Source organism: Ambystoma mexicanum, chromosome 2p (assembly GCF_040938575.1).
Source record: "Ambystoma mexicanum isolate Mex_15411 chromosome 2p, UKY_AmexF1_1, whole genome shotgun sequence".
Lineage (NCBI taxonomy): Eukaryota > Metazoa > Chordata > Amphibia > Caudata > Ambystomatidae > Ambystoma > Ambystoma mexicanum.
In genome coordinates this window covers 1,291,284,473-1,291,861,188 of record NC_090923.1, presented here as the reverse complement: position 1 = coordinate 1,291,861,188, position 576,716 = coordinate 1,291,284,473, and the positions used below count along the sequence as shown (strand labels likewise).

Here is a 576,716-nt window from a genome sequence, read left to right as displayed (position 1 = left end):
TTTTTAGTAGCGCAACTTAACCATAACGTCCCCTTAACAAAGTATTTTTAGTGAATATATATATATATATATATATATATATATATATCCATGAAAAACAATGTGCTTGGGAACTGCTTTATTGTAATGTCAGCCAACATGGAGGCATCCACATAGCTTGGTTCCTGGGAACCAAGCTATGCTGTCTAGTGTTTTGGGTGTGGTAGCCTAGGGACTACTTTACCTGGACTATTTTGTTGGGGTTATTTAAACCACACCCGAGCAAGACAACACGCTTCACGTTACTTTGCAGCTTGCAAAGTGACGCTCACCGTGTCCAGCTATTCCCCCCGAACCTCGGAGAAGCAGAACCTGCAAGGAGACAAAAGGAACATCATTAGCAGCAGCATCTTACCTGCAGTCTTCATCTTTAGCCACTCGCAGCTCCTGAGAACAGCTTGCTCGAATCTGCACGCCTCCCGGACAGAACGACCTGAAAGAGGAAGATAGAGGCAACATTAAAGAAAGCAGCAGAGACATTTGCAAATTACGAACTGCTCAAAAGGCTTACCTGGCTGGTCGCCTCTCGGCTGGCACCACTCCGGACATTCCATTCGTGCTGAAGAACACCGCGACCTACAAGGAAGGAAAACACAGATTAGCAAAGGCAAGACTTTGCAGCGCTGCGCATAGCGCTTACTTACCGCATCATAGCGCTCTTAATGCGCCATGATTTACCAGCGGGGCTCAACCAAGCCAGTTCGCCACGCTGAAGCTCTGCATACCTAAGGGAGAAAAAGAGACATTTTAAACAAAGAAAGGCATGCAGGATAGCAGCAATACTAAAGAACAGCAATAAGACCTACCTGAACAATATCAAACGGGCTGGCGTCAGTGAAGTAACTGGACCGCACAAGCCCACGAAAGACAACGCGCCCCTGCAAAGAAGGCAGGACGGAGAGCACGCCTAACTCTACCACAAGGTGAGGAGAGGGCCCCAGAGGGGCTGAAATCATACGGGGGTGGAGGCCCAATTACTAGGATAGCTTCGTGCTGAGGTTCATTCTGCCCGACAAGAGACTAATGCCCTCCGGAGAGACCTAATAGTGACCAAAGAACACACTGAAGAGATTAGCAGGCTATACTTGCAATCACAGGCAGGACAGACGTCTCTACCTGGAAGCAATCCAACGATGCAAAACCCCACTATACCAACGGAAAGGCAGATTTATCCATCCTTCGAAGTACCTCCACTAAGGTACAGATCACGTTACCTGGAACAGTTCTCCTGGCACCACCAGAAAGGTTCTCGGGTGACCCACGGAAGTATGCGGCATTCATCAATCAGTGTCGCCTTCATTTTCTTTGTAGGCCTGGAGCATTTCCAAACGACCAAGCTGGGGTAGCTTTTGTCTTATCATACCTGAGTGGTAGTGCAGCAGATTGGTCGGTGCCGTTGGTGACCCATGACGATCTTCTATTACAGGACTTTGGGGGGTTCCAGAGAGAAATGGAAAAACTTTTTGCTCGCCATACCCAGGAACAAGCAGTAGACAATGAACTCTTATCCCTCCAACAGGGGAATCAGGACTTGTTAATGTACATTGCTACCTTCAACAGACTGGTTGCCGAAGCCAGGTGGCCAGAAAACAAAAGACCCATGTTGTTCCATCGAGGCTTACGAGGCGAATTAAAGGACGTCTTAGTCCAGGTGGTTAATCCGCCCAGAGACTGTGCCGAATTCATAAATCTGGTCGTGCAGCTAGACCACCGGTTGCAGGACCGAAAAGCAGCCCGGTCTAAGACGGACCCTCGGACCGTGTATGTTCGACCAAGGGAAAAAACATCCCATGTGCCTGAGAATGCTGTAGAACCCATGCAGATTGGAGGGAAACAGCCTCCATTAACAAAACAAGAGCGGGACAAAAGAAAACAACAACAGCTTTGTTTGTATTTTGGGAACCCAGGACATTTCCTGAAAGACTGTCCAGTAAAACCCCCAAGAAGAACAGTCGGGGCCACAGAGAAGGATGAAGCTAAGGAATCAGAAAACTACCAAGCTCGACAAGAGTCGCTGACCTCGCACTTTGCAATACCAGTAATCTTAATCAACCACCAACATTCGTCAAGAATGCATGCCGTTGAAGCATACATCGACAGTGGAGCAATTGGAAATTATATTGATCAAGAACTGGCAGCAGAGATGGGGCTTCCTTTGTGTTCTAAGGCAACTATGGACAAGGTAACCACAGTGGATGGGACAGAAATCGCTTCCGGACCAGTAACCCAGTGCACAGCCAGGGTAACCTTGCTGTGCCAGGACGGACATCGGGAGTCTATTTCGTTTGATCTCATCAGGGCACCTCAGTTCAGGCTAATACTAGGGATGCCATGGTTGGTTGCTCACAACCCTTTGATAGACTGGCGGGCATGAAAAGTAACCTTCCCCGATGACTGCTCCCCTGCCTGCTATTATCAAGAGGAGAAACCCAACGTCTGTATCCCCATGACTCCCGGAGCGACAGTATCAACCCTGTGAGTAACTAACACCTTGCCAAGTGAATACCATGATTTTCAGGATGTATTCCGAAAGGACCAAGCTAATACATTGCCGCCGCACAGGCCCTATGATTGTCAGATCGACCTTGTTCCTGGTGCACAAATCCCTTGCGGCAGGATCTACGCTCTCACATAACCAGAAAACCTTCATTTGAAATCCTATTTAGACCAGTACCTTGCAAACAGATTTATCCGTCCTTCGAAGTCTCCCGCAGCCAGTCCTTTGGTCTTCGTACCGAAAAAGGAAGGGGACTTCAGAACCTGTATTGACTACCGCGCATTGAACCAGATCACTGTGAAGAACCGCTACCCCTTGCCACTTATCCCTGAGATGCTAGACCAAGTTAAAGATGCCCAGATTTATACTGAATTGGACCTTCGAGGAGCGTACCACCTGGTCTGAGTCAGAAACAGAGATGAATGGAAAACCGCCTTCCGTACTAAGTACTGCTTGTTTGAATATCAAGACATGCCCTTCGGGTTATGCAACGCTCCTGCGGCATTCCAATATTTCATGAATGACGTCTTGAGGGAGTTAATTGATGTGTGCGCCTTAGTGTACATAGACGACATCTTAGTATACTCAGCCTCGAAATAAGATCATGTCAGGCATGTTCGTTCAGTTCTCACCAAGCTCCGTCAACATCGCTTGTTTGCAAAGCTTGACAAATGCTTTTTTCATGTTACCGAAGTAGAATTTCTTGGTTTTATCCTTACTCCAGGATGCATCAGAATGGACGTGCACAAGGTAGATGCCATTCTGAAATGGCCTTCACCGATGTCTCTGAAAGGGGTAAAAAGCATGCTGGGCTTTGCGAACTTCTACCACCGGTTCATCCCAGATTTCTCTCAGGTTGTGCACCCAATCACAGTACTGTTACGAAAAAACAATAAAAGGTTTGCTTGGACCGAAGAAGCAGAAGAAGCCTTTCAGAAACTTAAACAAAGGTTTACCTCCGCTCCAATCCTGCGACACCCTCTTCCAGACCTCCCTTATGTTGTTGAAACTGATGCGTCCAGTCTCGCAATGGGGGCTGTCCTTTCACAGAGAGACCTGGAAAACAGCCAACTACATCCTGTGGCCTTCTGGTCAAAATAGGTCTCACCTCCAGAGATTAATTATGCCATCACGGACAAGGAACTCCTGGCTATTAAATCCGCCTTTAAAGCCTGGAGGCACTACCTTCTGGGGGCCAGACACACCATTACAGTCATCACAGACCACCAAAACCTGCAATATCTCAAAACAGCCAAAGCCCAGTCCTCGCGCCAATTATGGTGGGCCCTTTTCTTCACCGAATATGATTACATAATCGCGTTTCGACTAGGGGTCAGAAACAGAAAGGCAGATGCCTTATCTCGCATGGGCATAGATGAAATGGTATATACAACTCCAGATCCAGTACCTATTATACCTGAAGACAAACTCTTGGGTATCACGACAGCCTTAACACAAGCAGAACTGCGGAAAGAAATTCAACGGACAATGAATCCAGATGTTTTCCTCGCATGGCAAACTCAAGGAGAAAAATATACCATCAAGGACCATCTACCCTTTTTTAGGGATCGCATATATGTAACCAAGAAGGAATTACAACAGCATATTATTTCAAATTATCACGATTCACTGATTGAAGGGCATCCTGGATCGCCAAAACCCTAGCCAAGGTGAAGGAGAACTTTTGGTGGCCTACCCGGCGTAAGGACATCATTCAGTATATTCAGTCCTGTGGTGTCTGCGCACAAAATAAATCACAGAAACAAAAACCATCTGGTCTCCTACAACCATTGGACATTCCTCCAGTTCCATGGCATACTCTTTCCCTTGACTTCATCACTGATCTACCTCCCAGCCAAAGGTTCAACACCATCCTTGTAGTTGTGGACTTATTCTCGAAAATGGCACATTTTATTCCTCTCCAAGGCCTCCCAGACGCAGCCACTTTAGCAAAAGTATTCCTACAGGGCGTTGTTAAGCTACATGGCTTCCCTTCGGTTCTAGGCTTTGATCGAGGCAGCCAGTTTGTTTCTAACTTCTGGAACAAATGTTGTGCCCTGGCGCAGATCGACGTTCGGCTATCTACCAGTCACCATCCCCAAACAGACGGGCAAACCGAGAGAACCAATCAGACACTCGAGCAATATTTATGGTGCATGCTGCACCATGAACAAAGGAATTGGAAGACTTACAATGGATAGCCGAATATGCATATCACAATTCCTTGCATTCAAGCACGGGACAAACGCCCTTCTATACCCTTTATGGCAGACATCCACGTACCTCTGAACTAGAGCTTCCAGTCAGCTTGGAAATGCCAGCGGTAAAGACTCTACACACAACCATTACTCAGGCTTTCAAGAAGGTGAAGGAACATCTTATTCATGCCAAAGAAAAACAAAAGAGATTCGCCGACCAACACCGGAAAAAGGCCCCTGATTATCAAGTAGGAGACAAAGTTTGGTTAGCCACTAGATTCGTTCCCATCAAGGGAACCCGGACCTTTCATCCCAGATACTTAGGACCCTATACCATTAAGGCAATTATCAACTCAGTGGCCGTGAAACTGGATTTACCACCTAATCTACAAATCCACCCCGTATTTCATGTGTCCCTTTTGAAACCAATGCAACCCGGCACACGGATTGGGACACCACCTAAGCCCATACTTGTTGACGGAGAACCAGAATTCGAAGTCAAAGATATCTTGGACTCTAAATACTCTAGGTCCAAGCTATATTATCTCGTCGATTGGAAAGGATTTGGAGCACAAGATAGATCCTGGGAGCCCAGTGAGAACATCCACGCACTGCGTCTAATTAGGAACTTCCCAACTAAACCTGGGCCAGACAGAAGGAACACCGTGAGAGGGGCCTTAGGGGGGAGTGCTGTCACGACCCTCGCCCAAAGCCCCCTCTGGCAAACCCATTGGCCAGGTGGAGTCAGGACTCGGGCCTCTAGGGCCTGGCATCCTCTTCAAAAGCCCTCATGGGGCCAGTCCTGCATGAAAAACAATGTGCTTGGGAGCTACCTTATTGTATTGTCAGCCAACATGGAGGCATCCACATAGCTTGGTTCCAGGGAACCAAGCTATGCGGTCTAGTGTTTTGGGTGTGGTAGCCTAGGGCCTACTTTACCTGGACTATTTTGTTGGGGCTATTTAAACCACACCCGAGCAAGACAACACACTTCGCGTTACTTTGCAGCTTGCTCCCCCCTGCAAAATGAATTCTCCCCCTCTCTAAGTGCTGCCACGCATGCTGCAGGATCCCATTCGATCCCTTGTAACATTTATGTTACATGAGATATCTAAGACAAATTTGGCTCCTTTTATTCCCACATGTAGGCGGTCATAACGCCACCAAGGAATCCTAGTTTGCTGTATTGGGGTGAGAGAAAATAACAAATAAAAGAGCAAGTTGTGTGTTTTTTTCAGAAAATGCCAATAAAATGATGCACAAAGAAGCCTGTGGTGTTTTCCATGTAAGAACTAGGAACAAATGGTTTGCTGTTCTGAATTCGCCATTTTCCAGGCTTTCAAGAACAGGTTGAGTGGACGGAATGGAAGAGGAGGGTAGGAAAGCTGAATGGGAAGATAGAAAGGCATACATTCATGAAAAGTAGACAACATTTGAAGTTTAGATATGGGGTCATTTGCGGAGGTCAGGCAGCCCGATTCATGGAATCAGTTGCAGAAATAGCGCAAGGGGCGCGCGCCGAGAAGGACCCAGCACGAGCCGTGATGCAGAAAAAATGTTTTGCGGCCCGTGTATTCATGGATTCAAAGGTTCATTACTAGCCGTCACACAAGTACAAACAAGCTGCACGAGGAACACCCACAACACGGCCCCACACACACCAAATAGCAAGCTAAAGGCCAAACCAGGCGCAAGCCTAAGCGTCCACGCCTGACCCACCATCCAGTAACCCTGTGAGAAGGCGCGCCCTCCATCGCAAGCCCAGGCTGCACCCCTGAGAAAATGCATGCCCTCCCTTGCAAGGCAAGGCTGCACCACTGCGAAAATGCGAACCTCACTCTGCAAGTCCAAGTTGCACCCCTGCGAAAATGCGTGCCCTCCCTTGCAAGGCCAGGCTGCACCCCTGCGAAAACGTTTGCCTCACCTCGCAAGCCTAGACTGCACACCTGCAAAAACACGGGCCCTCGCTCACAAGGCCAGACTGCACCCGAGCGGAATTGCGCACCTCACCTTGCAAGCCCAGGCTGCACCCCAGTGAAAACGTGGGTCGTCCTTCTCAAGTCCACACTGCACCCCAGCAAAATTGCGCGCCTCACCTCACAAGCCCAGGCTGCACCCCTGCGAAACTGCGGGCCCTCCCTTGGAAGGCCAGACTGCACGCCAGTGAAATCGCATGCCTCACCTGGCAAGCCCCGACTGCACCCCACTGATTCTCTTCCTGAGCGGATAACTGATCATACACAGCACTCTCCCAGGATCTGTTCCCTTAAGTGAGCATCACGCAGGGCCCGAGTCATCTTCTTTTCTGAACCCTCGGCTGTAAGCAAACCACAAAAGATCACCTTCGCCGCCTCCCACACCATGCGCTTACTAACCTCCCCTGTCTCGCTAATTTAAATAAACAGGCACATTTCTTCCTGGAACCTGTCACTAAACACCACATCTTTAAACAATCCATTGTTGCAGGTCCATCGTTTATCAGTAAATGGCTGATTACCCAAACCTATTGTCATGTCATGTCAAGGTCTGTCCAGGCCACTACTCTGATAGAGGATCCCATTATATCTTGAGCCCTACTGGAATCCAAGAGGATGTAATCAATCTGAGTATAGGTCTTATGTGGGGTCGAGCAAAAGGTGTGTAACCTCCTGGGTTCAAAAACCTAAACGTATCAATTAAGTGGTGAGTAGCAAAAAGGTCCCCCAATGATCTCCCAGGTCCCTGGACCTGTTGTGTCATCCCCTCCCTCAAAGAAAACCACTCTCATGAGGAATTCGTAAACGCATTAAAGTCCCCTCCACAAATCATAATCCCCCTACTCTATTGCTTGAGCAAGGAAAAAGACACCTCACCGAAAGCCATTTGTTATTGGCTATAGGCGTATAATATACACAATGTTACCTCTACCCTATACAACTTGCCCCTTACAGCCAGAGAACGGCCTTCATACAATTCTTTGCTCTGTAACAATTGGAAGCCAAGTGGCTTCTTGAACAAGATACCTACACCAGCCTATCGTTCCATCACCGAATGTCCAAACCACCTCCCCGATATCATTACCTTGAATGGGAAACTCTGCACCCCTTTTAAATTTCGTTTCATGGACAAACAATATGTTGACGGCAGATTGCCGAAACTCTCTCCCCAACATAGACCTCTTATGCTGCGAGTTGAGACCCTTAACATTTAGGTACCCAATCTTCAAAGATGTTGTGCTTGCCATAAATGTTCACAATTAAAAGCAGCCTTGAAAGCAACAGTGTGATATCTGATTATAGCCAGAGCATCGCAATTTCACACCACCCATCAATGGTATCCACTGTCATCAAAAAGAAAAAACATTTCGACAGGTTCCCTCCCCAGACTTCCCCTCCTCCCCCCAACCTCCCTCCCCCCGATCCCCCGAGGACACTCGTCCCATCCAATTATGGAGACAGCCCTATGGAACTAGAGCCACCTAGATGGGTCCCTTGCACCCATGGAAAATATTACAATTTAGTTAATCAGAACGCCTGCAGAAGCCTACATCCATAGAATTACGGAGAAAAAACTATAATATTCAGAAATATTAAAGGAACAATTCTTGCGCTGTGCAGTTCAACATTATCAAACAGTCACCACCAGGACTTAAAGATCGGACACCACTCCCATGAGTTGCTGTACAGTCCCATAACCAATAGTGACATATCTCCAAACAGTCTCAGAGTGTTCAACTCCCGGAACTTCCTGGAGCCCTTCCATCTCCCTCTCTGCAACAATGGTTGGCAGATGCCGGCAGTCAATATCGGATCCTACGGAGGCCTGGCAGCACCCTCAACCCAAGATCCATTCCTCCAATGTTCCAATGCACCCTCTGCCTCGGGCAATGTAGTCATATGATAGTGCCCTGGACCATGTTCAAAGTTAAGGGAGAAGGGAAAACCCCACATATACCGAAATCCGTTCTCTCTGAGCCACTGTGTCAGTGGGCGGCACTCCTTCTGCTTAGTCCAGCTGAGGGCCGATAGATCTAGATCTATTTGCACTGCAGACCCTTCATAGGTAATTGGCTCCTTCTCTCTTGCTTTCTGAAGAATCATTGTTTTCTGAGCAAAGTAGTGGCATTTGGCAAGGACTGAACATGGGTCTCCAGGGGGACATCCTCCTCTATGCACCCTATCAAAAACAAAGTCCGGCAGGGCAGACCCTTCAAACAAGGAAGCAAACAGGCGTCGCACAGTGTTCCAGGGAAGACAGCGATTCCCCTTGATTTTCACGAAGGCTCATTATTCGTAAAATATATCTCCTTTCTCTATTCTCGAGATCATTGATTCTTGTGGCGAGCGAACCATTACAATCCCAAAAACACATTCATGTGTCAGGAGCACTGTGTGTGTGCGCCTGGGAGTGGGAAATAAGCAAAATAATTCCCCATATACTACTGAAAAGATTCAGCGCAGGGTTCCAATAATAAAGGAAAACACGTGTCCTTTTAATTGCAGCTCCAATGTCTTTTCCCCCCGAGATACTGCAGGCAAGGACTGCTTACCGGAATGCAGAGGCTAAAGTTTAAATGCACAGAGCTTCTTGCACAGGCGCACAATCGCCTCGCCATGTCATTTCCAGAGCTATTAATGCTGCAAAAGGCTCATCAGCCTGGGATCTTAGCTCAGATGCTGGCTCTCCAGCAACACAGTGAACGGGGAATAGCCCGCTCTGCAGCCACTCTAACCCAGACAACTTTGGCAGCAAGCTTCTGCTTTCCAGCCTGCAATGCTAGGCAATGCCACATGCTTGAAACACTAAGGCAGATCTTTGGTGTTAGGCCACTTAGAAAGCTTGCGGGAGGCTTAGAATACTCCCAGGCACATTGCACTCCTTCATCCACGGTGCACGGGCCGCACACCAGGTCTGCAAGGGTCAATTTCTACCCTTTTCCTCTGCTGGGAGAAGGAGATGACAGGTTAACCAGCCATGTCGCCTGCACCCCCTGGTGGTCTCCCTCTGTCTTTTTAATTTATATGTTTACGATGTGGGCAGACTATTGGAGCAGTCTGCGTTTGCATCGCCCAAGCTTAATAATCCCTGTTTAACATGGCTTGCCTATGCCGCCTATGATTTTTTTACTTTTTGATCAAACACCTAGCAGGCTTCAGAAACTAATTGAGGCTCTGTGACAAGTAATCTCATCATTAATCCTTTAAAGACAAAGGTGATTAGATTTAGAAGGAAAAGGAAAAATAAACCCCTGTCTTGGTGGAGTGCGGGTCATCGATTGGATAATGTTGAATCCTTGTTTTTATTTGGGCTTTCAAATTTCTGTGAAACCCTCCAGGTCATCCATAAGGGGGCATCTTCTGCAGAAAACCATCAGGTTAATAAATCAAATGAAAAAGGTGGGCAGGAAGTACGGTACATTTTCATTACTTCCTGCCCTAAAATGTTATCAAGGTAAGATAATTTCAAAATTACTATATGGCATAGAACTCTATGATTATGTAACCCTGAGTCTGTTGCCTGGTTTGGAATCTTTAATCTGGAGGAAGCTGCTTAATTTTCCAAACTCTCTCCCAGCAGCACCTATTAGGCATGAATTGGGTATCCAATCCCTTAGATCAAGGGGTGAGTGAAATTATCTGAATTTATACTGGAGGATTCTAATGGAAGAATATGTCTACCTCTATGGAGATGTCCTGAGTTCTATGAATGCATATGGTTTAGTTTAGTGTAGTTTACTTTGTTTATTTATAAAGCGCATCCGAACCCTCAGGTAACTGGGCGCATAATCATGTGTACAGCAGAGTTACATATCGTTACACGAGCATCATAGTACAACAGACAGAGCGTACATTAGTCCAGGCTCTGAATGTTTACATACAAGAGTAGAATATACCGAGAAAAGTATGTACAGAGAATATGCAAAAAAGAAAAAGAGTTACAGTGGCTAATGCGGACCGGGTTACAGGTTGGTCCTGAATAGACTGTAGGTGGAGTAAACATTACTACAGGTAGAGAGCGGCGGCTAGCCGGTCATGTCGGTGAGAGTCTGGCTGTTTAGGCTAGTAGCCAAGATTTTACCATGGCTCTGAATGGCCAGAATGTGGCTTCCGATCTAATTGTAGTGGGGAGGGTGTTCCAACATTGTGCTGCGAGCACTGGAAAACTGGAGCCCCCTGCTGTTTTTAGGTTATTATTAGGGATCTTTAGTTGGTGTAGGTAAGGTGTTCTGGAGGGTCTAATGGGGCAGTGTCTAGAGAATTTGTCAGAAAGGTAACTTGGGGCAGTATGTGATAGGCACTTGTGGGTGATGACCAGTGTTCTTAGCTTAATTCTGTCACAGATCGGGAGCCAGTGGACTTCTTTTCTAACCGTGGATATGTGCGCCTTGCGCGGGAGGTTGAGGGCACATCTTAGTGCATTATTTTGCAGGATCTGGAGTCTGTTCAAGTTTTTAGTGGTAGTGCCTAAGTAGAGTGTGTTGCAATAGTCTAATTTAGACAATATCAGCGCTCTAGATAGGGTGAGGCAGCTAGAGGTGGAGAGAAAAGGCCTACAGGCATTGATCAATTTATTGGTGTATGAGGTAGCTGAGGTGGTAGAGTTTATTTCTTTCTTTAGTGATAGGGTAGAATCGAGGTATACACCTAATGTTTTAACCTCTTTGGAGACTTTTATGATGTTGCCATCAATGGTAAAGGATTGGTACCTTTGGTCCAGTTTGTTGAGGCGAGCCTGGGAGCCTACGATAAGCAATTCTGTCTTATCGTCGTTAAGGCAAAGACTGTGTGTGGCCATCCAGGCTTGGATTTCTAAATAGATATCATTAAGCTTTGCAACATCTTCTTCATAGCTACCAGTGAGCGTGATGAGGACCTGGGTGTCGTCTGCATAATTAGTGTAGCTGACACCCAGATCGTCAAGACGGTCAAATAGGAGCTTCGTGAAGATGTTGTAAAGTGTGGGAGAAATGCAGGAGCCTTGCGGCACTCCACATGTGATTGGGATAGGGTCCGCAGCCGCAGTGGGGGCGAAGACTCTAGTCGTCCTGTCAGACAGGAATGACTGGATCCACTTAGTGGCATTCTGAGAGAATGCAGCAGCCGAGGAGAGGTGTTGAGTGAGGATCTGGTGGTCAACCAGATCAAAGGCAGCAGAGAGATCCAACAAGAGCAAGATGGCCAGTTTGCCCTTGTCTTTGGCGTCATCCATTTGGATTTTTAGATCCAAGAGGGCAGTTTCAGTCCCGTGCCTTGGTCTGAAGCCGGATTGTCGCAGGCCTAGGAGGTTGTTTTCTTCCAAATGTTGTTGTATTTGGAGATAGGCTACCCTGTCCAAGATTTTGAGAAGAAATGGGACTGTGGTGATGGGCCTGTAATTTGTGGGGATGTTGGGATCTAGGTTAGGTTTTTTGAGCAGGGGTAGGACCCACGCTTCTTTAAGGTTGTTGGGGACCACTGAGTTTTTGAAGGAGGAGTTGATCAGAGAGGTGATGAGAGGGGCTAACTCATTAGCACCATCTTTGATGACGGATGCTGGGCAAATGTCACCTTTGCAGTTGGATGGTTTGAGGCTGGCGATCATCTTGATTACTTCTTCTTCTGTGACTGGTGAGAAGTGGAAAGATGGGCAGATAGGGGTAGTGTGGTTAATTTTGCTGCTGGGGTTCTGCTTGGAGGCAAGGCTAGCTTTTTTTGCTTCTATCTTGGTTTGTAGGAGGGCAATTTTGTCAGCGAGGGCGAGCTGGATATTGTTACACCAGGCCTTGTCTTTGATGCAGTCCTCTGTAGGGGGCAGTGGTGATTCAAGTTCTCTTAGTATAGAGAAGAGTTCTTTGGTGCCAGATTTGGCATTTTGTATTCTCAAGTTGTAGGTCTCTTTCTTAGCATTTAAGATGGCGGATTTGTAGGTGGAGGCAGCTGAAGCAAATTTGTCTTTAGTGGAGAGATAAGGGGCTTTTCTCCAGCTAGTTTCTGCAGTTCTTTTAATATTACGGAGAGCTTTTAATTCTGCTGAGAACCAGTTGTTGGAGTGGGCAATAGGTTTGGCTTTTCGTTGTTTGAGAGGAGCTATCTGGTTGAGAGCTAGTTCTAAAGTATTGTTATATAGGTCTACTATGGCTGCTGGGTTGTTTTTTTGCGTGGGTAGATTAGCTTTACTGATAGGCGCGAGAAGAGGTTTGAGGTTCTCTATAGTGATGTTGCGGTTGTTTCTGGAGATTATTTGAGCTAACTTTGTGGGTCGTGTGGTAGATGGTAAGGATCTAGGTAAAGAGAAGGTAATAAGATGATGGTCAGTCCAAGCACAGGGAGTGATGTCAGTCAGTGAGAGGTTGCAATTGGCATCTGCAAGCCAATCCAAGGATCTTCCTTTTGTGTGTGTAGGTTGATTAATGTGTTGGGTGAAGCCTAGATGAGTAATCGTGTCATTAAGGGAAGTGGCTTGGTTGTCATTGGGGTCATTGAGTCCCAAGTTGAAATCTCCCACAATGATGATTTGGGATTTCGTTTTCAAATTGGTAGTGAGTAGGAGAGAGATGTCCTCTTCAAAGGTGGAGGGGGGTCCTGGGGGTCTGTATATAATATGGAGCAGGATGGTTTGTGTGTCAGATAATTTGAGTTTGACGGATAGAAGTTCGGCTGAAGGTAGGGTTGTGCTGGTTACTTCTCTGATGTTTAGGGTGGATTTTGCAATAATTGCTATTCCTCCACCTATTCCATTTTTCCTGTCAGCTCGGATGATGTTGTAGTTGTCTGGAGTGGCTAGAGCTATTGTGGGACCGGCTGCTGGGTTGAGCCATGTCTCCGTGATGGCGATAAAGTCTAGGTGGTTAGTGGAAATAATGTCGGCAACATCAGTAGCGTGGGCAACCAATGAGCGAGCGTTGATGAGGGCTCCCTTGATTGAGGTCTGTGGAGGGTTAGTTTTCGTGTGTGGTGGCGAGTGCGGTATAGTAGGGTTGTGACTAGGTGAGAGCTCAGAAAGTGAGGTAGGCTGCTTGGGGTTCGTAGCCTGGTGGGCGCAGTGAAATAACTCCTTCTGTATTTACTAAAGAATGTGAGAGTCTTTTACAAGATATAGGATCCAATAGAAACAAACTCCAATTAGGACCACAACAGTCCAAGAAACAACTACGAATATGGGATTGGATTACCACTTTGGAAAAACGTCATGGTTATCCTTCTATTATACATCAGCAGAAACAGGGAATCCTGGCACCTTTTTTTTTTACCTATTTACATAAGTTGATCTGGCAAAAACATTATTTTTGAGGTTTCCGTGGAACCTTAAATTGACAAAAGAAATCTTGGTCAGATACAAGAATATTGATAGATCTGAAACTAAATGTAGATTCTGTGTAGAAGAGAAGAAGATAGAAACAATTAGGCACTTAGTGGCGGAGTGCCCTTGCCTTATATTCCTGTGACAGAAATACTTTGGACATTTCTTCTATTCCTGGAAATCAAAAAAACAGACTTTCTTGTGGAATAGGTGTCTTGGAGGCCGAATGATGTCAGATGTGATATCATTAGCTGGTTTTCTTCGATGCGTGGATTTATGATGAGAGAAAGGTCAAACTGGAATGTGGAGACATTTTATATCTTAGCTTGGTAGTGTTTTAGGAGTACGGGTTTTAAGAGTTAAAACTGAGTATGAATTAATAGGGTGAAATATTTTAGGATAATTTATTTTAAGGGTCAAATTGAAATAACTTTTATTGAGTTTTAGGAACTGAGTAATTGAATTGTGTGTATCTCATTTGCTTAATGTGTTTTTTAGTTGGATGATTTGAGATGTTAATACATTGTGATTGTTTTATGAATTATGTATGCATTTACTGTTAAAGGTTGCTTGTCAACCGAATAACAAATAAATAAATAAATAAGGATAAAACTGTACATTACTCCACCACATATTCATTGGACAAACGTCTTATTAGGACCCCTGAATTACCTTACATGAAATCCACCATGACAGATTCTGATGTAATGGACAACAGCGACATAGACTGCTGTTTCAATGCTGAAATGAACACAAGCACTTCTGCAGGGAATAATGCATCTGAACAACCTTAACCACACTTGTTAGCAACTTGGACACTGAAGTTATCACCAATACCCATCAACAGGCCCTGGGTTTTCTACGCACGTCATCTGTAAAACTATGTGAAACCTTTCATATGGGGACTCAGATGCATAAGAAATATTGAACACAAATATTAGAACATCTAGATATTAGTGACCAAACGATGGGTGACAAGGTTCTTACACACACTAAGGACAACATTATTAAATTAAAAGACGCAGAATCTCCTAACAGATATGTCCAGAGAACCAGAACAAACACAATAGGCCTGACAATGCTGAGATTGGCAATTCTAATAATAAAGCATTACTAGAACAGCCAGAGCAGACTACAGGAACGGTTGTGTTTGAGGTTACTAGTATTAAAACAAACTAAACAAAGAAACCAAATTGCCAACTGAATGCCCTATGAAGCAATATAGGCAAGCAACTGAGGGCAAGTAAAAGAAAGCACTACAGCAATCTAAAAGTGATCTAATAACCAGAGCCTCAATTCACACATATCTTGGTGAGGATGAAAACAGTGCTTCTACTATCATTATGAATAAGAAGAAAGGGAGAAACTAATGAAACAAATGAAAAAAGACAATGTAATAAGCATAGCAATGACAAAGACATAAAAAGATTCCTGCCAACCATTACAAACACCGATCACACTAAGCTTGGTGCAATCATAAGTGATATGATATAGCTATAGCTAGTGGTTGTACTGTAATATACTGGTGCTCTAGAAGAACTTAACTTTCAGATGTGAAAAATGATGTCTTCTAGATTAAATGCGATGGTGACATCACTGAAAGGTTTTTGCGCTGGGTGTTGTCCGCAAAAGGGAGCAGGGGCACACAGCGTATGATAGTAGTGATCCCAGACTTCGTCCGGGACCGAGTTATTTTGTATTGGAGTTTGAATGATGTGATTAGCTCAATTAAGTAGGCCCCAGATTAAGGCAACATTTTTGGAGGCTAAGGCCTGCAGCATCTTTTCGGCATCTTTCTGCATATCTAAAGCTTTGCGTGACCTGATCCAGTTTTTATACTGAGTTTTGAGTTTCCTCAATCTTAAGGATCTAGTCGCTGGATGCAGGTTTGAAAGCTTTCTTTTCGAAATCATATGCATGTTTGTGTTTATGATTGCACTTATAGAAAAAAGATGGTTGTAGTTGGAAGATTAGCAAAGCCGCAATGTAAAGGCCATCAGAGTATACTAGCTGCGGATGTCTTCTGGGTTCTCAATGTGCGCATTTAAACTTCTTAGTGAATCTGGAGTCCATCTAAATTGATTTCTGCCGCCAGACACGGCCAGTACAGGGCTATAAAATTGCAGCTGGGGAAGAGCAAAGGGAAGAGATCAGGTCCACGTTAGGGATAGCAGCTCAAGATTGTTATGTTTTTTTGGGCTTCACTTGAAAATCTTTAATGACTGCAAATAAGTCACGATCTGCGTAGACGTAATCAATGATTGATTTTTAATTGTCTCTTTTTCAGGTGGTTTGAGGTGGGATGTCGCCAGAAATTGCACCATTGAGCATGATTAGTTGCCTATCATCCATCAATGAGGACCAGCGATGTACAAGGGCTGCATCTTGAGGAGAGCCTCCGGACAGACAATAATGTATGTTAAGATCACCAGCTATGATTGTACGATCTACTGAGCAATCATTAATAATCAGATCCAGTACATAGTCTAGATCTTGCAAGAACGCATCCACCTTTATACTGACATGATTCCAGTATATATTGATTAAGGCTCAAACTTTGGAAGGAGTCTTGATTCTTACTAATTGGGTGAACATGTTTGGAGATGCCCACGGTTCAAGTTGTAGACCTGAGGCAGTTTTCACTGCTACAAGAAGACCAGCCATAGGCCTGCCTCTTGATGAAGCTTTGGCTGATAATGAGAGGCTATAATTGTCCCAAATGGGTGGTTCCGTTAGCCACATTTCTTGCAGGGCAATGAGGTCATAGGTGGTTAGCGGATTTGAGGCGGTAGTCAAAAGGTGCTTAAAGTCCCTAGTATTCCAGCTGGCAAAGTTGTAGGCATAGAGATTATCAGCCTTGGGTTGTTAATTTTGGTTCACATGACGCAGGTGTAAAGAGTAGTTTGAGGCAGATTCTACCTGACGAATGTCTCAAAGGCTCCTTGAGTAGAAGTTATTTTTAATTAACGAGGGTTGTTGAATAAGACGAAAGCCCATTTTGGACAGTGAAGCTCTAGCTTGCCATATGGTATTAAGTACTATGCCTGACTGTATCCAAAGTTTTCAATCGACAGATCATTCTCATCCAAGAACTCTACCTGCGCTATGTCAGAGGAGCAAAGATCTTCCAAAAGTGGAATGTCACTGAAGATGTTTAGGATGCTGGCTCTATTCAGGTCATAGGTAGGGATAGAGCCACCTCTGCATTGAAGAATTAAATGATAATAACAGTTAGAGGCATGTATGGCATCCGTATGCTTGATGACAGGCTCATGCAGGAATCTCTGAGTTTGGACAGGAGCACTGTTGCTTGTTGGTAAGGATTGGGGCCACATCGCAGATTCAACTGGAGATAACAAAGCTTGTGAGTTATTTGCTATAGCAAACTTCTGCATTGGTTTTTTGGTGTTCCAATATATGCAGTTGAGTTATTTTGTCTGGTCTATGGCAGAGTGGTGAATAAGGCAATTGACTTGGCAATTTGTTCTAGGGTTAAGAAATCATTACTGCAAAGAGGCGGGGGCTCATGAGGAGGATGAATGGATACAGAAGAAAGGGCTGTTTGAGAGGACGAGATAGGATTAGAGATGTTTTTGTCCTGAAGTTCTACTTCTTGTAGGAGATCATCTAGTCACTAGTCGTTTATATTGTAAATTGTTGACAGTAGTCGGAGGAGATGTTTGATTAGCAAACTTCTTCTGCGTATCTCTCTTTGACCGAGCTAGAGTTGCAATTTTTATAGTGATAGCGGACTTAGCTCAAAGAATTTGTTTTATGAGCAGAGTTAAAAAGTAGATAAAGGGCTGTGAGCCTGATCGATTTGCAGACGTAGATGATTTAGTGTTTTTTTTTTTTAGGTCTCTTGAGGTTTAGTGATTTTTATTTGTTTTGGCAAAGATGGTAAATGCTGGTTTAATTGTTTAATTAAAGGTTGCGGTAGCAAAGGCTCATCATGAGATTGAGTATCAGGGACTATGATGGCCGAATCAGTTAAAGGTGATAATGCGGCAGACGTCCTTTTGGAGGCTGAGGTCTCACCTTCTAGAGATATCCTGCTGGGGTTATCATCGGATAGTAAGGGCCTATTGATCTGCTTCCGATGGGGGGTGTTTATAGAAGCATGTGGGTCACGTTGCAATAATTGCATTATCAGAGAGTCCTGCAAATTTATTTTGCTATCTAAATTTTCAAAAAGCTTGGTTAGAGACATGAGAGCTTGTGTTCATGGCGCAGAGAGTGAGCTCGACAAGAGGAGCAGTAGAGACTTGAGGAGAAACTGACTGCTTGGTCCATGAGAAGACTGGTCTTCTAGGAGTGGGATTTGCAAAAGAGAGTGAAAGGCCAGATGAGTTGTGTGTGGAGTTTGTGAACATGACTGGGGATTTGGATAGATTGGTCAGACAAGGGTTGGGTAGTAAGGCAAGGGGTGATTGAGAGGGGCACCAGTGTGCGGGGGTGAAGGGTGATGGGAGGCATCATCAGTTAGATCAACGGCATCATGACAGGAGATGGATTCAGCTTCTAAGTTCTGAACAGCACTTGCTTGGTTGTTTACAGCGATTCCTCGACTAATGGCAATGGGAAGTTGTGAGGGACAATTATGCATCTGAGCTAAAGTCACGGTTTCAGTGCAGCCATCAGAGCTCATAGCACTAGAGTTAATTGGGACCTGGGGGGACATGGCTGGGAGGCACAAGAATGCAGGAGGCTGGAGTAAGTTCACTGTCGAAAGAGAAAAGCCAGCCGCCAATAAAGAGTCTGTGGTGTGGACAAGTCAACTGAAGGCATGTTGACCCCAGAGTGTTCAACAGGAGGCTGGGTGGTTGTCTTAAGAGTAGAGTCGTTACTCAGGGATTTGCAAGTTGTCTTGACAGTTGACTCAGAGGTACAAAACCCTCAGATGTCTGCAGTTGAAGACTGCGTGCAGAGTCACGTAGAGGGAATACAACTTCGGGTCAGACTCATGGTATGTGTCACTTGCATTGGTGTGCGTTTAGATTGATTAAGTAGTTGCTGATTTCCTTTGAAGGAGGCATTGCCGTCTTTAGCGAATAGACGCCAGACATGAAAATAGACCTTGCAAATTTGTGGCACTACAGTGCAGCAATGATTTGTTGGACTTTGAAAAATAAAATGGAAATGAAATGAGAGTGATACACTCAAAAGCAAACATTTAATCAGCTAAACAGCAAAACATCACTTCACACAAGCACTTCCCACAAATGTGCATGTGCAAATGCCCGCAACCTCTGGTAATATAGGGAATCCGGGGCAAGTGGGCAGAGCCAAATTTCGGTTTTGAATGAAACGTTTTTAAAAAGCAGCATAATGCCTAAGAAGTAAGCTGAAACAATATCCAATTAGAGTATTGTAAACAGCTGTTAGTATATAAAGGTCACAACGTTCAGTGGGGCGAAATGTTCACAATCTCATTGCCGTACCAGATCCGTTTTTCTGAAGAGCACTGGAGCAAGGACAGCCAAGGACAGCAAAACAGCACTTAACGCAAGCACTTCCCACAAAGCCCCTCTTTCTATGTGCCTTCACTCCTCACCAATCTCTTATCCTTTTTCTCTATCTATGCTCCTCTTCTCTATTCTCCCTCTCTCTACACCAGTCCTCCTCTTCTTACTGGTCTTCACTTGTCTTCCCCCTCTCCTGTCTTACAATTGATTGCTTCTCCTCCTCTCACCTCTCTCCTGCTTCTCTTTCTAACTACTTGCACCCCTCTCATTCTCCTCTCATGTCTCTGCCTCACTGACCTTTTTCTACTCCTCTGCCTCCTGATCCTATCACAATCTTTCCTACTCTCTCTCCCAACTACCTACCTCCTCCTTCAGTCTGCCCCCACAGCCACACCTGCTAACACTTTGCACTCCCTCTATATCCTCCTACCATGCACTCACTCTCTCACTAATTCCCCCTGCACTTCTCTACCTCTCTATCCCTTTATCTCTTGTTCACTCACATTTTACACTCCCTCACCACACTACATGTTACAGGAACCACTCTTTCCCACAAACAATACCTTACCTGCACTCTCTCAGAACACCACCACAATCTCCTCAGCACTTCGCTCCATCATCCACCCACTCCATGGTCTCTTGGTCCACCACCACTCCACCTGACCTCACCCAAACACTGTTCAATCTGCTCTGTGCTGGCTGGGCTTTTACATCCCCGACTCGCCCCTTCAGAGGCTCCTCCGGCTACCTTTGGTCTCCCTTGGCACATGTTCCCCTTGGCCGATCTCTGGCTAAGCTATCCCTCTGAGGAATGGGAATGCCTCTGGAAGACTTGAAGAAGACTTTTAGTCCTTGCCCCTTTTCAGTCTCCATTTGTGGAATGGCAGCCATGTGCTCAGGCTGCTCATGCTCGTTTTCCTTGAGGTTTGCTTCAGGTGCTAGTGAGTTTTGTTTCCAACTGGGATTTGGGAAGAATCTGTGTCTTTAATCCAGTCTCTTCTCACTCCCAGTTAATTTTCGGTTGCCCCACCATTCTCCTGGCATCTATCTGGGGTTGGTGTATCGGGGGTTGGTGTTACATCCTTTTTTGGCAGGGAAAATCCTTCTCCAATCCATTTCTGTTATCGATTCCATTTCACTGGTCCCTGTCCAGGCTTTCTTGATTGCACTCAGGTGCATTCTCAGAGTTGTTCTGAAAAAGACAAAAGAGGACTGCCCAGAAGCGAGGCTGACAGGCATTTTGGAAGGGGCAGTGGTACCAGCAGTCATATACAATGCACACTCGGGGTGGCGCAGGGACTGCCCCCTCAACTTCCTCACCCTACCCCTGCGGTTGGACTGGCAATGTCATATGCCCTGACAGGCTGCCTACCCCAGGTCAGGGGGGTCCTTGTTCCCCCCTAACAGGGACTAGCCCTTGAACCTTCACATCGACCAATACCCAATCAGCCCCCTAGGGCCTGCATGCCCAATATCAATTTTGCCTTCTCTTTGTGCACTCTGGCCTTGGTAACCCTTGGCGTACATAAGCGGTCACTCTGCTTTCAACTGGCCTGAGAAAAACTGACGAAAGTAAGTGGCGCATAGGGATCAGTGTCAGTAAGTTAGATGTGTTGGGAATCAAACGGGGTGCCTTCTCGAGGTGACATGAGGTGACATGTCCAGCATAGCAAACAGACAAGTGTCAGTATCTCACCAGTAACTGGATGTGTTACAGGTCACACATAGATCGCCGGAGTAGATACTTTAACCCCCTGGGTGCTCTTATCAGGTTTCGAACCTGGGACTTGCAAGTTACACACATGCGCACACATGGAAGCACACACCTTCCTTTGAGATCAGGATGCTGAGTATTGTTTTCCTTTTCGTTCCACCCTTCTATCCAATTTCGAGGATATTTCATTTCACTAGGAGATGCTAATGATTGGACGGTGTGAGTCCTTGAAAAGCTGAGCTGAGCAGAGCAGTGAAGTCTTTGGCTTCATCATAGGGTGGTGTATTGATATGGACAGGGCAGGCTTCTGCCTGTTAATGATTGTATAACATTCTCGCGTCCCACAGATGAGAGTTGTTACAGGCTGTTGAGGTAGCACCTCTATCTCATTGGTGACCAAGCTGAGCATCCTTGCCTACTGCCTGCCAGTGCCTCAGTTTGGGAGAACTTCCTTGGGTAGACATCAAAACGGTAGTCCCTGGAGTGAAAAAGTAATCTGGGATTAGATTTAATTTGGAAGAAATCAAGAGCTACGAAAAACCCTTGTAGTAAGACTGCAAGCACGAGAACCCGGCCTAAACCAGTGAGGCCACGAGAACTGGAAAAAGGTCAGGACGACAAGTTGTATACTAAAAGTCAACCTGTTTGGTCTATTTAGTTACATGATTGTATTCAAGAGTAAACAAAACAATGTTAATAGTGATCTCAGTTTTCCCAAAAACTAAATTCCAGGGGGACGGGGACCGGACTTTTTAATGTACCAGAATAATTGTGTCAAGTGCCCCTCTTTCTTCCTATGTTCAAGCTTTTAGAGACACTCATAATGGCCAGAAGTGGCAGAGGAATTCTACCAAAATGGAACATAGATCCAAGATACACACCTTTAGTTTTGGCCGACCAGGTTATTATGGTTCTTTTATGACGGGCAAACTATGTTACATTCGATGGATGTGTGCATCTCCACTTGTGCAGACTACTATCCAAATATGCCCCTAAAAGCAGAGCACGCTTTCCCTGCAGTCCCCGTCACACTCACTAAGGTGTTAAAAATCAGCAGTTGAAGTCTGACACGTTGTTTTACCGCATGCAGACTCGTCTGCGTTCCAAATTAAGAGATTAGCTACAAAACCCCATCTATTAAAATGAAGAGGTGTGCTCCCACTGCAAAATTAGGAGCTCCAGTACTTTGAAAACGGTTGCAAAATTAAGTGGAATTGAAAATATTAAAAAAAATAAAAACAGTGGAAGTCCGTTCCTGCTCAGTTCGACCATACTCGAACACAATCCATAAAATGTATAGAAACGTATGCATATCCTTCGACGGTGTTGTCTGTTTAGCCTCAAAGCAAAGTAAATACAGCAGCTTTCAAAAATAATAATACACCCTCCTCCCAAATGTTAAACTATGCTCTCTGGAAGGATTCCCAGCCGAAACACGTGAGGCATATTTGCTACTGGTCCAATGTCAGCCTTTAGCCATAGCTCTCAACTGACCCGCTTTTGGCGGGTGTCACCCGCCTTGTAAACAGGTGAGTCACCCGCCAAGCCTCGTGCACGCCCATTCATTTCAATGGGCCTCTCACCCGCCAAACACAAAATCGGGTGATTTCACCCGCCTTTGCATCGAAAAAGGTTGAGAGCTATGCCTTTAGCACAGCAGAAGTGGAACTCTGAGGAAAAGTGTGCTCTTCTTGTGGAAGCGGCTATTCGTAAGACTATTTTCTTGCCACTTGCATTTTGCGAACATGAGAACATCGTGTGCCTCGGTTAGACAGCCATTGGTTAAGACATACAAACGTAATGTCCTTCCTCAAACGATACACAAATAACGTTGACGTGAGTTAAGCAATAATACCCTTGCTGTGTGTGGACTGTGTGAATGGGCAGGCATCCAGAGTACTGGCCTTTAACAAGGGTTGCAGCACAGTCAACATCCGGTACAGCCTCCAGCAGAGAGTAGTATTTCGATTAGCACCAATTATTGGGTGACCAGATTTTCTAAACAAAAAACCGGGACGGCCAACAACATAAAAGAGGGCCTACCCCATCGCAGCCCACCAATTACCGCCCCTCCCCCAACACGCCCCCACAACCACCCGCCAACCATATTTCCAGCACTTCTCCTTTCTATAAACTGTATATGATCTCATTTGTGCAGTTTTGTCTGTAAATGTGGCATGTTAATTCAAAACGAGCTCTAATTGCTATTACATGGCTTGCTGTACAATAATTTCCAAGCCAGTCTCTGTGGCACAGTCAGTAAGTGTTCTGACTGGTACCTGAGAGGTTGGGGGTTCGAGCCAAACCTCCAAGTTAAAAATAGTGTTCCCCCAAACTTGCAAACCCCAGATGGGGTTTCAAAAATAACTTCCGTGTGGTCTCCTGACCAATAGGTGATCCCTGTTATGCTGTGCCAGTGGGGGTGGGGGAGATCGCACACGTGACCCACCCCACCACAAAAAAAAATTATTTTTTTTTCCCTTCTATCTTCTCATCATCACTCGCCCTACAAGTGATGGCCGGGCAGTGTGGAGCCATCTGACATCTGGCCTCCCACACCAGGGGCACCAACACGATGTGGCATCGGGACCACATGGGAAAACCAGCACCTGAATTCTCCACCACAGCGTTTGGACACCACAGCAACTCCTGGGAAGGCCCAACTTCACCGCGCTAGTGGTTGCCTGAAGAGCTCACGCCAGCACTGAACAGGTACACGACGACATGACGGCCAGCACGTCCACCCCTGGGCCCACCACGCCGTCCAGAATTGCGGCAAACCTATCGCTGACGTCCCCACAGCCTCGCACACAAGGAGGCTCATCGACACTGGTCCAGCCTTTTGACCCCTTTACCGACCCATCTTCGAGTGGACCCAGATGGCAGCTGTGGATCCAGAAATTTGAGATGGCGATGGAGTGCAAAGATGTGACGTCGGCCAGGAAGATGAAGGCGCACCTACTACTCAGTGTGGGTGACGAGGTACTGCGCATTTTCAACTCCTTAAATGTGGCCGATGGCCAAGATGCGTACCAAAGCGCGAAAGATGCCCTCACAGCTCATTTTCTCCCCCAACTGAACCCGGACTATGAGACTTTCATTTTCTGCACCACCATACAGGCAGCAGACGAGACCCTGGATGCCTACCACACTCGGTTAAGAAAATTGGCCATGTCCTGCGAGTTCACTAATGTTGAGAGGGAGATCAGGAGGCAGATCATTAACGGCGTACAATCAGAAAAACTAAGGCGCCTAATACTCAGCGAGAGAGGCATCCCCCTGCAACAAATCCTTGAATTAGGACGACAAAGGGAACTAGCCCACACCAGAGCGGCCAACATGGAGGCCACACTGCACAGATTGCAACCTGCCCTCAACACAGCCATGGTGGCCCAGATCACCAACAAACAATCCTCGAGGGATGAATACAGTGGGGGCTATGGCCAGAACAGGTGGCAACCGCGCATTCCTGGGCCCACAGAGTGTGGCTGGTGTGGTGGCCCACGACATGGCCGCCGCAACTGTCCTGCGCAAGGCACCACCTGCGGCGCCTGCAGCAGGAAGGATCATTATGCAAAGGTGTGCAGATCATCGGGCGCCTCCACGCAGCCCCCACAGAACCTTTCAGACAAAAACGCGACCAAGAAAAAGAAGCAAGCCAGTGCAAGGAGGGTCGCAGTGGCCAACTCTTCCACGGAGGAAGAAGGGGATGATGTCTCGACAGGGCAGCAGGATCCCGGCAAGGACAACGAGAGGAAAGGAAGAAAGATATACCTGGTGTCCGCATTAAGCCAAGGTCAAGAAACACAAAGAAAATCTGTCCGAAGGCGCAAGTGCATGGTCACAGTCCAAGACCAGCGCATTCTCATGACCATTGACACCGGCGATTCGGTGAATGTTATGCCCACAAGCATATTCCAGACTCTAAAGCCTCAACCAGTCTTGAAAAGCACAGACACGCTGTTGTATGCCTACGGCAGCCGGAAGCCCCTACCAGTCATGGGCAGGTTCCGCACCACGCTGGAGCACGGCGAAAACAGACTATGGTCGAAAGTCTATGTCGTGAAGGCAGGAATTGAAAGCCTCCTGAGTGGGGACGCCGCAGAAGATCTGGGAGTGGTCAAATTCATCTGCCACATTGATGAGGCCGAAGAGGTGGAGAAAATGCTAAGTCAATACCCTAAGCTGCAAGATGGAATAGGCTGCTTGAAGGGCAAAACCATCCGGCTGCACATTGACGAAACAGTACAGCCGAAGGCCGTACGGCATCGGAGGACACCTTTCCACATGAGAGAACAAGTGGAGCAGGAACTGAAGGCTCTGGAGGAAGCTGGCATCATAGAGGCGGTTACAGGGCCCACACCATGGGTCTCCCCGATGGTCGTCACGCGAAAGCCTAAACAGCCCGGAAAGGTCCGGATTTGCATTGATATGCGTCTACCTAACACTGCCATCAAACGAGAACGCCACATCACCCCAACGATCGACGAAACCGTGGCGGACCTCACAGGGTCTTGTGTTTTCTCGAAAGTTGACTTGAAAGCGGGGTATCATCAACTCAAAATCCACAGAGACTCGCGCTACATCACAACATTCTCGACGCATTTGGGGTTAAGGAGATACAAACGCCTGAGCTTCGGGATCTCGTCCGCTGCTGAAGTATTCCAGCAAACTATCCAGGAGGTCATCAGGGGCATCCCTGGGGTCCTCAATGTGAGCGATGACATTCTGATTCACGCCCCCGACAAGAAGGAGCACCTCAAGAGGCTTTATACCCTACTGGGCAGACTACAAGAGGCTGGACTGACCATACACAGGGAGAAGTGCGAGTTCCTCAGATCGGAAATCACTTTTTTTGGTTACAAGTTTGGCAGCACGGGCATCTCCCCTGATCCCCAGAAGGTCGTAGACATCCAGGCGGCAAGCCCACCGATGACCCCTACAGAAGTACGCAGTTTCCTAGGGATGGCAACCTACTGCGGGAGGTTCATTCGAAACCTGGCCACCCTATCTGAGCCACTACGGAAACTGACGAAAGCAAACGTCAAGTGGGACTGGGGGCAGAAGTGCCAAGACTTGTTTGAAAGTATTAAAGAATCCCTGTCCGTCGACACCAAGATGGCGTATTACAACACCAAACTGCCCACAGAACTGTTCGTGGATGCAAGCCCCGTTGGGCTCGGTGCCATCCTAATGCAGGTGACGGGAGTAGGGGAGAAAAGACCGATAGCATACGCCTCGAGAGCCCTCACGGAAACCGAACAGAGGTACTCCCACATTGAGAAAGAGGCCATCGCCGTGCTGTGGGGGTGCAGGCACTTTCATCTTTACCTATATGGGCGGCGGTTCACAGCAGTCACCGACCACAAACCCCTACTACCCATCTTCATGGGAACGTCGTCACACCCTCCGGCACGGATCACCAAATGGCTACTACATCTCCAGCAATACGACTTTGATCTCATCTACCAACCAGGCAGTGGAAACCCCGCGGACTTCCTCTCGAGGCACCCGCGAGCGGCAACCCAACAAGAGATCCAAGTGGCCGAAGAGACAGAGGAACATATATGCCAAGTGGTTCGCGCAATGAGACCAAAGGCAGTGAGCATCGAAGACATCGAGGCAGAAACCAACAAGGATCCCTGCTGCAATCTAGTGAAAGATGCCATAATCTCAGGGGACTGGAAAACCTTCATGAGACACACACACAACAGAACAGCGGAAGCAAAAGGATTTCTGTCCGGCATGTTTACCGTCCGGCAAGACTTGTCAATCACAGAAGGCGGAGTGATACTAAGGGGTAACCGCATCGTAATCCCTCTCAGAATGCAAGACAGGATAGTGGCCCTAGCGCATGAAGGACACCAAGGGCTGGCAAGGACAAAAGCCCGCATACGGCACAGGGTATGGTTTCCCCAGATCGAGGAACGGGTCGAGACACTCATCAGTACGTGCCTAGCCTGTCAGATAACGGGAGCCCGCCAGAACCAGAACCAATTCTGTCGGCGGCACGCGGCCGCTCTCAGTGGGAGGCCATCAGTATTGATTTCTACAAGCTACGGGAAGGCCTCCACCTCTTGGTAGCCGTTGATGACCACTCCCAATATCCGGATGTTGAAATAGTCGAATCCACAGCAGCGGAAGTGGTCATTCCAGCCATAGAAAAAATGTTTGCAACTCACGGACTACCAACCTCCATCAAAAGTGACAATGGGCCACCGTTCACCGGGGAGGAATTCAAAAACTATCTGCAGGACCTTAATATAAAGTATCACCACATCATGCCGAGGTGGCCCCAGGCCAACGGGGACGCCGAACGCTTCATGAGAACCATTAACAAGGTGCTAAGGGTATCCAAGGCGAACGCCAGCCCATGGAAGGTCGACCTCTACCAGTTCCTCAGGAACTATCGGGTTACCCCCCACAGCACAACCGGCATACCGCCGGCGGATCTCATGTTCGGCACCGTCATCCGATCCTCGATTCCGCACCATCCAAGCAGGACCCCGGACGAGGTCAATGAAGGACGCACAGAAATGAGGAGAAGGAGTGCCAATGCCCACATGAGTGGCAAGAGGAGAGCGAGGCAGTCCGATCACCAGGTGCGGGACCAAGTCGTCATGCTACGAAACCCCACCAAATCAAAACTAGACACCAGATACGAGGAACTGCCATGGACCGTCAGCGATCGGCACAGAACCATGGTGACTGTGACCCAAGGACACCGTCAAGTGACGAGGAACTCGTCGTGGTTCAAGGCGGTGCCTCGCAACCTGTGGACTGACAGTGAGTGCCATCTGGAGGACGAGGACGCTCAGCCCAGTGAAGACGAGCCTAGCTCCATCCCGGATGAGACAGGAGCGGCGGATGGAACCTGGGAACTGCTGGAGGCCCCCGGCCTCGAGGACCTGACCAGTGAAGGTGAGCCAGATCAGGAGCCGGGGGGGGGGGTGCAGACCCGAGAAGGGCGGTACGGTCTGAGAGCGGCCACGAGACCGCCGGCCAAGTTAAATGACTATGTATGGTAGTGTGAGGTACCTGGACCACGGACACTAATGGCCGGGCACTTATTGGTTAAGAGCGTGAGCCGATGTTTGCACTCACAGTTGATGCAAGTTAGTGTTATGTTTGTTTGTTTTATAATAAAGGAGGAATGCTACGCGGTGACGCAGGGCGTGCCAAATAAAAGCCCCGCCCCCGCGCTCGGGAGGCAGTTCCGGGGCAGACCATCCACTCGTGTGCGTGTGAGTTATTGAAGCTCCCGCTGGAGCTGCGCCACAGGTCGTGCGGCCTTGCATAACTCCTCCAGCCCTCGTGCGCGCACGCCGAGGGCTGGAACTTAACAATCACATCGACACGCAGGGCATCTCAATAAAAAGCCCCGCCCCGCGCAAGGGAGGCAGTTCTGGGCCAACGTGTGGCATGTTTCATTTCGCTCCGGCCGGAGCTGCGCCACTGTGGCCTACTTCAGAGGCCCTCAATGTTCTGGCAGAGGCCCTCAATGCGCCACTGTGGCCTACTTCAGAGGCCCTCAATGTTCTGGCAGAGGCCCTCAATGTTCTGCCTCCGCGCGGAGCCAGAACGTAACACTGGCGACGAAGGAAACGGGACCCAGCACACGTGCTTGACGCCCTACCAGCTGATTCTTCCAGCAGCGACACGAACAAATTTTGGACACCCGGTGGGGGGTGGCTCACAAACCCCCCCACCCCAAAATGTTTTTTTTTTTGTCGTTGCTCCATTCCTTCGCTGCATCATCGTAGTTTGTCTCCCACAGCGGTCCCAGAGCCCTGGGGCGCTGCGACATACGACCAACTGGCATCCAGGGGCCATAGGAACCACAACACGACGTGTGAAGCCACCGCACACGCAGTGCGCACGTGCGAGCACGGCAACAGGCACTTGGAGCGAGGCAGCGGTCCCATTGGCTACTGTTTCGAAGGTCGGCCTCGAAAGGGACCTCTGACACCTGAAACCATGCACCAAGGTGAGGACGATAGACGCCATCAAGTGATGGCGACGCCCCACTATGGCGACCGGTACGTCCACCCCCAGGCCCAGTACGCCCTATAGACTCACGGCGAATCTGTCGATGTCGTCACCGCAAGCTCGCTCACAAGGGAGCTCCTCCACAATGATTCAGCCATTTGACCCATTCACGGATCCATCATCAGTTGGCCCCCGGTGGCAGCTATGGATCCAAAAATTTTAAATGGCTGTGGAGTGCAAGGACATAACCTCCGCCAGGAAAATGAGGTTGCACCTATTGTGAAATGTGGGGGATGAGGTGCTACGGATCTTCAACTCGCTAACCATTTCTGATGGCCAGGACATTTACCAACAATCGAAAGATGCCTTGACGGCCCACTTTCTCCCACAACTCAACCCGGATTATGAAACCTTCATGTTCTGCACCACATTTCAGGCAGAAGAGGAGACCTTGGATGCCTACCACACCCGGCTCAGGAAGCTGGCGATTTCGTGTGAGTTCACGGATGTCGAGAAAGAAATCCAGAGACAACTCATTCACGGCATCCAATCAGAGAAACTAAGAAGGATGGTGCTGAGTGAGAAGGGTATCTCTCTAACACGCATTCTGGAGTTGGGTCGTCAAAGAGAGCTGGCACATGCCAGGGCCGCCAACATGGGAATGGCTCTTCAAAAACTACAGCCTACCCTCGCGACATCCATGGTGGCCCACGTCACCAATAGACAGTCCACAAGAGATGAGTCTGGCGGCAACTACGCACCAGCCAGATGGCAGCCACGGATCCCGGGAACTACGGAGTGTGGATGGTGTGGTGGATCGCGTCATGGACGGCGAAACTGCCCAGCGCAAGGAACAACATGTGGGGCATGTGGCAGAAAGGACCACTATGCCAAGGTGTGCCGGTCATCGGGCGCTCCACTACCGCCTTCACAGAATCCCCAGGAGAAGAGTGGAACCAAGAAAGAGAAGCAAGCGAGCGCAAGGCGAGTCGAAAACGACCAACTCTTCAACCGAGGAAGAAGGGGATGACGTCACAGGGACTCAACAAGAATCTGGTAGAGAGCAGCGGACAAAAGGGAGAAAAGTATACCTGGTGTCAGCTCTGGATCGTGGACATGCTACGCAGAAGAAAGGGCTCAGGAGGCGCAAATGTCAGGTCACCCTCCAAAACCAGCGGGTATGGATGACCATAGACACGGGAGGCTCTGTAAATGTCATGCCCACAAGCACATTTCAAACACTGCAACCACGACCAGACCTCAAGAACACGGATACCCTTCTGTTTGCATATGGCTGTAGGAAACCACTACTGGTGGTTGGCAGATTCCGCACCACCCTCAGCCATGGTGAAAACAGGCTACCGACCAAGATCTACGTAGTAAATACGGGGATCGAATGCCTTCTGAGTGGCGATGCGGCTGAGGACCTAGGGCTAGTACAGTTCGTCAGTCAAGTTAAGGAAGCCCAAGAGGTCGAAAGCATCCTTGCACAGTAGCCCAACCTGCAAAACGGGATTGGGTGTTTGAAAGGAAAGACGATCAAGCTCCATATCGATAATTCGGTCCAGCCAAAGGCCGTCAGACACCGGAGGACCCCATTCCACATGCGTGAACAGGTGGAGATAGAACTCAAAGCTTTGGAAGAAGCTAGCATTATAGAAGAGGTAACGGGGCCGACACCATGGGTTTCCCTGATGGTGGTCACAAAGAAACCCAAACAGCCGGGAAAGGTCCGAATCTGTATAGACATGCGCCTCCCGAACACTGCCATCAAGCGGGAGCGCCACATCACGCCAACCCTCGACGAAATTGTGGCTGACCTCACGGGATCAAGAGTCTTCTTGAAGGTTGATTTGAAAGCAGGTTACCACCAGCTGAAGCTGCATAGGGACTCTCGGTACATAACCACTTTTTCAACACACTTGGGTTTGCGAAGATACAAGCGGCTACGTTTTGGGATCTCTTCGGCTGCCGAAGTTTTTCAACAGACAATTCAAGAAGTATCCGGGGCATACCAGGTGTCCTAGATGTGAGTGACGACATACTGATCCATGCTCAGGACAGAGGAGAACACTCGAGAAGATTACGGATGCTTTTGGGCCGACTAGAAGATGCTGGCCTAACCATCCACAAGGAAAAATGTGAGTTTTTCAAGACTGAAATATTGTTTTTTGGCTACAAGTTCAGCAGCACTGGCATTTCACCGGACCCTCAGAAGGTTGCCGACATACAGGCTGCGAGTCCGCCCATGACACCCACTGACGTGCGCAGCTTCCTGGGGATGGCCACATACTGTGGGAGATTCATCCGGAACCTGGCCACTCTTTCTGAACCCCTTCGAGAACTTACCCAGCTCAACGCGAAGTGGGAATGGGGGAAAGCGTGCCAGGAAGCATTTGAAAGCATCAAAGAGTCATTATCCGTGGACACGAAAATGGCATACTACGACACTGTGCTTCCGACTGAACTATTTGTGGATGCCAGCCCTGTCGACCTGGGGGCCATCCTCATGCAGGTCACCAAAGAGGGTGAGAAGAGGCCCATCGCCTATGCGTCAAGAGCTCTCACAATGACAGAGCAGTGATACTCTCACATTGAGAAGGAGGCAATTGCCGTACTGTGGGGGTGTCGCCACTTCCACCTCTATCTGTATGGCCGAAGGTTCACCGCGATCACGGATCACAAACCCCTCCTGCCAATCTTCATGGGCACCTCCTCGCACCCGCCGGCCAGAATAGCCAAATGGCTGCTCCATCTCCAACAGTACGATTTTGAGTTGGCATATCAGCCGGGAAGCGGAAACCCGGCAGACTTCCTCTCAAGACACCCTCGAGCGGCGATGCCACAGGAGGTTCAGGTGGCCGAAAAGACCGAGGAACATATCTGTCAGGTGGTGCGGGCCATGAGGCCAAAGGCTGTCAGCAGTGATGACATTGCAGAAGAAACACGCAAGGACCCATGTTGCGACCTGGTAAAGGATGCCATCATCTCAGGCGACTGGAGGTCCTTCATGAAGAACACCCAGAACAGGACTGCAGAAGCAAAAACGTTCCTCACAGGGATGTTCACCGTACGCCAGGATCTGTCGATTACAGAGCAAGGATTGCTGCTCCGGGGAAATCGCATCATCATCCCGCCGGGCCTGCAGGACCGAATAGTGGCGCTCGCCCATGAGGGCCACCAAGGGATGGCTCGAACGAAGGCTCGAATTCGACACCGAGTGTGGTTTCCACAGATAGATGTAAAGGTGGAAAGGCTAGTCAACACCTGTCTACCATGCCTGATAACCGGAGCCCCACCTGATCCAGAACCAATCCAGTCGGCAGAACGAGGCTCTGGCAGGTGGGACGCAATAAGCATCGACTTCTGCAAACTACAAGAAGGCCTATACCTCCTGGTAGCTATCGATGATCACTCCCGATACCCTGAAGTCGAGGTGGTTGAATCCACGGCGGTGGAAGTGGTCATCCCGGCCATTGAGAAGATGTTTGCGACACATGGACTACCCACTACGATCAAGAGTGACAACGGCGCACCCTTCCAAGGGCAGGAGTTCAAATACTTCCTGGTATCACCACATCATGCCAAGGTGGCCCCAGGCGAATGGGGATGTGGAATAGTTCATGAGAACAATTAACAAAGTGCTGAGGTTATCAAAAGCAAATGCCAGTCCGTGGAAAGTCGACCTCTATCGTTTTCTGCGAAACTACAGGGTCACCCCGCACAGCACGACTGGTGTCCCGTCAGCTGACCTCATGTTCTGCACCGTCATAAAGTCTTCCATTCCACATCACCCCAGCAGAAGACCGGACGAGCTCGAAAATGGGCGCACCGAAAGAAGGAGAACAGATGCCAATGCCCACATGAGTGCCAAGATGAGGTCGAAACCATCCAGCGACCAGGTGGTCATGCTGCGGAACCCGACAAAGTCCAAGCTGGACTCCCGCTATGAGACTCTCCCATGGACTGTCAGCGAGACACAAGGGACCATGATAACCGTGCAAAGAGGGCACCGTCAGGTGACGCGTAATGCGTCGTGGTTCAAGGCTGTGCCACGCAACCTATGGACTGATGGGGACTGTCCCCAAGAAGGTGAAGACTCCCAGCTGATTGAAGACGAACACACCAACTTTCAGGGTGAAGAAGATGCAGGTGACAGAACGTGGGAGCAGTGGAGCGAACCAGACATGGGTGAGCCGGAGATGGAAGGTGAGAGACCAGATGGGACTGTGGGACCCAGCTCCCGGGGTGGGAGATATGGACTAAGAACCGCCACCAAGCCGCCAGCTCGGCTCAAGGACTATGTGTGGTAGTTTGCCTCACGAGGACTGTTAAAGCGGAAAGCACCTGAGTTGTTGTGTTTTCAAGCATGTGCATATCTGATGTGTGTGTGTGTTCAATTGTTAAGTTAATTTATAATAAAGGAGGAATGTTATATCCGCCCTGCGTCCCGCAATGCGGTGACGCAGGGCGTCTCAATAAAAGCCCCGCCCCCGCGCAAGGGAGGCAGTTCCGGGCCAAGACTCTCACAACGTGTGGCGTGTTGCATTTCGCTCCGGCCGGAGCAGCGCCACTGCGGCCTACTTCAGAGGCTCTCAACATTCTACCTCCGCACGGAGCCAGAACGGGACTACCCCATCGCAGCCCACCAATTACCGCCCCTGCCCAACACGCCACCACAACCACCCGCCAACCATATTTCCAGCACTTCTCCTTTCTATAAACTGTATATAATCTCATTTGTGCAGTTTTGTCTGTAAATCGTGGCATGTTAATTCAAAATGAGCGTTAGCTCTAATTGATATTACATGGCTTGCTGTAAAATAATTTCCAAGCCAGTCTCTGTGGCACAGTCAGTAAGTTCTCTGACTGGTACCTGAGAGGTTGGGGGTTCGAGCCAAACCTCCAAGTTAAAAATTCTGATAGTGTTGTGAAAAATAATTACGGTTTTAATGACCGTAGCCCCCCAAACATGCAAAACCCGGACGGGGTTTCAAAAATGAAAAAACTTCCGGGACCCGGGACAGAGGGTGATTTCCCCGGACTGTCCTGGGAAAACCCGGACATCTGGTCACCTGACCAATAGGTGATCACATCGATTTATGAAAAAACATTTGCATGCGATAGCCAAATCTAGCCTGGCCGTTGTTGTGATATAGAACATTACCAAGGTCAGGTGACTGCCTGCATCATGGTTGCAATAAATGCGGACCACGCCCAGGCATGGGCACGGCCCATCACGGAGAAGAACCCTGTGAAACAAGCCTTAGTGTGACAAGTCCACACAGACCATAAAGAAATCCAACCCACGGCTTGGGCTACACACTCAACCCGAGAGAATGGAGTAGTGAGCAAGCTTCGGTATCCAATAATCGCTGCTGATGGATGAAATCTGTCAGCAAGAAGAAGAAAGAAGAGACCATGGGCGCGTGTCCCGAAAGGCAATGTGTCTGTGTCTCTTTATACAAAGGGCTCTGGCACCTTCCGGGCCCCCTATAACAACTGACAACAAGGTGGGTCGGGTGCCTCGTCTCAGCCCCTCGACCTCACTACCTGATCACTGGCTGCACGCCACGTTGTAAGGCCACAACGTGAACCTGCGGTCAATGGCTGCTCAGGTATCGCCGGAGCACAACACCACTAAAGCGCCAAGGAACAGCGCTAGCTAGCAAATCACCCGCTCCTGCTCCGCAGACCGCGACGCTGCTGCAGTGCGCCGAGGACTGGCTCGGGCAAGTCACCCGCCACTGCTCGGCTCAGCTGGGTGGATGCTCTGCGTAGGACGTGTGGCTTGAAGCCACAGTGACGGCCTGATTTCTGCAGTGCTGACACATAGGGGCCTGTGCTGATTAAGGTGGTTGTGTGGTGACCCTGGTACTGCAGAACATCGTGAGACGGTGCTGTGGGGCACACACCTTTGCAGCCTCAGACCCTGGTCCCTCACTCTTACTACACTTATTCAAGGACAGCTGGAATCTCCTTGTAATGTGCGAGGGGACTGGTCCTGGTCAGGCCATGCAGAGCAAGGATTGAAGAGGTGCGACACAGTATGCAGCTCACTCGCCTTTATTAGGTGAACACATATGACTGAAGAATGCAGTCATCTTAAAGAGGATACACCACACGCCTCCCTTTTCATATTGTTTTGTTTTCTTTAAAAAACCACAAACAGACAATGGGCACTTGTGGCTTTGCACCCATCTTCGTACTCGTAGCACATCAAACTCAAAAAATCAAAACAGAAGTTCAACGACAAACACATAAATTCAACGATACCAACTGAAGAATTACACCAACGGGTGCCCTACGGCATCAGGGAATGTCCACTTCAAAGTCACGCAGGTAGGTGGGCTGCCTGTGGCGCTCTCTTACAGGGTAGCGCCGTTCCCCATCCGGGTGATCCTCCTCCGAGGACAAACCTCCTCGTTGGTCGGTCGGGCTATCTCCCCTGTCGCTGGCTGCCGGGCTCTCTTGGCTCATCTCTTCTCTCTCGCTGTTAATGCTCAGCCACCTCCGTACGGACTCGGTCCCTCAGCGTCGCTCTGGGCTCGACTCTGGGGATTGTCCCATCTTCCTGAAGAAACAGGAATTCCTGGTCACCGTCGGGTTGCCATCCGATGCGGTCACCATTGATCCTTTAGTGTCCATCACTCCGAAAGGAGTCGGCTCATGGAGCAGGGACAATTTGCCCCGCACATTTCCTGTTCTCACCAGCACCTGATCCCCTATCTCAAGGCGGCTCTGCAGACTCCTCTGGATATTCTCCCTCTCATTTGCCTTTTTTCTTTCTTCAGATACCACTGCATCATCGATGACTCCGGGTGTGCGTGGCATGTGGTCTCGGAGAAACCCTTGCGGGCACCGTCAAAACAGTGCTTCAGTGGGGGCCAAACCTGTGGAACAGTGTGGAGTCGCACGATACTCTGCCAAAAACTTGTATAGGGTGCGTCTCTCACACTCCCCTTGCCCATGGGCTATCTGGAAATTGCTCTCGGCCACAGTGGCGTGATCTTTCGGTGGGCAACAGTGTGGTCGGGCAGATACTCTGCGAACCCTCTTCTTTGAAACGGAGGCCCGTTGCCGGAGTATATTTCCACTGGAAGTCCATGCATGGCAAAGACCCTCTCCAACACCGGGATGACATCCTCCAGGGCTGTGGACTCAACAAAACTCTACCTTCGGGTACCTTGACCACTGATCCACGAGTACTACAAAATGGTTGACCCTGCAGGTCGATCCGAAGTCCATGTGTATCATGCCCCATGGCACACAGCTCCTGTTCATAGACTCAATCTGGGGCTCTCGTCTGTGCGGGAGCGCTACCTGGCACCACACGCTGTTGTGGACAAAATCTTCCACCCGCTCTTCTAGGCCCAGAAACCAAATCTTCATACGTAGCCGGGCCTTGGTCTTTGCCACACCCTGATGACCTTAATGCGCCAGTTCCTGCGCCTTGCCTACAAGGCTCATTGGAATGACCATCTTCGTGCCCCTTAGTACCAGGCCATCTTGCATAAACGTGAGCTCTCCTCTGACTCTCCACATCTGTTCTAGCGCCATTCTTGCCTCTGCGGTACCTGCGTCAAACTTTTCGAGGACTCTCCTTCTCTCGCCTCTCGTTCCAGCAGCCTGGAGACACTCATCATCGACCAACGCCTTTCTAATGCCGTTGATCGCCATGAGGGTTGGGGTCATCGCAGGCTGTTTATGTACTCCTCCGTTTCCACCTCTTCAGTACTCTCCACACCCTGGCTTGTGTGGCTTGACAAATAGTCTGCAGCGTTGGTGACCCCGGGGCGAAATGTAAGTTCGACGTCATACTCCTATAGGGCAAGCAACCACCTCTATATTCTCGCCGGTGGCTTGGAGGAAGAGCCGGTCATGATTGGTACCAGGGGCTTGTGGTCCGTGATGACCTTCATGGGTTTGCCGTATGTATACAGATGGTAATGCCTACAGCCCCAGAACACCGCCAGTGCCTCTCTTTCAATTTGTGAGTATCACTGCTCGGTCGCTGAGAGCGCCCGGCTGGCAAAGGCCACAGGACAGTCCACACCATTCTCGCCCGGCTGCATCAGCACAGCACCTAATCCAAATGGACTGGCATCCACAATGATCTCTGAACTCCTCACCAGATCAAAAAATGCCATTGTGTCCTCTGCCATTAAAGCACCCTTGATGTCGTCAAACACACTCTGCTTAAGCTCCGTCCACCTCCACATGCATTCTTTCTTCGTGAGACTCATGAGTGGTTTGGCCAGGGTGGCTAGGTTCTGCATGCATCTGCCACAGTACGTGGCCATTCCTAGAAAGCTACGCACCTCTGACACGTTCACCCGGGCACAGGCTTTTTTGATGTCCTCTACTTTTGCTGGATCGGGGGATATGCCACCCCCCAGGAACACAAAACCAAAAAACTCTATCTTCCTTTGCATAAACACACATTTGTCTCGGTACAGGGTGAGTCCTAGATGTTGAAGGCGCTGCAGAACACTCTCCAGTCTCTCTAAATGATCTTGCTCTGATCTCGCATAGACCATGATGTTGTCGCTAATGTTGATTGCTCCATGTAGGCCCACTAGCGCCCCTCTGATGGTGTTTTGGAATACCTCAGCCGCCGAGGAAATCCAAAGCTCAAACACTTGTACCTGTACAAGCCTTTATGGGTGCTGAAACGTAGCGTGGTTCCAGATCAAGCACGAGCTGGTGGTATCCGGCCTGGAGATCCAACTTGGAGAAATACCGGGCACCCTGGAGGCCTGCCAGGATGTCGTCCAGGGTGGGTGTGATGTGTCGCTCCCGATGGATTGCTCTGTTTGGGAGACGCATGTCCACGCAGATGCGTATCGCATCCGGTTGTTTGGGCTTTCTTGCAATCACAATCAGTGAAACCCACAGAGTCGGACCTTCCACCTTCTCAATAATGTCTAGTCTGATCAAGTTGTTAAGCTCCTGCTCTAAGTGGTCCCTCAGGTGTAATGGGACCCTGCGTTGCTTCAAAGAGACTGGTTGGACCGTGTTATCGATGTGCAGCCGCACCGGTTCTCCCACCAGTTTCCCGATCCCGGTGAATAGCTTTGCATATCTGGCGAGTAGCGCCTGGATGTCCTCAAGGTGCACTCCAAATGTAAAGTTCACAATGTGTGGAGCCTCGGCAGCAGCACACCCCAATAGAGTCACCTCGCTCACCTTGGTGACAAAAAAAGTGCCTGTATTGACGTGTCCTCATGAGTGACATGAGCCACAAACGCACCATCCAGGGGTAACGGGTGTTTCCCACCAAATGTAAAGATTTGCACGTTTGTCTTTCTAAGGGGTGGCGCGCTCTCCAGCTGTTGATAATGGTCCTCCGCCATGAAGCTCACAGAGGCGCTGGTGTCGATCAACACCGGTATCGGCGAGTCACATATGCGAATTTTGACTTTTGCAGCGCCGACATGCTCGAAATGAAGAAGACATCCTCCTCATCCTCTTCCGGCTCCTCGGGTGGGTCCTCCTCCGACGTTGGTTGTTCAACTTGCGCTACCTTGCACTGCGCCCTCTGTGTCATCGGTCTCGAGGATACCTGGCCTCTTGAATGAGTAGATGGTGTCGGTGCTCTGCAGATGCACCCAAAATGATTTGCTATGCCACATCGGCCGCACATGTGGCCTCTTGCCGGACAGTCTTTGGGGTGGGGCTGGTCATAACCACAGTTGAGGCACTGGGACGTGCCCCGCCTGTTTTTCTTCCTTTCTGCTTCATTGCTAGTGCCGGTCAATCCTCTGAAACTGCCTCCGTCCTACCACACACGCATCCTCCAGCTTGACAGCCATCATCGCTGAGCATATCTTATTTGCACGGACATCCGCCAGCTCGTGGGAGCGTCCAAGTTCCAGGATGCGTGTAATCGTGATACCCGGCTCGTGCAATATCTGACACCACAGCTTGATCTCGAGGCAGCCCTGTATGATTTGTTGGCACACCTCATGCTCTACATCAGGCCAGGCACATGCCACTGACATGCGGCGCAGCCTGCTGTGAAAGGCATCAAGAGATTCCGCTTCTTTCTGCACAGCAGTCCTCATGAGGATCCTCTCATAGTCCACATTCGCCATGGGCGCAAAGTACTCCAGCAGAGCAGAGAGATTCTGGAGCACCACATTTTCAAGACCCTGCAGCCAGAGACAATTTGTATGAGGAAGCAAAGAGTGCTTTGCAAGCGTACTTCCGCCCCCTAATCAACAGAGACTATGAGCGATTCTGTCTACGCCAGGCACATCAGGAACCGGCAGAGTCCCTGGATTCGTACATTGGTCGCCTCCATCCCCTAGCCATGTCCTGTCTACTCAATGATGAGATGGACGAAATTAGATCTCAGATCATTCGTTATTACCCCAAATCCTCAAAGAACCGGGCATTTAATTGCAATAGATCTTGGAGCTGAGTTGCACACAGGAACTTGCAAACTCCTGGGCGGCACACAAGGAGGTGTATGCATGTAGGGGCACAACGCTGCATGACCAGTTGTGTCCGGTTGCTGGCCTTAGGTTTGGCCACTGTGTAAAACCCAACCACTTGGCCAGACTGAGCCGTGCTTCATGGCTGATTGTACAGTCCAGCTGGTGCCGCCTATGTCGCCTATGTCGCCTATGTCGCTGCGAGCCCATCCGTGACGAGTAGCGACCTTGGATGATGGCCAAAGATCAGTGCTTTCAAGGCTGGAAGGCGTATTGGACATTGAAGAAGCCTTCTTCATCCCAGCCATATGTCTTGGTGCCCTGGAAAAATGCCAGAAGCTGCAGTGTTCCATGTCTATCCCGGACACAGCAGTACTCATTCTCTTGACACAGGAGCATCAGTGAATATCTTGTCTTCCTCCCAATTCCGCACACTGCAGCCAGCGCCCATGTGGCCCCAACAGGGATATGCATATTAATGTATGGGATGGCGCGTTCCGAACAAAGGTAACCCATGACCAAGGGGCAGTCAACAACACGTTCAACGTGACTCGAATGGTCAAGGACACTCTCCTTAGTTGCTCTACGGCAGAGGTCCTGGGGCTGGTGCAGTTCACATTCCAGGTCTACCAAATGGACATCAGCAGTCTGCTGTATGAGTTCCAACACCTCTTCAGAGGAGCGGGCTACCTCAGGGCCAGGAAGTGTGCCTGTACATCGACAATGCTGTGTAACCGGTGGTGCTATGCCACTGCAGGATCCCTTTTCATCTGCACCAACAGGTTGAGGAGGAGCTCGCCAATTTGGAGCGAGCTGATATCGAACGCGTGGATTGCCCCATGCACTGGGTGACACCGATAGTGATGGCAAACAAGCCCAAGTGTCCGGAGGAGGTCCGGATCTGTGTGGACATGAGGCTCCCCAACTAGGCCATACACGGAGTGCGGCACCCCAAACCCTTGCTTGATGACATCTTGGCAGATCTAAAGGGCACAAAGCTATTCTCGCCACTCAACCTCAAATCTGGATAACATCAGGTACCCCTACATATGGGCGTATGCCATATAACAACCTTTTTGTCCATGTGGAATTATTTCACTATAAGAGGCTCAGCTTTGGGGTGTCCGCTACGGCTGAGGTGTTTCAGCACACCCATCAGGGACGTGCTGGCGGGGCTCCTCAGGGTCCTCAATGTGATTGACAATTTGCTTATGTTCTCGGCCTTCCACAAGGACCACATATCAAGGTTGGTGGCGGTGCTGGCAACGATCGGCCAGCATGGCCTGTCACTTCTTGCTGTCCTGGGTTTATCTTTTCGGGTTTGTGTTTCACAAGCACAAACTGTCTCCTGACCCCCTGAAAGTCTGGGATATCAAGAATGGGGCATCTCAGGATCCTCCTAAGAAATAAGAAGTTTCCGGCGGATGGTACATTTCTGTGGCTGCTTTATCCCCAAACTGGCCATGCTGACTGAGCCGCTACATGCTCTAACCAAAAAGGACCAGGACTGGTGGTACGGTCAAATGGAGCAGGATGCTTTTACTGCCACCAAGGCAGCACTCATAGCCGACACATCAATAGCATAATTTGACCCAGCCAACACAACAGTGCTCATGGTTGACGCTAGTCTGGCGGGTCTGGGAGCCGTTCTCCTTCAGGTGGACAGCCAAGGAGGCAGGAAGCCTGTTGATATGCCAGCAAAGCCCTTACAAGCACAGAACGCTGATACTGCCAGATAGAGAGGGAGGCTCTGGCAGTCTTGTGGGGCTGCAGGCACTTTCTTATTTACATTTACAGCAATCCTGTGACCATTTTCACCGACCATAAGCCACTGATCCCCATCATGGTGGGGTCGGCTCCCAGCCCGCCCATCAGTCCCAAACGCTGGCTATTACAAATTCAGGAATACAGCATCACGCTGCTTTTTAGAGCCACAGCGGACAACCTGGCTGACTACCTGATGATTACGCAAGTTAGAGTGTGGGGACGGTTGAGGGGTTCATTGCCATGGAGAAAAAAGAGGGTGTTTGCAATCACGCTGCGCACACAAACTCTAGAGTCAATAGCAATCCAATAGGATTTTAATTGGAGATGCTAGGCAGTCTAACACGTGTTTCAAGCTGAGAAGCTCTTCTTCTGAGACTTCCAATTTTCAAGAATATTTCAAAATACCACGCTTGGTATGAGGTATAAGTACAATGGTTGTGACAATCACGGGCTTCACTATATTTGTGCGGTTGCACGTGTGTCCACTCAATTGGATGTGGTTAAATCAGCGTCTCTGCTGCAAATGTATTTCTGAAGGCCTTCATTCCTTCATTGCCATGGTCACCAGGGCTGCTGTTCCATGTCTCTAGTTGACATTGTGGAAGCTACCCACAGAGATGTCGGTCTCCAGGATCTGGTAGTCCAATTACAGCCCGGCCAGTGGAAGACATTCCTGTCCACGATGCAACAAAGAACGCTGGAGGCACAGTTCTGCAAGGCCTGTGGAAGGTCAAAAGCAAGCTCTCTGTGGGTCCTGAGGGGATACTTCTCTGCATTTTCCAGCTGGTCAACCCTTTCATACTGCAAGAATATGTTCTGGGCTTACGTAGGTCACCAGGGGGGCCAGCAAAAGAAAGGCACAACTCTGCGAGGTTTGGTTACCAGATTTCAAAGCCAAGGTGAATGATGCCCTCGGCAGCTATGTGTGATGCCAGGCAATGAACCCTCCATTGCTTCTCAGACAGCGCCACAGTGCCATAGCAGACGCTCAGCATGGATTTCGGGAGGGTACTTCAGTCGATGCCTTTATTGGTCATCCTCGATGAGTTTTCAAGCTACCTGGTGGTGTGATTTGTCCAGTTCACGGAAGCCGGAGCTGCCATTCCCATACTTGAATGTATGCGGATAACAGTCCCAGAATCTATGAGGTCGGACAGCGGACCACCATTCCAAAGCAAAGTTTTTGTGTAGTTCCTGCAATTCTATGAGGTATCACACCCTGCTGGCTGCGTGCAAATGGAGACATGGAGCGGTTCATGCAGATGCTCAACAAGGTATTTTGCATTGCTGTTGACAAGGAACAACACTTGGGAGAAAAATGTATGTTGTTTTTTATGGCATACTGGACGACACCCCACGCCACAACGGGTGTCGCTCCTGCTGACCCGCTGAAGCATTTATGGGATACAAAGTACGGTCTCTCATCCTAGAGCACGAGTCCAAGTGCCTCGCGGTGCATGATCCCATGAAGATAAGGGAAGCTCAAGAGAGGGCCAACAACAGAGAAACTAACAGACAATGGGCCTCATTATGAATGTGGCGGAAAGGCAACAAAGGCGCCGGTAGTGCTACAGGCGCCGTTGTTACCTCTCCACCACATTACGAGTTCTGCTTGCCGGTGCCAGACTGCACACGTGGTCTGACCAGGTGTGCGGACCGGCACCCGCGAGCAGAACTCGTGATTGCCCATTCGGGGGTGCCGGTCCAGTAGCGAGTAGCGAGTTTGGCCGTAGCCGTGCCCTTAATAAGGGCACGGCTACGGCCAAACTCGTTATGAGGCCCAATGTCTGGCAGGGAATACCATGGACGGTGGAGATACCGCCTCGGCCCGGATGTGTATGTCATGCCACGGCAGGGTTGGCGGGCATGGAATCGCTGGCGTTTTTGTCCGCCATAGTGTTTCCCTTCACAGCCATTCACCGCACCGTTCTAGTCGTTGCACGCAAACGTGACCGGAGGTATAAATTACTCCGCTTCCGGGTCATGTACGCGTTGCAACGTTTCTGGGTTCCCTCCTGTGTTGCTGCCGCTCCCGCTACTGGTGTTTACTCCGCCGTCTATTTTCGCCTTCTGTTCCCGTGCTTTTCTGTTTTTTCCTCCTTTGCTTCTTGCCCTGGCGCTGTGCTTCTTAGCTTATTGCCTTCCTTCCTCTTCCTTTCCCTGCTCGTCTGCCTTTTCCCTCTCTCTTCTCTTCCGTGTCTTTCCCTTATACCTGATTGATCTGCAGCCTTCCAGACCCTTGCCTGCTTACCGGACTGCCTGTGTCTGTCCCTTGTACCTGATTGAACTGCAGCCTTCCAGATACTTGCCTGCTTACCGGACTGCCTGTGCCTATCCCTGGTACTTTATTGACCTGCTATCTACCAGACCCGTGCCTGCCCACCGGATTGCTCTCCCATTACCTATCATCCTCCAGCGCACTCTGCCATCTTCGCTCATCCTACAAGAAGGACACCTTCTAGGGGTTTTTTTGTGCCTCTTGGCTTTTTTCCCCTGAGTGGCGCTCCCGGTGGGATAACCCCCGTGCCCCTATATTAGAGGCACGGTGGTATCCTATCGAGGGCGTCCTTACCTACACAAAAAAAAGGAGAAGCCTCCAAGAAACAAGGAAGGGAAACCCAAGAAGAAAGTGGAAGGTGAGGAGTTGGGGGAAGGGGGAGAGTCTGCCTTTTCGTCCGACGAAGAGGACATCACTGACATTTGTGACAGTGTAATCCACGGCACAAATTGTGTTTAGCCCACGACACGAGTCCCTGGGCGGTTGCCAGCAGGCAGGGGTCAATTTTTACCATGGTGAGAGACTGGGAGTCACTCACCAGGAATTGTGGCTGGTTTAGACGCTTCCAGGGTATCTTCGCGGAAGAACAACTGAGACTGGATGCCCGTTGGACACCTGAGGAGGCAATGCTTTCCCAGGGATCTCGAGCGGAACAACAATCGGAGATAATTGGAAGGGAGGCTCAGGATTTGGGTCTGTAAAAAGAGGTGCTGTCCTGGTGCCCGAAACAACCAGAATGGAAATCCCCTGGCAGGTTCCGTGACTTTGTACTCAAGTAATAAAGGATGGTGTGCTAGCATGAGGATTAGTGATAACACGTTTGTATATATTGGTTGTTCAGTCATTTGTTTCATGGTGGTTGGATGGGATAGTGTGACGTAGGATTGTACCAATGTCAGGTGACGCCCTACATCATGGTTGCAATAAATGGGGACCACTCCCAGGCACAGGCAGGAGTCCCAAAGAGCACTCCTAGTTGTCTGTGTCTCTTTATATGGAGGACTTCGGCACCGACCGAAATCTCCATAACAGCCATCAATTGAAATGGTAAGGGAGCTCAAAAGTTCGAGCCCCCTCTCTATTTCCAGGGTGACCACGGTGCAGTGAAGGGGCAATACTCCAGAACAGGGAAGGAAAGAGATGAAGGGTATGTCTTCTTCTTAAATACGTTTGGATTCCAAGAAGACGGGTAAACAATAGGTGAATTCGGAGGGAGCAGCCAGCAGCTTGCTCAGAATGATATCTTATATCAGTGAATACAAATGAAATGGAAGCAGCCTGCAAGGGACCAATTTAACTCCAGATAACAGCATAAGTTCCATCACAGTTTTTATGGAAGAGAAGCTAGGACCTGAAAACAAGCAGCCAACCAAGAAGAGATTTAATTTTTGACATTTTTTGCCTACGATCAGAGCCAGGCGGTCTTCCTTAGTCATAATAGGAGCATAAACACAAATAGAAAGATACATAAAACATTTTAACAATAATATAGCTTTGGAAAAAGGTACCCCGCCGAATATCAGAAATATTTTCTACAAATTGAATGTTATATGTGGCACTTAAGTAAAGCGTTTTTAAAACAATAAACTGAAATATTGCAAAGATTTAATAAAAATATGTCAAAATATGGCTTCAGAGCTATTACGTTTTATTTTTAAAAATGTAAAAAAGGTAGCAGGTGCCCCTCTCTTGAAAGAACACAGCATGATAACCTGTTCAGCGGTTATGAACCACTTTGAGAGTTCACAACCATCTGCTTTTTGCTCACTGTACCTTTCACAGATGGGAAATATCCATTTGCATATCAGTCTTTGTCCCCCCCACATGGGCAGTCCAGCACAGAAATGCTATGACAATTCCTCTCTGAACAAGAGTACCAACAGCAACCCCATACATGTGTTTCAGCCTTGTTGGGCCTCATCAGTGAGGTGAAGCTGTGCCTCTCTGAGCACAGTGAGCAAGGAGTCCACATCTGGCTGCCCCCAGGTAACTTAGGGTGACCAAACCCAAGTTCCTTTCAAAAATGTAAAAAAGTTAGCAGGCGCCCCTCTCTCGAAAGAACACGGCATGATAACCTGTTCAGCGATTATGAACTACTGTGAGAGTTCGCAGTCATCTGCTTTTTGCTCACTGTACCTTTCACAGATGGGAAATATCTATTTGCATATCAGTCTTTGCCCCGCCCACATGGGCAGTCCAGCACCGAAATGCTATGGCAATTCCTCTCTGAACAAGAGTACCTACAGCAACAAGGCTGAAACACGTGTATGGGGTTGCTGTTGGTACTCTTGTTCAGAGAAGAATTGCCATAGCATTTCGGTGCTGGACTGCCCATGTGGGCGGGACAAAGACTGATATGCAAATGGATATTTCCCATCTGTGAAAGGTACAGTGAGCAAAAAGTGTGTGCTGCAAACTCTCACATCAGAACTGGTTATCATGCCATGTTCCTTCTGGAGAGGAGCGCCTGCTACCTTTTTTTGAAATATTTGTAAGGAACTTGGGGTTGGTCACCCTGAGTTACCTGGGGGCAACGAGACGTGGACTCCCTGCTCACTTGCTCAGAGAGGCGCAGCTTCACCTCACTGATGAGGCCCAATGAGGCTGAAACTGAAACGTGTATGGGGTTGCTGTTGGTACTCTTGTTCAGAGAGGAATTGCCATAGCATTTTGGTGCTGGACTGCCCATGGGGGTGGGACAAAGACTGATATGCAAATGCATATTTCCCATCTGTGAAAGGTACAGTGAGCAAAAAGCGTGTGCTGCAAACTCTCGTCTCAGAGCAGGTTATCATGCCATGTTCCTTCTGGAGAGGAGCGCCTGCTACCTTTTTTTGCAATTGTTTCATTTTTAAATAAAATATGCAAATAGAAATCACACAAATACTGGAGAATACAGGTAGAAAATCAGTTTTCAAACAGCACTACAGCTGTTGCACCAGTGTTTGAGGTTTGCTGCTTCATCCTCAATCTGATCAGTCTCTGCATAGCGTGGTGACTGATCAGGGAGTCGCCACAAACTGCAGGGAAAGGCACAAAACCCCTGGATCCAATTGGGCTTCTGTGCCTTTAACTGTTGAAGTTCTGTTGAAGCACGTATTGGCAAAGCCAACAGTTTTGCCTTTTGTATAAGTATTAGGCATCACAGCATAGCCAGCTCCAGATAAACAGTGCACATTCTATTTAAAACAATGAGTAACTTATATCCTTTTTGGAAGACTTCCAGTTTCCTCCATTTTGAAAAAAAAACATTCGATGCTTCTGTTAGCTTGTGACTTCTCAACAGCCAAGTGATTTCAATTATACATATTTGTTCACTTCGGGATACTACATCTTCTGGACTTTTCACTATAAATTAACAGTGAGAGCTTTCTTTGGACATTATGTTTACTTCTTGCAAATTAACAGAGCATACATGCATATTTATGATTAGTGCTTCTGGCTGGGATTGCAAGCAATGTACACAAAAGCCTAGGTACATATTTAATTGAATTCTGTATCCTGTTGGTGTTTAGCCAACATGATATATTTTTCGGTCGCAATAAGTATTCTGGGATATTGCGCTTTCAGCCCGTAAACAACCCTAGGTTATAGGGAAAAATTCTCAAAACCTAACACAAATGATAAAACACATTAGAGAATGAGGGTGAGTGCGCTCCAACCGCAATGTATTACAGGCTCCCAGCGTGTATTATGCAGTGAATGGACATGGGCTTGTCATGCATTGCACATCCCCCTGCACGTTTTTTCGGCATTTTAAAGTGCTCCCTGTACAGGTTGCACTTTAAAATATGCACAAATGCTAAGTCCTTCGTGGTTTGTGCAAAATGTGCATATTGGGTGGAAAAGGACATTTCCGTGTGGGCGTCTATGATGAGAACATTGCAATGCCCATTGTAAATATGGGGCGTCTTTTTCAAGCGCATCGCATCACTTGCAGCAAAACAAAATGGAGAATCTGCCTATACTATACGTATCTGTACGATACAGAAAAACAAGAGAACGAAGGCATAAGATGGCTGCCACTGATGGATGCAGACAGCCTCCTAATGGATACAGACAGCCTCATTCTGAGTGTGGTGGTTGCAACAATCGGTCACCGTTACTACCACGTTGTTCTGTGAGTTTGCTACTAGGTTAGTGCAGTGTCAGTACCCATTTTTGGGGTCCGTAGGACTCCATGGGGTTTTGAGTGGAATTTCTGCAAGCAGTAATTCCTCTGTAGTACTGCCACCGATTTTTGCCTTAAGAGTGGAGGATTCACCTGTGGCATGATGCTGGAGGTAAATCCTCCACTTACATGCCAAACTCAGGATTTGGCAATGCAGTAAAAACAGCAGTATTTCCGTTGCCACCCACAAAAGTGTCGATAACAGAAGTACTGCCACATTTTTTACCGCTATGTCCAACTCTGAATGAGCCTTATGGGACAACCGACTATTGGTAATACTATACCTGGGACCACTATTGTATAGAAGATCTTAGTAGATTCAGATCGAATTTATTCCACATAGGTGACATTTTTTGGGTCACTTTAAGAACAAGGAGGAAGACGTTTCATGTCGGTTTTGTAAGAATGAAACAAAAACACCTGAACCATTGAAACATCTGATGGTCTGTTGTGCTGGTTAACATTCACTGCGCACTTTTTTCTTTGCAAGTATTGTAAATGAAATTTTTTTTAAAGATGGTGAATCCTTTTGGTTATGTTGCTCAAAGGGGTTTCCCGCTTCAACATGCATAGCTGTGATTGGTTTTTAAGCTATTTACGTTTGCAGGTGGAATTAATCAATAATTATTGTTGTCACACGGTGCACTTTGCACCACACTTTCTAATCATGGTAGCGTAGGCCCCCTGGTGAGCAGGAAAACTATTGGTGGCATGGCTGCCGGCAAAACCGCATCCTCGGAATGAGGATTTACCGGAACATTCTGAGTTCGGATGGCCCGGTAATTCCTCACTCGAGGACACGGACACGGTTCATCCCCATTCCCCTTTCAGCCCCCATAGGGCTGAATGGGAATGGGAGAGGGAGTAAACAACGGGCCATTACGAGATGGCCCGTTGTTTGCTCCCTCTTCCCCTCGCGGGACCCGGTATGCACGCCTGGTTTTCCCAGGCGTGCTTAACGTGTCCCGCGAGGGGACCTCGTAATGTGGCGGAACGAGTTGAACGGCGCCGCAGCCTTTTACGGCGCCGTTTAACCCGTTCCGCCAGGGTCGTAATGAGGCCCATGGGTTTTAAGGTCTTTTATCTTTTTTCATTTTTCTCTAGCGTTTGCAATCTGATTTAATGAGATAAATGTAATTAATATATATTGTGATAAAGTGGAATGGTTTCTTTGACCAAATACAATTAAAAAAAGAAAAAAAAGACTGTGGGTAATATCGATTGAGGGCGAAAGTGCTCTTCTAAGTGGGAGACCATACTTCAGTTTACGTTGTTAATGGCAAGCAGATTTGCTATTTACTGCCAGTGCTCGAGATACGATTTTAAAGTGGGAGTATTTTACTCCTTATTTTTTTTAAGTTGTGAGTAAAATTATTTTAATGGGAGTAAAAAAGTAAGTTCCATTCCCGTGGGAGTATTTTAATAAGCAAGTAAAAATATGTTTTATCTGTAAAACAGAAATGCTCTGTGAGAACTATTTCTTCGCACCATTTTATAAATGCTCATTAAAAGGTACACTTTCTCCTCTTCAGAACAGGCAGTAATAATAGTAGAGCTTCTTTCTATGGCCTTACATTTACTACTGGTCCAAACATGTGCATGGAGCTGTGTGGATGAAAGGAAGGCATGAGCCAATGTGTGTTTCCCATTTCTGCTGGGAGTATTTTTACTCCGTAATTTTATTTTTGGGAAGTATTTGCCTATTTTTAGGTAGTAAAAGTGGCCGATACGAAGGATTCCAAGATGGCCACCACTTAAACAGGACTTGCAAGAACTCGCTCCGTCCTCGTAACACGACCAAGTCAAGCAGCAGCAGTTGAAGTAGCCCCCCTCGATTCACAACTACCAGTGAGCAAGTCGACGGTGACCCCCTCACCCTCTCTCTAATATTCGATGCCGGAAATGCAAGAATTTAGCTGTAGCGGGACCGCGGGGTGCCAGGGACGCGCCCTGGCTCCTCGGCACGGCTGATGGCTCTCCACGGCAAGTAAAAGCTATGGCTTCCTTCCCAGTAATGCAAGCCAATCTCTCTCCTCTGTTGCAAATGACGTTTGTAACCAGATTCAAGATCATACATTGAAACGTATTTGCAGTATATGGTTGTGAAGTTGATTCTAGACACCTCTTACTGGTGGCCGAGTACATGTGCTTTGAAGGAGTCTGCAAACAAAATTGGGGATCAAGCAAGCCAGAACCACAGTATAACACCCATCTGGTAAGCAATTCAGGAGGGGGTCCAGCGGGATTCAGACACTGCCGCAAGCAGTGGAGCAGATTCTCCACATAAATAACCTGCACAAGCTATGTGATATGTGATATACGGCAAACAAAACAAACTATATTCCGCCCGGGGAGGAGCTGAACACCTAATGCCAAGTACAGCAAAACTATAAGTGTATTAACCTGTACCAGCTAGACGTGACAAAAGAGGAGATACTTTGTGCCTCGTGCGAAAACGTACAAAATCAGAGAAACTACGCAAGAGGTGAGGGACGTTTAATGAATAAAATGAAGAAAAAAATGTTTCTCACTTAGCAGCTCGCTACAAACTTTCCATATGCCAAAAACAAGGCACGATTATCGAATCAGTGTGATCACCTCAATATAAAGAGAGCCAAATGGCGGTTTGCATCTACAGCAAGTAAACTGCTGACAGCTGACTAAAGGTGATTCGTGTCTGGTCCACGCAACCAGGACACACAGACTCCCTTCAAAAACAACCCAAATACTTCGACACACTTTGGGCAAGCAGTAAAAGTCCATCTGGGCCCTTGATGAAATCTAAACCGCAGGACTTATCTGAAACACGAGAGGGGGCATCAGACATGGAGGTGGCCAAAGATTACTTTATCAAAAGCTTCCAGGAATTCCAGGACAAATTCACCTCTTCTTTTCAGCTGCAATTTTCCACCTTCACCTTAGAAATCAGAGACTGTCCAGCTGAATTTAGCAAAGAAATAACTACCCTGGCAGTAAGGGTAAACACTAATGAACAAGCCATACAGAAATTGAATGAAAGGAGTAAACTTACAGATATTGCCTTAGAAGATCTGTCCAGAAAAACACACAGTTTTGAACTGCAGTATGAAGATCTAGAGAACCGCTCACATCGTTCTAACATTAGAGTCAGGAATCTTCCAGAATCAGTGCCAGAGGCAGATCTGAAAGAAACAATTACTGGTATATTCGCAGACCTTATAACTGAAAGTGATCAAGCCAACATTAGGGTATGTTAGGAAAGATTTCGTAATTGTAGGTAATTTTCCTTCCATGTGGCAACCCCTAAACTTTTTGCTGTTGTTTTTCACCTTGTTCTTGACTTTGCCAGAGAAGTGCAGCCTTCTGCCGCACTCCTCTGGGCTTTCGCTCCTTTCTTACGGGGATACTGACATGCCCTTAAGACTGTCAGTACCGGGGAACGCTGTTTCCCGTAGTTTCTTTTATCATGTTGCGGCTTTCGTGCAACATGACACAAGAGGGCACTGTAAGCTAAGTTACAGCTCTCTTGGGTCTCTAGCCTTCTACAGGCCCTAGATACTCGTTTAGGATTGTATCTGATCGGTGCAAGTAATTCAGGGACGGGAATGGTGGCAGCGATCGTTTCTTGTGTTTTGAGCTCCTTTTGGCGTCCTAAGCGCGTTTTCCGCGCTTAACCCAAAATGGTGGCCTGGCTCCCAAAATGGCCAGACCACGAGGCTCCTTTGTCCTGTCCGCTGACCGTCTTGCTCCCTTCACCTTCCCCAGGTCGAGCCGACCCGGGGCCTTCCTTATTTGGGCATGTACTTTCCCGCGAAACACGGATGCTTTCGCGGGCTTCTACATGTCTTGTGTGTGCCTCCAGGATGTGGGCTGGGATGTCTGGTCCCAATACACATCCTGGGTGCCAGAGAGTCTAGGGTGGTGTGAATGCCTGGGACCACCGTGGTCCGTGATTGGTCCACGAATGGTGTGAGTGTTGATGAGCGGATCTCCCATTGGGTCCCCTCCGTTTTGGCGCGAAGGGAACCGTGGATAAGAGGGGGCTGGAAACACCACTACCAGGTCGATCTCCTGAGTTCTCACGAACGAAGGAATACAGGAGCCAAGTATCCTGCAACCAAGAGGCTGGACCGAGGAATCGCTGGTGACCCGCTGAAGGACTTCTCCTCTGCACTGCTGTCGCCTTGTGAAACCCTTTTCACCTTTGATCGAACCAGAAGGCCTGTACTGGTACTTCGACCCTTGGAATAGCGGGAACAGCTATTCTCGGCATCTTCACCATCTCCTCCTCGTAAGCCTTCGGAAGTGTCTCTGGGCCATCCAGCTGACTGACCAGCTTACACGGGAGTCTTGCTCTGTAACCGCCGCCAGGTTGTGTAGTATTTCGAGTCCTTGTCACTCTCACACGCTTCGTTCACTTGGCGTTCCCAGGTCTGAAGTGAGTAGTGTACATTTGGCTCAAATACACACGGCCGCTCCGTTGCCCTGCTGTGGTAACAAACTGTGCGGGTTTCTTCGATTGGGACGTCTTTTTACTCAACACGATGGCGAGGCGTTCCCTGCTCTTCTGAACCTGACAGCTGCTGAAACTGACGCGGAGAAGCCTGGGTCTGCTTGCATCGGGGACCGGTGAGTAGCATAGCTAGGATCTGGTCGCCCTCCTGCAGGAGCCCATTGCTTTTCCCCGCTGTGTCAAACAGCACCCTTTTCCGTACTCGCGCTCTGCTTCTGCCCACTGTAGAGGCTGCGCTTGAGTCGCGGAACTTGTTCTTCTTCTTTTGTGCACTAAACTGAACTGCCTGATTTCCCTCGAAGAGCTTCTCCTTTTGCCCGTTGGCACCAGCGCGTGCAGGTACCTTTGAGCACAAGGCTCCACTCTTCGCAGGGCTCGGACTTCCATCTAGTTAGGTGCCTCTGAAGGTGAACTGGGTCTAAGCATTATTTCGCACTGCCTGTCTTCCTTCCCTTTTAGGTGGACTACCCATTTCGTGCATCTAACGCTTGAGACTGTTGTATTTGTATATATATTGTGTTGATATGGTATGTGTTGGTTTACTATCGTTATATTGTGATTTTCTCGCTACGGTCATTGTTTTAAAGGCCTTGAAATAAATGTGTATATATTTTTAATATAACAACTGTTTGGAGTAGTTTGTAAGTGATCTTGCTTTGTGTGCTCATTGCGGGCTTTCAGTCACCCTCACCCCTCTTGAGACCTAGTCTTGACCGCCGCGATCGCTACCTTGAGTGGTCTGCCTCGTCCAGAGGTTACCCTGTTCCAAGTAATTAGGTTGGCCTTCTGAACTTCTGCGCCACCAGGACAGAGTTCAGAAATCCGTCTTAACAAATTGGTGTACAGCGGTGGGATACGACTGAGGGTATCCAGTGTTGCGCACGAACTAAGGCATTTCAGGTTATTCCAACCAGGACACGTAGTGAATTGTTGTAGTATAACTTTAAAAAGGCCATAGTCCTATCTAACAGTATGGAAACAAATACCTTGTTAACTTTAAATGCTTCCAAATCAGAAACATTAAAAAAGATGTGTGCGGAGAGAGGTGTTTCCTCTCAAGGCACGAAATTGGAAATGATCCAAAGAATCGTGGCGTGGCAAGAAGCGCAGCTAGACGCTATAACTTCTGAGGACAGTGCGGAAGGTGGTGGGGCTGCTCTCACTGGTAGAACCGACGGTTCTGCCGCTGCACTGATCCATCGCGACCACGAGGACAGGGAGGACGAGATGTCTAATGTTTCCTCTGCCAGTGCTGATGGGGAGGCTATGCTTGAATTCAAGAAGCAAGAGCTGCGGTTTAGGCAGCAGGAGCTTGAATTCAGCATAGCCAAACTAAAAATTGAACAGGCAGAAAAACAAAAAGACAGGGATCACCAGTTGGAACTGGCCAAGCTTCAGGTTGCAAATGGGTCCAAGGGTCCTGGACTTGGGTCTGGGGCCTCCTCTCATCCACGGTTTCCGAAAGATCTGCTCAGTGTGTATGAAGAAAGGAATGACATTATGGACTGGCTGAATGCGTTTGAGTATGCAAGCGAAGTTCAACAAGTTGACAATGCTGATAAGATTGCCTGGTTACTCAGCAGACTGCCCCATTCTGGCTGTAGTGCCATTATGGAAATGTCGAAGGCTGAGCGAGCTGATTTCGCAATGTTAAAGCAAACTCTCATTTTAAAGTTTGGGAAGACTCCGGCCCAATATTTGAAACGTTTCAGAGAGTATAAGAAAAAGGAAGGTGGTACTTGGGTATCTTATGTCGCTGAATCCTTGAAAAACTTAACTGGCTGGGTCGAAGGTTATAAGGTTTCTACCTTCGAAGGCATGATAAATCTTGTCATGCTGGAACACATTTTTGCATCTTCTTCCCCGGAGCTTAAGCAGCATTTGGCCGATTCGAAGGAGATAGATCCTAAGAAGCTGGCCATTGCAGCAGACTTATGGGTGTCACATCGAGTGTCCCATAAGGACAAAACTCATCCGGGTAAGCAGGAAGAAGGGAAAAAGTCCAAAGATATGGAGGGTGGAGAATCTGATAAATCTTCTTCTCATAAGGGCCACAAAAAGAAAAATAAGGGTAAGACAAAAGAGAACTCACAGGGTAGTGGAGGTCAGCCTCCGAAACAGAACTCTGGTTACAATAAGCCTCCCTATGTAAACAGACCCAATGGATCTTGTTTTGCTTGTGGAGCAACTGACCACGTGAAGGGGGATCCCCGGTGTAAGGTTAGACCTTTGGGGGTCCACTCCGCTAATCTGGCCTTCTCCTCCTACGAGGAAGAAGAGATTACAGGAGCATCCTTCTCCTCAGACTCATTTCCCAGCGGGATAGAGGCTGAGGTAGTTTTAGTTTCCCTGGGTTCCTGGGAGCCTAAAGTCGCAGAGGCTTATGCTAGGATTCCGGATAATACCAAGCACTACTTTAAAGACAGTGTGCTGATCAATGGAGTAGATACTCCAGCTCTTAGGGATAGTGGGTGCCGTCGCACTGTAGTGGATTCTACCTTGGTAGACTCAGAGAAAGATGCCAGAGCTACTCTGATGCCCACTAAGTTGGCTGACGGCCCCCTCCGTATGTTTCCAGTAATACCTGTAAATCTTACTTTAAATGGTACAGCAGTCAGGATTCCAGTGAGCATTCAGAGAAACGTCCCGGGAAAGGTCTTGTTAGGTAATGATCTCAGAGCTTTAGGGCTCGTAGGAGACACTGCCGAAAGACCCTACACACGGTCTCAAGCACGGGCAGCATTGGCCAAGACCAATACGCCGCCCCAGCTGAAGGGGAAACCCAAGGCGAAAGAAGTCGACAAGTCAAGACGAGGGAAAGAGAATATTCCCCCGAGCTCGCCTACCACTGCGGTGGAGGAAGTTGGTCAATCGCCCGGGCCTGACGAGGAGGTGGCGATGCCTGAAGTATTTGACCCCAACGATCATCCTGAACTAAAAGACTTGTTAGTTGAAGGAGGTCCTGATAGGGACGAATTCAGTAAAGGCCAACGTGAGTGCCCATCTCTGGAAGGCCTAAGGAGACAGGCCTGCTCCCAGCTTGAGGGTGAACCTCCTGGGACGCATAGGATTTATTGGGAAGGTGGACTCCTGTATAGTGAGCCCACAGAGTCTACAGAAGGAGACCATAGGAGGTTGGTGGTTCCCCTTGCTGTTAGGCCCTTCCTCCTGCAGTTGGCGCATGAAGTTCCTCTTGCTGGTCACCTTGGTATGAAGAGGACCAAGCAAAGGTTATCCATGCACTTCTACTGGCCCAAGATGGGGGTGCAAGTAGACAGTCACTGCAGGAGTTGTGCCTCCTGCCAGTTGTCTGGTAAGGTTGGTGCGACAATCCAAGCTCCGTTGGTACCGCTCCCAGTTGTGGGGGTACCATTTGAAAGGGTAGGGATCGACATCGTTGGTCCCCTTGACCCGCAAACATCCTCAGGCAATAGGTTTATCCTGGTGCTGGTCGACCATGCAACCAGATATCCTGAGGCCATCCCATTGAAAACTGTAACTGCCAAGTCAGTTGCAAAAGCTTTACTTGGCATATTTACTAGGGTTGGCTTCCCTAAAGAAGTTGTGTCGGATCGGGGCAGCAACTTTATGTCGAAGTATATGCAGGCTATGTGGAAAGAATGTGGGGTCACCTACAAGTTCTCTTCTGCATACCACCCCCAGACCAATGGTCTGGTGGAACGTTTCAACAGAACGTTAAAGAGCATGATTGGGGCTCTGGAGGAACCTCAGAGAAGAAAATGGGATCTTCTTTTACCATTCTTACTGTTTGCCTACCGAGAGGTACCACAGGAGAGTGTTGGCTTCAGCCCCTTCGAGCTTCTGTTCGGTCATCCCGTACGGGGACCCTTAGCCATCGTCAAGGAGGGATGGGAGATGCCCACTCCCCCTGTTACTACCAACGTAGTTGATTATGTGCTAGGGCTCAGAAAACGGATGGTACTTCTGATGGGCTTGGCTAGTGATAAATTGAAGGCAGGGCAAGCGCTGGTGAAACATTGGTACGACCAGAAAGCTTCCCTCATCAACTTTACACCTGGTCAGCAAGTCCTGATCATGAATCCCATAAGGCCTCGAGCTTTACAGGACAAATGGTCAGGCCCTTACACAGTGGTGGAGCCCCTGGGTGAGGTTAACTATTTAGTGGACCTTGGAAGGCCTGGACAGGCTCCAAAAGTGTTTCACATGAATAGGCTGAAGGCTTTCGTCCCAAGAGTCGAAATCGCAGCACTGCTACTGGCTTCAGACGTTGAGGAAGAGGAGTCTGAACCTCTCCCCGACCTGTTCCAAAGCGGTCCTTCAGATAGCTCCTTTGAGGGTGTCCGAGTGGCCCCTCACCTGACTTCTGATCAGCAGGCTGAGGTGAAAAGTTTGCTTAGGCAGTTTTCCCCCCTGTTTTCACAGTCGCCTGGTTTGACACCTTGGTGCAAACATAACATTGACACAGGAGACAGTGTACCTACCAAAAGTAGGGGATACAGGATGTCAGACAAAGTACAGTCTTATATTAAGACCGAGGTCAACAAGATGTTAGACCTTGGGGTGATTGAACCCTCTAGTAGTCCTTGGTCCAGCCCTGTGGTTTTGGTTCCAAAGGCAGGCACTTCTGAATTGAGGTTCTGCGTGGATTACAGGGCTCTGAATGCTGTCACCAAGACAGATGCACACCCCTTGCCTCGAACAGATGAGCTGGTGGATACTTTGGGTGCCTCCAAGTACCTCAGCACGTTTGACCTCACTGCTGGCTATTGGCAAATAGCTTTAGCAGAACATGCCAAGGAGACGACAGCATTTTCTACTCCAGACGGCCTTTACCAATTCCGGGTAATGCCGTTCGGGTTGAAGAATGCACCTGCCACTTTCCAGAGGCTTGTGAATCATGTGTTGAATGGGTTGGATGAATTCTGTCTTGCAGATCTGGATGATATAGCAGTTTTCAGTGCCACCTGGGAAGACCATGTGAAACACCTCGGGATTGTGCTCCAGGCTCTTCAGAAAGCACACCTGACCATAAAGGCTAGTAAATGCCAGATTGGACAAGGCTCAGTGGTTTACCTTGGACATGAAGTAGGTGGAGGGAGGATAAAGCCTCTTCCCAGTAAAGTACAAGCAGTACAAGACTGGCCTACCCCCACTATGCAAACCCAAGTGAGAGCCTTCTTAGGACTCACAGGGTATTACCGCAATTTTGTGGCAGACTATGGCACCATAGCTGCCCCTCTGACTGCCCTCACAACTCCGAAGAAACCCAAGAAGGTAACTTGGACCGACGAGTGTGAGAAGGCCTTCAATGGCTTAAAAGACTCCTTGTGCCAGGCCCCTGTCCTCAGGGCCCCTGATTATCACAGACCTTTTATCGTGCAGACGGACGCCTCTGACACTGGGATAGGAGCTGTACTATCACAAGTAGATGAGAAGGGTAAGGAACACCCTATTGGTTTTATTAGCCGCCAGCTTAAAGGACAGAGAGCTCAGATGGTCCACGGTAGAGAAAGAATGTTTCTCTGTTGTGTGGGCCCTAAGGAAGCTGAGGCCCTACCTCTATGGGACCCACTTCACTGTGCAAACTGACCATAAGCCGTTAAAGTGGCTAATGAACATGAAGGGGGAGAATCCAAAGTTGCTTAGGTGGTCCATAAGTCTACAAGGCTTCGACTTCACTATTGAGCATAGGCCAGGTGTCCAACATAGCAATGCTGATGGGTTGTCCAGAATGTTTAACCGACCTGAACAAGAGACTCATCCAGGGGTGGATTAGTTCCCCCTGTCCATAGTCTGGGAGGGGCGAGTGTAGGAAAGATTTCGTAATTGTAGGTAGTTTTCCTTCCATGTGGCAACCCCTAAACTTTTTGCTGTTGTTCTCACCTTGTTCTTGACTTTGCCAGAGAAGTGCAGCCTTCTGCCGCACTCCTCTGGGCTTTCGCTCCTTTCTTACGGGGATACTGATTATGCCCTTAAGACTGTCAGTACCGGGGAACGCTGTTTCCCGTAGTTTCTTTTATCATGTTGAGGCTTTCGTGCAACATGACACAAGAGGGCACTGTAAGCTAAGTTACAGCTCTCTTGGGTCTCTAGCCTTCTATAGGCCCAAGATACTCGTTTAGGATTGTATCTGATCAGTGCAAGTAATTCAGGGACGGGAATGGTGGCAGCGATCGTTTCTTGTGTTTTGAGCTCCTTTTGGCGTCCTAAGCGCGTTTTCCGCGCTTAACCCAAAATGGTGGCCTGGCTCCCAAAATGGCCAGACCACGAGGCTCCTTTGTCCTGTCCCCTGACCGTCTTGCTCCCTTCACCTTCCCCAGGTCGAGCCGACCCGGGGCCTTCCTTATTTGGGCATGTACTTTCCCGCGAAACACAGATGCTTTCGCGGGCTTCTACATGTCTTGTGTGTGCCTCCAGGATGTGGGCTGGGATGTTTGGTCCCAATACACATCCTGGGTGCCAGAGAGTCTAGGGTGGTGTGAATGCCTGGGACCACCGTGGTCCGTGATTGGTCCACGAATGGTGTGAGTGTTGATGAGCGGATCTCCCATTGGGTCCCCTCCGTTTTGGCGCGAAGGGAACCGTGGATAAGAGGGGGCTGGAAACACCACTACCAGGTCGATCTCCTGAGTTCTCACGAACGAAGGAATACAGGAGCCAAGTATCCTGCAACCAAGAGGCTGGACCGAGGAATTGCTGGTGACCCGCTGAAGGACTTCTCCTCTGCACTGCTGTCGCCTTGTGAAACCCTTTTCACCTTTGATCGAACCAGAAGGCCTGTACTGGTACTTCGACCCTTGGAATAGCGGGAACAGCTATTCTCGGCCTCTTCACCATCTCCTGCCAGTAAGCCTTCGGAAGCGTCTCTGGGCCATCCAGCTGACTGACCAGCTTACACGGGAGTCTTGCTCTGTAACCGCCGCCAGGTTGTGTAGTATTTCAAGTCCTTGTCACTCTCACACGCTTCGTACACTTGGCGTTCCCAGGTCTGAAGTGAGTAGTGTACATTTGGCTCAAATACACACGGCCGCTCCATTGCCCTGCTGTGGTAACAAACTGTGCGGGTTTCTTCGATTGGGACGTCTTTTTACTCAACACGACGACGAGGCGTTCCCTGCTCTTCTGAACCTGACAGCTGCTGAAACTGACGCGGAGAAGCCTGGGTCTGCTTGCATCGGGGACCGGTGAGTAGCATAGCTAGGATCTGGTCGCCCTCCTGCAGGAGCCCATTGGTTTTCCCCGCTGTGTCAAACAGCACCCTTTTCCGTACTCGCGCTCTGCTTCTGCCCACTGTGGAGGCTGCGCTTGAGTCGCGGAACTTGTTCTTCTTCTTTTGTGCACTAAACGGAACTGCCTGATTTCCCTCGAAGAGCTTCTCCTTTTGCCCGTTGGCACCAGCGCGTGCAGGTACTTTTGAGCACAAGGCTCCACTCTTCGCAGGGCTCGGACTTCCATCTAGTTAGGTGCCTCTGAAGGTGAACTGGGTCTAAGCATTATTTCGCACTGCCTGTCTTCCTTCCCTTTTAGGTGGACTACTCATTTCGTGCATCTAACGCTTGAGACTGTCGTATTTGTATATATATTGTGTTGATATGGTATGTGTTGGTTTACTATCGTTATATTGTGATTTTCTCGCTACGGTCATTGTTTTAAAGGCCTTGAAATAAATGTGTATATATTTTTAATATAACAACTGTTTGGAGTAGTTTGTAAGTGATCTTGCTTTGTGTGCTCATTGCAGGCTTTCAGTCACCCTCACCCCTCTTGAGACCTAGTCTTGACCGCCGCGATCGCTACCTTGATTGGTCTGCCTCGTCCAGAGGTTACCCTGTTCCAAGTAATTAGGTTGGCCTTCTGAACTTCTGCGCCACCAGGACAGAGTTCAGAAATCCGTCTTAACATGGTACAAAATCTATCCAAGTCTGTGAGTTTTGGTAAAAATTAATGTTTCACTGGCATTATACCCCAGCTAATCTAACGAAAATGCAACCGAAAATATCAGAGACATGTTGGAGGGAGTGCAGACAGGTGGGGAATTGGGAACATATATTGTGGAGCTACCGGGTGCTCACACAGTTTTGGGATGGAGTGAATGAATATATATAAGAAATATTTCCTTCTCTAAAGTCAAGATCCACACGCTCATGTCTTTTGGTGCTGATAGAGGAAGACTTCAGGCAGCACCCAAAACCAACACAGAAGGCATACGTAATGCTACAGTTGGCCGCACTGTTAACCATTGCACAAAAATGAAAGGTGAAAGAATCCCTGCATGTCACAGAAAGGCTTTCTAAAGTGTGGAACTTCTTAGCGATGGAATGGATGATTGTCACACACCAGGGTAGCTGGCGCCTTCGGAATCAATGGAGGACTAGCCTCCATTGAACCTTGCATCACGTTCTCACGCTCATATCTGAGCGGTCTAGTGTTTCTCCAAAATGGCTGCCACAGGGATGTTCTTATTCCATTCCTTCCCGGCGGTCAGCGTGTTTCAACCGATTAGTTTACTGACTTTAGGGTACGATGCTAGTTTTTCCCCGTTTTCGCTCTACACTGGAGCCTTCTGTCCTTCACTGCTTGCCTTGCCGCCGCGCCGGCTCAGCTACCCTGCATTCCTCACGCAGTGTTTTCTCGCTGGTCGGGACTTTCTGGTTTTCTTTCTCGTGGCTGCATTCCACAGGCTGCGCTCCTTGCTGAGCTTCGCTGGGACCTGGACTCTCTCTTTCTTCTCTCTCTCAAGCTCACCTTGCCCTGGTTTCTCCCACGCCAGAGCTACAGTCTCTCTCCAGTACCTCACCCGGCTCTCTGTCTTTGGCTGTGTGTATCCTGGTTGCCGAGGCAACCTTTACTAGCCCTTTTTCACATTGGGGTGCTATCCCTCGCTCTCGTGCTCACCATTGTGGATTCTCCCCACTTTCCTTCGACTTCTCAAACCTCCTTCTGCCCATTCAGACCGAAGCCTACCTTTTCCATTGGAGGACCATTACCTTCAATGGGCATTACTTGGATTTCTTTAAGTTTAACAACTGGCTTTCCTACATCCGGACATCAGTGTTTTTTTCTGCCTTCAGTTGCTTTTTCCCCTTGTGTTGGTGTCCAGGCCTGCTAGTATAACAAGCGGTCATAGTGGTTTCCTTTCGGGCTAGACCATATCTATATAAAAAAAGAAATATCGCACCAGAGGAAGAAGAAATAAGTCATCACCCAACTCCAGCATTGAAGGTGAGGAGGAAAGTGCGTTCTCCTATTCTAGGGAGGAGTCCAGGGAACTTGACAGTTTGAAACGCCTAAAGGAAACAATGGCTACTGCAGAGCAAGTCCAGGAATTGGTGGCCAAGGACTTACCCTACAGGTGCAAAACCTCAAGACTGAAAACACTGTTCTTCGCCAACTTGTCTCAGCCCAAGAACATCACCCTGCAGAACTTCCACCTATGGCCCTAGCTTCGGGGAAATTTGATGGATCACCCAAGAATTAAAGGAGTTTATAGATGCTTGTATGGTCCATTTTACCTTCCGGTCTAGCACCTACACTGCAGAACATGCCTGAGTTGGGTACATGATATCCAATATGACAGGAAACGCGTTAGCATCGGCTATACCATTGGTGACCAGTGCCAACCAAATTCTCCATGATTTCTTTTTTTTTTTGCCCTGCTTAAACAAGCATTCGAGAGGCCAGAAACGACATTTACAGCTTGTGAAGAATTGCTGGATGTCCGACAAGGAACCTCCGACTTGCTATCCTACCTTACCACGTTCAAGAGACTAACCACAGAGGCTGGGTGGCCAGAGCAAGCACAAAACGCTATATTCCGGCGTGGACTCAGAGAAGAGATAAATGACGAGTTATCTCATTCTTCACGTCCTCCTACCTTCTCAGACCTGTTCTCCACGGTTCTCCAAATTGATTACCGTATGATGGAAAGAAGAACTGGAAGAAGATTACGTGGTAACTTCTCATCGTCTGAACTACCACCTCCGCTTAGTCTCCCTTCTCCTCGAATTTCTCGGGAGGAACCTATGCAAATAGGAACAGCTCAATCTCCACTTACCCCGGAAGAAAGAAAACGTTGGAGAGATAAGGGACTATGCCTATATTACGGAACAGATGAGCACCTTCTTCGGGAATGTCCCGAAGTGCCCCCTCGATGTCTGGGAAATGGACGACCTCGGCCCCAGGAGGGATGGGCTACCGAGATGCTACATCCAGTCCCTATGTGTCAGTGCCAGCAGAAGTTAACCCCGGTTCCAGGTCACACCCCTCACTCTCCTCCTCACCTGAAGTCTCGGGGTCCACCGGGTGCACGGGTTTCTTCTTCGACAGAGCCTTTTTTTTGGTTAGCAGGTAAGGTCTGCCCCAGAAGGAAGCCACCCTGACCTTTAGGCATAGAGGTCTGGGGGGCCCCTCTTCCGGAACAAACAATTTGGGGGAAAAAGCCTGACAGCACAAAAAAAACCCTCTGGGCAGAGGTGTTATAGGTTCCAGAGGCTGTTGCTTTCCGAGCTGAAGGTGTGGCCAGGTATCCAAGATTAAGTACACACACGTACTGGTGGATAGGTACAGAGAGGTAGCGGTCCCGAATGGCAACCAAATAAAAAAGAAAGGAGACGGCGGCAGCAGAGATGATGATCAAGGATCCTAAACATATAGCAGGAAGGGCAGTACCGAACTGAAACAACACACGGAGGTATAGGTAAAGGTAGAGGAAGGAGAAAAATAAACCGATGCAGAGTAAGGTGACTGACAAGGGGAAAAAAGCAGACAAGGAAGGAGAGGAGGGAGGGGGAAAGAGAGAGGCACAGAATGCCTTAGAAGGAAAGCAAAGGCGAAGCGAAGAAACAACGGAGCAGGGAAAACAATGGTAGCGTTTCACCCGGAGCCTGACGCGAAGGGGTTGCAACGCGTAGGCTTCCGGGTGCGGCAGACGGAAAAGGCTTCTCGCGGTCAAAATGCTACGTGGGAAACGTGTTGGGGAGATCAATGGCTGCCCAAGCGCCACTTGGACCACACACGCTAGTTCCTTCGGCGTGTGACAGTATGCCCCCTTCTATTCCCTGCATCCCCTGGTTTACCCGGGTGGGTGTGGTGAAACCTGCGGGTTAGGAGAGGGGCGTGGACATATGACTCCGTTTCCCAAGAATCCTCTGAACGGGGATAAACTGAGAATCCCTATGCGGCATACTTCATATTCTTCTGGGACAGAGTCGGGACAAGTAGGTAAGCTAAGTTTCTTGTTTCTCGGGGTGCCTGGGTCTACAGAGCGGAGGAGGGAAGAATGGAAAACTGGGTGTATACGACTCAAATTCTTCAGGAGCCTAAGTCTAAACGCCAATGGGTTGATCTTTTGCGTGATCTTAAAGGGCCCCAAATAACGGGGGGATAGCTTAGTAGGGTGCAGCCAAGGAGGTAAATACTTGGTGGATAACCAGACTCGGTCTCCTTCTTTCCAATGGGGGCAGGGCAGACAATGGTGATCAGCCTGAATCTTATACCTTTCCTTGGCTGCAGACAAACTAAGCTGGGCAGTTTTATGGGCAGTGGCTATTTCTGTCAAAGTAGACTCGATGGTGGGTAAATTAGAGGGGGACCGGAACACTGGAAGGATACCCCGTGGATATACACCATATGTACAAAAAAAGGGCTGAGATTGGTTGCAGAGTGTACTGTGTTGTTATAAGCAAATTCTGCGGTGGACAAAAGGGATACACAGTTGTCTTGATGGCAATTTATGTAGTATCTAAGGTATTGCTCTAAAGTAGCGTTGAGCCGTTCTGTCTGGCCATTGGTCTGGGGATGGAATCCAGATGACAAAGCTCTATCTATCCCTAATCGCTGACACAAGGCCGTCCAAAATCGGGATGTGAACTGGCTGCCTCTGTCTGTAATGATCTTGTCAGGCAGGCCATGTAGACGGAAAATGTCTTTGAGGAATACCTCAGTCATCTCAGAAGCAGAAGAGACACCTGGCAACAGGGCAAAATGGGCTAATTTAGAAAATGAATCTACCGTAACTATGAGACAAGTGAGACCTTGGGACAAGGATAAATGAACAATGAAGTCCATAGAAATCTGGGCCCAAGGCCGGGTGGGTATTTCTGGTTGTTCCAATATTCCTAAAGGTTTGCTAGTGAGAGTCTTGCTTTGTGCACATACTGGGAAGGATTTACAGTACTTCTTCACATCAGCTATCAGGGTAGGCCAGAAATAGGAACGAGAGACCAACTCCAAGGTACCACTTTGTCCCCGGTGGCCAGCAGTGGCATGGTCATGACACCACTCTAGAATCTTCAACTGTAGGGCTCGAGTGGGAACGAACAGCCTCTGGCTAACCAACAACAAGCCTCCTGTCCATTGAAGATGACGCTGTGTGCTCTGAGGTACCTTCATCTCTAGATCCGGAGTTGTGGCAGTCCTGACATCCTGTAGGAAAGTAGAGACAGTTCCCACAATTCTGTTGCGTGGAAAGAAGTATTCCGTGAGGGGGATAAAACATACTGCAGGAGTGTCTTGTCGAGACAACGCATCTGCTAGGCCGTTTTGAGTGCCTGGAATGTACATGATGGTGAAGTCGTACTGACTGAAAAAGTGCGCCCATCATGCCTGTCTTGAATTTACACATTCCATACCCCGGAGGATCTTCAGATTCTTGTGATCAGTGCGCAGAATGAATGAATGGGCGCTACCTTGTAGCATGTGTCTCCATTCTTCGCAGGCAGTCTTGAGAGCAAGCGACTCCTTTTTGATCACAGAGTAGTTCCTTTGACTCATGGACAGAGCCTTTGAGAGATAAGCTACTGAGTGTTCATCAGCCTCGACCACAAACGGTTTGGTTTGATTCGGCTGGCACAAAATAGGAGCAGAACAGAACATCTTTTTTAAATGAACAAATGCATGATCGGCTTGATCAGTTCATAGAAAGGGTTTGGCTTCCTTTTTGAGCAGAGCAGTGATGGGCAACACTATCTGGTAAAAGTCATTGATATCCGATAGAAGTTAGCCAAACCTAGGAATCTTTGAACTTCTTTCAGTGTGGTGGGAGTGGGCCATTTGTTATGGAGAATTCTCTGTTAAGGCTAATTTCCCAAACCTAGTGAGTCCCCCAGCAGCTTTGCTGGATTTTCGGGGTTTATTTTTTTCTCCTGCTAAGAGTGAGACTCTTTTCCTCCCACTCCTAGGCATGATTTGAGATATCCTTTGACTTTGAAATGTGTTTTATGGGCTATGGGGTCTTTTACTCCATAGGGTTTCATGTGGTTTTTGGTAAGTGTGTTACACAGCACCCTCAGTGCAGTAACACAGGGGTGTCATAGTGACCCCCAAACATAGACTCCATACCCTGGGACTGACTACTGTCTCCCAGGGCATGTAAAGTCACCATTGACTTTACTAGTCTTAAATTGGGAACAGAACCAGTACAAACCATCATATTATGAAAGTACTGGTAGGGGTAATTAGATTACCCCTGGGTCTGTTTTTCGAGGGGGCACCGTGCAGTCCCCCCTCGTCGAGTTTCTGGCTGGTGGCAGTGGTTACCAAGCAAAATATTCCTTAACAATATTTACTATGGGATTTTCCCATTCATTTTAAACGCACCACTTTTTGGTGCAATGTTAAAGATACTGCCGGGTTATTTATTTAATATTTATTCCCCGGTTGGGTCTTTTTGTCAGAACTCGGTTTTAAAATGGCGTTTGTGTTCGACTCTGTAACTCCAACCCAAGTCGAGCCCTTTGTTCCACTTTTTGGCGGGCTTCTACTCAGAAGCCTCCAAAAGTGGTGCCACTCTGTCTGGGTATACAGGATGTGTGAGGGGGGTTTATGCACCCTGGACTGAGTTGCCTCGGCAAGTCAAGTCGCACTCTTGTGTGATTGGCCCAGTGGTGAGCCGCCCGGCTCACCACTTAGCATGTTTGAGTGACAGCTAGGACTGATGAATGGGGGTTTTCTGCATAAAAGCAGGGCTTTGGGGACTGGAACTTCAGACGTCGCCACAGGACCTAAAGAATCCAAGGAGGGAGAAGCTGAGCTGACCTGCAACGATGACACCACTGGTGGAGCCCTGCTGAACCGTCTCACCACTTTTCCCGATGACAGAGAAGATCTTCATCCGAGGAGTATTCTTCCTTTGACTGGTGGGGATAACCAGTTTGCCCGTCTTTTCACCTTCCCGGATCATCTCATGGCCGCCTTGCCTGTGCCAAGCACCCCGGCAACCGGGATACCACGATTTACCACTACCACGTATAAAAGGGTAGTACCTTTTAACCAGAGAACTCCGCGGCTGGTTTCTTCCCTGGCAGTGCAACGACCTTCAGCTTTCCTCCATGTCAAGACCTTCTGTTCCTCTGGACGACGCCGCGACTTGCACCCGCTGCCAGGAACAACTGCCCCCGCTGGAGGATCCTCTCCATTTTAAAGGTACTGTGTCCGCCTAGCCTCCCTTGCAACGGTCTGTACGGGGTGACTACTAAATCCTCGACTTACCACCTGGGCTGACCCTAGGCTGGCTAACTGAACTTTTCTGAGCTGAACTAATTCCTTTTTGAACTCTCTGCAAGACTTTTTCAAAGCTTCTTAAACTGTGTGATCTTGGGCGCATTGGTGTTCTGTTCTCTCCAAGAGGGAGCCTGGGTCTGAACTTTTTGCTCACTAGTAGACTTTGACTTTCCTGCCTTGCTGGGTGCTTCTAAAGTATTAGTGTTGTGTGCTTTTCTAATTTCTGCCTTTTCCCTCCCTTTTTGATAACTTATTGGAGTGCCATCTTGAGTTAAGTGCTCACCTCTGTCTGAAAATAAGTGGTGTTAACTAAGACTTATCTAATAAGGAATGAGGGATGTATATATTAATAGTGACTGTGTTTTGAACTTGCTTACAATAATAGTGCTGGTGTGTTTCTATAAGTGTGTCTTTAAATAAATAATTATATACTTTGATACCAAAGCTCTGGTCAGTGTTTGCTTGTGCTACTGTATTTTGGTACCTATCTTGTATACTCTATATACTGTCTAACTCTTCTTGAGAGAAGTCTGGCTGCTCAGCCACAGCTACCAGGTAAATCTGGGTGGTACAGACTGCTACCAATTGGGTTTACTGCCAACACCTGTAGTCTTAAGCCTTTTGTAGTGGTCCCTAAGGGAACTGCACAGGTTTCTGCCTAACACCATTCTAAGATGGCGGACACCTTCTTAGGTTCCATGGTTATTCCTTCTTTCGAAAGAATATACCCCACGTATGGAACTGAAGCGGTTTTGAAGATACGCTTTTCAGGTTTCACTAAGAGTCTGTTAGCCTGTAATCGATGTAGGACGGTCCTGAGATGCTGGGTGTGTTCTTGTGGGGAATGAGAAAAAATCAGGATGTCATCTAAATAAACGATGGTGTTTAAGAACAGGACATCTGAGAACAAACGGTCCATAAAACATTGACATATCGCTGGGGCGTTGACGAGGCCAAAGGGCATAACCTTGTATTCAAATATCCCAAAGGGGGCCCGGAATGCGGTCTTCCATTCATCTCCCTCGCATATGCGAAGGAGATGGTAGGCACTCCGTAGGTCCAATTTTGAAAAAATGGTAGCTCCCTGTACCGCCTCCAGGATTTCTGCGATGAGGGGCGTAGTATATCGATCTCTGATGATGGCCTTGTTAAGACCCCTATAGTCTATACACGGCCTGAACTCTGAGGAGTCACGTTTGGGGATGAAAAATAATGAAGGCCCCGCGGGAGATCTTGAGGGTTGGAGCAGACCATTAAGCAAATGAGAGTCCAGATCTATCCGTAGGGCCTTCTGTTCTGTGAGGGACAAGGGAAACATGCACCCACACAGAATCAAAGCATCCTGTGTGAGATCAATAGCGCAATCCTCAGGGCGATGCGGAGGTAGGTCCAGGATGATCTTGTTGCGGAATACCTCTTGGAACTCAGAGAGTTCAGATGGGATACAACAGACATCACAGTTGTTCCGGCGAGAGGATCTTTACGGCATCCTGAAGTAGGTGGGGCATACAATGCTCCTTGCATTACACAGACTCAAAGGCCATGGTGTTTCTGGCCCAATCAATAATTGGGTTGTGCTTCCTTAACCATGGAATGCCCAATATCACAGGGAAGTGGGCTGCTCAAATAAGATTGAACTTTAAAAGCTCAGAGTGTTGCAGAATCCTCACGGTCAACTGCTAGGTGGTGTGGGTAATGGGTCCGGAGGACAGCGGGGAGCTGTCTACACCTTCCACCTTTTGGGCATCTTCACGCTGTACTAGTGAGAGTCCTTGTTTACCAGCCCATGCGCGGTCCATGAAGACCCCTGCTGCTCCGCAGTCGATGAGGGCCAGGGTGGTGAGCTGTTTTAACTGTGCCTGCAACTGAATAGATACCACCATCAATCAAGAGTCCAAAGTTTCTGATTGAGGGGCTATGGCCAGAGTAAAATAGGGACTAGGTGATAGACCTCGGGGACTGATCCCCTTCGGTTCCGAGGTCTGTCGTTTCTCGCCCGCCGTGGAGGTACTTCAGGACAACTGCGGAGTAGATGGCTGTTGGATCCACATGGGTTCTTCCTTATTGATGGCTGGAGGTTGAGGTAAGAGAGCAGGGGCTGAAGGAGTCTGTGTGACCGGAATCTGGTGTTTCCGCCTTTCGGCTCATCGTTCACTCAGGCGATACTCTATCTGGAGTACGATGGACATCAGATCTGTGGGGGTAGTCGGGCGGGCTATACAAGCCAATTCGTCCTTTAGCTCTTCTTTCAAGCCGTGGCAGAAGATTGTATACTGTGCTTGTTCTGGCTACCCTGCATCGGCGGCAAGCCGTTTAAAGGTGGAGACATAAGTACGTAAATCACTACTCCCCTGTTGAACGTCTAGAAGCTCCTCCGCGGCTACATGGGTGATCTCTGGTTGTTCGAATGTTTGCATAAGCAGGGTCAAAAAGGCCCTGTGATCCTGGAGTACTGGATTGTTATTGGTCACTAGTGGGGAGGCCCAAGCCAGAGCATTTCCTGTCATGTTCGAGATCATGAACCCCACCTTGGTATGACCACTGGCATATGGGTGGGGACGAAAGGCAAAGTATATAGCACAGGATTCTAAAAACTCTTTAAGTCGTTTGGGAGATCCGTCATACTTGCCCGAAGATAAGGCCATAGGGGGGATATCCGTCTCCCTGGGCTCTGGAGCGGATACCATTTGCCTTAAAGCCGCATTTTCTGCCTTGATGTTCTGTAGTTCTACATTCATCCCTTGAACTATTGTTACCAGCTCCTGGAACTGTTCTGGGGAAGACATGGGTTCTTCTAGGCGTTGCAAATGGTCAGTGCCAGCAGAAGTTAACCCCGGTTCCAGGTCACACCCCTCACCCTCCTCCTCACCTGAAGTCTCGGAGTCCACCGGGTGCACAAGTTTCTTCTTCCACAGAGCCTTTTTTTTGGTTAGCAGGTAAGGTCTGCCCCAGAAGGAAGCCAACTTGACCTTTAGGCAGAGAGGTCTGGGGAGGGTCCTCTTCCAGAACAAACAATTTGGGGGAAAAAGCCTGACGGCACAAAAACCCCCTCTGGGCAGAGGTAGTATAGATTCCAGAGGCTGTTGCTTTCCGAGCTGAAGGTTTGGCCAGGTATCCAAGATTAAGTACACACACGTACTGGTGGATAGATACAGAGAGGTAGCAGTCCCGAATGGCAACCAAATAAAAAAGAAAGGAGACGGGGGCAGCAGAGATGATGATCAAGGATCCTAAACATATAGCAGGAAGGGCAGTACCGAACTGAAACAACACACGGAGGTATAGGTAAAGGTAGAGGAAGGAGAAAAATAAGCTGATGCAGAGTAAGGCGACTGACAAGGGGAAAAGAAGCAGACAAGGAAAGAGAGTAGGGAGGGCAAAAGAGAGAGGCACATAATGCCTTAGAAGGAAAGCAAAGGCGAAGGGAAGAAGCAACAGAGCGAGGAAAACAATGGTAGCATTTCACTCAGAGCCTGACGCGAATGGGTTGCAACGCGTAGGCTTCCGGGTGCAGCAGACGGAAAAGGATTCTCGCGCCCGAGGCTGCAGAAGATAGACCATCAAAATGCTACGAGGGAAACGTGCTGGGGAGATCAATGGCCGCCCAAGCGCCACTTGGACCACACACGCCAGTTCCTTCGGCGTGTGACACTATGTCACTCTCTCTGTGGCTTCTTCAAACATTCCTGAGGACTTCCGTCTCATGGTGGTGAGCATACAACTGTTGGTCAACCAAGAAAGGATTGATTCCCTTGCGCTTAACAATTGTGGAGCTGCAGGGAATTTCGTGGACACCATATGGGTGGAAAAAAAGGTTGGCCTCTGATGCCACAAGCGCAATGAAGACCAAAAGGTGGAAGGAGTTGATGGCAGTGCCCTAAGGTCAGGACCCAAAACCCACACAACGGAAGACATACAGGTCAAGGTCCTGCATCACTCTGAAATTCTAAAATTTGAAATCATTCATGCAGCAAACTTCCCAGTTATTCTGGGAATATCTTGGCTTCGGAAACGCAACCTGAACATAGATTGGTCGAAAAATGTACTTGATTTCAATTCCTTCTACTGCAAACATAACTGTCTTTTGGGGGCTTTCTACAATACCGTCTGGGCTGTTCCCACTGACCCTGAGGGTTTGCTACGAGTCCATTGCCTACCCGTTGATATTTCTGAATATAGCAAGGTGTTTGCTGAGAAGATTCTCCCAAGGTCTGCCCCCTCACAGACCGGCATACTGCGCCATCAACCTCATTCCAGGTGCGTTGGTTCCCTTTGGGCACATTTTCTCACTCCCTCAGATCGAAAAGAAGGGAATGCGGCAATACTTGGATGCTAACCTCCAAAACTGACTTATTCAACCATCACGATGTCCTGCTGGAGCTTTGCGTTTTTTCATCCCTAAACAAGATTCCACAGAACTCTGACCTTGCATCGATTATAGAGGTCTAAATAAAGTAACCGTACGAGACCGCTACTCGATGCCTCTCATCACAGACATTCTTGAGGATGTCCAAGGAGCTTCAATATTTTCCAAGTTGGAACTCAGAAGTGCATACCACCTCCTAAGGATGCGTGCGGGCACTGAGTGGAAAACCGCTTTTCACACACTGTACGGACACTTTGAGTATAAAGTGATGCCGTTTGGTCTAGTCAACGCCCCGCCATATTCCAACGATTCATGGACAGGCTGTTTTCCGATCTCATGTTTCATTCCATAATCATCTATTTGGATGACATTCTGTTTTTTTCTCCCACTCCTCAGGAACACCAATCCCATTTGCAGGAAGTCTTACAAAGACTACAACAGCATCAATTACTAGCCAAACCGGAAAAGTGCTTGTTTGGTGTCTCCTCTGTTCCCTATCTCGGGTTCATCTTATCTGATCAAGGGATTAAGATGGATGAAAGGAAAGTTTCTGCCATACTAGACTGGCCCATTCCGAGCACTGTCAAGGACGTTCAGAGCTTTCGCGGCCTAGCAAATCTTTAACGCTGCTTTATTACAAATTTCTCTGAAGTGGTCCTGCCTACCACCAGCCTACTAAAGAAATCGGCGACTCCCTTTCTATGGTCCGAGGCAGCCAGTTCCAGTTTCAGACATCTCAAGGAACTGTTCTGCTCAGCTCCTATTCTGCGCCACCCCAACCAGGAACTGTCCTTTGTGGTAGAGTCAGATGCCTCTGCTGCTGCTATCGAGGCAGTGCTTCTCCGAGAACAGGAAGGAAAGGAGCACCCAATTGCCTACCTCTCTAAGACCCTAACACCTAGTCAGTGTAATTATTCAGTGATCGAAAAAGAGCTCCTCGCCATGAAGTTGGCCTGTGAAGTGTGGCAGCATCGCCTTCAAGGAGGATCCCAACCTTTTCTCATTTGAACAGATCCCAAGAACCTGACTGTCCTCCAAAGTATGGACTGTGTTAACTCTCGCCAGTCCAGGTGGGACCATTTCTTTGCACGATATGACTTTCCGATTACTGACCTGCCCGGCAGCCAAAACACCCTAGCGGATGCGCTCTCGCGCCGGAACAGTCTGGATCCCAATACTGTGCACAAACCTGAAAGCTTCTTCCCTAGAAACAAGATAATTGTGCAGATCTCCCCCTTTCTACAGAGGGTAAAAGAAGCAACCGTTGAAGGTTTTACAGCCATCCCGAGAGGGTCAGCAGATGGAATGAAAAACAAGTATGGTCTCCTCTTAATTAACCAAAGTCTGTTCATACCCAATGAACCCTTTGCGTTGGTTGGTTCTCTCCTGGTGCCATGACAGCAAGCTTGCGGGTCATCAAGGTCAAGCTTGTACTCTGGAGTTGGTACGCCGATCTTTCTACTGGCCAAGTGTGAAGATGGATGTAGAAGGTTATACTAAGGCATGCTCAATATGTGCCCCGAGCAAGCATAGCACCCTCAAACCCATTGGGGTGTTGGAACAAGGTCCTTTGCCTAGAATTCCACAGAGCCACATTTCTACAGATTTCATTGTGGATCTCCCTCTCTCTCAAGCCTGTACATGCATAATGGTAACAGAGGACACATTCTCCTAACTGGCTCATTGTTCCCCACTACCAGGTATTCCTTCAGCTTCGGTCATGGCAGAGTTATTCATCAAGGACATTTTTCGCCTCCACGGTTTACCCGACACAATTACTGCAGAACGAGGTAGCCAATATATGTCAAGATTCTGGAGTGCTCTTTGTAAACAACTAGCTATTGAGAGAGCTCTTTCTTCTGGCTTCCACCCTCAAACTAACGGACAGGTCGAGAAGTTGAACAGTATCCTCGAGCAATACCTGAGATGTTTTATCAACTAACAACAGGATGATTGGGTATCCCTTCTTCCCACTGCAGAATTTGCTTACAATAATTCTCGACACCCTGCAACTGGAATTACCCCATTCTATTATACATTTGATCAACATTCCTGGAGCATCTTTCCTGTCTCAGTGGTGCCATCTAACCTGCCCGCCATCAAATCCACTTTTTCCAAGGTCACAGAAGCTCACAGGACTGCTAAGCTCAGCCTGGAAGGCAGACAAAGGAATTACAAGGTACAGGTTGATCGACATCATAGGAAATGTCCTACATGGAGGGTAGGCTTCAAGGTCTGGCTCCTCTCCACCAAATTTCTCCCTGTTGGGTCAAGCCCTCTAAGCTGTCACCTCGCTATTTGGATCCCTATTCCATCCAGTCTCAGATCAACCCGGTGGCGTTTCGACTCCGGTTGCCCAAAAGCCTGAGCCAAATTCATCCTGTGTTTCACTCTTCTTGCTTGCGTCCCGTAGTTCTCGACAGGGCTGAACGCACCATACCCTGCAAAAGACCCATTACCGTGAACACCCCAGAGGAATACGAGGTATCGCAAATTTGCAATTCTCGATACCGCAGGGGACGCCTTGAGTATTTAGTAAGATGGAAGGGATACCCCTGCTCTGAGAACTCCTGGGAACCTGCTTCTACACTCCTATAATCTTTAATACAATAGCTAGTATCATTGGCATTTTCCTCTTACCTTTGCTGCGGTCCTGCAGCTTGTTATGTCTGGTGATAAAGATGCCCGCCAGAATATGTCTAAAAAGAAGCATTAATTTGTTAATTTTGTTTATTTTAAGCCCTCCCTATCGGGTAGTCGTTTAATGCCCAAGCGAAAAGCTGTTCCCACGCGTACCTTAGTGATCTATCTCTTAGGGCTGGTAAGTGCTCGTGAAGATGCCGGAATTATTGTTCTATGGCCAAAAGAAATGTGTTGTAATACACACGTATTTTCCTCTTCTGTAAATATTTTGGTCTTTTTATAACATATACAAATTGGTGGGACAGTTCTTCAGGTGTGTCGTTGTTCATGGGCAGCATTTACTCGGGCAAAACGTAATGTTAGTTACTTTTCTTTAAAATTTAGACAGTAGAACACGGTACCTGCATGTGCGAGACAAAAAGAGAAAGAGAACATACACGTGTCTACAAGTGTGGTGCAATATTACAGTTCGTCAGACAATGTCCTTCACTGGGGTAGTGGCAGGTGCGGTACTAGCCGGGACAATGCTTGTTTGCTCTGGGATCTCGTGACCATGCGGTGGGCTATGGGCGATTGTCCATTTGAAACCTTATGGGCGTTAGTGGTTTGGGAGGGGTCAGGGTCTGTGTCACTGGTATCTTTTTTTAATGCTGATACTGTGTTTTCCTCTGTTGTCGATGCTGCTGCGTTGGCCCTGTCATCGACACAAGGGCGAGTCTTATATTTGTAGGGCTTGACGTCATGCAGGTGGTTCCAGACATTCTTATTTTTTAATTTTATGGCTCTGGGAGCTATTGCTTCCACCTGGTGGGGCCCTGTAAACCTAGGGCTGTTCCACCGGCGTTAGAGTTGCGGAGGAGGACGTGGTCCCCCTCCTTAATAGTCCACTGTGAAGGTTTTTCCAGTCCTTCTATTTCTTTGTCTTCTTGCTGGGTGGTCTTAGACCCGCCCCGCGTCCTCTTGAGCTGTTGAGAGATAAAGGTGACACTAGTAATCAAGGAATTTATATATTCTGTCATTTCATCACCAAAAACATTTTGTACAGAATGGCAGTCAGTTATGGCCCTTGACGGTGGGGTCAGCGAAGGTGCATTTGTCGCCCAGTCACCACCTCGTGGGGTGTGAGGTGGTGATCCGACCCTAGCCTGTTTCTTAATTCAAATAGTGCTAAGGGCGAACAGTAGAGCCAGCTCTTTTTTGTTGACTGCTGTATCTTTGCTTTCTCTTCTTTCAGGAGGCCGTTGAGGCATTCACACACGCCATTCGCTTGTGGGTGATATGGGCATGCAAACTTATGCTTGATGCTAAGAAGGGTAGTTATGTGTTGGAACAGTTCGTTTGTGAAGTTTGGGCCATTATTTGACCGCAATACCTCGCATACCCCCCACCGTGGGAAAAGTTCCCTCACCAGGAACTTGGCTGCTCTAAAAGCATCTGCATGGGAACATGGCCCAGCTTCAATCCACCTTGAAAATGGGCATACTACTACAATCATATATCTGTACCCTTGACATACGTTGATCATGTCAACATAGTCCATGTGGAGGTGTAGGAATGGTCCTTCCGGCCGGGGTATAACACCTTTTATCACTTGCAGCGTGTGACCAGCCGTAAACTGTTGGCAAGTGAGGCAATTGCTGATGAAATTCGCAACATGTGAATTTAACTCAGGACAGAACCAACCTTCCTTAATTCGTGCTGCAATCACCTCTTTCCCTGTATGCGCAGGATGATGGAGTTGCAATCACCTCTTTCCCTGTATGCGCAGGATGATGGAGTTGCACCAGGGCTATTTTCAATAAGGCTAGGGGCATAACTACTTTGCCCGTGTTATTTTGCCGCCATAATGCGTCTGTAGGGGACATTGCGCATCCCCTTTTGACCCAAAGCTCCTTTTCCGCCATGGGTGCTGCTGCCTGTAGCTCCATTATTTCATTCTCAGGGATATGAGTCTACCAATCCCTCATCAGCATCTGTCTTGCCCCCCTTCTCCCCTTATCTTTTTCTTTTCCTGGGGGGACCCATATCTCCCCATAGTACGCAGCATATTTAGCATGTTTGTTGTGCATTTCCGCACTCCTTGCATTACCCACTTGGGTAGACATTATTAAAGCAATTGACTTGCCTGTTACCATCATGCCTTCCAAGATGGCCGTTTTTCTGTTTCATTGTGAATGTTGCTTCCATCTTCTGGGCCAGCTCCTGCCTCCCTCTCCCATTGGTTGCCTTGGCCCCCTTTAGCCAATGGCTGCAACCGGGAGGCGGGAGCCGGCCACACTGTCGAAGGCCCACAACAAAGGCCCTGTCTACCGCTGTCCACCGCGGTACACCGGATTGCCTGTCCCGCCATGAGTGTCTGTGTGCCCCCCTGCCCCGCCGTGAGTGTCTGTGTACCCCCCTGCCCCGCCGTGAGTGTCTGTGTACCCCCCTGCCCCGCCGTGAGTGTCTGTGTGCCCCCCCACCCCGCCGTGAGTGTCTGCGTGCCCCCCTGCCCTGCCGTGAGTGTCTGTGTGCCCGCCTGCCCCGCCGTGAGTGTCTGCGTGCCCCCCTGCCCCGCCGTGAGTGTCTGTGTGCCCCCCTGCCCCGCCGTGAGTGTCTGTGTGCCCCCCTGCCCCGCCATGAGTGTCTGTGTGCCCCCTTGCCCCGCCGTGAGTGTCTGTGTACCGCCCTGCCCCGCCGTGAGTGTCTGTGTGCCCCCCTGCCCCGCCATGAGTGTCTGTGTGCCCCCCTGCCCCGCCGTGAGTGTCTGTGTGCCCCCCTGCCCCGCCGTGAGTGTCTGTGTGCCCCCCTGCCCTGCCGTGAGTGTCTCTGTGCCCCCTTGCTTGCTCCCCCCCTTTTGCTCTGCGTTTCACCCCCCTTCCTGCCTCCTTCCCTTCCCCCCCTCCTTCACTTCCATCCTCTTCCACTACCTTCCTACTCCCCCCATCTTCATTCTCCCTCCTCTCTGACTTCACCCTCCTACCACTTACTCCTATCATCTGTTCCTTGACTCTTGATAGCAGCTTGTCGGTCTCCCCTCCTCCCCCCCCTTGTTCTCCCCTACTCCCCCTCCCCTGCTCTTCAAATTTGTCACCGAAATTTTGCTTAGTAGCGTGCCTTGTTCTCCTTCCCCCTCCTTCCCCTGCCCCCCCTCCCACCCCGCCTCTTGTTTACCACCTGCACTGCGTAAATTGTCGTCAGACATAGTAATGTTACTGCTTGCTTTGTTCTCCTTCCTATCCATTACCTCCTGCCTTACTTGTTCTATGCACTTGCACTATCAGAAATGTCGACAGGCCTATTATGATAGTTATTTTCATATTCTGTATTGCTTCCAGGACTTTGCTGAATGTAACTGTATTTTCCTATGTCCCCTCCCTCCTTGAAGCGCTTTGAAACACATTGTGTATAGGCGCTATATAAATAAACTATCATATCATATCATGTGCGTCTGCTGTTTCAGTACCTTTAGAAATGTGATCATCCCCGTTTGTATGGGCCTGACACTTCACCAGGGCCACTTCTTTGGGCTTTTCAATTACATCAATTAATTCAGCAAGTAGTAGGGCATGTTGCACTGGAGTGCCATCAGCCCTGCTGAAACCTCTGCGCTGCCATTTAATTAACCCAGCGTGTACAGTTGATGTGACATATGCACTGTCGGAATATATAGTTACTCTTTTGTCATTGCTTTCTTTAAGTGCTAAAATTAAGGCCACTAACTCTGCTACTTGGGAACATATGTCCAGTCCTCTGTCAATTTTACCACTGCTGCACCAGTTCTGCGTACCCCATCGCTTTGGTCAATTGTTGAGGACCCATCAATGTACATTATTTCTCCCCCTCTAGGACGTTTTCCTCAACTTTTCTTGTGCTGCAATATGTGTCGATAGCCTGTGTGCAGCCGTGTGCATAGTTGTCACCTTCCGCCACCTCTGCTATGAATCTTGCCGGGTTCACAGTGTTGCACCTCACAATTGTTAACTCAGACTTTGATAATATAACCTCATACTCTGATGTCCTTTGAGTTGTCAGTGTTGATTTGGGTTTGTTCAGGATGGCAAAAAGGGCATGCTCTACATACAATGTTGTTAGACACCCCATTGTTATTGACAATGTTTTTTCCATCGCAAAGGCTGCAGCAGCCAAGCTCTGCTCACACGGGAAGTGACCTAACATTACAGGATCCAAGTGCCCACTATAAAATGCTACTGGTTTGTGCCCCATGCTTGTTTTTTGTGTCAGCACTGCTCTCATCACTGTTGAGCTGCAATATGAAAATATGAAAAATTGCGCTTCGTAATTTGGTGTGGCTAATACTGGTGCAGAGGATATGGCATGTTTCAGTTCCTTAAACGCTTCTGTCATTTCTGTGGTCCATGTCAACTTCTTTTCTCCTCTCTGTGCTTCTTTTAATGCCTCAAGTAATGGCCCTGTGTATGAGCTATAATCAAAAACCCATGCTCTGCAATAATTGCATAGGCCCAAGAACTGCTGGAATTCTCTCGCTGTTTGTGGCTGTGGTGTGTTTGTTATGGCCTGTGCTCGTTGTGGTGCGATGTGCCTTCCATTTTGTGAAATGAGCTGTCCTATGTAGAGCACTTGTTCTCGGCAGTACTGTAGTTTTTCCTTGTCTACCTTGTACCCTTTTTCTGATAACACTGTGAGCATCTTGATAGAGTCTCTCCTGCACTTCTCCTCTGTTGTGCTGCATATCATTATGTTGTCTACATATTGTAATACTGTGCTTTCCATTTCAATGTTTCTCAAGTCCATTTGTATCACTCTGTTAAATATGGACGGGGACACACAGTACCCTTGGGGCAACCTTGTGTGTTTCCACTTAGTGTTGCGGTATGTGAAACTTGTCAAATCTTGTGAGTCAGGGTGTAGTGGTATTGAGAAGAAAACATTCTTGGGGTCAATCACAGTGAACCGTGATGCCTCTGCTGGTATTCCGCATAGTATAGTGGCTGGGTTAGCCGCTATAGGATATTCTGCCTCTACAATATGGTTGAGGGGTCTTAGGTCTTGGATGAAATGCCAGGACCCTCCCTTAGCCTTGCGCACAGGATGCACAGCTGTGTTACATGGGGATTCTGATGGTACTAATATACCGCTCTCAATTAATGCTGTTATTGTTTTGTATATTCCTTCCTCTGCCTCTTTTGATAGTGGGTATTGCTTCACTCTCGGCAGTATGGCTCCTTTTTTCAGCTTTATTTTCACTCCTCCAATGCTTTGATGCAGCCCACATCATATGGACTGGTGGTCCATAGAGACGCAGGTACTTTCTCCATATCTTGCTCATAAAACGGCGCAACTGTGGCTGCTGGTGCTTCTAGCGCCAATGCCATCCTCTGCGCTACATCTCTGTATGTGATCGTCACCCAGATGTGGACGCTCATTTGAAACACCATCTCCCCTTCTTCATTATTGTCTGAGAAGAGCTCCTCATCCGATACTTGTGTCAGTCGGCATCCTTCTGCAAGAGCTATTACTGCTCTCCATGCCCTCCCTCCCTCATCTTGGGCATGGACTGCAATGTAGTCCTGTGTTGCCACAATGCTTTCAATGCTCAATGGTATCCTTGCCCCTTCCCTCTCACCTGTTGGTGTTTCAGGTCTGAAAAGGTAAGCTGCTGACCTCCTCCAAACCTTCCCTTCGATCCCTGGCAACCATGCTATTGCCATGTCTGTCCCGTATTGAAATAGTTCTACATCTATTGGTTCAGCCCTTGCTACTGTTTTGCCGCAATAGGCCTGTAATATTTGTTGTGCTGTGAGCATGCTTATACCAGGTGTTGAACAAATTATTCCCTTATCAGTAAAGGAAATAGTCATGTTCAACCTGCTCATTATGTCTCTTCCTAGTATGTTCACTGGTGACGTTTTCGAGTATGGTAGTGGTAATGACGTATCATGATCTCATACAGACAAAGAGATGTTATTTGTAAAGGGAACCAACCCTCCAGCCCCAGAGAACCCTTGTGTGTTCATAGCTTCGCCTGACAGTTCAAACTTCCCCTCTCTTATGCATGATCTAGTGGCCCCTGTGTCAACTAAGAAGGAACATTTTTTGTCACCTATCGTCACCTGTATGCGTGGTTCCTCCGCAGGGTTAGGTGTTACTGATAGGATGGGACACATCAAGGATGTCTGTGGGCTGTCCTATTGCGGGTATAGTGACTGTCCGTTTCCTGTGTATGGGTTGTGAGCCAGTATTGTCACCTTCCCAAGCTGTGTCTGTGCAATAGGTGTGTGAGTAGATGTTATTGCGTTGTCTTGTATTTGTGCCAGTTGTTGGCCAGTTGGAGCCTGTGGTTGCTGCTGTATGTTTGGCTGTTGTGGTGTTGCGCGTGCGGTTGCACCTGTAGTTGTTGCTGCAATTGTGGTTGCAGTGTCTGTTGTTGTGGCATTTGTGTTTGTTGTGGTGGTAGTTGTTGTACTCCCTGCTGTTGGTAAACTTGTTGTTCTCCCATAGGCTCTTGCTCTCCCTGCTGCCCCCAAGCCGCCTGTACTGGTCTCATCCTACATGTACGAGACATGTGCCCTACCATCCCACATATCAGGCATGTTGGTGGTTCCCTTGCTTGCCATTGAAGTCCTCCCATGTAGTCCTGATATCCCTGCTGTCCTTGTTGATTATATCTTCTGAACCCTCCCCCTTGCTGGTGGATGGGTGGGCCATACCCTCTTCCTCTCATTTGCCCGCCACACCCTCTATAGTTGTTTGAGTACCCGTTTCCCATGTGCGTATAACCTCCCCCCATTTGTTGTGTATATGTCGGGGGAGGAAGCATTTGCTGCGTCACTACCTGCGCCTGCTGTGATGGTGCTACTTGTGGTTGTGTTGTGTCTTGTGTCACTGTTGCCTGTGGTTGTGCTGGGTCTGTTATCAGCGTTCCCTCCATGGAGTATTTCGGTAACTTCTTCTGAACCAATTTAGCTTCCTCTGCCTTCCTATCCTCCTCCTTTTGTTTCATTTTCTCTTGCCACATCCTGCAATAGTGTACTATGGTCAGTTGTATTTCTGGCCAACCTTTAGCTTCCATCCCCACTAACTTCTTTAATTGTCTCTATACGTGTTCTGGGAGCCCTTGTATTAGTATATGATAACATATTGCTGGTGTTTTGTCCCACTGTTCCCGTGTTTCCAAGTGCCACTTCTCCTGAATCTCCTGGATGTACTCAATAGGATCTTCATTCTCACGCATCTTTCGTGATGTAATTGCCTCTATGTCCGAGGTGTCTGGAAACTGTGCTCGTAATGCTTGCCAGAGCGCATGCCTGCAATTGGCAAATGGTGCTCCATCATATGCTGTGTCATGTATTGTCACCCCAGGAAATCCCGCCCTTTTCCATATGTCATCAACAGCATCCCCCAATATGGAAACTAGGAGGCCCTTCACGTTTCCCAGCGCTAGTGTCTGCCCTGAAGTATGTTTTTCCATCTCATATATCCATTTTCCTGCTCCCTCACTTAGTGATGGGAGTCTGCATTTTATATTTTCCTTGTCTGCATGCTTCCAGGGGATATATTGTGGCCTCGCTCCCCCCCTCTCCAGTAGTTGCATTAGATTATATCCCCTTTCCTCTACCTTTGTCTTCCTTTATGTGGTTGTGGCATTATATTCATCCTTTTCCTCTATGTCTGGTAGTTCTTCGACGTGGCCAATGTTGCAGGTGTGTCCCCTTCTTTCCTCTGTATCCCTCCTCCCCTTTTTGTGTCCCTGCGGTCCTATTACATGTGTACTTTCTTTCTCTTCCTGCCTGCATCCTGGGAGATCCCTAAGCCTGTCAATATATGGGGTATGTACGGGTGTTTGTGTCAGTGGACGTGATGTTTGTGAAGATGTGGGTGTGGGTGTTGGTGGTCGTGGCTTTTCCCCGTCGTGTCCCTATCCTTCTGTTCCCTTGGGCCTGGTCCTACCCTTCTTTCGCATGCCCATGGTGAATCGCAATTTGTGCGTGTAATGTATAGTTTGTATTAACTCTCCCTGCTGTCATTCCTTTCATTTATGCTCGAGCCCTCCTCTTCTTCACTGCAAAACCCATCAGTTAATGTCGATCCCCACTCTGTGCGTTTGCCCTCTACTGTCACTGTCCTTCGATCAATTAAATTTTCGTTTATACACTCACCTCCTTTACCCTCAGCTACCCGTGTTGATGTTGATGCCATTTCGTTATTGTGGTGTGTGTATTTCCATGCTCCATTCTCCGTCCACGTATTTCTTTTCTTTTCTTTTCTTCCTTCTTCCCCACAACTTTACTGCCTATCTCCTCTCTTTTCCTTTTTATTTCTTCCAATAATTCTTCACTTACCTTCACTAGTATCCTCTCTTCATCCTCTTCCCTCTCCTTCATCCTCCCTTCTCTTCTTGGTATGCTTTCTATTAATTTCCCTTCTTCATACTTCCGTGCACTTTGAGTTATGATCCTCCTTTTCCACATTCCCATTTCTCTGTCATTCTCTTCTCTCTCCTCCTCCTTTTTCCTCATCTCCATTTGCTCTGCATGTGCCATTCTTTCTGCTATTGCCTTAATGCGCTCTTCTTTCTTTTTCCTTTCTTCCTCCTTCACCTTCATTCTCGCAAGCTCTTCTTTATGTGCTTTCTTTTCACTCTGCCTCTTCCGTGTTTCTTCCTCGAACTGCCTGAGCAAGGCGCTTTGCGCGTTCCTCAATTCCGCCAACCTTTCCTCCAATATCTCTTCCTCCTCCTGCGAAAGTCGCCCTTCTCCTCCTATCTGCGTTCCACTCTTCTCTATTTACCTTTTTTTTACTGTATCCTCCTCTTCTTTGCTTAATGTTCCTCTGAGCTTCAGAAGCACCTGAGCTGCTATCCACTCTTCTGGTCCCACGTCTGCAAACGTCCCAAGGGACCTTCTGTCATCCCCCTTCCTTACCTGCGCAGTCATTGAATCTGCCGTACCTACCTCCCCTGTCTTCTTCTGATAGTCATCCGGGGCGCATATGGCGGGGGGCTGTACATGGGTTGGAGTACCCTTCAGCAGCCATTAGTTGTTGTCGGGCCGCTTCCCTTAGTTCTGTTAATGGGTACAGCTCCCCTTCCTCCTTCTTCACTACCTTTTCCACTTGCACATCTTCCACTCCTTCTTTTTTCACCTTTACCTCTGCTACGGCAAACAAACCTTCCACCTCCTCTTTGTCAGGAAAGGAAGAAGGCGATGGATATGGCAGGGGAAATGTGCACAAAATACACAGTAAACAACCTTGAATATAACAACGTGCATTCAATACCCAAGACTCGTGTATACTACTATATGAAAAGGAATGTAGGGTAAGCACTTAGAACCTCCTTATGACTGAAAGGAAAGTCGGCAAACTCCTTACCCACTATGCTATTACAGATACTGACAGCGCTAAGCCCACGTAGAGGGCAAGCAGGGACAGAATCTGTAAGCTGACACTCTAGACGGTACTGAATAAAGAATTTGGAAACAGTACTCACAAGGACCGGAATGACCACATGAATGCCAGTACTCACGAAGACCGGAAAGACCACTTGGATGTCCGTATTCACGAGGACCGGAAAGACCACTCAAAAGTCAGTACTAACCCACAACCCTGTAAATCAAACAAGAACCCAGAAGGCAGTAAAGGCAAAGAGTGAGGATGACTAAATACCTAAGCCCAAGTCAAGAGGCAAGAAGGAATAGTACAGTGTGGAAAACAAAAGATAATCACACAGGAGCTAGTTACAACAGCTTCCCACACCTAATAATAAAATAGGAAATAAATGTAAAAGTGTAAAGGAAAACATGGCATGGATCCCAATAGAAGGCAAGGATCAGGAGCAGTGAAAACGATATCAAAAGGGAAACTTTCCCACCCATCCAAGGTGAAAAGGCAGGAAACTAAACCTGTAAAGGAAAGATTAATGCAACAAGTCTTTCAGTAGCAAAGGACAATTTCTAGGAAACAGTGAATACAGGCAATTGGGCTACAGCAAAAGGAAAGCTCAGAGAAAGGCTGCCTGCAGACAGAGAAAGGGAGAAAGGGATTTCCAAAAGGCAGAAATCAATTAGGCATACAAATACGAATTCCAGGACAAGGAACAAGAAACACTAACTAGAAACTGGGCACAAAAACTAGGAACCAGGAACAAGGGACCAGTCAAGACAGGAACGCTGCAACAATGACCAGCGCTGGACTGAAGCAGACTGAGGCTTTTAAAGCTGCTTAACGAGCACACCCCTCAGGCGTGTCGCCTGCTGCACCTGCAGCCACAGGTGTTGCCTATCCTCCACCCAGCCCCAGCCTTGTCCTGCAAGGGAGGAGGTGAGGCAGTGAGCCAGGCATTCTGGGAAGCATAGTCATTTGATTAGAGTAGCAGTAGCATGCTGGCTGCCAAAAACCCGGAATGGATCCGGAAGGGAAGTAATTTGGGAAATAAGGTTTTAGCGCTCCCAATTCATCAGGACACTGTAGCATAAGGTTCGGAGGAAATGTCCAGTAGGGAAGAAAACCCAAAACATGCCCCCAAGTGGCGGGAACGGGAGCGAAGGGAGCGAGCCGTGACACTATACCCCCTTCCACGGCCGACTCCAGGCGGCCGTTACTCGCACAAAACATCTTCTTTCCATGATAGGAGCGCTTTGTCTTCAGAAGTGGCACTGACGGAAACGATGACCCACGGCCAGAAGCAGAAGGACTGGAATGAATAGAAGCAGGCCGCAGTCTATAAGAGCCATAGGTGGGTTTCCGGTGAGGAAGAGACTCATGGGTCGAAGAAAGGCATGAAGGACTTGCAGGACCCGAAGCAGAGTTGGAAGGTCCAGGAAGCTTAGTCACTGGAAGAGGATATGCATACATCCTTGAGGAGAGAGGCAGGCTGGTGCTACATGCCTTAGACAACGGTAGAAGTTCTGTTAGCCTCACTGCCGAGAGTGGACACACAGGAGGTGAGGAAACAGCAGGTTTCAGGAAATGTTTATGTTCGGAAGAGGAAGGTGGCGGCTGAGGTAGAGGTTCGGATACTCTGTCATCCATCTGGGTAAAGGTTTGTGGTTGAAAGTGACAAAGATTCGCCTGCATAAGTTCCTTGCCTTGGAGGTCTGGAGATCCAATGGGTTGTACGAGGCTGGCACTCCCATAGACAGTCATGTAGCCAGTCAAGTAGCCACCTTGTTGCACGTGGGATACAACCGCAGGAACGTTTGGCATATTGATAGGAGTGTTAGACACAGTACTCGGAACATCAGGCATACTAGCAGCGGGAGCAAAAACAGGCACATCTTGAACTGAAGCAGACATTCCCCTCCTTTGGCTACTAGCACCCAACTGGCGCTGCAGCTGGAGGGCCGTGCCCGTCCCTTCCCTCAGGCTCATGTGGGATCCGGCAACAAAAGGGTTGTCAAGCGGTTGATCCAAACCAGACTCCAAACGCGGACCGTCCAGCCCGCTATCCTGGTCGGCTACTCGTTCGGTGACTGGGCCGTGGTGGATGGCATCCGTTTCTCTCTCGTAATACTCCAGGCAAGTCCAGCGGCCTCGCATGTAAGGCCCTCCCGAGTCGTGAGCCGGCTTGATGTTTCTGAAGAGAGAGCTGGCAGAAGTCTCAGGCTCAGATGTTGCATATTCGGGAGGCGCTGATGCTACAGTCAAGTAGTTGGGAGAATTGTTTTGTGTACAAGGCAGACATTCTGGTGATCCCCCTGAAGCATAAGAAGGGCAAGATGGACGTTCATCAGTAAATGGTTGGGATTCAGGAGGAATCTCTGGAGCAGAGGAATATGCAGCAGGATCTGACAGTGTAGACAGGTACACCTCCGATATTGGCAGCGAGGCTGAGCAGGATACAGGTCTCTCATGAACTGAAGCCAAACTAGCAGTAGGCTCTGGGACCGAAGACATGCACTTAGAATGTACTACCGGAGGCTCCATGGCTGAAGGATAATCTGCTGGATGAGTCACTGTAGCCGAAGACAAACATGCCAGAGGAAATTCTGAGGCTGAGGGCATGCAAGCTGGAGCCGTCTTGTTAGCTGAAGACAAACTTGTCAAGGTCTTTGGCTCTGACTGCGTACATGGTGAAGGCTCTTGGGTCACTGGCAGACATAGCACTCCTTTATTGATCGAAGATACGTGTGCCAACAATGACTGCAGAGCTGTGGACAGGATTATTGAAGAGTCAATGGTAGTAGGAGGACAGTCTGAAGTCCCAGAAGTCGACAGACACACTTGTGGTTCAGGAATGGAAAGCCCCTTTAAGGCAGTTGACCCCTGGGCACCAGTAACCAAAGTCTGAGCTGTACCCCTGCCGTCCCTCTCCTTAGTGGATGACACAGAGTCTCTTCCTTTGTAGAAGTCAAAATCAACCAGAGGAATCACCATAGTAAAGTCTCTGTTAATCAGGATTTCGTCAATTGACCATTCCTCTGTCTTAGCTTCTGAAAGTGGCTGATTAACAATCAACAGTTCAGGGATCGCCTGCCGGGTTTTTGGTTCAGTAATCTGTGGAATGAGTCCATCAAAACATGAATTTTGCACTGTCTTTGACTGCTCGTAGTGACCGAAATTGGCAGAAGGAAGAGCGAACACAGAGGTAGCATTGTTTTCCACATCAGCTTGAATGTCTACTTCAGTCTCAGCAGCTAGATCAAGGGCAGAACCTAAGCCTACAGTTGTGACTGATTCTGTGTATGCCACCATTGTGGATTGTGTTTGGAAATCAGAAGCATGTATGTGTTCAAGCTCAGAGTTATGACAAACTGCTACACAGGAAGCTTCAGGTAAAGGAGTGGCTTGTGAATCTTCAGCTAACAGCAATTCCTGACAAATGGTAGGACAGTTGTCAGAACCTGTGCCCTGAATAAGCGCTGTGCTTGAAAAAAGACCTTCACTCCCAATAGATCTTACATATTGACAAGTATCATGATTTACAAAAGTCTCCGCACTCAGGGACTGAACAGTATTCACTTCATCAACGGATAAAGTTGGAGGTGTATTCAGAAAAGACTGTAACATCTTATTCTCCTCTTTTAAGGAAATGTATTCTTGTTTTAACTCCTCAAATTCTGCTTTTAGCATGTCCAGCATTAACTGTACATCCCTATCAGTAGGCACAGGGGAAGGCATGGTGGCATCAGGGCTGGATCCTGCCCTAGCCATCTGGAAGTGCATTGATTGTATATTGTCATCTACTGCTTGCAGGTCTTGTGATCTATACTCTCTCTTACCGACGTGGTCTGTGTTTCTTTTAAGCAGACTATTGGCATCAGACCCCTTGGCATTAGTGACCACAGTAAGAATCTGTGCAGAGGAGTAAGCTGTAGACTGAGGGCAGAAAACAGAAGATATGCAAGGAACCCCTCCATTCTTCATGCTTGAATCATGAAACTGTTCAATCTGAGGTAAAGCACAACCGGAGTCATGAGGTTCAATAACAGAGGTACTTGTGTGTATAAATTCTTGCAGTGTGTTGTTTTCCACTGCTAAGGCTTGTGCGGACATAGACTCTGGATCAGAATTAAAGACAGAGCTAGGATCAGGCAATGTACGATGGGCCACCCAGTGGGAAAAATACTTTGCACGTAAATACCCATTCGTGTCAAGGAGTTCATTTAAGTCAGGAGCAGAGATTCGATTTTCACGGGTAATTGTAAGGGAAGCTTTCTGTATAAACTTGTTAGAGGCCTTGCTGCCTTTCCTTCGTAATCTGGCCATGTTCAAACGGGAACAACGGCTGGTCATTCTGTCAGGAAAGGAAGAAGGCGATGGATATGGCAGGGGAAATGTGCACAAAATACACAGTAAACAACCTTGAATATAACAACGTGCATTCAATACCCAAGACTCGTGTATACTACTATATGAAAAGGAATGTAGGGTAAGCACTTAGAACCTCCTTATGACTGAAAGGAAAGTCGGCAAACTCCTTACCCACTATGCTATTACAGATACTGACAGCGCTAAGCCCACGTAGAGGGCAAGCAGGGACAGAATCTGTAAGCTGACACTCTAGACGGTACTGAATAAAGAATTTGGAAACAGTACTCACAAGGACCGGAATGACCACATGAATGCCAGTACTCACGAAGACCGGAAAGACCACTTGGATGTCCGTATTCACGAGGACCGGAAAGACCACTCAAAAGTCAGTACTAACCCACAACCCTGTAAATCAAACAAGAACCCAGAAGGCAGTAAAGGCAAAGAGTGAGGATGACTAAATACCTAAGCCCAAGTCAAGAGGCAAGAAGGAATAGTACAGTGTGGAAAACAAAAGATAATCACACAGGAGCTAGTTACAACAGCTTCCCACACCTAATAATAAAATAGGAAATAAATGTAAAAGTGTAAAGGAAAACATGGCATGGATCCCAATAGAAGGCAAGGATCAGGAGCAGTGAAAACGATATCAAAAGGGAAACTTTCCCACCCATCCAAGGTGAAAAGGCAGGAAACTAAACCTGTAAAGGAAAGATTAATGCAACAAGTCTTTCAGTAGCAAAGGACAATTTCTAGGAAACAGTGAATACAGGCAATTGGGCTACAGCAAAAGGAAAGCTCAGAGAAAGGCTGCCTGCAGACAGAGAAAGGGAGAAAGGGATTTCCAAAAGGCAGAAATCAATTAGGCATACAAATACGAATTCCAGGACAAGGAACAAGAAACACTAACTAGAAACTGGGCACAAAAACTAGGAACCAGGAACAAGGGACCAGTCAAGACAGGAACGCTGCAACAATGACCAGCGCTGGACTGAAGCAGACTGAGGCTTTTAAAGCTGCTTAACGAGCACACCCCTCAGGCGTGTCGCCTGCTGCACCTGCAGCCACAGGTGTTGCCTATCCTCCACCCAGCCCCAGCCTTGTCCTGCAAGGGAGGAGGTGAGGCAGTGAGCCAGGCATTCTGGGAAGCATAGTCATTTGATTAGAGTAGCAGTAGCATGCTGGCTGCCAAAAACCCGGAATGGATCCGGAAGGGAAGTAATTTGGGAAATAAGGTTTTAGCGCTCCCAATTCATCAGGACACTGTAGCATAAGGTTCGGAGGAAATGTCCAGTAGGGAAGAAAACCCAAAACATGCCCCCAAGTGGCGGGAACGGGAGCGAAGGGAGCGAGCCGTGACACTCTTCACTTTCCTCTGCATTTTGCGCATTTTTATTGTTCTTATCTCCGCTCCCTCCTTTCTTGTTTCCTTCCTTTACTTGCAGTCCTTCCTCCGTTCTCTTCTCCTCTTTTACCCCTTGTACTGTGTACATACCTGTATCTCCTGGCCTAGTTCCCTGGAACATCTTCCAGAGGTCAAAAACTTCTAAATGGCTTGCTAATTTCTTCCCTTTATAGGTGTTGTGAATGTATGTTAACAAATTATGCTGTGTGCATGCATCGAAGCTGCCGTTGGGCCGCTAAGGTACCCTTACTTTATTGTCCGTCGCTTGTGTCCACTCTTTGCTGTACTTTATTATTTCCTCTGTGTGTGGTGTCAGTGTCGTGCAAATGTGCTGAAGTGGAGTTGTTAATGCACTTCCCATGTTTCTCCACCCCACTCCTGCCCCCGATCCATAGTACAACGCCATGTTACTAGTTTACTTTTCCAAATGTCAACCTTTTACCTGGCCCCGTAAACTGGGGACTTCGATTGTCTGCTGAAAAGGAAGCACCTTTTATATAACAATTTATTGCTTATTACTACGGCCCCCTTCGACCGTGGTACACAAAGCCCTCTGCGGCGATGTGTCCGGTGTAGCGTGCCTCTGGGCTGCCCCACCCTCCTCTTCCTTCTTTACCGCGTAACTCATTCCTCCTGCACTCTTCCGCTCTCCTTTTTTTCTAACCACACCCTCTATTTTCACAAGCCCTCGTTGAGCGCTGCCGGCGTTCTCCGTGCAAGGCCGCCTCTTCCCCCGTGGCCCTCCCCCCATCGGAATGTGGCCGGCGTTCTCCGTGCACGGCCGGCTCATCCCCCTATCCTTTTCTTCCGCACCCTCCGTCCCTAACCGTCCTTGGATGGACGCAAGACGAGACGCGAAGTGTATTGCGGTGTCCTATTCAAACCCTATGGGTGACGTCACCATTCTCTACAATGCACTGTAAGTACCTACACAATGTCAAATATTTACAAATGTGCACTTGTTTGTTACCCTCTTATCCCCCTTTAACCCCACAGCTGTCTTCTCGCCTCTCCTGGAGCAAGGAAATCCACAATCAAAATAATCGGTCTGCGCACACTGCGTCGCCTCGCGTGTGATACGCCCCCTCTCCAGAGGAACTTAACCAGCCAATTATCTTCCGCACTCGGTAAACAACCTAGCTACCCCCTGCGTAAAAACATCACCTACTTAACGAGCTTCAACACTCACTTAGTAGGGGACCTCATCTACTCATTGATCTATAACGTCAATTCATAGGAAAGCCACACCCACTCTTATACAGGTTTCCATGATCTCCAACCAATCCGCGCCCTTTAACAATCACTCGTGGGTGCTCGAGGCCCCACCTTATCCACTCTGTGACGCTGTAGGGCATGACCCTTGTGTCTGTCCCCTTACGCTTCACACCTCTGTTGCTGCGCAACAGCCAAAATCAATTTCCACACACTGTGTCAACAGCCCTCCTCCCTCTTTACAACTCCTCCCCCCTCCCGTACAACATTACATTGCTGGTTGGGTGTGCCATACTCACCATGAGCCGGGACTGCTCGACTGCGGGCACCCCTTCAAAAGCGGCTCGCCACCGCCCCCTCGTCTGAACCACGCCCGGACACTCGCCAACCGCGGGCAGGATACTTTTCAAGTCGGCTCCCGAGGGCCAATATCTGGATTGCACCGTCCGGTCTTCTCCAGTTCCACAATGGTCCTGTAGTCCTCGAAAGGGGGCAACGGCAGAGGGGGCCACGTTGCCAAGTTGCCTTGCTGCAGAAGGCCAGGTAGTCGTGCTCTTAGAGCAATTTAGGTAGATCTCAACCAGATCTCAGCAGTGCCTCCAACTTGTTATGGTGATCTCCCGGGGGCCGGCAGAGCCGTCCGTGGACCTCCGGGGCTGGGGAGGCCCCAACTCCTCCCGTGTCCCAAAAAGGAGTATGAGGCACACGCAAGAGCAAAGTAATTACTGCTGTTTATTATAACAACAGCAGGGATAGTGCTTCGCCTGTATGCATCCAGGGAGACCTTCTCGTTCTTGGGCGAGCTCACAGGCCCTTTTTACTGTAACATGACGCGCTACTCGCGTCACCTGAGAAAATCGTCACAAAACCTATCGCCACTTCGGGTAGCTCCCCGAGTGGGGGGGTTAGTATAGATGCTTATATAAGGAAAAGTTATTGGATAAGGACGGGTCAGGTGGCACAGTTTGGGGTGTCTCTAACACTTTCTACACTGAACTTGTTACATGGGGACCCTTAATGATTGGTTAACCGTTATGGCGTCAGTAAAGAGCCCTGCGTCCCCTGATTGGTTCCCTCGTGAGCCCCCAAGCCTGGGACCATCGTTGTTCCCAGCCCGTGAGGTACCTGGCGTTTGCAACATTGTGTAACTATGTGTTAGTGGGGGACAATGGACAGGTCTTTGCCAGTGGCGGATGATAACGCCTTTCCCATCAGTGTAGATGTCCAACTTGGCGTTTCGTTGTTGCAACCTGTGTCCCAGAAGTGGGACCCGGGAAACTTTCTGTCTCGTGAGCCTGGCACCTTGGCTTGGTCAGGTTGGCTTGATCACGCGTGGAGAGACTGTTGCTGGAGCATAATTATGAGCATTTAATGTGGTTTGTTGGCCCGGAGGGTGCTTGGCGGTGGCAGGTGTAACCTTGGTGCTGGGAGCTCGGTATGTGGGTTTCGGCCTTGGCGATGGGCTCTCGCTGGAGCTTGCTCTGCCTGGTCAGTGCAGTGTGTTTCGTCTCGAGGGGGTTTTCTCCGGCCTGGGGGCTCTTGCTTGAGGCCTACTCGGGCCTAGTTCCTGGGAAGCGATAGATGATCTACAACATGGGTGCCGCGGGGCAACAGGGTGTTACAAGTAGTAGTATTGTATGTACATATGACGGCATCTCTATAGGAGTCAGGTAGCATAAAGTGTCGGCAAGCATGTACACAAGCTCTTCAGGCATCTTGCGTTTCTGCTGTGCTGTAGGGGCCTATGTGAAAAATAACAACGATGCACGTCCGTGAGTGAGTCAGTCCGCTATGTCATAGCACTGAGTATGTTCTTCGTGTAGGTTGGTGTGTGAGTGACTAGTGTGCATGGTGGCACGTGTGTTCCTGTCAGTTGGCTATGTTGTCATGGCATCTCTAACGATGTTGATGGCTTGTGCCTGTTGTTTTTATTCGATCTGGTCCATATCGCAGGCATCGGCTTGACCGGGGCATGGTAATGGGCAGGCTCCTCGTGCATGTGGGCTGCGAACACATGGTACCTTGTCACCTGGTAAGGAGGTGAACGGGTCAAACTCCTCTCTTGGGGGATGCTTGGGTCACGATCCTCTAGGCCAGGGTCTGGATGAGAATGGGGGGGAAGGAAGTTTCCCATTTTCCCACTTCAAGGCGTTGGCAGATAGAAGGATCGAGGTCCATAGGATGTAAGGTCCCTAGTCTACCACCTTCATGACACTCTGTACACTTCTAGCGACTTGGGTAAATCTGTTGGCTGCTCCAACTCTTTAGTGCCATGCACACCAGTGCCGTCCGACTGTCCGAATGGTCTAATTATAGATCTGATAAGGGAAGAGTTAGAGCACAGATTGGCTCAGTCATCCTATCTAAGGTTTAATATATCCAAACAAGCTAAGGAGAAAGTGTACAGCTTTGTGCAGCAGAGCGTGCCTGTTGGGTCACTTTAGCTAAGGTTGAATCAGAGCCAAGCTGCACCTTTAAGGATGTGTTTAGTCTTGCAGAGTCCAGTGCTAGCATCAGTGGGAACAATCGAAAAGTATTTGGTAAGGTAAAAGATTCATCTAGTTCTTGTCCATCTGTAGCACAATTGCTCAGCTGGAATGTGGCAGGGGTCTGTAATAAATTGGTTGATCCGGATTGGTTAAACTGTTCAAGAAATTATTATATAACATGTTTTCAAGAGACGTGGCTGTTTGATGATCCTCTGTTGGTGAAACTCTTGCCTGAATATTGGGTAACTACCTGCCCGGCTATCCGCGATGGGATTGGTAGGCCACGCAAGGGTTTTGCAACCTTGGTCCGTAGGACTTGTGATTGGAGTCTAGACCATATCCCTTGCCCATCTCGACCAAGTTGTATTAACTTCTATCACTCGGTGCAACAAGGCCGATTGCAGGCTCCTTATACGTAATATTTACTTGCATCCAAAGCAGGATCTAAAAACATATTTTTTCCAAATGGGTGGCTAGCATATCTTTAAATAACTGAGAGTGAGTCGAGCATTGCCATTGTGGGAGACTTTAATGCCAAACTGCCGGGCCATAAGGCACCCTCTGACAGGCTCCTTCTCGAAGCAGCGTGTGGTATTCCCAAGATAAATCAATACATGCCTATTGGGGATCCACATGGGGCTCTATTGGATTCCTTTTTGCATGTGCTTTTCTCGTTGAATTGAATGAGAGATGTCTGGCCAATGATTATCCAAAATATATTTCTAGTGTAGCTGGCAGAAATTCTTTGATCGACTATTGTCTGGTTCATTGATGCTCTTTTTGGAGGGTGGAAAATGTTGAGATATGGCCCAACCCGAGAGTGACCATAATCCTCTAAACATCTGTTGGAACACAGCTTTTTTTTTAAATATTGGCTTAACGTCTTCCGCTAATTGTGATAAATAGTTTATATTATCATGTTCGAGAAAGTTGCCTAAAGACAAGCTGGTAGAAATGTTGGCAAATGCAGAGATTGCAAGAGCAAATGTTTTGGTGCAGGCACCCACAGAAGGTCCAGGGGCCATTTTAATGGCATGCGAGAACCTAATTGGTTTCATTTCCGAAATGTGTGTGTATCCTAGTATAACTTTTTCTGGTAGCTGTGCAAGAGTGTGAAATGATGCCCTGTGGGTTGATGCTGATTGTCGTAGAGCCAAATTTGGCTTATGGTCTGCTGCTAGGAATAAAACTAATGCAGCTGGGTTTAGGTATAATATTAAACCTGACTAGAAAATCCCTTTGAAGTTGAAGAAAAGATTGTTTATCGAACTGCAGTGGGAGATGTGGGAAGAGACCAAACGAGGCAGGGACGTAAAAGGCTTTTGGAATTTGGTTGTGTCATGAACGCGCCCTCCTGGAAGTTATGGCATGCATTGAAGTACTATTCAACAGCCTAGCCTGTTTCCCACAGCTACTGAACACTTTTGGCTCCGCTCCCTCCTCGCGTTGCAACCCTCGTCTCTTGTGGGTAGACGCTATTTTTCTCGGTCTTCACTGACACTTCCTTGATTATCTTTCTCCCCAGTCTTGTGTTCCTGCATTCCCGCCTCTGTGCTACATTTGGCTGCCTCCTTGTCTTGCTTTGCCTGCTTTGTTACTTTCCTGCCACAGCATTTATACCTTCGTCAGTCTTTTGCAATTGGTTTTTGTTGTGTCTATGGGCTTTTCCCCCAAAGACAGGCTGTTCCCAGGAGGAACGCCACTCTTCCCCGCTTGTTACACCTACTCACTGGTCAGAGTGGCGACTTCCCAGAACAGACCATTCCTCTTCAATAAGAAGTGACCCCGAAGGACCCAGACTAAATTGAGCTTGTTATAAATAGCATGAAGAATCTACGTTGATTGGGACACCTAATGGTGGCATGTCGCTTTCATTATGAGAATTTCTTGGTGAGCGCTATTCACTCACTGGTTCGAAGACGTATCATGACTATGATGGGATTGACCGTTTTACCATTAAGGGCCTGGTTGCCTTGCCAATGTAATGCTAAGCTTTGTACTTGTGGCAGTGGGGCTGTAGAGGATTTAACTAATTTTTGATTTATCTGCACAAGACTATTAGATTTGAGACAGCAATGGTTGAGAAGACATTTTATTGGTAATAGTATTAGATCCATTCTTGATGCAATGAATTTTGTCTTGTCTTGCATTGATGAATATTTTGTTAATGATTTAAGCGAGTACATCACCGCCTCTTTTAAACATATGAAAAGAAAATGTTAACTTCATTGTTATCAGTTTCAACCATAATAGTTTGTATTGTATATTTTAATAAGATTGTTTTTAAGTATGTTTTAATAGTGTATTTTGTATTGTATTTTGTTTGTAAATGGTGAGAAACGGAAATTAAGTATTTAGCATTCTCCTTCCCTTCTTATTGGTGTTGTCCCAGTTGATGACTCTGCTAAAGTTCCACACCAACCTGCCTTCTAATTGGACTGCATTACAAAAGGTTTTCTCCACCCAGAGTGAGTTGGAAAATGTGGCGTTTCCTTTCCCCACACTGAATCCCCACCTCACTGTGACCCAGACCCCACTCCTAACCTTATTGCCATAGGTTTTGCATGTGTGTTGTATGCTGCTTTGGTGGCCTTCTGTGCCATCTCCATTCTTTCCCTAATCACATCGCGTATAGGACCTTCTTGCCCTGGTTGACCTAGGATGGGTTCAGTTTAGTTTTGGCCTCCAATCCACTCTTCAGCCTAAATGGTCTGACAAGCGTGATTCCGTTGGGGGATGTGCAAACATTCCATAGGAGTTCCTTCACGGGGGACCAGGCTTTCATTTCATTTACCATGGGCTGCTGGACAGATACACCAAAATGACCCTGTTGAGGTGCTGAACCATACCCAGTGGTTTGGGGGTGATAGACTGAGGAGTGGTGCCATTATATGCCCTATTCTCACAATATTTCTTTACATGTGGCAGAAAGGGCCATTGTTACTCTGGGGATCCTTCCCTGCTGCACACTCCTTCCATGAAGACTAGAGCTGCCTTGTCTGAGATAAACTCTACCATGGCCGCCCAAGGTCATTTCAAGAAATGATGAATCATAGTGATTATGAATTGCCTTCTTTACATGCCCTCTCTTAAGGACCCATTATATTATGCCTAGCACTTGCTAGAACCCATCAGGTATGGGAGTGATATTGAAGGTCTGCTTCTTAGCAAGCAAACTCTGGTCAGAATTGAGGCATGGTGAGCACTACCTAACAGATCTATTTACTTGGACATCCATAATAGGCCACCAATAACTGGACCACACTTTGCACTTGCTTGTCATGATTCCTGGGAGACCCTGATGTACCGTCTCAATGATTATGTCTCTACGACACGTGGGCAGCAGAATTGCAGTGCCTCTGACCAATTACTCACTCTCGACCAATAATTCTTTCCTTTCTTCCCAGAAAGCTCACATGACCTGCGGGACATCTTACATTATTTGCCCATCCTTCATGGGTCCAATCTCTTATTTCTTTCACAATAATCTTGTCTTATTTTCGTCATTCACTCATTATTGGTGATGGAGTTCACCTCCTGGATGTCTACCCCAGCTACTACAAACTTGTCTTCTATGTCTTTTCCCTCGGAGTCAGGAAGGATTAACCGAGAGAAGTTCTGGAATACAATTTTGTTTTCCTGTGACATACTCTCTTGTTTATTTGAGTTTTTGCAGCACAACCGGCCTAATGTGGGAGTTGCCCTAGACATCCTTTTCAGCGTTAGGACATCTACTACCTGTTCCTGATCAGTGTAAATGGTCACCCTATGAACCCATATGTACCTGTGAAAGTACTCATCTCTACAACAACAGGACAGTAGCTGTCTTTCTGTCACTGGGTACATAGACTTGGCCACAGTGACTAACATTGAAGCATAGGACACTATATTTACTGCCCCATCTACCCTTTGGGATAACATATTTCCTAACCGCTTGATTCTGGCCTCAACAATGATGATGGTGGAGTGGTTCACCACATGCCCTCCTAAGCTGAGTGACAAGCACATGCCTTCCTTTATCTTGTTCACTGCCTCTTAGCACTCTGCTCCCTGTAAATTCAGTTCCTTTCTTCATGATCTGTTGCAGTGGTATACAATCGCAGTGAAAATAGAGATATACCTAATGTATAATTATGCTAACCCAAGGTAGTGCTTAGTTCACCCTTATTCTGTAGGATCAGTGCATCCTTGCTGTCCTTCAATAGTCCCTCTTTGGGTCTATGTCTTCACACAGTGTAAAATAAAACCCATCACAAAGTAATACACCTCTTCAGCTCTAAATATGCACTTGCTTGCCTTGATGGTTAGTCCCTTGACTCATAGTCTCAATAGTATACTCCTTTGGATCTCATTGTGATCTTCTCTTCCTCTCCCAAATATCAATATATATCATCTTGATTAATGAGCACTCTAAGGATGCCCTCAAGCCGGTGTGTCATGATGGATTGGAAACCAGCACCAGTGGTCGCCAGCTCAGAGGGCAACTGGCAAAATCTGGAGGCAGGCACTAAAGGGAGGGATCAAAAACATCAAGGACATGCTTGTATCCCACAGGGGATTCAGTTGGTACATTGCTGAAAGGTTAAAAGTGATAAAAGTGTCCACACCTCTCATACATTTCCAAAATAATTAGCATGGGAAATCGGACTAGGACCACATGTGTTGATGTCCCTGCCTAAGGTCAATGCACATCCTGATTTTGCCATTCGGCTTGTTGGCCATAACTATGGGGAAAGCCCCTCTGCGGTTTCAAAGGGTTAGATGCCATCAAACCTTTTAGTTCTGCTTTACGTTAACATATTATTGCGAAAGGAATGTTTCTTCACTTGTGCACAATAGGAAAGGCACATTTCTTTAGTTTGTTTTCATGGACATATCCTTTTAGACATCCAGTCATTCTTGTGAACACTACAGAGAAGATGTTCTCTACAATTGCTGAGTTTCCTTACACCAGCAACTCATGTTCAAAGCGGTGTGGGTCCAGGGTCATTTTGAGACTACCTTGATCCTTGCAGCCCAGCACCTTTTTTGCCTTTGTCTTTGTCATGTACAACTTGATCACCCCAATCTGGCCATTGAATAAGGCAAGGATCTCTGTGTCTTATTCTGGAGCCCTTGAAACAATTGGGGTCCCTTAGAGTTTCCCACATCCTACACAGCACTATGGTGTATGGGGAGCAGGACTCAGTGAACACTTTCACACGTATGTTCTCAATAACTGCCTGGCACTTACGGAAGGTGTGATCATCATCAATACTCATGGCCTCTGCTTCAGTGTCATCTAGGTAGCTTAGTCTTTTTTTTCTTTTTCATGTTGCTGCAAAGTGGCCTTTTATACAACAGTTTGTGCATCTTTTTTCCTAAGCCAGGCAGAATCTTGAATTAGCAAAATACCCCATAATTCCGCATCTGAAGCACTTTGCTCTTCTCCATGCCTGGGGGTGGATTTCTGAAGAATTTTGTTTACTCAGTAGCCTTGTTTCGGCCTGTGGTCTCTAACCTAATCTCTGCTCTCTACTTCCTTCTCACAGCATTCCCAGTAGCCACAGGTTCGGGTTCAGTGTCTACTTTTTTTACTTATGAACTTCGGACTAAACTCAGTGTGTTCCAACTTTTTTGCAATGGCTATTGTTTCTTGTAACATGGGGTTGCCACTCATCTGAAACCGCTGCTGGGTAACTGGGCTGTTAGTATGCATTATAATCTGATCAGAGATGAGCAAATCAGGTGGCACTCCTGTGACGAACTGACATGGGACTGCTAGAAGACGGAGAGTGGCAACATAGTCTTTCCCTGAGTCACCTTCCATTTGTCTTCAGAAATAAAAGTCATGTCTATTTATGGCCACACTTTTCTTTGGGGCATAGTATTCTGAAAGTTATTAAAGGGCCAGATTGTGCTCATAGTGCCAGTGGGTGAAGGCAGCAAGTTCCTGTGTACCCTTTGTCCCTAATGGCATTATGCATCTAAAGGGAGAGAGTTCCATTCCCTCCAGAGGATGGGTGGTTCTCCGGGGAGTTGCTAGAAAACATTAATTGGTGCGCTGTGATAAGGCAGAAGAAGAAAAGGAAAACCAGAGCCAATGAAAGCCCCTTTTATGGGATCATCAAACCAGGAAGGGGTAGTGAATGATGTCATGATGGGAGGGTCTCTTCTGTTGTTAAAGACATGTGATTCCTCCAATGAGGGATAATGATTTTTTTTCTGAAATGTACCTTTCTCTAATACTGGACTTGTGTATGTTTATGTTTTTTCTAAAAAGAACAAACAGGAGAGGTGTCCCTGTTTATGAGTGGGCTTATTGAAGAAGAACTTGCCGTAAATGATAAGGCAGGAATTGCACCTGTTGTGCCGAACATGAAGATTTCTGTTGGCCCTGTTTGTGCCTGAGTTGAAGCATTTCTGAAACTGACGAGGCGAGCCGAGAACCTGCTGAGGCCTAACCGAAGTGTGGAAGTCTTCGGAAGCCTTCCTGATCAGCTGCGTCTGTGTACGCGGCTCCCCTCAAAGGCCTCACCTGCCAGGAGGAGGCGGCAACACGGAGAAGTCATTTGCAGTACTTACGAACAGATGGGAAAGATTAGGCAAATCCGTGTCTAACCCCACCTTCCCGGAGGAGGAGCCGCAGAGGCACAACCCCTGTGTAGCGGCTACAGAGAGAGAGGGCCCGACCGGATCAACCAATAATCATCGAGACGGTCTCTAAAATTGAAACTGCTGAGGCGCCCAGTCTGGTCTGCGGAGGAGCGGCCGGAGCAGTTCCCAGGAACACCGAGAGGAGCGGCGAGCTGTTAAGGAAGGTGAGCGCCACTGAGACTCAACTTTATCCGGCTGGGAAAAAGAGTGAACCATAGAACATGAAGGCAGCTGGCAACTCCAGTTGATGTTAGTAAAGCAGAGAAGCAAAGCTGATACAACAAACTACTATAAGAGCAAGACAGTTGTGAATATAGTCCTTCTGTCACACGTGACTTTAGCCCTTGGCCAGCACAAATAGAGGAACATATAAAAAGACTATGAATTAGGTCATAATGCTAATACCTCTACAGTAGTTGAACCCGTGGAGAAAAGCCCAAGCTGGCTAATTTCAACTTGGCAAAAGACTTTGGTATGTTGCAACATTGTTTGGCAGTCCAGCTAAGGTGAAGAGTATTAGCCAACAGCTACTGAGCTAAGGAGACTTTCATAAACCTTTTTGTTATTGAACTATGGTTTATCCTATCTTGTTGAAGACCCTAATTTGTTAAAAAATAAACCCAGTTTTCAAGTTAACCAGTCTACTGAATGGTCTTTTCCCATCCGCACTTGTAACAGGCGCACTGTAATCGTTGTCATGGCAGCTGGATTCTTGCCTCCTCCCTCCCTTTCTATTTGCTGTTCTTGGTTTTGTTGATTTCTGTGTATGGTGGATGCTTTTATTGTGTTTTTTGTACTATACTTGACAGATGCAGACCATTCAGGTAGTGGTCTCTCAGAACTGTTTCAGAATGTATATTATTTTCCACTGTAGAGGGCACGTGCACTACAGCCCAGGTGTAGTTCAGTTCATTGTGCCTATGCCGTCCTGCTCACATAAAGGAGGGCCACGCTCAACTGTGGGTGTTGGGCTGGCCCTACGCTTGCCCCAAATCCCATGCTGACAGGCCCCATGCGCCAGAGGGAACCAGCAGGGTTGAGGACCACCCAAGGCTAATGCAGTAGCGGTGAGCTCTGAAGACATTGGGGAACTGTGGGCAATACAGCATCAAGCAGGGTGCCGGATTCATGGGAAGTGACATGGTTCCAGACATGTACCTCTCGTCGCCAATTTCTAGTAGGGAAATAAACAACAGGAGGCTTGTGATTGTACAGCAACATTGAATTTATTAGTATCAAACCTTGGGGCCACCGCCTGACAGATGTCTTCTCCATGCTCTCTCTTTTGACCATCTTCTCCCCATCCCTTAAGATTCCAGAATCCCTGGCGATGGTCTGTGACCCCACGGGCTATGGATGTACTATTACAAAGGCAGGGCACAACTGTTTTGTTCACATTTCCCGGATGTGGGGCAGCTGATTCAACCCAGGGAGAAAAATGGGATGCCACTGGGCTCTTGAGTGCATCTAATAATGCTTTCTTCAAATCCCTGCTCTTTTTAATGCCCTCAGCCCCTTTTCTTCTCGGTTTACTTTGTGAATTAAAGCTAAGGAACCAGTACCTCTCCTCTCAGCAGCATCCCTGGAGGAACACTCAGAGTACCACCAAAAGGGAGAATAGGTATCTGAGCCAGAGAACATCTGAGGGAGGAAACTGCCAGGCCAAGTGGCCAGTAGTGGAAATGCAGGTGAGTGAAGAGATGGCCATCCACATCCCATGGGATCATGACGGGGCTGAGAAAGAGAAAACATGAAGCAGTGACTCATACCCTAAGATCAGCACACATGAGAACCCATAAGCCTCTCGGATTGCTCTATAGGAAACCTGATGTACTTGTCTGTCGTGGGGCGCTATATGCTTGGGGGAACACAGTAGGATGGCCATACTGCCCTGCGATTGCACAAGTGCATCTGGCATGGTTTCACCACCAGGGCAAAGTAAAGCTGAACGATTCCTCAATACTCTGAAAGGATAAAACCGGGGCTCCAGATGAGAGGGTATAGGATATGGTGTAGACTCTTATGGTGTTCCACCCCTGTAAAGGCCAACTTAATTACAGATAATCCAGCTTCCCCATCTGCTTTACACAACTTCCCCTACACTTAATTGCAAAATGTGTTGAAAAGCTACATTAGCCCACAAAGTACCATCATAAATGTATAGACAACAAACACGGGCATTCTTCTTTATTTCCATTGAAAAATGGCTTCCATGCTGCTTATCTGCTGGTCAGCTTGAAAAAAGAATCAAAGCTCCTAAAGGAATCGGATAGTTATTGACAACCCAGGCACAACAGTCAGGAATGTGGGGGGTGTGGGTGGTGTTGGGGGGCCTCTGCGGCGGGAGCCACCAGGCATGGGCAAATAAGCCCTGGAGATGCATGGTGTTGGAGCCCGAACCGCTCTAGGACCACATTGCACAGGAGAGTAGGCGTGCCTGGTGCACGCAGCACATAGCAGAAGTACGCTATTAAAGGTGGTCCCTGCCTTGGCCAGGTGCTGGTTATTGATGATTGCAGGCACAGGCTGGATGACGAAGTTTCATTGCAACGTTCTCTTCTTCCGCAGGAAACACCATTAGACTGTGAAAGAAGACTGCATTAGTGATACACGTGGTAGGCCCGGCGTTCCGGGGAACAGCATCCGACATACCTCAGAGCCAGCCACCTTGACAGTATACGTCAAAGCCTTTCCTCCGGCCTCAGTGTTCAGGGAAATCTTCAGCCGCATCCTTCAGTTTGCTGAGGCGCCATCTTCAGTTTGCTCGGGCAGCCTTGAGAGGCTGCCCGAGTTTGAGATTAGGAACCCTCATCCTTGTTGTGAATTAACTAATGCATGTTCTCTAGTGTGGATTGCTTTTGTATTGTGGCTGTAATGAGCACTTCATACAACCATTGTTGGGCTTAGTGTAATTGTCATGTCAGTAAGCAAGTGGAAGTAGTGACAACAAACTAGACACATACAAAAAAGAAATAGAAGCTAAGAAAATTAGAAAATTCCGAAGAGATACCTTGGATTACAAGCTAGACATTGTATATTTGTGGAAGGAATACTACCAACAGAAAGATAATTCCAAAAGTGGAAGAACACCTTACAATAAAAGAACCCCAACTACAGGCAGTGCCTCCTCCGAGGCATCAAGTGGTGAATCAGAAACAAAAGAACAGGGAACAACAAATATCCCCGGAGAGAGAGGAACAAATACCAACAACATCAAAGGGAATGAAATCACCATCAGAGAACATTACATCTTTTTTAGATCGGGCAAAACCAGAAGAGGCAAGAAGAAAAAATCCAAGCGGAAAGTGAACTTCATGCAGAAGAGAAATTAGTTATCAAAATTTCTGATTACGGACTGAGCACATTTGAGGAAAAACGTTACAAAAAGGTATTTCATTTGTTCCCAGCCACAGCAGTTCACTTTTAAATGAAAGAATTGATTTCTTTAAATTCACTCGGAAAATGAAACAAACTATTCTTTGACACATGTGAATGGGGAACTCCGAAAGAAGATTGCAAATATCTAGAAATTAAATCAAAAAGTACATTTATGCCACCAATACAATACAAAATCCATTGATTGAAGTGTTCCAAAAACAGGTTTTAAAAGATCTGGAAAAACTGAATTACCGAAAAAGAACCAAAACGAATTTCACAAAAAGAGAGCAACAGGTGCTGAAAAATGTATGGCAAAATCCTAATCTAATATTGAAACCAGCGCATAAGGGAGGCGCATTGGTAGTGATGAATTCTGAACAATACAAAATGGAAATAGAAAGACAGTTAGCAGATGACAACACTTATCTTCAAATCTTTGAAAATCCCACGGAAAAAGTCCAGAAACTTATCAAAAACACACTAGATGAAGCTGAAAATGACGAATTAATAAACAACCAGACAAAAAATGTCTTGATGAATCTACATCCATCAATCCCCATAATATACACACTACCTAAAATACATAAAGATCTGATAAACCCGCCAGGAAGACCAATCATTGCGGCTAACAACAGTCTACTTGAGCCTCTGGCACAATATATTGACCGAGCAATCCAGCCCTCAGTTCACAAATTCAAGACTTATATCAAAGACAAGAATGATTTCCTGAACAAATTAAAGAATATTGAAATCAATGAAGAACATGACATTCTCGTCACGATGGATGTTGTAAGCCTTTACACTAACATCACACTTAGATAGAATTGTGAACACTAGCCTGCGTCGCATCTAGATGGAATTGTGAATGGTAGCGTGTCCACACTTAGATAGAACTGTGAATACTAGCATGTCCACACTTAGATAGAACTGTGAATACTAGCATGTCCACACTTAGATAGAACTGCGAACATTAGCCTACGTCGTGTCTGGATAGATTTGTGAAGTTAGCATGTCATTGGCAGATGCACTGGCCACTAGAGTCTAAATGGAGGATAAGGGGAGCTATCAGAGAGCATGTTAGAGGCGGAGACTAGAGGAGTATGGAACCTGTATGCCAGTCAGACCCAGATCAGGACCGAGCCGCAACAGGGAGACTACGCTTCAATGCAGGATAGAGACACAAACTAACCAACCTTACTAACAATTTCCCTTTCTGCATACACCTCTCAAACTCCAAACCAAACACAACCAAAACCTACAGCACAACAAACCGCACAAACTTCACTACATTGCATCAACAAAACAAAAACACACATAGCCTTGCACAACAGTACACGACGACTACCGGCCGCAAACACCCCAGGCCCAGCCAACGGACCCACCGGGCTGAGGCCGCCAACAGCACATCACTGCTCTCTTGCACTTTTCCTGCTTCCTCCCACTAACTCAGCCTCCCCTCCTCTTTCAGAACCGCCAGAGCGCCAAGGGACCACTACGTTGGTGATAGTGCGCGGTACAAGTGTCCTTTAACATTAACATTAACAAGGGGGAACTGGAAGCCATGGAGTGGCTATTATTAAAACCAGACACGGATTGTAAAGCAGACAAACTGATAATTCTAAAATTGTTGAAAATCGTTTTGCAGAACAACTTTTTTATGTTTGAGAACAGGTACTTCATACAAACGTCAGGAGCATAAATGGGGGCCGCCATGGCTCCGAGCTATGCTAATACTTACATGGCGTACTTAGAAGATACCAATATCTTCAATGAAGAAAGGTGGACAAAACAATTGAAGTGCGTCTACCGCTTCATAGATGACATCTTTGACATCTGGAGCGGCCCTTATGAAGAACTGGAGATATTCTTTCAACATCTAAATAGAATGGCTCCCAGGATAAAATTAACAACGAAGACAAGTAGAGAAACAATTGAATTCCTGGATGTTCAAATAAATAAGAAAAGAGGCAAACTGGAAACCACAATATACACATAATTGACAGACAAACAGCTGCATGCATGCCAACAGCTTTCACCCACGAAGAACTATAGAAAGCATACCATTCAGCTAATTCTTAAAATACAGAAGGATTATTTCGGAAGAAGATGAATATAATAACAAGACGGAAGTCCTCAAAAGTAAATTTGAAAAAAGAGGCTATCAGCCGATGAACATCAGCACAAGTGCGGATAAAGTAAGTAAGATCAGTAGAGAAGAAGCACTGAAACCTAAAGAAAAAACAGAAGCGGAGAAATTGGTATATGTTATCACCTACTCACAACAGAGTCCGAAAATAAAGAAAATTATCAAAAAACATTGGACAACCCTCACACTTGATCCTATGATGAAAAGACTTTTTCCAGAACCCCCACTTTTCGTTTATAATAAAAGCAAATCAATCAGAGAACATTTGGTCAAGGCAGATTTCTCAGCTGAAAGACAAACTCGGGAAAACTTCAAAGGAACAACACCATGCCACAATTGCAACCACTGTAATACCTTGATTAAAGGCAATACCATCACCAATCCCCACAAAGGGTATAAGATAAATCTCCATCACTCGTCTACATGTGACTCTAAAAACGTAATATACGGTATGAGATGCCCCTGTGGTATATACTACGTGGGAATGACAACAAGGAAGGTGAAAACAAGAAGGTCAGAACACAAGTCAAACATAAAGACAGGTGCCATCAAATCTCCGGTAACACAACACTTCAAAAAAGAAAGACACAATATTGCTCAGATAAGGTTCATCATTCTTGAACAAATAAAAGTACCAAGGAGAGGGGGAAACCTTAATAAAATGCTGTTACAGAAAGAAACATACTGGATAGAAAAACTGAACTCTATGCCGCCGAATGGGATGAACCCCATCTGAGACTTGAGTTGTTTCCTATAACAGGTAAACTGTCATGAACCATCGGACACGCACCTTCTGGGACTCCTGGTCCTTGACACATAGGGGCTTACACTTTGTTGTACTTCCAACATGGCCGTAAGTACAGAACGCTGCTTACCAGCCTTCACGTCCGATGCAGCATGTTCTATAAATTAGCCACACCCCCGCGGCACCTTGCGTCTCAATGCTACTGTTAGCTGTGGCTAGACGTGTGCTACGTAGTTCGCTGTTGTTTCCTGGTTCCCGGATCCTCCGTTTTCCCCTACTATCCTTTCTCCTTCTTATTCAGCCTTCTTCCCGGATTCCGTGCACCTTCTCCTTATCCTGGACTTCCTGGAGTTTCCTATTGATCCCTGACATCGAAGCTGAACGAACACTGGAAGCAAAAGACGGCCGAGCAGGCTTGTACAAGACCTGTACCGTACGGAAGAAAACTCCTCCTAAAGAGTGCATCAAGCAGCAAAAACAGGAGAGAAAGGGAAACCTGTGACAGATTGAGACGCCACCTAACTGAAGTCGATACAGACATGGAGGCGGCCATTCAAGATCTTATGCGCGGCATGCAAGAACTAACGACCAAAGTACAAAACCTAAAGGCAGAGAATGCCGCGTTAAAACAATTAGTCTTATCCCGCGACTCTGCCACGAAGGAAAGTGTACTATTGGGCGGCATTGTAGACAAATACGATGGGACAGCAAAAAACCTTTGTGGATTCCTTCATTCCTGTTTGGTCCACTTTACTTTTAAGGCCTATTATTTCTCTACCCCCAGGGCTCAGTTGGGCTTTATTATTTCGCACCTTTCCGGGAATGCATTAACCTGGGCCACACCATTAGTTAATGCCGGAGATGCCCTCCTGGATGATTATGACGGATTCATTCAAGCCCTTAGGACCATGTTTGACTGCCCAGAACAGGTCTATAGTGCTCAGGAACGTTTACTCGATTTCCAGCAGGGCTCCCAGGACATGCTCACGTATGTAACACGATTCAAGCAATTGGCTAAAGAAGCAGACTGGTCCTCTGAAGCCTGCTTCACTCTCTTTCGAAGAGGACTAAATGAAGACATCAAGGATGAACTAGCCAGAGTGGCATGCCCAGGTTCATACCAAGCCCTTATGGATCTCGCTCTACAGATTGACCTCCGCATCAAGGAAAGGAAGGCAGAGAAAAAGAAGACCAAGTTACCCTTCAAGAAGAACCCCATAGAGACCTCCTCAAAACCCGAATGTGCTTCTGTTCCTAGTAACGAACCCGAACCTATCCAACTAGGGGCCTTCCGTGGACCCATATCCCCCCCAAGAACGGTTGCGAAGGATCCATACTGGCCTATGCATGTATTGTGCCTCGGACAAACATTTAGTGAGAGAGTGTCCTATAGCCCCTCCACGGCGTTCGGGAAACGCCAGCTCCCGATCCTAGATGGAGCACAGTGTCGGGAGAGAGATGTTTGCTCCACATCTATTACATCCTTGAACTCTCCTGGACAAAACAATCTGGTCATTTTACAGGCCTTTCTATCGCCATCCAAGAAGGAAACCTACCCCATTCTGGCGTTGGTGGACTGTGGGGCCATGGGAATATTCATAGATCAAGAATGGGTCTTTAAACACCATATTCCTTTCGAATCCCGGAATAATATGCAACCTGTAGAAGCAATTGATGTGAGACCTCTTTCTACAGGACCCATAACCCTTCAGACCAAGGAAGTTGAGCTCGCAATAAAAGCACCATCGAGAGAAGATAAAATTTGACATCATAAAGTCCGCCCTTTACCCAATGATTTTGGGAATGCCCTGGCTACAAAGACACAATCCATACATCAATTGGGCAGCAGGTTCCTTGTTCCTGGGTTCCAAGCATTGCATGTCTCATTGCCTACTCCTGGACAATGCTCCGACACCATCGGAAGGGCTTTCAGCAAACCATCAAGGCCCACTCACAGTTTCAAACATCATCCGGGTTCCTAAAGCCTATCAGGAATACTCTGTGATCTCTTCTGCTATTGTTCAAGCCTTACCTCCTCATAGACCAGAAGACTGTGCTATTGAAACCGAACCCTCAGCTGTGATTCCCTTTGGAAAGATGTTCATTTTATCTGAACCGGAGAAAAAGGCCCTCCGTGAATATCTGGATACTAACCTTGAAAATGGCACCATATGACCATCCAAATCCCCAGCCGGAGCCTCACTGTTTTTTGTTCCTAAGAAAGACACCAATGAGCTCAGACTGTCATGACCTACAGAACGCGCCCCTTTTGGACTTCATGGCCCTTGTCTCAATGGGGCTTGCACTCCCTGGTACTCCCAAGATGGCCGTCCAGCGTGAAACACCTTCCTCGCTCTACACGTTGGACGTAGCGTGTTCTATTAATAGACCACGCCCCCGCGGCTCCGCGTGTCTCAATTCTATTGCGAAGTAGCGACCAGACGTGTGCTCCGTAGCTTGCTGTATTGTTTCCCTGATTCTGTCCCTACTAACTCCATTCCTAGTCCCTCTCCTTTCTTTCTTACTTCCTGGACTCGTGTGCTGAGTAGTGCACTTTCCTAATTTCCCGGATTCCTGGATCGTTGCATCCCAGAACTTTGAACACACGCTGGAGTTGGAAGAGACTCGTGCAGCCTTATTCAAGACCCGATCCGTCCACAAGAAGGCATTGACCAAGAAATCCAGCAAAGATCGGACTCAGTTGAGAAGGGGGGAACTCCTTGACAGTTTGAGACGCCACCCGACCGAACTCGATATGGACATGGAAGCGGCCGTTCAGGACCTGATGTGTGGCATTCAAAAACTATCAACCGAGGTACAGAATCTAAAGGCGGAAAACGCCGCTCTCAAACAATTAGTTCTATCCCGTGATTCTGAAACAAAAGAAAGTGTGTTGCTGGGCGGCATAGTTGACAAATACGATGGGTCGGCAAAAACCCTTCGTGGATTCCTAGATTCATGTTTGGTCCACTTTACTTTTAAGTCCTACTACTTTTCGACTCCTAGGGCTAAGGTGGGTTTCATAATTTCTCACCTTTCAGGAAATGCCTTAACCTGGGCTACGCCCCTCAATAATTCCGGCGATGCTCTCCTAGATGACTATGATGGGTCCATACAGGCCCTTAAAACCATGTTTGACCGTCCAGAGCAGGTCTATAGTGCCCAGGAACGTCTGTTAGACTTTCAGCAGGGATCCCAGGATATGCTCACCTTTGTAACCCGATTCAAGCAATTAGCCAAGGAAGCCGATTGGTCCCCTGAGGCGAGTTTTACCCTTTTCAGGAGAGGACTGAATGAGGAGATTAAGGATGAGTTGGCCAGAGTGGCTCGCCCAAACTCATTCCAGGCACTAATGGACCTTGCCATGCAAATAGACTTTCGTATCCAGGAAAGGAAGGCAGAGAAGAAAAAATCCAGAGGAAATCCTCCGAATGTGCCCTTTGAGAGCACTACCAAGACAGACACAAACCCAGGCTCAGTCACTGAACCAGAACCCATGCAGATAGGAGCCTTCCGTGGACCTATAACCCTGCAAGAAAGGATGAGAAGGATTCATAAGGGGTTGTGCATGTATTGTGCCTCAGATAAACACTTGGTTAGGGAGTGTCCTCTATCCCCTCCTCGGCGTTCGGGAAATGCCAGCTCCCGATCCTAGATGGAGGAGAGCTTCGGGAGAGAGCTGTTTGCTCCACATCAATTCCATCCTTGAACTCTCCTGGACAAAACAATTTGGTGATACTACAGGCCTTCCTATCGCCCTCAAAGAATAAGACCTATTCCATTTTGGCCTTGGTAGACTGCGGAGCTATGGGAATTTTCATTGATCAAGATTGGGTTGTTAGTCATCATATTCCATACAAGACACAAAGCACCATGCAGCCGGTGGAAGCAATCGACGGAAGAACTCTCACTTCAGGGCCCATAAGCCTGCAGACTAAAGAGATCCAGCTTTCTATAAACCATCACCAAGAGCGGATTAGATTCAACATCATTAAGTCAGCCCATTACCCCATAGTATTGGGTATGCCCTGGTTACAGAATCACAATCCGTATATCAATTGGATAGCAGGATCACTATTCCTATGCTCAGAGTTTTGTATGTCTCACTGTCTATTCCTGGATCCCTCCTTGACACCCCCTAAAGAACCACCAAGAGACCAGCAAACACCACTCATGGTTTCCAATATCGTACAAGTCCCTGAGGCCCATCAGGGATTTGCTGATGTATTTTCAACTGCCATAGTCCAGACCTTACCCCCTCACAGACCTGAAGACTGCGCCATAGATAGAGATCCCTCAGCAGTGATTCCCTTCGGCAGAATGTTCATCCTTTCCGAACCTGAGAAAAAGGCCTTCCGAGAATACCTGGATACCAACCTTGAAAATGGCACCATAAGACCTTCAAAATCTCCAGCGGGTGCTTCGTTGTTCTTTGTTCCCAAGAAGGACACCAAGGAACTCAAACCTTGCCTCGACTATTGTGGCTTAAATCAATGCACCCTCAAAGACCGGTACCCACTGCCCTTGATCTCGGATATCCTGGAAGCTGTGAGAGGCGCCGTAATATTTACGAAGTTGGATCTCTGAGGTGCCTACCATTTGATCCGTGTCCGGTAAGGAGACGAATGGAAAACAGCCTTGAGAACACACTTTGGTCACTATGAATATCTAGTCATGCCCTTTGGACTAGCTAATGCCCCCGCAGTTTTTCAACGTTTCATGGCTAGGGTGTTCTCTGACATGTTATTCCTCTTGGTCATTGTCTATCTGGACGACATATTGATCTTTTCCAAGGACCTTCTAAAGCATGAAGAACATGTAAAGGCAGTATTACAATGACTCAGTGAACACAAACCTTCAGCCAAACCCGAAACATGCTTGTTTCACATTACTTCTGTTCAATACCTAGGATTCATCCTTAGCCCAGAAGGAATTGGTATGGACCCTTCAAAGGTAAAGGCCATACTGGCATGACCCGCTCCCACGTCCGTGAAACAAGTTCAATCCTTCCTGGGGCTTGCCAACTTCTACCGGAAGTTCATATCCACTTTTTCCGTGATCGTTCAGCCGATCGTTGCTCTCTTGAAGAAAGACACCCCCTTTATCTGGTCTACACTGCAAGATAAGGCATTCCAATGTTTAAAGGCAGAGTTCACGCATGCCCCCATCTTAGCCCAACCCGACATAAATCGACCATTCCTAGTGGAAACGGATGCCTCTAACTACGCCATAGGAGCAGTGTTGAAGCAGGAATTTGAGGATAAACTGGAACACCCCATTGCTTACCTTTCACAAACCCTGACTCCCAGTGAGACACACTACTCCGTCCTGGAAAAGGAACTGTTAGCCATCACCAAGCCTTCACTGAATGGCGACATCTACTTCTGGGTGCTAGACATCCAGCTCAGGTCCGCACGGACCATCGGAATCTTCAAATTCTACAGTCATTGGAGTGTAGGAACAGTCATCAGGCGCGTTTGGCCTACTTCATTGCCCAGTACCAGTTCCACATCACTCATGTTCCCGGATCACAAAACCTGATTGCTGACGCCTTATCTCGACATCCTGACTATGTAACTACTGAAGATAGGGCCTATCCTAAGATGTTTCCCCACACGATCTTTGTAGCTCAAGCAGTCAATCTCCTGGAAGAAATTTGAGTGCAAACCCAATCCTCTGATCTGTCGAAGGATATTTCAAGGAGGAATCAATGGAATCTAAGAGTCAAGGAAAGATATTTATTCAGGGACAATGCACTAGTCATTCCCACACAGAAATTAAAACAAAGAATAATAAACCTCTGTCATGATACCCTTCACTCCGGACATCGTGGCATAACCAACACCCTCCGCCTCATACAAAGACAGTTTTGGTGGCCTGGAATGAAGACCGACGTACAGCAGTACATCCAAGCTTGTGCTATCTGTAGTCAAAATAAACATGATAACAAGAGACTGGCGGGTCTTCTACTGCAACCTACAGTGCCAACAAGGCCATGGGAATTCATTGCTACAGACTTCATTGTGGAATTACCACCTTCCCGAGGATACACGACCATCGTGGTTACCATTGACTTGTTCACTCATATGGCTCATTTTACACCCCTGTGTAAGCTACCATCCTCGTCCGAACTTGCTGGAATCTTTCTGGAACACATATTCCGTCTGCATGGACTTCCTTCCAAGGTCATATCTGATCGAGGACCTCAATACGTCTCACAATTCTGGAAACATCTCTGTCGCATTTTGGGAATCCAACGCGCCCTCTCATCAGGTTATCATCCCCAAACCAACGGGGCCACAGAACGTGCTAATCAGACCCTGGAACAGTATCTTCGATGTTTCACCACCAAGGTTCAGGATGACTGGTCGCTCCTGATACCCGTGGCTGAATTCACCTACAACAATTCCGATCACTCAGCATTTAAGACCAGTCCCTTTTATTGTTGCCAAGGTTTCCATCCATCGGTTCTACCCTCTGTCCTCCCTCATCCCATACCAGTACCTACTGTCGACTCCTGGATCGAAACCCTCCTCGACTTACACCAGGAGACCAAAGAAAACTTAGAGAAGGCCAGAACACAGACTAAGAGGTATGCGGATTCCAAAAGAAGACCAGGGCCTTCTTATGCAATTGGTGATCAAGTCTGGTTGTCCTTGAAATTACTACCCCGACATCTACGGCCAAACAAATTGGCCCCTCGGTACTATGGTCCATTCCCCATCAAGGAAATTATAAATCCAGTCTCATACCGGATCAAACTACCAGACTCCTGGAAGAAGATTCACCCAGTTTTTCACACATCCTTATTAAAACCCTACATCCAATCCTCCCGGAAATCCTGCAGACCCCCTCCTCTGCTGGTCGACAACCAACTGGAATATGAAGTGTCCCGAATATGCGACTCCAGGTATAAACGGGTCAGCTTCAATACCTGGTTGAATGGAAGGGATATCCTCCTAGTGAAAGAAACTAGGAACCACTTTCTAATCTCAAGACCCCTCGACTGCTCAGAAAATATCACCTCATATACTCTGGCAAACCGGGAGGAACGGGTCTTCGGAGGAGGCATGCTGTCATGACCTACAGAACACGCCCCTTTTGGACTTCCTGGTCCTTGTCTCAACAGGGGCTTGCACTCCCTGGTACTCCCAACATGGCCGTCCAGCGTGAAACACCTTCATCGCTCTACACGTTGGACGTAGCGTGTTCTAATAATAGACCAGGCCCCCCGCGACTCTGCGCGTCTCAATGCTATTGCGAAGTAGCGACCAGACGTCTCTGTAGCTCGCGGTATTGTTTGCCTGATTCTGTCCCTACTAACTACATTCCTAGTCCCTCTCCTTTCTTTCTTACTTCCTGGACTCGTGTACTGAGTAGTGCACTTTCCTAATTTCCCGGATTCCTGGATCGTTGCATCCCGGAACTTTGAACGCACGCTGGAGTCGGAAGAGACTCGTGCAGCCTTATTCAAGACCCGATCTGTCCACAAGAAAGCATCGACCAAGAAATCCAGCAAAGATCGGACTCAGGTGAGAAGGGGGGAACTCCTTGACACAGACCTGGTCTTGATTATCGAGGTTTAAATCAGTGCACCCTTAAGGATCGCTATCCGTTGCCCTTGATCTCAGATATCCTGGAAGCAGTAATATTCACCAAATTGGATTTCAGGGCTGCCTACCATCTTATCCGTATTAGAGAAGGTGACAAATGGAAGACAGCCTTTAGAACACCCTTTGGTCATTTTGAATACTTGGTTATGCCCTTTCGACTTGCAAATGCCCCGGCGGTCTTCCAACGCTTCATGGATCGGGTGTTTTCAGACATGCTGTTCCGCTTCGTCATCGTGTATCTGGACGATATCTTAATATTCTCTAAGGACCCTCTTAAGCATGAAGAACATGTTAAGGCAGTATTACAGCGATTTCGTGAAAACAAGCTCCTGGCAAAACCCGAGAAGTGCCTTTTCCATGTCGCTACTGTTCACTATCTAGGATTCATCCTTAGCCCAGAAGGTATTGGAATGGATCAATCCAAGGTTAAGGCCATACTATCTTGGCCGAGTCCAACCACCGTGAAACAGATCCAGTCTTTCCTGGGCTTGGTTAACTTCTATAGGAAATTCATACCTTCCTTTTCCGAGATAGTCCAACCGATCATTGCCTTGTTGAAGAAAGACACTCCCTTTCATTGGACATCAGCCCAAGAGGAGGCCTTCCAATGGTTAAAAACAGAGTTTACACAAGCTCCCATCCTGGCTCAACCTGATATCAACCGGCCATTCCTAGTGGAGACAGACGCCTCTAACTATGCCATTGGAGCAGTCCTAAAACAGGAATTTGACAACAAGCTGGAACATCCTATTGCTTATCTTTCACAGACATTAACTCCCAGTGAAACCCATTACTCTGTTTTAGAAAAGGAACTGCTAGCCATCCATCAAGCCTTCACAGATTGGCATCATTTACTTCTAGGAGCAGAACATCCTGTCCAGGTTCGCACAGACCATCGAAATCTTCAAGTATTACAGGCCCTGGAATGTAGGAATAGCCGTCAAGCCCGTTGGGCCTTCTTCTTCACCCAATACCAGTTCCAGATTTATCATGTCCCTGGAACACAGAATATAATTGCTGACGCCTGACTACGAAACCCTTGAAGACCAGTCATTCCCTAAAATGTTTCCACACACGATATTCGTAGCACAAGCAATCAGTCTCCTGGATGAGGTTCGGATACAAACACAGTCCTCTGAACTTTGGAAAGAATTTTCAGGAAAGAACCGATGGACTCTCAGAACTAAGGATGGATTTCTTTTCAAGGACAAAGGTTTAGTCATCCCCACACAGAAACTACAGCAAAGGATAATAAACCTTTGTCACGATACCCTTCACTCCGGACATCGTGGCATCACAAACACTCTTCATCTAATGCAAAGACAATTTTGGTGGCCGAGAATGAAGACTGACATACGACTGTACATTCAAGCCTGTGCAGTTTTCAGTCAAAACAAACTTGACAACAAGAGACCGGCGGGGCTCCTACTGCAGCCCGCACTACCAACAAGGCCCTGGGAAATTATTGCTATGGACTTCATTGTAGAACTACCACCTTCCAGGGGGTATACAACCATAATGGTCACCATAGATTTATTCACTCATATGGCTCATTTCACACCGTTATACAAGCTACCTTCTTCCTCAGAACTTGCTGGAATTTTCCTGGAACACATATTTAGACTCCATGGACTCCCTTCCAAGATCATATCAGACAGAGGACCGCAATACATATCTCAATTTTGGAAACACCTTTGCCGAATACTAGGAATACAACATGCCCTCTCTTCAAGGTATCATCCACAGACTAATGGGGTTACCGAACGTGTGAATCAAACCCTGGAACAATATCTTCGTTGTTTCACTACCAAAGTCCAGGATGATTGGTCGCTTCTGATACCTCTGGCAGAATTCTCCTATAACAATTCGGATCATTCGGCTGTCAAGACTAGCCCTTTTTTCTGCAGTCGAGGATTTCATCCCTCAGTGCTACCTTCCACCCTTCCACACCCTACACCTGTTCCTACAGTCGATTCCTGGATTGAAACACTCATCAATATTCAAAGATAAGCAAAAGAACAATTAGAAAGGGCACAGACTCATACCAAGCATTATGTGGATTCCAAGAGAAGACCAGGGCCCTCCTACGCACTAGGAGATAAAGTATGGCTATCCTCGAAACTCCTACCCCAACCTCTACGGCCAAATAAACTGGCCCCCCGGTATTATGGGCCTTTTCCCATAAAAGAAATCATTAACCCAGTGGCCTTTCGGCTCAAATTACCAGACTCCTGGAAGAAAATTCACCCAGTTTTTCATACATCTCCACTGAAACCACACATCCAGACCTCTAGGACTAACCTCAGACCCAATCCTGTACTTGTCAATGACCAACTGGAATATGAAGTCTCCAGAATATGTGACTCCAGATATAAACGTGGTCAGCTCCAGTACTTGGTGGAATGGAAAGGGGACCCTCCCAGTGAACGCACGTGGGAACCTATCTCAAACTTAAATTCCCCCAGGTTACTCAGAAGGTTCCATCTCATACACCTGGGCAAACCCGGCTGGACGGGTTTTCGGAGGAGGCATGCTGTCATGAACCATCAGACACGCCCCTTCTGGGCCTCCTGGTCCTTGACACGTCGGGGCTTACACTCTGTTGTACTTCCAACATGGCCGTAAGCACAGAACGCTGCTTACCAGCCTTCACGTCCGATGCAGCACGTTCTATAAATTAGCCACACCCCTGCGGCCCCGTGCGTCTCAACGCTGCTGTTAGCTGTGGCTAGACGTGTGCTACGTAGTTCACTTTCACGGAACTCTCTTGTTTCCTGGTTCCCGGATCCTCTGCTTTCCCCTACTATCCTTTCTCCTTCTTATTCAGCCTTCTTCCTGGATTCCGTGCACCCGCCACCGAGTGCACCTTCTCCTTATCCTGGACTTCCTGGAGTTTCCTATTGATCCCGGACATCGAAGCTGAATGAACACTGGAAGCCGAAGACGGCCGAGCGGGCTTGTACAAGACCCGTACCGTACGGAAGAAAACTTCTCCTAAAGAGTTCATCAAGCAGCGAAAACAGGTGAGAAAGGGGGAAACCTGTGACATAAACAAGTTTTTCCATAAAAAAAAATTCTGCAACTTGGCTTAAAACTGATTAAGTGCAAACTACACTGTGAGCTCTCCTAGATGGAGTCCTATGAACATATTAGGGAAAGTGTCGCTAACATACATTACGAGCAGCATAAATTCAACTCAAAATAGTGATCCCGATTCGACCGAGTGGTTTTTTACAATTTGTAAGCAAGAAAAATACCAGCACACAAAAGTTAAAGATTGTTGAAGTGGACATTTCTACAATCATACTGTGAATACTACAAATTAAAGCCCCAGGACAAACTGCCAAACTGTTGCCAATACTCATCAGGAGTAAGAACAAGTGTAATTTAACACAGTGATTCCACCATTTCAGGACATCATAAGGTGGCGCCCGGTAAAACCACCCAGAAATAGACATCTCTTCACACATAGAAAGAGAGAAAGGACAGAACACAATACGGTTACCATTGCAACCAACAAAACAACGTGAACGCGGAAGCAGAACGAGGAAATAAGAGCCATTGATACAAGGAAAGAGAGAAAGGACTGAATACAACGCGGTTGCCATAACAACCAACATAACTACGTGAACGCGGAAGCAGAACAAGGCGATACAAGTAATTTAAACTGCGCTTCCAGAAGATGACATGCAAAGTCTAACGGAGCAAGACGTGAACAACGAGTAGACCCGAAGCAAGGACGTGGGACAAATTGGAGAAAGAAAACTAAACTACTCGTGGAGACTGCCACGCTGAGGTGAGCACATAAATTAATGAGGCACAGAAAAACGCAAATTGCTTCAGAATCAGTTAACCCAGGTTTTGTGACTGGGACACAGTGCTATGATCTAGCGACTGTTCCCAGCACAAAACCCACCCTCATAAGAAAAACAGACAGTTAAAAAACGACCAATTTCGTTTTCCTTACAGAAAAAAACACCCGCCAACGGCGCTTGAAGGAAAGAGCAGGCGTATAGCCAGATTTAACTGCATAAGCAGCACTGACATGTTCGAGATGTTCTCAAGAAGATAAAATCTTCAGAGCCACAGGTACTTTAGGTCCAAACTTATACTCACAAAAATAATAAAAAAAAGCATTAATGAGATTATCTGAGAAAATGAGGATTAAGTGATTTGACCAGAAACATATATTGTGTTTATTTTCAGAACCTAAATCATTGAAACAAGACATTTTGTTTGCACCTGATGAAGGGCATTTATAGCCCAAAACGCGTCGTGCATTAGAGAATCCTACAAACAAAAGGACAATTGGCTTGAAGCCAATAAAAGCCCTACACATGGACAAAAGTCTCTCTAAACTAATAGGAAATGCACCCATAGATGAAGAATGTTCATATTTTTTCGCAAAAGTTGTAAGCTATACGTAAATGTTTCAAGTATTCTTTGTTTTTAAACACTGTGAAGCATGAGGTAATGCTGAATTGTATAATGATTTATTTTTTGAAAATTTAAGAAATTTGAAAACTAATTGGTTATATTGGTCACCACGAAACACACTTTATGTTTAATAATTAAAATAGGTGAAAAAATGCAAGTGATCTTAGTATTTATTTTGCATAGTTGTATGCCCAAAACTGTGCACGGAGCCAAGGTCATTTTTGTCAAAGTGATCCCACAAATTGTTCTGTTCATATTGGATTCTGTAGCCCAGAATCTGACTCTGTTAGCACCTAAATAATTCAAAAAGTGATTTGAAATTTTATATCAAAACGAAAAGGCAAAATTAAGAAGGGTGTGCTCCTCCACATTACTGTGAACCCAGGCCCAAGAAGACCTTGTGGATGATGCAGAGGATCTTGAATTTGATCCTTGCAGCCACTGGGAGCCAGTGGAGAGATTTTAGGGCTGGAAAGATGCAGTCTCTGGGCTTGAGGACAAGGGTAAGTCTTGCAGCCCTATTCTGGATAAGCTAGCGGGGGCAAAGGGAGATTGAGAAAGAGGCTGTTGCAGTAGTCCAGCCTGGAGAGGACCAGAGCTCTAGAGACATTCAACTTCTGGGGGAAGGTGAGAAAAGGAAGAATGCCTCTGAGGAGGTGGAGCTGGAAGTGGGACTTCTTGGTAAGGTCCATGATGTGAGGTGTGAAGGAGAGAGCGGAGTAAAAGATGACACAGAGGTTCTTGGCATCACAGGATGGTGGGTGTAGACGGCCCAAAGAGGGTGGCCAGAGGGTATGAGGAAAAGAGGGTGCAGGTGTCCATTGAGGAGGATCTCTGTCTTACTGGAATCGAGACAGAGATAATTCGCTGCACACCATATCTGAATGGCAGACAAACAGTCTGGGATAAGAGAGGAGGAAGAGAGGGAAGTAGAGGGAAGTTTGAATGAAAGCTGTGTGTCGTCGGCATAACAATGGAAATGAGGAGGAGGAGGAGGAGATCAGGTGAGCAAGAGGGGCGAGATAGATGTTAAAGAGCAATGGCGATAGGATAGAGCCCTGGGGACACAACAGGTAGAGAGGGTGGTGGTGGAGTAAAAAGGGCTCAGTTGTAGCTCGGAAGGGTGGTTAGTGAGGAAAGAGGTCAGCCAATCCAGTGCTCGGTTAGTGATGCCTAGGGTGTCACAGAGTCATTTTATGAGGGTAGAATGGTTGACCATGTCAAAGGCAGAGGAGAGATCAAGGAGAATGAGAACAGCAGGAGGGGTTGGAGTCAAGATTTGCAAGCATGGTTTTGCGGTTGTCCAGGAGAACAGTTTCCATGCTTCTGGATGCCCGGAATCCAGATTGATGGTCATGAAGGCAACCAACAAGATCAGTTTCGAGGGTCAGTTGGGGGAGGACAAACTTTTCCAAGAGTTTACCCAGGAAGGGGGTTGTAGAGATAGGGTGTTAGTTAGCCAGGCAGGAGTCAGCAGATGGCTTTTTGAAGATGGCTATGGTTGACTCAGGAGCAACAGTGAATTTCATTGACATTGCATTGGGTCAGAAGTTGGGGTTTCCGACCCAAACGAAGATGGTAACTGAACCCGTACAATTGGTGGATGGCTCATGTTTAACTTTTGGTCCACTTACAACTCAAACACAACCATTGAGAAGAACAAGTTACTTTCTTACCTGGTAACGTTCTTTCAATGGGATGGTCCGACGACGTATTCCATATCTATGACAGGAAATCACCACAGCTGTGCTGCTTTGGAACATTTTCGGCGTCTGTGTCCGGCGTCGATATGCGGTCCTCGAGGGCCTCCGTCGAGCCGACGTCACCGGATGTCATAAGTAGGACGCACTACGCCCGTAGCCTCAGTTATAGTTTTTTCCCCAGAACGTGTGGCACCAATCTTCTGCCAGTATGACCACAGAAAGCCTTGCGGAAACGTAAGCTGCAATCGCATAAACATTTTGTAGCGGGGCAGGTAGGGAGGGAGCGATATGGAATACGTCGTCGGACCATCCCATCGAAAGAACGTTACCAGGTAATAAAGTAACTTGTTCTTCGAGGGGATTGGGTCCTCCGACGTATTCCATATCTATGACAGACTCCCAAAGCAGTACCAACGTATGGAGGAGGGAAAAGAATTTAGTATATAGAAATTTAGAATGCCCAATTAAATTGCAGAGTAAAGGACCGTCTTGCCAAAGGCCAGATCCTGCCCATGGATAGAATCTAGGGAGTAGTGTCTTAAAAAAGTATGGACCGAAGCACATGTGGCTGCTTCACAGATGTTACGAATAGGAACACCCCTCTGCAGGGCAGTAGAGGCAGCCATACCCCTAGCAAAATGGGCCCATAAGCCTACCGGAGGGTCCTTACCCGCCAAGCGTTAACATTCAGAAATTGCCAAGATAATCATTCTAGACAAAGTCTGCTTAGTAACAGCTTGTCCCAAACGCCTTCCAGCGTAACCTATGAAGAGCTGATCGTCTACTCTGACCCGGGACATGCGTGAAATATAGAAACGTAAAGCTCTCCTAGGATCCAACCTATGGAGCCTCTCCTCTTCCTTACCAGGATGCAGAGGAGGAGGATAAAATGCCAGAAGAATGACCTTCTGGCTTGAATGAAATTTCGACACCACTTTCGGAAGAAAGGAAGGACAAACCCTAAGCACAACCCTGTCCTTATGAAACATCGTGAAGGGTGGCTTAACAGAAAGTGCCTGCAACTCACTCTGCGAGCAGAAGTAACCGCAACTAAAAATACAGTTTTAAGGGTTAACAGTTTCAAAGGACAAGAATGTAAAGGCTCAAATGGAGCACCCATTAGGAATTTTAGAACAAGGTTCAAATCCGTGGAAACACATTAGTGAGCCCTTTCAGAAACTGAGAAATCAAAAGGAATTTTGAAATAAGAACACTCCTCAGACGAGCGCTTAAATATAGACAATGCCGCCCAGGTAACCTTTAATGGTACCCACTTGCAGGCCCATGTGGGCTAAAGAAAGCAATAAAGACAGAACCACAGGAATGTCACATGAAAAAGGATCCACATTCTTAACCCTGTACCAGTCGCAGAACTTTCTCCAACGGCAACGGTACAGGGACTTTGTTGCAGGCCGTCTGGCCGAAAGCAACACCTCCATCACGTCTTCAGGGAGGTCCCAATCCTTATACCTCAACCTTACAGAAGCCAAGCGCGAAGGTTGAGGGATCTGACCTCTGGATGGAGAACCAGACCCCCCTCCCATGAGAACAGATCGTCTCGGTAGGGAAGAAGGCGGGAGGGAAGATGGACAAGTCGAGAAGGTCCGGGTACCACGTTCTCCGGGCCCATGCCGGAGCAATGAGGATCATCCGGGAACCGAACCTCCTTAACCTCCGCAGCACTTGCGGGATGACGGGGACTGGAGGAAACGCGTACAGCAGTGGGAAGGACCACTCCACCACAAACGCATCCCCTAAGGCTCCTCTTGGAGGAAATTCCTGCAAGCAAAACCTTTCACACTTCCGGTTGACACTGGAGGCGAAGAGATCCACTTGTGGGGTCCCCCAAAGGGCGAAGATCTCCAGGAGAATCTCCTGAGCCAGATCCCACTCGTGAGAGATCGCGCTCTGCCTGCTCAGAGCATCCGCCGTCTCGTTTTCGTCTCCCGCCGTCTCGTTTTCGTCTCCGGCCAGATGAACTGCTGAGATCGAAAATTTCCTGCTGGATGGCCCAGAACCAGAGCTGCATCGCCTACCTGCACAGAGGAAGTGACCCTGCCCACCCCTTTTTGTTGAGGTAGTGCATGGCCATTGTGTTGTCTGTCAGAATCAGGACATTCTTCCCTCGTACAGTCGGCAGAAAAGCCTTCAGGGCAAGCCTGACGGCCCTGCTCCAACAGATTGATATGGAGTCTGGACTCCGACGGAAACCAACGACTGCTGAGTGTCAACTCGTTGGCATGAGCTCCCCATCCCGTGAGGGATGCGTCCGTCACGATCGTCACCTCCGGCCAGGGTAGCCAAAATGGAGCCCCCTTCATCAGCTTGCCTTCGACGGCCCACCACAGAAGTTCCTGGGCGACCGAGGGCGGCACCTGAATGGGGTCCGTCATCCTGCCGGAGGACTGTGACCACTGCGTCTTGAGGGCCCATTGCAGAGATCTCATCCACAACCTGGCCTCTGGCACCAGAAGAATGCAGGATGCCATGAGGCCGAGCAACCTCAAGAACTTGAACGGCAGGAGACTCTGGGCATGTTGAAACTTGTGCACCATCTGCAAAATGTGATGAGCCCTCACCTGGGGAGGGAAACACTGCCCCAGGGACGTGTCGAGCACTGCTCTGATGTACTGGAGCCGCTGAGTTGGCGTCAAGTGCAACTTCTTTAAGTTGAGGGAGAAGCCCAGCTTGTGAAGGGAATGCTAGGTGACAGAGGATCCAGGACTTGCTCGGGAGAGCGCGCCCTGATCAACCAATCGTCCAGGTAGGGGTAGAAGTGAATCCCCCTTTCCTGAGATAGGCTGCCACCACCATGATCTTGGTGAAAACCCTCAGGGCGGAGGTCAATCCGAATGGCAGAACCCCAAACTGAAAGTGCGAGTCACCAACCGCGAACCTCAGGTACTTCTTGTGCTTGGGATGGATCGGCACATGAAAGTAAGCGTCCTTGAGGTCGAGAGACACCAACCAGTCCTGAAGTTGAAGGGCCTGGAGGACTTGAGAGAGAGTAACCATCTTGAACTTGTCCTTCCTGAGGAGCTTGTTCAAACCATGCAAGTCCATGATGGGTCTCAATCCCCCGTCTTTCTTCAAAATCAAAAAATAAGGGGAATACCATCCCTTGTTCCTCTCCGCTACAGACAACAGTTCTATGGCACCTTTCTCCAGCAGGGATTTGATTTCCTGCGCAAGGAGCGGATCCGGACTCTTCAAAGAGAGATTCCCTGGTGGATTGTCGTGAGGCCTCTGCCGGAAAAGAAGACAGTAGCCGTGGGCTATGATCTCCAGAACCCACACATCTGAAATAATGGCACGCCATTCTACAAGATGCTGCGCCAGCCTTCCCCCAACAGGTGAACCATGGGACATAGTCTCATGACTGAGCTGAAGCGGCTGCGGCAGTGGCTGAGGGTAAAGAGGCAACTGCCCGAGCGGCTCTGGCACCTCGAGTACCTTGTTTTCCACCTCTGGCACTCCTATGGTGGTCCCTCTCGATCTACAAAAGGAAGAGTAGTACCGAAAGGAATCTCCCCTCCATTGCTGTCCCCCAGGATGAAAAGGCATAGGTTGGCGAACTGCAGCGCTCAACGACTTCGCTGAAGCTTTGGAGGTCTGCAATCTCTCAAGGCTCTCGTCAGTCTTGCTGCCAAAAAGATGTTCACCATCAAAGGGCATGTTGAGAAGCTGGGCTTGCACATCAGGAGCAAACCCCGACTTCCGCAACCACGCAAATCTGCGCATTACGGTGCTCACCTGTAAAGCCATACCCCCTGAAGAAAACACTTTCTTCGCCCAGCCATCAAAACGTTTGTTGTCCCTATCAGGAGGGATGGTAGGGTATGTGTTAGGGAGAATTCTCTGTTTAGGCTGAACTTCCTAATCTAGTGAGTCCCCCAGCAGCTTTGCTGGATTTCTGGAGTTTGTTTTTTTCTCCTGCCAAGAGTAAGACTCTTTTTCTCCCCCTCCTGGACATGATTTATGGTGTTCCTTTGACTGTTTATGTGTTTTATGGGCTATGGGGTCCTTTACTCCATAGGGTCTCATGTGTTTTTACTATGTGTGTTACACAGCACCCTCCGTGCAGTAACACAGGGGTGTCATAGTGACACCCCACCATAGACGCCATACCCTGGGACTGACTACTGTCTCCCAGGGCATGTAAAGTCACCATTGGCTTTACTAGTCTCAAATTATGAACAGAAACCAGTACAAACCATCATATTGTGGACGTACTGGTCAGGACAATTCGATTGCCCCGGGGTCTGTTAGTCGAGGGGGCACCTCTCCATCCCCCCTGATAGAGTTTTGGCTGGTGGCAGTGGATACTACTTTTTATATTCGGCCGCAAATATATCCCTATGGGATTTTCCCATTGTTCGAGGCTACCAACTTTAATTATTTAATTCTCATAGTCTCGAACATACCGCCGGTTTATTTATTTAATATTAATTCGCACGTTGGTATTTTTTGCCAGGACTCGATTCTAAAATGGCGCTTGTGTTCTCTTCTGTGACTCCAACCCAAGTCTAGCCCTTTGTTCCACTTTTGGCGGGTTTTATCCACAGAAGCCTCCAAAAGTGGAGCCACTCTGTCTGGGTACCACAGGGGTTGTGGGAGGGGGTTTAGGCACCCTGGACTGAGTTACCTTGGTAACTCAAGTCACACTCTTGTGTGATTGGCCCAAGTGGTGAGCCGGCCGGCTCACCACTTAGCATGTTTGATTGACAGCTAGGCTGAGTGAATGGGGGTGTGCTGCTTAAAAGCAGGGCTTTGGGGACTGGAACTTCAGAAGTCGCCACAGGACCTGAGAATCCGGTGGAGCCCTGCAGAACCGACTCACCACTTCCCGACGACAGAGAAGATCTCCCGGCTGGAGAGTCTTCTTCCCCTGACTGGTGGGCACAACCAGTTTACCTTCTTTTCCTCGCATCCCAGGACGTCTTGTGGTCGAATTGCCCGTGCCAAGCACCCCGGCAACCGGATAGCCACTTACCACTGGACCGCGAATAAAAGGACCGCTACTTTTACCTGAGAACTCTGCGGCTGGTTTCTTCCCTGGCAGTGCAACGGACTTCTGTCTTCCTCTCCGACGAGATCCTCTCCTCCCACGGACGAAGCACCGACTTGCATCCGCTGCCAGGAACAACTGCCCCCGCTGGAGTATTCTCACCACTTTAAGGTACCGTGTCCGCCAGGCCTCGCTTTCTAAAGATTGCTGCAAGGTAATAATAATTCCTTAACCTTCTGGACTGGGCTGGCCACCTTGACCATCTAACTGGTCCCTTTCTTTTGGTCCAACTTCTTTCTGAACCTTTTTGAGACTTTTGTGCACCTTTCAACCATGTGACCTTGGACACATTTTGTTCTGATCCTCTTAAAGAGGGTCCGGCCTTCTGAACTCTAACTTCACGGTTTTACTCTGCCTTCCTCTCTTGTTGTGTTCTTGTGAAAGTGTTGGGATCTGTTTCAATTTATACTCTGCTTTTCTCTCCCTTTTAAAACGAATTATTAGAGTGCCATCTGCGTTAAGCGCTCACTGCTGTCTGAAAATAAGTGGAGCTTTACTTAAGACTTGTCTAATATTCTTTCAAGGGAGTGTATATCTTTTAGTGACCGTGTTTTTGAACTGCTTAACATTAGTGCCTGTGTGTTTTACTAGATGTGGTTTTAAATAAATAATTATATCTCTTTTACACCAAGCTCTGGTCAGTGTTTGCTTGTTCTACTGTGTTCTTTTGACCTATTGTGAATACTGTGTATACTGCCTAACTCTTCTTGAGGGAAGTCTGACTGCTCAGCCACAGCTACCAAGTGAATCTGTGTGGTGCAGACTGCTACCAAGTGGGTTTACTGCCAAACACCTGTAGTCTTAAATCTTTTGCAGTGGTCACAGAGGGAACTGCACAGGTTTCTGCCTAACAGTATGACGCCTGTTTTGCCAGGGCCGTAGCCGCCTGCACCACCAAACTCTCCGGAGTGGGATGCGTAGTCAAGTAGCTAGGGTCGCTACTGGCAGGACGGTATTTTTTCGGCAAAGACTTGCCCACTGCCGGGAGACTCTCCGGAGCAGTCCAAGCCGCAGCCACCCTTCTTTGCAAGGCCATATGGAATGGCAGTACCGGGTCAGTTGGTGGACCTTGGTCCAAGATGTCCATCAGGTCATCCTGCAGAAAATCTCCTGGTGGCGCAGACCACCCCAAGTATTCCATGACTCTCGACATGAGGCACCGGTATGAGGATTCAGCATGCGTACCCGGCTCAGGCCTGCCAAACTCAACCTCCGGGGAGGTGTCCAGACCACTGGCGTCATGAAAAGACTGACGCAGGTCTTCTAACTGGCTATGACCAGATAATAGGTCATCAGGAACCTCCTCAGGAACCATACCATCGTCAGACCCTTCATCCACCTCAGAAATATAGTCAAGAGGCTGGAATAAATCCCTGGTTGAGGGCACGTGTTTGGACTTGGCCGGAGCCTTCCTCTGGGTTTCCACCGGTCTCCGGGGCACCTCAGAGAAATCCTCCTCGAAAGGCGCCGAGGGCGTCGATGGAATCGGCGTCGAGCGTGGCGCCGATGGCTTTGACACAGGCCTCGAGGGCAGAGCCCAGAGCGTGTCCTTCGACAGCCTCTGCGCCGATGGCTTCCTCGGAGGCAGAACCTCGAGAGAGTCCTTCGACGGTCTCGGCGCCAAACGCATCGACGTCTTCTTCGAAGACCTCACATGCTCCAACGGTCTCGATGGCATCGCGGACCGGGACCTGGAGCGGGCATGGCTAGAGCGATCCACCTTGTCCGACCGGTTCCTCAAAGGTTCCCGGTGATCACGACAACCGCTCGAGCCCGAAGGTGCGCAAACAGTGTCTCTAGCACGTTTCCTGCCGGCGTCTTTCGACGGCACAGACGGAACAGAGCCCTGCGACTGAAAATTCGCCATCATCTCCTTACGGAATGAATCCCATTCCGCAGGAGTGGAATGCTTGGTGGGACAAGCAACCTGCCGACTGGCAGAGTCCTCAGACGAGGACGGGGAAGGCGACCGATGACGGCGCTTCCGTGAGTGCCCTGAAGAGGCAGAGTAATGGCGGCACCCACTCCGGGATCGAGACCCCCTGGACTTACCCCAACGATGCGGAGAGTCACCCCTCGAATCGTCAGTCGAAAGCCCAGTGGATTTGACTTCCGGGGCTTGGACACCTTACCGACCGAAAGCTTCTTACGCTCCTGCAAGGCCTTCAAAGTTAACGACTGGCAATCGTCACAATCGTCCGTGGCGTGGTCCTCACTGAGGCACCAGAGGCAGGCATCGTGCGGGTCTGTCAGCGACATCTTGGAACCGCAATCCCGACACTTCTTGAAACCCGAACCCGGCCACGGGGTAGAAGAAGACGAAGACATCATGAAAATCTTCACAAACAAACAGGTTTGAAGAACCGATAGAACAACTCGGAAGAACCGAGGCGCGCCGAGATCTCCGAAGCGAACACGTTCGCGGAAAAAACAGAACTGAGGCTACATGCGTTGTGTGTCCTACTTATAACATCCTGTGACATCGACTCCACGGAGGCCCTCGAGGACAGCGTATCGACGTCATCGACGCAGGACGCAGAACATTTTCCAAAGCAGCACAGCTGTGGTGATTACCTGTCATAGATATGGAATACGTCGGAGGACCCAATCCCCTCGAATGGTGTGTTTGCCAGGTCATGAGGAGGTCTTAACATTTAATCTGATTTCAGCCCCCCCAGTTCAAGTTAATTTTGGGCATGCCATGGTTAGTGGTCCATAATCCGACAATTAATTAGGGTGAACGTGTATTGACATTTATATCCAAACAGTGTGAGAGTCACCTACATGGCAGGGCGGAACCCACAGCCTTCTTGGTGAAATGTGGGTGACTCAGGTTAGCACTGAGGCTGTGGATATGGTCCTACCTGAGGTTTACAGAGAGTTTGCTGAAGTGTTTGACAAGGGGAAGGCAGAAATGTTACCACCCCACAGGCTGTGTGACTGTGTTATTGACCTGGAACCACATGCTAAGTTACCTTGCTGACAGATGTATGCCTTGTAAGAAATGGAAAAACCAACAATTGTGTGAAAATACATCGATGACATGCTGGCATGCGGATTCATCCGACAATCCAAATCACCTATCTATTCTCCTCTGTTTTTCATGCCCAAGAAAGAGGGTATGTTGCATAAATGCATCGATTACAGGGCACTAAACAATGTGACAATTAAGAAACGGTTCCCATTGCCTTTCATTTTGGTCTTATTAAATCAGGTGAAGACCACAGCGATTTACAATAAATTAGATCTGAGAGGAAATTACCATTTAATCTGAGTGAAGAAGGAAGATGAGTGGAAGACTGCGTTTCGAACCAAATTTGGGTTGTATAAATATCTTATGATGCCTTTTGGTTTATGTAATGCACATGCAGCATTTCATGCAAGAAGTTCTTGGAGATTATCTAGATTTTTTGTAACTGTGTACATTGACGATATTCTTATCTATTCTGAGACTGAAGAATAGCACGTGCACCATGTCAAGGCAGTACTCTGACATCTGCTGGACTACATGCTATTTGCCTAGTTAGAGAAATGTGCATTCCATGCCACAAGAGCGGAGTTCTTGGGGTTCATTCTGACCCCTTCAGGGGTGGCTATGGATGATATGAAGGTGCAAGCTGTGACCAAATGGCCATCCCACAAATGCACAAGGATGTACAATTCTTTTTAGGATTTGTTCATTTATACTGCAGATTGATTGACAACTTCTCTCGGATTATTACGCCAATCAGTCGACTACTGCGAAAGGCATCTCACTTTGAGTGGGAGGAAGAAGCTGTCGCAGATTTCCCCCTTTCTCACCTGACTTCGATGTTTGCTGGAATTCTTGGAAGGAGTCTTCTTGCGTATGGATTGGGTTTTGTACAACCCCGAGCGAGCGTCTTCTGGATCCAGCATGCGTTCAGCGTTCAACGTCCAGGGGTACTTGGAATCTCCGGGAAGTCCAGGAAACGAGGGAGGTGTACTCGGAGGCGGTACACGAGATCCAGGAATCAAGGTAGAATAAGGAGGAAGGAAATGTAGAGGGGGAATCGAGGGTCCGGGAACCAGGAAACAAGAGATTAGTTACAGCGAACTACGGAGCACACGTCTAGCCACTACAAGCGGTAGCGTTGAGATGCGCGGGCTGCGGGGCATGGTCTCTTTATAGAATGTGCTACGTCTGACGTGGAGGCTGGTGGAAGGTGTTCCACGTTAGACGGGCATGTTGGAAGTAGTAAGGAGTGCAAGCCCCGTTGTGTCAGGAACCAGGAAGTCCAAAAGGGATGCGTTTGATGGATCATGACAGAAGCGGAGAAGGCATTCAGGGACCTAAAATCTGCAATCACTGCAGCTCCCATTCTAAGACACCCCGATTTGGAAAAGCCATTTCAAGTGGAGACGGATGCCTCCAATCTGGCGATTGGAGCAATTCTATCGCAAAAAGATCTTCAAGGGATCTTGCATTCGGTGGCATTTGTTTCATGTAAGCTTACTAGTTGTGAGCAAAACTATTCTATCTTGGACAAGGAACTGTTGGCAATGAGAGCAGCATTCCAAGAATGGTGTCCCTATTTGATGGGTGCACGCTATCAAGTCATTGTGCTGACCGACCACAAAAATTTACAATATTTAAAGACTGCAAAGACGTTGAGCGCGAGACAACTACAATGGTCGCATTATTTCAGTGAATTAGACTTTATGGTGACCTATTGTCCAGGGAAGCGTAGTGGCAATGAGAGCGCATTGACTTTGCAGTAAAATACTGAGGTGGGTGTCTGTAATGCTTCAGCTAAAATATGCCGCTGGTGTGCAGTGCATTCTGGGGGCACTCAGAGCCATAATGGATATTTGCTCCATGCCTCAGTGAAAGCTGCACTTGTACACAGAGCATTGTTGGCAGTATTTTACTGGAAAACATGTTTTCAACGTTATTCGCTGCTTATGATGGTTTGTATGGCTCATCCAAGGGCATGGTGCTTGCAAAGACGGCGATTCGCAGGTGCAGGCTGGTACCTGTTAAGGTTGCCATGGACAATGTCAAAGTTGAGGATGAGTTACAGAGTTGTTTTCTTTGCTATTTTGAGAAAGGGAAGAGCTCTGCTCCTTGAGGTTACCGTAGGTCATTCCGGCCGGGCACAAGCGGTCGACCACCAATGCGCAGACGCTCATGCCAGAAGGTTAGAGAAAATGCCACCCCGCCTTTGCAGAGGGCTTATAATGCAGTGCTCTGGAAAGGTGATACAGAAAGCAAAGGCCTCAGTCGGAGGGGGGGGGCTTCTCTCCAAGCCTGTTGGTTGCTGTGCTCGGTGTCTGGCTGTGTTCTGGTGCTTTCCAGCCACTTATGGCAAGATGCAGAATGAAGTTGCACCAACGGTGATGTACTTTCTTTAGATTACTGTCTTTTCTGTGATTTATTTCTGTTGAAGTTCATTCACTAATGTATGCTCTTTAAAAACAAATAGCTGTACATGAGCTAACTTATCTTCTAACTGCGAGTGTATGTGTGAATCATTGCATTGCCTACCTGCTTCCAAGGTTTTCTCTTCAATCTACTGGTGATAAAAAGATATGTCTGTCTGTGCACTTTTTGGCAGGCAATACAGTGTCCCGAAAAAGTCAAGCTATCATTCACATGGAAAAGATTTTAGGAGCAGTCATCACAGACCTACTGGAGGACGTGTGCAGGGGTTTCACTGCACGTGAACTGCTGGACTGGGTGGCTAGAGATCCTGTGAGAACCTCGCATGACGGTTTACCATACCATGTTAACCCATTGTTTTAACTAACATTACCTTTGAGAGGAAAAGTCTTGTTTTGATGCCACAAGTCCCCACTAGCATGGCATACAGGGGAACGAAAGACTCAACACATATTACTGTCACATTCATCGTCTGAAAATACATCCCCCGACTCCTCACCTGTGTCGGCGGAACTAGTGGCAGGATTCTGTCTTCTTTGGTAATCTTTCTTTTTATTCAGATATGGTTTACCACGGGGAGTCGCCACCTTGAGTACTTACGGGACAAGTAGTCCAGTGGCGAACCTCCCGGAATAGCCAGCAAGGGGAAAAAGCCAATCAGGCATTAAAAAACCCTGATGATGAAAGTAGGGTCCACGGGCAGATAGAATCCAGTAGAAGAATAACTTCAGTGGATAAGCAGAACTGATGATTCTGAAGTATGGTCCAGTAGAGTAGTAGAAATTTCCAGGCTAAGTCTCAGAAGGTAAGTAGAAAAACCAAGAACGGAACCCCCAGAGGAAAAGGAGGTAACCGAGCAAACCGTCCCAAGCAGGGTCTGGAAAAGGAAAACAACAAAGCAGACTGGAGGACAGAAAAATGAGGAATAACAACCAGGAGAAGAGGAAGCTGGGCTGTCAGGAAAAAGGACAAAGAAATAAACAAAGCAGGTAAGAAATGGGCCGAGGAAGACGGGGATAGAGGAAAGAAAGAAAGCAAGGGGGACCGCATGGAAGGAAGGTACGGAACGCAGCAAAGAAGACAGAACAATCAAGCGGGCGGGGAGCAAGCAAAACGGAAAAGGAACGAAAAAGCGCACACACAAAAGGAAGTAAAGGACAGAATAGCGTGGGCTCACCTGAGCCAAGGGAAAACTGGCAGCATAAAACCCAAAGCACAGAGGAATGATCAGGGTTGAAACGCTTTGACCACTGGGTGGAACTGAATAAGTAGTAGGCTGGCGGCGGCCATGTTGGAAAACAGCTAGACCGCTGACTACGTTTTAGAGAGAAACGTTGTCTGTCAATAATGGCGCCTGAAACACCATTTGTCCCATACTTGCCAGGGGCGGCGAAGCATGACAGTATGCCCCCCTTTACCTCCCGGAATGCCTGGCTTGCCTGGGTGAGCACGATAAAATCTCCAGACAAGAATGGGTGCATGTACATAAAAATAGGGTTCCCAAGAGTCTTCAGAATCAGGATACCCCTTCCAGTGAACCAAATACTCTACTCGGCCCTTGCGATATCTGGAATCACGTATCTGAGAAACCTCATATTCCTTCACATCGTCCATCTGGACCTGAGGTATAGCATGCATTGGCCAAGGAGCTGTTTTGCCTTCTGCCAAACGGAGTAAGGATGAGTGAAATACTCGATGTATCCGACGGAGACAGGGTGGCAACTTGGTTGATCCGTGCTGTTATCTTGTAAGGTACTATGCATCTGGGAGAAAGTTTAGATGGGTGAATCCATCTGGGTAGGTACTTCGTGGATAGCCATACCCAAGTGCCTTCCTTCAAAGGTTGTCCAGGTGACCATTTACGATCAGCCTGTTGCACATTGGGTGTCTTGTAGGTTGTTCTGGGCCAGGCGATGAGCTTCCGTGATGGTAGTCAATAACGCTCTTTCAATCCCCAACCTGGCACACAGAGCAGACCAAAATCGGGAAGTAAATTGGCTATCCCGGTACGAGAACATCTTGTCCTCGTAAACCATGTAGGCGGTATACATCTCGTACAAAGACTTTGGCTGTTTCAGATGCTGATGGTAGACTAACCAATGGGGAAAAATTGGCTAATTTGGAGAAGTAGTCGACGGTGACCATTATACAAGAACAACCTTCAGATATTGGCAGTTCAGCTATAAAGTCCCTGGAAATATGACTCCAGGGCCTAGAGGGTGGTGTAGCTTGCTCCAAAAGCCTGATGGGCCGTTGGGTCCGGTTCTTGCTTCTGGCATACACTGCACAGGTGTCGATGTATCTTCTTATATCAGTGGCCATGCTGGGCAAAAAGAAAGAGCGAGAAACCAACTCCAAGGTTCCTTTAGATCCCCAATGGTCAGCCGAAACGTGATCATGACATCAGGAAATTACTTTGAACTGGAGTTTAGGGTCAGGAAGAAAAAGTTTCTGTTTGATGAAACTCAAATCCCTCCTCTCCTCAGTGTCAGGAAGTAGTCGACTGGGAATAGTGTCTTTGAAGCGAACAGTGGCTTCTTCCACTTCTTTAATGAAAGAGGAAACAAAGTATGATCTTATTCCTGGGAAATAATGGATCTGGAAGACTTCCTGATGTCGAATTTGGAGTGTCTCTTCGGGAAAGAGCATCTGCTAGGATATTCTGAGAACCAGGTAAATAAGTAATCTCAAAAGAATACTGGGAAAAGAAATGTGCCCACCTGGCTTGCCTGGAATTAATACAGTCCATCCGCTGCAAGGTGTTCAGATTCTTGTGATCTGTGCGTATAACAAACGGGTAAGAACTGCCTTGGAGGAGATGTCTCCACTCCTCACACACCCTCTTCATGGCTAAGAGCTCTCTTTCAATAACCGAATAGTTGCATTTACTGGGAGTGAGTGTCTTTGACAAATAGCCGATAGGATGTTCTTTTCTTTCGAATTCCTGCAACAAGACTGCCCCGATGGCCCTAGCAGAAGCATCGGCTTCGATGATGAATACTTTAGTCTGATCAGGTTGACATCTCTTTAAGGTGTAAAAATGCCTTATCGGCTTTGTTGGACCGACTGAAGGGACTACAAGACTTCTTTAACAAACCAGTCAATGGCAACATGATCTCTGAGAAATGAGGTATAAATTTGCGATAAAAGTTTGCAAAACCCAGAAATCTCTGCACGTCCTTGAATGAGGAAGGTTGCGGCCATTCCATGACTGCCTCTACCTTGCGAGGATCTATCATAATGCCATCTCCCGAAAGGATGAAACCCAAATAGGGGACTCACGAGACAGCAAATAGGCATTTCTCTGGCTTGAGTAGTAGCTGGTTATTTTGAAGGCGTGTGAGAACAGCATGGAGATGACCTGAGTGTTCCTGACCAGAGGCAGAAAAGACCAAAATGTTGTCTAAATAGACGATAACAGAGTGAAATAATAGGTCGGAAAACATGCGATCCATGAAACGCTGGAAAATGGATGGGGCATTGACAAGGCCAAAGGGCATCACCCGATACTCGTAATGCCCGAAAGGAGTATGGAAGGCCGTCTTCCATTCGTCACCCTCCTTAATTCGTAACAGATGGTATGCACTCCTTAAGTCCAGTTTGGAGAAAATGTTAGCTCCCTGTACCGCCTCAAGGATGTCAGAAATGAGGGGCATAGGATAGCGATCCCTGACGGTAACTTTATTGAGTCCCCTGTAATCAATACACGGTCAGAGCTCGTTGGAATCCCTCTTTGGTACAAAAAACAAAGAGGCCCCCCCTGCAGGAGATTGAGAAGACTGAATAAGACTATTCTCAAGATGAATATCAAGGTATCTTCGTAGAGCATCCTTCTCCACCAAAGACAGAGAACATTCTACCAAACGGGACCAGGGCATTCGGGACCAAATCTATGGAAGAGTCTTCCGGGCTGTGAGGAGGTAAATCCAATATTTCCTTGTCTGCAAACACTTGTTGAAAGTCCTTCATTTCGAGGGTTAAACAATGTACAGTGCTTGAGGAAGTACTTGCCATGGTGGTAACCCTCTGATGGCTCGGCTCTGGCAGACAGTGCTGTTTACAGAACAAAGACTGAAAATCCAGCACATTATTGGACCAATTAATCGAAGGATTATGCTTCCATAACCATGAAATTCCTAGAATGATTGGGAAATGCGCAGCTCTGATGATATCGAAAGATATTTTCTCAGTATGTTGCATGATATTGATCTGTAAGAGGTTGTGGTCTGGGTAATGGGCCCGGAACTAATCAGAGTGCCATCTAAACCTTCTACTTTCTAATCTTCCTTCTTCCCCACTCGCTGAATACAGACCTTGTTGGCCCATATGGTGTCAATAAAGTTATTGGCAGCTCCACAATCAATCAAGGCCAGCGTTTCAATCTTTCTGTCTTTGAGATGAATCTGCAAAGCCACAACCATGAGACGCGTGTCTTCTCTTTCCTAGTTACTGTAACCGAAACATAATGACTGTTTGAAGAACCTCGGGTATCCGTCCCTTCTAGGACTGAGGTCGTCTGTTTCCCTGACATCTCGGGGGAACCCAGGACAATCCCTAAGCAAGTGACTAGAGGAGCCACAGTAGAGACATAAACCTCCATCCCTTCTTCTCTTGTGTTCCTCTGGAGTAAGGGGTGCTCTAGTCGTCCCAATCTGCATTGGCTCATCTTTAGGTGGCTTAGCTCCGGAAGTGGAAGGAATGACTGGGGGATTGGAAAAATAAAAGAAGGCTTTGCTCTTCTTCCTTTCTGACTTTCTCTCCCCCATACAAAAGTCGATCTGCAGCACTGTTGAGAACAATTCTGAGAGAGTAGAAGGGCGGGGAATCCATGCCAATTCGTCCTTCAGATCCTCTCGTAACCCACGTCAGAAGATTGTGAACTGGTCTTGTTCGGGCCAATCTTCCTCTGTAGCCAAACGTTTGAACAGAGTGATGTAAGAAAGTGGATCAGAGGATCCTTGCTGAACGTCCAGAAGGTCTTCACAAGCGCTGAAACGTATCTCAGGCCGTTCAAAAGTCTGTTAATTAATGTAAGAAAGGCGCTGTAATCCTGTAAAACACGGTCATTCCGTGTTACAAACGGTGTAGCCCATGCCAAGGCATTGCCTGAAAGGTTAGACACCAAAAAACCTACTCGAGCATATCCGGAGGTGTAGGTTTGGGGTCGAAAAGCAAAGTGAACTGAGCATGCTTCCAAAAATTCCTTCAGTTTCTTAGGTGCCCCGTCATATTTTCCTGAGGAAAGAGGCATGGGCGGTAATTCTGGCACGGGAGCTTCTCTTGCTCTAGCCAATTGACGGAAATTGTTGAATTCAGACTTTAAATTCTGGACTTCTAGAGTCAAGTTTTGAACAGCAGCTACCATCTCTTTTAATTGTTCCAATGTGGCCATGTTGATCGTGGGATATTCTGGACGTTTCAAACTATCACATTCTTCGTCTGAAAATACATCCCACGACTCCTCACCTGTGTCGGCGGGACTAGTGGCAGGATTCTGTCTTCTTCAGTAATCTTTCTTTTTATGCAGATATGGTCTACCACGGGGAGTCGCCACCGTGAGTACTTATGGGACAAGTAGTCCAGTGGCGACCTCCCGGAATAGCCAGCAAGGTGAAAAAGCCAATCAGGCATAAAACACCCCTGATGATGAAAGTAGGGTCCACGGGCAGATAGAATCCAGTAGAAGAATAACTTCAGTAGATAAGCAGAACTGATGATCCTGAAGTATGGTCCAGTAGAGTAGTAGAACTTTCCAGGCGTAAGTCCCAGAAGGTAAGTAGAAAAACCAGGAACGGAACCCCCAGAGGAAAAGGGGGTAAACCGAGCAAAACAACCCAAGCAGGGTTGGGAAAAGGAAAACAACAAAGCACACTGGAGGACAGAAAAATGAGGAAAAACAAGCAGGAGAAGAGGAAGCTGGGTTGTCAGAAAAAAAGACGAAGAAAAAAACAAAGCAGGTAAGAAATGGGCCGAGGAAGGCGGGGCTAGAGGAAAGAAAGAAAGCAAGGCGGACCGCATGGAAGGAAGGTACGGAACGCAGCAAAGAAGACAGAACAAACAAGCGGGCGGGGAGCAAGCGAAATGGAAAAGGAACGAAAAAGCGCACACACAAAAGGAAGCGAAGGACAGAATAGCGGGGCTCACTTGAGCCAAGGGAAAACTGGCAATGTAAAATCTAAAGCACAGAGGAATGATCTGGGTTGAAGCGCGCCGACCGCTGGGTAGCACTGAATAAGTACTAGGCTGGTGGCAGCCATGTTGGAAAACAGCTAGACCGCTGACTACGTTTTAGAGAGAATCGTAGTGTGTCAATAATGGCGCCTGAAGCGCCATTTGTCCCATACTCGCCAGGGGCGCCGAAGCATGACAGTTACAAAGGTATTTCTGGTAGCCAAGCATGAGTCAAGATGTACACACATATATACAAGAATTTGATTTCTGTATGAGTCATAATACGGCTCATTTCATACCCTGTGTTGGGGTGCCTAATACTGGAAAACTGGCTGATCTATTTCTGCAATATGTGGAAGAATTACATGGCTTGCCAGCAACAATCGCGTCAGATCAGGGTTCTCAGTTTATGCCTCGGTTTTGGCGTGCGTTCTGTGGAATGCTGGGAATCAATTGTGCGCTGTCTACAAGTTAACACCCAGAACGGTCAGCCAAACAAAAAGAGTAAACCAAACCATGTAGCAGTATCGTTGATGTTTATTAGCTGAGGGAATGGAATCCTGGGTCAAAGCCCTCTGGCTTGCGGAATTTACTTACAATAACAATGAACATGTTTCTTTTTTTTAAAAACTTTTGTTTATTGGCAGAAAGTTAAGACAGGTATAACACGTCTTGCGCAGAGATACACAGAAATCACAATATCGCAGTTGGGCATTACATCATGCATTTTGAGACCGCTCAAGACTGGGGCGGGGTGTACTGACAACCCAAGGGGGAGCTAGGTGCCCAGTACTTATGGCAATGTGTCGGGCGGACCCGGCGGGGGGGTGGGGCTCCAGTCAACCTCGTCCCTATTGTTCAGATAGCTGCAGAATTCCGTCCACATGTTCTTTGGGCGAGATGGCGTGGGTAGGGATCCGATATACTCCTCACAGGTTTGTACCCAGGTGAGGGCCTTCAACCACATCTCAAAGGTGGGGGGAGAGCGGCGTTTCCGTCCTTGCAAAATACATCTGTTAGCGACAATAGCACATACATTTAGAAATGTAGACCTTTTTTGCATTTTCTCCGGACCATATTCCAAAGAGTAGGGCTAGCGGGTCGAGGTCTATTGGGGACCCAATTATCTCTGTGAGCGCTTTCGTTACTTCCAGCTAGAACGCCCTCAGCGCAGTACAGGACCAAAACATATGCATATGATCTGCCTCTCCAGAGTTGCATTTCACGCACTTGGGAGCGTGTAAAGTTTGCTACTCTGTGCGGTGTGTAATAAAGTCTGTTGAGTAGTTTATATTGTATGCAGCGGAATCTGGCACTGAGGGAGACTTTGCGCGTGTGCGCACACATTTTGTTCCACATGCCATCAGTGATTTCTATTTCCAGCTCCCTGGCCCAAGCTTCCCGTGGTTTGAGGGATGTATTATCACGCTTTGTCAGCTGCATTTTATACAAGGAGGACACTATGCCCCTGCCACCTGTAGAGTTTGCTATGTATTGGAGTTCGGTGAGTCCGGGGGCTCGTCTGGGTATGATGGCCATAGTGCACTGACCGCTGCTCTTAGCCTAAAGTATTGTAGTAGCTCAAGCGCTGAGTTAGGGTGCTCGGGCTGCCAAGTTTGGGGGGTGATGAATTTACCATCGGGGTATAGGTCAGTTAGTGCTCGATATCCCAGGGCCACCCAGTGTTGGATGAAATGATGATTGTGCGTGGGGGAGAGTCCTGGGAATTGTCGTATGGGTAGCCATTTATAGTATGGGCAATGCTCTTGTGTCAGGTTCAAGATCTTGTTCCATGCTCTGATCGTGGTGGCCACAGGGCCTGCTGGGGCGTCTGTCTGGAACGTTTGGTGTAATAACAGGGTCATGATGTTGGTCCCGTCCCCTGCCAGTTTCTGTAATTTGACGTGTGGAGGTGGGTTCAAGTGTGCATACCAGTGCGTGGCGTGTTGGGCCTTTGCCGCAACCCAGTACAGGGTTAGATCTGGGGCTGTGAAACCCCCTTTCTCGTAGGGAGGGGTCATTTGTAGCCACTTTTTGCGGACTGCCCCGGAGTGCCAGAGGAATTGGGCACACACCGCGTGGAGACTCTTAAAATATTGCTTCCCAGGCCACACTGGGACATTAGCAAAGATGTAGAGGAGCTTAGGGACCGCAATCATTTTTAGTAGTGACAGTCTGCCTGCCAGGGACAAAGGGAGGTTGCGCCTTTTGAGCATCTTGGATTCAATGTGTTGTGCTGTGTCTCGTAATTATCCGCCAGTAAGGAGGTTTTGGTTAGTGAAACTTGTACCCCTAAGTACTTGATGCCTCCTGGCGACCAGCGTAGGGGAAATTCACATGTTGGTTGTTGGGTTGCCGCAGTGAGGGTGAATATTTCGGATTTAGAATAATTGATGGTAAAGCCAGAGTACGTTCCTATTTTGGTTATGTCTCGGATGATCGGATTCAGATGTGTGGAAGGGTCCCTGACATATAGGAGCACGTCATCGGCATACAATGAGATAATTTACGGTGTGCCCTGTAGGTGAATACCTTTGCGAGTATGTCGGTCCCTAACAATGAACATGTTTCATTAGGCATGACCCCCAAACATGTGCCTGTATGGTCAGGAACAAAACATACTCCCTGAAATATTGCGGACTCATAACACAATGCCGGCAGTGGCAGAGCGCAAACAAGTGCATCTCAGAATCAGACAGAAGGAAATAGTTTCTTACCTGTAACTCCATTTCTCCAGCATTGGTATCTTTCATGGATTCACATGCTTAGAATAATCCCCGTCAGGCTGGGAATGCTCGGTAAGTTACATAGACATTTTCCATAGGAAAAATTCCGACACTTTTGTGTCCTATCTATGTCGTTTTGGGCCGCGCACGCCGGTGCCACTAGGACATAGGGGTATATATAGCTCCGCCCCCGCGGCTCCCTCAGATTTCAGCCCCCAAAGTAGTATGGGGGGATCTCTGGTTTGCATGCTCCGGGGAGGCCGGCGGGCGCATGTGAATCCATGAAAGATACCAATGCTGGAGAAATAGAGTTACAGGTAAGAAACTATTCCCTTCTCCAGCATTGGATCTTTCATGGATTCACATGCTTAGAATAGATTGTATAGCAGTATCCCCCAACATTGGAGGCGTGTATGCAAACCAACATCACAACAAGCACAGTGCCCACTTACTATGGCAACACATTACATTATAGCATGTTAACTGCAAAAGACGCAACACTTTAAAGCATAGTTGCCGAAGGATGCAACCCCACTTGGGGCTTATCTTATTGGAACAGGTGACGTAGTACTGCCCGCCCCATCTGTGTATCTTCAGCATGTTGCTGTGCGAGACAGTAATGACGGGTAAACGTATGTGGTACCGACCAGGAAGCCGCCTGGCAGATATCCCCCAGCGGAATTCCAGACCACAAAGCCGTCGACGACGATGTAGATCTCGTCGAATGGGCCCTTGGACGCTTTTCTAGCGGCTTTCCGGCCTTAATGACAATAAGAAATGGCCGAAGACACCCATCTGGATAGTCCTTGTTTTGAAATCGCTTTACCCCTAGCCGCAGGACCATAAGCTACAAAGAGTTGTCTCGTGTCTCTGAAACTTTGAGTGCGATGGAGATAAAATTTCAAAGCTCTTTTCACGTCCAATGTATGGAGAGTCTTCTCTGCCACTGAAGACGGTGTTGGAAAGAATGTAGGCAACACTATAGCAGCGTGTTTATGGAACATGGAAGGTACTTTAGGTATGAAATGCGGGTTAGTGGCCAGCACGACTTTATTACGGAAAAACCTCAAATATGGAGGGTCGATCACTAGAGCTTGCATTTCCGACAGGCGATGAGCAGAAGTAATGGCCACCAGGAAAGCCAATTTCCAAGACAAAACTTTTTAATGATGTTGATGACATTGGTTCAAAAGGGGGTTTCATCAGGGCTGCCAGGACCAGGTTCAGACTACAGATCGGAGGAAACTTCTTCTTGGGAGGAAAGGTTCGAAACAACCCTTTAAGGAAGTGTTTAACTAGGCGGTCACTGAACAGTGGAGTGGAATGTCTCTTCCGAGTAAATCTCGAGATGGCAGCTAGATGCACCTTTATGGATGAAACAGATAACCTGTTATTTGCCAGGAGCAACAAGTATGGTAGGAGTTGTTCTGGTGTGATCGCCCGCGGGACCAGACCTGCGCACCATCTGCAGAACCTTTTCCATTTGTATGTGTATGAAGTGTTCGTGGAAGGTGCCCTTGCGGCTTGCAAAATACGACGGCAATCCGCTGGAATCGCTAACGCGCCAAACTCGGGGAAATCAGGAGCCAGGCCATCAGACTGAGGTTGTCTGGGTCGTGATGCCAAACGGTCCCTTTCTCCCGAGACAGAAGGTTGGGGATCTTCTGAAACCTCATTGGTTCTGCCGCTGAGAGGTGAAGTAGATCGGAGAACCACACTTGTCTGGCCCAATACGGGGCCACCAGGATCACCCGACAAGGATATCTGTGGATCCATTGCAGAGTCCGACGGATGAGAGGGAATGGGGGGGAAGGCATACAGAAACTTGCTCGTCCACGGGAAGGAGAACGCGTCCCCTAGCGAGTCTTGTTGTGGCCACCTGCTCGCGTATTGAGAGCATTTCTTGTTGTCTCTCGTCGCAAAGAGATCGAGGGCCGGATGACCCCATTCCGCGAAGACACGGTGCAGTTGCTGATCGTTCAGTTCCCATTTGTGTAGACAAATTCATCTCTCTGCTGAGAGCGTCTGCTTGCACATTCTTTACTCCTGGTAAGTGGAACGCCAACAGATGTATGTCGTGTTGTAGGGCCCAATGCCAGATCTCCTGGGCTTCCGTCGACAGGCTCCTGGAGCGAGTTCCTCCCTGCTCCCGTAGATAAAACATGGTTGTCGTGTTGTCTGTCATGATTCTCACCACTGAGCCCTTTATCTGTGGCAGAAAGGATTTTAGGGCCCAACGCACCGCCCTCAACTCTAGCAGGTTGATGTGGAGGGAGGACTCTTCCGATGACCAACGACCCTGAACCTGTAAGGAGTCCAGATGAGCTCCCCACCCAGTTAGAGAAGCATCCATAACCACTGTCTTCTGGAACGCAGGCTCCAGTAAGGGCATTCCCTTCGTTAGGTGTATGGAGATTCTCCACCATTGAAGCGCCTGCACGAGCTGGCCGTTGATGGTCAACTTGTCCGACCAGCGTCCGCGACTCTGTGCCTGTCATGATGCCTACCTCTAAGGAGCCAGGCCGGGCCCAGCAACCCCAGAGGCAGACATCATTTTCCCCAGGGAAGTCTCAGCGGGCCCAAGTCGGGGCCCTTTGGACTCAGTCCTGGCGCCTTAGGCGCCAGGCTCATAGCGGGCGCCAGGCTCATAGAAGAGGATATGTGTTTAAGTGCTTGGGTGCACACTTACCTGATGCAGACCTTGCTGCTTCATCCAGGCCCTCTTGAGGCCTGAATGGGACTACTTAACCTGTAGTACTACTTCACCACCCGGGTGTGGTCGGGGAAGGATACATACCTGATTGGTGGAAGGATACATACCAGGAACTTCTTCCAAGGCTATTTAAACCCCACCCGAACAGCCACACATGCTTCGCGTTGTTCTGCACCTAGCAGCTGGACGATCACCGTGTCAGCTCCTGCATCCTGACTTCAGCCACGCCTGCCAGCACCCTGGAACACCTGCAAGGGGAGAAAGGAAGAGAATAGGAGAAGAAAAGGCCATACCTGCTAAATCTGCATCCCGGAGTCATTTCTCCAACGGCCCTGAAAAGGAAGACATCATTTTAAAGGCATTTTGTTTCGATCGCTGCAGCGCTGCATTTTACTCACCTTTGCAAGGCGCTTCCATCTTCAACAGCGATCTTCCGGATTCAGCTACGCCCCGGCGCCTAGAGGAAAAAAGACAAGAACAAAGGTGAGAGGGAGAAAAGGAATAAGGAAAGCTCAGTTTCCTTTTAAGTCTTACCTGTTGGATTATTCCCACTGCATTTCGGGTCCTGCCGCTTCCTGGCATCTCCGGACCCCGGCCCCTATGGGGAAAAAAGACAAAGACATTGAATGAGCGAATGCAAAGACATTACCTGAGCGCTCATCCAGAACTGTTTCACTTCGGGTCGGCGCCATATCTCCGGCACTCCGAACCCCGGCCCCTAAGGGGAAAAAGACATAAGCATTAGCGCTTGCTGCAATTAGACAACGAACATTATTATTAAGCTTGAACTTTTGAAGAGAACTTTTACAGCGCCTTACCCGAACAGTCAAGCCTACCTGAACTCCCATCAATCCTCAATCCAGTGAAGTAACTCGGTTTCAACGCGCCCCTGCATCAGAAGCAGGATGGAGAGCTCATCCTTCCAAACCCTAAGGAGGGTATCCAACCAGCCAGGGAAGCCAGAATAGAGGGGCCTTTCCTGTCCATCTTCAGAGTTCTGCGCCTTCGACGCCGCGCCTCCGTGGGAACCAGGTGAGCGTTACAGAACGCAAAGCCTTACCACAATTTCCCACCTGGGCGCTATGGAGACTTCCGAGACAGATCAGCTGGCCCATCTTTTAGGGGAATTACGGGCAGAAGTGCACTCAGCCCGCCAGGAGACTAATGCTCTCAGAAGGGAACTAATCCTATCCAAGGAAAGAACTGATGATCTGGCCAAAAGGTTATTGCAGGGCCAGGCAGAGCACACTCCTTTACCTGTTTCCGGAGATATTTCTACAACAATGGGTTCGAATAACCCGGTACAAATCAATCTACCTGGACACATGCCTTTGGCCCCGCCGGAACGTTTTGCGGGGGATCCCAAGAAATATGCCGTTTTTATGAACCAATGCCGTTTACACTTTTTATGCAGGCCCGGGGCCTTCCCCAACGACCAGACCAAAGTAGCCTTTGTACTATCTTACCTCAGTGGCTGTGCTGCCGATTGGTCTATTCCATTGGTAAATCAGGATGATCCCATTCTCTGGGATTTCCAGGGCTTCCAGGCCAGCATGGAAAGATTGTTCGCTCGACACTCGCAGGGACAGGCCCTTGACAACGAACTGCTATCCTTACGACAAGGTAATCAGGATCTTTTGTCCTATATCGCCACCTTTAATAGACTAGTTGTGGAAACCGGATGGCCTGAAAATAAAAGGATCACATTGTTTCATCGAGGCCTGCGCGGAGAGCTTAAAGATGTTATAGCTCAGATAGTAGATCCACCCCAGGCCTGCGCAGACTACATAGACTTAGTGGTTCAACTTGATCACAGACTTCAAAATAGAAAAGCAGATCGGCTCAAGTATGAAACCAGAGTACCTATCAAGACCCACGTTAACTCCAAGAGTACTGACGTTTCCGAACCTATGTAAATTGGCAGTGTTAAAGGACCATTAACGCAGAAGGAACGAGAGAGAAGGCGACAAATGCAACTTTGTCTGTATTGCGGAACTTCCGGTCACTTTCTTCAAAGTTGTCCAGTTAAACCACCCAAGAAGGTGGTTGGAGCCACTGATAACGAGGTATTGACACCTGGTTCGGGAAACGACCTAGCCCGACAAGCGTAGGGGTCCGCTTGCCGAGCTTGAAAACAAACTCTTTGACCTTGCATTTTGTCATGCCAATGGTGCTTGTGAACCCAAAACAGCCTCAGCAGTTGCATGCTATAAAAGCATACATAGACAGTGGAGCTATTGGAAATTACATAGACCGTGAATTGGCTTCCAGGATTAAGCTTCCTCTCCGCCCGAAAGTAACCCAAGATGTAATTACTACAGTTGATGGAACCGAAATAGCCTCAGGGCCTGTAACGCATTCCACAGTTGAAATCACTCTGGTGGGTCAGGACGGACATTGGGAAGCAATCGTGTTTGATGTGATCAAGGCCCCACAATTTCAAGTACTTCTTGGAATCCCTTGGTTAGAAACACATAATCCGAGAATAGACTGGCGAGCAAAGAAGATAACTTTTCCTGATTGTGAACCAACCTGTTACCCAAGGAATCCAGCTATGGGTCTAGCCTCTGTAACTTCCACCCCTGTACAGCTACCATCTGAATACCAAGAATTCCAAGACATTTTTCAGAAAGAGCAGGCTAACACCTTACCTCCCCATCGATCTTACGATTGCCAAATCGACTTGGTACCCAATGCACAACTACCTTGTAGTAGGATTTATGCTCTTACTGAACCTGAGAACCTGCATTTGCGCCAGTATTTGGATCAATACCTGGCCAATGGTTTCATTCGCCCATCAAAGTCACCAGTCTCTTCCGCTTTGTTCTTCGTACCTAAAAAGGAAGGAGACCTTAGGGCCTGTATTTACTACCGCGCCCTAAATCAGATAACGATTAAGAATCGTTACCCTTTGCCCCTGATACCTGAGCTTATCGACCAAGTAAAAGATGCTCGTGTGTACACCAAGCTAGATCTCCGAGGAGCTTACCACCTGGTACGTATAAAAGAGGGCGACGAGTGGAAGACAGCATTCCGCACCAAATTTGGGCTCTTCGAATATCAAGTAATGCCCTTCGGTTTGTGCAACGCACCTGCTGCCTTTCAGTACTTCATGAATGATGTTCTTCGGGAACTTATCGATGTTTGTGTCATCGTTTATATTGACGACATCCTGGTGTATTCCTCCTCAGAATCTGATCACAGAAACCATGTTAGGGCAGTTCTTGAGAAATTGCGCCAGCACAAATTATTTGCCAAGCTCGAAAAATGCGTTTTTCATACCACAGAAGTGGAGTTTCTCGGATTCATCCTGACACCTCAAGGAATCCGAATGGACTCACGGAAAGTGGACGCCATTCTCAAATGGCCATCTCCTAGCTCTGTGAAGGGAGTGCAAAGCATGCTTGGCTTTGCCAATTTCTATCGAAGGTTCATCCCGGAATTTTCTCGAACTGTTCAACCCATCACAGCTCTCCTAAAGAAAAATAAACGCTTTGAATGGACTCTTGAGGCTGAACAAGCCTTTCAGGACCTGAAAACCAAATTCACCTCTGCACCTGTATTGAAGCACCCGCGCCCAGATCTCCCTTACATCGTGGAAACCGATGCATCCAGTTCGGCCATGGGAGCTGTCCTGTCGCAAAGAGACCCAGAAACTAACCAACTACACCCTGTAGCCTTTTGGTCCAGAAAATTCTCTCCACCTGAACTCAATTACGCAATTACCGACAAAGAACTACTGGCTATTAAATCAGCTTTCAAGGCTTGGCGTCACTATCTTCTCGGTGCAAGACACACCATCACCGTAATTACGAACCACAGAAATTTGCAGTATTTAAAGACGGCCAAAGCTCAATCTTCGCGACAACTCCGATGGGCTTTATTCTTTGCGGAATTTGATTTTGTAATTACCTATCGCCCTGGCTGCAAGAATGGTAAGGCAGATGCCTTATCCCGGATAGGCATGGAAGAACCCAATTCGAGTTTAGAACCTGTGCCAATCATACCGGAACAAAGAATTCTGGGCTTGACTTCATTGCAAACCATTGAGGACATCCAAGCTCAAGTAAAACAGCTTTTTGACTCTTCTGCCTTACTGGAATGGAGTCAAAAGGGTCCTCACTACACCGTTAAGGATGATTTACCCTACTTCCAAGAGCGGTTATTTCTGCCAAGTAAAGAATTGCAGGAACTTGTCATTACCCGTCATCATGAATCATTAATGGAAGGACACCCCGGTATCGCGAAAACAGAAGAAAAGATCAAACGCCACTTCTGGTGGCCTTCTTGGAGAAAAGACAAAGTCATTTGTGTTGTCTTGCGGAATCTGTGCCCAAAATAAGAGTCAAAAGAAAAGGCCAGCCGGCCTACTTCAACCTTTGGACATTCCACCAGCACCTTGGCACACCTTGTCAATGGACTTTATAACTGACCTGCCTCCTTGTGGTGGTTACAACACGATTCTCGTAATAGTGGATCTATTCTCCAAAATGGCCCATTTTATCCCTTTAAAAGGATTGCCGTCAGCTTCCACCTTAGCCAAGGAATTTATGGAAAATATAGTGCGGTTACATGGTTTCCCTTCCATATTAGTCTCAGACCGTGGAAGTCAATTTATCTCCCACTTTTGGAAGAAATGTTGCCAACTAGCACAAATAGACGTGCGGTTATCCACCAGCCACCACCCCCAGACCGACGGACAAACCGAGAGAACGAATCAGACTCTCGAGCAATATCTGCGGTGCATGTTACACCAATCCGAGTTGAATTGGAAGGACATCCTTTGGATTGCGGAATATGCATACAACAATTCAGTGCATTCTGGAACCGGACAGACTCCTTTTTATACCCTGTATGGTCACCATCCTCGGACCTCTGACCTAGATCCACCTCTGACCCTGGAGATGCCTGCAGTAAATCACCTACATTCCACAATAACCCAAGCCTTCAAAGAAGCTACAACCCACTTACAGCAAGCCAAGAAAAAGTATAAAGAAAACGCTGATTTGCACCGAAGTAAAACTCCTCCTTACCAAGTAGGAGATCAGGTATGGCTAGCAACTAAACATCTACCCCTCAAGGGTCAGCGAACTTTTAATCCCAGATTCATTGGGCCTTACCCCATCAAAGCTATTATCAACCCAGTGGCCTTTAAACTCGATTTACCATCCAACATGCAGATTCATCCCGTTTTTCACACATCTCTTCTAAAACCAGTACAACCTGGAACCAGACTGTCTGAGCCCCCAGGCCCTGTCCAAATTGATGGAGAATTAGAATTCGAAGTGAAAGACATTTTAGATTCCAAGATAGTTAAGTTGAAACTCTTCTATCTTGTTGATTGGAAAGGATATGGACCTCAGGAAAGATCTTGGGAACCCAGTAACTATGTTCACGCACCACGATTAATTCAAGATTCCATCGAAGATTCCTGCACAAACCAAAACCCCCGGAGGAAAAGACCTTGGGAGGGGCCTTGAGGGGGGGTACGGTCATGATGCCTACCTCTAAGGAGCCGGGCCCAGCAACCCCAGAGGCAGACATCATTTTCCCCAGGGAAGTCTCAGCGGGCCCAAGTCGGGGCCCTTTGGACTCAGTCCTGGCGCCTTAGGCGCCAGGCTCATAGCGGACCCCAGTCCTGGCGCCTTAGGCGCCAGGCTCATAGAAGAGGATATATGTTTAAGTGCTTGGGTGCACACTTACCTGATGCAGACCTTGCTGCTTCATCCAGGCCCTCTTGAGGCCTGAATGGGACTACTTAACCTGTAGGACTACTTCACCACCCGGGTGTGGTCGGGGAAGGATACATACCTGATTGGTGGAAGGATACATACCAGGAACTTCTTCCAAGGCTATTTAAACCCCACCCGAACAGCCACACATGCTTCGCGTTGTTCTGCACCTAGCAGCTGGACGCTCCCTGTGTCAGCTCCTGCATCCTGACTTCAGCCACGCCTGCCAGCACCCTGGAACACCTGCAAGGGGAGAAAGGAAGAGAATAGGAGAAGAAAAGCCCTTACCTGCTAAATCTGCATCCCGGAATCATTTCTCCAACGGCCCTGAAAAAGGAAGACATCATTTTAAAGGCATTTCGTTTCGATCGCTGCAGCGCTGCATTTTACTCACCTTTGCAAGGCGCTTCCATCTTCAACAGCGATCTTCCGGATTCAGCTACGCCCCGGCGCCTAGAGGAAAAAAGACAAGAACAAAGGTGAGAGGGAGAAAAGGAATAAGGAAAGCTCAGTTTCCTTTTAAGTCTTACCTGTTGGATTATTCCCACTGCATTTCGGGTCCTGCCGCTTCCTGGCATCTCCGGACCCCGGCCCCTATGGGGAAAAAAGACAAAGACATTGAATGAGCGAATGCAAAGACATTACCTGAGCGCTCATCCAGAACTGTTTCACTTCGGGTCGGCGCCATATCTCCGGCACTCCGAACCCCGGCCCCTAAGGGGAAAAAGACATAAGCATTAGCGCTTGCTGCAATTAGACAACGAACATTATTATTAAGCTTGAACTTTTGAAGAGAACTTTTACAGCGCCTTACCCGAACAGCCAAGCCTACCTGAACTCCCATCAATCCTCAATCCAGTGAAGTAACTGGGTTTCAACGCGCCCCTGCATCAGAAGCAGGATGGAGAGCTCATCCTTCCAAACCCTAAGGAGGGTATCCAACGAGCCAGGGAAGCCAGAATAGAGGGGCCTTTCCTGTCCATCTTCAGAGTTCTGCGCCTTCGACACCGCGCCTCCGTGGGAACCAGGTGAGCGTTACAGTGCCCATCGATATGCCAAGAATTCCTGAAGACGCCTCATGAATAGGCGACAGTTGTCTATCAAGGGTATGCAGGACGACATGGTCCCCCAGCAGGGACATGTACCTTTGTACTGACACTCTGGTGTCGACCACCCATTCCGATGCCTTTTGTTGCAGTCTGGGAATGCCTTCGAGGGATGGCTTCACCAGTCCCGACTGTGTGTGGAACTCTGCCCCCAAAAAGACCAAGGTCCTTGAAGGCTTTAACGAGGACTTGTCGAAGTTCACTGCGAAGCCCAAACGTTGCAGGAGGGACAGGGTGGCATCTAGGCTTTCTTGTGCCCTTTCTGGAGACAGTCCCCTCACTAGCCAATCGTCCAAATAAGGGTACACATGGTGACCTTCCTTTCTTAACCAGGCTGCTATTGGAGCCAGACATTTGGTGAACGTCCTGGGGGACGATTTTAGGCCGAACGGGAGGACCTTGAACTGATAGTGGGTTCGTCCGACGACGAACCGCAGAAATCTTTTGTGCCGTCGACGCATCGGGATATGGAAGTATGCATCCTGAAGGTCTAGCGACGACAAATAATCTCTGGGTTGTATCGATCGGATCACCTCCTGAAGCGTCAGCATTTTGAATTTTAAATTCTTGAGCAGTTTGTTGAGCGCTCGTAGGTCCAGAATGGGACGCCATTTTCCATTTGGTTTCTTGATGACAAAGTACCGGGAGTACACTCCCTGTCCTTTTTCTGCCACCGGGACCAGTTCTATAGCCCCTTTCTGCAGCATAAGCGCCACCTCCTGTAGTAGTATTTGAAGGTGGGGCTGGGCCGAGAACACCGGTGGAATGTGTGGTGGCTTGCCCTTGAACTGTAGAGAGTGGCCCAGATGAATCGTGTCCAAAACCCATCGGTCTGTTGTTATGCGCTCCCACTCGTCGATGCGACGAGACACTCGACTTCCCAGGACGCCCTGAAGCATGTCATTGTTGGTTCTTGGTTTGTTTATCTTTCGTCGACGAAGGGTAGGCACCCCGCCGTCTGGAGGTTTGGTAATCTCTGCCTCTACGAGAAGATTGGGCCGCACGCCTGTAGCCTTGGATCGAGTAGGAGGGTCTGCTGAAACCTCGGTCTCTAGATGACCCAAACCGGGAGTTACCAGAGGCCCCTCTGAAAGGACGAAAGAAACGGAAATTCCTACCACTCTGGAGGGCTCCGAGTGACCGTGCCGTGTCAGTATCCTCTTTCATGCCCTTCAAGGCCTCATTAACTTTTTCACCGAACAGTTGCTCCCCTTCGCACGGCATATCCAAGACTTTATATTGCACCTCCGGTCTGAACGTAGTGCACTTGAGCCAGGCTCGTCTACGTAGAACTACGCCATTATTGATTTGCTTAAAACCGGACTCGGCTAGGTCGACGGAAATGTTTATAGCGGCTTGAAACACCTGTGTATAGGCGCGTTACAAATACCATATCATATATCATAGTTGGAGGCCTCCTCTCCTTCCCGCACTAGCAACATTGCGGACTTTCTATGTTCCTCGGGCAAATGCTCCAAGATAGGAGCCAGTCAGTGCCACATTTCCCTGTCATACCTAGACATAATCGCCAAGGAGTTGGCTGCTTTAACTGTAGTCGCGCCGACGGACAGCACCTTCTTGCCGAAAGCGTCCTGTCTCCTGGCCTCGTTGTCTGGAGGGTCGTGCATTTATGTTGAGACCTGGCCTTTCTCGCTGCCGCCGCCGATACCACCGACTCCGGCGAAGGTTGAGACGTCAGGCACTTGGGAGTCGATTCCGGAGCCTTGAACTTCTTCTCCAAACGACCTTTCACTGCCGGTTCAGAGAACGGGTGCCGCATGGTCTTCAGGCCCTCTTGCCAGACATGATCCAAAATCGGGATGGCGAATATGGATTTCCTTCTCTTGCCCATATGATCAAAAAGAAAACAATCCTTTTTCTCCTCTTCAGGGACTAGGCCAAACTCCGAACACGCCTTACTCATCATGGCATGGAATGCACCCACCTAGTCAGGTGGCGATGGCTGTGCCGGGCTTCTCGGAGCTTCCATCTCTGCTTCAGAGTCCCAAGTTGGGTCCCTTGAGGGGGATAGTGAGATGTCTGAACCTGATCCCTCACGGTCAGAGTCCTGTAGTTCTCCTCCTTCTTGCAGGGTAGGGCAATCTTCTGTCGCGTATTTAGCACCTCCAAGGACAGAACCGCCTGGGGGTTCAGTAATGATGAGGTAGTAGGGATGGAACCCACACCCAAGAGCGACATCGCGCTGGTCGGCTGTAGACCGAGATCGGTTGGGCACGCACCGTGTCGCGTTCCTCGTCAGCCGACGAGATGGAGAAAGTTGCCTCTGGTTGAAGCAGGGCCTCCGGCAGGACGGGATCGAAAACCTCTGGTTGCCATCCCATCGACGGGACCACCGTCGACGATATGTTTCCTACCGCTGCAGTCTGACATGTGGGAGGAGCCGCCGATGACGCAGGCGTCGATGAGCAGGTCGTCGGCGAAGCCAGTGGCGCAGGGCCTTGAGGTGTTCCTGCCGCTTTTGGGGCCGACTTGCTGGCCGCGGCTTCTCGACTCAAGGTAGACTTATGACGGTCTCCTGAGGAGGATTTAGATGGTTCTTTTCTTTCCTTTTTAGACGAGGCGGAAGAAGACGGCGTCTTGTGTGAAGAGGAGGAGGCCTTCGAATGTTTCTCCAAATGTTTCTCCGTGGGGCGTTTTTCGGCCGACTCCGAGGTTCGTTTTTCGGCAGCACGTGCCTTCTTCGTCGGGGGTTCCGACTTACTTTTTGAGGCCGTGGAGCCCACCTCCGATGCCGGGTACGCACCCGCTCCGTCATTGAGCCAATCGACCAGGCGTCTTTTTCGATCTTAGAGGGTTTTCTGGGAGAAACCCTGACAGATTTCACAAGTATCCGCCGTGTGGTGAGGATGAAGGCACTAAATGCAGTCCATACGACCAACCCCTTCGTACACCTTCTTAAGGCCGCACGTAGCACACGGACGAAACAACGCCTTTCCAGACATTCCCTTGAGAAGAACAAACAGTCGCAGAAGTAGAAAGAACAACCTAACCAAATAGCAGATACACGAGGTAATCCCACCACTTTGGAAGACGGTTGAAATCTGAGGGAGCCGCGGGGGCGGAGCTATATATACCCCTATGTCCCAGTGGCGCCGGCGTGCGCGGCCCAAAACGACGTAAATAGGACACAAAAGTGTCGGAATTTTTCCTATGGAAAATGTCTATATAACTTACCAAGGATTCCCAGCCTGACGACGGGGAATATTCTAAGCATGTGAATCCATGAAAGATCCAATGCTGGAGAAAGCACATGTCAAAAAGGCCAAGGAGACCTATAAGATAATTGCAGATATGAAGAGATGGGCAGCTCCTCAACATGCAGTGGGAGATAGGGTGTGGTTGTCCAAACAGCCCAAAGGATTGATGGGGCCTCGTAAATTCATTCCCCCGATTTATTGGGCCTTATGCTATTGAAAAATGTGTTTCCAGTAAAGCTGTATGTTACGTCTACCTCAAACTATGAAGATTCATCCCGTCTTTCATGTGTCTTTGATTGGGCCAGAAGCTGGCAGGGCCAAGACCATGTAACCACCAATTGTCATGAAAGATGGTCAGGAAAAGTATGAGGTGCGACGCATCCTGGATTCAAGGAAACGACAAAGGCGCCTCTGGTATTTTGTGGAATGGGTAGGTTATGTACGTGAAGACTGTTCTTGGGAACGGGCAGATGCAGTGCATGCTCCCATACTGGTAAGACAGTTTCACTGATTGCATCCAAACAAGCCAGGTCCTTTGAGGTCCCATGGGCAGGGGGGTACTGTCAGGAATGTGGGGGCTGTGGGTGGTCCTGGGTGCCTCTGCGGCTAGAGCCACCAGGCACAGGCTAATAAGCCCTGTAGATGTAGATGCGCAGTGTTGAGGCACCAGGCATTGCCCAGGAGGCTAGGCATGCCTGGTGCACGCAGCATGTAGCACAAGACCGCTATTAAAGGTTGTCTCTGCCTGGGCCAGGTGCTGGGTATTGATGATTGCAGGCACAGGCAGGACAACAAAGTTTTGTTGCAGCGTTCTCACCTTATGCAGGAAACGCCATTAGACTGTGGTCGAAGGCGGCGCCAGTGGTACACGGGGTAAGCCTGGTGTTCCGGGGAAGGGCTTCCGACATTCCTCAGAGCCAACCGCCTTGGCGGTATACGTCAACACCTTCACTCACACCTCGGTGTTCAGGGAAATGATCAGCCGCATCCTTCAGTTTGCTGAGATGCCATCATCAGTTTGCTCGGAGCGGCCATGGGAGGCTCCCCGAGATTGAGATAAGTAACCATCATGCTCATTGTGATGAACTAACGCATGTTCTCTAGTGTGGATTGTAGCCCTGTGGAACAACAGGGATTTTTGGGCATCGAATGACACAGAGAACACATTTATGTTTCATGTTCATGTCATGTTCACGCTCATTGCTTTGTATTGAGGCTGATTCAATGTTATGTTCAGGGTCATTGCTTTTGTATTGTGACTGTAATCGGCACTTCATGACTGTTGTGCTTCCTGTAATTGTCATGTCAGTAAGCAAGCGGACGTAGTGATTACAAGTGAAACAGGTACTCCTAGGTGTCAGGAAGTGTTCAGAAATACATGGCACAAGTGTTAATGTAGGTTGTTTTCCCTTCATACCCTTCCCTATCCAATCAAGTGTCCTAGTCCTCGTTCCGGTTTCCCTACCCCACCCCCCCATACCTATTCACAACCTCTCCCTAACCTTCTAACCCCCATTGGCTGCCTCGGCTACCCGTTAAGTAAAAACCAGGAACCCGTGCTAACCAAGGTCGGAGGGTCGTACTCCATTCGGATTCCGTGGTTAGGGAGGAGCTGTGTCTCCTCCCCAGGGCTTGATAAGAACCATGCCTTCATAACTTAGATTTTTAGTTTTGATGCAGCTAGGTGGTAGCAGAGAATGCCCATTATTCAAATCTCTGAGGAGTGTGTAGGATGGTCAGAACTCTGGGTGTCAGAGTGATCCAGCCACAGGGAGTGGGATAAAGAACGGTTGGTGGTGGCGGTGAGAGATCTGCCAGGAGGTGCCTTAAATAAAGGAACGAGTGACTTACCTTGATGCTGGTCCGTATCTCTAATGTGTTGGGGACACCAACACAGAGTGCATTAGAATTCCTGGTTTTAATGTTTCTCTCTAAGTCTGTCTATCAAATGGTATTATCCACAGGTGCTTGCTGCATTCTACTATGAGTTCCACACCCATCTCTTACCGACTGAACTAGCTACAAGCTGTTTCCATGTCGTCCCAAGTGCCTAGACTTCACTCAAATATCCAGTTACCTGGCATGTATGCCTCAGGTGGAATGCATGGCTGTCACAATGTCACCATGTTTGTGAAGTCACATTGTGGCCATTGGTAGAAATCATGTGAGGAGGTGCTCATTTCTCTTGATGAAAGCTTTATTTAATAAGCAGCTGAGCTGTCCACTTTATGGTTCTGCCTTATCCACCAGCCCTTTACTTATCGCTTCTGTCATCGAAACTTCAGTCTCTCATGATTTTGTGCTCTGGCAACATAAGTTCTCTTTTAAAGACCATTGTTTAGTGTAGTTCCACTACAGCTAGGCTAACCAGAAAACAGAAATACAACTCTTCCTGTTGTTATTGCTTGTGTTCTGCAGTGGTGAATGACAGTTTTTGGTGCTTGGGGTGTGAGAGAAATTGGATTGTGACATCTCGTCAATGAATGTAAAAAAGCCACCCATGTTTATGGGCACATTCTGTGATATATGGCATGGTATCTTTTGGGACATTTACCTGTTTTACTCTAACCTTTGCTCTCACGTCAAAGGATAATTGTCTGTCCTCAAAATGTTCGAGTGGGAAAAGCTGCAGTTAAACACACTTTCAGTTTTAAAATACACACTTTCAATTGAAACAATACGTATTTTTCATGCAATGCAAAGCACACTCTACAGGCTGCCATGCGATGAAATTCTATTCAAGGGTTCAGCTGTTTCTTTATTTCTTTATTTACAATTGCGAGTATGAAAGAAATGCTAGTGCAAACGAACCACAAATAATTGGGTAGTTCAAAGGTTACATATAAACATTTCTCTATAACGCTCACTTTAAAAAAAAAAACGTCCCGATGGCTTAAATTAAATTTAAAAGTACACTATCTGTGTATTAGAAACTCCCGCAATGCTCCCATAATAGATAAAATAGACGTTTCCATTATCCCCAGGCCCAAGAAAACTGGGCAATCAGTATTTAAAAAACACAACCCACGGTACATTTCTGCAGCAGACATGACAGAAATGGTTGCAGAAGATGCCTTATGGGCTCGCTACACCTGCTAAAGTACATGACGATTCCAAAGATTATGAAAGTAGAAGGGGCAACCCAGTCCATGCAATAGGATCCTGGAATCCTGCTACCCTCTGCCTGGCATTTCTGCTTGGGTAGTGTGCCCCACAATAAGAATGTAAACAGCCTGCGATCCCCTTCGCAGTATAAACAAGCGCAACACACATCCTTGTCCCCAAGTACTTGGAGCACGACGTGTGGGGTAATTTGAAAGAGAGAAAGAAAGGCATCATTAGTAGGTAAAGATAACCCGTTCACCGTGGGACCACTGGCAGTGTAGAGAAGTGGTTTGATGTTTCAAGACGCTAAACCAGCACAGCAGCAATTATGACATTTGGTGCCCATTTGATAAAAACGTTGTTACTTATGTTCTGTCATTTTTTTTTAAAGAGCTCTTTAGGATAGGCCAGTCCAATTACTTGTAGACAAAGAGGTCATAGAAGGTTCCATGACCTAATGTGGCATCCGGCTCCACATCCTGTCAGTTCCACAATCCCACAATGCACTTTGCCAGTTTATTCCTGTAAACGCATGATGTCAGCTACTTTTACTCTAACTTTCAAACACAGGCACAGTGATCATTCCTTAGAAGCAAGGGTTGGTTGTCACAAGATGACACTGTCGACCTCCAGACGCAGAGGTTCAATGCACGGCAGAGGACACGTGACTTTCCCTGATGGAGTATGGCGTCCATGTTATAATCTGTAGAACAGCAATGCACAGGGGAACCAAGCAGATCAAATGGAACATGGCCTCATGGAGTCCTAAAAAAGAACTGGAGAGAGGAAAGCATTATTAACACGTCTCCAAGGTCAGACACGCTGAAAAAGCACGGATCACACATTTGAGTTTATTGAATGCAATTCCTAATAAGCAGGGACGTTTCTAGCCAACTCGGTGCCCAGGGCGAAACACTAGAATGCGCCTCCCATCCTCTGGTCTGGCACACGTCAATGCCAAACTACACCTCTGTGTCGTGTGATAAAACCCCCTACTCAGTATCAATAAATCATTGCTATATAAATCAAGCTGGTTTCATTACATTGTAATTCAAGTACTTTACAGAACTAATCTAAAGTGAAAACAAAGCGGTTGCTGCCCCAAGTAAATGGTTCTATTTCACCTGCTCTTAGGGAGGGCCGTGTCTGAATGCAGTTTCAAACTGGCCATACTGGCCCACTGCTGTGCGACCAGCTTGCCAGGGTCTCAGGGCCCACTGACCCTTTGTTGTAGGCGTTCCATGCGTACCACCTCACTTGTATTTCACAAGGGCCAATACTAGAGTAACAGTATGAATTATTTGATGTTGGAAGGTTATCATTCCAAGATGGACAGTCTGCTACACTCCTATTGTACACTTTTAAAATACCTCTATGAGAGAGGGCAAGGGAACAAACAGCACCAATGAGGTTTCCTGTTTGTGCTGCATTAAATAACAGAGCATTTCAGGACTATAACCATGATCAGTGATCTCTATATTTGATAAACAAGTCTGTGCTAAAAGGATTGCATGTGTGAATCTCTAAATTCATAACAGATGCATGGTTTGGTGCTCACATTACGGTTCACAGCGCTCACCCTAACATTAAAATGTTTGTAACCATGAACCATACATACCCATTCGGACAGCGTACGTTTTTGGATGCGAGACTAAAATGGCTGCAACATCAGCCACTCAAATGGGGTACAAGGGCTCTTTTGCTTCTGCAGAATTTCAGATGAGGAGGGGCCGGGTCTCCGTGTGAGCATGCCAAACACCCAACACAGAAACATTTTTAAGTAATTATATCTATAGACAGGAAAGGATACCCTACAAGAGATACCCAATGAATAAAGCACAGAAAGGATTGTACATCTTACAAACTTTAGCCTGACCAGTAATAAGCTGACTAAGCATTTTAAACAAAACCGGCTTCTAACGCATGGTAACGGATCCACAGTTCCTTAGCCACAACCTCCTCACCATTACGCAGGCCTCAGGGGTTATTTCTGCAAAGAAGAGCAGGCCCATGGTTTATCTAACAGAGCTAGCATTAACACCTCTTATTAGTGCTCGCCTGCAGCTAATGAGATACATGGTGTGGCAGTGTAGAAAGGGTGTTTGGCCTAGTGGATGTACAATTTGAGGCAACTTCTTTGATTGCTTTATGTGTTTAAGTGTGGGCACAGTATGGCATACTCGTCAGAGCAACATACATAAAACGTTCCAGTGTACTATTGTGTGGACATGGGACACAATCAGACAAAAACAGGCATATGTGCTGTTACATAGAGGAGCACCACATAAATGCCATTAATAAACAGGGTGGTGTGAAAAGCCCGAGAGTGTCCTCCCATCTACTCCCCTTGGGTCCTCTTCTAAGGTGGCCGGGGAAAGGCCATTGCTTCTGGATCCTGACCCTGGGGGTGGAGAAGCGAGGGAGGTTCACTTGAGTATAGGGTCCTTGGGGATTGGGAATGAGATGTCTTCAGGCGAGACAAGGTATTCTGCATGTCCCTTTCAGTAAGAACCCTCTATCCCAGAGGCAGTTATGGGGCATTGCTATCCTTGTGCCACTAACCAGGAACATGCCCAGATATAATAGCACTATAGAAGCACCAGAAAGAGGGTGAAGAAGAGAGGGGCAGGGGTGAGACAGGTAAGACATAATATCCCCCTTTCCCTATTGAAAACCAACCTAACCCTCCCCGGGCCATTATGGGCTATTGTCAAACATCTCCCCTCATTTTCCCCCATATTTTCTATGACAGTACTGAGACGACAAAGAGGTGACTAGGAGCAGTGAACACCAGTAACTCCTTTAACCACTCTAGTACTGGGTCGAAGTAGATGCCTGCAGAGTACGGTGAAGTGAAGGTCAGGCATGTCCCTCTAACTATAGTGAGGCAAGTCAAATTAGAAGCTCACACCTGCAACCTGTCAAGGGGTTGCAGGTGTATAAGAGGAAACCAAGAGAGCAGCAAGAAGACAGACAGGGAGACCTGTGTGGGAGAAACCAGCTCGTGTGGAGGCAGCCCTGGTGGGTCCTGCAGAGATGCCACAACGCCGGCAGATGACCCCGGAGACCTGTGGAGCTCAGGAGAAGTTGGTCCATTGGAAGTTCCCAGGTGTGGGAGCCTCTGTGTTCCAGGAAACAGCTGCAAGCAAGGGAAAATAAAGCAAACCGCTGAGAGCGTCAACGGAAGCAGAGCGGTGCTGACGGCAATCCCAGAGAGGCATCGAAAGTGCGAGCAGGGCTCGCAATCAAAGGCAAGCCGGCAGGCGGAGCAGGAGGAGTCCAGCGCAGCTACCCGACAGGACCGCCGGAGACCGGTGAGTGAAAGGGAGCATCACTCGAGACCGGGGCGCTCTGAGGGAGCTGGATGTAAGCCAAATGAATGCCGAGTGAGCCGAAAAGCATGCACAGAGTGGGAACGAACCCAAAGCTACAGGTGGCATGGAAATTAAGTTGCAAAGTAAATAATGATGGAAAAAGCATGACTATTCAATACCGCACTGAATGAAAAATTTGAGAGCAAAGCTGCGAGTTAATGAAAGTCAAATGGGAAAACGCCCATTTCAAATCAACAGATGAAATACAAACACAAGGGTAAAACTGCAAAACAGAAAGGTGGGAAATAAAATAAGACCGCCGCAAAGTGAACTTTGTGAATAAATACAGTGTGACAAGGCCCAAGACTGGCATAGGAGGTGTGACACATTGTGGAAAAGCCAAGAGGCTAATTAGAAGAAGCAAGGAGAAGAAGTGAAGTGAATGTGAATCTGTACACTTGGTAGATACAGAAGAACCGGTGTGGGATGAAGAGCTTAAGGTTCCTGGTTGCGCAAGCTGTGATGGGTGGACCGTGCGGTCTGACAACTACGCCTAGACCAGGGAAACCCCCATTGTGAAAGCCAAAGACATTGTGAAACAAACCAAGTAGGAGCACTGTGAATGAACTGTTATGCAAGCCAGAAGGAGCATCAAGTTGACCTGGAGGTTTGTTAAACATTGAAAGACTGAATCCAGTATAAGTTGCTACGCGGAAGTCTTGGGGAAGCGAACCCTGAGACTTGATGAACTGCAATGCTGTCTTGAGGACGGTTCTATGTCATATCATCGAGAGTCGTTTTTTTGACTGGGGTTTTACGAAAACATTTTGCCGAAGTCAGTCAAATTTGGTTTTTTACCCCCACCTATTTTTTTACTATTCCCAACCCCCCAACCCTTTATCTGTTATTTGCCAACTCCCCACCCCCAATAAAATTCCGATTAATTTTTTCCGTCAAAGTGTTTTTGTAAAAACACCTGTCAAAAAATGACTGTCAATGAAACAACGTCATTCCCTTGAGGACGGAGCCTCAAGAACCTTTTCTTTTGAACTGTGTTGCCTTAAGCTTGGGGAAGGGAACCCCAAGGATTTGTGGAACTTTCTTTGAACTGGGGGAACGTGAAGGGGAGCTGAAGAGGAAGCTAGGAGCTGGAAGAATCTCAGAACTTTGTGTTAATCACCATTTCTTTTATTATTGACATTATTGGCTGAGTTGCTGCAGTCTGTGGCAGTCTACTCTCTTCTATCTACTGAGACTGGAGTCTCTCTACAGTTCCTGTTGTTTTTGTGGGAGGACCCATAAAAACCCCATTTATCCGCGGAGCGGCCGCTGAGTTGGCTGCTGAGTTGCTGCAGTCTGTGGCAGTCCGTGGGCAGGACCGGCAGACCACCTTAGCATGGCGACTGCAACCCGCAAATCACCCACAGCATCACTCCAAGGCGAACACGAGGACGAGGGCCGTAGGTTGCAGAGTTCAAACCCAAGCCATCATCCTTCTGAGTCAAGCAAGGTTACCTCGGCTCGCTCGGCCTCGAGACTACAGAGCACACCACCAGTGAAACAGTTCAAAGACCCAATCGGGGTCCAAACATGCATTTTCACTCAAACGCCATCTGATCAAGTAGACTTCTTACCTGTCTCTCCCCCGGTCGCTCCTGGACCTGCGAGGTGCGGGCCTGGGGCAGCGGATCCAGCTCAAGTTTATTGCCTGTTGGAAGGGATTACAGTGGGACAAGCTGGGTGCCAGCCCTCCCAGGACCTGTTGTTTGCAGCTCCGGCTTGCTTCCAGTGCAGCCCCCCGAAGGGCGGACTGCGAGGAGTGCACTCGCCGTCTTGAGCTGTGTCGGCTGGTCCACGGAGAAAGATGTCCTCTGCCTTCAAGCTCAGACGCCTCCCCGGGCCGCCGACGCCGCCGGATCCCAGGTGGGCGAGCCCGACCCTCGTTCTCCGGGCCACCCTGGCTTCCTCTGCTGGTCAGTGGCCGCAACCGATTCATTGTTGGTGGCTCCGCGCGGAGCAGAAAGCGGGCGAGGCCCCTCCTCCGCCAGCCTCGGAACGTTATCAGAACAAAGGCTGGTAGAAGCCTTGTTCCACGCAGCTGGGGACGTGGACCCGCCCCTGGAGGGGAGCGGGGAAAAAAAGTCCCAAGAAAGCGGTCGTTGGCCGTTGCCTGAAAGAAGAGAGAGGCGGGGCTCCCCCCCTGCAATCATCAACCTGGGCGAATCATCTACGGAAGAACTTGAAGATGGTGACTCGCCCACCATCTCACCTAGTGTTACTCCCCCCCAAAAACAAAAAAAAAAAAAACAGGACCAAAATGTCCCTCCTTTCAGTACCAAAAAACTGAAAGAAAACATCCCACTCAACCTCACAAAAAAAAAAAAGAAAGCATCTTTGAAAGCTCTGTCAAAATCTACAATATGCAACTCTTTAAAAGAATATTTTGTAAGCCAAGGAAAAAGGAAATATGATGTTTTAAAAGAACTAACCGACGCAGAAATGCTGGAAGTCACCATAGAGCATTCATTGGGGCCTAAGACCAGCAATAACATCAACGCCCCAAAGAAGACCTCTACTTTTGAAAAAATCCCCTGTGGAGAGTCTTTTGCGCCGGAAGACAGTAGTGTGCCAAGCCTCTTTAGCTCCATTTCCAACTCACCAACTGGAACTGAGCCACCCAGCCATTCTGAGTCCTCCTTAACGCAAGGAAATAAGTCAAAGAGCCCTCTTCTGATTGCTTCTGATCCCGTTTTAGCAACAGTTGGAGGGCCCCCGGGGTCTCCCTCACTCACTTCACCTTCACAATCGAGTGCCCATCAGAATCAACCCATGACAGGGGCCAAATCGTTTCCGGAGATCCAGGAGGCCCCTGTGTCAGCCCATCTAATTCCAGCTACTAGCGGGAAAGCTCTACACCCCCTTCCCCCCATCTTCCATGGCCAAGGTCCCGAGACCAACAAATAGTGCTCCACAAACATTTTTCCCCCAGGTGGACCTTCAAGCTACTCCAAGAAGAAAAAGTAAAACGGGAGACCTAGTGGAAGATTCCCAGAAAGAAACGCCAATAAAGAAGCTCGACCTCACAACCCTAATGTCTGCAATAACAATTGCACTAGCTCCGTTTGGCAAATTGTACGAGGCCATAAGCGACACATTAAAGGACTAAACGACGCTTATCGCAATGACCCAAACTAAACTGATCTATCTGGAGGGGTACATCACTGCCAAAGAAAAACTGGACAGCAAACTCTTCAACAAACTTCTGTTGGCCCTCCCCCCAGACCATGCCCTACGGAGCTCCCAGCGCAAAAAACCATTGTCATTAAAGACTCAGTCGAACAAGCTTCCCAAACAGAACCTAGTAAAACTAAAGACCCACTTCGGTCTCCCAAACCACAAGTGTGAAAACAACCCTCCAGACAATTGTCTAGACTCAAACAGTAAACAAAAAAAGAACACTCAAAACTTAGGAAAAGCCGACCAACTCAACCCTTTTTCAATTGCAGGCAGCAAACAGGCGCACTCAAAACTCACAGCCCTAGTGCAAGAGTTTTTAGAACGCCCCGCCTGGAAACTCACAAACCTTGGCAACAAACCCAAGTTCACCGTCCTGCAGCAAAGCGGCTGGAAACCCAAAATCTTTTCCCTCTCCAGCCAAAACTTTAGTCACAATCAATCAAAAAGCATCAAAAGGGCCAGTTAAACATCCGGGTCCCATGGCTGACCCAAAAGAAAAAGTTTCCAAGGAAAACGGGTCTTCGAAGTTCATGCCGAAGTGCCTTGACCCTCTCACAACTTCTACTCAGCCTCCTTTACAACAATCACCTATTACCGTCGAGGACTTTTTGAGAGACGAAAACTTTATGAACATAACCCTCCACCCATCCTCTGTGAGTGGCGTCGATCCTCAAACTTGGTTTTTCCGTGGTGAACCTACAACTACTAAATCTAAACGACAAGTTTCCCCAGCTGCAAAGAAACGAAGACGAAGAAATGAGTCCCAGTCTGAAGTCCAGGAAGAAATCTTCCCTAGACCGCCAAGAGGTCCAGCAGCCCTAAGAAACTGTCCAACACCCACTAAAAGTCACCACAACAGCATGGTTTCGAACACCCGTGACAAAACATTGCCGAAAACCAGAAGCACTCCGGAATGCCAGCCTAGAGCAGTCCAGAGGACAAAGCAGAGCAGCCTGTGCAGACCAAAACATTCCTCTCAAACTCTCACATCTCAGCGCTTGCGGTCTCCTGCCATCATCTTCAAGTTGGAACAGATTCCAAAAAATTCCGAGGCAATAACCCTGAACAGGGGAACAGTCCTGAAGATCTTGAAACACGTAAGAGACTTTAAAAACCTGTCGACGGCCGATTTAATTGTAGTGGAGCCCCGTCATAAAGACCAAAAGACAAAGGCCTTTCTCCACGTTAGAACAAATGTGCTAAGAAGGAGTTCCAAAGAAGCCGAAGGGGATTTTCTGAAACAGGGCTATTACCTCACAGACCTGTCGAGCTCAACAGAGGGTGCGAACTCCAAATCTAGAACCAGCATAGCGGTCGCTCAGCGGAACCCGCCGTCTTCCCATAATCCAACAAGCTACCGAAGGCCAGTCTCTCCAACTTTTGTCACAGAGGTCAATCGAGTACATAGAAAAGCTACTCAAACTCTTCAAGCTGGCAAAGAGGAAGAAGATCTCATAGTCCTAAACCAAATAGAGACTTGACATCGATAATCAAAAACCTTACCGAGAAAAACCAAGAAGCACTCAGCCATCGATCTCCTCCTTCTGCCATGAAGACTTCATCAACATTTGCTCCAAACAAACAACTGTTAGCATGGCTGCCTAAACCCCCTACGATACTAGGGAAGAAATGGCAATTAACACCAACAAGCATTCCTTCAAATGTAAGAACCCACTTAACAGCCGAGCCGGACTGCTACAGAGAAAAGACTCCACTCAGCGGTGTCCTGAAATTGATCTCCTGGAACACCAGAGGTTACAGCCATCTAACTAGACCGGGAGAGGTCAACCTTGGGTCCTATGACATTATAACCCTGCAAGAAATGTAGCTCCTCGAGACCCCAGGGATCGACGGTTTCTCAGTAATAGTCTCACCAGCCAATAAAGGGCGCTTAGGCCGCCCGTCGTCTGGTCTTTTGGTGGCAGTCCGTCTGGGTTCTGGCCTGACCATTGAGAAATGTCTAGCCGCAACTCAGAGCCACTTAGCTGAACTTGTTAAGTGGGACAGACTGTCTCCTCCTTTTCCACAATCGACGATGACTCCCTGGCTAGCGATTATAACTACGTACTGGAACCCGCAAACCATCTCGGACAAAAAATTCCTAAATATCATTTAATCAGAGATTGATGGAGTAACTGTGGCACAAGACAACACTTCAATAATAATAAGCGGTGACCTCAACGCCAAGTGCCCGGGTTGCGCTTTAAATATCAACTTTTTGCGCCCTAAACTTTTGACAGAATCTCGAGGGCAAAAATGGCAATCGCTTATGAAATCCAGAAACCTCCATAACATCGAGGAGGCCCTTCCTCTAGCCAACTACATCCCGACATGGGAAAGAGGAGCCCAAAAGGGCACTATTAACTACATTTTCACTTCTGAAGAAATGCTCTCCAGGATTACATCCTTCGAGGTAATTCGGTCTGACGCCAGCGACCACAACATCCTCCAAATTGGTTGGCCTTCAGAGAGCTGTCCGAGGGTCCACTTGTCTGAAGAACTGGAGCCAACGGCCCAAGTGAATCGCCTAAGATTAACAGGTGAAAGGATTAAAGAAGTCACCAAAAATTACGCTCGACAACAGTATAGGGAAGGACGAGAACTTTTGTCCTCCACGGACTACCAACCTCTCCTAGTTCCTTACTACTCAAACTCAAAGAAGAAAAGTAGTGAGAAGCCACACCCACTACACGAGTACAACAAGGAGTTGGTTCAGAAAAGGCGTTACCTGAGAAAACTGAAGAGGCAAGCTGCCAACCCATCCATAAACTGTGCAAAAACAGTTTACTTGGAAGAAGCAAAGAGATACAAGTCGTGGCTGAAATTCCACAGATACTCCCTATACCAGCAAGATTCTGAGGAAATGCTGCGAAAGCTGGCTGCCAAAAACTCTGGAGTCTTCTGGCAATTGATAAGAAATTCCGGTAATCTATCGACACAGGCAACATCGAACAGTGTTTCGGAATACAGCTGGCACTCGCACTTCTCGCAGGTCTTTCAGCTTCCTCCGTCAAAGCATTGCAAAAAAGAAGTCGTACTGGAGGATGCCACATGGGAAGACTTCGCAGATAAAACTGACATCAAGACAGCTATAAAAAGATTAAAACCCTCAAGAGCCCCAGGCCCCGATGGAATTAAAAACTTCGACCTAAAAAACCACTCGGCAGAATGGGCCACCTTTATTAGTCAAGTCTTCAAAAATTGCAGCCTTTCAAGAACAATCCCTCGTTCGTGGACCGCTTCAGTCATCGCACCAATCTACAAAAATGGAGACAGGGCGGCACCTGGTAACTACTGCCCTATCGTGCTCCTAGATACGATTGGTAAGATATACGGCTCTTTCCTTCAATGGAGTTTTCAAACATGGGCAAAAACTGCCCAGTGCAACGTCCCCTTTCAAGCTGGCTTTATGAAGAATTGTGGAACAACGCTGAACATCATGATCCTCAGTATCATAAAAAACAAACTCTTGGAAGGATCGGGAAAGGTCTTCCTAGCATTCATAGACCTCACCCAGGCATTCGACCAAATTGACAGAGAGAAGCTGTGGTCCAAATTGGCTAACTGGGACTGCCCAAACGCCATACTTGAACCAATCAAAGCTCTTCATACCGGGACCACGATGAGAGTCAAACTGAACCAAAAAGGCCTACTCTCAGAAGAAATCCCAATGCTCCGAAGAGTAAAGCAGGGCTGTCCCCTTGCTCCGGCCCTGTTTATTGCTTTTCTAGGTCACTACAAAGAAAGCACCAACCAAATCAGATCCTTTCCACCCAAAATTGGCCAAACGGCCGTGAGCCGCCTCTTATATGCAGACGACATTATTCTCCTTGACCAGACCGAAATCGGCCTCCAAAGATAACTGGATAACTTGGCCACGTATATCTCAGAAAACAACCTGGAGATAAACAAGGAGAAGTCGAAAATCATGATACTAGAAAAACCATCAAAAACGAAAGCAAAAAAAAATCTATCGAAAACTCTCCGGTTGAGGTAATAACTGCCTTTAAATACCTGGGGGTGTGATGGTCGACAGCTCCAAAACTGAGGTAACAATGCAAGTCCACTTTTGGACAAAAACACGGAAGCTAACTACACAGGCTCGAGTAATAGACAGAAAATACGGCCAGTTCTCCCTGCTCCCAGTGCTAAGATTCTACAAAGGCAAAGTCGTACCAAGCTTGGTGTATGGAGGGGATGGAATGCCTGCTATTCCAGTAACAATCTGGAAAAAACTGGAGGGTTACTTCTGGCGGAAAGTCCTTCAATTTCCAAACTCAACATCAATTGATGCCATCAGAAGAGAATTGGGCCTGCTCTCCCTCAAAGCAGCAAAAGAAGCAGGTGAAATGGCTCTCTTTAGAAATCTCTTTTAAAAGTGATCATGTCTGACTCCCCTCCATTGTACAACCTGATAAAAATGGAACTAAACCACAACATTTGCAAGGCCCTGACAGCCTGGGCGGCGAAGCAGAGAGCGAGTTTGGACACCATTGCATGTACGGAAGAGGACTTGATCCAGAACCCAACAAAAGTAAAAAGGAAAATGGACCAGGAGGATTGGATAACAACACAAACCCTCGCTGAAAAAAACAAACTGCTATCTCACTTACCTTTCAGCACCAAAAAACTCCACTCCACGACTGAAATTGTAGGAAAGTTTCCGGACAGAGCACTTCGTCTAACTTTTCGAAGGGCAAGGCTGAATCTGTTACAAACTAATGAAATAAGGGCCATCCGGGGGGCCATCTGGGGGCAATCAACAACAAATCACTGCCGACTCTGCAAAATCGTATCAGAAAAAGAGATGGTGAAACATCTTCTGCTAAGATGCCCGAACACAATCAAATGGAGACGAGCGTTCCTCGGCCCCCTTCTCAAACCATTCAGCCTATACGAGGAGGAAGTGTGGTGGAGCCGCCTGATGAGTGGTTTAAAGACTTCTTGGGCCTTAGCTACAGCAAAAATCTTAAAGGCCGCTTTAGACGAATGTGCTAAACAAACAGTTTAAACCCATAGTCAGAATGGTCCTCTAGACAAGTGAAACTGAAAGTTGTCGGACGACAAATCAAGAAGAAACAAATGAATCAAACAAACAAAGAAAAGGAAGAAAGGAAGGACGAATAAACTGCAAAACTTAAAAAGAGACTCGTAAAACAAAACTTGCAAAATCATTGAGTTGATAAATGCAAAAAAAAAAAAAAAATATTGACATCCCTACACATTGTTTAGCTTTAGTTGTGAGGGCAAGGATAGGTTTTGGACACAGACAGACTTTTAAGTTAAACTTTCTGACTCAGACTTTACTTAGTTTCGTTCAGATAGGGAAATCACACCTTAGCATAGGGCAAGTTAGGCCTTCAACCATCCTGACATTTGATTTAATAAACTATCTTATTTTGAACTTTAAGTCTGTTGTCTGTGTCTTGCTTCATGATGCCTTCACAATGGTGACTTGTGCAGCGCACAAATCATAGCTGCATACATAGCACTGCATTGATTTGCCATGGACTACTGTCTGCATGGTGACACACAATGGACCCCGCTTTCCTAATCAAGGTGCCAAGTCACAATGAGGTGCCATCTGGGGTGCGTGCAAGGCAGTGGTTTGATTGTTTAGAAAATGAAAAGACCTTTGATGCTGAGCGGGTGCATTTAGCAATGTCACAAAGCAGCCACTAGAATACTTAAGCAAGACAATGGCAGTTAACCTTCCATGGTATACATTATATGTAACTAAAAAGTAATATATAAAAAAAATCGTTTTGGTGTGTCAAATAAAAATAACATGGTTTAAAACGTTTTCTGTGTGGCACGTTAATTCTCTTGTAAGAATGCGTAGTATCGGTTAGCTAACTGATGCTTTGTGCTTACCTTCTGAATAAAAATGCCCCATGTTCAGTTCTTAACACTGAAATGTTAAGCACATACTGTGTAAAAACAATGGCTTGTTAAATGAGCCATCACTTATAAATTGCCCCCACTTTAAAGGCTCTTTCAACACAAAGGGCAACAGGCACAGGGTGTGTGACGCCAAAGCATTTCAGAGGCTGCGTTTGAAATATGCATTCATATGTTTGCATATTCCGAATGCATTGAAATCCACAAGCCAGCAGAGAGCAGCCAGCTGAGCATCGCAGAGGAGCATCCCACCGGCACAGCAGGTTGCCTTACCCTTTTTCCAGCAAGCTCAGAGGCAGGTTTCTGGGTGGGCCTCTTCCTGCACCTCCCCCCCCACCCCACCGCTGAGCTATTTAGCTCTGCTGCTTGGGCAATCGCCTGATTCGCCCGCCCCAGGAAATGGTTCTACTAATACGTTGCAAGCTATATTATAAACGCACTAAAGAAGGATGAAATTAGCTCCCTGAAATCATACTGTACAGAAATAGCAACTTTGTTGAGCATACTAAATGTGAACGCTGATTGTGAAAACATGCCTGTCGGCATAATGAAAGACATTTAAAATCTATGACTGGTGTATGAACTTGGCTTAGCTATAAATCAAGGAACTCACAAAAGAATATTTGGCGTTGCGCCCTATAATTGGAGTTATAACCATACATAACAGAATGAAAGGACGCAAATATATTCTTATATGACTTAAGTTTAAAACAGGACAGGTGATGGGAGCATCCCTCGCCCCCTTAGTACTTCCCGACTATGTAAAAAAGTAAAGATGATCGATACCTTGAAACACTTGAAATATTTAGATAGTGAATGACAACTTAATTTGGGCAGATTTTTCAAGAATACCGATTTCTGCAAAAGCGAATGTGTGGAGCTCCAGTCTCACGAGATCTCAGAGCCTGCCAAGATCGCCCGAGACAGAGGCACGAGAGCTAGAGCTGAGGGAAAGGAGCGCTGCTGGTTCTCCATATGCGAAGCGGAAAACATTAAATAAGAGACATAAATGCATGCATAATGTTCTGATGCAAAGACATAGGTTAATTCATTATATTCTGTTAATAGAACCCTGGTTGCAAGTGTTTCTTTGGGAATAGTGGACAACCTATTTGGGGACGAGGGCGGGATCCACATGACAGGCAAAAAGCGACCCCATACCGCACGATACAAGGAACCACGCCACCCCCAACATTTCTACAGAAACCAGGTAGGTCAGCGTATCCTTGTCCGCAATGGGAACCTTTATTTACAACGTATGTGGATGCATTGGGAGGTGCAGAATATGCCCCAGGGAGAAATAAGGTCATGTTTTGAAATGCCATGGGCGACATGATATTTCCAGGGTTAAAATCAGAACCAGCAGATGATGTAGAAGATTAACCAGGTTACTCACCTTAGTGACCACCTTACTCCTAGTCCATAGTCCCCTTTCCTCCATACTTATGGGACATTCCTCCCTCCTGTGGGACGGGACCGGAGCACTTTGTAAAGCATCAAACAAGACTTTGCAAACATTTTTTGTCCTTCCTCTCTTTCTACGCGGGGTACCGCACACGGCCGTAACCCCGCCCATCTGAGCTCCACCACGCGCATCGCCCATCAGTCCTTTTCTATCGCCAGGTCAGAGACCTTTAAGCAATAACAGAGGAACCTTATTAGAGGGGACAGCGGGCGTATGGAGGAAAGGGGACTATGGACTAGGTGTAAGGTGGTCACTACGGTGAGTAACCTGTTATACTCCTACGTCCTGTCCCCTTTCCTCCATACTTATGGGAGATTCCCAAGCACTCCTTTCAGGAACTACGGGTGGATGGAAAACCCCTTACTAAAAAAGGTTCTTCAACACAGCCTGGCCAAACTGAGCGTCAGATCTGGAGCTCAGGTCGAGACAATAATTCTTACAAAAAGCCGATGGAGAGGCCCATGTAGCCGCTTTTGCAATGGTCTCCCAGGGGACATATTTCTGAAAGGCAACCACAGCTGCCTTGCCCCGCACCAGGTGTGCATGAATACCTTTGGGAGGCTGCAACCCTTGAACAGTGTAAGACTCTGTGATGCAAGCCGCGATCCATCTGGGGATAGTCGCCTTAGAAGCCTGTCTACCTTGTGGATTACCAAAGGTCACCAATAGTTGAGAAGAGCTCCTAAATTCTGATGATCTGTCTAAATAGAACTGAAGAGCCCTTCTAACATCCAAACAATGCAGAACCCTTTCCGCTTCTGAAGCAGGGTTCGGAAAGAAAACCGGCAGGGAGATTGACTGATTCCGATGGAAATCAGAGACCACCTTCGGCAGGAAGGAAGAATTTGTCCGTAGGACAACCTTATCGTTGTGGAAAACCAAAAAGGGATGCTCCAATGACAGAGCCTGGAGCTCACTCACGCGCCTCGCTGAAGTAACAGCAACCAAAAAAGACACCTTCCACGAAAGGTGCTTAAGGTCCACCGTGGCCATTGGTTCGAAAGGTTTATAGCATAACGCCTTAAGGACCACGTTCAGATCCCACATCGGATGCGGTTTGCGAACCGGGGGATAAAGGCGCGTCAAACCTGCAAAATGTCTCCAGAGAATAAGAGCATTGGTCCGTGGATAGGTAGGCGGATACCGCCGAAAGATACGTTCTGCATGACAAAACGTGAATACCCGACGAAGGACAGCACAGTGTCAATCGTAGCCGACCTTGGGTCTAACTGTTTGTCTAAGCACCAATGACAGAACCTAAGCCATTTGCTCTTGTACTGAGACCTGGTCGAGGGTTTCCTGGCTGCCTAAATAATGCGCATGTTATCAGCAGACAGGTTGAGATGTCATAAGGACCTGAATTCGGGCACCACGCCGCCAAGCTGAATGATTGTGGGGAGGGGTGCCACAGCTGCTTACCCTGGTGAAGCAGACCGGGAGTAACTGGTAGCCTGATCGGTGCACACACTAACAGGTGTTGAAGTTCTGAGAACCAGAACCTGGCCGGCCACCACGGGGCTATGAGCAGAAGCGAACAATTCACCATGTTCTTTAGCTTGCAAATCGTCCGATGAATTAGAGGCAGAGGCGGGGAAGCATAGGCCCTCATGTTGTTCCAAGGAATCTCGAGAGTGTCCCCCAGAGAGGAGGCTCCCAGGCCGTCCCTGGCGGCATACAGAGGAAGCTTCTTGTTTGCCGACATCGCAAAGAGGTCCACCTCCGGCGTGCCGCAACGCAGGAAAATCCACGAGAGGATCTCCACCTTCAGCTCCCATTCGTAGTTGGCCATCGTCCGCCGACTGAGGGCCTCTGCCGTAATGTTCATCTGGCCCGGGATGTGGACTGCTACTAGCCAGATACCATGACGAATCGCCCACTCCCAAATCTGGATGGACAAGTTGACAAGCGGGGGAGACTTGCTTGTTGATGTAATACATGGACACCACATTTTCCCTGTGGATACGGACCACTTTGTTGAAAATGATCGGTCTGAACGCTTTGAGCGCCAGGAGAATCGCCAGGAGCTCCAGATGATTTATATGAAGGAACTTGTCCTGAGGTGACCAAAGGTCCGAGACCTGAAGAAGATCCAACGTTGCACCCCACTCCAGTAGGGACAAGGGAGGAGTCCGTAGTGACCGTCACCATCAGGGTTGGGTCCTGAAAACCCGCACCCACCGACAGGTTGCTGAGAGACGACCACCACTCCAGGTCCGTCCTCATGGAAGCCAGAATCAAAACCAACTTGGAGTCCGGATCCACAGCCTGACACCAGGAACTCTGAAGAGCCATCTGAGTCTGCCTCATCTTGAGACGAGCGAGAGGTAAAGCCAAAACGCACATGGCCATGAGGCACAGAAGCCTCTGGAACCACCAGGCCGACATGCTCTCCGACTGCGCAAACATCTGACACATGGCCAACTGATCCACCATTCTGTCCCCGGTCAGCTAAACCCTGCAGTCGATCGTGTTCCAGCGAAAACCCAGGAAAATCAAGTCCTGAGAGACTGTCATGGAAGATTTCCGCCAGTTCACCGACAGCCCAAGATGGAACAAGAGCTGGAGAAGATACTAAAGACTGCACGCGGCTTTCAGCGGGCAAGGGCTGCGCAGGAGCCAATCTTCTAAGTACAGATACACATGGATACCCTGCAGACGAAGATGGGCCGCGATCACCAACATCATCTTCGTAAAGACACGCGATGCCGAGCTGCGGCCAAAAGGAAGCACTCGAAACTGGAAATGCTCCTCTCCCACCAAGAAACGAAGGTATCTCCTGTGTGGACTCCAGATCAGTATATGCATATATGCATCTTGAAGGTCCACCACACTGAGCCAATCGCCCATCTGTAAAGAGGACCGTATCTGGCTGGGTGTGATCATCTTGAATTTCTCTTGGGGTAGGAAAAGATTGAACTGGGAAAGGTCTAGGATGGTGCGCAGGCCAGCCTGGTTGGGTTTGAGCACTGTAAACAGTCAGGAGTAGAAGCCCTTCCCTCGCTCCCCTAGGGGGAACGGGTTCCACTGCTCTGAGGTCCAGCAACTTCTGAACCTCGGCTCTGAGGGAGAGCGACCCCGACTGCTGGAAAGGAGGGTTGCCGGGTGATGTAGGGGGTAGAGGTAAGCGGAAGCCCGCCCGAGCGACTGACAAGACCCACCGGTCTTCGGTGATGGTCTGCCACGCCTTCCAATGAGACGCAATGCGTCCTCCCACCGGGATCTCATGCGAGCACGGAGAACCCTCATTTGGCAGGTTTTTTAGTGGTGTTACCACCTTAACCTGAGCAGGATGCTGAGGAACGCGAGAAAAACAGAGTCCGTTGCTGCCTCCGGAGGGAACTCCCTGCAGCGGTATCCACCCTGCGGGATTTCCGATCTAGAAACCCCCTGAAACCAGAGGAAGGCCGGCTTTGTGAAAACAATCTCTGGGTCCTAAAAGGGGTTTTAACTAGGACGGACAAGGACCTGGCTGTCTGGGTGCTGTCCTTCGTTTTGGTCAGCTCCACATCTGTTGAGGAATGAAAAAGCTCCTTACCGTCCAACGGCAGGTCCAATACTTTGTCCTGCACTTCCTTTCAGAGCTTGGTGGCGTGCAACCAAGCCTGCCGAGAGGTATCAACCCCAAGCATAAGGCCCCGAGCCAAAGTGTCAACGTCATGAGCCGCGTCCTCCAGCAGATCCTGGGCCAAGACCCTGGCATCCGACAATCCCGCCTTAAAGTCCTCCAGCTTCTCGACCGGAATGAACTACTCGAACTCCGAAAGACCTTTCCACATCTTCATATTCGCCCCCGCTAACACCAGTTCTGCATTGGCCTGCCGTAGCTGCAGTCCTCTCACTAAGCCCCTCCTCTGGCAGCCATCTTCATATTTGGTAAGCAAGTAAAGTGGCAGTATGACCAAGAAGATCCACAGAGAGGACGGAGGGAGGGTTTGCATGTGAATCCATGCCAGACCCATGCTGGAGAACAATAGTTACAGGTAAGTAACTTGTTCCTTCTCCAGCATGGGGTCTGGCATGGATTCACATGCTCATGAATAACGAATACACAGCAGTACAGCATTACACAACCACGGGAGGTTGCAAGGCTCAACAGAAGCAATCAACTCTTACCTCTGGAACAGACTCACCTCAAGTGAACAGGTTGCGTAGCAATGCTTGCCCGACTCTGGACTCCTCCCTGGAATCCCTGTCGACGTACTAGAACTTCGTGAAGGCGTACGTGGGCCTCCACGTAGCAGCCCTGCAGATGTCCAGCAGGGGCACACCAACTAGGAACGCTACTGTCACAGCATCGCTCTGGTGGAGTGGGCTTTCGGACGGCCGGGCAGTGGTCGGGTCACCAACCAATGACAGTGTATGATGCAGCCAGAGAGCCACCTTGAGATGGAAGCCTTGGACAAGGAATTCCCATGGTTCACAGGACCAAAGTTCAAGAACAGCTGTGAAGTCTTTCGAAAACTCTTTGTGCGTGCAACATTGAACTTCAGTCCACAAGCAACACCCAGCAAGTGCAAGGCCCTCTCAGCCAGTGACAAAGGTTTTGGGAAAAAAACAGTCAACATCAAAGGTTGAGGTGGAATTCCGAAGGAACCTTCAGCATGAAGAGGGGTGCATCCGCAGCACAACCCTCGATTCGTGGAAAGTCAGGTATGGTTATTTGCAGGATGGGGCCTGTATCTCACCCACCCTGGTGGAGGTGATGGCCACAAGAGGATCTTGAGAGCAGCCTTATGCATCGGCTCTAAGGGGCCCCCATGAGCCTTGTCAGAATCACCTTGAGTTCCCACGCTGGTGTCCTTTGAGGAATTCCTTGACCAGTCGATGAGACCAAATTGAAGACCTTCCTGGAGAGACCTGGTGTAGCGGGAGATAGCCAACAGATGTACCTTGACGAAGGCATGTGCCAGTCCGGCCTTGGCCAAGGATAGCAAATCTGAAGGATCTGCGGGGCTGTGACTCTCAGAGGGGTAATCATCTGTGACCAGCAGCACGTAGCAAAACGCTTCCACTTGAGACCGTAGCACTTCAAAGTGGATGACGCTCTGGCCTTGGCGAGGACCTCACTGCAGTCTGCAGCCAACTCATATCGTACAAACTTCAGGGTTGCAAGAGCCAAGCCCTCAGGTTGAGCGATCCTGGGTCATGATGCAGGACCGCGCACCCTTTTCTGGCGAGAAGGTCCGTGACCACTGGTCACTTGATTGGAGGCGACGCTGACAGGCTGAGAAGGTCCAGGTACCAAATCTGCCTTGGCCATACCGAGGCGATGAGGATCATCCTGCACCAGAACTGTCAGAGTGTATTGATGACTCATATCAGGAGAGGCAATGGAGAAAACACGTACAGAAACATCCCTTCCCACAGGAAGGAGAAAGCGTCTCCCAGGCTCCTTGGCTGGTGGAATCTGCTGGCAAACTTCTGGCATTTGGAGTTTGCCGCTGTCACAAACGGGTCAATCTGGGGTCTGACCCACTTGGCGAATATGTGCTCCACCTGGTCCTGCCGAAGTTCCCACACTCGTGGCAGGAGCGCAATTCCCTGCTGAAGGAATCCACAATGGTGTGCTAGACTCCCACTAGGTGAAGAGGGACGAGGAACATTTCTTGTCCTTAGGCCCAGCACAGCAATTCCTGCGTTTCCCTGGAGAGCGCCGGCGTTCGAGTGCCCCCTTGTTACCAGATGTAGAACATTATGGTGGTGTTGTCTGTGAAGATCCTCACCACCTTACCCTTCAGAGACAGAAGGAATGACTTGAGGGCCCAGAACACTGCCCGTAGCTCCAGGATGTTGATATGGAGATCCTTCTCCTCCGCAGCCACAGGCTTCTGGCGTGCAGACGTCCAGTGTGGGCTCCTCAGCCTTCCAGGGACATGTCCGTCGTGACCGTTTCCTGGAATGGAGGGCTCTGAAACCTTGTGCCATGGGCGATGTTGGAGCTGACACCCCACCACCTTATCGCTCGATACAACTCGTCGTCCAGAGTGATCTTGTCCGAAAAGTTTCCAGACACTTGTACCCATCGAGCGTCCAGGAATTCCTTAAGAGGTTGCATCTGTAAAGTGCAGAGCTGGATGAGGTAGATGCAGGATGACATCATGCTCAGCAATGACTTGATGGGCCGCACTATGGCAGTCTTCATCGACAACAGCCGCTGGACCTACCCCTGAATGGCTGCTATCCTCTCCTCTGAGGGTGATGCGAGGCAGTACACTGTATCGAGTCTGACCCCCTGGAAAAGCGCGTTCTACGATGGTGTCAAGCAGGACTTTGGATAGTTGATGGAGAATCCCAGATCCATCAGCAGCTTGACGGCCGTCTCTGTGTGTCCGACGGCCGACTCATGCGAGCGGGTCCGGATTAGCCAGTCGCAGAGGTACGGGTAAACGTGAATCCCCCAGAGATGCAGATGGGCCGCCACGGTGGCAGGCACTTCGTGAACACTCTGGGGCCGAATTCAAGCCGATGGGTAGGGCCTTGAACTGGTAGTGCTGTCCCTGCACTACGAAGCGTAGAAACTTCCAGTGTTTCTGGTGAATGGGGACGTGGAAGTAGGCGTCCTCCAGGTCCAGTGACGTCGAGAAATCCCCTCTTTCCAGTTGGCTGAGCACATGCTGCAACGTGACCATCCTGAATTTCTGAGACTTGAGATACTTGTCCAGACGTTGCAGGTCTAGAATGGGCCTCCAGCCCCCCGTTTTCTTTCTTACCAAGAAGTATCTGGAGCAGACTCCGGAGCACCAAAGTTGCTGGGGAACCAGCTCTGTCGCCCCTTTTCGTGGCATGGCCCGTACTTCCTCCAAGAGCCGAGGGACGTGCTGCTCCTGACAGGCCACTGGAGGGATTCGCAGACACCTGAGCTGAAATTCGAGGGTATGTCCTTGGGTGAGAGCATCCCAGTCGAAAGGAATGTCCAGTACCTTCGTTTGGACGTCCTGGCCGAAATTCGTGGCCTTCATCCAGCCTTGGCGACAAAGGCAGACACAGTTCTTCATCTGCCAGAACCCCGCGTCAGCAACATCCAGCGCCACTGTGATGGCGTGATCCGACACTAGCTCTCCCTCCTGGAAGAGGGCGATCGCCTCCATCCTCTTGTCATCGGGGAGGAACTCAGAGATCGGACCCAGCTTGTACCACAGCTCCCTATCGTACCTGGCTAGGATGGCCAGTGCGTTGGGCGCTTTGATGGTAGACACAGCGGTGTAAATCACTTTCCGCCCATGGAATCCAACTTCTTACAACTCGCTGTCTGGAGGGACTGAAGACGACGAGGACGGGTTAGATGACAGCTTCCTCGCGGCTGCTTAAACCACAGAATCCGCCGAGGGTTGCAACATCAGGCACTTGGATGCGGATTCCGGTACCCGGTACTTCTTCTCCAGCCTATTCCGCTTGGCGGTAGTTGTGCAAGGGTTCTTCAAGAGGGATAGGTCCACCTCTCACACGTCGTCCAGGAGGGGGACCACCATGATCATCTTCCTCTTGGCCTTGCGCCTCTGGTACAGGAAACCCTCCTTCCTGGTTTCTTCGGGCACAAGCTGGAACAGCTCGGAGGCTCTGGCGATCATAGAATGGAATGATCCCACCTTGTCCGGTGGGGACGCCCTATGCTGCGGGGACCCGCTGCCCGCTCCGATGATATCATCATCGTCCGTCGTCGTGGCCGTTTCCGTCCCTGTACCTGTGTCTGGGTATGCTGGGGGAAATGGGACCCAATGCGGAGGTGGAGGCTGAAATGGGAGTGTTGGATGGCGCTTCCTTTTCTTCATCTGTGGTTGGTCAGGGTTTAGGGGACCGTTGGAACAGGCCTTTGTGCATCCTCTTCGTCCTCGTCATCCATAGATGAAATTTCCATGGCTTGGGCCACAGCCTGGGACTGGTCCGGGGCCTCCTTGCCTGCCCTACCTTTTTCCACCCTGAGGGGCTGGAACCGGGTTCTGAGGCGATGTCCCCTTCTCCGGCGTATCAGCAGACCTTGTCAAAGTCACCACGGCAGCCTCGTGCCTCAGAGGGAAGGATACCTTCAGTGTTGTGGTGGCTATTTATACAGGGTCAGCCCCTTTAGTTTTCGAGAGAGCAGCCGCCACCAGCTCTATCGCCGACAAAGTCTTATTGTGTGCCGCCTGGGCCTTCTTGGGCAGCTGTGCCTTCTTCTCCTCCGTCTGTGGCTTCTCGGTCTTCACCCGCAGCTTAGCCAGGTTGGATGACTTTCTCTTCGCGGAGGAGCTCGATTGCCAGGTGGCAATGGAGGTGGAGGATGATGTTGATTGCGCCCAGTCTGCTGTGGGACCTGTTTCCGCAGCGACTGCGGTGGACCCAGACTAGCAGTGCTTGACCTTATATTGGGCCCCCATAGATGAGGCACCTCACAGGACTTAGAAGCCCGCTCCTCAGACCGAATGGCATGCACCTGCTCAGAGCACGGGGCAGAGGACTTGGCGAGCAGCCACGCCGTGAGTCTACAGTGCCTGTCCTTTGTCCCTCTTCCTTGTGGTCCAGATGCAGGCAGTAGAGGCATTGCAGGTGCTTGTCCTCCACAAACACATATTGGAGCCCGCACTTGGTGCAGGACTTGAAGAGGGACCTTTCTTCTTTCTTCTATTCCGTCATGGTGTGAGGGCGCGAAGTAGGCCCAATAGCCAACTTGGACTATCTACGCCCTTGAGGGGCGCTAAACTTCACCAACAACAGATTCCTGCTGTCGGCAGATAGAGAGAAGAGCACATGGGCTCTTTTGGAACACAAATAGAACCTTTTTCCGTGGAAAAACACGAAAAAAAACGTAGAAGAGCAAACTCAAGGACTCCCAACACTGAAGCGTGCTGTAAAAAAATCGGAAGATGGCTGCCAGAGGAGGGGCTTAGGGAGATGACAGTCATTGGATGGGGCAGTATGACCCAGAGGACAGTGATTGGTTTAGAGGAGAAATACAGTTTGTAAGTGAAAGTGAAACTATTTTTCTTTTTACCTATGAAATTCACTGAAAAACCTTTGTTAAAGGGATGTTATGGCTACAAGTAAACTCCCCCCCCCCCAACCCCCATAAAAAACAGAAATTCACCAATTAGAAGCTAAGCAACCATAACTTGCGCCACCACTGTGCACTGCTAAGACTAACACCCATGACATCAAAGATGACATCACAAATGTGAATTTCATAGGTTATGAGTGAAAAGATTTTCATGATGTTACATCACTGTACAAAAGGTTATTAATTATTCCTCTTTTAACATATATGAAAGAACTGTAAACCTACTTTAACAAACATTTTTTGCAATGCGTACCGATTTGTGTCGTCATCAGCAGCTCTGGTTATACACTGAACCTACCCTGCATCCTAGTTCAGTGTCCACTATACCCTCATAATGTGACCAATGGCCAGTGCTCATTGCTGGCAGCTATGTGAAGTCTCCAGAATCCATGAGGCATGGGCTTCGGCTATGCTGCATTCCCCAATAGGCAAATCAGAGAAGACATTTGTCCTTGCCGAGGGCCAGGCCCACTGCCCAGGCAGCAAAGTGATATAACTATTTTTTGTACTTACTTTTTGACACTTTCAAAAAAGTAAAAGAGAAGAAATTTGCAAAAGCATGCTTTCAGGTCCTTGCTGATGCTCCTCGCACAGGTTTGCTGCAAATCCATACAGCACTTTGGGCTGCAGCCGCAAGCAGAATATTTGTTCCTATTCAAAACTAGGGATTCGGCCATGCCGTATGCCCCAATAAGTACATCAGAGTAGGTATTCGTCCTTGCTGAGGGCCAGGCCCAGTGTCCATGCACCAAAGTTACATCACAATGTTTTGTACTTACATTTTGAAGCTTTAGAAAAAATAAAACACAGGACAGATTTGCAGAACCATATTTTGATGTCCTTGCTGATGCTCCTCGCAAATGTTTGCTGCAATCCTGTCCAGCACTTTGAGCTGTAGTAACAAGTTGAATTTCGTTTTCCCGTTCAAACCTATCCCAATTTTGAAAATCTGTACCACATAGCCGCTCCCTGGTGACCAATGTTCCCTCTAAGCTGTGTGCATGTACGCTTGCCCAGCTTCCTTCTGGGTGCCGCTCAGAAGAATTTTAGCAGCACACCCAGACAATTCCCACCTAATCAAATAAGATTTAATAAGGCACAAGCCACAGCAGGTACCTAATATTTGCTTTCTCTCAAAATGAAACTAAATTATACTAACTATTCTTGATATTCTGGTGTAACCTATTGACATTGCCCTACTATGCAAGCTTGACCTTAAAAACCTAAAAACTCTAAAAGTAGAATACACCCACACAAGGTTAAAAATTAATATGAAAAAGTGGCTCCATGAACAGAAGATATAACTAAGAAATGCCTGCACACGTTAACTAAATTATCTTCCCTCCCCACCCAGGATCCTATTCTTGACTCTACCACACATGACTCAAACTCCGCCCCAGGCCACATTCAGATATTACCAGACAACCTTGACTCTGCATACCTTAGCTCAGCAAAAGGTTACCAGACTTAGATATAAGTCTTGGTTTATGTTATAATATGAAAGACGTTCAAGCACAAGAATTTCTGTTACTCGTGGTGCCTTAGCAAAAGCATTACCTACATTATGTAACCCGAGTGTCAGGTCAAATATTGGTACTGACTGTAAGTAAGCAGGCTACTAGGTTATTTAACCTCATCCCATGCTGCCTATTATTTGTACATATGTCACACAATCACTTTGAAGAGCCCACCTTGCAAGTTAATGCATTAAAAAACCCCAATATTAATTTGTCCTCTAAGGATTTTGAGTGGGCAAACGTCATGCTCAGCGTCTCCTACTTTAACATTGCTAACATTACCCTATGATTGGAGAGCAACCTTGCAATATCATTTACTTGGCCTGTAATGGATAATTGGTAGGGACTCTGCCCGGCATTATTCTTATATAAAATTAGGGCAATAATATTCAGATAACTAGAATGCTTTTCATACAATCTACAATCTTTCAAAATATTCAGAGTTCCGTGGGGGATAGACCTTAACAATTTATATGTTAACTCGCTCCTATATAAAAATGGTTTCACTGAGCACTTGTCGAAACCTACACAACAATTGAAAGGTGGGCTATGTTGCAAACAATCTTGTATGCTTTTCATAGTAACTGTGCACATGCATATTTAACATTTCCTTAAACTGCACATAATATCATCATGAGGCTTTGAATTGGATTTGTTTGCAAAGTACTGTGGTTATGCAAATATCCCAGTTAGAGTTTTACTGCTACAATCCCTCACTTTTTACAGAGCCCTTTCAACTAATAATGGAGGTTAGCACAGGAGCACGGGAGGGGAACGGGTGGAAGGGAACAGGAGAACACTCCTTTGAGGTGAAGAATAAATCAGCAACTTTCAAAAAACAAATCCGATGTTTTGGCAGTACACAGTACAGAAAAGGAAATGTTTGTTTGCTAAAGGATAGGAAACTATAGTAATAGCCTAGGAAACGGCATCGTCTATTTCTTTCTATGCTCAGCTGCTGAGTACTTTTCAATATATTCATGGGTTTTCATTTATTGCTTCTAGCATCCCCATACATTTTGTTCAACTGATAACAGTGAATTTCAGAAGAGGGGTCCCCTAGTTAAAGAAGAAGGTACTCAATATGTTGCAACTGTAAGCATTGCTGCTATTGACTGAAAGGGCAAAAATATGTGATTTTCTTCAATGGGTCACCAGAAGAAACCTTGTTGATTTTTGTCTAGGCTGTGGTGATCAAGGATGGGCAAAACTATAGGCTTTATTATGTGCCCTGTAATTTCACTTCCTATGTTAGTGATACAGTCCGGGCTCCGGTACGATTTTACTCCACGCTTGGAATCAAGAGATTTTTCAGGGAGTAAGAAAGTAATTGGCTTTGCCAGTAGGGATATTTCATGCTTATTAAAATATGTTCTTTCCAATTAAAATTCCTCTTAAGATCAGGCAGTAATATTACTCACGTTCCTACCAATGACACAGCTCTGCTGGTCACTGATTGAAAAGAGATCAGTGGAAATGTGTGGGTAGATGCAGGGGGTAGATTCCTATATGTTCATGGGTTCCCATTTTTGTTGGGTACATTGCCCTGTTTTTAGTAAAATAGTATATGCCTCCTAGCTCTAATGCTGGTTTTGAGTAAACGTCACAACTCGCAGAACAATATAATGTGGATAGTGAGCAAAGGCCCAGGAATTCAACTCATCATATTCTGTGGTGCAGTTATTCGGATGCAATTATCATCCTTACATGAATTATGAGAGGCATTTTCTCCTGACCCTTAATTACTCCATTAAAGTGGCAAATGAACTCCTATTGGCATGTTTTCTGACACATTCCTTTCAGTTGCAATTACTCCATTTGCAAAAATTGCATAATGTCTGAATTTTTTGACAACCACATCAGTGATTAGCAATGCTTGTTTTTTGTAATAAACATGAGTTTTTTTCCCAATGGCATTAAACTTTCTGGGTTGTCTCTGAGCAGTGTTGACAAATGAATAGCCACAACTAAACCTCCTGTTTATCCTGAGCATGCAAAGCTTTTTTGTGCATACATGTTTTTCTCTCTGCGCAGGAGTACTCTTGGTAGGTACTATGGCATATCTTGAAGTTTTGGACTGGTTCATGAGCTCTCCTTATAATCACATAAAAAATCTTTGATTTTTTAGCCTATATGTTTGAAAAAGAGAGTTGTAAGATGCTCCTTTTACGCTGATTTGTAAAGAATTGCGGTTGTTGGGAAGGGGAAATTTCATTCCAAACTCTTATGATATCTCCATAACTACGCATGCTCACAAAGTGGCTTACATCGTTATTCAGTTGCTGTCAGGCTCACTCCTGGATTCCGTCAATTTCACCCCTCTTCCCTGAGTGCCCCTCACACCCTCCTGCTCACCTGTGGTCTCCTCGTCCGATGTGAGTCCGAACCTCTTTAATCTCAATGCCTCCTCTCTGGAGTGTGGATGAAGTCTGCCTCGAGAGGCAGCCACCCTGCCCCTCTAACACGGGGCCGAGGGGGCCTCCGTACCAGGGCAGACCGGTTAAGGGGAAAAAGCCGATAGGCGCAAAAAACCCCTTCTTATTTGAAGATGGCAGCAGGCTACAAGGTGGGACGGTGTAACTTGAAGGATCCAGCTGATAAGGAAATCCACAGGAAGTGATGTATGGCGACTGCTCCAGGGGAGAAAACAATAGTACAAAGATGGGGTGCCTAATGACTGAGCTGAGGGGGAAGGAACCAGGAGAACAGGGGAGAAAGGAAAGAGAGAGAGAGAGCCAAGGTGGAGCGGAGAAGAAGCTCCAATAGAGCGAGGCGTGCCCAGAGCAAATGAAAGCCAGCAAGCATACGGGAGAAAAAGGAAAGGAAGCAGCGGCAGCCGCGGAGAAAAGGACTGAAGCGTACCAACCCGGAAGCCTAATGCGAAAGGTTGCAACGCGCTGGCTTCCGGGTTGGCGCTCGTTAAAAGGACGTCGCTGGTCGGAAGGGCTGGAAGAACTAGACCGCTGCCGAAGAAAGCGTGGGCGGCGTGATGGCTAAATCAATGGCCGCTCCACCGCCAGCGTCTCCACAGCTGCCAGCGACTGCCGTGTGTGACAGTTGCGCACATGGAAAATAATGTGCGCACAAAGGCTAATCATTTCCGCACTTAGGGAAAAATAATTAGAGGGAACATTGCTGGTGACCATGCCCACTTTCTAAGCCCATTGTCCACAAGGCTTTCTGGGGCCTGCGTCTAAAATACCTTCAACTATCCCTCCGTAAATACCTCCCCTCTCGAGGCCTTCACTCCTCTACTTCTAACTCCCTCAGGGTCAGTTGTTTTTCAAAGAAACAAGCTGGGCGTAGATCACGGTCTTCAGCTGGGGCCTCCCTTTGGAACAGCCTCCCTGACACCTTGAAATTTGAGGAGAACCATCTCCGGTTCCGGAAGACATTCCTCTTCTCTTCTGCCTTTGCCCCTCTTCTCTGATCTGTTTTTTCTCTCGCCACTATGCACCTGCCCCCCCTCTGTCCTTCGGGCACAGGTACCTGCTCACCCTGCCACCCTCCTGCACTGCCTCCGGGCCACCCCTTGCACTGAGTTCTGCATCTGTACCCATACAGACCCCCATCCACTTCTCTTCTGCACTTATCAGATATACCCTATCTGCTTAACCTTGCACTTGCCACTTGCTGGCTCCACTACCACCTTTATTTCTTTTACTTATTTATTAATTCTGCTCTCTTCTCTGTTCCGCACTTTTCCACCTCTCCTCCCTTCCATGCACTTTTCCCCCTTTTCCCTTTCCCATGCACTTGCGCGTTCTCAATGTCACTGGGCCTAGTAAGATCGTTGTTTTTGTTCTCCCCTGTTCCCCTCCCTTTTGCTTGGTCGTGCTCTGAATCACTTGTGTACGAGCCCAATATAAATAAATTATCATTTAATTTCATTGCTGGCCCCTTGTGGTCATAGCCAGTAGCCAGATTGCCCAGGTTAATCTGGCCACAGGCTATACCACAGTCACCAAAAGTTATAATTACACCCGTTTGTGTACATACATTATGACACTTAAGAAAATTGTAAAACCGTGCTTTGGCTCCTTGCCAATGTTCATTTGCACAAGTTTGCTGCAAATACATCCATGTTTTGTTTTTTGAAAGTGTCAAAACGTACGTACAAAAAACAGTCATATAATTTAGCCCCCACTTGACAAAATTCATTCAGACCTCGCTCAAACATTCAAGGTTGGGTCTTTAATCTTTCTGAAAACATTTGTGCAGATTCGTCAAACAGCAACAAAGTTGTAAGCCATCCAAAAATGTTGAGACCACCCCTCTTATGTTGCCCCTTCTTGACACAATCCCACAAAACTTTGCAAATATATTATGGGTCTAAAATCTTTTTGCAAACCTTTGTGCAGATCCGTCAAACGGCACCACATTTATAAGCCTTTGAAATATTTTGGAAGCCCCCACTCTAATTTTGCACCCTCTTGGCAAAACAGCACCGGACTTTGCAGAGCCATTCAGGGTCAGTTCTAAAATGATATTGCAGAATTTCATGCAGTTTCATTGCGTGGCGCCAAAGTTATAAGCCATCCAAAAACTGCTTTTCACCAACTCTGTAATGCAGAAATATGCATGGATGTGCGTGAACATCCGAGATGTTCGAGAACATCACAGGAATGACCCCTAACATCCAAGATGTTTGTTAACTTCGTAGAAGAAAAAATAACAGATTTTTCTTTTTTGGCCATATCCCATCCCCATCCCCCCTCAACTCCCCAGAGATTGTTTAATTACTTTGACAAGTACAATGTTTTGTTTTTTAATATGTTTTTAGCGTGATGTCTATGGACTACAGGCACAGTTTGTGAATCCAACATGGCGTCCGTTTCAAAGGTTTTGACGCACCTCACGTTTTTATTGACCAATCAGTGGGCGCGTATGATGTCCGCTAACATCACGCTGCTCTCTGATTGGTCCAGAGGCGTTTGAGGCCTCTGAGTCAGGAAATGAGTCCGCAGACTTGACCCAGATATCACAAATTCTTTTGACATACTTTTTGGCCATTTTTTAAAAAACTACTTGACAGATTTACACAATATTTGCAAAAGCATGCTTTCGAGACGAAGTCGCCGCTCCTCGTGCATGTTTGGTGCAAATCCGTCCAGCAGTTTGGGCAGAAAATTGTTTCCATTGTGTCTATGAGGATTTAAACATTTTTGGGACCCCCCTATAACTTTGCCCCCTCTGTACAACACCACATTAAAATTAGCAAAATCCTTCCGAGGTGGCCATATACTATTTTACTATAGTTTGGTGAGGATTCGTCGAACGGCGCAAATGTTATACGCTGCCAAAAAGTGCTTTTCTATGAGTTGAGCAACTTAACCATAACTACAGGGCCACTACTGCAGGCCCTAATTATATATATATATATATATATATATATATATATATATATATATATATATATACACACACTTTGTTAAAGGGACGTTATGGTTAAGTTGCATTAATAAAAACCTATGAAACTCAATGAAAAAACGAAAACCCACAGAAATTCACCAGTTATGGTAAGCTAAGAAACCATAACTCGCGCCTGCTTAGCTTACCATAACTGGTGAATTTTTAGGGGTTTTTGGTTTTACTTGTAACCGTAACGTCCCTTTAACAAAGCTTGTTCACTGAACTTCATGGGTTTTTACTAGTGCATCCTAGTTTGCTACAACTTCTTAATATCATAATTACCCCAAATATAGCCGCATTTTCAGCTGATGTAGAAAGTTTGATCTCAAAACGGCGCCATTCTCCACCTACCTGCAACATTGACACTTCTATGAACTTTCTGCAACATTATGAGCTGTTTTTTTGTTTGCCGACGTTCATGAACCTCCGACGTCGTTGTGAACTTTCTGGACAGGGTCACTTGGCCCAGCGCAGGACCATGACGTATTTGCGAAGGGTCCGTGTTTCGCGAACAGTTCGAAACTGCATTTTCAGCTGATCTAGGAAGTGTCAAGCTGAAAATGTACTCTTGCACAGCTCCTAGACATATTCTTACTGATTCTCCATCTGCAATCCAGGACAGAGCACATGCTTGGAACAATACTAGCACAACTGTTATTTATCTATTTATCTTCAAAATTAGCATCAGACATTGTCATCCCTCCCCCCCAGAAGCCAACACCACCACCAGCTAGAGGGCCTAAACAACAGAAAAAGCGCAATGATGCAGCAAAGAATTAAGAGGACCAGGAAGATAAGGGGGAGGAAATGCTGCCTCAAGCACACAGAGAGAATCATTGTTGTGGTGGTTCTTTACCACCATTGGGGGTGTGGCTAAGGCTACCAAGGTAAAATGAACTGAGAGTCGTGGACAACCTGGGCAGTACTCTTACAGAACCACCTGCCACACCAAATCCAACCACCAAGATGCTATAAGAAAAGCTGTTCCTTTCTCATTAATTAGTACGCTGTTTCCTCTACCTCATCCTCCTCAACCATTACTGCCACCCAGAGGCTACTCCTGTGGGGCAGAACATCCCACCAGCTACCTTGCAAGCCATAAAAGAGGCTGTTTATCCATATCTTTCCAAGACAACAGTACTCTGTATATACTGCACCACACCACTCTGCAGGGTGGAGCAGTTTCAAAATGCCTACGAGGCTCTAATCGAGAAGCATGAGAAACATTGCTCCCTATCTTGGATGTAACGCACCCCTAAAATCTTCCACTGTCCACCTGCCCCTCCATATCTGTGGTTGATGTTCCTTCCCTCATTTCCCTACCCCACCTTACTTCCTGATCTCTCCTGCAAAGAAAAAAAGAAAACAAATAAATACACAAAAAAGTTTTCTTCCGGGACCACTTTTCATAGTTAAAAAATGTAACTAAAAAAATAAGCTTGTACATTTTTCAGTAAAGTAGTTAGATTCAATAATATTCTCCAACATTACCATTTGCATTGTATAATATGCTAATGGAAATAATGGACAATTGTATACTAGAGAAAAAGAAAAAAAGCGAAGAAACCATTTTCTGTCTCAAATACTTTTCTCTGACATACAATAAGCACCATGATCCATGGACCTTCATAACTATCCAGGGTCTCTGCAGCCCCCTTTCCATGCCACGTATTATTAAAAAACACAGATTGCACATGCACACCATCGCACAGCACAGCCTTTCTATTCTTTTTACCGTTATGTTTGTAACTAACCCTCATTGCCTGCTTTCAAACAGTCACACATCTATCCACCAATCACATCCAAAAACTCTATATGTAACCCAATCTTTTTTTTATTGATATGATTGAAATAAATTCAACCTTTCCATTTTTTATAGCATTTACAACACATTTGACATTTTTCACTAACATAAAAGGGAATTAACAAAATACTTTAAAATGACTTCGAATGATTAGGATGACTAAAATTAAATAAAAACAGATAACAGGTAGATAAAAAAAGAACACCAAGTTATAGTACGAGTTAAAAATGAGTTGGAGTGAGAAAATATACAAGCAATTAGCGATGCCTAGTATCAACAATAACTGAGATGCAATGAGTAACAAAAGAAAAGGTAAACTTTAAGCCGATGCAACTTGATGTGTCAATTCATAAATCAAACTACAACAGAAAAATTGGAGCATTAAGTCATCATCTTGCAATGCGTTCATTTTCTATGTTCAGTGCTTCCAAAAATCGAACTGTGGCTATTCTAACATGTATGCGTGAGGTGGTGAAGATGAGTCCTCACAAAGTGGTAGAGTCCAATATTCTAAAATCGTTAAAACAGGGTTTTAGATAAATACAGCGTTTATTCTCGAGCATATAGCATTCGGTGTATAGATGCTGTAGAGTCTCAATACAATTTTCAAGATTGCAAAATCTACATTTGTCATTTTTGTCAATAAGGCCTCGTCTGGCTAATATTTCGTTCGTCAGCCATAAATTAAACCTGAATCTGATATAAGAGTTTCTAAACCTAGCAGAGGGACTCTTAATAAGATAATTCACTGGAGTGTGCAGCTTTTTGACACCAAACGGATTAAGTTTAAAATCGCAATATGACTTACATTTTTGCTGCGTCTCAAACCAATCATATTGGTGTAATTTGAGTTTGGCTCTCGTTGCATTGTTTAACAAGAGATCTATCGTAATGTCTGCGTCGGCTAAAAAAGCCAAAGCTGTTGTCCGCCAGGTAGCTACAAATTTACAAGTAGGGTTTAGCATAAAAGTTGCTAAGATTCTGAGTAATGTCTTGTCGTTCGAAGCTAAAAGACATTTTCTTAGAAGGGCGCATAAGTTCCATGCATAATTGGCTTTCAAAGATGTTAAACCCAATTTGAAATGAATTACTGCTATTGGAACACAGTTTGGTAGGTGTAAAATTAGTCTCCATAAATTCCCTCTATCTTTTCCCAAAAGGTTGATTGAAACATTGCTTTTGACTCTGAACCATATAGTAGGATTGGAACAGCTTTCTGAGCATAGTAGATAAGAACGGATGTCAATTTGCCATATTTTAACAATATGGAGTTCGCTTGTGAAGCAATGGTACTGAGTTTTAGTTCAATGCTAGCAAGATATTGGTCGACATTAGGCGATCATTTATGTTAACACCTAAGGAGTCACTAAATGCAAGAATTAGATTACCCCACTATGGAAAAAACCTAATCCCTGCCCATTGACACCATCCAATTATAGACCTCTCACGAACACCGCTTTCTTGCTGAAAATTATCGCTTATAATCAAATTTCACTGTTTCTTGAGAAGAATCAAATTCTCCACAAATATCAATCTGGATCTTTTGACAAAACCACAGAACAGAGATTGCCCTCTTAGCTCTGAAATCCCATCTCCATCAAGGCATGGACAAAGGCAAAATCTCCCTTCTCATGATTCTAGACCTTTGGCAGCCTTTGCCCTGGTGGACCATGCCATCTTGTCCACCAGGTTAAGGGACAATGCCAACTTCTCCACCAAGGCTATTTAATGGATCTCCTCTTTTTGGCGGGGTAGACAAATGAGAGTTGCAAGTGACCATGCAGAAGCCAAACCAACCACTCTCTTGTATGGGCTTCCACAGGGAGCATGCCTCGCCCTGTGTTTTTACAATGTTTTCATGATCCCATTTTTCTATATGTTAGAACCTGAAGGAATTGTGTTTGCAAATTAAGCTGAAGACATGCAATGCGTCTTTCCCATTTCAGGTTTGCATTGTGAGGACGAAACTTATATCAACAACGTTTACCAAAGGATTAAAAACTGGATGGTGGCAAACGGCCTGGCCCTCAATAGTTCAAACACAGAACTTTTGCTCGTTGGCTCAGATGCTAAACTTGAGAAACTAGGCCTGATATATAATAAGTTTAATATAGACAGCTGCAGTATTGAGGTTAGACAGCTGCAGTATTGAGGTTAAGAGCAAGGTGAAGACCTTGGGTATTCTTCTAGACAAAAACCTGAATATGAAGGCCCAGGGGAACAGCCTGATCTCTTCCTCTTTTTATCTTATCAAATTGTTTCGCCATCCTCGCCCTTTCATCTCTGAAAAGAATCCTGAAACACTAGCCAGAGCCATAATAGGATCCAAACTGGATTACTGTTGCAGCCTGTTAGTAGGCATTTCGCAAACAGACCTCCAATGCCTCCAAGTCATTCAGAACGGGGCGGTCAAGGTCGTTAAGGGCCTCTACAGGAGAGACCATGTATTGGAGGCTAGGAGGAGTCTTCAATGGCTGCCTATACAGGCCAGGGTGCATTTTAGGCTATTACTTATAACCCACAAATGCCTGATGGGCCAAATGCCATCCTACCTAATTTATTTATTTAGTTATTTGTATGCTTATAGAGCGCCGAAAGCACGGATGCATCAGGGCGCTAAACATGAATCATACAAGTGACAAACCAAATAAAGAACACAATCACAAGAAACTATACACAGGCACGAAGTGAGAAGTTAATGATCAAACAACAACATGGATCAAACAGGCCAGGTGCTAACCACAAAACGGATACACAGTAGGACTGTGGAATCAAACAAAACTGTTATTAAAATCTACAGCACTTGACTGATTAATTCAAAACAATTTTAATTTTTACAATGGAAGCCATTGTAAAAAAAACGGCACACGGTCCATGAGATCAGACAATACTAACCTTTTTAACACCACTTCCTGTAATACCAATAAAGCATGCAACAGAGCTTTTAGTATAGTGGCCCTGCTAGCCTGGAATGCCCTAATGCCTGCACTGAGAATCAAAGCCTCGACTGAGGTTTTTAAGAAAAAAATGAAGACGACTCTCTTTTTCTAACCCAGCCAATTAGATGTTCCACTGATCCCATAGGACCATCATCTCTTCCAGGCCTTTTTTTCTGTCATGATTTTTCTCTGTATGTGAGTCAGCTCTCGTAAGCCTTTGGGTACCAGGAACGCTTTACAAATATACAAACAAACAAGTAGATATAATGATGTACCATTTCAAGATGTTCAGTTTGCAGTGATCAACTTATAGTTTTACTTGTGCAACATGGCTTTACACAGTGCATTACTTTTGTTTTTGACAAATTGATTTGTAGATGATTGTCATATGCATAGGAGCTTACTTGATCAAGCAACCTTTGGAGACCTTTCTGAATTCTTGATAGTAGAACTAGGTTATCTGCATATAAAAGCCATTGTGTACCTAATCTGGGGCGCCTGCAGTTATATTGGAAAACCTCTCCTTGCATGTCAAGAATAAAGAAATTGAAACGTGCTGAGAAAAAGATGCAGGCTTGCTTTAGGCCTCTATGAGTAGGGATGTGCAGAGAAGGAAAGCCAGCAAGGGTGAGCCGGATTCAGATCGTTGTAGCTGAAAGAAGAAGACTAATCAATGTTATTATAGAGGAAGGACATTTAGCGCATTTCAATTGGTCTATCAGCAGCTCCCTTGATACAGAGTCGAAGGCCGATTGGAAATCTACAAAGGCCAAGTATAGCGACTGTTTGTTTGAATACAGTGTGATTTAATGGCCGTTAAGGCCAAGAGATTAACGCTAGTACCTAGCCCTTGAATAAATCCTGTTTGGAACGGATCTCAATGGTGTGTTTTAGCAGTCCAGTCAGTAAAATCTCTGAGAATGAACCAGGTAAATATTTTGCCCGGAACAACAAGAAGGGCTATTGGCCTGCCATTTGCAGTTGATTGCTGATCGCCCTACTTGAAGATAGGGATGATGAGTGAATGTCTCCAAGACAGTGATAAGCACTGCGTTTGAATGACCTGGTTAAAGATGTTAAAAAGAATCTTGGCCCAGGCTTATGGATGTTGTTTAAGCATCACGTTGGATAGGCCATCAGGGCCAGGGGCTCTTGATTGACTTAGTTTTTGTATGAAGTATAGAATGTCATTCTCCGAGATCTGTAGTTGAAAAGCGTGATATGATGTAGAACAGTTTTGTGAATTCAGAGGTGGTGCATACAATTTTGTGAAGTGCAAGATCCAATATGATGCGGACACTCCATTAAATAGGATTGAGATCTGAGATATGGAGTTAGCGTGATTGAGCAGCAACCATGTTTGAGCTGAATTTTTTTGGGCAATTGCTCTCAACAGAGACTCACCATCATTTTGAAATAGATGGGCTTTTCGACTGCACAACCAGTTTTTATGTTCTGTAAGGCGGCTGGGAGTAAGAGAGCTAGTCTCTTATCGCATCAGTGCAGCGTTTTCCTATCTTTTACTTGGGCATCATAGGTGTGCACACTTCTGCAGGTTTTTTTCCCCTAATCTAGTAGGATTACATTTAAACATTTGAAGTATGGTGCCATACTGTGGTTCTTTTAGGTCGATATTCTTTGGTGTGGTGGTGTAAGCTTGCATAAGCTGACTATTCAAGTTGGATAGAGACAGAGGAGTCCATCTAAATCGATTTTGTCCATTGTTGAAAGCAAAAGAACCTTTGTAATTATTTTTATCCAAGTGATTGCTAGATGGTCAACTTGAGAGTGAGCATCTCATGGTCACTGTTATGCTGGTGTATGGCTCTCATGGTTTCAGCTTTGGCGAATAGAGTGGAATCTACATAAATATAGTCTATAATATCTTCTTGATTCCCTCTTCTCCAAGTACTGTGTGGGGGGATATCACCCACAAGGGATCCATTCGTCATAATCATGTTTCTTTCATCCATTAAGGTAGGAGACCTCAATTTCCTTAAGAATTGCGAGTCTTGATCAGTGGATAAATAATATAAGTTCAAATCACCAACAAGTATCACATTGGTGATTGAAGGTGTTTGAAAGATAATTAAAAAAATGCTTTCCAGATGTTGGAAGAAGGAATCAGTGGATATGCTCACAGGATTCCATATATATTGATCAGTGCGATCAGGTGATGGGTAGATTGAATCTTGACCAATTGGATATGATTATTGGGAGAGGCCCATGGAAGGAGTGTAAAACCAGAACTCAATTTTATGGCCACTAGCAACCCAGACGTGGGTCTGCCTTTAGCAGCTCGGTTAGCAGGGAAGAGAGTGATGGCTTCCCAAATGGCGTTAAGCACCACCCCTGATCTAATCCAAAGCCTAGTCATTGTTAAGTCAGAGCTATCAAGAAACTCGACCTCATCAAGGTCAGAGGAGCTAATGTCCTCTAAGCTGGGTATATCCGTAAATATTGCCAGCACACAAGTTCTATTAAGATCATAGGCTGTGTACCGGCAGGACGACTTCTCATGATCAAGTGATGGAATTGCGAGTATCGATTGTTGATTCGCTTGTCACGGTTAATGTTGGGGGCAAAGAGCAATGGATAATTAGAATGAGGTTTGGCTCGGGATTCTGATGTATTTGTCGGCCGATGTTTATTTATTTTAAACATATTTTATTGGCATTTATAAAATATAGCTGTGCATACATGAAATACTCACTTCATAGCAAGAGTAACATTCTTATGGCAACATTCCAATATTAACAGTGAACAAAATAACAACAAACAACTTTCTTCACTTGTCAGACATTGTGTGCTCATCGTTAATGCGCGTATGTGGGATTGCAGGCGGGCACAAAGCGATAAGGATATCAACAGTACAGCAGTAACCCATTAGTTGTTTATGAGTGTGCAAGAGTTTTAAACAGTCAAGGATTGGCATTTACAAACAGAGGGCCAAATAGCGCTCAAAGGGGTTTATCGTCTGACGGGTGAAACATAACCCAGACCAACACTTTTCACTCAGCCATGTGTCACTCCCATCTGCACCAGAGCCTCTTGCACCTTCTGTCCAGACTCTGGTCTCAGCTTCAGTCCAACGTTTCTCGGTACCAGCCAGCATACTGCAGACCCCTGGCAGATTTCCAGGCCATCGCAATGGTTTTTTTTGGCCAGTATGCACGCCATGTCCATGAACCTGACCACATGTTTGTATTTACTGTTTCTGGGGTATGCGCCTAGTAAGCAGTCCTTCAGAGTCCATTCATATCTCACTATCCCAGCCTTCCTGCAAGCCTGTTCTATCTCTGCGCAGAACTTTCGCTCTCGTGTGCAGTCCCAGAACATGTCTATCAAGTCTGCATCATCTAATGTACACCAGGGGCATGTTGAGCTTGCGTTGTTGCTGAACGTGGCTCTTTTGTGCAGGGTCATGTATGTGCGGTACATAACGTTCAGCTGTATCAGCCTGAAGCGGTAGTTCCTAGACACTTCTTTGGGGAATATCAATTTCCTCTCCCACTCCTTTTCCATAATGTCGGCGCCTATATCTTTTTTGCCATCCGTTGTTTATAGTTAAGATCTGACATTGTAGATGCATCACGATTGTGAGATGCTGCAGTAGACATTAGATCCTGGGTACCAGAAGCAGGATGATGGTAAGAGGACATGTACCGATCTAGCTCTTGCATATTTCTACCCGTCTTAAGTCAACAGTATCCTGAGGGGAGTTAGAGGGGACAGAAGAAATGGCACCAATGGTGTTAACTGCTGTGCTCCGAACTGGCACACAAATAGTGCGTAAGGAGGGATTCTTATGTTGCTGTTCTGCAGCTATGTTAAATAGATCATTTGCTGGAGCAGCTAGGATTGGGCCCTGGTTATCAATGGCAGAGGGATGCTTGGCAGACATATAGCAGTCCACCTTCTTGTAAATTTCTATTCGTCTTAATTCCGTGGTATGCTGATGAGTGTTGGAGGGGATGGGGGGGACTGTGCCAATAGATTTGGCTAGCGAATTGTGTGGCGGCATAGAACTAGAAGATAGCATGGGGTTTGTATATTGGTGTTCTGCAGCTGCATCAATCAGTTCATCTAATGAAGCATAGGGGTCTGCGCACAAGTTGTTACAGGTCGAGGCATTTTTCCTGGTTTGAGCAATCTTAGCATATTTCTTAATGACAGCCGGCCCAATAGATCTTTAGCGGCTTGTTTCTTAGGAAGGGAGATCTCCTTAATAAACTGCTTGGTTTTGGAGTTTGCAGACTGGGACAACTTGGTCATGTTTTTAGTTTTCTTCTGTTGGTTACAAGACCTGTCAGAGTTTTTCGAACATTTAGTCTTTTTTTAAGAGAAGATGGCATAGGAATGCTTAAAGTGCTCAGTTGCATGGTCGGGTAGACTCGCTAAAGGTACGGCGAGCGATGGCAAGAGGGAGTCACTGCTTATCTCAAGATTGAATTCAGAAGACTCCTTAGGTCGAATCACTTGATCAATTGCCGGTATGGCGGTGCTCATGAGAGTCAGTGCTATTAGAGCTGCAAGAGCCCGAACAGATTCAATGCCAGGGTGTAAATGAGGTGAGTCATTTGAATCGGTCACCGGTAAGGGTGGATGGTCAGAGTTCCTGTCAGTTTATGTAGAGATAATCAGAGAGTCTTGTTCTAGAAGTATCGCAATGAGGGCTGACCGTTTGGTTATTTTGTCATCCATAGTTTCAAAGAGCTTGACCAAAGAGAGTATTGTCGTGTTCATTGCACACAATGTGATGTCTATCAGGGTAGAAGGGGACGACTGTGCAAGAGGGGCTGTGGCTGTCTGAGGTGGAATTGTGGGCTTCCGAGGAGTCGGGCGCGAGAATGGTAATGATAGCACAGAAGAATTCTGTATTGAATGCCCGAAACATTATAGGAGACTGGGACAGGTTGTGGTTTGTCTTCGGGATGGTGTGATCGGCTGCTTCTGGGTGAGATCTGAGTTCCTTTAATGAGCCTGGGGGTTTCCGGGCTATGGGGGTGAGACAATTATTTATATCCTGAAGGTTATGTCCAGGTGAACAAGGCGGGCAGATGGTCACTGGTAGTGTCATTGGAGATAGAATAGGAGCATCTGGTGTAGGTGGAGTTTTCATGGTGATTAGAGTTCGATCGGGAGGGATTGACTTGCGTATTTACAGCTGGGAGACAGGGTGGAGCTATCAGGACTTCAACGGCTGGTTCCGTAACAGGTGACTAGTTTCGTCCGAGGTTTAATTAGAGGGACATTCATCTGGAGGACCAGAGAAACCAGCTAGCATGAATGAGTCTGTGATTACGATTACACTATCCTCCTCCGGGGGCGGCAGTGAAGTCAGAATTGGGAGTGCAGTGATAGCGGAGGGAGGAGCAAAGAAATGTGTCTCTTCCGTTCGGCAGACTGTATAATGTCAGGTGTTAATGTTAGTGTCTTGCGTTTTCGTGAGGGTGAACTCATTAGGGGAGATCTGTTCATAACTGTGCTGGCAGAGTTGTTATGCTGCAGACTACGCTTGTTTTGCAGCAACGCCTTTGTATTACTAAGTGAGGAGGAAGGAATAAACATTCTTTAACATATCTTATTCTTGGAGGCCAATCGTCTAAAATCTAGACTCAAAACCGTTGGTCGACAGGCAGGAATGAGTATAGGTGAAAGTAGGTCACGGAACAGTTGAAGGCAACCTATGAAACAAAGGAAGACTTGCTCGCTACTCGCCTTGCAGCCAAGCGGCTAAGCGGTACTTCCAAGATACTTTGGCTGGTGCGCATGGTCGGCTGTTGTTAAAGGATAGTGGGATATGGTGGGCAGGGCTTAGCCAACTAAGCAAAAAATCAATGCAAACAATCTGTAAAAGCAAAGAAATAAAGAAATATAAAAGAGAATTAAGGATCACTGTTCTCGCCTGTATCCGTGGATATAAAATTAAGTCCTTAGAGTTGAATTCAAGAAAGCAAGCGTACCACTTCTATTTGGTTATAGAAGTCAAAAGGTTCAGCGGATCCAGTGGCTAAGCAGTACTTCCAAGTTTCCAACCCTATCAATATATTAAACTTCCACACACCAACTACAACTTAATCTTCTAGAAATCTTTTGTATCTGTATTTCCCTTGCTTCTCAAATAAATTGTACACACTGCTGCTATAAATGCACATATGCATTGTGCTGTAAGAAAAGTGCATTAATAGGATGGGGAGTAGGTATTGCCAAGTGCTGATAGGAGCCAAGAAGGAAAGTACCAAATGATGACAAGGTGGGAGTCCGCCGTTTAACTGCCGGGCCAAAGGAGTCCCACAGGTGGGATACACAGCCGCCAGGCGGTACACCTGCAAGGGCAGTGCTAAAGGGGGGAGGTGTAGTGGTGTCAACTAGATATAGGGCCTGGAACCTGTCAGGTTCATGAGGAACCAGGCCACCAGTCTCAGTAGCAGTGGTATGACTTAGCAGGGAAGGAACTAAGTCAAACAGGGAGAGAAAAGCAGTTTTCAAATGTTTCCAGAACGTAAGTCCAGCTCAAGTATAAAAGGAGCAGGAAGGCTGTTAAGAGAAGCACCGGCTGAAGAGGGAGAGACATGCCTCCCGCTCTCTATTTTGAAAAGCGTTTCACAAGCAGAGAATTAGAGTTAGAGGAGCAGAGAGCTCTAGCAGAGGAGTATGTAGGGAAAAAAGTTGAAGATAGTGTAGTGCCAGGCCCCACAAAGCCTTCTCAATGATACAGAGGATCTTGATTTTTATCCTTGCAGCCACCAGGAGCAAATGTACACATTTTAGTGCTGCAGCAGTACGATCCCAGGGCTTGAGGCCAAAGTTAAGTCTTGCAGCCCTATTCTGGATAAGCCGAAGTGGGGGCGTATACAGCGAAGGGGGGAGTTTGAGGAAGTGGCTGCTGCAGTAGTCCACCCTAGAGAGGACCAGGGCTCTGCAGGCATTCAGCTTCTGGGGTCAGCTTCTGGGGTAAGGTGAGGAACAGTAGACAGCCTGTAAGGAAGTGAAGCTGAAAGTGGGCCTTCTTTACAAGCTCCAAAATGTAAGGAGTAAAGGACAGAGAGGAATTAAAGAAGACCCCAAGGTTTTTGGCCTCACAGGATGGTGAGAGTAGAGGGCCCAAAGAGGGCAGCCAAAGGGTAGGAGGAAAACAGGGCACAAGTGTCACAATAAGAACAATGTCCATCTTACTGGCATTGAGACAGACATTGTTAACCGCACAGAAGTCCTGAATGGTGGTCAGACAATCAGGGATAAAAAAGCTTTAAATTACTTACCTGTAACTATTGTTCTCCGGCATGGGTCTAGCATGGATTCACATGCTCATGAATATTCCTTGTCGTCAGGCTAGGAATCCTCTGTAAAAGAAAAAAACACTTTAAAACTGTGTTTCTCATCTAAAGCAATCAGTGTCCTCTGGGTCATACTGCCCCCATCCAATGACAGTCCTCTTCTTAAGTCCCGGCTCTGATAGCCATCTCCAGATTTGATAAGCATGTAAAGTTGCAGTTTGATCAAGAAGAGCCGCAGAAGGGCCGGAGGGAGGGTTTGAAGGTGAATCCATGCCAGACCCATTTCGGAGAACAATAATTACAGGTAAGTAACTTAAACCTTCTCCAGCATGGCGTCTGACATGGATTCACATGCTCATGAATACACAGCAGTACAACATTACACAACCATGCGAGGTGGCAAGGCTCAACAGAAGCAATAAACACTTACCCCTGGAACAGACTCACCTAACGTGTACAAGTTGCGTAGCACTGCCTGGTCGACTCTGGCCTCCTCCCTGGAATCCCTGTTGATGCAGTAGAACTTTGTGAAGGTATTTGTGACCCTCCAAGTTGCATCCATGCAGAGGTCAATCAGGGGCACACCAGAAAGGAACGCCATGTTGCAGCCATCGCTCTGGTGGAGTGGGCTTTTGGACAGCCCAGCAGAGGCTGGTTCGCCAGCCATTGACAGTGCATGATGTAGCCAGAGAGCCATCTCGAGATGGAAGCGTTGGACAAGGCATTCCAAAGATTTATAGGTCCAAAGTTAAAAAAAACAATTGAGACGTCTTCCGAAAACTCAACGTCCACCGAATGCAAGGTCCTCTCTGTCCACGGCGAAAGGTTCGGGAAGAAAACAGGCAACACCAAATGCTCATAGAGGTGAAATTTCGACTGAACCTTCGGCATGAAAGTGGTGTGCGTACACAGTACCACCCTTGATTCATGGAAAGTCACATACAGCTGCTTGCAAGATAGGGTCTGGATCTCAAGCACTCGTCTGGTTGAGGTGATGGTCACAAGGAATGTTTTCTTCCATGTGAGAAACGTGAGTGGGCTGGATGCATAGGTTTGAAAGCTGCCTGTATGAGTCTTGCAGGACCACGTTGAGTTCCCAATGCCGTGAAGGCACCTTTACCAGAGGGAACGATCGAAAAAGACCCTTGCGAAACTCCTTGACGAGACTGTGGAACTACAGTGAGGATCTTCCTGTGGGTCTGGTGTAGCGTGAAATGGCCGCCAAGTGTACGTTGATGGATGGGTGAGCTAGCCCAGCTTTTTGCCAAGGAAAGCAAGTAAGGAAGAATCTGTGAGGGGTAATCTCCGACCTTTCACCACGTAGCAATATGCTTCCACTTATGGCCGTAGCACTTAGAGTCGACGACACCCTGGCTTTGGCGAGGACCTCCCTGCAGTCCGCTGGCAGCTGCAGGAGCCATGCCTTCAGAGATCCTGGGTCGTGATGAAGGATTGCGCCCATCTCCCAGGTGAGCAGATCTGAAAGTACCAGGAACTTGACTAGAGGCGACACTGACAGGCTGAGTAGGTCTGGATACCAAATCTGTCTCTGCAACGCCAGGGCGATGAGTATCATCTTGCACCGACACTGAGTGTGTTGATCACACGTGGAAGAGGAAATGGGGGGGAAAGGTGTACAGAAATAGACCTTCCCACGCAAACGAGAACGCGTCCCCCATGCTTCTGCTGGCAAACATCTGGCATTTTGAGTTTGCTGCCGTGGCAAAAAGATCGATCTGAGGTCTGCCCCATTTGACGAACAAAGAGTCCTCCTGATCCTGACGAAGTTACCACTCGTGGCAGGAGTGCAGCTCCATGCTGAGGAAGTTAGCAATGGTGTTCTTGATGCCTGCCAGGTGCAACAGAGCGAGGATCATCCCCTGTCCGATGGCCCAATGCCACAAGTCCTGAGCTTCCTTGGAAAGCGCTGGGGATTGTGTGCCCCCTTGCTTCCTGATGTTGAATATGGTGGTGGTGTTGTCCATTAAGATCCTCACCACCATGCCTCTCACTGTTTCCGTCTTTATGGCTTGAAGGGATTCGTCAATTGCCTTCACAAACATATTGTCGCTGTCGTAAGGCATGTCCAGCACCTTTGCATGAACATCCTGGCGAAAGTTTGTGGCCTTCATCCATCGCTACAGACAAAGGGAAACTCGGTTTCCCATCTGTCGGAAGCCCTTGTCGGTGATGTCCACTGCCACCGTAATGGCATGGTCCGACACCACCTCCCCTTCCTGGAAGAGGGCGAGAGCCTCCTTTTTCTTACTGTTGTGGAGGAATTTCAGGATAGGGCCCAGCTCATACCAATGCTCCCGGTCGTATCGGGACAAGATAGCCAGCGCATTAGCCGACTTGATCATGGATGCCGCCGTGTAGATGACTCTCTTGCCCATGGCATCCATCTTCTTCCCCTCATTGTCCAGGGGGACTGATGATGCGGAGGCCGGGTTGGCAGAAAGTTTCCTTGCAGAGGTAGACACTACCGAGTCTGGCGAAGGTTGTGACCTCAAGCACTTGAGTGCAGAGTCCAGGACCCTGTATTTCTTCTCCAACCTGTCTCGTTTGGTTGGAGCAGTGCATAGGTTTTTCATACGGGCTAGCCTTCCTCACAAATGTCATCCAAAAAGGGTACCGCCATGATTGTCTTCCTCTTGGATGTCATGATGCCTACCCCCGGAGCACCAGGCCAGGCCCAGCACCCCCGGAAGCAGGCATCATGCCCTCGGGTAAAAGCCCAGCAGCCCCTTATAGGGGCTCTTTGGACTCAGTCTCATGTTGGACATCAGTCCTGGCGCCATAGGCGCCAGGCTCATAAAGGGAGGTGTTTTGTGCACTTACCTGATGCAGACCATGCTGCACGCTTCAGGCCTCCCTGAGACCTGAAAGGGACTATTTTTTCATAGGGACTATTTTTTCACTCGGGCGTGGCCAGGGAAGGATACATACCTGGTTGGGGAAGGATACATACCTGGGACTTCTTTGGAGGCTATTTAAGCCACGCCCAGACAGCAGCTCATGCTTCGCGTTGTTCTGCTTCCTGCAGCTTAACGCTCACCGTGTCTGCTCCTGGACTCCAGCCACGCCCGCCTCGAACCTGGAAGACCTGCAAGGAAGGAAGAGAAGATAAAGGTGAAAACCAAGGACTATTTCAAACTTCTTACCTGCATCCGGAATCTTCTCGCCAGCATCCCTGAAGAAAGACTTCCATTTAAAAGCATCGCGTTGCTCGCTGCAGCGCCACGCTTCACTCACCTGTCCTCGAGACATCTCCCGGCTCCATCGCGGCTGTCAGCATCGGACGCCACATCTCTGCACCTAGGGGAGAGAGGAAGAAACAAAAGGTGAGCAGAAGGAACACAGAAGGAAAGCCTGATTAACAGCCATAATACTTACCGGCTTTTCTTCCACATTTAGGGTCGGCGCTGCCCCGTTGGCAGGTACCGTACCCCGGCCCCTATGGAGAAAGGACAAGAGACATTTCTGGGGAATAATAAGGACATTTAGAGGGATCGCCCTCATCACTACTCACCTCGGCAGTTTAACCCCTCGACGCATCGCCTTCATTCTGCACCTGAAATAAAGGACAGATCACAGGTTAGAAAGACAACATAAAGGGGGCCTCACTTGAACTTTGAACTTTCATACTTACGGTGCATCACTCAGGAAAGTCAAGTGGATTTTGCCAGCACCATTCTGAAAACCAGTGAAGTAACTGGACGAACACGCGCCCCTGCACCAGAAGGAGGATGGAGAGTTCATCCTTCCAAACCATAAGGTGAGCTTAAACCGGGGTTTGGAGGAAGTTAGAGAGGAACAAAGGGGGAAGGGGAAAAGGGGGGAGCTAGCACACTATTCTGCAGACTGTTAATCCCCTTTCTCATCTGCAGAAGGATATTCCTGCGGGCCAGGCAAGCACGATTTGGAGGTCCTGTCCAATCAGTGTTCCAGGTCCTGCGCATCACGCTAGAAGAGGCCACAGCAATCCAGACTAGACCAGCGCCCCTGTGGGAACCAGGTGAGCGTTACAGAACGCGAAGCCTTCCTACAAATTCCCACCCAGGCGCTATGGAAACTTCCGAAACTGACCAGTTGGCCCAATTACTGGGGGAATTACGGGCCGCAAGTACATGCCGCTCATCAAGAGACTAGTGCCCTCAGGAGGGAAGTGATTGTAATAAAGGATAGAGCTGATGACCTGGCTAGACAGCTTTTGCAAAGTCAAGCTGGACAAACTCCTTTACCCGGTTCCGGGGGGAACCCCGCTCCTGTGGTTTCCAGTAACCCGGTGCAGATTAATCTACCTGGAAACATGCCGCTGGCCCCACCTGAACGCTTTGCTGGGGACCCCAAACGATTCGCCGTATTCATGAATCAGTGTTGTTTGCACTTCCTATGCAGACCTGGGGCCTTCCCTAATGATCAGACCAAGGTAGCCTTTGTGTTGTCATATCTCAGCGGCTGTGCTGCCGATTGGTCAGTCCCACTGGTAACTTAAGATGACACGATTCTTCGTGATTTTCAAGGATTTCAAACAAGCATGGAAAGGTTATTTGCTCAACACTCCCAGGGACAGGCTCTGGATGACGAACTTCTATCTCTGCGACAGGGCAATCAAGACCTTCTATCCTACATTGCAACCTTCAATAGACTAATTGTGGAAACTGGTTGGCCAGAGGATAAAAGAATCACGTTATTCTATTGAGGTCTACGCGGAGAACTTAAAGATGTCCTGGCACAAGTTGTAAATCCGCCCCAAGAATGCACTGAATATATAGACTTAGTGGTCCAATTGGATCACAGGCTGCAAAACAGAAAAGCAGATCGGTCCAAGTTTGAAACCCGGGTGTTGGCCAAGACCCACGCTAACCCCAAGGGGGCTGATGCCTCGGAGCCTATGCAAATCGGAGGTGTTAAAGGACCTCTAACTCAAAAAGAACGGGAAAGAAGACGACAGATGCAATTATGCCTTTATTGTGGGTCCTCTGGACACTTTCTACGAGATTGCCCGGTTAAGCCGCCCAAGAAGGTGGTAGGAGCCGCTGATAAAATCCATGAAAACTCTGTATCGGGAAACGACCACGCCCGGCAAGCGTAGGGGTCCGCTTGCCGAACTTGAAAACTAACTCTCAGACCTCGTATTTCATTGTGCCAATGGTCCTCGTAGATCCGGAACAGCCTAAACGGTTGCATGCTATAAAAAGGCATACATCGATAGCGGGGCTATAGGAAACTATGTGGATCGAGAATTGGTCTCTAGGATAAACTTCCCTCTGCGTCCTAAAACCAACAAAGATGTCATCACCACAGTAGATGGAACCGAAATTGCCTCTGGACCGGTAACACATTCCACAGCTGAGGTGACACTTGTAGGTCCGGATGGCCATCGGGAGGCAGTTGTGTTTGATGTAATCAAGGCTCCACAGTTTCAGCTTATTCTCGGAATCCCTTGGTTAGAGACACATAATCCTCGAATTGATTGGCGAGCGAAGAGAATAACCTTCCCGGATTGTGCATAAACCTGCTACCCAGAAAATCCAAAGATTAATCTAGCATCAGTAACCTCTGTCCCCGTGCAACTACCTCCAGAGTACCAAGACTTTCAGGACGTCTTCCAAAAGGAACAGGCCAACACGTTACCTCCCCACAGATCGTACGATTGCCAAATCGATCTGGTGCCCGGTGCACAACCCCCTTGTAGCAGGATTTACGCCCTTACTAAACCAGAGAATCTGCATTTGAGACAATATTTAGATCAATACCTCGCCAATGGTTTCATTCGCCCGTCAAAGTCCCCGGCATCCTCAGCTTTGTTCTTCGTGCCTAAAAAAGAAGGCGACCTTAGAACTTGTATCGATTACGGTGCATTGAACCAGATAACTGTTAAAAATCGTTACCCTCTGCCTCTGATCCCTGAACTCCTTGACCAGGTGAAGGACGCTTGCGTATACACCAAGTTAGATCTCCGGGGGGCTTATCATCTGGTACGAGTAAAAGAAGGCGTTCCGTACAAAATATGGACTATTCGAATACCAGGTGATGCCTTTCGGGTAGTGCAACGCGCCTGCAGCCTTACAATTCTTCATGAACGATGTCCTTCGGGAACTCATCGAGGTCTGTGTTGTCGTGTATATCGATGACATTCTTGTGTACTCCTCTTTGGAATCTGATCACAGAAAGCATGTCAGGGCCGTCCTAGAGAAACTGCGCCAGCACAAACTGTTTGCCAAGCTGGAAAAATGTGTTTTCCATACCACCGAGGTTGAGTTTCTCGGATTCATCCTGACACCTAAAGGGGTCCGAATGGATTCACGGAAAGTGGATGCCATCCTCAAATGGCCATCACCTAGTTTGGTGAAAGGTGTCCAAAGCATGCTTGGTTTTGCCAACTTTTATCGCAGGTTTATCCCGGAGTTTTCACGTGTGGTGCGCAACCCATCACTGCACTCTTGCGAAAAAATAAATGTTTTGAATGGACCGAGGAAGCCGAACAGGCCTTTCAGGTGTTGAAAGCTAAGTTCACGTCCGCACCTATTTTGAAGCACCCGCGTCCCGATCTCCCATATATAGTCGAAACCGACGCATCCAGCTTAGCCATGGGAGCTGTCCTGTCTCAGAGAGACCCTGAAACCAACCAACTGCACCCCGTAGCATTTTGGTCCAGAAAGTTCTCGCCGCCGGAGATAAATTATGCGATCACCGATAAGGAACTATTAGCCATTAAGTCCGCCTTCAAGGCTTGGCGGCATTATCTCCTCGGCACCCGGCACACCATCACCGTGATCACTGATCACCGAAATTTAAAATATTTAAAAACTGCCAAGGCTCAATCGTCTCGACAGCTCCGATGGGCTTTGTTCTTTGCTGAGTTCGATTTTGTAATCACCTACCGCCCCGGCTATAAGAATGGTAAGGCGGACGCTCTATCCCGAATTGGAATGGAAGAAATAGACACAAACTCAGAACCTGTGCCGATAATTCCCGAACAAAGAATTTTGGGGATAACCACTTTACAAACCCTTGAAGACATTCAAGCACGAGTGAAACAATTCATGGACTCTTCAGCCTTGCAGGATTGGATCAAAAGGGGGTCTAACTTTTCAGTCAAGGATGGCTTACCTTACTTCCAAGGACGCTTATTTTTGCCAGAAAAGGAATTGCAAGAACTGGTTATTTCCCGTCATCATGATACCCTGATGGAAGGACATCCTGGCATTGCCAAAACAGAGGAAAAGGTTAAACGACAATTCTGGTGGCCTTCCTGGCGAAAGGATATTAAATCTTTCGTGATGTCCTGCGGAGTTTGTGCCCAAAACAAAGGTCAAAAGACAAGACCCGCCGGTCTTCTTCAGCCCTTAGACATTCAACCAGTACCTTGGCACACCCTGTCACTAGATTTTATCACAGACCTGCCCTCTTGTAATGGTTACAATACTATTCTGGTCGTGGTGGATTTATTTTCCAAAATGGCCCACTTTATTCCGTTGAAGGGATTACCTTCAGCCTTTGTTCTCGCCAAAGAATTCCTCGAAAATATCATCCGTTTGCATGGATTCCCATCCATACTAGTCTCCGATCGGGGAAGCCAGTTTATTTCTCATTTTTGGAAAAAGTGTTGTCAACTGGCACAAATCGACGTAAGACAGACTCTCGACCAGCCACCACCCACAGACCGATGGTCAGACGGAGAGAACGAACCAGACCCTTGAACAATATCTACGATGTATGTTGCACCAATCGGAGGGTAATTGGAAGGACATTTTATGGGTGGCAGAATATGCATACAATAACTCGATACACTCTGGAACTGGTCAGAGCCCCTTTTATACCATATATGGACATCACCCTCGTACTTCAGACTTATACTCACCTCTGAGCCTTGAAATGCCCGCAGTGGACCATTTGCATTCTACGATTACTCAAGCCTTCAAGGATGCAACTGCACATTTGCAACATGCGAAAGGGAAATACAAAAAGAATGCGGATCTGCATCGAAGAGAGGCGCCTCCATACCAAATAGGGGATCAAGTATGGTTGGCTACCAAACACCTATCACTCAAGGGGCCTCGAACTTTTAATCCAAGGTATTTAGGCCCTTACTCGATCAAAGCTATAATCAACCCAGTGGCAGTCAAGCTCGATCGACCAGCTAACATGCGGATTCACCCCGTTTTTCATGTGTCACTTTTGAAACCAGTGCACCCAGGAACCAGATTAACAAAGCCACCAGAACCGATTCAGATAGATGGGGAGCCTGAATTCGAGGTGAAGAACATTTTGGATTCTAAGATCTCAAAATCAAAACTTTTCTATCTAATTGATTGGAAAGGGTACGGGCCTCAGGAAAGGTCTTGGGAACCCAGTGATCACGTACATGCACCTCGGCTGGTAAAAAGGTTCCATCGGAATTTCCCAAACAAACCGAAACCTCCAGAAGGAACGACCTTGGGAGGGGACTTGGGGGGGGGGGGGGGGGGGGAGTGCTTTCATGATGCCTACCCACGGAGCACCAGGCCAGGCCCAGCACCCCCAGAAGCAGGCATCTCGGGTAAAAGCCCAGCAGCCACTTATAGGGGCTCTTTGGACTCAGTCCTGGCGCCTTTGGCGCCAGGCTCATGTTGGACCGCCAGGCTCATAAAGGGAGGTGTTTTGTGCACTTACCTGATGCAGACCATGCTGCACGCTTCAGGCCTCCCTGAGACCTGAAAGGGACTATTTTTTCATAGGGACTATTTTTTCACTCGGGCGTGGCCATGGAAGGATACATACCTAGTTGGGGAAGGATACATACCTGGGACTTCTTTGGAGGCTATTTAAGCCACGCCCAGACAGCAGCTCATGCTTCGCGTTGTTCTGCTTCCTGCAGCTTAACGCTCACCGTGTCTGCTCCTGGACTCCAGCCACGCCCGCCTCGAACATGGAAGACCTGCAAGGAAGGAAGAGAAGAGAAAGGTGAAAACCAAGGACTATTTCAAACTTCTTACCTGCATCCGGAATCTTCTCGCCAGCATCCCTGAAGAAAGACTTCCATTTAAAAGCATTGCGTTGCTCGCTGCAGCGCCACGCTTCACTCGCCTGTCCTCGAGACATCTCCCGGCTCCATCGCGGCTGTCAGCATCGGACGCCACATCTCTGCACCTAGGGGAGAGAGGAAGAAACAAAAGGTGAGCAGAAGGAACACAGAAGGAAAGCCTGATTAACAGCCATAATACTTACCGGCTTTTCTTCCACATTTCGGGTCGGCGCCGCCCCGTTGGCAGGTACCGTACCCCAGCCCCTACGGGGAAAGGACAAGAGATATTTCTGGGGAATGATAAGGACATTTAGAGGGATCGCCCATCACTACTCACCTCGGCAGTTTAACCCCTCGACGCATCGCCTTCATTCTGCACCTGAAATAAAGGACAGATCACAGGCTAGAAAGACAACATGAAGGGGGCCTCACTTGAACTTTGAACTTTCATACTTACGGCGCATCGCTCAGGAAAGTCAAGTGGATTTTGCCAGCGCCATTCTGAAAACCAGTGAAGTAACTGGACGAACACGCGCCCCTGCACCAGAAGCAGGATGGAGAGTTCATCCTTCCAAACCATAAGGTGAGCTTAAACCGGGGTTTGGAGGAAGTTAGAGAGGAACGAAGGGGGAGGGGGGAAAGGTGGGAGCTAGCACACTATTCTGCAGACTGTTAATCCCCTTTCCCATCTGCAGAAGGATATTCCTACGGGCCAGGCAAGCACGATTTGGAGCTCCTGTCCAATCAGTGTTCCAGGTCCTGCGCATCACGCTAGAAGAGGCCACAGCAATCCAGACTAGACCAGCCCCCCCGTGGGAACCAGGTGAGCGTTACATTGGACTCCTCTTGCTGATATAGGAAGCCTTCCTCCTTAGTTTCCTCGGGCACCAGCTGGAATAGCTCGGAGGCCCTGGAGATCATTGAGTGGAATGATCCCACCTCGTCTGGTGGAAAGCCTCTATGAGGGGTATCCAGGTGCAGTGATTCATCATCTGCTGGGACGCAATCCACATCTTTGTCGGTTTCCGTGGCCATCTCCATAGCAGTGTCTGTGTGTGTGTGTGTGTGTGTATCCGGGGCCGCTGGAGTAGTTGGGTCCCAACGTAGTGGAAGAGGCTGATGCTGTGGCGTCGGATGACACTTCCTCTTCTTACGCGGAGGCTGGTCAGGGGCCTGCAGTACAACAGGTGCCGATGGCAACCTATGCTGGATCTCCATCACTAGGGTGTGGAGTTTTGAAAGATTGTCCATGGATATGTCCCTCGGCTGTGGAGTGAATGATGGAGTGCTAAGCCCTGCGCTGCAGTCTTCCTCCTGGACTGTATAGAGAGAGGCTTGGTCGTTGTCCGTGGATGAGATATCCATTGACTGAACATAAGCCTTGGAGGGCTACTTTGGGGCCTCTTGCCCCCTCCTGAGGGCCGTGTACCGGGACCTGGGCTGGTGCTCCCCCTGTCCCCCAGGTGTGTCCGCAGCCTTCACTGATGCCTCGGCGGCCATATCGCGCCTTCGAGGTAGGGATTTTTGTCATTCCCATGCCAGACCTATGGACTCTTCATATGGTTTCTGTGCCTTCTCCTTATTAATGGGGGCACCCGTGGGAGGCACTGCTGGCCCCTTCCACTCCTCTAAGGTCATCATTAATGTTTACCTGAATGGTACGGTTTTGGTCCAAGGTCATCAGGGCAACCTTCTCCTCTTTGATAGATGCTCCCCGCAACATCAAATTCCTTTCTTCTCCTGCTGTACCCTTTTTCTCCTCCTTGGCTACCTTGCCCTCTCGTCCTTCCTCTTCTGCCCCCCCCGGGCATCTTCTACACCTCTGCAGGGCATACCTCTGATTTGTACCCCTCCCCGGAAGTCTTTCAAGGGAGGCAAACTTCTCCATATTGCCACTCTCAACTCTCGCTCAGCAGTCAAACACTCCTCTGACATCTGACGCCTCCTGGAAGAACTTGACCTCGATGTCCTCAGTCTCACCGAGACATGGGTCACGGCCAGCTCTGTCACAAGCTTTAACACTCTCCTTCCTGATCGCTACAAGATCCTCTCTGTGCCCAGATCCAACCGTTCCAGAGGGTTTGTAGTCCTGATCTTCCCTCAGTGGATTCCTGCCTCTGTCATTCCTACGCAGGCCTACTCCTCCTTCGAATGCCTAGTCTGCAGGCTCTCTCCTGGCCATTCCCTTTCTGTGGCTACCATCTATCGACCACCTGGTCAGATCTCGTCCTTCCTATATCTGATACTCTTGATGTTCTTGCCTCTGTCATGAGAATCCGCTTGAAGCCCAAAGCCATGTGCAACTCCAGGTACGACTCAGACCTCATCACCCTTAAACGCAAGTGCAGGGTGGCTTAGAGGAAATGGTGTGCTTCTGGTACATCCTCTGACAAACTGGCCTGCCGCGTGCTTCAAAGGCAATACAGGCTCTCTGTCCACACCAAGAAGAGATCCCACATCCAAGCCCGCGTCACTGCGGCATCCAGCAACTCGGCTGAACTCTATAAAATCTGCAAGGAGCTGGACAATCCTGCTGCAGTCTCTACCTCTCCTGTTCCCTCCCAAGTCCTCTGCACGGCCCTGACTTCTCATTTCATCTCTAAAATGCAGGACATCCTGTCCTCTCTCTCCTCCCCTCGTCCTCCTCCCTCTACTCCCCTCTCTTTCTCTGGCCCATCTTTGGCCACCTTTCCTCCTCCTTTCTCTGCCTTTCGCCTGTTCCCCCAGACGAGGTTTCTAGACAAGTCCGATCTATGAAAGTCATCAAAATAGGTTCTCCCCTGTTCCTCCAAAACCGTCAAGGACCACATTGACACCCTGGCTCCTGCTCTGGCTGACTTCTGCAACAACTCCTTCGCCACTGGAGTCTTCCCCTCCCCCTGAAGCTCTTCCTTGTGCATCCTCTTCTTAAACCCTCAGCCGACCTCTCCTGCCCGGATAACTATCGCCAGATCTCCATCACTCCTTTCCTGGTCAAACTTCTGGAAAAGCTGGCCATCTCCCATCTTAATCTCCGCACTGAATCTGTTGGTTGTCTCCATGATCATCAGTCTCACTTCAGAGTTGCCAGAAGCATGGAAACTACTCTCCTGAACATCCGTGAAGACCTGCTTTCCAACCTCGCTTCCAATACCCCCTGTGTCCTCATCTTACTTGATCTCTCTTCTGCCTTTGACACGGTCAACCATGCCATCCTGCTCAACCGTCTCTGTGATAACCTGGGTATCACTGATCAGGCCCTGGCCTGGCTGACCTCTTTTCTATCTGATCGACCCTACCAGGTCCAACTTGGGTCCTTCCTCTTCTCTTTCTCTACCTGTGGTGTTCCACAGCAGTCTAACCTCTCTCCCTGGCTGTTCAACTAATACCTGGCACTTCTCGCCCACCGTATTGCAGCTCTCTGCCCTAACTTTCAGTGCTATGCGGATGACACTCAACTTATTTTCAGGCTCCCTTCTGCCATCTCTTCTCCTCTCATTTCTGTCTGTCTGGCATCCAGGAGTGGTGTGCCACCAATGATCTCTGCTTTAATGCCAGTAAGACAGATTCTCCTCATTGGCACACCTGCTCCCTCCTTTCCTGTCACTCTCTGGCCAGCCTCTCTTGGCCCTCTTCCTGCTCCCACCTGGGAGTCTAAAAACCTTGGAGTAATCTTCGACTCCACACTCTCCTCCTATCCTCACATCTCTGACGTCTCTAAGAAGTCATACTACCAGCTGCACCTCCTCAGAGGTATTCTTCCTTTCCTATCCTTCCCCAGAAGCTCACTGTCGCCAGAGCTCTGGTTCTCTCTAGGCTGGACTACTGCAACGGCCTCTTTCTAAATCTGCCTGCTTCTACTCTTTGCCCTCTGCAACTCATCCAAAACAGGACTGCGAGTTTTGTCCTTGGACTCAATAGCATCAACTCTATCTGCGTATGTATCTTGCTTCTCAAGCTCTTTGATCATCCGCCTCCAACTCCCTCAGGGTCAGTTGCTTCTCCAAGCAACGAGTTATGATATGATATAATATGGCATTTATAACGCGCATATACACAAGTGTATCAAAGCGCGATGAGGTAAGGGAGGGGGAACAAAAGAAGGACAGACAACGATCCTACTAGGCCAGATGTCATTCAGATTGTGCAAGTGCATGAGATGGGGAAGGGGAAAAGTGCAGGGGTGGGAGGGGGAAGGGACAGTGCAGTACATGGGAATAGAATAATAACAATAAGTAACAGTAACGGCCAGCAGGTGGTAAGTGCGAGGTCAGTGCAGACATCAGGTGTCAAGGGCTGATAGTGGGACTGCAGGGATACAGAAACAGTCTCTGAGTGCGTGGGTTGCCAGATCTCTTTCTTCGGCTGGGACCTCCCTCTGGAACAGCCTCCCAGCCTCTCTGAAACTTAAGGAGAACCATCTCCAGTTCCGGAGCACCTCAAAACCTTCCTTTTTGCTTCTGCGTTCTCTCTTCCTCTCCCCTGCTGAACTCCTGGTTAAACTGAAACTGCACTGGTCACCTGGCTACCCTCTGATCTCGGGCCCAGGTCCCCTCCCCGCCAGGTGCACACCTGCACTGCCCCCCTGGCAACCCTTGCACTCGGGGGCTGTTTCTGTATCCCTGTATCCCTACAGTGCCCTACCAGCACTCGGCACTTGATGTATGCATTTACCCTTGCACTTGCCACCAGCTGGCCACACTTTTTATTAGTTTTTTTATTATGGGTTTTATTTATTGATTTTTACTGTTGATCCCATGTCCTGCACCGCCCTCCCCCTTTGCCCCCTGCACTTGCGCGATCTCAATGTCAGCTGGCCTAGTAAGATCGTTGTCTCCATCTTACCTCTGTTCCCCCTCCCTTGTTGCCTTTATTATTTATTTATTGTTATTCATCTGTTTCTCCTCCGCTTCGCACGTTCCACTTCTCCCCCCCCTCCAGGCACTTTTCCCCTCCCCCTCTCCCATGCACTTGCGCGTTCTCAATGTCACTGGGCCTAGTAAGATCGCTGTTTTGTTCTCCCCTGTTCCCCTCCCTTGCCTTGTCGTGCTCCAAAACACTTGTGTACGAGCGCGATAGAAATAAAATATCAATATCAATATCCCTTGTCTCGTCGCGCCTTGAAACACTTGTGTATAGGTGATTTATAAATGCCATATGATATCATAATATACTCTCTGTGCTGTAGGAACCATCCTCATCGGGTCGGTTGCACCCGCCATGGCTGTCGCACCAGAGGATGTCGACGAAAAGGTTGACACGAGTTTCGGCTGTGCCTGATGAGCCTGCTGTGAGACCTTCTCTTCCTCTGGCCTCTGTTTCTTGAATTTGTCCCGTAACTTGGCCGGGGTGGAGAACTTCCTCTTTGAGGAGGAACCCGATGGCAGGCTGGCTAATGAGGCAGACGGCAATGGCGATCGAGGTCTATCCAACCTGGGACACGCATCAGCGGCAAACACGGCGGAATCGGTCTTGCGGCTCTTGGCCTTCTCTTGGACCCCCATGGATTAAGCGTCCGCCAAAGGACTTCAACCTCCACCCGGATGGAGACCCCTCCTCTGACTGACCGGTCCAGCATGAGGTAAGACCCTGTTCAGACGCACAGGTCAGAGGCCTTGCTCGACTTGAGCCATGCCGCCAGCCTGCTATACCGGTCTTTCTTCGTTTTGTTCGAGAAGCCCAGCCATATCTCGCATCCATCTCAGTTGTGGTCCGGGTGCAGGCAGTACAGACACTTCTGATGGTTGTCCTCCACGAAGACGTTCCTTAGCCCGCATTGGGTGCAAGGTCTGAAAAGTGTTCTTCCCTCCTTTTTCTCCTCCGTCATGGTCGGAGGGTGCGAAGTAGATCCAAGATGGCCTTCCAGAAACGTTGACGAACAGCAGCCCTTAAGCAACTTCACTGACAACAGATCCTCATTGCAGGTCGATGGATCTCAAATGGAACAAAAATATAACTTTTCCATGAAAGTAAAGCTTGAAGAGCAACTCGAGGACTCCCAACACTGAAGCATGCAGAAAAAATCTGAAGAGGACTGTCACTGGATGGGTGCAGTATGACCCAGAGGACAGTGATTGGTTTAGAGGAGAAATACAGTTTTAAAGTGAAAGTGAAACTGTTTTTTTTCTTTTACCAAGGATTCCCAGTCTGACGACAGGGAATATTCATGAGCATGTGAATCAATGCCAGACACCATGCTGGAGAACAAAGAGAAGAAATTAGTAGAGGGACATTTAAGGAAAGCTGTATCTCATTAACATAACACTGGAAATGAGAAAAGAAATGGATATCAGGTCCATGCCCCCATTGGCCACAAAAACTACAATGGAATTAAGCAAAATTACAAGCATGTACAATACACCTTCAAATAACAAGACTCGCCCTGAACCCCCTGCAATCCAAATGATGTTCGCTGAACACCTTTTTATCACTTTATCGCACTCCCCCACCCTTTCAAGGCCCTCTTTTGGCCACCAAATAACCCCAAATGTGTTTTCCAGACTTTTTTCTAACTGCGCTATCCGCGGACAATGGCAGCTGTCCGCGGATCAAACATGACGTCCATTTAAAAAAAATCGGATGCATCTCAAGTTTTCACCATCCAATCAGCGGGGCGTACCATGTCCAGCCGCCGATTGACCCACACTTGTCCACGGACCCCATATCAGGAAATGAGTCCGCGGACCGGACCCAGATATCGCACATTTTTGTTAACTTACTTTTTGGCAATTTTTTACAAAATCTACTCAACGGATTTACACCAAATTACAAAACCACGATTTTGTGACCAAGCCGCTGCTCCTAGCACAAATTTGGTGAAAATCTGTCCAGTGGTTTGGGCTGCAGGCACGAGCCACATTTTCTTTCCATTGCGTCTATGAGGTTTTCCACACATTTTGGGACCCCCTCCTATGACTTTGCCCGCCACCCCTGGACAAAACCACGCCATACTTCGCAAAATCGTTCTGACTGGGCTATATCATTTTTTTGCACAGTTTGATGAGGATTCAAGATATAAGCTGCCCAAAAAGTGCTCTATGAGTTGAGAAACTTATTCATAACTACAGGGCCACTATACATTTATTTATTTTTTTTTTCAAGGAAAACACCTTAGTTTCATGGATGTTAAGGTGAGAACTTAACACAACCAAACCCCTGAAATTCAGCTAAAGTCACCTTAATGTTGTGCCCCCCTGTTGCGCAGCCTGTGACCACAAAGATGACATGACAGATCACATCACTGATGACATCACTAATTATATCACAACAGTAATCAGCATTGAGGATGGCCTTCAGCCATGGTCAGTGTGCATGGCCAAATATATTTTAACACATTAATCATGGCCTTCAGTCATGGACACTGGTCTCAGTCTTCACCCATGTATACTGTATATTTTAAAACACTAACTTGCCACAAACCATAGAGTTTGGCCTTCACCAGTGGCTAAAGCTTTCAGCTGTTTCCACTGTATATTAAATACACTAATCAGCCACTAGCCATGGGCTTCAGCACAATACTGGCCAGTGGCCATAATCTTTGGCTGTGCCCACTATTTATTCTAATATATAAACAGGCCACTAGCCATTGCCTTTGACCATGAGCGGTTTGTAAATCTTTTGGCCATGTCCATTGTATTTTTTAAAATACTAACATGCCATAAGCGATGGACTTCAGATGTGCCCATTGTGTATAATACAACACTAACCAGCCCCTATCTATGACCTTTGGCCATGCCCACTGTATATTGTATACACTAAAGGCCACGGTCTTCAACACAATACTAGCCTGTAGCCAGTGCCTTTGGCCGTGCCAACTGCATATTTTGACATATTGATGGGCACCAGCTATGGCCTTTAGCTATGGCCACTAACTACAGCTTTCAACGTTGCCCACTGTATATTTTAAAACAGTGACAGGCTACTAGGCATGGCTTTTAACCATGGATATTGGTATTTTGCAACACTAACTGATCACTAGCTATGGTGTTTTGTGACAGCAAGTGACCACAGCCTTCGTCATGGCCAGGTCCATGGCCTAAATTGTAATTAAGAAAATCAAAGTTTTTATGAGCTAACTTATGCAACGCCGACATTAAAGCACAAATCAAACTATACCTTAAAAATCCACTGCAACTTAATAAATGCAAGTTCCACTTCAAAACACTCAACAGAGATCTTCGACCTTTTCTGCGAAAACAGTATTGACATCCCATTCATCACAGAAACATGGCTGGATGACAACTACAAAATCACACTCCAAAGCTGCCTCCCCGCCAACTTCAAATGCCTTCAGTTAAATAGAAAAAATAAAAAAGGAAGAAGCCTCACAATAGCATTCAAAGGACACCTGAACCTGAAAATAAAAATAGACAAACCTCTAAACATCGTGATCTGCAAATCCATGGCCATACACCTATCGGCGAATCCAAAAACAAACATTAAATTTATACTGGTTAACAGACCAGCGACATACGATGCAACCTTCATCGACAACTTCATAGAAGCCATCACCAACATAGCCATTCAACACGATCATTTGATAATCCTGGGGGACTTCAACATTTGGTCCGAGGAAAAACATGCCAACTGTCAAAACTCACTACAACAGCTGGTCAAAGGGCCAACACACTCGGCAGGACACACCTTTGACACAATCTTTGTCAAGAAAAAAACGTATCACCACTGCACCACCGATACAAATACTTTGGAGCGACCATCTCATCATTCCATTCGTGATCACACTACTAACCAAAGTCAGCAGCCAGCCCCTCAAGCCCCCAACCACCACAAAAAGAAACTGGAAAACCATCAAAGCAAGCTACTTAATAGAACAACTGGAGATGACCAGACCTTCAACAGTAGAACTGGAGAAGGCAGACCTAGACGGGAAAGTGGAGCTACTCCACAAATTGTTTGCTGATACAATCGAAAACATAGCCCCTGAAAAAACATTTATCCCCTCAAGAAAAAGAGCAATGGCAAAATGGTTCACCCCACTACTAAGCACCATTAAAAAGAACACAAATAAGCTGGTATTAGAATGGAGGAAAGAATACGACCAAGATAAGAAAACCCAGTTCCAGAAGCAAATCCGATCTTAGAAGAAGGAAATTCAAAAGGCAAATAAAAGGCATTATGACAGAATCACCAAAGCCACCAACACACAAAAAGTTATGTTCAACATCATCAACGAAATGAGAAACCCAGCAGGTTGCGACAACACTCCAATACCCTCACAGAAACTATGCAACAACTAGGCAGACCATTTCAAAAACAAAATCAACGACATCCAACAAATCATACAAAACAGACCAACCAACCCTAACACTCAACCAACCGGACCTGATGAACTCCAAAACATCCCGGAAAAATTAGTAGAGACATTCGTCAAGCTGGTAAAACACAGCAACAAACCAAGATAACCCATGGATGCCTGCCCCCCTGACATCTACAAATCAATTCTCAGGCAAGGAACTCAATCAGAATATTACAGAAATCTCTTGAATCTGTCGCTCACAACAGGGACTGTACCACGATCCTTCAAATCAGCATACATTAAACCGCTTCTAAAAAACACAAGTGGCGATGTGGAAGACCTCTCCAACTACAGACCGATTTCAAACATTCCCTAACAGGCAAAACTCCTAGAAACATACGTATACAAACTAACCCAAGAACATGTAGAAAAACACCAGTTGCTAGACCAAGCACAAATCGGCTTCAGACCAGCAAGAGGAACAGAATCGACACTACTATCCATCTGGGACGACATAAAAACAAATGCAAGCTCGGCCCTGATTCTGCTCGACCTCTCTGCAGCTTTTGACACAGTAAGCCATGACACCCTAATCAAAAGATTAGAAGATATAGGTATAACGGACATTGCACTACTCGGGATTAAATCATTCCTAGCAAACAGAACAGAAACTTTATGGATAAAACCCTTCAAATCTTCTCCACGAGTTAACGACTGTGGAGTACCACATGGATCCTCACTATCACCACTATACTGCAACATCTACCAGACTCCGTTAATCAGGATTTTAAAAAAATACAACATTACATGCTACAACTATGCAGACGACACTCAAATCATCTACAAAATCGAAGATACACAAGCCGATCACTCAACAATAGGAGAATGTCTAAAAAAAATCTATGACTTCATGAACGCCAACAACTTAAAAATCAACCCAGCAAAAACAGAAATCATGATCATATCCAAAAAACGAAGAGAACACCACCTACATTCCCTGGCCGAAGGAACTGGGAACCGCACCAATACCATCTAAGGTAGTAAAAAACCTGGGAGTCCTAATGGACAATGCTTCTTCCTCCTTCACTCAACAAGAAGAATCCTACCTTTCCTCTCCTTCACCCACAAAACACTGACAATTGTCGCCCTCATCATGTCAAGGATCAGCGGACAGGGAGCAAAATTCATACAAAAGAAAATAATCTACGAGCCAACGAGACTCCTGAGATCAAGCAATGAAATCCACATGGAACTAAAACCATACGCCAGGAAAAAACTAGGGGGCTCCTCTTTCTCCCACTTAGCCACAAAAACTTGTATCAACCTCCCGAAAGAAATAAGAAACACCAAAGACCACCTAAAATTTAGAAAACTTTTCAAAACCTGGCTCTTCAACACCTCGGAACCAAAATGAAACAACTGAAACAATCAAACAGGAAACACAAAGTATAGACTGACAGAATTTATGATGGCACGGACAACACCTAGGACCGATTTAGGGAAACCGCTACAAGAACAAAAGAGACAATGCTAGGTGGAATATAATGAGAGCGACAACCCCATGAGGACAGAACAATAGCAAACATTCCTAACACTACCAACAACCTAACCCACTCAGAAAGGGCGTAGGTCGCAAGTAAATCGATCTGAAAGGACTAGGTTGCAGCAATGACAAACTGGGATAAAAGGGGTGGCCAAATACAAAGATGGAAACACAAAGTGTAGCTGATTTAGCATTATGACAGAGATCAGACAGCCTTATAATGCTGATACTTAACCTAAAGAAGACAACCTTCCCTAAATTACGAAGGAGACACAATAAGAGTGCATTTCTCCAAACAACAAGGCTACTAACCAGCCCCAAAGAAACTACTAAAAACCTCACTACTCCTCACACACCTCTCACATTCTAGCCAAACACAACTACACCTCTTAAAACTGCAGAAACCTGCACGCACTTCACCACACCGCAACAACAAACACAACACACAGACCCCCACACAACAGCACAGAACAGACTCAGAACAGAATACACCAATATGCTCAGCGAACGTTGTTAACCGAACTGAAGCTGCCAACAGTACTTCACAGCTCCCTTGCTCTTCTCTAAACTTTGTCCTACAAACACACCTAACCTACCCCCTTTTTGTTTCAGATCCACCAGAGCGCCAGGGGACCACTCCACTGGTGATAGTGCGTGGTACAAATATCCTTTAATATTAACATTATGTCTAATATCATTAATGATGTAATCTGTTATGTACAATGTAATTAGTGTTGTCACCAGTGATGTCATCCGTGATGCAATTTGTGATGTTATCAGTGTTTTCCTACAACATGTATTTCGTGATGTGATCTTTGATGTCATCATTGTGGTCATAGGCTGCACAACAGGGGGCGCAAAGTTAAGGTGGCTTTAGCTGAATTTCAGGTGTTTTGTTGGGTTAAGTTCTCACCTTAACGTCCATGCAACTAAAGTTTTTTCCTTGAATTTCAAGGGTTTTGTTATTCCATAGATTTTTGCCAGACATTGCCAGTGGCCACGGCCTACGCCATGCCCACTGTCCATTTAAGAACACTAGCAGACCACTAGCCTGCACTTTGGCCATGGCTGTGGCCGATGGGGACGGCCAATCTATATTTTAAAACACTTGCAATCCATCACTCAAAGACGTTCATCAATCCCAAACTGATTTTGACCTATTTTGACAGTGGTACTGTTATGTATAAAACATTGCAGGATTTGCGAGCTCACAATGTTTTTAGTCAATGCGCAGTGAGATTAAATTATTTGCATAGGATCACACACTTTGGTTAAGCAGCGTGGTACAAGCCCCTTGTTTTATGGCTGGTCTCTTGGTGACTGTTGTGATACATCGCACAACCCCAACTAACTGCATTTAAGCAGTATAGAAAAGGGAAAAAAAAGGACCAGCTGCAAGAATAATATATGCCCAGGTACTTTTGCCCCATAGCGAAAATCAAAAGCTTGCACCCATGAACAGTAAGTGAACATATATTTTAAAGTCAAATATAGAAATGTAGTTCAATTGACCTTATTGTTAGATGAAAGTTTGCAAGACAAAATAGCATTGTACTTTACTTTAAAAAAAGAAAAAACTAATGGACACCAGAATAATAACCTGAGAGAGGAAATCTTCCAATAACTATGCTGGTAAAGTATAAAAGGTGCTCACCTTTTAACTCCAGCAATCTGTTGTGAAATATTCCCATGAAAACAAAATCCCAATACGAAAAACACGTGATTGTGGTCTCGTGGGTAAGCGCCTGCACTGGGAACTTGACAACCTGAGTAAAATCCTGGTAGCCAAATACTTGAGCAAGCTTGCCAACCTTAAAAAAAAAAAAAAAAGGGGGTTGCGTCCGCCCTCTGAAAAAACGTTTATCCACCCACATGTGTCCTTTACTTGTGCCCTGAAACACAGCCACAATCAGGGGAAAATAACTCCACCATTGTCCAGGACAGCAAACTCTCTAGCCACAATGTGGACAAATACTCATGACTTACTTGCCCTCTTATCATTTTCCCTCCTTAGCCCCATGTCTGGCTTTCAACAATACTCTGCTTTATAAAGATAACTTGAAAAGTACACATACCATAGTCTCATTCAAATATATAAATCCTTATAGAACTATGTTAGGCACAACGTTTACAATTGTGGCATTATATCCCCCATCTTGACTAGGAGACTACAAATACCAGAATGCAAAAGGGAAAACAATTGGGTGTCCTATGACATATTTAAAACTAAGAAAACACGCATTTGGGACTGTGGACTGTCTCCCATCCATGCAGTAACTGGGACCAACCCTGCTTAGATTCAAAGCAAGGAAGGATCCAGCGCCCTAGGGCTATGTTGCTCTAAGTGGTCTTGTAATGTGGACTAACTTATTAGGCAACATGGCCTTAGGCGGCTGACCCCTTCCTCGCTTTGAAGCTAAGCAGGGTTAGTCCCAGTTACTGCATGGATAGGAAACACACTGACAGTAGCAAGGTTTAGCAACAAAAATAATTTGGATGCCCATTCGGTCGCCCATCCATGCAGTAACTGGGACTGACCCGGATTCGCTTCAAAGCAGGACTGACCCGGATTCGCTTCAAAGCAAGGAAAGGGCATTTCCATTTCTTTATGTGATCTTGTAACTTTGGCACATTCATCAGGCAACATGGCCTGAGGGGGGGCGATCCCTTCCTCACTTTGAAGCTAAGCAGGGTCTGTCCTGGTTACTGCATGGATGGGAGACCTGGATGGCTATTCTGGCAATGGCCTTTGGCCATGGGCAGTCATTTTTCATCCCCAACGTCAATAACATCACAAATAAACAAAACTAACCATGGTTAGGGAACTACATATACCCTCGGCTATCTATAGTCCTTTATATCCTCGAATATCGGAAAAATAGCTGCGCATATCGGAAAAACGACGGAACAAAAAATGCTTTCCTGCCCTCACCAAGTGACCCCCTTATCTATGCCAGCTCCCCCCACTCCCGGGATGGCCTGCTCACCTCCCCTGCCCTCTCCCTTTCCCCCTACAACACACGCTGTTACTGTCACGCAGGTCAATACTCTGAGGGAATCTCCACTTCTAGAGGACTGAAGCAGGGTTGCTCTCTAGCCGCTGCCTTATTCAATCTCTAGCTGGCCGATATTGAGGAGGGACAGGAAGCGACTAGATCCCTTCCCCCTAAAATAATCAATCAATCAGTCCCATTGATGTTCTATGCAGATGACATTGGGCCTCATTACAAGTATGCCAGTAAATAATTTCAGTTTCCGGCATGCCGGTGCCACAGTTTCCAGCAATCCGTGATGCCGGAATCTCTGGATGATTATATGTTGTCGTGCATGCGCATTCCGGCATGCCGGAAATGGCGGTACCGGCATCACGGAAACACCCAAAAAATGTCAACACTGTCCTCCTCGGCGCAGTGCCTCCGAATACGGCAACACGGTCCCAGACCCACCGGCACCGGAAACAGCGGTCCCACAATTACTGTGACTGGAACTAAAGTGATCGCCGGAACAGGAAATCGTCCGGTGGCCATTAAAAATCCCAATCCATTGCAATCCTCAAAGCACAGGTGACATCCACCCCGCCTGACCAGACAAATTCCGATGTCAGCATGACATCTAGAGTCTGTAAAACCTGCTTCCCTGAGCCCGAGCTGAACATTCTAGCGGACAACATGCTGCAGAGCTCTTCAGCAACGACCAGCACAGGCAGACCCAGCTGCGCAAGAAGAGCATCTGGGAGGAGGTGGCCCAGAAGGTGACGGCAGTTGGCACAAACCTCTGCACAGTGCGAGACTATCACAAGTGGTGGGACGATCAGTACCTAAGGGTATGCATCCTCCTCTCGGCCCAGTGTAGACAGGGCATGGCCACAGGTGGTGGGAGCGCATCCCCAATATGCCTGTTGACTCTAGGTGCAGCAATGTGCTGCACATAGAGTTCATTGAGGGGTTCGTTGCTGCATAGGCCGGAGACGGGACACCTGAAGAGGCCGGTGAGTGCACGTAACCCCAATGTAATGTCAATCTCCATGTCCACCCTCCACCCACCACTGTACCAACATATGACATGAATGGCAATTGCATCATTCACAACACCAAAAAAACCTGCATGCTCCTGGGTGCATAAACAGACATATACCCTGGACACCAAAATATGAGCCATCCCAGCAATACACGTAGAACACAGCACAGGCACCCTGTACTGCCAACTGAACATGCATCTGCACCGACACAGACACACATCACCCTGCCACAGCGTACTGCATTTGTGCCTGCCGTTCTTCCCCTGGCCGAAAGTCATAGCAGTGGTAAGACCCATCTCCACCCACAAATGACCACTGCTACACACAGGCAACATGTGACCTCCTTGTCCCAGCCAGCCCGAGCCCTGAGCATAAATGCACAACTGTCCCTGTAACTGGTACAGGCAACAGGCCCATGCTGGCCCCATCCATACCACACCCCTCCCCACTCCAACATCCCATACATGAAGGTACCCCCCCCCCCCCGACACCGTACCGAGCAATTGGCAGTACACCACAACAGTATCCCCAGCGCACTACTCTGCCATGTACAAACATAAAGTATGCTCTTGCTCAGTACGCATGACACAAGCATATGCACCATGCCATGTACCCCGCCATGTGCCTGACACAGCACAGCCACAACCTATCTCTGCCTCCTCAATTCACAATGTTCACTGACAACCTGCCTTTCTGACTCCCTCAGGCACATCATCTGACAATGAAGAGGCTCAGCCAAGTACCTTAAGGGGCACCAGCCGCTGCCGCAGAACACCACGGACCACCACCTCCACCCAGGACACCACAGCCTCCATGGGCACAACTGCCAATCGGAGGCGGCCCAGCGGCTGTAGTACCACCACCACCAGCAGAGCAGCCACATGAACGTGCTCATCTATCCAGTGCAGAGGACATAGCTGACGATGGTGGAGTGGACACAGCGGAGACCACCGACCACAGCACCCATAATACATTGGTATTCAGCGCCATGTACCCAATGAGCCCACAACGCCCACCCTTCCCCAGTGCCAGGGAATGGATGGAAGACTCCGGGGCATCGAGGAGTGTCAGGATGCCTTGACTGCCCTAGTGCAGCAGCACCTCCAGGAGGCGCATTTAATGCGGGAGAGTGTCCAGGCCAGTGGGCGTCTAAAGGCACGTGCCCTTGGCCGTTGCACTAGTGCCATTGTACAGATGGCCAGGAGGGTACGCAAGGGCAATAGTGTCATGTCCTCCATTGCCGAGACAATGGCAATGTGCCTTCAGGCATTCCACCTCTGCACAAAGTCTCACACCAGATACAAAAAGGGGACGCAAATAGGCCCAGAACAGACATGTGTCCTGTCTGTGACTTATGCAAGGACTACTTGTATAACATGACATGAGTTGTTGAGAGACAGCTGGGGAGTGGGAGTGGGGAAGGATAGTTGGGGAGGCGGAGTGGGGAGGGATAGTTGAGTAGGGATAGTTTTGGTAGTTGGTGTAGTTCCACATTTGGTATTCATTCCATTATATATATTACACTAGGTGTTGCATTGAAATGATGACTGGACATTCTTTTGTAGTTTGACTCAGTGATTTCTTTCCTGTACGTGCTTAGTGCGTTAGCTGTCCCAGACCATGTGCTTGTGTGATGCTCTCAGAAATAGTGGGTAATCAGTGCATTCCGTGCCTCCCAACCATCCACTGCATCCCTGCGATGTGCCGATGACTGTTCATCATCACTGTCATTCTCATCCTCCGCATCATGTGGGTGCATGTCCATATCCGGGGGCAGTGGTATGCTGCGCCTGATGCACATGTTGTGCAACATGGCACAGGCCAGGACTATCTTGCCCACCTTCACAGAGCTTTACATAAGCGCCGCTGATCTGCTCAGGCAGCGGAACCTTGCCTTTTACAGGCCAAATGTCTGCTCAATTATACAATGAATCCTGATGTGAGCACGGTTGTATCTCTGCTCGTGCCGGTTCTGTGGTTGCCACACTGGGGTCATCAGCCATGGCATCATGGGGCATCCAGCATCACCTGCATGGGAGCGACAGAAGGGGGCAAACGTCATTGTGGGACCTGTATCATGTTGGTACAGTCTGTACATTGTTCACTAACCAATCCAATATTTTACATGCAAATTGCTGAAGAGGTAGCATATGTCATAGCTGAGCATGTTAACATGCACATTGTCAGTGGGAAAGGATGTCCATGCATTGTATGGACATGTTTGCGTGTAATCAGGGTGATCTTACGGATTTATGTCTGCAATCATCAATGTCAATGTAATGACACGTGCAAATTGCAAATGTGGCTTGTCCGGGTGTAAGTGTGCCGGTGCCATTACCAGGTGGTATGTTTCTGGGCATGTAAAATAGTCATCTGCCTGACACAGCCGGTATTCCCGACACGGCAAACCCTGCCGAGGGCGGAAGACCTGGTAGGCAGAGCTGACACAGGTAATAACGTTTATCTAGGTTAAAAGAAGATTTCCTATTAATTTGGGATTGAGTACATGCCTGAAGTACTACTTGCATTTTGATGTACAGGATATGCTGCATGGGAGTGGTTGCACAGCATCAATGATTCTGGGAAAATGATGGCTGTGGATGCATACACAGAGGGGTAGCATACAAGGAATTGAATGAATGGGGAAGTGATGACAGCCTAATGATTGCCAACCAGCCAATATGTTTTGTCAATATGTGTGGTGGATGTGTGCTTTGCGGTCGCTTTTCAATGGCCCATTCACACACACCTTGACCTCTGAACCTTTCACTACGACACACACAAATGAGACTAATGTGTGTTCTTATTTAGCTTCGACTTGCATGTCCTATGATGGGCATATCGCCCATCCGTTGATATATCAGGCTATTTTATTACCGTTCTGGTCACATGCATATGTGTATGTGCACTTGAAACAGGCTGGGGACCTGACTACATGGTGTGCAGTACGCTAGTGGTTTGGAGGTGGGGTGTTGTGATGCATGAGAATGATTAGTCTCTTCTGCAGGTGGAGTGGTTTGTGCGGAGTGTGTTTTTGAAGATATTTGGGACATTGGTGTGATGAATTCTGGCACCTGTAGTGCATTTGATGTTGCAGTACAGCGTTGATGTTGTTATGAATGTGCATGCTCTGTCCGGCCATTTGACACACGCCAGTCAAGGCCTTCAACTCAGGCATGCTATTTGTGTGTTGGACATTGCATTGCACACGTGCACTGCAGATAGTTGTGCACCTCCCAGCCCCCCTCTGCAATTCAACAATGCACATGCTTTGGTAATTACACTCACCCAACAGCCAGGTACTCTATGTTGCATTATGCCCACCCCCAATTCTACAGTGCACATGCTTTTGTAATTACACTCACCCAACAGCCAGGTACGCTATGGTGTATTATGCCCACCAATTCAACAATGCACATGCTTTGGTAATTACACTCACCCAACAGCCAGGAACGCTATGGTGTATTATGCCCCCCCCTCCCAATTCAACAGTGCAGATGCTTTGGTAATTACACTCACCCAACAGCCAGGTACGCTCTCCGCTGTGACGTGCCATGTACCCTGGCAGCATGGAGCTCCTCTGCACCATGGAATCGTGGGTTGAACCTGGAAATCTGGCACAGCAATGGGTGATGAAGTGGCGTGCATCACACACTATCTGCACATTGAGTGAGTGGTATCGTTTTCGGTTCCTGTACACTGCCTCAACGGCATGCCTGGCCACCAGCTCCACATGTGTGCAGTCCAATGCACCTATCACATTGAGCATGCCGGCAGGGAATGCTATTTTCGTGGCATTGACCTCATCAGGTGTTCTGGGTAGGCCTATGTGATCTGACATGTGCCGTAGGATTGCATCAATAACCTGAAAGAGGACCCGCAAAAAAACTGGGTTGCAATAGCCCATGCAGTTCACCCACAGTGTGTTGGTAGGCGCCGGTGGCAAGGAAGTGTAGCACATACACTACCTTGAGCAAGGGGGGGTAGCAGTACGGATTTGTATGAGGGAGATACGGTCATCATGGATCAGGTCCACTATGGATGTGATGGTGTCCCTGTCTAGCCGGTACAGGGTGTGAATCTGGGTTTGGATCAGTTTGAAGGGTGTGGCCCTTATGCACGGTATGGGTGGTTGCCTGAGGGCTGCAACCTGCTGGACATTGTTATTTTTCATAGCTTCTCCTCCAGCGCCTCTGCCTCCCTTCCTCTTCAAGCTGTATCCCTGCATGCAGGGCCTCCAGCTCCATTACTGCTACTGCAAGCATTGTAGAGTTTGAAGGGGTGTGAGGTGTGAGAGTATTCCTTTTGTGCTTTTGCAGTGCTCATGGTGGCCACCTGGTCTGATTGGGCCACATGTGGCCTGTTTCTGCAAACCTAATTCTAGTTAAAGCCAGTATTTCCGGCACGGAAATGACAGTGTTATCATCTCGTTCATGACAGTGTTTCTGTGTACGTGGTACTCGGAATGTGCACATACTAATACCATGCCAGTGTCTCAGGCACGGCCAACGCGTTTTGCTGCAGATTCCGTTCACTTTGTTGCCAAATATGGTTGGTCACTTGCAGTACAGAGTGACCGCACTGCTATTTCCGGACCGGCATACTTGTAATGAGACCCATTGTCATTTTAGACCAGACCCAGATTGGACTCCAGTGTAGCCTACATTACTTGGTTAAATATCTGGAGCTGAATGGTGTAAAGATTAATGCCAAGAAAACTAAAGTCATGATCCTGGAATCTAAAAAGGAACAGCAAGATTTAGGTGGTGTGTGGGTAAGGACATCCTGGAGCAGTTTGACTCACTACCTTATCTTGGGGTCTCGGTAAACTGCAGCTCCTGTGAGAAGCAATGGATAGAGAATTTTAAATTTAAATGTAAGCATCTCACGGCCCAGGGGATTATTCTCCATAAAAGATTTGGGAAATTCTCTGCAATTCCAGTGGTGACCTTCTTTAAGCAAAAGGTGGTGCCCATTCTGATCTATGGGGCCGAAATTATTCAAACCTGGCCCATAAACCTCTGGGAGTACCTCAAGGGTTACTTTTGTAAAAGAGTTTTGAGACTACCAAACTCTGTACCCAATAGTATGCTCAGATTTGAACTGGGACTCCAATCTATGCGTTCAAAGGCCAAGTGGAAGGCCTTGGCATTGTATGCAAAATGTATAGAAAAGGAATCTCCCTCAACCTTTGATATTTTGAAACCTGAGGTTGATCGGGAGGGGGACACCTGTCTGAAAGATTGGATTAAGTCTTGTAACTCCTGGATGGGTGATTTAGTTTGCTCCAATGAGACCCTGCTGAGAAATCCTGGGCAAATTAAAGACCAAATTGCATGCCAAGATTGGACTGACACGCTGACCCAGAGATTGACATACAAATTGGTAGTGAACTTGGAACTTGAAGGTAGAGGCCTAAATGATACTTGATAAAAATGTCCCTGTCCCAGATATCGCGACCTCTTTTTGAGGTTGAATATTATACCTACCAGAGAGGTCCTGGGACAAAAGTATCTTGAAAGAGCTACCCTCTGACTGCAGATTTTGTCACGAGGTATCAAGGGTTGAGTCACCTGAACACCTGATCTTAGATTGCAGAGCCTTGACGGGGCTGAGGTCGAAGCACATGGAGGTGATATTCAAAGGTGGCAATTCCTTATCACCAAAAGAATGGTGGTCTAAATTTCAAATAGGCGATAATCAACCGCCCATAATAGGGGTAATAAAATGTATGGACAAGGCCTCGAATCTCAATGGGGGGAATGCTACGAGTTAATTGGAAAGCATTCATTTTAAATGTTTTTTTTATGATTGTAATTCTAATTGTACCGCCGGTGGGGAGGGGGAATTGTTGGATGACACAGTGATTATTTTCTTTTATCTTTTGTATTATGGATGGAATTGTTATGAAAGGTTTGAAATAAAGCAAACATAATAAAAATACATTTTAAAACTGTGAACCAGTTTCCTTTGAAATGTCAGCTATTCGAGGCTGTATCCGAGGCTAGGGAAAGCTTTGTGTTTCAAATGCAGTCGCAAGACCCCTCCAATCCCCAAATTTTACTTGGTGCCCTCTAGTGTGATGGCATTTGCATCTCTTTTGACCAACAAATAGCTTTTTTCCTATGTTTCATTTTCCCATATCCTTGGGTATACCCACGGCTATTTCTCACATTGAGAGAAAAACAAGATGGCGGCTGTTTCATTTCTAAAAAAAACCCGGTTCTGGTAATTTACCCGAGATATAGCCATCTATTTTTGAGAAGGGTCATCCCCATCTCCGTTAAATATTTAAATAACTACTGCACGGAATAACCTCAAACAGCACGCTGTTGAACGCTTCGTGCCGCCCAGGTTGTTTGGGACCTGGTCCAAATTCGTCCAGTGGTTTGGGATGTGCGCTCTGGCAAACATTTACCTTGTTTGTCTATGTGAAAATTAATGGGAAGTAGACCTCAATTTTGTCAACATTTTTTGGGGGCTTTTTAATAACCTTTTTATTTTGTAACGAAACTTTGCAGCTGGGGGTGTGGGGGCGCAAATCTCAAATCACTTTCAGCCAAATTATTATTCAAATCAAAAGTTATTAACAATAGAATTTTAAAGGGTTCCTATGGGAGTCTGTCCCTCCTTAACTAGAGAGCGGCTATCACCGCCCTATAATATATATGTATGTCATACATTACTCACTGTATTCATATTTCTGATGCTTGTATCTGCTTAGATTCACATTGTATGCATAGGTTGACATCTAGTGGTAGACGCAGAGTATTACATGATTTGTTTTCGCAACTCGAAAAGAGACGTTGACTGAGCACGTTAGTAATACTATCCATAGTGTGAAGTCTACATCAAAGGTTGCATACAAGATTGGCTCGCTGACCTTAACTGTAATACCTACATAACCTCCAACTCCCATTGTCCATGGTCAGACCATCACATCATTACCTTCAACATCACCATGAACTCAGGGACCAACAACCTCCCACTGGTGGCACCAGCTGCTCTATCCAGAAATAAATGAAATATCACAGCGAACAATATCCTACCTTTGCTACGCCCTATCACTGCACACCAAGACATAGGAACCAACGACTCTTCCACTATGGTGGATTTATACAACCAAACTGTCCTTGCAGACATTGACAAAGTAGCTCCTTTATTCATGCGCAAAGCTAAACCAGTAGCCCACCTCAACTCGTGGTAGACGCCAAATTTAAAAACTCTGAAGTTCTAAGAGAACTGCTTAGGCCAACTGGAAAAAATTACTGAATGAACTACACAAAGTAAAGTTTGCTGAGGCAGCCAAAAATTATAAACAGGCGAAATACTAATGCCAAATCAGAACTAAGGAACTCTTCGCTATCCTGAGGGAACTTGAGTCGCCACTGCCACCGCAACAAGTCTTCCACTAAGATGCATGCTGGTGCACCGGCATTCAAAAAGCCCTTGTCGATCAAATAGCCCTCCTACAATCCAAAATTGAAATGAAAAAAGTCACTATTAACCCTGCCCAATTACCTCAATTGACTTCTCGTCACACCAGTCATAATACTGCTCCACAATTCAAATTTACACCAGTCTCCAACTCTTAAGGCCTAACAATTATCACCAGTCTCAAACCATAAATGTGTCAAGGTGACCCATGGCCAGCGGCGGTCATCAAAGACTGCACGTCTGTTCTAACTCCTTCCATCACAAGTCTAATCAACACCTCCTTTGAAAACAGTACTGTTGCAACCAATCCCAAAAATACTTGGGTCCTACCTTTACTAGACCCCAATACACTGACAAACTGTTGACCCATTACAACAGTGCCCTTCCTCCTCAAAATACTGGATTGAGTAGCATACCTCCAGATACAAAACTACTTGGAAACAAACAACCTCCCTGGCTTACGACAATCAGGGTTCCGCCCAAGACATGGGACGGAGACAGCGTTATTGGACTTGATAATTCAAATGGACGAGCTTAAAGACAAAAGGTAAACTAGCCCTCCTCCTCCTCCTCAACCGTTCTGCATCGTTTAATCTAGTCGATCACAAAATACTCTGCAATCATCTTGCATCAGCGGCCCACTTCTCAACGAAAGTCATTCAGTGGATACAATCTTTCATTACGAACAGAACCATGAGAGTATTCTCACCCAGTGCAGCAGCGCAGCCAAGCCTGGTCACATGTGGTGTACCGCAAGGTTTCTGTGTCCCCCTACACTGTATAATATTTTTACGAAACCCCTATTTGACCGCCTTGATGACTTGGGTGTCACCTACACTATCTATTAATATGACACTCAAATTCTCATTCCCATCTCTGGTTCTCATGACATTGATTCTGCTTCACACAAGGTTATCTATCAAACTATCCAGACCTGGATGGCCCACCACAGATTATGCTTGAAAGATGAAAAGACTGAACTTCTCCTCCTAGGATCATAATACTGCCTTAACAAACTTGACGACTATTTTAAAGCCTTCAATATAGACTGCATCACTATCAAGGTTTCTAAGGTAAAAAAACCCTAGGTTTTTACCTTGACTCAGCCCTTACTTTAACCAAGCAAGTCAATGCTACAGTGTCAGCAGCAGTTTACACATCTAAGCTTATCAATGCTCGCAGACCCTTTCTATCACCTGACAGCTGCCTGCATCACACTAGCCAGAGCACTCATATTATCCAGACTGGACCACTGCAATGCCATCTACACGGGCACCAAGAACCACAATATCAAAAAACTACAGGTGATCCAAAATAACGCCCTTAAAGCAGCTGTAAATATACCTAAAAACACTCACATCTCCACTACGAGAAGGACTTCCCATTGGCTACCTGTCCAGGAGCGCATCCTCTTCAAAACTCTCACTTTGACACATAAATGTCTACATAAATAATCTCCCAATTACCTGCCAGACAAAATCACTAGCTCCCAATCCAACAGACCTATATGTACAGCACACCTGCCTCAGCTCTCCACTCCGAGATTCAAATTGCAGAAAGCCAGAGGCAGCAGCTTCCCAGTGGTTGCTGCTAGACACTGGAACACACTACCAGCCACACTAAGGTCAGAAGATTCCTTCTGGACCTTCCAAAAACAACTGAAAACTTGGTTCTTCACACAGGAACTACTAAACTAAGTCATGTTCAACATTCAGCACAATAGCTACAAAAGGATCATTCCAAGGTAAGATGGCGTTATAGCCTAGATTGTAGCATAATGTTTGTGCAACCATGTAACCATTGTGTTTTTATTTTCATCCTTAAGAACAGCGCCCAGATGCCACTGGGTTGGGTGCGCTATACAAATTTCAAAATAAATAAATACTGTACCCATAGTACTTGCGTCGAGGTCCCTCAGATTGTTTTGTTTCTGACATGAGGTTGCATGAAGTGTAGGGTGAGTGCAGATGCAATAAAGCAGAATAATAGCGATAGAGCAAGAAACATCTATGCACCGTCGACTCCAGGAGGGGAGGAAGGGTGGGCACATGTGAATCTAAGCAGATGCATGATCAGAAATAAGATTACAGTGAGGAATTTATGCTTTCTGAGGCTTGTGGATCTGCTTAGTAAGCAGTATCTGGAGAAGGAGGTGGGTTATGAGAAGGTACAGTGGGAAACAGATGTTTTGGCACTGCTCGTCTCACCTGTGAATCTGCTTTAGAATGTGCGTCAATGCAGTAATTCTGCGTAAAAGGTAGGAGTGGAACTCCAAGTTGCTGCTTTGCAAATATCGTCTAGGGGGACGTTTGCAATAAATGCTAGAGTTGCTCCTGTACCTCTGGTAGAGTGAGAATTTAGGGGTGCAAGGTAGGGTCTTTTTGGATAGTAAATAGCGCAGCTGTATGCATTTGACTATCCATCTGTAGATGACATTTTTAGAGATGTGATCACCTTCCCTACCAGGTGCTATGGAAACAAAGAGCTGCTCTGTTTTCTTAAAGGTTTTGGTTTACATAGTACAAGACCGCTATTTTCAGCTGAGTTAGGTGGATTTAGGAAAAAGATAGGCAGTTTAATGGATTGCTTGACAAGGAACTTGGAGATGAATTTTGGTGAAAACCTAGTATATTTAGTTTAGTTTATTATTTGTATAGCGCACAAAGCCCACAGGTATCTAGACGCTTTCACTTAAGGATATGGTTACACTAAGTGCTGGAAGCATACAAGTTACAATAGTTACAGAGCAGGCATACAATAGGCCTGGATAGTGAAAAGAGAATATATAACTTGGACAGCTCGCCTCTTGTTGCGGGGAGCTACATCAAAATACATATGAGGGACATAACAGATACTTAAAATACATATCTGGGAAAGCTCGCCTCTAGTTGCGGGGAACCACTTCAAAATACATATGCGTGACATAATAGATATATGGAATACATATTTGGGAAAGCTCGCCTCTAGTTGCGGGGAATTACATCAAAGTACATATGAAGGACAAAGTAGGTACATAGTAGGTACGTTGGGGGAGGCCTGCCGCTTGCTCCAGGGAGTAAGATGGGTATGCATACAGTGTCAGGAGGGGCCTGAGGATAGAGGCGTGCCCACTAAGCCAAAGGGAGAAAGGCACACAAGAAGCTGGATCACAAGGTGTCCTGCAGACAAGAAAGGATAGGTAACTGAGGATGTGAACAAAAAGGGGCAGGAAATACAAAGATAACAAACACGTTGGGTTCCCTCTTGGGAGTGTATGCAGAATGGGGAAAGAGTGTTTCACAAAACGTGGGAAACTCCAGCCTTCTGAACAGATTGCTATTACAGGGGCCCACTCTGAGTGCTCATGGCTAGGAGCAACAGCAGTGGGTGAACCATAAGGCACAAACAAGGTAACAGTACTCACAAGACTGAAGCCTGTACAGGTCCAGCAGGAAACGAACAATGACTGCTTCCTGAAACAGGAACCAGTACACTGAAAACAATGACACGAAGCACAACACTGAAACGCCACAAGGGAAGGGGCAGAGATTGTCTGCTGGAATACAGCAGTCAAACTCTGTACATAGGATTTACATAAAACACAAGTGAAGACAAGAACAGAAATATCCAGGGAAAAGGAAGTCAAAGAGAGCAAGGTTCAGGGCAGAGAACCAGAAGAAAGAAAGGGCAGAAACCTAGTATCTAAATGCAGGGAATGGCAACCGGAAACTTTACACGGGAATCAAGAACAGTAACTCAGGGCTGGAAAGACAAGAGAAAGCTAGCAGAGGGAAATTAGGAAACAGTATAACTGAAGTGGATAACCAAAGGGGATGACTGAAGACCCAAGGAAGTCAAGGACAGGAATCATGAACAGAGGGCTGCAGGCAAGGAAGAGAGCAAGGGAGCAGTAGCCAGGAAACCGAGAGCTTTAAACAGGAAAGGGAGCAAGGTGGCTGTAGCCAGGGAACAGAGGGCTGCAAACAAGGAAGAGAGCAAGGGGGCTGTAGCCAGGGAACAACGGGCTGCAAACAAGGAAGCAGGGCTGCAGTATGGAAAGTCAGAGGTGCAGGCAAACGACAGGGGAGAGAGGGCTGATAGGCAGGGCTGCAAGGCAGGAACCTCAGGGCTCGGGAACAAGAGCAGGAACTGGACGCCACAGGACACAGCAAATATCCAAGGAACAGGGCAACAAAGGGCTGGTAAAAGGCTCAATGCAAGAGGCCTGTTCTCCTGCAGGCAGCTGCTTAAATACTTTTTTTTCTTTCAAATTATCGAATGCGTGGGCGGACCCACGCAGGCGCTTCCCCATCCAAAAGGATGATGTGCACCTACCCCACCAATCTTACACACAGCCCTCACTTTCTCTTAACTCCTCCCACCGCCCCATCTGCTCCACAAAATTTAGCAGCACACTGCTCCTGTCCCTGCCTCTCACCCCGACTCCTCCCAGCAAAGCCTTCCCACTCAGTTCAGCCACTCCCAGCGTAGACAACCGAACCCTCATCAACTCTCTCTCCTCAACATGCCTCTCACACACAAGCAAAAAATGTCCCACAGTCTCAGGCACCCCCACACGCCGCACAGTCCCTCGACTCACGCTTCCCCACTCGAAACAGACTGTCATTCAGCCCCACATGCCCTATCCTCAACCGGTTCAGCATCACCTCCTCCTCCATTCCAGATTCCCTACATCCACCTTCACAGACACTTTCTCACGAACACCAAACCTCTACCTGCCCTTCACCCCACTCTCCCACCTCTCCTGCCACTCATCCATAACCCGCTTCACCACCACAGCCTTCACCTCATCCACACTCAAAGGTATCCTCACATCAACCGCTCCTCTCCTCATACCCGCACCCGCCGCCAAATCCACCAACTCATTACCCAAAATGCCACTGTGACTGGGGACCCACACCAACTCCAGAGCCATCCCCCCACGCACACACCGATCACTCTTCCTCCTGATGTCCAAAATCACATCCTTCCTATCACCATCCACTGCCACAATCGCCTGCAACCCACTCAATGAATCCGAAAACACCACCACCTTCTCAAACCCCAACTCGCACACCCTATCAATCGCCAATGCAATCGCCACCAACTCGGCCATACAAATTGACACGTCATTCGTCAGTCACCCCACTTTATACTCCCCAGTGCTTTCCAGATAATACGCCATGCCCACTCTCCCAGACACAGGATCCTTCGAACCATCCGTGAACATCTTACACCTTTCCTTCCCTGCCACATACGCCTGACCCAAAGCCTTGATCTCACCCCGCAAACCCAGCTTCTTCGACACCACACTCGCCAACTCCAAACATACCTTTGGAGACCCCATCATCCACATCGCCCATCTCACCAAACCCGTACCTGTCACAGCCAACATCTTGCCCACACCCCACTGCACCCCCTTCTCCCACATGTGAAACCCCAAAGTGCCCCCCTTCCTCCTCCACCGGTCCCTATAATAGTCAAACCTCCAATTATACAGCAAACATTCACGCACCGGATGAGCCACACTCTTCGCGCTGCACTTCACCCACCACCTCATATTCAACGCATCCCTCCTCAACCCCAACGGCATCTCCCCCACAAGCACCTGAACCGCATTCACTGGAGAGGACCTCATCACACCCAAACACACCCTCAATGCCCTCGACTGCACCCTATCCAACCGCAGCTTCTGACTCGCCGTGAAACCCACTACCACCTCACATCCAAAATCCATCACACTCAAAATCAACCCCTTATACAACATTCGTAAACACTTCTGCTGCGCACCCCACTCTTTCCCAGACACCGCCCGCAACAAATTCAACCTACGTTTACACTTATCCACCACACCATCCACCTGCAAATTCCAGTTCAACTTCCTATCCAAAATCACCCCCAAGTACTGAAACTCTTCCACGTTCTTCACCCTCACACCTTTCAAAACCAAGTTCAACTCCTGCTGCACTCTTCTCCTCGAGAAAACCATACTCACACTTTTATCCACAGACTCCGAAAAGCCCCATTTCCCACACCACTCCTCCATTCGCACTATCGCGGCTTACAGCCGACTATGCGCCAACAACAAACTCCTCCCTCTTACCCATACCACACCATCATCTGCCAAGAAATCCACCTGACACCCGATACCGCCATAGCCCGAATCAACCCATCCACTATCACATTAAACAACATCGGACTAATCACACTCCCCTGCGGCGTCCCATTCTCCATCTTCCAAACCTCAGACATCACCCCCCTCACTCTCACCTGAAAGGTCCTATCAGCCAAAAACGCCCTAATCCACCGAAACATCCTCCCCTTCACACCCATCTCCAATAGTCTCACCAACAACCCACTCCTCCACACCATAACATACGCCTTCTCCAAATCCAAAAAGAACGCCACCACCAGCTCCCCATCACACAACACCTCCTCCACACTAGTCACCAACCTCACTAACGGATCTGCCACCGACCGATTCCTCCTGAACCCACTCTGAAAATCACTCAAACACCCATTCGACTCCAAGTAAAACCCCAATCGCTCAACCACCATCCGTTCCATAACCTTACACAGCACAACAGTCAGCGCAATCGGCCTATACGACTTACACTCCGTAGGGACCTTACCACCCTTCAAAATCGCCACCACAATCGCTCTCTTCCACAACCTCGGCAAAACTCCACTCTTCCAGATCTCATTGAACAGAGACAACACCTCCAACTTACATTTCACTGGCAACTTTTCTAAAAATACATACATGACCCCATCCACCCCTGGACTAGACCACTTCCCCTTCCGAATCGCCCCATCCAACTCCACCATAAAAAACAGAACCTCATACTGCTCTTCCCAAGGCCCAACATCCGCCAACAACTCCCGCATCTCCTCCTCAACCACATACCTAGCCTCACCGCCTCCGGGAAGTTCCCTGAACTGTGAACTCCTGCACAATACTCCCCCAACAAATTCGCCTTCTCCCCATCCTCACTGACCACCTCCACCCCTTTCAACAACACAGACATACCACCCTGTGGCCTCATTAACCCAGACATTCGCTTAAACTGCTTCCAAACCTCACCCACACCAGAATTACTCCCCAGGGACCCACAATAGCCCCTCCAATATCCACGCTTCCTTTCCCTAATCACCCTCTGCACCACCGCCTTCACCTTCTTATATGCCAACAAATCCTCCAACATTCCCGATCTCACAGCCCTGGCCCCAGCCATCTTACGTGCCGCCACAGCCCGTGAACATTCCACCGACCACCAAGGAACCTCGACCTTCCCACCCTTCCCCTTCACAACCTCCGGAACTGCCGCCACTGACTCCGCTCTCATTCCCTGCACCAGATGCTCATTCCATTCATCCACCCCCCAATCCCTACCCCGAGGAACAATCAATTCCTGACACAATCCTTTATACAACTCCCAATCAGCCTTCCTAAAATTCAACCGACTCCCAAGCATCGGGGACCTGACCTCTACCTCACCCCTCACAGTCACCAAAATGCCAGAATGATCGCTCCCCATATCCCCATCCTCACGCACCTCCCAATCACATTCACCCGCAATCGCAGCAGACTCCCAGGTCAGATCCAAACACAACTTCCCAGTCCTCACATCCGACCGCATGCCCGAACCATCATTCAGCAAAACCAGACACAATTCATCCGCCATGCCCTCCAACAGTTCCCCATTTGCATCCGTCCGATCACTACCCCACAACGTATTGGCACTGTTGAAATCACCACACAAAACGCACAGTCCCACATGTCCCCTTATCACTCCAGACAGCACACCCACCTCCACCACCTCACACGGATTATAATAATTCAACACCAATACTTCCGACCCCCCCGCCCCAATAGCCTCCACTGCTTCATCTACCACAATCTCCCTGCTTAAATACTGAGCTGCCCTGTGCTGAAGTAGGCTAATTAGCAGCACCTGGAGCAGCACACCTAAATGTAATTGGCCTCCGCCCTCTCTAGTCCTGGGAAAGTGAAAGCTGCACTGTTCTCTAAGGCTTCTGGGGATTGTAGTGCTAGAACTGCTGTATAGGAATAGCCACGGAATGGGAACTGCCAGAGGGTGCATTATGGGACATGTAGTTTGTAAAAGTAAATAAGAAAGTTCCAAAGCCTTGCAAACAGAAAGCAAAGACAAGAATATGAATAGGTGTTGTCCAGGGAGTATTACGGAAATAACTGAGTCCCAAATAGTCCACGATAGGTGCCAATTGGTGCGCCAGTGGCACAATCGTGACATACAGGGCATCACGTTCAGGTCGTCTTCAACTACTTTACCGAACAAGGCATTAGGTTCAATGGGCATGGTGAGCGACATGGCCTATGTCTCTAGTTTGAACCCTGACTGCCTCAGCCAGGCATGGCGCTTGATTAATGTGCCCTCTGCTAAAATGCGGCCTGCATTGTCCGCAGCATCTAGGCTGTTCTTTAAGATGCATTTAGACACCTGCTTGCCTTCTGACACAGTTTTCAGAAGCTGTGATTTCAGGTGCTTTGGGACTGCTTCAATCTGTTGTTCTAGCTCGTCCCATTTATGGCAACCATAACTCGTCAATAAGGTGGTGTTGTTTTCTATTCTAATCTGGTAGGCAGCCGAAGAAGCCAGCTTTCTGCCAAAGGTGTAGATTCTTTTTGCTTTCATTATCTGGTGGGGCCTCTGCAGAGGGCAGAGGTGTCCCTGCCCTTTTCCTTATAGTGGTGACAACCAAGGAATCAGGTTTGAGCTCACCCCTGATGTACAGAGGGTCTGTAGGGGCTGGCCTGAATAATTTCTCGATGCAAGGGTTTACAGCCCACCTGAGGTTTGGTGTAAGATTAGAAGGCTGGATGCACCTTTAGATGGATTGCAAGAGGGGGATAAATTGTGTGACAGATTTATTGTCGTCAAGAATGTCCTCCACGAAATGATTGTCAACCTCGGCCTCCTGGGTGTCTATTTTAAAATGTTGGGCGGCCTGGATAAATAGCTTATTGTAATGGAGGCGATTGTCGACTGGCGAGTCAGTTACTGGCTGGTCTTGATGGTCTGGTGACTGGATGATGTAGATGTCCTCATCCTCATTGTCATAATATTGGTCCTGGCCATACTGGTCCCCTTGATCTCCCTGAGATCCCTGGTCCTGAGACCCCAAGGGATCTATAATGTAGAGGTCTTGAGAGGGGTCTTGGTACTGAGAGGTGGCCTGGGTCTGGGTGGAAGTGATGGGCTGTGAAATGTCCAGACGTGGACTTTTAGCAGATCACTCTTCCCTGGCCACTCCCTTCTGTGCAGAGCCCTGAAGATTTTTAAGTTCCTCAGGGTGCTTGTCTATGAAGTCCACAAAGCAGAACATTCTCCTCATAATTTTATCGAAACTCTCTGGGGTCCACTCAGTTGATTTGGGATATACTGAAGGGTTAGGTGTGTGATGCAAGGGTGGCTGTTCCTTGTGATGCATGACACCTGAAAGGGTGTCTCTAGAAGGAGAAAGGCCACTATCGTGGGAGGTAGAGGGCTGGGATGGTAGAGGCGTAGAAGATTTTACTGTTTTCAACATTTTTGACTTTAAAATGGTGACCAGGACATGCTTTTTGAGAAGTTCCCTTATTCTGGATGTGGGGGTGGGGGACGCCAAAGCAACCCTTAGAAGCATGCCCTTCGGCATGTGAAAGGAGGGCTTTTTTTGGCGCAGTGTCTGAAACGGGTATCGCTGCCTGTTTCAGAGTCCTGTCGTGTGGCGAGCGCAATGGCCAAGAGGACAGGGATGACTTAGAGGACCTCTCCTTTGACACAGCGTGGCTCTCAATGGTCGATGGCGCGGTCGGCGGTTGGCTGTGGGGTGTGTGTCTTTAGTGTGTGTGCCTGAGCCGCCGGGTGATGGGGCCCACACATGGCCCCTGGCCTGCTTAATGGAGCCGGGGGCCCACACATGGGTTTCCATCGACCCCTGATTGCCTTGAGTGTTGCTAAGGACGTTAATGCTGCACTCATGTCTATCGAGGCTTCAGCCTGTATGGCACGGCCGGGCCAGTGTTTGGGCTGACGGTCCTTTAGGTTTTTGCGACAGAAACGTCTGCAGGACTTGCAGTTTTTCTCGGTGTGGTCCCTTGGCAGACAGTGATTGCACACCTTGTGCGTGTCTTTCCAAGGGAATTTCCTGTTGCAGGAAGGGCACACTTTGAAAGGAGTATTTTTCCTTGCTAATGGAAAGGGCAGCGCTGCGGCAAAAGGGAATATAAGGAGTCAGAAGAGGTATTCTCTAAAAGGGTACTAATATATGACCTCCCCCACTCTCCGTTACTGTGAGGGCCGAGGCCCGTGTATGCCGCAATCTTGGTTCGTCGAGACAGTTGAGTGCCGTCGACGATGGAGCCATCCGTTAAAGGCTATCGAAGGAGTTGGTAGTGCAGCAGGCAAAGGGGGGTTGTTGGAAGGATAGAAAGAAAGTCTAAAATTAAACTTTGTCTAAGTAAAGGCGTTAGACAGAAAAAACTCTGCAACTAGCGACCGACCACGATGGTGGAAAATAAACAATCTGAGGGACCTTGATACGTAAAGGACCTGGGTAAAATAGACGTCACACTAGGGATATTATTACTAACACGTCCAGTCGACATCCCTTTACGCGTTTTGAAAACAAATCATGTAACACTCTGCGACTACCACTAGATGTGGGCCTATGCCTAGCATGTGATCTAAGATCCACAAGCCTCAGAAATATATATATATATATATATGTATATATATATATATATATATATATATATATATATATATATATATATATATATATATATATATATATATATATATATATATATATATATATATGGGATACATTACTCACCGTAATCGTATTTCTGATGCTTGTATCGGCTTAGATTCACATGCTGTGCATAGGCCGACATCTAGTGGAAGCTGCGGAGTATTACAGTTTGTTTTTCGAAACTCGAAAATGGGCGTCGACACAGGCGTGCCAGTAATACTATCCCTAGTGTGACGTCCACTGTACCCAAGATCCCTCACGCGTCTAGGATCCTCAGATTGTATTTTTTCTGACATGAGGAAGCATGAGGAGTAGCGTGAGTACAGATAATCCAAGCAGATAGACAGAAAGGTAAGACTACAAGCAATCATGCGCCTTCTCTCGGAGGGGAGGAAGGGTGGGTCGCATGTGAATCTAAGCAGATACAAGCATCAGAAATACGATTACGGTGAGTAATGTATCCCTTCTGAGGCTTGTGGAATCTGCTTAGATCACATGCTGTGCATAGATTAGCGAGCAGTACCAGAAGAAGGAGGTGGGATGTGAGAAGGGTCATGAGCAAACAGGTGTCTTAGAACCGCTTGTCCCACTTGTGTATCTGTCTTGGAATGAGTGTCAATGCAGTAATGCTGAGTAAAAGTGTGAATAGAGCTCCAAGTAGCTGCTTTGCAAATGGTGTCGAGGGGAACATTTGCAATGAAAGCCAGAGTGGCCCCAATGCCTCTAGTAGAGTGGGCCCTTGGCGTAAAAGGCAGAGTTTTTTCAGAAAGAGAGTAACACAGCTGTATACAGTTGATAATCCACTTCGAGATAGCGCCTTTAGAGACGCGATCTCCCTCTCTGCCTGTAGCTACGGAGACAAACAGTTGATCTGTTTTCCTTAGCGGTCTGGTTTTATTTACATAGTAGAGGACCGCCCTACGCACATCTAGGGTGTGTAGTTTCACCTCAGCCGAGCTTTGCGGGTTCTGGAAGAAAGCCGGAAGCTCGATGGACTGGTTTACATGGAACTTTGATATAAATTTAGGTGAGAACCTAGGGTGTGTGCGTAAAACCAGTTTGTCCTTGTGGATAGTAAAGAAAGGATCCTGCACTGACAGAGCCTGAATTTCACTGACCCTTCTTATAGAGGTAATGGCTACTAAGAAGGCCGTTTTATAAGTCAGGTGTTTGAGACTACTTTTATGCATGGGTTCGAAAGGGGGGCCCATGCGCTTAGCTAGCACCACATTAAGGTCCCATCCTGGCGGTGGGTTCGAAATAGGAGGGTGAAGTCTCTTTACTCCTTCCATGAAGGCTTTAACTACTGGTACTTTCCACCACGACACCTTGTTATGGGATGTGGTGTAAGCCGAGAGGGCTGCCAGGTGTACTTTCAGAGAGTTAAAAACCAATCCTGCATCCAGCAGGTGGAGCATGTATGTCACAACGTTGGAAGGAGTGCAATCAACTGGGTTGATTTGTTTATTCTGGCACCAAATAACGAATCTCTTCCACTTGTCAAAATAACAGTGCCTTGTGTTTGGTTTCCTGGATTCTTTTAGGATGTCCATACACCTTTGTGGTAAATTGAGATGGCCAAACTCTATGACCTCAGGAGCCATGCTGCCAGGTTCATTGAGTTGGGTTCCTGGTGCACTGTTTGACCTTGTTGCTGGGACAGTTGGTTGTACCAGGCTGGGAGTTTGATGGGCTCGCACACCGCCATCCTGCGTAGGTGTGGAAACCATGGTTGTCTCGCCCACATGGGAGCAACTAGGATGAGCGTCATCGATTCCTTGTTCATCTTGTACACCACCTTCCTGATGAGAGGAGTTGGTGGAAAAGCGTACGCAAACATCCCTGACCAGTTCATCCACAGGGCGTTCTCTTGGGAGTCTGGCTGGGGGAACCTGGATGCAAATCCTGGGCATTGTTTGTTTTCGCTTGTGGCGAATAGGTCTATAGTGGGGAAACCCCACTGAGAGAAGAGATCTTCTACGATATCTCTGTGAAGGACCCATTCGTGTTCCTCTGGGAGGGAGTCTCTGCTTAGGGCATCCGCTAGGGAATTGAGCTCCCCTGGAACATGTTGTGATGACAGGAAGATGTTCCGTCTGAGTGCCCATATCCAGATTTTCTGGGCAAGCTTGGACAGATTTGGCGAACGAGTCCCTCCTTGTTTGTTCAAATAGAACATGGCTGTCGTGCTGTCCGTCCGGATCTGCACCGACAAGTTTAGCAGATGGGGCTCAAACGCCCGAAGCGCTCGGAATACTGCCAGAAGCTCTAGCAGGTTGATGTGGTTCTTGGCTACTGAGTGAGACCAGAGACCCTGAGCTGTGTGGTGGAGATGGTGAGCTCCCCACCCAGTCAGGCATGCATCTGTAGTCACCACTGCCTGTACTTCGGGATCGTAAAAGGGTTTTCCCCTTGCAAGATTCTCTCTTGTCCACCAGTGTAAGCTCTGTACGAGTGTTGGTGAAACGACCACTAGATCGTCCCACTGACCACTTGCCTGAGACCACTGTTTCGCCAACCATTCCTGCATGGGACGCATGCGCAGAGGCGCGTGGGGGACCAGGTAAATGCAAGACGCCATCATGCCCAGTAACCGCATTGCTTTGCGTACCGTTATTTGTTGACCTGACTGATAATGTGGAATTTGCAGTAGTATATTCCGAATTCTCTCTTCCGAAGGGAAGGTCAACCCTTTTTGAGAATCTAGGATTGCTCCTAGGAACTGTTTTGAGGTGCTTGGCACCAGACTTGACTTCTTCTCGTTGATAGAGAAGCCTAATTCGTGGAGGAGGTCGATAGTCCTCTGAATGTTTGACCTGCAAATTCCTGGGGTTTCCCCCGTTATGAGCCAGTCGTCCAGATAAGCGTACACTGGGATTGCCTCCCTGCGTAGGTGTGCAGCTGCCACCGCCAGTACATTGGTGAACACCCTTGGTGCTGAAGCTATCCCGAAGGGCAGTACCTTGAATTGGTAGTGGCGACTGTCCACCTTGAAGCGCAAGTATTTTCTGTGGGCTGGGAGCATGGAAATATGAAAATAAGCATCTTTCATATCCAAGGTTGCCATGTAATCCCCCTTTTTTAGGAGGGGGATTACCTCTTGTAGCGTGGTCATACGGAATTTTTGGGGCTTGACATACTTGTTGGCAGGCCGTAAGTCCAATACTGGGCGCATTGTTAAATCTTTCTTTGGCACAAGGAAGTAAGTTGAATAGATACCCTTGTTTACCTGGTGTCCTGGGACGAGTTCTATCGCGTCCTTTTCTAGCAGAATGGCGATCTCCTCGAGAAGGATCTTCTGATGTTCTAAGGAGTGTACTCTTTGTCGTGGAGGGTGGTTCCGGGGACGCTGCAGTAATTCTATACAATATCCTGTGGACACTGTTGACAGCACCCATCTGTCTGAGGTGATCCCTTCCCAAGCCTGGGTGAAGTTGGAAATGCGTCCCCTGAACTGAGCGTCACTGCTTTGGTGGAGGCGTGCCACCTCCCTTGTTGGGGCTGCCTCTGCCTCTTCCACGACCTCTTTTGTTACCCTTGCTGTAACTCTGGGTAGACTGCTGGTTGTTGTTCCATTGTGTACCCTGTCCTTGGGTGTCAAGTATCGGCAGAGATCATCTGTGTTGGGACGCCCCTAGTTATCCGGCTTCCACGAGAACTAATACTTGTGGCTCTCGTATTCGTCAACGAACGGTGGTTACGGCCCCTTTAAGATCTCGTCTGCCGGGATCTTGGAAGTTGGCATGGAGACGATGGCGTCCTCTCACATCCGTCACTTTTCCCTCTACACGTTAAGTTTACGTATAGTGATCATGTGACTGTTATATAAGCCACGCCTGTTCGTTTTGCCGGCGCTTCTGAATCTTGTATTCTAGCGGCTTGCTTTCTCTTGTATTCCAGCTTCTTGTCCCCCCTTGCCTTGTCTTCCTGCTCTTCGACCTCGGATCGCCCACGGACCTGCTTGGGTTACTCCTTTGTACTTTTGCTGCCAGCCCTGCTCTTCGACCTCGGATCGCCCACGGACCTGCTTTGGTTACTCCTTTGTACTTTTGCTGCCAGCCCTGCTCTTCGACCTCGGATCGCCCACGGACCTGCTTTGGCTACTCCTTTGTACTTTTGCTGCCAGCCCTGCTCTTCGACCTCGGATCTTCCACGGTCCTACCCTGCTAGGATTGTCCACCTACATTGGAACTCGTCACCTTTGGTACACGGACTAGAGACTGCCTTGTTGTACCTTTTAGGCGTCCTCGTGCCGTCGGGTTAGGTTTTGCTTTTTGGACAGTCAGCGTGGATTTTCTCCTGCTTCTTGCCTTGCCTTCATTTCTGGATCTTGGGTTGGCCTCTACCTTCTTTCTTATTCCTTCCTTGGGAATATTCGGAGAATCGGAGATTCTGAAGAACTACACAGGTTAGTGGTGGATTCTATTCTGATTTCTGCGTTTATTTTGCATACATCGCATCTATGTGATATTTGCTCGTAGTGCAGTTGTCTGGGGGTCTTGCCTGTTCACCTTGAGAAGACATCCCGTTCCAGTATCCTGTTCCATTGGGTTCTGGATTCTTCGTTGACATTCCATCTTTCCGCCAATCAACTGTTCTGTTTTTGATTGTACTGACTAGTTCGGTAGATTGGCGAGAAGAACTCCTCGGCTACACTACGAGGGCAAGAGCGCTATTGACATATTCAGAAGCCTTCTATATAAATGGATGCCAACGAGTCTTTGTCGGCCATAATGCAATTGGTGGCGGATTTACGCAGTGAAATGGCTCATGCCCATGCTGCCACCGAAAGGCGCATTGATGAGCTACAGGTTGGTTTTCAGCCCACCGGTGCTGGGGCGCCTTCACCCACTGTGGCCTCGGGTTCTGGGCTATCTCGCGCCCGTTCTGATACGGGGCCAGTGTACATGACTGCTCAGTTTCCCTTGGCTCCACCAGAGCGGTTTCTAGGTGACCCTAAGACCTATCGAACCTTCCTTAACCAGTGTAGGTTGCATTTCCTATGTAGGCCAGCACAGTTTCCGGATCCAACCACTAAAGCAGCCTTCCTTTTGTCACACTTGGGTGGTACGGCGGCGGCATGGGCCAATCCACTATTGGAAGAGGGCAGTCACCTCTTGTACGATTGTGACGCCTTGATTGAGGCTATGAGTCGGGTTTTTGATACACGCTATGCTACGCAAGCCACCGACTTACAGTTGTTGGCCTTACAGTAGGGAACTTCTACCCTTTTGGCTTACTTAGCCAAGTTTAATCAATTGGTTGCCGAAACTAACTGGCCACAGGAGAAGAAGGCCTCCTTATTTTACAAAGGGTTGTCTGACTCCCTTAAAGATACTCTATCTACGGTACCGGTAATCCCTACAGCATTCTCTGAGTTGGTTGATTTGGTACTTCAAATTGACTCTAGGCAAGCAGAGAGAAGGGGGGAACGGCGACCGCTTCCTCCTCTTACGACCGCCACGTCAAGTCCTGCCACCGGGTCCTCAGAACCAATGCAAATTGGAGCATTGCGGGGACCGTTGACAGCAGAAACCAGAGAACACAGAAGAAAGAACGGCCTTTGTTTCTATTGTGGGTCATCAGATCATTTACTACGATCATGTACTAAGAAACCTGCTAAGAAACAGGGAAACGCGAAAGCCCGGCAATAGAAGGGGTTCAGTTGCCGGGTGGTTCTTACAGCAACCCCCTCATGTCTACACCTTATTGTTTATCCGTCACTCTCTATTCCACCTCCCTCGGTAGACGGGTGATTCCAGTTGTCTTGGATTCAGGTGCTACGGGGAACTATATTGATGGTGATTATGCTCGAGAGATGGGTATACAGATCGTTTCCAAAGACTGCCCCGAGGTCGTGAATGCGGTCGATGGCTCAACCCTGGTTTCTGGTCTAGTGACTGAACGTACTGCTACTTTGGTCATGAGGACGGAATGTGGGCATTCTGAAGAGATCACCTTTGACCTGATTGCCGCCCCACAGCTTAAAGTCATCCTGGGACTTCCTTGGTTGAGACTACACAACCCCGTGGTGGATTGGCAGTCGGGGGAAGTGAACTTCCTCTCAGAACATTGTGACCAGTTCTGTTTGACATCTGTTCAGAAGACCCCCAGCCCAAGCCATGCTCTCATGGATGCCGCCTCTACGATAGGAGCGGTTCTTAACACTCAATTGCCCTCAGAGTATCGAGAATATCGGGATGTCTTTGACGCAGGTGGGGCAGAAATCCTTCCACCCCACAGGCCTTTTGATTGTCCTATAGAATTGATTCCTGGGGCCAAGATACCATCTGGCAGGATTTATTCATTAACACCCAAGGAGGATGTCATCCTTAAGGAATACATCGATAAATCCTTAAAATCCGGCATTCGCGTTCTCCGGCAGCTTCCCCTCTGTTTTTTGTTCCAAAGAAGGAGGGGGACCTTCGCCCATGTATCGACTATCGGGCCTTGAATGCTGTTACGGTCAGAAACCAATACCCGATTCCTCTGATATCAGTCTTGCTTGATCAGCTCGGCTCAGCCAAGGTCTTCTCCAAGTTAGACTTACGTGGGGCGTACAACCTTGTACGCATACGAGAAGGGGACGAATGGAAGACCGCCTTCAAAACCAAATACGGTCTATACGAATACACTGTTATGCCTTTCGGCCTGAGTAACGCCCCCGCCACTTTCCAGTTCTTCATAAATGAAGTCTTTCATGATATGTTGGATCAATTTCTGATCGTTTATCTAGACGACATTTTGATTTACTCCCCCAATCATGAAACCCATGTTGTTCAGGTCAGTAGAGTCTTACAACGTTTGCGGGACAACCATTTATATGCCAAACTGGAAAAGTGTCTCTTCCATGTACAAGAGGTCGAGTTTCTTGGCTTTAACATCACCAACAAAGGAGTCAAGATGAGCAGATCTAAAGTCTCTGCTATTCTGGATTGGCCGGTTCCCAACAATCTGAAGGCGTTGCAATCCTTTTTAAGTTTTGCGAACTTTTATCGACGTTTCGTTCAAGACTTTTCAACCATTGTCTGTCCCATTACGGCTCTGACTAGCTCCAAGAGATCTTTCCGTTGGGATGGGGAGGCTCAACGGGCGTTTGACTCTCTGAAGTCCGCCTTCACCTCGGCACCTGTGCTCCAGCATAAGGACCCAACCCAACCATTCATTGTCGAGGCTGATGCTTCGGATGTGGCCTTGGGGGCTATCCTGTCCCAACCTTGCCCAGACGATGCGGGTTTACATCCAGTAGCCTTTCATTCCAGAAAATTAACACCTTATGAAAGGAATTATACTATCACGGAGCGCGAATTGTTGGCTATCAGGGACGCGTTCTTGGTTTGGAGGCATCATTTGCTGGGTTCTCAAGTACCTGTTCAGGTGTTCACGGATCATAGGAATCTCTTGGCCCTGCAGTCAGTGAAATGCACCACTGCACGACATGCCCGTTGGCATGAATTCTTTTCAATGTTTGATTTCACTATTTCCTATCGTCCTGGTTCTCAGAATTCTAAAGCGGATGCTCTCTCTCGTCTACATGGACCCGCCAAATCCTCTCACGCCACTGGTGTACCTCTGTTACCCACTCAGGTGGTTTGTGGTTGCTCTTTACGTCCGTCACTTAAGTCCTTTATACAGGAATGGCTTCGAAACGATCCGTCAGAAGTAACCAAATACAAGCTGGAGAACATAAATTCCTTGCCCTATTACCAGGGTAAGATATTCCTGCCTACTCCAGAGACGCGACGTACTGCTATACAATGGTGTCATGACTCCTCTCTGGCTGCTCATCCCGGTATTAGGAAGACGGTTGATCTAATGAAAAGATGGTGTTGGTGGCCGTCTTTATTGCAGGATGTTACTGATTACGTAAATACTTGTTCGGTTTGCGCTCAGTGTAAGACATCACGTGGCAAACCCGTGGGTTTGCTCCAACCTATGCCTCTTCCAGATCATCCTTGGTCCTCCATTTCCATGGATTTCGTTGTGGAACTACCTCCGGTGGACGGTTTTGATACTATTTGGGTGGTCATCGACTATTTCACCAAAATGGCACTATTCGTACCTTGTCAAGGGATCCCTACTGCTCCTAAACTGGCGGATCTTTTTCTGCGGAACGTATTTAGGTTGTTTGGTCTTCCTTCTATAATCATCTCCGACCGCGGTCCTCAGTTTACTTCACGCTTTTGGAGAGCTTTGTCGGCTGCATTAGGTATCGAAGCTCGATTTTCGAGTGCTTATCATCCGCAGACGGATGGCCAGACCGAACGTCTGAATGCCACTATGGAACAATACATAAGGTGTCTCATCTTTCAGCGTCAGGACGATTGGCTTTCGGTACTGTCTATGGCCGAATTTGCCTACAATAATTCGCTCCACACTGCTACACAGGTTTATCCTTTCTTTGCCCTGTATGGGCAGCATCCGCGTTCCTTGCCTCTCGCACCTGACCTGCCGGCTCACAATCCTGCTGCCCTTGCCTGTGTTAGGGACATTTCCGGCACCCATGTCCAGGTTATGAGACAATTGTTGGAGGCTCAGAACAGGACCAAGTTATATGCAGACCGGCATCGTACCCCTGCTCCGGTGTATCTCCCAGGCATGAACGTCTGGTTGTCTACTCGCAATTTACGCCTGCCTGGTCAGAGGAAGTTGCTCCCACGTTTTGTTGGGCCATATGTTATATCGCATGTCATCAACCCGGCAGTGGTGCGTCTGGTTCTTCCCCAGTCGTGGAAAATACACCCAGTATTCCACGTGTCTTTGATCAAACCGTGCCGTCCTAATACCCGTCTTCCCTCCCATCCTCCGCCTCTCAGGGTTCAGGGTGCTGTGGAATATGAGGTGTCAGCCATCTTGGACACCAAGGTTCGGAACGGTAGAAGACTCTACTATGTTGACTGGAAGGGTTATGGTCCGGAGGATCGCACCTGGGAGCCATGCAAAAACGTACATGCCCCGGTTTTGTTGTCCCGTTTTTGGAGATCTCGGCGTGTGGGGGCCTCTTTGGGGAAGGAAACTGTCAAGTATCGGCAGAGATCATCTGTGTTGGGACGCCGTAGTTATCCGGCTTCCACGAGAACTAATACTTGTGGCTCTCGTATTCGTCAACGAACGGTGGTTACGGTCCCTTTAAGATCTCGTCTGCCGGGATCTTGGAAGTTGGCATGGAGACGATGGCGTCCTCTCACATCCGTCACTTTTCCCTCTACACGTTAAGTTTACGTGTAGTGATCATGTGACTGTTATATAAGCCACGCCTGTTCGTTTTGCCGGCGCTTCTGAATCTTGTATTCTATCGGCTTGCTTTCTCTTGTATTCCAGCTTCTTGTCCCCCCTTGCCTTGTCTTCCTGCTCTTCGACCTCGGATCGCCCACGGACCTGCTTGGGTTACTCCTTTGTACTTTTGCTGCCAGCCCTGCTCTTCGACCTCGGATCGCCCACGGACCTGCTTTGGTTACTCCTTTGTACTTTTGCTGCCAGCCCTGCTCTTCGACCTCGGATCACCCACGGACTTGCTTTGGCTACTCCTTTGTACTTTTGCTGCCAGCCCTGCTCTTCGACCTCGGATCTTCCACGGTCCTACCCTGCTAGGATTGTCCACCTACATTGGAACTCGTCACCTTTGGTACACGGACTAGAGACTGCCTTGTTGTACCTTTTAGGCGTCCTCGTGCCGTCGGGTTAGGTTTTGCTTTTTGGACAGTCAGCGTGGATTTTCTCCTGCTTCTTGCCTTGCCTTCATTTCTGGATCTTGGGTTGGCCTCTACCTTCTTTCTTATTCCTTCCTTGGGAATATTCGGAGAATCGGAGATTCTGAAGAACTACACAGGTTAGTGGTGGATTCTATTCTGATTTCTGCGTTTATTTTGCATACATCGCATCTATGTGATATTTGCTCGTAGTGCAGTTGTCTGGGGGTCTTGCCTGTTCACCTTGAGAAGACATCCCGTTCCAGTATCCTGTTCCATTGGGTTCTGGATTCTTCGTTGACATTCCATCTTTCCGCCAATCAACTGTTCTGTTTTTGATTGTACTGACTAGTTCGGTAGATTGGCGAGAAGAACTCCTCGGCTACACTACGAGGGCAAGAGCGCTATTGACATATTCAGAAGCCTTCTATATAAATGGATGCCAACGAGTCTTTGTCGGCCATAATGCAATTGGTGGCGGATTTACGCAGTGAAATGGCTCATGCCCATGCTGCCACCGAAAGGCGCATTGATGAGCTACAGGTTGGTTTTCAGCCCACCGGTGCTGGGGCGCCTTCACCCACTGTGGCCTCGGGTTCTGGGCTATCTCGCGCCCGTTCTGATACGGGGCCAGTGTACATGACTGCTCAGTTTCCCTTGGCTCCACCAGAGCGGTTTCTAGGTGACCCTAAGACCTATCGAACCTTCCTTAACCAGTGTAGGTTGCATTTCCTATGTAGGCCAGCACAGTTTCCGGATCCAACCACTAAAGCAGCCTTCCTTTTGTCACACTTGGGTGGTACGGCGGCGGCATGGGCCAATCCACTATTGGAAGAGGGCAGTCACCTCTTGTACGATTGTGACGCCTTGATTGAGGCTATGAGTCGGGTTTTTGATACACGCTATGCTACACAAGCCACCGACTTACAGTTGTTGGCCTTACAGTAGGGAACTTCTACCCTTTTGGCTTACTTAGCCAAGTTTAATCAATTGGTTGCCGAAACTAACTGGCCACAGGAGAAGAAGGCCTCCTTATTTTACAAAGGGTTGTCTGACTCCCTTAAAGATACTCTATCTACGGTACCGGTAATCCCTACAGCATTCTCTGAGTTGGTTGATTTGGTACTTCAAATTGACTCTAGGCAAGCAGAGAGAAGGGGGGAACGGCGACCGCTTCCTCCTCTTACGACCGCCACGTCAAGTCCTGCCACCGGGTCCTCAGAACCAATGCAAATTGGAGCATTGCGGGGACCGTTGACAGCAGAAACCAGAGAACACAGAAGAAAGAACGGCCTTTGTTTCTATTGTGGGTCATCAGATCATTTACTACGATCATGTACTAAGAAACCTGCTAAGAAACAGGGAAACGCGAAAGCCCGGCAATAGAAGGGGTTCAGTGGCCGGGTGGTTCTTACAGCAACCCCCTCATGTCTACCGTCACTCTCTATTCCACCTCCCTCGGTAGACGGGTGATTCCAGTTGTCTTGGATTCAGGTGCTACGGGGAACTATATTGATGGTGATTATGCTCGAGAGATGGGTATACAGATCGTTTCCAAAGACTGCCCCGAGGTCGTGAATGCGGTCGATGGCTCAACCCTGGTTTCTGGTCTAGTGACTGAACGTACTGCTACTTTGGTCATGAGGACGGAATGTGGGCATTCTGAAGAGATCACCTTTGACCTGATTGCCGCCCCACAGCTTAAAGTCATCCTGGGACTTCCTTGGTTGAGACTACACAACCCCGTGGTGGATTGGCAGTCGGGGGAAGTGAACTTCCTCTCAGAACATTGTGACCAGTTCTGTTTGACATCTGTTCAGAAGACCCCCAGCCCAAGCCATGCTCTCATGGATGCCGCCTCTACGATAGGAGCGGTTCTTAACACTCAATTGCCCTCAGAGTATCGAGAATATCGGGATGTCTTTGACGCAGGTGGGGCAGAAATCCTTCCACCCCACAGGCCTTTTGATTGTCCTATAGAATTGATTCCTGGGGCCAAGATACCATCTGGCAGGATTTATTCATTAACACCCAAGGAGGATGTCATCCTTAAGGAATACATCGATAAATCCTTAAAATCCGGCTTCATTCGGCATTCGCGTTCTCCGGCAGCTTCCCCTCTGTTTTTTGTTCCAAAGAAGGAGGGGGACCTTCGCCCATGTATCGACTATCGGGCCTTGAATGCTGTTACGGTCAGAAACCAATACCCGATTCCTCTGATATCAGTCTTGCTTGATCAGCTCGGCTCAGCCAAGGTCTTCTCCAAGTTAGACTTACGTGGGGCGTACAACCTTGTACGCATACGAGAAGGGGACGAATGGAAGACCGCCTTCAAAACCAAATACGGTCTATACGAATACACTGTTATGCCTTTCGGCCTGAGTAACGCCCCCGCCACTTTCCAGTTCTTCATAAATGAAGTCTTTCATGATATGTTGGATCAATTTCTGATCGTTTATCTAGACGACATTTTGATTTACTCCCCCAATCATGAAACCCATGTTGTTCAGGTCAGTAGAGTCTTACAACGTTTGCGGGACAACCATTTATATGCCAAACTGGAAAAGTGTCTCTTCCATGTACAAGAGGTCGAGTTTCTTGGCTTTAACATCACCAACAAAGGAGTCAAGATGAGCAGATCTAAAGTCTCTGCTATTCTGGATTGGCCGGTTCCCAACAATCTGAAGGCGTTGCAATCCTTTTTAGGTTTTGCGAACTTTTATCGACGTTTCGTTCAAGACTTTTCAACCATTGTCTGTCCCATTACGGCTCTGACTAGCTCCAAGAGATCTTTCCGTTGGGATGGGGAGGCTCAACGGGCGTTTGACTCTCTGAAGTCCGCCTTCACCTCGGCACCTGTGCTCCAGCATAAGGACCCAACCCAACCATTCATTGTCGAGGCTGATGCTTCGGATGTGGCCTTGGGGGCTATCCTGTCCCAACCTTGCCCAGACGATGCGGGTTTACATCCAGTAGCCTTTCATTCCAGAAAATTAACACCTTATGAAAGGAATTATACTATCACGGAGCGCGAATTGTTGGCTATCAGGGACGCGTTCTTGGTTTGGAGGCATCATTTGCTGGGTTCTCAAGTACCTGTTCAGGTGTTCACGGATCATAGGAATCTCTTGGCCCTGCAGTCAGTGAAATGCACCACTGCACGACATGCCCGTTGGCATGAATTCTTTTCAATGTTTGATTTCACTATTTCCTATCGTCCTGGTTCTCAGAATTCTAAAGCGGATGCTCTCTCTCGTCTACATGGACCCGCCAAATCCTCTCACGCCAATGGTGTACCTCTGTTACCCACTCAGGTGGTTTGTGGTTGCTCTTTACGTCCGTCACTTAAGTCCTTTATACAGGAATGGCTTCGAAACGATCCGTCAGAAGTAACCAAATACAAGCTGGAGAACATAAATTCCTTGCCCTATTACCAGGGTAAGATATTCCTGCCTACTCCAGAGACGCGACGTACTGCTATACAATGGTGTCATGACTCCTCTCTGGCTGCTCATCCCGGTATTAGGAAGACGGTTGATCTAATGAAAAGATGGTGTTGGTGGCCGTCTTTATTGCAGGATGTTACTGATTACGTAAATACTTGTTCGGTTTGCGCTCAGTGTAAGACATCACGTGGCAAACCCGTGGGTTTGCTCCAACCTATGCCTCTTCCAGATCATCCTTGGTCCTCCATTTCCATGGATTTCGTTGTGGAACTACCTCCGGTGGACGGTTTTGATACTATTTGGGTGGTCATCGACTATTTCACCAAAATGGCACTATTCGTACCTTGTCAAGGGATCCCTACTGCTCCTAAACTGGCGGATCTTTTTCTGCGGAACGTATTTAGGTTGTTTGGTCTTCCTTCTATAATCATCTCCGACCGCGGTCCTCAGTTTACTTCACGCTTTTGGAGAGCTTTGTCGGCTGCATTAGGTATCGAAGCTCGATTTTCGAGTGCTTATCATCCGCAGACGGATGGCCAGACCGAACGTCTGAATGCCACTATGGAACAATACATAAGGTGTCTCATCTTTCAGCGTCAGGACGATTGGCTTTCGGTACTGTCTATGGCCGAATTTGCCTACAATAATTCGCTCCACACTGCTACACAGGTTTCTCCTTTCTTTGCCCTGTATGGGCAGCATCCGCGTTCCTTGCCTCTCGCACCTGACCTGCCGGCTCACAATCCTGCTGCCCTTGCCTGTGTTAGGGACATTTCCGGCACCCATGTCCAGGTTATGAGACAATTGTTGGAGGCTCAGAACAGGACCAAGTTATATGCAGACCGGCATCGTACCCCTGCTCCGGTGTATCTCCCAGGCATGAACGTCTGGTTGTCTACTCGCAATTTACGCCTGCCTGGTCAGAGGAAGTTGCTCCCACGTTTTGTTGGGCCATATGTTATATCGCATGTCATCAACCCGGCAGTGGTGCGTCTGGTTCTTCCCCAGTCGTGGAAAATACACCCAGTATTCCACGTGTCTTTGATCAAACCGTGCCGTCCTAATACCCGTCTTCCCTCCCATCCTCCGCCTCTCAGGGTTCAGGGTGCTGTGGAATATGAGGTGTCAGCCATCTTGGACACCAAGGTTCGGAACGGTAGAAGACTCTACTATGTTGACTGGAAGGGTTATGGTCCGGAGGATCGCACCTGGGAGCCATGCGAAAACGTACATGCCCCGGTTTTGTTGTCCCGTTTTTGGAGATCTCGGCGTGTGGGGGCCTCTTTGGGGAAGGAAACTGTCAAGTATCGGCAGAGATCATCTGTGTTGGGACGCCGTAGTTATCCGGCTTCCACGAGAACTAATACTTGTGGTTCTCGTATTCGTCAACGAACGGTGGTTACGGTCCCTTTAAGATCTCGTCTGCCGGGATCTTGGAAGTTGGCATGGAGACGATGGCGTCCTCTCACATCCGTCACTTTTCCCTCTACACGTTAAGTTTACGTGTAGTGATCATGTGACTGTTATATAAGCCACGCCTGTTCGTTTTGCCGGCGCTTCTGAATCTTGTATTCTATCGGCTTGCTTTCTCTTGTATTCCAGCTTCTTGTCCCCCCTTGCCTTGTCTTCCTGCTCTTCGACCTCGGATCGCCCACGGACCTGCTTGGGTTACTCCTTTGTACTTTTGCTGCCAGCCCTGCTCTTCGACCTCGGATCGCCCACGGACCTGCTTTGGTTACTCCTTTGTACTTTTGCTGCCAGCCCTGCTCTTCGACCTCGGATCACCCACGGACCTGCTTTGGCTACTCCTTTGTACTTTTGCTGCCAGCCCTGCTCTTCGACCTCGGATCTTCCACGGTCCTACCCTGCTAGGATTGTCCACCTACATTGGAACTCGTCACCTTTGGTACACGGACTAGAGACTGCCTTGTTGTACCTTTTAGGCGTCCTCGTGCCGTCGGGTTAGGTTTTGCTTTTTGGACAGTCAGCGTGGATTTTCTCCTGCTTCTTGCCTTGCCTTCATTTCTGGATCTTGGGTTGGCCTCTACCTTCTTTCTTATTCCTTCCTTGGGAATATTCGGAGAATCGGAGATTCTGAAGAACTACACAGGTTAGTGGTGGATTCTATTCTGATTTCTGCGTTTATTTTGCATACATCGCGTCTATGTGATATTTGCTCGTAGTGCAGTTGTCTGGGGGTCTTGCCTGTTCACCTTGAGAAGACATCCCGTTCCAGTATCCTGTTCCATTGGGTTCTGGATTCTTCGTTGACATTCCATCTTTCCGCCAATCAACTGTTCTGTTTGTTGATTGTACTGACTAGTTCGGTAGATTGGCGAGAAGAACTCCTCGGCTACACTACGAGGGCAAGAGCGCTACTGACATAGGGCATAGTTGCCTCTTTGTGAATTTTGGCCGCGTGGGCGATGAAAATTACTGTTCCCCCTCTGATTAGGGGGTTTGTTGGTAAGCTGGCCAAGGGATTTGAGAGTCTCGTACTCGTCCTTGGCATTCTTAAGTGCGTCTTCGACCGCTTTCCCAAACAATAGATCGGGTTCCACCGGCTTGTCTATTAATGAAGCCTGTGTTTCTGTTTTGAACCCAGACTGCCGTAACCACGCATGTCTCTTGATAACAGTACCTTCTGCTATCAATCTTCCTGCGTTGTCCGCGGCGTCGAAAGTTGCTTTTAATATGCAACCAGACACGGCTCTCCCTTCTGCCGAGATCCGAGCCAACTGGCCCTTTAACGATTCAGGAGCAGAGGCTATGAGCGCCGCGACCTCTTCCCATTGATGGCAGTTGTAACTTGCCAATAGGGTGGTGGAGTTTGCAATCCTTGCTTGGTAGGCGGACGTTGAGGCTACCTTCCTGCCAAACCCGTATAGTCTTTTGCTCTCCTTGTCGGGAGGAGCTTCTGATGACGATAAGGGTGTCCCAGCCCTCTTCCGAGTGTTGGTAACCACTAGGGAGTCTGGTTTAAGCTGTCCTCTTATATAAAGAGGGTCAGACTGGGCTGCCCGAAAAAGTTTTTCGACTCTGGGGTTGACGGCTCTGGTGAGGTTTGGATTCACCAGGGATGGATCTATTCTACGTTGGATGGATTTAAGGATAGGGATGGTTTGAGCGACCGGCCTCCTTTCTCCCACCAACTCTTCTGCGAAGTCCCTTTCCTCCTGTACACCGTGGGTGTCGATGTGAAAATGTTCTGCCGCGCGAGCGAGAACTTCATTAAGGAGGGGCTGGTTATCAACTGGCGAGTCGGTAACTGGGGCTTCGCTTTCTACCGGGGAATCTACTCTGTAAATTTCCTGCTCGTCTTCTACCTCCTCCAGGTCCTCATCATCCGCATAGTATTCAGTCCCGGTTTGTTCCTCCATAATTGTAAACTCCTGGTCCCCTTCAGGGAAAGGCTGTCCTTGGTATCTGGGGTGTGGAGTAGAGTATGGAGTAGAGTAAGGCTGCACCTCGAAGGGTTCAGGTCTTTCGAACCGGGCCTTTTTACTTAGGGGGATAGGATCAGAGGAGCCTGAGGGTGTGGCCCCTTGAGGGTCATACGAAAGGAAATGTTCTGGGTTCTTGTCATAAAAATCAGCTAAGGAAGACATCCTTGACATGACCCTGTCTATGTCTTCACTGGACCATTCTTTGGAACAGGGTATGGCTTTAGTAGGCAACTTAGAGGACTTATCAAGGGTAGCCTTGCTGGATGTTGATGTCCCAGTAGATTTATGTTTGACTGTCTGCTTAGGGTGGAAGGATGGTCTTACAGGAGTGGAAGGCTGTGCTTTCCGCTGTTTCCCCCCCTCCCCGTGCGTGGAAAAATGTTTTCCCTGCCCCTTGGAGGCCTCGGAGACTTTCGACGCCTGGCGTCGAGGGTCGGGAGAGGTACCTTGTTTTGAGCGTGGGGCCTCGCTGGTGTTAACTGCGGCCTCGGTCTCCTGGAGCGCGGCCTGGGGGTGGAAGTCGTCTTCGTCTTCCGACGATCGAACTTCCGTTAATCTAGGGAGCGAGGCACTCTTGGCAAGAGTGGATGATTGCCTTGCGTCATGCGGCGATCTCGATCGAGAGCGCCCAGAGGACACCGAGTCGGACCGTTCTATCTGTGCCTCTTTCCGAGAAGTCGACGTCGTCGAGGTTCGGTTGGACTTAGTGTGCTTAGTGTGCGTAGGGTGTGTAGGGTGTGTAGCGCTTGCGTCGCCGGGGGTCTTCCCCATAGCCGCCCTGCCGGACAACCTTCCGAGGTCGGGGACCTGCGCTCGGCAGTCTTTCGACGCCGTAATGCCCTCGCCGTCCGAAAGTACGGCGTCGCTGCCATCGCTGAAGGCGCCCTCCGCTGCCATGGCTGCCTGCCTGGCGTGGTGGGCCCAACGCTTTGTCGAACTGTCCTTAAGTGTCTTAGGCTTAAACCTACTACACGCTCTGCAGTTCGCTTCGGGGTGGTCCCTCGGCAAGCAGAGATTGCACGTGGCGTGCCTGTCGACCCAAGGGTATTTGCGGTTGCACTTGGGGCAGAATTGGAAAGGGGTACCCTCCATACGCACCTTGAGGCAGCGGGCTGGTAAGTGTAGGAAATATATAAGGTGTACCTATATACTAAGAGTGAAGAGTATGTACCACCCCCCACTCTCCCTACTTGCAGGGCCGAGGCCAGCGGCCTACTAGGCCCGGGCCGAGGCCAGCGGCCTTCCGAGGCCCAGATCCGTCGTGCAGCAGCCGACGGTCGATGTCTTCTCCAGCCGTCGTCGAGTGTCGAGGGTCGACGTTGGGGTGGGGAAGGATGTCAATAAATAATTTTACTTCAATAATTAGCAAAAGTATGGCTAAGGCCAGGGAACTCCGCAAGATGCTTCCGACCAGTATGGCAGAAAAAAACAATCTGAGGATCCTAGACGCGTGAGGGATCTTGGGTACAGTGGACGTCACACTAGGGATAGTATTACTGGCACGCCTGTGTCGACGCCCATTTTCGAGTTTCGAAAAACAAACTGTAATACTCCGCAGCTTCCACTAGATGTCGGCCTATGCACAGCATGTGATCTAAGCAGATTCCACAAGCCTCAGAAATATATATATATATACTACCAGGTGTACCCATGCTTCGAACAGTAATTCCTACTTCAGTCATAGTTTCAAGTTTAATTAACTAAACCAATGCCTTTGTAGACAGTATTGCTAGTCTTTCATGAAGGAGCGAGTGTGAACTAATTGACTTTGTTTACAACTTTGGAGCAAGCCACATAAAGCGGACCATGAGAAAAGCATGAATCCCGTAAATCGGTTCCAGCGACTTTGTGTTTGAGCATTAAGATTGCGCAGCAATATTATTGGAGTCCCGATCTACAGTCGAGGCCGCGGCCACCTCAACATAAATGCCATAGGTGTCATGACCCATAGAACGCGCCCCTTCTGGGCTTCCTGGTCCTTATCGCGGTGGGGTTTGTATTCATTATTACTCTCAACATGGCCGTGTCACGTGACTCACCTCGCACCAGCCTTTACGTCGGACACAGCACGTTCCATAAATATGCCACGCCCCGCGGCCCCGCGCGTCTCACCGCTATCAACAGGTAGTGACTAGACGTGTGCTTTGCTGCTCGGCGAATCCTCTATTTCCTAGTTCCTGGTCCCTTATGCTTCTCCTTCTACCTTCCCCTTCCAATTTGCTCCTGGAATCCTCGTACTTTAGCGAACGCTGCTTCCTTCCTGGACATCCTGTACCCGCGAGTATCCTGGAACTCTGAACGAACGCTGGAGTCGGAAGAGACTCGTGCGAGCCTTTACAAAACCCGATCCGCCCGCAAGAAGAATCTTCCCGCGGAACTGAGCAAGAAGCGATCTCAGGTGAGACGGGGGAGATTCACGACAATAGGTGTAGAGCTGAAACGTGTAAGCTTGAAGTGCCGTTCCCGTATGTGTACGGCTGAAGCATGTAAAATCTTTGTACTGTTGAGATGGCATACATTCATCAACTTCCGTGGGAAATTAAGTTTCTGTAATTATCATGAGAGATTTGCAGCAATGTGAGGGACACCGTCATTGCAGACACTATTGAAGAGACATGCACCGTTCCTGTCACCCGCATTACCAAAAAAGCACTGTATTGTGTTACACGCATTACTTCAAAAGTGAGTGCCGCTTATATCAGCTAGAATGATGATAGTGGGGAAAGGAAGTTTTCATAAACTGCTAAAGTTTAGGAACAATGAACGTAGAACTACGGCGCAAAGAGCCATATGGAACGCTTAACAAAAAAAAAAATATTTTATACATGTTCCATTGTCTACAGCATGGATATACCCACATTACAAATCTCAGGTTTGTAGCATGTTGGGAAGCATGCTGAACATTTCGAATATGACACACACATATCCAAGCATTGCAGACTGCAAAAATTAGAAAAATTTATATTTTTTTGAAAATCAAGTTTTTATTGTCATTTTTGAAAACATCAACTTCGTCATCAAAATGTACAACATATAACTCCTACAATTCCCCTCCCTCCTTCCGCCCTCTCTCCCTCCCCCCTGTATGCAGTAAAAGCAAATCTCATTAGTTCTTTGCCACAACCAATGAGTGCCTATATCATTTCCCTGCATTCCGATGGCAGGTTATCATTCATACTTGTTAAAGAAAGGCAGCCAGATTTCCCTGGTCTGTTCGCGACTCAACCAGAAGATAGGTCAAATATTCGATATCGTATATGGACTTCGCCTTCTGTACCCATTCCCTTTCTGTGAGTGCACTCCCCCGTTTGTGACACACAACTCCTTGCCTTTACTAGTAGAGTGCGGACCATGTGGCCCTCCTCCCCCATACTCCTCCTTCTCATGTACTCCAAACAGCAGCAAGCTTGGCTACTTGGGCCTATGTATCCCATCCAGGTCTTTCAGTATCCCAAGACCTCCTCCCAGTTTGTCTGAATGAGTGGGCACATCCACCACATATGGTAATAGTCACTGTTTGCCATTTTACAGCACCAAAAAAGCGCAAGTCAACCTCAGGGTGCATTTTCACTAGTGTTGCCAGCGAATAGTGCCATCTATAAATCAGTTTGAATGCTTTCATCCTATATTGCAGAGACAGTGTGGAATGTTTTACCCCTCTACATATTTTGCCCCACAGCTGGTCAGGCTGATTAATTCCCAGATCCTTGGCCCATTTTGTGTGTGTAGGTAGAATATCAGTGGGCTCGCCCCATCTCAGTTCCCCATACAGCCTGGATATTCGCCCCTTCGTACTGGTTTCTGCAATAGTACTTTATCGAAGGGGTACGTTCTCGACCTAGGTTATCTCCCCAGTTCGGCTTTAAAATGACTCCTTCATCGGCAAGTCCTGAAGCTCCAGAGTCCCTTCATCCCCAGGCATTCTTCCAGGTGGCTCACTGACATGAACTTGCCTCCCTCCCACAGCAGTCATGCCCTTGAAAGCCCTGCCTCGTACCACGTTTGAAACCGCAGAGGATTTATGATGCAATTCTGTATGGATGGTGCTAGATACAACTAATGGGGAAGGCCATGTTGACAACCATCGGGTAGCACTCCCCTTGTGCCAAATGAACCAGAATACCTGTAGAACGAGGTGTACCAACACTCGTCTAGCAATCTCTTTCGGTGGGACCCACATCCATTCACCCAACGTTACCGGCTGTAAAGTCGCATTGTCCATGTGGACCCATTGCTTTCTGGTGTTTGGGTCTAGGTGATCCACCATGATCAGCATCTGGGCCGTCCTGTAGTATGGTCCCAGGCCTGGGAATCCAACCCCTCCCTCCTCCTTAGGCAACTCCAGTGTCCTAAATGCCACTCAGGGTTTTGCTCCTGCCCATAGAAAACTATAAGGGCCTTCTTTGTAGTAGTTAGAAAGTGGGCTGGAACCTTTGTTGGGAGCATTTGGAAAAGAAACAACAGCTTGGGGATGGCTGTCATCTTGATACAGTTTAGCCGTGCCATCCATGATAGCCCAATCCATCACCATTGTTGCAAGTCCTCCCTTATCTTGCCCCACAACGGGATGTAGTTATTTTCAATTAAGTTCCCGGCTTCCCTTGTGATTTAGATCCCAAGTAACGAAAGCCCTCATGTCTCGCCTTGAATCCCCGTCTCCCAAACCACTCACTGTCTGCCTCACTCCAATTTTCCACTAGGAATGCTACCGACTTGGTGAGATTGACCCGAAACCCTGCTAGTTCCCTGTACTCTTCCAAGCCCTGTAGTAGGGCCAGCTCCGAGGACCGTGGGTTTGTGAGGTAGAGCAGCACGTCATCCGCAAATAGGCTCACTTTATATTCCTGTCTCCCTATATGTACTCCCGTTATATCCATGTAATCACTCAGGCCAATTACCCATGGCTCCATAACCAAAGTGTACAGTAAGGGTTGCAGGGGGCACCCCTGTATGGTCCCTCTATGCAACTTTTTTGCCCTGGACAGGTCACCGTTAACCAGCACTCTTGGGGTATGATACAGAGCCCTTATCCATCCCATCCACCGCTTCCTCATACCTATCTCCTCAAGGACCCCTTCCATGAAAGACCAGTTGACCCAGTCAAATGCCTTTTCGTCATCCAGGGATAGGGCCAGGGCCCCCTCACATTGTGTCTTTGGGTCGTTCAGAATATGCAGGATTTTCCTCAGGTTATACGAGCCCTGCCTGTTTTGGATGAATCCTGTCTGGTCTGGGTGTATCAGGTGTGGGAGATGTATCTCTAGGCGAGATGCCAGGATTCTTGTGAAGAACTTTGTGTCTACGTTAAGCAAGGATATAGACCTATATGAGGCCAAGCTCGCCCGCTCCTTGCCCTGCTTAGGGATCACCGTTATGAGTGCCTCCCAGAACGTAGCGGGCATATCCTCCGGTTGTTTTATAGAGTTAAAAACTCTTGCCATGGGACCCACCAGGACGTCTTGGAACTGCTTATAGAAGCCAGTTGTGTAGCCGTCCTCCCCTGGTGCTTTCCTGTTCTGCAAAACGTTCTGAGATGCTTCCCCCGGGTCCAATTATCTCACAATTCTTGTCCTTCAGTCTGTTGACCGCCCTGTCTCCCCTGCATTCTCTGACCCTGTTTGCCAACAGGGTCCCCTCCCTCGTAGAACCTTTGTTTGGTATAGCGCCTCCTCTTTGCCACTTCCCCTATCAGGAGTGAGTGAATTTGCTGTCTCTTGTCCCGCATTGTCTCCAATAGTCCCTCCCTATCCACTCCCGGTCTTGGTAACCTTGCCCTCATGTCTCAATTCCTCCCAAACTCTCACCTCTATCAGCGCTCTTTCCCTCTTTTTTCGGGCCCCTTCCGCTATAAGGAGGGCTGGCACCGTCGACTCGGCTGCCTCCCACGCGGTTTTCAGAAGCACCTTCAACCCCTTTTCATTTATCTCAAAGTATTGGGTGAGCTCCGTCTGAAGGAAATGACAAAATACTGGGTCTTGAAGAAGACCATCATACCATCTCCAGCGGGGCCATCACTTCCTCCGTTCTTCTATCCACCAGTCTGTCATGACCATCTCTTGGTCTGACCACGTCACTGTCTCTACCCTTGGGGGTGATGCTGCGGCTTCCTGTTCCCTTGGGACTAGTAGGAGAGTGATTCTGGTGTATGTGCGGTGTGGGTGTGAAAAAAGGTATATCATCCTGCCTGGGGAAACTTGGACCTCCACCCAGAAGTGCTTGTGCAACAGTTGGGAGAATGCTTCATGCTCCTTTCACCTCACCTTTACCTTGTTGCCCTATGCAGTCCACCAATCCACTGCCGGGTCAGAGACCAGGTTAAAGTCCCTTCCCACCATGAGCATGCCTTCTCCCCATTCTTCTAACACTGTGAACACCCTCTGGAGGAAAGTTATTTGGTTCATGTTTGGTGCGTATATCAACCTTCCCTCCAAACGTCCCTTCACTGCCACCAATCTACCACCGAAACCTCTCTTCACCTGGATCTCCAGCAGCTGCATGGCTCACCACAAAACAATCCCCACCCTCTCTTGTTTGCTTGTTTTATGCAAGGCCCAGTAAGTCTGCCCCACCTCTTGCCCTTTCAGGACGTTTTCCATCCCCTGTCTATAGTGTGTTTCCTGCAGGAATAGCACTGCCAGTTTGGCTTTACAGAGCATATTCCCACTGTGGGAACTTTTAAATGGGGAGTTTAGCGCCTTCACATTCAACGTTACTACCTTACAATTAACCATTATCCCATTGTGAATGCCTCCCTTCTCCTCTGCCCTCAATTGGTCTTTTCCCCTGATTCAGTTGTGCTGTGCGTAGCTCCGCTTCCCCGACCCCCATCCCTCTCTCATTCTGCCCTTCTTCCCCCATATCTGTGAGCCATCCTTTCCGCTCCCCTTTTCCACCTCTCCTCCTTTTCGTCCCACCATCCCTCCCCCAACCCTTCTTGTTTCCCTCCCTTCCTCTCTTCATTCAGCCGCCTGATTTGAAACTTTCAGGCCTACCGGCCGAAGCAACAAGGTAGTGGCCCCTATCCTGCCCTCAATAACCTCCCCTATACCTCCCCTGTATGTGTAGCATCATAGTGTCGCTCAAATCTTCCTTTCCCATTAGAGCAGCCACGGCCATTTTCCCCCTCCCGTTCCTTCTCCTCTTGCTTCGAGGGGCCTGGTCAAGGCCCCTCTGTGAGCCCCCACCTGTGAAATATGAACGATATTATAGCAACATCCAAATCTTTCCCCTTCTCAGACTCCAGCGCTTTGCCTCTCCCATGGCCCGCCCCACATTTTCCCCACTGAAGCACAAATAAACTCATAACAACTGGTTTCCGGGCCCAGGGTTTTTCGGTCTTCATGGAGCAAATAACGGTCAACAGTCTGCCTGTTCCCCTCAAGTAGTCTCTTTTCTGGGAGGGGAGCTACTGAGCTTCTGGAATTCCTGGCCCCTTGCATTTTGCACATTCCATACTCAGTCTTCGGGTCCCTAGGTTCTCGCCTCGGTGTTCCTGTAGAGGGCCTGTGAGTTCCTCTGTGGCCCTTTTGATGTCCTCCTCCAACACCAGGTGATGTCTCTCTCCTTAGTTCAAATATAAGTGCAAAGGGGTACCCCCATCTATACCTCACCCCTTTCTCCTGGAGCCATCTCGTATGGGGCCACACTTCTTATGTCAAATGAGGACTGTGCCTGAAATATGGATACCTTGGAGTCTCCGTAGTCGACCCCCATTTGTCTTGCCCTCTCCAGGATCTTGGCCGTGTCCCGGTATTAGTGTAGTTTAGCCAGCACTAAGTGGCCTCTTGGTGCCACCACCCGCCCAGTGCACTCGGTCCAGGGTTGCTCGTTCTCCTTTATGATCCTAGGACCATCCGTATCATTTCCTGGATATTCTTTTCGAGACCAGTCATTGATTCCCCTTCCTTTTCTTTCAACCCAAAGAAACTGAGGTTGTTGCACCTCTCCCTGTTGTTGATGTTGTCTACTTTCAGCCCTAATTCCACCTCTCTCGATGTCCCGGAAACGGACCTCAATTTGAGATTCCGGCACCCCTGAAGAGGCTTGCTTCGCCTCCACCCCGTCCAATCGTTCCTCCAGCGTGACCACCTTTGCAGACAGGTCTGCCACTTTAGCCTCAATGTCTGTGCTCATCCCACGGATCTCCTCTAGGATCATCTGGATGTTGCTTTTGATGGCACCAATCTCTGTGGTGCATGGGTGGGATCCCCCAGCAATTTGTGATTTTGCCATGTCTCCTTCGCTGTGGTGCTGGAACTGTGAGAGTGCTGCTTTCAAACTCATCTAACTGGTATGGTCCACTCACCATGGTGTTCCCTCTTGCACCACTGGGAGCCTCCTTCCCATCTGTACCCTCCTCTGAGCCCTTTGCCCTCTGAACCGTCCACTCTGGGTTATAGCAGGCCATTGCAGCTCCACTCGTTCTCTGAGCCCCTTTTCTCTTATGTGTCGCACCAGCTCACTGTCCATACTCTAGGCCTCCTGGGTTGGCTCCTCAGCATTTATGTTCTCCTCGTGTTCAGGATCCCTCCGTGACACCTAGGGAGCTGTGCTGTCTCTCTCTGCTGGGCCTCACTCTCAACCTGTGGCACACCCATATGTTCTTTCCTCTCTAGGGTTTGTTTGCCCTGGCAGGTTCTTTGCCCTCAGTTCAGCCGGGATTCCTTCTCTCAGGACCCCTCCAGGTGCCCCCACTACACCCAGTTCAGCAATTATTCCGAGTGAAGTGGAGCCCATCGTGCCCCCTCCGTTCTCACTGGAGGTCTGCTTGGGGTGGCCTCTTGATACCCGGCCCCACCTCCTGGCCTCCAGCAGCTAGCTGCCTACTGGATTCCTCTGTCAGAACTCTGTGGTATTCCTGGTTGGAGTTCTGCTCCGGCAGTTAAACCAGTCGTGTAGCCGACGAGTTGTTTCTGCCAATGTACCTCTCAGGGATGTATAATAATCACATGAGAAGTCTATTGACTCAAAGATGGATGGACGCCACAGGATTCCGCTGACCTGCAAAGGAAAGTCAGGGTTATTACAAAAGAGTATTTACGTGAGAAATAAGCAAGGCAAGATCGAGGAGTTGTACCCATCCCCCCCATATATATAGAGATTATGTGATGAATCAGTAATGATTCCTCTGAGAAACCTGTCCTGAGACCCTTCTCATGTAGCTAGGGAAAGGCAGACGCTTCCTGATCCTGACCCTGGGGGTGGTGTACTGTGGGATGATCAAATGGGGGGGGGGGCAGGCCAGGAAGACTGGGAAATCCCCATGTTTAACTTTCCAAATAATCCCACACTTTTGATGGCTGTTTGCCAAACAGCTGAAGTTAAAAGAACTAATTTTGCTGTTGGGGACTGCATGTCCCCTAATCCCAAGAGTAATAGGATGAGGAATAGTGCTGAAGAGGCATGCTATGGCGGTCGTCAAGCAATTACACAGCCCACACCTGAAGGAATGTCTGAGGCATAAAAGGCCCCTTCGGGTGCAGGTAATGAGAGGGAGCTGGAACTGTGGTTGGAGTGAGTGCTGTAGTAGCAGAGGCAGAAGGAAGAAGACACAGTGCAGGCAGATCAAGCAGAATTGGGAGAACCAGAGGGACGCCGGGAACGTGGATGCAGCAGATTTCACCTGCTTGTTCTGACAGGATCCTGGTTTCCCAAACTCTGAAGTGCAGGGGCTGTGCAGCAAAAGACATGCAGGAAAGCTGTCTTTCCTCATACGTGCATGTGGTCTGTCTTTACCCATGTAAGTCTGATTGCCGTGATTGCTGTGCAGGAGCTGTGTTGGAGACCGAGTGGAGGAGCTGTGGGCGAGTCGCAGGTCTGAGGAGCAATAGGGGCTCCAAAAGAGAGTGGCCGGACTGGAGACACTTGAGCAGAGGAAGGGTGTGGGTCCCTGAGAATCCAGAAGCAGTGGAAGTTGTGCCTGAAAGTATAGAAGTTGGGCAATCTGCAGAACAAGGATCACAGAAACCGGTGGCTCTGAATCCTTGCACAAACATTACCGGCAGCAATATCCAGTTCCAATATTCACTTGTGTATAAGTTAAAGCGAGCTGAAGTGTTTGTTGAATTCTTTAAACAAAGGGACAATGGGAAAGTAGCACTTGTGTGTGATCGAGTATTTCACGTTTCATGCGCATGAAGAGAAAACGTTACAAAGACCATTGTCAAGACATTAAAGATCATAAACTTTATGAGGAAGTGGTCGCGTGTCTTCCATTACAAAGAACAACATTGAGAAAGACATTGTTGAACCTCTAACCTTCGTAAAACCTATGCAGAAGGGGTTGCATGTGCCCAATTTCGATTTCCAAAGGAATACTGAACTCCAATCCGTTATTCACAAGAACAATTACAACTCGTGTAAGAAGTCAAGTGGTTAAACACTGTGATTGCATCTGCGGCTGAAGAGAAAAAGCAAGCATTTCCCAAGCCAAGAGTCATTCCCTTTTTGACACTGAAAACAGCTTTTCTCAGAGCCAGAATACAATTATAGCCATACTGTGAGGCCAACAGAATTCCAATCTTGCTTAAGACATCAATGTGTAAGCACTACCTGAAACCGAGAGGGGCACCAAGGTTTTGGGGTAATTGTTTGGCTAACAGTTGGCAGAGAAAGCGAAGACAGAGAGAAGTTGGTCATAAAGGCAAACTTGGGTTGTTCCTGTGGCAGACAGACAAGAGAGGCAAAGAGGCTGCTCCTTTTGAAGAGGGACATTCAGAGGAATAGTGCCTTGCCTATGTGAAGGTGTTGAAGTGCTGTGAAGGGAGTCTTGTCAAAGTCTGTCGTGAGTCTTGATACTACTGAAGTAGTGGTGGTTTATCTGATTGTCAGTGGATGTAAACTTTCAGTGACCCAAGTGAAGTAGAAGGTTATGAGGCAAAGGAGATTGTCCTCATGGCAGCCTATAGCAGACGTGAAGTCCTTGAAATGGAAGTAGTAGTAGCACTGGGAAGTTATACTGACAAATATACCTATTGTACAATTTAATACTGAAGCTTTGGTTGTATCACAAAGAAATGAAGCTGGGGTTATACTCCAAACTGAACAAAATAATAAATACTGTTAACCAAGACTCATATTCCGTTAACCTTCAAGAAGTTGTATTTCTTTGGAACTGTACCAAATCTTCTGGAAAGTGGTGAAAACGCAATTTGTGGCTGGGAATAACATTCATGATATTCTGAGGAAGTGGTCTGTACTTCTTCAGGACGAAGAACTCTGCTGTTGGAACTTTGGTTATCAAAACGTTACCTTGCTATTGTAATTTCAAGAACTGAATTAAGACTTTTCTTTCTATGTGGATGGCCTCCTTTTTCTTTTGATGAACAGTGGGGCCGAAGTAACCTTGAATCCTGCGGAAGGGAGTGCCCCTGGGTTACTGAAAAGGCTCACAAGAAACTAACTATCCTGGTTTATGTTGATTGAACTGCCACGTGTTTTTTCTTTGTAGTGTATGTTGAAGTGTGAGGGCCGGGCATCCTGTGTTAGAGTGTTTCCCTTAGTTTTGTTGGGCAGGGAAATCCTCAGTAGAGTAGGGATAGTGAGGCATTTGTTATTATTTTCATCTTAATAAAATGCCATATTAAACAGTTGTCTGCCTCACATTGCTGACCCCTCACAATACACATACATGCAAAAGGTTTACTTTAAACTATTAATGCATTGAAATAAAAACATGATTAAAAAGAACGCACACGATAATGCTAGATATAGAATTTAAATTCAACGTTGTGATAGAAGAACCATGAACCATTAGTTTGGCAGGTGGCTGCATCGAAAAGGCAAGGTTGCCCCGTCTGCTGCGGGACATTCCTTGTGAGCTTATTATGAGGAGCTTCACCAGAGTGCCAGTAGAGGGCAGTCTAATCACATATGTTCTGAATGCTGAACTAATGTGCATCTGATGTACTGCGCACTAAGTGCCACCCACAAACTAATGCAATTGATGAAAAATGACAGTTGCATTGCTGAATAAGTACAGTTTGAGAACGCTAAAATAGACAGATACACAGGTATTGCAAAGCTTTAACCCTACTAAATCTCTCCACGTTCCCACAAATACAACACCCACACACGACTAATATAACAGCAACTCTAAAATCGTACAGCGTAATTCATACCTCCTCCAATAACTCACTCAATCACAACACGCTCAAATACCAACCTATACAGACACACACTTGACCACCCACCAAGCCATACCACTTACAAGCAAACACAGCACACAGGGGCTATTCTTTCTGAGCTGAAACTACCAAGGAACAACAAAAGTACTTGTGCGCTATTCCTCTCCTTCCACTAGAAACCCTCCCCTGCGCGTTTTTCTTTTCAGATCTGCCAGAGTGCCTTGAGACCATAAAAGCGGTGCGTGGTATAATTCACATGAACATGACATAACAACCGTTTGACAATAGGAGTACAGACAAATAAAATGTGAACTCCAGACCTGCTGGTCACGAAAATAGAATATGTATATGTTAATTTGGGGCAGTGGCGGCACAGTCTCACAGCTGGGCCTCTGAATGCTTCAATGTCAAACTGTCAAATGTCAAAATAGAGCCGTGAACTACTGCTTACTCGTATTCTTGGTATAAAAGTTCTGACCCTATGAATGTCCCTGTCAGTCCTGTGAAATGATTCAGCAAACTGCCTGCAGTCTATCCACAACAGCAGCCTCCATATCACCCCGCGAGACAGAAAAGAAGTGCAAGGAGCTGCTTCCTCTGTTGCAGGCTCCTCAAAGGGGGGCTAGAAGGGAAACCTGGTAAGAATGTTAAGATGCAAGCTACTAGCCAGGCAAGCAAAGCCACCCGCCCCCCAGTTCTCCACGTTGATTCTTACTCACCAAGAGTCCATCATTTGCCAAAAGGCTAGTGCCGAGTACCTTTTTTTAAAGCTGAAGGAAATGTTTGCTGACATTGTCTGCGAAAAATGTCATCCATATCATATAACCGAAATCATAGATAAATGTACGGACGCACTAGCTAAGTGGAGCGTGAGCCTAGATCCCCTTACAATCAACCCAGCTGCTGCAAAGAAGAACATTCTCGACGCAGGCTGGATTGAGACCTGTGAGGGGAGAGACTTGACCCTTGAAAATAAGCAGCGGGGCACTCTCCCACTGTATACTTTACGTTGTCCAGAGGGTCGTTTGGGGAGAAGATGCTTAATAATGAGGCTTAACCTTAATCATACGCGGGAGATTATTTTTACTCGGGGCATGTGTCAGAATGAAGTGCGTAGGTTCTGTAATAATTATGTACAGTCCATAAAGCACCTGTTTAGCCAGTGTTGTTTTGCATGAAAAAAAGTCAATTTCTTTGTCAAATTTGATCATGCTGTGGCATTTTTGGATGAATATTCCCTCAAGACTAGAATATTGAGTGGTAGTCCACGCCTTTATTAATTTCATCGGAATCTCTTTTACATTCTCTAAAACTTGATGGGTAACATTTTATTGTTCGTTTATGTTTGGGGTTGAGACATGCTCCTGTTTAGGAGCCCCTTATTTGAAATGTTTAATGTATTTTCTTTTTGAAAATGAATTGTACCGTTCGAAGAAAAGCCGTTTTTTAATGCGTATATTTCTTCTATTGTTTGTTGGTTTTATGCATCCGATTGCTGAAAAGTTATGAAATATTATTAAATTGTTGCCTGTATGTATATTTGTAATTGCTGTATAAGGTTAAAATAAACCAGTACAAATAACACATTGGGCCTCATTACGACCCTGGCGCTAAGTGAAAAACGATGGCGGTAAATGGTTACCGCCATCGTTTTCCGCCAGGTCCGATCATGACCCGTGACCATTAACTACGATGCCATTAGCGGCATCGTAGTTAACACTGCCGCTAACTGCGCCAAGGGCGCGCGCACGCGACCTCCCACACCGTACTTAGCGCCATGGCGGAAAGGTACGCGAATGCCGACCCAAGCGGACATGCACCTAACGCCATCACCCAGCCCGTTAAGTACCTTACCGCCATGGTGCAAATTACGCCATCGCGAACCAACCGTAAAGGGCCATGTAAAGTGAATGCAGCTGCCACAGGTGCACAGAAACAGCACAGGTGAAGGCAATACAGACTCAGGAAGTACAAAAAGAGCACACCCCACCCCTTCCCACACCCAGTCACACTCCACAATGATACCAATACGACTAGCAATGTTGGGGCTGGAGGACCTGATAGCAATGCAAGTGCTACAACAGCAACAACAACAACAGGCAGCACAGAGGAGACGCAGGAGGAGAAGGAGGGCAAGGCAGGCCCAGCAAGCCCCACCAGCACAGCCAGTGCCACCACGCAGGCAGCCCCCAATCCCACGCATCAGAGCCAATCCATTCAACCTCACTGCTGAGCAGATCCACACCCTGTACCGTTTGGACCGGGACACCATCACCGCCATCGTAGACATGACACACAACGACATCGTCAGCATGATAGAAACTCCAACCGCCATCCCACCCCTACTGAAGGTAGTGTCTGTACTACACTTCCTGGCCACAGGCACCTACCAGCACACAGTGGGGCACTTGCATGGCATTTCACAACCATTATTCTCACAAACACTCATCCAAGTGCTCAATGCCCTCCTCAAGCACACAGACGACCACATCTCATTACCACGGACTGCCCAGGAGATTGCAAACACCAAAGTGGGTTTCCATGCACGAGCCGGCATACCCGGTTGCATCGGTGCCATCGACTGCACCCATGTGGAATTGGTGGTTCGACGTGCCATGGAGGTACCGTACCGCAACCGGAAACAGTTCCACTCAATCAACGTGCAAATGGTCTGTGACTCCAACAAGATCATCACACATTGTTGTGCCCGATTCCCTGGATCAACCCATGATTCCATGGTCCTGAGGAACTCCACAATACCACGCTACATGGAGCGACATGCAGGCCCAAGATCCTGGCTACTCGGTGAGTCCAATGTCATGGAAGTGGGCAGGTGAATGACGTACCGATGCATACTCCACCTGGCTGAGGGGGGGGAATGATGCATACTCCACCTGGCTGAAAGGGGGGGAATGATGCATACTCCACCTGGCTGAAAGGGGGGGGGGATGATGCATACTCCACCTGGCTGAAAGGGGGGGGGGAATGATGCATACTCCACCTGGCTGTGAGTAGCAGAGAGAACGGAGACAGAGGATACCCTGAAGCAACCCATACTCCACCTAACACCAGTAAAGCCAATAGCCAATGCATGCAGCCCTACCATGTGAATGAGGTTGTGTCCCAACCATGACACAACCATCTGCAAGTGCATTCTACCAAATCAGACCACATTGTCAACAATGGAAAGCACCTACATGCACGTCACCAAACACCATCAAGCGATAGGCCTGTCCCTCATAACTGCCCACGAAGGAGGCACATGACGGACAGAAACATCAACACACCATTACACAGACAGCAGGGCCCCCACAATGTCCCTGTCTACATCAGCATTGCTCACTGGGGTCATGATGAGGCCCACAGCAATGTTGCAATGATGTGCGCATTGCCATCACAGGACATGTGCCAGGCCAACTAACCAAACGGCATGAACGGACACAGTGGATGGGCACTCACAATGCACTCAATCCCTCTGCATACATTGGGTGATGGCATGCAAAACAGGCCATGGGAGCCATGAGCATATACTGGTTGCATTGCGTGAATCAATTAGTGCATGTAGAAGTGAGCCAAAGTAACAGTTGGATGCAAGCCATGGTGGCACATCATGTTCTTGATCAGACGACATGACCGACACATACATTCTCGCCTACATACAGGTGATGCAGGCTATCCCCTGAAGAGGTGGCTCCTTACACCAGTTCGGAACCCGCAGAACCAGCACGAGGAGGACTTCAACCGTGCACATACACGTACTCGTGTGGTCATAGAGCAGACATTCGGCCTATTGAAGGCACGGTTCCGAAGCCTCAGCAGGTCTGGTGGGGCACTCCTGTACCGCCATTAGAAGGTGGCAAAGATCGTCATGGCATGTGTCATGCTACACAATATGTGCGTCAGACGGAATGTGCCCCTGCCCCCTGACGCAGAACTGCAACCACCTGACGATGAGGATGAGGAGGGTGCAGATGGGGCGGCACCCCTTGGAGGAGGCGATGCACAGGAGGGGCGTGCAATGCGCCAAAGTATCATCGACCACTGCTTCTAGCACACACGGCTGGTGTGTATCACACGGAGACTGCACTTGGGGCACTGTGTGTCTCTGGGACATGCACACTGTGGACTGTACACCAATAAAGCACACATATGCAATGAAAATGTCCACACATTTCATTTCGGGAAAGCAAAAAGTGTATTTCAATCATAAAACGTTGTGACACAACCACTCCCCCCTCCCCCCTGCACACCCCAACACACCCCCTCCCCCCTGCACACCCCAACACACCCCCTCCCCCCTCCCCTCTGCACACCCCAACACACCCCCTCCCACCTCCCCCTGCACACCCCAACACACCCCCTCCCACCTCCCCCCTGCACACCCCAACACACCCCATGTAGGTGTCAACAGATGCCTGTGACAGTGGCCACAGGCTGTCACAAGCCCCCTCTCCTGGCCCCCGGGGCACCCCTGGCTGTGGAGCGCAGGTTACGTCCGGAACGTCGGACGGAGCTGCTCTGTGCAGAACTGGCAGCGGAGGATGTCCCTGCCTGCCCCCGTGCATGCACGTCCTGTAGGGTGTGGGTGAGCTCAGTGAGCGCACGACGCAAGCCGGCAAGTTTACCACAGATGTCCCTGGACATGGCCTGCATGGCATCCCTCAGGGTGGCAGTGCTCTGCGCTACTTCGGCCCTTAGGGTCTCCGTGCCCTGTTCAATGGTTGCCCTAGCCCCCACACATTCCGCGGCATGCTCAGTCAGCATCGTGGACAGTTGTTGCTGCCGTTCTATGATGTCCTCGAGGGACTGCTTCCCCTGCTGGGCCATGCCCAGTGCTGGTGGTGTGATGGAGGGGCTGCTCCCCTCCTGTGGACTGAGCATGGGGTAGAAGGCCACTCCTCTACCTCTGTGTGCCCCTGTGTGTGATCCTCATGGGGGCTGGCGTCTGACAAACAGAGGGAATGTAGTAGGTCAGTGGGGCTTCTGACTTCGTGCTCCTCAATGTCAGAGTCTGAACATGCAGCAATTGCAGCTGTTTCTCCCATGTTGCTGCTGGCCGCAGACCCGGTGCCTTCCGTGGCAGGCAATGTTGGTACAGGTGGAGCTGCTGCTGCTGGCCTGCTGCCTACAGGGGTGCTTGCCAGTGGCCCGTCCGGTTTGCTTGCAGTGGATTCTGCTTGTTGTGGGGTCTGCCTCACTGCAGCTGAGGTTGAGGGTGCGGGGATGGTATTATTGGCCTTCTTGGCTCTCTTCGTCGCAGGGGTGTCCTGGTCCTCGGGGTGTGAATCTGTGCCTGTGGTGGAGCAAAGGAGGGAGGGTGTTATTGATGGGTCTGCGGACTTTGGAATGACAATGATTGACATGATTCTGGTCAGTAGATGAGGCAGATTTCAGGCAGGGCCATGCAGGTTGTCTCCTTTTTGTGTGGAATGTGGATGCAGGTATGTGGGTGCCAGCAGTGTATACAGGGTGGTGCTCGCATGTGGCTATGGGCAGTGTGGAGCTAATGTGTTGCATTTACACTCTAGGGCAACCTTGTGCTACACATGAATGGACTGTAGTGACTATGGCATGTATTGTTTGAGGCACCTACCTTCATCGCCTGATGTCGGAGCTCCCCTTTCCATCCCTCCGACGCCTTCAATGCCTTCCATGCCAATCGTGTTTGCACAAATCTCCTCCCACGGTTGGAGTTTTAGTGGGGATTCCGAACCTCCACCGGTACCCAGGGCAAGGTTGCGGTTCGCAGAGATGACGGCTCTGACCCGTATGCGAAGGTCATCCCAGCGCTTCCTGCACTGCTGTGGGGTGCGGGGTACGGTCCCCACCGCGCTGACGCGCTCGGCCACCAGGGCCCAGATGGCCTTCTTTTTCGCTATCGATGTCCTGGTCATTTCAGGGGAGAAAACGACAGCTGCGTTGTCTTGCAGGGTCTCCGCAAGCATGCAGAATTCCTCCCGGCTAAATCTTTCCTGGCGCTGGCAGTCACATGCCTTCTTAACAACTTTAGGCATTTTTGGGTAGTTGGATGGGTGGGTGATTGGTTGGGACAGGTGTCTGGGTTGGATCTGGTGTTGTTCGGTAGGATGGCAATGGATTGTGTTTTTAAAGATGGCCGGCGTGCTGTTTCCCGTTCCGCCGCGATGACGCTATTTCCGGTTCTGCTTTTTACGGTGACCGCTAATTGCGGCAACCGCTAATTACGGTGGCCGCTAATTACGGTGGCCGCTACTTACGGTGGCGGAAGTGCACCTTGCTCGACTTACGATGCCGGTAGGGGCCTTTTCCGCCATGGCGTTAATTGCATTACCGCCATGGCGTGATGCTCGTGCGCGATGGGTCGTAATGTGGCGCTCTTTACGCCATCGGCCCACGGCGTTAACGCTCATTACGCCATGGCGGTAATGACGGCAGATTACCGCTTGGGTCGTAATGAGGCCCATTTTCTTTTTTAAATCAATCAGGTCTACGCTTCGTAGAATCTATGATTAAGGAGGTATTCGATAGCTCACAGCTTCCAACCCCATATATCAGGTGAGGTCTCACAGGTTTGTCACCCTGAAGTCTGTCCCCTAAAGAACACCATACCTGATCATATGTAAGCTTTCTAAATTACCAAGACACTGATACCACCCTGGGGCAGGCGTGTGAGATAGGCAGCGTATAATGTAGGGGAGGATACACACACTTTTTTTTGCATATTTCACCAAGGCCATCCAAAGCACACAGAAATATTTTCTAGCGGTATAAAAACGGATGGGATCCATACAAATCAGTATTAAATGATGTTCCAGCGAAACTTGGTGGCACACAATCGAAGGATGACATTCTTTTCCATGCCAGGGGCTATACATGACTTTTGAATGAGATACTGGGCTGGTTGGCCTGCGCCTTCCTCTCGCCTCCCTCTCTGGAGTGGCTGCAGGTCACTAATGTCTGGAAATGGAACATTCAGATGACCCTGTATAATGCTTCCATCTCACTTTGTTGACTTTATTTTAGCTGCTATGTTTTAAGGTAGCTCAGAGAGTAGTTGTTGCTGAGGACGTTTAGCTCCTTCCAGTGCATTCCATCTTTTTGTTCTTTGAGATTCACTTGATGTTTATCGGGTTGGGTAATGCTGACACTGATATTTAGGCTTAATCAGTGGAGACGTGCATTGGTTGTGAGGAGTTAGAAATGTGAGGCAGACACAAAAGTACAGTTTTCTCAGAGTTTGCCATTCATTAAATAATAAAGGGTGAGATAAACTCCTATCTTTCCCTATCATAACGAGGATGCCCTGCCTAGGAAAAGAAGGATGGCCTATTGTCAAAAAGTCTCTGACCCTCACACTAATACAAACAACAAAATAATACAGGGGATATTTGGCAATCTTCAGTTCAACACCCCCGTGCAAAAGTTCAAACATATAAGTATCAAAGAGCACTCCTTGTGACCAGCGTTGTGTCCCCTTCCCCTGGCTCAAAGTAGGAAGACTCAAAGAACAGTTCTGATTCAACAAAGTTCCTTTTGTTATTCTTCACAATTTCCTTCTTGATAAGGCACACGTCTTTCCCATAACACTCTTCTTCCACTTTAAAGCACTTGATATTTTCCACAATATTGTTTTTATCAAAACCAATGCCTTTCTCACCAAACAGCAGTTTATGACTTAAGGAAAGTGCTCTCTTCAAGACATAGAACAATTATTAACATATCACACTTTTTCTTCCAACTGAATACTTTTGTCAGTATGGCAAGACAACAACTTCTTGGAAAATAGAATTTCAAACAATTTCTTTTTTGCAAAGCAACAGTTTATAAAAAATTGATTATTGAAGTAATATTTTCTGTATGCCTCACCTTTTTACCAGCAATATAGTGTTTGAACTCATCTTCTTCTCTCCTGGTTTACTCGCCTGCCAGGATAAAACTCTTACATCTACAATTGTTCACAGTGGCAATACTTGTTCCCAAGACTCTCGCCACCAGCATTCCATGAAAGGAGAGCTGAACCATGGTGGCCTGTTTTATAGTATCTTGACTCTTGGCACTATGGGTTACAAACCTTTCCCCATTGGAATCCCACCGAAGAGGAATTGAACCCTTGTTGCCTCTTTGTGGCTTCTGTACAGCCTCTTGGTTGTAGGTAATGTGGGTTGTAGGTTTCCCCCAAGTGATGTCCCACAAAAGAGGAATTATGCCCTTGTTTCTTAGATACTGCTTCTGTACACCCTCTTGGCTGTGGGTAATGCAGGTTCTTCTGTGCTGACTCTGTACAGCCTTTTGGCTGTTGGCAATGTGGGTTATAGGTTTCCTCTAGTTGATAATCCATACAAGAGGAATTATGCCTGGTTTGCCATAGTATGACTTTGTTGGTTCGGTATACAAAATTATCTTTTACCATTAAATAGACTTTTCGGAGAGTCCCGGGGTCACCTCTGTATTTAGGCCAACTCTCCGGATTGACTTGCCGTCTCCGCTTCTTCATTACTGGAGGTGACGAACCTCCTGTGGTTTGGCGGCGCTCCCGACAGCGTCTGCTTAGCTTCAGGGGTCTGCTCCTTCTGCTTCTGTAGCTCCGGAAGCCCCGGCGGTTCGCTACTTCACTTCGCGCTCCACAGCAGTGTCCGCCTGAATGGGGGCATGCTTCCCCTTCAGCCGGCTTACCTCTTCAGATGCAGCTTCCCACAGCAAACACACTGCACCAAAGCTGAGGAAGAAGCTGGTTTGGAGGAAGGCGGAGGAGAGGAAATGGGAAGAGGCGACTTGGAAGGGAGGAGAGGAGGTGGCCTCCAGTAGAGGTGGCAAGGTGATTTGAAATGAGAGTGGAGGAGCTAGGAAACAACAGAAAAGGGTGAAGGTTTGATCCAAGGGGGCAGAGGCAGGAAGAATTTGGGAGAAGCTGGTGAGACAAGAAGATGGACATCAGAAGGAAGACGAGAGAAATCAGGAGGAGAGGCAGCAAGAGAGACATTATGAGAAGGTGGAAAGACATCAAGAGGATGTGGTGAGATATCCAGAGAGAGTTCAGGGGGAGGTGGAGAGATGCCAGGAGATGGTGTGAGGCAGGAGGCAGAGGTGGTGTGAGCATAGCAAGAGGAAGTGGTGAAATATCAAGAGGAGAAGAAGGTAATGAGCTAACCAGAGGACATGGTGAAACAGGAGGAGGTGGCAAGAACTAAGGAAAAGGAGGACGTGGAGAGATAACAGGAAGAGAGGATAGTGACAGGCCACGAGGTGGTAGAGCCCTTGGTGGACAATGAGAAGGAACAGCATGTGTAGGCTGAGGCAGAGAGGGCAGGAACCCTAGCTAACCTACATACCAGGTGGACTAGTATGGTAAATGGAAGAGGTATGAGGACAAGGCAACAAGGAGGTAACAGGAGTTTAGGGTGCAGCCAGTATAAGAGTGGGGCAGGTGAGGGAACTGAGGAGGGTTCCCTGAGGTACACGATTGTTGCAGGGATGTGAGGAGAGAAGCCAGAGGGGGTGCCATTAAGGTATCCCTGAGAGCCAGGGAAGCATTCGACCAACCCTGCCAACCAGCCCAAAACCAGTATGAGGAATCGGGGCCTAGGTTTGGTGACCCTCAGACTCCTTCCAGTGGTCACCCAGATCTGGACAATGCCAGAATGCAACCCCTGGAACAGGGTTCTACTGTGTAAGTGAAGAAGAGAAAGCAACAGCTATTTGACACAAGCACAGTGTAGGGGAACATCTAAACACCCCAGACTGAGAAGACTCCTGCCCCCTGACCCCCAAGGACTGGTAGGAGGGAGCCTGGACTTGTTAGACTGTTGAAATGCCAGGAACCTTCCTTTGGTTTGGGTTTGGTGAAACTGAAAGAGAAAAAACCTCATTTTGGTTTGCTTGATCTGGGACTTAAGGAGAAGCCAACCTGTTATTTTCGTGAGCCCCCATCTAGGTTGTGGAGTACAAGAAGGCTAAAGAAGTGGGGTCTATTTGCTAGTAAGTTGTCACATTGTTTATCCTTAAATAAAACATTGACAAGAACCCTAACTGGCATTGATGTCTCTCGATCCTTCTCAGCTGCCTAAAACCTGTAAATATCCCTAATGCATCTCTGTTTAAATATATACTTGTGTCTTGGTCTCATGTGGACCCTACACATCTTTGAGACACAGGACACTAAAGAGGGGATGATGTACAACCTTCTTGTGGTAAAACTGTGGAAGGTACCTTGGTGAAATCCTAGCAAATGTATGGCTTGGAGAGATCTGCAACAGGATTAGGGAGAAGGGGCACCTTCAGCGAAAATGGAAGCCCAAGGAGATGGGGGTGAAGGGTATACAACTCTAGTCTGGGTGGGAGGTATCACAAATAGACCACATGCAAGTTATAAGTTGTTTTACAGAAGTTCATTGCTTCATCAATAGTACATATGTGAGCCCTTAGGAATAATGGTTTCAGGTATTTCATTCTCAGGTGTTTTAAAACCGTCACATAGCAAAATAAAATGGATCTGCATTTCCAGGTCCGCTCCAGAGACTGGTCGAATATCAGTGGTTGGTTGTTCCAGGAGTTGGGAAACGGTTCAGTCCAAATTCCAGGTACATAGCGCGTGCGTATTGTGGTTGTATGATGTCTAACTATTCTTAAAACCAGGATCTTATTTCAGTGCGATTTCCATCTTGGCCTGGTCGTTGATCTTAGTCACCTTCATGACATCTTTGTGGATCCCACTCAGTTATAGGAAAGGGCCTAAGTGGCTTTATCTACAGAGATATTGGAATCTGTATTAGTGTTTATGTGCTGATATGAAAATGTATAATTGTGACAATTAAAGAAGACCTTATCTGGCACAGTGAACGAACCATCAGGCAAGCATGATTTTTTTTAATAGGGTCATTACATGCAGACCTCGGGTTTCACAATGATATAAGTTGTAAGTGGATTATTAAACGCCAAACTCTTACAAATGTCAACATTCAGATAGTATTTTTCTTAAACTCACCTTGGATCAGGCTGGAGTGTATTGGTCTTTAGATTTTCATACCCAAATTGATTTAATATTGTGACAACAAGCATTGGGGCTAGAGACTGGGCTGGTTTTGTAAACAATGCATTGGTCCCGAAGACCATCGAGGAAAGAGGCGTCCTGAAAGATACAATATACATATTGATTTATTCCAAACATTTTAGAAGGTATCTGTGCAATCATACAAAACACATCAGCAGCACTCTGTCCACTGCACTGGCTCCCAGGAAAACAAACAGAGGATCCTGTTAAAGGAATTATACATAGTCTTCCTGGCCCCCTAGGACAAGGAATCAAATGTCATGCACAAAAAAGTCCAGCCCGCGGTATCAAGAAGGACATTCTGGTCCGCCAAGGCTGACTTACTCCTGGCTCTACCACACGATACAACATAAAAAAGTCACTGAAGTTCTTCTTTTGCTATTTCAGTGACTGTGACGGTCTAACCACAAAATCCAAACACTACAAGACATTCCCTGCCTCAGAAAAGCACTCAAGCAATGGTTATTTACAAAAGCAACCGAGGCTAGAACCCTACTGTACTCCAGCAAGACATCAGGGTGCATAGTCCTGAAAAGGTGATACATAGACACAGGAATCCGACCAAATTGACGCTCACTCCTATGTTGTTCTTCAGGGCTACGATATGCTATGGTTTAGCGTAATGCAGCTAAACCGGCTCACAAAACATTTCTGCCGAATTCAATGGCAAATTGTTACAATAAAATACAGAAGGGAAAAAAAGTGTACCTGTAAAGCTTTATTGCAGTTTATTCATTTGTTTGGGGATTCTCCCCTTCCCATTCTTACTCCTTGGAGCTCTGTGTTTCCACCAGGATACCAATTTACATTCTTACTATGTTGCCCACAATGCCATTTTTCACTGGTTCTCCTATTCTGAATTCTATATGCTTTTGGATTCCACTCCACCTCCCAAATATGCAGCACTTCCCTTAGTGATCAGTGCTTCTTTCTCGTAGTTGCACATTGTGATGAAGTCACCTGTCCAGCACAGAAAGAGGTGAACTGTGATGCTCTCGGGGACAGGAGAAGCCACCAGCCTTGTGATGGTAAACCAGGAGACTTGGGATGGGGTATTCCCAGACAACCGCACTCCCCTCTCCAGTCTCGTGAACAGCTTCCTTGGTAGGGGTGACAGACAAATATGGGGGATCCAATGTAGGTATCCAGAGACACTATGAATAGTTCAGAGGAAAGCAAACTGTTTTTCTGCAAGTACAAGCAGTTTCGCAAACCTTCAAAGAGCCGGCGATAAGCTCATAAAACCAGCAAACACCCCTCTGCTCATGCTCATCACCAGATCAGGATGGGGAATAATCAGGATGGGTATGACAGAAAGGAAAAGAAAGATTCCATTCAACCTGAAGGTGAAGGGAACACCAATGCAGAGCCGCTATGCCATGGCCACCTAACTACAAGGCAGCAGCTGCCTTTGAGTCCTCGGCCCACACAATCCTTTTCATATACACAATTAACAAACAAGAGAATAATTAAAGGGGAGAGCAAAACACATGAGGAGGGGGAGCAACTTGGGGGCTCGGACCAATTTGGTGCCCCTGTCCTAACAGGCGAATGACCTAGCCACGGTTTACTGGGGCACTTAAGGGGTCTGAACCTGTATAATTGGAGGCAGGGTGCGACAGGCAGTGTGGAAGTAAAAAGGAGAGAGTTGGAGAGAGAGCTGGTACAGTTGAAGATACATCAAGAAGGAGCAAGGAAAGCAGATTGCTGGGAAGTGCAACTCAGAGCCTACCGAAGTTAGAGGATCTTAAGGAAAAGAAACTGAATGTAAGCTTGCTGGGTGCCATAGCCTGGCCTGGTCGGATCCTCTTGGGCCTCTTCCTGCTCCCACCTGTGAGGCAAAAAACCTCGGGGTCATCTTCGACTCCACACACTCCTTCTCTCCTCACATCTCTGACGTCTCTAAGAAGTCACGCTACCAGCTGCACCTCCTCAAATGTATTCCTCCTTTCCTCTCCTTCCCCCAGAAGCTCCCTGTCTCCAGAGCTCTGGTTGTCCCTAGGCTGGACTATTGCAACAGCCTCTTTCTAAATCTGCCTGCTTCTACTCTTCGCCCTCTGCAACTCATCCAGAACAGGACTGCGAGACTTGTCCTTGGCCTCAAGCCCAGGGATCGTATCTCTCCAGGACTGAAATCTCTGCACTGGCTTCCAGTGGCTGTGAGGATCGAGTACAAAACCCTCTGCATTGTCCACAAGGCCTTCTGGGGTTTGGGGCCTCAATGCCTTCAACTCTCTCTTCCTAAATATCTCCCTTTTCGAGCTCTTCGCTCATCCGCCTCCAACTCCCTCAGGGTCAGTCGCTTCTCTAAGCAACGAGTTGGTGGGAGATCTCTTTCCTCAGCTGGGCCTCCCTCTGGAACAGCCTCCCTGCCTCTCTGAAACTTGAGGAGAATCATCTCCGGTTCCGGAAGCACCTCAAAACCTTTCTCTTTGCTTCTGCTTTTTCTCCTCCTATCCCCTGCTGACTTTCTGGCTGAAACTGCACTGGTTACCTGGCCACCCTCTTAACTCTGTGCCCAGGTCCCCTCCCCGCCAGTCGCACACCTGCACTGCCTTCCTGGCAACCCCTGCACTTGGGGACTGTTTTCTGTATCCCTCCAGTCCCACTACCAGCACTTGACACCTGATGCCTGCACTTACCCCTGAACTTACCACCTGCTGGCCTTACTTTTACTTACTGTTATTTATTCTATTTTTCCTATGTACTGCACTGTCCCCTCACAGCTTCCCACGCACTTGCGCGATCTGAATGACACCTGGCCTAGTAGGATCGTTGTCTGTCTTCCCTCTGTTCTCCCTCCCTTGCCTCGTCGCGCCTTGAAACACTTGTGTATAGGCACGCTATAAATGCCATATCATATCATATCACATAAGTAGGAGCAGCATAGCTAGAGCATGTAGTGGGATCATACTCTAGGATCAAGGTAATGCACCTGCATTAGGCTCTAGCTCAGGAACGGTGACCCTTGGCAGTTGTTTTATAATTATATGACTCTGAAAAGTGTACTGCCCAGGGGAGAAATTCCCACTGGTAATTATGTTGGGCACCCTATAGATAAATGAGTAATTGCAAGTTGTTGTCTGGTAGGCATTTGCATAGTCTACATTTCTGGGGTCTAGGAAGATCACTATCCATGAGAGGGTTATAACATCTAAGCCCAGGATCTAACAAAGGAAACATCTGAGCCAAGAAGCAACCAAAGGATTGCCAAATAAGCAAACTGCGGTGCAATAAATACCTTGTGAGTTTGAGTAACATGGGAAATAGCCAGCAGGGGGCCTGCATCCCTGGAACCGAGGCTCTTTTTGTAGATGGGGATTTGGAGATGGATTGGAAAACTAGGCACTTCTAGAATAAATACTTGCACAGTTACAATGTAGTTGTTCTCTATCATATTGTAGTGGAGGCCCTAATTGTTGCTGTACATGTTCATCCGACCCATACATCGAAAAATGCACAGGCCTGGGAACTGCCGTAGAATATGTAGAAACGTACCAACCTGCCTGCATCCCCTCCAGCAAACTAAGGGTTGTGACTTGTTTATCTTGTTCAACTTTTCTGAATGCCAAAATGTCCTATGTGTGATATGATATTAACTAAGTGTTGGTGTCTCTGTGAACATTGTGCCATTCTACAAGGCAGTCTCTCCATACTTCAGCCTCCAAGAAAAGCCCCAACTCACCTTCCCGTTCCCTTTACAGCTTCTGAATGAGTGAAGTTGCTATCCTTGTCAGCTACCTATAAATCGATGATAGCCAAAGATGAAGGATCTGAAGACAAACTGGCTGACAACTGGGTAAAGCTTTTCATGGTGTGAATGAAATTAGGAGTTATTAGTCTATAGTGTTTCCAGTTGAAAGACTGCTTCACGCATTCTGATGAAATTTTCTTTATTATGAGGTCCTTTTTACTTTTACATAAAAAGCTTGAGTGTTACTAGAAGGAAAGAGGGGGTTGGTATGTGAAAGGTTTGTTTTACTTTACCTTCCATAAGCCTCTTCCATGGATAAAATAAACCTGGCGAACTTGTGTATGGCTGTACTGAGTGTTCTATTCCTCCAGCATTGTGACAAAACAAAATGAGATTTTACCCCAATTCCCAGAATCCAGAGTTTCGTCTCTTTCACATACTCTTTTAGCGTTGTGGCATTTTTACTCCAAACCCCAGCATGTTGAGTGTCGCTTATTCCACACAGCCTCTTTCTCTTGGTTATAAACACTATAGATGTGTGACATGTCACAATATTCCCAGTGAGTCACATGGGTAGTAAATAGATTTTTTAAAGAAATATACTCTGCAAGAAAAAGGCAATTAGTGCTCGAAATGTAGGGGTAGTCCCAGAATGCTTTCCCTTGACCTTAAAGGGGGCTTCCCCTTCTCTAGCTCCAGCTTCCAAACCCTCCAAAGGTCTTGACAAATATTGCTTCACTACAGGCAGGTTACCCCTACTTCATCAGCTGGCCCTACCAAAGGATGGGGGCATGAGGTGTTGCCTTAGGCTAGGATGCCCCGGACAGAGACCCACAGGTCGTTAAAGTGCTTCCTGCAGTCTTCCCCATTCTTGGGGACACGGCTGACTGCAGACACTTTCTTACTGATGGTGCACCAGATGTGGTTGCAGCGCTTTGAACCGTTTATTTTTGTTGTGCTCCGTAAAGCTCCTCATAATAGCCTAACACCTCCTCCACAAGGACGTTGAGATCAGACTCTGTAAATCTTGGTTTACGGATCCAATCCTGGGCTAACTTGCCACTTGCACGCTCCTGTGACATTTTGTGACTTCAGTTGCTCTGGATGGCTACCAGGGGATTAATGGATTGGGACTTCCTTAATTGCCACGCAGTGTTTCCCGTTCCGGTAGCGACGGATTTCCTGTGCGCTAATGCTGCGCGATGTCACTGCGCAATATCAGCTGCCGGCGGCGCTAGCGCCATTTAGGCTGGGATTTCAGGCATTAGCATTATTTGGGTGAAGCGGTATTAGCGTTAACGCCGGGGACGTGTGCACGTGTCTGTCCGCCGACTCGTTATGCAGCAGTTTCTACGCAACTAATCCCAATGTTAACGTTACTAACGCTCAACGGTAATTACGCCTAGATACCGCCCAACTCGTGATGAGGCCCAATGCGGTAACAACGAGATCGAGTCTGCAAAACATCTTTGCGACTGCCACTCTACCTACCAGATAAAGAAAAATGCCCTTGAGGCCCTTCTCGCAACAGGGGATATGCCCCTGCTGCAAATGGAGGGCAATGGCTTGTTGCATCAGGACATCAAAGGCCAAAACATTCTGTTAATTTACCATCTAAGAGCTGGATCACCAGAATAGATTGGTTAGCCTTGGGGACATAGTTTGATACAGCATCACAAGCAGGCTTGCAAACATTGATAGAGGACTGGAATACCGTAGCTGTTTGGTTTCAGTTTCAACTATTCTGAGGTTTTAATTTCCATAAGATTGGATATGATTTTTATTTTATTTTTTTGTAAAGTGCACTCACCAACGAGGGCATCATGGCGCTACCTGAGAGGAAAATGGTGGCAGAAACATACGTACAATGAGCCCTAAAATAAAAAAGGTCTTCAGAGCACGGCAAAAAAGATGATTTAATGTACGTTTTATAAAAAGCCATATGTATGGCTGAATTATGATAAAATAAAAATATACAGCATTTTGTCTTGGCGAAAGTCGCCCTGCTTCATCCTACTCTAGAGCGGGACAAGATCAGCCATGAACCTTTAGCACACCACTGCGTGATATACCACCAACCGATAAAGGTCATGCCACAATTTCAAGCTGCTACCTGCTATGTCACGCTATGATGCAACCCACACTCACTCGCTTGTAGGGAACGCTGTCCCATGACTTATCCCACCTCCTGAAGCAAAAACACACACAATCGTTCTTCTGCACCCATTACACTGTTTCCTGCTGGAAAGGGGGATGCAGTATGTGTGACTAAGTCCACTGTCCCATGCCTGGTTTTGGGAACATCTACTGGGATGAGCAAGAGGACCCAGGATTAACCCAAGAGAAAGAAAAATGCCCCCTGAGGCAGTATTGTGAGGTTTCCCTGATCACAGCCTCTTCTCCTGCGCTAAAGGGTAGGACAAAGTTGCTTGATGGGCAACAATGCTACTAGCCCTTTAGGGCTTTGGCAAGGGAGCCATGATCGCCCACAAAGCAATGCACCCCCTCCCCAAAGCAGACTCAAGAAGATTTAGATTTAGGCCCTGACCACACCCAGATCCATCCTAACAGCTCTAAATCACTGATGATAGTTACTATGGGCTCCAGTGCAGAAACAGCTAAAGTGGGGCCGACGGAATTTCACATACATGTGCAGAATCGCACAGATCGGAAAAACGAAGATGGGAGACTGGATTCGTACAGCCGCAGTCCTGCCACCGTTCAGTTTACATGCAAAGACTTACACTACATCTTTGGAGGAATGGCAATTCCACAGAAATCAACCACATTGCAGCACTACTAAGGAGTTTCAAAATAGGGATTGCCTTACTGCCACAGGTTCTTCAGGCTAAATATAATGGAACAACAAAAATGAACCTGGGCGAAATGAATCAGAACATCTGTACACAATTAAACAATACCAGGTCTTGTCAAAATATATATATATTTATTTATAAACAATTTACACAAATATTTATTGTTCTCAACATCCCCATTTAAACACCACCATTCATTCCATCATTCATTCACACTCTCACTATACATGTCAATATTCCACACTTGTGGTACTCAGACCACCTAGAACCAATATATTAACATAAATTTCAACACCTCTTGGTGATTACAGTAAGTGTTAATGCAAAAACAAATAGCATCCTGCTTATTTGCTGTAACTCAACATATGTTTCGGTTGTCACAATAGGCCCCTAATTTAAGCCGGTAAATATAAGCAACCTTCTTCAGGAGACGGATGGTTCTGTTGCAACCACTCCGAAATGTCAAAAGGTGGAGGATGTCATCAAACCTCAATCTCCACGGGAAATAATGGAGACGAGTGTCAACGATGGACTAAATCCTGCAGTGGTGCTAGATAACTCTGCGCCTGATCAAAGATTCAGGTATGGGGGTGTCTTGCGTCTTTAGTCAATAAATCCAAAGAGGAAAAATCCCTGTTCTCGCCTCATGTGGCCGAGTCCAGAAATGTTCTAATCTGGTACCCCAGATTTTTCTCACTAATGGGTGATTCAAGTTCAATGTCCCATGGGTTCCTTCTCTCTTGTCCTGCACACAAAACGAAATTTGGAGTGTGTGCAGGACAAGAGAGAAGGAACCCATGGAACATTGGTACCAGATTAGAACACGCGTCTCCATTATTTCCCGTGGAGATTGAGGTTTGATGACATCCTCCACCTTTTGACATTTCGGAGTGGTTGCAACAGAACCATCCATCTCCTGAAGAAGGTTGCTTATATTTACCGGCTTAAATTAGGGGCCTATTGTGACGACCGAAACATATGTTGAGTTACAGCAAATAAGCAGGATGCTATTTGTTTTTGTATTAACACTTACTGTAATCACCAAGAGGTGTTGAAATGTATGTTAATATATTGGTTCTAGGTGGTCTGAGTACCACAAGTGTGGAATATTGACATGTATAGTGAGAGTGTTAATGAATGATGGAATGAATGGTGGTGTTTAAATGGGGATGTTGAGAACAATAAATATTTGTGTAAATTGTTTATAAATAAATATATATATATTTTGACAAGACCTGGTATTGTTTAAATGTGTACAGATGTTCTGATCTCATTTCGCCCAGGTTCATTTTTGTTGTTCCAGCACTACTAAGGATCCACAAACACAGGCCCCAATGCCCAGGCCGGTCCAAGGTGAGGAACCTCTAACATATAAAAGGGGTTACTGAGAAAAGGAGGCAGGGGCATTTGAAGGAAATTGTGGCAGGAGCTTGAAGTGAGTTGGAGATCCAAGAAGGAGGTGCTGGAAGCAGCGAGGAGAGGAGTCTGGAAACATGAGTTGGAGAAGAAACGTCAAAAAATGGTAGGAGGGAAGCATCTGGCAGTAGTGGGATCAAAACATCAGCGGGTAAATGCAGCAGGTGGTAGGATGAAAATATCAGTACCTGGTAGGAGGAAGAAATAAGGTTGTGGTAAGAGAAAAACATTATGAGGTGGTAAGTGGAAGACAATAGGAGGTGGGCGGAGGAAGAGATTAGAAGGTGACACAATGAAGACAACAGGAAGAGTTTGGGAACCAGGATAAAGCACAAAGAGCTAAAAGGTTTGGAGCTAGTGAGAGCAGGAAGAAACAAGAGGGCACACAAAGTCCAAGGTAGGGGTGAGACAGAAAGTGGTTAAACCCACAGTGCGAGTAGGAACATGCATGTGGCATGGCATCGAGGAGGATCAGGAGCAGGGTATGAGTGCAGAGGTGTTGCAGAGGGTAGGAATCGAGACGCCATGAAAGAGTTGATAAGGGCCTTTTACAATTTTTTATGGGAACTAAGACAACCAAACCCCTTTTGCCTCCGACCTGAAAGTGAACGAGAAATTATCTGTATCTTTAACTTGTGGCAGAGACTGCACAAAGTCTACAGATTCTGCAAGGAGTTTGATGTTGGCTGTATCTCACTACTAAGCGGAGACACACCGAAGGAATGGTGTAAAAAGAACTCTTCTAGCGAGACTGTGAGCAACAAGGAGGTGCACTGAAAATATTGTGAACTTCTAAAGGGGGCCTAAGAGAATACAAATTCGTTTTTGTTTGTTGAACTAGAACTTTGAACTGCAGAAAGAGAGAGTGAGAGAAACCGTGAGATGGATGAGGGAGAGGGAGAAGGCGTGGGAGACAGAGTCCTTTGTTTGATTAGCTTGTCACAGAGTAAGGACGGAGACACCATCTGGAGTGTGCTAGGAAAGACATTTTATAGAGACTGTAACTACTTAGAAGAAGTTGTTTGAAGGATTTTTAGGGAAAGCAGAAAGGGCAGGCCAGATTGTGATGACCAAAGGAAAGGGACATTTAGGTTGGAGTTCTAGCCAAGTCACTGAATTATAAGGTCAGATTATTACAAAAAAGAATAAAGCTTCTTCAAGCCCTGCACCAGGCTTGGTCTTATCTCTTGATCAATGTCCATGACATGACAGATGTCCGATGTATATATTCATGTCTGCTCTTCTGTGTGGCTTCACACTGTGTTAGCTTGTGTCAAACTCTGCAAGGATTGTTGTGGTGCACCTCATAATGAAAAATGCCTAATAACACCAACAAACCCATACTGTGATCCATTTAAAATGTTTTCACACTATGATACAATGAACTGGTTTGTGCGTCCGGACATAAGTACGAACCTAGGACTCATGATTGGTGCGATGTTGTCAACACATGCCATTTGTGGAAGATATGCACCACTAATCTGTGACTCACATCTAACTCTGCATCTCCTACTCTTACTGACAAATATGTAAGTCAACGATAGCAGACTCCACTTGCCGTCATGTCTTCACACAACATTCTTCACATAAATCAAGCCCTCAATAGATCCCCCTACTGTATTACTTGCCCATGGCACCTCACTCTACACTGATCCATATGCATTCGACAGGCTTTCGATTGCTGAACACCAGCAAAACCCTATTGCCACCCACACACAAAACAGTCCCACATGCAGACAACAGTACACATCTGATCTGCCTCGCACAGGTAATTTAATAGCACTGTCTTCTTCCACTCGCCTTCCACTAATTCACCCACCAACAACCCCATATTTTGCTTGCAGGACGGTATGCGCCAAGAAACTATGCAAATGACAAAACCGGCGATACAACCGAGAAAATACACAAATCATAATAACATTCAGTTGACTACAACCTGCATATATTTAAGGGGATATAAATCAAACACATAAATCAGAATAAACAGATGGATTTACTGAAAGAACTAAATAATGGTATTTCGGGCTCAAGATAATGCATTCACACACAGCATCATTCCTTCATAATCATAAAACGTTATTTGGCCTTTCAGGCCTTGGTCCCGTCATGACCCGGTTGATGGAAATGGCTGGTTCCGTGGTGTCTCTAATGCTCCATTGGTTCCCAGACTGCATTCTCAGGGTCCTCCATGGGACAGTATGCATGCTTGCTGACCTCCTCATGCTCAGACATGGAACTGGCAGCCCTGTGCATTTAACAAAGCGTTCAGAATGACTGCGCACTTCTCAACTACTAACGTGAGAATGGTGCTTGGTGATTGCTGCTTTGGAATTTCTTGGACCTGTGCTTTCTCCTTGACTGGCTTCCTGATCTCCCTCTGCTTTGTTACCTTGGATTTACCCTCCAACCTGGATTTGCTTATGTGGACTGCTTTGGACTTTCCTTGTTTTTGTTGCCGGGGAAACCATCTCATGGATTTGAACTTGGTTGTGTGGACCTTTTGTGGATCTTCTTGTGGTTGGTGATTTAGACTTGAGTTGTGGGCTTGGACATTTTCCTGTGTGATTGTCTTCATTTGGATTCCATAGACTCCAGGCTCTCCTGATAGTGTGGACTCTTCCAGCATTTTCTGGATCTTCCCTTCTACTAGCTCACAGTCCCTGCAAGGACTTCTCTCTGGTTGCAACGGTGGGGTATATCACCTCCCAGGTACACAGGCACTTGGAAGAGGCTGGCTAGGAATGAGGGCAAGGGGCATTCTTGATCATACTAATGTGGGCTTGTTATCTTGCAGCCCTGATTGAAGAGAGCCGTTCAGTGTTCACCGTGACGTTTCAGTTCACTGAATCACTCCCAGGTGACTACTGATATTTGGGTGGCCTAATGGATGGAAAGATCTTGCCTCAGCCTGAGTGGGTGCCTCATTGGACTCGGGTCAGTACAGCGGGACACCTTTAAACTGTGTTTCATGATAGCTATCATGTGTGTCTGTTTCATGTACACCGGACACATGTTATTGGGATCCATGGTTAATACGGTTATGGTCAATTAATACAACCCACATCTCCTGGAGGTTTCATGCATGGAATTAGATCCCCCAAATTGAACCAACTGAGATAAACAAAATGCCCCAACTGCTGAAAAGCATTCACGGCTCTATTTCGTTTGTGCTGGATTTCAAAATGGTATAAAGCAATGATCGCTCACTGAATAGTAAATCAATAGGCACATGCCAATTTATGGGGAATGCTTAAGTGAGGCAAAAGGGTCTGTCACAAAGCCAAATGTGCTCCATGAAGGACGCAACATGACATTTGTTTCAGGAGGTTTATTTGAGACTAGTGTAAGGAAGGCATGGTATCAACAGTAAGACAGACACAAGTGACCACAGTTCAAGGGAGTTCATTGAACTACAAAAAGGGTTTGAAAAACGCCTATTTAATGCTAAATCTAAAGATGGGAGCAAGCTACAACCATCAAATAATAATAATAATAATACAGTCCTAGTGGTGTCTTGTCAAAACAAAAGGGCGTATACCAAAAAAAAAAAAACATTGCCAATCCTTAACTCTTAATACAAATAGTGTGCTAAACAATGTTATGTAAAAGAAGTGTTCGAGAAATGATATGTCAGGATATTCAGGCCATTGGCCTCCCTTCCCCATGTTTTCAGCATGGGGCAATGTGCTACACTCGAGCTTAGCACAGTCTCTGGCTTCTCTAGCACAAGGGTGCAGTTCAAACATTATCATCAGGGTCTTCCGTGCCCAGGTCTCATTGCCTTTCAAAGTCTCCTCTTTAAGTGGGCCTGATGCGACTAACAATACATTATTTTCCTCTTATAATCTCACAAGTACTCAACTTCTCAGGTGATTCACTACTCACCCCGGATACCCCTCAGCCGGGTTCAGATCCTCTTTAACACAATGCTTGAATGATTTTCATATCCAATTTCTCTGGAAATTCACGGTTCACCCCGGATCCCCCTCAGTCGGGCTCAGATCCACTTTAACACAATGTTCAATCAGTCTGTCACCGCCGGGCTCTGACCAATTTAATTCACTCTTAACACAAACCTGCTTTAACCAAAAAGCTTTTGATTGATCGCCCTCTTTCGGACTAGGACCAACTTTATCTACTTTGTCATCAACTTTCTTGGCAGTATCAACAACGAAGACCTTCGATTGTGCACAAGATTTTGCTTGACCTGTCGCAGGACCACTTCGATGCACAGTTCTTTTCCACTCTTTCACCTTTGTCAACGCTCAGTTGGATACCTTACAGAGACCTTTGTACGAGCACACACTCGGTCCCGGAACACTCTGCCAAAGGTATTGTAAACTTGTTTCAAAGTTCAATCACTCATCTGTTGTTCAATTTTACTGACGTTGGTTATCAATTGAGTTTCATTCACTGGTCGTTCCAGCGCTCACCATACAATGTTGCCGCTTGCAACCTTGGCTTCAACACAGACCGGTCTGGCATCAGTCTCCCCAACTCACCCGGCTGTGTTGATTTCACTGGCGCTGATTTGCTGTAGGAGCCAAGGACAGTACCATGGCAGCATGCGATTCTCCCCGCCTCGATTATCGACGCGGGAGGGCCCTGGGTACCTACGACACACAATGCAGGATTCCTCAGCCTAGTTTCCTGGTCTTATGCTTTCTATTCTTGAGGTTTCGTGAAAGTAACGGCTCCTTGTTGAAAAGGTCAGCGGCACTTCCCTCCTTGCGATCCCCTTCTGTTTCTCCGTCTTTCTCCTCGTGTTAAACTGTCATCTTGGAACAGCCGTTTCCTCGTGTGCTTTACCTCGATCAGAGTGTGCTCTCATGCTCCGGCTTTTATCCCTATGGGAAAGTGTAATGGAAGTCAGGTGTGTGTGATGGTCGGTAATAGCCTGACCCTGGCTGACCATTGTATTGGGACATGTCAGGTATATGTCTGTTTTCTCTCCTAGCGAGATGTCTGTGAAAAAGTGTTGTGAAAGGGGGGGTTTGAGTTCCTAAATAGCCTACCTGGTAGGATGGGGTAAAGGTGTTACAGGCAAGGGGATACCGCGTCTCACCATCGGGTGTCCCACGCCCACTCCCCAATGACATCTCACCCAGGTGATCCTCCCGAACTGGTCCACCCCCAGGAACTGGATCCATAAACGATGGCCATGTCCTGGCCACCTGGATGACAGATCCTTGGGGACTAGCGGGTGAGAAACCATTAGGTTTCTCACACTAAACACAAGGTTGGGCAATTAACAAGGGTTACACAAAGCAAAAATGTCATCTGTGAGAAACCAAAGGGTCTCTTAACTACTGGTCCCTGGGGATCTCTCTCTCAGTTGGCCAGGGCATGGCCATAGCCTTTGAACCCAGACCCTGGGGGTGGACCAGTGCAGGAGGAACACCTGGGTGAGGGGTCTTCAGGGACTGGGTGTGAGACAGCCAATGGTGCGATGCAGTATTCGCCCCTTTCCCGTACCTACGACTCATCCTATTTTATAGGATTTGCCAATGTTCCAACTCCCCCCCACCCTCCTTCTGCACAAACACTAGGCCGAGGAAGAGGGCAACAGAGTAAAGAGGCTAACTCTTACGTATCACATCGGACATGATCCGCTAAACGGGTCAGGCACTTGACTTTAATCACACAGATCTGATACCCATTAGCTCTCTGCACACGGATAAAAGGAAGGACATAGAGAGACACTTTGAGCAAGGTGGAACACAAGAAGGAGCAGAACTTCTAGGGCGAAGGCAAACCTATTGGAGCAGAGTGACCGATCGAGGGGCTAGAGCAAAGGGTAAAGAAAATCTGAAGTTCCCTGCAGGAGGTCGTTGCCTCTGGAAAGCCGTGAAGGAGACGTGGAGAAAATCAAATCGCACACAAGATGAAACCTGCATTGTGTTTCAAGGACAACGACCACCCTCATGGGTGAACTACAGAGTTGGCAAGGCCAAGCCTGTGGTATTATCCCTCACATCATGGATCAATCCACAAAGACAAGAAAGGAACGCACACAACCGCTGACTTAGTGAAAGACATGAAAGGTCGGGTTGTGTCAAGGAAAGATTGAAGCCACAACACTATCTCACAAGTGAATGCTGCGCACATGCAGATGAGACGCGAAAGAAAGCTAACCAATGATGAACTTTTAAGTGGCTGATAACTGTGAAGCCAGTGATACAGAGTAGTGGAGTGGTCCGGCAAAAGGAAGTAGCCCACTCGAAAGTCTTCGCAAAATGTGAAAAAGGTGAATGCTTGAAGAGAAAGATTTCTTTTGAACTTTCAAGCTTATGTTACTGAACTACCAAGAGACAGTGGGGCAAATAATAAGAGTATGAGCTGAAACTGGAGGAAGGCTGGTGTCGGAACCCACTGGAATCGCTTGCACGTATGGCAACATCCCAGAGCCCTCCCAACTTCACACTGGGAATCACACCAAACCAGTTTGTTAAATGGTAACAAGGGGGGCTGAAGAACATAGCAGACTTCCTTGCGAAAATGTGCCCCGCTAACTTTTGAGGGCTGCAAGACCAGATTCTAAATTCCATAAACTGAAAGGTTCCGATATATGCAGCTCAGACACTGGCTGTCCCAGGATGTGATAAGGAAAAACGGAAGCAGAGATCTGACAGCCCTTGGGTGAACGCTCACAGCACACACCCCCTTAGGCTAAATATCCACCCTGTACAGGCTGCTAGACAGATCGGAACCCAGCAAAAAAGAGGCCTATATGCTGAAATGGGAAAAGGACATTGGCAGCGTCATCGAGCCTGAGGAACGGGGCCGCATCTGAGCCCAAACATACAAAAGTTCAAAATGCGTCACCAATAAAGAAGGTGCAATTAAAGTTTGTTACAGGTGGTACTTAACGCCAGAGATCCTCAATGAATGCAAGTGACAATCCCACCAAGATGCTAGAGAGGTTGCTTAGACACAGGCATGCTGTTCATCTCTTATGGTCGTGTCCCAAAACCACTCAGTTCTGGAAGGCAGTCCTGGAACAAATCAAAGCGATCAATGCACTCACAATCCCATGGGACCGAGGGATAGTCCTGCTAGGAGCCACTGGCGATGGCGAACTCCCACTAATTGGTCGTATGGCAGACCTGTGCACGTACCTACTCACAGCAGCGAAAATCTCAATCGCAAGGCTTTGGAAGCATCCTGAGGGCCCGTCAACCGCCATGTGGTGGACCAAGTGTTGGGACATAGTGGCTGCAAAAAATTACAGCTTTCCGTCTTGGAAACAGAAACAAGTTCTACGACACCTCGGCACCCTTTCTGGACTTTACGCAGCAATTCCCAGGAGTGACGAGAAAACCCCCAACCCTCCAGTGGATGAAAAAACTGGACTGAAATACCAGAGAAGGGCCGTGAGTGCACTTCAAAGCACCCAATGCTGGGGTATGACCCCAGGAATAATCTGGACCCTGAACTCAATAGTTTTACTAATCTCTATCTAATGTGAACTGCAACCGGACCCTACGATGCAATAGCCATCCCTCAGATAGCATCATATGCAGTCAGCTGTCTTCTTGTTCCCCCTTCAGTTCCCCCAAACACCCCCCCTCCAGCCCAAGGACCTTTATTGTTATAGTTAAGTGTTTGTTTTCATTGTTGCTTAATTTCTCAATTAATCCTGGAGCATTTTAACTGATGTCTGATGATTTGCCTATAGCTTGCCCTGATATAACCAATAAAAAGATTATTTGGAAAAAAAAAAGAGTGTGAGCTGAAGACAAAGTCGAAGTGGTCCTGCGGAGGTCTATAGTAAAAGCCTTGCACATTCAAAAGTCTTCGACATCCGTGAAAGGTCTGAGCCCGACTGAGGGAGAGCAGAAGTGTGATAAGTTAGGGGAAAGGAACCCCCAACAAATGTGAATTAAGCTTGGGGAAGAGAACCCCTGCAAGTGCTGTGAATGAAAGTTCCCAGCCTGAATGAGGGAGACCTGCGTGAACTTTAGTTGAACTGTGAAAGTACTTTTGAAAGCTGGAATTAGTGACTTTAACGTGGAAGGCCAGGCTGGCTTCAATCCACATTTTGAACTGCCTTGGTTTTGAGAACATGAGCCTGAATGTGTCATCCTGTCTACAGGGGCCACCTTACTCTGTGCTGTCCAATGTGGGGAGGAGAGTTGACTCGCCCACCTTGATCATTATGTTATAACACTGACTTTCCTTTGCATACATATTCCCCTTCATACAATTTTTGTATAAGAGATAGGGTAGGCATTAGGTTTTGTTAGTATAGGCTATTTTGATTTGACAGAGACTGACTAGGACTGTGTTTTCTTTATTATTTGATGGTAGAGACTACTCCCATCACAGCTGTAGGGCCAAGTAGGAGATTTTCCAAACCCCACGAATCTAATAAAAGGTTTTGAAATTGTATCTCTTGTATCAGTGTCATATTTGCGATACCATGCCTCCCATACACATCTCAATTCAAAAAGGGCTCTTTCAGAGCCTTCTGCTGGGCCACTCAGCCGTTTAAAGAATGAGAATGTTGTTCCAGGTCTTGATGTCTCAGTGGGGCAGTGGCCTTCTTGCACTGGCCAGTGGCAGTGTGCTATCACACAGATGTCTCTGCCATTCCTATTGTAGTTTAATGCTTTTGCTGAGCTGTTAGAAATGAGAGGCAGACACAAAGTGGTAGTAGTCTCAACATTAGACATATTTATTAAAAGAAAGGGAGTTTGATAAATGCCTCTCTGTCCCTATCCTAAATATAGTTTTCCTACCTAGGAAACTACAACTAAAGATCATTTAGAGTATTTTGGTCAAAATTAAGTAAACTGTCCTTATGTCCAAAATACATCTGACCCTTACACTAGGAATGAAACAATTAAGGGAAATAGTCTCTGATCTAGGTTTAGCCAAAAAGTGTTCAAATGTAAAGCAAATAAATGTATCCAACAAAAAGTGGTTTCTCCCAAGGAGATGGATCCAGAGGATAGTTCCCTTCCCCTGGATAAATTCAGGAAGGATGGCACAAGTGTATTTTCCAAAGATATGTTCCCTTAAGAATGGTAGGAATGCCTTTTCCATGCAGCAACTTCTCAAAGCTGGCAAGAATGTCTTTTAGATAACAAACGCTCCAAGGATGGCAAAAGGGCATCTTCCACACAGTGGGCCTCATTACAAGTTTGCAGTTCTGGGAACAACGTACCAGTAAGCTTGCCGGTACCGTAGTTCCCGGACCGGCAAACTACGAGTTGTGCTTGCGGGTGCCAGCAGCACCCACGAGCACAGCATGCCGCATGCACCGCCACCATTCACAAATGGTGCCGGTGCATGCGGCTTCCCCATTCCCATTGAGCCCTATGGGGCAATTACTCGGTCCGCCGGGGCTGTAATACTCCAGTAATTGCCCATTCCATGGCACTAGGCAAAAAACTCCGGCGGCAGCCGAGCCTGTATTACAGGCACGGCTGTCCGCCAGGGTCGTAATGAGGCCCAGTATCTTTCTAAGAATGGTACAAGTGTCTCTTTAATATCACAATTTAAGGTTAACTTTCTGGTATACTCCCTTGCCAGGATTCCTTCAGTAGAGTTGTTCGATCCCCTGGTATACTCGCCTGCCCGGTATCTATTCACAATGTCTTTTCCTTTAATGTACTTCACAGGGATTACCTGGTATAATCCCCTGCCAGGAATCCCCCCACCCCTAGGACTTGCAGATCCCCTGGTATATTCTCCCGCCAGGTAGCTCTTCTCCAAAGGCTCACTGCCTGATAAACATAACCTATTTCAATGTTCTATTTTTTTTTCAGTATAACACAGTTGTACTCCTGCACTATCTATACTTTATTGGCTTTAAATACTGCTTGTTCCAATTTTCCCATATTGGCATTTGTAAGAGGGGTCAGCGGGTTAAACGCGTGTTGCTGTGATCTGTGTTTGACCGGCAGGTCGCAGGTTCAAATCCCGGCAAGGCCAATTCAGCCTTTCATCATTCCGAGGTTGATAAGAGTACGAATTTCGATTTGGTAATAATATATGTAAATATGTCCTCTGCAAAGCGCTTTAGATTAAAGTGCTATTTCCCCCATCTTGACATTTCATGTATGAGGATTTACGCATATTCAGTCTTTTTGCTTTACTTAAGCAGTATTCAAAATGCTCTTTCAATTGTTTCTGTGCCTGTCGGTACACCCCGGAGTTCCCACCATCACTGGGCTAACTCAGTGTGTTCTCTGACCTGTGGCACAATGCTGCAGCGAAGTCCCCTCTGGAAAAGTGTCTCCTGCTTTGCCGAGCTTGTTGCACCTTCCTCGCCGGCACCACGTTCACTCGCTGGTGAAGCTGTTGTTTTACCGACACGACCGCTCTCTGCACAGCGTCGCTGCTGCTACTGGTTTTGATGTGGCTCTTCCCTGGTGCCTGCCACACTTCCCTAGGTCTTCCGCCACACTGTTAAGGAAGTCTGACAAGCGGCAGCTAGAAAGCCTCAGCTGTCTGCTGCATGGTTCGTTCCCATTCGTCTGCCTTCACTCACGGTTCTGCTTCCCGCTTCGCCTCTACTGCTTTGCTCTCCGACACCGACTCAAAAAGGCAAGCCATATTTAAATGTCCCTCACAGCTGATCTCCACCATTACAACCAGCCTGTGTGTTTGACTTGAGGTTTCCTTCAATCCTTACTAACTCCTTCCACCTCTTCTTCGTTGCAGTACTTGAGGCGTTGTGGGAGTGTAGACCATAAGATTGTTGTTAAAAAAAACATCAGAGTAACAAGATGTTAAATGTGAATTATGTGCATTTGAAATGTGAATGTTATGCTGCTCAATGTTTTGCTGGAAGAGTTCTTCAAGTCCTATAATGGAAGGGATTCATAAAATTACAATCATCCATTAAGAATTTAGGAATTACAGGGTCTTCTTCATTTGGAAGGGAAGAATACTGCCCCTCTCCTGATGAAGTCAACACATCTCTGCGACAGCCATTTACTCCATGTGATTGTCCCTCATTATACCACCCCCAGGGTCAGGATCATGTAGCGACTGCCATCCCTTAGCCACATGGGAGCAGATCTTAGGCTGGGGATCAGTGATGACTCCGCTGGATTCATCACAGCAGGGACCAAAGGTTCTACCAGATCTGAGGTAGCCCCAATCTTAGGGCTCTGAACTTACAACCTCCCGGCCCCCTCTTACGCTCATCTGAGCAGAAACAATGCACACTCATTCCTGTCGGCTTTATACTAAACCTTACCTCCAGAACTAGAGCTGGCTGCAACCTACCCTCTACAGCTTTCTGCCACATGATCATTCCTCCTCCGACTTTGCTAGGACAACAAATGTTGCCTTACTGGGCCTCTGAATCTCTCCCTGAATCTTCAAGGAATGTCCCACTCTCCTCCTTCAGCTTCTTCTGTTTCCTCTCACCCCCAACAGCCTCTCCTTCCAAATTGTTCACCTTCTGGTGTTCTCCCCACCTTCTACTTTCCACCACCAACACCTCCAGCACCTGCACGCCCACCTCCTCCTGCACAATTAACTCTTCCTGCAGCTCCAACTCATCTTGTACCTCCACCTTCCTCTGCACCACCAGATCTTTCTGCAGCATCACTTCCTCCGGCACCTCCAATCCAACTGCTCCTGCACATCTATCTGCTCCACTCAACTATTGCTGTGCCATTACTGCAAACTCCTACCCCCAAGTGCTATGTGTTTTTTTTTTATAAGGGTTTCTTCATTTCCCCTGGACCAACCTTAGGCCAAAGACATAAATCTCAGTATAGTAAACCTTCATGTGTAGTTATTGGCTCCTACGTCTATGCAGGTTGCTCTCAGGTGTGTCAGTGCTGTGTGACGAATCTCATGATCTTGTCACTGCTTCCGAAGGGGGATCCTCTTCCCATAAAGGCAGGGTGGTGAGGCTGCTACCCGATAGTCCCCCTGGGTGTGGTCCTCAGTGGGTGCATTCCAGGGGAGAGGAAAGCACCCTTGGGACCAGCGATGACAAGATCGGGAGAACGCAGTACCCCCACCAAGCACATGACCCTGGTACCACTTTCCACACTTACCCCACCTTTCCTTCCTCTCCAAAACTACACTCATACCCTATGTACTGTTCTAAGGAAGTCCAACTAGAGAGTACTGAGACAGGGAGGAGACTTAGTGAGTTACTATATCAACACTCAGTACTGAGACGAGCGGGGAACGCAGAGCAATGCCAAGTAACCATTGGAACCACTTTCAACAGTTTAATAGTTCGCAAACTGATTGCAGGAAACAAGATAAAAACCAAAGAAGGACTTGACACAGCGTCAATCCCTCCCTGGAGGCACCGCGAGAGGCAGGACTAACAAGCTTGATGTGCGGGTGGGTGCTGACCGGGATGCCGGGAGGAAGGAGAGCGAGCCCGGGGCCGGTCCAAGACATGAAGACAACGCAACCCGCAAGCAGACCAAGACTCCAGTTGCCCCAGAGATCTGGGGACCACGAGAGTGCGAAAGCACACCCTGCCTGAAAGGAAGAAGACTGCTGAGCCGCTTGCAGGAAAAAGGAAGCTCCGGAAATTTACCGGAGTGCCGCAAACGAGCTCAGCTGCCTCAAGGAAGCCAGCACTCGCACAAGCCATACCCCAAGGTAGACGGGTAGCTGGGAAGGCTCTGAAAGCTGAAGGAGGTGGTCGCAAAGGTGGTAAAGGTGGGTCTGGGACCCTAAAACAGTGAGAGGAAAGCAAGGACATACATGGACTTGTATTAAGTCTTGGCAGAAGGGAAAGCTAAAGCCGGAATTGTGGGTCTTGGACTTGCATCCAAATAAAGAGAATTGGAAGGTAGTGGAAAGTCCACACATTACTTGGCAAGTTAGTGAACCAAGTCTGTAAGACACAATACAGCTTGGAAAACCGACCCAAGCAACTCTTCTTCGTCGCAGTACTTGGTGAGAAGGAACCAGGTCTGCACCCAAGGGTCAGGGACCCACTGCAGCTTGGAAAGGACATCCATGCACTTTTCTTCGTCGCAGTACTTGATGAGAGGGAACCAGGTCTGCACCCAAGGGAGAAGGACCAACTACAGCTTGAAAAGAGCAACCATGCTGTTGTTCTGCAGTGTAGTGCCTGGATAGAGGAAGCCATGGCAGTGAACCAGGGTCTGGGACCCCCATAGGGACTAACCACATTTCTTACCAAGACAAGAACTGCCTTTTGTCCAGGGGAAGGGAGTCACTCCTCTGGACCAAGAAGACATCTCCTTTTGATTTAGTTAGCTTAGCGTGTAAGAGTTAGGATTTTGACACTAGACATTGTGACTTTTGCTTTGGACTTTCTGACACTAGTTATTTCAGTTGACGCAGGGAAACCACTCTTAGAGCTATGGCAAGATAGGGTTTTATTTTCCTTTTTTCCATTGAATAAAGGTTGATAGCAAACACTATGGGCCTCATTACAAGTTTGGCTGTGTGGAAAAATGTGGCGGTAATTCCGAGCTGCATGGAATGGGGAATATCCACCCTTACCGGCACTTGTAATCTGCCATTATTACCAGCAGACCAAGTGCTGGTAACAGCAATACCGTTTGGTGGTATCCCGCCAGATTTACCAGCGGGATATCACCAAACATAATGAGGCCCTGTGACCCTTTGTGTCAGAGTCTTACTTTTGCACCCTTGCAGCTAATGTTCCACTACTCCTTTCACCACTGGACAGAGCATTTAAAAGGGGGTGGGGAGGGACATCTTGGTTTTCGACTGCTCATGAATTCCCGGCAACCTGCAAGTGTCGAGCTCTGCGGGTGGAGCCTGAGAGTCCCATGGATGCTCTGTAGTCTGTAAGGTATGCTGTGCTGAAGCAGCCAACCTCTTCTGAGGGCCTTGGATTTCGGTATGCTGTAGAGGCATCTTCAAGGCCAAAATACTATGGGTCCTGCTGGAGTTGGCTTGAGGTTTTCCCTTTCTTAAAGTCTTGAGTCTGAGCCTGACTCATTAAAGGGCCTGTGGTGGTTGTTGAAGCCATGTGATGTCCTCTGCTCCAGACTAGGGAATCCTCCCCATACCACCCCTAGCACCAACATCACATAGCAGGTGATGCAGCCTGGCCACCTGCGTCAAACCTCCCCCCAACCCCCACACACACCTTAAACGACAACTAGAGGACTTCATCAGAGGACATACACACAACTGTAAATGGAGGAAACAAAGACATTGTCAATACATTATAATACAGCAATACAGAAATTACTAAAACCTGCACACAAAGGTCAGCCCAATATGAATAAAGAAACAAAAGTAGGATCTAAGTTAGCCAATGAAGGGTTTAAACTTGACCTGTAAATCATGAACGAAATCCCACTGAAAGAAAGCCATAGAGGTTCTCAACCAGATCTCTGTAAAGTCCTACAGAGGGGATCCAATAAAGTAGTTTGCACTGCCAAAAACCCCATAAAACTGCCAGGATGGAGCAGACGGACGAGTTAGCTAGTTTGATGTTCAAAGTCCATTGCAAAGTGGCAGAACAACATGCCACCATAAATGTACCTCTGGCGAATAAAGAACACTGTGACAATGCCTAGCCTTCATCATGCTTCATACAGAAAAGACCCTAGTATCCACTCATTTCATTCCCATCCAACCACTCAAAATATAGGCCTCAATAACCTCCTTTTCGACCATAATTCTCCTCCAGGTACTTTGCTTGGCTGAAGACATCAAGGCCCCCAATATACTAGTCAAGCCATGTACAGCAGCCTTCAGTAATCAGCACTTCAATAGCTTAGCACTTGACATCACAGAGGTCTTTTGCATGTCTTGCTAGCACAGCATAATTTCCAAGGATCTTAAACAATATTACTTTGCTGTTGGAGAAATCGAAAGCAGTCCCTGAAGATTTTACTAATACCCATCACATCTCCAATCTCACTTCACCTTCCAAAATGTTAGTAGGAAAAGTCACCTGCTAACTTCAAACTGAAATGAAGACATAACCTCCCAAATGATGACTTTTTAAGGCTGGGTCTCTTCCGAGGAACTACATCTATTTTACTCAGCATTAGGGCAGCCTCTTGCAGTGATTTGATAAAGGAAAACCTGAAGTTCCAATCCTCCTTCAGTAGCATGCAACACAGTTGATCAATAGCTTCTCTTGCTCTGAAATTGGTTAGGAGTCTTGGGTTTGGCACTAAAATGAATATGGCCGCCTTTTTCTCTAATCCGAGTGATGTAATGAAACTAGGCTCTTCTACATGAACAACGGGAGAGGTAATCTACAATAATGTCGACAAAAGATCTTCTTTGCTTCCAAAACTAGTCAAAATGTTTATGCAATCACAGGTGATGTGATCCCCATAGCCACCAGTGATCTCTAATGAGTCCCTTGAAGTCAAGAGAACAATTTATTAGAAAGTTTTAAATCTCCATATGAACGATAATGAATGAGCCCAAAGACATACCTATCTATTGAGACAACGTCAGCAGTCACTAAGGAGGCCTTCTGACAAGAAATTACATGTCTGTTACAACCGACCAAAATAATCTGGCGGTGCTTTACTTGTATCGTAAGAATTATTTCATGTCTAGTTTATAAACTTATGGATTTCAATAAAAAGGTTGAAAACCTCATTAGGCAAATGATCACTTGTGACAAAATCACCTGACTGTCCCTAGGTGTGGAAGTTGGGGTAGCCAAAGGGTCCGGTTCCCACAACCAACCCTATGATGTTGGGCCCGGCAGCAGTGTGGGGAGGATTCCCTTGCTACACTGACCCTATCACAGATGAAAAACAGGTGACCAGCCTGCAGTGCTGCTCCTTCAAGGGACACTGAGTTAATATCAGGTGATAGTCTCTAGGCACATTCACATGGAAGAAATTGCCAAAAGCACACAGAGGTTTTACACTACTCAGACACATACAGAGGCAAGCAGACTTGGCAGCAGCACTTAGATTCCCCTAGCCACAGAGTACGAGCAAGCTCAACAGCCCTCTTGCTGCAATACTTAGTGAATCAGATTCAGGCGGTAGAACCCCAATCTCCACCCCAGCTGGGATTTAAAAAAGGTAGGGACAAAGCCTGTCGTGTCAGTGTTTGGAAAAGGAGCATGAGCCATTTGCAGACAGATGAAGGAGAGAAAGAGAGCAGAAGGCAGGACAGGAGATTGAAAAGAGGTGGAAAGAAAGGAGGCGGGTGAGAGGAGTGGAGAGGATGCAAGAGGGAGCATCAAAGGAATGAAGGAGGATAAGGACAGAGTGAGTATGTTGGTGGAAAGGTCTTGAAAACAGAGGTGCGCCCAAGTCTAACTTGGGTGAGCCTACAAGGGTTGGAGAACAAGCATGTGGCAGTGTCTGGGGTGGTGCAAGGGAAGCATGAAAACAGTGAGGAGAAGAAAGCTTAACAAACCCAACAGTAAGAAGCACAATCATTCTGAAAGGAAACAAAATGGGAACAGGGAACTCACCGAACAATAGAGGCATGATTGGAAAGGAAAACCGCAACCACCGGCAGGTCCAGCCAATGAGTAACAGCTATTAGTGCCCAATACCCAGTTGTATTACAATTGGCCCACACTCACGCCAGGAGAAGACATCAAAGCAAGTGAGCACAAGTGAGCACAAGTGAGCGGTTTGGCAGCAGATGCTGGAGGAGTAAGCAGAACCTGGAGGCAATTACCTGGACACATCTACAACTTTGAAAAAAACCTATTTATTCACCCCCTGAGCATGCTTACAGCAAGTGAGCGGTTTGGCGGTCGAGCGGCTGGTAAGGTCTCATGTTTTTTGCCTTTTTTCCTTTACACGATCTGCTTCTTAGCTCACACGAACTGCAAATCACCAAAAGTGCTTAAAGGACAGTGGTAGTACGGCCACCGACTTGCTGTTATAGAGAAAAAGTCTTAATGAAGTAAAATTTGGAATCTTCTGTTGACAAGTGCTTTCTCTTCTGTGTGATTTGAGGGGAGCGACGATTGCTTGCCTTGACATATCGATGACAGAAAATAAATCTTGCGATCGTTACTCATCGTAATAAGACAGTCTGACTCTCTATACCACACTTTACATGACACGCCATATGAGATACATGTGAGATATATTTGAGATACATTTCACTGTGGTGAGGGTGACTGCGGGTACATACCTTTGAGCCCTCCTTGTTATACTCACCCACGCGGTAGTGCGGAGCGGGCGACGCGTCTGCTCTCTTTCCTGGGCGAACTCACACTGCGAACGTACACAGCGCACACTACGTGTCGTGTGTATGTATGATCTGCGTAGTGGTAAGTAGCGGGGCCGCGGTACAAGGGACACCAACCATAAACAAGCTCGTCTAACTGGTCGGAAGCAGCAGCATATGGAGAGGATGTCCGTGCCTGCAACTGGCCCAGCGGAGCTGTTAAAGCACTTTACACAGGCAACTTCGGAACACCTGGCTCCCGCCATGCTTGCCCCTCCTGCCCCATGGAAGAACAAGAGGCTGTGGGTGCGGCCAGTGCTGTGTCTCCGCAGGGCCAAACAACCAGGGAATTGCTGCTCGTACCTCAACTTGAGATAACTGACCTACCACTCTCTTCGCAAAGCTTAAAAAAGGACACTCTAAAACAAGTTACTGGAATAAAGTTGACCATGGATAAAAACTCAAGTGGGAAGAGGCAGACTTTCACCTCTACACCTAAATGAGTCCTGCCAAATGTAACACAATCCCTGATGGGTTAAACCCTTGCACCGATTGATCTATAGATGTTTTTTTTGGTTCCAACAGCAGTAATTACCCAAATAACGGATAAACTATCAATCACCACAACTGTCTGTTGTATCATATGCTTTAGGTAAAAAATCACAGAAAAAAATTAAAGATGTTTTATAAAACTGGGAACAACGTCCTCCAATAATAAGAACTCTCAGTGAAAAGAACATTTTGAGTCTGCTCTGGGAATTTCAGACAGAAGCTTTTTGGAAGCACTGAAGAGGGAATTGAGCGATTTGGTGGGTGACCCGGCCCCAATCTTAAGTGAGCATGTAACATTGAATTCAATTGACGTGCCTGATTGTGAGACACAGGGTGGATTACACGAAACGCTAAAAAACGAGGATGACAGTGAAATTTACCACCCCTTCAATATCAGCATTGAACTTCGTCTTGAGCTCTTTTGTTAATCTATATGAGAACATAAAAGACACATTTTCCGCTAATATTCTACATTCAAGTGAAATAAAGCTGGGGATTAATATGCTAAAAGATGTGGTGGAAAAACAGTGTAATAAGAGCTCAATGCATCAAACCAAAACATCACTTGCCCTGGAAGATCTTAATCGGAAAATAGAAAGGATTGCAAATACATTGGAATGCCATCATTGTTTGATTATGAACCGTCTCCTAGTGGATGAAGTAAGTGTAGAGCTGGCAGGAAAATTAGCAGAGGGCGTCAATAAGGATCAACTACCTAGATCATCAGTCAGGGAAGTTGTGAGGTCAAAGCAATCCAGAAATTCTACAGTTTCAGCTGAAGATCCAAGAAGAGCAGGCTCTGAATATGTGACGGCCCTAGTCTTAGGGGCTGATAAGATATATGAAATCAAAAGAGATCCAGGTGTGGATCAAAACCAAAATTTGGTAGGAAACAAACAACGAAATGGGGAAAAAAAAAGCAAAATAAGAAACAGGTAAAAAAAAACTCTACAGGTTTGAGAAAGTATTTTAGATTCTTGGACCTATCTAAAGATCTAAGAAATGTGGAAGACCAGGTGTCCAATAGTGGTGGAAAAGAGAATAGTGATGACAAAATAACAACATAGTTAACACCTGAGCAGAGTTATTCCAGGAAAAGATCAGAGAATGCTGAGGTCCTGAACTGCGATACATCTATACAAATCGCAGATTCCCAAGAATTTAAATACTATCAATCCAATTATAAAGGATAATGGGGTGTTCCAATCGGAGACTGAGAAAGTGAAAAGTGATGAAAATGAAAATCATAGGGGGTGTGGCCGGCAGCCATGCAGTGAGGCAGTTTTTCCTGCGAGTTCCTGCATGATCCTGCCACCGATAGCTGTAAAACTGTATTGATTGTTAACACTGCCTTGAAACTATAGCAAAGCGGTGCAGAATAAATCCGGAGCTGAACCACGTGGTGTGGTGGAGGACGCAGGGTTGTAGACGACGAGAGGTGGCTCGAGGATGCAGAGGACGCGGTCTCCAAGATGGTGGCCGTGGGTCCAGGGCGCATTGCAGGGAGCCTAGCAGGGCCGTGAGCACTAACAGCGTGCCGAGGGGAGGATCATGGCCAGCAGGGCACACCTGCCAGGATTCTCCAGGGGTGTGGACCGTAGAAGAGACCTCATAAGACAGCACAAGCAGGAGCGCTGTGTGAACCAAAGCCACAGGTTCGGGTCGCACTGGCGTGTTAGACTGGAGTCCCCCCGAGCGATGAAGGGGCACGCGCCGGTGGATTCGATCCCACCAAAGTAGTAGAGGAACATAAAAACACATTGTGGTCGGTCCCTACTAAGGAGCGGCAGCAGCGCTGCAGGGCCCTGCGACTGCGTCGATGGAGAACGGGACGGACTGCTGGGCAGGGCTGAGGTGAGCGGACACCAGTCAGACATTGGAGAACTTGAGCTGGTGAGCGGAGGAGCTGCAGTGGCTGCGAGGTTTGGCATGGGTGGGTGCCACTATTAGACACTGCCATTTAAGACATTATTATAAAAGACACCACAGCATTTCAAGTGTTGTTGAGCCTGAAGGAGGGACTCAAAGCCCCCCGCAGAGCTAGAACTATTGGTCTAGGTGTGTTCCAAGAAGCGTAATAGCCTGCTGAGTGTCGCACCTGAGCATCCGACTCCTGGACACACATCTGGGGGCCCTTGAACGATGAGGCTGGCCGGCTCGCCACTCCTGGATAAAGTGCTGAGCGGATTCTCGAGTAATGACAAGTGCCTGAAGCGGCACCCCGCTTGGGGTTTCGATTGTTGCATGATTCACCACCCAGACCATAAGCAGTGGACTCGGATGAACAGCTGCTGAGATGTGGCCGCACACAGCTGCGGCCACAGTTCCCTTTCTTGTGGTCAGTGGGCATTTCTGGGTCTAGTGGTTACCCGCTCTACACCTACGATTGCGGTCACGCCTGAGGTGTATTGTCAGAGTAACATGCTGGTGAGACTGCCTGCCCGTAGTTGGGCTGAACTGCGCACATGCCGTACAAACAACGCCATGGTAAGGCTAAACAAACACATATGGAGGCCTTTTGTCAAGAGAGATGCAGAGAGCGGGATGAGGCCGCCAGCGGATACCGTGGGGGGGCGCTCATGAGAAGAGAATCACATCCTTATGGCATTGCCTCATTAAAGACATATCTGGAACACAAGGTGGATGCTGTCATTGTGGACATGGGGCTGCTGAGGCAGGATGTGTGGACCCCGACAGATCGGATAGGGACTGTGGAAACATAGGTGTGAGAACGTCCAACGTGGCCACCACCCAGGTGCACTTGTCTGAGGGTTTGCGGAGGAGGTTCCCCATGAAAAGCCCCATGTTTCCCTGTGAATGCTCCCCGGTACTCCGTAAAGGTGGACAAATCATCATACGCCAAGTATGTCAGCTTTTCCATCAAATAAACATCCCATACCTTCTGTAGCAAGTCTGACTGATCAGGGACGGAGGGTTGTCTCCACTGTTGTGCCATTGCTATCTTCCCTGCATGCAGAAGAGCCTCACACATCCTCGGGAATCTATACTAATCATAATCTTTACGCAGGATTCCCAAAAGAGGTGTGAGCGGCTCAAGCTGCAGTGGGAACCCCTGTAATATTCTTAATACAGCTCAACAATGCCGCCACAAAATCTGAATCAAGGGGCACGTCCACCACATACGAATAGAAGTCCCTTTCTTCCCACAACCCCCCATAGTGCCTAATGGTGAAGCGCCCTGGACCATCTTAGAAATCTTCACCAGGTCCCTGTGCCAGTCATGTAAAACCTTAAAATTGTGTTCAATTGCATGTGTGGAAATGTTACTGTGAAATTGGACTCTGTAGATTTTCTCCCATAGTCCCTCCGGTACGGTGTCTCTCAGTACTCGTTTCCAGTAAGTCTTGAACTTCGGCCTCCCCTCGATCGTGTTGAGGACCAGGTCTTATATAATTTAGAAGCAATGCCTTTCCTCGATTGAGCCTTTTCAAGGAACATTTCGAACGGTGTAAGCTCTCTGAGCAGACCCTACCTCCATCCCGGGCTCAGAATCTACCCTTTAAGTCTGAGATATTTGAAGATTCCAATGTTTTCCTTCCCCAATATCTTCTGAGCGTTCATCAAAGTCCTTACATTTACCACCAAGGAGATGTCCCACTCTCTCTCGAGACCCATGTCTGACCACTCCTGGGTCCTTTTGACCCCCCAATTTGCTAAAATGGTGGGCCCCACAGTGCGCTCAAAGGTGGAAGGCTACGAGGATAAATTTCTATCCATCCTGTTATTCCTCCACAGTATCCAAAGGACTCCCAAGCGTAGGGTGTTTGCGTACCTCCTACGGACCAATCTAGTAGGTGTACATAAAAGGTCCCTTACCTTTTTCGGGTGTGTAACATAATATTCCAAATAAGTCTGATAGATACTCAAATACTCTGTCATGTGTTCCAGCATCACCCTGAGTTGTGCCGCCTTATAATATAAGAACATTTTTTGAGAATTCAAAACCTCCCTCCCCCTTAGGAAGCACAAAAACCCTACATGCTATACAAGCCCTTTTATTCTTCCACACAAAGTTCAAGCACAGGTGGTCTTGTGAGAAACTGGAAGGTGTCTCACCCACTAGTCCCCACTAGTCCCCAGGGATCTGTCATCTCAGTGGCCAGGACACAGCTATCGCTTTTGGATTCAGTTCCTGGGGGTGGACCAGTGCGGGAGGATCACCTGGGTGAGGGGTCTTCTGGGAGTGGGAGATCGGATGGCGAGACCTTCCCTGTAACACCTTTCCCGCATCCTACGAGGATACGTAGGATCTGAAATTGCTGACTTTTATTATTTATTTCAACCTCTTTTACACCACATATATATGTGGAGGAGACCTCCCACAGCACCCTAACTTGCATTATATACCATTAACCCCCCATATATATATATGTGGTGTAAAGGGGGATGAAATAAAAAAAGTCGATATTTTCATAGGTCGCAGTAATGGTGTAATTCTGGCTATTTAGGAACTCCGACCCCCCCCCCCCTTCCAACAAACAAATTCACACGGACAGCCCCCTCTGGGAGAAAACAGACTAACACCCAAGCAGTATACCTGATGTGTCCAAATACAATGGTCAGGCGAGGTCAGGCAATTACTAACCGACACTCGCACCTGACTTCCATTAAGCTTCCCCACATGGATAAAAGGCAGAACACCAAAGCACTCTCTGAGCAAGGCAAACCACACGAGGAAACAGCAGTTTCAAGACGGCAGCTGAATGAGGGATGAAAGACGGCGAACTAGGAGGGGTTTGCAAGGAGGAAAATTCACTTGACCTTTCTGGAAAAAAAACATTTTCAAGAGACCCCGAGATGGGATAGCTTAAGGCCTGGAGACAAGTCAGAAGAATTCTGCATTGTGTGTCGGAGGTACCCACGCTCCTCCTACATGACTAATCGAGTTGGGGAGAAGCAGCAGCCACTGTGGTACGGTCCTTGGCTCCAAGAACAAAGTAGCAACAGAGAAATCAACACAGCCAGTGAGTTGGGGAGACTGATACAAGCCCGGTCTGCGTTGAAGCCAAGGTTGCAAGCTGCAACATTGTATACCGAATGCTGGAACGAACATTGTTAAAACGCGTGTGATGAAAGACGCAAGTAAAGTTGAACTACGTACGTGCTCAATCAAAGGTTTCTGTAAGAAATCCAGCTAAGAGGTGGCAGAAGTGAAAGTCAAGAATAGTAAAGAGAAGGATTTTTGTCAATCGAAGTGGTCTTAGTTTTTTTTATTTAGAAAAGATTGGAAAATGAGATAAAATGGCCCGATTCCGATCTAGGGAGATCAATTAATAACATTGTGTTAAAGTGGGTCTGAGCCCAGTGGAGGGGGACCCAGCGTAAACAGTGAATAACCCAAGAAATTGAACCAAAAGAATGTCCCCTATCCGTGTTTGTACACTTCATAAGTGAATCACTCAGTTGTGCCACTCCACTACTCAATGAGTGAACAATCTTGTTCCTTCCTTGCCCTTGCTTCTAGCGTCAGGCAATTGAGGACAAGGGAACTATAAGTGAACTTTCCACACTTCTTATACTCATCTTGCCTAAGTCATATAACGAAAAAAGACAAGCTTAAGCCAGACATACAATTATATATTTTTTATAAGGTAAAAATCAATCAGAAAAAACATAGTACAACAACAATTATTCACAATAACATACGTAAAATGTAAACAAAAAAAATCACATTCATCTTCTAATATTCAGATTTCAATCAAGAAAGGCATATATTGCAACACCAATTATTCATAGTAACATATACATAAGGTATAAACAAGAAATCACATTCATCTTATGGTATTCAGATAAAAAGATCTCCTAAATCATATCAACTTTAACTTATTGTGCGACGTATTATTTCAGGAAGCAAGAGAAGAAACCATTTTACATACTGACATATGCTTCTAAAATGCACACCTTCCCAAAGTCACAAGTCCTTTGTGTTTTTACCAGGGGTATCTAAACTATCCTTCTAGTCCATACGATATATGGAGTCTGGGTCTTGGACTTACAAGATATCTTTGTATTGCCTACGTGTTATGGTCAAAATCTCACACTATGTGGAAACTGGCGTCTAAACCAGATTTGTCATCAACGTTTCCTTTAGTGTGCTCACGTTTCGGTGGGTTATGTAAAAATTTACAACCACCTTCTTCATGGCGTCCTGTTGTAGACCCAAAACCGCTGCGCTGGACATACGCTGGAGCCGACTCGGCGCATGTGATTCCAGGACAACAGCAACTCCTTTCAATGCACTGATGAGGTCCCCGTCGGTCTCCCTCCACTGTGTGGTGTGGGCTTTTGTTACGCTCACCTGACTCCCACAGGGGCGTCGTCGGACCCGGACAGCTGCGGTCTCCACCCACGTGATACGTAGTGCAGCGATGACTGACTGGATCTGCCCTCCTAATCTTGTCTGCTTAACCCGTAGAAATATTCTCCTGCAAGTGAAGAGATGGATTTAGCCACTTGCGGATTCAAGTGATGGCACCCCCACAGTCCTCCCCAACTAATCACCTCTGAAATGCCCTCACAGCAATCTCACCTTATATTCTTGAAAGATGAGCTCTCCATCCTGCGTGGATTTGCAGGGGCGCGTCGATTCCAGTTACTTCACTGGTTTGAAGGCTCGGGAGAGTTCCGGAGAGTATTGACTCTGAGGTTCCTGGTGAGGACCACTAAGTATTAAGTTCATAGAGTTCAATATGTTCGATGTTCACTCTTGTTCCCCCTTCCTTTCTTGTCTTGCAGCTGGCTCGTGAAAAGATGCTCTTGTAGCAGCTGGTGGCGCTCAGGTAAGAGTCTGTATTACCCGGCGCTGTCCGGTAAATGTTGCACGAGGAAAACGTGTTGTTTTGTCTCTCTTTACAGATGCGGCGCGTGAAAATATGGAGAGTCACAAAAGGATGCCTCCGGTGGTAAATCAGGTAAGTCTATGGTGGTAAGAATTATATTTGTTGGTTCCCTCGGCTCACCTTGTGGTTTTCTTTTGTCTCCTAGGTGCCGAAGGTTTGCAGAAGAAATGATGGAGGCAGCGCCGACCCGAAGGATGCTGTGAAGACTGGCGAGTATGGCGCGGCGCTGCAGCTGGAGGTGCGGCGCGTGCAGAAATGATGTTCTTTACAGGTCCGCAGACGAGATGGATCCAGAATCAGGTGTGGAATAGAAATAAGTTTGTTTTCTAACCTTGTCCCTTTCTTTCCTCTTTGTTTTACGAGCTCTGGATTCGAGGCAGGGGTGGCAGAAGACTGGATGCAGGCTGCAGGCACGGTCAGTGTTACGCTGCTGGATGCAGAATAACGCGAAGCGTGTGTTGCTGGTTGGGTGTGGTTTAAATAGCCTCAAAAGTAGTCCCACACCCGAGTAAAAAATAGTCCCTGTAGAAAAATAATCCCTTTCAGGCTTCATGTTGGATTGGAGTCATTTGCAGCATGGTCTGCCTGAGGTAAGTAATGACTATAAGCCTGGCGCCTTAGGCGCCAGGACTGATTCCTACTATGAGCCTGGCGCCTAAGGCGCCAGGACTGAACCCAGATAGCCCCTAGCCGGGGCCGCTGAGGTTTTACTAAATGTCTAGATGCCTGCTCCCGGGGCTGATGGGCTTGGTCCGGATGCCTGGGGGTAGGCATCATGACAGCTTTGGGCTCTTTGAGAGAGGTTGGAATCTTCTTATCAGTGTGAATCGTTGATTCTGTGTAAATGTTGTTGTTATGTAGTTAAACAATCTTCCTCAATCCTCCAAGGACTGTAAAATCTGCCTCCGTAGTAAATTTGCACTCACGTAAATGTCTTGCCAAGAAATTGTGCATGTGAAAATCCTGAGAGAAGTGGGTCTGAGCCCGGCGGAGGAGGACCCGGGATGAACAGTAAATAGAAATCCTGAGAAGAAAGGAACTTTGCTGTTTGTTTGTCACATCAGGCCCTCTGTAATAAAAGACTTTGAATGGCAAAGAAACTTTGGTACAGAAGGTCCTGATGCAAAGGTTTTGAACTGCATCCTCGTGCCAGAGCAGCCAGAGTGTGTGCTAAGCTCGAGTGTGCCGCCTTGTCTCGTCCTAAAAACGTGGGGAAGGGAGCCAACGGCTCAAATATCCAGACATATCATTTCTTGAACATTTTTCTTTTGCATAACATTGTTTCACACAGTATTTGTATTTAGAAGTAAGGATTGGCAATAGGTTTATTAGTATAGGCCCTTTTATTTTGACAAGACTCCACTAGGACTCCGTTATTATTATTTGATTTGATGGTCGTAGCTTGCTCCCATCTCTAGATTTAGGATTACATAGGCATTTATCATACCCTTGTTGAAGTTCAATAAACACCCTTGAACTGTGGTCACTTGTGTCTGTCTTACTGTTGATACCATGCCTCCCTTAAAGGGCGTACCTACTGAAAGAATATTAGACTTAGTGTGATTTGATATTACAATCGCCAAGGCAACAGAGTTGTCCAGGATCTCCATCATCTCCTTCAGGGAGTTCCTTCAGGGAGTCCCTTGGGTCAGTCGCTTAGCATAAAATATCATCTGCAAATAATAAAATCTTAAATTACACCCCTACACACTCAATGCCATTTATCCCTGGGTTAGCCCTGACTGCTGTTGCAAGGGGTTTGATCACTGATGCAAAAAGAAGAGGGGACAAAGGGCACCCATGTTTAGTTCCCCTAAATAACAGAAAACCCTCTGAAAAAACCCCATTTACCGTCACCCTGGCCGTGGGATCTCGATAAAGCGATGCCACCCATGCCCTAAAATCTACCCCAAACCCGAATTTAGCTAATACCTTGCTCATAAAGACCCCATTCCAGATGGTCAAATGCTTTCTCAGCATCCAGTGAGGCCAGGTACGCCTCACTGTTTTGTTTTTGAGCCTGGTATATTCCTAAAATTGTCTGATCCTCGTCTTCCCCTAATAAAACACACCTGATCCTCATGGATAAGCGACGGAAGAGGTTTAACAAGCCTATTCCCCAAGAACTTAGCCAGAACCTTGATATCTGTATTAAGGAGCGAGATGGTCTTAATATGACGAGCAAAACAATTGAGTGAGGGAGAGGTTTGCATAGCAAAAACTCATTAAATAGCTTTGCCATCGTAGGGGCCAACAGTAACCGAAACATTTTATAGAACCGAACTGTATACCCGTCCTCTCCTGGGGTTTACCACTTTTTATTCCCTTCATGGTCGCAATAACCTCCTCTAACATGATAGGGGAGTCCAACAAGGCAGCTCCTTTGGGAGGGGAGGAGGGTATTGTAGGGGTCTCTAACCTGTTAAGAAACACCCAACGCCCTTATCCTCTTCACGTCCCACTCCCATTCTGAAGGGCATAATACTTTCTAAATTCTTCTGCAATGTCTAAGCTACTTCTCTTGACTCCTTCGTCCACCAACTGCATGACATTCTCCATTCAAGACTGTGTTTGTGTCCGTAGGCGCCATGAGAACAGCGAATCTGCTGTCTCCCCTTTCTCATAATATTTCTGGTTGAGGCGTTTAAGCACTCAATCAGTTTCATGCGCTAGCAGAGCCTTGAGTTTTGCCTTATATGTCTTAAGGTCCTTCAACGTTAGCGTGCAATGCTTCGATTTAACTTTTTAGAGACGCCTCTTTTCGCACACATTCACGTTTATGTTGAGAGCCTATCCCAATTAGTTCCTCTCTCATGGTTGCCTTAAAGCGGTCCTATAGTGTGGCCGTGCAGATCTCCTTAATTTTTTTAAGTAAGGTTTACCCCACGTCCTAATCCCTCTGAAGGTAATCATTTCAATATCACCATCCTCTATTTATTCGCCTCTCACGTACTCTCACCACTGCTGTAACTAAGTTGTGGTCTGACCAGGGGACAGACCTCGTATTAGCCTTCTGGACCCATTTAAGAGTGCTCAAATCCACCAGCACCAGGTCAATTAACAAAAAGGAGACGTGCACTACCGAATGATGAGTAAAAGGGGGATTGGACAAACCCCTGAACCGCAAAACAACTCCTCTGCCTCCCAAATTTCCACTCATCCTAGGGTCTTGTTAATCTACTTGAATTTGGCTGAGGCCCCCCTTGTCTCCCTTAACCCAGGCCGCTTTCGCTAGCAACCTGTCTGTGAGTGGTGTTAAGGACCATATTAAAATCCCCCCCACCAGCAATACCCCTTTCACAAACTGTTTTAAGCATTGTCCTACTTCCTCCCAGCATATCGATTGGACAATGTTGGGGCGGTATACTGAAATTACTGTGGGTATAATGCCTTGATTAAAGCCCTTCAAAAACAGAAATCACCCTCCTGGTCACACACCTGAAACCTACATGAGGTCCCCAGCACCACGGCCACCCCTCCTTTCTTTGTCAGACCTGAAGAGATAACAAGCCTTGGAGACACGTCCAGCCATAATATGTGGCTCTGCCCCGTGCACTGAGTGAGTCTCCTGTACACAGAAAATATCAAGTTTCATTGACTTAAACTCCCCCTTCATCAGTGATCTTGTGAAGGGGAAATTTAAACTCCCAACATTGAGAGTGCCTATTTTAAGGCTGATCCCCAGATCTGTCATTTCCACCAGCCATGTTTTCTCTCAATGATTCTCCACCCCACTCTCCACCCTCAACCCTCCATCAAGCATGTGGAAACGGTCAACTCCCTCCCAAAACAAAAAACCGAAGCACAGAAGGAAGGGGAAAACCACAAAACATCCACACAAATGCTGTTTAAACATACATACGGTAGAGTACCCTCCCCCATAACTCCCCATCCGTGGGTCCGCCTCACGTTCCCAAAGAGGCGTTCAAACCTGTCTCCAACCCTTCTACTTACAGGTACAAACCACCAGGGAAAGTTCCCCCTCCCTCCACAACAGTCTAATATGATACACCTCTTTGGAAGCACTCCCGCACCCATGGAACCGCCAAGTAACCGCCCCCTGGAATCACTCTTAGTGAGGGGTCCAGAACCCCAAACTGCTCCCCATCAAACCCCAGTGAAAAAACCCATGCTCGTACCTCTCTTTGAGCCCTATACACCTAATTCTCTGACCAGAGTCCAGCATTTTCCCACCCAATTGTATTGAGCATGGTCCCCACTCCTAAACTCCAACCCCTCAGGCCCAAGACCCTAGAACGTTCCCTGCCCCACAGCTATTGCAGCAATCAGGACCCAGTATAAGGTCTACTGTCCCACCCAACCTCCCCCCACCTCCCTGGAAATATAGCCCTAAAACTTCAAGTTGGTCACTTTCTGGGGGATGACATATTCTCCGTGGATTTTCCATCCATCTTCACTTCCTCGGTCCTCCGGCCTGCGTCTCGATAACAGGCTGAGAGCCTTGCGTCCGTCCTCTTTAATCAGTTCCTCTGTGACCCTCTGGATGTCATTGTCAGTAAGAAGCTGATATTTCAATCCTTCCCACTCAAAGGACAGAGAACACAGGTACCCCATCTGTATCGTACCCCTCTTCACTCAACCATTGTGTTAGGGTAACGCTCTGCTTTCGACCTGCTAGTGTATAGGATGAAAGGTCCAGGTAAATCACAACCTTGGAGTTCCCAGAATCAAAGGAGCCCAATCCTCTTGCCTTGTTCAAGATCTGGTTCTTCTCTGAATAGTAGTGACACTGAAATATTGTTGGTGCGGGGTCCCCTGCCTCTAGCACCTGCTCTGTGGGCTCTGTCTATAGTTCATCCAGGTTTTTCTTCATCTTTAAAGACCAGAGAGAGAATGTTCAGAAATCATCTTTTCAATATACCCCGGTGTTTCGCTGTCCTCTTCATGTACTCCGAAACGTTATTGGGCTGTTGCCTATTCTCAACATCATCCAACTTAAGGCGCAGTTCTTTGTTCCGATTCTCCATCTCTGAAATTTTCATGTCCAGCTCTGTGTTTCAAGGATCTCCACCAGGGACTGATTAGTTTCCAAACCTTGTCTTTTCACTTCCATCTCCCCCCACTTTCTTGTTAAATTCCACCACCTTGGCTCCAATGTCAGTTCTCATGGCCCCGATCTCTTCCAGGATCACCACAATGTCATTCTTTGTCGCTCCTACCTCCATACCCGGTGAGCTGCTCATGGCTTGGTCCATTTTCACTTCCTCCCTCAAACCTCCAAGCTTTGATTCCCAAATTGCTGCAGCAATGTCTTCCAGCTCATTGAGCCCCTCAACCTTAGTTCAGAGCATAAGAGTCACAAGCCTCTTTCACAGGTGGTCCCTCCGCTCACTGTCGCCCTGTGACTGGATCAACATCTTAGGGATGGGGCCTCTTCCGGCTCCTCAGTCCATGTCGTCTCACTACTTCACCCGGGGGCCCAGGTCCTGCGTCTTGTATCTTCAACTCCTCTCCAATGCCGTCGAACCAACCACCGACTTCTCACCATTTGCTTGTACACGGTCCGGGCCCACACGCCGTCCGGGTCTTTCAGCCACTGCGGGGGTGAGGATCCAACTCTGCTCCATGTCGGATTCTGTATCTCAGCTCAGAGAGTGTCAGGTCCCTGGGTGCTCTGACCTCTCACCTCTGCGAACCCATCATCCGATGCCTACGTTGGTGCGTTTCGCTTATCGTGATTGGATATTCGGAGGCTCGCTAACAGGCAGCCAGCTTGCCTCTACCCCATGGGGGCCTCCCATTTAAGGTTTTTAAACCAAAAAATACTGAACAAACAAATAAATAAAAGTCTAAAACATTGTAAGCTGTACAGGTAAAGTACATAAGCATGGCTTCCCCACGTGAGTCATCTATGTAACCCCTGGGAGGGTTACTTGTCTTAGCTGCGTCTTGGATTCATTGACTGCCAAATTTTGGATTGCCTGGATGCGATTCCGTTGGCAAGGTATTTTTGTGTATACATGGTTGCTTTTAGCACAAAATTCTTGATTAGTTCAAAAGAGTTCCATTTCATTTGGAATTAAACCATATATTTTGTTGGTGTTGTCTAGCTGTTCACATAAATCGATATTTTGCAAATTGGTTATTCATAAGTCAAAAAAGAACCTCGACGTGTTTCACTGCACTATGGCAGCTTCTTTAGAAGTATGTAAAAGAGCGTTTATCTTAATATCATACGGGGTCGTGTGCAACGATGTCAATAGGATAAAGGTTGCAAATACAAGCAACAAACTATAATGTTTATAAGAAAGTGGTTCTCATCTTCTTAGGCTTCCACAACGCAGGTCTCTCTTTGTGTTTGTTGTTCACTACACAAAAAATATTGTCCCATACATACTTTAATTGACTGCCTTATAGAAAAAGCTTGCTGATAGACGATTCACCGGTGTACAGTATATTTCATATAAAATAGTAATCATTTGTGTGGTGCGCACCACAAGCTGAATTTTGTTCCCTGGTTCACTTATGACATCACCCCTTGTGGGCCATCGTCCTTCCCTAATAGAAGGATGAGGTGATTGATAAACTTAAATGGTGCCTTTGAATGTGTGGGAAGTCAGGCTGTTTTTCTCCTGCGGTTGAGGAGGATCCATCTGCTGCCATGTTTCGGCCAGGGCAGCATTGGTCTTGGGCATGACGTTGGGGATAGGTTCCCCAGCGAGTTTAAGGTTCACAGTGTAACAGTGAGCCATGAACGTGTAGGGGCTTTTGTAGTTATTTGCCATGCTTACCACATTGCCTAGAAACTGCCCTGCATGGGACGGATATCAAATAAGTATGCAGGAAAGGCAAAGAGACAAAGGAGTGTTTGATGGGATTGCCATTCACACTGGAAGTACTTCTTCAAAATGAGGTCTCAGGTCGCTAAAGGGTACAACAATTGCCACACATTTTGTAAGTCAGAAAACAAAGTGCTCGCTTTTCAACATAGTTTTGTCTTGTGGATACTGAACCTAGTCCTACCTCTTTGTTGTTCTGAGTTGGGTGCTGCAAAGTGAGTAATTACTCTACATATATGATGAAACCTAGACATGGGCTTCGGAGCTCTGGAATGTCCCAATTCCATGCGGAAATACGACATCAGTCCCGTTTTTTTATTGGAATTATGGGACTTGTACTTAAGTCTTTACCATTTCAAATTTAGGACGACAAATCCAGGAATTGTACGAAAAAAACGGCATTGCATGGCTTTTTCGCGCTTGGAACTGGGAACCTGGAGAGCTCAGGGAATTGGGGTGCAAGGAAGTAAACTGTACAAAGAAGAGATATATAAAATATCACATTTTGGGCAGCTGGCAATGCCAAGTGCTCATTACATCCGGCAATTTAATGTCGCCCAGGTGAGTGACCTGCCAGAAAACCAAGTCCCAGAAACAGGGAGCGCTTTCCTTTGAAAGCAAGTGGTACAGCCTTGGAACAGTTCACTCCTCAATTCCCCAGAAAGCAGCCCCCCCCCCCCGCAAAGCTTGCATTACACAATCTGATTTAGAAAAACGTTCGTACCTCCGCTTGTATTTTACTAAATCAGCATCCACAATATCTGCCAAAGAGAGATTAAACAAGCTGAATGTAGCATGTACGATGACCCTGAAAAAAGAAAGTCAGATTATTATTACACGTTGTTTTTCACTGTTTTTCTTGCAATCTTAATCACTCAGCTTCTACAAGGGTTATTAAGCTATGAGTCGGCACAGTGGTTGTTAAGGAAGAAACGACTGCAACACAGTCTTAAGCAAGAACAACGTGCAAGCAGGGAAGGGTATACAAAAAGGCTGAACACAATTCTTAGGTGAAAACGGATTTTATGTAACTCTCTTGGGTCAGACTCAACACATAATATAAATCGAGACACTCTCTTCTCCACAGTCCCACCAATGTGATGGTTTCCTTATCAAGCTTACAATATTTGAGTTATCCCCCCCCCCATCAGTCTCTCTCTGGGCTTCTTCCTGCTTCTCTATGATTGTTTGTGGGTGTAACGAAGTCCTCTGCCTGACATTGGGGACTGACAGTGGAGTGGTCAAAGGTGCCTCATTTCAAAGCAAGCAATACCAGCAGAACTCCAAATGGAAAGGAAGGAGGCCGAACACATGTGCAGGGCGGGTTTAAATCCAAGATGGCGCCTGTCTTAATGTAAGCTCAGGCCAACCCCTTTCAGCCCAGATGACCCAGGTACATCGCCCAATCACAGACCAGCCGAGCCTTTATTACACACATGCAAGCCATGTCCCTAATAACCACCCAAAGTTAGGAGAGACCAGACTGCTGCTGGCTCATTCATGGAGTGCAGGGTGTTTGAGAAGGAGCTGGAGGAAGGTATTTGGAGGATTTTGGAAAATTAGAGCTCTATTGAAAGGAGAGCTCGGCGCAGAGTAGTGGAGGTTGGAAGGAGGAAGATACATTGGAGGACGACAGATGCCATCTGGAGGGGGGGAGAGAGAGAGAGAGAGAGAGAGAGAATCACTAAGGAGGTTGGAGGATAACATTAAGGGCCTGATTCACAGAGTAGTTTCCAATGTGATTGCACCATTATAAAATGTTTCTGTGAATCAGGCCCTAAGAAGGGTGGAAGGAGGAAGTGACATTGGAGGAGGAGGGGTACCGTCTGGAGAGAGAATCATTGAGGAGGTTGGAGTGAGAGCATTAAGGAGGCGAGAAGGAGGACGTAATGGCGGAGGAGGAGCAGGAGGAGGAGGAGCAGGAGGAGGGGGGGTATGATCTGAAGAGTGAGTCCTTTAGGAGACTGCCGGGGGCGGTAGAGGAAGAGAATCTCACTACCAATTGAGCAGGGGGAGGCGGAAGGAGCACAGCTTGAACGGGAGATGAAGTTACAAGACCTGAGCAAAAGGGAGAGCGAAGAAAAAGCAACCATAATTGCCTGAGACACCAGAGAGGTTCTGACAGACCAGGTCAGCCCAGGGTAGTCTTCAGTGGTGGGATGAGTTGGGATACAGTCATTATAACGAAATTAAACTAACAAATCACTTTTATAACGAATAATAAATAACGAAAAAATATTGAATGTTTTGTTAAAAGTATATATGGGGGTGGGGTAAGGGATTACAACAGGTGGGAGGAGTGGGGGGGGTAATAAAGCTAGGGAAACGGGGACTGAGGCGCCCCCAAAATTAAAAAGAGAAAATAATTTGATATTTTTTCGTTATTTATAATTAGTTAAAAAGTTTTTGTTATTATTTCATTAGTTATTACCACATGAAACTGGAGGAGTTATAGAATGGTGCAATCCCACTGATGCACAGAGAGGCTATGGCAGGGGAAGCCACAAGCAAATACTCCTGGGGACCAGAATCCTACTACAAGGGTATGGCCAGGTGACAGCAGACAGCCTGCGCACATCACTGATCCCAGGAGAGCAGACAAATGCTGAGGGAGATACACCGCTGCCTCTACCTGCTGAAAGACAGCACACACCTGTGCTAAGCTTGTGATGTTTTAACCCTTGAGGGCCTGTGTCACAGACTCTTTGGAAGACAACATGAAGACAAAGGCAAGGGTGTTCTACCAGACATTAATCCAGCATGAGCCCAAACCTGGAACTCTCTAAGAGACATTTTCTTTGATCGCAATTTGTCACTGGAGAAGTCTTCTTCCATTTCTTTTGTTGTGTAAACAAATGTCACTTCTTGGAGAATGATACCCTTTTGTAACCTGTTGTGCTTGCCATTCCCGCTGTCCATGATATAGGATACAACCACCTCTGGTTCGAGTTGCAATTCCTATAGAAGTTGCTGCGTCTCTACTGTTAGGGAGAATTCTCATTTATGGCTAATTTCCCTTACCTAATGAGTCCCTCAGAAGCTTTGCTGGATTTATGTGGTTTATTTTTGCCACAGTGCAAGCCTTTTTCTCACTCTTACCATGTATTTCTGTGTGTGTTGTACTTTTTGTGCTTATGGGCTATGGAGTGTCACCAACTCCCTAGGCATCATCTTCTTACTTGTGTGTCACACAGCACCTTAAGTGCAGTGACACAGGGATGTCTTTTAGGCTTCCCTTGTGAACTCCATTTCTGGGGATGACTACTGTCCCCCCAGAAACATGTAAAGTCACCATTGGCTTTACTAGTCCTTTTAAATACAGATCCAGTACCAACCATCTTACAATGGAGTACTGGAGGGGAATATCTTTCCCCTGTCCTTCTGTACGTCAAGGGGCACTTTGTGTCCCCCTTCCCAACTCGACATGGCTGGTGGCAGTGGTAACTATTATTTTTACACAGATTCCCGTGTTAATGTTCTGGCTGTGGCGACAGACGTGAACATAAAACCCACTACCCCATATCATTTTTATTTTGGTTCCTAGCGTGATTTTTTGCCATTTCGTGTTGGAAAGGTCTTTCTTGTTGTTTGCTTTTCGTGCCAAACCAGGTTTGGTGTCCTTGTTCTCCGTCCTTTGGCGGGCTTCTACGAAGAAGCCCTCCTTTGGCTTCTGGGTGTCTAGGTGGGCTGAATATGAGGGAGGAGTTTAGTAACCCCCTGCACAGGGTCTCCTTGGAGACCCAAGTCGCACTTTGTGTCCATTGGCTGGGGTGGTTGTCTGGGCTGGACAACACCCCTGCTGTGCGATTGACAGCCAGGCTGTGTGAATGGGGAAGTTTGGCATAAAAGGCTGGACTCTTGGGCTGGAAGTCAGAGTCGCCACTGGAACTACAAGAACCGAACAGAAGTGGAGAAGAAGACGGCTGCTGCAACTCCTGGATCCCAGTGAAGCCTTGCTGCAGTCCTGAGCTATCTACCCTTCAACGACAGAGAAGATCCAGTCCGGAGTCTTCTTCCCTTGACCCTGGTGAGATCAACCAGCTCACCTTCTACAGCCAGAGAATCCTCTTCTGGGTCGAAATCACTGAGCTGTAGTGGTCCGGATAGCCATCAGAAGAGCCTCTCCTGTTTTTAAGGAGCGAACCTTTTATTCATCATTGCTTTGCTGCTGCTGGCCTCATCCCTGGGTAGTGCAGATCGCTCCAGACGTCGTCCTTCTTGTCCCCACGACTGAAGCTTCAGGAACCGTGAGTCTGCAGAACTAGCAGGAACAACTGCCGTAGCAACAGCTTTCTTCATCCAAATAAGATACTGGGCCTCATCACGAGTTGGGCTGTAGCCCTTCAATGCGGTGGTAACGGTATTACCGCCGCATTTAAGGGCTGGCCCTATCACGAGTTGGGCGCTAAATCATCTGTTTTAACTCCAGCTTTTTTCTGGAGGTGAAAATCCCTGTTTTCGGCTGTATTACAGCCGGCTGTATTAGCACCGAAAATTCCCCATTGGATCCAATGGACACAATCAAGAATGGGGATTTACAGTTAAGGCCCAACCTGTGATCCGATGGTAATACCACCAGACCAGTCGGTGCTAGGGCTATTACAGTCGGCGGTATTACAGCCGGGAATATAGCCGTACTCGTGATGAGGCCCACTGTGTCCATTTGGTCGTTCTCTCCGTCGGACCTTGAGGAATAGGGGTGAACCCTTTTCCTTTCCGAAGGCTTGTCCTTTCTTCCTTCCCTCTTATAACTTTTGCTTCCCTTTGACAATATCCAATACTCCTGGCAACGTTATCTTGAACTGTTCTCACCGTGTGATCCTCGACAACAGAGCCCTGCTCCATTTGATACTGGCGCAGGCCTATTGACTTATCTGCCTCTTAGAACACATCCTCTGATTCTATTGCCATGACAAAAGTATTGCCTATGAATTTTATCCATTATTCCCTTGTTTTAATTCTTTGTGCTAAGTGTGTTTGACTACGGTTACATTTCTTACCGTGGGTACGCTTTTCTTTCGTAAGCCCTAACTGTCATTTCTGTCAAAAAGTGATCGAGAAGTAACCCACAGTAAAGTCTTGGTTTCGAAACACTGGTCTGTCAAATCCTAATGTACTTACCTTGAATTAACCTGAACAAAAGGAATTGGTTGTGTGTAGTATATTTAGAGTGTGGTTCTATTTAATAGAAGTGAAGTGTTTTGTGAACAGATGGTTTAAAAATAAATGTACTTATATCTTTTAACCAGAAACCTTGAGTCAGTGTTTGCTTGAGTCACAGTAATTGCAGTCCTTGGTGTAATCCCTACTACTGCTCATTTGCTCTTGAGATAAGTCTGGCTGCTCAGCCATCGCTACCACTTGTAGTACAGGCTTGAACCAAAGGTGAAATTGTACTATCACCTGTAGTCTTAATTGTCTGTAGTGTTCCCTAAGGGTACTGCAGATGATTCTGCCTAACATCTAACACTAGCAGTAGATAACACAAGTGCTTCTGTTCTACTTTCAGACATAGGCAACTGAGTATGCCTTGCCCAATTCCCACACATGAATCTGAGTGGGCTCTGCCACCTCCTTCTCCTTGGGTCCTGACTTCCCTCTTCACTGCCTATCTTGTTCTGGTCCTACTCCTCCTTGATGCCACACAACATGCCCATTCATCCACCCACTGTGGTATTTAACCCTTTCAGATTGGATCCTCATCTCTATCCCCTGCCTTAAACCAAGAGGGCGCTCTCATGCCTTCCTTATCTTATTACCGGGACAGCCTTCTGACATGATGTTGGTTTGGGGCATCAAGAGGAAATTGCTTTTAGACATCAGTAGAAGAATGGAGAGCCATTCCTCTACTGATGTCTCAGAGCAATCGCCTCTTGATGCCCCAAACTAACATCCTACTGATGCCGAAACGAACATCCTACTGGGTTAGGCTGGGGACATTGTCAAAATGCCTATGCATAAACAGTTTACACCAAACAAAAATGGAACAAATTAGAGAACTCTAATGAAGGAGCAATGTAAACGATTCGGCTGTTAGCTAGGCTAGTATAACGATCTTCAGGCTCCTGCCAGACAGCTATTGATTCAATTAAAAAAACACAATATTTATGTCAGTATATATGGGATTAAATGTTCTTTAAATTTAAGGAAGTTAAAAGATAAAAGGATTGCACATTGAGTGGTCATTCACCATACCAAAGATCAGCATTTAGGAGAAATCGGAAAGGTGTTGTCAAATGATCAAAGCTGCATGTGCCCAGAATGTACCACAAAATAATATCCTTCTGTGCTTACAGTAAGGAATACACATTCCATTCTGCTTTGACTTTGAGCCAATATGAGCCCGCATAAGAAGTCAGCAGAGTGCATTCCTGAAAAGCTCCTAAGTTTAAAGTCTTTCGAAAGGCAATACTGCCCTTGAAAGAGTTGAGCGAAAGGTTAAAGATACTTCAGGGGCAACGACTTTGAATTGAGGAGCTGGGAAGTTAATTGGAAAGAACTTTAGACATGCAAAATTCCAGCCTACAAATAGTCTGCAAATATTACAAAGTTCTGAAGAATTACATGATGCATGCCCCTGGTATTTTGAAGGTCACTATGATGTTAAAAGGGATTGGTTGTTGGAATTAAATATGGTCCTTTCATATGAGCAGTGGATGAGAACATATAACTCTGATTATTTTTTTTAAAAGTCTACTTCTCTTCGACAGTTACTCAACAAAGGAACTGAATAGGAGAGAAGACACAAAGACTATTAGTCCAGTGGTGAACTGAACAATGTAGAACTATTATGTTTTCCGACCCTAGAATGTATCCTGTGCCTTCAAGTTCAGAATGTCAGGAGAAGTAGGGTGTGGGGCAGCATGTGCTCGATCGTTGATGGGCTTGTACGGCACCGTAGGTGGGGGCTACATGATTGGAGGATCAACAAAATACACAAAAGTCATAAATGAGAATGCTGAGGTATATGCCCCCAAATTGCCAACAGAAAGATGTTTATATGCTGACCCTGACGTTTTTAAATTATTTATTTTTATGTATTTTATTGGGGTTTTCAAGCATAACAAGTATAACAAAAATTAAACAAGTACCGAATATAATCAATTGATTCATACTAAAAATAGGCAAGTAGTATTTACAAATAAGGAACAGAGAATAGCAAGAAAGAGAGAAGAGAAGCGAGAAAGAAAAAGAAAGAGGAGAAAAAAAGAAAAAATGGGGTATGGGGGAAAAGAATCATTAAGTATATAATTAATTAAACACATTCCAAATTGCAGAGTATTTGTAAAATCTTTCCAATCTCTGATAAGTAACAAACTCCCTACTTGAAAGAGTAGAGAGGTCATGCAACCAATCATCAACAGGAGGCTTGGTTACATTTTTCCAACATTTTAATATCTGTTTCTTCGCTATCATTAATGCTCTATGCATCCAAAAGAGAGAGTCCGCCGACAAATCGAGATTAACCGGAAACAGACCCAATACACACAACAATGAAGTCCATGGAAATAGGAGATCTAAACACAAGATCCATGCGCTGCAAAATGGCCCCCCAGAAATCACACATTTTTTGACAAGACCAAAACATATGTAGTCCAGTGCCAATATCCGACTTACAATTCCAGCATATATCATCATCCAAGAGACGGCAGCACTTCATATTAGAGGGAGCCCAATAGATACAAAGTATGACTCGTTGCTGAGTAAATCGTAGATCTAGTCTATTTTATATTGAGTTGGTCCTGCACAAATTTGATTCCATTCCCTGTCTTAAAGCATAAGGTTCAAATCTGAACCCCACGTCTTTCTACCTTGACCTGAGGCTGAAGTGATGTCAGCTAGCCCAATAATTTTATATAAAGTAGAAGCCGAAAGAGGTACACTTCTAGATAAATGTTGTATATTGGGGACAGCATGCAAGGTCGCGTTCAGGGGAGCAAACAATAACGCAAATACCTCACAAAGTTTATGGCAACAACGGATTTCTATAGGGTGCAGTTTATACTTAAATCTGAGGAATTTGAAACTAAGTAGCAAAGTGCCATCATAGACTTGTCCCACCTTCCAAATACCCAATGATTGCCAAGAGAGCCATGACAGGGTTTGGTCGTTACAACGAATCGTTGGATTTTTCCAAATTGAGGACTTTGATCTCAGATGTAATTTGACTCCAGAGCTTTCACAACATTTTTTTCCAATCTTTCAAAACACATCTCACAAATGGGGGTGTTTTGTCAACGATCAACTTTTTCTCCATACAAAGGAGACAGTCCAACAGGGTTGGATGTACAGCGGCTCTCTCTATATTAACCCAGTGCGGGCAACAGCAACATCATCCTCCAACCAATAGTGTAGGGTGCGCAAAGTAAAGGCCACATGGTACAAAGCAACATTTGGTAAACCAAAACCTTCCAATCCCAACGGCTTCATAAGTACGTCTCTTGGAATTTTAGATCTCCCCTCCCTAACCCCACAGAAAGTTCTGAAAGACTTTATTTATGTTACGCAACAAAATACCCGTCAGAGGAAAGGGTGGCATACTGAAGACACAAAGCAATTTAGGGAGAAAGATCATCTTCATTGCATTGATCTTTCCCCATAACGTCAGGTTTAGCCTTCCCCACTTCAAGCATAATGCTGTTAATTCTGTAAGTTTAATATGGATATTATGGGCTAAAAGACTATTTACATTCCTGGAAATCTGAATACCTAGATATTTAAATCCATTTTCGGCCCAAACATCCTGATCAACTCCAAGAAAACGTCTATGGCATGTCAGCGAGATTGGAAAGATCATCGATTTTGAAACATTAACTTTATAATTCAACACTGGACCGAAAGTCTGTAGAGTCGAGAGCAATTCCCGAAATGAATGTTCCGGATCCGAGAGCAAGACTAAAAGATCATCTGCATATAGCAGGACCTTTGAGACACTGTCATTAATCTGGATGCCCTTAATTTCAGAATTTTCTCCAATATTGATTGCCATGGGTTCAAAAAAGAGGTCATAAATGAGTGGGGACAGGGTACAACCCTGCTGTGTACCCCGGCGGATAGAGAAACTCTCTGATAGACATCCATTTACTAATACCTTTGCTTCTGCGCCTCTATAGAGTGCATTAAAGAGTTTCAGAAACTCGCGATCCGCAACCCGCTTTTATCAATACTTGACGAAGGAATGCCCAACTGACCCTATCAAATGCCTTCTCAGCATCAATACTGATAGCAGTTTATGGATCAAGCGAGGCCCTTCTAACATGTATAACATCCAATAATTCCCTTAAATTATCGAAACTTTTTCTAGCCTATACGAAACCAGTTTGATTTTTGCTAATTATTTTTGGCAGCATCAGATTAAGTCGCATTGCATACATTTTTGCTAGGAGTTTCAGGTCTGCATTCAGTAAGTATATGGGTCTATAATTGCCACAGACCGAATGGTCGTTTCCAGGTTTAGGTATCACAGATATCACTGCACTCCTCATTGAGTCAACCACTTCCTCAGAATCGATAATGTCAGTGAAAAGCTCAACCAGCATTGGGCAAAGATATGAACTAAAAGTGGTATAGAATTCGATTGGAAAACCATCTGGCCGTTTTAATATTAAAAACAAAGATGGATTTACAAAAACACATTGATATTATGCTGGACTTATATAAAGCAAGATAACCAACAGTGAACCATGATAAAAGCATGGTTATGTGCCTGTAATCCCCACAGTAAGTGTAAGAAAAATGTTAGATTTGATGAGAAAGTTCCCCCGGGAAGTTGATCAGTTCGACTAGCTGTGGATAAGATTTCAATATGACCTAAAATGGTCTGGCCAACGGAAAAAGAGCAAACTGTCGTTAAGGTGCCGGACTGGAGCCATAAATAAGGTCAATCAACGCCTGGGTAATCGAGCCCCACTGAGTGTTAGATGTTTACAAGGCCCAAGCAACCCTAGACACAATGTATGGTGGTGAATTATGGGGCTTTGATGGCTTAGATACCCTAAAAAAGTGGAAAATAAGTTTGTGAAACAAATCCTTAAATTTACCCATAAGCACCCCCAAAGTACCCTTGTTCCTGTAGGTTGGGCATAATTCTGTGAGTTTTATGACATTATCCTGACAAGCAGGGCCACCACAAGAAATCCGTCATGTTGCCCTTGTGAAAACCACAGAGAATTACAAATGTACAAACACTGGCCGTTACTCTGGCCAGGAGGTAAACCTATTACCAGGACCAAGCCCAGAGCATGAAGCAAATGGTATAGTGGGCCCATGAATTTGAAAACAAACGCTTTGAATCACCCAAGCAGAAAGAATATAAAAGAAGGCAAAAGCTTGCTGAATGTGTGGGAGATGGGATGGAATTCTGAGAGGAAAGTAGTGACCAGACAAATGAGCAAGTGAGAGAAGGAGATGATGCACTGATGCTGCCACACAAAAGGCGCCAGACAGAAAGTGAGAGTGAAGAGCTAGGACTAGAAGCCAGGAGAAGCCTGTTAGCCTAGCATGAAGGCATGGCAAAGAATTCACCCCTAAAACGTTTTAAGTAAGAGTGAGTCAAAGCTAGCTGGGAGCTAAAATCCAGACTCTGGTAGGAGAAGCTAGGCCACCAGAAAAAAGAAATTATGTTTTGCTAGTATGCCCCTAGGCAGGGGTGTAGTATTTCTACACAGAATTACACAAGTTAGGGGGAGAATACTTTCACGTTCTGATCTACAACCTATCCCTCGGGCAGGGCAAGGGGAAGGGGTGGGGGGCTATCCTTGCAGTCTTGCCCAAGTAGCTGTGTGAAGTCATTGCCATATCCTTCCACAACCAAAACACTTAACTAGACAGCACAAGCTCCAAGATTCATGCAGACAAAGACCAATGCCCAAAAAAGATCTCAGACAGCAAAGAATGCCACGCCTTTTGAAAGAAGGGTGTGGGGGTCACACCAATCCATGAGGCTATGATTTTTGGTTGAACCCTGTCCTGAGCAGGTGCCTAGAAACCTTTTGCTGTGTTGTATACTAGGGATGTACTTTAGACCTGCGGTCCTTAGACCAGGAACCTTCGCACAGACGTTATGGTGAACTCAACAATTATCTTCTTGCTGAATCCCTGCACGGATCACTACAATGAGGCGGCAAGGGCACCGGATGCCTGGTGGCTGACAGGTTCTTAGACCTTAAAATCCAAATGGATGAGATTAAAGACAAGGGCAATCTGGCCATTCTCCTCCTAGTTGACCTCTCAGAAGCCTTTGACTTGGCAAAACCATAATATAATCTGCCAACACCTTGCCCTAGCTGCCCACTTCTCGGCCAATGCCATAAAGTGGATCAAATCCTTCTTATCCAACCACACCATGAGAGTATTCTCTACTACTGCTGCAGCCTCCCCAGTCCAAGTCACGTGCGGAGTGCCCCAAGGCTCTTGTGTCTCACCAACCCTATAAATTGGGAGTCACGTATACTAACTACGCGGATGATACCCAAAAAATCCTACCAATCTATGGCAACTACGACACCAACTCCAACTCACTGAATGAAATCTACCTTACCATCCAAGCCTGGATGGCACAACACAGGCTATGCCTGAATGACGAGAAAACTAAACTACTCCTCATTGGCAGTCAATCGCGGATAGACAACCTACCCCACGCCTACAAATCCTTCACCATTGACGGTAACGTTATCATGGTGGAAAAAGAAGTACAAACATTAGGAGTCTACCTTGACTCCTCTCTCTCCCTAACAAGACAAGTCAACGCTATTGCTACGGCAGCAGCATACATAGCCTAACTGATCAATGCTAGTAGACCCTTCCTGACCACTGACAACTGCATCACCCTCACCAGAGCCCTCATCCTGTCTAGGATTGACTACTCTAACTCCCTCTTTACAGGCTCTAATGCCAGAAACATCAACAAACTACAAATCATCTAGAACAATGCTGTAAGAGCTGCAGTCAACATACGTAAAAAAGAACACATATCCTCAGGTAGATGAAATATCCACTGGCTACCGGTGCGGGATCGCATCACATTCAAGACCCTCACTCTCTAACACACAAATGCCTGTCAAACAGCGCCCCTGTTTAACTAGCCAGACAACTATCCAAAGTCCAGTCCAAGAGACCCAAACGATCTGCGTATACCCACTGCCTTGCTAACCCTAGATTCAGATGCCAAAAATCTGGAGGATGCAGCTTCCCTGCGATTGCTGCTAAACAATGCAACTCCCTAACTCCAGCACTGAGATCAGATCCCTTCCTGTGGTCCTTCAGCAAATGACAACACATTGCTCTTTACCCAAGATAATTAGAACTACATCTCTACAGCTACCCGTAACCATGGATTTGCATCCTAACTATACTTGCCTCGATTTGTATTCACTATGTCATAACTCTACTTTTTTGACAGAGAACCTCTCTCTCAAATTGTAACTTGTAAATGTATCTTGTTACTACTGTAACCCAACAAGTATCCTAATGTAACATGCAAACACTGTAACCAACTTCTTATGCAACAAGCGCTCAGATGCCTCTGGGTATGGTGTGCTTTACAAATGTCAAAATAAATCAAATAAATAAACCAAACCAACCAAAAATTAAGAAGAAAAGTGAAGATTCACCTTCAGCTGTCCCGCAATGCCACTGGGCCCTCAGGACATATCGGAGCCTTCCACTGCAGCTTCAAATCTCAACAAGAATCAGGTTCCTGCTGGATCTATTCAGACAAACCCAAAGATATCTGACAGAAAGGTACCTGAGCATTTCAAATACTTCTATAGATGCCTGAAAGACCACACCGAGCCATGGAACTCAGCAGTTTAACATGTGTACCGACAATACCCAAGCTTACGAAGACACTTATCTTATTCCTCCCGGTTCCCATTATAACCACAAAGCATCTGGAAGATAACCTGTTCAACCAATCAAATCACTGCCCAGCTCTCCCTGTTTATTGTAAATGAGACATGTACAGTGTTGAGTGGTAAGAAGCGTAGTGGGTTCCTAGAAACACTCATTAAGAGCAGTTTATTAAGTCCCGGCGAATGTATAATGAGTTGTCTTCCATTTAACTTGTCTGTTGCTGTACATAGAGGACTCCTGACCTGCAAAGATACATTATGTATGCTGACCTTACATCTGGTGTGGACATTTTTTTATTCAAAATGTTAAGGTGTTACCCCGTTTCCTTGTTCAATCACTGCTAAACCACTGCTTTGTCTAGGTGAGCAAAAGAAATCATAAGGGATATACTGTCTGGCCCAGATCCGTGGCCCCCTTGAACCTTACACCAGGGTTCAGGGGAACACTCATGGCACTGTGCATCTATGTGAACAACTGGCACACTGCTTGTGCGACACAGCCAAATAGGTGCCGCAGAACACAGGCATTATCTGCCAGTGTGCCACCTCCATTCCAAGCAAACTGGCATTCACTGCACCTTCATCCAGCTTGTTTCCGCTTACCAGTGAGAGTTCAGCATGTGATCCATGTCCTCCCTGTGTACCCCCTTCTCTTTTTCTTTGTCCTTGCCAGTGTCCACTTCCAGTCTCACCCAAGTGCTTCACACTGCAGCCTGCACGCCTTCCGGCACCAGTACACTATGTACACTATGTACTGGTGCCGGAATACACCTCTTACTTATTGAGTTAGTTCAGGACTAAGTTGTTCCAGTTTCCCCATTGCCTACAGTCTCTTCCTGGCACGCACAACACCACCTCTGAGAAATGAACCAGGTTCATGGAACTAAGAGTTAAATCAACTCAAGAGCAATTTTACTTGTGCCGAGCTGACAGACCTGCAATGCTTGGGAACCTGATTCAAAACATGAAACTAAAAGGCTTACATTGTCACCGACTGCAGTATACAATGCATAGCTAACAGCTGTTCTACTTATTCTAGCATAAAACCCTGACTGGCATTACTGATCCACTTATTTATATTTGTAAGCATATTTGAGCCGAGTGCTGAGCATTAACGTTTGACATCCTAGGCGTGATGCTGTCACAAGTATGCAGAAGATAGCACTTTTAACTCTGTCTGAAGTGCATTTTCAAGCTTTCACGCAGCCTACCGCCTTGAATGCAAAATAACCTCGAACGCTCTTACTTCCATATTTGTCTTGACTATGGCATGATGGACTTCATGCTGGATATTTTAAAGTCCATTATTTTTTACCAATTTACAGATTTTATATTGACCTCTGTTGGTAGATGACTAGTATTTTCCTACCTTTCAGTGCATTGTCTATTATTCATTCAATAAATATCTCAGTCCAAGTTATCTAAAAAAGGGAATTGAGATTTTGCTGCGGGCCTCAAAATGTGCACACACCACTAGGCATTGATGAGTGCTAACTGACCCTTGGCGAGTAACAAATTGTGCACTGTTTACATAATTTGCGCTCTCGATTTCTGCTTCTTTTTTTGTTAAACATACTTTACTGAAATAAGTAGTAATAGTAGTAGTAGTTTCTCCTTTATGTAGCCTCTTTATCCCATTAGTATGGCCTCAACACGCTTGTGATGGGAATGCCCTCGGGGGACCCAAGTTCAGGTATGGGAAAACTGTCAGAAGAATTAGAATGTGTGTGTGCATTTGGCCAAGATAGGGAGTTAGGTGGGCTGGCTGAGCTCCAGGAAGCTACCCATGAAGACCAGGCATGTGGATGAGTGCTGAGGTGGTCAGGAGAGTGCGCAAACGCAACAGACTTGTTATGTGTTCTGCTAGACCAAACCTTTTGGTCGTAGGTCGTCGATGCATTCTAAGGCATGCGGGTGGGTAGACGTGTTTGGGGCAGATGTCCATCGAAGTGGTGCATGAATACGTACCTTGAGACTCAGGTGGAGCTTTGTCTTTGATGCAGCTCTGTAACCAGATCATCTGTATAATAGACAGGCTGCTGTGAAGAATCCTACGGATCCTTTGCTGAAACCCTGCCTAAGGTATCCTCCCAGGTGGCTAGGGGAAGGCAGACGCTTCCTGATCCCAACCCTGGGGGTGGTGTACTGCAGGATCACCACCTGGGAGAAGGATGAGACACAGTATATTTCCTCTGATAGGAGGATTCTTACCAATGTACCTAAAGAGATTATGGCTTATTGCCATTTTAATTTCTCAATCTCATATGAAATCTAAGGTTGTGACCCTAAAGCATGTAAAATCAGAACAAACTATACCGAAAGAAAGATCCTTTTTGGTGACCGAGACTAAACACCTTCCTTAATCCCAAGGGTACACTGTAAAAGATTATGGAAATGTTGTCTTCACTAAACCATCTTCCTCTGTAATAGCTCATTAGCATAGCCCTGCTGTTAAAAGCCTTAATGGAATTAAATATACTCTTATAAATACTGTAGAAGTTGAACAACCTAACTTTTGTGGAAGAAACTACAAGTCCCAGAAAACTAGAGGTACTGAGACGAGGAAGATGGCTGAAGAGGCATGTAGATGTAGTAATGAAGCAATTAAGGCTACCAGCACACACCTGAAGCCTATCATTAAACCTGCTCCCACCTATGTAACTTTACCCATGCAACTAGCGCCCAGATGCCAGATATAAATGCTCAAACTAAATAAATAAACCTGTGAGGCATAAAAGGCCCCAGCAGGAAAGGGGGAGTAGAAGGAGCTGGAACAAGAGCTGGAAGGCTGGCTGTAGTAGCAGTAGCAGAGGAGAAGCATGAAGCTGGCAAATCACCAGAAAGTGGAAGAACAGAAGGGACGCCAGAGTTTGGAGACTGCAGATTTCACCTGCAAGCTCTGAGAGAGTCCTGTTCTCCCCAACTCTTAAGTGCAAAGGCTGTGCAACGGAAGACGTGCAGGAGGCTGAGATTTCCCCATGCGAGTCGTGTTGCTGTGATTGCAGAGCTGTAGAAGTGCAGGAGACTAAGGCTAAAAGCAGAAGGCAAGCCGAGGGTCTTGGGAGGAAAAGGAACTCCAAAATTAAATGGCCGGACCAGAGACACCCGTGCAGTAGAAGGGTGTGGGTCCTCAGAAAGCCAGAAGTAGTAGAGGAAGACGACAAAGCAGTGCAACCCGCAACACCAGTGTCTATGAAGCCGGTGAGTGAAGCACAGCGTTCAAATACACTGGCAAGCCTTGCCAGTAACTCTAGCCAGCTCCTAACTGACTTGCGTGTTGTTAAAAGCAAGAAAAAGCTGTTTGCTTTATCAGAAGTCTGCTAACGATGGAATTGTGTCACTCGTGTAGTATGTTAAAGATCAATACTCGCATGAGAAGCTAAAGTATTTGAAAACCATTGTTGAAGTATCTAGAGACTGTTGCTGTATAACGGAATTGTCGCATGTTCCTAATCGCCACAAGGGAACGCTTTCCTAAAACATTACCTAACATTTTCTATATACGAGTTACAAGTTACAGATAGTGAAAACTACAAAAAAAAGTAGGTCGCATGTGCCGAATGGTAATTTCCAAAGGAAGTCAGAACTCATTCTTTACAGTTACAATTCATTATTCAATTTTAAACTTTAAAATCTACTTGAAAGAGAGGTTGCCTCTGCCCAATTATTTTTTCACTTGAGAGACTGAACTCTGTATTCAGAAGTGATATTTGTTCTATTTCAAGGAAATAAAGAGTCTTAAGCATTGAAGAGAAGTACAAGCATTGCCCAAGCCAAGAGGCAGCCCATTTTCATAGTGAAACCAGCCTTGCCAAGAGTTAAAGAGCCATCTAACTACACTGTGAAGTTGTTAACAGTCAAGTGGCATAAAAAGTAAGTACGCAAACCAAGAGGTGATGTCTGGAAGGTTTGGAATTAATCCTAACCTCTGGCATTGCTCTGGGCAACCCCCCAGACCATCGTTCTTCGCCTACCAACCATTACAAAAGGGGAAAGACCATATGCAAATTAGGCTTGGTCCCACCCCAAATGGGACAGTCCAGCCCGAACTGCTTGGTCACATCCCTTCTGCACGAGGCCACAAGCATCCCCAAACATGTTTCGGCCTTGTTGGGCCTCAACAGTGAGGAGTAACTTGGGACTCTAGGCCCAGCAGGCACAGGACCCACAGGCACAGGCCGAAACATGTCTGGGGCTGCTTGTGTTAGCAGTTCAGGCTGGGCTGCTACCATTCATGGCAGCACCTGACCTATTTTGCATATGGCTGAGCCCTTTTGCAAAGGTGCAGACGGGCTAAAAAACGGTGGTGTGGAAGGTTGCCCAGAGCAATGGCAGGGGTTTCGATTCATTAAAAACCTTCCACCCATCCCTTTTCTGGTTGTAGTTTCTCTCATTTTGTGAGAGAGGGTATGCCCAGGCGTGGGTCCCTTGCTCGCTGGGCCATGGGAACCAAGCTGCCCACACTGAGGAGCCCAACAAGGCAGAAACATGTCTGGGGCTGTATGTGTTTCCGTGCAGAGAGGACCTGGCATGCTACCATTGGTTGCAGCACCTGAATGATTTGTATATCGCTGGACCCCTTTTGCAATGACGTAGATGGGCTAAAAAACAGTGATGTGGAAGGTTGCCCAGAGCTATGCCAGTGGTTTAGATTACTTCAGAACCTTCCAGCCATCACTATTTTGGTTGTAATAAGAAACAAGTACACCATTGTTACTGGAAGTAGAGAGAGTGGCACATAAGCTTCTGTGTAATTACTTGGGCTAATAACGAGGAAAAGTGGGAGCAAAGCTGGGGAAGGGGAACCAAATGTTTGTAAAGAATACTTTGAAGTAAAATACAACCTGTGGTGCGAAAGACTACTGAGGCTTGTGGGAAGAAGCAGGTTGTTCTTGTGGTAGTCAGCCATATGGAAGAGGCAAAGAGGCTGCCCCTTTTGAGGAAGTCATCAAAAGGAAGAGTGTCTTGCCTACCTGAAGAGGTAGAAGTGTCTTGTCAAAACCTACCTAATAATTCAACAGTACTGAGGAGTAGTAGGAACTGTGGTGGTATATTAAGTTGGCAGCAGATGTCACATTGAAGTGGTTTGAAGCAGTAACATACTGTGGGACAAAGGTAACTTTTCTCATAGTACCAACAGCAGAAGTGTGGTTGTTGAAAATAGAAGCAGAAGCACAGAGAAAGCATCCTGACAAATATACCAAATGTAAAGTTGCAACTGAAGAAGTCCTAAAGAATTGTGTCTGATTGACATTGGGAAAATATGACAACTTCTTTTGAACTGTGGCAAATTATCTTGAAGAAGAGACAATTTATCATCATAACCAAGATTACCATTGGTGCTATCTATTTTCTGGAACTTGAAAGGGGATCTTTTCATCCAGGAACAAAGAGTTGTTATCAGTGGATTTTTGTTTGATGAACTTTTGCTTTGATTTGGAACTATTAAGATCTGGTTCAAAACCTTTCTTTTCCGTTAATGAACATTTTTTGAAGTTGACTTTAAAGCCTGGGGAAGGGACCTTAGGAGAAGGCCATTCAGACATGGTGTTAATATTGTTTATTATATTGTGTTGCTATATAATTTATTTTGTATAATTGTTGTTTAGTGTGAAGGTCAGTTTTCCTATGCATGAGAATGCTTCCTTAGCCTTTAAACTAAGTAGGTAGTTCCTCTGTAGAGTTGGGCCAGCAAGGCATTTTCTTATTATATTTTTTTTAATAAAATGGCATATTTTGAGAAGTCTGCAAGCAGTTGCCCGCCTCGCATTACTGGCCCCACACACTACCCTCAAAGTCTAATGCAGATGTTTGCAGTAATGGTTACAGCATGCCATGCTAACAAAGGAACAATGATTGTACATAACAAATGGTGAGCAGACACAGCCTCAGGTAGGACCCAAAATAAAACAGAAATCAAGGCCAAGGAGCATTTTAATAGAAACCTGTGTCGAGGCTCCTTGCTGGGACTCGGGGCTGGCTAGCAGGGTAGTTTAAAACCTTCTGGGTCACAACCACAGCACCCGCTCCTCATAGCAAAGGACAGGCACATGGCTCACTGGATAGCAACTGCTCCAACTGGGAGAACACACTCCTCAATTAGCAATTAGCAGGGCCACTATGAAAATATGGGAAGAGATCACTACCACTCCCGAAATTCCCCACTGGGTCAGGATCAAAAACTGTGAATGGGGTTTTAGAAGGGGTCTCCAGTTCCCCAGCGGGAACTCTTACGACAGATACCCAAATCGAAAGACAGTATCAGGAAAAATGTCCCAAACTCAAGCCACCCCAGTTTTCTTCACAGACAGGAAAATGAGAACTACATCTCCCATAATCCCCCTGGTTGGTTAAAGGAAAACCCAGACCACAATCACAGACACAGAGACGGTGGAGCTGGGGCAGTGGAGATAGGGCAGACCAGGCCATCCGAGAGAAAGACTTATCAAACCCCAGAGAAAACAGCACAAACTACACACACCTTACCCAAAAGAGTGGAAAAAGTGTGCCGCTGCCCCTTCTTAACAACAAAGCGGGAACAAATGTTCTTCTCTCCCTCTCCAAAGGAGCGGATACTACTCAAACCTGATGAAAGCAGGAAAGCACAACAACCAGCATCAGGAAAAGATAACGTTCCAACAACAGCCATGGGAGTGGGAGCTGCAGAGAGCAGGCAGGCCGAGACAGTCAGGGCACCCCAATGAAATGCAAAATAACGGCCCCAACTCTTATAACCTCTGTTTCAGTAGACCTACCACCAGTGGTGTTGCATTAAGGAAGTGCCCTCAGCCAATCCTAGCAGAGCCCTCACCCCATTGTATACCAGTAGCTCATCACTGGGAAAGCCAGCCCAGTTAAGGTATTAAGACACAATAAAAAGGCCTGCAGCCCAGCTATTTTGCAGAAGAGATGAAGAGCAGATTGGATTGTGCTTGAAAAAAGCTCGGAATGGTTATTCAAGATTCAGCATCTTCATTGTTCAGGGTCTGAACCAGAGGAGCAGAAAGGAGAAGAAGCAGAAGCCAGCGATGTAGGTTTCCTCTGTTGTCCCCTGGATCAGGATTCAGCTTCTGAGGCTGGAGTTGGTTTGGGAAAACCCTAGGGAGGGATGAGCATTGAAGATTGTCTTGCAAAGTCCCCCTGAAGAAGATCCAGCCATGGAACAAGAACCTGGAGGCCCGTTTGGGGGTACAGTTGCAGAAAAAATGGTGATACAGGACCATAGGTCTTCCCAGATGGGGGATCTGGAACTAGGGGGGTGCTTATCTTTTGTCCTGCCATTGAGAAACTCAGGTCTATATGGCGCAGGGTCTTCAGGGTCTGGGCAGTAATAGGGCTCCCACTTTTGGATCTGACAATGGAGGCACAGTCAGGAGCTTCAAGGAGACAAGGCCTTTGAGCAGGCGTTGTGATCCAATCAGAAAAGGGGGACGGAGTGCTGCAGTCAGTTCCTTCTGGTCACCTGCAGAGGCAGAACATCACTGTTGGGTTCAATGGAGTGTCAAATAATGCTGGTGCAGAGCTACAGTCCAGCCAGGCATTCTAGGAGTGCAGAGGCAGAGTTCCGGCAGTAGACAAGGTGAGTGGGTAAGGGTGTCTGCTTTCATCCCCCTCGGTAGGCAAGGAGTAGATTCGGTACCCAATCATACACCAATTACACTTCAAACAGTGGCGTGGCCAGCCAATGGCTGACCCACCCCACAAGCACACCAAACCCCTCAGCAAGTGCTCACATGCACAAAAGAAGGGAATCCACAACATCCCAGGATGGTTTCAGGCTGTCTAGAGCCCCAAGGCCTGCGATAGAGGCATCTAATGGCCAAAGATGGCCATTTCCCCATTCCACACATACAAAGATGGGCAGGAGATAGTTGGGGGACTCCCCTCAGGTCTTCAAGATGAAATAGGGGACAGAGTCAAGAAGGGCCAAGCCAGGTAAAATTATTGTGGCCAAGTGGAACCATTTTACACAAGCAACCACTACCTCAGCACACTAGCCTAGCAACAAGAATAACAGAGAGTCAATACCCTCTCTGGGACACTACGGGGTACTTTAAGGGTTCCCTCCCTTAAGAGTTATAAGGACTCTTAAGACAGAGCACAAAGAAACAAAGTCACCGTCTCAGTCGGGCTTTGGATTAAGCCGGGCTGGCAGGAAAAGCAAAGTCCAAAATCCAAATAATTGCAAAAAAATACAATGGGGTACCTCATTGAGTAAAAAGTGGCCATTCAGAGACCACCAGGGGGCATGGAGCATGAGAGACCTCTGAGGAGCGAGCTCCGACACCACCGCAGGGCCTAATAGGCTGAGAAAATCCCCGGCCGGAGCTGTGCCGAGAAGGGTCGCTCCCAGGGCAGCCCACCCGCGAGGCCGCACCGGTGCAGAGACCCCATCCACCAAAGTCACCCGATCCTGCCAGACCACCTGAGCAAGCGTTGCGGGACGGGGATAGCGGTGCTGCCTCCGCCGCTCGGCCCACCGCACGCCTTGGACCCGGGCGGCAACTCGCTCCCCGGAATTGGGGACCCCAGAAGAGGAGCAGGAAGAGAAAAGAGGGAGCGGAGCCCCCGGCTGTGCACACAAGGATAGCGTGGAAGCCGGGCACCGGAGGAAGCTCCCCGCGAGGCGTGAGCTTCGGGGGAGAGCAACTGTGTCGGAGGACATACTGGAGCGCAGTACCGTGGGCACGGAGGAGGTGTCGGGCGTTGTCTGGAGGGTTGCGGCGAGGGGAGGATCATCAGGCCGGCAGAGCTGAAGGGAGCGTGCCGTCGGCCTCTGGCCCCCCCCTCGTAATCCTACGTGGCTCGCGCTTGGGCCTGGACTGGGCGCTGGAGGAAGCGAGAGGTGAGGAGGCGGCGGAGGGGAACCGGACAGGCGGGGGCAGGGAGAGCGGACCCCCTCACCCCTGGCCGCATCCATCTGGCATCGTGCGGCGGTCCTGCTCCGGTCCTTCCTGCACATGTCCCACAGTGGGGGGGACAGAGGACAAGACCCCCCGCCCATGAAATCGCTATCTGCATAACGCCACGGGGAGACCAAAAGACGTAGTGCCCGAGGCCCCCGGACGCCGTTCTCCAGGCGTTATAACACAAATTTGCCCCAGTCTTTAAAGGTGTCTTGGGTGGGCTCACCCATACGAGCTGCAGTAAAAAGGACAGGGGAGGGGTCCCTTGGCCAGTGACACTATCTTTTGCAAAATATTGTGGGATCGCCAGAGAACCTCACACCAGCGCAGAAAACCTTTAGGGCGCAGAGGTGATCCCGCCATCGAGGGGGCCTACTGAATCCCACCTGGGAGGCCCCACCAGAGATCCCAGATTTGGGGTCACACAGAGAAAGCCACACTGGAGCAGGACTCGCCCGGCAGCGCAATCCTCTCGCTCCAGCGCTTCCGTTGGACGCCTGTAACTCAGGGTGGCAACCCAGGAGCCGCCATGTCTATGGAGGCCCCCCCCACCACGGCACTTACCAGAGAAGACCTTAAAGATATCCTCCAAGAGATCAAGGCTATCCGTACAGACATTCAGGCCTCTGTGGTGGATCTAAGAGGGAGAGTGGACACACTTGAGGACAAAATGGAGGGTATGGAAAATAATCATCTCCAAATGGACCTGCTGGACATGAAATATGAGGCGAGGCTGTCGGACCTGGAAATAAGAGGAGGACATGGTCCTGAAGATGGATGATCTCGAAAACAGAGAACGCCGAAACAACCTCCGCATCCGAGGAGTGACTCAGCAAAAAGGTGAAACAGCAGTGGAGGTGGGACGGAAGGTTCAAGGCCTGATTAATCAGCTCTTTGCGTTGGAAGGGGGACAGGAAGTTCAGCTAGAAAGAGCGCACTGAGGCGGGGGTGGAGGAGTGGGAGGCCCTAGATCGATTGTGGTGCGTTTTCTCTGCTACAGAGAAAGGATGGAGGTTCTGGAGAAAGCAAAGAAGCTGGGCAGTTTCCTCTTCGAAGGGGACAATATCAGGATCTTCCAGGGCCTGTCTGCACTCACGCTCACTCGCGGACATGACTGCCGCCCACTCACACAATGGCTAACAAGTCAAGACATACGGTATGGTATAGATGGTCTTTCCCCTTTCCGCTTTCCTTTGAAAGGACCGGAGTGGACTATAGAGTGATCAACGGTAAGGAGGCCGCGCAAGTGTTGCAGGTGTTAAAGGGGGATTCACCGATGGAACACGATGAAGGGGAAACACAAGCCTCGGTAGAGAACAACAGAGAACCGGAGGGCCCGTGGTCCACGAAGAAGAAAGCAAAAGGTAGAAGGAAATTCAGGAAACCAAACACCCTGACAGGGAACGATGCAGATGGCTAAGAACAGGAATATGCCCCGACAAATGTGGTAAAGGTTGTAGTTATTACACCTCCGGTCGGGGACACAGAGTGAAGCAGGAGAACTGCAATTCCACCCTGATGGCTTGCCCGTTGGCAGGCGTCCTGAAATTGGGTGGGGAGGGGGGCGATAACAAGATTCGAATTACATACTTACAGACTCAGCAAGATTCTTTTTACAAAGGGAATAGGTGCAGCTCCCACGACGCCAGATGCGAGGGGTTGACGGGGATGAGCCCTGATGTCAGTCAATAAGATGAGGGGCCAGGTGGAGGCTGGGTTCACTTAATGTCAAAGGGCTAAATTCGCCAGCGAAACGCTCCTTGCTGGGGAGGGAAATGAAAAATGCAAGATTGGACGTCCTCATGGTACAAGAGACTAGAACGATCACTGGGCAGAAGAGGGCTATTCTGGGAGCACATGCGGGTCAGAATTTTTGGGCCTGTGGCCATTCCAAAAAAGGAGACACGGGCATCATCCTGCATAGAGACTTAAAGCTCACGGCAGTGTCTCGTTGGGCAAGGGAGGACGGGAGAGCCATGATGGTATCGGGTGATCTAGGCGATTCAAGGGTTTCCCTGGTAGCAATATACTGCCCCAACGTAGGCCAGATTGAGTTCCTTCGTGAAGCACTGGGGGAATTGATGGTTAAGGCAGAGGGAGTTCTACTAATGGGAGGGGATTTCAATATGTGGGCGGACTGGGAACCGGACCATAGCGGCGAAATCGCCCATCGAGACAGAGGGGGAGATTGCCACATACTAGCTTCCGAGACCTAATGTGGGGCTATGGGCTGGTGGATATTTGGCGAGAAATGCATCTGACCAGGAGGGGTTACACCTTCTTCTCGGAGGCTCATGGTATTAGAACCAGAATTGACTACCTATTTGTGGGGCATCAGCATATGAGTAGAATGGAGACCTGCGAGATACGGCCGGCCAGCTGGTCGGACCATGACATGGTCTGGTCGGACATCAGCATATCGGGCCTGAAACCCAGGGACTCCTTATGGAAATTCAACGATTTCCTCCTCAGAGACGCAGTGTTCAAGGAGGAAATGATAACAGCAATCGGGGAATTCTTTGAATTTAATGACACGTGCGAAGTTAGCTGTGAGATGGTTTGGGAAGCAGCGAAGGCCACCTGGCGGGGAAGACTGATCAGAGAGGGGGCTTCCAAGAAAAGACTCGGGACCCTCCTTGCACATAACTTCAGGTCAGATATTCTCCAATTCGAACATATGGAGGGGGAGGGGGAGGAGGAGAAGGAGAGAGACCTGGATAAAGCCAGAGAGAAGAGAAAGGAACTGAGGGAACTGGAAATGGACAAGGTGGTATCCGGCCTGCAACATCTTCGCCAAAGATACTATGAGAAAGGAGACAAGGCTGACGCCATGTTGGCAGCCAAACTCCGGGGCCAGAGAGCAGATAGATGGGTAACCAAAATAACAAGCATTAAGGGGGAAGAGAGATCGGACCCGGAGGGCATAGCTGAAAACTTTGCAGGTTTCTATGAGACCTTATATAAAAGGGAAGGGAATACGGTTCAGGAAGAGCTGAGTGTATACCTCAACGGAGTCACTCTCCCCTCCCTCAGCCCCGCAGTAGCGACCACCTTGAATGCCCCTGTAATGGAGGAGGAGGTATTTAGGGCAACTTTGGGCATAAAGCTGGGTAGAGCCCCGGGAGAGGACGGATTCACCACAGGGTTTTATAAGGCCTTTGTGGGCCACCTGGCGGGCTTCCTGGCAGGCCTCTTTTCCAATATAATAACAACTGGAAAAGCTCCCCCGTCCTTTGGTAAAGCTCTTATCACAGTGATTCCGAAGGAGGGGAAGGACTGCCGTTCTTATAAACCGATTTCACTCTTGAATGTGGATGCCAAACTATTCACTAGAATTATTGCCACCCGGCTAGAGGAACACATGCCCGGGCTCATCCATTCGGATCAAGTGGGTTTTATAAAAGGTAGACAGGGAGCGGACACTCTTAGGAAGACCTTACATCTCATGAGGGAGGCGGGGGTAATCCGCTCCTGGTGTCTAGCGACAACGAAAAGGCATTTGACTGGGTAGACTGGGGTTTCCTACATGGCGTCCTTCAAAAACTGGGTCTGGGAGAGGGAATCCGCCAGGCGATCGGGGCCCTGTATGTGGCCCCATCAGCCAGAGGTACGGTAAACGGGCGTCTATCTCGCATCTTCGATCTCCAGAGGGGGACCAGGCAGGGTTGCCCCCTCTCCCCGCTTTTGTTTGCCATGACTATGGAAGTGCTTGCAGAATATATTAGAGGGTTTCCCGGAGTCCAGGGCATTGATGTAGGTGACCGCACCTTTAAGTTGGGACTCTATGCTGACGACATTCAGTTACACTTGAGAGACCCCGCTAGCTCGGTCCCCGCCGCCCTACAGGTGATTGAACGCTTTGGTAGTTTCTCTGGGTTTAAGATGAATATAGGTAAATCAATGATCTTCCCGTTTGCTTCGGACTCTGATAGGGACCTGGAAGAACTGAACACTCTGGGCCTACGAATATGCATTGAAGGGATAAAATATCTGGGAATGAACATCGTCAGACCCGACGAAGACCTGAGTCAAGCCAACTACCCTCCCTCGTTCGACAAATTATTTAAAGATATGGAGAGATGGGGAAAAGGTCAAATATCCTGGATGGGATGGATAAATGCTATTAAAATTGAACCTCCTCCCCAGGGTGCTTTACGTCTTCCAGATGCTCCCACTCGCAGCCCCGGATGTATACCTCGTGGAAGCAAAAAGACATATGCTGAAATTTATATGGCAAGGTCGAAAACCCAGAGTGGGATACAAAACCCTCACACTCCCCAAAGATAGAGGAGGGCTTGCTCTTCCGGACCTTCAGACCTACCACAGAGCGGTCCAGCTCAGAGCGCTGGCCCCCCCATCTCAGAGAAGACCCCGACAAACAATGGATATACTTAGAGAACTCTCTCCTGAGCCAAGTCACTGTAGGGGAATGGCTATGGGTCCCACTGAAAAAGCTTCCTAACAGAATTAAGGCCCACCCAATTCTAGGCACCATGTGGAAGGCGTTGTCGGGAAGAGGTATCAGAGACAAAATAACTACATGGCCCTCCCCCTTGAGCCACATCTGGTCCACACCAGTCTTGGAAATGATACCAGGACACGAGCACTATCAATCCTGGTTTGATGCCGGGCTATGTAGGGTCGGCCAACTGGTGAAAGAAAAGACATTCATAGGCATCCAAGAATTGGAAGAAGCACTGGGGATTGGCACGCTCTCCCCTCTCCTATACCTACGGCTTAAAGGTGTCCTAGTGAACTCCAAGCTCAAACCATGTGTGCAACGGAAGCTCACCCCAGTTGAAAGAATTCTGGACATGCACGTCGAGATGAAAGGACTCATATCCCTCCTTTACGGAGCGCTGCTATCGACCAGAGAAGGATCGACCAAAGGCCTCAGGAGGAAATGGGAGAGGGACCTAAACATTAGACTTGGAGACAAGCTCTGGGAATGCCTCTGCAAGAGAGCATACAAGACATCAATCTCATGTCAATACAAAAAACATGCTGTCAAACTTCTTCATAGGTGGCAGTATGACCCGGTGAGACTTTCCAGGATGTTTGCAGACGTAGATCCCAGGTGTTGGCACGGCTGTGGAGAAAAAGCGACCTATTGGCACATGTGGTGGACGTGTGATGAGGTCCAAGCATTTTGGACAGAGGTCCTTAGTTGGCTGAAGGAGGCAGGAGAGGTGCCTTACCCACTAGATCCCATGCTAGTTATATTTGGTCTGCAACAAAAAGATGAGCACTGGGAAAAGCTTCCAAACTTGATGCACTCTCTGTTATTGGCGGCCAGAGCCGCGCAAGCTAGAACCTGGAAGAGAGCTGCCCTTCCCGGGAGGAGAGAATGGGTGGCAGTAGCCAAAGACATTTACTACATGGAAAAATTGACGGAAGCAATGCAGGGCTCGAGCTCACGCACAGAATCCGAGTGGCTACAGTTTAGGGAGGCGTTTGGCAACGATCAAGAAACAACCCGATGCCGCCATGGAGGGACGGCCCGGCCCCACGAAACTCATCCGAGTCTGGACCGCCTAGTGCTTGACCCCAGAAAGTCGGGCTACCACTGATTTGCATGAGCCCGAGGGGAGCTGCCCGGAAACGCTCTTGAGCGGACCAGCTGAATCTGTATGCTGAGATAAGAGAGGGGCGGTGGGGGGGAGGGAGGGTTGGGAGGGGGTTAATTGATAGACATGTGAACTCGTTATGTGTGTTTTTTCAGGCTTGCGCCTAAAGTTATTTAAAGTTGATGTATCACTCGTGCGAATGAAAACTCAATAAAATTGATTCACAAAAAAAAAAAGAAAGTGGCCATTCTACCTAACAACTATCTTTCATTGTCTAAACCTGAAGAGGGGAGATTGATGGCAACAACTGCAGATATTTTCCTGGACACTTACACTTAATGCTCATTTTAGGACACTTTAAAATATCGATTATTTTGATTCATAATCTAAGACTATGTGAACTCTTGCCACTGGGCTGTAATCTCTCCACTGGTTACCAGTTAAAACAAAGGTTTAAGTTAGTTTTAATTCATTTTACATATCCAAACTTTGCTGCATAGAAAAATCCCAGGTAACACCTGGCTAGGTCACTACGGACAACCAAGCAAATATTACCCATTTTCTCCAGTTATGTACAGCAGTCTGTTTGTTCCTAGCTAGGTTTGTGCTTAATAAAACCCATAAATACAGACATACATATGTACGGTTAGTAATGGTATAAGTACTGATTCTTCAAAGAGATGTGACCCTGGCGATAGCCCCCTGCTACCTACCCCACACAACACTACATCCCAGAATTATAACCACTTGGGGTAAGGGAATTGGCGGACCAGAAAGGAAGGAAAAGATAATGACCATTTGCACACATATATCCAAAAATGTGTAGAGGGTTCAGGCCAGAAAGCGTCAGGAAGGTTCCAAGGGCAGAAGAATCTGGGAAACACAAGAGAGATGGCATTTCATACATCACCGCTCAATACCCCAAATCCGTGAAGTGATACTGGGTTAGTGAATACCAATCCAGAGGAGTAGAAAAGGTTGACGAGGGTCAGAATTCAAGGGAAGGGACCAAACCGAAGGCACACAAATGAAAAGAACAAAGACTGCAAAGGACTGCTGAGGACACAGAGACATTAGAGGGAATCCAGTGTAGTACATGAAAGCGTCCAAAGTACCAGAAAGCCCAGAAAGGGGAAAAAGTCAACAGAGGAGGCCAAAGCAAAGGAGAAGTTGAGAAATTAGAGAGCAGTGCAAAGGGAGAAAGGAATCCTCCTGAAATTAACTCGAAGTTAAAACATTAGAAGAACTTCATGAGGTGAGAAGGGACCCAGTGAAGAATAATCCTCAAAATAAATGGGCGAGGTCCCACTGAGAAAACCAGAGTGCAAAACAGGCAGGCACAGAACAGATTTCAGTACGGGCAAACAAAAATACAGGGGAGTACAGAGCCAATTCCTCAGTACACTCCGGGTCCAGGATACTACATCACAAGGAATACAGGCAAATAAAACAGGTACAGTGGGTCCAAAGACAATATAAAGCAGTTAAAATTCTGAAAACAGCAAAGCAGAATATAGCGCAACAGAGTGATACGGTAACAAGCAATCATTAATCCTGTTGTTGAGTATCGATTCCTCTGCGCCTCCAAGTTAAATGGAAACTGATCGGTAACTCATTGGTAACTCATGGGATGCAGCCAGGAAGCGTGTGCAGGGCAGACGTGTGACATTCAGACTCAAATGTTCTATAGTGGAGACTCCATGGTAACTATCAAAAGTCCCACACTAGTTTCCCTCTTCCAGTGTGTGTGTTACGATTGGAGGGTTTGTGACAAGTACCTGCTGTCAAGAGGCCCCAAACAGGATGCACAGAGGGCTGACTAAGAAGGGATTGTTCACAAATATTTATTGGTATATAAATCTATCAAGACAGATAAAAGAGAAACTAAAAATCAAGCCTCTCACATCGGATGTGATAACGTCTCACATCCCAGCGGCTTTGTGGATTTCCCAGAGGTTCCCAAACCCTTTTGTGTGACTATGTTTCTCAAGTATGCAAAGTCTATTAGTCAAGTATAACATCTCTTGAACCAGCTGTTCATATCATTGCAGTATTTCTGTAAGGTTGAGGATGGTCCCAGGGACATTGCCTCCGGTTGTTGCCACTTTCCTGTCCCTTGAATTAGGGTCCATGTCGCTGTCACTTCTTGGGGACCCCTTTCCATTACACTAGCTATTCCTCATCCATTCTTCCTGCAAGAGACTTGTCCCTCCTCCCAAATCCTCAGCCTGCCTTGGGTCAAAGCAGCCTCCGCATACCTTCCTGTCTTTGCTGACCCTCATTGCCCTCATTGCCCTTCTAAGCTCTTTCCCTTCTAAGCTCTTTCCATCTGCTAGCTTGAACCTCCCTTTAATTGTTACAACCTACTCATCAGTTATGGTGACCTCCTCTGCAGTTACTACTACTTCCTCCTCCTTTCTCTGCCAGCACCTTCTAATCACTACTGCCATCATTCCTCAACACTATTGCACAGCACGCCATAACCTTTTTCAACAAATCACCATGAATAACTGGGGGTGGATGTTTTCATGATGTGTTCCCTCCTCCCCCTTTGTGAGTCATCCACTGAGGATCTGAACCAGAGGCAATTTGGTAAGGGCTGTGATTAGCAGTTATCTCTGAGCCCACCAGGGATGGCTTTGGGTTCAAGAGGCTGCAATCTTGCTTTCGAATCTTTCTCCCCAACCCTCCCGGGTGCTGCATGTGCTGAGCCTTTCAGTGTTTCCAGTGTGGGATTTTATAGACTCGGATTATACTGTGTAAACATTAGAAATATTTTGTTTCATTAGGCATGCAGGTAAATAGTAACATTGTATTCCTATGGTAAGCATTCCTTACTGAAGAACAAAACTTCTGAAACCTTTCTTCCTGTGCTGAATTCTCCATGTTCTCAAAGTCAAAATCCGACAACACAATAACAGTAGAAATGCACAGTTCACGGCAGGCCCCACATGCTATGTAAACGGATTCCTTTGATGTGGCGGGTGGAACTGTAACATTCTCAAAACTCTCTTTTGAAGCTGTAACAGTATCAAAATACTTGCTAAAACTGTCAAGTGAGGAAAAAGCATTCTTGTTTCCTGTGCTGGAGCTTTGGTTCTGCACAGGAATGCTTTCGGGCTCTCTCAGTAGTGGGTGTTTCAGGAATGCCCTTTAAGGCCTTACAATTGGCTCAGGATAGTCAATGCTTGTATGGTTGGCTTGTCGTCCTGGCCTAGTGGCAGTAGGGTAGGATTAGACCCCAAAAGTGGCCTGTGGCACCACACTGAATATCCCATGCCATGTGCCTGTGACCAGGTGGGATGACCAGTTGATGCTCCTTACAGTACTCCCAAACCCAACATCCACTGGCTCATTGCGGCACCAACCCTGCAAATAATGGACTTGCTGATCCCCAGAACCAAGAAGGGGGCTTCATCACAGTAGTTACATATATAACTTTCCCAGAAAGAATGGATGGATTTCTGGAATCAAAATTCAAATTAGGGAACATCATGCTCTCAGAGCTTGGTTGCTGGTATGATCTTTCTGCATTTAAACCATATATGAATTATTTCCTGATTGCCTTCCCCAGGCAGCCCTACCACATAAAGTAGACTGTACTTTGCATTGAAGATCCCTTTCAGAGGCTAAGAGGCTTTTGCTTTGCCAGGCTATCTGCTGCACATTAATCTGCCATGGAGTCATGTGGGCTACTCCTCACGCTTTTGCCAAATATTATTCCTTGTACGATAGCTCCAGATCGGGTGTTTGGTTTAGGCAAGCCCTTCCGACAGTGGCGTAACACAACATTTAGGGGCCCCCTTGAGAGTAATGCAGAGGATACTCCATGGGCTTCCTTAAAGCACAGACCACGCCACACTCCGGGCAAGCCGGGACGCCCACACATGCACAATAAACATGATGATCATGGTTCCAAGATGGCCGCCGACATGAGATCGATGTTCCGACAGCTGCTCCCTAGCCCCAGAACGGCATATGGCGGTTCCTACCACCCCCAATGGACAAAAGTGAGGGTAAATTGAAGTGCACACCCAGCGGAGAGAGGAGAACTCTCTGGGAAGGAGACTGCCTGAACGGGGCTCAAACAGCATTAAAAGGGGCGGGAAACATCAGAGCCTGGCAAAGGGACAGATCCCGCTCCCCTGCATCAGAGGATGAAGGAGAGACAGCCGACACCAAGAAAAGGAGGCAAGGGGGAGTCTCCCCGGCACTGTGCGGCCCAGGAATGGTTGCGCAGAGGGAGAGGACTTTGGCGCCCATCTCCCCAACTCCCGGACGGACGCGAGAGGTCACAGCTCCGAAGCGGAGGCAGCCCTGAGATAATCCCCCGAGGAGAGAGTGGCTGGGGCCCACCGGCAAACAGCCGCAGTTGCAGCGGAACCGGAGGCGGGAGGACCCGTCCCAGTTCCGGAGAGGAGGCGCCCCGTGAAGCAAGTCCCTGGTGAGGCAAGGCAGAAAAGAGGTGGGGGTGGACCCCGTGAGAGAGGAAGGCAGGTCCACAGCCTGGTGGGATACGGCAGGCGGGGAGCAGAGATCCCACAGCCCCCCCAGTCACCTGCTCCACAGGAGGGACTCACATCCAGACACCGTGGAAAGTACAGAGAAGTGCTCATAATCGCAAGTAAGGAGGAGGGCAGAGGGTCTAGAACTGTGGGCGTACCTCAATGGGAGGCCCGTAGAGCAGAGGCGGGCCAGTACATGGCCAGTGATATCCCAGCCTGGAAGAAGGGGATTAGGAACTGCGGGCCGAAAAGGCGGTGAAAGCTCCATGATAAACTTCACACTGGCCCCAACTGAAGGTGGGGCACATCAGAGAGCCACAGAGGGTAGACAAGTCCATTAAAGCAAAACCCCAGGAAGTAGGGGTCAAGTGGAGGGGGGGGGCAGGCATGGTCAGCCTAGAGGCCAGGACTGGGACTAAATCCACCAACAAAAGAAGCAGGGAGGAAAGAAGGGTGCAGGCCAGTACGAGGAGGCCTACGCCTAGGGAACAGATACTCCATGAGCGCACCCCCCGGTGCCCAGGCGGGAGGTAGCGGCCCTTCAAACAGCATTGGGGAGACAGGAACCAAGAACCACCCGAAAGAGAGAAAATCACTCCACCACCCTGTCGCAGCTGAGAAAAATAGAAGTGGTGAGGCCGTACACATAATGAGATACCCCACACCACACCTGTGAAGCAGGAGAACGGAAGACCCGACGCCCCAGAGGGCAACCCAGGAAGGCACTGAGACAAAGCCAGTGGAGGCCCCAGGATTGGGGGAGCAGCGGAGGGAGGCTGGAGAAGGCGAGAGGGCCAAGAAGGGCGAGGAAGGGTCTCACTGAGAATTGACGGCGTTGGGGAGAGCCAAAAAGCGGAGGGGAATGATCTGCAGGGCGGAGAGGGACCTAATCAGACTTCAGAACCTGAATCTCACCCAATCGGAGTGAGCTTGACACTACGGACAGTGCCCACATCCATCAATGTCTACCAAGGCGAAAGGCAAACTGGCAAAAGCAGGCCCACCAGCAGGAGCTACCCCAAGCACACTAACCACCATGCGAGGGAACAAGGCAAGGGAAGCTCGGACCGCGCGAAGGACCGGATGGACTCCGAGAGGGAGGAAGGCAGTGCCCCGATGACAAAGCAGGAGTTCCGTGGCGAAATGCTCCCACCTCAGGCCACCCTGGCCAAGACATTCCATGATCAGTTCCAACTGATGCGAACAGATCTCAACTCAGCGCTAGGGGAAATGAGGCATGAGATAGGACAATTAAGGGAACGAACAGATCTCCTTGAAAGGGGCCTACAGGAAGTTGATAAAGAGACTATGGAGAATAGCAAGGTGATTGAGTACCTGCAAGTAGCAACACAAAACTTGGAGATACAACTGGAGGACTTAGAGAATAGGTCACAGAGAGTCAACATAAGAATAAAGCGACTGTCGGAATCAATACTGGACAAGGATCTGAGAAGACAAACGCAGAAAATCTTTGCGGACCTATTGGGGGGGCGGGATCCAGAAACAGTGGAACTGTACCGGATCTATAGGGTGGGGCTGCTGAATAAGGGCCCCAACGCCAGACCCAGAGATGTCCTAGCAGAGATCACTAGATGCAGACATAAAGAGGCAGTTCTCAGGGCAGCTAAGCAGCAGGAACCAGTGCTATACAGGGGCCAGGAGCACACTAAATAAGAGAAGGCACATGAGCCCCATACTGAGAGAACTGACCAAAAGGAGCATCAAATATAGGTGGACCTTCCCCGTTCGGGCTGATGTTTGAGTGGGATGGAGCCCAGAAACGAGTGACCTCCCTGCAAGAAGCAGCAGACCTACTCCATTTGGACATAGCTGAAGGCCCGGCGAGAGAGGAACCTCCAACACTTGAGAATAAAACTAGACCCCGGCCATGGGAGTGGTCCTTAGCGGGGGAATGCTGCAAAAGGAGGGCCTCACTCAGAGGCCCAGGCCCGAGAGCGGAGGCAGAGGAAGCAAGGAGCAATGAGGGTTAGTGGATTCCCTGCAACGCCCATAAGAGGACTTGAAAGAGGGTGGCGGACATGTAGACAATGAAAAGGGCAGTGGGAACAGGGGGTATAAAACACATTGGAACCAGTAAGGGTGGAGGCATCTGAGGGAGGAGGGGAGGGGTGCTTGGGAAGGGGGGTAGGCTCATTCCAAAGTCGGGGGGTGAATGGGTGTGGGGGGGAGGGTTGAAGGGAGGGGGCAACAGGAAGTCAGGTAAACTGGGAAGTAAGGCGGAAGAGGAGGGGGGAGAAGGGTGAATATGAAGGATGAGGAGAAGGAAACGGGCTGGGAGCAGGTCCGGGGAGGCAAGGGGGAGAGTTACAACAGGAGAAGGGGACAGTGCTCCAAGGGGGGAGAAGAAGGGCACAGAGGGGACCAAACAAATTCAAATGCATGCACCCAAATATTCGGTGTACCCGTGGTGAGGAGTAGCAGACTCGGGTACAAAATATACAAATACACAGAAACTAGTACTGCTACTGGGAAGGGTTCATCTTGATTGTGTGTCATTGAATAAATCATGACCAATTTATAAAATCAAGGGGCCTTCACTGGTTTTACTAATCGAATGTATCTTGAAAGAAATATTTAACCCAAAAAGCACAAGTCCAGAAGGAAAACCCACATACACACGAGGGGTTGTGAAAATAAATAACTTGTATTGAACACACGTACTTACGATTTTGTGCAAAACATTTTACATTGATTATAAACACAAACAAACCATAATGTTTCCAAAAAAACAGTGATGCAACTTAAACATAGTGTAATAAAGAGAAATTCTAAAAATTGGACATAGAACAGAAAAATCGATACTGATCAACAACGTATGCTCTTCATGAGTGTTTGCGTTGAAACAAATTCCTAAGTTGATCCAGTAGTCTTAGAGCTATCAGTCACTTTATATTGGGACAAAGTAATCCCAACTGGTTATATACCAGATGATTCCAACTGGTTATATGCCAACTGGTTATATGCCTATGCCAACTGGTTATATGCCAACGTCGCAGGGGGTATGTAAGTGGGGGTCCCACATCTAGAAGTGTAACAATCCATATGCAGTATTGTCTCACTAGACCAAATTAAGTAGGTACATAAGTCCCCCTTGCTTGAAAACTGACGTTTCGGCAGCCATGGCGTCCATCGTGTATCAAGATTAGAAGGACGTGGAAGCCGCCTTCTTCAGGGCGGTTGAGTGACCCCTTAAGTAGACGCCAGCGGGTCTCGATCCGAATGCAAAGTTCTTTAAGGCCCGTATGACTTTTTGGTTCTTTTGAATTCCTTCAAATGTTCCAGATCTTGACGTCTTTCGTCAGTGCAGTGTCACAATAGAACTCAGCGTTACATGCAAGAATCAGGACATGAGCGTTTCGTAAAGTGTGCCTAGTAGTTCCCATCAGAGATACGGTCCGTATCTCTGATGGGAACTACTAGGCACACTTTACGAAACGCTCATGTCCTGATTCTTCAGAGTTTTCGGTGACAATGCATGTAATGCTGAGTGCTATTGTGACACTGCACTGATGAAAGACGTCAAGATCTGGAACATTTGAAGGAATTTTCAAAAGAACCAAAAAGTCATACGGGCCTTAAAGAACTTTGCATTCGGATCGAGACCCACTGGCGTCTACTTAAGGGGTCACTCAACCGCCCTGAAGAAGGCGGCTTCCACGTCCCTCTAATCTTGATACACGATGGACGCCGAAACGTCAGTTTTCAAGCAAGAGGGACTTATGTACCTACTTAATTTGGTCTAGTGAGACAATACTGCATATGGATTGTTACACTTCTAGATGTGGGACCCCCACTTACATACCCCCTGCGACATTGGCATATAACCAGTTGGCATAGGCATATAACCAGTTGGCATATAACCAGTTGGAATCATCTAGTATATAACCAGTTGGGATTACTTTGTCCCAATATAAAGTGACTGATAGCTCTGAGACTACTGGATCAATTTAGGAATTTGTTTCAACACAAACACTCATGAAGAGCATAAGTTGTTGATCAGTATCGATTTTTCTGTTCTATGTCCAATTTTTAGAATTTCTCTTTATTACACTATGTTCAGGTTGCATCACTGTTTTTTGGAAACATAATGGTTTGTTTTTGTTTGTAATTAATGTAAAATGTTTTGCACAAAATCCTAAGTATGTGTGTTCAATACAAGTTATTTATTTTCACAACCCCTCGTGTGTATGTGGGTTTTCCTTCTGGACTTGTTCTTTTTGGGTTAAATATTTCTTTCAAGTTACATTTGATTAGTAAAAACAGTGAAGGCTCCTTGATTTTACAAATTGGTCATGCTTTATTCAATGACACACAATCAAGATGAACCCTTCCCAGTAGCAGTACTATATTCAAATGCATGACACATAACATGAGCACAAAAGCAACAGGGCCAGAGGTGCTAGCTTTACAGGAAACCCACCTCCTGAAGTGGGATCAAGGGTGCCTTAATCTCAGAGGATTCTCACAGGTATTCATTTAACCGGGCCCTACCAAAGCAGGAGGGGGGGCTTTAGCTTTTAGGAATGACATAGATTTCAGGGCACAGCATATCATTAGGGACACAAGAGGGAGATACATAATAGTCAAAGGGGACCAAATGGGAACTGACTACACCATAGTATCAGTATATGCACATAACACAGGCCAAGAACGCTTCTTAGGGGATCTCCTGCGGACAGTGGCAGAATCTGAAAAAAAGACATATAATCCCCATGGGGGACCTCAACCTGGCCTGGAATAAGAGGGGAGATAGGACGATGAGGGAAGGCCGCAGCTGAGGAGCAGTAGCATCCCCTCAGTTGAAAGAGAAATTGGAATACTAGGGACTGAAACATGACAAATCATAAATCGATAATTTGAGTATCTCCCCCGGGAGCTTCCATTTCCAAAGTCCAAGTGCGGAGGGAAAATAGGGGACAAGATCAAGACATTTTTCAAGGTGAACAAAAACTCCGAGATGAGCAAAAATACTAGGTGGGATGCGTTTAAGGCTACTATGATATGATATGATACAATATGGCATTTATAACACGCTTATACACAAGTGATTCAAGGTGCGAAAAGGGGGGAATTCATTGCACAAAAGGCGCAGAGGGAGAAACAGATGAGGGCCCTAGAAGCCCAACTTATTGGGAAAGTGGAAGAAGCGCGGCAAAAGGTGGCGGACTCACTGACAAGGAAAACGCTTAGGGCATACAGGGGCATAGTAGGACAACTGGAGATCTTGAGGACTAAAATGCTGTTCATGAGGCAAAAATATTATGCCAAAGCGAACAAGGCTGACACGCTATTGGCCAGGCTATTGAGGGAATCACAGGGACAAAACACAATAGTGGCAGTAAATGACAAAGGGGGACAGAGACTCACTAGAACGGAGGAAATCCAGGAACGTCTGGCCAGGTATTATACCCTCCTATAAGCATCCCAGAACCCGCAGACCCAGAAGCAGAAAGACTTCCTGGAGAGTGTACAATTGCCCAAGATTCCCCCAGAGGAGCAAGAATGCTTATGACAAGGCAAGGCTTCCCCTGAATAAGGCCCTGGGCCCTCGACGGCTTCACAGCTGGCTTTTACAAAACATACGCCCACATATTAACCTCCCACCTAGTGCAGCTTTTGAACACATTCAAGGCTTCAGGTCGCATCTCAGCGTCAATGGAAGAAGCTAAAATCACGCTAATTCCCAAGCCCAATGAAGACCCTGCAGAGTGCACCTCATGCAGGCCCATCGCACTCATAAACATCGACGTTAAAATGTACACTAAAATATTGACGAAGAGATTGGAAACGCTCCTTCCCACACTGATCCACCCAGACCAGGCAGGGTTTGTCCTGGGCAGACAAACGGCGGACAACATCAGAAGAGTGGCACATTTGGTGGAGAAAGCCCAGAAAACAGCCACTCTGGCGCGCTTACTTACGTGAGATGCTGAGAAAGTGTTTGACCGGGCGGAGTGGCCGTTCCTGTTTAGAATAATGGAGAAAAAGGGACTGGGGAGAGATTTCCTCAAAATGATTCAAGCAAATTACAGAAACCCAACGATCCGCTTGGCAGTGAATGGGCCTATGTCGAGGCCTGTTAATCTGGGTAGAGGAACCAAGCAGAGGTGTCTGCTTTCCCCCCTACTCTATGCAATATACCTTGCGCCCCTGCTACAGGAAATAAGGGAGACGTAGGAGATCCAGGCGATCACCTTTGGGGAGGCACAACATTAAGTTGCAGCGTTTGCCAACGACATGTTACTATACCTCACGAGTCCCAAAGAATCGATAGAAGAATGTGGAAACTTATTGGTCAGATTCGGGGAGGTGTTTGGCTTGAAAGTCCACCTGGGTAAGTCCGAACTGATGAACATAACCTTGGAGAAGGAGAAGACCAGGGAGTTGAAATCAACATCATTGTTTCTGTGGGGCCCTGGAGGGATTAAATTCATGGGGGTTAAAATCACTGCGTCTCTATCAGGGTGGTATGCAGCCAACTACACATCCACAATAAGTGCTATAAGGCAGGACTACCAGAGATGGAGAAATCGTAGAGCATTATGGATGGGCAGAATGGCAGCAGTGAAAATGGTCACGCTCCCACGGCTGCTCTATCTGTTTCAGGCGATCCCACTGTTAATACCTCAGGATTTCTTCAGGGAACTAGGGAAGGTAACTAGGGAATTTGTTTGGGAGGGGAAGAGGTCACGGATAAGCCGCCGCCTTCTGTCAGCACCAAGGAGGATGGGCGGAATGGCGTTCCCCAACTCCAACATTATCACGAGGCAGCACAACTGAGGGTGATATGGGAATGGTTCTCTCAGAGTGTAGCGAAACAATGGAGGCAAATGGATAGGGCGGTGGCACGCACAACCCGGGGGAGGTCTTGTGGCTCCCACGTCAAAGCAGGCCAAACCATCTATATATGAGCGCCATTACTAAAGCGCTAGCAGATACATGGGATAAAGTGGTACAGAAGAAGGGGATTACGACCTTCCCATCACCAATAACTCTGATTTTTAATAACGAGGAGTTTACACTGGGGGCTTTTAAGGGCTCGAGGTAAGGGGGGTTGTAGGAAGATTAGGGATATGTTCCAGGGGAATAGAGTGAAATCCTTCCAGGAATGCAAACAGGACTTCGGAGAGGGGGAGAGACTTAGGTATTTCCAAATAAGACACTCGGTCATGAACAGGGTTTTCAGCCAAGCCGCCACCCGTTAGCTCACCCCATTTGAGAAATTTCTGCTGGCAAATGACGGATCCAAGGGACTTATATCAGGTCTATACAGATTATTGGATGGGGCATCTTCCTAGCAGAAGTGGCCTTATATGGCCAGCTGGGAGCGGATGCTGGGTAAAGCGGTCACGGAGGAGGAAGGGTAAAGGCTCTGGAGGAAAATACCAAAGGTGACGAGGGCAGCACAACTCCAAGAAGCTTGCTATAAATACCTATTCAGATGGCATTACACACTGGCACAGCTACATAGTATATACCCGGAGTTATCTAAGGAATGCTGGAGGGGGTGCGGGGAGGAGGGAACCGCAGAGCACATATGGTGGGAGTGTCCGAGGATCAAGCCGTTCTGGACGGAGGTTCTCCAAGCGCAGGCCCAAGCTTTCGGGGAGAGGAGCGGAAGGGATGCTAAACACGTCCAGTTGGGATTGAAGGGAACGAGGACAGAAAGGGGAAGAGAGAAGGCAAAGGTAATATTAACTGTGGTGGCAATGACTCTCATAGCTCAGAAGTGGAAGGGCCTGACGACCCAGACAGAACAGGAGTAGCTCCGAAAGGTATGGGAACTGGTATCTCTTGAATGGGCCACACATGCAATGAACAATAATTTGCAGAAATGTGCATCGGAATGGGAAGAAGCACTGGCCTTCCTGAAAGGTGAATTCAGGGCTCAATGGTGCCCTCAAAGACTGAAACTTTCTGGACCTGAACAAGTGGAACCAAGGGGGCTTAAGCAAATCGGAAATAAGGACTGCAAGCTGCCAAGAGGGGGAGGGAATGGGGGAGGGAGGAGAGGAGAAAATGTTTAACTTGTTGTAAAATCAATAAAAGGTTTGCTGCGATATCCAGCTTCAAAGTGAACCCAGCTAAATCAGTGGGAATGCCCCTATCTGAGGATCCCGATAGACTGGAAGAAATGCGAGAGATAACACGCTTTTCCTGGTGTCCAACAGAGATTTCGTATTTAGGTATAAAACTGACTCCAACATACGCAGGTCTTTACAGGGCGAATATTCCCCCCTCTGTTTAAAGAGTTAAGGGAATGGCTAAATCGGTGGGACTCCCAAGAAATCTCATGGTTAGGCCCTATTAACGCGGTTAAGATGACACTCCTCCCGAAGCTGTTGTATGCATTCCACTCTTTGCCAATTGCCATCCCTGATTTTGAACTCATAAACCTCCAAAAAGAGATATACCGGTTCATCTGGAAGAAGAGGAAACCCTGTATCTCTAGTAAACTCCTAACAAGGGGAAGGATGTTGGGGGGGTTGGGCCTTCCCTCAATACCACGCTATTATAGGGCAGCGCAAGTAGCTGTAATGCTTTCTTGGGGTGATTCCCCAGATCCCCCTAAATGGTTAAGGATTGAGCAGGCGGCTGCCTCACTTCCTTTGGCTCACCTCCCATTTCTCCAGAAAGAGGCACGTAGTTATAGGGGTGGGATATTGCCAACCACCTTATCCGCTCTGCAGAATTGGGATAAAGCACGTTCACAGAGGGGTATCCCACTGGGACTGGGGCCATTGTCCCCCATCACTCAGAACCCGGCCTTCACCCCAGGGCTCACACCCACAAAGTTCCGAGTTTGGTGCCGAGATAAATCCTTGCACCTGAGAGATTTGTATGTTAACCAAGAACCCTTGGCCTTTCAAGAATGTAAGTAAAGGTTTGACCTCCCAGAGACGGAGCGCTTCCGATACATACAGTTACGCCATTGGCTTACTAATAGGGACATCCGCCGGGCAGCTGGAAGGGTCCCTCTGGGGATAGAACTCAAAATCCTTGAGGGCCAGCAATCCCACAAGATTTCACTGTGTTATAGGCTCTTAGAGAAAGCCTCAATAGATGAGAAACTTCCATATATGAAAGCTTGGGAGAGAGAATTGGGCCTGGATATTTCGGATGAATCCTGGCAGCGGATCTGGCATAGAACTCAGACCAGTTCTCGTTGTGCTCTCGTAAAGGAAAATGCCATCAAAGTCTGTTTCAGGTGGTATTCCCCCCCCAGCAGACTCCACTCAATCAATCCAGAATACCCAGACACGTGTTGGCATGGGTGCAGTGAGCGAGGGGATATGGCTCATATGTGGTGGCACTGCCCGGTTATCCAATCATATTGGCTGGAGGTGCGGTCTAGAATTAAAGAAATCACGGGCTCCCTGCTCCCCATGGACCCGAGGGTACTCCTGCTGGGGGATGTCCCAGACGATGGAACCTTCCCCATGTCAGGGCACAAAGCAATCTTGGTCTCACATTTACTAATGGCGGCCCGCATCACCAGAGCCGGATTCTGGAAAACGATAGAGGGCCCGCAGATAGCCTACTTGTGGACAAAAACGTGTTAATTGTTAGGCTTGGAAAACCTTACGGCCATGTTGGAAGGAAAGCTCTCGAAGTTCGGAAAACCTGGCACCCCTTTCTGGACTTTGTTTCTGATAGAGAACATATGTTCTTCCAACCACAACTTCTGAAGCACTTCATGAATTCCTAAATCGATTGTTGTTTTGTCAGACCCGCACTTATGCACTTTTGATAGGGGGTGCGCATCAATGAAAGTCATGCCTATGAGCTCTTGATATGTAACACTGACTTCATATATTCATGTTCATGATCTGTCAAGCGAGATGTAACTGACCCAATTAATTTAACTTTGTAAACCCCCTTCTTTTTTTTCCCCTCTCCTTCCTCATTGCCCCCGATTAATCAACTGAAGACATATACTGTACTATATAACTTGTGCCTAACACTGCTATTTAAAGCCAAATATGTGAAACACTGAGGAACTGTTGGGGGCAGGAGGATTCAGATTTGAGCATAATGAAATTAATTGTTGGTATAATTGCTAGTAATGCTTTTTCATGTTGAAAATCAATAAAAATATCTAAACAAAATCAATAAAAGGATGTTTAAAAAAGAAAATGATGATCATGCGTCTGCAGGGGCACACTACACTGTGCACTGCAGTAGGTGAAAAATGAACGTATGCTTTTTACCTTTCACCTAGTATAGAAACAAGGGGGCAGTGCCTGACCCCTGGCTCCCAAATGTACAAGCCACCTCTATGCATGGCCAGTAATAGCACAGTAATGATATCGTAAGAAAACATGTTCATGCTGACTCTGCTAATATTTGCCAGTATCCCTATCTAAGAACATACTCTTATGGCTTTGCTCCGATTGATGTATGGGAGGACAGATCTATAGGACCCCCTCCCCGGCATACCCCACCTACGTGAGGCCTGTGGCTCGTCGGCGGCCCTCCATGCAACTGTGCTCAGGAGGCAGGAGGTCTGCCGATCGATACGCAAGGCCAATCGACTTGTACTGTAACATACTATAGACACCATTTTGCAAGCTTCAAGACCCCATTTTAGATATAAGCGACCAAAATTCCAATGAAACAGCCTGCCTGCGAGGGCTGCAGCGTGGCCCCCGCTCACTGCGGGCAGGAAGACATGCACTCCCCCTGCGCCTCCACCCGATGGCAGATCCGCTAAAGGGCCGTTCTCACGAGCAACCAGACACAAACGAGTATCAGAACAAACACTGTATCATTTACCTTCGGCAGTACATCACTGTCCCCGGAGTGACCTGACTCTTGGTCTGAGTCTGGAAAATAACAAGATCCATCCCAATTGAACAGGCCTCGACCCGGCATCTAACTCCTAACAGTTGAAATATATGGTGTCAATAACCTTCCTGTATGAACCCCTGCCCACATTCCCCAGATGAGGTGTTGACTACATACCAAAACCTACCGATTCACAGGGTTGTTTGTAAATTATAATACGGGTGTTGGGAAGGGATGAAGCTTATAACGTTGATAAAGCAAGAGTGACCTCAGTCCATAGCAAAATACCATGTGCCTTGAAGACTTAATGAAAGGGCTTGATAGAGCCCCACCTAATGCTAACTAATGATTGCTGCTAGTGTACAAAGGAACGCAAAAAAGCATTACTAAGAATACTTGTGTGTAATACAGCGAAACATGTTTAAGTTGGTATAACCGAGAATGCAAATGCACGAATGTATATGAACGTATTTCTTCTATGCTCCTGAGTACACGATCCAACCTGATGCTACCTCACGTGTTATCTATCTGTTGCCTTATGAAGTACCAATATGTGTGCAACTAATGTTATGTAATGCATGTGCCCCTGCCAGACTTTCATAGCCATGTATGAAGAAGTAAACAAATTTATAGATGATAGAAATATGTACTCATTCTAATGATGCTAACTTTACTGTTTCCCCATATGATATATTGTGCAGCCCAAGCACAGAGAATCGCTTAGAGCCAGAAGGGCCATCTCCCCCTCCTCCCGCCAAGGCCCGCCAGAGCTTGCTGGTGCTCGAACAGCACAGCCACACCTCCCCTCATTCTGCTGGACCCGCTTCAAGTATTCGCCTCCCGCATGTTCGAGGCCGCCATAGTCGACCAAACGAATAATTTACAATCTGGTCCTAAAACCCCACCGCCTTAAGGGGCCAGAGGTGCACCCTCGCTGATCCAGTAGTACTTTAGTTCACCCCAAGTTAATGGGCCTTGCAGATAGGTATTCAACCCTGTACTAACATATCATAAAGCAATTCCTTACCACATCTAACAGAACAGAACGACAAGGCAGCTCACCTTGTGCCCTATGACCAGACACCCAGACTTATGACACCCGGTCAACAGGTCAAAAGTAATAGTGTAATTAGAGTAACATATTGTAGGATTTACAGGATAACTGGAATCGGCTAAAGGGTGTGTGTGTGTGTGTGTGTGTGTGTGTGTGTGTGTGTGTGTGTGTGTGTGTGTGTGTGTGTGTGTGTGTGTGTGTGTGTGTGTGTGTGTGTGTGTGTGTGTGTGTGTGTGTGTGTGTGTGTGTGTGTGTGTGTGTGTGTGTGTGTGTGTGTGTGTGTGTGTGTGTGTGTGTGTGTGTGTGTGTGTGTGTGTGTGTGTGTGTGTGTGTGTGTGTGTGTGTGTGTGTGTGTGTGTGTGTGTGTGTGTGTGTGTGTGTGTGTGTGTGTGTGTGTGTGTGTGTGTGTGTGTGTGTGTGTGTGTGTGTGTGTGTGTGTGTGTGTGTGTGTGTGTGTGTGTGTGTGTGTGTGTGTGTGTGTGTGTGTGTGTGTGTGTGTGTGCGCGCGCAAGGGCAAAGTGTTAGTGCAGCCATCAATCATCGACACAGACCGCGCCTGGCCTGGCAGCTCCACCCCGACGAGCCCAGCTGACCTGTCCACCCCACGTTGACGTCCACCAATCCTGGAGCGGCTCATCATTGTGCCATCTATAGCTTAGTCGACGCCACCCAATCCCCGAGACGATGTGCCCCCTATAGCTTACAGGATTTATGACGTGGTTTTGTAATAAATATGACTGTCTTTGCTATTGTCAGACAGAGCGCTCTCGGAACTTGCAGAGTCCTTTGCATGCCCTATTTTGATTATATAAACCCCTTTTACATCACCCGCACTTGGTCTTGGTCTGGTCTCATTCCCTCCTGGGGGGTGTCCTTATTTGCCTCCTATTGTGGGGAGGGTGCTGCCTTTTGGGGACGCTTGCTTTCATTGCTAATAAAAATCTCATGCCACTGGAAGTAAACATATTATTACTGGTTGCTAGCTGCTACTGCTACTTCCCACCCCATCATGTAAGAACATCCTTCATGTTGACTTTGCCCTTAATGCCAGTAACAAAATGCAATGCAAAGTAAGGAAACATCTACTTGCTGCCTGCACAAATGCCCCTCCCTCCATGTAATAACACTCATGTTGCCTTTGCCCTTAACGCTAGTAAAAAAAAAGCAATGCCTCAGTTAAAATGCATAATCCCTGGCTGGCAACACAAATACTACCCCTCCCCCCCACCCACCCACCACTACGTAAGAACAAAAATCATGTTTACTATGCTCTGGGCTTGAATGCCAGTAAAACCAAGCTCTGCCCCAGTAAGAAAACATTTCATAACTGGCTGCAAATACAACCCCCAACCACGAAAGAACACTCGTCATGTTGACTTTGCCCTTAACACTAGTAAAAAATGCAATGACACAGAAAATAAACATTTCTTGGCTGGCAATGTCAGAACACACATCATGGCCAGGCCTTGCCCTTAATGCAAGTAAAATGCCATGCCACAGAAACAAAATGTCCAGGCTGTCTGCCCCATTAAATCCCCCCACCTCTCATCTATGTAATAAGACCCATCAAGTTGGCTTGCAAAACAAATGCCTGTTACATGCAATTTCGCTTTAAGGTAAAGTAAATGAGGCCGCCTGGGCCCTAGCCTCTTACGCACACATACACAGATTCATACCCATTCATTCATCAACCTGCCATTTGCCCAGTCAGCCTCTCTCACAGTCACTAACACGCGTGCCCAGAATATTTACACTGGGTTCTCCACAAACGCATCAGAACATTCACACACTGCATTCTCATTCACATGACATGCACACTCTCACATACACACGTCATTCATACGGCACTATCACTCATTTGGGGAAGAAGGATAGCTCAAGACAGGTTTGAATCCCGATCCCACACTTAGAAACCACTCATTGGTTTTAAGCGCGTTCTAAAAGAACAATTAGAATTATGCGCTGTGAGGAGTCAGAAATGAGAGGCAGACACAAAGTGATAGTGTTTTCAACATCAGATCTCTTTATTAAAATAAAAGAGTTGGATAAAGGCCTCTGCCCCTATCCTAAAGAAAGTTTCCCTACCTAGGAAACTAAAACTAAAGATCAGTCTCTGTGTCGTCTTCAAAATTATATACAATGTCCTCGAGTCCCAAACATACTAATCTGACTCTCACACTAGAAATGAACTAAAGGTGTAAGGAAATGCATATGGCTTGTATTTGGCAAAAAGTGTTTAATAATTAAAGCAAATAGACAAATCCAACAAAAAATGTCTTTTCCAAGAAGACATTTTTGGATCCAGAGGGTGATTTCCCTTCCTCTGGGTTATCTAAGTATGATAACAAAAAGTGTATCTTTCAAACGATAACTTTTTAAGGATGGCAAAAATGTCTCTTCCAAACAACAGTTCCTTTAGGATAGAAAAAAATATCTCTTCCCAACAATAGCTTCTTAAGGTTGGTAAAGTGTCTCTTTCAAACAATAGTTCCTTTGAAGTGGCAAAAGTGTCTCTGGTGTACTTATTTACCATATACTTTGTAAAACAAATGAGTTTCTGTATGCAACTTTACTGGACCTCTGGGTATACCCCTGCCAGGAATCCCTTTCTGGGTCTTACAGATCCCCTAGTACACCCTCCTGCCAGGTATCTGCCAGTCTGGTGTGTTCCATTCACCAGTACTTCTTCCGGAGTTCACTGTCCTTTAATTTAACACAGTTGTACTAATTCACTGTGTTTCTAATTCATTGGCTTGAGGTACTACTTGTTCCAACTTCCCCCACAATAACATGTCAAGTATGGGAATTTGTACAAGTTCTGCCTTTTTATATCCTCATTACTTATCATTTTCTTGGGGTACTGCTTGCTCCAACTTTCCCCTCCTTGGCATTTAATGTATGGGGATTTGTTTGTTAAGTCTTTTTACTTCACTGGTCGGTATTCAAAACAGTTTCTTAATTGCTTCCACGTCGGTCTGTACGCCCTGGGGTCCCCAATGCCTCTGGGTCAAGTTAATGTATACTGAAGCATTCCTGAGCTGTGGTATGCTGTCATCATGAAGCACCCACTCTAGGGCGGTGACCCTTGCACAGAAGATCTCCTTCCAGCTCTATGAGCAGCTCCGAACTCACTCACCCGCATGGCCGCTGTCCCTTATCACAACTGTGTAAACGGTGTTCCCAGTAGCTTTGTTGCTGCCAGTCTTCCGACGGTTCTCCCTGCCAGCCGTGCACCACACCGGTATGTTACGCCTGAGAGCAGCAGTTACAAATGCCTGCTTTCTCCAGTACGTTCCTTCTCCGCACTGTGACCTGCTTCAGCTCTGCCTCTCTCATCTCCGGGTCTGCATCCTTCTTCCGCGGCTCTCTGGTTTTGAAAGCGGCCACCATTTTTAAATGTCCTGCTCACCCGGGCCTCCTCAAAACCACTAGTCTGCATGTTGGCGTTTTTCTTGATCCGCGTTGACTCATCTCAGTTTTTGAGGCTTTCTGGGAGTATGAGTTCATACACCTTATGTGACTTTCAATGTGATATTGTTCAGTATTTCTGTTCAGAGAACCATTTGAGTTAGTAGATGTTAAAGGTGTGTTATGTGTGACTTGACTGAAATGGCAGTATGCCGTCAGAATTCAAGGTGTTATTCGGTTTTCTTCAAGGGGGAGGGTAAATATTGCGTCCCTCCCAATGGAGTCACCACCTCCTCCAGGCAGTCGTCTCCTCCCTCATATAGTACCACCTCCAGGGTCAGGAACAAGTAGAGGCTGCCATCGCCTGGTCATGCGGGAGGAGTTAATTGCCGGGGAATCAGTGATGATACCGCAGGATTCATCACAGTGCATACACACAGATTGAAACACACTTGCAAACAAGCACACATATATACATACATGCATCCATACAATGTTGTGGGGGCTGCCTTGTGGGCACACGGGCCAGCCAGCCAGACAGATATACACATCCAACACGTAAGCATGCACAATATACACATCCAGGCGTACATATTACATAAAAAGTCTTTCTTACCTAATTCCTGGCCAGCTCTGGAGGATCGAAGTCGGTGCTCCACAGCTCGGCCTTCTTCAGTCCAGGCTCCACTCCCACGCAGCCAGGAAGCAGAAAGAGCTTCCTAGTTCCCAACATGCTCAGGGATGCAGGCTGGCGGTGAGCCCCCATCTCGTGCTGGGCCCGCCAACCAGCTGCCACTGCAGCTCGGCCCTAATTCCTGACTTTAGAAAATGATTTCTTTCTAAAGTCAAAGTGAGGTCCAGAGGCTGCCTCCCAGGAAATGAGGCAGATGGGAGCCCCTGCACCATGGGGGCTGTGGGGCCCCCACTATGCTAGTGCCTTTTGAAGAACATTTCTGGTCACGTTGGGTGATCCTGCATCACTCTTTTTCCTGCAGCATTTACAATATGACAAAGAAAGAAAGAACTCTGGTACATGGGGCTGCACATGCATGTGGCTATGCATGCATGAATGACCAGGTCAGATTATTTTCAAATTGATTCCTGCTAGTTCAGGTATGTTCTGGTCTGTCTCCTGGAAGTAAAGACATCCTAAACAACCAAGGAAAAGTGTGACTTAGGACTCGTAGGACAAAGGTTACTATGTTAGTTAACGTAAACTGAACGCTGCATGATATCTAGCAATCAAACATGCATAAGGATATAGATACAGAACCAAAACTGAAAGATCATAATGCTTAAATTAGCACAATGACACTCTGGGTACATATACTTACATGTTTGCGATGAGGAACAGAGCCAGCAAGTAGCAGTGAGAAGGCCCTAGAAGGTACATAATGGCAGCAGCTCCTGCTTCGATGTAAAAAGAGAACCGGATGACCCGATAGTAACCAAACTTCTTCAGCAAAGAATGACTGCTGAGTACAAGCAACTGAGAAATAAATAAAATCAACAGTAAGAATCATGCAGTGACTTGCACATCACCCAGAACAATGTCTCTCACAAACAAGAAGGGTTGCTTCATTTCATCAAAACATCATAGCACTATCTCCAAACATTTGACAACAATATCAGACATTCTTTTTCTTGTCTATATTTTTTTAAGGGTTATATAGATTAATGTTCTCTAGATCTTTAGTAGGTCTGGGCTAGATTAGATGCTCAAGGTTCAAACTCCTAAATTTAACGAGAAAGAAAATGAGAGAAGCTCAAAATCAGACGCTTTCAGAAAAACACACTTTTTAGAGCAAGATTCTGATCTCTCACAAAGGCCATCATACTTAAAAGTGTCCACCAGCACATCTAGGATGTTGACTTAAAATAAGATAGACTTTCTGCCTATGAATAGGGTTGTTCATACATGGCAAATCAAGGTGTGTTTTTTGTTGTATTTAGTTGGTGGTTGTGCATAGGGAATACCAATTCTGGCGTTGGAGCACTGCTAATATCTAAGCTATTCTATGATAGTATATTTCCATAGTAGCAATAGTTTGCTAACATTTCTGTGTACATTAATATCAATGATTATACATCTTGATCCAATAGAAAAGTAGTTCTGGCTAGGTCAAAATAACACTTTCAAAAAGGCTTAGGAGGGGACGCAATATTTTTACAATTTAGCGATAGACAATAACAGAGCTTGGTTTGGTGGCGAGACAACCAAGTACACCTTCTACAAGAAATTGACAATTGCACTGTGATGAGGTAATCAAATGATTAGGTAAGAAGGGATCCCAGGCAACGAGGGTGCACAGTGCAACCCATTTTCATAATTACTTTATTTCGGACAAAGTATCCCTAAAACACAACAACAATTTATAATAAGATACCAGCGACAGATTTTTATTTCATGATGTGTAAACTACAAAATGTCAATAATTATCATCATACTATAGAATGTAAACTCAACAGAGTATAATGGGCATGAACACGTAATTGTTTGGTATAGCCATGTAGAGATAAAAAAGTCTTAATTGATGGAACAGTATTACAATTTTAGAATAAATCTGTCATAATGTCAAAAATAAAGTATTTCACAAGAAGAAACATCTTTCCCAAATCAAAATCATCTACAAAGCCAAGATATCCTGCTTTGCCAAGAAGAGGACCACTCCTAATTTAGCCGATACTGAAAACTTGTATCATTTCAAGCAACTTTGCCCGGCCCAGTAAATATGAGTAAAACAAAAAAGTCCACTAACCGAGACAGCGCACATCTGCAAACATTACAAGAATTTTGCACATTAGACACTTTACTTGGCTACAGCTGATGTTCTTGTCTAAAGTATACAGAATTCAGTTTAATTCATTGCTCACTGCTCCACCCCTTCTGGGTGGAGCCCTTTGTGTCTTATCATCCAACTCCTTTTCCTCATTACAACAGTCCTACCACCTCTATGCTGGTGTAAATTCCTCTTTAAAAATATTCCACACTTCTCTCAACCACCTCCTCCTTTGCATCTGTGACAAATCTGAGGATCTCGTCCCTTCTCCCCTAGGGGAAAACCTTCCCCATGGGGCCAAGGCGGTGCATCCACAATACAATAGTCCCCCTGGGGGTGGTGCGACGAGGGCGGATCACATGGGGAAGGAATCCCTCTATGGAATTCGGGACGACCATCACCAGAGAATGTGGTATCCCTCCACTTTAATATAGGAAACCCATTCTCCAATTTTAAATCCTCCTTAGCCTTCCCTGGATAGAACCAATATATTTTGTTGTCAAATCAGTCAAACTAATCTTCATGACAACACTGAAAAAACAGAAAACACAAGATATCATGCATATAGCTTGAAGACTGGTACTCTGTGATGAAGGAGATGGACGCAGTCCAAGGTTCACTCACGAGAAGCAGAGCGAGCGGTCTAGCTTCCTAATACTAGTGATTGACCCAAAGCAGTATATCAATCCCACACGGGAGTTTGGAAGCAGGTAAAGATCAAATTCAGGCGCAGCTGAAATGCGAGAGAGAGAGGGAGGTCCCCCAAAGAGGAAAGCGGGAGCCATGCACGGGAGCAGCTGACAAGAGCTGCAAGGAAAGCCTGGCCCGGAGGAAAGCGAGAACCCAAGCATGGACCATCACGAGAGGACTACTCGGGTTGCTGCCGGGTGAATTCTCTCTGCCTCCCAGGACCCATCCGATGTTCTGATTGGATCTGATGATACACGAGACATTGCAATAAGGTTGAAACTGCCTCCACCACTACTTACAATCAATGTCTAAGATTGCTAAGGAGTCTCTGAGCTTGTTGCACCACATTTATCAATTTATCCTACTGCTCTGTATATTGACTGTATTGTTGCTGGACAAAAGATTTCATATTTCATTGGCACTGGAGCGTCACACTCCACTCTAAAAGCCACAGAGTTTCCCTTCACGAGGCATTCCGATGACCTAGTAAACACTGTGGGCCTCATTACGAGTTGGGCTGTAGCCCTCAAATGCGGCGGTAACGATTTTACTGCTGCTTTTAAATGTCCGCCCAATCTCGAGTCTGGCGTGTTTACCCCCAGCTCAGAGCTGGGGGTAAACACGCCAGAAAAAATGCAATTTTCTGCACAATTAACGCTGGCGCTATTACCATGTGGTATTTGCACCTTAAATTGGCCATTGGGTCCAATGGGGAATGGGGAGTAACCGTTAGCGCCCAACCCGTAATACGGTTCAAATACCGTTGGATGGGTGGGCGCTAACGCAATAAGTTTAGGCGGTATCCCAGTCAGGATACTGCCCAACTCATGACGAGGCCCTGTGGATATAGGGGGTACTCCAGTACCTCATCCTGTGTCCACTCTGCTTATGGTGACTATAGGCCCAATCTCTGACCAATATTCATTTTTGCTGAGCCCCTGTTCCCCTGTGAATTTGTTTGGATCATATTTATTGTGTAAACTAAGCTGCACTATTCCCTGTTCCCCTGATGGTGTACATCAGGACATCCCTGCTCACAGAGAGCACGAGGTACTGGCGTTATTACAGGAAATCACCCATTAGACCTGTGGAGACCGGGCCGATACTCCCTGTCCAAAGCAGGGGCTGTTGGACCGAGTCCCAGTCAAATTATGGTCAACCTGTGCAAATGATACTGCATATATGATTAATGCTGAAAAAGTTACAATCACTTTGAATCATGCCAAGCCTTTGCCATGTGTACCTCAACATCCTATATCCCGACAGGCTGAAGAAGGCATCCGTCCCATGATAGAATCCCTTCTCCAACAAGGCATTATTGTACCAACTAGCAGTCCCTGCAATACTCCCATTTTTCCTACTATAAGGAACCCATGGTGGCAACAGTAAAGACAGACACAAGTGATCACAGTTCAAGGGCGTTTATGAAACTGTAATATATAAATATATATATATATATATATATATACACGTTCATCAAATTATAATAAAGCCGTCCTAGTGGTGTCTTTGTCAAATAAAAGGGCCTATACAAAGAAAAACGTATTGCCAATCCTTAGGCTAAATACAAACAAAGAGTGTGGCATAGGGTTCACGGAAACAAAGAAGTGTTCACAAATAATAAGTCAGGATGCGGTAGTCAGGGTCTCCCTTCCCCACATTTTGAGCACAGGACAAGGTAGGACTCTGGATTACAGAGGGCGAATGTCGGTGCACTACTAGATGCTTTTAGTAAATTATGTGTAATAGATAAAGGTATTAGCACTCAATGGTAAATCGTGTATCGGTGCTCCAAGCAAGGCTCTCGCTACACAAAAGAAGAGAGCTAAAAGTACCAACAAAAATATTACCCCAGAAACCACTAAGGTAAATGCTTGGTCACTCTGTTCGAGAACAAAGTCTCTTCCTGATCTTTTAAAAAATAACAGATATTTACAAATTTAGATCTGTAATAAAGGAAAATACATGGGAAAATCACTTAGAATGAGCTGTATTAAATAGTCATCAAGTTCTCCACGATAAATGTAGAATATGTTGAACTACATCATTCATTGGTACAAAAATAACATTTCCCAAATTGATTTATACAAAGAAAGTGAGTTCAAAAAGCAATTGTCTTCAAAATAAGATTTACATCAACACAAGAACAAAATTCAACAGAGAAATTCTCTGTGTTTTTTAACTGCTTAAAGATTCATCACAGTTTGAAAGTACAATCACATTTTTTTACACTACGCGTTTCGTGATTTCCCTGACCCCTTCTTTAGGTATGAATGTTGATTGTATTTCTTCACTTTCTAAAGAGATTTTTTTTTTTTTAAAGGACAAAATCACTGGACTGTCTGATTTTCCATGTGAACACCTATGAACTGCAAAATGGCAAAAAGACTAATTTGACTAACCTTTATAAAGAAAAGGTCAGTCTATGCTTTGAAGCTCTAGGAAAGCACAAAGTGCTTAGCCGGGATAGTATCCTTCTATACTACTGTCAATGATCTATGACTTGATGGGCAACCATCAATTTCCTTCCCTCAAGGGCTGTTGCAATGATTGAAAAGATCTGAAAAAGACAGGAACCAAACCTGCCGTAAATCTAATGTTTGGTGTCAATATATCGCACTGAAGGTGCAGTCCAATATTACCCCAATGTTCCAAGTAGAAGTGAAATAGTGCCTACCTTTCTGTCAATTTCAAAAGACGCGTTACGGGAATGGGAAGGCGGCTGCTGATACAGCCTACCGTTCCGCATTGCGTTTTTATTTACTTACGAAGTGCATCACGTGATTGTGAAGTGATCACGTGATTGTGCAGTATCAGATGATGCGCAAGTTTTATCTGTTTGACAAATGTGTGATGCTAAACTGGGTCAGTCACCATGCAGCATGCCAGGATGAGGGATATCCCTGAGCTATGATATGATATGATATGATATGGTATTTGTAACGCGCCTATACACAAGTGTTTCAAGGCGCGACGAGGCAGGGAGGGAGGGAAACAAGGGGAAGACGGACAAGCGATCCTACTAGGCCAGGTGTCATTCAGATCGCGCAAGTGCAGAGGTAAGGGGAAAAAGGAGAAAGTGCAGGGGGAGGAGGTGGGGGGAGAAGTGCAGTACAAGGTAAGTGGCGTAATGAAATAATAAATGATAAATAAAAAGGGCCAGCTGGTGGCAAGTGCGAGGTAAGTGCAGAGCAAGTGCTGGGCAGGGGGCTGTAGGGATACAGTGACAGTCCCACAGTGCAGGGGGAGCCAGGGGGTCAGTGCAAGTGGAGAGTGGCTGGGCCCTGGACCGAGGTCGCTGAGAGTGGCCCAGATGCAGGTTAAGTGCAGAATTCAGTGGGGAGTTAAGCAGGTTTAGCAGGGGAGAGGGAGAGAGAAGGCAGAAGCGAAGAGGAAGGTTTTGAGGTGCTTCCGGAACCGGAGATGGTTCTCCTCAAGTTTCAGGGAGGCAGGCAGGCTGTTCCAGAGGGAGGCCCCTGCTGCGGAGAGAGATCTACCCCCAGCACGTTGCTTCGAGAAGCGGCTGACCATGAGGGAGTTAGAGATGGATGAGCGAAGGGCTCGTGAAGGGAGATATTTAGGAAGAGAGAGTTGAAGGTATTTAGGCCCCAAGCCCCAGAAGGCCTTGTGGACAATGCAGAGGGTTTTGAACTTAATCCTCGCAGCCACTGGGAGCCAGTGAAGAGATTTCAGTCCTGGAGAGATACGGTCCCTGGGCTTGAGGCCAAGGACAAGTCTCGCAGTTCTGTTCTGGATAAGTTGCAGAGGGCGGAGAGTGGAGGCAGGGAGATTAAGATAGAGGCTGTTACAGTAGTCCAGCCTTGAGAGAACCAGGGCTCGGGAGACAGTGAGCTTCTGGGGGAAGGAGAGGAAGGGAAGAATACCTCTGAGGAGGTGCAGCTGGTAGTGTGATTTCTTAGAGACATCAGATATATGAGGAGAGAAGGAGAGTGTGGAGTCGAAGATGACCCCGAGGTTTTTAGCCTTGCATGTAGGGGCAGGAAGGGGGCCAAGGGAGGCCGGCCAGAGAGCTGCAGGGAAGGAGGGAGTAAACATCATCATGTCACAGCATAACGATCACCTGATCTTATTAAATCGCTGCCATTGGTTAAGCTTGTAAGCCTCATTGTAGCATTGTTTGGAGATGCACATTGTAGAAAGGAGGAATGATGCATACTGATTACTAATATATTTCAGTAAAATGTACTTATAGAAATAAATCTTCAGCCAAAAGCATAATGAAGTGGAAATACTTGTGAATTGTTTTTTTTTTTTAAATATATTAAGGACTGTGGACACGTAATTAAAGTCCTCCACTGTCCGTAGATGGGTGGTGTCATTCATAGTAACTAAATGAATATAATCAGCACTGTCATATCGTGACAATCCTCAAATTTTTGTATAACAGGAACTTACACAAAAAATAAGCGTATTTTTGGGGTAATGTATGATTGTCAGCCAATTTAACCAATTTTTAGGACTGACTGCCATTAGTGTCATAGGTGTCGATTTGGAAATGTGAACAAATTCATTCAGTAACAGAGTTTATACAGTATTACTAATACACAGTAATCATACACTACCCTAAAATATGCTTATATTTAGTGTAACTTCCTGGTCTAAGGGTATCCTGTCACAATTGTGGTTCCCCATGCTGTATTGTCATTACTGCTAAAAGGGAAGACAACGCGTGTCAAATTCCCACCTTACCAGATATGAAAAGTTGCTAATTCCTACTCCAATGTTACTTTTATTCAGCTCTGAATCCTACTTCTTTATTACCAACCCCGTAGGATGGGGAGTAGCATGCCTGTCGAGTTGTTGTGAAAACAATCTTGTGAACCCGTGTTGATCTGTCCGATGTACCTTTATTGAACCCTGACCTTATTCTTTTTGTTGACGGATCTTGTACCTGTGTTCCGGAAATATGGGGAATTGTTTTCTGGGTATGCTGTATGTACCCCCCATGCTTTTCTAGACGCATATCGATTGCCTATGGCAAAATCAGCCCAGGTTGCCGAGCTCTTGGCTCTTACCCGTGCATATTTTCTGGCTCTTAGTAGAACGACCATGATCTATACCGACTCCATGTATGCCCACAGGTTGGTCCACAACTTCTGAGTTTTATGGAGGCAGCACAAATACTTAACCTCCACAGGCAACCCAATATTAAATGCAAAATATGTCTCAGCTCTATTGAATGCAGTGTTACTCTCTGCAGCTTTGTCATAGTGAAATGTAAGGGGCACAACCGCTCACAGTCATAAACGGCCCAAGGAAATGCTTTAACCGATGATGCAGCTCGCTCAGCTGCTTTTAAAGGGCCCCTGCCTCCTAATAAATGTCTTGTTTGTGCTGCAGTTCCACGGTCAACAATCCCTTCACTTTCCAGTCTGGTTATTCTCCAAGATCAAGCTCCATAGGGTGAAAAGGTGACCTGGACTCAACGTAGGTGTAGGTTGAGAGTAGACTCCCTAGACAGCTGCCTAGTGGCACCCAAGGTACTCTTCCCCCATCTGGTCTGTGAAGCTCACCTTGTGGCTCACTCAAGTAAAAACACCAAATTTGCCATTTTTACATTACGATTGATGGATCCGGGTCTAGCTTCTATGGCTCTGAGTTCATGTGAAAATTGTGTGCCATGTTTAACGTATAACAACGGGAGGGTGATACCTACAAAGCTGTCTGTACGTCCTGTACCGGAAGGTCTGTTTCACACATACAGACAGACTTCATACAGCTCCCTGCTTGTATGACTTATCTTTATTGCTTAGTCTTGGTAGATGTGTTTTCTGGGTGGGTGGAAGTATAGCCATTTAGAAAAGCACATGCGGTCACTGTGGCCAAGACGTTGTTAGCTGAGTTCATGCCTCGTTTTGGATTTCTCCTCCGTATAGACAGTGACTGAGGTACCCATTCTACTGGTCTGGTTATTACAGAAGTCTGCAAAGCTCTAGGAACAGCTCAACAGATCCATTGTACTTATCACCTGTGCTCAAATGCACATGTATAAAACCGGAAGAGCGAAGTCAAGTTGAGGCTGTCCAAAGTGTGGGAAGAAACCGTGTTGAAGTGGCCACAAGCCTTGCCCCTGGTTTTGTAACGCCCAGGGTAAACACACACTATATGCGCATGATATCCTCATTGGCAACCTTAGGAGAATGGGAACTGCACACCCAGCAGTTCCCAACATTCAGAGTTTAGCTCCAGAGGAGGACACCATGATTAACTACTGTTGCATGTTGATTAAAACGGTTCAATCTGTTCATGACCATGTCCTTGAAGCTCTGCTTGAGCCTGCCACTGAACACTGCCATCCCTTTCAGCCAGGACACTGGGTTCTGGTGAAGATCCATCAGCGAATGTCTGCACTTCAGCCGAGGTGGGGTGAACCATTTCAAGTTCTGCTTACAACAAATGTTGCCATCAAATGTGAAGGGATCACGGCCTGGATCCATGCATCACATTTCTGAAAGTCCCTGCCCTTGTAAATGAAATCACCTCAGCGTCCACCAATCTTCCTTGTGCTGGCTCCGTTCCACCATGGCCACCAACACCACCACCATCAGTGACGTCTCCAACTGTTTGCTCTTCCAAAGTTTCTGAAACAAGAGTGACCAACAGTAGAGGGTGTGGGCAAGACCCTCAATCAATCAATACATTCAAGTGCTGAAGCAGAATACACAACATCTAAGCCTTTTCACCATAGTGAGGACTCAGTGGGAGCTATTGCTAAAGCTCCTTCGTCAGGAGGTCAAAGCCCCGGAAGGAATTACACTGATTCAGGCCCCTCTGTTGGCATATCCTCTTCAGTGTCTGACCCATCTGGACCTCGCAACGCAACCTGCCAGATGTACACTCTACGATGCTGTGGAAGGATACCAGATAGTCCCTAGTTTTGAACAAAGTGGCAGCTGGTCCAGTTACTCGCCTTGGATCTGGCCTCTCAACGACGATGAACCCCCAGTGTGCTGGCAAAGAGTAGATGCCACTGCTGCTAATTCCCTGGGATCTGCAAGTTATGGCCCCTGCTGCTATAATTTGTAGGTCATGCTCTTTGTTACAATGACTCTTATATTCATTTGGCTCTAGTATCTGAGACTTTTGTAGTTTGGTCTCTTAGGTGGAACTCTCGATCATAACCTGTGAGCCTTGTGGTTCGCTATCCAGTGGCAGAGTCTTGGTGGAACTTTGGAACATTGATACGTACTGTGTAGCATCCTCGCTGAGCCAGAAAGCTTGGAACTGAAAGACTGGTCTAACGGATATCTATTGCCCATGTCCTATATCCTACCAGGCTTGATGAACTAAAAGCAAACTTCGACTTCAGAATATGGATCAAGACTGGAAAGGGGGCCTTGTGGGCATGATTGTCGGGGTTGCTAGAATATTGGTTTATACTAGTTTCACTGTGACAGACATCTTTCGCACTATTTGCCATGAGAGTGATGGTCCCTCTGCACATCCCTGGGTTCACAGTGAAAAATATGCATCCACACCTCTTCTGACAGTATGCCTGCATATTCCTTTTTGACTGATTGTTGTGTTTCTGCCCATTTACCACAAGGCTTGTCCTCCAGGTTTCCTATCGTACCACAAGGCTTGTCCTCCAGGTTTCCTATCGTCTGTTTGGATATCAAGTTGGTTACCCAGACCCTAGGATAAGGACCTTGTAGGAATGCTCATTCCCACTTGGGTTTTACTGGCCCTCCGAATTTCCCCACCCCAGACTAAGTACACATCAAAGCAGCCATACTTCATCTTTCCTCCCCAGTAGTTGGTCAACTTGGTCAACGAAGGACCTCTGTGCATGGTAACTAGCAAGTGTCAGAATTATCTGCCCACTAATTCCAGTCTGGTGATTAATAATGTTACATTCACCTACTAACTGAACTGTTGTCCTTCTCTCAGATTGGGCATTCTACATATTCTGGAATTTATTTAATCTGCAGGGATATGGTGTGCCCCTGGTTGCACACGAATTGAGGAGGGTATTGTTACATGGGATATATTATGGCTGCAGTACTTCACACCCCTACTTTTCCCACCCAGTCCCACTCTAGGAGAAGCACTGACTAGGAAGACTTTGATACGGGAGTAGGACATTTGATACCAGCCCCTGAGGTTAAGATAGAGACTGGTTGACGTGATTGTCACAGTTAGTGGAGGACATCGCAAATGCGACTGCATCCTCCCTATTGTCCCGTGAACAAGCAGTCATCCGAACCATGGGGCTCAAAAAATATATGGCTCTAGATATTGTTCTAGCCTCACAGGCTAGAACAATTTTTACACAGCCTGTGCAGTCGTAAAAAGTGAGTGCTGCACTTTGATACCAAATTATGTAAGTAATATCACTGACATCCACACCCACATCCGCCATACTGTAAGCCTCCTGCACACTAGTACAGAGGCTGCCTGATCCTTTGGGTTGTATTAGTACCCTTAGCTGCTGGACAGATCTTGCTTATAGCAGTAGTTATAATTCTAAGTTTGTCCTGTCTATCAATGGTTCGTAAGTGTCTCTGTTATCGGTTTTGTAATACCTGTTATGAAGTGCTCTACTGCCATGCTACTGAAGACACTGGGCCTCATTACGAGTCCGGCGGTAACCGTGCCGGAAAAAACGGCAGGTTACCGCCGGACTCGTATTACCATGCCGACTCTGTGATTGCTGGAATCACCGGGGCATAACGACCCCGGTGACCCGGGAATTCCGGAGGCGGAATTATGCAAGTCCTCATTCCCATGGAGTCGCATAGGACTCCATGGGAATGGGGAAGTGGAAACACCGGCACCAAGCTGTAATGATGATGGTGTTTCCACGTCCATCTGCAGGCGGGTGGCGTTTCTCCCGCCAGGTCAGACCTGGCAGGAGCGACACCTCCCGCCTGCAGAACTCGAGATCAGCCAGTCCGGAAACAACATTGGCAGCGGGTTTACCGCCACCGTTATTTCCGGACCGGCTGATGTGATGTTTGTTCCCTTTGAAATGTTTGTAATGAGACTGGAGTGAAGGTCTCGTAGGAAGGGACTGTGGAGGAAAGTTTGGGAATTGTCTGTACTTCCCTTGCATACACAACATTATAATGTTGAGCAACACTGCAAACGATCACGTTAAACCATTGGTTCTTGCGTGTGCAGGGCGAGAAGATAGATTGTACTGCGTATGTACTTGCAATGAAGGCTCTTACCCTAGTGTGTAGGAATGCTCACCTTCATATTCCTTGCTTCTTACGTGTTTCCCTTTTGGCCAAAGAAATCATGTTTTAGGCTCCTGATTTCTTAGGAAAAGCAGCACTATTAGACGGAAGTCATCATAATTCGACCGTGCTCGCCTTTCTTAGAGCATGTGTGAATCTTTAAGGAGTATATTCACCTTGGCAAGAAATATTATGATGTGCTGTCCTCTCTGATAACACTAACTAGCATGACCGGATACAGCTGACATCAAAGGCTTGCATAATGAGGCTTTGTTCGCTATCAGCAACAACATTTCAAGGTGAGACCTTGCCCTGCTGGGACCACCCCTTCCAATGAAATGCATGTGTTCATTTGGGTATAAGAGGAACTGTGCCTGGTGGGGGGTCACTTGTGCCAGAGTATTTTTCCAACACAGGTTGAAGAAGGGTGCAGTCCCATTCCGCATGCACCCCACCCACCGCCTTCTGTCTTGCAAAGATACTATGCAGGAGAAGAGCTAGGTGTCTTCTTTTCCAACTTTGAAAGAAGTGTGAAAGATTACACTGGGGCTCCTTCATTACCCGTTAACTGATGGATGGTTTTCAGGATGCCTACGAGATCCTAAACCAGGACAAACCACATAGGAAGTGCAAATAAAAGGAATTTTGGAAGGGCTAGGTCATGATGCAGAATACTAGCCACAACAACTATGCAAACTACGCTTGCATCAATTGAGACTTCGCAACAGCTATCCCGTAGAATACAAAATGCTTTATCCAACTGGATAGAGTGCTCAACACTGGAAGAAGTAAAAGACATGCTCACCGTTGAGCAGTGTTGAAACTCCCTGCCACTGGTTTACGCTTGGGTGTGGCATGTCTGAGTTATGGGTCTGGCAGGCCTGGACAAACAGAAGACTTGATTTGACGTGGATGGTTTCGGGCAATGCTGGACCCGGTCTGTTTGAGCGATCTTGGAGCCGTGTGGAATTCATGGTGGCAACCAGTAAGACAGAAGAGTGATCACAGTTCATGGGTGTTTGAGCAATGAAAGTGGTATGCAAGTTGGGAAAATGCCTAATCTAAACCTAAATCTAAGATGGGGACAAGTGTCGACCATCAAATGAAAATAAGGCAGTCCTAGTTGTGTAATGTCAAATAAAAGGGCCTATACTAAGAAACCTATGGCCAATTCCTTACGCTCAATACAAAAGGGTGTGGGGTTAGGTTTCAAGAAAAAGAAAGTAGTGTTCTGAAATGATAAGTCAGGCGGCGGTAGCCTGGGTCTCCCTTACCCACGTTTTCAGCACAGGGTAAGGTTGGAGCTTGTAGCACAGCGCGGTCTCTGGCTTCATCAGCACGAGACAACAGTTCCAATGGCAGTTCTCAGGACGATCGATGGGCAAGTTTTGTTTCCTCTGAAAGTCCCTTGCCTTCGGGGCATGATGTGTTTAAACAATAAAACAAAAGTTCCTTTAACAAATGAAAGTTCGCTAGGGTAATAACGGTTTACCCATGGGTCCCCCTCTCCCGGGCTGACCCTTCTCAATTGTATTCCAAAGTTCAAAAAGGGATAATGACTTCACCCCTGGATCCCCCTCTTCTGCGCTGACCCCTTTTTAATGTAATCCAACATTTAGCTAGGGTGCTGGTTTAACCCTGGAACTCCCTCTTTTGGGCTGACCCTTTCTGTATGTAATCCACAATTCAGATAGGGTGCTGGTTTCACTCTTGGATCTCCCTCTGTCGGGCTCAGACCCCTCTTGCCTTTTCCAGGATTTCTTATCGCTTGGTTTCTCAATGTTCACTTTCACTGTGGGATTCACTTCCCTCACACTGCTTGTAGATCAAAGACTTTGGATTGTACAAGGATTTTGCTTGACCCTATATATGACCACTTTGACCTATATCGCCAGACCTTCTGGTACTTGCAGTTTCTCTCATATGGGGCTCGACCAGAATCTCTTGAATTAGCACCCACGTGGTGCTGCTTTCCCTCTGCAGCTAGTTCCCCATCACACTTTTAACAGTTCATTCAAAGTTCAATAGCTTTGGTTCTAAACTTGTCACTTTGCGATTCTCATTCATCACAGCTTGGTTCTTATCGGTCCTACCCTCGACTCACTGGGTGTGATGAACTGCTTGGCTGTTGGTTTCTTTGACATCAAAACCTGTAACATGGGCGCAGGAGTTTCCCCTCGCTCCGCCCTATCAGCATAGGCTTGCCCTGTGTACCGTTGACATCTGCTGCAGGACACTTGTGCTATTGTTCGCAATCTTAGATTCTCCTCCACGAAGGTTCTGCGGGCCTCGGACGAAAAGGGCAAGGTCACTTCTCTCTTCGCCACCCTCTCGCTTCCCGCTGTCTTTTTCCTTCTCTTGAACTGCCACGTGGTAGCCGCCTCAACGTACTGTCTGCCGTGTTCGCCTTTCTCATACTGTGCTCTCTGGCTCCACCTTTTATCCCTGTGGGGAAGGGGAAGGGGAAGGGTCATCAGGTGTGTGTGATTCTGATCAATTGCCTGACTTTGCCTGACCCTGGTACTGGTACTTGTCAGGTAAACGGCTCTGGTGTTAATCAGTTGTCCATTGTGTTGTGCGAAAGTGTTCGCAGTGGAAAGGGGGCGGGGCAGAGGTTTGGAATGTCCTACGTGAGAGGATGGGGAAAATGTGTTAAAGGAAAGGGGATACCGCATCTCAACCGGCTGGGTTCCACTCCCTGAGGACCCCCCCCCCCATACAGGTGATCCTCCCTCACTGGTCCACCCCCAGGAACTGGATCCAATAGCGATGGCTGTGTCCTGGCCACCTGGATGACAGATCCCCGGGGACTAGCTAGGGAGACACATTCTGGTTTCTCACAGAGTGTAATTGAATATTCTCTCTTCCTCATGTGTGGGAATAGTGAGCTGGATGTAGGTCTTTGCCCAGTTGAGATGTCGATCAATGCGGCTGCTATTCTCCAGTTCTACAGGTGGTGTGAAAGTGACTGGGCAGCTGAACTAATTTCTACCTTCTGTGATGAAATAGGCGATATTGTCCCGGTAATTAGAGGACATAACTATGTCCCCGTTCCCAAACCCAGGAAACTAACTCCCAATCTCCAGATTGTACCCATTTTCCCTGTGGATATATGTATGTGTGTAATTCCTCCATTATAAGGAATAACAGCGCTAACACTGTGCTGAGGAAACACCACCGTGAGGAGAAGAAACAAGGAAATCTAATCCGGTGTTGTAGTCCTCTTTCGATGCTCAGTAAACTACTAGCACAGAACATAAAAGAGGGACTAATTCCTGGTGTTTATGAGATTGATAGAAGTAGTGGAAGTGCCGGAAAGAAGAATGGCCATCAAAGTTGCAGGTTACTAGTGGCGTGGAGAGGTGGAAATCAGACCGAGCAGAGGACTCGGCATTGGACGAGGAAGGCGGAGGTAGCCACTGATCTTCCAAACGTCTGGCAACACAGGAAAGGTATGTGGAAAAAGGGGGAGGGGAAGATAACAGTGCACTGAGTTTGCGCAGAAATAGATCTTCGCAACTTGCGGTCAACCCCAGATCTCCCACCTAACCAGATGGGTCATTAGACACCCCGAACCATGCAAGTGCAGAATAGGTTAATAAATATGAAACGCCGCTATTCCTCACCACCATTGGTGTCAGAGGTGGGATGCTGCCTGGCTGACACAAACCAGGGATCCCTTAATGTTCGACAGATACTTTCCACAATACGCCATCTTTGCTTATAACCATTAAGCAATCGCAGGGGCCGGAATTTCAACTCAAAAGCTCTCCCGGAGATTCAGTTTTTAATCTTAAATGCCTGGTACTATTAAAAACCCAAATTCCTATGTCCCAACAGAGGCTCCTCTTTAAAGGAAGAACACTAATAGAGAATACCAAACTTGCCTACACTTTAGGCCCCAATAATAACATTGACTTGGTGGTTTGGCCAAGAAACCATCAACCTCCAATTTGGGCTGTATGGAATAAAACCAAGTTTATTAAGACCATCCAAGAGAAATGAGGTATTCAGCTCAGGGTTGCCTGCAGTAAAAGGGGATAGTACGAAAAGCCTGTTGGAGGGACCCCTCGAACTAGTAAGGCAGTTTGAGGCCGAGATCTTCTCATTCACCCCAACATCCAGTCCGACAACAGTAGACAGCACATCAGGAGATATGGCTACTCCGGAGGCTCTGATCTAACGTCTGGTAGAACACCAAATTCAAGCAGACCACTGGTTCCAAGAAGGTCTGGAGAGAATGGAGGCCCTGCACCAACGACCAGTACTACCCCACAGGATGTTACAAGCCTATCAGGAAGGGGAAGACTTGTGATATTTTTTTCTGAACTTCGAAGGTTTAGCCCAAATGTTTTGTTGGAGTGAGGAGGTAAAAGCCTGCTACATGGCACCATTATGGAGGGGCGAGTTGCAAACAGCCTACCAAAGCCTAAACCCCCTACGGACCACAACCTTTGCAGACATTAAGGAAGGTTTACTTCAGAGGGTTGGGCAGATGGACATTTTTATCAAAATACATTTAAAGACTTAAAACTCACCCCAGGAGAGACCCTGGTAGAGCTAGGGGCCCAGGTACAGAACACAATGTCCCTGTGGTTGGGTAAGAAAACATGTGATGAAATTCTCAAAGCCTTAGCTCTAGACCAATTTGTGGATAGTCTACAACCTTTCCTGCAAAAGGCAGTCCTTCAGCTGATCAAGCCAAACCTGACTATCGCAATAGAAACAGCCCAAAGCTTCAAGGAAGCTGAGAGCCTTAAATAAACCAGAAGAGCTTAGGAAAGAAGTAAAAACAGGTTCTTGACGTACCCTCTCCCACTGATGGGAAATCAGGGATGAGACAAACCCACTGGAAATAACTCCCCGAACCTTTAAGTTAAGGACAGAGGAAACAGAAGAAAAGATAACTTTTCCTTTGAAAGACATAGGTATGATGAAACCGGAAGATCAACGACCTCCGATGGTGCTTTGCTTTGCCTGCGGCGAAAAGGGACACCTGGCCAGACATTGTCCAAAGAATACGAAGGGAGAACCTATGCAAGTTTTGTGGATGTCGGGAAGTCCCTTGGAAGAGCTACAAATCGGGATGAAGATGAAGAAGGTAATATCACCAGTTGTTTTTCTTTACCTGTGGTAGTGAAGACCCATGACAAAGCCAAAGTGAATGGCATATCAGTAATCGCTATGGTGGACTCAGGTAGATGACAAACAGCAGTACGGCCTGACTTCATATACCTTGAGACCTATTAAGAATTGACCCTGTTCAAATAACCTGCATCCATGGAAACCAGGAAGTATATCACTGTACCCCGGTTATAATTAAGATCTGCGATCATGAGGAAAGAATCAACACAGCAGTCATGCCCGGACTTCCCAAAGAAACCATTATGGGAACTGACTCCCCGAACTTCAATAAGATTTTCCATGACCTCAACCCATCACCCATTTCCTGTTCACCAAGATGGAGAACTAGAAAACGATACACCTATATGGTCATGGGGGGAAACTCCAACAAGTACACCCAGGGAAAACCAAGTTGATCTTGAGGGGGGGCTTCAGTCTTTGGGGGAAAGGTATGTGAAGAATCAGGCGATATCGTCCCGGTAATGAGAGGACATAACTACATCCCTCTTCCCAAACTCAGGAAACTATTGGAAAGCTCCCAATCTCCATATGGATATTTTACCAATATTCTTTATGGATATATGCATGTGTGTAATTCCTCCCCTATAAGGAATATCAGCACTAACACTGGGACAAGGAAACTCCACCGTGGGGAGAAGAGACTAGGAAATCTAATCCGGTGTCGTAGTCCTCTTTTTGTGCTCAGTAAACAACCAACACAGAACATAAAAGAGGGACTAATTCCTGGGGTTTGTGAGATTGATGGAAGTAGTCATGGAAGTGGAGGCGAGAAGAATGGCAATCAAAGTTAGAGGTTACGAGCGGCATGGAGAGGCGGAAATCAGACTGAGCAGAGGACTCGGTATAAGAACAACCCGACTTGGACGGGTAAGGCGGAGGGAGTTGCTGATCTTCCAAAGGAATTGCTGGCATCTCAAGTACTGGGGCGCCGGTGGACTAAGACAGGGTCAGCTAACTCAGTAAAGGTAAGTGACTCCCTGAAAGGAGACGGCCGGGAGAACTATCCCAAACGATATACCCTTGGTCGGTATGGCACGCACAAAAGGGGCACTTCACGCAAAACGAAGGCAGACTCCGGGGAATGCGTGTCGCAAGGAAACAGAGCAGCAAAAGCCAAACGGAAGCCGGATAAGGTGGTAACTTTCCACACGACAAGCCCCTCCGGCTGGAAGATAGACGGAGGCAGCGGGGAAGCAAAGGGGCAAAACACTCAAGAGGAGGACCACCACCAGGTAGATCCGGACAACTGGTATTTCATTAAGTGATTCCAGCAGGCCAGGGAGCAGGAGACAAAAAGGAGAGTGGATAAGTGAAACGTCTGGCAACACAGGATAGGTATGTGAAAGGGGGGGGTAACAGTGCACTGAGTTTGCGCAGAAATTGATCTTCGCAAGCCTACGGTCAGCCCCTGATCTCCCACCTAACCAGATGGATTATTGGACATCCCAAACTCAGAGTGCAGAACAGACTAATAAATATCAAACGCCACTCTTCCTCACAACAATGGCCCAGAAAAGGATCTATTTGGCAGGACTAAAGAATAAAGCAAAACCAATCCAATCAGCCCAAACCAAAAAGGAAGAGCTTCGAAGGAAAACTAACAAATACACCAGTAGTGTCCGCCTACCAAGAGGTAATAGGAAAGACCAGACGTGGAATTTCCCTCTTGGCACTGGAACCCATTACTTAAGTATCTGTAAATTATCCGAGAATATAATAATCAAGACCAGGAAAGGTTTTGTTCCCCTGATATCAATCAAGACCAGGGAAGGGCTTGTGCTCCTGGCTGTCACAAGTATCTCCCCTTCTCACCTGTTTTTCTTGTTTGCTTGTGACCTTCTTTGGTGACTTCTTACGCACGGTCTGGGATTTATATAAGCCCGTGTGCTGGTCTTCGGATTCCAGCGTGAGAAAGATGTTTCAATTCTAGGATACGTTCAGAAGTCCAGGAAGGAATAGTGTCCGGGCTCGGAGGCACGGAACGCCGTGACTCGAGCGCGGGGGCGAAAATCCAGGAAGTTCGGAGGTAAGTTAGAGGGAAGGAAGGAAGGAGGGGGATTCAAGGAACTGGAAAACAGGAGTGAGGAAAAAACCCCGAGCGAACACCGGCAACACACGACCAACTACAGCGAGCGGTAGCGTTGAGACGCGGAGCGCCGCGTGGGCGTGTCTGTCTAGTAGTGTGCAAAGCGTGGAGCACAAAGACTGGCAGTCTGCATTCCGTACCAGGCGGCCATGTTGGGAGGATTACTGCATTCAGTCCTCTATGGGTCAGGGACCACGAAGTCCAGAATGGACGCAGTCGACGGTTCATGACAGTATGCCTCCTCTGAAGCCCAGCTCCGCCGGGTATGCCTGGATGGATAAGATGGTATCTTCGAATCAGCCTGGGGGCATTCATGTTTGACATGGGTTCCCAGGTGCGTTCACTAGGAGGATACCCTTTCCATTCGACCAAATATTGTAGTTGACCACGTCGGTACCTAGAGTCACAAATTCTGGAGACCTCGTATTCGAGTTGGTCATTGACAATCACTGGGGTAGATCTTGGAGCAGTTCGAGAGGGCTGAACATATGGTTTCAACAGAGAAGTGTGGAAGACTGGATGGATCCTCTTCCAAGATTCTGGTAGACGGAGTCGAAAGGCCACTGGATTGACGATTCCTTTTATAGAAAAGGGTCCGTAAAACCTGGGAGCCAATTTATTTGGCCTTAGGTGACGTGGTAGGAGTTTTGAGGTAACCAGACCTTATCGCCTATTGAATAGGAAGGTCCTGATCTTCTTTTGGAGTCGGCCTAATGTTTAACGTCTCTTCGGGCCTTTTTCTAGGTGTTATTTAACTTCCTTGTGCACATTGATTAATGTCTCAATCCAGGAATCAACTGCGGGAACTGGGGTAGGGTGAGGAAGAATGGACAGCAGTACTGAAGGATGAAATCCTTGACTACAGAAGAAAGGACTAGTCTTGATACCTGAATGATCCGAATTGTTGTATGCAAACTCGGCCACAGGTATTAGGAGTGACCAATCATCCTGGACCTTGGTGGCAAAGCAACAAAGATATTGCTCCAGGGTTTGGTTTAATTGTCCAGTAACTCCATTGGTCTGTGTGTGTTAAACCGAAGACAAGGCACGTTGGATTCCCAGTATACGACATAACTGTTTCCAGAACAGGGATATGTACTGGGGTCCTCGGTCAGAAATGATCTTGGAAGGTAGTCCATGAAGCCGGAATATGTGTTCTAGGAAAATTCCAGCAAGTTCAGATGAGGATGTTAGCTTGTTTAAAGGCCCAAAATGAGCCATATGTGTGAACAGATCTATGGTAACCATTATGGTTGTGTAGCCTCTGGAAGACGGTAGTTCCACAATAAAATCCGTGGCGATGATTTCCCAGGATCTTGTTGGTATTGCCGGTTGGAGCAGGAGACATGCTGGTCTTTTATTTTCGTGTTTGTTCTGGTTACAGACTGCACATGTCTGAACGTGGATCTTGATATCGTCCATCATCCTTGGCCACCAAAACTGTCTTTGTATTAGTTGGAGAATGTGTTTGTGATGCCATGATGTCCTGATGGAAGGTATCATGACATAAGCTTGTGATCTTTTGTCTCAATCCAGGAGTGGGGATAACCAATCGATTATCCTTGCATAGATATCCGTCTTTTGTTTTGAGTTTCCATCAGTTGTTTCTCCTAAACTCCTTCCAAGGTTCCGAGGACTGAGTTTGGATTCGGATATCCTCCAGGAGAGTAATTGCTTGAGCAACAAATATAGTGTTGGGAAACATTTTAGGAAAGGTCCGGTCTTCAAGGGTTTCATGATCAGGACGTCTGGACAAGGCATCGGCTATAATGTTATGTGTTCCAGGGAAATGGTGTATTTGAAATTGGTATTGGGCAAAAAAAGAAAGCCCAACAGGCTTGACGACTGTTTCTGCATTCTAGGGATTGTAGGACTTGAAGGTTCCGATGGTCCGTGCGGACTTGTACTGGATGTTTGGCTCCTAGAAGGAGAGGACGCCAATCGTTGAAGGCCTGACGGATGGCTAACAATTCCTTCTCCAGGACGAAATAATGAGTTTCACTGGGAGTCAAGATGTGGGAAAGATAGGCAATGGGGTGTTCTAACTTGTCAGCAAGTTCCTGTTTCAGGACTGCCCCAATGGCGTAGTTGGAGGCATCAGTTTCAACAATGAAGGGTTGGTCAGTGTAGGGTTGAGCAAGGATGGGAGGTTGTGTGAACTCCGACTTCAACCGTTGAAACGCCGAATCTTGGGCTGAGGTCCACTGAAAAGGAGTGTCTTTCTTTAGTAATGTAACTATAGGATGCACAATCCCAGAAAAAGTTGAAATTAATTTTCTGTAGAAGTTAGCAAGCCCCAGGAAGGATTGAATTTGCTTTAGAGTAGTGGGAACAGGCCAAGAAAGAATGGAATCAACCTTCGAAGAGTCCATTCCAATCCCCTTTTGGCTAAGACCGAATCTGAGGTAGTGAACAGTAGATACATGTAAAAGACACTTCTTGCGTTTGGCCATGAGTTTGTGTTCACGTAGACGTTGTAAGAAAGACTGCCCTTACGTGCTTTTCATGTTTTGTATGGTCCTTGGAGTAGATTAGTATGTTGTCTAGATATACAATGACAAAGAGAAACAGCATGTCAGAAAATACCCGATCCATAAAACGGTGGAAGACTGCTGGGGCATTAGCATGTACAAAGGGCATAGCCAGGTATTCAAAATGGCCGAAGGGTGTTCTAAAGGCTGTCTTCCATTCGTCACCCTCCTTTATACGAATAAGATGGTAGGCGCCCCAGAGATCTAATTTTGTGAAGATGACTGCACCTCTGACCGCTTCCAGGATGTCCGAGATAAGAGGCAATGGATAACCATCCTTGAGAGTGCATTGGTTAAGGCCGCGGTAATCCAGGCATGGCCTAAGCTCCTTGGAATCCTTCTTGGGAACAAAAAACAGAGAAGTGCCTGCCGGGGATTTGGACGTGCGAATAGTTCAATTTTCCAAATTGGTATCCAGGTATTCCCGGAGGGCCCTTTTTTCAGGTTCTGACAAAATAGACATTCTTCCAAAAGGAATAACTGGTTCAGTATCGAGGTCACAATCCTCAGGTCTGTGGGGTGGTATGGCTTGAAACATGGCTGTGGAGAACACACCTGCATAAGCCTGGTAGGCCCTGGGACTTTGGATGACACTAGAGACGGTGACTGGTGCTTGCTGAGTTTCTTGGAAGTCATCAGGGGGCTTTGGTAAGGTGTTTAGGGACAAACAGTGGGACATGCAATGTTCCGAACCAAAAAACAAAGAGCCTTCTGTCCAATTATTGTAGGGGTTGTGCCTCTGTAACCAGGGCATGCCTAGAACCATAGGATATTGGGCAGATCTTATAATATCAAATTTAATCCTCTCTTGGTGGTGGTTAATGGAAAGAAGAAGCTCCTTGGTTTGAAGGGTTATGAGTCCTGAAGACAGGGGTCTTCCATCGATAGCTTCTTCAACAGGCTGCATAGTCTCTTGTGTTTCGTATGGAATGTGATGAGTAGTGACCCAATCATGATCTATGAATATGCACATGGCTCGACAATCCACTAATTCCATGATGGGGTAGGATTCTCTCTTGGAAGGCGATAGGAATGCCTATAGAATCACAAGGTTGTTTTGTCCAGGAGAGTTCAAGGAAGGAATTGATGTGGAGCAGACACCACTCTCCCGAAACTGTGCCCCACCTACGATCGGGAGCTGGCGTTTTTCCCGAACGCCGTGGGGGAGCGATAGGGCACTCTCTCACAAGATGTTTATCGGAGGCGCAATACATGCAGAGAGCAGTGTGAATACGGCAGATCCGTTCTTGTGGGGCAATAGGTCCACGGAAGGCCCCCTGTTGCATGGGCTCTGGATCCGAGGTCGGAGAGACTGCGGGCTCTGGACTGGAATGATGGTCTATGGCAGTTTTTTGGAATGAAGATTTAGACTTCTTTTTCTCCGCCCTTCTTTCCTGGATTCGAAAGTCGATTTGCAAGGAAAGGTCCAAAAGGGCCTGGAAGGAATTTGGGCAAGCTACCCTGGCTAACTCGTCCTTTATTTCTTCATTCAGGCCTCTTCGAAAGAGGGTGAAGCTGGCCTCTTGGGAACAATCAGCTTCCTTCATAAGTTGTTTGAAACGAGTCACATATGTAAGCATATCCTGGGATTCTTGTCGAAAATCAAGTTGACGTTCTTGAGCACTGTAAACCTGTTCAGGGCGATCAAACATGGCTTTTAGGGCTTCCACGAACCCATTGTAATCATCCAGGAGGGCGTCGCCCAAATTGACTAGGGGGGTTGCCCAGGTCAAGGCGTTATCAGTGAGGTGTGATATCATAAACCCACTTTTGCTCTAGGAGTGGAAAGTAGTAGGGCTTAAAGGTGAAATGTACCAAACATGAATCAAGGAAGGCAAGAAGGGTCTTTGGAGAACCATCATATTTGTCCACTACTCCACCCAACAAGACACTTTCCTTAGTAGCAGAATCATGAGACAGGACTAGCTGCTTTAAAGCAGCATTCTCTGCCTTAAGATTTTGAACTTCTGTGGTGAGTTCCTGCATGCCTCGCATGAGATCTTGGACCGCGGCTTCCATCTCTGTATCTGTATGGTTCTTTAGGCATCTTAAACTTTCACATGTCTCTCCCCATCTCACCTGTTTTTCTTGTTTGCTTGTGACCTTTTTTGGTGACTTCTTTTGCACGGTCCGGGATTTATATAACCCCATGTGCTGGTCTTCGGATTCCAGCGTGAGAAAGATGTTTCAATTCCAGGATACTTTCAGAAGTCCAGGACGGAACCAGGAAGAACAAGTTACTCTCTTACCTGGTAACGTTCTTTCGATGGGATGGTCCGACGACGTATTCCATATCTATGAGAGGTAATGTCTGTGCTGCTTCGGAACATTTTCGGCATCTGCGTCCTGCGTCGATGACGTCGATGCACCGTCCCCGAGGACCTCCTCCGACGGCCGCCGTCACCCGATGTGATAAGTATGACGCACGACGCCCGTAGCCTAAGTTGGTTTTTTCCCCCAGAACGTGTGACATCAGTCTGCTGACAGTCAGACACACAAGGCCTTGCGGAACGCAAGCTGCAATCGCATAAGAAATTCTGCAGCGGGGAAGGTAGGGAGGGAGCGATATGGAATACGTCGTCGGACCATCCCATCGAAAGAACGTTACCAGGTAAGAGAGTAACTTGTTCTTCGAGGGGATTGGGTCCTCCGATGTATTCCATATCTATAACAGACTCCCAAAGCAGTACCAAGCAAGGAGGTGGGAAAAGAATTTAGAACACAAATTTAGCATGCCCAATCAAATTGCGGAATAAAGGACTGCCTTGCCAAAGGCCAGATCCTGCCCTTGGATGGAATCGAGGGAGTAGTGACGTACAAAAGTATGTACCGAAGTCCAGGTGGCTGCATCACAGATGTGACGAATAGGAACACCCCTCTGCAAGGCAGTAGACGCAGCCACACCCCTGGTAGAATGGGCCCGCAACCCAGCCGGATGGTCCTTACCCGCCAAGCGGTAACATTCGGAGATAGCTAAAATAATCCAACGAGACAAAGTCTGTTTCGTCACAGCTTGTCCCAAACGCTTTCCAGCGTAACCTGAACAGTTGATCGTCCACTCTGACCCGGGACATGCGCAAAATATAAAAGCTCAACGCTCTCCTAGGATCAAGCCTATGGAGCCTCTCCTCTTCCTTACCAGGATGTGGAGGAGGATAGAATGCCAGACGAACCACCTGCTGGCTCAAATGAAAATCCGAAACCACCTTCGGAAGAAAGGAAGGACGAACTCGAAGGACAACCCTGTCCTTATGAAACACAGTGAAGGGTGGCTTAACTGAAAGTGTCTGTAACCACACTCACTCTGCGAGCGGAAGTAACCGCAACCAAAAACACAGTTTTAAGAGTTAACAGTCTCAAAGGGCAAGAATGCAAAGGCTCAAACGAAGCACCCATAAGAAACTTAAGAACAAGGTTCAAATCCCAACCGGGCACCAGAAAAGGTGTCAGATGGAACACATTAGTGAGCCCTTTCAAAAACTGAGAAATTAAAGGAATCTTAAAATAGGAACATTCTTCAGACGAGCGCTTAAATATGGACAGTGCCGCCAGGTAACCTTTAATGGTACCCACTTGCAAGCCCCTGTGGGCCAAGGAAAGCAAAAAAGACAGAACCATGGGAATGTCGCACTCAAAAGGATCCACATTCTTAACTCTGCACCAGTCGCAGAATTTACACCAACGGCAACGGTACAGAGACTTTGTTGCCGGCCGTCTGGCCGAGAGCAACACCTCCAACACGTCTTCAGGGAGGTCCCAATCCTTATACCTCAACCTTTCAGAAGCCAAGCGTGAAGGTTGAGGGATCTGACCTCTGGATGGAGAACCTGATCCCCCTCCCGTGAGAGCATATCGTCTCGGTAGGGAAGACGACGCGGAGGGCAGATGGACAAGTCGAGAAGGTCCGGGTACCACGTCCTCCGGGCCCACGCCGGAGCAATGAGGATCATCTGGGAACTGAACCTCCGTAACCTCCACAGTACTTGCGGGATGACGGGGACTGGAGGAAACACGTACAGCAGTGGGAATGACCACTCCACCACGAACGCGTCTCCTAAGGCTCCTTTTGGAAGAAATTCCCGCGAGCAGAACCTTTCGCACTTCCCATTGACACTGGAGGCGAAGAGATGCACTTGAGGGGTCTCCCAAAGGGCGAAGATCTCCAGGAGAATCTCCTCAGCCAGCTCCCACTCGTGAGAGATCGTGCTCTGCCTGCTCACAGCGTCCGCCGTCTTGTTGTCGGCTCTGGCCAGATGAACAGCCGAGATCGAAACTTCCTGCTGGTTGGCCCAGAACTCGAGCTGCATCGCCTCCCTGCACAGAGGAAGTGACCCTGCCCCCCCTTTTTGTTGAGGTAGTGCATGGCCACCGTGTTGTCCGTTAGGATCAGGACACTCTTTCCTCGCAAAGTCGGCAGAAAAGCCTTCAGAGCTAGCCTGACGGCCCTCAGCTCCAACAGACTGATATGGAGTCTGGACTCCGACGGAGACCAACGACCGCTGACTGTCAACTCGTTGGCATGAGCTCCCCATCCCGTGAGGGATGCGTCTGTCACGATCGTCACCTCCGGCCACGGAAGCCAAAACGGGGCCCCCCTTCATCAGATTGCCTTCGACGACCCACCACAGAAGGTCCTGGGCGACCAAGGGCGGCACCTGAACAGGGTCCGACATCCTGCCGGAAGATTGCGACCACTGCAACTTGAGTGCCCACTGCAAAGATCTCATCCGCAGACGAGCCTCTGGCACCAGAAGAATGCAGGATGCCATGAGGCCGAGCAACCTCAAGAACTCTTAACGCCGGGAGCGTCTGGGCAAGTTGAAACTTGTGCACCATCTGCTGAATGTGAAGAGCCCTCACCTGGAGAGGAAAACACAGCCCCAGGGATGTGTCGAGAACTGATCCGATGTACTGGAGCCGCTGTGTTGGCGTCAAATGAGACTTCTTTAAATTGAGGAAGAAGCCCAGCTTGTGAAGGGAGTGGCAGGTGACGGACAGATGATCCAGGGCTTGCTCGGGAGAGCACCCCCTGATCAACCAATTGTCCAGGTAGGAGTAGATGTGAATCCCCCCTTTCCTGAGATGCGCTGCCACCACCACCATGAGCTTGGTGAAAACCCTCGGGGCGGAGGTCAATTCGAACGGCAGGACCCGAAACTGTAAGTGCGAGTCGCCAACCGCGAACCTCAGGTACTTCTTGTGCTTGGGATGGATCGGCACATGGAAGTAAGCGTCCTTGAGGTCCAGAGACACCAACCAGTCCTGAAGTTGAAGGGCCTGGAGGACTTGAGAGAGAGTAACCATCTTGAACTTGTCCTTCCTGAGGAGTTTGTTCAAACCGCGCAAGTCCATGATGGGTCTCAATCCCCCATCTTTCTTCGAAATCAAAAAATAAGGGGAATACCATCCCTTGTTCCTCTCCGCTACAGGCGCCAGTTCTATGGCGCCTTTCTCCATCAGGGCTTGAATTTCCTGCGCAAGGAGCGGATCCGGACTCTTCAAAGAGAGGTTCCCAGGTGGATTGTCGCGAGGCCTCTGCCGAAAGGGAAGACAGTAGCCGTGGGTTATGATCTCCAGAGCCCACACATCTGAAGTAATGGCACGCCACTCTACAAGATGCTGCACCAGCCTTCCCCCAACCGGCGAACCATGGGACCTGGCCTCATGACTGAGTGGTAGCGGCTGCGGCGTTGCCTGAGGGCAAAGAGGCAACTGCCCGAGTGGCCTTGGCACCTCGAGTACCCTGTTTTCCACCTCTGGCACTCTTACGGTGGCCTCTTTGACTGACAGCTCCTCTCGATTTACTGAAGGACGAGTAATAGCGAAAGGAACCACCCCTCCATTGTTGTCCCATAGGACGAAAAGGCGGAGGTTGTCGAACTGCAGCGCCCAGCGACTTCGCTGCAGCTTTGGAGGTCTGCAACCTCTCAAGGCTCGCGTCAGCCTTGCTGCCAAAAAGATGTTCACCGTCAAAGGGCATGTTGAGGAGCCGGGACTGCACATCAGGAGCGAACCCCGACTTCCGCAACCACGCAAACCTGCGTATTACGGTGCTCGCCGCCATGGACCAGCTGACACAATCTGCCATGTCCAAACCCGACTGAACGGCCTCACACATGGCATCCTTGCCATCCTGAACAATAGCAAGGAAACCATCCCGTTCATCCCCTTTGGGATTATGTTCAGCTGCTAATGCAACACAGTTCCACAGAGTGTGTGTGAAACGAGACAAGACACATATGGAGTTGGCCGCCTGAAGCGCCATACCCCCTGAAGAAAACACTTTCTTCGCCCAGCCATCAAAACGTTTGTCGTCCCTATCCGGAGGGATGGTAGGATACGATGCCTGCTTTGCCGGGGCCGTAGCCGCCTGCACCACCAAACTCTCCGGAGTGGGGTGCCTGGACAAGTAGCAGGGGTCGCTACTGGCTGGACGGTATTTTCGCAACAAAGACTTGCCCACTGCCGGGAGACTCTCCGGAGCAGTCCAAGCCGCCGCCACCCTTCTCTGCAGAGCAATATGAAACGGCAGTACCGGGTCAGTGGGGGGACCAAGATCAAGGACGTCCGTGAGATCATCCTGAACAAACTCCCCTGGGGGAGCGGACCATCCCAAGTACTCAGTGACCCGAGACATAAGGCGCCGGTATGAAGAATCGGCATGAGTGCCAGGCTCCGGCCTACAAAACTCCACCTCCGGAGAGGTGTCCAGTCCACTGGCATCATGCAGTGACTGCCTCAGGTCATCAAATTGGCTATGGCCCGAGAGAAGCTCATCAGGCACCATAACCGGAACAAAGCCCTCATCAGAGCCCTCATCACCCTCTGAAATGTACTCCAGGCGGTGAGAGGAAGACACCTGGGGACCAAAGCTATGCCTGACCTTAGCCATAGCCTTACTAGGGGCTACCCCCGTGCCACGGGGCCCCACCGACACCACCGCCTCGAAAGGCGTTGAGGGTGCCAAACGAGTCGGCGCCGGGAGAATCGGCGTCGAGCGAATCGGCGTCGACGTCAGCTGCAGCGCCGCCAGCACGCGTCGACACAGGCCTCGAAGCCAGGGCTCCGAGCGTGTCCTTTGACGACCTAGGTGCCGACAGCGACGACGACCCCCTCGAAAGCGGAGCCTCGAGAGAGGTCGTCGACCTCGGCACCACAGGCATCGATGTCTTCCTCGAAGACGGCACAGGATCACGCGGTCTCGAGCGCGTCGAGGACCGGGACCTGGAACGGGCATGGCAAGAACGGTTACCCTTGTCCGAGCGGGACCTCTCCCGCAAACCGTGCCGACCACCCGAGCCCGGAGGCGTGCGAGCAGTGTCTCTCGACCGATCACAACCGACCCTTCTCGGAGGCGCGGATGTACCGGTGCCCTGCGATTCAAGAACCGCCAACATCTTCTTCCCGAAGGAAGCCCATTCCTCTGGTGTCGCTTGCATGGTGGGATAAGCGACCCACCGATGGGCGGAGTCCTCGGAAGAGGACAGGGAAGGCGACCGATGCCGGCGCTTCCGGAAATGCCTCGAAGAGGCAGAGGAGTGGCGAGACCGACTCCTGGAAGGAGACCCACTGGACCTCAGATGATGACGCGGAGAGTCACCTCTCGAATCATCCGTCGAAAGCCCCGCAGACCTCGACTTCCTGGGCTTAGATACCCTACCTACTGACAACTTCTTCTTGCGCTCCCGCAAGGCCTTGGCAGTGAGCGACTGGCAGTTTACACAGTCGTCCGTGTCGTGGGCCTCCGCGAGGCACCAGAGGCAGGTGTCGTGCGAGTCCGTTACCGACATCTTGGACCCACAGTCCCCGCATTTCTTGAAGCCCGGACACGGGGTTGAAGACGAGGTAGACATCGTTCACGAACAGTTTTTCACAAAAACCAAACAGGTTCAAAGAACCAAGAAGAATATAACAAACTCCAAAGAGTCGAGGCGTACCGAGATTCACGAAGCGAACACGTTTGCGGAAAAAAAACAGAACTGAGGCTACGGGCGTCGTGCGTCCTACTTATCACATCGGGTGACATCGGCCGTCGGAGGAGGTCCTCGGGGACGGCGCATCGACGTCATCGACGCAGGACGCAGAAAATTTTCCGAAGCAGCACAGCTGTGGACATTACATGTCATAGATATGGAATACGTCGGAGGACCCAATCCCCTCGAAGGAATAGTATCCAGGCTCGAAGGCAAGGAACGCTGTGACTCGAGCGCGGGCGAAAATCCAGGAAGTTCGGAGGTAAGTTAGAGGGAAGGAAGGAAGGAGGGGGATTCAAGGAACTGGAAAACAGGAGTGAGGAAAAAGCCCTGAGGGAACTCCAGCAACACACGTCCAACTAAAGTGAGCGGTAGCGTTGAGAGGCGGAGCGCCGCAGGGGCGTCTCTCTTTAGTAGTGTGCAAAGCGTGGAGCGCAAAGACTGGCAGGCTGCGTTCCGTATCAGGCGGTCATGTTGGGAGGATTACTGCATTCAGTCCTCTATGGGTCAGGGACCACGAAGTGCAGAATGGACGCAGGCGACGGTTCATGACACGGGCATCAATGAAAACCAGGGAAGGGATTGTGCTCCTGGCATCAATGAAGACCAGGGAAGGGCTTGTTCTCCTGGCATCAATGAAGACCAGGGAAGGGCTTGATCCCCTGGCATCAAGCAAGACCGGGGACAAGTCGTTTTCCCCAGGCATATGCTGAATAGGGAAGACCCCACAAGGATTGTTAAGTATAACATTGCAAGAAGAGAGGCTGAAAGGAGACCGCCCAGTTATTTAGTTTTTCCCTAAAAGTCGTTTTGGTAGGTTTAGAGTTTGAGGGTCAGTCCACTAGTTTGTTTTGTTGAGGCAGGGAAAAAGCACTGGTGAAGCAAGCATGGCTGCATCTGTCTCCTTACTAGTTGCTGTTAATCAGGACTGTGGGATATGTGTGTGTGCGTGTGTGCGTGCGTGTGTGATCAATGAAGGTAGAATGTTGATGATTGATATGAGCAGCTCAGAGCAGCTCAGAGAATACTGTGTGGGTGTTTTGAAAGAATATTCTATGTGAGTGTCAGTTGAGGCCGAGCTCTGTATGGGTGAGGTGGCTGGTGGGTGGCTCCTGGATCCTTCCTCATGTGTAACCTAAAGATTATCTAATTACCTGAGACTTACATTAGAGAAAGCCTTTAAGTCAATTATACATCCTCCTGAGTCAGCCACGAGGCACCCAAGGATACACCTTAAAGCTGGCAATGTGAATTCTGTGGACTATGATACGGTCCCAGAGTAGTGTTGCAAGGCCAGCTAACCTGGTCTACTAAAAAGTAGACACTGGGCCTCATTACGAGTGTGGCAGTATGGAAACAATGGTGTCTGTAGGCTTACGGCACCCTTGTCTCCGGGCCGCCACACTCCAAGTCTGCCTGCAGGGGCTATAGCGCCTGACAGGTCTGACCCTGCCAGGCGCAATGGCCACCGCAGGTATAGTTGTCACGGAAGCACCAGCAATGTTAGCAAAGGTGCTGGTGCTTCCGTGTCCCCATTCCCGTGGAGTCCTATGACACTCCACAGGAATGGGGATTTACCAAATCCCACACCTGACTCCCTGTGCCACCTGGACTTGTAATGTCGGTGTTTGGGGGTTGGCGGGAACCCACCAGTGGTACCAGCGGGTTATTGCCGACTTTAGCCGTTAAATGCAGCGGTAATGGGGTTAAAGCTGCATATACTGCTCCGCCCAATCTCGAATCCGGCATGTTTATCCCCTGCTCAGAGCTGGGGGTAAACACGCTGGGAAAATGCCCATTTACGGTGCAATTACCGCCAGCGGTATCACCTCACAGTAATTGCGCAAAAATGGGGAGTAATGTTTGGCACCCAACCCGTGATCCAGCGGTAATATCGCCGGACGGGTGTGCGCTAACGCAAATAAAGTTAGGCGGTATCCCGTTCGGGATACCGCCCAACTCGTGATGAGGCCCAGAATCACGAGGAGGCCAAATAATCAAATTCTGTAGCGCTGCATCTTATTTGTGGGATATATGTTGGTCACCATTCAATGACGCTAGCCTCCAGAAAACGTGAATATGTTAACAAAACTGTATGACTACACAACACTTCACAGTTCGAAATTAAAACACAAAGTGATAATGTTTTCCTATAATTGAATGCATTGACTTATTCATTATATTTTATTGTTATACTCTACAATTCTGAAGCTTTGCACACACCGAAAATGCACAGTGCATAGACATATTGGGCCTAATTCACAGAATGTTTTCCAATGGGGTTTTGCCATTATAAAACGCTTCTGTGATCAGAGAGCTGGCCACGCGATTACCAAACAGCTTGGCAAGCATGTTCTACGATTCCAAGATGGTACCTTAGAAAATACTGCTTCGGTCAATATGCAAAGGACCAACGAAAGGCACTCATCACAGAGTGACTGATTTCTATGAATTGAGTTCCTAGCCATTATATTCTTCGCCCACACTCTAGTGCGCCACAAAAGTGAAAAAACAGCAATGCAGCAAGCAGCATGTAAACAAAAAAGGTCCTTAAAGAAACATTCGAAAACCATTACAAAATGGCCAACACTATAACTGAGCTTTCACCATAAGGCACTCTTTCTGCATCACTGAGCAGATGATTGGCACAATGCCCCTAAAACACTACAAACTGTACATTCATCTCGGCGATCACCATCACTCAACCGTATGTTACAAATTCCCTACCTGTTGCAAGTGCAGTCTGGAAATGTTATTTCTGTGACTTTTCCAACTCTTCGGCTCTCCTCAACCCTGTTTCCTTTTCACCACAAAGATCGCAGGCTGATAGCCAGCTTTGGGGGAGTCACCATTCATGTCGACATGGACAAGGCTCTGTGGACTGAGACCACTACAGTGGTGATGTGCGTGGCACAGAAGACAAATAGCATACTCGCGAAATTAAAAAAAAAACCCAAAAAAATGTAATTTAAAAAAATATTTTTTTCCAACATTTTTGTCATTCGACTTTTTAATTTCGACAGATTAACTGGATACCCTTAACATAACAAGAGCTCTGGCAGAGGGCTAAAGCTTTCTCTTGCCGGACATAACAATGACATGGTAAAAAGACATGTTATCACATACCTGAGGGCAGATAAACCCTGCGCCATACATGAAGCTTCTCACAAAGGAGGGCAGGGCTTCTTTGGGGATAAGATTATCTGCAAAGATGATCATGAAGTTGCTGCAGAAGGTCAGATGAAAGACTTGGAAAAAGTTCATAATGACAAACAGCACAAAGTTCTTTTGGGTCAGGATTTGTTTGGTCAGTGACAACACAGTGGACCAGGAGGACATAGACTCCATCTCAGAGCCAGTAACCTCAACTAGCTTTTCCCTCTGCTCGTACTGACTGAAACCATACACTCCAGTGTAGCACATGCATGCCGTGGATAGCATGGCGAGACCAATGGTGAACGCCTGGAAGTACAAAAAGTTTTCCATGTTATCGGATATCAGTCCACAGAATAAGATACTGGTCGATCCCACCAAGGACGCCACTTGGTTATATGTAATGAGCTGGAGTCGGTTTTCATGTTTGGTGGAAATTTCTGCGAATAATGCACACTGGGCTAACAAGACGAACGTCAACATTCCATCAAAGGCGCAGAGGGCCACTATAAGGTGAACCCCACTGAGCCATTCGCCTTCCTCGTAGGTTTTCCATGGAAACCAGGGAAGCAGAAAGGCCAAGGCATAAAACGGAGCGCCGTACAAGATGGAATATCGCCGTTTTGAGAAACATGCCACTTTGGAGTTGTCTTGAATGTAGCCAAATAGCGGGTCGTTAAAGGCATTCCATATCATGTAAATCACCTAGAAAGAGCACAATGTTGGGTTAGGAGGGCAGATTTAAAAAGGGAAAAAACACAGGGGCATGCATGTTTAATAAGGACAGGTAAGGCTTTAAGTGACCGCCAAAATTATACATACAGATAGATTCAGTGTGCAATGCAAAATTCTTCCAACAAAGGGGAAACGTCATAATATACACATCGGGCTGGAAATGCTACGATTACTTGCTGTTAATCTTCATTACTCCTAGTCCTACTCTTCCTCATCACAGTACTTACATCACACGGTCCTTGCCTCTGACACAGGACCTTCGCCTAGTTCTTTAGTTCTGTATAACTCCTCCCCTTGACCCACATCATCCAGTTTAACATAGCCAAGCCGGAGCATGGGACCTACCCCGCAGGGCGGGAGAGGAGAGTCGTCAGTACGGTGACGAGGAAGAGTAGGACTAGGTGTAATGAAGATTACCAGTAAGTAATCAGAGCATTACCTCCACGTCCACTCTTCCTTGTCCCAGTATTTACATCATGAGGCATACCATAGCAGCAACGGGGAGAGGTCCCAATGAGACAAAAAAGTGCAGAACAAAAACTCACACCTTTAATCACTCCAACATCACATCCCAACAGACAAAACCCCAACCTCGAAGGAACCATCCCCAGAGTGGGAGACTTTCAACCGATAGTGGTTGACAAAGGTGCTCTGATCAGCCCAGGTGGCCGCCCTACAAATCTCCTATAGAGAAACCCCCTAGCATCCACTCAGGAAGCAGCCAAACGCCTGGTAGAGCACCCCTGAACGTGGGCAGGCACCAGCAGGCCAGAAGCCACATAAGCCATGGAGACAACAGCACGGATCCACCGACTAATGGAAACCACAGAGGCTTTCTGTCCTGCACTAGCGGGGCCAAAAGTAACCAAGAGACTATCAGACTGCTGGAAAGGGGCAGTACGAGCCAAATACTCCAGAACCAGCCACCGCACATCAATGGCATGCCAAGTCACCTGGTCCGGCATCTGTGGATCCTGGAAAAATGCAGGGAGAACCAGATCCTGAGAAACCGACACACCACCTTAGGTAGGAACTTCGGATAACACCGCAAAACCACAGAGTCCGGTAGAATCCTCAAGAAAGGAGGGTGACACAACAGAGCCCCAATCTCTCCCAGCCTACGGGCAGACAGGAAAGCAGTCCACTCTGTGTGGGTGCTTGATGTCAATTTCTGACAGGGGCTCAAAGGGAGGCCCCTGAAGGGACCTAAAGACAAGATGGAGATCCCAAGGGGGAAGGCCCTTATAAGTACAAGGACAGTGAAAAAGGGAGACACCTCAGCAACTTCCCCACCAAGACCTCGCCATCCAGGTGGCCATCAGAGTCCCCCAAGCGGAATTTAATGGAGGCCCATTGGTAGCGAAGCGTGGAGATCGCTAGACCCTTGTCAAAACCCTCCTGGAGGAACTGAAGAATAACAGGCAGACCGGAACTCAAAGGGGGGGGGGGGAGACACAGACCGCCCACACCAATCCCGAAAGTGCCCCCAGTGTCTGTCATATGCCTTCAGAGTAGAAGGTCCACAAGCACCAACGATCGACTCGATCACAGGACCCGAAAACCCCTGGGAGATCAACCAAGACCCTGCAATAGCCAAACCGCCCATTGAATCTGTCTGACCACAAACCCCAGATCCGCCTGCAGGGGACAAGGCCACCTCGGACTCAACCAAGGTTCCTGGGACCGGAGCTCCAACAGGGAGGGGAACCAGCTCCGGCGGGGCCAGAACGGAGCCAACAACAGCACAGTCGAACCGCTCTCCTTGATGCACTGAACCACCAGGGGGAGAGGAGGGAATGCATAAAGGAGACCGCAAGGCCACTCCACAGTGAGGGCCTCCACCCCCCCAATTCCCCTTGGCCGGGAACTGGGAGCAGAAGAGATGAACCTTCGCAGAGGCCGGAGAGGCAAAGAGATGCAGAACCGGGAGCTTGAACCTGACACAGATCTCTGCAAACACCCTGTCGGACAGAACCAGTTCCGAAGAGGAGGGGAACCGGCGGCTGAGCAGATCCGCCTGAACATTGTCCACCCCCTGGCATGAGAGGCCACCAGGGACAACAGGTGCGACTCCCCCCAGGAACCTATCTGAGCTGCCAGGGCATTGAAGGACCGGCCGGACCCCACCTGGCGGTTGACATATGCCACTGCTGTGGTATTGTCCTTCCGGACCAACACTGACCAACCTTCTAGAAACACCCTGAAGTACAACAGGGCCAGGAGAATGGCAAACAACTCCCTCCAATTTGACGCATGACGGACCTCCTCCGGAGCCCACAACCCCTAGGCCGAGAGGATACCCAACGCGCCCCCCCATCCCCTTCCGCTTGCGTCTGTAGTAAGATTGGTCAAAGGGGGGCAGACCAGGGACACCCCTGACCAGAGATTCGGAACCTGCAACCACCACAGCGAAGAGGCCCTCAGAGCAGGAGTCACCGGGAACAAGGTCTCGTAAGCCAAAGAAGCTGGGAGCCAGTGGGCAAGTAGATAAGACACCAGAAGACGCAGACGAAGACGAGCCCAAGGAACCAGGAAGACACAAGACGCCATGTGCCTATGAAGCATGAGCAACAGGCGAGCTGTGACACACTTCCGCCTGAGAACCCTGCCCAGAACAGACAGCAGGCGCTGGACCCTTTCCTGGGACAGAAATGGAAATCTGAGCCCCGATGAAAACCAGATCCTGTTAGGGATCCATATGAGACTTCTGCCAGTTCACCAGAAACCCCCAGTCCCGCAATTCCTGGCAGTTAAGAAGGAGATGAGTCAGGACCGTCTGCCGGAGGGCCGCATTGACCAACTAGTCGTCCAGGTAGGGAAAAATCTGAATGCACCTCAGGTGAAGATGCGCCACCAGGGGAGCCACCAGCTTGGTGAACAGCATGGGGGCCAAGCGCAACCCGAACGGGAGCACTCGGAACTGAAAATGCTGAAATCCCACTGCAAAATGAAAAAACCTCATCTGGCAGGGGCAGAGAGACACAAGTTAATATGCATCCTGGAGATCCAGACACACCATTCAATCCCCCCTGTGCAACATAGGGTGAATGTTCTGTAAAGTCTCCATCTTGAAGCGTTCCTTCCGGACGAAGCAGTTCGGAACCTTGAGGTCCATGATGAGGCGAGACTACCCTGAAGGTTTTGGGGACCAGAAACACCTGGTAGTAAAATCCCAGACCCGCTGCGGAAAGGGAACGGGCACGATAGCCACCTTTAGTAACAATTCAGACAGAGCCGTTGACATAGCCAACCTCTTGGGCAGCGAGAGGGGAACAACAGCTCGAACCATGCAACCCAGGACAAGGTGAGACAGGAAGTACACTTGATAACCCTTTCTGGACAGTATCCAGAGCCCAAGAATCCGAGCACTACCGGTCCCATACCGGAAAAAACAGCCAGAGACGTCCGCCCACCGGCCTGTCCAAACTGTCAGGACTTCTGGGCTGGGACCGGACAAGAAGAGCGCAGAGGACCCCCTCACCTGGGCCTCCAAAAGGAGCTGGAGGAGGAACCAGGGAATGACTGTCCGGTCCCCGCACCTTTACCATAAGATTATCTCTTGACAGTCGAGGTAGACTTCTGTTGTAACTTGTCAGAGTGTTTGTCAGCACGAAACACCTTATGTACCTTCTCCTCAAGCAAATCACCAAAGAGTTTGGAACCGTCAAAAGGAAGTTTAAGGGCAGTCGCCTTCTGCAAATCCTCAGTTTTCCAATCTCGCAGATGCACATGCCTCGGGGTCGACACACCAGCACCCATGGCCATGGCCGAGCCACGTACTCCATCAAACGCCAGATCGGACAAGAGTTCAACCTGCCGCTGCATGTCAGCCAGCAGCGGGGCACAGTCAGAACCCCCTTCCACGGCCTTCTTCAACTTCCTGAAACCACCTAGCAAAGTCTCTGCAGCGTAGGAGCAGTAGATAATCGCTGTGAGGGCCAGATGTGCACCAGCATGAACCACCTTTAGGCTGGAATTCGCCTTACGGTCCACCGGGTCCAAGACAGCCACCTCCTCGGCCGACACAAAGGAGCGACCCACCACACTACCAATGATATCGTCAATCTCAACAAAGCCCGAAAGCAACTTCTCACCCCCCTTCAATGGGTAGAACTTGGCCATAAAGCGGGGCAAGACAATCTTCTCCGGATCACGCCACTCACAAAGGATCTTAGCCCAGATGTCCGAAACCAAAGGTAACCTCATCCCCGGGGTATGCTTATTGTTAGGCAAAATCCCCTGCAGTTCCCTTAGGGAGCACTACAGAAGATTAGGACTACAGCTATATGCAATAAATCCCCTTTGGTATCAGTCTATACCACACATATTTAGTTGGTAGCTGTGGCTGAGCAGTCAGACTTTTCTCAAGAGGGAGATGAGCAGTATTCAGGGTTTACACAATAGGACTACAGAACTATGGAACAAGGAAACACGGACCAAAGCTTTGTATTAAAAATAATATATATATTTGTTTTACACACTATTAAAGTAACACACAAATCACTATCATTAAAGCAAGTTAAAACAGTCAAGAAAAGTATACACAACTCCCTATTTAAATTGTAGACAAGTTTGAGCAAGAGTGAAAACTGAGCAAAACGGCACAGTGTAAACCAAGCAGAAATGGCACTCTAACAATTTCTTCAGAGGGAGGGAAAGGACAAGTCATACAGGGTTAGACTCCTAAACACACCAGCAACACTTCCCAATTGGATTGTGAACAAGTTAGGCCCGATAATACTTTAGCACAAGCAATACTTTGGTGAAAACCGAGCAAAATGGCGCTTCAACAATAAGGGGAAGAAAAGGAGGTTATAAGAGTTTTAGGTGCACCAACACATTTCGTGATGAAAAGCAATCTAGAGAAGGCAGTTGTAACAGATTTAGCCAAAGTCAATAGGCCTGTGCCAGAGTCAGTGGTACAAGGCAATGTGCCCAGGATCAAACTGTTCTAGTAGCTACAGTCAAGTCTTTCTTTAACGACGATTCAAAAGGAGGGTACAGAAGGTAAAAGACCATGTTAGACGATAGGGGCAGCCAGCCCAGGAGGTAAGTAAAGGATTTCAAACACCTTTAGCAGTACCCCGCGAAACGGGAGGCCTGGAGGAACAATGTACCTTAAAAGTGGAAGCGGCTCCTGCAGTGGTGGTTGTTCCTGGCAGTTCCTACAGTTCGGGAGATCCAGCAGAGGAAGAGAGGCTTTCGTCGTGGAGGAAGGTTCGAGTCACTGCACTGCCCAGGGAAGAAGCCAGCTGCTGTGATGCCGAAACAGAATAAAAGGTACGTTCCTTTAAATCGCAGTCATGGTGGACGGGTGCCTGACTATCCGGTCTCCGAGTGCTTGGCACTGGCGATTCGACCAAGGCAGGTCCTGGAAGGCGATTGACAAACTGGTTGGCCCCACCAGCTCAAGGGAAGAAGGCTCTTGCAGGTGAAACTCTTCTCTTGTCGTTGGAGAAAAGTTGCGAGAATCTGAGGCAGGGCTTCGCCGGTAGTTCAGTCGTTGCAGATGTCTTCAGCTTCTCTCCTCTTTGGGTTTCTTAGTTCCAGCGGCAACGTCTTGTCCTCCAGTCCTCAGAGCCCTGCTTTTATGCAGAAAAACCCCCATTCATACAGCCTAGCTGTCACTCACACAGTACGGTGGCTATCCTGGCGGGATAACCCCCTATCCTCCTATCATGGCAGAGTGTGACTTGGGTTGCTTAAGCAACCCTGTCCAGGGTGCCTATTCCCCCTCCCACACATCCTGTCTACCCCAGACTCAGTGGCGCCGAGAGGAGGGCTTCTGTGCAGAAGCCCACCAAAAGGACGAACAAAGGATTCCCGACCTGGGTTAGGATTTCAGAGAAAGACACGAGAAAGAAATATTATCAAAGATCTGGCAATAAAAACCTACCGGAGTAAAGTTAATATTAAAATAAACCGGCGGTATGTTAGAAGCTGTCAGTAAAAGTGGTAGCCTCGAACAATGGGAAAATCCCATAGGAAAGTATTCACGGTCGAATATTTACGGTTGTAACCACTGCCACCAGCCAGAAACTTTGGGGAGAGGGACGGGACAGTACCCTCTCGAAAATGAACACCAGGGAAAAACTATTAACCCTTCCCAGTACTTCTATAGTAAGATGGGTAGTACTGGTTTTGTTCATAATTATTGACTAGTAAAGTGAATGGGGACTTTACATGCCCTGAGAGACAGTAGTCAGCCCCAGGGTATGGAGTCTATGTTTGGTGGTCACTATGACACCCCTGTGTTACTGCACTGAGGGTGCTGTGTAACACACATATAAAAAGATGATACCTATGATGGTGAGAAAAAGCCCATAGACCATAAGCACTCAAGATAGCCTAAAACACACATCAGAAATCTTTCTAAGAGTGGGAAAAAGAGTCTCACTCTTAGCAGGAGAAAAAAATAAACCCTTCAAATCCAGCAAAGCTGCTGGGGCACTCTATAGGTAAGGGAAATTAGCCTTAGAAGAGAATTCTCCCTAACACTTATACTGGCGAAGAGTGGGGTCACCCCATCCACCTGCACCAAAGGCTCCGAAAACCCCATACAGTCCCAAACTTGTGCAAGAACATCCACCACCTCTTCCCTGTTCAGATTGTTGCGCATCGATCCTGGAGGCAACAACAAGTTCCGTGGAACGGACAGCTCGGGGCATACACAGGACCCTGACCCCTCACAGCAGCTAGTTACCTTAGCCCGGGCCTGCATGCAATGGGCGGAGGTGCCTCACACGCCGGCTATGATGCGCAGCAAAAACCGAGAGAGGCTGCAGTCCATGCACTACCGGAGCCCAAGCCCAGCAGGGGAACAGGGAGCACGCCGCACCTGAAGGGAACGGAGGCCCCACCACACAGCCCCACCAGGGGGCCAGCAACGGGAGGCAGTAAACATTTAACTGGATTACATGGGTCAAGGGGAGGAGTTATACAGAACTAAAGAAATAGAAGAAGGTCCTGTGTCGGAGGCAGGGGCCTCATGATGTAAGTACTGGGACGAGGAAGAGTGGACGTGGAGGTAATGAGGATCTGATACACTGAACTGTTTCCCTAGAAGATGTCTATGAGGAGATTGCGGAGACTCTTGCAAATCCTCTAATGTGGAACGCTGGAGGGTTAAAGGGGAGCTGGGAAAGCGCTAGCCATTAACAGAGTGAAAACTGGACCAACTCAATATGTCTCACAGTTAATATGCAGGGGTTTTACATTTAAATTTGAATGTGACTTACTCCATATTCTAACTATGCAAGTAGACGGTGAGAAGGCCTGCGGCCGAAGAGCAGACAGAATCGCAGAAAAAAAGACATCAAAAGGTTCACGAAAGGCGAACAAACGTGGAGCTTTTAGGGTGATCATGTAGGTCGCGGTGTGGCGGGAGTGCACGAGCCCTAGAACATTGGTATCTGGAAAGAACGTCAGCATAGGCATGTGGCAGCTTTGACATTCCAAAAGTTATAGCGTAGGAACGATTAGGAAGCCGAAGAACTAGTTTGGTGACCCAGATAAATACTTTCACAGTTGACCGAGAAAGTCAAGCGACAGTTTTTATCTTTCTCTTCCACGCCTGTGCCACACTAATTACAAGGGTTTGCACAACAAGGGTGTTGTTTTGATAGACAGGCCCACAATGGAACCACACAACTCCTCGCAAACCTTTCTACCTGGAATTATTTGCCTTTAGAAATTCTCTGGAAGGGAAAATGTGGATATTTGCTGTTACAAGGCCTCGATGAACGTCTAAACACTGCATCGCATGGCTAAAAAGTCAGGCTCGAATAGGGAAAAAAACACTATTTTGACAGTAAATGTCAAGTCACTGAACTAAAGTCGTATACATGAATGAAACATATATGGGATATTACGCATCATCACATTTGATCCGATTGATTGTAGGCATGATGTATGTGTAAGCCACAAGATGGAGCTTGTAGCTACTGAACACCTGCTTGTGTGACTGAGGGGTGGGTTTCATCACTGGGGAGCAATGCAGCCTGTCATCAGGTTCACCGATTTCAAACGTCCATTGGTTGAGATCTGGAGGCTGAACTTGGCGGCACGCGAGCTCTGGGGTTCCATTTGATCATAGCAAGCCCGGAGAGGTCATTTAAAAATCTCAGGCAAATTGAGAATTAGGTGGACGGATCCCTCGTTTAAATGTCTGCGCCGAGGCAAAGGATCGTTTTCCCGTCCCTGGCGCTTTCCCAGGGAGCTGACTGTTGGCGGTCTCCGGATGCCGCCGTCCTTGAGCCCCCCACCCCCGTGACACAGAGACACAGAGACAGCTGTGTTGCTAGTGTGGGCTCCCCGGTGATTGTGTCGTCACCGGGAACGCCCCATTTATTTAACTGCGCACGCGACGGAGTGAACGTCACCCCGTCGCGTGCGTACCCTTAAAGGGCCAACGCCACACTCCTCCTTTTCCATAACAACAAATTGGAAACAGGAGGGACTAACTATCACACATTTATAAAGCACGCAACTCTGTAAATTCCAAAACCCCCATTTATTCACAGCCACCCTGGATCCCCCGCGGGTACCTGTCACGGCCTGCCTCCCCAGCTCAGTCCGTCACATAGTCTGTGAGACGGGCAGGTTTCCCACGCCCTGTTCTCAGGGGGTACCTCCTGCCAACGTCCCTGGCCGGTGTCTCTTGACCTGGTCTGCCTCGAGCCGGAGAGTCCACGGTGGACTTTCACCCCCACCTTCATCCAAGGCACCCTCACCCTCTCGGTTGTCCGGGCTGTCCACTCTAGGGTCGCCGATTCTCCTGAAGAATGAAGCATTCCTTGTCACGGACGACGTCCCATCAGATGCTGTCACCATATAGCCCTTGACCGCCACGACATATAGAGGGCGGGTTCATACGTGAGGGACAACTTGCCTTGTGGGTGGCGATTCCTCACCAGCACCTCATCCCCCAGAGCGATGTGTGGGGGTCTCAGGCCCCTCCGGATGTTTTCCATCTGCGTCCTGGTTCGTCTGTCCTCCTCGACCTGTTCATTGTCAATGACGGCAGGGTCCCTGTCCCCCACCTCCGGTATGACGTCTCTCGGGCATCTTTGGAAGAGAGCCTCCGCCGGTGCCACACCCATTGAGGAGTGAGGTGTGGTCCGATATCCCCGCAGGAAGACATACAGGGCCCTCTGCAAGCACTCGCCTTTTCCATGGGCAATCCTGAATACTTTGTTGAGGGTGCGCATCATGCGCTCTGCCTCCCCGTTGGCCCGGGGCCACAGTGGGGTTACCCGCCGGTGTTGAATGCCATACTCCCTCATGAGCTCGGCAAAACTCTCGCCTTGGAATGGTGCCCCGTTGTCGGAGCACAGCACAGAGGGCAGGCCATGGGTGGCGAAAATCTTCTCCAGCGCCACCACCACGTTGTCAAATGTGACGGACTCTATAAACTCGACCTCCGGGGATCGAGACCACTCGTCCACAACTAGGAAGTGAGTGCCTCTCGACGTGGACCCGGAGTCTGCGTGCACTACTTTCCATGGCCTGGTCTCTCTGGGCATCGCTTCAATGGACGGTTCCCGCTGGGCCGGTGCCGCAGCCTGGCACCACACGCAAGACGCCACAAATGCTTCCACCTTCCGCTCGAGCTCCGGGAACCACACCTTCTGGCGGAGGCGAGCTTTGGTTTTGGGCGCCCCTTGGTGGCCCTGGTGCGCCAAGGCGATGACCTGTGCAACTTTGGCCTGGGGCACCACGATCCTCTCACCCCTTAGTAGCAGCCCCGACTCTGAGAATGTCAGTTCTTCTCTCACTCTCCATAACTGCTCGAGGGCCACTCTGGCTTCACATGTCCTGCATTCCACCGCCTCCAGCACCGTCTTCCAGGTACCCCTCTGCATGGCTTCCCTCAGGATGGCAAAACATTTGTCGCCCTTTGATGCAAGCTCAAGCTCTTCCACCTGCATGGAGTCTGGGGTGGCCGTCTCCACGACCAGGCGGACATGTTCGTCGGTCTCTTCAGCCGACGCAGACTCCTGAGAGTCCCTTCTTGGGTGTCGAGAGAGGTAGTCCGCCACGTTGTTAGCCCCTGGACGATATGTCAACGACACTCCATACTCGAGCAGGGCGAGCATCCAGCGCTCTATTCTCACTGGTGGACGGGATGATGAGCCCACCATGATCGGCAACAACGGCTTGTGGTCCGTGACCACAGTCACGGGGCGCCCCAGAATGTAGAGGCGAAAATGTCTGCAACCCCACAGCACCGCCAGGGCTTCCCTCTCAATCTGGGAGTATCTTTGCTCGGTGTCGGAGAGCGCCTTGCTGGCGTATGCTATGGGTCGAATCTCCTGGTCACTCCCCACTTGTGTAAGCACTGCCCCCAGGCCATATGGGCTGGCGTCCACTACGATCTCTGTCTGCAGGCTCGGATCGAAGAACGCCATGGTATCGTCTGCCGCCAAGGCACCTCTGATATCATCGAATGCCGCCTGCTCAAGGGGGCCCCACTGCCAGATGGTGTCCTTCTTCGTGAGAGATCTCAACGGCTCTGAACGGGACGCCAGATTCCTGATGAAACGGCCACAGTAAGTGACCATGCCCAAAAAACTCCTCACCTCTGCAACATTCTCTGGCGGACGCGCCTCCTTTATGTCCCTCACTTTGCGGGGGTCCGGCGACACCCCATCCGCCTTAAACACGAATCCAAAGAACGCGATCATTGTTTTCAGGAATTCACACTTGTCCTTGTGCAGGGTGAGTCCCAGCGAGCGAAGGCGTTCAAAGGTCTTGGCCAGGCATGCCAGATGCTCCGTCTCCGACCTGGCATACACCAGGATGTCGTTGCTGATATTAAGGACTCCATCCAGATCAGCCAGTGCTCCCCTTATGATGTTTTGGAACACCTCCGCCGCGGAAGACACCCCAAAACACAACCTCTTGTATCGGTAAAAACCTCGATGAGTGGTAAAGGTTGTGATGTAGCGGGACTCGGGGTGCAGGACCACCTGATGATAGCCTGCTCTCATGTCCAGTTTGGAAAAGAACCTCGCCCCTTGCAGTTCTGCTATGATATCATCGATGGTAGGGGTCAAGTGTCGTTCCCTCTTTATGGCCTTATTGGGGAGTCGCATGTCCACACAGATCCTCACCGCATCGGGCTGTTTGGGCTTGCGCGCGATGACAATGGGAGATGCCCATGGGGTGGGGCCCTCAACCTTTTCAATAATGTCCAGCCCCACAAGATTGTTCAGTTCTCGATCCACCAATCCCTGAGATGAAAAGGAACTCGCCGGTGCTTCAGCGCCACTGGTTGGATCGACTCATCGATGTGGAGCCGGACCGGCTCACCCACCAATTGTCCAATGCCTTCGAACAGGGAGCTGTGTTTGGCCAGAAGTACCTGAATGTCGTCTAAGTACACTGAGTATGCGAATGTGACAATTCCCAGAGCCTCAGCCGCAGCACAGCAAAGCAGTGTGTTGTCACTCACCGGTGTGACATAGAACCTGGCCCGGATGTGTGAGTCACCATATTGAACATCAGCCACGAAAACGCCGTCCAGAGGAAGGGGCTGATCGCCGCCGAAAGCGAAAATGCGTGCTCTCGGCGCGGTCAGCGTGGGCGGGGCCTGCATGGTATCATAGTGCTGTCTGGCCATCACATTCACGGACGCACCGGTGTCCACTAGCATTGGTACAGAGTCTCCATTGACAAGCACGTTGCACCTGGGCTGTCTCTTGGATCGGGATTTCAGCATGCTCACACTGGACACAAAGAAAACGTTTTCATCGTCCTCTTCCTCCTCCTCCCCCTCCTGAGGGGCCCCTTCGTCACCCTGGTCCACCTGAGCAACGTGGGACGCCCTTTGGGGTCGGAAGAAACCGGCTCGAACAGGCCCCCTAGGCACTACCTTGGGAGCTGCAGATCGGCACATCCTGGCGAAGTGGTCCGCGCCTCCGCACCTACCACACTTCACCCCAGTCGCAGGGCATTCAGCTGGGTGCGGGAGATCGTACCCACACTTTGGGCACAAAGTAGTCCCAGGCGGGCGCGGGCGCGGGCTCTGCGTGTTCATGGGGCGCCTCGCTCCACGGCCTCTTCCGACCGCGCAGACCTCCTCCACCTTGCCTGGGCGAGCACCAGCTTCCATTCTGGTCGCCCGCAGTTCCGACACTTCGTGGCACCTTCCCAGTTCTAAGATGCGGGGAAGGGTGATGCCAGGCTCGCGCAATATCTGGCGCCGCAGTTTCCCAGAGGCACACCCCTGAATGAGTTGATTGCGAATCATGACTTCAGGGTCGTTCCACGCACATGGCGCCGCCAGTCTCCGCAGCCGCCCATAGAATACATCTAGAGTCTCGTCATCCTTCTGTCGAGCCGTCCCCATGAGAAAACGTTCATAATCTGCGTTGGCCAATGGCAGAAAATGATTATGGAGTGCATCCTTTGCCGCCGCAAACGACCCATCCGCCGGCTGCAGGGACAGAAATATCTCATGCACTGCTTGGCCAGCAGAGTACAGGAGAATGGCCAGCTTGCTGTCGTCGCTTGTCTCCATCGTGGCCCTGAAGTACATCTCAAGCCCATCCATCCACATCTTCCACCTCTGTCCCAGGCTTGATGGAGCGCCCGAGGTATCAAACTCAGGCATTGGCTGTAGGGACCCAGGTGGTTTCAGCGGGGGAGCAGGCGGAGGCGCAGCAGCAGCAGCAGCTTGACTCATGGTGGATAGCGCACAGGCACCCCAGATGATGTAATTGACGGATGCCGCCGTCCGTGAGCCCCCCACCCCCGTGACACAGAGACACGGAGACAGCGGTGTTGCTAGTGTGGGCTCCCCGGTGATTGTGTCGTCACCGGGAACGCCCCGTTTATTTAACTGTGCACGCGACGGAGTGAACGTCACCCCGTCGCGTGCGTACCCTTAAAGGGCCAACGCCACACTGACCACCTAATACTCAACTTGAATGAGGTGTTTAAATAGCCTCTCTGAAAATTAGTGAATTTGCTTGTGGCAATTGGGACAGGAGTAGAGAGTGTAAGTTAGAGCCATCTGTTGCTTAGACACACCCACAATTATCCCCGGCCATCCCTGGTATTGGTGAACAGCGAGGGCCTTTTGAACAAAACACTCCAGTACACACACAGGCGTCACCCAGGACTTGGCACCTGTATTTCAGTTGACCAATGACCATTTTACCTTTTTTAATTTAGCATGACTGACCTTTGCTGCCTGAGCTCGTAACACCCACGTGACGGTGCTTGAAGCCTAAGAATGCATTGGGGTCAGGTTGTTGACTGGGCAACAAGACATTTAGGTTGGAGGCTGCCGGGGAAAAGGGCAGGCCACCTACGTGATTTCTGTGACCGTGCGTTTGACAGAATCCGGAAACTGAAAAGAGGTCATCATACTCTGCGCTATTCACAGCTGCCCATTTCTTGTTGAATTTGGGCCAATATGGTTCTAGAACATTAGACGACTTCATTGTTCATTTCATTTCGCTTATTGCCCCCTTTCATATTGCATCACTGGCATGTTATAAAGGCAGTACAGTTCGCACTCACCTGGGCTTGATGAAACGCTCCTTCGGAAATCTTGTACTGATTTAAAAACAGTTTTACATAGTAAAAATTAAAGACACTGTTCATCATTCCAGCACCCAGGGTTGTCATGGAGTAGGCCAGAGCATTTTGATGTATTCCAAAAGTCTTCATTTCTTCAATGTTACGCACCTTCGCCCTGGTTTGAAAAGAAAGTAAGGAGCAGTACTTTAGTACATGGGTACGGCGCTATGGTTCAGACATGACAACGTTCATCGCATGCTGTGCCCTAGACTCGAAGCGCCGTGCCACTGTCTCGCCAGCAGGTGCCAGTGCCGTTTATGTACACACTGTCCCCAAGAATTGGGGATGTCTGATTGGCCAGAGAACCACGTGCCTATACAGGGGGATCCATCGTTAAGCAGCCCCCTCTAGGGCAGCGGCCATTTTAATGATGTCCTCACAGGCCGGTTTGACTTAAACTTATACAGTGAGGGGGTGCAGGCATTTTTGTAAAATGTATTTCAATAACAAAACTATGAAGTCAAAGGCAGAGATTGAAAATAAAAACGGGATACGCAGAAACTCAAAGCAGCTCCTGGGTATCAGGGATCTCACAGTCACATTGAGCTAACTCTGGGGAAAGGAGCTAGTGCATAAAGTACTGTACATTTAATTGCCAAGGGAGGCGATTACCACACCTGTCCTTTATATGTGAACATATATGTGTGCCCTAATGCGACACTCATACACATTCCCAAGCACACCGAGTTTCCTTTGTATGACCCACAGTGGACATGGTGAGTTCAAGGCATCTCCGGGTAGATGTTGGGGACAGGCTAACCGAGATCTTCCACGCTATGGGAACGAGCTAAACAGCGCCCAACACGTTTGATCTCCGAGATACTACTTCAAGTGCAATATTGCTTACACATGTACCATCCACTTAGAAGGTTTAAATACCCTTATAGCTATCCTAATTAGGTTGAGCATATGGTTACATTGTAGGGCAGAGAACAAGGACGTAAGAGCAGTTATAAAGTTCCTACACCTTAAATGCAGTTTAACATAAACAATGGCTTTCTCCAGATGGAAAAATCCAACAGAAAAGACTATATTAAAAAACAACCAGAAATCAAAGTGTAAGTGCACTCCTCACTTGATGTGCATGCTTAGATGAAGGAGAGAGAAAACATGGGTGAAAACTAGAGGGTGAAAACATACAAAACCTTTTTGGAAGCCCTTCAAAATGTTGAAAGTTACCTATTTAGATTCTCGCTGTTTACATTCTCCAGGCTGAGCTACGAGGCACGAGAGCCGAGGAAAAACACACCAAAGAGCCCGCAATAAAGGATTTTTCAAACAAAAAACAAGCTTCTCAATGGGCCCCAAGAGTCTCTTGAATTTGCCTGCAAAGCTGACGATTGGCTGGTACCATGCAAAGGTTATACAGACCATCGAAGCATGGATGTTTTCTTTTCACCCTCTGCTCTGGTGCTGGCATTGGGCTGTGGAGGTACCCACCCAGGCGGATGGGCCTTCACAGGCTTCCATAGGGAAGAAAGTATTCCTGATCGGTTTCTCCTGCTCAGGACCTAAATAATTTAGAAGAAAAGGAATTCTCCTCCTGGGGAGAAATGAAAATTGATGCACTCTGTATACCAGAGTGGGGGAGCAGGAGGATTAGGTCATTAGTCTCCAGGCATGTGAGGTGCAACGCCCCCCCCGATCCAAAGGTTTTTTAAAAAATATATATATATTTTTATTCATTTTATTCAAACCAAACAACAATACAAACCAAACGCGCAGTGCTTTTTACAATAGTTCCTTGTACAACAATTAGTCTTGATCATTGCTTCCCCAATCCCACCCCCCTTTATGAGCCCACTCGTACTTGTTATTCCATATCTGCTGCATGTGGCGGGATTTCGCTTGCCTCTGATTCTGTTTGATCCGATATTGCTCCGAACAGTTCTGCTATTAATGATTTCCATGCCATCAGGGTACTCACTTTTTCCTCCCCCCTCATGCTACTCGCCTCTTGCCATACCATCGTTTTAGCCTCCGCCCATTTCTGCAACTCCTTCCACCATACCTCCACCCGTGGCTTGTGGCACGTCTTCCATCCCATGGCAATCCTACGTTTTGCGAGCACATATGCCAAATCTTTAAGTTTTCCAACATGTTTAAGTTTCCGTGGTCTGGGGAACCCTCCCAACAGGCAGGCCCAAGCCGTATCTATAATGAGCGTGACCCCTTTCTCTACGAGTTTTTGTGCCACTTCACCCCAGAAACATTCAATTACTGGGCACGACCAAATTATGTGTGTCATGTCACCATTTTCTTTATCGCATTTAGGACACGCCTGTCGCCGGGCATTTTTGAACTTAGATATCCTCAGAGGGGTCATATATGCTCTATGCATTATATACAGCTGCATTTGTTTCAATCTCTCATTTCTTGACACCTTCTTGTGGTATCCCAGAGCGCGTTCCCACATCCCATCCTCTATTGGGGCTCCTACCTCCGCTTCTCAGTCTAGTCTCAATTGTGTCAACTCTTTTCCAACCTTAGTCATCACCATCTCAAACAATCTAGAAATCTCATGCCCCCCTTCCGATATGTCATATATTGCCCCCATGTTAGCATTTGGCTCCTCTGCCAATGCTGTTTCAGGCCACGTTTTTCGAATTCTCTTCACCATCCCATGATACATAACATATTGGCCCGTATGTAGCCCGTCCTCTTCTCTAAGTATTCAAAAATCCCTAATGGCCCCCTCTCGCCAAACATCCTCTAACGTTACCAGCCCCACCGATTCCCAGTAGGTCCTGATAATCATTCTCAGCTGTTTATCTTCCCCTGCCAGTGCAACCAGCGGGACCTGCGGGGAGCACGGGAATGGGTCTTCCATCATCCGGCATGCTCGACGCCACATTTTCCACCCAAGCCTCATCATTCCAGGGTGTCCATTCATCTCTGACTCAGGCAGCCAGATCATTTCTCTTAAATAAAACGGGGTACTATCCTGCCCAAACAACCTTAACTCAGGGGTCGCTTCATCGGAGAGCCACTTGGCCACATATTGTAGCTGAACTCGCCACATAATAAACCTCAAAATTCAGCAATTTAATCCCTCCCTTCTCATAGCAATTCTGCAACTACCATAGCGCCACTCTGTTCCGAGTGCCGTGCCAGAGGAAGTCCCTACACATACTGTTCAGTTTAGCAAAACATTTCTTGGGTATCATGTATGGAATATTGCTAAAGTAATGCAAAAGCCTAGGTAAAACCACCATCTTAAGCATTGCCCCTCGTCCCATCATTGCTAGGGGCAACTTTTCCCAAAACTTCATGCATTTCCCAATTTTTCCAATGGCCATCTCAGTGTTATGCCTATGTTCCTGTTCTACCGTGTGGTACACGTCTATTCCGAGATAACGGAAAGAACCAAACACCCATGGTATTTGCAGCACTGGTAACCTATCCACAGGGGTTCCTTTATAGCTACCTAGCGGGAATATGCTGGATTTCTGAGGATTTACCGCTATTCCGGATAGCCCCGCATACCTCTCCATCACTTCCAGGATATACTGGAGATTTTCTTCCGGGTATTTCAGGTACAGCAGCAAATCGTCCGCATATAAGGATATTAGGTGTCGTTCCCCTCCTACCTCAATACCTATCGTGTCATATTGTTGCCTAAGGTATATCGCTAAGGGCTACGGGGCAAGAATGTAAAGCATCGGGGTCCAGGGGCACCCTTGCCTGGTGCCTCTGCTAAGTTGCCATCTCTCAGATATCACTGATCCCGTTCGAACTCTGGCTCCCCCGATCCAAAGGTTGTCTTCTCCTGCCTAGCCCCACACTACTACCAGAACATCAGTGATCTCCGTCATAAAGGTGAAACGGGCATAGCATGAACTGGATACATAATTTGACTCGCTAAGGTAGCATGGGCCGAAGCTAGGCTATACTGTTCAAGATGGTTCAAGCTAGCACTGAAGCATCCAAAAAAGCAGTATTATGGTAAGTAGCAGAATAAAAAAGGTCCATTCAAGGTTCCAGAAAAGTATGGCTTTAATTAAACTAAAATGACAAACTATTAAAAACACTAACAACCTATCCCTCTGATAAAATACACAGAGAATGCAGATTTTTAGAGAAAAGTTGTATAGAAATGTCAAACAAGTTAATCAATATGTTCTTATGGCATAAAGTGGGGTCTTAAATGTCACCTGGGACCATATAAGAAGGCTAGGGGACAGAACTATATATATGTTGACCTTTGTGTCTCCTTTCTGGGTTTTTACAGAGACAAGCTGGGTTTTCGGGTGCTTTCTGGTGCTTTGAGTCAGGTTCGAGCTGGTGAATTGGCTTGACAAGTTTAAAGAAAAGCGATAGGGTCAGACAAGTGGCATCAGCTAGAGGCTTGGAGAAGCTTGATACAGGTAGGCTAAGTCGTGTCAGCATAGTTCGAAGGCTTGACAGGGCCTCAAGTGAAAAAAGGGGAAATTCAGCTGCAGTGGTGGGCTGACTCGACTAGATTAAACATGGTGTGGTTCGGCAAGCGGCAACAACTTGTGCCTCAAAGAAGCATAGGACTGGTCAGCAAGACTGTCGAAGGGTTTCTTCAGAGACTCAAAGGCTTATGGAACACTCACAGTCTCTTCAAAGGGCAGGAAATTCCAGAGAAGGCCAAAGGCAGAGTCTTTTGATTCTTGGGGAGCTGTGGGGCTTTATACCAGGCCACTGAGGAAAAGTGAGTCTGCCTGGAGCTCTTCCTAGCCAGGAAGGTTGCCAGGGACACTTGCAGAGTTTGCCACTTCTGCAGGCAGAGTCATGGGTGCGAGTGTCCACCATAGTCAGGCTTTAACTGCAGCAGGTTGCTTCAAATGGTCCACTGAAGCAGTTCGGGAAATAGTCTGCACTCTCCTTGGAGTTCCTTGTCTTCACCCAATGGATGGGATCTTTACAAAGAAATCCTATTCAAGTTGTTCCAAGGTGGTTCCATGATGATCTTTAAGATGCTTCCCAAAAGGTATGCCACAGGTGATTCAACGAAGGGGGGAGCGATTCAGCCCCTTATATAGACATTTTGCTATAGCCGTTTGGTACATTCTAAGGCTTCTTTAAGGGGCTAATCCTTGCTGATGTAACAAAGGTAATTTCTTGAGATGTTAGCTCCCAGAGTACCTTGTCCGCCGGAGTGTAGGTGGTGTCCCAGGAAGGAAATGGGGTGGTGTGGCAAAACCAAGATGGCTGGCTCTTTCCCCAGTGTGAAGGTCTTCTTCTTGCTGCACTGTCCCTCCCCCTATCCCTGGTCTGCCTTAGATAGAAAAGGACTCCAGTCATTATCTCCCTGGCATGACATATCCATTATTTTGCAGAGGACTCTTTGAAGCTCCCAGCTGCCACCTCACCCCAATGAGAGGTAAATTCTGATCTCCTGGAAAGGTGTCAAAGCTGCCCAAGAGAGAACAAATGGCTTCCTGAGAAAGCCGCCTTCTTTTATGGGTGGCACTCCTAGGCCAGATGCAATACACAAATGGTTCCACAACTGCAGGTCACATTGAAGACCATGTGGATAATAACAATGACATACAATGGGATTTTGGCAATTTTAACTTTATTTCCTCATGTGCCACTATATAGCTTATATTAATATTTAACCAAATAACTGCCACCAGACAATGAAGAGATGTAGTTAAAATTATTTTGAACATGGTTTCCAATACCTTTAAAGGCAGCCAGTGGCTGCTGGAATTAATTGATTCCAGAAGACTGCTTTAGGAAAGCACATGTGACTGTGCAGCTGCTATGTTTCCAAACATTGCAGCTGCTGGTGTGTACGTAGACAGGGACAAGAAGAGTATACATGTGTGCACTACACTTTTCAACATGGAGCATTTTGAAAAGGGTACCATTTTAGCAGAACCACTTTCTGAGAGAGGCATCCTCCATCATTTTGAATAGCGAAAATCCAAAAAGCTTAGGATTGCACACCCTTGCAGATGGCATTTTGTCAATAAATTATTTTGGGAGATAATCAAATCCCATCTAGAAGCTAAACCAAACAGGCTTCTCTGGTAGCTGTCTCCCTTCCCATCCTCTATGCTAACCTGGCGAGGTTCTTGAATTATGGGCAATAGGTGGACTCAGCAGGGTAGATCAGACACAACTTTACTGATCTCTATCTACTCGGAACTAAACTGCTCCTCATCAGCCCACCCTGTGCCTTCCGGCTCTCTCCCTTCTCACGTGATGCTGATGTCAGCTTCAACGACACCACAACCTTCCTCCTTTTTAACATACAGTTAACTTTTTAGTCCATTCCCTCAATGAGTCTATGAGGTCTGTTCCTGGCCATCTGGGGTCGACCAGGATGACTCGCCTAGATCCTCTCCAGGCTGGACCCAGCCGAGGGGGTATCACACATCGCAGCCAGACTCTTCTCCATCTCCTTCATAGGGGGTCATCGGACTCCCCAGGTTTGGTCTCCCTTCGTTCTGCTCTCGGCTCCACTGTCCCACTGATATTTCTAAAATATGAGGAGTTTCGGGTCACCTGCCATCGTTCATCACCAGCGGTTACCAGAGACCCCTTTTCCTTGGTGATTGTTAGTGGGGCACTGTTAAAGGCTCAGTGTGTTTATGGGTGCAATGTTTTCTCACTATTACGGTATCTCCTTCTTGTAGGTCGGCCTTGCAAGCTTGTCTCTTTGCGTCAGCCTGGCGTTTCATTTCTTCTTTGGCTCTGGCATCTCAATTCCACATGCCCCAGTCATCCACGTAGACCTCCTTGGGTCGAGTGACATGTGGTAAGCGCGTTCTGATGTTGCGCCCGTACATGATTTCTGAGGGAGCTTTGCCAGTAATGCTGTGGGGAGTTTTTCAATAGTCTCTTAACAGTTGGTAGAGCATCTTCTCAGCTAGTTCTATGGTGAGATGAGCGATCTAGGCATTTCTCTTGATGTTGCTCATGTACTGCTCCACTGTCCCATTGGCTTTGGGCCATGGGGGGTTTATTTTGCAATGCCTGTACCCCATGTACTCGGCAAAGGTCCTGAAATTTTGACCAATGAAAGTGGACCTATTATCAGATTTTACTACTCACGGGACCCCATATGCCATGAACATTCGGTCGAGAGCCGGGATAGTGTGATAGGCAACGTTGGAATTCACCAGTTGTATTTCTGGATATCTGGAGTATTTGTCCATGGCTACAAGTATGTAATCGCCTCCATCAATGGGACCAAACAAGTCAATGGCGATTTCATCCCATGCCTTCTATGGACGTTCCGTGATTTGCAGGGGATCAGGTCTGCTATGTGGGTTAATGATGGTGCACGTAGGACAGTCTTTGAGAAGTGCTTCAAACTGGCCATCCAAATGGGGGAACCAGACCTTCTGTTACAAAAGCCTCTTTGTTGACACTATGCCCCTGTGCCCTTCATATGCGAGTTCGAGTATCCTCTTGCTTAGGGTTTGAGGGATGACTATCTTAGACCCTTTTAACAGTAAGCCCTCCTCTGCCCACGTTCGTTCATCCTTTATTAGCAACAGCCTGTTGCACTTCGGGGAACGCACAATCCCCTGCCTGTTTAGCTTGTTTCCACTTTCCTGACCTCAGACCTTGTAGGATGATCACAATTGTATTGTCGTTCTCCCATTCCTGAACGATCTGGGTGATGTCTGTTAAGACGGATTTCTGAACTCTGTCCTGGCGGCGCAGAAGTTCAGAAGGCCAACCTAATTACTTGGAACAGGGTAACCTCTGGACAAGCCAGACCAATCAGGGTAGCGATTGCGGCGGTCAAGACTAGGTCTCAAGAGGGGTGAGGGTGACTGAAAGCCCGCAATGAGCACACAAAGCAAGGACACTTACAAACTACTCCAAACAGGTGTTATATTAAAAATATATACACATTTATTCCAAGGCCTTTAAAACAATGACCGTAGCGAGAAATCACAATACAACTCTAGTAAACCAACACATACCATACCAATACAATATATATACAAATAAAAACAAGTCTTAAGCGTTAGATGCACGAAATGTGTAGTCCACCTAAAAGGGAAGGAAAACAGGCAGTGCAAAATAATGCTTAGACCCAGTCCGCCTTCAGAGGCACCTATCTAAAAGGAAGTCCGAGCCCTATGAAGAGTGGAGCCTTGTGCTCAAAAGTACCTGCACACGCTGGTGCCAACGGGCAAAAAGGGGAGTCTCTTCGAGGGAAATCAGGCAGTTCAGTTTAGTGCACAAATGAAGAAGAACAGAGTTCCACGACTCAAGCGCAGCCTCCACTGTGGGCAGAAGCAGAGCGCGAGTACGTAAAGGCGTGCTGTTTTGACACAGCGGGGAAAAGCTATGGGCTCCTGTAGGAGGGCGACCAGTTCCTAGCTATGCTACTCACCGGTCCCCGATGCAAGCAGACCCAGGCTTCTCCGCATCAGTTTCAGTCGCTGGCAGGTTCAGGAGAGCAGGGGACGTCTCGTCGTCGTGTTGAATCTGCAGCAGCAGAGTTGAGTAGAAGACGTCCCAAACGAAGTGGACCCGCACAGATTGTTACCACAGCAGGAAACGGAGCGGCCGTGTGTATCTGAGCCAAATGTACACTACTCACTTCAGACCTGGGAACGCCAAGTGTACGAATCGTGTGAGAGTGACAAGGACTCGAAATACTACACAACCTGGCGGTGGTTACAGAGCAAGACTCCTGTGTAGGCTGGTCAGTCTGCTGGATGGCCCAGAGACGCTTCCAAAGGCTTACGAGCAGGAGATGGTGAAGATGCGGAGAATAGCTGTTCCCGCTATTCCAAGGGTCGAAGTACCAGTACAGGCCTTCTGGTTCGATCAAAGGTGAAAAGGGTTTCACAAGGCGACAGCAGTGCAGAGGAGCAGTCCTTCAGCGGGTCACCAGCGATTCCTCGGTTCAGCCTCTTGGTTGCAGGATACTTGGCTCCTGTATTCCTTCGTTCGTGAGAACTCAGGAGATCGACATGGTAGTGGTGTTTCCAGCCCCCTCTTATCCACGGTTCCCTTTGCGCCAAAACGGAGGGGACCCAATGGGAGATCCGCTCATCAACACTCACACCATTCGTGGACCTATCACGGACCACGGTGGTCCCAGGCATTCACACCACCCTAGACTCTCTGACACCCAGAATGTGTATTGGGACCAGACATCCCAGCCCACATCCTGGAGGCACACACCAGGCATGTAGAAGCCCGCGAAAGCATCCGTGTTTCGCGGGAAAGTACATGCCCAAATAAGGAAGACCCCGGGTCGGCTCGACCTGGGGAAGGTGAAGGGAGCAAGACGGTCAGCGGACAGGACAAAGGAGCCTCGTGGTCTGGCCATTTTGGGAGCAAGGCCACCATTTTGGGCTAAGCGCGAGAAACGCGGTTAAAACGCCAAAAGGAGCTCAAAACACAAGAAACGATCGCTGCCACCATTCCCGTCCGTGAATCACTTGCACCGATCAGTTACAATCCAAAAAGAGTATCTAGGGCCTGTAGAAGGCTAGAGACCCAAGAGAGCAGTAACTTATCTTACAGTGCCCTCTTGTGTCATGTTGCACGAAAGCCGCAACGTGATAAAAGAAACTACGGAAAACAGCGTTTCCCGGTACTGACTGTCTTAAGGGCATGTCAGTTTCCCCGTAAGAATGGAGCGAAAGCCCCAGAGGAGTGCGGCAGAAGGCTGCACTTCTCTGGCAAAGTCGAGAACAAAGTGAAAAACAACAGCAAAAAGCTTAGGGGTTGCCACATGGAAGGACAATTACCTACAATTACGAAATCTTTCCTAACAATGTCCACCCCTTTCGTCGCTGCCTGGACCACATAGTGAATGTACTGGTCCTCAATGGTCGAACCTGTCACTGCAGAGGTGACTGGATGACGAGATTTCTATTTTGGTGTATTATTCGAAAACAATAGTCTTGAAGGCATAGACTTCACCTAGCAATCATGGGCAACATTTTGGCCTGGGAGTTGTCATAGATGTACAGAAGGGCCTGGTGGTCTGTCACAATGGTGAATGGCTTCCTGTATAGGAACAGGTTAAAGTGTTTGCAGGCCCACACTACGGCCAACCCTTCCTTCTCGGCCTATGAGTAGGCCTGTTCCATCTTAGAGAGGCTCCTGCTGGCGTTGGAAACAATGTGTCTGTTATCTGGCAATTCCAGGTATATTTGAGCCAAAATGGCACCCAGTCCCACAGGGCTTGCGTCGACGGTGAGCTCAGTGTCTCTGGTTGTGTTGAAGTAGGCCATGTTGTCTGCTGCCGATATGCGTTGACAAATGATCTCAAAAGCTTCCTGGCATGCCTCAGACCACATGAGCAGCATATGTTTCTTTGTGATAGCTCGTAGTGGTTCGCTCACTGATGCAAAATTATGTAACGTGTACAGTAACTTGCCAACCCCAAGAATGAGCGTAGGTCTGACAAATTGGTGGGCGAAGCAGCGTTGTTGAGCACAGCCACTTCTTTCTGATCCGGCGTCAAGCACTGGGCTGAAAACACATGCCCAAAGAATCGCAAAGTCTCTTTCCGAAACTCGCATTTCTCCTTATTGAGTGTGAGGTGGCCAGCTTCTAGTGCCAGGCACACCCATGCCAATGTGTTAATGTGTTGGTCCTGATCTTTCACAAACACCAGTATATCATCAATATGGTTCAGGCAGTTGGGAATGTGTTTGATGACGTCATGGATCTCAGCCTGGAAGATCCCATGGCTGAGGACACTCCTAAACTGAGGCGCTTATACCAAGTGTGTGAAACACGTTGTTATATATTGGGATTCTTCACAGAGTTCTTTTTTTAATTATTATTATTATTTATTTATTTTCAAGATTTTCAAATAAGCAAAATATACATCACCAAAGTTCAACAGAGTATAAAACACAACACTCAGCATTACATAGGCAAGGAAATAAAAGTAATCTGAAGTATGCATAAATATTGAAAAATCTCAGACAATTCAAAACACATTTCTAACCACAACCAAAACAAAACACCTAATCACAATCTTACATATCGAAAATTACAACACAGAACAATACAAAAACAGAAAGACACCTCACAGACTACACAAAACAGACAAAAACAAGACTGGGGGAATCCTCAATTAATGCACATATACATTATCAGGTAGTCGGATCCAATAGGAGCAACTAATCCTCAGATGCACAGTCACCATATAAATCTGTGAACGGCTTCCAAAGGGCTTGATACTTAACCTCCTTTCCTTGCCTCACAAACATCACCCGCTCAAAGTTCGATAATACTAACAAATCATTAATCCAATTCTCTAACTCTAGGCTTCTTCCTCGTCTTCCACACCATCAGTACTTGCTTCACCGCAACCACAAGTGCTTTATCAACCCACTGTACATATCGACGAGCAATCACACAACGCCCCTTACCTGATAAAAGCAACACCTGCATAAGCATCCTTCGAAAACGTATAGATAAGATCGCCTCCAATCTATCTAACATTCCCACCCAAAATTCTAACACCCGGGAACAATACCACAACATATGAATCAACGTAACCCTCCCCTTCCCACATCCCCAACACAAGTCATCACCAGCCAGTCCTAACTTATACATATGCAATGGAGTCCAATACAGATGCCCTAACACTTTCAAATGAATCAATCTCAACCTGCGATCCAACCTACTTCTATACGGTTCTAGGTTAAAGGTTCGAAAACAAAAGGCTCAAATGCCTTTTTTTCGACACCAAAGAGACCGAAAAAAGGGTCGAATTTCTCTTTGTTTTTTTTTTTAATGTTTTTAATGGGGGTTCCCCCCATAACCCTCTGTTTTATCGTTTAAAAAAACTTTTTTCACATACCAAACAAAAAAATATATAAATAAATAAATAAAATTCGACCCTTTTATTTTCGATCCTTTTGGTTTCGATCAAAAGGGCATTCGATCCTTTTCATTCTAAACTTTGACCAGACACCCTTCTATACCCTACACCCCACATGGATTCCCACTCCTTTTCCGTAATATCGCAACCCAACTCCTGTTTCCACCTCTCCAAAGCTTTTCTTCCAGCATTAACATCCTTAGAACATACCGGTATCAAGCTAGTATAAGTGCATACCATCCGCGGCGATGACATAAGAAGCTGACCACCCGCTGATACCTCCTCCAATGGTCCTGCCAACATAGCCAATCTCTCACTCAATAGCGCTTTCAACTTCATAAACCTATTCAGTTCCCTCCCTGCCAAACGAAACGTCCTCTGCAACTCCTCGAATGACAATATACGACCATGATGTACCACATCCCTGTTACATAAAATCCCTTTCAAGACCCAACTTCTCCAACATAAAGGTTTACTGGCAATTTGCAAGCTCAGATTAAGCCAAATAGAGGCTCCATAGTGTAAGTGCAAGTTCCCCTGAAAAATACCCAACCACCACACCAAAACTTCTTTAGACACAGTAATAGTCCGTAATCTACTACCCCTCCCAGGCAGATGATCCATTGAGGTAATAGCATGTAACGGAAAACCATTCAATTTACATCTTTCAATTAGCACCCAAAAGGGGTCTGGCTCACTTCCCACTGAAAAATAGTATGCTGCCTTTTTCAAAATAAACCCTTTATAGTAATGTTCCAAATCTGGGTATCCAAAACCTCTGCATTTAGTACTACGCATCAAAATAAACTTCGGAATTTTAGGTCTCTTCTTGTCCCCACACAGAAAGTTCTGAAAAACTTGATCAATACTAGTCAGCATCTTTTTTGAAAATCTCAAAGATAAAGATTGCACAACAAAGTACCTTCGGCAAAAGAGTCATCTTAATAGTGTTGACTTTAGTCCAAATACCCATCTGTAATCATTCCCATCTTCTAATATCCATACTCAAGGTAGCCACCAATTTTTCTACATTGAATTCCACCATTTTTTTGACATCCCTAGTCAGATAAACGCCTAAATAGCTCACATGGGATTTAGTCCGTTTACAACGCCAATCCAGAAAATAATCACGCACACAAGTTCTAGCGATTGGAAACACCTCCGTTTTGTCCCAATTAATTTTATGTCCCAACAACTTACCCACCCTATCAAAGATACTTTTCAGAACTACACTACCTCGCTCAGGATCTGCAAGAACCACCACCATGTCATCTACATATGAAAGGACTTTAACTTCCATATGACCAAATTATAGGCCCCTATTACCTCGTTCCCCACGTATATACGCCAACAATGGCTCCAAAGCAAGATTGAACACGTAGGGTGACAACGGGCATCCCTGCCTTGTCCCTCTAGTCAATCCAAAAGCCTCAGACAAAACACTGTTTACCCAGATCCTTGCCTTGGCACCACTCTGAAGACAACTGATTATCCCCAGAAATCCACTCCCAAATCCCATCTGTCTTATCATAAACTACAAAAATCTCCAACTCGCTCTATCAAACGCTTTCTCCACATCGATAAAAAGCAATGCTGCGTCTGACAGATTCTCCTGTTTTAAACTCATTATATCAAAGTTCTGATATTATCATACCCAAATCTGTTAGCCATAACCTTAGCAAATACCTTCACATCCACATTCAGTAATGAAATGGGTTGATAATTGCCACAATGTTTCCGACCCTTCCCCTCTTTCGGAATCAAGATAGTAATTGCCTCACACATCGACTGACACAGATCACATTCATGTATAAACATATTAAACAACCTACATAAAGTAGGAGCCAAATAAGATCCAAATATCCTGTAAAACTCCACTTGAATACCATCCATTCCCAGAGATTTACCTACTCCTAGTTGCTCAATAGCCAGTAAAATCTCATCCACCCCAACATCCATTTCTAATGCTCTGCTTTCCTCCAATGTCAATTTAGGAAGATCCAAATTCATAAAGAAATCCTCCAATTCCACCTGAACGGGAACACATCCTCTGAATACAATTTCTCATAAAATCCCTTAAAACACTTACAAATATCGACATTCTTCACCACCACATCGCCATGCTCATTAACAAGACTTTGAACACATGGTTTCTCTGTTGTACCCTTGAACCTACTAGCAAGCAGTCTCCCACTCTTATCCCCACATTCCCAAAATGTCTGCTTCGTATAAAAAATACCCATCTCAGTCAATAGGTCAGTCTTACTAGCCAACAACTTCCAAGCTTGTAACATCTCCATTTTATCCTTAATCTTACATGACTGCGCATATATTCGTTGCAAATCCGACAGTCTACCTTCCAAACATTTCAATTCACTCAAATGTTTATTTTTCAAGTGTGCAGTTCTACTTATAAATTCCCCTCTTAATACAGCCTTAAAACAAGCCCACACCACCCTGAAGTCCGTTGACCCTTCATTCGCTTCAAAATACCTCTCCATTAACGTCTGGATGCTTTCACAAACCTCCCTATCATCCAAAACCCCTACTTTAAGACACCACCTAATAAATGTTGGAATCTCTCGATCCATAATCACCTGTAAGTCCATAAGAGCATGGTCCGAGATCTCTCTTTCCCTAATATTTACAGCAATTGTTTTATCCAACAATGTATCCGTCACCAAAATATAATCTATCCTAGAAAACGTATCGTATACTGAATAATAAAATGTATATTCCCTTGAAGAAGGATGAACGTCCCTCCAGATATCTACTAAACCGAACTTCTGCAAGAAGAAATCAAACTCCTCACAAATACCAAAATTAGTGTACCTACACTGACTAGTCCGGTCAATTTGATAATCTCTAATGCAATTAAAGTCTCCCCCTAAAATAATCGTCTCTCCATGCATTTCATATGTGAAATGTCCTCAAAGAAGCAAATGCTCGGCGAACACGGTCCATATATACACCCCAACGTGATTTTCTTACCACAACACTGGATATCGAGAAAAATCATCCGACTCTCTCCATCCATCACCACTTTATCAACATTAAATTGCAAACCTTTCCTAAATAGGATGCTGACCCCTCTCGATTTAGACAAAAATGATTATCATCATTCACCAGATGTGTCTCCTGCAAGAACACAACATCCGCTCTTGCTCTCCACAATCTCGCCATAACTTTCCTACGCTTACGTGGGCAATTCAAACCCTTAACATTCCAAGTCAACGCCGACAGTGTACCCATCTCCCTATAGTAACCTACTCAAAAGATTAAACAATCCGAAACAGTATTGCATAGTGCTCTGCCACAGATTGAACAAGACAGCACTGAACCTAGCAATGATATATATGTCTAAGAATCCAACAACCCAATCCACCATGACACCCAATTGAGGATCCCCAGCAACAAACAACCCACAAAGACAAAACTAAACAAACACAAAAACAAACCATCGAGGAACAAAACCACTTTAGTATCTGGATGTAACCTCCAGATTTCACATGAGTGCACATCCCACCCGCATATAGCGCATTCCAACCCATCTCCTCCAGGATCCTAGCCCACAAAATCAGTATCATCACTAAATTCCTTCTCTTCAAACAAAACCTCTAATATAGCTAACACATGGAACCCTCCAAGTAATCCCTCAACACCCTTCTAACATAGTCTATCTACAGAGAGGCACAAGTACTACATTCAATATGCATCATCAAAAAGGTCAAAATAATTGTATTACTCTATACTAGAGCAAATATATTTCCCCACCACAATAAGTTAGATAATATCTAAGCTAACAACATAACAAATGCAAATGTCCAAGTATATGCCAAAACAATTCCATCCAAATCCAAAACTTTTAAACATCTCTCACACCCATCCCAATCAATAAAGCCCATAACCAGACCATATATTTTTGTTGTTGTAACTAAGCTTCGCATATTCATGTAACTGCTGCGCCCTGTTACCTTAGGGTATGCTCGTGCATTACAAATAATAAAACAAACATACATTACATGAGACAACAGATAGTGTACACGCAACAACCAAATAGTAATTATCCAAACCTAACAAGTACTTGCACACAGAACCACCCAACATACATCTAGAGCCCACAGTCCACAGCCCAAAATTGCATCAATGAACCCTCACCATCCCCTTTCACCTAGGCTGGGTCCACTGCATTAAAATAATGACCTCCCACTCAAATCTACACCCCCATTCATGCATATTCAGTCAGACAATTCACTGCATATATATATATAGTGTACCATAGAAAGAAGTCAACAAGACTGCATCTATTGAGATCCATTAATAAGTAACACAACCACTACCCCTGTAACATGTTGGTGCACAACATAGATGTAAGAAAAACACAGGTTGCGCAACATCCAGTACTATAGATCACCTCAATTTCAAAGCTTCCAACATCAAATTGCATGTACAGTTTGGTGATACATATTCTAAAGTCAATCTGGAGTGCAAGTTTATTTAAAAATCACTGCAGTATGTAAACACCACAGTCCTTTTGAAAACGTCCAATAATTGCAGAGCCTGCAGGTATGTCAACATGCCAGGTTATGTGGCATGGAGGCAGGCAGGATACACCCCCAAGTAACCGTAATGCACCCAACACTGTCACTTCCCCAAAAGAGTTAGTATCAGTGCTCCAAGTTGCAAGTTACTGACCAAATAAGGCCCAAATTACAGTAATAACTCAAATCAAATTACAGCGTGGAAGATGAATGAGCATATGAAATAACACAGGCGAAACGGAGAAGCAACCAAGCAGGGACTGGTAGCACGCAATCAGTAGAAGTAGTGCAGCAATCATGAAGGAGTAGCTGCAGGATCCATCCCTTTTTTTTTTTTTTTACAAAGTTAGTGTAAGGATGCAACCACTAACAGCCGCCAAAAGCATGGTCATGTTTCACTGCTGTATTGACCTGTTCCGAGTGTTCCATAGAGTAGGTTAGGCCGCCCCAAGGAAAGTCTACAGCACCTCTGTTGCTAGCTGACTTGGGGCACATGAAAGGAATTAGGCAATTCGAGCACCAATAACGGGCGCCGCATTATGTCAGTTTGGATAAAATGGCTTAGGACCATAGGATGTTGGATAAGGGCGTACGCATACATAGCTGGCACAATTTGACCGAAGCAGTCATAGGTGAAGTGCGTTACAGGGACCCCAGCCTCACATCCACTCCTCACCTCATTACCACCATATTCAGAAGACGACGCATCGACAGTGGGGAAAGAGCAAGTGCTCGGTGCATGGATACAGAGCGGCGCAGCCCACTCCAGCAGAGGATAATATCCAGTTGCTGCGCTTGCACCCACGCCATAGGATCATATCCCAGTTGCTGCGCCCACGCCCACCATGGTCATTGAGCGTATGAAGAATAATACGTTCAGATCCCGGCGAGCATCTATGCTTTCCTCCTCATGCACGTCACATACATCACATTGTATCATGTAGCCTCACGCTGATTAGGTCCTTTTCTTCAATATTTCGGTTGAGAAGTCCTGTGCATTGAGTTACGAATCCAAATAAAAACAAGTTCCAACGGCATTTGCATTTGACTAAGGTATAATTAAAGCAGATGAAAACTATGAAATATAGTTAATAAATAAAGTAAATAAACAAAATAAATGCCAACAGTAGCAAACCACACACAATAGGCCTCATCTTTTCTTTTTTCCATGTAATCCATTCCTCTGTGTGCTAGACTCTTCCATGGGTTCAACTTCCAGATCAGAGAGAAAGGCTTCTGCACTACGAAAGTAAATGGACGAGTTTGTCCATTTCAAACCACTCTCAACACTGCTGGGTACAGCATATAGTATTTCAGATGCTTACTTCTAGCTTTATCCTTGGCCACATTAAATGCTCGCCTTTTCTCTCCAACATCCTTACTAAGGTCTCCCAAGATCATAATTTTGTTACCTCCCCAGTTCAAGTCTTTCAACTCACAAGCTCGTCTCAGAATTAGTTCTCGCACTGGAAATCTCAAAAATGTAACAATAAAGTGTCTTGGTCTCAGTTCTAGCTGGTGATATACCTTATTTAGATCCAGCTTGGAGAAGACCCGGCCCCTTTAAGCAGATGAATCATACCTGTGATTTGCAGGGCTTGATATCTTTCTCTCATGATCGCCTAATTTGGTCTACGCATGTCGACACAAATTCTGATGTCTTCAGACCCCTTTTTAGGGCGGGGGACTATGTGAGAGCCAAGGGGTGGGTCCTGTTGCCAGCTGAATGATAGCCTGTTTAAGAGTCAGTGCAGCTCTTCTTCTACCTGCAGTTGAATGTTCACAGGTATCCCCCTATAGTGTTGCGTCAAAGGGCGTACCCCCGGGTCTATGTGCAGCTTGATTTGTCTGTTCTTCAGCTTCCCATGTCCTTTGAAGAGTGAGGGGAAACTCGAGTCTATGTATTGGTGTACCATGAGTCGATAAAGGACATGAATTAGCCCCATGTCCAGGGCTGCCTTGAAGCTCAGAATGCAGCCACTTTCTGCCACAGCCTCCAGCACGTCGATAGGTAGTGTCGTGGCTGGTCCTTTGTAGTTGCACTCAGCCACAAAATATCCTTTGCAGGGCAGTGGGGCATTTGACTGTAGGGGTAGTCGTTTACTTCAGCCGGGTTGAGTTTAGGGGCGTGTGGAATTTTACTGTATACCTCTTCACTGATAACGTTGACCGGCACCTCTGTATCCACTAGGAACTCAGCCGACAGCCCGTTCACCTGTAGCAGCAAGATGGGGCTTGGCGCTTTGTCTGTGGGGTTTCCGAGCGCATACGGAGACCCCTTTGTCCTTGGTTGTTCTGCGGCTGCTTGGCTGGAGCCGCCTTTCCTTTTTGATTCCTCTGCCGATGAGTAATTGGAGCCACTGTCTGATGCAGATTGCGCCACTAGTTAGCAGACATATCGTCTGGTTCTCCTCTGTGGTCGGGATGTGGGCGAGCTGTGAGAACGCCATTCTGGTACAGCCTTCTCCTAATGACACCCCTCTTCCTTCCTTTCATTGTGTCTATTCAGGTGTTCATATAGTGTTGGGGCTTGCAGAACTAGCACCTTTCCCAGGTGCCTGGCTGAGGGGCATGCATCACACAGCTTTAAAGTGGTTCTCTCCCCTGCACACCACTCATTGCTGTCCCAGTCCCAGGGCTTCGAGGCTTCTGTAGAAGATGTTTCCAAAATGCTGAAGATGATCTGGGATCAAAGAACTTCCTCATTAGAGTAATTGTTGAAGACATAGTGCTTCATACGGATGCGTAGTCGCATTCCAAATGCGTATATTGTCTCACCCTTGTTCTGCTTCGGCGTGTGGAAGGCATGGTGCTCAGTCTACATTGATGTGTGGGGTGAAATATTCTGTGAGCGCCGCCCGAAGGCCAGCGTATGAATCCGTACCTTCCATTGGGAACTCATCCACAATGTCCCTCACGTTGGGTCCCATGGCTAGTGATAGTAGACTGTGTTTCTCGTCACCTTTCAGAGGGCCTATGGCCCTGATGTGCATGTCAAAGTCTCTAGCCGTCCTGGTCCATCTGTGCCCCAAGTTGCTGGTCTGCGTGATGTCGAAATGGTCGGGCAGCTGCATGGCTAAGTTGTCTTGTAGGCGAAATGACAACCCTCCTTGTGGTGTGACGGCTACCGTTCAGTGTCTCAGTGTCGGACATGGTGCTACGTCAATGCAGGTGCCGTCTTATTCCTCTTAATCCTCAGTTTCCCTCTCTCTTCCTACTGGCACTAGATTTGCTGAGTGGGGTTTGTCGCGCTAAACACACCCTGCTGTCCTGCCTGCTTGTCTGTGAGTCGTGTTGCTATCACAATGCCCCTCTTGTAGCTGCTGCTGTTGGCACTCAGCAACTTTATATATTTCTTTCCAGCGCCTGGAAACAGGCACATTTATTATCCCCAACCGCTGCGCCGCTTGATCCTTGGGCTTGCAGCCCTTCTTCCCTGGTTTAACGGTCTCCTCTATTATCATGCGCCTTAGTGCATGTGTGCATGGCCCCCCAGTGGTCTTATTGGCACGATGTGCCAAAACCTCTCCTAGGCCCAGCTTCACACTGTTACGGCAGCTTCCGGATGGAACCGAGCAGGTACACCGCTGCTTCGTCGGCAGTATAGTGTAGTCACACTAGCAGGTAATGTGTTGCAGGACTCGCGTTCCTACCCGCTCCCACACGGCATCATGAATAATAAGCAGACTCAGCAGGGTAAATCAGGCACAACTTTACTAATCTCTATCTGCTACGAACTAAACTCCTCCTCATCTGCCTGCCCTGCTCCCCGTGCCTTCTGGCTCCTTCCCTTCTCGCGTGACACTGCTGCCCCGCACTCAAAACAAAACCCAACTTGCCTGTGACACAGAAGTGATTCACTGTGCCAGCCCCACCACCCACATTTATAGCAGACCCTAACATGCATCTCTACAGTGACTGGGCGCAAGCCACAGGACCAGGTTACTGCGATTAGCAGGACTCTCTGAGTCTTAAAGACCTTGCAAAGCACATTATGTCCCTTGACGTATCTATGAATGTCAGTGCAAAGCAATGATTGCGTGAATTTGCCCCGCTACACAATGAGTTTATGGGCATTGGCCACAGTCAACAGTAACATATTTACGTGGATAATTGGTCAATGATTACGGAAATCTGCACTGGTGAAAAATGCTGCAAATGTTACACATTTCTGCAGAAACAGTGTTGGCGTAAACACTGCTCTGGATCCCGATTTTCCGTTCCACACACAGAAACTTCACCCACCCCTAGCGGCAATCTGACTGCTCAACAGCATGACAACCTGCAGGAAGTCATCGGACACTGTTTTTTATGGTCAGTTCCACACACATCAGGGAGATTTGAGATCAATTTTAAGGATGTGGGTATGAAGAAATGAAGTAGGTGCCTTGGAAGTGGACAACAGGAACTAGATCATCAATATGCAAATGAAGCTCACTGTTGTGGTGGGGGACAACGGGCTGCTTGTCCAGGTGAGGGCCGTCCCCCACCGTGATAAAGGACACAGAGACAGGGTGCAATTGGTCGGGTCCCCATGCTGACCAATTGCTCCAGCACGGATAGCCACCATTATTCACCCTTGTCATGCGATGTCTACGTCACCTTCCTAAAAGGCCATACACCACAATCAACCTTTTTCATCATTAACAAAACAAAGCCTGCAAAGCTGAAACCGGGCAACAACATGCCACACACATAACAAAATGCACCAACATTGCAGCACATCTGGAACAGTTCCGGTGGTCCTGCCAGACGTCATCTAGGGAGTGTTGATCACAAAGTCCTTCAGGTACTCGGGCGGTCTGCATTGAACCCGCCTAGGGTAGCGTTGACTCTTATCTCCACTGTTGTCATCTGGCGCTATTCACCCTCCTTGGTTCGCTGGGCCATTTTCATCAATGCTGGGCACCGACCCCTCGACTTCTGACTCTTCACTCCCAAACCCCCACCATTGTGGGGAGGCAGCTGTCCACATCTCCTCGTTGCCGTGACCTGCCGACTGCCCTACCCGACGGAAGAAACTGGCATTCCTCGTCGCTGTTGTCATGCCGTCAGAAGCCGTGACCATGGTTCCTTTCCTGCCCACAACCTCCATCTGATTGGGCTCATGCGGTAGATCCAGCTTTCCTCTCGGGTATCTGGTGCAAACCAGCACCTGGTTGACTACTTCCAGGTGATGCTCCTCTAGGACTCTCCTGATATATTTGCACGCGTTGGCTTTGCTCCCTCAGCGATCATTTATTCTTCATCGATCATACCCAGGACGCAGCTGGAGTGTTCTGGGAGCAACCCCCTCGAGCACCGTTGGAATAAGTCTTCGGCTGGAGAACTGCAATCGAGCAGTGGGGCATAGTGCGGTACTCGAACAAGAACTGGTAAAGTGTGCGTTTCTCACACTCCCCTTGCCCATGGGAAATGCGGAACACCTTGTTAAGGGTTCTCATCGTTCTCTCTGCTCCTCAATTTGCACGGGGCCATACAGGTGTTCTTTTCTGATGACAAATCTGCATCTCTGTGAGAGATTCTGAAAAACCTCTGCTCTGGAATGGGACGCCATCGTCCGTACATATTTCCTCACGGAGCCCATAAGTGGCCATGGATTCTATAGGTGGATCTCTCTAGTGGGGCTACGCCGCTTGACACCAGACACAATTGCGAATTAACTCCTCAACCTTATCTTCGAGTCCTGGGAACCACACCGTCATCCGGAGTCAGGCCTTTGTTTTCGCCACCCCTTGATGTCCTTTGTGTGCTAGCTGCAGCGTGTGTGTTATCAGACTGGAGGGAATGACTAGCCTCGACCCCCTCAGCACAGCTCCATTGTCTAGAAATGTCAGAGCGGATCGTATTCGCCACATCTGATCTAGGGTGTTTTTTGCCTCTTGCGTATGCTCCTTCAGTTTGTCAGGAACCCAGTTCCATCCATCACTGGTTCCCGTTGCTCGCAGTAGACTGGGGCAGTCATCTTCAGCAGACGCCTTTTGAATTTCCTCGATGGACATGAATGTAGGAGTGGCAGCTGCCGACATTGTGAGTAGAAACTCCTTGACCTCGCTTTCTGCCTCCACCTCCACTTGGTTTGTTGACTCTCGGGGGTGTCAGGAGAGGTAATCCGCCATATTGGAGTTTCCTGGGTGATAAATCAATACAATGTCATATTCCTGTAGGGCGGGCAGCCACCTCTCAATCTTCGCTGGGGTCTTTGAAGATGATCCAACCATAAAGGTAATCAGCCGCTTTTGGTCGGTGATTACGGTGACTGATTTTCCGTACACATAAAGGTGAAAGTGTTTGCAGCCCCACAGCACAGCTAGTACCTTGCCTTCAATTTGGGAATACTGCTGCTCAGTGCTTGAAAGTGGCCTGCTGGCAAAGGCAACAGAGCGGGCACGCCCCTCTCTGTCCGTTTGTGAGAGCATCGCCCCTAGACCAAGTGGATTGGCATCCACATGATTTCTGCAAGGACATTGGGGTCGAAAAAGGCCATCGTGTTTCTGCTGTCAGGGCATTCCTTATCCCACCGAAGGCATTCTTCTCCAATGCCATACGCTTCCAGATGTCCTCTTTCTTGGTGAGGTTGCGGAGGGGCTCCGAGAGGATAGCCAAGTTCCGGATGAATCTCCCACAGTAGATGCCCATCAACTAGAAAGCTGCACACTTCTGAGGCATTTGATGGTGGTCCAGCCGTCTGAATATCTTTCAATTTCTCCGCGTCTGAGGAGATGCCATTTTCTTGGAACACAAATCCGAAAAATCTGATCTTCCTCTGTAAGAATACACACTTGTTCTGATGCAGCGTGAGCAAAGTTGCTGAATTCGACCTAGCACCTTTCCCAGCCTTTCTAGATGTTCAGTACTGGAGTATACCATAATGTCGTTGCTCATGCTGATGGCCCCCTTTAGACCAGCTAGGTCGGGTGATGTGCCTCTCCATCTTTATGACTCTGTTGGGAAGCCGCATGTTGACACAGATGCAGATGGCGTTGGGCTGTCTCAGCTTTCTGGCAACCACAATGGGCGATACCCATGGAGTCGGGCCTTCCACCTTTTCGATGATATCCAGACGGACACAAGAGTGGCATGTTGATTGGCAAAGACTTCTATTATAAAGTAAAATGGAGAAGTTGGAGGAAAGCCAAACTAGCCCCATCTACAAGAGGGGTTTCCCTGCCTCAACAAAACTGGCTAATGAAGGTGTCTTCATCAGAATGTCCAAAGTAAAGTTTGCTGTCCTGTGTCAAAAACTTACCCTGTACCTTAAAAGCTAAACTAAGTATAATGTACAAGGGGAAAATGTCTCTTGACTGCCTTTCTGGGGAAACGGAGACAACTCTTGAGTCTTGCAGAACTTTTGCCTGATTTTTCCAGCATATGTAAACAAGTAAAAGTTCCACAAACACACAAGGGTTTGGGTCCCTATCGCAAGGGTCTTTCCACTGTATCTGTGCCTCTATGAATCAGCCTTGTGTGGCAGGGACTCTTGTCCCTTCCTTCGTACCCATTCCTTGGTTTACTCTCCTGCCAAGGTCTTCGCGTGTCCCTTCAATATGAACGCTTCGTATTTATGCTTTGGGGTATTGGTCTCCCTTGTTGGTCCCAGACATCCCAAGTTTCCAGCTCTCGTCCTCTCCCCACCAACACCTTGGTTCACTCTCCTGTCAAGGTCTGTGATACTTTCTTGCATCCACAAAGCTTCTGTTCCCTTTTGTGATGCCCAGTGGTTCGTTCCCCCAGTATGGGTCCAAGACCCCTTTCAGTTGTGTGTTTTCACAGTTCTCTTTCTCTGTAACCCACAGCCTTCGTTTATTCTCCTGCTAAGATCTGTGGATGTTGGTGTTTAAATAGGCAAAGTTCACATTTTCAGAAATTCGGCGTTTACTTTTTCAAAATGAGTCCCATGTAGTTATTCTCCCACTTTAATGTCCCATGTCTCTTGGCCCTCGCCTCTTGCTCCCTCTGGCTCTCCCCAACCTTGGGATTAGCCACCCTGTAGTGTCTGGGCCGTCTCTCTCTGGTTGCTCGCGGGTCTCCTGGGCTTTCCAGCATCCTCGCCGGACCTCTCTGTGCTTCCTCTGCTGCTTGGCGTCCGTCTTCCTGCACTCTCACGGCTCCGCTCTGCAGCAGGCGGCTTTCCTCTGCTTCCCGGTTGGCGAGCCTCCTCCGAGTGTGGTCCTCTGTGGGATGCACCCTTGTCCTCTCTCTGAGCAGCCTCTGCATACCTGCAGAATCTTGTGGGCCGCGCCGGACCAAGAACTAAGACATCATTCTCCCACTGCCTCTCTTTGGAGGCCTCGTCATTTCGCCTCCCCATTCTGAATTGGCTGCATGTTCCTACATGTGGCCTATTGGGGGGCCTCGGTAGTCTTTAGCTGGCCCTCTTACCTAAGGCCCTTATCGATGGCCCTGTCTGCTGCCTGACCGGGTCTGGGGGTTACCCTGCACCCCACATGAATCCATTGTGACCTTGTGTTCCTGCATTCTTCTGAGCAGCTGAAGCAATTTGTGAGACTTTCACGACCCTATGGATTAGTGGCCTCTACTTACAAAACACCTCCTATCCCTCTTACTGCAACTCCCTCACTCTCTCTCACCTGGACTCCCACTCTTACTACCTCTAGCTGTGCCCAGTGGCTGCATTGTGTTTCATTCTGTTCTGCTAAAATTCAAACTTAGCTGTGCCCAGTGGCTTCATTGTGTTTCATCCTGTTATGCTTAATTTCGAACTTAGCTGTGCCAAGTGATTGCACTTTGTCGCATTCTGTCCTGCTGTTCCTGTCCTGTTCCGTCTCTTCTGCTTGCACCCCCCTCATGTTCGCTCCCATTGTCTCCACCCTCCTTGTGCTCCTCTCTCATTCGCCACCCACCCCCCTCCCTCCCTCTCCTCTTCCCCCTCTTCCACATCACCCATGTTTCTCTCTGTTTCTCCTATCTTCTCCAACTGTTTCACCATCGACTATCCTACCTTCTCACCAAGTCTGGTAGGAAGAAGTTCAAAAAGGATATTCTGATCTCCAACCATGGTCTCCCAATCACTGACACTTACACCAGCGCTTCCTGCAGACAGAAACTCAACGACATCCTCTTTGTCGTTCCTTCGCCAGACCTATGGACTCTTCATATGGTCTCTGTGCTCTCTCCTTTCTCCTCTTCTCCCATTATTGGTGGCACCCGTTGGGAGGCCCTCCTGGCTTCCTTCCGCTCCTCTAAGGTCATCATTAATGTTTACCTTAATGACACCTTCTCGTCCAAGGCCCTCAGGCCAACCTCCTCCTCTTTGACATACGTTTCCCACGATTTATCAATTTCCTTTCCTCTCCTGCTGTGCCCTCTCTCCCTTCTTCGGCTTCCTCGCCTCCACCCTCTGCCACCTCTCTGGCATCCTCTTCCTCCTCCTCGGCTACCTTGCCCTCTCCTCCTATTTCCTCCGCCCTCCCTCGGGGTCCTTCGTTACCTCTGCAGGGAGTACCTCTACTCTAACCTTTACCCCTCCCCGGAAGTCTTTCAAGGATGGCAACCTTCTCCACCTCGCCACTCTTACTCTCGCTCAGCTGTCAAACATTCCTCTGACATCTGCCGTCTCCTGGAATTACTGGACCTGGATGTCCTTGGTCTCACCGAGACATGATTCATGGCCAGCTCTGTCACAAGCTTTGACAGTCTCCTTGCTGATGGCTACAAGATCCTCTCCGTGCCCAGATCCAACCATCCGGTGGGGGTGTAGCGTTGACCTTTCTGGAGTGGATCCCTGCCTCTATCATTCCTATGCAGGCCTACTCCTCCTTTGAATTCCTGGCCTGTAGGCTTTCTCTCTCTCCTGGCCACTCTCTCACAGTTGCTACTATCAACCGGCCACCTGGTCAGATCACCTCCTTCATCTCAGAGTGAGCGGACCCCTCTTCCTCCCTCCCGGCCTCAACCACTCAACTCCTCCTCCTTGGAGACTTCAACATCCATCTGGAGGCCTCCGGTCCCACCACGGGACTCTTTCGCAACCTTTGCGACTCTCTCTCTATTCTTCCCTCTGGCCCGACTCACTCTGCAGGGCACACTCTTGATGTTTCGATCTCCTCAGACCGCCCTCTCTCTAACTCTCTCACCTGGAGTGACCACTGTCTCCTCTCCTCTCATCTCTCTCTCACTACCCCCCAGGCCAATCCTACCCCCAAACTGCCACCCACCTTCTCAGTCATTCGACCTATGAAGCGTGATTCAGTTGAAGCTTTCACCGCATCTTTCTCTCCGCCTCCTGCACCTCTGGCTGACTCACACCCTGACACAGCCTTCTCCATGCTCCACTCTGCTATCTCTTGATGTACTTGCGCCTGTCATGAGGATCCACATGAAGCATAAAATCAAGTGCAACTCCTGGTACGACCTTGTCACCCTTAAATACAAGTGTAGGGTGGCTGAGAGGAAATGGTTGGCATTGTGTACATTATCTGACAAACTGGCCTGCCGCCTGCTCCAAAGGCAAAACCGACTCTCTGTCCTTACCAAGAAGGGAGTTCACATCCAAGCCCGCATTTCGGCGACATCTAACAACTCGGCCGAACTCTTAAAAATCTGCAAGGAATTGGCCAATCCATCCGCAGTCTCTACCTCCCCTGTCCCTTCCCAGGTCCTTAGTACGGCCCTGGCTTCTCACTTCATCTCTAAAACCCAGGACATCCTGTCCACCCTCTCTGCTTCTACTGCTTCTCCCTCCACTCTCTCCTCTTCCTCTGGCCCCGTTGGGGCACCCCCGACCCCTCCCTTCTCTGCCTTTCCTCTCTTCTCCCCAGGCAAGGTTTCTAGACAAGTCTAATCTATAAAAACCTCATCTAAGCAGGCTCTTCCCTGTTCTTCCAAAACCATCAAGGACCACATTGGCACCCTCACTCCAGCTTTGGCTGATTTCTGCAACCACTCCTTCACCTCTGGAACCTTCCCCTCCCCCTTAAGCACTCTCTTGTGCACCCTCTCCTCAAAAAACCCTCAGCCGACCCCTCCCTTCTGGCTAATTATCGCCTGAACTCAATCACTCCTTCATTGGGCAAACTCCTGGAAAAGCTGCCCATCTCCCAGCTTAATCTTCACACTGAATCTGTTGGTTGTCTCTATGGCCATCAGTCTGGCTTCAGAGCAGCCAGAAGCACAGAAACTGGTCTCCTGAACATTTGTGAAGATCTGCTCTCCAACCTTTATTCTAACCTCCCCTCTGTCCTCATCCTACTGGATCTCTCTTCTACTTTTGACACGGTCAACCATGCCATCCTGCTCAACCGGCTCCATGAAAAACTGGCTATCACTGATCAGGCTCTGGCCTGGCTGACTTCGTTCCTCTCTGACCGACCCTCCCAGGTCCAACTTGGGCCCTTCCTCTCCTCCATCTCTTCACATGTGGTGTTGCCCAGGGGTCTAACCTTTCTCCCTCGTTGTTCAAACAATACCTGGCACCTCTCGCTCTCTGCATTGCTGCTCTCTGCCCCAACTTCCAGTGCTATTCAGATGACACCCAACTAGCCTTCAGGCTCCCCTCTGTCGCCTCTTCTCCTTCTCTCATCCCTGACTATCTGTCTGCAATCTAGGAGTGGTGCGCTGCCTATGATCTCTGCCTGAATGCCATTAAGACAGAGATCCTTCTCATTGGCACACCTACACCCCCCTTTCCCGACACTCTCTGGCCGGCCTCCCTTGGATCCCTTCCTGCTCTCACTTGTGAGGCTAAGAACCTCAGGGTTATCTTCAACTCCACACTCTCCTTCTGCCCTCACATTTCCGACGTTTCTAAGAAGTCAAACTACCAACTGCACCTCCTCAGAGGTATTCTTCCTTTCTTCTCCTTCCCCCAGAAGCTCACTGTCTCCAGAGCTCTGGTTCTCTCTAGTCTTGACTACTGTAACAGCCTCTTTTTAAATCCACCCTCCTCTACTCTCCGTCCTATGCAACTCATCCAGAACAGGATTGCGAGATGTATCCTTGGCCTCAAGCCCAGGGATCGTATCTCTCCAGCACTGAAATCTCTCCATTGGCTCCCAGTGGCTGCAAGGATCAAATTCAAGACCCTTCGCGTTGTCCACAAGGCCTTCTGCGGCCTGGGCCAAAATACCTCCAGCTTTCTCTTCAGAAGTATCTTCCTTTCTCAAGCTCTTCGCTCTTCCACCTCCAACTCCCGGAGGGTCAGTCGCTTTTCTAAGCAACGAGTTGGGGCAGATCTCTCTCTTCGGCCGGTGCCTCCCCCTGGAACAGCTTCCATGCCTTTCTGAAACTTGAGCAGAACCATCTCTCTCTCGGTTCTGGAAGAAGCTCAAGACTTTCCTCTTTGCTTCTGCCTTCTTTCTTCCACTTCCTTGCTGATCTCCTGTCTGATAATGCACTGGTTACCTGGCTACCCTCTGAACCACGGACCCAGACCCCTGCCCTCCCAGTTGCACACTTGCACTGCCTCCTGGCAACTCTGCACTTGAGGCTGTATCTGCATCCTTACTTGCACGTATCCAACATTTGTTGTCTGCACTTAACACCTGCACTGCCACTTGTTGGCAGCACTCTTTTTTTCTATGTCTTGATCCTATGTCTCACACTTCTCCTCCTCCTCCCCTTCCCCTGGCACTTTTCCCCTTCACTCTCCCCCGCACTTGCGCAATCTCAATGTCACTTGGCCTAGTAAGATCGTTTTCCTGTCCTCCCTTGTTCCCCCCCTTGCCTCATCACGTCTTGGAACACTTGTGTATAGGCACTCTATAAATAAAATATATTATATCATATCATATTTCTGCCTTTGAATGAGGGTGGGCCAATCAGGTACCGGAAAAAGCTAGAACACGTGCTGTCACTTGCGTTAGTGATCATCATTCCTTGCGTCCTCTTCCTCGTCCCAATAGTTGTTAATTGAGATGTATTGCAGTAACACATGGGAGTCCCAGGTAGTGAAGGATGGGTTTAGAGGGAAGGTGGACCTGGGAAGGTTGTCCTGGGAGGGCAGCTCAGCAGCAACGTGTTCGCCTTGGAAGCAAGACGACACAAGCAACACAGGTTCTATCCCCGGGTCCGCGCTTAGAAACCTCTGGGTATTTAAGCGCATTATAAATACGCAACTGAGACAAAAAAAAAAACAATTAAGCAAATAAAATCAAAAACAATTCCCTTAACAGCACCTCGATGCCCGCAGGCTGTGTGAGCGCTTAAAAATGCAAATAAATTTTAAAAAAAGGGGTTAATGTGTTTCTCAAGCTGCTCATTCCTCTCAATGGGGTTCTCCCTCCCCATGAGATCCTCCCACTGAGCACCACCCACAGGGGGAATATCGGGTAGTGGCCTCACCTCCGTGGCCTCCTGGAAATGGGCTCCCCTACTCTAAAGCAATGACAACCTCTTGGGATTGAGTGCGTCTCCCGAGAAACTAGGAGTGTGCAGCCTATGCCACAACAGGTAAAAAATGATATCATAACTGAGAAATTGTGCTGGATGAAGTGGTTGTTGGAGACAGTGATAAGGATCTTTTAAAGTTTTCATGAGACGGTATTAGTGATTGTGCAACAGGGGTGCATATAGAGTTGATGGGTATACGATCTGGCTGGTGGCGGACTCTAGCTCGGATCTCAGTGGTTCGACATGTATAAGAACATGGTACATCAGGTAAATAATATCGCCGGGAAAATGTCGTGGCGATATTATTTGGGTGATCATATATATGGGGACAGGGACAAAACATTTTTTTTTTTTTTTTTAAAGTTTGGGGGTTGCGGGGGTGTCCCCCGCATGTTCCATGCAATAATGTCGCCACAAAAAACTGCCATTTTTCGGCGATATTTTTGCATGGTGAGATTTTTGTGGCGACATTATTACATGGAACCTTATAAACATCCCCACTGTTTGGCGGCACTCATGCAGCCGGCCTGGGCTACATACGCTGCACCAATTCACACACATTATCAGGAAAAGTCCACTTGGAGAAGCATGAGCAGGTCATCATAGAACACCGTGATCAAAGGAATCCAAAGCTGAAGCTAAATTCTGGCTGCAGAGAAAAGGGTATCAGGTAATATTATCCCCATATATATGGTCGCCGTAAATAATATCGCCGGGAAAAGGTTGCGGCGATATTATTTGGGTGACCATATATATGGGGACAGAGGCAAAAAAAAAAATTAAAAAAAATAATCAAAATGTAGGGGTTGCGGGGGGGGGGGGGGGTCCCCGCATGTTCCATGCAATAATGTCGCCACAAAAAATGGTCATTTTTCGGCGATATTTTTGCATGGCGAGATTTTTGTGGCGACATTATTACATGGAACCGAGAAAAGGTGATATGAATACTTGCAAATACATCATGTAACTGCCAAGGATGTGTTCTTGAAAGTGTAGCATATGAAAAGAAATGGGTCCAGAAGACACAACTGTGCAAGGGAGCCGTGTCCATCGAGGTTAGGCCAGTACATGGGAAGGTCGAGCAAGCTCTCAAGGGATTTTTACATTATCTAGAGACAGAAGGGGCCATAGAACCAGTCTGAGGCACCAAAGGATTGAGCCCAAGAGCTCTAATTAAGAAGAAAAATTAAAAGCTGCAGTCTTAACAGGGAAATGATTACCCTCAGCTACCCTCCACCAGCATCTTTTAAATGGTACGAAATAATCCCAACTTCTTCACCAGGCTCTCTATGTGCAAAGTGCATCATCAAAACCGTTACACAAAGAATCCTTATGGTCTTTGTGTCCCGCCTGGAGAATTTAGAAATACTCACATCCAGTGTCTAATGACGAAAGAGAAAACGAAACTAGTAACACAAACAATACCAACCCCTTCACTATGGATTCTCACTTGTCTGCAATCGCGGTTACCAGGGTCTGACAAGGACGTAACCCTTGTCCTCAGCTTCTTCTGTCTTACTGTGGATGGTGGACCTTTTGTTGCATGATGTCAAAAAAGTACTGTATTTAAAGGATGACATTCTGATATACAGTGAGGACAACCGGAACTACAATAAAGCGTTGTACAAAGTGTTCCACAACCCAAAGAGTGTGGGCATCTGCCTGAAGAAAGCCAAATGTAAATACATGGCAGAAACAGTAGAATACTTCTACACCGATTATAAGACCTCGCCTGAAAGAATCAAGCCCAATTTGGACCGACTTCAGGTGGTTGGTGATTCTCCAGCTCCCTACTCCAAGGCTTTCGGGCTATTAGGCCATGCTTGTTCCAAACGTCTCTAAGAAAACTGAGCCAATCCACCAGTTGCTGACAAGGGGACTGAGGTCAGATGGCCACAAGAACAAGGAAATACATTTGCCACGGTGAAGTCGTGCATCATAAATGCAAAAGTGCACCATGCGTCTGAACATTTGACCCAAGATAGAAACATTTATCACCGTTAATGCCAGTGCATATGGATTAGGGGTGATCCTGACCCAGGGAAGGAAATGTAATGAAAATGCCATTGCCTTTGCTCCCAAGACTTTGGCCCTCAGCACAGGCTCGGCTATATGGGACAAAAATTGAGGAAAAATGTAGATAATGAACTGAGATTTTACCACGACTTTCCTGCACCGCCAAACATGGAGTCAGGAGGTGAAGTGAAGGATTTACCTCAGGGTAAAACCTCCAGTTTATCTCCAAAAATCGCTCGCAGTGAATCCACCTGGAGTCAGTCATAAGGACTGCAAAAATTGGGAATTACACCAATGTTACCGCACTCGCAATAATGCGATAAATTCAGAGGGTCGAGTGGCAGGAGAAAAAACTCTCTCTCTCTCTCTCTCTCTCTCTCTCATTGAACCCACATTATTACATTTTCGGTGTTAAATGAATGCGCACTATGACACATCAGAACAAGGTTTTAGCGATACGAGTGTCACGTTAAAAGAACATTAGCCATATCTGTGCAGGAATATGCTGAACGGTATTGATAAAACTGTGCAATTGCCTATAGTGTTGTGTCCCCCTCATTCAGTTTTGTACAGGTAAAGGAAAAACATATGTAGTGAATGCCTGCTGTTTTTAAAATACTGCCTAATCATGAGTTGGTGTTGCAAGGGTTATATAGCGCATGGGATAAATATATTTACTCCATGCAATACTTCCTCTGCAATTCATGCTCCAAAGAAGACTCGAAGTGTGAACTTGCCACCACTCCCCTACTACTGATAATTCCCTCTTGGCGAGAAATAAATAGTTTTCTGTGAGCATGTCGAGAAGTCGTATTTATTTCAGGGGTGCAAAACACTTCCTATGCCTGGCTAGTAGCGTGCCACATGAAATATTTACCCCCTGCAGTAAATATCCCATGCAACGCCAGCTCATACATAGATATTGTTTTTAAAAAAGCGCTATTGAAGCCCCCACACTTTTTACAGTTACCAACATCCTCATAACATGTCCCGAGCGTTTTCTAGATAAAGGACGTCTGTGGAAGTAGACAACTTCTTCAAGAAGTCAAGGAGCCAACTACATTGGAGCTCCTAGAGGAACCCTCTCGCCTGCAAACACAAAAGCGTTATGCTCTTATTAAAACAAAAAAATCTTTATTATTTAATTCATGAACAAACTGTAACACAATCACAGAGCAGCAAAGAAAAATTCCCACAGGCAGCGGCTTACAAAGGAGTACAAAACAGGCAAATACAAAAAAAGAAGGGACATTTCAACACACCACATTATGAGATTTCGCCCCATCATCAGACAGATAGTTACCCAGGAAGACATGTAGAGGAGCAGTCATATCATTCAATTGGGAACACTGCTAAGCATGGGGAGGGAGCGTGTACAATGGATCCTATCGGGTCCGCCTGCTTTATGCTGGTGCATAAAGCTGGCGGACCCCATCAGGATCGCCAGAATTTGTGCTGGCAGGAAAATCCATGCTGGAGCATTTGTATGGCAGAGAGGAGGGGAATGGTAGAAACACAAGTGTTGTTCCGCCATATAAATAAATTTTTAAAAGTCTTGGCGTGAATGCAAGGCATTAAAGCCTTACTCAGGGCTTTTACGCTGTGCATTTATATTACGGCTCTATTGAACATGAGCTCCTGAGTAATACATTTATTCCGAACCTGCATGATAGTGGTTCCATCGCTAGTGCGAAAAGGAGTGATGGAAAAAGACATCCCTGCCATGTACCCTGCTGAAGTTCCCATTGCATTGAATGTGCCTTCCCAGATCTCAATCTTGCTAGCCGTTTAATATGTAACAATCTTTTTTTTAGAACAGGCCCGAACCCAAACCTCCCCTGTGTAGCAAAATGAAATTCTGAGTTCAAGGAGTCCAAAGCTTTTTCAGCGTCAAGGATCGCTATTTCCTGGGATTCCATCGCACCACCATTAGATTTGCACACTGAAAATAATCTCTGCAGCTTCATCATTGTACTCCTGCCAGGAATAAAGCCATTTTGATCAGAGTGAGCCAGCTCTGATATTACTGAATACATTGGGCCACATTACGAGTTTGGAGGTAGACATGCCCTTAAAAAGGGCATGGCTACCCCCAAACTCGGGTCTGGGTCCCGCAAAAGGGGATTTACCGGGCCATTCTGACCTTGGAGAGCCCGGTAATTCCCTTTCGCGGGACCCAGACCCGGTACGTCCCCATTCCCATTTGAGCCCCATAGGGATAGGGGGAGGGAAACCCTAACTGATGTGAATAAAGCTTGAGGAATGAAATCCCTGCAAGTGCTGCGATTGTTAGGTCTGAGCCCGACAGAGGGAGACCTACATGATGTTGAATCAGGTACTTTTTCTGTTGAAAGGTCCAAGCCCGACAGAGGGAGACCTACGTGAACTGTGAAAGAACTTTTGGAAAATTGGAATAAATGACTTTAACGTGGAAGACCAATTGGGCCTCTACCCATGTTTTGAACTGCCTTTTTTTGATAAGCTGAGCCAGATTGCGTCATCCTGTTTATAGGGGCCTCCTTACTCCGTGCTGTCCAACGTGGGGAGGCGAGCTGACTCAGCCACCTTGATCTTTTATGTTATAACACTGACTTTCCTTTGCATACACACTCCCCTTTACACATTTTGTATAAGAGATAGGGCAAGCATTAGGTTTTGTAAGTATAGGCCATTTTGATTTGACAAAGACTGACTAGGGCTGTGTTTTCTTTATTATTTGATGGTAGAGTCTACTCCCATCATAGCTATAGGTCAAAGTAACAGTTTTTCCAAATCCCACAAATTTAATAAAGTTTTTGAAACTTGTAACTCTTTTGTAAGTGTCATACTTGTGATACCATGCCTCCCCTACAACACTTGGGAAACTGAGGAGGCGAGTAACTTTTTTATACCATGCTAGCAGCTTTGAACTTGAAATGTTGCACCATGATTTTAGCATCTGAATGTAACAATAAATGGGGTCTATGCCACGTTGGCATTGGCCTATCCTTCTCCGACTTCAGCAATACTGTTATCGAAGATCGATGAAGGCAATTCACCCTTCCTGCAAGCTTTATGAGCTTCGACCAAAGTTCAAGCTCGCGCATTGCTTGTCAGAGCAAATAATGTGGTTGCAGACTTCTGCTATTAAACAACACACTACTTGAAATGTTAGTGTATTCCTACTGCAGATTCAGGCAAAAATGAATCTAATCCCATAAGAAAGCGTTGGCATCAAACGATGGAAGCCTTTTTTTACCCTTTACTGGAACCTTCTGATTTACGAAAATGCAAACATTCTCCATTTTCAATAAGAGGCACTATGGTACTGCACCAATTACACATGAAAAGAAGGACATGCTGTGATCTAGTTCACGAGTTGAGAGCAATATCAGGTTTTATGATCATGCTGCAGAGTGGATTGATCCAGCTTCTAAGCGCTGCAATAATAGCTGTGTTTACCCAATTGAATGGGATTCAATGTATCGCCTCGGAAGGGTGAATGGCTGGGTCGGCCAAGCCAGAACTTGCAACGTGCTCGTTGGGCCTCATGTCTGGGGCGAGCGCTTGACTGGTGTATTTGCATGTTGGTGGTTGTTGGGATCGGATACTATGCGTACAGAATTGTACAATTGTTTTGTTTTCTGCATTTACAATAATGAAATTCAGGGCTGCTTTTCGGTGTAACAATGGCACCTAAAGTAGGAAACTGTGTGACTTGTGCATAGGCTATTTATTTCACTTAGCCCAATAAAATATATCAAACCTTTTGTTACTTACAGTGCTTCAAACCTTTCTGTGCCCAGAAAGAACATGTTGTAACCGCGTGCACATAAATCCACGCTGAGTAAAAAGCCAGCCATTTGATTTAATGCCCACTTAATAGCCAAAGATATAACAGATCATCCGTGTGATCACGGAACTCCACACTTTACTTTAGAATATTTATATCATGCGCCACTGACCCGGAGGCTTAAGGGCGCAGACAGAATCAAACATTAAGCATTACAAAACAAAAACCCAGAAAACTGAGCACAGGGTCAGCAACACCGAACAGAAGGAGAAAGAAACCCTCAACTTCAATAAGACAGGTAGGAGCAGGTCATCTAAACAACAAGGCGTAAGGCCTTCAGCTTCTTTCTAAACACTACAGTGGATCTCAACTCCCCGAGATCAGCGGCATGGCATTCACTCAAATATAGTGGACTGGACCCCATCAAACATTTATGTACAATGAGCAGGAGCCGAAGATCAATTCTCGCATTTAGAAGGAGACACTGCAAACTACGCCTGGCCTCGGACACTTGATCTCTCCTGTTGAGGACTGTAATCACTCTCACAGCACTCTTTTGTACGGTTTGAAGTCGGTTACACTCGGATTTAGCCATGCCCACCAGCAAACTGTTACAGTAGGCGGTTTTGGAACCAATTATAGCTCTTGCTACAGTCTCACAATTAACTCTGGAGATATAGGGACGTAACTGTACCAGTAACCTGATATAATATGCGGTGGATGAGACCAGGCTACTCACATGGGCCCTCATATTTAAATTTTGATCAAAGTAAACTCTGAACGTTTTCATCTTATATTTGGCTTTAATATTACATTGTGCAATATTAAAATGGGTGTAACCTGTTCCTATTTTATGTAATTTTGCCTCTGTGCCAATCACCATTAGCTCTGTTTTATCCGTGTTAAGAGCCAGACTATTGTTAGCCATCAAAGATTGGATCAGTCCATACGTCCCATTGATGGTTTTTACATCCTCTTGATACTTACCAGACAGTGGGATGACACATTGCGTGTCATCCATGTAATTAGTAAAATCCACCTTATTTTCTTCCAGTAAGCTAATGAAAAGCACAGTAAAAATATTATACAGAGAGGGCGAGAAGCATGCCCCCTGAGGCACACTATAATTCAAAAGGACCGATTCAGCTTCTGCAGCCTTACTACAGACCCTGCACCAGCGGTTACTCAGAAAAATCTCAATCCAGAGTGCAGCATTATCTGAGATACCAGCCACCTCCTTCATCCTGGTAACCAACAAGGTGGGGTCCACCAGGTCAAAGGCGGCAGAAAGGTCCAACAGCACCAGCAAAGCCGTCTGCCCCTTGTCCGTGAGCTGTAGCAATCTAGACTTCAGATCCAGCAAAGCTTTATCAGTGCCGTGATTTTCCCTTAAGCCTGATTGCCACTTATTCAGACTCCCGTTAATCTTCAGGTGTGTCACAACTTGTGTATATGCTATATGCGATCCAGGATCTTTAAAGGCGGGTAATAGGCCGGTAGTTCAAAGATGTCAGTGGGCATAAGCTAGGCTTTTTTAAGCAGGTGAGTATTCCAGGCATTCTTGATGCACGTAGGAACATGGTTTTCACTAAAGGAAGCATTTACAAATTTACACAAAGTGCTAGCAGTAGAGGAGAGCAGGGTTTTTTCACCACTGCAGGGCAAACATCCCCCTTACAAGATGTGGGTTTAAGATTTTTTATAATCAAAGCCAATTCAGATTCCAAAATAGGTTTAAAATAAAATAGTTTTTCCAATGCCCACAAGCATGAACACCTCAACCTTAGGCTGAGGTTTAATGGGAAGTGCCACAAAGCCGCTCCCCACCAGGGCGCTCTCTTGTCCTATAGTTTCTCTCAAGATCCTCTTAGTTTTCATCGCAAAGTTAAATGAAATAAAAATGTACAAAAATGTAGGCCAAATAAAACAAGCAGCATATCACATTTAAGGACATACTAGCAGAACCAAAATAACTGATTAGGATACGTAACAGAAACTCTGAATTTCTCCAGTCTGGTTAATGGAAGTGAAACATCTGGGTGGCCAATGAAAAAGCATGGACATGGTGTAACTAGGATAATCGGGATTTGTCAATGACCCTAAAAACAGGGCATCGAAAGACTCCTAACAATAGAACACAACTGGGATATGTCTTGACCTCAGCCTTGTCAGCTTACCACCGCAGATCAATAAAGACCAAGTGTTGTGTCTCTGAATAAAGGTCTGTGCTCTTCTATGCAGGATCTGGGTACTGGGCACAGAGCAGAGACTTGCATCTTGCTGTTGGCACAGAAGCCGGGACCAAAAGGTGTAAGGGGAACTCCTGGGTGACGCTGATCGTACACTGGATACTACGGACGCCTGTTGATCGTGCCGGATGTCTCACAGGCGAGTGGCGTGAAGGACCATTCTGTTTTCGTTCACAATTTACCCCACCTTTAACCCAATGGATGGCCAGGGGTGGACGGTGTGAGAAAAACATTGGGAAACACCCCAGACACGCAAGTACATTTCAAGGATGGGGTTTTAACCTGTTGCGGGTTTGTGGACAGAGTTAGCTGCGACTCCCACAAAAGTGGCTGCACAGGAAATGCTGCCCACAGACGCAGGCCTACAGAAGAGGGGGGCCCAGGAGGGGCGAGTAGACACGTAAGGGAGGGGAAGCAGTGAAGCAAAAGAGGCGAGCACGTAAGAGGTTTGTAGGGGGGTGGTTAAACCGTAACTGGCATGTTCAGGGAGGACATGGGGGAGAAGGGCGAGTGACGAGGGGGACAGTGGCTGATGGGGGAGGGTGCACTTGGTTTTGGGGCTTTGGGGATGAAACCCCCAGCAAATTGCTATCTATGTCTAGTCGTAGCCCATAAAGGTCGCTCCTGTGAGGCTAAAAAAAGAAACCTTTTTTCAGAGCGACCAGAAAGGTGCAACTATTAGACATAGGCCTCCTTATTGGGGAGTTACAACCACTCGGGACAGGGAACAAATAAAAGAGAATTTGAGTTGGGGGCAGACTCACAAACAAAAGTAGAATGACAGAAGGGGTACATCTCCCGAATAGTTATCCTCTGAGCCCCTTTTCCCAATGGGCATCTCCCTGAACAACCCCTGATACTTTGAAATTCATGCTCAAGTCCAATACAGTGTTTTAACAATATAAAACAGTCTTTATAGGTAAATGATTTCCTGAACCCATCACTGTGGAGAAACCTGCGTAGTTCAATGTCAAGCATTTGCAATGGGGTTTCCCCCCGCCCAAGGACCTTTGTGTTTAGTGTCCCTCACCTGACTCTCAGCGAGATCTCAGTTAGAAGGGCCAGAGTTAAGGCAGCTTGTCAAGTTCCTTGATTCTTGGCACTTATCAAAATATGTTCTTTTCGTTAAGAAGCCGTTCTATGTCTCTACCCAGCATCACTCCTAGATTCTGGTAAAAGGTTTTCGTGCCACCTGAACACTTGGTGGATGGTCCACTTCTCTTGAGCCAGTTGTGGGAAGCAGGTGTCTTTATGTTAAACACTGTTGTTGGAGGCAGAGGCTTTGTTCAAGCACACTGGACAGCTGTCTCCAGAGGCGACGTTCTCACCCTTATCTCTGGGACCTATAGCTACAGTCAGCCCTCCACATCGAACTTTCCCCCTCAGTGGTACAACGTTCCCTTTAGCCTTCAGGCCTGTCATTAAGTCTAGCATCTGGCCCTCAAACTATCTATCCTCTATGTTCCTTGACGTTCCACCAAATAATAGTTCCTGTTCCCCCCCCCCCATTCACAGAGTACTGGGAGGTTGGGGTGGCCTCTTGTCCTTCACTTACGCCTGCAGGGAAGTTCTAGGCTGGCTTACTGCATCACTGTTCTCATCTTCCAACCTTCTCTGCAAACTTCTCCTTGCGTCTTCCCTGCTTTTCAAACACCATCTCCTCCTCTACTCTTAGTTCTCCCAACTTCTCCAACGTTTTCTCCTCCTGAAATTAGATAGTCTCCAAACTCTACTGCTTCAATCCCTCCTTCTGTGCCTTCACCATCTCTTACCTCTCTGCCTTTTAGTGCATCTGCACTTCCTCCAACTTCTCCTGCTTCACTGCCTCGTCGTCCTCCTGTATATTCAACTCCCAACCTAATCCTACAGCACCTTCACATCCTCCAACTTCTCCTCCTCCTCCTCCGATGGCTCCACATCGCTCCACTACTCCAAACTCTACCACTGCTACTCTGCTTATTTCTTCTTGAATGCCTCCTCAATTCCACCCCATAGCCTGGAACTTCCTCAACACGATGCACCATAGTCAAATAACTGTTTTATTTTAGGATTGTTTGGGGCACGAGGGTTCATATATATATGGGTACTTTTCCCAGTCTTGCTGGGAACCGCAGTCTGAGGCTTCAAAAGGCTGACACACCATTGTTGTTTTGGAAACTTTATGCATGCTCTGTAAAGCACACAACCCTGTATTCCGCCAGCGGAGTGAGTCGCACCTTGCATTTATCCATGCTTGTCTATTCCTTCATACTACATGCAGTATAATTCTGTTTCTAGGCAGGACTGTAACACTAAACCTCATACTGTTGGAACAGTGATTGTAATATGTAATGCAGTGATGTAATATCGCAGGTCCTTGCTGAAGGGGCCACAGATCTTAAGATACTGGTTCTCAGACAATCTCCTAAAAGATGTGACAATCATATAGCAGCCAACACCTTTGCTGTAGGGTTACCCCAGGGGATCTTCCCCATACCATCCCTGGGCTCCACATCACATAGCTGGTGATGGGGCCCAGTCCCCCGAGTCTCCCTCATAAACAGCCTAAGAATCATGCATGGACATCTTGACAATAGGTCATTCCCTGATTCAGGCACTTATTATTTGTAGGCTTGTTACAGGACATTTTGTGGCTGGTTTGCCATTGCCCACTGTGGTTTCCTTGGGGTGTGTCCTCCATACTTCTGCTGCGCTGAAGTTTGATCACATTACCCCAGTGGTGGAATAGCTGGACTGTCTTCCTCTGGAAGGACCACTTTCAAGGATGCCTTGCACCAGACTGTTTACCCTTCCATCCACACTAAGTATTGTGACAGGGTTAGGGGTTAGGACCATGTCAGGGGTCACAGAAACCCTCCCAACCTAAAGTAGAGGGCCTACCAGGGTGTATACCAGAGCCAATCCTAACCCCAAAGTGCGGGTGGGGGGTTTAAGGAGGTTGGGGGACCCAGTCACTGCGCTCTGGAGTGTGCATTGTGTATGACTGCTGGTACCACTGTCCCTTTCACAATGCCGGTCAGCCTCGCTTCTGGACAGAGTTCCATTTTTCAGAACAGCATCTTCCAGAATGAATATGGGTGCAATCAAGAAAACCCAGACTGGAACCAGGGGAATGGAATTGAGACCAGGCCTAGAAAAGACCAGGTGTTTTACTGCCCAACAGAGATGAGACACCGAATACCTAACCCATCAACTCCAGACGACGCCACAAGAATGGTAGAACAATAGAAAACGAACTGAGAGTGAGCAGGGACAGCAGGGTGAACAGGGGAGAAACAGAAATCCTCCCTAAAACCAGGAAGAAACAGTTTGCCAGCACAGAAAGGAAGCCACTAGGAAAATGAGCAGCCTGAGCAAATGGACAAACAGGGACCAGGCTAAAGTCCTTCTTGATGTCTTCTAGAAGAGGTCCCAACTCCAGAGGATAGCCGTGCGACAGATTGGCTTATAGAGTGCACCCCTCACCCTCCCTCTTTTTTCTACAGACCATTTATTTTTTTATTTTTTTATTTTTCTTTTTATTTTCATTTAGTTTATGCAAACTTTTGAAAAACTTTATCTTTTACATAAGATCAACATTCCATCTATCGTCCTTAACTATTTTTCACTAAACACCTTATTGGTCTACTTCTCAAGACTTGTTCTACCCCCAATTCCTCTACCTTTGCACCAAAAGATATTCTGTTTTATCAGTCTTTTCAGAGAGGTTGGTCTCCTGACCTATAACTGTGCGGGCCGCTGTTTTAGGCAACCACCGGATTCATTTTTAGGGGCTTCTGCAGGAGCTCTAAAAATCGCATTACTGCAATCAACAGTGGCTTGCTTTCAGTCAAGTGTAGTTGTCTCCACCATTCTTCTTCAGACAGCGTCTGGTAATTTGTCATCATCTTTCCCATGCAACTATCACGTTGATCGTTTAGTTGAGTACAGCTTAGAATGAGGTGTTTTAAATTTTCATCTTTCTCCCCACAGAATCGGCATAGAGTGTTTCCCCTTGATATCGCACGCCTGATTCCCAGAATTTCTTTTGTTTCTAGAATGTTTAGACGAAACATCAAATAATGTTTTCTGAGGTGCTTGCACGGAGCCAGTGCCAGATATTTCTGAAGAGTATTCCGTTTTTTTACTTCTTTTGGTTGATTTATCATGGATTTTTGACAGGCTCTTCTCTCCCCAATTGTGATCCAGTCGAGATCCATCAATTTTCTTTTTACAAAATCTGGATTATTCCATAATGTTGACTCATCCATCCCTAGCTGTTTGAGGATTTCTCCACATTGCTGTTTCCAGTCTCTTAGGGCCGACTTTTTTTCACCTATTTCATTTCCCAATAGGATTTTGAACGGTGGTAGGTTTGCTTCGTCGTGCATTTTCCTAAAGAGCAATAGCTTGTTCCATGTAATCCTAGCGTTCAGAGTGGATATTCCTACTTCGTATACAACACACGCAGTCGGTGTACTTTGTGGTATTTGGAGAACTTTTTTCCAGAAGAAACCTTCACACCTAGACCATATCTTGTGGTCACAGCCAAACATGTTCTCTGCTCCATAGCTCAAGATCGGTGTAATTTTATTTTGGTAAAATTTTCTCACTGGCTCACACGTGAATTTCCCGAATTTCTTCTGCATTACGATCCCTTGTGAGGTTAATTGTTTGCAGCTATTTAGAATTTTTTTTACCATTGGTTCGTCGTTTATGCTGGAGTTGATTATTGTGCCCAGGTATTTTGTGAATTGCACTTTTTCTAGCTTCTTTGATCCCACGAACCAACTTGATCTATACTTGCAAGATTTCCTTCCTCTTTTGTTCTCCAGGACCAGGATTTCTGATTTGGCTCCATTTATCTCTAGCCCGAGTTCTTCTGAATAGATCTTCAATGCAGACAATTTCCTCTGTAGACCGATTGGTGTTCGGTCTAAGATCACCATATCATCTGCATATAAGATGTGATGCAGTTGGAATCCATTGATGGTTGGCGGAAATGAAGTCACTTTTGCCAGGGCTTTTCCTACTTCCGAGATGTAGAAGTTAAACAGGGTTGCCCCTAATGGGCAGCCCTGTTTTACTCCCCTTTCTGTGGGAATTGGATTTGACAGATTTCCTTCTTTGTCTAGCCTTATTTGAATGTGGGTGTCGGAGTAAAGTTCTTTAATGGCTTCAATCAAACTCTCATCACAGCCTCTCTTCTTTAAATTACACCACAGGATTTCCCTCTTTACTCCATCAAACGCGTTTGCCATATCAATAAATGCCAGATAGATTTTCTGGCCCGATCGAATGGCATCTATTTTTAGTAGGTTTAATATTAGGAGGTTTGTGCTGCAACCCACTCCCTTTACGAACCCAGACTGTCGGTCATCATAGATTTTTTCGTGATTAATCCACAGTGTGATTTGTTTAAGGAGCTGAGTTGCAAACACTTTACCTATAACGTCAAGGAGGGCGATGGGGCGGTAATTTGCTGGCTCAGATCGTAAGCCTTTCTTGAATATCGGAACAATGATTCCTGATTTCGAGGTTGCAGGGATCCTTCCTGCTTTTATTATCGCCTTGAACAGGATATCACAAAATTCCGACCATTCATCGATGTTTTCTTTTAAGTCAGCATTCGAGAGGCCGTCAGGTCCAGCGGCTCTGGATGTACTGCTGTTTGCAATTGAGGTTCGAATGTCCACTCTGTCTATTTGTAAGTCCCATGGTACTTTTGTGTGGATCTCCACTGTACTTGGACCTTTCCTTCTTTTGAACAGTTTTTTGTAGTAGCACTCCCAATTCATTTCCGTTACCATATTTGTTATGATCGCTTTTTCTGAGTTAGATGATTCATTTATTAATGCCCAGAATCCCCTGGAATTCCTTTGGTTCAGCGCTTTCAGGATTATCTCGGCGTCGTTTTGCTCCATCTTAGCTTTGTGTAACTTGTGCCAGTTGTTATATTGGTTTCTCACTTTTTTGGACTGGTTTTGGTTTGCTACTCCTTTAGTGGCATTAATCGATCTTAATGTTTTCCTCAATTCCCTCTTTTTTTTCGCCACTTCCGGGTCGTACTTATGTTTGAAGAAGTTTTGGTTCCTTAGAGCCTTTGTTTTTTTAGATTTATAAATTTCCAGTAAATGCTGGTATTAAATTGCCTCAATCAGGCCTTGCTCCTGGGATCTTTGCAATTGTTCAGATATCACCTTAATATTTGGTTTCTTTATCCTTAGTCTGTTACGCCCAGGTTCCACTGAGATGTCACATCTCCATTGTTCCTTTTTTTCTACTTTTCTCCATTTCCATTCCATTGATGTAATATTATGATCACTTTGGATGTTTTTAGTGACTGTGAAGGAGACTATTTCATGTAGTATGTTCCCCGAGACAAAGATATAGTCTAAAATAGATTGCTGAGTTCCTCTTTCCCAGGTCGGTTTTGCTGGAATGTCCCCTCTTGTTGCTCCAGTAAGCATTGATAAATTTCTATTTGCCATTTCTTCTAGCCAACATTCATTTTTAAGTCTCGCCCCGTTGGTCTTCGTTGTTTTTCGTTGGTCTAGGTCAATAAATTTCCTATTGAAGTCTCCACATAGGATAATTAATGCCTTTGAGTCTTCTATTTTAATTGTGTCTATGGCTTCAATGATATCGTCTTCAAGCTTTTGGTTGAACTTTGGAGTCGTGTTCCAGTATATATTTAATATATATAATTGGTCCATCAACTTCTCTGTGGGCTCTGTTTGTTCTACGCAAACCTCCTGAAGGAAAGGTGACAAGTTACGGGCCGATTTTATTCTTAGTCCACATGTTCTTTTAATTAGAGTCAGTTGTCCTTACATAGACCACCCTTTTTTTTGTTTTATAGCTGAATTTATCACTACTTCGTAACCGTCCACACATGGTAGATTAGAGACCCATGTCTCTTGCAAACATATCAAGTCTGCCTTTTGTATTGTTTCAGAGATCCTAGGAGATGTGAAAATCTTCTGGTGTTCCACGAGGCTATCACCAGTGTCCCTATCTCGCCATAGCATTAGCTCCTCATTGTTGAGTTCAGTGATTTTTCCAACCAATACCATTTTTTCCTTTCATCCTCGTCAGAGTTTACTTCCGGGGATTTAGAGTTCGCTGGACCTAACTTTTTGCGATTATCCACTGTTATTTTGATTTTCTTCATCTTTATATCGTCGGGAGGACCTACTACTTCAGTCTCCATTTCAGTGTCTTTAGACTTGACGTTGGACACATACTCCTTTATTACGCTTTTTTTCAGTTGTTTTGATTGCCGCTAGATCTTTCTCATTTATTTTTTGTACTTTTGGTTCTTTTGTTTTTGCATCATCAATTCCCTTTAAGGTGTTGTCTACTTCGTACACTTGATATCCAACTTCCAGGAGTTGTCTCTCACTCATCATGATCAATTCTGCATCTTTTTTGTCGTTGATGTGCAAGAGTACACATTTCTGGTTCATCTCAGCCATGAATTCCACACGATCAATCCGAGCACTCTTTATTGCTCTTAACACAGGGATTTTTTGGAATATCTGTAGAATGGTGTACCGATTTAGTGGGTACACCATTCTACGATTTAGTGGCGATAGCCTTTTCTTCCGTCAATTTTCTCAACCAGTAGTCTGTACTGGTGGTTTTTTCGTGTTGTTTTGTTACCGACAATCAAGTTAGGATTTCTTAACTTAGCGGACTCTTCGGCATTCCCTCTAGGTGCTCCGACTTCTCTTGCGGATTTTCTTTCGGGAGCTCAGTGCTGTGCATATTGTTCTCCTGCTCATCTAGTATGGGTTTTTTTGTAACTTCCCTGATCTTAGATGAGTTTCCCTGCTTCAACATACTCTTCAACCTTTTCTCTTCTAAGGTGAGAAAGATTTGTGGATCTTCCACCTTTTTTGTAATTTTCTTTGCTGTAAATTGAGTTTTTTTAGGTGTTTCTGGCCACAAAATCACTCTTTTACTTGACATTTCATCTTCTTTCTCTTTCTCGTATCCTTCCGTAGATGGTTTCTGCGGGCTTGCCTCTGACTCACGATCATCTTGTCCAGTATTACTTCCATTTTCGGTAGTTTTCACTACCCTATTATCGGCCTTATTTTCTTCAGCATCAGACACACTGTAAGTTGACATGTTCAACAATTCCTCCTCATCACCTTCTATGTCTTCCGCATCCAGCTCAATTGTACTCCCTGTCGGTGACCTATTGTCTTCAGTCAGGTTTTCTGGCTGTACTTTGTTGTCCACGATTTGGATCTCATCGTCTTTTTTTTTTCCCCCTTCAGTGTCGATAATTCAGAATTATTTACAGTTATGTTCAATGCTTTAATGTTTCTGAAGAAGTTGGCTGAACTACGAGCGTTCCTGTTCTTTTTTACTTGTTGGTTCTTAGATTTTTTATTACAATCATTTGAGTTTGACTTAACTATTTTTGATCTCTTCTCGTTACTCACTCCTGAACAGATTTTCGGGTTTTCAAATATATCATACCACTCCCTCTCATTCTTTTTTCCAGGTTCAGTTACAGGCTTACTTCCCAGATTCTTTGTATTTGTGTCAATGGATTTAGACGTTTCAGGTGGATTGGGTGGTGGGAGAGCTTGCTCTTTATCTACTTCTTTTTCGTTTTGCTGTTTACTTTTCTCAACCTCTTTTTCTATAGGTTTCGTAGAGACAGTCGAGGAGCAAGGCCTTGTTTTCTGTGCAATCTCCACGCCATTACACTCCATCCTTCCACAATCACTGTCATCATGCCTAATTACTGTTAAACGTATCTTCACGGGATCGTGGTTTACCTCTTTTTCCTGTAGACCGTGGAGTTGAGGTTGCCAGTCTGTCGAAGTCTTGATAGCCGATGAAAGAGTAACGCGAGGAATTAGCCCAATCCCCTCCTGACGGTATATGACAGGATGGCACTGAACCAACTCCCAACGCCACGGGTGGCACTTCTCAGGATTAGCGTGACGTCGGGACAGTGTTTCCACTGGCTGAGAAGGCTTGATGAAATCACCGATGAAAACGGAGAGGAACTCAGGAACTTCCAAGGCAGTAAGGCACAGGTACCGGCAGGGCACAAGACAGGCAAAGGAAAGCAAACTGCAAGAAGAAGCAGTACTGACAGGGGTCCCCACTACTACTAGGAACCCAGACGAAACCTCCTCCACCCTGAACCAGGGGCTGGCTAGTAACGAAGATAGGGGAAGAAAGGGTAGGAGGACCAGAAGCAAGAAGGAGTAAGGAATAAGGAGAAAAGGCAGGACTGAGCAGGAAAGGCAGACCTGGAAACTGGAGGGCTGAAAACCTAGCACCAGGCTCCAGCAGCGCATACACAGTAACAACCGCGTTGAGACGCGTTGTCCCTGTGTATGCGATGCCTATTTATGGTCCGGGGTCAAAACGAGGCTTGGAACGCATGTTCCGATGCTGCGCATGCGCGGGACGTCGAATACTGACGATCCGCGCATGCGCAGATCCTCGCAAGATGGCGGCGTCCACGGCGCCCATCCGAACCGCGGGTCGGCGTGAAGAGAGTCGCCACCGCGGGTACAGCCTCCATGAAGGAGGAGACTGCTGCGGCCGTGGACCAGGAACCCAGGTAAGTGGCGCCGACGCCCGCGAGCGAGCGCGCGGCGTGACACCATACCCCCACCCGGACAACCCCGGAGCACCGGGTTTCCAAGGAAAGCGGAGATAGAAATCCCGAACCAGGCGCGGTGCATGCACGAAGGAGCGCGGTTCCCAAGTGCGGTCACAAGCTGGATAACCCTTCCAGCTGACCAGGAACTGCAGAACACCGCGCCGTATTCGTGAATCACAAATCTCCTGCACCTCAAATTCAGGGACCCCCCGAACCAGTAGCGGGGCAGGACGGGAACAGGCACGACCCATAACATCGGGCACATAGGGCTTTAAGAGGGAAACATGAAAGACAGGATGGATCCTCCAAGAGCGAGGCAAAGACAAACGAAAGGCAACAGAGGAAATACGCTCAGAGACGCGGAAGGGACCAAAAAAGCGGGGGGCTAGTTTCACAGGTAAGTTGCGTACCGGTAGATTCTTGGAGGATAGCCAAACCATGTCCCCAACATGAAGGACAGGCTCCGGGCTCCGTCTCTTGTCAGCCTGCTCCTTCATATGTGCTTGTGCCGCTGCCAAGGTACTGGCCGCCAGACGATGTTGATCGCGGATCAGGGACACCAGGGCATCTGCGGAAGGAACGGTGCTGGAATACGTTGGATGAATAGGCAGCAGGCGAGGATGAAGACCAGTAGAGCAATAAAAGGGGCTGAGTCCAGTAGCGGAATGAACAGCGTTGTTGTAAGCTGCTTCCGCGGTGTCCAACCATTCCGACCAGTTGTCTTGGGTAGCATTGGCATAACAACGTAGGTATTGCTCAAGGGTCTGATTGGTACGTTCAGTCTGTCCATTAGTCTGCGGATGATAGCCGGAACTCAGGGCTCGCTGAATGTCCAAATGCCGACACAGTTGACCCCAAAAGGAAGAGATGTATTGAGACCCCCGATCTGACAAGATCTTCTCCGGAAGACCATGAAGGCGATACACCTCATGTAGAAAACATCGTGCCATCTGAGATGCAGTGGGCAGCTTAGGAAAGGGCAAGAAATGAGCCGTCTTGGTGAAACAATCCACCACCACCATTATACAGGTAAATCCACCGGACAAGGGCAGGTCAACGATGAAATCCGTGGCGATGGTATGCCAAGGGTACGGAGGCGTAGGCGTGGGTTTCAGAAGGCCAATTGGCCTTTTGCGAGGAATCTTGGTCTGGGCACATACAGGACAGGAGTCCACGTATTGCTTTACCAGTGTAGCCCATCCAGGCCACCAGTACTGTCGTGCAACCAGTTCTTGTGTTGTGCGGACTCCACGGTGACCGCAAACGACGGAATCATGGCAATTCTGTAGAATGATTTTCTGGAGTTCCAATGTGGGAACGTACAGACGATTCTTGAAGAACAACAAGCCGTCACGTTCCTTAATGTCGGCACGTTGTAGTATCTGTGCTCTTGTGGGATCCGTACGTGTGGCCTCAACAAACTGTTGGAGCCGGGGAGTCAGCATCAATAGAAAATGTTTGGATGCAATCAAAGGTTCCGGTTCATTGACACCTTCAACGTTATTTTCCAAAGAACGAGACAAGGCATCAGCCTTCGTGTTCTGGGAACAAGGAATGTACGTGACAGTGAAATCAAACTGTGAAAAGAAAAAGGCCCAACGAGCATGACGGGAAGTTCTGCATTGCAAAGAGCGCAGGAACTGTAGATTGCGGTGATCTGTGCGAACCACCACCGAGTACCTCCCACCCAGCAAGTGATGTCTCCATTCCTCGAAGGCAGCTTTTATTGCCAGTAGTTCCTTTTCTATCACTGCATAGTTTCTCTCGCTCACTGACAATTTCCTTGAGTAATATGCCACCGGGTGCTCTGTTCCTGTGACTGCATCTTGCTGTAGTAAGACCGCACCGATTGCGTAGTCAGAAGCGTCTGTCTCAACCACAAATGGTTTTTCATCATCTGGGTGTCTAAGAACAGGAGCCGACATGAAAGATTTCTTTAATTCCAGGAATGCCTCCTCGGCCTGCGTGTCCCAAATAAACGGCACCTTGGTACTGGTCAGGCGGGTTAGACTGTTGGCCAGTTTAGAAAAGCGTGGGATGAAACGCCGATAAAAGTTGGCAAAGCCCAAGAACCTTTGGAGCGACTTCACGCCATGTGGTGGTTTCCATTCTTGTATAGCTTGCAGTTTTGCGGGATCCATCTGTACTCCTGTGTTGCTGATCACATAACCCAGAAACTCCATGCTTTCCTTATGAAATTGACATTTTTCGATTTTGGCATACAGGCCGTTGTGTATTAACCTCCGGAGGACTTCCTGAACATGCACTACGTGTGCAGTACGAGAGTCAGAAAAAACCAATATGTCGTCAAGGTAAACCCAGACAGAAATCCCAATAAGGTCAGAAAAGACATCGTCCATGAACCGTTGAAAGACTGCCGGGGCATTGCAGAGTCCAAACGGCATCACCCTGTATTCGAAGTGACCAATAGGCGTTTTGAAGGCCGTCTTCCACTCATCTCCATTCTTAATCCGCACCAAGTGATAGGCCCCTCTTAGATCCAGTTTGGTGAAGATCTGTGCTGATTTCAGAGATTCGATGATGTCCCGGATGAGTGGTAACGGGTACCTGTCTTTCCTCGTGATTTCGTTTAATTGACGATAGTCGATACAAGGGCGCAAAGTGCCCTCTTTCTTTTTGACGAAGAATAACGGGAATCCCGCAGGGGATTTGGAGGGTATAATGTAGCCTTTGTTCAGGCAATCCGTAATGTACTCCTGTAGGATGCCTTTCTCGAGTTGAGTCAACGAATAAATCTTGCCGTGGGGAATGATCGCACCAGGCAGAATGTCAATGGAACAATCAAAGTACCGATGAGGTGGTAATGGTATGTCCTCAGGCTTGGAGAACGCCTTGTGGTAGTCAGCATATTCATGAGGTACCGATTGAGTGGCACATAGACGAGTAGACACGTCAGCAGGATTGAGGGACTCCATAACTGCAGGAAAGGTTTCATGGATTACGCAATCACTAGGGCAACGTGTCGAAGTAAACATCAAAGAGCGAGCGGTCCAGTCGACCTGGGGATTGTGATACAACAACCATGGTAACCCCAGAACCACCGGAAATGAGGGGGATTTGATGACGTCCAAGGAGATACGTTCGAGATGCCCTTCTACAGAGAGCCACAAGGGATCAGAGTGTTGGCAAACAGGACCCGAAGACAAAGTAGACCCATCGATCACCTCAACCACTTTAGGTCGTTCCTTGTTATGTAAACGGATCCCCTTGGCAATCGCAAATGAAGCATCGATGTAGTTGCCGGATGCTCCGCAATCCAAAAGGGCCCAGGTCTGCACACATTTTCCAAGCCAGGCAACACCGATTTTCAGGATCAACAAAGGTACTGAGTTCATGGGAGGAAGGACGGAATCAGAAGGGCGGCCCGTTGCTGCCTTCGCCTCAAACAACGGGCCTGTTAGTTTTCCTGTTTCTTCAACGGGCGCAGCGGACAGGTGCCTAAAAAGTGGTCAGAACCACCGCAATACAGGCACAAATTCTTCTGTCGTCTTCTTTTCTTTTCGGTCTCGGACAACGGACCACGGACGGCACCCAACTGCATGGGTTCTGGACCTACTTCAGTAGAAACAGCTGGTCCGAGGTTCTGTGCAAGAGGAATCGATTGATACCTGGCAGACCTGCGGCGTTCACTCCGTCGTTCGGTCAACCTGTGGTCAATGCGTAAGACTTGTTCCACCAAAGCAGGCAATGTTTCTGGCTCCGGAATGTGCAGTAATTCATCCTTGTACTCCTCTCGTAATCCCCGACGAAACAAGGTTTTTTGAGTAATTTCAGGCCATTGTGAATCAGTTGCTAATTGTCGAAACCGACTGATGTAGCGGATTATGTCATCTGACCCTTGCTTGATCTCCATTAATTGATTCTGAGCCATGGCTGCCAAATTGGGTGGTTTAAAGACGTCCAAAAAGGCTTTCTCAAAGGCAGTGAAATCACTCAACAGAGGACTGTTAGTAGAGACTAGAGGTGCTGCCCAGGCGAGTGCATTGCCGGTCAGATTGCCAAGGATGTACCCGATCTTGGCCTTGTCTTGAGCAAAATGAGTTGATCTGAACTGGAAATGGATCCGACAATGAGTACAGAACTCAGCCACTCGACGCGGATCACCATCATACTTCATCGGAGTCGTGTAAGCCATGGAGTTCTCTGACGGTGTGACAGGTTGTGCGGGACTAGCCAAACACCGATCCAATGCCTGTCTGAGGGTGTTGTTCTCCTGGCGGAGAGTGGTCATTTCAAGACGCATGGCACGCATTTCTTCACGTAGTTCCTGTATGTCGTCCATGTCGGAACTGGGGTTAAGGCGTCTCAATCTGTTAAACGTATCTTCACGGGATCGTGGTTTACCTCTTTTTCCTGTAGACCGTGGAGTTGAGGTTGCCAGTCTGTCGAAGTCTTGATAGCCGATGAAAGAGTAACGCGAGGAATTAGCCCAATCCCCTCCTGACGGTATATGACAGGATGGCACTGAACCAACTCCCAACGCCACGGGTGGCACTTCTCAGGATTAGCGTGACGTCGGGACAGTGTTTCCACTGGCTGAGAAGGCTTGATGAAATCACCGATGAAAACGGAGAGGAACTCAGGAACTTCCAAGGCAGTAAGGCACAGGTACCGGCAGGGCACAAGACAGGCAAAGGAAAGCAAACTGCAAGAAGAAGCAGTACTGACAGGGGTCCCCACTACTACTAGGAACCCAGACGAAACCTCCTCCACCCTGAACCAGGGGCTGGCTAGTAACGAAGATAGGGGAAGAAAGGGTAGGAGGACCAGAAGCAAGAAGGAGTAAGAAATAAGGAGAAAAGGCAGGACTGAGCAGGAAAGGCAGACCTGGAAACTGGAGGGCTGAAAACCTAGCACCAGGCTCCAGCAGCGCATACACAGTAACAACCGCGTTGAGACGCGTTGTCCCTGTGTATGCGATGCCTATTTATGGTCCGGGGTCAAAACGAGGCTTGGAACGCATGTTCCGATGCTGCGCATGCGCGGGACGTCGAATACTGACGATCCGCGCATGCGCAGATCCTCGCAAGATGGCGGCGTCCACGGCGCCCATCCGAACCGCGGGTCGGCGTGAAGAGAGTCGCCACCGCGGGTACAGCCTCCATGAAGGAGGAGACTGCTGCGGCCGTGGACCAGGAACCCAGGTAAGTGGCGCCGACGCCCGTGAGCGAGCGCGCGGCGTGACAATAACGAGCTACTTATCATAACAGCAATTCTGTTGAGATACCCTTATCTCTGCTTCTTTCTTTTTTTTTTCAGACGGTTGCTTAGTTACTCCAGATTTCTCGGGTAACTCTAATGTCTCTAGGTTGATCACTGAGGTCTGGCTCGTTTGCACTGTTTTTGGGACCTGTGTTGTATTTGAGTCTCTCCTTATTTCTCGTTCGTCTTGTAGTAGAGTAAGGGCTTGCCTTGTCACTTCTGCTAGGAGTTTCTTATCTTCAGAGTTATTTCTTAGGGATTCTTTTAAAGCCGTTAGTGAAATATCATTCCCTCGTTTGGCTACCACAATCTCAGAGGTCATTTCCTTAAGGTCTGTCTCTAGTTTGATCATTTTAGAGTTTAGTAGAGCGATCAGAGTTGTTTGGTCTCTGTAGTTCTCATTTAGGTTCTCGTACAGCATCATCAGAGGCGCAAATGCTATTGTTGCGGCAGACATCAGAATTGGGCTTAGCTTCGATATTATTATTTCAACACAAGTCGATGTTTCATCTGTATTGTTTATTCCCGTCAGGGGTATCTCCGTGGATTTCCGCCAATTTTCATTTCTCATAGTTGTTGTACCGTCTTCATCATCCGAATCCATGGATGGGATTAAGGTGGCACGTCGTTTGGACCTTTTCAGTGATCGAGTCTCACCAGATGTATTTCTTCCCATAATTTTCTCTTCTCTTTGGCCTTTGAGTCTTTTCCTCAGACGTCGATCCTCACTTTCGGAACTTTCTCTTCTGCGACTTCTCTTTTGAGACACTATAATCTCCTCGTTTCTAGATTCAAATGCTGGCGAGTTTGTTTCTAGGGTCATTACTTCGTGGATACTCCATTGCTTAGGATAGTGTAGCTCTGCAGATAGTGGAATTCCCTCGTTGGCGCTTATTTGAGATAGCCTTTGAGTTTGCAGCAGTTTTGCATTCATTTTTGCTAGATCTTTTATCACTTGATCCACAATCCCAACTGAATTTCTTCTTTCTCCTGAATTCAGATTATTTTGTGGTAGCGTCGTTGGTAGTGTAGAGCTTTCCATCCATTCATTAGGTGGTGACCACATCACCCTAGTACCCTCCGTTTTCTCTAGCGCAGTAAGGTGTTCTTTTGCGTTTAGTTTGGCAAGGGAACCCCTTGTATCTTGTAGTGATTTGATCAATTGCTCATCTCCTTTGCTCGTGGTTACTGTCATTTCTATTTTGTCTAACTGTCAAGGGTATCGAGAATCTCCTCTTGATCCTGTAGGATCTCGGCCTCCCTTACTTCCCTTTCCTCCTCACCTCGTATTCCCCGGCGTAGGTTCAGGGTCTGGTTCTCCTTAGGCTTGGCCTTCCCCTTTTTTTTGTAGATGAGAGCGGCCGAAGGAGGCCGCCACCGCGACACCCCAAGGGTGAGCGGTGGTGACCCTCCGCGGCCGCGGAGTTGGGGGGAAAAAGCCAGAGGCTGAAAAAACCCCAGAGAACTGTAGATGAATCGTCTGTAGTAGGAAGCACTTGACACTTGCAGGAGCTGAGTATCTGCTGGAGAAGAGGCACACACCCTTCCAGAACTGGGCAGTAGGCCTCCAAGGAGGAATAGCAGAGGCAGGTAAGAAATCGGAAGTCCAAAGTATCAGCATCAAGGTAAGAGGGCTAGGCAAGGCAAATCCGAAGTGTATTCCTGGGTACGGTACACAGAAGGAGCCGATAAACAAGAAAAGGCGAGTGGAGGAAGGTAAGTAAGAAAGGCGGAAGGATTGAAAAGACGGAAAGGCAAGAATAGTAAACAAAGGCGGGCGGAAGGGGAGGTAAGGAAACGGGAACGAAGTAATAGAGGGAAGTTAGTTAGGCGGTAGGACGAGAAGGGAATGGAGAACGGGAGCGAGGAAAAGGGGAGAGGGAGGAATCAAGAATCGGAGCGAGCTCCGGAAAAGAGAAACCTGGGAAGGAGAGTACCTAGAGCCGGAGCGGGGTGACCGGAGAGGGTACAAGAAAACTAACAAGGAAGGGGGGGTTAGAGTACGGAAAACAAAACGGTAGCAGGGGACACGAGCACGAAAGACAAGCAGCAGCCGAAAAACAGGAGCGTTGCAACGCACCCGAACACAGGAAGGGGCGGGCTATAACCTGTGTCGGGATACGTTGCTGAAAAGACTAGACCGCTGCACTGGGTAGAGGAAGCGTGATCGGGATATCCGTACGCCGCTTCCACCTATTCCAGAGCTTCCAGGCTCCCCGAGCCGTGACACTAACTCTGGTTTATGCATCTCAGCTACCTTTGTCCAAGCCAATAGTTTTAGCGATGAACTCGATTTTAAATGCTCAACCTTGGCTGCCGCTCTTTGTATCTTCATTAGGCTTATGTTCTTATCTTGAGTCAATTGGGCTGGGTCTCATATTGGGTCCTCAGGCCTATGCCCGAGGTGAGGGGTATTGGGAGATGGCTGGTCACTCAGAACCTGGTGTATCATAGCAGTGCAGACTTCAGCACTCTTTGTTCCTAATTGGGTTCCCTCAGATTCGCTGTTCCTTCCCTGTGCCTCGACCACCTGCATCTCTTTTTCCATTTCCATGGTTGCTCTGGGTTTTTTTTCATGCAATTCTGGGGATCCGAAGTACTTTGCCCCTTGCCTCTCCCTGCAGTTCTCAGATAGAACCTCTTTTTCAGTCTCAGGCTCATCTTTGGTTTCCTTCTCGATAGCCTCGTCCCGCTCTTGGTCTTCGTCACTTTCAGAGTCACTTCCTAGATCGAGAGTATCCATCGAGTCATTAGTGGTTCCTTCCCTTCTCAGCCACACCATTCCCATATGTTCATGAGAGCCGGTAGACCTGGGTGCCTCAGTGCTGGAGTACTGCTGCTGCCCAGTGTTGACGTTGTTGGATGCCATCCTGGGGCCGTTAACTTGGGGAGTGACGCTCTTACTAACCATAGTAGCGGCTACATGGGCATTAGAAGAGGCAAAGGACTGATTAAGAGCTCTCTCCATGTCAATAGGATTTCCTATGGTAATGGACGTCGCATTCAGCCCTCGCTTAGCTTGAGCACGTGTATTAGCTTTATTCGTAGTCCCCCTCATTGCTGCTGACATTATCGGACAGTTCTATTCTTAAAGCGACCAGCAAGCACCAGATGAGACTTACAGTACTTGTTTTGTACCACGCTGGACAAGCTTTTATCAAGGACCTTTTAGCAATGTTGATTGGACTTACCTTTGGCTCCAGTTCGGGATCAAAGAGGGAATACCTCCGCAGTCTCCCATTCTCTAGTATCTAGTCGAGCTGTCAGCGCCAAACAGCCGCACAACAGCCAACACCCTCCACCCCTACCGGGCTCAACGCCGCGAGGGTGAAAGCGGATGCTTTTTCAGTGTGTTTTGGGTCACGTGACTCCTCACGTGAGCAGCAACAAGGCTCCGCCCCCTCCTGGGAACGAAGCAACACGCTGCCGGTGTCTAGAACAGCTGATGGTGTAAATTTCGCCGTGCAGCTTCTATTTCATGGGTCTCTGGTGGACAAGCAAAGTCCTCAGCACAGGCAGCACAGACAACGCACCGCTCGCCTGAAAGCGGATGCTTTTTCAGTGTGTTTTGGGTCACGTGACTCCTCACGTGAGCAGCAACAAGGCTCCGCCCCCTCCTGGGAACGAAGCAACACGCTGCCGGTGTCTAGAACAGCTGATGGTGTAAATTTCACCGTGCAGCTTCTATTTCATGGGTCTCTGGTGGACAAGCAAAGTCCTCAGCACAGGCAGCACAAACAACGCCATTATTAATAGTCTGGCCGTGGGGTTGATATAGTTGGCTTGTATCATGGCTATACATTTAGAGCCAAAGCCCATTGCTCGGAGGGTATTGAAGAGAAAAGACCACTGGACCCCGACATGCTTTTTCTGCATTGAGCGACATAAATACAGCTGTATCCCCTTTCTTAGCCACTTTTTCCAGCAGATGGCACACTCTGCAAATTTATCGTGGTTTTGGCAGTTTTTGATGAACCCTGTTTTGTCAATTAATGTGGGAATTAGATTTTCTACCTGGTTCGCAAGAAATTTGGTGCAAATCTTTGCATCTGTGTTCATAAGCGCGATTGTGCAATATGAACCACATTTATCCATATCTTTCCCTGGTTTAGGGAAGAGAATTATCTTGGCTTCTTCCATGCAAGGGGTTATTTTGCCAGCAATGCCGAATGAGTTGAAGAGGTCTGTCAATTTGGGGGCTAGGGTCACACAGAATCTTTTATAGAAGGAGGCTGGATACCCATCCGTGCCTGGCGATTTATTCGCTGGCAAGTTCGCTATCATATGAAGAACCTCCTCCCGGGTAATACCTCTCTCTAATTTCTCCCTGTCAGACAAGGGAAATCACATTTAATGGAATTGTCTGTAGGTACTCAAGTTGAGAAATTTGGTCAGGGTGACTTATACAGAGCAGAGTAATAGGACTGGAATTGTGCAGCAATGTTTTCTGTCATTGTCACCCTATTCCTCGTTGGGTCTTCCACCCACAGTATTGTTTGGCCCCCGTGTTTCTGTTTGAGTTGCCTTGCTAACAGCCTGTCAGCTTTGTTTGACTTAATGTAATGCTTCTGCTTTAGATAAATTAGTCTATTTCAGCTTGTTTCGTATGGAAGAGGTCCAGTTTACCTTTAGGGTTCCTATATAACTTGTGGAGACGCGGACTGGGGTCTGTCTCCATGGTATGGTATGGTTATGTTTATTTATATAGCGCCTATACATAGGGAAGTGCTTCAAAGCGCTATACACAGGCATCTGTTTCAGTGTGTCTTTAACTTCTGCTTTCAGGTCTAGTTCAGTCTTTCTTTGAAGTTTCCTCCTATGTGCTTCAGTCGCTATGATCTCCACTTTCAGTGTAGCTTTAAAAGCGTCCCAGACTACTGCCACACCTATTTCACCCTTAGCATTAGTGTTACAGTAATTACGATTTTACATTCTAAGTCATCACAGAAGACCTGGTCTGTCAGTAGCACCCTAGGGCATTTCCAGCTCCATACTTTGGGTTGCAGTCTAGGGAGTTTAAGGTCAAGCGTCAACGGGTCAATGTCCGAGAAACTCCCCACCCTTTCACCCTACCTCCCATGCCGCCCTCTCCCTCCCCCTCTACCACTACTCTACCCCCGCCAACAGATCCCTGCTTCATATCCCTTCCCTTCTCTGAAAGTAGCTTGTCTCGCCCTTTCTAGAACTGTTGCTTCATCCTCCTCCCCCCTTGAACTTCCTTCCCTCTCTCACACTCCTATGGCATCAAAACCCACAAAATGCCGAAAGAGTGACTGGTCCTCTCCCTCGACCCGTCAACCCTCACCCCTTCTCTATCCGACCAACCTACCCACCTTTCCCACCTTTACCTCCAGGCCCTCCCTGCACCCCTCTCCTACTCTCCACCGCCTCACTCTTGACTTCTCATACAGCATTCCTAATCCCCTGCACCCACCAGACTCGAACCAGAAGCAATCCACCTAACCCCCCCATGTGCTCCACTCACCTCCTTTCCATTCCCCCTGATCCTTCCCTCCTCGTATCTCACACACCTACCACCGCCCGCCTACTCTTCCCCTCCCCAACATAACCCCCTCACCCATAGTGCACATGCATCCAATCCCCCTTCTAAACCCTCTCTCCCAGTCTCCACCACCCAGAATGACCCTCCCACAGCCCCTTCATCATCTCTGCCACCCATGTCCACCAAACACCCCCGGTGCGTGCATGCATCCTGTCCCCCTTTTAAGCCCCCTCTCCCAGTCTCCACCACCCAGAATGGCCCTCCGAACACCCCCTGTGATGAGCGCCACAAAATCCACCTCCCCCCACAAAGTCACATGCATCCTTTTTAATGTGCTCTCCGTAGCACGAAACACAGCATCTTTGACCTCCTGACCTCATTTTCATCACAGAAACTTGGTTCGCCAAAGATTTTGCACTAGTTGCACACGAGCCCCACCCCCCATGCTACTCGCTAATCACCCACAATAGACCCTCCAGAGGTGGCACAGTGGCGATAATCTACAAAACCCATTTCTCCGTCCCACTCGTTGAAACCCAGACATGCAACGCCTCCTGTGAATCCCTTCTGGTAAAACTCTTGCTACTATCAACATTCACCCACAGCTTCCTACTCATCTACAGACCCCCTGGATACGACAGACATTTCGCCAATCTCTGCGACTCTGTTGCTACCATTCAGGTAAAGCACCCACCCATTACACTCCTGGGAGACTTCAATATCTGGTTTGATATGCCCAACAACCCCATGACCCATCCGCTGGTCGACAGTCTTGAGGCACTCAACCTCTCCCAACATACAACTGGTCCAACACACACAGGTGGACAGACCCTTTACGCGATTTTCGGCTCCTTTGACCTGGTCTCTATATCCAGTCCCAAGCCACTTATCTGGACAGACCACGTTGCCATCCCTTTCTCAATCCGCACACCAGCCCCATCTCCTGCAGCTCCCCCTGCCCCCCTGTCCGGTCCACAAATGCTGGAACAAAGTTAAAGTACTCCCTGACTTAGCTGAAGCTCTGCTAGTCCATCCCCCTGCAACACTGCCCTGTGGTAGCCCCTTAACCATCGAATCTGGCTTGAACAATCACTAATTCTGATCACCCCCTCGCGCCCTGCATCATCACGCAAAGGACCGTCCCCCAAATGGTTCACTCCCCACCTGAGGACACTCAAAAAACAAAATAACTCTCTTGCACGCAAATGGCGAGCATCAAAACTCAACCCCAGCAGATCCTTGTTCGGCCTCCACCACCGTAATTACAAATCCCTGATCAGTAAGGCTAAAAAAGCCTATTACAATAAACAAATTCTGAACTGTGGCAGCAGCAGCAAAGAACTCCACAAGATAATCTCCGAATTCGTGAAACCTGCTTGCACCTCCGCCCAATCCACTCCCACACAATCACTCTGCTACATCTCTACAACATTGCTCTTGACAGGACGGCGACCCTTCACTCCAAATTGTCCTTGCTGAAACCCTACCCTACACTGACCCCTCCTGATCCCATTGCCCCGACGCCCACTCGATCAACCTTCCACTCATTCACACCCATTTCCAGAGACGAGTTCCTTGACCTACTAATAGCCAGCAGACCCTCCGGACTACCCCTCGACCCTTGCCCCGCCTCTGTTCTGAAAGAAATATTCTCCTCTACATTCACAGAACATGTAAGAGCCATACCAAACGACTCCCTCACCTCTGGCCTCTTCCCAGAAGCCTTTAAAACAGCGCCTGTCAAGTCACTTCTAAAAAAGGCTCCCTCGACCCACTTGAACCCAAGAATTACAGACCTATCTCCATGTAATGTTCGTGAGGACGAATCATTCCTCTTCTACCTATTCCAAGATGGCCGCACCAGGTTATGACCGCGGCAGCCCTAGCAACGGTCTAGTTGTTTCCCTGCCTCGAGCCACGCAGGATGCGGAAGTCGATCTCTCTTCGGCATATCAGCCGGGAAGTCCTGGATACCGGCGCGTTGCTACTCTCTTAGGAGTATACGGACGCTCAGTGAGTATAGCTAGTTCAGCCTTTAATCTCATTGCTTCCTTTTTTTTCTTTCTATCCGTACCTTGTTTTCTTCTTATTCATGCATCTGCTTGTTCTTAGAATCCGGAATACGATCGGATCGAGGGTATCGTATTGGTAACGATTAAGCCACGCCCCCACAGTACGCGGCTAATCTCGACATTATTCCGTGTTCCCCTTGAAGGTAGATTTCTTTCTCGTACACTTCAATCTTTACCATCCGTCCTTCTTTGATCCTTAAATTCTTTATATCTTGCTTCCCAGAACTTCCCGTTTCATACAAAGGAATAGTTCTTGAACGGGCTCGGTTCCCCGGGTTCCTCAGCTACTAAACTCCCTGTCTAGATGTTTGAATGGTAATTTCTGTTCTTCCAATCTCACCATCATTCCTTATTGTGTAGTTTTCTCATCTTTCAATTGAACCTTGTATTTTTACCCTTATACCTCTCCAGCATTTAACCAACATATAACGTTATCATCGGAACCCGAGGTCCTTCAGTTTCCTCCTGTCCACCTCGCCTATACCAACGCTCCCCAGCAGCTCTTCATAGGGTTTTCTCCCCCATGAGGGTTTCCCTGGTTTTCCCATGGTCGCCAAGTACTTAACCGGGCTACGAAGGGGTTGCCAGGGGGATTCCTATGTTCTACTGGGATATATCTTTCCATCCTTTCTTTTTGAAACCTGGTACACCACTGGAGATACGATTTGGTCGTTCATCTATTTCCAGGTAGGAGATTCTACGCTTTCTGTGTTGCAATGCATGAAGACTGATTTATTGCCGGAAACGGTTTGTAGTGATCATTACAGATAGCAACGTCTGAAACAAACTTTGTCTTTTAGTCATTGCAACTAGGAGCCTAGAAAATCCTCATAATGGATCCCCAACAACAACAGCAGATCCAACAGCTGATCGCTGCAGTACAATCCTTAACCACTGAGGTTCAACAACTCCAGCAGGAGAATACTGCCCTAAAGCAGATTCAACAACAGGCAGCTCAGCAGATAGCCCAACAAGTAGCACAACATACTGCTGCCTCACGGGTTCCTCATTGTTCAGAGGTCCCTCCAGGGCCTCTTCCTGGAGGCCAATTCGATGGGAATCCCCATAAGGTGAAAGAATTCTTAGATTCCTGTTACGTTCAGTTTGCTTTTAAAAACGCCTTTTTTCATACTGATCGGGATCGTGTGGGTTACATGGTGTCCCAAATGACTGGTCCAGCTTTAGCCTGGGCCACACCCCTAATCACCAGTAATAACCCTATATTAGACTCCCATATGGCCTTTTGTAATAGTGTTCGCACTATGTTTGGCCGGCAGGAGATTCGAGTAGCTTCCCAAGAACACTTACTAGACTTAAAACAGGGAAATTCAGACATTTTGGCTTATATAACCAGATTTAAGCAAATGGCCAGCGAAACTACTTGGTCCGATGACGCACAGATAACCATCTTTAGGAGAGGACTGTCAGAAGAATTGAAAGATGAAATATCCAGGGTTCCTCATTCTTCTTCTTTAACTGAGCTTATCGCACTAGTCCTTCAGATTGATTATCGAATGAAGGAACGCACCAGTGAAAAAAGGAAAGGACGGTTGCCCCGTTTTCCTGCTAATCTGCCTGCTGCTCCACGGGTTCCATCCACCGAGGAACCCATGCAACTAGGTGCAACAGGCAGGGGACCTCTTTCCTTTGAGGAACGGAGTCGAAGGCGATCCCTTGGTTTATGTATGTATTGTGGTTCCAATACCCACACCGTACAGGAGTGTCCAATCGCACCACCAAGGAGATCGGGAAACGCAAACGCCCGACCGTAAGGGGAACCACGGTTCGGGATCCTATGACTAAACAAGGTTCCTCACAAGTTGTCCATACATCCACTTGTAACAATCCCTCGGATACTATCATGGTGGTTGTAAAGGTATCTCTAACCTTTGGGAAACAGGTCCTACAAGATATCGCGGTCCTTATTGATAGTGGTGCTGCCGGGAATTTTATCGATGATCACTGGGCCTCTTCTCATGGTATCCCACGGTCTTGTAAGATAGAATCCATTCCCGTGGAAAGTGTTGATGGCAGTCCTTTGACATCTGGACCCATTACGGATCATACTGGTCCTCTGCTTATGTCTATCTCTTCTCATCAAGAACTCATAATTCTAGACATCATCCGGGCAGCACACCATCCTATTATTTTGGGCATACCATGGCTCAGGAAGCATAACCCCTTTATTAATTGGACAGCTGGGTCCTTCTTTTTGGGTTCCGAATTTTGTCTTGGCCACTGCATAAAAGATCAACAAGAGGTTCTGTTGGACACCAGCTCTTCCTCTCCTAAATTTCAGGGAATCACTACTCTCAATCAAATCACAGGTCTTCCCAACATGTACTATCAATATAAAGAAGTCTTTTCCACCTCTGAGTACTCACAGTTACCACCTCATAGACGAGACGATTGTGCCATCGATCTAATACCTGACCAACCTTTACCCTTTGGTCGAATGTACATCCTATCTCATAATGAAAAAGAGGTGCTACGAGAATATCTTAGAGTAAATCTTATGAATGGGTTGATCACTGAATCTACTTCACCGGCAGCCGCTTCCCTATTTTTTGTATCTAAACGGAACACAACGGAACTTCGCCCTTGCATAGATTTCCGGGGTCTCAATAAAATCACTATACCAGACAAATATCCGATGCCCCTGATACCGGATATTCTGGAAGCAGTCAGGGGGGCAAATTTATACACTAAATTGGATCTCAAGGGAGCATACCATCTGATAAGGATCAAGGCCGGAGATGAATGGAAGACGGCATTCCGGACACCATTTGGCCATTACCAATACCATGTTATGCCGTTCGGACTCTCTAATGCCCCGGCGATATTTCAACGCTTTATGGACCATCTCTTCGCTGATCTACTCTTACATAATGTAATAGTATATCTGGACGATATTTTGGTTTTCTCCTATACTCTACAGGACCATGTTAAACATGTGGAAGAGGTTCTTCGTCGTCTTCATCAAAATCACCTATTCTGCAAATTAGAGAAATGCTCCTTCCACCAACCTCAAGTCACTTACTTAGGTTATGTTCTATCGGCCAAAGGTGTAGCTATGGACCCGGAGAAGGTTTCCGCCGTATTGGATTGGCCTATCCCGACCTCAGGGAAAGACATTCAGCGGTTTATCGGCCTTGCCAATTTTTACCGGCGGTTTATTCTGGGATTCTCAAGCCTGACTAAACCACTGACGAATCTGTTAAAAAAGGGGGTATCCTTTTCTTGGTCTGAGATTACAGATCAAGCCTTTAAGAGACTTAAAGATCTGTTCACGTCCGCGCCTGTTCTGCAGACACCTGATCAGAATCGTCAGTTTATCGTGGAGACTGATGCTTCTCAATATGCTTTGGGAGCAGTTCTTCTTCAGTCTGATAATTCCGAACAGGAACATCCAGTGGCATACCTATCTAAGACATTGGCACCTGCAGAATTAAATTACACGGTATTGGAGAAGGAGCTGTTAGCCATCAAAAGGGCTTTCGAAGAGTGGCGACATTTACTACTTGGAGCTAAGTACCCGGTGGAAGTTCGAACGGACCATCACAACCTTCGTATTCTACAGTACGCCCAGACTTGCAATAGTCGTCAGGCCCGGTGGGCTCATTTTTTTTCTCCTTTTAGGATCACTTTCTCCTTCATACCTGGGAAAGATAACGTAATCGCTGACGCTTTATCACGTAAAGAACAGCTCCCTAATGATTCCTTTAGATCTGAACCGATTTTTCCTAAGATGGCGTTAGGGTTACATACCTCCCATGACTTCCTGACACGTCTGAGGTATCAATCCGAATCAGTTGGAAAATCAGGAATATCACTAGGGACGCTACCCTCATTGGTCAAGGAGGATGGATGCTATTTCCTAGGTCATCGGGCTTTCATCCCTAAAACCTCCCTCCAGAAGGAGGTATTGGATATGTGTCACAAATCTAAGGTAGCGGGACATCGTGGAATCACTTCCACACAAGAAATGGTTTCACGCTGGTTCTGGTGGCCAACTCTACGGGAGGACATAAAAAGATACATTGGATCTTGTCCAGATTGTCTTCAGAACAAGTCTCCCCGAAGGTCTCCATTAGGACTACTGGTCAAGATGCCCATTCCATCGCGTCCTTGGCAGATAATCTCAACGGATTTCATTGTTGATCTTCCCCCCTCAAAGGGGTGTTCGGCAATAATGGTGGTGATCGATTCTTTTACAAAGATGGCTCACATCATACCTCTTGCCGGGATTCCTACAGCGGCCGTTATGGCCCGTATCTTTACCAATAACATTTTCGCGTTACATGGCCTACCAGATACAATCATATCTGACCGTGGAACACAATATACCTCTCTCTACTGGAAGCACATCTGTCAACATCTCGGGATTTCCCGTGCCCTCAGTTCCGGTTATCACCCCCAATCCAATGGGCAGACGGAACGGCTCAATCAAACTCTAGAGGGATATCTAAGGAATTACATTTCGGCAGCTCAGGATAACTGGAAAGATCTACTTCCTTTGGCAGAGTATGCTTACAATAACTCCTATCACTCCACCATTCGCACTTCTCCTTTTTTCTGCTCCTATGGATTCAGTCCCTCAGCATTTCCGATACTAAAAAGATCGGAACACAGATTTCCTGATGTAGACCATTTAATGAATCAAATCAGACAAGGCCACAAGAGGGCTAAAGATACCCTATTGCAAACCCAGGATAGAATGAAGAAATTTGCTGATCGTTCTCGTTCTCCTGCACCTATCATCAAATCAGGAGACAGGGTATGGTTGTCTTCACGGTTTCTCCCCAGACACCTGGTACCATCCAAACTGTCTCCAAGATACTTTGGTCCTTTCCGGGTGGATAAACCCATTGGCAGTGCTGCCTTTAGACTTATTCTTCCTAAAACCTGGTCCCGAATTCACCCTGTTTTCCATGTTTCTCAATTGAAACCGGACAATCGAAATTCATTTCATCCAACGATAACGACTCGTCCTCCCCCCATTTTGGCCTCATCTGGTCCTGAGTTTGAGGTGAAGGTAATTTGTGATTCTCGTATTCATCGAGGACATTTACAATATTTGATCGATTGGAAGGGTTATTCCCCTTCAGATCGTACCTGGGAGCCGGAAGACGCTGTACATGCTCCTCGTCTCGTAAAACTATTTCACTCCAGACATCCTGACAAGCCGGGAGGGGATGGACCTAAGAAGGGGCATACTGTAATGTTCGTGAGGATGAATCATTCCTCTTCTACCTATTCCAAGATGGCCGCACCAGGTTATGACCGCGGCAGCCCTAGCAACGGTCTAGTTGTTTCCCTGCCTCGAGCCACGCAAGATGCGGAAGTCGATCTCTCTTCGGCATATCAGCCGGGAAGTCCTGGATACCGGCGCGTTGCTACTCTCTTAGGAGTATACGGACGCTCAGTGAGTATAGCTAGTTCAGCCTTTAATCTCATTTCTTCCTTTTTTTTCCTTTCTATCCGTACCTTGTTTTCTTCTTATTCATGCATCTGCTTGTTCTTAGAATCCGGAATACGATCGGATCGAGGGTATCGTATTGGTAACGATTAAGCCACGCCCCCACAGTACGCGGCTAATCTCGACATTATTCCGTGTTCCCCTTGAAGGTAGATTTCTTTCTCGTACACTTCAATCTTTACCATCCGTCCTTCTTTGATCCTTAAATTCTTTATATCTTGCTTCCCAGAACTTCCCGTTTCATACAAAGGAATAGTTCTTGAACGGGCTTGGTTCCCCGGGTTCCTCAGCTACTAAACTCCCTGTCTAGATGTTTGAATGGTAATTTCTGTTCTTCCAATCTCACCATCATTCCTTATTGTGTAGTTTTCTCATCTTTCAATTGAACCTTGTGTTTTTACCCTTATACCTCTCCAGCATTTAACCAACATATAACGTTATCATCGGAACCCGAGGTCCTTCAGTTTCCTCCTGTCCGCCTCACCTATACCAACGCTCCCCAGCAGCTCTTCATAGGGTTTTCTCCCCCATGAGGGTTTCCCTGGTTTTCCCACGGTCGCCAAGTACTTAACCGGGCTACGAAGGGGTTGCCAGGGGGATTCCTATGTTCTACTGGGATATATCTTTCCATCCTTTCTTTTTGAAACCTGGTACACCACTGGAGATACGATTTGGTCGTTCATCTATTTCCAGGTAGGAGATTCTACGCTTTCTGTGTTGCAATGCATGAAGACTGATTTATTGCCGGAAACGGTTTGTAGTGATCATTACACTCCAACACCAGATTTCTAGCGAAACTCATTTACTGGACTGCATACTCCCAGCTCAACTCCTTTGTAGAATCAAACAATCTCCTTGACCCCACACAATCAGGCTTCAGACCTCGACATGGAACGGAAACCACTCAGTTCTCGTTCTGTGATGACCTCAATGTCATGGCTGACTCTGAGGGATGCGCAGCACGGTTCATAGTGATAATGTCGAAAAGAAAATGTCGACAAAAGAAAATGTCGAAAACAATAATGTCGAAAACAATAATGTCGAAATCCTATACATATAATGAAAAGAGTCAATTTTTAGAAAAAAAAATGTCGAAAAAAATGTCATTTAGCACTATCAATAAATACATAAACAAGAAGAGTCCCCCCAACCCCCCTCACCCAACACCCCCCTGCCACCCCCCTCTCTCACCCCTCATACTCAACACATTTAAATTATATTTATTTATTTATTCAATAAATAAATAAACAAGAAGAGTATCTTTTACTGGGGGGGGTTCCCCCCCAACCCCCCTCACCCAACACCCCCCTGCCACCCACCCCCCACCACCCTCTCACCCCTCATACTCAACACATTTTAATTATATATTTATTTATTCAATAAATAAATAAACAAGGAAAATATCATTTACTGGGGGGTCCCTCCCCCAACCCCCCTCACCAAACACCCCCCTGCCACCCCCCCACCACCCTCTCACCCCTCATACTCAACACATTTTAATTATTTATTTATTTATTTCTACATTATTGCTTTTCTACATTATTTTTTCGACATTTTGACTGTCGACATTATTGGATTCGACATTATCACTGACCACCGCGCAGCACTGATAATCCTCAATCTCTCTGCAACCTTTGACACCATTAACCATTCAATCCTCCTTGACCGCCTCCACTACCTAGGAATCTGTGGCTCGGCACTCAAATGGATTGCCTCCTTCCTTAGCAACAGGAAACAAACTGTCTTCCTTCCCCCTTTTGTCTCAACTGCTCTCCATGTCAACACTGGAGTACCCCAAGGTGCACGCCTCTCTGCTCTTCTCTTTAACCTCTATCTGACCACTCTACCAGGAATCATCCGCGCGCGCAACTTCACTTGTTACAACTATGCTGACGATACCCAAATTATCCTAAGAATCCCCAAGACTAGCAACAAACCACGTCCTGACCTTGAGGCTTGTCTCTGTTATATTGACCGATGGATGACTTGTAACCACCTCCAAAAACAAATCTTGCTGTGCAGCAATACTGCCCTTCTCCCACAACCGCTCCCATGGGCCCCCCCCCCTCCCTCAGCCCACCTCCCGCTCCCTCAGATCTAGTCAAAACCCTAAGCTGCACTATGCACTCAGGCCCAACCCTCTCCTGTCAAATCAATGTTTCAAAATGCTGTCACTATCACCTCAAACTTCTAAGATGCATTTTCCCTTACCTCTCCTACCCCAATAGACTTGCCGCTCTTATGTTAATCGTTATGTCAAGACTGGACTATGCCAACTCCTTATACCTTGGAGCACCAGCATAACAAATCAACAAACTACAAAGAGCCCAAAACGCTGCTGCCAAACTCCTCCTCGCGATGGGGCACAGAGACCACATCTCTCCTACTCTTCGAACCCTCCGCTGGCTCTGAGTCGGACAAAGGCTCACCTTCAAGACCCTATGCATTACCCACCGAGTAGTGCACAAGACCGACCCTACGTACCTACAAGAAAAGATAAAACCCTACCTCCCAGCAGTGCCCTCTTTCTAGCGATTCCAACCTCTAATTCTTCCAGGATTGGAGGATCCGCCTTTTCAACCTTAGCCCCTACTCTGTGAACTCACTCCCCGCTCATATTCGACACACCCACAACTACATGGCCTCCCGCAAAGTTCTAAAAACCTGGCTCTTTCTATAATGCCGAATATGACCATCTAAGTCTGCTGAGACCTTGCTACCTCATGACAAATGTTCAGAAAATCCTGAGCAATAACACCACTGAATACAGCTATTAAATTACAAATAAGTTTACTCTGAACGCGGCAATCGCAAACACAGACCTTTAATAGGGAACAGCGAGCTTGCTAGATCAAACCCTCCTCCCATACACTCGCCTCTCATATCACTATGCTCACTCTCTTCTCTACACCAACACACAATTAGATTGCAGCTACACCCTTCGATCATTTTCAGCCTAGGTGCTCACATACGAACAATACTTCATGAACACCTCAACAATCTGATAAAACGCAGCTATACCCCTCGAATTCGGCCTAGCTGCACACATAAGCGTCCTAAACAGGCATAACGCAGCCAGACCCCAGTCCTGGTGACCATCGCCCAGACTGCGAACATTCTACTGATATCAAATACCACCACACCTAATGCTAGGATGCAGCTAACATCGGGCAATCACTTCAGCTGCACACATAATCTGTGCACCCATGCAACCTATGCCACCTTACTCCCTCAACTGACCTGGAGCACGGTCCCCGAAGGCGTTCAACCTACCAGCGATTTGAGGTCATACCAAAGATATATAGAGCGCTATACAAATGCCAAATAACATAACATAACGTTGCATGAGTATCTATGATTTTAATTTTTTTAAACCATAATTTTTAATATTCTTTTTGATGTCACATTTTCTAAGTGAATTTCTTAGCCCATTTGATTGCGGGCTACCACATTATTTAAAGGCACACACAAACATATAGTGTCAAAAAACAAAACCTAAGTGAATACAACTTATACCTGGATATACACAACATATACAATATATACAACAGAACCATATATAACACAAATACTCTCAATAATAATGTGCAAAGCACACAATATAAGGAAGGCCTTCATTACTAAGTGTGTGCCTATCCATATTAACCATTTCAAGCCCTGACTTCGAAGTCGGGATAGCTTCTAGGGACATATCCGTTATTAAAGCCCATTTGTTCATAGCCAGTCAGGGTCAAACCCTTACTTCTAGGAAAAGATAACTTCTAAAGAATTGAATGGTGTTGAAGCCCACTGATACTGCTGGACCTCTCGGCGGCGTTTGACTTACTAGATCATGTCAAACTCTGTGAGGCCCTTAAAAAATCAGGCAATTGCTCAGAAGGAGCTATTGAATGGATCGCTTCATTCCTGCAAAACAGACAATCTAAGATTGTTTGGGGAGACAAAGCATCTAGCGCCAAGCTAGTTGACTGCAGAGTCCCTCAGGGAGCTAGTTTCTCCCCCTTACTTTTTAACCTTTATATGCGATGCCTCTGCACCATGTTATCCCAGATGGGTATATTTTTTACCAACTTTGCTGACGATACCCAACTGGTATTTGAACTCAGTGGGAACCATCAAATAGACAATGATAAACTATCTATCCTATACAACACCATCGAACACTGGTTGAAAGAAAACTGGATGTGTCTGAATGGCTCCAAGACCGAACTCATGATCTTCGGATCCACACAGGCTAGAAAGAAATTGAGCCCTGCCTTTAACTCATTTACCATCAAAAACATTCAGATTCCAATATCAACAAAAGTAAAGACCCTAGGTGTGTATCTTCAAGCCTCACTAGGCGCTGAAGCACACACAAGCTATCTTAAAAAAAACTGTCAGTATCACCAGATTCTCCTTAACAAGATTAGACCACTGTTAGACCAAAAGAACAGCATCACCATCGCTAGGGCCACTATACGGTCTAGATTGGACTACGGAAACTCCCTACTTTTGGGTGCCAATAGTAAGTGCCTGAAAAGATGCCAAACCATCCAAAACAACGCCATTAGAACGATTGCTGGAAAATCATGGAGAGAACACATCTCCGGAGAAAGGAAAGCCCTCCACTGGTTAGCTATGGAGGAGAGAATCTCCTTCAAGTCTCTTACCATGGTACATCGTTGTCTTTATGGCGCTGCGACGGCCTACCTCAAGAAACAGTTCAAATGGTACGAGCCATCCAGGAGTCTTAGATCATCAAATACAGGCAAACTACAAACTACTATTACTAAAAAACAACATGGCCTTGGCAAGGCCTTTCCGACACTAGCCATCGGAAAATGGAATGACTTACCCACCTCACTAAAACTTGAGCCCAACTACCTCATCTTCAGGAAAAAATTGAAAACACTACTTTTTAAGTAAATCCTAGAAACACACTGAATAAACTCGAGTTAACCTAGGCTTCCACTTGCCCAGTCCCGTCTCTATTCTCTGTCGTCCAGTCTATATGTAAGCGTTCTGATGCCCGCGGGCTTTAACGCTATATAAACAAATAAATAAATACATTTGCTCATGATCAGTCCAGGGAACCATTCATTGTCAAGTTCGCTGAACACTAGCTCTTGGTTCGAAACAGGTACTGAAAAAAGGGCAGGGGATGCTAAAGTCCTCCATTCCCTGGACGTTTCGGCATAACAGGCTGGTTTACCTTCTTCTGGACCGGAGTTGGTGCCTGATACAGCGTTGGAAGCTAGGCAGCCATCTATGAGCCCACACATCCTACAGTCAGAGGTGCATTATGCGTGTTGTACACACATGCACCCTGACCAATTTCCTTTCTGCAGTGAGGCAGCAGACATGGAAATAGGAAGCAAAAAGAGCAAATGCTCCCTGCTTCTCAACAACAGTTGTTGCAGAAAGGCTCCAGTTCCCTTTGAACTTCGTATTTTTTTAATTTTTTTTAAAAATTGTTTTTTTATTAAGATATTGTTTTAGTTGAATTAACAACTTTTTCAATAGTCAATTACATTTCAACTAGTGCTCTTTCTTATCAGTTTGCACGATTGATTCAGTACATAAACTCATACACATCTTACAAGCAAGCCAAATATCTCGACAAAATCTGGGAGGTAGACCAAGTTGCCAGACAACAATTTTTACACCAACATTACTTCAACATTATTATATCCTTGCTCATTGTTATTACAATCATTATTAAGATTTGGAGATATTACATGGAGCCGGTCCTGAAATCGTTGTTTGGCAAGGGAAGGGTAGAAGGTAGAATGCTTGTACAAACTAGTGTTGTAAAGGAAAAAGGTTCAGCTCCCTTAGAAATTCCACTATGTCAATGATAAGTGAATATCTTGAAGCATTAAACATTGCTGACCATAAATCATCATTAGATAAAGTGGAGTGACGAAAGTGTTCATGAAGGTATTGCGTCCTCTTGCCGATCAAGTATTGACAGTCTGTCATCAGATGTTTCGTAGTCTGAATGGAGTCTAGTAATTCACAGTAACTGCATATCTTTGCTGAGTCTGGTAAGTTATTGTAAACTGCGAGTGTGCTTTTGGTAAGAGGTAAATCAAATCAAAATCCTAAAAATGAATCAGCACAGACACAGTCCGGAAATTTGGTTAAGTAATGTGGAAATGTATTAAGTAGCTTTGCTTCAAATGCACCCAACTTGACCACCTGATATGTGTTGAGTTTATCAAGTGTGGGTATCCAGTCTTGTCTCAACAGTTTAGTTTTAGCTTTATCCGGAAATTCTAAGAGTAAAGCTTCGGAGATATCTGCCTCCTCTAATACTGTACAACATGCTAGTTTCCATTCAAGCATGGGTCTGGATGAGGAGGATTGAAATGCTTCTTTTAGGACAGGGAATAGATTTCTTCAGGTATTTTGCGATATTAGGCATTTCCTATAAGTTGCCAATATTAGCCAAGATACCGATGCGTGAAGGGACACAAGACCTAGTTCATAATGCAATTGGTGTACATGCAGGCACAGGGAGTATATGTTTCCAATAAATGCTTTCCAAGATGTCCCACCGTACAGATTGAGGAGAGGCCTTGGATTGGCTCCCGTAAGTGATGATGGGCACAACTTTTTGCATTAAATATATTCTTGCTGGGGAAAGAGAACATTTACCACATGCAGCTTATATTGCTTTCCCTTGAATAGCTAAAAGTTTAATTCTCGAAGTCAGTTCTCCTTTATACGGTTGATCAGATGGGTGAGAATTTAAGTTGACTCCAAGGTATTTGATTTCATGTATCTGGAGTAATGAGGTGCTACCCAATTTCCAGGTAAATGAAAACATTTTGTAGTACGAATATATTGAAAAATAAGTATGTTCGATTTGTTTGTATTAATTATTAATTTGTTTGTTGAGGCAAACTCTGATGGAGCGCTCAGTTTCCTTTGTAATCCAATTGGAGTTCTGTCTAAGAGAATGAGATCGTCAACGTGTAGTAGATAAGATATCTCATGTTTTCCCAATTTTGGTGGAAACGAACGTGTTGAGTTAAAAGCTTAATTTAAGTAATTGATGTAAAAGTTGAAAAGAATTGAGGCAAAAGGGCAGCCTTGTTTCAAACCTGTGCTGGTCTCAATTAAATTCGATTAAAGGCCATCAGTTGTCAACTTCACTCTAACTGAGGTGTTCGAATAAAATTGATAGATTAAAAAAATAATATACGAAGGACAGTTTGCTTTAAAAAGTTTAGACCATAACATTTGTCTTGAAACCGAGTCAAAGGCTTGCTTAAAATCGACAAACGCTACAAAGATTGGATATTTAGCTTGAATTGCTTGTTGTTTTAAAATTGCTAAAATTAAAAGATTCAAAGTTGTTCCAACCCCTGGAACAAATCCTGATTGATTTTTGTCCATTAACTGATTTTGGGTAAGCCATTTTGTAAAATCCCGTAAAATCAGTCTCGCGAAAATGTTACCTTGCACGTCAAGCAAGGCTATAGGTCTGTAATTATCAGGATTAGATCGATCTCCTTTTTTGATTATGGGTATCACTATAGCTTGTTGCCAAGACGGCGAGATTTTGGCAGTATTCAGTACTCGTAAAAAATGGTTTCTATTACTACTGCCCAAGATTCAGGATTGGATTTTAGAATTGCATTGTCAGTTCATGGAGCTCTTGATGAGCTTAGTTTTTTTTATAATCAGCTCGATGTCGAGTTTATCAAACTTGAGTTGTTTTAAGTCAGGCAAAGATGAAGAAAATACATTTGATGATGGGTAAGGTTTTAGCAAAAGAGATTGAAAGTGAGAGGTCCATGATGCCTCTGATGATATATTCAGTATGACCGATTGGTGTGCATTAGAAGGCAATTTATTGATTCATTTCCAAATTTCGCCAGAGGATTTTGACATAATAGCTTTTAACATCAACTCAGCACGTTCTTGTTTGTAAGTCGACAGTATATGCTTGATCTTATTTCTGTAACTTGTCTTGAGCTGGGTCTTTAAACCTTTGGAATGCCTAACAGATGGAGTTCTGAGTGCAGATTTAAGATCTTGCTTGAGAATATAGATAGCTGGTATTTTGGAATGCTTGTATGCGATTTTCGTAGAGTTTAAAGGAGAGGATTCCTGTATCAATATCATGATGCAGTCATTGGAGAATGTTTGCGAGGAACAGGATGTTTGTGATTCTCTCATTTTCAGTCTCTGATGTAATTTGTTGATTTGACTAGGAAACCATCTAATACAATTGCCAGCATTATTAATTTCAAGTTTGTAGGAGAACTCAGATGGCTTGACAAGTGTGTGAGGAAGCCAACTAACTTGCAATCTATTATGGTCACTCAGTGTGGTGGGTATAACCTCAAAGGAGGCGATTATCTTATTTGAATCAGAATTAATATACACATAATCCAAAATGGATTGGCTCGAGTTTCTAGTCCATGTTGATCTAGGAGGTGCATCTTCTGGAGTGAATCCGTTAAGCATGGTGAATTTTCTCGATCTCATCAAGCGTATCCATTTTGGGGCTCTCAAATCAGGACAATTTTTAGAAGATAAAAGGGTGTTCAAATTGAACTTACCTGCTATTATTGTGGTTTTGACTTCAGGTTGAAGTAGAATTTTGTTTAGAACATTCTCAATTTTATTTAAAAATTGTAATTCCGAGGATGAAGCAGGGTTCCAATAAATATTTATAATAATACTGATCAGAAAAAAAGGATGGTAAAAATTGGTTGCGGAAAATGTAGCCACTTGAATGCCTGGGTCTGGAGATAACCAAGCCTGAAGTGCCAATTGTGAGTCATTGCGAACAGCAATGAGAAGACCAGCCGTTGGTCAACCTCTGGTAGATTTGGAAGCTAAGATAGATTCAACTTGATGGTTGGCCCATGTTGGAATTGATAGCACCCAAGTTTCTTGTAGTAAGACTATATCAAATTTGTTCAACTGATAGGATTCAGAAAATAGAAGGTGAGAGAATCCTCTGGTATTCCATGATGTTAATGAGCAGACATGAGTGCTATCTGTAATATCATTCTAGTGATCTAATTATTGTTCATTTTTTTTTGTTCGCACTTCTCACCTAATCCCATTTAGAAGGTAAAGAGTTTGTCGCTGGGCCAGGGGCCTTCATGCAATTGCAACATGATTTTTCATTAGTGGACATGGCTTTGTCAACTGAAAAGAAACAACTGAGTTATGACCTAGAACTTGATCATTTGGAGGAGGAAGTGTTATTGCTTCAAGACACATTCCTTTAGTAAATAATTGTTGTCTTTCGGCCCATACTATGTTTTTAACAAGTAGCGAGGGGATAGTGATGATGGTAATATCTTGTTGAGCGGGTATAGGATATTTAACTGATTCAATGTCACTAGATTTTATGTGTGTCAAGGAGGGAATGGCGTTAAAGACCGCTAGTATTGTCGTTCTATTCGGGAAAGGGTCCGAATACACTCTGTCTAACATTGTGAGGCAAATGTTTTCGTCTTTTAGAATGGAATGGTCTGGACAATAGATAGCTGGTCTTATTTCCTCATGAATTGTATCTAGAGTGTTCGAAGATTGAAGCGGAAAGGGCTGAGTTGAATTTGCTGGTATAGTGTAGCACGAATATCATTTTCACTCAGCCTAGAATCTGTAACAGTCTTGTTAGAAAAATCATTTGAGGGAGAAAAGGACGGGATTGGACACACGGTACACTTGTGAGATCTAGAGCCATTTAAGTTAGAGTCGGTGCGTCTTTGATCCATAGTTCTGAAGGCTTGAGGTTGAATATCAAAATTTACATGAAAAGTAGGCGTTAAGAGCTGTTTATTTTGTTGGGTGTGATGTTTTTTCTCTTGGATTACTCTGGTGATACTGACCCCGGTTTGTGTACAAGTACTTGCTTCTGTTTCTCCCCTAGCTCAGTGCTTCGGTTCAGACTGCTTTCAGGTATCTGACTCTGCTTGCCCCATCAGATTTAGACTGTCTCCCTTTTCGGATTAGGTGTTGAAACACCCCTGCCTCTGAGACCATTTGGTTTGTATTTTTCTCCCGTTTTCGTTTTCTCCATGGAACCATCACCATATTTTGAAACGATTTATTTCGGCAAATGTTTTCCGGCAAAAAAATGCTGCCGAAAAAAACCTTGCGATTAATGAACATTGTACCCTGCATTGGTAGCCACTTCTCCTGGATTCTTCTCCCGGTTCAAGAAATCCTCCTGCTGTGTTGTACTTAACTGTGTTCAACTCTTTAGTTTCTTCCAAGTATCGTCAGGTTAGGGCCCTGCAGACTATGGACGGTCTTCATTGATAAAGTTGTAACTCTAGGCATGTCTTCACCTTCACCATCTCCGGGTCACACCTCACACTTCCATCGTCACTGGATCCCAAGCTCGATGGACATTCGGGAGGCAGGTTATAGTCCCTACCCTCATCAGATCTTCACAACAATGCTGGCTGCACCTGTCCAATCCCCTCAAATGGTGACCACCCTCAATTTGTCCCTTCCACTTGCAATCACAAACCATATGAGTGCCAAAGTTTAGGGTGCATTTATGACGACCACAACTACACAGGAACGATGGCCCTGTCAGGAGTGGACTTGAACTTCCAAATGGGGGGTCTTGGACACCATCCAGTGACACAATAGTAGCTTATGTAAATCACCAGACAGGAAAGGGATTCCTCTACCTTGCTCAGATTGCTTTCAGTGTGAATTCTTGGATTGAGTAGAAATTATTGTCTCTGGATGCTTCTCACATTAAAGGAATCAACAACACACTAGTAGGCTCCCTCGGCAGGTTGTTTCCTACATCCCAGAAGATGTCCCTTAACTCCACATTTATTCTGAGGTTCACAATACTTGTTGATCTCCCAGAAAGACATACTCGCCTATTCGTCCAATACATAGCTCTACTGTTCTGCTCCACAATTCCAGAAGAGTTGTTGTGAGGGACTAACACACTGTTAATCCCATGTTTGAGGAAATATCTTCATGTCTGCCCTTCTATCGCCTACTCCTTATAATCCTGAGAAGCTGCAGAACACAAGTACTGATGGTTACATCTTATTGGACCCAGAGTACATGATTCCCTGCTTCTTACACCTGGCAACAGTCCCTCCCTTTGTCTTTCCAGAACCCATTCCCCATATCTTCCAGCAGGGAACTCAATGCAGAGAAACAACTGACTGTTGATGTCCTGGTTATTGAAAAGAACGGCCTCAGAAGACTGGTCCTCATTGGAACCCTCTCCATAACCATCCATGTCATTAGAAAGCACTCCACCTGTCAATGGAGGCTGTATATTCTCCTAGCGCAGTAGAAATAACCTCCTTCCTCTTTGTGGCTCACCTGAGACCACCTGATGTCTCCAGTAGAGATTTAACTTGGGTCTTGCCAGCACTACAATCGGGGCACAGTGAGTGGCCATACGGTTCGATGTTTTAATATCCCCGCAAAAATATCGGCATACAAGAATGGCGCCGTATGTTTCCGGCTATATTAACCCAGTGAACGTGCGGGGGACACCCCCGCAATCCCCATATGATTTTAAAGGGAGCGGAGGACACTCCTGCAACCCTTGCTCCCATTTACCCCCAAAATGATCTCCACTAATAATATCGCCTACAGCCGTTCCCAGCAACTATATATATATGGCGATATTATTGGTGGGGATAATATTACCTGATACCGGCCATACAGGATTTCAGAGATCCCTGGGTGGAGGCCATATCGCTTGACAATACCATCTAAAGACTTCTGCACAGTTTCTCCATTTCCCGTCACAGGATCAAGTCCTTCTAATAGCGCATTCATCTGGTTCCGAGGGATCTGCAGGACCCTCCTTTCAAACGTCTAATTCTGGATGATTTAAAACAGACTCTAGTTATCAATTTTGAATTCTTCGAATAGGTGATATTTTTGTGAAATTATTTTTTGAATCTTATCGGTTTATCTACAGCCAGCTTGTGAGCGCATGGTATCAAACTGTACTTCTTTGGTCCTTGTTCGATATTTACTTTTACCCATACAGTGTCAGTTGGGTTTCACTGCAGTGCTCCTAGAATTATAATACATATACAGTATACATATTCATTCCTTTGGTGGTGCCCACTCCTATTATTATTTTTGCTTTTTCATTCTCACAATTCTGAGTGGAGGCACAACTACCATGTCTTCTGAAGATATTCAGCATCTAACAGATAAAAAAGCAGGAATATTATGTTATTTTTTTTTTTTTACGGAAAGAAGCAGATGCCATCTTGAACCTAATTAGAGAACCTAACACTTTCTTTAGCCAAATGTGACCCCTCCTAAAAATAAATCAAGCAGTTGTAACATCTGATAAGGAAAGATATTCACAGCAAACTACATGCAGTAACATTGGGAGAACGGGAAAGACCGAAACTGCGTGATCTGCTCCCCACCGTTTCCTCATATGATTGCTTGTAGGTGCCCTACTACCAAACTCACTGCCCTTCCCCTCGCGTTAGCTCTCTGCTCCCTTGTTTCTCTGCTTCCCTCACCATGTTCTTCCCCCTATGACTGTAAAGTGCTCTGTTGCTTCCCGTGGCTGGGTCTGCGCTCAATAAATACCCAACAACAATAATATTAGCATTATAAAGCCCAACATGTACCTAGGGGTCTATGTATTCCTTGGAAACCTACTTCAAGTAAAGAAAATAAAGAATTTGTGAAACTATGGGAACAGATTCTTAAAAAATGCTAATTGGACACTTGATTTTACTAACAATTCAGAACTGACAAGAAGCATTGAACACTTGAATAAAGAGATTAATTACGCCCACAAGAACTCATTGGATTAATGCATAAGGAAGAAGTAGAATTACTAAAAATCACTGACATCATGCAAGGAACTTGAGAAGGAAAAGATTAGAATGTTTCAAAGAGACACATAGGACTATATGAATGACGAGGCATGCACTTGGATGGATAGATTAAAACCATCCACACCTAAAACGCGGGAGGGTAGTGCGGTCAGTAATGCGAGAAGGACACATAGGTATTGTTTTCTCAAAGTTTGTCATTTTATTAAATAGAAAGGGGTGAGATAAACACCTATCTTTCCCTATCCTAACAAGGATGTGCCTACTTAGCAAACTAAAACTAAAGAGAAATTACCTAGTGTCCAAAAGGTCTCTGACGCTCACACTAATACACATACAAAAATTAAACAAGCAATGTTTGGCTGTCTTCAGTTCATCAAAACAATATACCAATTCAAACTTAAAGGTTTTAGAAAGTACTCTTTGTGACCAGGATTGTGCTCCCTTCTCCTGGATCATTTCAGGAATACTCTGAGCAAAGTTCTGATTCAAGAAAGTTCTGTTCAGTGTAACACAAAGTATTTTTCATTCACTACGTCCTGCCACTTCGTAAAGTAAATGTCCCTTTCACGGATGCTTGATCCCAAAGTCAAAACAACATTTCTTCTCCACAGTATCCTTCTTGGAAAAGCAAATGTCCCTCTCTCAAAGCAGTTCATAAACCAATGTATTTGTTCTTTTCAGAATGCCAAGCAATTATTAGCATATCACACTAATTCTTCAAATGGAACACTTTGGTCAGGATAACTGAGCAACTATTTTTGGTGAAGCAACAGTTTTGTCAAAAAGGTGATAGAGTTAACAGGTTCTTGCCACCATACCTTTTTTTTTGTTTTACCACAAACACACTTCTTCAAATCATCTTCTTCATTACTGGTATACTCGCCTGCCAGGACTAACTATTATTGGTCCCTATCCTGGTCTACTCGCCAGCCAGAGTACAAACTCCTAGAATTGCCATTGTGCTTTTTGGCTGTATTTGTTCCAAGATTCTCCACACCAGTATCCTATGTGAGGAGGTTTTGAACAATGGCTGCTTCCTTTTATAGTCTCTTCACTCTTGACAATGTGGGTTACAGATTTCCCCAACTTGGTATCCCACAAAAGGGGAATTGTGCCCTTGTTGCCCCTGTATTACTCTCCTGTAGCCTGTTGGCTGTTGGCAATGCAGGTTACAGGTTGCGCCCAGTCAGTTGGTGTCCCATATAAGGAGAGGTGCGTCCCTGCAGCCTTTGTATTACTCTTCTGTGGCCTCTTGGCTGCTGGCAATGCAGGTTTCAGATTTCCCCCAATTGGTGTCTGATATGAGAGGAATTGCGCCCTTGCTGCCTTTGTCTTGCTTTACTTGGTCGGTATTCAAAAATTAGTTTCTGCTAATTGTCTTGTTCGGAGCGCACCGGGGAATTGTGCCCATGCCTCTGTATTACTCTCCTGTGGCCTTTTGGCTGTTGGCAATGCAGGTTACAGGATGGTGTTGCATGTAAGGAGAGTTGCGCCCCTGCTGTCTTTGCATTATTACTTCTCTGCAGCATTTGGAGGTTACAGGTTCCCCCCAGTTGGTGTCCCATATAAGAGGAATTGCGCCCTTGCTGCCTTTGTCTTGCTTTACTTGGGCGGTATTCAAAAATATTAGTTTCAACTAATTGTCTTGTTCGGAGCACCCCAGGGTCACCTGTAGTCTGAGGCCAACTAAACAGTCTTTTCTGGCATCTCCTTTTCACCCACTGGCGCTGCAGCAGATCTTCTGTGGTCTGACCGCTCTTCTGCCAGTTCCTGCATAACTGTCCCAGTGTCTACAGTTCTTCTGTGGAGCTCCGACAGCACCGTGGGGCCTCAGTTTCCACTTCTTCACCGGAGCACACCTCACTGCTTCCTGCCGCGCTCTCTCTGCACTGCCACACGCCTTCTCCCGCATCGGCTTCAGCTGGTGCTCCTTCTGCTTTCACAGCAAACCCCGCTTTCTGACCTGCTGCTACCTCTACTATTCCTTCAGCATCTTCTTCCCCCAGCTGCAACTCATTCCTGAGTTTAAATGTCCTGCTCGGGTGCCTCACAATGCAATAACTAGACTGCTCATTATGTTTAATGTCACCTTTGATCCTCATTGACTCAGAGTCCCTCTTCCTTGTCTCAGTACCACAGGCATTATGGGTCCTGAAGTCCACAGTTTGTTTGTTTTTATTATTTGTAAAGCGCACCTAACCCGTGGGTAGCAGGGCGCAAGCAGCAAGAGGAGTGTACAACTTAAGTTACAGAGTACGGAGTAAATTAATTAAACTAGGTTACAGTGTTGGAATCATCAAACATTTTGACCAATACATCAAAGTACAAATTATAGGTGAATATACATAGTTTACAACGGTGGATATATCTAAACATAGGAGAGAGGATATGCAATTTATACACAATTTACAATAGGTGCGGCAGTGGGAGTGTTTAGATGTCCTAGCATTAGGTGTCATTTTCCTTGATCCAGCGGATGGTATTAGATCTGAATTGTGGGTAGGGAAGGTCATCCCTAAGGGATGGTGGTAAAGAATTCCAAAATTGTGCTGCTCTGACAGGAAAGCTATTCCCTCCAGACATAGTACGTTTGAATCTTGGGACAAAGAGGAGGTTTGAATTGGCCTTTCTAGAGGGGCGGCAGGAAGTCGGTCTGGTGAATCTCGTTATCAAATATTGAGGGGCCGCTTGGTGTAGGCATTTGTGGGTCAGAGAGACCGATTTAAGGAAAATGTTATCTTTAGTAGAAAGCCAATTGTACGATATTCTAGTCTCTGAGATATGTGCTTTCCTCGGCAGGCTTAGGGCTGCTCTTAAGGCATTGTTTTGCAGGGTTTGAATTTTATTTGTAATGTATTTGTTACTGCCTACGTAGAGCGCGTTGCAATAATCCAACTTGGATAGGATCATTGCTCTGGCAAGAGTGATGCAGTTGTTTGGTGAGAGGAATGGTTTGGAAGCCCTAATGAGTTTACATGTATAAGATGTAGTGGAAGCCATGGCGTTGACTTGTTTTTTGAAGGTGAGCGTTGAGTCTAAATAGAATCCTAATGTTTTAACCTCCTTAGCTACGGTGATGATATTATTGTCAATGACCAAAGCGGAGTAGTTTTGATCTAGTTTATTGAGGCTGGGTGCGGTGCCTAGGATGAGGAGTTCTGTCTTGTCATCATTCAGGCATAGACCATGAGAGGCCATCCAAGCCTGGATGATGAGGTACACACGATTTACAAAGGCCAAATCCTTGTCATAATCCCCCGTCAACGGGATGAGGATCTGGGTATCATCAGCATAGTTCGTGTAGATGATACCCAGGCCATCTAGATCATCGAAAAGGGGCTATGTAAAAAATTTGTACAGGGTAAGGGAGACGCAAGAACCCTGTGGCACACCACAGGTAATTGGTATCAGGTCAGCGGCTGCTGAAGGGGAAAAAACTTGCATAGTGCGGTTATTGAGGAAGGACTGGATCCATTCAGTTGCCTCATGGGAGAGATGAGCTGCCGACTAAGTGTGTGCAGAGGATCTCGTGGTTGACCAGATCAAATGGAGCTGAGAGATCGAGAAGTAACAGAAGTGCTGTCTTGCCCTCATCTCTCAGCTCATCTATCTGTGCCTTAAGATCTATAAGCGCATTCTCGGTCCCCTGCTGAGGTCTGAAGCCTGATTGTTGGACTCCTAGGAGGTGGTTACGTTTAAGGTATTGTTGAATTTGTTGGTATGCTATTTTATCAAGGATTTTGAGAAGAAACTGCACTGTAGTGATGGGTCGGTAGTTGGTATGAATGGCCGGATCAAGATTCGTTTTTTTAAGGAGAGGGAGGACCCAGGATTGTTTCAGGTTGTTGGGTATGGTATCGGCTGTAAAGGAAGCATTTATTAGTTTAGTGATAAATGGTGAGAGTTCTCGAGCTGCATCTTTTATCAGTTGTGCAGGGTAGGTCCCCATGGCAGTTCGACGGTTTGAGTGCAAGAATAACTTTTTCGACCTCTTTAGTAGAGACTTTACTGAAGTTGAAGAGGGGGGTGAGCACAGGAGGTGACGTCCAGATGGGTTGAGGAGTAGAACTAGTGTTACTCAATTTAGAGATGGAGAGAAGGGAGTCTTTTTTGTTACTGATTTTAGTTTGCAGAGAAGTAATGTTATTAGCAAGAGCTTTTTGAATATCTGTGCACCGGTTTTTGTCCTTGATGCATGAGTCAGGCGGCTGGACGGGAGTTTCTATTTCTTTCAGAATTGAGAAGAGCTCTTTAGTATTAGATTTCGCTTGAGAGATTCGAAGGTTATAAGAGGTTTGTTTTGCAAGGATAATTTCTTTTTTGTACTGGGAAGCTAAATGATCTTATTAATTTCAGATGGATCTGATCTCCAGAATTTTTCATAGTGTCGTTTCTCCTGTCTGATAGCCTTAAGGTGAGGAGAGAACCAATTGTTCACATGTTTGCGAGGTTTACTCTTTCTCACTTTGAGAGGTGCTATGGCATCAAGGGAGGATAGCATTACTTTATTGTACAGATCTACCATGGTTTAGGGATCCATATGGTCGGGAATAGCGTTAAGAGTAGGTAGGATCATAGGAATAAGGTTTTCTGGAGTGATATTTCTCTTATTTCTAGTTGGGACAGCTGGAGCTATGCTGTTAGGTTGCAGCGATGGTGTGGGCTCTAGGGAGAATGTGATCAGGTGATGATCAGACCACGGCTGTGGAATTATAGATGAGACTGTAAGTGGGCAGTTATGCACATCTAGCCAATCCAAGGTTCTACCTTTGGTATGGGTAGGAGCTGTGATTTTCTGAGTGAACCTAGTTCCTCTAAGGTGTTGTTGATTATAGTAGCATTAGTGTCTAACGGGTCTCTAAGACCAAGGTTAAAATCACCTAATATGATGCTTTGGGAAGAGTTCTTGAGATTATGCGATATAATATTTGTTAAGTCATCTTCAAATGATCCTAATGGACCAGGAGGTCTGCATATTGGGTGAATGGATGCAGTTTGCGTATTAGATAGAGTTAGCTTAGCCGTTAGGGATTCACAAGAACCTATGTTGTGAGGTGGTGTGAGATTCATTGATAGGTTGGTTTTAGCTATAATAGCAAGGCCACCACCTCGAGAGATGGTACGGTCGAGTCTTAGGAGGGTGTAGTCATCTGGCACGGCTAGCATAATTGCTGGGCCGGCTGCTGGGTGGAGCCAAGATTCAGTAACAGCTAAGAAGTCTACGTTTTCGTTGAGTAATAAGTCAGCTATGTCGGTAGCATGGGTTACCATCGAGCGTGCATTTATGAGAACAGCTCTCATCCCAGAATGAGCTGGTTTCAGGATTGCTAGTTGTGTTTTAGGTTTGCATTTCGGCCGGGTAGGTTCTCGGAAGAGTCTACTGTTAAGTTGGAGTGGGTGCCGGTGATGGCTTGAATTGCGCAGGCTGCGAGTGGCATTAGTGTGCACTAGTTTGGTTGGAGGGTCATAGAGCCTAGGTAGTCTAGCACGTATTTTAAGGTTCCTCTGTGAAACAGTGCATGGTATGGTAATCATGGCAGCCTGTATGAGGGCATTCTGCGCTGGCGCATGTGGGGGTGGATTAAGGAGCATGGTGTGGTCGTGTAGGCTAGTAATGTATAGGATAGTTCTTAGTAGGACAGTATAAAGCATTGGGAAATACATTGTATACAGAGAACTGGTAAAGAATCAAGCAAAGTATAGAAAATGTCTGTGCATAATAACATAGGTGTAACACAAGGCAAATGTGGAGACCGAGTGCTAATCAGTAGAGGCTGGGCGAGTATCGCATAGGTGTAGAAGCAGTCTAGGGCTAGTAGCATCTAAGGCAAATCAAATTTAGGGTATCTGACACATTTAGGGCACAATGGACCTTGGTGCACTGCAGCAGTAGCTAATAGAGTACCGCAAGAGGTGGGCTATATGCAAAGTATTCTGGCATGCAAGTGAGGCAAGATACTCGGGAATACTTCAAGGTGTATAGAGAAGACTAAGTACAATACTGGTAATCAAAGTAGGCATATAGTATGCTACTATGTCTAGGCTTGAACACTAGGCATGTGCAGGTTCAAGAGCTGTGTATGCACAAGCAATGGAACATCTAGATTCGATTTTTAGCAATCAGGGCTAGAAGTAGGGCCAATTACAGTATGCACAAACAGTGGATCATCTAGATTCGATTTTTAGCAATCAGGGCTAAAAGGTAGTATATATGCAATAAAGAGGCAGTAGTCAGGCAAGTTACAACAATCTAAATGCAGTTACTAAGAGGCAATCTAGATGCAGTTTTAAATGGTCAAGCAGAATCTGGGATACTCTGCAGTTTGCTAATGCAATTGCTAGTGTGGCCAAAGTCAAGCAAGTGACAACAATCTAAATGCAGTTGTAAAGCAGTCGAGCAGAATCAAGGATACACTCATGCAATTTACTAATGTGACCATTAATCAGGGCCGTTTCAAGGGCCTTGCAGTGGCTTTGGTCTTCTGATATCCATTTTTTTTAACTGCTTTGTGAACTGAGAGTTGTCAGATTTACTATTGGGGTTAGGACCTCTATTTAAGACAGAATAATAACAATTAGAGGTGCTCATATTTACTGCCTGAACTCCCAAGGTATCAACCTTTTTCTGTTTAGCAGACTTTTCATAGCATGTGCTTTGGGAAGTAATATGGGAGGGACTTGTAAAATGACAGCAGGCGATTAGGTATCTGGAAATTATGCAGATCCAGAAACCTACAGGGAGATTCCCTTTAATCCAACAGCACAGATCGCACACTTAATTCAGGAAACACTTGATGACGCAGTGGAGAGAGGAGTCATATCCGAGAAGACACACATTTTTTGGGAAAATAAACACCCCATAACACCGGTCATCTATATTTTGCCAAAAATACATAAAAGACTCTTGAATCCCCCTGGGAGACCGATCATTGCTGCATCGAATAGCTTACTGGAGTCTTTGGCTCAGTATTTAGACAAGCTCTTACAGCCCCTGATACAGAATACAGCCACATACCTGAGCAATTTTATGCAATTTTTACAGAAACTACAAGAAGTACAGTTTGAGATTGGACACGATATCCTTTTCACGATGGATGTCAGCTCCCTCTACACAAATATTGTACACGATGTGGGCTTAGAAGCCGTTGAATGAATCCTATTAAGATCTGACAACTGTCAGGGAGACCATCTATTCATTTTAACACTTCTTACACTGGTCCTGAATAACAACTTCTTCAAATTTGGTGAGAGGTTCTTCCTTCAAACCTCAGGCACAAGCATGGGGGCAGCTATGGCCCCATGCTATGCTAACATCTTTATGTATTATTTGGAACACAAACATGTGTTATCCATACCAAGATGGCAACAATATTTATCCCTTTATGTGAGATACATCGACGACATATTCGGGATATGGACGGGACCAACAGATGAGCTGAATGCGTTCTTTGAGATGATGAATCAAATGCATCCTAGGATTCGCTTTACAACTGAAACTAGTCAATGATCCATTCTTTGGACATTGAGATTTACACTCTGTCACAGGGACTGGCGACTAGAGTATTCACTAAAACAACAGACAGAAACAGCTTACTGTTAGCTACCAGTTTCCACCCATGGAGAACTATTGAAAGTGTACCAATGAGCCAGTTCCTGAGGTATAGGCGGAACATCTCGGAAATAACTGAATACCAGCGACAATCAACTATATTGGAACAGAAGTTTGTATCAAGGGGGTATGATGCAACATATATCCAAGAAAATTCTGGAAGGACACCATCTATAGAAAGGGCAACCCTCCTAACTCCTAAACCCACACAAACTGATGACCATTTGGTGAATGGGACTACATATTCGACGCAGAGTGCAAGAATTAGGAGGATAATCCAAAATCACTGGCAGATGCTACAAATGGACCCCCATTTACAACAACTATTTCCCCAAGCAACTAGATTCGCCTACAGGAATAATAAAGCACTAAGATCTAGCTTGATAAAGGCCGAAATTCAGAAACCCACAACTAAGATCACGCACAACGGTACGATTCCATGCCAGAATTGTCCACACTGTGCTAATATAATCAAAGGGAATAGTATTACACATCCACATTCTGGTAAACCAATTTGGTTGAAACATTCCTGCACCTGTGAAGCTACGAACGTGGTGTACAGACTGAAATGCCCTTGTGGCCTGTACTATGTGGGGATAATGACTAGGAAAGTGAAAACACGCTGGTCTGAGCATAAATCAAACATTCGCAATAATAACCAAAAATCTCCTTTTGCAAGTCACTTCCACATAGCTAGGCATACCGTAGCTCAGCTTAAATGTGTAATCCTTGAGCAAGTCAAAATGAGCCCACGGGGGTGATCTTCATAGAAAGCTCCTTCAAAGGGAAATTATGTGGATTGATCTATTGGACTCCCTAAGTCCTAGATGCATGAATGTTGAATTCGATTTGATGTGCTTTATTTGAAAAGTTATTGTATATTTTAAAACAACTTTTATGTGGAGATGTATAAGGAATAACAATGAGAAAATACAGCTTGTCTAGGATGTCAAAGTGTTACACTTTTGTGTTATCTAATTGGTGAGGTGTATTGATTTATGTAAATGCATTTTGTCTGAGAAATTACAGAGAAATATGGTTCTCTTTTAAATGGCGAGCATAGAGTAAATGCCTAGATACTGAGATTGTTTCTTGAAATTATATGTATCACATTTGTTTTAATTTACATTCATGTAAATGCATTTTGTCTGAGAAATTACAGAGGAATATGGTGTTCTTTGAAATGGCGAGTATAGTGTAAACGCCTAGATGCTGAGAACTTTGATGTATTTATTTTTTTCTTGGAATTATAATTGTTACTTGAAATTACACGCATTACATTTTTGGTTCAATTCACATTCCGTGGGGGGTGCCTATCGGAGTGCAGACATCCCCGAACATTGGGGCACAGCTAATTTCCGTCTTTTTTGTTCTATATGTTTATTTATCTCTTGACTGGCATGGGACTGGAGCAGATCTTGCTGGTCTGCGTTGCTTTCCCCCTCTGCTCAGTCATTTTTTGTATACACGCGGCTCCGCGTGGTTGCTCATCTATATGGACCTTCTTTGGGTCTGTTTTAGGGCTGGCTCCTGTGCTGCACCGCTGACTGATTGGGTGGTATCACGGAACTTGTTGTGGCATAATTTCAGGGTCTTAGAGGATTGGGCGTACATTCTATTACAAATCCAAGATGGCGAGTGACGTATGCGTACGTTCTTTGCTCCGTCGTTTATGGCGGACTCTGTCAGTAAATGTTATTTACACATGCATACTCGCATTAGCGGCTTGATCCTGTCTGTCGGGCTGATTAGTGCGGTCACCAGCTACTAGGAAGTTAGATTCTGAACGAATGGAGTTGGGTGTTACCCTGGTAAGTGTACATGTTCTCCTGTCGGAGGCACGTATTTGATTTAGTAATGTGGTTGATTTGCGGATAGGCACCTAACGTTATGAACTAGTGTTTTGCTGTTACAGGCGATTGACGACCACAGTTGTGGTACGGTTTAATGCCGGAGGTCCGGTCCCTTTGATATGTGGGGATTTTACATTTCTGTACCCATAGATTTAACTCATCTTTGGGGGTGGCTTTTAGCTCCGCCGTGTGGGGACGAGTGCATGGTGCTATTGAACACTGTGGTGTCTTATGGGCTTTGGGGTCCTCTGTTTTTGGTGTAGTCAGTTTCACCCTCAGGGGCACTCATATTTTTTACACGGTGTGGTGATATGGTTTTGGTATAGTATACAGCGCCTTATGCTCTGTTGAAGGATATAGCGGTGCTGGCACAATTTGAGTTACATACTGTATTATTGATTTTGTTTTATCAGGATTCTGTTGGAAGACGTTAATTCCATGTGCCAAGCGCTAAGGTTGGTATCGGGTGATGTTGGATTAAGGTGTTGTGAATGTTTGTTTCTGAGTAGTCCCCTAATGGGGTTATGTCTGTATTCTCATAGGTGCGCCTCCCTGAGTGGTATTGACCTGTGGAACATTTAGGCTTCCTGTACCCTGAAGATGGATTGTTCTCCAATCCGAAACGCGTTGGCTGTATAAGAACATAGAGCGAAGTCTATTTGGATGCATTTTTGAAAGGAAGTCATTTGAGGCTGGATGTATTACTGAAGGGAATTTATTTGAGGCCAAAGCTGTTTATTTGTGTCTCCAGAAATTGTAATTGTATCATGTGGAGTTGAAACAAGAAGTTACAGAGTCATCACATGGACTTTTAAACTAAGAATCATTTGAAGCACAGAACTGCTTGAAATTATGTTGTTGTTTATGAATACGAACCCTATGAGTTAATAGGGGTTCATCGATAAGTGTACTTACCTTTTGTGAATTAACTGCTGAAATTTCTTTGAAAGTGTTATTGTTTTATGCTCACTAAATTACATTTGTTTTTTAATTAAAATCCTTGTTTGAACTGTGTTCTTTTGAACATCATTGTATAAATCCTGAAACTATTTTTCATATATATGTAAAGTGGGGACTTTGACGTGGTGCTAAATTCCTGATTAATACATTGCCATACTTACCTTGGGTTCGGAGGGACCCTTTTGGAGTGCATCCCGGGGGTTACTATATAGTGACGTATGGTTTTGTTTTGATCTGGAAATTATGGGAATCTCATCCTCAGAAGAAGATGAATACTGCATCTCTCCTAAAGGAGTCATCACTTCCCCCAGACAGACATCTCCTCCCATGTGATCCTCCCTCATGTTAGCACCCCCAGGGTTACGGAGCACATAGCTGCTGCCTTACCCTGGCCACATTAGAGGAGATCTTAGGGTGGAGTTTAGTGATGACTCTGAAGGATTCAGCACAGCAGTTCATAAAATCTCTCAGGTTCTGACACAGAGTACAACAGAAACCAGTGACTCTGACAGCACCACCACATATATTCAACCCACAGAAGGCTCCACATCCTCAACATAAACGATTACAAATAGTCTAACACCTCCAGAAAGCTACCACTTTTTTTAGGAAACAGAGGCATAGAAAAAAAACACGCTAGGGGTAGAGAACACAGTCGAAATCTTAGAGTACAGACATACTGTCGTGGTCATGAAGTCAGGGGCACAGGCATGCATGGGTCGCATGCACAGGAGACCTGGATGGACACTGTCCTGGCGCCAAAGGCGCCAGGCTCATGAACAAAAGTAAACAAGAGCATCCATTGAACACCAAAAAGCTTTTATTATTATGGACATAGCCCTTCAGCTGCATTAACCTTGAACATTCCATCAATTAAGCAGGATGCATTAACCTTGAACAGTCCATCCATTAAGCAGCCCCAAGTGTATTCTTGGGTGTGGCTGCTAATGGATTGCCTTCGCACGTGCTCCCTCTCTAGGAGTGGCAGGGTGTGGCTGGTAAGCCGGCTCCAACGGGCGTGCCGATGATCTCAGCTATATAAGCTGCCCCGATCCTCAAGACAGATGCTTTGTGTTATTCTGCACTTGCAAGCAGCGTAATGCTCACCGTCGCCTGAGGTCCGACTTACCTTTGAAGATCCTGCTTCCTGGACATCCTGCTTCCTGCAAGCATACTTACCAACTGGGGGAAGCTGTTCTTACCTGTACATCTCTTCGGCATACTAGGTATTCATCTTTACACTTTCCGGAATGCCGAAATCTTCATCTTGGCACAGCAGCACAACATGCTCCATCGTCGACAGAAGCGCCTGCAAGGAAAAACAGATGACAAGGTTAGACATTGAAAAAACAGTCACTTTAAGGTTGCGCTTCGCCATACTTCACACTTTTCCTTAAGCCATCCTGCTGTCGAACTTTGCGGTAGAATCCATCTTCCATCCTACCGCGTCTCACGTCACACAGCCCATTTCCATCTAAGGGAAGAAAACAGAAGAGAGACATTATTGCGGGCATAAATTAGGAGCAACATATAAAGGCATTAAACAGAGCAAACAGCATCACAAGAGCTCAAGAAATACTTACCAATCATAAGGAGAAGCATAGTCTCAGCTGGACTGGACTAATCCTTATCAGGGACCAGTGAAGGTACTAGATTCCATTTGACGCGCCCGTGCCAGAAGTAGCAAGACGGAGAGCTTATCTTCCATAATTCACAGGTGAGCTTTATGGGCCAGCGTATGCTCACAGAAACTGTACTTTGGGGTGAAGGGTTCGAGAGGTACAACAATCACAGATTGGCGCACTCACACACTCTTATCTCCACACCGGAGCAGTATCACCATGTACCACCTCTCACAGCTTTTCTACTGAGGGAGAGGCCTGAAGGGGGTGATTCGAGTTCAGGGAGGGCTGCAATCATGCCCCAACGCCTCCGCAGAAACCAGGTGAGCGTAACACATAGGAACCTAACAAAAACAATAGCAATTAATCTATCTGCTCATACTTAACACACGAGAAATTAACAGACTTCAAAAAGGACAGAGCGTTGTCCCTACACACAGCACCACTGTATTTGAGACTAAAATAGATCTATATCGGTTTATTCACAATTAAAATTTGCACACATTTTTTTACCAGGTTACCATGGGTAGATAATAAGGTGTCTTCCTCGGCAGAAAATTAGGAAATTTACACTGAATTTAGACTTAAGAGCAAATGTATACATCCCATTATCTAACAGCTATTAATATTTTTGAGAATGCTGTTCTTACAGATCTCAAAATACCTTTCAGGCCAGAAAATTTAAAGAGGGATGAAAATGTTCTCATTGAATCACTATACAGTGATAAAGATATCACACTGCAGCCAGCATATAAGGGAAGTGCACTGGTAATTCTCAATACAAATTACTGAAGGACAATACCACGTATAAGCCATTGCATTCTGACCCTACTATTGAAATTCAAACCAACCTTAAATGTATATTGGAAATGGCAGAGAACAATATTTGGATCAATCGTAAGACCAAAGGTTTTATATTTACAAAATAACCTAAGGCATCCAACTTTTTTCAATCCCAAAACACATAAATCTCGCACTGACCCCCCTGCTAGGCCCATTGCTGCTGCTACAACTGAAATATTAGAGCCTGCAAGGGTCTATAGATCTGTTTTTAAAACAAATGGTACAAAAAACAGTACATACATTAAAGATGCTACTCATTTTCTTAATATTCTCAACAACATCAAAATAGAGACTGATGATATTTTGTTTACCATTTATATAAACGTTTTGTAGACCTGTATACCCAATGATTCAGAATTCAAAGCCATTCAGTGGATGCTATTACAAGCAGCATTCATGTGCATTTGATGGAGTTTATATGGAGTTTGGCAGATGGGGAGCAGGTGCAAAAGAATCTAGGTCACCTGGCCCAAGGCCTGCTCACCGGGTGCTTTCCTGGTTGCCGTTCTTTTTCCCCACTTAGCAAGCCCCGCCCACCTGGTGCCTTCTTGGTTGCCGCTCTTTTTCCCTACTTAAGGAGCCCTCCAGCCTCTTTTCCTTTGCAGATGGGGAGCGCAGGTGCAGGTGGATCTAGGTCACCTGGCCTAAGCCTCGCCCTCCTTCCTAGTCCTGCCTCTTCCTTACTGCTCTCAACTCTTAGATCAAGGACGTCTCCCGCCCACGCGTCCGAAGCGAAGGGCAGACAAGGAAAAGGGCCATTCCTGTTTGGACCTTTTTTGCACCAGGAGGACCCAGGGCCCGAACCCCTGCTCAGACATAAGGTAAGCATGCACCCACATGCATTTACTCCCTCTGTCCCCACAGGCCAACCCCACAATAATCAGGCATCGCCAACGTCAACTTCTCCGGGGTTGGGGTGAGGACAGGTCTTCTGTAGCACTTTAAGTTGTGGAACACTGCCTGCCTCTTGTATTTCGCTGTCCCCCCCTATTGTATGCATGTGATGCCTGTATGCTTAAATCCTTTATCCTGCTGCCCCCCCAGCCCCAGGGCAGCACTCTCCTGCTATGCCCCCCTGCATCAAAAATCCCTCCCTGCCTGTTGTGGGAGTTTGTATTGAGACATTATGGTGACACCATCACCGCCTTGTTGCTGATGCTTTGATTTGATCTATGAACTCATGTGAATCATGTTGGTTCACCCATCTCGAATCACGTCGTTCTCATGCTGGACTTCCATAAGCATCACGTAATCATGGTGAAAATGAGTCATATTGTGCCCATCTACAACTTGAATCCTGGCTTGCACTTGCTGATCTCTTGCAACATTATGTGTTCAGTACTGACCTCTGCAACTTGATGTGCTCTCTCCACTTGCTTATGTGCTCTATAATACTGTATTTCGCTGGATTTTCTTCTTCCTCTCTTTTCACCACACTCACTGCTTCCCAGTATTCTCTTCTTCTCCCTGTCTGTTGCCTCTCTCCTCTACCACCTACCCCCACTATATGCTATGCACTTACTCTATCAGAAATGTCATCAGACCTAGTATGATAATCGCTTGTTTTGTTCCTCTCCTCCCCCCCCTCCTTCACCTTTTGTCAATCTCCAGCACTACCAGAAATGTCATCAGGCCTAGTACGATAGTCGATAGTCGCTTGTTTTGTTCCTCTCCTTCCTCCCCCCCCCATTCCCTCACCTTTTGTCATTCCACTGCACTACCAGAAATGTAGTCAGTCGTCGTCTGTCTCATCTCCTACCTCTCCCTCCCTCCCTCCCACCTCCCTCCCCTACTTAACATTGACAAAGCTCTTGCACTATCTGAAATGTTGTCAGGCCTAGTATGATAGTTAATTTCACATTCTTAATGTCTCAAGGTCTTGTAAGAATGTCCTTGTATTTTCCCTTGCTTTGAAGCACATGTGTGTATATGCGCTATACAAATAAACTATCAATATCAATATAATGATTCTACTCAAATTAATTTCTCAGAATACTTTTCTTTCAAGAATCAGTTTTACCTACAAGTCACAAGCACATCTATGGGGGTCACTGTGGCACTGTGATATGCCAACTGCTTCATGCTCAAATCTGAATCTTATGTTTTATATCATCCTATAAGCCGCAAGATTGTCACGTACCAGGGTAAATATACTGACAATATCGTTTGGCTCTGGAGTGGACTCAAGACTACATTGCTTGATTTTGTAGGCATCCTCAATATGATAGATGATTCTAGAATACAGTTTACTCTGGATAAAGGTGCATAGGACAAGCATTTCCTCAATCTAAAAGTAACACTGATTAGCAAGGGGTTTGATACAAACCTTTAAAAGGAACCCGACCAACATAAATTACCTATTAACTTGACTTATTTTCCATCTACCTAATTTGATAAAAAATGTACCTTAGAGTCAACCTCTAAGGGTAAAAAGAATAGTGAGTGGTGATGAACAGAGTTATGGTGAATTAGACAACATGATTGAAAAATGTCAAAACCAACGCTATTCCCCTGAAGAATAAATGGGCATTAAAAATAATGTACAACCCAAGCATTAACTACACAGTGTATACCGGAGAAGAAAACTCAAAGTAACCCACCCAATCTAGTATTTGTGTCAAAATATCCCATACAGAGCAATAGGATTAGAAAAGATCATACACAAACACTGGCACATCCTAACATTATATGATAGGTTATTTATAACATGCTTAATATCCAGAGGTTTCTAAGCGTGGACCCGAGGATCGAACCTGTGTTGCTCCCTGTCGTCTTGCTTCCAAGGCGAGCACATTGCCCCTAAGCTATCCTCCCGAGATATCAGATAATAAATAGAACAAACATTTCCGTTCTCCACTTCTTTTTCCAAATAAACGCAGTAATAATTTGAAACCAGTTGGTACATATGGGAGTGGACAATAAATCTAATGTTGCCAGGAGCACTAGGACCGGGACTTTTCTAAGTGCACATTGTGTTCATTGTAATAAAGTGATGAAAGGTTACATAATGAATCATCTGAGGAAAGGAGAAAAAAATGTGTTGAAGCACTTCGAAACTGCAGATACCACTCATATTATCTCTTTGATCAGATGTCCATGCAAAATTTACTATGTGGGACAAACAAAAAGGCCAGCAAAACTGTAATGGAATGAATGTAGATCCAATAGCTGTACTCACAATCTGAACTCTGCAGTGGCAAGCCACTTTCAGGAATACTGCCATCAAATATCTCAAATTCGGCTCCAGATATTGGAAGTTATATAACAAGCACAACACAAGGACATTCACAACATTATACACTGAAGAGAAACCTACTAGATTTACAGACTGGACTCCGTATCTCCAGGGGGAATGAACAAGTAGTGTAATTTGTTATGTTTCCTTTGATCTTGATTTCATTTCCTGTGATTATATCACGTTTTCTGCTTGGACTTATTTTTCTCTAAATAGGCCAGCTACATTTCAGGATCTCCCTTTTTCCCCCTTTTTGATCTCTCTTCTTTTAATTGTTATTTTTTTCTTTCTTTTTTTCCATTGACTGTTTCCTATTACATAAACATTATTTCATCTAGTTTTCCAGTTGCTATGCAACTTTCTGATATTTTGCTTCACAGCATACTTTTATTTCATTGACTTTTTCTTATTTTACATATCCTCCTTCATTTTTCAGTTACCCTTATTCTGACATCTGTTCATATATATTGTTTTGAGTTGTTGAATGAGTCGCTTTTTTGGGACATAGTTGAATTTTGATTTATATTTTTGACAGACGCGTGATGTCATCATGTCACACGTGATGATGTCATCAAGTGAACGTACACACTGCTCTTCACTATTTTTTCAAGCATTTGAGCCTGTGGTTTGTTCATCGCTACAATCCTTGTTTGTTATGTGCTTACAACAGGCCATTCTGGCAGTTTGTGCCTACCATGGGTGAGTTAATATGATTCTTTTTCTCGTATTACTTTTACTTATATTTGTGGACATTCATACTGACTAAACGCTGTGACTTAATTCTATTTTCACAGTTATGAACCAGCACATCTTTTACTTGGGTGACACAAGTATGTTTATCTTAAGGTGTTATATTGTTATTGTTTTACAGTTTTTTCTTTACAAGTTCATCCTTAACTTGATTGATTAATTTACCCATAGAGACGCTGTTTGCTTTCCATCATGATGAGGGCAAGTATGGCTTGGATATATTTCTCAGATATTGTTTGTTTGCATTTTTTGGTTAATGATTTTTTAATTGTCTATGCTTTGCTATCTTTACAAGTGTCTGGGGATCACTCGTCCTTTTTTGTTGTTCATCTTTCATAGATATTTTCCCTGATGAAGGACTACTTCCGAAATGCATTGGCCAACTCAGCATGTCTGCTTCTTTGTCATGTTATATGAGGCATATGTGGTATTAAAGAATCTGCTTTTCAATTTTGGATTCTATGTAAAGACCCGCAGGCTCGTATTATGCTTTACTCTTTACTTAACACTAGAGCAGCAAAGCGCTAAGAAGTTTCATCAAGTGAAAAACACCAAATAACTTTGATTTCCACAGAAAGACAGTCTCTTTGTTGATGAAACTTGACTGCTCCGGACATGTCATTTCATAAAAGCTTCGACAAAAAGTCATAAAAGCATGCATTTCATCAGTACAATATAACATACATGAACTACTTAAAACTGCCCCATAATACATTTAAAAGTAAGACTCAAGTCCCAACATGACAACTAGACAATCTCCTTCTGCTTCTTTGAGCGCACTCTCGATACCCACTTGAGGTATTTACTAATGGAGAACACTGCAGGAGTATCAGCTGAGTTTAAGAAACATTCCATTGCCACAGCAATTTCCTGCAGCCTCGGCCCAAGAAAAGTGGTTTTAGGTAGCGCCTTCTCAACGGTAATGTGACAGGACACAACATTATGAGATGGTCTAAGTCCTCATTCGCTTTATCACATAATATACAAACAGGTGATACGCCAAAATCCCACCTGTGCAACAGCACAGCAGTGGGCAGAATCCCAATTCGGAATTTAAGGTAGAGGGACTTTTGAAATTTGGGACTAATGTAATCAAGATACTCCTTGTATCCCTCCTGTGTCTTCATGACAAGATATCGTGCCAAAGACTCAGAGGCCATAGATTGCACCATGATGTCTTGCTGTGTTGTAACCAAAGCAGCAGTTTTAACCCTTGTCTTGGAATTAATTGTAATCACACAGGGATTACACCAATAATTACCTAAGTCCATGTAGCCCAAACACCCCTTAACCTGCAAGGCATGAATGTGTTTTTCAAAAATTCATTAGAAAAGATTGCTCATTTAAATTTTCGTCATTAGCAAACATACCCATTTCATTAGCAACATTGTACTAATATTTTTAATGTCACCAGAAGTTATTTGTATCCAAGACATAAAATGAGCACCATTGCAGCATTCTTGTGCACCACTGAAGTAAGACATTCGTGAGATGGGTCAGGCATTGAAAATTCTTTAAAATTCTGCTAGACCTGCAGGTCCAGTAACTTTGTTTATCTACTAGACCTAAGAGAAATGTACTCGACCCATGGCAACTGAAGACAAAAAATGTAAGTGCACTTTCTCCAAAATTGTGCATGTGACCAAAAACCCACTTTCTTTGGAACACTGCTGCCACCCAGAGGCCAGCCATGCACAGTGAAACTTGTATTTGACATTTACTGCAAACAAAGTAAATGTTAAAATAACATTTTCAAACATCCCCTGCAAATTGTACCCATTCCAGAAAATCTACTTGACTATGCAAGTGGGCGAGTAGACTTTGTGAACCCTGGTGAGTGTCTGTAAAATCTAAAAGGTTAGCTGCATGAATGGGCACAAATCGATATAGTAAAAAAAGACTCTTGAAACAGTTTGGCCAGCTGTCTCCCGCAGGTGCTAATATTTAATGCAATCATAATCATAGAGCAAAGCAAGCTCTGGAGGCTTAATACAGTGCACGGTATTGTGTTAGATCTGTAGATGTACAGACTGGATGGAACTATTAATCACTACTTTGTGTAAACATCTAATTATCTTTGTGTATTCATTATTTAAGAGGAAAGAAGGTAAGAGATTAAGCAGATTGAATGGCATAGCAGGCAGTGTCATGAAGCACAACACTCAGGCCCGCACAGCACCAACCACATCTAAACAGGTCACTCCGCAGTAGGGGTGTCACGGTATTAGTTTTATGACGGTACAATAACCTTATTGCCAAATGACGGTATATCATGGTTATCGCGGTATAGCAGGTGGCGTCAACTAATCCTAACAAATATTTTCTAAAAGGTCATAAATGTCAGATTTATCATCGCAAACAAAACCAGGCACCCCAGGCCAGAATTGGGCTTTTCAACATACTTTCCACTGAAATGCCAACCCTTGCTTCCACCAAACACAAACACACGTGTGGAGAAGAGGAGGAGGGGGTGGAGTGGGAGCCCTGCTGCGACTGGCAAATCAAACTGAATAGCTTTTCTTAAGTGGTCATTTAGGCTTTTAGCTCCCCCACTGGCTACTGGTGAAGGTGAACATGTTGCCATCTTGATAACCTGCATTCCACAGATCAATGGAGTCTGATGGTATTTTACGCTTGTGCGCATACACACAAACACACACACTCTCTCTTTACGTTACAACCTTTAGTTTACTTGCGGGCCAAAAGGTGTTCAGTAATCACGGACATGTTACCCTTTGGTATGGTAACAGGGAATACCCACAGAGATGAGTAAATTTCGCAGTGTGACTTATTATATGTAAATTCAATGATAGAGGAGGTAAGTGCCCTTGACCTTTTCAGAGAAAGACCATTACTTTCATGAGCCTTCGAGAATAAAAAACATGAGACCTGGAATTAAAGCTGAAGAAACCTGTATTCTGTGTCAGAGGTACTTAGGGCTCTCCCGCGTTGATAGCCAAGGCGGGGAGAAATGTTTGTTGCCGTGGTATTGTCCTTGGCTCCTACAACAAAGCAGCCCCAGTAAAGTTAGCATAGCCAGTGAGTCGGGGAGACTGATACCAGACCGGTTTGTGTTAGAGCCAACGATGCAAGCAGCAACATTGTATAGAGAAATCTGAAGAGAACAGTGTGTGAAGCGTATGTGACAAGTGTAAGACAAGCATGATGGCAATAGTAAGACAGACACAAGTGACCACAGAGGGTGTTTATTAAACCTTCACAAGGGTAGGATAAATGCCTATCTAAACCTTAATCTACAGATGGGAGCAAGCTAAGGCCATCAAAAAATAATAATGCAGTCCTAGCGCAGTCTTGTCAACATAAAAAGGGCCTATACTAAAAACTATTGCCAATCCTTACTACTAAGTTACAAATAGTGTGGGGTAAAATTCATGAAAAAGAAAGAAGTGTTCACAAAATGATAAGTCGGGATGCTTGGGCCTTTGGCCTCCCTTGCCCACGTTTTCATTACGGGACAAGGCAGTTCTTTCCAGCAAAGCACACGCTCTGGATTATGCGCAATGAGGATACAGTTCCATTTTCACAGTTCAAGACCTTCTGGCTTCAAATCCCTTTACTTCAAGTCTCTTAACTCAAAGGGTCCAGTACACAAAGACAACAACGAGATTCCAAGATGGCGGCGTTGTAGTGAGGACGCGTTTCCCTGAGCTCCCGCACCAAACACACTGAACACACCGAAAAGCACGAAAAAGCATTCACAAGTCTGCAGCAGCCCTCCCGGGACCCGCTTAGTGAGCTGAGAGCGCTCGCAGGACCAAGAGACCCCCACAATAGTCCTGGTGCAGCTGCTGTAACGCGGCATGTAGCGGAGAGCACCGAGGCCCGCCGCCCAACATCGAGGAGCCCGACAGTGCCCCAGGGAAGCGCCGAGGTCAGCTCCAGATCCGACGGCCACTTCGCTCCCCTGCGCACCTCAGCGGGGATAGAAGGAGGGCTCAACAACAACGACCCACTCCATCAGGTCTTGGGGGCCTTGGCTCCTGCTGCGGGGGAGCAGCTGCACCAGACCCGAAGACCGCTGCGGGGAGGCGCCGTAACACAGCCCCCCAAGGAATGAGGAGGGTCCACCAGGGCCCATGCACTAATCCCACCCCAGGAAGCCAGAGGCGGGGAGTCGGACTGCCTTACAATAGGAGCGAGGCAACAGACCAGAGATGGTCCGGACATCAGGGAGCCTCATCATCCTCCCCATTATTGGGAGACTGCTGCAGATCTGATTGCACCCTGAGGCCTGCACGGAAGGTGGGTCCAGCGGGCGCAGCCAGCTAGCTGAAGGTGCCTCTCCTCCACCGGGGTGGAGGGCTCGCCCCGGGCCAGCACTTCACAGCAGAGCTCCAAGTAAGTCAGGAGGTGGCGGGGGGCCATGGAGACAACAGTGGCGAAGGTGGGGCCCCTCTGCATGCCCCCTCCCCATAGCTGTGACATTCAGGGGCCCAGGTAGTGGGCGAGGGGAGGACTCCCCAAGAAGAGAAGATCCGGGTGGGGACCCTAAGTTCCAGCATCCCACCACAACACCCAGACCCCACATTACCGGACAGCCCTGAAGCCAGCAGGGCGGACTCGAGGATCGCGGGCCGGTGCAAGGCCCCTGCAAAAGAGCAACAACAGTAAAGGATAGAGAGCTGGAAGATCCAAAACAAGCGCACCAGCGTGCCCATCACCCAGACCACAGGAAGCGCAACACCCAAAGACCTAGGCTGACCCCCAAAGGACGACCACGGTAGTGGAGGAGCTCTCGGGCAGACTGCTCACTGCCAGACACCACAGCATCCGCATCAGCTCGGCTACAACAGTGGGGGTCAGGTCACGCAAGTTAGACCACCACAACAGCGACAACGGTATTACACTGTTGAGAAGTTTGCATGAGAAACATTCCGGAGGCCCCCACAATCCATCAGGATGTCTAGAAATAAGTCTACGGATAACCCAGGCTCCTCCAAGATGGCGAAACAGATTCAGGAGGGGTCACGCCCAGATCTCGGCCAGGGAACCGGGGGAGCAGAGGCCTCAAGACCCTAAGGATGGGACCAGGATATCAGAGCCGGATGCCAGCCAGTAGCCACAGGACATGCCCGTCACCCAGTCAATGCTCAAGACCCTTCTTGGGGAAATTGTAGAGAAAATCACTGAAGCAGGGCAGAAGCAAATGGATGCGTTAAGGGAATACTTGGCCGAAGGCTTACAAGAGATAAAAAGGGACCTCAATAAAATTGAAGAGAGGGTAGGCACGAATGAGAGGGCCATACAGGAGTTGACCAAGGACTCACAAAAGGCGGACGCTCTTCCGGAAACCCTAGCTACAGCCACTCATAACCTTGAGTTGAGGGCCGAGGACTTGGAGAACAGGGCCAGAAGGTCCAATATACGTATTAAATCCTTGCCAGAAGCTGTTCAGGATCAAGATCTGGTTGAAAAGATGAGAACAATAATCGGAGACCTATTAGAGGAGGACCAGAACGGCGACACCAGATTCGACAGGATTCACAGGGTTGGTCCCAAGCGCCAAGAACCGGGAGCGAGACCACGGGACGTCCTGGTGGCGTTCCATAGTTATACACAGAAAGAGAGGATCCTGCAAGCAGCCAGAAAGGCAGGCCAGATTTCCCACAACGGTGTAGAAATTCAGTTGCATCAGGACCTGACTCAAACCACCTTGAATAGGAGAAGGCACATGGCTCTGATTCTGACCCATCTAAGAGAAAATCAAGTCGGATACAGATGGCTCCATCCATTTGCCCTCAGCTTCATATGGCAGGGGAAAAACCATAAAATTACGACGTGCAAGCAAGGTGTAGCTCTACTCGGCCTGGAAGACGATACACCACCGTCACGTGCGTTCCTGGTTGGGCGAGTAGTTCCCCGGAAGCCTTGGGAATGGACAGAAGCAGGGCAAAAGAAATCAAGGAAGGAGCGAAAACAGTTTCCCCCCGCAGTTCTCACACCAAAGACCTGCTGCCAGATCAGGGGGGGCCAACCTGGAAGGAAGGACAAATAAGCAGATTAAGGAGCACGACCCATATCTCTTTGATACCCCTGGGGAGGGTGTATACTTGCTGAAAATAACGTGCTTATAAGAACAGAAGAGGCTGAAGCCGACACAAGAGCAGGATGCAATGAGGAGGAGACCCAGCTTCTTGGAATGGGAAAGGGAGTTCCCGCGTGGAGACAAACTGGGCAGTTACTGGGGTCTGGCTCTCGGGTACTCAAACCAAGAGGGGCTAGGTGCCAGCTGGACCCACCCGGTGGGGGGGAGGGAGGAAGAGGGGGGAGGGACAGAGGGAGGGAGGAGGTGTGCAGACCCAGGAGTTAGGAACTAGCAAAAGACTTTCAGGGCCCGATGCCAAGTCCCACCTATCAGAAATACGAAGTCACTTTCTTACCAATAGCAGGGGCAGACCTATCAGGACCCATCACACTGGCTAATACGGACCAACTCAATGTCTTGACCTTAAACGTCAACGGTTTAAACTCCCCGCTCAAGAGAAAGAAAATCGAGCGATTCCTCAGTGGGGAAAATCCACATATAGCCACACTCCAGGAGACCCATATTCAAACTAGAGACTTAAGCAGAATCAAAATTTGGGGGTATAAAAGGTTGATCCAGGCCACACAACCCAGTAAGAAAGGGTGAGTAATAACAGCGCTGAAAGACGGGCTAGACCTGGCAATCAAATCAACACAAAAAGATGAACAGGGAAGGGACCTGGCGGTGCAGCTTGAGGGTAGGGGTAGACACTCACAATAGCAACAATATATGCACCTAATAATGCCCAAGACTCCATTATTCAGAAGTCGCTTACCCGGCTAGGTAGCTTTGCCAGTGGCCGCATTATACTAACGGTGGACTTCAATATGGCATGGAACCCCACAATAGACAGAAGCAGGGTCACATGTGGGCAACAGAGGGGCCCCTGCGGGGACCTCAGGAGGAAAATGGGAGAACTAGCCCTAATAGACATTTGGAGGGAGACCAAGGGGAATACGCCAGGATACACATTCTATTCATATGCGCATAAAACCCATTCCTGCATAGACCACATGTGGATGTCTTCCCCTTTATTGGGCACCCTAACAGATATTAACCTAGGGCCTATGTCAATCTCCGATCATGCCCAAATAACCTTGACTATAGCCAGACCACGTGGTCCAATGGGCCTGTGGAGATGGCGATACCCGACGCCAGGGTCTAAAGTTGTAATACTGACGAAGGAGGTAGAACAGGAGCTGGAGGACTTTGCTGCCTATAATAGCTGGGACGACACATCGCCCCAGGTGTGGTGGGAAGCCCTTAAGGCCACGATACGGGGCAAGATTGTCGCGATCAAGGCAAGGAGGGAAAGAGAGATGAGACTAGAGGAAGAAAACCTGGGGCTTAAACTTCAAGAGGCAATGGCGCAGATGGCCGCGAAACATACGAGAGCAGCTGAGAGGGATGTCCACACACTCAGGCGTCAAATTAATCTTATTCAGACTAGGGCGGCGGAACAAAGTCTCCTATGCCTGCGTCAAAGGCCAACAGATCCGAAAATGCTACGAAAGGAGGAAAATGACAGAACCATCTTGAGAATTAGGGGGGAGGGAGGCCGGGCCTATACACAAACTCATGAAATACAAAGGGAGTTCTGTATTTTTTACACCAATTTGTATTCCTCCAGCAATCCTGACCCTGCAACGTAAGAGTCCTATCTGGACAAAGTAGCACTTGTGGCAATATCAAAAGGAGGACAGGGACAGGCTAGAGGAAGATATAACAACAGACGAGGTCAGGAAGGCTATTGGCTCACTAGCAATGAATAAGGCCCCGGGCCCTGATGGCTATGTGGCCGAGTTCTATAAACTACACAAAGAATTCTTAATCCCACATCTAACAAGGTTGTTTAATCAGGTGGGGCCCACTAAAGTACTGCATAGGTCTATGGAAGAAGCAAAGGTTATCCTTATTCATAAAAAGGGGAAAGACAGAGGGCTGTGTGGCTCTTATTGTCCGATAGCGTTAATAAATGTGGACCCTAAAATACATACTAAGGTCCTGGCATCTAGGCTAGACTCGATCATGCCCAAAATAGTAAAATCGACCAGGCGGGATTCATCATGGGTAGGCAAACGGCAGATAATGTACGGAGGATAACCCATCTAACTGAAAAAGCACATCGGAAGGAGGTCCCAGCCCTGCAGCTCGCGACTGATCCCGAAAAAGCCTTCGATCGGGTGGAGTGGAGCTTCCTCTTTGCCACAATGGTTAGGATGGGTTTTGGGCCAAAATATTTAGATAGGATTAAGGCCAACTATCAAGCCCCGACCCTTCGATTGACAGTTAATGGTCAGGTATCCGACCCGGTTATTGTAGGACGATGCACTAAACAGGGGTGCCCTCTATCCCCGATACTATACGCCTTGCATCTCGAACCATTCCTGGCGGCGGTGAGGGGGGCAGACTCCATAATTGGCATTCCATTTGGGGGCCACGAATAAAAAGTTGCCGCTTTCGCGGACGACCTGCTTCTCACACTGACATGCCCCGAACAATCCTTGCGGGGGGTCAGCGATGAGCTTGCCCAGTTCGGACAAGTAGCCGGGCTGAGAATGAACACCAACAAGTCAGAATTGCTTAGTCTTAATCTGCCCACACCCACCGAACAGCTAATCAAAGTTACATATGCCTTTAGATGGGCAAGTGATAAGATCAAATATCTGAGGGCACACTTAACCAAAACTATAGAAGGAATATACCAGGCAAATTACCCGCCTTTACTGGAAAAGATCAAATTGAAGCTAGTAGATTGGGGACCGCTCTATCTCGTGGCTGGGACGGGTGAATGTCTTAAGAATGGAGATATTGCCGCAGCTGCTCTATCTGTTTGCCGCTCTGCCAGTAGACATCCCGCATGCCTTTTTCAGAGCCCTACAGAAGGTGACTAATCAATTCATTTGGAATCAAAGGCATCCGAGAATTTCCGCAAACCTCATGAGAATGCCAACCTCTTGAGGAGGTATAGGGGAGCCAAATTTTAGGCCATATTATATAGCAGCGCAAATCAGGATACTTAAGAGACTGGCAGAGAGATAACCGGGATAAACCATGGAGGCCGATGGATAGGGCAGTGGTAGCGGGACACTTAGAGGGAATGCTATGGAAACCAAGGGAAGATAAAACTCCCCAAATGTATGCCAGTAAAATTATCTCGCCTTTGGGACAGGCTTGGGACACTGCAGTGAAGGGGGCTCAGATTACCACATTCCTGTGCCCCTACACGCCGCTATTTGAAAATCCTCAATATACCCCGGGCAGTGACACCTCAACGTTTGGGAAATGGTACCAGGATGGCTGTCGAATGGTGAGAGATATGTTTGCAGGCGGAAAGGTTAAAGACTACGAGCAATGCAAATCAGATTTTGGATTAGAGGAGAGACATATGGTTCTATGCAATTGAGTGACTAGTTATCAAACCAGGAGCTGAAAACAGCAGGATCGCGTCCCCTGAGCCCTTTTGAAAAATACTTAGATACCCACTCTGGGGACAAGGGACTAATGACCCCCATTTATAAGTATATCAAGGAAGGGGAAAACATACCCAGCAGGACCTATATGAGAAGGTGGGAGGCGGATACGGGCACGGACATAGGGGAACAAGAGTGGCAAAGGCTGTGGAGCCAGATTCCAAAACTCACTAGATCACTACAGGTCCGGGAGGCCTGGCTAAAGTTCATGTTTCAATGGCACTTAACCCCGGTCAAACTGCATAAAATGTACCCGAATTCCTCCCACCTGTGCTGGAGAGGCTGTGGAGGAGTTGATACCTGGGCACATATTTGGTGGGAATGCCCAAAGTTGGACACATACTGGGATATATACACCAAGCTACAAAGCAGGTCCTGGGGAGAGTGGGAGGGGAAAATAAGGGGCTGGATATCCTCTGTATGTATGAGACCGTGGTGGGAATTCCTACGAAATCACTCCGTAAAATATATGTACTAATGATGATGTCGGCAGTAATGGTGTTGGCTTGTAGGTGGAAATCGAAAACATCCCCTCAGGAACATGAGTGGACTGCCAAAATATGGTCGGTGGTATCCATGGAATGGCTCACACAATCAATACAGGGAGAGCATATGAGGTTCACAACAGACTGGTCCACCCTGCTGGCATTTCTCGGAGGAGGAAACAATAGGCTATGGTGTCCCAAAGCGATGACCCTGTTGGGTATTAATTGACTCACAAGAGGACTCCGAACCATGAAAGGGAATACATGGGGGCTTGCGGAATGGCCAAACGGAAATGTAATGAATGAAACAAGGCTACATGATGTCACATTCGGTGCCATGCAGGGTGAGAAAGACAGAGCAACTGACTCCTGGATCAAGGGGAAAAGGGGGAGGGGGAATGTTCTGTTTTCCCTTTTTCAATGTTGATTGTTTTGTTTAAAATAAAATGCTAACATACATATGTTGGAAAAAAAACACAACAACGAAAAATGTTCCTTTCCTTTTCCAGTATTCAATTTGGGTGTTGAACCTGGATCCCTCTCAGCTGGGCTCAGATCCCTACCAAACCCAAAGTTCAACGTTAGGTCCCCCTCAGTCAGGCTCAGATCCCTTTTTGTTGTTCAATTAGCCTCCCACAGCTGGGCTCAAATCAATTTTGATGTACTTTAAACTATCAGAGACCTTCAAATGTGCACAGGATTTTACAAGACCCGTTGCATGACAACTTCGATCTCAGTATTACTTTTCTTGCACTTAGCATCAGCTGGATACCTAATAGAGACTTTCGAATGAGCACCCACGTGCTGCCAAACCACTCTGGGTATGGTATCTTTTCTTAATTTCCAAAGTTCAATTATTCCACTGGGTTTTCATTCACATCTGCGCTCAGTAGCTCCTGTATAATAGGATGAGGAAGAGGTCAGGAAGGGGATACCGTATTTCATCATTGAGTGCCCCTAACCTGCTCCCTGAGGTTATGTACAGTGAAAATTCCATGGGTTTCCCACTCGAGCGGCGTGAATAATTAAACAGCAGATGAGGCACTGAACTTTTGAAGTAAAGACAGATACCGTAAACAGAGTTGTCCGGCACCACATGGGTGCTCATTCGAAGGTCTCTGTTAGGTATCCAACTGAGAGGTGGAGGTGGCAGATGTAAAAAGGAATTGTGAAACTGAAGTGGTCCTGCAACAGGTCAAGCTAAACCCTGTGCACATTCAAAAGTCTTTGATAGTTGATACTGAGTGAAATTGGTCCAATTCCGGCTGGGGGAGACTAATTGTGTAAAAGGAAGGATCTGAGCCCGGCTGAGGGGGATCCGGAGTGATCCGTCAGTCACCCGAGAAAGAATGTTGGACGAACATTGTAAAAGGGGATCTGAGCCCGGCTGAGGGAGAACCAGGGTGAACAGTGAATCATCTGAATGCAGTACTTGTAAGAGGAAAATAACTTTTCATTTGTTTTGGCACACCAGGCCCTCTGTACCAAGAGACTTTGATAAGTAAACAGACTTAAAACACAGAAGGCCCTGATGCTAGTAATTGAACTGTATCCTCGTGCTGAAGAAGCCAGAGATTGTGCTATGCTCGAGTGAACCGCCTTGTCCCGTGCTGAAAACGCGGGGAAGGAAGACTAACGGCCTGAACATCCGGACATATAATTTTTGTAAACACTTCTTTCTTTTTCATAAACACTACCCCCACACTATTTGCATTTAGAGGTAAGGATTGGCAATAGGTTTTATTTTAGCATAGGCCCTTTCATTATGACAAGACACCACAAGAACTGCATTATTATTATTTGATGATCGTAGCTTGCTCTCATCTGTAGATTTATGATTAGATAGGTGTTTATCATACCCTTGTTGAAGTTCAATAAACACGCTTGAACTGTGGTCACTTGTGTCTGTCGTACAGTTGATACCATGCCTTCCTTACAGTGATCATGTACATTTTCAAAAGTGTTCACTTGTCAATATGATACATTGTCCCCAACAAAATGAAATATAGTTGACACTATGAGATTTAGATACACTAACCTAAACTTTGCTGTAAAGCAGTGAGACAATGCAGTGTTTTACAGTTGCAATACTGTAATTATGCATTATGTAACAGCTTACATTTTTTGGGATGGAATTTCATGACTGTCTTTTTTTTTTTAAAGAAAATTAATGCATACTGGTGTTTGCCAGACAGATTTAGCTTAATAAAAGTATCCTTCCAATTGACTTCTGGTTTGCAATATATTGAAAAAGAAAAGAACATTTTCCCTAGCACTCCCACACCTACGAGTTGAGGAGATGATTACTGCTGTACTTTCTTCCCCTCCATTAGCCGCTTTGAACTTGCACAGAGAAAAGAGGGTGGAGAGAGAGAGGCCTCACGGCAAGAGACAAATGCAGGGTGAGCTAATTAGCAAACCTACAGAATAGCACAGCAAATTGCTATGTGACAATGCTCATTTTATGCCTTGAGACGGGATGCCCATTTCAAAGAAGAACCTCCTTCCTGTGAAAAAACATCCATCAATGCATCCCTATATTTACAAAGTGTATCAGTGTCCACAACCAGACCCAGTAAAGCACTGGTTGTTATTGGCGCATTGTTTCAATCCCCTGCATGCCAGTCTCGAGAAGTACTAATAAGCTTGGTGAACAAATCAGTAGTCCCAATTTTTTTTTCAGGTACTCATCTTCAATAATCACCAGGGAGTGGGTATTCATCTGCCCTCACAGCTCCGCCCCATACATTGCTGCTTGCCTTGCCTGAGCTTTATAGGCTTCAAGTGAGACACGCACTGCCCCATTACCATGTTCTGTATTAAAAGTGGCAAGTGCTCAGCCCTACCTGGCCAACGTTGTCCTTGCTTTCTCCAATTGCATTGACCAACCGCAGGATGACATTACTCTCACACCCAGGTAATTATAAAAGGACACTTGCTCGATTTTCCCTTCCTCCAAAACCAGCACAAGCCCCTTTGGTTTCCTGCTAGCATCAGTGTTAAAGACCATGGATTGTGTCTTACTGACTTTAAGTGCCAGGCAGTTTCTTTTACAAAATGCAACAAATATGTCCAGCTGCTTGCGGATGCCTGTGGGTGTTAACGATCTAAGAACTGCATTGTCCACAAACAGCAGGGCAGTTATCTAGTCCGGGCCTGGCGCTTTACCCAAATTCTAACATATTAGTGCTTTACCAACCTCCTCGCAGGACAAAGTCACTGGGAGATTAATAAGATTGTCTCCATTCTTAACACCAGCCCCTGCGGAGCCAGACGTACCATAAGTTTACCCATCATCACCATAGAGGCTGCTATAATGTTCTACCCAGGCTTTCTCAGTAATACAACCCAGTAGCATGTTACCACCTGCCCCCTAGCCAGCCCCATCAAACCCCAGAACCCCTACGAGTCACCTCTGTCAATGGCATTCAGCAGGGCCCTCCAGGTGTCATCATGCCATGCCCTCTTTTTATTCTTCATTAGCCTTCGATATTCTGCTCTGGCCAACCTTAACCCATTGCTGGTTTACAGGGACCGTGAGTTTACATCACCAATCAGCCGTCCCTTAGCCAGCCTGCACACCTTGTCATACCACGGAGTGGAGGCCTCGGCCGATTTACATACAGTTTTTAGGGGTTTTGAAAAACGTAATTCCACCTTCGCCACCATTCTCTCATGCATTGAGACTAAAGCACCTGCATCTTTGGCATCTGCCAATGCAAAATCATCTAAGAAAAGGGACGATATCTTGCAAAGCCAATGGTAAAATCACCTCTAGATCGAGCTTACCCCACCTAATATTTTGCATAGCGTGACCCGAGACCTCTAACGGGACTGTGCCTTCCTTGGCACCAGGTAATCTATTAGGTCACCCAGTGGCGCTCGCTCACCTCTAGGAGCAAGGGATGACGACCGCTCTCAACCCTACCACATATGCGAAAGGTTTCCACACATTCCCAGGCCTCAATGTTCACTAATATATAGTCACTTTCGCTATTGGTCAAGTTATTATCAACTGTTGACACTGCAGGTGCACCCCCCGGAAACCGACCATTACAAGCCCTTAAATTGGCCTACATGTCACTCACGTGACTCTGCCCACCAATCAGGGCCCGGTTCATGACAAACACATCCGATCCTCCTCTTTCTTTGCTGCCCGAGCAGCAGATTAGTACCATTCTCATTGAGCTTATTTCTTTATGCATTTCGTTATTACAGCTAAGCGTTATCCAGAACACTTACGCGTGTGTCAGTGCGTAAGAGGCACCTTAGGTATTTCGGCTCGGCAGAGCCTCGCTGCGATGCGGCAGCGCGAAGATGCATCAGTAGCCAGCCCGGGGCGGAAGTGAGGCTGCTGTGCGCCAGAACCGTAACACAAGTTACAGGCGCCCGTGCCTCAGTTCCTTCACGGTCCATGTCTGGAGACGTGCATCTTTCTCCTAATAGCGCTGCAGGCACCCTCCCCTCTACAGCAGCCCTCCTAATCAAGTGCATGCCAAGCGCGAGGCACACCACATGCTGGCCACTTTACCACACAGCAGCAGGCCAGCCAAGCACCCAGCACAGACGGGTTTAGGCCCAAACAAACCTGACAAGAATTTACTGAGGCAGAGGGCGCTAGAGAGCCCAACCAAGATGGCGGCTCCTAAGTGAGCTCCCAGCGAAGCTCCCGAAAATCCTGTTGGAAATCCTGCCCAGGGTACCCACGACAATGAAGGTGAAATTCCCTCTAAGCACCCCTGATTACAAAGCGACCGGTGCAAAAGGTGAGAGACGAACTGCAGCTTCCAATCTGTAGTAGCAGTGCTTGAGTGGGAACCCTGCACCCACACAATCAGAGCTCCATCGCAATACCGCAGCAACGTGAGGCACCAAACTTCAGTTAACACGGCCCGCTGTGTAAAGGGTACCCAAAATCGGGACCGGAGAAACCATGAGCACAGTGGGCTCAGTAAGCATACACCAGCGACTGTGTTGCCTGGAACGTCCCACGGCAGAGGAAAAGTGTCACATGAGACGCTGAGCACTGACCCCCGTCCGGTACAGCAATTCAGTGACATGGCAGAATGGCGCCGCCCCCCCGCAAGTGCTCAACCATCTTGATGGGGCACCGGTTCTGGTGAACTCCTGTTAGGGAGAATTCTCATCTATGGCTAATTTCCCTCACCTAGTGAGTCCCCCAGAAGCTCGGCTGGACTTCTGGATTTTATTTTTTTCCACTTGGTAAGAGTGAGAGCTTTTCCCCCACTCTTACCTGTGTTTTGCTAAGTGTTTCTACCTGTTTTTGTGATTATGGACTCTGAAGTACACCACTTCAGTAGCCCTCTTCTTTTTGTGTGTCACACAGCACCTTCAGTGCCGTGGCACAGGCTTGTCTTTGGGACTTCCCTCGACTCCATTTCTGAGGCGACTACCGTCCCGCAGAAAAGGGTAAAGTTACCATTAACTTTACTTAGTCAATCTAACACAGATCCAGTACACCCCATCTTCCATGGAGTACTGGAAAGGGTTAACTCATATCCCTTTTTATCTGTACCTCTTAGAGCATTGTTTCGCTCTTTTAACATTTAGACTTGGCTGGTGGCAGTGGTATCTACCCTAACTTTTCTACCGCGATTATATTAGATAAATGTGGCACTTCTTCTTGGCTATTATATTAGCCTCGAACATAAACCCGCTTGACCAAATCGTCTTTCTTTTGGCTCCAGTTGGGTTTATTCGCCATTTCTTTTTGTTAAAGTCCTTCTTGTGTTTTACTTTGCGCGGCAAACTAGGTTCACCTTCTTTGTTCACTGTCTTTTGGCGGGCTTCTGCACAGGAGCCCTCCTCAAGGCGCCTGGGTGTCTAGGTGGGCTGAATGTGAGGGGAGGGGTGTAGTCACCCCTGCACAGGGTATCCTAGGAAACCCAAGACACTTTTCTCATGATTGGCTAGGGTAGTTGTCCGGGCTGGACAACCCCCCTGCTGGGTGATTGACAGCCAGGCTGTGTGAATGGGGTTTTTTTTGCATAAAAGGCAGGTCTCTTGGGCTAGAAGTCAGAGAGTGCCACTGGAACTACAAGGAACCGAAGAGAAGCGGAGAGAACGACGGCTGCTGCAACTACCCCACCCCGGTGAAGCCCTGCTGCAGTCCTGAGCTATCTTCCCTTCAACGACTTAGAGAAGATCCATCCGGAGTCTTCTTCCCTTTAGCTTGGTGGGGATAACCAGCTCACCTTCTACAGCCAGAGGATCCTCTTCCTTGGTCGAAATCGCTGCACACTGCTGTTGTGGTCCGGATAGCCACCTGAAGAGCCTCTCCTGTTTTTAAGGAGCGCACCTTTTATTCCTCTTCGCTGCTGCCGGCTTCATCCCTGTGTGGTGCAGACCCCCTTCAGACGTCCTCCTTCACAACGAAGCTCCAGGCATTGTGGGTCTGCGGGAAAACAACAGGAACAACTGCCAGGGCACCAGCTACACCATTGGAACAAGTTACTGTGTTCTACTTGAGGAAACTGGGTGAATCCCTTTTCTTAATTTCCAAGGCTTATCCTTGTCTTCCCTCCTTCTTATAACTTTTGCTTCCGAACATTGACAATATCGAAGTACTTTTGGCTACGTTGAATCGTGAACTGTCTGACTGTGTGATCTTCGGCAACAGGCTCCGGTGTCTTTCGACCCTTGCTCCGGCCCTTTGACTTTTGAACTCCTGTCTCTGAATGTTTCTTGATTCTGCCTGCCTAACCAAAATATTGCCTGTGATTTTTGCCTCCAACTCCCTCTGGGTATCTCAGGTGCTAAGTGTGTTTTTGCCCCGGTAGCATTTCATGTCACGGATACGTGTTTATTTAGTAGACCGAACTGTCAAAAAGTGATCGCAATCGTATTCTTGGTAACGTGTTTTGTTCTTAACACTGGTTCATTCAAACACAGGGTACTTACCTTGAGACTTACTGTACAAAGTGAATAGGTTCGTTGTGGTATATTTAACGTGTAGTTTTTATTTGAGTTTAATAGAAGTGTTGTGTTTATAATGAATGGTTTAAAAATAAATGTACTTATATTTTTTACCTGAAACCTTGAGTCAGTGTTTGCTTGAGTCACAGTAATTGTGGTCCCTTTCTGTAATCTCTGCTACTGCTCATATACTCTTGAGATGAGCCTGGCTGCTCCACCACTGCTACCACTCTAACATAGTAGTACAGGCTTGTACCAAAGGTAAAAATTGTATTGCCACCTGTAGTCTTAATTGTGTGTAGTGGTCCCTAAGGGCACTGCACAGGATTTTGCCTAACAGCTGCCGGACGATCAACCCAGCCGGCAGCGGCGCAGTGGCCCGCCTCTCACCAGAGGATTGCCGAAGCCGCTGTCTGGGACACCCCGCCTTGAGTAAACAGCAACCTTGCTTGACGTGACACCAGGAAGCGGGCCGACTCCTGACCTCCTGCGCCCACGCTCCCAAGGAACATCGGACGGGGACAGAGGCCAGCCCGGTGAGTGCAGGCAGCAACACAGCCCCTCGTCACCCACTCCCCTGAATTAACCCACACAGAGACTGGAGGATCAAACCTGCCTAGCCTGGCCCAGCCACGGCCCCGACATGGACCCCAGCCCACTGCTCTGCTCCCTCCCCAAGATAATCCACAGAGTTGGAGCCTGCTCTGTCAGTCTAGCAGAGCTCGCGGGGTGGACCAGCCCAACGTAGCGAAGACCCAGAGGCTCCTGGCCTGAAGTGACCCGCTGCCGGGATCTACACTCCTGGTACCCGCGAGACGGCCCATGATAAGCTGCACGTCCCTATGGGAACACAGCGCAGGCAGGGAATCCAACACGAGGCCCGAGACCTTTTCACGGAACAATACTGCAATCAGAGGCCCCTAGCCCCTCATACGTCAACACACCGCACCACTCTGAACTGTAGCGCGGCAACAGACCCCCAGGCGACAAGGCCACATCCAGTCCCAGCGGGGCCTCACCACTCCCGCAGCCTCAGCCAGGACGGCCTGAAACCATCAGCTGTCCACGACACCAGCAAGCCTCATGCGTGACGCTGTCATCACACCAGTCCCGCACCCACATAAAACTGGGCCACCAAGGTGCGTTCCCTTGCGCTCCTGCTGATTGTGCTAATTACATTCTTATTGGAAAACAGCAAAAGGAATGCCAGACGAGAAGCCTCGCACCACGTTGCCACACAAGCCACAAGCAAGGAATGGTCCAAACAAAGTTTCACCTCAACTGACAGCGCTCTGTCATCCCCACAAGCCACCCCGCCCCTGACCGCAAAACCGGGCAGCCCGAAGCAAACTCCGGAGAGGAGAAGTTTCATCTACAAGGACCGCCAACCCTGATATCAGTGCCAGAGTGGCGCAGGATGGAAGCTGGTCCCAGCAAGTGGCCAACACTGGCGCCAACTAACAGCCTGCGCTGAGGAAATCTACGGACAGGCGGCACGACAAACCTGCCCGATCAGGCCGTGAGCGCCCTTCTAGGAACTGGGAGAGCGATGTGGGGCTTGCTGGAAATTGTCATCCGACTCCCTCCCCAGCGTTACAAGTCAGTCCATTGACATCACAGCCTGAAAACCCCAATAGTGACAACCAATAGAGACACTCATGTCCGAGTGACTGCAAACACTCAAAATGAGGAAAACGATAATCCAACACTGGCTGGACAAGCATGAGGAGGCTGGATACGGCCGAGTAGAGTGTGTCCAACCTGGAGGATGGAAACGCGGCACTAACAGCCAGAGTCTCAGCACTGTACGTGCAGCTGAAAGCAGTGTCCGCCAAGACCAAGGACTTGGAGGGACGAAGCCACCCTAACAACAAATCGCTTCGTAGGGTTGAGGGAGCAACAAACCCCACAGAAGATGGAGGAATTTGTCAAAACTATCTGCAAACAACTGTTCGGACCAGCCGCCCTGTCTCACCTCTTCGTGGTCGAGAGAGCACACCGGGTCCCAGCCAACCACCTGGCGCCAGGCGCACCCCCATCCTAGCAGGCCTACTCAATTACAAAGATTGTGACACAATCCTGCGACTCACCAGGGAGAAAGAAGAATTGCATCATGACGGCAACTGTATCCAAATCTTCCCTGACTTTTCTCAAGCAGTCCAAGCATTGTGAAAATCCTTCGCAGGGGTAAAGAAATGTCTGAGAGACAATCAAATCCAATACTCCATGCTCTTCCCGACGAAGCTCCGAATCCAACACGCGGAAAGGCACAGTTCTTCACCTCACCCGAAGCCATGAGCAGCTTCCTAGATGAAACTGGCTGCCGACCCCCTAATAACAAACGAGGCCAGTGAGCGACGAACAGGATAGGAGACGCCCCAGCTGAGCTCCCATGGTATTTATGGCTCCAAAAATGCATTGCATCCTGCACCCCACGACACTGATCCAAAAACAAGCTCACAAATTCCCATAAAATGACTCACCTTCAACACTTCATCATATGATCCAAAGACACACTGGGCACCCCGGGTGGAAACCGACTATGTAGCACAAAGGGGAGCTATGGACCTTGGCTCGGCACTAGCGCCCCGTGCTCAGCAACTTTGCAAAGTTTTTGGTTCTGGGGGAGGAAACAATTGATGGGCGATTTGGTGGTTGCCCGCGGGAAAGAGACAGAGAAGGAATCTCCACTACAAGTTACCCAGAGTGGAGCCCTACAGTTGGGAATTGGGAATAGTTCAATGGAACGCGCCAATGGTGGACACGGTCACCACTGACAGACCCCACCACCAGTCCTGAATACTCCAAGGAAGCATGCACTCACCCGTAACGCAACACCCAAAAAAGATGAACATACCCTGAATGAACAACCTGGGGCCATTCAAGCTGATGACATGGAACATTAGAGGAGGAAATAATCCAGCCAAAACTAGAAAGATACTACACTACCTCAAGAGACACAACATAGACGTTAATTCAAGAGACCCACCTACTCCCATCCTCAGAAAATCAATGGGCCGCAACATGGGGATGCCACAGATATTACTCTTCCTTCTAATCTTGTGCCAGAGGGGTGGCCATACTGATCAATAAGACCAAGAAGTTCAGGTTGCTGTCGATGCAACAAGATGAAGAGGACAGAGCGCTACTGGTCCATGGGGTGCTAAAGGGCACTGAGGTCGCCCTGGTGAACACATATTGTCCTAACTCTGACGGTACCAACTCTTTCGACTGGGTGATGCCACATTTGGTGGGTATCGTCGCGGCTACAACCATCTGCAGAGGCGACCGGAACACCACCCTAGATCCTGCAATGGACAAATCACTCTCTCTTAACAATAGGCACACCAAAGCAAGCCTCCAAATTCGGGAAATCTGCAAAGCTTACAAACTGATCGACGTGTGGCGACTCAGCCACAGCAACACCCGTGAATACACTTTTCACTTCTGGTCAGGAACACTCCAAGACCAGTATTCGCATGGGAGCTTCTTACAGAGATCAAATCCTTTCTTGCCATCAATCAAGAATCTGTGGCATCGTGTGGGATCCTGTGGGAGATACTAAAGTGCTACACCAGGCGAATATTTATGGCCAAAGAAAATGGGATCCTGAAAACCATCCGGAGGGAACTATCCAACGACGAGACCCGCCTGAAAGAACTTGAGCAAACCTACACCAACTCAAAAGACCCTCAAAATCCTAGCAATACTCAAGGAAGAACTAGACAAGTTCAGAAACAACGCTGTCCGCGAGTGCTGGTTCATAGCCCGCAGTCACCAGGTACGGCAGTACGGCGAAGGCCAGAAACCGGAAGCCCTATTGGCAAGGCTGTTGGCAGCAGACAAAAGACCCCCACAGGTGGACAGTGTCCGCACCCCCCAAGGGAACCTAGTCCACACCGAAGGCGAAATAGTGGAAGCACTTTGTACCTTTTATCAAGACCTATACAGCTCCAAGGCCCCAAATAGCCCAGAAGCCCTCCAAGAATACCTAAACGATATTGAACTATTCTGGGTGGGAGGTGAAATGAGAGAATCCCTAAATAAACCAATCACACTCGAAGAGATATCAGTCGCCATCAAATAACTACCAGGGTCTAAATCACCAAGCCCCGGCGGCCTGACAGGTGAATTTTACAAGGCATTTGCCCCGACCCTTGCACCAATCCTTCGATCAGTATACAAAGAAACTCTGGAGAAAGGGTGCCTCCCTCCCACTTTGCGCGAAGCCAACGTCATTCTGCTCCATAAAGCGGGGAAACCTCCTTAAGAATGTGCCTCATATAGGCCGATTTCGCTGATAAAAGTCGACAACAAAATCCTTGCCAAAATCCTAATAGATTGCTCCCTCTGATGCCCGGGCTAGTACTAGCAGACCAGGCGAAGTTCATACCAGGGCGGAACACGACATTCAGAATTAGGCGGCTCTTCGGGATCATAGAAGCACTAGACCCCTCGGATCAAGCTGTGGCAGTCCTGCTGGATGCAGAGAAGGCCTTCGACTCGGTCAAATGGCCATTTCACCTTGCAGTGCTCAACAAACTCGGCCTGGGTAACCACTTACTGAAACTGGTCTCACTCCTCTAAACACATCCTATGACCTGGATCACTCTGGGGAAAACAAAATCAGCACCCATAGAACTAAAAAGGGGGATCCTCTGTTGGCCCTGCTGTTCGCGCTTGCAATGGAGCCGCTGGCTGCTAGCCTCAGGGCCAAACTGCTGGGAAAGTGCCTCACTATAGGGCCCCATAAACTGAAACTGTCCCTATACGCAGACAACGTGTCTCTCTTTATAGTCGACCCAGCAATAAGCCTGAACCCGGTAATGAGGGAGGTACTCAAGTTTAGAGCCTTTTCTGGACTAAAAAGCAAATCAGTTGTGTTCCCCTTAACCCCCGAAACAGTGGAATTCAGGGATGACTTTGAGTTCAAATGGGAATCCTCAGGGGTCAGGTACTTGGGAGTACTAATGTCCAGAAATTATGAAGATCTGTTCCAAGATAACTACGGGTGCGTGTTGGAAGCCTTGAGGAACAAAATCTCAAGATGGAGGCGCCTACCACTCACGTTGTGGGGCCGGCTCTCAATAGTTAAAATGGTCATCCTGCCCAAACTTCTATATTTGTTCACAAACATTCCACTTCTACTAACTCAGAGCTTCTTCCAACACCTGCGCTTATATGGGCTGGTAAACCAGCTAGAGTAGCCTACAAGATCGTTGTTCAACCAAACTTGAAAGGTGGTTTGGCACTGCCCGACCTCAAATGCCATTACTGGGCTGCACAAGCACAATTTTTAAGCCATTGGTATGCCACCCATCCTGTCCGCCCACATGTCCAAATCAAACGGGCCCTGGTAACTCCCAACCTTCTACGAGCCGCCATCATAGGCAACCTCCGAGTTCCGCCGAGAACCCTAACCACGTACGAGATATGAAAAAGGATTGCACTTAAAAACAACATCACAGTGCGTTTCTCCCCCTCCTTCGTGCCAGATTCATCCCTGGAATACCCCTCACGTCCGAGAAAGTATACCTGTCATGATGCTTACCCCCGGGCATCCAGACCACGTCCATCAGCCCCGGGAGCAGGCATCATCTCACCTTGAGAAAACCCAGCAACCCCTGCTAGGGGCTGTCTGCGTTCAGTCCTGGCGCCTATGGCACCAGGCTCATATGGGACATCAGTCCTGGCGCCATAGGCGCCAGGCTCATAGGTGCCAGGCTCATAGGTGCACACTTACCTGATGCAGACCATGCTGCAAGAAGACCCAAGCCTATGTGAGGCCTGGAAGGGACTACTTTACCTTAGGGACTATTTTTTACTCGGGTGTGGTCGGGGAGGAATACCTACCTGGGACTACTTTGGAGGCTATTTAAACCACACCCGAAGTGCAGCACACGCTTCGCGTTATTCTGCATCCAGCAGCGTAACGCTCACCGTGCCAGCAGCAGCATCCAGCCTTCTGCCACGCCCGCCTTGAACCTGGAGCACCTAGAAAGAAGGAAAGAAGCAAGGGTTAGAACAAGAGTATTACCCGATTTCTTACCCGATTCCGGATTCATCGCATCTTCAAACCAGAGGAAAGACTTTGTTTTAAACGTGTCGCATCGCCAGCAGCAGCGCTGCGCCAAACTCACCGTTCCACGCAGCATCTCTTCGATCCGGCGCTGTCTCCATCTTTACATCGCCGAATCCCGGCACCTAAGGAGGACAAGAAACAACAAGGTGAGCAGAGAGAACAGACAGAAACAATCTCTTTAGCCGCCATATGCTTACCTGATTTTACCGCTGGAGGTATAATTCATCAGCACGCCACATCTTCTTATGCCGCACCTGTAAGATAAGGAGAAAGCAGCAAGTTTAACCCTTGGCATTATTTAACACACAGTGTTGGGTAACACAGACTTTTACCGGAGCGCTTTCAGCTGTCAATCTTCTTATTGGGTCAAAGCTTCAAGATAAAAGAGGAATTGGACAGGAGTGAATTCCAGACATTTTGAACTCTTACGAACTATATACTTGCGGCTCTTCGCCAGGATCTTTTGGAGTCAGGATTCGTCTACAACTCTTCCAATACCTTCAAGCCAGTGAAGTAACTGGTCATCAACGCGCCCCTGCGTGCTTCGCAGGATGGAGGGCTCATCCTTCAAGAATATAAGGTGAGATTGCTGAGAGGGCGCTTCAGAGGTGATTAGTGGGGAGGACAGTGGGGGTGCTATCACTTGAATCCAGAAGTGGCTAAATCCATCTCTCCACTTGTAGGAGAATATTTCTACGGGCCAAGCAAACAAGATTAGGAGGACAGATCCAGTCAGTCATCGCTGCACTACGCATCACGTGGGTGGAGGCCGCAGCAGTCCGGGTCCGACCGACGCCCCTGTGGGAGACAGGTGAGCGTAACAATACCTTCAATGGGCGGACAAGCTAAAGATCTACACACTTCAAAACTGGTTTGTAGATGGTCACTTCCCGACGACCCAAAAAATCTGGGAAACAGGGGTTGACTCCCCACTGGACGTGTTTGTGTACTGCCGCCTAAAACATACGCTTCGATTCTTATTCCCTTAGTTCCTGGCTCAGCCACCCACATGGCTACTCCTGCACAGAGTGATCCAAGCACAGTGTTTTGGGAGACTCGTATCCAGCATCTACAAAAACCTACTGCAGATCACCACTAGCCAGCTGCCAAACGCGAAACTGAGATGGGAAAGGACACTCGGAGACACTCATTGAAGACGAAGACTATTTAAGCAAACGCAGAAAGTGTCCTTAAACACGACATATAAACTGATTCATTTCAACTTTATGCATCAAGTGTTTCACACACCAGCCAGACTGCACAGAAGACGACTGCTGGTTGCGGCCACCTGCGAGAGGTGCGGAGCAACCCCGGCAGGATTCCTGCATCTGGCCTGGGAATGCCCAAACAATGAACGATTCTGGACAGAGGTGCTACACAAGACTTCAGCAGTAAAAGGCAAACAACTCGAACAAAGTCCCAAAGTGGCACTGCTGAGGTGCACTAAAAACGTACAATCCTCAGTGAAAAGACTAACTGGCCTCCTGCTAGTTCTGGCCAGAAGACGCATCGCTATGGATTGGGGAAAAGGGCGCCCCCCTACATCACAAAAATGGCTGCAAGATGTAACATACTACCACGACATGGACTCAAGCTTCATTAAAACTTTACCCCTACACATAAGACCACCAGACATATGGGGGCCCTACATCAGCTACCTGTTGGCGACGCCAGTGTGAACCCTGTAGATCTATCCCCAAACCAAACCTTCAGGGTCCGGAACCCTCTGTTCTTATGTAACCACCAAACACTAAAATGTAACATGAATGTATGCTTGACAAGATTTTCAATATTCATAATGGGGGAGGGAGGACACCGAGGCCCACGTGGCACAGTTCTGTACTTTGGTTTGTAATTGTTTAAAAAATTACCAAAAATAAAGGTTTGTAAAAAAAATAAGAATGAACTGAGGCAATCTGGTAGACGGCAGCAGTCTGCCAAATAGGCGTAGACCCTACCTGGGGAGTCTAATATTGTGCTCATACTTGGAGCAGAGGTGAGCTAGAGCCCTTGGATGGCTTTAATGAGCGAATCCTCGTCAGACCCGGAGTCACCGCAGGCAGGACCATCCAGCTCAAGTTGGCTGCCCAAGAACCAGCAGTTACTGGAGAAGGCGGTTTGGGCAGGGCTGGGGCCTATGTCTGCCAAGGCAGATTTCATTGATGACTGGATCTCCTTCTTGCAAGACCCGAAGGCGTTCTGGCCTACGCAGAGAAGAGCACACAGGGGGAAGACAGCGCTAGCAAACGCAAGACCCTGCAAGGCGATAAGAGCCGTGACCCACCGGCCCCCCCAGGTTCTCCTTCCAAGCACCAGGGCAGACAGGCATACTCCTCCAAAAGACTGCCGAAGCTCAGGGATCGCGCATTGCAAGGGAACGTACCCTCTAGCCCAGAGGATGACCAACAGAGCAGTGAATCCAGTGACACACCCGGCCACCGGCGATGAAGAATCAGTGGTGACAGTTAGCGCTGCGGCTAATTCGCATAAGCTGGAAAAGCCCAACAAGCGCTAGAGTCTTGGAGAGCAGTCAGAATAGGAGTTCGACCCGGACTTGTTAGTGTACCCCAGAACCTTGGAATGGGAGCCTCTGGCCAAAGTAGCAGCCTACCTAAGCAAACGTCTGAAGACACCACTCAATAAAAAGTCGCACAATTCGCTGAGGGTGAGTGTCCCAGGCCTGTTATGCCAGACTAGGTGGCAGACACCCCAGTAATTGACACTAAGATGCTAACATTTATGGCGAAATCCACTAAAGATATCCGTAAAGGGATTAACAGGTCATAGACCGCCTCCTAGGATAACCTTCTGGACATGATAGGTCCTCTGGCAAAGATTATGGAAATGGCAGAAGAAGCCAAAGAGAAGAACACGGAACTAGATACACACCTGCTTGCCGGATGGGCCCAACAAGCGGCTTGTCTCATCAGCAATTCAAACGGTGCCATTACCAAGAACGACATAGGTCAATCCTAGTAAAAAATTATCCTAAATTGGGAGAGTTGCCATCTTCGGATACTGTCGCTGCAGCAAAGGGTTGAGTCTTTGGGGACACTTTCTTCAAGGACATATTGAAGTTTGTCCACACGTTCGCAGCCCTCTACAAGGCTCAAGCATCCCTCAGGAAAAACTTTGCGCCTAGAGTTTTTGGGCAAGTCGGCAGAGGAAGAGGTCACTCTGCCGGCCAATGAGGCAGCCAAAGGCCTTCCTACAGAGGCTCTAGGCACCATCAAGAGTTCAGGAAACCCAATCCTTTGTTCCCCATGCAGGGGAGAAGCAGAGGTCATGATGGAGAGGCTCTGGCAGTACTCCAGCACCCTCCTCAGGTGAGAGCGCACACTCCCATAGTTAATGCAAGCGCTTCATTACCTGTGATAGGTGACTGATTAGCCATGCGCTTAGAGAGGTGGAAAGACACTGGGAAGGCCGGGCATCTTGTCAGCAGTGCAAGGGTTTTGGCTAAAGTTCTACGAAGTACCCAGGCAGGACAGCCCCCACAGGCCGCTAGTTCTCTTGGAGCAAGACTGGGTTCTAAAAGGAGAAGAGATCGCAAAGCTTCTAATAAATAAGGTGGCTAAGTCAGATCAGAGAGGAGTCAGACGGGTTTGTGAGCAATGTTTTCCTAGTGAAAAGAAAGAAAAAAAGCCAGGCCCGCGATAAACCTCAGAGCCCTCAACGCTTTTCTTTTTTACACGCATTTCAAGATGGAGGGCACACATCTTTTTACGGAATTTTCTGCAAGAGGGAGACTGGCTTACACGCATAGACCTCAGGGACGCCTACCTAGCGATTCCCATTCACGAGCCCCACTAAAGCTTCCTCCAGTTCAATTGGGAAGGTCGGAGATGGCAGTTTACCTGCCTGCCATTTGGCCTGCCCTCTGCTCCTTGGTGCTTCACCAAAGGTGCTAAAGCCAGTGTTGACAGAATTGGGCCGATGAGGAGTGAGGTTTATCATTTACTTGGATGACATATGTCTCATTACACAGGACGCCCAGTTCCTGGGGGAGCAAGTACCAGAGACGAAAGCGCTATTGGAAGATCTGGGTTTCCTTCTGAAGTGGGAGAAACCCAAGGTAGGTCCTATCAAGATAATAGAATTTCTGGACTTCGTAATAGACTCAGTGCAGGGGACCCTGAATCTGCCATTGAAGAAAGTCAAAGACATCAGGAAAGGGATCAGGTCAGTTCTGGACAAAGACCAGGTGTCCCTGAGGGAATTTGTGAGGATAGTGGGGAGGCTTGCCTCTACCATTCAAGGCATTTTTCAGGGACCCCTCCACTGCTGGGCGCTACAGCAAATGCAAATACAGCACCTCAGGGAAGGGTTGTCTTACGAGCAGAGAGTGCCTCTGTTGCAAGAGGCGAAGGCACAGCTGCACTGTTGGGTCCAACATATGGAGGCCTGGAACGGGAAGGCCATATTTGGCTATCTCCCAGATCTGGTGGGAGTCCTTAGCCACAAGGGCTGGGGAGCACGCTGCTCAACGGCCCATATATCAACTGGCTGGGCGGCACGAAGTCCAAATTGTTAGCATAGCTAGCCAAGGAATTCTGGCACCTCTGCTTAAGCAAGAGAATCAGAGTCACGGCAGAGTACCTCCCTGAGTTGGCCAACCAAGTTGCGGATTGGAACTCTCGTTATCTCGGAGATTCTAGCGACTGGTGGCTGGATGGAGCGATATTTCGCAGTCTGATGGATCTCTTCACGTCCAGGCTGAACTGCCAGCTACCGCGTTTCTTCAGCTGGAGACGACCCAGATGCTGCTGCCACGGACACCTTTCTGCAACAGTGTGGCCCAGGCACAGAATATGCCTTCCCACCCGTCACACGGATCGCCAAGACTGGCACATGCAAGGGGAAAGAGAGTGAAGCTGGTCCTTGCAACGCCAGCTTGGAAGAGTCAAGCCTGGTTCCCCAACCTGCTGTACCTCTCTTGCAACACTCCGGTCCTACTGCCTGACAGAGTAGAGATCCTCCTGGATCCTATGGGACTCCTGCACTCGCTAGTCCTACAGGGACTCTCAGGCTGATTGCTTGGGTGATTTCATGAGTACCTGGAGACAGCCAGGCCTTTCGGGAGAGGCTGATCAATTCATTGAAGAGACCTGGGCACCCAAGACAACTAAATCATACAGGACAGCCTCGGCTAAGTGGCGCAGCTGGTGTCTGGCCAGGAGCGCCCATCCCGCTTCTGTGGATGTGATCCACGTTGTCAATTGTCTAGCGGCCTTGGCTGGCCAGGGTAATGCATATAGAACAATGAACACCTTCAGACCGGCCATTTCGGCGGGGCACGAGCTGGTGTTGGGTGCTCCGATAGCTGAACATGCTCTGATATTTAGGCTGCTCAAAGTAGTAAAGGCCATCTGGGCGTTCAAACTGAAATATTCACGCTTGTGGGACTGGAACGTGGACATAGTCCTCCAGTTCTTGCACAGATGGCCAGACAACCCAGACCTGTCCAGGAAAGACTTTTCTGCAAAGCTAGCGATGCCGTTATGTCTAGCAGCATGCAACTATGTTTTGTCTGTGAGAGCTCCTGAAATGGAGTCTTGTTTCCCCAGAAGGACTGGCCTTTCACGTGAGAAGAAGAACCAAGACAGCCATCAGCTCTGTCTCCTTTTCCACGACAACCTGAGCTGTATCCGGTCAGAAGCCTTAAGGTGCATGCCTCGGGACAGCGGGGGGAGAGAAGAGTATTCATCGCGCTCGGCAAACCTTTTAAGGCAGGGTCAGTGGCTACTCTGGCCTGCTGGGTCAAGTGTATCATGCTCCAGGCTGGCATAGACGTGGAATTTTTTGGAGCGCAATCGGCGCGTGGAAACATGGTTTTGAAAGCCTTCGCTTGTGGAGCATGGCTCCAAGATAACATGAGGGCCGCGGATTGGTCAAACGAATCGACTTTCAAGACCTTTTATTTCAAGCCAGTTTATCAGGTGGCCTCATTGTTGGTAAGTAATCTTTAAACAAACATAATACGAGCCTACGGGTCCTGACATAGAATTCAGATTTTCCATACTAACGTTTAAGAGGTACAACGTTTATTCATTGCCAAGGTTTTTGTCGCTGAGTTTTTTGCCGCTGGTCTCATTGGCGTACCGGAAACTAATTGTGGGCTGAAGAACAGGGAGGGGGCGCTTTTTCTTTCTCCCCCCCTCTTCCTTACCAAATCTGTCCTTCTATTGAACCTACAAGGCCCCGCCAAAAAAACTCATCAAAAATATGGGGTGGGAGGAATAGGCAGGTAAAAAACTGGGAAGGGGGATTGCGGGTAACCCCCAAATAAAAATAAAATGCAATGAGTTTGTTCTGCCAAAAATCAGCAGCAAAAAACCCTGCAAAATAAAATCTGGCGATAGAATGACTGAACTGTTTAAGAAAGTCATCATTCTATGAAAGACACAGAGGCAAAGTATTATCCCACCTGCACAATCACCAATCGACTAGAGAGGACATGCGTAAGCTGAGCCAAGAGATATGCCAACAGAGAAGCGCAAACGACGAGACTGGCTGATAGGGCGCAGAAGCGGCTAAGCATGCGAGTGCCCGTCAGTTGGTTTAGTGAGTGACTGTTTTATGTATGTTCTCTCCAGGTGCAGATGTTAAGCCAACAGGCTCCTGAGGACCTGAACGCAAGTCTGGCAGGGGCATAGAGCAGAGGTGAGAATTGTGCCACAGTGGGCACTAACAATTCCTATAGTTCCATCTGACCCACATTGGCCATTCAGTTACTACAGCAGTTCTACGAGAGCAGCGGGAGAAAACGCAAGATTATGAAGGATTGGCAGGGTTTATGTTGTGAACCGGGCCCTGACTGGTGGGCAGAGTCACATGAGGGACATGCCAGGAGCACTCAAATTTCATCAACAAAGAGACTGGGCATCATTATGGGTCAGGCGGTAACTGTGCCGGTGCTACCGGCAGATTTTCGCTGGACCCGTAATGATTTACCGGCGCCTGACTTCCCTGTGCCACCGGGAGATTACAACCCCAGCGACCTGTCGGGCGCTGGTAAATTGTAATTCCCCATTCCCATAGAGTCCTGTGGGACTCTATGGGAATGGGAACCACGGAAGCGACGGCACTGTTAACAACAGTGCCATGCTTCTGTGACGTGTCTGCCTACCGTGGCCGCTGTGTCCAGCAGGATCAGACCTGTCAGGGACAGCAGCTGCGGCAGGCAGACTTGTAGTTTGCCGGTCCGGAAACAACAGTGGTGGTAAGCTTACCGGCACCGTTGTTTCCAGACGGCAAACTTAGAATACGGCCCATTGGCTTTCCCAGGAAAATCGGAGTTCTTTGGTGTTTTTCACTTTAATGAAGCTTCTTTGTGCTTTGCTGCTCCAGTGGTAAATAAAGAGTAAATAAAGCTTAATACTTCGCCTCTGTATCTTTAATAGAATTAGGACTTTCTTAAACGTTAGTATAGAAAATCTGAATTCTTCGAGTAGGCTATACTTTTGAAGAGCAATTCGTACATGCGAAAATACAAATAGCGCTCCGGTGACGATTCTGCATGCAAATATATACAGAATGCACTTGCTGCGCTGGCAGGGAATGTATAGTTATCCGATTTGCAAAGAAAAGATTCACTGACAGTTTTTAGTTTCTATGAGTAGCTGTGTCCGCCACAAAATTGTACAGGCACCATAATTACTGGGTCATAGGCTTTGAATTAATTAATAAATTATTTTAAAGGCATCGCAGTCCGAAATGAATAAAATGCTTGAAATGGAAAGGAGGTCAGAAGCCGTGTGATGCGTGTAAATCAGGGAACAGAGAGCAGCTGCAATTAACAACAGTGCAGCAGCACAATAAAGAATGTGGATGTAATTTGTAGCAGTGCAGCAGATAAGCGGAAATATTATTAATCAAGGGTCCCACTTTCATAGGCTCCATGGTCTTACCCGCCGATTCTGAAAGGTGCCGCTTGTACCCGGAAGTGGGCGCGGTTTGTTACTATGGAACTGCCACTCTCGACCATTTGGAAGAAATCAATCAAGCCCTAGAAACAAAAGAAACGCGACAATACCATTCAATGGCCCCGCCGGTTTTTTACTACAGTAGTGGCCATGTTGGAGAGTTGTTGCATAGGCGCTTTCTAAAGGTCCCTAACATAAAATGTCAGCAACAAAGTAGCTTGCTTATGATTTTTCATAAGTTTTCTGGATCTATTTCAGAATCACTGCTTTGATTTGCATGTAAAGATACGGGTTATATATTTTCCTTATTAAAAAAATGTTTAACCAGTTTTAATAATAATTAAAATATATATAGTAGGCATATTGTTGCGAGAAAAATAAACCTTGTTTTGATGGTGAATTTCTGATGAAATCGATGCCAAGAGAAAACTGCGCTTGCCAAACTACCACACCTATGTCGGTACACCTTGTTACTAGTAACACGGGGCGTAGAAGTCATGCATCTGTTCAATCAGAAAGTAAGAAGGACTAGACAAGAGGTAATGCTCGGATTCTTTAGTGCTAATCTTCATTACTCCTACTCTTCCTCCTCTCAGTGCTTACATTTTGCATAGCTCTCAACTCACACGCTTTTGGCGGGTGTCACCCGCCTTGTAAAGGGCTGACTCACCCACCAGGCCTCCTGCATGCCCATTCCTTGCAATGGGCGTCTCACCCGCCAAAAACAAAATCGGGTGATTTCACCCGCCTTTGCAACACAAATGGTTGAGGGCTATGCTTTTGCATAGCTCTCAACTCACACGCCTTTGGCGGGTGTCACCCGCCTTGTAAAGGGCTGACTCACCCGCCAAGCCTCCTGCACGCCCATTCATTCCAATGGGCGTCTCACCCGCCAAAAACAAAATCGGGTGATTTCTCCCGCCTTTGCGACACAAATGGTTGAGAGCCATGGCTTTTGTGGTGTCACGTGTACAACGGGAGACCGGGGTCACGTGATGTGGGCGGGGGAAGAAAATAAAGGAATCACTGGAACTACTTCAGTCCGGGTTTATGCATCAGACAAGCGTGTTGCGTCTTCCTTTCGCGCGCTGCGTATCTGAGGCCTGCGGAAGCCTGCGCTGTGCAACCCCGACCTCTCGCATTACGGGAGGCCGGGTATGTGATAACAGAACACTGACGACGAGGACGGCCAGACCACGTGTGCCTGCCCCGCGAGTTTGAAAACGCTGTCTCAGCTACAGCAATCATCACGTTCCACGCGGGCACTCCGTATGCTGCATACTCCGTGTGAAGGAAGCGAATATCAACAATTGAACGTCACATGTCAGTCGGAAGCACGGAAACATTCCATTAGACTGTTTCGACCCTCCGGTAAGCTCTCCAATTACCGCAAAGTTCCATTTCCACCGCTGCTGATCTACGAACACATGCAGCTACGCTACAGAAGGCCAAGCCCAAATCTAATGACATTTCTGCACGTAATCCTGGTCACCAGGCCATTTGAAAGCAAGAAACAAGCGCAGAGCACACGCTCCACGGTTGGGACAGTGGGACCAAGACAAGACCCCACTGCAAAAGGAAGTCCCTGATGAGCATGGGCACACACGTGCATCTGGAAACGTTCACCAGAAGGGATAGCACACAAAATACCTGCTACAAGCACTGGCCTGAAGCCTAGCATATCAAACACTAATACCAGCCCATCCAGAGCGGAGAGCAGTACCACTGACAGGAGGAGCAACATATTCAGGTCTGACACACATGAAGCTGCACAGACCATGTTCATGGAGCCATTTGACCCCTACACCACAGGAGCAGCACTTCGCTGGGGCATATGGCTACAACAGTTTGAACTACATCTAGAGCCAAGAGATGTCACCGAAGAGAGGAAAAAAGCGTACATTCCGTCTAGCAGCACTGCAGCTATTTAATACGCTCCCCAACAACGGCACCGCCGATTATTACAATGCAGCCAAGTTGGCACTAACCAGGAAATTCAAACCAGATCTCAACCCCGATTATGAGAGATTCCATTTCTGCATGGCCCAACAACGTGAAAGAGAAACCAAGAAACCATGGACAATTTCCATGCAAGACTGAGAGAACTAGCTGTGGGTTGCGAATTCCCCGACGAAGAGTTTGCGATCCGCCTTCAAGTCATAAACAGGCTGTCGTCAGAGAAGCTACGAAGAGCCATACGGTCAGAGAAAAACATTCCACTGACTCTGTTACGTGATCTAAATTATGTTTTTTCTTTTTTCTCGGAGGCCCCTGTGCAGGAGGTGATGGGATCTGGCACCGGCAAGGTCATTGTGGTTGTGGAATGCGTGACCGCCATGCCTCCTGGATGGAAAACCATTTCTGAGAGAATGTACACAGACCGAACAGTGCCTAACAAGATGTAACCAGAACCCACGGCCACATTGCCCTGTGCTCAGGAAACAGTCTATTATAACAACTTGAACACTTTTATAGGTTGGGTTCGGATTGCTACACTCCATACATGGGCCCGGATGCAGGCTGCATGCATCCCCTTTGACATGAGTAATGTTGTTTAGGACTGGCATAGCCACCTAAACTGTATGTAAGGATGTTGCATGCCTGGGGAGCAGAGCAGTCCACCCAGGCGGTTTGGATATGTGCTTTCATTTTATGCAAGTACCCTTCTACCTCTGGTCTCCCGTGTGCTTATTTCGGAGTGTTGCTGAGTGTGCAGTGAAGCAGGGCAATTGCAGGAGGGAGCAGGATGGACGATTGTAACATTTGGTGCTGAAGCCCGGAAGCTCTCTTTCTCGCCTATCACTGGCACAGTCGCAGAGGCAACATCAAATACGGTAAGTGAAAAGAGTGTTTTTCTCTGTACCAATGTATTTGTAATTTTTTTTGTTTAGTGCAAAGTAGCACTAAAAATTGATTAAAGACTGACTTCGGAGGCCTGGGGTCTCTGAGACATACGAAGAGGTACCGCCAACTGTCTGTCTGGTAGGGTCAGTTGCCTCAGAGTACTATTTTTTGTTGGTTCAGGGTCAAAGGGCAGTAACAGAGCCGCAGTTTTAGTCACAGCATGTAGGGCTTGTGGTACAGTCAGAGCACACTACAGGTGCAGGGTCAAAGCTGGATTGACATCAAGCACTGTGCAGGGTCGGAAGCTTGCACTGCGGTAGGGTCAAATAGGGACAGACAAATAAGACAGATGGCGGATGCCAGTCCACTGACCAGGCGGGAAGAGGAGGCCAAAGAGGTTATTGAGGACTTTTTAAGAAAAAAGAAGGGGATATGCATGTGGTTATGCATATCCAAAAACAGTGGAGGATTTAATTGATGAGTTACTGTACACCACAGGCAAGAAATATTATTGCAAAAATAAGACACATGTCATTGTGACATGTCTCTGGAAGATGTATCGCATTACTAAAGGGGAAAATGAGGTTACATGACAAAATGTACTGCTGTGCGACATGAGAGATGACCTCACGTACGCACGGCAAATGGCAAAATACTCACTGTATGCAGATGTTGTCTACTATTGTGCTAAAGGCACAAAAGTGTGAAGATATTAGATAACAGTTTACTGATTGCCAAGAGGAGCTAGAGATTAACAAAAATGCATTTGAGGTATACAAACAACAGCACCCAGACAAAGATGATTGGGCCTATCCGGTGTTTCCTGTAAAAACTACGCAACCGGAGGAATATGTAAGTCCCCCACCATATAATAAAGCAGTTCAAATGGCACCAATATCACTGCCAACTGGGGGAAATTTCACAAAAACAGAAGTGGATGATACACCAACGGTGGAGGAATTACGGGTTGACTTAGATTTGAATAATATAAACTACAATAATATGAATAAGGTAGTGTGGGATGGGGTGAAAGAGGCTATAGGTAAATGGGATGTTGTGCACAAAATTGCGCGCAATGACAGGGAAATGGGGATACGAATCGAACAGCACCTGAAAAGAGCTGAGGGTACACAGGAGTCACAGGAACCCCACCAAGGCAGGCCACAGGACATTATGAAAATGTTAGCAATCCTAAAAGAAATACCACAGTATGGAGCGGCTAGCCCGATGGAACTATTTAGTGCACTTCACTCCACATACAAAACTTTGGATGCAGACAGATTGGATAGGGGACAAGTAATTATGATACTAAAGGCAGTATGCAACCCATCTCGGTTAATAATTCCGGGATTTTCTGATGTGGATGATAGGAACTTAGTAGAAGATGTGGATAAAGGGGCAGGCACAAGATGGAGGGTGCGCATAGAACCCATTATGGCACTAATGAAAAAACACCACAGGATACTGGCGCTCCCAAAGCTAATGCAGGTTCTAAAGACTGGAAGGGACCAGAGCCTGTCCGACTTCGCGGATATGTTAACACAGACATTAATGAGGGACTTGGGGGTGGAAGAAAAGATGACCATTTGGCAATTGCTGCCGGATGAGATTACAAGGGTGGTGGAAGGGAAATTGGATGTTGAAGAAAGGCTCAAATCATGTCAAGGATGGGCATATGTGTTGAATGCAGCAGATGATACATGGCTAGCGGTACGAAAAGATTCCTGTAAGAGAATGTAAAGAGTGGGCAGAAGGCAAGTACATGGAGGAACAGGAGTGGGAAACACTGACACCAGTGAGGAATATTACTTATGATGCTGAAAGATATAGCGATGATTCCAAATTTTTTCGGGGCCAGGGTAGAGGAGGCAGAGGACGCAGGAGAGGTTCAGCGGGCAAGGTGTTGTACGATAGAAAGACAGGGACTAAATTGTACCAAAATGCAGAGGGGGTAATACGACCCTGGGTCACATATTGGGAGCAACAACAGGAGCTAAATGACATAAAGGAGAAAGCGCAGAAGTTGAGAGAGTAAGTGACAAGTACAGGAGCAACGCCAGTGGCTGCTGTGACAAGCTCCAGCTGGTACTAGGACAGAGACAAACCAGCAGAGTTGGAGGCCGAAGTGATAACCCTAAGCCAAGATCGATGGGGCCACATGACGGCAGAAGGTTCTATCTCCGCTGGTAGATTCACACCCAACACGTCAATATTTGCAGATAGTTGAGCGGCACTAACTCTAACTAAGGGTGAATTTATAGACACCAAATGTTTGAAATTGACCAAAATGCAGGGACGGGGCGGCCCTATAATTACTTCCCCGGTAAAGGAACTAAAGATCTGCTTAAACGGGGTGGATATGGGCAAGCAGCCATGCGCCACAGGGCTGGAGGAGGATATTTTGGGATTTGACACATTGTTGAAAAGGGGGGCGGTGATGGACTTAGCAAATCTATGCCTCCGCCTTCAAGGTACAGCAGGCACAGTACAAGTGATACCAATGGCGGTTGTCACAGCAACAACGAAAGGTGACACACATATCCTCGCACACACAAATGGCATCCTAACAGATTGGGAGGAGATGTTTCGAGACATATGGGCAAATCACAGACTAGATTTTGGGAGGACGCAGGATAATGTAGTATTAAAACTAACAAGCATCCCACAATACGTAAAACCCTATGGAATTCCCCCTGAGACGGCAGAACAAATAAAAGATATACTAAGGGCCCTACAGGAGAGGCGGGCCATTACAGAACATACCGGGTGGGTACCATTTGTATCACCGGTATGGGCAGTGAAGAAACATGATGACTCATTCCGTTTAACAATTGACTACCGCATAATCAACAAACATCTACAGTCCAGACCACAGTTAGTTGCCTCATTTCCAGAAATGATGGCAAAAATACAGCCAGGCAAGAGGGTCTTCAGTGTCTTAGATATCTATAATGGGTTCTCTCTCCCATTACATGAGGATTCACGGGAATTAACAGCATTCACGGTTGAAGGGGTGGTGTATGTTTGGAATGTGTTACCACAAGGACTCAGAGACAGCCCCACAATATTCCACGCTGACATGAAACGAATAATGCAGGGCTTAACATGCATGAAAAATGTCATCCAATATGTAGATGACGTATTGGTGTGTAGCACGACAGAAGAACTACATAGGACACATCTAGAGGAGGTGCTAGTGGCACTACAAAAAGGGGGACTCAAACAGAATGGTGGGAAAGCACAAATTTGCCAAAGTAGAGGTATGATTTCTAGGGGTAACAATATCAGGAAAAGGAAAAAGCTTTTGCAGGGACAGACTGCAACTGATTAACTCATTGCCCCTCCCGACGGATCACACTACACTACACCGGGCAATAGGGATCTTGGGATTCTCAAGGAACTTTACTTCATTATCTGCAGAACACACTAAAATACTATATGACCTATTACGATCTGATAGGTTTGATTGAACTGAAGAACACACTGAGGCCTTTCAGAAATTGAAGGACTTATTGAAAGGGGCACCATCGTTAGTAAGCCCAAATTCAGACATGCCCTTTTACATATGGCCAATCATATCAGAAAGTACAAAGGCCGCCATATTGACACAAAAATATGCGGATAAGCATTAACTGGTGGCATGTAATTCATTGAACTACAAAATAACAGAATTGAAATATTCCAGATTCGAGAGACAGCTATGCACACTATACTGGGCAATCAACAAATTTAGATACATGACAGGAGGGGCTACATGCATCATTAAAACAAACCACAAACCTCTACAGATGTTGTTATCCTTTAAAATGTATCACGGGAATGTCAGTACACAGAGGATAGGTAAATGTATTGCATTATTAACTACAATCACACTACACTTTGAGGAAGGAGGAGAGAAGTACATACCAGTAGACGGTATGCAGGTAGACGAGCCACATGAATGCAGGGCAGAAACGGTGAACACGTTACACAACATATTCAGGGCATGTGCACCAGATAAAGACATTGATCGCCCCACATTCTATTGTGATGGGAGCTCTACATATGTAAATAACAAGCTACATGCTGCAGCAGCGATAGTGTACAAACAAAATGATCAGTGGCAGCACAACTCAATGGTGTTTGAAGGAAAAAGTGCACAGTACGGCGAGCTCCAAACAGTAGTACTGGCACTTAGGGCAATGCAGAAAATACCACCAGAAGTTGCCACAAAGGTGGTGGTGGACTCAGACTATGGGCCTCATTACGCAGTAGGTGGTAAGGGATTACCGGCACCAGTAAGGGCACCAGTGCCGGTAATCCCTTACCACCCTATTCCGAGGTCCCTTAGCGGGTCCCTTCCTCAACGCCTGGTTTCACCAGGCGTTATGGAAGGGACCCATTAAGGGACTTCAGAGCTAATAACGGGCCCGCTATTAGCGGGCCCGTTATTAGCTCCATCCCCATTCCCATTGAGCCCTATGGGGGCTCGAATGGGAATGGGGAATGGTTCCCGAAATGGGGACTTACCGGGTCCTCCAAGGTCGGAATGACCCGGTAAGTCTCTATTATGGGAAAACAGACCCGGAATGGCGTAAGGGGGTAGCCATGGTGCTAATAGCGCCATGGCTACCTCCTACCGCGTAATGAGGCCCTATGTGATTAAAGGGCTTACCATATACTTGCAATGGTGGAGAGACCAACACTATCGAGGGACCGATGGTTCAGCTATAAAATTTGAGCAGGAATGGAAAGACATCGATGAATTATCGGGACAGCACAATAGAATATGGATCATCAAAACAAAAGCTCACAAGACAAAAGGACGATGGGCTGAAGGAAACAACAGGGCAGACGCAACAGCAAAATTGGCAATAAAAGAATACTCACGTACACACCGGTACCCCCCATGGCGCCCCTGCAAGAACAGGACCGGGCCCAAACAACAGAGCAAGGAGAAGGATTGGAAGAAGAATGGCCGACGCCACCACCCCTAGAACCACAGACAGAGGAGGAAGATTGGTATGTCGAAGCGGGGGAGGGACCACTGAAAAAACACTACGCAGGGGAAAGACAAAGAAACAGAAAGGAAGGGAGAAACTTCTGTCAGACTTACAGGAGGAAGATGATGCACTCATGGAATTCATCAACGCAAATAAAGAATGCGATGTACGAAGAAAGGGCAGCACATGGTGGTACAAACAGCATGGACAATGGGTACTAATACTGCCCACCATCCAGTGGAAAGATGTCTTGCAATGGGCCCACGGCTACTGGACACATGAGAGAGGAGAGAATGGGTTACGGAGACTGACAGCAATGGCCTGGTGGCCAACGATAAGGGAAGATTGGCGAATGCACGTGTCAAAATGCGTGACCTGCTGGAAAAGAGAGAGAGGAGGAAAAGAGAAGATGGGATTACTCCAACACGAGCACTGAAGTACAGAAGCATGGCAACATATCCATCTAGACTACTTGGGACCACTACCAAGAACAGCAAGAGGACACAGATACATATTGGTGATCATTGACACATTTAGTAGATGTCCTGTCCAGAGGCATTCCCAACAAGAAACTGCTCTGCAAAAACAACAGTAGACATCCTACTACAGGACATAATAGCAAGGTTTGGCATCCCATCAAAAATGACATCAGATAATGGCGGGCACTTCTCCGCTGAACTAACAAGAACATTGTGTGCCAAACTACGAATAGAACAAAAATGTCACATTCCATATCGGACGGAGAGTGCGGGAATGGTGGAGAGACTTAATATGAAAATTGGTATTGGTAAATAGATTACAGGACATCCGCAAAATGACAATAGAAACACATGCACAAACAGACATTGACACAGCAAGAAAACACAACAAAACAAGAAAGGAGATCATACTACACATAGGGGACACTGTGATATTACGTAATGAGGGTAGAATTGCAAAAAGTCAACCTAAATGGAAAGGACCATACACTGTAACAAACAGGATAAGTAACGTTGTATACTGTATTGACCAATGGGATGGTGAAGGTCTAGTTATGAGACACCTCAGTCAACTGAAAAGAGTGAAAAAAGGAAGGGAATACATGGAAAGCAATGTGCACAACAGGGACAGAAAGGAGGGTGTGAGAAAAGTACGGAAAGTTTGTACCCAAAAAGGTACTACAGAGGTATCTGGATAAATAAATGTCTATTTTTGTCTTCCAGATGCTCCTGTGCACATGGCTCATGCTCTCACTACTGTTGATCTCCACTGCAAAATGGCATATGAATAGCTTCATCAACATCACACAGGCGGTGGCCGATACTTTCAACATATCCAGTTGCCGGTTATGTTCACAGTTCCCTACGCATGCACAAGTGACACCGCGGGTGTCAGAACCATTTACTATGGAAAAATGGGTGGGGGGTGTAAGGGCAGGGACTAGAAAGGATGAAACAGGACGGGCTGTACCTTCATCTACGTTCCAAGAATCACTGTTTGCACCATTTTGTATTAAAACAGGGGGTGGGGGAGGAGCGAAACCACAGGACGATGCGGTAGGAAGATACGAGCACTGTGCCATGACAATCACGATAGACACAAGAGAAAGTTAAATATATGGATTTAAAAGAGTAATATGCACGTGTTATGATGAGGATGGGTGCAGAGAGCAAAATGTAACCATGTATGACATACACAGGGATATAGTGGATGCAAGGGGACGCATCATAAAACAAGATGATTGTGGGTGTAAGGACACAGGGAGTAGAAATGAAACAAGCTTCTTTGTGGGCCTGGCGATGTACAACGGGTTACTGTATAATGGAAATAGCTACCAAATACACCTATACACACCAGGGGTTTATTGGCTATCCAGAGGGCGGGCCTATAAAACATTGCCAAGACAATGGGAGGGGGGGTCTGCACCATAGGGCATTTGCGACCAATGTGACCATTTTGGTATTAAATAAAGGGGTACACAGGACAAAAAGGGACAGCAGGGAGAACCCACTGGTGGTACGTAACACAGGGTTCCACCAATTTGAAAGAATATTGGTTGAACCCCGCTGGTAAATGTTGGCGCATTAAGAGCACTATGATGCGGTAAGTAAGCGCTATGCGCAGCGCTGCAAAGGCTTGCCTTTGCTAACCTGTGTTTTCCTTCCTTGTAGGTCGCGGTGTTCTTCAGCGCGAGTGGAATGTCCGGAGTGGTGCCAGCCGAGAGGCGACCAGCCAGGTAAGCCTTTTGAGCAGTTCGTAATTTGTAAATGTCTCTACTGCTTTCTTTAATGTTGCCTCTATCTTCCTCTTTCAGGTCATTTTGTCCGGGAGGCGTGCAGATTCGAGGAAACTGTTCTCAGTAGCTGCAAGTGTTAAAAGATGAAGACTGCAGGTAAGATGCTGCTGCTAATGATGTTCCTTTTGTCTCCTTGCAGGTTCTGCTTCTCCGAGGTTCGAGGGAATAGCTGTCATATCGCGGCAGAGATGGCGGGTGTGGAATCGCTGGCGCGGAATCGCTGGCGTTACAGTCCGCCATTGCGCTTCCCGGCACGGCTTCTTTCTGCGCTGTACTAGATGTTACACGCGTACGTAGCCGGAAGTATAAATTCCATCACTTCCTGGTTACATACGCGTTGCAACGTTTCCGGGTTTCCTCCTGTGTTGCTGCCGCTCCCACTGTGTTCTCGCTTCCTCTTCTTGTTGCTCGTTTTTGCTACCCCGTTTCTTGGAAGTCCTTATTCTTGCTCTCGCTAGCCCCTAGTTTTTTTTTCCTTTCCCTCTCCTCCCTGCTTTCTCTCCTCCTCTCCCTTTTCCTTCCTTTTTTCTTCCCTGTTTACATTGGATCTGCTGTGTACCCGACCTTGGCCTGCTGTTTGGACTGCCTTCGTCTTGCCTCCTTACCTGTTTGATCTGCTGTGTACCCGACCTTGGCAAGCTGTTTGGACTGCCTTTGTCTTGCCTCCTTACCTGTTGGATCTGCTGTGTACCCCGATCCTTGCCTGTTTCCTGGACTGCCTTAGCCTTTTCCTCTAACCTCCTGGACCTTGTTGTTACTCACTACTGCCTACTCTTGGAGTCCAGCCCTTGTGCGTTCTTAACCAGTTTACCTCGCCTCATCTATCTGAAGGAAGTCTCTTAGGGGTTATTTGTGCCTCCGGCTTTTTCCCCTGCTGGCGCTTCCGGTGGGGTTAACCCCATTGCCCCTATTTTTAGTGGCACGGTGGCATCCTATCGAGGGCGTCCTTACCTTCATAAAAAAAAGAGAGACCTTCAAGACACAAGGAAGGAAAACCTAAGAAGAAAGAGGAAGGTGAGGAGTTGGGGGAAGGGGGAGAGTCTACTTTTTCGTCTGAAGAAGAGGACATTACCGACGTTGGTGACAATAGCTGGACACGGTGAGTGTCACGTTGCAAGCTGCAAAGTAACGCAAAGCGTGTTGTCTTGCTCGGGTGTGGTTTAAATAGCCCCAACAAAATAGTCCAGGAAAAGTAGTCCCTAGGCTACCACACCCAAAACACTAGACCGCATAGCTTGGTTCTTAGGATCCAAGCTATGTGGATGCCTCCATGTTGGCAGACAATACAATAAAGTAGTTCCCAAGCACATTGCTTTTTCATGGTGTATGAGCCTGGCGCCATAGGCTCCAGGACTGGCCCCATGAGGGCTTTTGAAGAGGATGCCAGCCTCTAGAGGCCCGAGTCCTGACTCCACCTGGCCAACGGGTTTGCCAGAGGGGGTTTTGGGCGAGGGTCGTGACAGCACGCCCTCCTAAGGCCCCTCCCATGGTGTTCCTTCTGTCTGGCCCAGGTTTGGTTGGGAAGTTCCGATGGAATTTCCTGATTAAACGTGGTGCGTGGATATTCTCACTGGGCTCCCAGGATCTATCTTGTGGTCCAAATCCTTTCCAATCGACGAGATAATATATCTTGTTCCTAGAGTATTTAGAGTCCAAGATATCTTTGATTTCGAATTCTGGTTCTCCATCAACAAGTATGGGCTTAGGTGGTGTCCCAATCCATGTGCCCGGTTGCATTGGTTTCAGGAGGGACACATGGAATACCGGATGAATGTGTAGATTAGGTGGTAAATCCAGTTTCACGGCTGTTGGGTTGATAATTGCCTTAATGGTATAGGGTCCTAAGAATCTGGGATGAAAGGTCCGGGTTCCTTTGATGGTTACGAATTTAGCTGCTAACCAAACTTTGGGCCTCATTACGACCCAGGCGGAAAACCATGGTGCTAATAGCACCATGGTCCATGCCGGTAACTTACCGACTCCGCCATGGAGAAAGGGGGAATTACCTCCCCATTACAAGGTTGGCGGGGCGGTAATTCCCCCTTCCTCCATGGCCCTTCCCCATTCCCATTTTTGCCCCATAGGGCATAATGGGAATGGGGAAGGCGGTAATTACGGTACCGCAAATTGCAGTACCGTAATTAGCACCAAGGTCCTTTTGCGGGTCCATTCCTTAACGGCTGGTAAAACCAGTCGTTAAGGTGGGAACCCGCAAAGGGACCTCGTAATCAGGCGCTAAGGGATTACCGGTACGGGTACCCTTACTGGTACCGGTAATCCCTTAGCACCAGGGTCGTAATGAGGCCCTTTGTCTCCTACTTGGTAATCAGGGGTCTTTTTCCGGTGTTGGTCGGCGAATCTTTTTTGTTTTTCTTTGGCATGAATAAGGTGTTCCTTTGCCCTTTTGAAAGCCTGAGTTATGGTCGTGTGTAGAGTCTTTACCGTTGGCATTTCCAAGCTGGCTGGAAGGTCTAGTTCAGAGGTATGTGGATGTCTGACATAAAGCGTATAGAAGGGTGTTTGTACGGTGCTTGAATGCAAAGAATTGTTATATGCATATTCGGCTATCTACAGTAGGTTTTTCCAATTCCTTTGTTCATGGTGCAGCATGCACCGTAAATATTGCTCGAGTCTCTGATTGGTTCTCTCGGTTTGGCTGTCCGTTTGGGGATGGTGACTGGTAGATAGCCGAACGTCGATCTGCGCCGTTTCACAACATTTTTTCCAGAAGTTTGAAACAAACTGGCTGCCTCGATCAGAGACCAGAACCGAAGGGAAGCTATGTAGCTTAACCACACCCTCCAGGAACACTTTTGCTAAAGTGGCTGCGTATGGGAGGCCTTTGAGAGGAATGAAATGGGCCATCTTCGAGAATAAGTCCACAACTACAAGGATGCTGTTGAACCCTTGGCTTGGAGGTAGATCAGTGATGAAGTCAAGGGAAAGATTGTACCATGGAACTGGAGGAATGTCCAATGGTTGTAGGAGACCAGATGGTTTTTGTTTCTGTGATTTATTTTGTGTGCAGACACTGCAGGACTGAATATACTGAATGATGTCCTTACACCAGGTAGGCCACCAAAAGTTCTCTTCCACCTTAGCTAGGGTTTTGGCGATCCCAGGATGCCCTTCGATCAGTGAATCGTGATAGTTTGAAATAATATGCTGTTGTAATTCCTTCTTGGGTACATATAGGCGATCCCTAAAAAAGGGTAGATGGTCCTTGATGGTATATTGTTCTCCTTGAGTTTGCCATGCGAGGTAGGCATCAGGATTCATTGGATTTCTTTTCGTAGTTCTGCTTGTGTTAAGACTGTTGTGATACCCAAGAGTTTGTCTTCAGGTATAATAGGTACTGGGTCTGGAGTTGTATATACTTTTTCATCTATGCCCATGCGAGATAAGGCATCCGTCTTTCTGTATCTGATGCCTGGTCGAAATGTGATTACATAATCATATTTGGTGAAGAAAAGGGCCCACTGTAATTGGTGCGAAGACTGGGCCTTGCCTGTTTTGAGATATTGCAGGTTTCGGTGGTCTGGGATGACTTTAATGGTGTGTCGGGCCCCCAGAAGGTAGTGCCTCCTGGCTTTAGAGGCGGTTTAGATAGCCAGGAGTTCCTTGTCCGTGATGGCATAATTAATCTCTGGAGGTGAGAACTTTTTCGACCAGAAGGCCACAGGATGTAGCTGGCCGGTTTCCGGTCTCTCCGTGAAAGGACAGTGTCAAATCCCGATGAACCCTCCCAGTCCTCCTCCTCACCTGTGTCTTCAATAGTGCTGTTGTATGTCTCTGACTCCTTCTTGCGGCGAGGTCTTCGTAGTTCCTTGGACTTTCTGTTTTTTTTGTGATGTAGATAGGGACGAGCTCCTTCGGAGGCCACCTTGACCTGAAAGGTAACCAGGACTAGGGGAACCCCGAGGAGCAAGCTCCCAAAATTCAGGGAAAAAGCCGCTTACGCGTAAAAAACCCTGAGTGGCCAAGTTCTGAGAATGCCCTGTTGTGGTTTGCAGATGAAGAAGGATTCTTGCACTTAGAGTCTTTGTAATTATCAGCAAAGGTCCGTGTGGTAGATGGAGGAAGTTGAAGTATAAACTTGACGGAGGATAACGGGCTGGACAACTGAACTTAAATACGAAGATCAATAGGGAGAAGGCGTCCAGGAAAAACAGGAAGGGGAAAAGTACTGATTGAAGGGAGCGCTGAAAGGGTATAGTACTTGCAGATAGAGCGGAGAGAACAGGAAGACGGAAAGCCCGCTAAAGGCACGGGAGAGGAAGGGATGAAAAGAGGAGTAACGCCAAGCGGCAGGTAAGTGTACAGGTATGAAAGTACCGGAAAAGATAACCGACTAAATAACCGATGTAAGCAGATAAGATAAGACAAAGAAGAAAGTAGATGGGGAAGGGGGCAGCGAAAGAGCAAAGGTGGAGTCACAGAGAAAGAAAAGATAAGAATGGAAACACCGAATGAGCGGACTGTGAAAGAAAGAGAGATATACATGAATGCAAGACACCCGGCACCGTAGGAAATAGAGCTGCTGAGGGACAGAAGGGAACTCGGAAGGGAGATAAACAGAAGAAAGGGCAAAAGGGATTCCAGGCGAGACCGGTAATAAAGCCGAGCGAAAGAAAGAAAAGGGGCAAGGCAAAGGAAAGATCGGACGAAACCGATACAGCAGCAAACACGGAAGGGAGGAGAAACCTCTAGGGAAATAACTAGCAGGAAAAGCACAGGAGCGTCACCAGAAAACAGATACAACGCTCAGAGCAAGGGAATACACACAGGAAATAGAACTGGCAGCCATGTTGGAAAAACACTAGACCGTCAAAGGCTGAACATTAGCCACCATTTTACAAGTATTTCCATCTTCGCCATACTTTCCACGAGCGTGGCATGACAGTATGCCCCCTCTTATGCGGTTCGCCTCCTGGCTTGCCTGGGTGTAGGCGATGGCATCGTCTGACCAGTCTGGGTGCATGTATATGTGAGCAAGGTTCCCATGTCCTCTCGGAACAGGGATAACCTTTCCAATATACCAAGTATTGTAGTACACCTCTCCCTATACCTGGAGTCCACCAAATAAGCCACTTCATATTCCTGAGGTATAGTCGGTAAAGTGGCAAAGTGTTTTTTAAAGGGCCTCTTGTATTTGTCTTCTATGTAGGCCTTGAGTAGCGAGGAATGAAACACAGGGTGCACTCTTCTGAGATTGTGAGGTAATTTCAACTTGAAGGTTACCTGGTTGATCTTGGAGAGGACCTCAAAAGGGCCTATGAATCTGGGAGAGAATTTCCCCACATGAGTCCATCTTGGCAGAAACCTAGTGGCCAGCCATACTAGAGTCCCTTCCTTCCAATCTGGATTGGATCTCCTCTGTAGATTGGCGTACTTCTTATACCCCTTACGACTTTCTTCCAGAGATTGTATGGCTCCTTATGGACCTGTCTAAGGATGGTTAAAGTATCGTCGATGGCAGGAGTACGTGAGGTGGAGGATCCTGACCAGGGTAGATGTTGAGGATGATAGCCGTAGGTACACATAAAGGGTCTCATATTGATGGCAGTATGATGGGTGTTATTATAGGCAAATTCTGCAAGATGTATGAAGTCAACCCAATTGTCCTGTTCTCGATTACAAAAACAGCGAAGATACTGCTCGAGAGTGGCGTTCAAGCGTTCAGTCTGGCCGTTGGATTGTGGGTGGTAACCAGATGACATGGCTAGTTGGACTCCTAACTGATCACACAAAGAAGACCAAAACTTGGCAGTGAATTGGGTACCACGGTCACTGACTATGGTTCGGGGAATTCCATGTAGTCGCACGATCTCTTTCAAAAATACTGCTGCAGTCTCTGAAGCTGAAGGAGTACCAGCTAAAGCCGAAAAATGAGCCAACTTGCTGTAAGTGTCAACTACAACAAGTATGGATGTCATACCCTTTGAAGGAGGTAAGTCCACAATGAAATCCATTGAGATCTCTTCCCAGGGTCTGGAAGGTAATTCCTTCTGTTGAAGTAAACCAAGAGGTCTTCGTCTGGGGTTCTTATTGGCTGCACATGTGGGACAGGATGCTACATACGACTTGACATCTTGCTGTCTGGAAGGCCACCAGAAACCTCTGGATAGTAAATCCATGGTACCCTTTTGGCCTCTATGGCCTGCTAGTGGGAGGTCATGACACCACTTTAATGCTTGAGTCTGTAAGCTTCTGGTCGGGAGAAAGAGAGCCTGATCGAGAAACAATAATCCTTCCTTTTCTGTAAGATTATACCGTTGGAGATCAGCAACCTTATTATGCTTGGTGCCTTCTCGGACCTCCTGAAGGAACGAGTTGACAGTAGATATGAATCTCTTTCCTAAGAGCATCCTCTCTTGTCCTTGATATGTTCAAGTATCGTCTCCCCAACTGCGGGACAAGGGATCTGCCACATTATTCTGTGATCCTGGGATGTAGGTGATTATGAAATCAAAATGAGAGAAGTAGTACGCCCACCTGGCATGTCTGGAATGTTTACATTCCATCTGTTGCACTACCTTGAGATTGCGATGGTCGGTACATACTATGAACGGGTGTAAAGCCCCTGGTAGCAAGTATCTCCACTCTTAGGGGGCCTGACGGATTGGTAATAGCTCCTTTTCTAGGACGGAGTAGTTCCTCTCACTGGATGTAAGGGTCCTAGAAAAGTATGCCACTGGGTGTTCCAGCTGATTGGATCCTCTTTGTAAAAGAACAGCCCGCAGAGCACCTCCTGAAGCATCAGCCTCGAGATTGAACTGCAAAGATTGATCTGGTTGCATAAGTATGGGAGCAGTAGTGAACATGGCCTTAAGCTTGCAAGAGACTTCTTGAGCCTCGGCCTTCTATTGGAAAGGAATTCCCTTTTTAAGTAGAGTGATGATGGGCAAAACTATGTCGGAAAAATTTTGTATAAAGCGATGATAAAAATTGGCTAGACCCAAAAATCTTTGTATATCCTTAACAGTTGTGGGTTCTGGCTAACGTAAAATAGCCTTGACCTTCTCTGGATCCATACGGCCCCCTTCCTTGGAAAGGATGAACCCTAAGTAGGAAACCTCTGTGGCCTCAAACATACATTTCTTGGGTTTGGCATAGAGTTGGTGAACCTTGAGATGTTGAAGTACTTCGAAGACATGTTGGCGATGTTCCTTCAAAGTGGGAGAGAATATTAGGATATCATCTAAGTAAACCACAACAGAGATGTATAATAAGTCGGAGAATATCTTGTCCACGAATCTCTGAAAAACAACAGGGGCATTGACTAGCCCAAAGGGCATGACCTGGTACTCGAATAAACCCAAAGGCGTGCGAAAAGCGGTCTTCCGCTCATCGCCCTTTCTGATTCTTAGCAAGTGATACGCCCCACGAAGATCCAGTTTGGTAAAAAAAAGTAGAGCCTTGAACCGCCTCATTGAGGACATTGGGTATCTGTCCCGTATCGTCAACTGGTTGAGGCCCCTGTAATCGATACAGGGACGTACCTCCGAGGACCCCTTCTTGGAGACGAAAAAGAGAGAAGCCCCTCCCGGAGATTTGGACTCTTTGATCAATCCATTCTTCATATTAGTCTCTAAGTACTCCTTTAACACCTTCTTCATATGGAGGGATAGAGGGTACATTCTTCCAAAATGAATCAATGAATCACACTTGAGGTCAATACCACAATCCTCTGGACGATGGGGAGGCAGGAGCTTGGGAACCTTATCTTCAAACACCTCGGCAAAACCTTAGTATTGGATGGGAACTGTAGATACGGTGGTCTGTGGTAGCCTAACCGATTCGCCAGACTGAGTTTGACCTTCAAGCATACCAGTGTTATGCTCACTGCAAAAAACCATGTCAAACCTCAACTTGTTGGCTCTCCAATCAATCAGTGGGTTGTGCAGTCGGAGCCAGGGTATTCCAAGAATCACAGGGAAATGGGCTGCTCTTATCACGTTGAATTGTATGGTCTCCAAGTGCTCTCCCATCAATAACTGAATGGGCTTGGTCTCCATCACAATAGGTCCTGAGGACAAAGGTTACCATCAGCTCCTTCCACTGATATATGTCTTGATTTTTCTTGCAGTGGGATTTGATGTTCCTTGGCACATGTCCCATCTATAAAATTGCCGGCAGCACCACAGTCTAACATGGGGAGGAGGCTTAAGGTAGGACCGGGGGGAATAGTGAAGGTTATGGGAAATACCATTAGTCGGCTGTCTTCTTCACTTCTTGATTGGGTGTTGTTGCAGGGATTAGAGCTGGACTCCCCATTATCTCCCCTGCATAGGAACGGGGTCTGGCGTTTCCCTGACGTCGTGGCGGGACCTCAGGGCAGGCTCTCAGTAGATGTTTAGACGGACCACAGTACATACATAAGTTCAAGTCACGTCGTCTCTGTCGTTCTTCCGAAGTAAGTGGTCCTCTCATAGTGCCGATTTGCATGGGTTCATCAGTCTGCTCCTTTTCTTTTGGGGTAGGATGTATGCTTAGCTGACTAGACATATCCCAACCTCTTCTCTTCTCATGACGTCTCTCAGACAGCCGGAACTCAATCTGTAGAGCCAGCGTAGCAAGTTCTTGAAAGGTATTAGGACGTGCCACACAAGCCAATTCATCCTTAATATCCTTGTGGAGACCTCTACGAAATATGGTTAGTTGGGCAGAGTCTGGCCACCCTGCTTCTGAAGAAAGGGGCTGGAACTTAGAAATGTAAGTCTGAACGTCTTGTGTACCTTGACGTACATCCAACATAGCTTCATAGGTGGAATATTGAACTTCTGGGCGTTCAAATCTTATCTTGAAATTCTGTTTGAATAGGTCAAAGTCATTCACAGAGGGATCGGCACCGGTGACCAGAGGTGTAGCCCAAGCCAGGGCGCTTCCGGTTAGGTAACCTTGGCTCGACCTGTCTCAAAAGTCTTGGGTCTGAAGGTGAAATATATGGAACAGGCATCTAGAAATTCCATTAAGTGCTTAGGATTGCCATCAAACTTGCCAAAGGAGAAAGGCATGGGAGGCAAATCACCTCAACCTTCATCCCGGACTGCTACTTGCTGGCGCAGAGCCACATTCTCGGCTCGTAAATTCTGTACTTCAACAGGTAATCCTTGAATGGCATTATAAAGTTCTTGGTACTGTTCTACGGTGGCCATCGGTTGTGTTTGGCGTTGTATGCTGTCAAAACCCAATGAACCCTCTCGGTCCTCCTCCTCACCTGTGTCTTCAATAGTGCTGTCATATGTCTCTGACTCCTTCTTGCGACGAGGTCTTCATAGTTCCTTGGACTTTCTGTATTTTTTGTGATGTAGATAGGGACGAGCTCCTTCGGAGCCACCTTGACCTGAAAGGTAACCAGGACCAGGGAAACCCAAAGGAGCATGCTCCCAAAATTCAGGGAAAAAGCCGCTTAGGCGTAAAAAACCCTGAGTGGCCAAGTTCTGAGAATACCCTGTTATGGTTTGCAGATGAAGGATTCTTGCACTTAGAGTCTTTGTAATTATCAGCAAAGGTCTGTGTGGTAGACGGAGGAAGTTGAAGTATAAACTTGACGGAGGATAACAGGCTGGACAACTGAACTTGAATATGAAGATCAATAGGGAGAAGGTGTCCAGGAAAAACAGGAAGCGGAAAAGTACTGATTGAAGGGAGCGCTGAAAGGGTATAGTGCTTGGAGATAGAGCGGAGAGAACAGGAAGACGGAAAGCCCGCTAAAGGCACGGGAGAGGAAAGGAAGAAAAGAGGAGTAACGCCAAGCGGCGGGTAAGTGTACAGGTATGAAAGTACCGGAAAAGATAACCGACAAAATAACAGATTTAAGCAAATAAGATAAGACAAAGAAGAAAGTAGACGAGGAAGGGGGCAGCGAAAGAGCAAAGGCGGAGTCACAGAGAAAGAAAAGATAAGAATGGAAGCACCGAATGAGCGGACTATGAAAGAAAGAGAGATATACATGCGTGCAAGACACTTACCCGGCACCGTAGGAAATAGAGATGCTGAGGGAAAAGAAGGGAACTCCGAAGGGAGGTAAACAGAAGAAAGGGCAAAAGAGGTTCCAGACGACACCGGTAATAAAGCCGAGCGAAAGAAAGACAAGGGGCAAGGCAAAGGAAAGATCGGACGAAACCGATACGGCAGCAAACACGGAAGGGAGGAGAAACCTCTAGGGAAAAAACAAGCAGGAAAAGCACAGGAGCGTCACCAGAAAACGGATACAACGCTCAGAGCAAGGGAATCCACACAGGAAATAGAACTGGTGGCCATGTTGGAAAAACACTAGACCATCAAAGGTGGAACATAAGCCACCATTTTACAACTATTTCCATCTTCGCCATACTTTCCATGAGCATGGCATGACAGACAGCCCCCATTGCGAGACTGGATGCATCAGTTTCAACGACATAAGGGAGGTCTGGACGAGGATGTCGCAGGATTGGAGCGAAGGTAAACCTTTGTTTAAGTTCCTGAAAGCTTCTTCTGCTTCTTCGGTCCAAGCAAACTTTTTATTGTTTATTCATACTAGTACTGTGATTGGGTGCACAACCTGAGAGAAGTCTGGGATGAACCGGTGGTAGGAGTTCACAAAAACAGCATGCTTTGTATCCCTTTCAGAGACGTCGGTGAAGGCCATTTCAGAATGGCATCTACCTTGTGCACGTCCATTCTGATGCCTCCTGGAGTAAGGATAAAACCAAGAAATTCTACTTCGGTGACGTGAAAAAAGCATTTTTCAAGCTTTGCAAACAAGAGATGTTGACGGAGCTTGGTGAGGACTGAATGAACGTGCCTGACATGATCTTGTTCCGAGGCTGAGTATACTAAGATGTCGTCTATGTACACTAAGGCGCACACATCAATTAACTCCTTTAAGACGTCATTCATGAAATACTGGAATGCCGCAGGAGCGTTGCATAACCCGAAGGGCATGACTTGATATTAAAACAAGCTGTACTTAGTACGGAAGGTGGTTTTCCATTCATCTCCTTTTCTGACTCGGACCAGGTCGTACGCTCCTCGAAGGTCCAATTTGGTATAAATCTGGGCATCTTTAACTTGGTCTAGCATCTCAGGGATAAGTGGCAAGGGGTAGCGGTTCTTCACCGTGATCTGGTTCAATGAGCAGTAGTCAATACAGGTTCTCAAGTCTCCTTCCTTTTTCTGGTACGAAGAACAAAGGACTGGCTGCGGGGGACTTCGAAGGACGGATAAATCCGTTTACAAGGTACTGGTCTAAATAGGATTTCAAATGAAGGTTTTCTGGTTCTGTGAGAGTGTAGATCCTGCCGAAAGGGATTTATGCACCAGGAACAAGGTCGATCTGACAATCATAGGGCCTGTGCGGCGGCAATGTATTGGCTTGGTCCTTTCGGAAAACATCCTGGAAATCATGTTATTCACTTGGCAAGGTATTAGTTGCTCCCAGGGTTGATACTGTCGCTCCAGGAGTCATGGGGATACAGATGTCGGGTTTCTCCTCTTAGTAAGCAGGAAGGGGAGCAGTCACCGGGGAAGGTTAATTTTCGTGCCTGCCAGTCTATCAAAGGGTTGTGAGCGACCAACCATGGCATCTCTAGTATTAGCCTGAACTGAGGTGCCTTGATGAGATCGAATGAAATAGACTCCCGATGTCCATCCTGGCACAGCAAGGTTAACCTGGCTGTGCACTGGGTTACTGGTCCGGAAGCGATTTCTGTCCCATCCACAGTGGTTACCTTGTCCATAGTTGGCTTAGAACACAAAGGAAGCCCCATCTCTGCTGCCAGTTCTTGATCAATATAATTTCCAACTGCTCCGCTATCGATGTATGCTTCAACGGCATGCATTCTTGACGACTGTTGGTGGTTAATTAAGATCACTGGTATTGCAAAGTGCGAGGTCAGCAACTCTTGCTTCTCACTCGACAAACTGACCTCTACGTTTGTCGAGCTTGGTCGTTTTCCGATTCCTTAGCTTCATCCTTCTCTGTGGCCCGACTGTTCTTCTTGGGGGTTTTACTGGACAGTCCTTCAGGAAATGTCCTGGTTTCCCACAATACAAACAAAGCTGTTGTTGTCTTCTTTTGTCCCGCACTTGTTTTGTTAATGGAGGCCGTATCCATCCAATATGCATGGGTTCTACAGTATTTTCAGGTACACAGGGTGTGTTTTCTCTTGGTCGAACATACACGGTCCGAGGGTCCCTCTTAGACCGGTCTGCCTTTTGGTCCTGTAACCGGTGGTCTAGCTGCACGACCAGATTTATGAATTCTGCACAGTCTCTGGGCAGATCAACCACCTGGGCTAAGACGTCCTTTAATTCGCCTCATAAGCCTCGATGGAATAACGTGGTTCTTTTGTTTTCTGGCCACCTAGCTTCGGCAACCAGTCTGTTGAAGGTAGCAATGTACGTTAACAAGTCCTGATTCCCCTGTCGGAGGGACAAGAGTTAATTGTCTACTGCTTGTTCCTGGGTATGGCGAGCAAAAAGGTTTTCCATTTCTCTCTGGAACCCCCCCAAAGTCATGTAATAGAGGATCGTCATGGGTTACCAACGGCATCGATCAATCTGCTGCACTACCACTCAGGTATGATAAGACAAAAGCTACCCGAGCTTGGTCGTTTGGAAATGCTCCAGGCCTACAAAGAAAATGAAGGCGGCACTGATTGATGAATGCAGCATACTTCCGTGGGTCGCCTGAGAACCTTTCTGGTGGTGCCAGGGGCACTGTTCCAGGTAACGTGATCTGTACCGGAGTGGGTGGTATGGTGGGGTTTTGCATTGTTGGATTGCTTCCAGGTAGAGGTTGTCTGTCCTGCCTGTGATTGCAAGTATTGCCAGCTAATCTCTTCAGTGCGTTCTTTGGTCACTATTAGGTCTCTCCGGAGGGCATTAGTCTCTTGTCGGGCAGAATGAACCTCAGCACGAAGCTCTCCTAGTAATTGGGCCAATTGGTCAATTTCTGATGTCTCCATGGCGCCCAGGTGGATTTGTTATGGTAGGCTTTGCGTTCTGTTACGCTCACCTGATATCCACAGGGACGCCACTCAGCTGGGTTACTCGCTGGTACTCTTCTCAGCTTTGCCCTGATGTGGTCTGCGGGGAAGGTTCTGCCTTGTGGTAGAATTAGGCGTGCTCTCCGTCCTGCCTTCTGAACATGCCGTTGAAGCATACAACCAGTTCTTAGGAACCAAGCTATGTGGATGCCTCCATGTTGGCTGACAATACAATAAAGTAGTTCCCAAGCACATTGTTTTTTCATGGTGTATGAGCCTGGCGCCATAGGCGCCAGGACTTGCCCCATGAGGGCTTTTGAAGAGGATGCCAGGCTCTAGAGGCCCGGTCCTGACTCCACCTGGCCAATGGGTTTGCCAGAGGGGGTTTTGGTCGAGGGTCGTGACAGGCATGGCCAACAGGGCCGATGGGAGAACTTGGACGCAAAATTCCAGCAGGCATCATGATCTTGGTCATACTATTACTGTGTATATATTGCATCATCGCTATTATAAAATGTATAGCTAGGAAGGGTATGGAAAATGTAGAAATGCGATATATTAGGCAACACTTGTAAAAAGGAAAGAGATGAAAAAAGTGGGTGTATGTTACGTGATCTAATTATGTGTTTTTTCTATTTTCTCGGAGGCCCCTGCGCAGCAGGAGATGGGATCTGGCACCGGTAAGGTCACTGTGCCTGTGGAATGCGTGACCGTCTTGCCTCCAGGGATGGAAAACCAATTCTGAGAGAATGTACACAGACCGAACAGTGCCTAATAAGCTGTAACTAGGACCCACGGCCACATTGCCCTGTGCTCAGGAAACAGTCCATTATAAGAACTTGAACACTTTTATCGCTTGGGTTATGATTGCTACACTCCATACATGGGCCCGGATGCAGGCCACAGGCAACCCCTTTGACATGAGTAATGTTGATTAAGACTGGGATAGCCACCTAAACTGTATATAAGGATGTTGCCGGCCTGGGGGAGCAGAGCAGTCCACCCAGGCGGTTTGGATACGTGCTTTCATTATATGCAAATACCCTTCTACCTCTTGTCTCCCGTGTGCTTATTTTGGAGTGTTACTGAGTGTGCAGTGAAGCAGGGCAATTGCAGGAGGGAGCAGGATGGACAATTGTAACAGACTCGAATTCTCAAGATGGGATGACTCTGAGAACGTACAGATGACCAAGTGGCCGTGATAGAGGCCACAATCCAACGCCTACAGCTAGACAGCCCCCAAAAGGGAGAGGAAATCGCAGCCATCAAAAGGCGACAAGCCAACCGCCCACCAAAGGAAAAATGCTCTAACTACTCAAGACCCAACCACACGCAAGGGCAAAATAACACGTGCAAGTGGTGCAGCGGCCCATGGCACAGCAGAGAGCCGTGCCCGGCATGGGGCGTGATGTGCCGGAAATGCAAACACCTAAATCACTTTGCTGCTGTGTGCCTAAACCCCTCTAGCCCAAGGGAGGTAGATCAACAACAGCAAGAACACCGAAGAAGCTTCACCCAGCACGAGCCACCCCACCAGCCAAGGGGAAAAGGAAGAGCAAGAGTGGTGGACAGCACACAAAGATCGCTCAGCAGCAGCGAAAGCGAAGAGTCATCAGGCGAAAGTGTGTCACCAGAACGACGAGGAAAAGAGAGCCGGAAAAGAGCAGGCAAGAAGGAACATCGTGTGCATATGATATCCGCAGTAGAAGCATGTAGAACGAGACACAGGAAACAAAGCAGCAGAGAAAACAACCCTCCTGCACCATCATATCAGATGGAAACCGCCCGAAGATAGTCATCAACACTGTTGTAAGGGAAAAGGGACAGAGCCCCTTTAAGAGGGGAGCTCAAGACTATGGGAGGGACCGGGAAGCGGGAGGAAAGGGAGGGGCGAAGGAAGAGGGAAGCCAGTAACGACATGGAGGAATAAAGGGAAGGTTGGAAGCACACAATGGCTCCTGTGTAGTTATTGAACGGGCCTGAAGAGACCCCATGAGGGGGTCTAACAAATGGCGACGAAGTGAAACGTCCCGCGCCGTGGAGAAAATGGTAAAGGAGACTCCCTATGCGGGAGGCAGAAGGGCCTGGGTGCCCAGCAGCAGTGGGGGCACGTGCGCCCAGCAATAATGGAGGGCCTGTGTGCCCAGCAGTAACAGGGGCCCGTGTGCCCAGCAGCAACGGGGGCCCGTGTGCCCAGATGATCAGGGGGGCCGTGTGCCCTGCAGAGTAAAAGGGGGCCCGTGTGCCCTGCAGAGGAAAAGGGGGCCTGTGTGCCCAGCTGACAAGGCGGGTCTGTGTGCCCTGCAGAGGAAAAGGGGGCCTGTGTGGCCAGATGATCAGTGGGGCCTGTGTGCCCTGCAGCTGAAAAGGGCCTGCTTGCCCATAGTGCAGAATGGGCTTGAGCGCCCAGCAACATCGAAGAGCGACCTCGCGGGCCTGTGTGCCCAATACCAACTGGGAGGCCCGTGCGCCTCCCTGCAGAGACAGAACAGCAGCCGCAGGGCTGCCTGACCAGACCGCAGGAGACCGCGGCCGCTGCACCCGACACTGTGCAACAGGCCCGACTGCCTGGCTGCTACATCCTGCCCATCCGCGGGAAGGAGAAGAGAACGGACCGCTGCGGACGCCTCTGCCGTCAAGTAAGGAGGTCTGAAGTGGCCGGGAAGAAAACAAGCCACAGATTGGGAAAACCCTGCGTCTCCCACAACGTGACATTGATAAAAAAAACAAAGGAGTGAAAATAAAGGTAAAACACAGGGCTGAGTAGCATTAACCCCGCGTCTCCCACAAAAGTGACACCCAAATAAGATAATAAGTGAAGGGATCAGAGGTCAAGCGACACCCCTCCCATTAAGTGATATTGAGAAAGATAAGCGAGAGAAAAAATGGCCAAGTGCAACCCGCGGTTGGCCCTACTCTAACCAACCAGCAGGTGGAAATGACTAGTAAGGAAAAAAAACACGCCGCCAGCACAGCAGTGCATGAGACGCACCTACAATAAGAAACAACTAAAAGTGAGGACTATCAGCTAGCCCACAAGGAAGGGTATTTTATAAACACTGGCCCATCAAACCCCCTGGAAAAGAGGATTGACTAAGAGCTGGGGCAGACACAAACCCCACAATAGAACACCGCCGCCAAACCCTGCCCACAGCACAGTGGACAAAAAGGGTAAGCAGCCCCCACGACCCCACATGAACTAGGGCCAGGGCGGAGGAACCACTCGACAGCCTGCAGGCCAGCAAGGCGCTCCCTGCCCAGCTAGTGCATAAACCCCGAAAGAAAAACATGGGCGGGAAGCCCACGGACATAACGAACAGCCCGTAGGACGACACCAACACCCTCAGCCACCGCAACCAGTATCTGAAGAAGCTACCCCGACCCCAAGCGAGGGGGATACCCACACACAAGGGAATGATCACCCATTACATGAAGACTGCTGCAACATGACAAGAACCCACCAGCAAAAAGGTTAGTGGGAAGTACAACAAATTGGTGGACACCCAGGCCACCCTGTCAGTGCAACTACCTGCACACGTCCACGAGGTAACCCAACATCAACGGCCCAGGACCTACCTCCCACCTCCAGACCGCAAATAAAAGGGCGCACACAGCCACACCTGTCACGTGACCCCAGGGTGAAACCACAAGGTTGGGGAAACGATACGTGCTCAACCCACTTGAGCGCGCACACAACCGCCTGAATGCCATCAGAGTAACGGTGCCCCACCCGCCACCACCAAACAACCCAAAGGAGAGGTGCCACTCCAACAAAGCCACGCTTGCCACAGAAACCCCACAAGAGGACACCAAACAGGGGACACCGAAAGGGCCCACAACATAACCGTCTGAACACCAGTACCAGCACCAACAGAGTAGCCACGCCTCACCTACCGCTAAGGTACAATCATGATGGACCCAGCACAGGCAGCGGCGGTTACAGGGACAGCCCAAATTACCAATGCCAGCCCCACATCACATGCTGCCGCCATGAGAAGGCCCGACCCATTCCCCTTGTACCCGTACCACAACCAAGGAACAAGATGGGAAGAATGGGTCGAAGAGTTTGAAGACTTTCTAGGTGCAAATTAAAGACCCACCAAACAAACTCAGCATGTTTAGGAACTTGGTAGGAAAAGGGGTAAAGTACATCATCAAGACAATCCCAGCTACAGACAAAACCACGTACCAACGTCTCCTCGATTCAATCAACGATAAACTCATAGTAGGATCCAACAAAGACTACGAACGCCTTGCATTCAACCAACACAGGCAGCGTCCACACAAATCGATTGGAGAGTTCGTCATACGTCTCCAGCTGAGGATAGGAGACTGCGACTTCGCCAACTTCAGTGATGAAGATGCTATAAGACTAAGGATCATAGAAGGGTGCACCTCTTCGACGTTCAGAAAACACCTTCTCATAAAGCCCCTACCTCTAGCGAAAATACTCAATACGGCAAAAACATACGAGAGAGTTGACTCACAGGCAGCCGCCATTGAAAGGAAAGGTGAACGCAACGCCATTGCGGCCCTCACGGAAGAGCAACCGCAATACTCTGAGCCCACTCGACCCTGGAGAAGGAGGAAACTGAGAAGACACTGGCAAGAAAGCCCGAGCAAAGACCAATGCCACGGGCGAGGGTGGAAACACACCCACAGACAACCATACCCAGCCTTTGGATGAACATGCTGGCGCTGTAGCCAGGAAGGTCACCTTCAGAGAATGTGCAGAACAGGACCACCCACAAGCTCGGCATGCCAGCCCACACCCCAGGCAAGACACCCGAGTACACCTAGAGCACGGTTAGACATCAGGAAACACATCAAGGACATGAACACCAGCCCACCCAGAGGTCTCAGGCATGCACACCCCCTCTACCCTGAGCTAGCCCACCACAAAGGGGACGTACCGACACTTGGCACACGAACGCCACCCGTCCTGCGAGAGGACTATGAGCTTCGCAACCGCCCAGTACCCTTTGAAATATCGTACGGGGGGGGAATGGAAGTCAAAGAAAACGTCAGTACAAGGCAACAGTACCAGACAAGGGCGGAAGAATACCCCCTAGACAAACCCCAAGACCATGCTGTCCAACGGAGGACGGCACTGACAGAGCAGCCTAAAAGAAGGTCACAACGTGACCCAACCCAAGGAGAACGCAGAGTGCCGGACACCATCCGCATGATACCGAGTCCCGCCAGTGGACACAGCCGTCTCAGTAACCGGACAGCACTACAGCACGCACTCATCAGCGTCCACTATAGGTTATTCAAAGTAACCCACAAGAAGGACCACGTGCCCGAGCAAGATGCTGGAGAGACAAGTAAAGCCAAAGGACAGACGAACAGCGCAGATCCCATCCTAGCGACATGGGACAAAGAACAAGTGACAAGTACGACAAGGAACTACGGCAAAATGACGCCAAATGACTCCCTCCTCCATGAGTTATACTTTGAAGAGCATGAACCAACGAAAAAGGGAGGTGATCGAGATGGAGGAAAAAGAGAGAGAGGAGACTCATGAAACGCCGCAAAGAGAGAGTGCAGAGGAGACCCACGAGCAACCAAGCAGTCCCCATCGAACCACAAAGAGACCCCAACGGCTCATCGAGCAAATGTAACCTGGGAAGTCTCATGTTAAGCAAGGGGGAGGTGTTGTAAGGGAAAAGGGACAGAGCCCCTTTAAGAGGGGAGCTCAAGACTATGGGAGGGAGCGGGAAGCGGGAGGAAAGGGAGGGGCGAAGGAAGAGGGAAGCCAGTAATGACATGGAGGAATAAAGGGAAGGTTGGAAGCACACAATGGCTCCTGTGTAGTTATTGAATGGCCCTGAAGAGACCCCATGAGGGGGTCTAACAACTGGCGACGAAGGGACACGTCCCGCGCCATGGAGAAAATGGTAAAGGAGACACCCTATGCGGGAGGCAGACGGGCCTGGGTGCCCAGCAGCAGTGGGGGCCCGTGCGCCCAGCAATAATGGAGGGCCTGTGCGCCCAGCAGTAATGGGGGCCCGTGTGCCCAGCAGCAACGGGGGCCCGTGTGCCCAAATGATCAGGGGGGCCCGTGTGCCCTGCAGAATAAAAGGGGGCCCGTGTGCCCAGCTGACAAGGCGGTCCCGTGTGCCCTGCAGAGGAAAAGGGGGCCCGTGTGCCCAGCTGACAAGGCTGGCCTGTGTGCCCTGCAGAGGAAAAGGGGGCCTGTGTGGCCAGATGATCAGGGGGGCCTGTGTGCCCTGCAGCTGAAAAGGGCCTGCTTGCCCGTAGTGCAGAGCGGGCTCGAGCGCCCAGCAACGCTCGAAGAGCGACCTCGCGGGCCTGTGTGCCCAATACCGACTGGGAGGCCGGTGCGCCTCCCTGCAGAGACAGAGCAGCAGCCGCAGGGCTGCCCGACCAGACCGCAGGAGACCGCGGCCGCTGCACTCGACACTGCGCAACAGGCCCGACTGCCTGGCTGCTACATCCCGCCCACCCGCGAGAAGGCGAAGAGAACAGACCGCTGCGGACGCCTCTGCCGTCAAGTAAGGAGGTCTGAAGTAGTCAGGAAGAAAACAAGCCACAGATTGGGAAAACCCCACGTCTCCCACAAAGTGACATTGAAAAAAAAACAAAGGAGTGAAAATAAAGGTAAAACACAGGGCCGAGTAGCATTAACCCCGCGTCTCCCACAAAAGTGACACCCAAATAAGATAATAAGTGAAGGGATCAGAGGTCAAGAGACAACCCTCCCATTAAGTGACATTGAGAAAGATAAGCAAGAGAAACAATGGCCAAGTGCAACCCACGGTTGGCCCTACTCTAACCAACCAGCAGGCGGAAATGACTAGTAAGGAAAGAAAACACCCCGCCAGCACAGCAGTGCATGAGACGCACCTACAATAAGAAACAACTAAAAGTGAGGACTATCAGCTATCCCACAAGGAAGGGTATTTTATAAACACTGGCCCATCAAACCCCTTGGAAAAGAGGATTGACTAAGAGCTGGGGCAGACACAAACCCCACAATAGAACACCGCCGCCAAACCCTGCCCACAGCACAGTGGACAAAAAGGGTAAGCAGCCCCCACGTACCCGACCTCACATGAACTAGGGCCAGGGCGGAGGAACCACTCGACAGCCTGCAGGCCAGCAAAGCGCTCCCTGCCCAGCCAGTGCATAAACCCCGAAGGAAAAACATGGGCGGGAAGCGCACGGACATAACGAACAGCCCGTAGGACGACACCAACACCCTCAGCCACCGCAACCAGTATCTGAAGAAGCTACCCCGACCCCAAGCGAGGGGGATACCCACACACAAGGGAATGATCACCCATTACATCAAGACTGCTGCGACATGACAAGAACCCACCAGCAAAAAGGTTAGTGGGAAGTACAACAAATTGGTGGACACCCACGCCACCCTGTCAGTGCAACTACCTGCACACGTCCACGAGGTAACCCAACATCAACGGCCCAGGACCTACCTCCCACCTCCAGACTGCAAATAAAAGGGCGCACACAGCCACGCCTGTCACGTGACCCCGGGGTGAAACCACCAGGTTGGGGAAACGATAAGTGCTCAACCCACTTGAGCACGCACACAACCGCCTGAACGCCATCAGAGTAACGGTGCCCCACCCACCACCACCAAACAACCCAAAGGAGTGGTGCCACCCCAACAAAGCCACGCTTGCCACAGAAACCCCACAAGAGGACACCAAACAGGGGACACCGAAAGGGCCCACAACATAACCGTCTGAACACCAGTACCAACACCAACAGAGTAGCCACGCCTCACCTACCGCTAAGGTACAATCATGATGGACCCAGCACAGGCAGCGGCGGTTACAGGGACAGCCCAAATTACCAATGCCAGCCCCACATCACATGCTGCCGCCATGAGAAGGCCCGATCCATTCCCCTTGAACCTGCACCACAACCAAGGAACAAGATGGGAAGAATGGGTCAAAGAGTTTGAAGACTTTCTAGGTGCAATCGGGAACAAAGACCCACCAAACAAACTCAGCATGTTTAGGAACCTGGTAGGAAAAAGGGTAAAGGACATCATCAAGACAATCCCAGCTACAGACAAAACCACGTACCAACGTCTCCTCGATTCAATCAACGATAAACTCATAGTAGGATCCAACAAAGACTACGAACGCCTTGCATTCAACCAACACAGGCAGCGTCCACACAAATCGATTGGAGAGTTCGTCATACGTCTCCAGCTGAGGATAGGAGACTGCGACTTCGCCAACTTCAGTGATGAAGATGCTATAAGACTAAGGATCATAGAAGGGTGCACCTCTTCGACGTTCAGAAAACACCTTCTCATAAAGCCCCTACCCCTAGCGAAAATACTCAATATGGCAAAAACATACGAGAGAGATGACTCACAGGCAGCCGCCATTGAAAGGAAAGGTGAACGCAATGCCATCGCGGCCCTCACGGAAGAGCACGGAAGAGCAACCGCAATACTCTGAGCCCACTCAACCCTGGAGAAGGAGGAAACTGAGAAGACACTGGCAAGAATGCCCGAGCAAAGAGCAATGCCACGGGCGAGGGTGGAAACACACCCACAGACAACCATACCCAGCCTTTGGACGAACATGCTGGCGCTGTAGCCAGGAAGGTCTTCTTCAGAGAATGTGCAGAACAGGACCACCCACAAGCTCGGCATGCCAACCCACACCCCAGGCAAGACACCCTTAGTACACCTAGAGCACGGTTAGACATCAGGAAAGACATCAAGGACATGAACACCAGCCCACCCATCGGTCTCAGGCATGCACACCCCCTCTACCCTGAGTTAGCCCACCGCGAAGGGGAAGGACCGACACTTGGCACACGAACGCCAACCGTCCTGCGAGAGGACTATGAGCTTCAGTACAAGGCAACAGTACCATACAAGGGCGGAAGAATACCCCCTAGACAAACCCCAAGACCATGCTGTCCAACGGAGGATGGCACAGACAGAGCAGCCTAAAAGAAGGTCACAACGTGACCCAACCCAAGGAGAACGCAGAGTGCCGGACACCATCCGCATGATACCGAGTCCCGCCAGAGGACACAGCCGCCTCAGTAACCGGACAGCACTACAGCACGCACTCATCAGCGTCCACTATAGGTCATTCAAAATAACCCACAAGAAAGACCACGTGCCCGAGCAAGATGCTGGAGAGACAAGCAAAGCCAAAGGACAGACGAACAGCGCAGATCCCATCCTAGCGACGGGACAAAGAACAAGTGACAAGTACGACAAGGAACTACGGCAAAATGACGCCAAATGACTCCCTTCTCCATGAGTTATACTTTGAAGAGCATGAACCAACAAAAAGGGAGGTGATCGAGATGGAGGAAAAAGAGAGAGAGGAGACTCATGAAACGCCGCAACGAGAGAGTGCAGAGGAGACCCACGAGCAACCAAGCAGTCCCCATCGAACCACAAAGAGACCCCAACGGCTCATCGAGCAAATGTAACCTGGGAAGTCTCATGTTAAGCAAGGGGGAGGTGTTGTAAGGGAAAAGGGACAGAGCCCCTTTAAGAGGGGAGCTCAAGACTATGGGAGGGAGCGGGAAGCGGGAGGAAAGGGAGGGGCGAGGGAAGAGGGAAGCCAGTAACGACATGGAGGAATAAAGGGAAGGTTGGAAGCACACAATGGCTCCTGTGTAGTTATTGAATGGGCCTGAAGAGACCCCACGAGGGGGTCTAACAGACACGGGAGCAAAAGTCAATGTTATGCCCGCACGCACATTCAACAGACTCGACCCAAAGCCGGCACTTCAAGACAAGAGAGTGCAACTGTTCGCATGCGGCTGCAAGAAGCCACTGCCGGTACAAGTGTCATTCAGATCGAACGATGCCGAATGAGAATCTACGTAGTCGATGCAGGTTTAGAGACTTTACTGAGCTGGCGAATAGCAGAGAAGCTACACCTGATCCAATTCGCTTTCATCATCCAGCCGACGGAGATTGACTACCTCCTCAAAAAGCATCACTGAGTGTTCCAAGGCACTGGATGCCTCTGAGGCGGAACCATCAAGCTGCATATTGATCCAACGATACAGCCAAAAGCAGTATGGCACCACAGTGTCCCCTTTCATATGAGGGAGGCGGTTGAAAAGGAACTAGAGAAAATGGAAAAGTCTGGAATTATCGAAAAGACATCAGGGCCAACTTCATGGGTGTTGCCAATGGTCGTAGCTCAAAAGCCAAGACAGCCCAGTGCCATAAGAATCTGCATAGACATGAGGCTACCCAATGTGGCAATTGGGAGATGGTGATACGTGACATCCACCATCGACAAGCTAATCGTCGACCTGACAGGGGCCAAGATTTTTTGCAAATTGGACCTCAGGTCAGGTTACCATCAGCTGCATCTGGCAAAAGAGTCAAGATACATTACAACATTCTCTTCTCACTACGGCCTACGAAGGTACAAACTATTGAATTTCGGCATATCCTCAGCAGCAGAGGTATTCCAAAACGAGATCCGTAGAGTTCTGAACGGCCTCGAGGGCACCACGAACATAAGTGACGCCATCATTGTCTATGGCGCTACCACCAGCGAACATCATGAGAGACTCGCAGCAGTCCTGTAGTGGCTAGAGGAAGCTGGGCTTACTCTAAATGCGAAAAAATGCGAATTTGGCAAAGGATATGTTTTCAACTCGGACAGAGTATCGCCGGACCCGGCCAAAGTAAGTGACATTAAATGAACCAAAGCCCCGACTTCAGCAACCGAAGTGAGAAGCTTCATGAGCATGGCAACCTATTGTGCAAGATTAATTCCCGACCTCGCCACACTTGCAAGCCCCATACGAGAGCTAACAAAAAACAACAAAAAGTGGGAGTGGACGACACAACATCAACAGGCGTTCCAGCAAATAAAGGACTCACTGTCCAGCACCACCACAATGGCATTTTTTTATACGTAGAATGAGAGATTGAACTCTTAGTAGACGCCAGCCCAGTGTAATTGGGAGCTGTCCCGACACAGGTGGACAGAGACGGCAGTGTCCACCATGTTGCATTTGCCAGCCGAGCTCTGACGAAAACAGAGAAGGACTTTGCGCACATCGAGAAAGAGGCGCTGGCAATTCTTTGGGGCTACCGCCATTCCAGAGTTTACTTACTTGCACAACCGGCTAAGGTATTCACTGACCACAAGCCACTAATCCCCATCTTTAAAGGATCTGCACCGCATCCGCCAGTGAGGCTGGAAAAATTGATGCTACAACTACAACCTTCCAACATCAAAATGGAGTACAGGGTCTGAGCAGACAACCCAGCGGACTACCTTTCCCGCCATCCGCGCCCTGCCACGAAGCTGGAAGAACAGCATGCAACAGAAATAGAAGAGCACGTATGCCATGTCGTTGCATGCGCATGACCGGGATCGCTCACGCTGCAAGAGATAGCAGACGAAACAAAAACGGGTGCCTGCCTGCTACGAACCATCCAAGCAGTCCAGTCAGGAGACTGGAAGAACTATCTAACCGCAGTAGCGCAGCGCACACCAGCGTCCCAAGAAAAACTACAGGCTCTGTTCTGGATCCGCCACAAACTCACACTGTTTGGGGAAGGCGTTCTACCAAAAGGACACAGAATCATCCTACCAAATTCACTGGAGGAGAGGGCATTGAGACTAGCACATGGAGGCCACCAATGCATAGTAAAAACACAATTGTATCTAAAATCCAGAATGCGGATGCCGCGAATGCATCAACATGTGATCAGCTTGGTCGAATTGTGCGCAGCTTACCAATCATCAAGGAGGCTGGCGGAACCAGAACCAATAATCAGCGCACCATGGAGCAACACAAGATGGGAATCGATAAACATGGACTTCTGCACCATTGCCAGAGAGGTGTTTCTCCTGGTCCTGGTCGATGAGTTCAGCCTCTATCCAGAAGTCGAGCACGTAAAATCCACAAATGCGGAATCTGTAATCACTGCGCTTGAAAATACATTTTCGGTACATGGGATACCCACCAAGCTGAAGAGTGACAACGGCCTGCCGTTCACCAGTCAAGACCTTAAACAATTCCTCCAAGACCTGAGCATCAAACACAAGAGAATCACTCCCTACTGACCACAGGAAAATGGCAATGCAGAACGGTTCATGGGGTCCCTGAACAAAGTTATACGCATTGCAAAAGAACACAACCACCCATGTCTGGCAGCTATGTACAGGTTCCTACCAGCCCACCATCAAACTCCACCCATGTCGACAGGGCTGAGCCCCGCCGCACTCATGTTCGGAGTGCCAATCCAAGCAGAACTCCCCATGCACCCGAGCTGGGTAAGCCCAGACCCTGATATCCCCCTCATCGAAGAAAGACATGTCAAGAGGAACGAACAAGAAAGCCAAGCCCGTCTTGCACAGGCAGAGATAGCTGCAACCCGACGACACTGTACTAGTAAAGAACCAAGCGCCCCAAAAGAAGATGACACAACTTCAAATCCCGCCCATGGACGGTCCAAGACACCAGACACAGCATGATAACTGCCACTCGAGGGACCGAGGTAGTGACCAGGAATGAATCTTACTTCCAGAAGGTTCCAGAGACGATGTGGAATGCCAGCCGACAAATGGTAACCTGCCAACAAGTCAAGGAGCAGCGGAACAGACTGCAGAAGAAGCATCACCCCAAAGAGAAAATTAACAGTCTCCCCAACTAGACATGGCAACCTCAAGTCCCCCTAGAGCAGAAGAGACTGAGAGGGCCCATCTGCGGTACCAGCTGAGAGAAAGACCGAAACCCCCCCCCCCGTCTCCACCGGTACTTACTGCAAAGAACAAGGCAGAGATACACCAGTAAGAGACTAGATGTATTTAAAGGTTACGTTAGTCTACATTTCTAAGTTTGGGAGGAATGTGGTGTCACGTGCACAACGAGAGACCAGGGTCACGTGATGTGGGTGGGGGAATAAAATAAAGGAATCACCGGAACTATGTCAGTCCGGGTTTATGCATCAGACAAGCATGTTGTGCCTTCCTTTCACGCACTGCATATCTGAGGCCTGCACAGGCTTGCGCTGTGCACCCCTGACCTCTCACATTACGGGAGGCCGGGTATGTGACGATAGAACACCTTTGACTGCATTCCGTGCTCACATGAACTCTTTTTTCTTCAAGCTGACCTCCCCTGGGCCCTCCTCCACAGGAGGTATAACCTCCTACTCACCCACCACATGGCAGTAAATCCAAAGCCAAGCCATGGGCACCTTCCAACCATGGGCGAAAGGGAAGGAAAGTCCATAGTGGGACGTCGAAGAGTAGGGCAAGGAGTAATGAAGATTACCAGTAAGTAATCCGAACATTACCTCCATGTCCCTCTTACTTGTTCCAGTACTTATCTTTGAGTTGTACCGAAGCAGAAACAGGAAGGATGATCATGCCCACAACAAAAGACACAGACACCAAGAGTAATGCGAAACCAACACAACACTGAAGTATTCAAGGTATAGCAGAAAGGAAGCAGGCAGACCAAAGATCCCTGCCACCACATCAACCAGGCACGCCTTAGAACCCCCACGCCAAAGGAAGTAGACCGGGTCCCTCCACATTGAGTAGGTAATGTCTAATGAAGGTGTTAGGAGAAACCCAGGTGGCAGCCCGGCAGATGTCTAGCAAAGGCATCCCCCCGCAAGTGTGCCTAGGAGGCAGCCACCCCTCTCTTGGGCCGACCCTGGAACCGCCCCACAGGGCAGAGTCCGCAGACTCATTGGCCCATAGAATCAAAGACTTAATCAATGGGCTGATCGTAGGAGTGGAAGCCCGGCAGTCACAGCGCCCCAAACCAAAGGTGACCAAAATATGATCAGTGAGACGAAAGGACTCCAGGGAAATATATTGCAAGACTGCCAGCATGACATCCAGACAATGCCAAGCCTCCTCCTTAGGAGAGGATGGAGCAGGAAAGAAAGCCAGAGGAACCACCTCCTGAGACCGATGGAAATGAGAGGAGACTTTAGGAACAAAGGAAGGATCACATCGCAGGAACAGAGCCTCCTCCCGGACCAGCAGAAATAGAGGCCGACACAAGAGGGCCCCGATTTCCACCAAACGCAGACCTTAAGCAACCGCAATCAAAAAGGTAGTCTTCAGCGTGAAGCACTGCCCCCAAAAACTACACTGGCCAATGCCCCGGATCCCATCTTGCATGCCAAGGCATTCAGGGAGTCTGACCTTGATACCCCATGGTGGTTTATAAATGCCATGACAGTGCTGTTGTCTGTCCTGATGAGCACATACCGGCCCTTGACCCCCAGGAGAAATTCCACAGAACCCTGTAAATGTCTGGCAATTCACTCCAATTTGAGGACTTGAGGAAATCCCTCTGATTCCACTTCACATGAACTGACATGGAAACCAGCGTGGTCCCACACCCCAGGCTGCTGACATCTGTGATAAGAATAGTCATCATGGGACGCTCCAGCCCAACCCCTTTCTTAGATTGTCCATGCACAATCACCAACCCAGAGCCCTTCTTTTTTGAAACACAGTTTTTACTGCATTTTTTCTTCCAACCAAGAGCACATACAGAAAGGAACAACAAAAAGAAGGAAAAAAAGAAAAACAACAGCAAAAAGAAAACAATCTTTACAGTACTATTAACTGACAGGACATAATGTCTGGGAGCTGCGCGTACACCCCATGTGTCTCCAGGGCAGTCTACTAATAACGCTTGAATATGAGGTCTTTCCCTTCCCCCCTTTCAAGTGATTGTTGTCAGGACATTCTCAACACCCCCCCAGACAATAAACAATAGGGTAACAATACAAGAAACAATGGGGATAATGCCCAAGGGTCATAGCCTATTCCTACAAGTTCGCACATGCCGTCAGGATCTCTGAAAAATTACCACTTGAGGATCACTGAACCATTTTTCAGTATACAGTGGTCACATTCCTGCCCCAGTTGTTACTCAACTTCCACCTGTGAATCTCCCACTACTCCAAAATGAATATCAGGTGTTGGACGTCCTCCCCCATCTATACCATAT

At 47.4% G+C, this 576,716-nt stretch overlaps 1 protein-coding gene across 1 annotated transcript; it reads right to left on the bottom strand.

Moving 5' to 3' along the window:
• Window positions 1-154,154: 154,154 nt before the first annotated feature.
• On the bottom strand, window positions 154,155-538,754 carry LOC138567427 (transmembrane protein 180-like). The gene is made up of 7 exons (XM_069645615.1): window positions 538,636-538,754; window positions 412,330-412,504; window positions 398,038-398,769; window positions 365,838-365,992; window positions 318,128-318,211; window positions 278,088-278,231; window positions 154,155-155,290 (listed from the first exon to the last, which is right to left on the bottom strand). Exons 1-7 carry the CDS (start codon window positions 538,710-538,712, stop codon window positions 155,158-155,160), a joined length of 1,500 nt encoding a protein of 499 aa, XP_069501716.1. The 5' UTR covers window positions 538,713-538,754; the 3' UTR covers window positions 154,155-155,157.
• Between the last annotated feature and the right edge of the window lie 37,962 nt (window positions 538,755-576,716).

Bases quoted from the DNA above. Each gene is read 5' to 3' on its own strand.
- LOC138567427 (XM_069645615.1), bottom strand. From the start codon at position 538,712: ATGGTCGAGAGTGGCAGTTCCATAGTAACAAACCGCGCCCACTTCCGG. The intron at 398,770-412,329 runs GTGAGTGCGAAC...TGCTCTTTCTAG, and splicing joins GAGCGTTTCATCAAGCCCAG to GTGATTTACATGATATGGAA. The intron at 365,993-398,037 runs GTATGTGATAAC...TTTATTTCTCAG, and splicing joins CAGGGTTTATCTGCCCTCAG to TTGCTTGTACTCAGCAGTCA.